A 576716-nucleotide genomic window follows, 5' to 3' on the forward strand; every position below is an offset into this window, starting at 1 on the left:
CTAGGGCTGCCTTAACAAACTACTGCAAAGCGAGTGGCTTAAAACAACAGGAGTGTATTGTCTGTCAGTCCTGGAGGCCAGAAGCCTGAGATCAAGGTGTCATCAGCGTGGTTCCTTCTGAGGGCTTTGAGGGAAGAATCTATTCCATGCCTCTACCCTAGCTTCTGGCAGTTTATTGGCAATCTTTATGTTCCTTGGCTTGTAGATGCATCACTTGATCTCTGCCTTCATGTTCACATGGTGTTTTCCCTGTGTGCATGTCTGTGTCCAATTTTCCCCTTTTTATAAGGACACCAGACACATTGGATTAGCTCATTCTACTTCAGGGTGATGTCATCTTAATTAGTTACATCTACAATAATCCTCTCCTCAAATAAGGTCACATTCTGAGGCGCTGGGGGCCAGGACTTTAACACAGGAACTTTTGGGATATTTGGCTTAACCCATAACACAATCCAAAGGATAGGACTAGGACCATAGGATGGAAGGCATAGGAAGAGCATCACCATTTTCAGCTAATTTTTAAAAATTTTTTTAGAGATGTCTCTCTCTCTCTCTCCTGCCACCATGTGAAAAAGGTGCTTGCTTCCCAACTTCGGCTTCCACCTTGATTGTGAGGCAGCCAGGTGGGTGAGCGTCCCTGCAGAAACTCCAACCTGCCGGCCCACTGAGGTGGAGCCCCGGGAGGTTCACACCCTTTGCAGCAGGGAGGAGCCTGGCCCCTCCTCTTCCTGTTTGGAACCTGGGATTCAAATGGCCTGGCAGGAAGTGCTCTAGCAGAGGGACTCTGGCCTTGCGAGAGTCCCTATTTCCCTCTTTTTTTTTTGCTTTTCACACAGTAAAACCCTGCTTTACTTCCCTTTAAGTCGTCTGTGAGCCTAAATTTTTGTGGCTGTGGGAAAGACAAGAACCCCATCTTTAGCTGAAATAAGGAAAAGTTCCGCAACATTTTTGGCACACACCCTGGGGGCTCCGGAAGTGGTGAGTGAAATGGGAACTCAAAACCTCTCACTGTTGCTTCTGAGCCTTTTCATCCTCAAACTTCTGAAGGTGGGGGAAACCATGTCCCCACCCCACCCCTCTTCACTCCTGGGCCTTTTCATGTCCTCCTTCCTTTTTTGGGACCGACTGGGGAACAGAAGCTCCCTTCTCCCTTATCTCCTTACCTCTCCCTTACCTCCAGGGCCTGAGACGCATGGACCAAGGGTCCGGCATAGCTGGTTGGCAGTCCCCACCCCACAGAACTGCTGGAGCCTTCTCCTTTCCCAGTCAAGGGGTTTTACTCCATCTGACAGTAATTGAGCTTTTCTCCTGGTGGAGGAACCACTTGCCTAAGAATAAGAGATTCTTCCCCAGGCATTTTAAAACTGTTCCTTTTCTTTCCCCTTCTCCACCCTGTCAACAGTTAACCTTTACAGTTTTTCCCCCCCATTTACTAGGCCAGGCCCCCAAACTATCACTGTTTAAATTTTCTGTAAACCTTTAATTATGAAAAAGGATTTGTGGGGCTAGTCTTAGGCTGTGGCCAATCTGGTGTGTTTTGCATGTCTATATGGTTTGTGCTACAAGCCTCCACCTTGCTTTAAATCCTGGGGGCATGGCCAGTAACAGCTTGGCAAGGCTTTGTTTAGCAACCCTGCCTTAGGGGATGAGCCCTCTCTGGTTCCTTATCTGCATGTTTTTCTTTCTTTCTTTCTTTCTTTCTTTCTTTTTTTTTTTTTTGTTGTTGTTGCCCAGGCTGGAGTGCAATGGCGCGTTCTCGGCTCACCACAACCTCTGCCTCCTGGGTTCAAGCGATTCTCCTGCCTCAGCCTCCCGAGTAGCTGGGATTACAGGCATGCACCACCAGGCCTGGCTAATTTTGTATTTTTGTAGAGACGGGGTTTCTTCATGTTGGTTAGGCTGGTTGCGAAGTCCCAACCTCAGCTGATCCGCCCGCCCCGGCCTCCCAAAGTGCTGGGATTACAGGCGGGAGCCACCGCGCCCAGCCAATCTGCATGTTTTCTTACCCTGTCTCTTAAAGAACCCTATCTAGCGACTGGGCTTTCTCCTGTGTGTGTGTGTGTTGCGTGTAATGTCTAAAAAGAGCTCTGATTAATTTGGCCCAAAGACAAGCGCTTCCCTTTTTAAAGGGAAGTTAAAAGCTGTGGAGTCTTTCAGTTCATGTAACTTTAATTTTTGAGAAATAAAAACAGCCCGAAAGACTATTGGTAAAATGCAGGTCACATGCAAGGTTTGCTAAGAGTTTTGAGGTTATGAACTGCTTTTTGGGTTTTGAGAACTATTTGACTTGACGGTTTCACAATTGGTAAGGCCTGGGGACGTAGGGACCTAACCATACCCTTAATAAAGAAGGCAAACCTTGGCTACACTTAGCACACAATTAATACAACTAACCAATTTTTACGTTAAAATTAAAAATTGCTAGAAGTTAATTGAAACTACTAGAAATAGATTTACATGCAAGCTGTGTAAGAAAAGCAAAATGCATTTTTTTGTAAAATGTTTTATATAAGAAGGCATGGAAATGTAAACTCTTGCCTAGGGTTAAATGATTGCTTTGAGTTAAATTAGGAAAAAGCTGAAGGTTCAAATAAGTAATGGAAGAATTGTGGAAATTAATCTTGCAGAAGAGGTTCTCTGTGTGAACATATGGACTAAATTCAAAAAACGGTATTATATGGTTTTTCTGTAAATTGAGCATTGAAATAAAAGCATAACATGGTTTTCCTAAGGTGCTAATCTGCTCTTTGGCAAAATTTGTAAAGGATTATAAAAGGTTTTTTTGCTTCCTTAAAATTTGTGTCATTTTGGCAAAAATAAATAGTTTCTGGTAATCTGGAACTCTATTTAAGTGCTTTAAACATATTTAACAGGTTTCCCCAAATCGAACTTCAGTTTCAAAATCGTCTTCCCTGGCACCTGGCTTTTTGAATACTTCAGAGGGCCCCTGAAGTGTCCAGAAAAGAGAGGTAAACAGGATTATTTGACATGTTTAGGTACATGGGATTGCCAAAATGATGTTCAATCTGCTTTAGGTTATATCTTGGTAAATAATGCTAACATATGTTCTAAAATTGTGTGGGATTTCTAAAATTCTAGTGTCTGAGTATATGCTATCAATTATAATTAAGGTTGTTACGTTATTGTACATCACAGAGATAACCAAACTTCTTTGTCATTTGTGTTTCTGACTGTAACTACTCTGGACATTTTGCTATTCACAGACAGTTGTTGTCTTCTTTCAATCATTTTCAAAAGATAGTTTATAATAAGCTGTAGGACTTTGACAGGTGCTCTCAAATACAGTCTTCTGATAACTTTGGATATTATGACATTGGAATACAGGAAAATGTACAGGACTCATGAAGAGCTGAAATGTTCACAAATATCAAGCAAAACAAGAGTTAACTAAATGGACTGAACTCAGGAACCTGAAGCAACATTTTTGCTTTTGCTTGGAATATTGTTAACCCATGTTTTGTTTTGCAGAGTCAAGGAAACTTATTTTGAACTATTTAGAACCTTTAATAATTTTATAAGGTATGCTGCTCTGAACACAATTTGAAGCATGTTTGTTTGTCTCTGCCTGTTTCCTCTAGAATTTGGAAACTATCTGTGGGTATTCTTATGGCAATATAGTTGTTTGCATCAGTGCAATAAAAATCCATTTTTCTTTTGCAACAGTGTACAATTAGAGAAAGTAGTTATTTTACCAAGGCTTTGACTGGAGGGGTATGTTTCCCTTTAAGGGGTCAAGCTCGACTTGCAGAGCCAATAAAAGCCCCATGGAAAAACTGGACTCATATCCTTGTCTACACAGTCCCTGTACATTGTTCCTGACCTGTGGTCAGTAAAGAATGTCACTTTCTAACAGGTCCAGGAGCTCCAAGTTTATCTTGGGACCTTAAGAGGAAAGGATCACCCAACTCACAGGTGTTTGAGGATACAAACCCACAGTTGGGCTCAATTTTAAAAGGTCTTCTGTAAGATTTTTTGTGGAATAAACTTCCATCAAAGCCAATCCAAAAGGCTTATGTAGAAATAGTTATTCTTGCTGCACTTTATGCAAATAATCAGGCCAAGTACAAGACTACAGTCTATTTTGCAAACCACTCAGTGCTATTATAATTTTTTTTATAACAAACATGAGGACTGGAGAGGGAGAAATCATGTTTCAAAACTTATCACATATTTATCATTAAATTCTAAACTCACTAGTTGTTTTAAAGTTTTCACCTACATTTTAGATTAACCCTACTTGTTCCTGTGAACCAATCAGCAATCTCTGGCTGCTGTTCAGAAAGAACAAAAGGGATGGGTAATGTAAAAATCTGGATCAATATTCTAGTTCTGAGCAATTATCCTGCAAATCCTGCAAGGCTGTGGGAATAAACAGGATGCCCATTACTCAGAGGTTCCCTTTTGGGAAAGTAAGACCCAGGGAACTAACAAAAGTCAAGCATCATGTACCCAAATTCTAGCAAGCATAACTATAGCTACAAGTTATCTGGGTGTGTCACAAGACATCCTTTCCTCTCCCTTGTTGGAAGAGGACTCAATTCCACAGCTTCACCTTAGCATTTGGCTTGTGATAAGGAGTCCATGCAACCCCCCTGAGATACATTTTTGTCTCAGACTCAATTCTAAGCTTCGGGTCAAAGCCCTAGAAAGAAAACTGGATCTAATTCTGTGAAGAAAGTCATTGGTAGCTTGATGGGGATGGCATTGAATCTATAAATTACCTTGGACAGTATGGCCATTTTCACGATATTGATCTTCCTATCCATGAGCATGGAATGTTCTTCCATTTGTTTGTGTCCTCTCTTATTTCGTAGAGCAGTGGTTTGTAGTTCTTGAGGAGGTCCTTCACATCCCTTGTAAGTTGTATTCCTAGGTATTTTATTCTCTTTGTAGTAATTGTGAATGGGAGTTCACTCATGATTTGGCTCTCTGTTATTGGTGTATAAGAATGCTTGTGATTTTTGCACATTGATTTTGTATCCTGAGACTTTGCTGAAGTTGCCTATCAGCTTAAGGAGATTTTGGGCTGAGACAATGGGGTTTTCTAAATATACAGTCATGTCATCTGCAAACAGGGACAATTTGACTTCCTCTTTTCCTAATTGAATACCCTTTATTTCTTTCTCCTGCCTGATTGCCCTGGCCAGAGCTTCCAACACTATGTTGAATAGGAGTGGTGAGAGAGGGCATCCCTGTCTTATGCCAGTTTTCAAAGGAAATGCTTCCAGTTTTTGCCCATTCAGTATGATGTTGGCTGTGGGTTTGTCATAAATAGCTCTTATTATTTTGAGATACGTCCCATCAATACCTAATATATTGAGAGTTTTTAGCATGAAGGGCTGTTGAATTTTGTCAGAGGCCTTTTCTACATCTATTGAGATAATCGTGGTTTTTGTCTTTGTTTCTGTTTATATGCTGGATTACATTTATTGATTTGTGTATGTTGAACCAGCCTTGCATCCCCGGGATGAAGCCCATTTGTTCATGGTGGATAAGCTTTTTGATATGCTGCTGGATTCGGTTTGCCTGTATTTTATTGAGGATTTTTGCATCGATGTTCATCAGGGAGGGATGTTGGTCTAAAATTCTCTTTTTTTGTTGTGTCTCTGCCAGGTTTTGGTATCAGGATGATGCTGGCCTCATAAAATGAGTTAGGGAGGATTCCCTCTTTTTCTATTGATTGGAATAGTTTCAGAAGGAATGGTACCAGCTCCTCCTTGTACCTCTGGTAGAATTCGGTTGTGAATCCGTCTGGTACTGGACTTTTTATGGTTGGTAGGCTATTAATTATTGCCTCAATTTTAGAGCCTGTTATTGGTCTATTCAGGGATTCAACTTCTTCCTGGTTTAGTCTTGGGAGGGTGTATGTGTCCAGGAATTTTTTCATTTCTTCTAGATTTTCTAGTTTATTTGCATAGAAGTGTTTATAATATTCTCTGATGGTAGTTTGTATTGCTGTGGGATCAGTGGTGATATCCCCTTTATCATTTTTTATTGCGTCTATTTGATTCTTCTCTTTTCTTCTTTATTAGTCTTGCTAGCGGTCTGTCAATTTTGTTGATCCTTTCAAAAAACCAGGTCCTGGATTCATTGATTTTTTTTTTGAAGGGTTTTTTGTGTCTCTATCTCCTTCAGTTCTGCTCTGATCTTAGTTATTTCTTGCCTTCTGCTAGCTTTTGAATGTGTTTGCTCTTGCTTCTCTAGTTCTTTTAATTGTGATGTTAGGTTGTCAATTTTAGATCTTTCCTGCTTTCTCTTGTGGGCTTTTATTGCTATAAATTTCCCTCTACACACTGCTTTAAATGTGTCCCAGAGATTCTGGTATGTTGTGTCTTTGTTCTCATTGGTTTCAAAGAACATCTTTATTTCTGCCTTGATTTCGTTATGTACCCAGTAGTCATTCAGGAGCAGGTTGTTCAGTTTCCATGTAGTTGAGTGGTTTTGAGTGAGTTTCTTAATCCTGAGTTCTAGTTTGACTGCACTGTGGTCTGAGAGACAGTTTGTTATAATTTCTGTTCTTTTACATTTGCTGAGGAGTGCTTTACTTCCAACTATGTGGTCAATTTTGGAATAAGTGCGATGTGGTGCTGAGAAGAATGTATATTCTGTTGATTTGGGGTGGAGAGTTCTGTAGATGTCTATTAGGTCCACTTGGTGCAGAGCTGAGTTCAATTCCTGGATGTCCTTGTTAACTTTCTGTCTCATTGATCTGTCTAATGTTGACAGTGGGGTGTTAAAGTCTCCCATTATTATTGTGTGGGAGTCTAAGTCTCTTTGTAGGTCTCTAAGGACTTGCTTTATGAATCTGGGTTCTCCCGTATTGGGTGCATATATATTTAGGATAGTTAGGTCTTCTTGTTGAATTGATCCCTTTACCATTATGTAATGGCCTTTTTTGTGTCTTTTAATCTTTGTTCGTTTAAAGTTTGTTTTATCAGAGACTAGGATTGCAACCCCTGCCTTTTTTTGTTTTCCATTTGCTTGGTAGATGTTCCTCCATCTACTTTAAAGTTCATATGGAACCTAAAAAGAGCCTGCATTGCCAAGACAATCCTAAGCCAGAAGAACAAAGCTGGAGGCATCACGCTACCTGACTTCAAACTATACTACAAGGCTACAGTAACCAAAACAGCATGGTACTGGTACCAAAACAGAGATACAGACCAATGGAACAGAACAGAGCCCTCAGAAATAGTACCACACATCTACAACCATCTGATCTTTGACAAACCTGACAAAAGCAATGGGGAAAGGATTCCCTATTTAATAAATGGTGCTGGGAAAACTGGCTAGCCATATGTAGAAAGCTGAAACTAGATCCCTTCCTTACACCTTATACAAAAATTAATTCAAGATGGATTAAAGACTTAAATGTTAGACCTGAAACCATAAAAACTGTAGAAGAAAACCTAGGCAATAGCATTCAGGACATAGGCATGGGCAAGGACTTTGTGTCTAAAACACCAAAAGCAATGGCAACAAAAGCCAAAATTGACAAATGGGATCTAATTAAACTAAAGAGCTTCTGCACAGCAAAAGAAACTACCATCAGAATGAACAGGCAACCTACAGAATGGGAGAAAATTTCTGCAATCTACTCATATGACAAAAGGCTAATATCCAGAATCCACAAAGAACTCAAACAAATTTACAAGAAAAAAACAAACAACCCCATCAACAAGTGGGCGAAGGATATGAACAGACACTTCTCAAAAGAAGACATTTCTGCAGCCAACAGACACATGAAAAAATGCTCATCATCACTGGCCATCAGAGAAATGCAAATCAAAACCACAGTGGGATACCATTTCATACCAGTTAGAATGGCGATCACTAAAAAGTCAGGAAACAACAGGTGCTGGAGAGGATGTGGAGAAATAGGAACACTTTTACACTGTTGGTTGGGCTGTAAACTAGTTCAACCATTGTGGAAGACAGTGTGGCGATTCCTCAAGGATCTAGAACTAGAAATACCATTTGACCCAGCCATCCCATTACTGGATCTATACCCAAAGGATTATAAATCATGCTGCTATGAAGATGCATGCACACATATGTTTCTTGTGGCACTATTCACAATAGCAAAGACTTGGAACCAACCCAAATGCCCATCAATGATAGACTGGATTAAGAAAATGTGGCACATATACACCATGGAATACCATGCAGCCATAAAAAATGATGAGTTCATGTCCTTTGTAGGGACATGGATGAAGCTGAGAAACCATCATTTTCAGCAAACTATCACAAGGACAAAAAACCAAACACCACACGTTCTCACTTATAGGTGGGAATTGAACAATGAGAATGCCTGGACACAGAAAGGGGAACATCACACACTGGGGCCTGTCGTGGGGTAGTGGGAGGAGGTAGGGATAGCATTAGGAGATACACCTAATGTAAATGATGAGTTAATGGGTACATCACACCAACATGGCACATGTATACATATGTAAGAAACCTTTACGTTGTACACATGTACCCTAGAATAAAAAACAAACAAACAAACAAAAAAACTGGATCTAAGGGATCCAGAGGCAGAGAGCAACAGAAGTTAAAAGGCACAGCGCAGGTAAGCGTGGCTGATTCCTGATGAGTAAGCCAACCCCAAGCTTCCTGTTGCATTGATAAAGGCCACATTAGTATCCATGGCATAAATGAGATCTAGGGAACTCCAGGGCTACTGACAGTAGGTGGGAAAGAGACATAAGTGACAGTGGATAATTCCATTCTCTAGCCCCCCCTGCTTCATGGGTTTAAGCCACTTTGGCACTCGTGGTGGTGTCTGCCAAGGTCGCTGGGACTCGGGGATGCAAGGATGGAAGACAGAAAGAGGATGCTTTTCCCTCTCTCTCTTACTCTGGGTATCTGCTAGGAAGAGAATAGAACCAGGTATGCCTGCTCCCCTCTTTCTAGGTGGGTAGCTATTCTCCTTCAGTCTGTACCCCTTTCAAATGCATGCTGAACCCTTGGGACTTCTTTTAAAAATGCCTTCCTTTTCCTTTCTTCCTCTTGGTTCTCTCTTCACTGATAAGAAATTGTGTCTCTGTACTATGGGATGCCTCCCTCAGATGCATCCTCCAAACTGAAAAGAGTTAATTTCCCAGACCTTAAATTGGTTGGCTTAGAATTGAGCTTAGGGGAAAGGAACCCAGAAGCCCAACATGCTGGTAAAAAGGTAAATTTTTTTTTCATGTCAGGCTTTTGGCCTCCCTTTCCCTGTGCAAACTGGTAAAAGGCCTCAGAATTTTTGAGCTGTTTTGTTTTGATAGATGTTTTTAATAACCCGGTTTGTCTGTTCTTGCCTTCAGGCCATCAGACTCCAAATGGTCATGCAACCGGAGCCTCCAACAATAACCCCTTTTGCCAGGAACCCTTAGACAGAACTCTGAGGGAGCTCTGACTGCCGTTTCCCCAAAACATTGCCCCCTGTCAGCAGGAAGCAGTTAAGATTGGTCTTCATCCTTATCCTTAATCTATTGGCAGTTAGATGTACTTCTTATAGAAGGAGTAATGAGACAGTCAGGTGGGAGGGGGGTCCCTGAAGAAACTCCAACCAGCCTGCCCACTGAGGTGGAGCCTCAGGAAGTTCACGCCCTTTGTAGCGAGGAGGAGCCTGGCCCTTCCTCTTCCTGTGTGGAACCTGGGATTCGAAAGGTGGGTGGGAAGCGCTCTAGCAGAGGGACTCTGGCCTTGCAAGAGTCCTTGTTTCCCCGCTTTTTTTCCTCTTTTCACCCAATAAAACCCTACTTTACTCACTCTTTAAACCATCTGCAAGCCTAAATTTCTGTGGCTGTGGGATGGACAAGAACCCCATCACTAGCTAAACTAAGGAAAAGTCCTGCAACAATTGTAAGCTTCCTGAGGCCTCCCAGTCATGGTTTCTGTTAAGTCTGTGGAACTCTGAGTCAATTAAACCTCTTTTCTTCATAAATTACCCAGTCTCAGGTAGTTCTTTATAGTAGTGTGAAAACAAACTAATACAAGATCCTTATAGGTTCTTGATACTAAATCTTTGTAGGATACATAGTTTGCAAATATTTTCTCCCATTCTATAGGTTGTCTGTTTACTCTGTTGATAGTTTCTTTTGCTATGCAGAAGCTCTTTAGTTTAATAAGATCCCACTTGTCAGTTTTTGTTTTTGTAGCAGTTGCTTTTGAGGGCTCAGTCATAAATTCTTTCCCAAGGCCAATGTACAGAATGGTATTTCCTAGGTTTTCTTCTAGGATTCTTACAGTTGGAGGTCTTACATTTAAATCTTTAATTCATCTTGAGTTAATTTATATATATGGTGAAAGGTATGAATCCAGTTTCATTCTTCTGCATATGGTTAGCTAGCTATCCCAGTGCCATTTATTAAATAGTGAGTCCTTTCTCCATTGTTTGTTTTTGTTGACTTTGTCAAAGATCAGATGGCTGTAGATATGCAGCTTTACTTCTGAGTTCTCTGTTCTGTTCCATTGATCTGTTTGTTTTTGTGACAGTACTCTGCTGTTTTGGTTACTGTAGCCTTATAGTATAGTTTGAAATTGGGTAATGTGATGCCTGTGGCTTTTTTCTTTTTGCTTAGGAGTGCTTTGGCAATTTGGGCTCTTTTTTTGGTTACATATGAAATTTAGAATAGTTTTTTTCCTCATTCTGTGAAAAATAATGTTGATAATTTGATAGGAATTGTGTTGAATCCAAAGATTACTTTGGCCAGTAGAGCCACTTTAGTGATACTAACTTTTCCAGTCCATGATCATGGTGTTTCCATTTGTTTGTGTCATCTGTGATTTCTTTCAGCAGTGTTTTGTCATTTTCCTTGTAGAGATCTTTCACCTCCTTGGTTAGATGTATTCCTAGATGATTTTTTTGGTGGCTATTGTAAATAGGATTGCATTCTTGATTTGGCTCTCAGCTTGAATGTTATTGGTGTATAGAAATGCTAGTCATTTTTGTACATTGATTTTGTGTCCTGAAATGTTACTAATTTATCAGTTCCAGGAGGCTTTTGGTGATGTCTACTGGGTTTTCTAGGTATAGAATTACATAGTCTGAAGAGAGAGAGTTTGACTTCCTCTCTTCCTCTTTGCATGCCTTTTATTTCTTTCTCTTGCCTGTTTGCTTTGCCTAGGACTTCCAGTACTATGTTGAATAGAAGTGGTAAAAGTGGACATCCTTGTCTTGTTCCAGTTCCCAAGGGAAATGCTTCCTGATTCTTCTTTTTCAGTATGTTTGCTATGCGTTTGTCATAGATGTCTCTTATTATTTTGAGGCATGCTCCTTCAACTCCTAGTTTGTTAAGGATTTTTAACTTAAAGGGATGTGGGTTTTATTGAAGGGATTTTCTGCATCTATAGAGATGATCATATGACTTTTGTTTTTAATTCTGTTTATGTGGTGAAATCACATTTATTGATTTGCATGTGTTGATCCAAACTTGCATCCCAGGAATGAAGCCTACTTGATCATGGTGGATAAGCTTTTTGATGTGCTGCTGAATTTGATTTCTAGTATTTTGTTGAGGAGTTTTGCATCTATGTTCATAAGGGATATTTGCCTGAAGTTTTCTTTTTTCATTGTGTCTCTGCCAGGTTTTGGTATCTGAGTGATGCTGGCTTCATAAAATGAGTTAGGGAGGAGTCCTTCTTCCTCAATTTTTTGGAATAGTTGCAGTAGGATTGGTGCCAGCTGTTCTTTGTATGTCTGGTAGAATTCGGTTGTGAATCCATCTGGTCTAGGACCTTTTTAGCTGGTAGGGTTTTTTAAATTACTGATTCAATTTTGTAACTAAATATTGGTCTGTTCAGGGTTTCAATTTCTTACTGATTTAATCTTGTGAGGTTTTGTGTTTCCCGGAATTTATCTATTTTCTAGTTTGGGTGCAGAGAGGTGTTCATAATATTCTCTGAGAATCTTTTGTATTTCCGTGGTATTGGTTGTAATGTCATCTTTGTCATTTCTGATTATGCTTATTTGGATCTTCTCTCTTTTTTTCTTTGTTTATCTAGCTAGTGGTCTATCACTCTTGTTTATCCTTTTGAAAAACCAATTTTTTGTTTTGTTGATTATTTTATGGATTTGGGGGTCTCAGTTTTATTCAGTTCTCCTCTGATTTTAGTTATTTTATTCTACTAGCTTTGGGGGTTAGTGAATATGGTTTGGCTCTGTGTCCCCACCCAAATCGCATGTCAAACTAATTCTCACCATTGGGGGAGGGACCTGGTGGGAGGCAATTGGATCATGGGGGCAGATATCCCCATAGCTGTTCCTGTGACAGTGAGTGTGTTCTCATGTGATCTGGTTGTTTAAAAGTGTGTAGCACTTCCCCCTTCACTCTTCCTCTCTTGCCACCATGTGAAGATATGTTTGCTTCTCCTTCGCCCGTCTGCCATGATTGTAAGTTTCCTGAGGCCTCCCTAAGCCATTTCTCCTGTATGGCCAGTGGAACTGTGAGTCAATTAAGTGCCTCTTTTCTTTATAAATTACCCAGTCTCAGGTAGTTCTTTATAGCAGTGTGAGAACAGACTAATACAGTTAGTTTGTTGTTTTTCTATTTCTTCTAAATGTGATGTTAGCTCATTAGTGATCTAACATCTTGAATTCCCACATGTTGTGAAAGGGACCTGGTTGGAGGTAATTGACTCATGGGGGCTGGTCTTTTCCGTGCTGTTCTCATGATAGTGAATAAGTTACACAAGAGCTGATGGTTTCAAAAATGGGAGTTTCCCTACACAAGCTCTCTCTGCCTGCCACCATTCATGTAAGACATGACTTGCTCCTCCTTGCCTTCCACCGTGATTGTGGGGTCTCCACATCTAGGTGGAACTGTAAACCCAATAAACCTCTTTCCTTTGTAAATTGCCCAGTCTTGGGTATGTCTTTATCAGCAGTGTAATAACAGACTAATAGTTTGGGATCTTTGTAATTTTTTTGAAGTGGGTATTGATTGCATAAACTTTCCTCTTACTACTATTTTTCCTGCATCCCAGATTGATTGCTTTTAAAAAGTGTGAACGTTTTTTCCCTGATACATGGTTATCTATTTAATAAGATTAAATCTTTATCAAATAATTTCATGAAATAACTTTAAATATTTTGGTTCATTATTTTTAATAACGTCAGGGTATATTATAAATCTATTGATTTAGAAACTATGAATGGAGCCCAACCATTTTTATTTTAATAATAAGCCCTCCAGGTAATTCTGATGCACATTAAAGTTTTAGAACTACTAGTATACAATCTGAGCACACTTGCTGTGAAGCCAGATTGCCTAGGTCTGAATTCTGGCTTTGCCATTTATTGCCAGTGACCTCTGTAAGTCTTAGTTTCGTATCTCATAGGATTCTTGGAGGGATTATTAGTCCATTAAAATGTATATAAAGGCAATGAGTGATGCTGGATACTTTGGAAGTGTTTCCATTAGTATTGTATATTATTATTATAACTATTATATATGGACTCAATCCAAATTTGTTTGCTTGGTGCCTTGAAAACCCTGCTCTCAAGCAGCTCACAGTCCAGCAGGGAAAACAGAACAAATAATTTCAATGAAATGTGCCATGGGCATGAGAAATGTCCTGTAGGTACAGACAATGCCAGGGAGCAGGAAGTTTATGGAGTGAAGTTAGGGAAGAAGTCAGCAGCAGGTTTTAGAGGCAAAGAGAGGGTCACTGCCTTTTTTAAAATTTAATTTTTTTTTTTTTTTAGTCTTCTGGTATGGTAAAAAATTTTAAAGTAAAAAAGGCGTGTAATCAGGGTTACAAAAATTGTGTAATTTACAAAATAAAGGATTTATTTTGTAAAATTTCTTTATAATGCATTATCGGTAGATTGATTTAATTATGGGACTGAGTTTAAAGTTATATGGAGCATGTCTTCATTTCCCATTACTGTCTGCATCTTTGTGACTCTACATTTAACTTTATTTGTAGATAAATTGGAGGGCTATATTCACAGCCCTTTGTGAGGGTGAGGCCTGGGCTAATAACCTTCCCTTTTCCCACCACCTGTCACCCCCAGGATGGGTCCTGGGTGTTAGAGTAGAGACGAAAACCATTTTAGGGGAGAAAATGGAATATACAGGAGCAAAAATATAAAAAACAGCAATGTGCATTCTGGAAGTCACAAGTGATTTAAGTCAATGAAGCATAAATTGCAAGGAGAGAAGTGGTTACTGCTAAAGCTGGGGAGAAAAGTACAGGCCAAGTCATGACAGGCCTCATATGCTCATCAAGGAGCCTGGGTTTTGTAAATAATTGGGTGTCACTGGTCAATTTCTGAAGCATCATGGTCAGTTTTATATTTTAGATAAATCATTCTGGTGGCAGTGTGAAAGGTGGATGGAAGTGCCAGGCAGAGATACAGAGACCACATAAAGGACTTCTGGGTTTAGGAGAGATTATGGGACCTGAGCTCAGGCAGGACAGTGATACGGAGAAGGGTGGGCTGTCTAGAAGATTAATAGAAACAGTGGCACTTAAAGGCTTCCTGTTCAAGAGGTGTTAAGTAGGAAGATAACTGATCTTGAGACTTGTCCAAAATCACACAGCTTCTGACTGGGTCTAGAATCTACCACTCTACCTTCAATCCTGTGCTTTTCTCCTTGTGCTATACTGCCTAGCAAAGTGCTTGCACGGCCTTGAGTGCTGGGGCCCTGAGAAGCTGCTCACAGAAGACCAGTCCAGGGACATACCAGTGGATCTGGGAAGGCTACCTAGTACATTGCCAGTGGTTCCCTTGTTGAGTTCTCCTCATTACTCCATTTCAATATGTCATGTATCTTTCGCTGGACCTCTGACTGATGTATCAATGTTCTCTTAAATGGAAGTGAGGAGTGAGCATTTCATCCCACCTTCCTTGCTCATGGCTGGGTTGAGGGATAGAGTGGCAGTGGCACCTTTGGGACCTTGGGCTTCCCATCCTTATTCTTGCTCTTCATGACTTGGGTAATGCTTAATTTCTTGTCTTGCATATTCTGAACAATGTTGAAGAAACCTGTTTCTCCTCTCCTTTTCTCCAATGGCTCAGCAATCATTTGGGCCTGACTTTTATATACTCAAGTTATTAGAATCTCTTGAGTTGGGAGCTAAATGTTAGGGCCCATTTCTTCCACCTTATTTGTGGAGTGCTTCTTTTTATGTCTCCCATTCTGAGTTAACATGCTAGTTCTACATGGGATAATCATTGTCCCTTTGCTCTAATAATTTATTATCATTCTAAGAGTTGTCTAGCAGCATATTCCTGGGCCCCAGAGGGAACATATGAGATTGAATTTAGAGTAGGTGACTATGCTATCACATGTAGTCTAAAATGCTGAGAGGGATGTCAACATCAGGGCTAATGGACACATGAGCTTTTTCTTGGCCAGAGTTGGATAGGATGAAGAAAGTGATTTGCAGCCCATGTGAATCTGAAAAACTAAATTGAAAGCTGGAAGCCTAAAATTAAATTGAATTTAAGCTGTAGCACTTAAGCACTTAATCTGTCTTTTCTCTACCCCATGAAACACAAGGAAGTGGTTAAGAACATAAGTTCTAGAATTATATTGTCCATATTCAAAGTAAGCCTCTGGCATTTGGTAGCTATGTGACAGAGAAAAAAGAGAACAGCTCAGAGCAGTCTGAACTGTGAGGTATGCAAAATTTATCAGGCATAGAAAGACATGAGTATGAGACTTCAGTCATGCACCCAGCACCCATGCCCAGGGGCAATTGTTTAAAGACATTTTGTTCTTCTTTTCTTCCCTGTAGTTTCCTGACTAGCAAACTCACCCGTTATTTTCATGTTCCTGAGATTTTTGATGCAAAGGAGAATGTATAGCCAATCAATAGCTTATGTTACTTTAATGTACATTTATTACCAAAATGCCAGGGGTTTGGTCTAGACGAAACCTGCTGCTCACTGCACAGAATGCCAATCACTGAGATAAGTATTGCCAGGGAAGAAGGCTTTAATTGTGTGCTATAGCTGTAGAGAATGAGAGAGAAAGTCTCAAATCCATCTTCCTGACTGATTAAAATTGGGGGGTTTATATAGTGCAGAAGGGAGGCAAACAGGAATTAAGGAGGGGTAAGGAAATATTCATGATGGATGAGGTGTCTGGCATCTCATTGTTTGGATGTGATGATATGATGAATTTTAGTTCCTTGCTTGAGGTTTGGTTTTCCTGAAAAAGAAACTCATGGGACAAATATAAGTTTCAAGTTTTAAGACCAGGGAGGGTCAATTTCTATGTATTTTATTTTTAAAAAACAACATAAATATTAGTTTTGTGGGAAAAATGTGCCAGTTTCAAATTCCTGGTAAACAACTTAGAAACTGCCTCTTCTTTTTTTCCTTCAAAAACCCACTTGTAACTGCTGTAAAATCAGAGCATATATTAAGGGCAGCTTGAATCTATCTTCCTGGGTTACAGTTCTTGAAGTTGGCTCAAAGAGACTCTCAACTTACATTAATTTTGCCTCAGCATTTTCCTTTCTGTCAACATTATCTGGAGAAAATGGACAGGACTCACAGTGACCTCCTCCTTACCACCTGGTGTTCCCTCTCAGGCTCAGCACTCAGTCTCAGTATGAACCTAACATGTTCCTCTAACTCCAGAGGTTTGACTGGATGCAAAAAGGTGAGTGCTCCTAGATCCAGATCTTCCTTTTATATTTAGTTGAGGTCTAGAGTTTATTTAGGTTGGTTTTCAAACCATTTCTTTCCTTTAGGAGTGAGGGCTTCAGTCTCAGTCTTTGGACAGGAGATTCAGGTAAAGATCGCTGCAGAGAACTGCCTTCTCTGCCTCTGCCTCAGGACAAGAGGTTTGGGGTCACAGTTAGACAAGGAGGTCTGCAGAGGACTTCTACTTTCTCTGCCTCTGACTTATAAAAGATTTGGGTTATAGTATCGGCATCTGGCACCAGTGATTTTACTTCTTTTGGTCTAAAATTACAAAGCATGCTTTTAAACTTGCAGCTGCTTTATATTGTTTGTAATTCAGACTTTATATTTTCATTTTTGACCAATTTCTGCTAGTTTCAGACCAAAAGATGCATAAGGGTGGGTTCTGTTGCCATTAAGAGAAAAGGCAATTGTTCCCTCTGACCCATTTGGGTGCTCCAGGTGACTAGAGACTTTGCAGAGGTGTCAGGACATTTCCCAGGATGTGAAGTGGCCTCATAAGTCATTCCTCAGCAGGAGAATATTTTAGGGACTCTTGCTCAATCTAAAGGGTATAAATAAGGAACTGGTTACTTCTATACCTTGAGCATCCTACTAATACCTGGCAGTTAGAGGTGGTCCGAGACACATAAAAGAGAGACTCATGACACTTGGGTGACACCTTGTGTAGTGACACTCATAAGCAGCATACTTTGATCCAAAACACATTTCTGCCCTTGGTCACTTTTAAAAGATTCCTAAATAATGGGAAATCAAGCTTTAAAATCTGAACACTTTTTTAAAATGAAATATTCTTTAGAAACATCAGCTGGTATTATGTACAAAACTTAATGTGGTGTCCTCTTGTAAATGTCTAGGAAAATGAACCCATATAACCTGGGATAGTCATAAGTAGCAGTGGTTAAGTGGGTCTTCTTTGAAATGCCTAAAATGTTTCATTTGTGCACATAATTGGAAAACTTGGTCTTAGAACTGGACAAATTAAATAGAAAACCTATTTTCTGTTTGTCTTGGCAGAAGTCTGATAAAAAGAGATTTGAAAAGCTTTTTTTTTTTTTTTTTTTTTTTTTTTTTAAAGAGCTCTGTGGTCAGAAATCACCTTAATCAAAAGCTGATATTCATGCTATAATTTAAAAAAAGCCTTTTTGCTTTTTCTCTTCTAGGTCTTATTTCTGGGAATGTTTTTCAGCCAACTGAAGCCTCTCTTTAAATACGTTTGGTCCCTCTATTTGCTTCCTTTCCTGTTGGCATGATTTTGCTTAGAAAAATGTGAAACTTTAGCCTTTGAGAAAGCTTAAAATCTCCCCAAATTGGTTCCTCTAAAACTTGATCTTCCATTTCTTTTTCTTTTTCGTTTTTTTTTTCCCCCTGAGTCTTGCTCTATCACAAGGCTGGAGTGCAGTGGCATGATCTTGGCTCACTGCATCCTCTGCCTCCCGGGTTCAAGTGATTCTCCTGCCTCAGCCTCCTGAGTAGCTGGGACTACAGGTGCATGCCGCCATGCCCAGCTAATTTTTGTATTTTTAGTAGAGACAGGGTTTCACTATGTTGGCCAGGATGATCTCGATCTCTTGACCTCGTGATCCACCTGCCTTGGCCTCCCAAAGATCTTCCATTTCTTTCCACTTGGCTTCTCCTTTTCCTTGCCATCTTCAGTACTATATAGGAGGTTTCTAGCAACCTCAAGACCCCTTGAGGAACACACAAAAAAAGCATCATTCATAACCCCTTTTTGGGAGTCTCGAGTCATGGGCAATTCTGTTAAAGTGAGGGCATTAGAAAAAAAAAAGTCATGGGCAGGCTTCTCTCAGATCTACAGTCCTGCTCTCTTTTGCATTGATTTCTTAATCTCTTTGGCTTGTGTGTTTCCAGAGATTGCTTTGTACTTTGAGAAGGAACTTAACCTTTGAGTGTGATGGCTGGCAAGTCACTAGTGAGATTTATAGTTTTGAAAGTGGCCTGTTACAGTAGGTAGCTAGTCATACATGAGCAGGGCAGGAGAGGGATTCCCATCACCAGGAATCACAGGTGACCATCAGGTGGTGGTCAGGAAGTTGCTAACTGTCTCTCTAAAATAATAATTGGTCATAGCCAACACCACGGAAAAGCAGTCTCCCAATAGATAGAAAATACCTGAAACTGGTGATCAGCAGCTTCCTGATAAAATCTCAGTAGTTGGGCAAGTGGGCTGAAGCATGTACATTAAGAGGCAAAATGGCAGAATTTAACTGGTACGTGACCTCTCAGGGACATTTGAGCAGTAAGGGAAGAACACCTCAAGTTAGCATGCATATAACTCCAGTAAACACACTGTGCATGCTCCCCTCCCAAGTGCTAGCAGGCCACTGTGCATGTGGACAGCCACCCCAAGAGAAAAATCAGGGTAGAAGGTAATGCAAGACCCTAGAAGTAGGCCAACAAATAAAACCCCATGTCAAACAGCACACTTGATCTCTCAAGTCACCCACCTGGCCCTCTTCCAAGTATACTTTACTTCCTTTCTTTCCTGCTGTAAAGCTTATTAATAAACCTTAACTCCTCCTCTAAAACTTGCCTCAGTTTCTCCTTCTGCATCATGCCCCTCAGTCAAATTCTTCTGAGGAGGCAAGAATTGAAGTTGTTGCAGACCCATACAGCTTTGCTGCTGCTAACAGGCCAACTGTGGTTGCAATGGGTGGTTATTACTGCAGAAAGCTATTTATTTGCACTTTTAGATAAGAAAAGTGGTTTGAACAATTCGAGGCTGTGGAAATACTTGCCAAAAAGAGAGAAGACTCTTATAGGGGTTGAGTTAATTACAGAGTGGACTGGCTGGTATTGGATTTCTAACCAGCCTTGGGGGAATACCCTTGTAGTGAGGAGCACTGCAGAACTGTTGCATGGGCAAGTCCCATGGCATTTCCCTATTTTGGGGACCCAGAATTCAATGTAAATGTGAAATCCTTAATTTTTAAAGATCTAGATGCTCTGCCTTCCGGTTGTGTCTGCTTCTCATATATTAGATATTAAACTCTAAAAACAGCAAATTTTTTTTGTGCTATTCATTAAATGGCTCCACCCTGAAGCCAGTGATCCAATTAAGAAACAAGCTAAGCTGAAAAAACCAACTATCAAACTAAATCAGTCTCCAAAATACAACTTTCTACACTGGGATAGCTGGCAAGCTATATGCAGAAGAATGAAACTGGACCACTACATTTCACCATGTACAAAAATTAACTAAAGATGAATTAAAGATTTAAATGTAAGATCCTCAAACTATAAGAATCCTAGAAGAAAACCTAGGAAATACCATTCTGTACATTGGCCTTGGGAAAGAATTTATGACTGAGGCTGCAAAAACAGTTGCAATGAAAACAAAAATTGACAGGTGGGAGCTAATTAAACTAAAAAGCTTCTGCATAGCAAAAGAAACTATTAACAGAGTAAACAGACAACTAACAATGGGAGAAACTATTTGCAAACTATGCATTCTGCAAAGATTTAATATCCATAAGCTATAAGAAACATAAGCAAATAAGTCTATTAAAAAGTGGGCAAGAGACACGAACAGACACTTCTCAAAATGACATACTAGCGGCCAACAAACATATGAAAAAATGCTCCACGTCACTAATCATCAGAGAAATGCAAATCAAAACCACAGTGAGATACCATGCCACACCAGTCAGAATGGCTATTAGTGAAAAGTCAAAAAACAGATGTTGGCCAAGCTCTGGCAAAAAGAGAATGCTTATAAACTGTTGGTGGGAATGTAAATTAGTTCAGTTCCTGTGGAAGGCAGTTTGGAGGTTTCTCAAAGAACTTAAAACAGAACTATCATTTGATTCAGGAATCCCATTACTGGATATATATCCAAAAGAAAATACATCATTCTGTTACCAGAAGGGGGTCCCAATCCAGACCCCAAAAGAGGGTTCTTGGATCTCATACAAGAAAGAAAGAATTCAGGGTGAGTCCATAGAATAAAGTGAAAGCAAATTTATTAAGAAAGTAAAGGAGTAAAAGAATAGCTACTTAATAGGCAGAGCAGCCTTGAGAGCTGCTGGTTGCCCATATTTATGATTAGCTCTTGATTATATGCTAAAAAAGGGGTGGATTATCCATACCTCGCCTTTTTAGACCATATTGGGCAACTTCCTGACATTGCCATGGTATTTGTAAACTGTCATGGTGCTGATGGGAGTGTAGCAGTGAGGACAACCAGAGGTCACTCTGATCACCATCTTGGTTTTGGTGGATTTTGGCCAGCTACTTTCCTGCAACCTGTTTTATCAGCAAAGTCTTTATGACCTGTATCTTGAGCTGACCTCCTGTCTTATTCTGTGACTTAGAGTGCCTAACCATCTGGGAGTGTAGCCCAGTAGATTTCAGCCTCATTTATCTCAGCTCCTATTTAAGATGGAGTTTCTCTGGTTCCAACGCCTCTAACATTTACCCCCTCCCTTTTATAAGAGAACCGTTAATCCTAAGAGTTGCAGAAGAGCAAAGATCCATCACCTATAACTTCTTCATGCTGAATAGGGGTGATGATATTCCTGCCTAACTATTAGGGTCTCCTGCATTCAGGGGAGAGAGGAGCTCTGTCAGAAAACATCAGTATGCTGAGGAGCATTCATAACTCCAAGTGCTAACAAAAAGTGATATCTGGAAGATTAGTATGTATTTAATTTAAGAAAACATTGAGTAAGCTTATCCTGTATTCCAACACAAAGAGTACAACAGCAAGACGTTCCACAACAGTAAAGCAAAATAACCCCATAGCAGCTAGCAACCTGCTATGGGGTTGCTAGCTGATTCCAATACATGCCCAGAATTAGAATATTGATCCAGATTTTTATGTTGCCAATCCCTCTTGTTTATTCTGAGTAACAGCCAGAGATCACTGATTGGTTCACAGGAATAAGCAGGGTTGGTTTAATTGCAGAAGAAAACTAGAATCTAATACCAAGTATGATACAGTTTTTGAAACAATTTTTTTTCTCTCTAGTCTCCCATTTTCACTAAAGACAAATCATGGTAAGACCAATTTGATTTATTATAGTTCGCCTGATCATTTGTATAAAGTGCAGCAATAATAATTTTTTTTTTTACATAGGCTCTTTTAAAATTGGCTTTGGTGGAACTCTGTTCCATAAGGAATCTCATATAAGATGTTTTTGAAGCTGATCCCAGCCATGGGTTTGTACCCTCAAATACCTATAACTTGGGTAAATTTCTTTCCTCTTGAGACTCCAAGATAACTTGGGGCTCCTGGACCTGTCAGAAAGTGACATTCTTTACTTACTGCAGGTTAGAAACCTGCACAGGGACTGCATAGACAAGGTATGAGGCCAGTTTTCCCAAGAGGCTTTCATTGGCTTTACAAATCAAATTTGAGTCCTTAAATAAAAGTATGCTGTTCCAGTCAAAGCTTTGATAAAATAACCAATTTACTCAATTGTGTCCTGTTACGAATGAAAGCATTCTTATTGCACTTGTGTAAATAACTATATGCCATAAGTTAAGAATATGCACAAATAGTTTCCAAATTTTGGAGAAATCATGTAGAGAGGAACAAATATGCCCCTAATTTTGTTCACAGGAGTATACTTTACTCAATTGTTAAAAGCTGTAAATAGCACAGAAGAATAGTTTAACTCTGAAAAACAGAACAAAGGATCAGCAATGTTTTTAAACAAAGTCAAAAAGATTACTTCAGTCTTGTATTAGTTCAGTCCATGCAGTTAACTCCTGTTTTGCTATTCATGAACATTTCAGATCTCCATGAGAGTCCTGAAAAGTTTTCCTCTATTCTAATGTCACAATTTCCAAAGTTGTCAGAAACCTGCATTCAAGAACACCTGTTGGAGTCATTGTTTATTATAAACCACCTTCTAAAGAGGACCAAAAAAGACAATTGTCTATGGAAGAGATTACAAAAAGTCTTAGGACAGCTGCTATTAAAGCCATAATTGACAAGGAAATTTTGCTTCTGTGGCATACAACATTTTATATAACTCAATTATTAATAACATACACTAAGCCGTATCAGAATTGTAGGAGATTCTAATAATTTTGGAACACATACCTATAACATATTTATACAAATACAGCCCAAAGAAAGACAAATACCACTTCATATTTGACAATGCTCCCTATATGATTTTATACTAAATAAACCAAATTTCATCTTTACATTAGTGTATTATTAATGTCAAATCCAATTCTTAGTAAAACCTTATAGACAAATTGATCCAATTTTAATATCTGACTGTATGGTAAGATTTTTATTAACTTTTTATAACCCTTTACAATTTTCGTGAAAGAGATCAGTGCTCTGAGAGAAAACCTGTTGTATTTTAATTCCAATGTTCAATATATGGAAAAACTGAATAATACCTCTCTAACTTTAGCCAATATGTTCACACATAGTTTTTTTTTAACCATTTTTTTTTTTTTTTTACAAACCTTCCACAACTTGCTTAAACCTTCAGCTATACTTTATCTAACTTAAAACAATCCTTTAACCTTTTAATCTAGGCCAAAAAAAAAAAAAAAGAAAAGGCATGGAAGACATTCCCATGCCTTCTTTATAATCTTTTACCAAAAAACACATTTTTCTTTCCTTGCATACCTTGCATGTAAAACTGTCTTTGTTTCCCAAAAATTACTTAAGTCACATAAACTAAAAGGCATTACAGTTTTTACTTTTCTGCCAAATATTTGATTTGAGCACTACTAATTTTGAACCAATTAAAGCTTTTATATATCCCACACAAAACATATATAAATACTCAGAAGATCCTACAGTTAACAAAGTTTTTCATTCACCAGTTTTTTTTTTTTTTTAATTTAAGTTATGTGGTGCATGTGCAGAATGTGCAGGTTTGTTACATAGGTATATATGTGCCATGGTGGTTTGTTGCACCCATCAACCCATTATCTACATTAGGTATTTCTCCTAATGCTATCCCTCCCTTAGCTCCCCACCCCCTGAACAGGCCCAGGTGTGTGACATTCCCCTCCTTGTGTCCATGTGTTCTCATTGTTCAGCTCCCACTTATGAGTGAGAACATGTGGTGTTTGGTTTTCTGTTCTTGTGTTAGTTTGCTGAGAATGATTGTTTCCAGCTTCATTCATGTTCCCTGCAAAGGACATGAAGTCATCCTTTTTTATGGCTGCATAGTATTCCATGGTGTATAGGTGCCACATTTTCTTTATCCAGTCTACCATTGATGGGCATTTGGGTTGGTTCCAAGTCTTTGCTATTGTGAATAGTGCTGCAATAAACATACATGTGCATGTGTCTTTATAGTAGCATGATTTCTAATCCTTTGGGTATGTATCCAGTAATGGGATTCCTGGGTCAAATGGTATTTCTGGTTCTAGATCCTTGAGAAATCACCACGCTGTCTTCCACAAAGGTTGAACTAATTTACACTCCCACCAACAGTGTAAAAGTGTTCCTATTTCTCCACATCCTCTCCAGCATCTGTTATTTCCTGAATTTTTAATGATCCCCTTTCTAACTGGTGTGAGATGGTATCTCATTGTGGTTTTGATGTGCATTTCTCTGATGACCAGTGATGATGAGCTTTTTGTTGTATGTTTGTTGGCTGCATAAATGTCTTCTTTTGAGAAGTGTCTGTTCATATCCTTCACCCACTTTTTGATGGGGTTGTTTTTTTCTTGTAAATGTGTTTAAGTTCTTTGTAGATTCTGGGTATTAGCCCTTTGTTAGATGGATAAATTACAAAAATTTTCTCTCATTTTGTAGGTTTCCTGTTCACTCTGATGATAGTTTCTTTTGCTGTGCAGAAGTTTTTTTTTGTTTGTTTTTTGTTTTTGTTTTTTTTTGAGATGGAGTCTCGCTCTGTCACCCAGGCTGGAGTGCAGTGGCACGATCTCGGCTCACTGCAAGCTCTGCCTCCTGGGTTCACGCCATTCTCCTGCCTCAGCCTCATGAGTAGCTGGGACTACAGGCGCCCACCACCATGCCCGGCTAATTTTTTTTAATGTATTTTCAGTAGAGACGGGGTTTCACCATGTTAGCCAGGATGGTCCCGATCTCCTGACCTCGTGATCCACCCACCCGGCCTCCCAAAGTGCTGAGATTACAGGCGTGAGCCACCATGCCCAGCCAGAAGTTCTTTAGTTTGATTAGATGTCATTTGTCAATTTTCGCTTTTGTTGCCATTGCTTTTGCTGTTTTAGTCATGAAGTCTTTGCCCATGCCTATGTCCTGAATATTATTGCCTAGGTTTTCTTCTAGAATTTTTATGGTTTTGTGTTTTACATTTAAGTCTTTAATCCATCTTGAGTTAATTTTTGTATAAGGTGTAAGGAAGGGGTCCAGTCTCAGTTTTCTGCATATAGTTGGCCAGTTTTCTCAGCCCCATTTATTAAATAGGGAATCCATTCCCCATTGCTTGTTTTTATCAGGTTTGTTGAAGATCAGATGGTTGTAGATGTGTGGTGTTATTTCTGAGGTCTCTCTTCTGATCCATTGGTCTATATATCTGTTTTGGTACCAGTGCCATGCTATTTTGGTTACTGGAGCCTTGTATAGCTTGAAGTCAGGTAGTGTGATGCCTCCAGCTTCGTTTTTTTTTTGTTTTGTTTTGTTTTTTGTTTCTTGTTTTTTTTTGCTTAGGGTTGTTTCGGTTATGCAGGCCCTTTTTTGGTTCCATATCAAATTTAAAGTAGTTTTTTTTTTCCTAAATCTGCGAAAAATGTCAATGGTAGTTTGATGGGAATAGCATTGAATCTATAAATTATTTTGGGTATTATGACCATTTTCACAATATCAGTTCTTCTTATCATGAGCATGGAATGTGTTTCCACTTGTTTGTGTCCTGTCTTATTTCCTTGAGCAGTGATGTGTAGTTCTCCTTGAAGAGGTCCTTCACATCCTTGTAAATTGTATTCCTAGGTATTTTATTCTCTTTGTAGCAATTGTGAATGGGCGTTCATTCATTATTTGTCTCCCTGTTTGTCTGTTATTGGTGTATAGGAATGCCTGTGATTTTTGCACATTGATTTTTTATCCTGAGACTTTTCTCAAGTTGCTTATCAGCTTCAGGAGATTTTGGGCTGAATTGATGGGGTTTTCTTAATATAGAATCATGTCATCTGCAAACAGACACTTTGACTTCCTCTTTTCCTATTTGAATACCCTTTATTTCTTTCTCTTGCCTGTTTGCCCTGGTCAGAACTTTCAATACTATGTTGAACAGGAGTGGTGAGAGAGGGTATCCTTGTCTTGTGCTGGTTTTCAAAGGGAATGCTTTTAGTTCTTGCCTATTCAGTACAATATTGGCTATGGGTTTGCCATAAATAACTCTTATTATTTTGAGATATGTTCTCAAATTAATACCTAGTTCATTGAGAGTTTTTAGCATGAAGGGCTGTTGAATTTTGTTGAAGGCCTTTTCTGCATCTATTGAGATAATCATATGTGGTTTTTGTCATTGGTTCTGTTTATGTGATGGATTATGTTTATTGATTTGCATGTATTGAACCAGCCTTGCATCCCAGGGATGAATCCCACTTGATAGTGGTGGATAAGCTTTTTGATGTGCTGCTGGATTCGGTTTGCCAGTATTTTATTGAGATTTTCGTGTCGATGTTCATCAGGGATATTGGCCTGAAATTTTCTTTTTTTGTTGTGTCTCTACCAGGTTTTGGTATCAGGATGATGCTGGCCTCATAAAATGAGTTAGGGAGGATTCCCTCTTTTTCTGTTGATTGGAATAGTTTCAGAAGGAATGGTACCAGATCCTCTTCATACTTCTGGTAGAATTCGGCTGTGAATCTGTCTGGTCCTGGACTTTTTTTGGTTGGTAGGCTATTAATTACTGCCTTAATTTCAGAACTTGTTATTGGTCTATTCAGGGATTCGACTTCTTCCTGATTTAGACTTGGGAGGGTGTATGTGTCCAGGAATTTATCCATTTTTTTCTAGATTTTCTAGTTTATTTGCGTAGAGGTGTTTATAGTATTCTCTGATGGTAGTTTGTATTTCTGTGGAATTGGTGGTAATATCCCCTTTATCATTTTTTATTGCATCTATTTGATTCTTCTCTCTTTTCTTCTTTATTAGTCTGGCTAGTGGTCTATTTTGTTGATCTTTTCAAAATACCAGCTCCTGGATTCATTGATTTTTTTGAAGGCGTTTTCGTGTCTCTATCTCCTTCAGTTCTGCTCTGATCTTAGTAATTTCTTGTCTTCTACTAGCTTTTGAGTTTGTTTGCTCTTGCTTCTCTAGTTCTTTTAATTGTGATGTTAGGTTGTCAATTTTAGATCTTTCCTGCTTTCTCTTGTGGGCATTTATTGCTATAAGTTTCCATCTAAACACTGCTTTAAATGTGTCCCAGAGATTCTGGTATGTTGTTTTTGTTCTCATTGGTTTCAAAGATCATCTTTGTTTCATTGTGTCTTTGTTGTCATTGGTTTCAAAGAACATCTTTGATTCTGCCTTAATTTTGTTATTTACCCAGTAGTCACTCAGGAGCAGGTTGTTTAGTTTCCATGTAGTTATGTGGTTTTGAGTGAGTTTCTTAATCCTGAGTTCTAATTTGATTGCACTGTGGTCTGAGAGACAGTTCATCATGATTTCCATTCTTTTGCATTTGCTGAGGAGTGTTTTACTTAGAATTATGTGGTCAATTTTAGAATAAGTCTGATGTTGTGGTGAGAAGAATGTATATTCTGTTGATTTGGGGCGGGGAGTTCTGTAGATGTCTATTAGTTCTGCTTGGTCCAGAGCTAAGTTTGAGTCCTGAATATCCTTGTCAATTTTCTGTCTCTTGGATCTGTCTAATATTGACAGTGGGGTGTTAAAGTCTCCCACTATTATTGTGTGGGAGTCTAAGTCTCTTTGTAGGTCTCTAAGAACTTGCTTTATGAATCTGGTAGCTCCTGTACTGGGTGCATATATATTTAGGATAGTTAGCTCTTCTTGTTGCATTGATCCCTTTACCATTATGTAATGCCCTTCTTTGTCTCTTGATCTTTGTTGGTTTAAAGCCTGTTTTATCAGAGACTAGGATTGCAACCCTGTTTTTTTTTTTTTTTTTGCTTCCCATTTGCTTGGTAAATATTTCTCCATTCCTTTATTTTGAGCCTATGTGCGTCTTTGCATGTGAGATGGGTTTTCTGAATACACTACATTGATGGGTCTTGACTTTTTATCCAGTTTGCCAGTCTGTGTCTTCTAATTGCGGCATTTAGCCCATTTACATTTAAGGTTAATATTGTTATGTGTAAATTTGATCCTGTGATTATGATGCTAGCTGGTTATTTTGCCCGTTAGTTAATGCAGTTTCTTCATAGTGTCAATGGCCTTTACAATTTTGTACGTTTTTGCAGTGGCTGGTACTGGTTGTTCCTTTGCATGTTTAGTGCTTCCTTCAGGAGCTCTTGTACGGCAGGCCTGGTGGTCTCTTAGCATTTGCTTGTCTGTAAAGGATTTTATTTCTCCTTTGCTTATGAAGTTTAGTTTGGCTGGATATGAAATTCTGGGTAGAAAATTATTTTCTTTAAGAATGTTAAATATTGGACCCCACTGTTTTCTGGCTCATAGGGTTTCTGCAGAGAGATCCGCTGTTAGTCTGATGGGCTTCCCTTGTGGGTAACCTGACCTTTCTCTCTGGCTGCCCTTAACCTTTTTTCCTTTATTTCAACTTTGGTGAATCTGATGATTATGTGTCTTGGGGATACCCTTCTCTAGGAGTATCTTTGTGGTGTTCTCTGTATTTCCCGAATTTGAATTTTGGCCTGTCTTGCTAGGTTGGGGAAGTTCTCCTGGATAATATCCTGAAGAGTGTTTTCCAACTTGCTTCCATTCTCCCCATCACTTTTCAGGTACACCAAGCAAATGTAGATTTGGTCTTTTCACATAGTCCCATATTTCTTGGAGGCTTTGTTCTTTCCTTTTCACTCTTTTTTCTCTAATCTTGTCTTCACATTTTATTTCATTAATTTGATCTTCAGTCGCTGATATCCTTTCTTCCGCTTGATTGATTTGGCTATTGACACTTGTGTATACTTCACGAAGTTCTCATGCTGTGTTTTTCAGCTCCATCAAGTCATTTATTCTCTTCTCCAAACTGGTTATTCTAGTTAGCAATTTATTTAATCTTTTTTCAAGGTTCTTAGCTCCCTTGCATTGGGTTAGAACATGCTCCTTTAGCTCAGAGGAGTTTGTTATTACCCACCTTCTGAAGCCTACTTCTGTCAATTCATCAAACTCATTCTCCATCCAGTTTTGTTCCCTTGCTGGCGAGGAGTTGTGATCCTATGAAGGAGAAGAGACATTCTGGTTTTGGGAATTTTCAGTCTTTTTGCACTGGTTTCTCCCCATCTTCATGGATTTATCTACCTTTGGTCTTTGATGTTGGTGACCTTTGGATGGGGTCTCTGAGTGGACATCCTTTTGTTGATGTTGATGTTATTCCTTTCTGTTTGTTAGTTTTCCTTCTAACAGTCTGGCCCCTCTGCTGCAGGTTTGCTGCAGTTTGCTGGAGGTCCACTCCAGACTCTCTTTGCCTGGGTATCACTAGCGGAGGCTGCAGAACAACAAAGATTGCTGCCTGTTCCTTCCTCTGCAAGCTTCTTCCCAGAGGGACACCCACCAGCTGCCAGCCGGAGCTCTTTTGTATGAGGTGTCTGTTGGCCCCCACTGGGAGGTGTCTCCCAGTCAGGCAACGTGGGGGTCAGGGACCCGCTTGGAGGAGGCAGTCTGACTCTTAGCAGAGCTCAAACGCTGTGCTGGGAGATCCACTGCTCTCTTCAGAGCCATCAGGCAGGAGTGTTTAAGTTTACTGAAGTTGTGCCCACAGCCGCCCCTTCCCCCAGGTGCTCTGTCTCAGGGAGATTGGGGTTTTATCTCTAAGCCCCTGGCTGGGACTGCTGCCTTTTTTTCAGAGATGCCTTGCCCAGAGAGGGGGAATCTAAAGAGGCAGTCTTTCCACAGCAGCCTTGCTCCACCCAGTTCGAACTTCCCGGTGGCTTTGTTTACACTGTGAGGGTAAAACTGCCTACTCAAGTCTCAGAATTGTGGACGCTCTTCCCCCCACCAAGTTTGAGTGTCCCGACTTGCCTTCTGACTGCTGTGCTGGCAGTGAGAATTTCAAGCCAGTGGATCTGAGCTTCTTGGGCTCCGTGGGGGTGGGACCTTCCAAGCCAACCACTTGGCTCCCTGGCTTCAGCGTTTTGTCTCACTGGCATTCCAGGCGCCACTGGGGTATGAAAAAAAACTCCTGCAGCTAGCTTGGTGTCTGCCCAAACAACTGCTCAGTTTTGTGCTTGAAACCCAGGGCCCTGGTGGCATAGGCACTGGAGGGAATCTCCTGGTTTGCAGGTTGCAAAGACCATGGGGAAAGCACAGTATCTAGGACAGAGTGCACTGTTCACAGTCCCTCATGGCTTCCCTTGGCTAGGGCAGGGAATTCCTCGACTCCTTGCACTTCCTGGGTGAGGCAATACCCCACCCTGCTTTGGCTCACCCTCCATGGGCTGCACCCACTGTCCAACCAGCCCCAATAAGATGAACTGGGTACCTCAGTTGGAAATGCAGAAATCACCTGCCTTCTGCGTCGATCTCGCTGGGAGCTATAGACTGGAGCTGTTCCTACTCAATTATTTTGCCAGCGATCTCATTCACCGGTTTTTAAGTTGTCTTTAAAGCATGCAGTTTCTAAGGCCTAATAAGCAGACACAGCTGGAAGGCAAAACAGATCTCCAGAAATTAAGGACTCCATTTTTATATCAGATCCTTGATCCCAAAAAGATTGAATTGGCCCTTCTCCAAAGGATGTTGCCTACCTAGTTATTACACACCACATTTTTCTTATTATGTGTAGTAATTTCTGATACCCTCAAAAGTCAAAAACATCAGCTAATGTAATGCAAAACAGAACATAGCCTTAGATTTTGAGAGGGATCTATCCACTTTTAATTCCTTATGTTCCATGAGGAAAACAGGTATTTTTCCTGGAAACTGGGTCTGTGGTTCCACCTCTGTTTTTCCTAAGGAGTCCCAAGCTATTAGAGCTTGGATATCAACTTTTAGTTAAACTGACTTTTAATCATAGCACTCTAAAAAAAAAATCCTTTAAAATTTTTTATTACCCCACTTTAGCTAGGCCAAACAGTTGATATTTCTGGTTTTTGAACTGCAACAAAAATAACCTCACACATGCTCTGAAAAGGAAATTCAAGACAGTTTGCGGAAAAGAAGAGAATCAAAAGAAGGCAAAGGTCACCCAAATATCAATCAGATATGCTCGTCCCCTAAGGTAGGGGTTGAACTCTGAACCCAGGCCACCATTGTGAAAAGAGAAAGTACGGCCACATGGTTATAAGGTCAAGCTCCCAAGGACAAACAAGACAAGAGAGAAACCTCATCCAGTTTTTTTTTTTTTTTCTTTTTCAGGACCCTTCAGCAAAGTTTATAACTGACCAATTTGCTGGGCCATCTTTAACAGCAGGCTTATGAGGTCCTAGGCCCGCATTCTATCCTACGGTACCCCTCTTTATGACAGAACAAAACAGAAAGACCCACAAAGCACATCAGATTCACTACAGCTTAAGACTAGCCTCACAAATCCTTTTTTCCATTAATCAAAACTTTACAGAGGAGATAAATAGTGATTTTTTAAAACCATTCATTCAACTGGTTTGCACAGAGAGAGAGAGAAAGAGAGGAAAGCATTGCCTGATGTAAGGTGGGGAAGGTGAAGAGCTCAGGGAGGCTAGAGAAAGATGAGATAGAGACAGAGAGAGAGAGAGAGAAGCACTGCCTGATGTAAGATGGGGAAGGTGAAGAGTTCAGGGAAGCCAGAGAAAGACTCACCCATTGCTCAAAAGTTCAGGCAGCTGCTTGTTGGTCAGAGAGGGATCTTTTCCAGCAGTCTCATCAGCTGTCAAATTTCCTTTTTTTGGGAAGGAAAAAGCTTCCTATGTCCCATGGTCCTATATGTGCCTAATTCTGTCACCCATAGCTGTCAGCAAAGAGTGCAAGGCAGATTACTTCAAACAGAATAGTTAATATCCCATAGTGCCAAACTCGTTCTTAGGCAACACGGACTTTACCTGGAGGGGCCTCTCATCCCCTAAATCTTAGGAAGGACTCTAACCTTCCTAAGTTGTGCCTCAAACCCATGTTTGGTCAAGCATCCTTTTCTTTTATTGAGAGGAGTCTTTAACCCACACAGTCTTAGGAGAGACTCTAACTCCTCTATGTTGGGCCTTTAACCCAATCCCATCCTTTACCTGGTTAAATGCACCCCACTTACCCAAAGTCAGCCAATTGGTGTTGCATGCAGACGATTTTCCTTTGGATAGGGGCTCTCCTCAGTACGGTCCCTTCAGGGTTCACCATGAAGATGTTACTGGACCCTATCACTTACCCAAAGTTAGCCTTTGGGTCAAGGGTTTCCTCATTCTAATCCTTTCCATGGTTGCCAGAAAGATGTTACCACAAAAGGGTCCCAATCCAGATTCCAAGAGAGGTTTCTTGGATCTCATACAAGAAAGAATTCAGGGTGAGTCCATCGAGTATAGTGAAAGCATGTTTTATTTTATTTTATTTTATTTTATTTTATTTTATTTTATTTTATTTTATTTATGAGACAGAGTCTCACTCCATCACCCGTGCTGGAGTGCAGTGTCACAGTCTCTGCTCACTGCAACCTCCACCTCCAGGGTTTAAGCAATTCTCCTGCCTCAGCCTCCCAAGTAGCTGGGATTACAGGTACCTGCCACCATGACTGGCTAATTTTTGTATTTTTGTATTTTGTTTTTGAGATGAAGTCTCACTCTGTCACCCAAGCTGGAGCGCAGTGGCACGATCTCGGCTCACTGCAACCTCCACCTCCCGGGTTCAAGCAGTTCTCCTGCCTCTGCCTCCTAAGTAGCTGGGACTACGGGCATGTACCACCATGACCAGCTAATTTTTGTATTTTTTTTTGTAGAGATGGGGTTTCACAATGTTGGCCAGACTGGTCTCGAGCTCCTGAACTTGTGATCCAGCCACCTTGGCCTCCCAAAGTGTTGGGATTACAGGCGTGAGCCACGACGCCCGGCCTAATTTTTGTATTTTTAGTAGACACGGGTTCCACCATGTTGGCCAGGCTGGTCTCGAACTCCTGACCTCAGGTGATCCACCCTCCTTGGCCTTCCAAAGTGCTGGGATTACAGGCATGAGCCACCACACCGAAAGCATGTTTATTAAGAAAGTAGAGGAGAGCAATTACTAAGTATGGCTACTCCATTAGGCAGTGCAGTCCTGAGGGCTGCTAGTTGCCCATATTTATTTTTCTTGATTATATGCTAAACAAGAGGTGGATTATTCATGCCTCCCCTTTTTAGACCATGTAGGGTAACTTCCTGACGTTGTTATGTCATTTATAAGCTGTCATGGTGCTGGTGGGACTGCAGCATTGAGGATGACAAGAGGTCATTTTTGTCGCCATCTTGGTTTTGGTGGGTTTTGGCCAGCTTCTTTACTGCAACTTGTTTATCAGCAAAGTCTTTATGACCTGTATCTTGTGCTGATCTCCTATCTCATTCTGTGACCTAGAATGCATAATTGTCTGGAAATGTAGGTCAGTAGGTTTCAGCCTCATTTTACCCAGCTACTAAGATGGAGTTGCTCTGGTTACAACACCTCTGACAATTTCACCAAAGAGACACATACCCTCTTATGTTTATCACAGCATAGTTCTCAATAGCAAAGATGTGGAATCGATCTAGGTGCCCATCAACAGTGGATTGATGTGGAAATGTACATATACACCATGGAATACTGGGCAGCCATAAAACAGAACAAAATCACGTTCTGTAGACCCTGTATCAAACAACAACATCATCAACAACAAACCAGACACTGGGGATTATTAGATGGGGGAGGGAGAGAGGGGAGTCAAGGGTTGAAAAACTAACTTTTGGTACTGTGCTCACTACCTGAGAGACTGGATCATTTGTACCCCAAACCTGAACATCAAGCAATACACTCATGTAACAAACCTGCAAATGTATCCCCTGAATCTAAAATAAAAGTTGAAATTATAAAGAGAAAAAAAACTACATTTTCTTTTTTTTTAATACAACTTTATGAAATTTAGCTGGCTAGTTTGAGACTCTTGAAATAAATTTACATCGATAAAAGAAATATTTATTTGTAAAGGTATCTTCTTTTCTGAACCTAAACCCCTTGAAACATTTAGTGCTTTGTTTGTTTTACTTGAAGTTTGGGATATATGTGCAGAACATGCAGGTTTGTTACATAGCTACATGTGCCATGGTGGTTTGCTGCACCTATTGACCCATCCTCCAAGTCCCCTTCCCTTGCTCCCCATCCCCCAACAGGACCTGGTGTGTGTTGTTCTCCTCCCTATGTCCATGTGTTCTCATTATTCAACTCCCATCTATGAGTGAGAACATGCTGTGTTTGGTTTTCTGTTCCTGTGTTAGTTTGCTAAGGATGATGGCTTCCATCTTCATCGATGTCCCTGCAAAGGACATGATCTCATTCCTTTTTATGGCTGCATACTATTCATGATGTATATGTACCACATTTTCTTTATCCAGTCTATCATTGATCGGCATTTGGGTTGGTTCCATGTCTTTGCTATTGTAACTAGTGCTGCAATAAATATACGTGTGCATGTGTCTTCATAGAAGAATGATTTATATTCCTTTGGGTATATACTCAGTAATGGGGTTGCTGGGTCAATTGGTATTTCTGATCCTAGATCCCTGAGGAATCACCATATTGTCTTCCACGATGATTGAGCTGATTTATATTTCCATCAACAGTGTAAAATGTTCCAATTTATCCACAGCCTCACCAGCACCTATTGTTTCCTGACTTTTTTTGTGTGTGTGTGAGATGGAGTCTCGCTCTTTGACCCAGGCTGAAGTGCGGTGACGCGATCTTGGCTCACTGCAAGCTCCGCCTCCTGAGTTCACGCCATTCTCCTGCCTCAGCCTCCCGAGTAGCTGGGACTACATGCGCCCGCCACCGCGCCCAGCTAATTTTTTGTATTTTTAGTAGAGACGAGGTTTCACCGTGTTAGCCAGGATGGTCTTGATCTCCTGACCTCATGATCCACCCGCCTGGGCCTCCCAAAGTGCTGGGATTACAGGCATGAGCCACCACGCCCGGCCTCCTGGCTTTTTAATGATTACCATTCAGACTCGTGTGAGATAGTATCTCATGGTGGTTTTGATTTGCATTTCTCTAATGATTAGTGATGCGGAGCTTTTTTTTTTTTTAATATGTTCATTGGCCACATAAATGTCTTCTTTTGAGAAGTGTCTGTTCATATCCTTTCCCCACTTTTCGATGGGGTTGTTTGTTTTTTTCTTGTAAATTTATTTATGTTCCCTGTAAATTCTGGATATTAGACCTTTGTCAGATGGGTAGATTGCAAAAATGTTCTCCCATTCTGTAGGTTGCCTGTTCACTCTGATGCTAGTTTCTTTTGCTGTGCAGAAGCTCTTTAGGTTAATTAGACCCAATTTCTCAATTTTGGCTTTTGTTACAATTGCTTTTGGCGTTTTCATCTTGAAGTCTTTGCCCTGCCTATGTCCTGAGTGTTATTGCCTAGGTTTTCTTCTAGGGTTTTTATGGTTTTGGGTTTTACATGTAAGTCTGTAGTCCATCTTGAGTTAATTTTTGTATTAGGTGTAAGGAAGGGGTCTAGTTTTATTTTTCTGCATATGGCTAGCCAGTTTTCCCAGCACCATTTATTGAATAGAAGATCCTTTCCTCATTGCTTGTTTTTGTCAGGTTTGTCAAAGACCAGATGGTTGTGTAGATGTGTGGTGTTATTTCTAAGGTCTCTATTCTGTTCCATTGGTCTATATGTCTGTTTTGGCACCAGTACCATGCTGTTTTGGTCACCATACCCTTATAGTATATTTTGAGGTCAGGTAGCATGATGCCTCCAGCTTTGTTTTTTTGCTTAAGATTTTCTTGGCTATATGGGGTCTTTTTGGTTCCATATGAAATTTAAAATAGTTTTTTCTAAATCTGTGAAGAATGTCAATGGTAGCTTGATGGGAATAGCATTGAATCTGTAAATTATTTTGGGCAGTATGACCATTTTCACGATATCGATTCTTCCTATCCATGAGCATGGAATGTTTTTCCATTTGTTTGTATCCTCTCTTATTTCCTTGAGCAGTGGTTTGTAGTTCTCCTTGAAGAGGTCCTTCACATTCCTTGTTAGTTGTATTCCTATGTATTTCATTCTCTTTGTTGCAGTTGTGAGTGGGAGTTCATTTATGATTTGGCTTATAGCTCTTTTGTTGTTGGTGTAAAAAAATGCTTGTGAATTTTGCATATTGATTTTGTATCCTGAGACTTTGCTGAAGTTAACAGCTTAAGGAGTTTTTGGGCCAAGATGTTGGGGTTTTCTAAATATAGAATCATGTTGTCTGCAAACAGAGACAATTTGACTTCCTCTTTTCCTATTTGAATACCCTTTATTTCTTTCTCTTGCCTGATTGCCCTGGCCAGAACTTCCAATACTATGTTGACTATGAGTGGTGAGAGCGGGCATCCTTGTATTGTACCAGTTTTCAAAGCCATTGCTTCCAGCGTTTCCCCATTCAGTATGATATTGGCTGTGTGTTTTTCATAAATAGCTCTTATTATTTTGAGATATGTTCCATCAATACTTGGTTTATTGAGAGTTTTTAACATGAAGGGATGTTAAATTTTATCAAAGGTCTCTTCTGCATCTATTGAGATAATCATGTCATTTTTTTCTTTGGTTCTGTTTATATGATGGATTATGTTCATTGATTTGTGTATGTTGAACCAGGCTTGCATCCCAGGGATGAAGCCAACTTGATTGTGGTGGATAAGTTTTTTGATTTGCTGCTGGATTTGGTTTGCCATTATTTTATCGAGGCTTTTCACATCGATTTTCTTAAGGAACATTGGCGTGAAGTTTTCTTTTTTTTGTTGTGTCTCTGCCAGGTTTTGGTATCAGGATGATGCTAGCTTCATAAAATGAGTTAGGGAGAGTCCCTCCTCTATTGTTTGGAACAGTTTCTAAAGGAATAGTACCAGCTCCTCTTTGTACCTCTAGTAGAATTTGGCTGTGAATCCATCTCTTTTTTTTTTTTTTTTTTTGGTTGGTAGGCTGTTAATTACTGTCTCAATTTCAAAACTTGTTATTGGTCTGTTGAAGGATTCGACTTCTTCCTGGTTTAGTCTTTTTAGACCATGGTGGCATGGGAAACAGGACCCATTTAATGAAGCACCTCATCCCTTGGTAGAGGAGGTGTGCTTTGCTGGGGGGAAGCCCACTCATCTGGGCTGCCTGGATTCCTCAGAACTTCCAGGAGGAAAGGCTAAGTCTCCTGGTCTGCAGAGGTGTGGCCACCCCTCCTTCTAGGGGCTCAGGCCCATAGAGATCAGGGTTCTGTCCTTGAGCCTCTGGATGGAATTGTTGGAGTTCCTGCAGGAACTCTCTCCCTGCAGGCCTCCCTGCAGGGAGGCCTTACCCAGTGAGGAAGGATGGGTCAGGGTCAGGCCTAAAGAGGGGCTCTGGCCACAGTCTGCCACAGCTGGTGTTTTGGGCTGTGGGGGAAACCTTGGGACCAAGCCGTTCAGTCTCCCTTGCTCCGGCAGTGGAAAAGCACGGCCTGCAGCTATAGAGATGGCTGCCGTCCTTCCCCTGCCCAGGAGCTTAGCGTTTTGCAGTTAGCGCTGGCTGCTGACCCTCACGCAAGGAGCTCAAATGGCTTAGACAGCAGGCAGCTGCAGCTGTTGTACTGGTTTCCTCTCCCCCTGGGAACTCAGCAGGCTTAAGCAGATTCTATCTGAGAGGCTGTTGAGAATCTGCGCAGCTCTGGGGTTTGGACCCTAGGCCTTGGTGGCGTGGGTTCATGAGTGGGATTTTCTGACCACGGGTTGCACAGTTCTGTGGAAAAAGCACAGTTTCCCTGGCTAGGTAGCACGCTCACTCACTGCCTCCCTTGGTTGGTGGGTGGGGGCTCCCCTGCCCCATGTGGCCCTCAGGTGGGCTGCAGCACCACACCGCTCTTCCTTTCTCTCCATGGATCATGCCAGCCACTTAGTGAGTTCTGATGAGAGAACCTGGATACCTTGGTTGCTGGTACAGGATTCATTCGTTATTATCATTCGTTTCAATGAGAGCCTCCAATTGCTGCTGCTTCTAGTCAGCCATCTTGGCCCCAACCCCCCATTTAGTGGTTTTTAATGAGAAAGACAGTGGCTTGAAGTTTACATAAGAAACCTTACTTTTGTTTGAGATACTTTTCCTGGTAATCTTGTCTTAACTGAGCTTTTACCTATGTCCTTCATTATGTCAGCAAAAATGATATTTAGATCTAAGTTCTGTGCCTTTGAGATGTAAATTTTCTGCCTGTCACTTAAGAGTCTCATCCTTGGAGGTACAAATTTACAGTTGCCTAGCTAACAATTATTTAGGGCAATGGAACAGGTAACCAAGAGATTGATAGTCTAAAGACAAGAGAGAAACTATATGAAAACTGGCAAATGAAGAATCTTATAAAAGCTATATGGGTCAGGGACAGTGGCTTACACCTGTAATCCCAGTACTTTGGGAGGCTGAGGTGGGCAGATCACTTGAGGCCAGGAGTTCGAGACCAGACTGCCCAATGTGGCGAAACCCCGCCTCTACTAAAAATAAAAAAATTAGCTGGGCATGGTAGTGCATGTCTGTAATCCCAGCTACTCAAGAGGCTGAGGCATGAGAATCGCTTCAACCAGGAGCCTGGAGGTGGAAGTTGCAGTGAGCTGAGATTGCACCACTGCACTCCAGCTTGGGTGATAGAGCAAGACTATCTCAAAAAAAAAAAAAAAAAGCTAGATGATCTGCTTCTATCTGTATGTCTGTATGTTTATGTGTTTATGTATCTTATATGTATGTGATATTTAACTGCCAAAATATATATTTAAAAAGCTCTAATTAATTGCATAAAGAAAAAGTAGTACTGTTGGCTGGGCACAGTGACTCATGCCTGTAATCCCAGCACTTTAGAAGGCCAATGTGGGAAAGTTGCTTGAGATCAGGAGTTCAGGACCTGCCTGGGCGACAAGGTGGGACCCCATCTCTACAAAAAATAAAAAAATTAGCCTGGCATGGCAGTGCATGCCTGCGGTCCCAGCTACATGGGAAACTGAGGTGGGAGGATCACTTGAGCTAGGGAGGTCAAGGCTGCAGTAAGCTATGTTTGCTCCACTGCACTCCAGCCTGGGTGACAGAGCGAGACCCTGTCTCAAAAAGAAGAAGGGTCAGGCGCAGTGGCTCACGCCTGTAATCCCAGCACTTTGGGAGGCCGAGGCAGGCAGATCATGAGGTCAGGAGATCGAGACCATCCTGGCTAACACGGTGAAACCCATCTCTACTAAAAACGCAAAAAATTAGCCGGGCGTGGTTGTGGGCGACTGTAGTCCCAGCTACTCAGGAGGCTGAGGCAGGAGAATGGCGTGAACCCTGGAGGCGGAGCTTGCAGTTCGTTGAGATAGTGCCCCTGGGTGACAGAGTGAGACTCTGTCTCAAAAAAAAAAAAAAAAAAAAGGGAGGAGGAGGAAGAATGAAGGAAGAGGAGGAAGAAGAAGAAAAAGAAGAAGAACAACAACTAACAACTTACATCAAATATTTTATCAGGAAAATAGAAAGTAACTCAAATGCCTTTTAGTTCACATGACTTGGGTATATCTTTGGCAAATAAGAGTAGTTTAATATTGTTAATGAAAATAGTTTTGTCTTCTGATCAACAAAATACCCACGTATTTAACTTTAGGGTTTTTGCTTAAGTGGTTACTGCCTAACATTTGCAAGTTGTCAAAATTATTAAGAAAGAAATAACTTGAGATGATGGCTACCTTTGTTTAATAGACAGTTCAAGCATAATTGTTAAAAATGAATGCATTAGATAAATGTAAATGGAATAAATGAACTTTTTATCGTTTCAAAAATATTTTCAGTAACCTAATCTTACAGTCGTGTTAAATTAAGTTAACAAATAATCATAAAATGTCTGAGTCATTTCTAGGTAAGTTTAAATACTGGAATATTAATTGTTAAATATAGGTTTGTTTACATACTTCAGCATCTTATTTTTATATAGTGTAGGAAAGCTAAATATATTTAGATCTGTTAATAAATAATCAAAGAAACATCTTTCTAAAAATTATGAAGTGATTTTTATTTACAAATGCTGATATAAAACAGTTGAAAATTATGTCTAGGTTCTTCACTAGAAATTAAGGCTATTAAGAGTTAAAATTGTAGTTAAACTACTAGATAGAAGAGAAACAATTCTGTATACAGAGTGTATAAGGAAAAGTAGGATCCATTTTTGATAAAGAATGTTATAAAGAAGGCATGAGAGAGTGGTTTTTGTTAAAGGAAAAGTAATTTTGTCCTGAAGTTTTTAAAGGTTAAGTTGAAGGGATTTTAAAAAATAATAGCTAAAACTGGATGAATATAGAAAGTTGGTGAAAGAAAGAGAATGGGAAAAATTGTAGGAGATTGTAAAAGGCTTACAGATATCTTATCTTGTGTGGCCAAAGCTGATTGAGATTGGATGAATCAGCATTTCCATTGTGCATACTACCCTCAGTCTTCCAGACTGGTGGAAGGAGGAAATGGAATAATAAAAACAACAATCGGTAAGGCTTACAGAAACATTTAGACTATTGAGGCCTACGGCTCTTTTATTTGCTTAACTTACATTCTACCTCATTTGGAAAACAACAGCTTTCTCCCTTTGAAATGGTAACAGATGCCCCATGCAGCTAGCTGAAGGAGTCTATGAACCAGCTCTCCTATGGTATTCTTCATTATTGCCAAGGCCTTATAAGTGTCTCTCTAAAAATTCTAAATTAATTGTGGATTCTTTTGACAGAAAGTTCCCAGGAGATGAAGACATTGAAACTGCCATCATAAAATTAATAAAAGGTTCAAGATTAGAATTATGGTATTGGCCTGGATTTTGTTAAGACAGAGACATAGGTAAATCATTAGATGTTTCTTATACTTATTTTCCTTTCTTTGACCTTTTCTTCCTCCATGTCTAATTCCTTGTATATAGTCATTTTAATAAATTATAGTTACTAGTAATTAATTATCTTTCTATTCCTGCCCCATCAGGCATGCTGCCCACAAGATTAATGAACTTGTTTTTCTCTTAAAGAACAATTATCTTTAGGTCATGTAGGTCTCCTTGATGGCTTCCAGAAGTTGAACTGGTGAAGGGGCCAAGAAGCTTTGACCACTGGGGATCTCACTTCCTGCAAACCTTTCTGCTAAGCTCTAGGCATAGTTAAACAATAACCTGCCATTGTTCCCTAGCTTGCTTTTCTATAGTAACAGCATTCACAAGCACTATTATGAAACCTAAGACTGGTCTCTGAGATATTTTTTCATACTTTGCATCCAAATGGACCAGCTGACACCAACCAGACAAGTGACCTATGACCTCAACCTAAGAACTGACTCAGTGCGTGAAGTTAGTTTTGATACTCTATGATTTCATCTCCAACTACTCAGTAGCACACATTCCCTAGCACTCCCTGCCTGCCAAACCATCCTTAAAAATCCTAGCTTTTGAATTCTTGGGGAGGTGGATTTGAGAAGCATCTCCTTGAGTGTCTGTCTCACTCAGTTGCCTTATAATAATTAAATTCTTTCTCTGCCACAACACTTGCTGGCTTAGTGTTTTGGCTTCTTCTGTGCAGTTAGCAGGAATGCAATTAGGTGATAACATCAAATATGGTCTCCAATCTGGAGATTTTATTTATTGGAAAAATCCATAAAATAAATGAACCATATCCAGCAGCCCCACTTGAGTGAACATCTTCATTACCGAAGGTTTTCAATACCTTGCTCTTCATATCAGGACAGGAAATAAATGAAATATTTATTTGGTTACCTTCAGTAATAGGAACCCTTTTTGGATCTGCATTTCAGTTGTTTTGTTAATAATTGTCCTATTTGCATCATACTTTTGATTCTGAAATTGATCATGCTTTGTATTTCTAGATGTTTAAAGTCAACAACAAAAAAACTAATCATGATAGCAAGATCCTTAGAACTGATCCAACATGCTGCAGCTCCTTTGTAAGCAGATGGCCTGGTTAAGAACATTGCTGTGCCAGGCACGGTGGCTCACGCCTGTAGTCTCAGCACTTTGGGAGGCCGAGGTGGGCGGATCACGAGGTCAGGAGATCGAGACCATCCTGGCTAACACGGTGAAACCCCGTCTCTACTAAAAAAATACAAAAAATTAGCCGGGCGTGGTGGCTGGTGCCTGTAGTCCCAGCTACTCGGGAGGCTGAGGCAGGAGAATGGCGTGAACCCGGGAGGGGGAGCTTGCAGTGAGCCAAGATTGCGCCACTGCACTCTAGCCTGGGTGACAGAGCGAGACTCCGTCTAAAAAATAAAAAATAAAATAAAAAAAAAGAACATTGCTGTGTTCCTTGGAGTTGCCAATCAGTTTGACCTTGAGACCTCATGAAGATGATAAGCCATAGTGTTTCTCCTTTTTCTCTCTCTGTGGAATGAGATTACCTGGAAATGAACTTTCCTAGTAAAGTTTGTCAGACTTATATCTAAAATGTTAATCTTCAATGCTTTTAGAAGAGAAAAATTTTAATCAAAAGGGGGAAGTGAGAATAAAAAATAGCTCAGATAAGTCTGAACTATGTGAACTTTGCAAAATATGTCAGGCCCAGGGAGACATGAGTATGAGACTTCAGTCATGCACCCATTCCATGCCTAAATGCAATTGCTCAAAGGCATATTATTCTTTCTTTTCTTACCTGTGGTTTTCTGACTAGCTGCCTCACCCATTATCTTCATGTTCCTGGGATTTTTGATACAAAGAACAATGTATAGCAAATCAATAGTTTATGTTATTGTCATTTCTTGGTAAACAACCAAGGAAGTGCCTCTTCTTATTTCTTTTTTCTTTCTTTCTTTTTCCTTGGCTATGTCTTCTGCATGCCTGTTCTTTTTTCCTTTAAAAGCCCACTTGTAACTGCTGTAAAGTCGGGACATATATTTAGGGCAACTTGAGTCCATGCTTCTGGGTTTCAGTCTTCAAACTTGGCCCAAATAAACTATCTCCTTATGTTAATTTTGTCTGTTTTTTCTTTAGGTTGACATGTCCTAGGGCAAAATTACTTACTTTCTGTATGCCTCTGTTTCTTCATTTATAGGATTATGTTGGCTCGGAGAATGATATCTCAAAGGCTGGTGCTGAGAGTTCTTAGAAGCTGCTTCAGAATCAAGGTTTAACCGTGTTTCTCCCCTTCCCTTACAACCCTAAGCTCAGGGAGGGACTCTTTGGATTTCCTTATCTGATGAAGAAAGCTTTCTAAAAGAAATTCTGTGGTCTTAATCCCCCTCCCTAAGGATCTCTCCAGAGATCAACCACTGGAGAAAAGAGACTAGGAGTCATCACCATATCTAGACAGAGTGCTGCTCCAAGAGATTAACTGAGGGACTTCATCTGCATAATAAGACAACCTTTTTTCCGGGCGCAATGGCTCACGCCTGTAATCCTAGCACTTTCGGAGGCCCAGGTGAGTGGATCACCTGAGATCAGGAGTTTGAGACCAATCTGGCCAACTTTGTGAAACCCTGTCTCTACTAAAAATACAAAAATTGCCAGGCATGGTGGTGCACGCCTGTAATCTCAGCTACTCGGGAGGCTGAGGCAGGAGAATTGCTTGAACCCGGGAGGTGGAGGTTGCAGTGAGCCGAGATCGCACCACTGCGCTCCAGCCTGGGTGACAGAGCGAGACTCTGTTTCAAAAAAAAAAAAAAAAAAGACAATCTTTGTTTCTGTGCAGCTCTGCCCCTGTAATGTCTACTTCAACTTCCCAGGTCCATTCATTCTCCCTAATGGTTTATTGCACCTCAAAAGAATTGTCTACATTCCCTATCTTCTCTTCTATGAAAAAGGATATATAAGCTTCTATACCATACTGGGTTATAGAGCAATCACTGTGATTTTCCCTCAAGCATGTTAATAATTTGTATGCCTTTTCTCCTATTAATTTGCCTTTTGTCAGTTGATTTTCAGCACATCTTCAGAGGACAAAGAAGCAGCTCTTTTCACTCCTACAATGGGAATGATAATCTCCACCTTATTTAGTTTTAAAAGAATTAAATGAGATATTGCAGCTAAAGCAGTTCAGAATAAAACCTGACATGTAGTAATACTAGTTGCTAATGAATATTAAGTGCTTATTATGTGCTAGGGCTCAAAAATATTACACGTTTCTATTCCTTTTTGTCAAACAGGGCATGTTCAAAGAGTTAAATTTGACAGATGAGAATCTACAAAGCAGGGAGGTTGCCCAAACTCAATACTGAATATCATGCATCAGAATCACCTTGGAGAACTTGTTAATAAAACACAGATTGCTGGGCCCCATCCCCAGATTTTCATATTCAGTAGGACTGGAGAGTGCTGTCTAAGAATATGCATTTCTAACAACATCCCAGGTGTTGCTGATGCTGCTGGTCTGGGGACCAAACTTTGAGCTACGTGGGCATAGAGGTTAAGAGGTCACATTTTGAAATCAGAAGGATTCATATTGGAAGCTGAGCTTTAATACTAAATGGCCTTGGGAAAATTACCTTGTCTTTTTTTTTTTTTTTTTTTGAGATGGACTCTCACTCTGTTACCCAGGCTGGAGTGCAGTGGCGTGATCTCGGCTCACTGCAACCTCTGCCTCCCAGGTTCAAGTGATTCTCCTGCCTCAGCCTCCCGAGTAGCTGGGATTACAAGTGCATGCCACCACGTCCAGCTACTTTTTTGTATTTTTAGTAGAGACAGGGTTTCACCGTGTTCGCCAGGATGGTCTCGATCTCCTGACCTCATGATCCACCTGCCTCAGCCTCCCAAAGTGCTGGGATTACAGGCATGAGCCACCGCACCAGGCCTACCTTGTCTTTTTAAGCTTCAATTTCTTTGTCTCCAAATAGGTATAACAACAAGAGTTGTATAAAGAGTTGAATTAGATGAGACATATAGAACATTTGGCACACAATTAGTGCATAATGTGCATTAGCCATTGTTCCTATTCTGCTAAATTTTGGGCCACTCTCCAGTCTTTTCTGTGCATCTACCTCTGTATTTGTAAAGTGAGGATATTAATCTGTATTGTATGGAAGTTGAAGGCACTCAAAAATAGCCTCAGGTGCCTTTTATTTATTATTATTATTATTATTTTTAGACGGAGTCCTGTTCTGTCGCCCAGGCTGGAGTGCAGTGGCATGATCTTGGCTCACTGCAACCTCTGACTCGCAGTTTCAAGCGATTCTCCTGCCTCAGCCTCCTGAGTAGCTGGGACTACAGGCACCCATCACCATGCCCAGCTAATTTTTGTATTTTTAGTAGAGATGGGGTTTCACCATGTTGGCCAGGATGGTCTTGATCTCCTGACCTCGTGATCCACCCACCTCATCCTCCCAAAATTCTGGGATTACAGGTGTGAGCCACCATGCCCGGCCTTATTATTATTTTTAAACTTATTTTTGGTTCAGGTTTGTTATTCAGGTAATCTCGTGTCACAGGATTTTGCTGTACAGATTATTTTGCCAAGTACCTTGGGTGCCATTTAAAAGTAAAAAGCTCTGTCTAAATCAGTGGTCCCCAACCTTTTTGGCACCAGGGACCAGTTTTGTGGAAGAAAATTTTTCTATGGACTTGGGGGGTGGTGGAAGGAGGGGGATGGTTTCAGGATGAAACTGTTCCACCTCAGATCATCAGGTGCTAGATTCTCATAAGGAGTGCTCAGCCTAGATCCCTCACATATGCAGTTCATAACAGGGTTCGCAGTCCTTTGAGAATCTAATGCTACTGCTTATCTGACAGGAGGTGGAGCTCAGGTGGTAATGCTCTCTCACCCATTGCTCACCTCCTGCTGTGCAACCTGGGTTCCTAACAGGCCACAGACCAGTACCTATCTGTCGCCTGGGGGTTGGGGACCCTTGCTTTAAATGTTACAGCTTTTAATGACCATCCTAGAGGTTGAACTTCTGGTCCCCTTAAACAGGTCTTGGAATGTCTTCCTCTTGGGTTGAATTTGAAAATCCTCTGCTATTACAAGAGGTCTAAGACTCCTAATAGCTCTTTCAGACCTGACTCTCACCTTTAATTTTACTCCCCAGTTATCTTCTCCTCATAGTCCTCCACTAAAGCCTGAACGACAAGGTAGGACCATTCGTTTTATTTCCCCTTTTGTCCTGGCTCATCTTTCTTTATTGCTGATGTGTTATTCTTTGCAGGTAGACAGTTGTTTCCTCCCCCTGCTATCTGTTCTGAGTCAGGGAGAAACGTCAACTTGGGTGACGACTAAGTTAGTGGTCATTGCAAAGTTCTTTAGGAAAAAAAAAAAGTCTTAAAGTGTTTAAATTTATATGTCTTACAAATAGTATTATCTGATTAAAGCATAGACTTAGAAATATTCCCTGGCTTCTGAACTTCTCCACTCTTATTGCACTTTGTTTCTATGGTTGTATTGTCAGCTTCTGTGATTTTTTTTGTTGTTGTTGTTTACTGTAACTCTTTGGCAAGCCCTAAGATATAGAAACTTCTTGGCCACCAATGGTTTGCAGCAGGATAATAGAGATAGGAAACATATTTCATTGCCAATTCTTTCTTAAGATGTAAATAGATGCCAAGTTTCTTCCAGGGGCCAAAGAGGAAAGTACTTTTATATTAAGATAATTTACACAAAGGTTGTTGCATCATTAAAATTGTTGAAGAAAAATTATTCATGACACTTGTTAAAGACAGCAAGGCAGGCTTTATTTAAGAGGGGCCGTAGTAGTAAGTATAAGGACATCTGCAATGGGGTTTTGCAGTAGGGGAGAGAAATTGGACTCATCTTCAACTTCAGCAAGGACAAGTGGGGATTAAATTAAAAAGGAAAATTAAGCTTTCCTATTTAAAGCAGGAGCGGGATGGGAGGTCAGTGAATGAAAACTCACTAAGAGGAGGAAACATCGGGGTAAAGGGAATTCCTGCTGAAGGCAGGCCAGGGTGATAAGATATCAAGGGTGGTCAGGTTCCTCGGTTGGGGGATTTTCACTAACCTGACTTTAAACTGGAGTCTACAAGGACAGAGAGGGAAGCCCAAGGATGGGCCTAGTCAGGCAGAGGACACTGAGGAACCTAACTAAAGTTTTGGTCAAAGGAGAAGTTATTGTCACAACAAATCCTAGAAAAAAAGCAAGCTTCATTCATATCAGCAGTTCTCTATTATAATAGTAAAATTTTCCTTGGAAAATACTGGATTGGGAGATATTTTAGTGAGCACGGCCTTTGGGGTTTGTTACCTCCTTTGGGAGGAGGTAAATATTGGTTAACTTCTATACAGAACCATCCCTGCATGGTTTTCTCTTACTATTCAGGCTTGGTTTCTACCAGTTAATTTTTACTCTTCTATTATGAATGCTCCTTTCATCAGCAGCATCAAAAGTCTTGCCAGTTCTCTGAAAATCTAGCTGTAGAAACTCTTCTGGATTCTAGAAGGTTTGATACAATTAGTTTCAATAATGTTTTATAATAATATTGTGTTAGAAAAATCCTGCCTTTTCCTTTTATATGTAATATTATTTCAGATTTCAGATTGTGATGACTTTTGTTCAGGTATGACTCTTAAATACAGCCTGAGATTTGTTTAATACATGGGTGTTTCCAGACATATGAGATACCAAAAAAAGAGGATTAACCATGCAAAACATTAAAGGTTCCACTGACAGTTCTGCCTTAGTGTTGGAAGTAGCTATTGTGTACATTGGCTTCTGAGCACCTTTCTTAAACTCCTGGCCTCGAGTGATCCTCATGCTTCAGCCTCCCAAAGCACTGGGATTACAAGTGTGAGCCACTGTGCTGGCAATGAGCAGCATTTTTATTTGTCTGTATTTACATATGAACAGGTCCTCCCCCTGAGTAACAGGAAAACCAGGTTTGATTTCAGCATTGTCTTATTTTGCTGTATTATTTTTATTTTTATATTTTATTTTATTTGCTGTATTGCTTTTAAACTTGTGTCTTGGTTTCCTACATTCTTGGTCCCAAGTTGGCCCTTCCAGCTCTAATATTTTATGATTATGGAAGATTTATCAGCAAAATTACCAAGTGATTAGTTCAAATTGCAATACTCTCTTTTTCTTTAAGAATAAATTCTGTCAAATAGCTACTTTGGAAAAAAAAAAATCTAGCTTCATAGATCAATTTATTTTGTTAACCTACTTCTTTGAGTCCAGAAACTGTTTTAAAAGGAAGGATTGCTTTGATTTAATGATTTTATTTGTAAATCTGCTACTGTACATTTTTTTAAAAAATAAAGGTTTCTGTGAACAAGTTATAGAAAAATGAAATATTGGAGTTGTGAAGGACAGTGATCTTTCCACTAAAATATGAAAAAGGCAAAAGGGCAAACTCAAACTCTGGAAATAGTCATGGCGTCTCTTTACCAAATGTCACACTGTCCACAAATGTGTGAAGTGTCTCTGAAGGGCTCAGTGGAAATCTAGCCAGGGCAGTGCCTCTGAGAGTACACCAACGCTGTTGGTAACAGATGACATTTTGGTTATTAATGAAGTAAAGAACTGAAAACAGGAATTTAGTTGGAGACGGTCAGCTGGAGAGTCTATTATTATGTACACAATACTGTAGGTAACCAACTCGGTACTTAGAGGACTAAAGGTTAAGACAACTATATTCTTCATGATAATGTCCTGGAAGATTTTTCTCATTTTAAAGCAGTCACTTTTGGCCTTTCTCCTGAACAGACAGATGACAAAAATTGATAAATGAGGAGCAGGTGAATAGAAGACAGAGCACTCTCCTTCAACAAACTGCAGTTTTATTCCTGTACTAGTGAGAATGTATGCAAGATGCTATATAGATTTTTTTTTTAACCACAGTTACAAATATAAAAATGTATTAAGCAAATACATAATTTAAATTGAAAGACTAAGGAAGTTCTTTGTTCAAATACAGTTAGTTAGAAATATTGTGGGTAGATGCTATAATATGAAAAAATAGAATCATCTGCCATCTTAACTGGATTTTCAGAGAAATAATAAATGATATTAAAAACATAAAAGTGCTCTATTATAGAACATAAAAAGTTCAGTTGCTGTATTTACTTACATTATTTATGCTTCACACAAATGAAGGAATGGCTAGATTAACCTGCACGGACAACAGTATTGTTGGACACTGACTACCTAACATCCAAAATATCAGGCCAGGAGCAATTTCAAGAAGTATGTGTAGAATGTCTATGAGCTGTGCACTAATTTCTACAAGGTAGGAGTCGAGACGAGATTAAAGACTTGGTCCTTGTTCTTGAAGAATTTATAAGCCCAATTGTCCTGCATAGAAAACCAGAAATACTTTTCCAGTAGAGCACTGGTGCACCCTCTTGTCAGTGTGGCAGACTAGGACATTCCACAAAGGCTGGTACAGGCTTTCCTACTAACCTGCAGATGGAATGCTGTCCAACTCTGCCACAAACTCTTAAAGCCACAATTTCATGTGTTCCTTTCTTGATGGAGGTGCTTATCTACGCACACAGCTATTAGAACATCTCAGCATAACTGAAAGCTTGTTCTTGGGGTGAGGATATTATTTATTAAAATAGCTATAACCAATTCTTTTTATGACTGTTCTAGAAGGGACACATTGCATTTGTCTGACATTATTCACAGTTTTGAATAACTTATTTTGGTGTCTTATATAAGATCATGTGAATTGGCATAGAGGTTATAAAAATAATCTTTGGTAAACCTGTTAATCTCTTATTTCCATTACATAAGCCTCTATTTTCAGAGCATTCACCAACAATTTCTTTATTTAATAAGTGTATCTTATATAGACAATCTTTTAAAAAATAAAATGCCTTATTTGTGTTGCATACATTTATTCCGAGGGAGCCTCCCTACAAGTCAAGAGTATTCTCTTAGCCAGAAATACTTCTATTGCTAGAAACATTTTTAGAACAGAACAGATTTTTCCTGTTATCATGGCTGCATCAAATGTTACCCTGCATTTTAACTAAAATGGCCAAACATTTTCAAAGTCATCATGCACTACAAGAATCTAAGGCAGTGTGTCTAAAATGCCAAACCCAGTACATTTAGTTAAATATCTGGTCAATTCAAAAAGCAAAATAAATTGATTCAATTGTTTAATCAGTTAAACCATCTGGCCAACATAGAGTGAATCCTCAAAAGGGCAACATGTCCTAATAGAAACGTGTGACAGGATTGTCCAAGCACACCCAGGCCACCCAGAAGAGATGCCATTTTATCTTCATGATGATGTCTGGTTAGATTCTCTTTTGCAAATATTTTCTTTTTGCATCATTTCACTTGCTTTTTGCAGTCAATCGTTTGCAAAACGTTTTTGCAAATCGTTTATAGATTTTCCTTTGATAGAGAACATTCTTTGAATACCTGATGTAATTCTAAATTTCAGGTTAAAAATAGCAGGGCAGAAAATTAGCACGGCATTTTCTCCTTCAACTCTTCAGGAATGAGGTAGGCTTGAGGGCTTGCTCACTGCAACTTGGAGTAGGATCAGTTATTCCTTATTGCCACTCTGTCTTGGCTAATCAGTTATAATATTTTCATTTCCTCAGTGAAATGGAATCCAGAAAGCCCTTGAACTGCTATCATATACAAGCAGTTTATTATCTATTGATTTTCACCAGGTCAGGTTTGGTCTGGCTCATGTTTGTAAACTAAAACTCTAGAGCGTCTCAGAGTTTGGGCTCAGATACTACCACTGCTGTTGTGCAGATCTGGTAGCTTTATGATTTCAGGATTCCAACCTCAAAGAATTCTTAGAAAGCTAAGTGAATGAGAATTTAGTATATGGCCAATAATATTATTGCAAAAGGTAAGGAAAATGTTTAACATAAGAAACTGGATCCTTAAACAGCAAGGCAAGAGAATCAGCATGTGAAGGGTAGCATGTGAGGTCTATTTTTATATTGCTGGACATCTGGTAAATGGTTTAATATTATTTTCACATGTCATTTTGGGCTTTCTTCCGAGAGGTGATTACAAAATTTATCAAAGACCCTCCCAAAGAAAACTGCCCTGAAAATGTCTGTGTGCTGTGTGCCTTTTAGTATTTAAAAGTGAATTGGCCAGGTGCGGTGGCTCACTCCTGTAATCCTAGCACTTTGGGAGGTTGAGGTGGGTGGATCACCTAAGGTCACGAGTTCAAGACCAGCCTGGCCAACATGGTGAAACCCCATCTCTACTAAACACACAAAAATTAGCCAGACGTGGTGGCAGGCACCTGTAATTCCAGCTACTTGGGAGGCTAAGGCAGAATCGCTTGAACCTCTGGGAGGCAGAGGTTGTAATGAGCTGAGATTGTGCCACTGCACTCCAGCCTGGGTGACAGAGCAAGACTCCATTTCAAAAAAAAGTGAAATTATGGTCATCTCTTTGATGATGTGGAACCTGAAAGGACTATGAAACTATACTCATGGGTATAAAAGATAATATGAACAGTAGATAAAAATCACATTCAACTGGGAAAACAAACATATTCAAGTAGGAGGAGTGGGGCAAGTAATAAAACAGAGGGACTCAGAGGTTTAAGGGATGGAGAATTACTTAGGACAAATATGTGCAAGCCCAGGTAAGAGAGGTGAGTCTTTGAAAATTCTGATTCAAGAGCTGAACAATTGGCTGCTTTCCAGAGAACAACAGAATGATAATACAAAATTGATTTAATGAGATGAGGTTAAAGGAGTTAATTATAACGAACTTGGAAAAATAATTATTAAGATGCTAGATGGGACTCTCCCAAAGATTTGATAGCTCAAAAGCACTTTGAAGCCTTGATGATTAAAGTGTACTGCACAGGTGCACAGACAGGATGCCCACCAAGACAGGAAATGGAGTGTTTACCAAGACATAACACATGATGCAATTAAATGGAAATAAATCCAATAGAGCTGAATGTCAAGGAAAATTTTTTTTCTCCTAAATTTAATAAATAAGTCAATTATATATTTAGTCTTCCCGGGAGTAGGAGCGAATAGTGAAATATTTGTTGCTAAGAAGGTTTAAAATTAGGTGTAGGGTAGGAATAAACATTTCCTGGGTTGGATTAGACTAAAAAAACCTACAGTTTTTTCCCTGTCATGTCCATTTACATAATTCTGATACTACCCTAGATGTTGCCAGAGTACGTGAGTGTTATTTACTATTACAGATGTATAGGTTTTTTTTATGGTTTTAACTCCTGGTTTGTGCAATTAATTGCTCTCTCTCCTAGATCTAGAGGTTTGCTATTGAAGTAGCATTAGCACTTTCCAGTGTGTGGCCTGTGGAAGGTGACCACTGTCCTAGACTGGCTCAGTTATCCCATTCCCTTGATGAGGCTGTCTTTTAAGCTCAATTGAAGGTAGTAACAACAATCCTAACTTTATGAGGATTCTCTTTATGTGAGTAGAAATGTGTAGATTCTGGAACAGTGCCTAGCAGGTTGCAGATACTTACTAGAAGTTTTCTGAGTGAATGAAAAGTCGAAAATGAATGTATCCTTCCAAGCATTAATGTGCTTTGCATCAAGCAACATTAGTGTAAAATTCTGCTTTTTCTCTTTTTTCTTTTCAATGTAGGAAAGGTGATTTCTAATGGATGCCACACGTTGTAGATCTCTGACCTCTATTTTCTTGCTGGTGGTACATCTACTGCACTTACACATATGTTGTTCCTTTTCATTTCCAGAAGATTCACTTAGTTCCTTGATACAGAATCAGAGCTTAAGACTGTCATTTCACAAGGGCATTGAGCACAATGAAACTGTGAATCTTTGAAGCTTATGATTATGCTTCACATTTTTGTAAACTTCAAATAACCTTGGAAACATTTCCAGATTGGGTGTAGAGTTATTTAATTATAAAGAACTATTTTAGGTATAGTCAATGATTTTCAATTATTATGTCAATTACATTCGTTGTATTCACTTTTGGACTTTATGGTAGGTTACAAAAATACATACTTTGAAAAGAAATGTACTCTTTATGCAAAGGAAGCTATGCCATCAACAAACTTGACCTCTAATTCCCAAGTTTATTACAGAAAAATTTGTAGTGTGAAAAAGGCAAACATCTCCAGCTCATCTTCTCAGGTATCTATGAAGATTCCATATAAACTCCTTTCAAATTTTTCCCAGGAATGCTGTCGGAACTGGACCTTGATGAAGGAAATACTTTCTGACTCATTGGAATTTGTTATAGTCAAAGTAAGGCACAAATATTGAAGATAAACTTGGTACAGTATGTAGTGCCTTTTGTTATTAAATGCAACTTTGGGTGATTACTTGACATTTTGACTTCATTGATTTACTAAAAGAAGTTTTGAAAATTTTACTGAAGACCACTGTTTTTGTTTTTGCTATTGTTTTTAAATTTACTATATATGATGTTTGTAGTCATTTCTATGAAAATGTTGGCATTAAGCCTTTTAATGAGGGGCACAATCTGCTACCATAATATTCTTTTAATGGGAAATCAAGTAGGAATGGATAATTGTGACTTTTCTAGGAATGGAGACCACTGAAAATGAGACAGAAACTAGTGTGTATAAATACATTACAGTATGGGTGTGGATGTTCACACTCCACACCATGAATGCAATGAAAGTATCTCTAATCACTATAGATAGTGCTTTGCATGTTATGTTTCCAGTCTGGGTATAGCTGGCATCTTATTAACAAAAGGAATTCATCGCTTCTGTTTGGAATCATTCTCTATCAGAACCCTCAACCCTGCATCCTACCATCCTGGGCCTGCACTGCAAGTTACATGATCCCTGAGCTGACCACTTTGGCTTGGATCCCTGGAAGGAGAAAGGAGAGAGAGCAACTAGTTCAGACACAAGCATCTAGTTCAGCTTTGGTACTGCTTAATTCTTTTTTCTCCCTCCCTCTAATCCTTTTTTTGACTGTCACATTTGTCCTGATAGCAAGTTAGGACATGTCGGTTGGCTCTCGAGATTCATGGGACAGCAATACAGCAAATCTAGCCATAGTATTTGCTCTCTCTAGCCCTGCCCTTTTTCCTGTCCAGTGAATATCGAAACAGGTAGAAAACATGGCCTGAAGGATTGTCTCTGCCACCACCTCCATATGCATTTTACCAGTAGTCCTGTCATACAGGTTGAATTAGTTTTATGTAGAACAAGTCATGAACACTTTAGTGTGGAAAAATAGTATTATATAAAGCTTAATATTAAACATTATGAAAAATACATATTTACAGAAGAAATACAAAATACAACTATGTACAATAATATCTGTTACCTTTAAATTATATAAAATTTTAAACATTCTCCAGATTAATAAATTATACATAGTATCAACAGAAATAGCTGGCACCTCTGTAGGGCATGAAGCAAGTTTTTAAAAACAAATCACACAGTGAATAATTTTTATCCAGGAGCTCTTCAGGTACATTCTCAATGCCTTGAATAGACTGGATCTGAAAGGAAGAACACTGTAATTAGAGACTGCCGCAGGGTGTGTCATAATTGTTTGCGCTGTTTATGAAAATTACCAATGTGAAAGACCAGCAGAAACACTTAGCTCAACCTAGTTTAAGATGAGACCATTCCTATTGGGACCAGGTAATTCCATTTAGAAAGACAGATTATTAGACTTGGAAGGGACTAGTGATTCTAGCCCATCACCTCTGTTTTTATGGATGAAGCCATAGGCCCAGAGAGGCAGAGTAACTTACTCAGGGTTACACAGCTTGTTACAGCTAGTTAGTTCGAGAGTTCGGACCTGAATCTTAGCCTTCAGGTAGGTGGTGGTTATCCTTTTCTATACCATAGTTAGCTTCTTTCAGGAGTGCTCAAGATTACTCTAAAAAAAGATTCTTAAGTCAAAACAAGACAAAGGAACCTCCAAGATCCCTCAGAACTTGCTCATACTGAAGCCTCTTAAGGAATCTCCCATGCAAAAACCTTAATTTACTATACAGATAAATTAGGGTGTAATTTGTAATTATTCATAATACAAAAGAATTATCTGATTTACAAAGGACTCCTCTAAATAGTAGCTCTTTATTTGTGCTTTACAGATGCTAACTCATTAACATACTGGCTAGGCTGGGTGGTAGAGAGAACTAAGTAAAAGGTTAGGAGACACTACCTGTTGAAGATCATTTAGAATGGAGATAAGAGGGTATGAAATAATGTTTGTCAAAGAAAGATTATCTGACTTATAGAGAGATACCAGTCCACATGGCAAGGAATTGTGGCTGCATCTGCCCACAGCCATGTGAACAAGCCATTATGAAGCGAGTCCTCCAGCCCCAGTCAAACCTTCAGATAATGGCAGCCCCAGTCTAAGTCTTGACTGCAACCTCCTGAAAGACTCTGGGCCAGCGCCACCAGTGAGATAATAAATGCTGATTTAAACTGCTAAATGTTGGGGTAATTTGTTAGGCAGTAATAGATAACTAATACAATCCTCCTTCACATTTGCAGTTTGCCTATGTGATAACTTAGGTCTTCACGACGGCCCAGAGTAAGACGACGCATGAGGACCCTTCTTGTCATTTAATTATTGCTTGACCAGAACTGTGCCTTGTAAGGTTTGTGTTTTTTTTCTATTGAATTTCCCACTTGAAAAGTGTTATGTGCTTATTCTAGAACATTTATAAAATACAAAAAATAGAAGGAAAAATAATAATTTTTCTAATGTTCAGGGAAATTTATATTTTCTCCAGTCTTTTTCCTTATGTGTTGTTTTTGTTTTACATCCTGCTTTCCTTTATTTAGCTATTATAACATCCTCAAAAATAGCATTCTTTTGTTTATTTTTTCTTTTTCTTTTTTTTTTTTTTTTTGAGATGGAGTCTTGCTTTGTGGCCCAGGCTGGAGTGCAGTGGCATGATCTTGGCTCACTGCAACCTTCGCCTCTCGGGTTCAAGCAATTCTCCTGCCTCAGCCTCCCAAGTAGCTGGAACTACAGGCACATGTCACCATGCCCGGCTAATTTTTGTATTTTTAGTAGAGATGGGGTTTCGTCATGTTGGCCAGGCTGGTCTTGAGCTCCTGACCTCAGCTGATCACCCACCTTGGCCTCCCAAAGTGCTGGGATTACAGTCGTGAGCCACTATGCCCAACCTGTTTGTTTTTTGAGATACAATCTTGCTCTATCACCCAGGTGGAGTGCAGTGGCACAATTACAGCTCACTGAAGGCTTCAACTCCTGGGCTCAATGATTCTCCTGCCTCAGCCTCCCAAGTAGCTGGGACTACAGGTGCACACCATGCCTGGTTAATTTTTAAATTTATTGTAGAGAAGGGGTCTCACTTTGCTGCCCAGGCTTGTCAAACTTTTAGCTACAAAAAGCTTCATGCATAATTTTTTTTTGTGTGTATATAGTGTGGTAGGAGAAATACAGGGTCACAAGATAAGAACATATGAAGGACCCTGATACCTTGATTGACAAATTATTTTCCAAAGGGATTTTACAATTTGAACTAGTTGTGATTTCAAAGCATCCTCCCCAAGTAGTGAAGCTTATTGCTTGGAAAAGAAAGGTTAAGCAGAGTCCTTCATAGCAGGCATCCTCAGCTAGGCTGGAAGAGATACCTTGTGAAACTGCTGCTCAGCTGCAGGAACCCCCTCCCTACCCTCCCTCTCTTCCCCGTTGCCACTCTTTATGGGTAGGAGAAGAAATGGGTGGTGTACATTGGAAGAGCTTTAGGTTATTAATGGTTTCCAGAATCTTTTTCTTTTTTCTCTTTTCTTCTCCCCTCCCCTCTCCTCTTCTTTTCTTTTCTTTTTTTTGAGACAGAGTCTCGCTCTTGTTGCCCAGTCTGGAGTGCGGTGGTGGGATCTCGGCCCACTGCAACTTCTACCTCCCAGGTTCAAGCAGTTCTGCCTCAGCCTCCCGAGTAGCTGCGATTACAGGCATGAGCCACCATGCATGGCTCTTTTGTACTTTTAGTAGAGATGGGGTTTCATCATGTTGGCCAGGCTGGTCTCGAGGTGATCTGTCCGCCTTGGCCTCCCAAAGTGCTGGTATTACAGGCATGAGCCACTGCACTCAGCTAGAATCTTTTCTTTCTTTCTTTTTTCTTAGGGACAGGATCTTGCTTTGTTACCCAGGCTGGAGTGCAGTGGTACGATCTCAGCTCACTGTAGCCTTGACCTCCCGAGCCCAAGTGATCCTCCCCCTCAGCCTCCCAAGTAATTGAGACTACGGGCATGCGCCATGATGTGTGGCTATTTTTTTTTTTTTTTTTTTTAGTTTTTTGTAGAGATAGGATCTCCCTATGTTGCCCAGGCTGGTTTCAAACTCTTAGGCTCAAGTGATCCTCCTGCCTCAGCCTCCCAAAGTGCTGGGATTACAGGTGTAAGCCTCTATGCCTGGCCAGATTGACCATATCTTGATGAAGAAACTTGGGGAAGTGAGTGAAGTAAGTGCCTACCTCTGTGATACTCTGGATTCACATTTTCATAGATTGGAAACAAGGGGTTTTCTTGTTCACTCCGTAGCTTTCTTGCTCTGAGGACATCTCTTACACACTGATGTAGGTAGACATACTGACACTGTGGAAAAGCAGAAACATGTCAGAGGAGGGCCTGTTCTCATGCATAAGAAAGATGAGAAACTCACAAACTGTTGACAATGATGGGATTATATAGTTAGCAAATTTCTTGATCACCGCTTCACTAATGGTCTCTGGTAAATAAAAGAGTGACTGTCTTTTATTACCACTGAAAAGAGAACAATGGTAATGGGCAGAGAGGTGGCATTTTTCATTCTTTTTATATATATATATGTGTGTATATATGTATATATGTGTGTATATATGTGTATATGTGTGTGTATATGTGTATATGTGTGTATATATGTGTGTATATATGTATATATGTGTGTATATATGTATATATGTGTATATATGTATATATGTGTATATGTGTATATATGTATGTGTATATATGTATGTATATATGTGTGTATATATGTATGTATATATGTGTGTGTGTGTATATATATATATATATATATATAGAAAATATTCTGTGAGAGCCTACAACTGTGTCTAGTACGTAGTAGGTCCTTTACAAATTCAGTAGATGAACGAATGCCGGACACTCCTATGTAGCTTACATAAATTACCTCATTTAATGATTTCAAAAACCTTGTGAAGTAAATACAATTATCAGTATAAAGTGAGACTCAAAAGTAACTTCTCCAAGGTCACGCAGCTAAGAAATGGGGCCCTAGGGTTTGATCTTGGAGATGTGACCTCAAAGTTCATGTCTTTTTCACTACACCAGTTTGCTTAGGTGAATCCCAATTTCATTGCATTACTGAATGAGAAAATCATTTCACTGCATACTCTGCTGGTTTGTTCCCTTTATTCTAGGAAGATAGTGAAAAAAAGGAGGTGTGTACAATAAGCCCCGCTGGACTGTTAGTTCTCTGAGTGCAAGGTCAGTGTCCTATCCACCTCTGTTCTCTCAGCATCTGGGTCTGCCGCGTGGAAGAATCTCAAAGATGTTGGCTAACTGCAGAGAACTACAAGGGTTACATAGCGAGGACAGACCCATCTATTGGCTATTTAAGAATTTACTACTTTTGAAATATAAATAGATATAGAAGAGTCAGTGCTTTGGTGACCATAAAGACCTCCACTGCCACTGTGTCTCAGCCACAGGCAGCCAAGCTTGTGCATTGGGCCTCCTTCCTTATACTCCCTGAGTTCTCTTATAAGGAAATTGATTTCTGCGGAACCTTCCCTTGCTGATAACTTCCCTTGCTGAGCAACTGCTCAGAGGGAGTTGTGAGCAGTGAAGGAGACTGGGCTCTCAGCAGCCTCCAGCCAGGCCAGGCTGAGCCATCAGGCTTCCGGGGATCCCAGTTTCCCTACTTATTAAACAAGGAGGCAAAGGTCTCTTTTATAGCTAACATCCTTTGTCTATTAAAGGATATAGATTGATGTCAGATAGATAGATATTGAAAAATATTTCCAGACCTTGTGTTTAAGGCAATCAGTGTAGTCAGTCTTAAAAGTATTTTAGAGGTTTGAGACACAAAGTAGAACAATTAGCTCTTTCCTCACTAACAATCTTTCCAAGTAAACAGGTACTTATTTTTATGGGTTGGCACTAGATACTGTCCCTGATTGGAACCTAGCTTGGCCAGCTATCCATGGGACTATATAAGGTAGGTCTGGTATAATCAATAGATAAGAACATTTAATTAAATTAATTAATTAATTTATTTTTTAAGAAACAGGGTCTTGTTCTGTCGCCTAAGCTGGAGTACAGTGACACAATCATAGTTCACTGCAGCTTTGAACTCCTGGTCTTAAGTGATTCTCACACCTCAGTCTCCTGAGTAGTTGGGATTATAGGTATGGACCATCAGGCTATACCTATAAATTAAAAAAAAATTTTTTTAGAGACAGGGTCTTGCTCTGTTGCCCAGGCTGGTCTGAAACTCCTGGCCTCAAGCCATCCTCCTGCCTTGGCCTCCCACAGTGCTAGGATTACAGGTGTGTGCCACTGTACCCAGCCTAGAAAAGGACATTTTAAACAAATCAATAAGAAGTGAGGCCTGCAATAATATTGATAACTATTCTCTGCTTTTCTGCTCACAGACCTTTGTCATTTATTATGAATGTTATATGCAATCTCAATCTTGAAAATCTGAGAAAGGTACAATCTGAGAATGATTGTTAGTATAAAGCAGTCTCTTTTTGCTACCTTAAAAAGGATCCACCTTTTTAAGGCTGACACCTCCCTGTTTCCTCCCACCCAAAGCATATTCATCTTTTCAGTTCTACTGGGATATTACATTACTTTGGGACCTTAGAGGTAAGCTGTGAATGAACTCTAGTGCATCTGTGCTATGGCCTATTAATAAATTCTTTAACAATGATTCACCATGGGCTTTGAAACAAGTTAATATCCATTAATTTGCCTTGCCTTAAATACAAATTCTTCCTTTCCCAATAGAACGTCCCTTTGAAAATGATTACTACTAAAACGGTGAGATTGTTAATGTGCTTCTCACTTTATTCTTAATGAAAAGTAGACAAAATATGTGAATCTCAGATCACAAAAGATAATTTTTTGTTAACTGGTGAAGGCTTGGCTTAGTGTTGACACATTCAGTTCCATTCAATTTCATCAATATTTGGAGTATTAGATATTATTTATAGTATTACAGTCTCTTTGTGATCCCTGAGTGCATGGCTTAGTATTTAGTGAACAAATACCTATAAGATGATAAACATAAGATACAATTGTGTATAAGGTTTCATACAGAAGAGAAAGCCATTAGGCTCACTTTGAGGGGAGGAAACTATCAAGCTAAAGAGAAAAGGTGATATTTATAAGAATTCAAGCAAAGAAGTAAGGCAACATAACATACAATTTCACATATATTCCGGAAACCATGAGAAGTCTAGTGCAGCTAAAATGCTGGTTGCGTGGGTCATGGGAAACCCCTCGAACAATGCCCCAAATGGAACCTGAGGTCCTTAGTCCTACAACATCTCAGTGTTTCCTTCCCAGGAGAAGCAAATGAGATTGAGACTGTGGCTATCATCTATTGTTCTTCAACAGGTTATTGCTCCCTTAATGTGTCTCTCAGGGTCAGGCTGCAAATTTCCCTCAAAGCAGCATAAAAGAAGAAGGGACACTCACAAATCCCCTGACCAATGCCCCTTTGTTTAGAAATGCTTGCTGTTTGGAAACTTGTGAAGACCTGCATCCCTTTGTATCTCAAATAAAGACAGAGGTAAGTTGAAGTTCACTGTCACCATGGACCCAGAAAAATAATACAAGGGGTCCAAATGTCCTCTGTCTTTTGCTGAAATAGTCACCCACAGGGGCTCAGCCACAGATCACACCCCTCTACACCCACTCCCATTACCAAATGCCAGCTCTAGCACCAGGGTTTCTGAGCCTGTAGAAACAACTCAACTTCAGCAGAGGCTTAAAGCAAGGCAGATGATACTAGGTTGATGCAAAAGTAATCACGGTTTTTGCCATTAAAAGTAATGCATTTAAATGACATTAAAATGCAATTAATGCCATTAAAAGTAATGGCAAAAACCGTGATTACTTTTGCACCAACCTAATACCTGGATAGCATTTGGAATTTTGTTTGAGAAAAAAGGGAGAGAGAAAATTTTATCTTACTGCAATGTTTATTTCATTATGATGGAAAGACTGAAAGTGGATTCTGGCCCAGGTGGGTAAACCTTCCTTAATTTGGCAGACCCTAAACACTGGTGGTGGCTAGTACGATGACATGAAGCTGGAGGAGTAAGTTGGGGCCAGGTTATAAAGAAGCTTGTACCCAGGATGAGGTTTGAACCTCATTTTACAAGCAGTGGTAAGCTTTTCACGATTTTTTTGCAGGGAGCTGGCAGAGTCAGCAAGGGAACTTTGATGGTGGCAGTGGTGGCGAAGGATCATTAGGGCAGAGCTGAAGGCAGGAGACCCACTAGGAGGCTACTCATTAGCAGGGCTAATGAGAGTTGATAAAGGGCTGTGCAAGGGCAGTGGCAGTGGGATGAGGGGCTAGCTCCAAGGGAAGGAAAGGACTTCGTGACTGCTTGGATGTGGGAACTGGAGGAAAAGAAATCCACTCCATTGAGCCCAGGAGTTTGAGTCTAGCCTGGTCAACGTAGTGAGATCTTATCTCCCCACATAAATAAACAAACAAAAAATAGAAATAATAAATAAATGCACATATCCATGCATGTAAGCATGCCAGGTGTGGTGGTGCACATCTGTAGAAGATTGCTTGAGCACAGAGTTTGAGTCCAGTCTGGGCAACATAATGAGACTGCATCCCTTAAAAAATATAAGAAGTCAGCTCCCTGGCTTGGGCAAACAGATGGATGGCAATACTATTAAATGAAACTGGAAGGTGCAAAAGTAGGAGGAAGGTTTTTGTTGTTGTTTTGTTTTTTGAAAGAATGAGTTTGACTTTGATCTTTTTGAAGTTAGATGGCTATAAGGCTTTTGGGAGGGATCCATCTGGTAGGCAGGCATTTACATGTATGCGGAGACAGGAGATTAGATTTGGGTAACATGAGTATGTACGGGAATGGAGAATATCACAAAGAATGAAGACTGAGAGAAAGGGTGGTGCCTTGAGGACAAAACCTTGGGGAACTCAAACATTAAGAAGGCAAGCTGAGGAACTATGCCACAGTATCCTCAGTGAGGCAGGAGGAAAAGGAGAACAGAACAGGGAAAAGATGGAGTTATTTCTAAGGAGAATTAGGAAGAGGAACATTGTGTTACCTCTGCTCTGAAAGTCAGCCAGTGATATTGACAGTAGAGTCCCTCCTAGTTGCCAAAATGCATTATGAGTTTGGGGCAGGTGTATGGAGGTGATACATGGCCCAAGAATCCTTTGACAATTACTAGAGCACACAAATACACACAGTTTGAGACTATTTACAATATGATAACCTCCTCTTTCCCAAGTTACAAATTAATTAGGGTTTGAGTTTGTGAAAGTGACAATAAACTAACAAACAAAATATTAATGCTGACTTTTTAGCAACATAATTGTAGGATATTTGTTCATTCATTTAAAAGATTAAAAAATATTGAGGACATAGAGGAGGAAAACAGGCTCCCACCCTCTAGGAATGCATAGTCTTGTGGAGAAAGCTGAAGGATAATAATTATGATACAGGGTAATATAATTCTGCAACCTTTGATGAAATAACAGAGCTAGGCAGAGGTCATCAGTGGCTGCTAAAACCATTAAGTGAAGGGTTGATGGGGATAATGAAGGGTTCAGGCTGACACTGCCTGAACTCACTGTCAGTTTCCTCAGCGCTGAAAGAGAGACAGACATGGTGATCTGCCTTCTGATGTCATGCAACAGAAAGCCCTCAGCACCACCCACGAAGCATTGAGTTTAATCAGGCCTCTAGATCTAACCACCAGCTGACAAAATCCATGGGGAGTAGAGGAATATATTACCACCATGAAAAAGCAATCAGCCACATCTAGAATGTGGGAAAATCTACCGAACAAATGAGCTGGCTTCTTTAACAAATAAATATCATGGAAAACAAATGGGAGAGAGGATTATAGATTATAGATTAAAAGATTTCAGAGACACTTCAACCAAATGAAATATGTAAACTCTGGATTCTAATGAAAACCAAATATAGTTTTTTATAAAAAGTAATTTTTTGAGATAATTAGGGATATTTAAATACTGACTGGATATTAGGTGAGATTTAGGAATTACGGTTAAGAAAGACATAGATGTGATAATGACATTGTGGTCATAGTTTTAAAGAGTCTTTATCTCAAATATACATATACATATATATGTATACATGTTCACATGTACACACTTATATACCCATACATATGTATATATGCAATATATGTAATATCACATATGCATACAAATGTACACATATAGGTGTATACATATACACATGCACATATACACATGTACACATATATGCAATATGACATGTATTACACACATACATATATACATACACACGTGTACACATACATATGTGTATATATGTATATGTGTATTTAAGGATGAGATAATATGATAAGTGGGATTTGCTTTAAAATATTTCAGTGGGATAATGTCATGGGGTAGGGGAACATTAAATGTGGGATACAGATGGGAAAAGAACACAGAATACTGATAATTATAGAAGCAGGGGTTTGGGTACATGGAAACTCACTATACTATTTTTCCTAGTTTTGTGTATTTTCTTTTTAAAAATTTTTTGTGGAGATGGGCTCCTGCTATGTGGCCTAGGCTGGTGTCAAACTCCTGGCCTCAAGTGATCTGCCCCCCTCCAGGCCTCCCAAAGCACCGGGATTACAGGCATGAGCCACTGTACCCAGCCATGTTTTGTATATTTTTCCAAAACAATTTCATAATAAAACATTCAAAATATGGTAGAATCATTGTTATAATGAAAGTACTCCCAGCCCAGGACAATAGCGGTGGCAGAGGTTCCTGCCTGCAGGAGGCAATGATGCCATTGTTTTGTCAAATGTGAGTTCTGCAGAATATTTTTAATTTTTATTTTCATTATTTCTCTGGTTCAATTGTTACTGGCTTGAATGCAGGATATTAATATGTGTTGCACAAGAAAAGAATTCAGGGGTCAAGGTGGTTTTGGGATTAGTGGGTTCAATAAAGCTCAAAGGGGGCCTTGGCTGCAGGAAGCTCTCTTTTTATGGAGCATTGCTGTCTGTGCATTGTCCTTGGGTACTGTGGCTCTAAGAGGGGACACAGAAGCATGTAGAACTTTTTACTTTTCCAACCATGGATTTTTTTTTTTTTAATACAGAGGATTTTGCATAGTTTTACTTGGAGAAAACCTTGTGAAACACGAGGGTAAGAGAACTTGAGCCTTAGAAGGCATTGATGCAGAGGAGTGAATGCTTGGTCTCTACTGAGGAAGAGATCTGACCCTGAGGCTAGTACGCTTATAGCACACTCAAGGGCCCAGGTTTCTCTAGAATAGTGCCCAAGCCACCTCAGCCACTTCATGGCTGTGGGCTTTGTGCAAAGCCCTTAAGCTTTTGGACCTTCATTTTCTAGTCTGGAAGTATAATATAATATGTCTCGCTTGGTTATTGTGAAAATTTAATGAGATAACATGTTCAAAAATGCCCTGCAAATGTCAAAGTGCTGCACAAATGGAAGCACGTGGTCTTTACCAGCTACATACACTCCCTTGGGGTCTCCTGAAATGGGGGTGTAGGTGGAGGGAGTGGGGCTGGGGGAGAGAAGAGACTGGGATCTTCTTCTTTCCTAAGTGAAGTTCTTATGCTCATCTGCCAGCCTATCTTAAAATGATCCCCGAGATGGTCACCTTCAAGACCAGTGAGATTTGTTTTAAAATAACAAGTCTTAGAAAATATCTACATTCAGTTCTTTTTTTCTCTTCCTAATGTGTCATAGTTATTTCCCCCTGTCAGATTAAAGTCCTGGATGTTTTTTTGTGGGAATATAGTAGGGAGGAGGGTGGCCTGTAACTTTCAGTCTATAACTCTTACCTCAGTCTGGACCATGTGAACCCTGTGAAGTCTTAGGTCGTGCACTGCTCCATAAATGTCCACAGAGTCTTTGGAGTCTAACTGCTGGAGGATTCGGTCCAATGCAATAAAGGTTCCAGTCCTACCCACACCAGCACTAGAAGAGATGGCAAAGGAAGATTGAGCCTTTTTATTAAATTTGCCTTTCAAGATTGCATCTAGAGACTCTGGCACAATCTTTTTTTTCCCTTCCCAGTTATGGGAGAAGATAGGAATATTTCTTTCTCTCAAATAAGTTTAACCTAGAGTCCCCCAACCCCACCCCCCCGCAGCCTTCTATCTCTTTCCACTCCCTTCCTGTCCCTCCTCCACTCTACCAGGGATAAGTACTGCTCTGCACTTACTGTGTATCATTTCCATGCATGTTTTTAATACTTTTCCTACTCAATATTATGTTTTCAGATTTATCTATATTGCTACATATAGATCTTCTCCTTTCTTCTTTCCTTCCTTCTTTCTTTCTCTCTCCTTCCTTCCTCCCTCCCTCTTTCCTTCCTTCACAGGGTCTTGCTCTGTTGCCCAGGCTGGAGTGCAGTGGCACAAGCATAGCTCACTGCAGCCTCGACCTCCCAGGTTCAAGCAGTCCTCTCACCTCAGCCTCCTGAGTAGCTGGGACCACAGGAATGTGTAACTACTCCCAGCTAATTAAAAAAAAAAAGACTTGTAGAGATAAGGTCTCCCTAATAGTTGCCCAGCTTGGTCTTGAACTCCTGGCCTCAAGTGATCCTTCCACTTTGGCCTCCCAAGTGCTGGGATTAGAGGCAGGATATACCACACCCAGCTGATATAATTTCTTTTAATTCTCTTCATAAACCACTGCTAATCCAGTGGCAGTGAGATCATTTTAAATTTTTCTCTATTAAAACGTGTTGCAAAGAACATGAATATATGTGGAGATTTCTCAGGGGTCGACACCTAGAAGCAGAACTCTTGGGTTGGTCATGGGCATGAACACCTTCAGCTGCACTAGGGATTGCCAAATTCCTCCCCAAAATGGTTGTGTCATCTGGGGATTTTTGATACACACATTTATAAGATAACAGTTCTCCAGTGGTCCTGGACAAAAATGCCTGCCATTTTTCAAAAAGCAGAAAGCTCTGAGGTGAGTGCCTCATCTTCCTATTAAAAGTGTCAAGGTTCCAAGGACATAGGAAAGCAGGGCTCCTAGGGTGCTGGGCTGACAGGGAGGAGATGAGTACACTTGGCATTTCTCTTACTGCTGCAGTTCCCTGCTCCATATTTATTAGTGCCATTCAGTTAGGGCTATCAAAATGTTGCTGCAAACATTAATTAGCTAGATATCAGGTTTGCCAGAGAGAGAGAGATTTCACTTGTTAGGTTGATTTTCTGGACAGACTGAAGCAAAGAGAAATCAAGAGAACAAATTTAAGAGGAAAAAATTAGGTGCTACAGATGGCAATTGCTGTGCTGTGGTTTGAATGTTTGTGTCCCCTACAAAAATTCATGTTGAAACTTAATCTTCAATGCAACAGTATTAAGAGGTGGAGGAGGTGATTAGGTCATGAGGGCTCTGCCCTCATGAACGGGACTGGTGCCTTGTGAAACAGTTGGAGGGAACTAGCTAGGTTCTTTTGCCCTTCCATCCCTCCCTCTATGTGAGAACACAGCTTTTGTCTGCTCTGGAGGACACAGTAACAAGGCACCATCTTGGAAGCAGAGACTAAGCTCTCAACAGACACTGAACCTGCCAGTGCCTTGATTTTGGACTTCCAGCCTCTAGACTATGACAGATAAATTTCTATTATTTACTATCCAGTCTGTGGTATTTTGTTTTAGCAGCACAAATAGACAAAGACATGCTACTAGACCTGGAGGGAAGATTAGAAAATAAATCTTGAAGGATAGGTAGGACTTAGGTGGAGAAGAGAGATAAAGCCATTCCAAAATGGAAGAATGGCCAGAGGCAAGAATAAGCTTGTGTGCTCACTTTCCTGGCTAGAATGTGAAGGGAGTTATTGGGAACTTAGATTGAAGGTGATATGCCTGATGATGGAAAGCATGGAATTCCCATCAGGACTTTGCATTTCAGAAGTAGGAAAAAAGCAAGAGGGAGAGAGAAGGCTGGAGAGTGAGGATGAGAGAGAGGCTACAGGGGAAGAAAGTGGAGAAGAAGTCAGGGAAGAGAAATGATGTTGGCAGAAGGGGAGGAACATTATAAAACCCTCTGGGGGCGAGGCAGGCTTATTGGTCCAGACAAATCCTCCACCCACCAAATTCCCCATGCTTATGTATTTTTGCAGACTCCCAGGCACAACCCCCTTATGTCTGCCATTTTATTGGCTGCTAGGTTTCCTAGTACCTGCAGTGCACCACAGTGGGCCCAGCACCCGGGCTTCTGTTGATGTAGTCCCTGACAGTTCTCACAAACTGGATCAGAGACTGGGTGGTTTCTGGGACTCCATGGTCTGGCCACACCGTATAGTGAAAGTGGCGGATGAGTCTGCGTGCATCAAGCTGTTCCTCCTGTAAGAGCAAAGAGCAGGATAAAAGAGGAACTGTCCAATGCAAACCTTCAAACTTGACAGCTGAGCCATGGAGCAACTCCTATGGGCTGAAACTACAAGAGAAGAACCAACAAAAGTGGGGTTCACAGATCTCGTTCATCTCCCCAAGCTCGGTTGTTAAATGAAGTCAAGCAAGCTAACATACACTGCATATCTTAAACTCCCGGATGGTCCACTCAGGCAGGACGGACTCTGAGAGCATCTGCAGGATGAGGTCCCCATAGTAGAGGGAATCCTGGTCCGCTGGCCAGTAATGGTCACACTTTACCTAGAACAGGACAGACAGAAAAAACATGAGTCCGGAAAAGTGACTCCTTGGTGAACCTGGGGTTTCCCTCCTCTAAATGTCTTCCAAAGTTAGGAATCTGGGATCAGCTGCTAAAGCAATTTGACCATCTACTTTATATTAACCTTCTCATGGCCAGTGCTGAAGCTGAGGTGCTGCTCCAAGTGAAGGGGAGAGCCTGTACAAGGAGCACCCCTGACTCCAACCTTTGGGTTCACTCATTTTTTAGGCCCCGTAATATATGGCTTGAGTTTTTTTTTTTCCCCCCCTCAGCATTTCAGTTCCACTAGCAGGTAAACTGTGGTTCACAATGTATTGTTCTTTCTAAAGAAAGAAATATCTAGTTGGGTAGAGGAAGGCACTGTCTTCCTGGCCCTTCTTCGTTCATATTTTTATGTCACTGTCCTAACGTGGGCCGTGTGCTAAGAGATCTTTGAGAAGTTAGAACGTTTAGCTAAGCTTGCCTTTACATGTATACAGACAAGGGGAAGAGGATTGTAAGCATATGTTTACTGAGCGCAGATACTAGGCACTTTATACGTAATCTCTCTTTTAATCCTCAATCTTTTAATCCTCAAAATAACCATATAAAGTAGAGGATGATAAGTGCATTACAAGGGGGTTTGGTTGATTTGTCTGGATTATTATTTTACTTTGTGTCTGCCAACACAGTCTACAAGTCACTTCTCCTTTCCTGGGATGAGGGGCAGGTCCAGTGACTCTGGCAGGGTCTCTCCTCCAGCCATACACTGAAGAATGGAGTAGCCAAGTGGCCAGGTAATTTTTGGTGTAATGGGCACTGCCGATAATCCCAGTCATCAAATGGAAACAGCTTTGACTGGAACTTCAGACCCAGAATCAGAATCAGGCATCACTTGGGTTTACTATTAGAGTCTTTTGAACAGAGTGGTATAAGTCACTAACAATGCTCTCACATGATCCCTACTTTGTTTTGTGGGGTTTCACTTTGATGATGGGGCAGAATTCTATCCAGGTGGCAGAAAGCAAAGCTTGATGTCAGGAAGGCTGTTTACTCACTCGGCCCTTCTCAACACACTGGGTCACCATGACGATGTTGTGAACGTTTTGTTCCCACACCATTTTCCAGAAGTCATCCTTGGTGCCAGGAAGCGGTCCCTGAGTGACAATGTATTCTCTTCTGAAGTTGTTGCCCTGCAATGAATTTTACAATATGGAGAGTCAGAAACAATGGGCCTCTTCAGAACTATAAACAAAGAGTTCTTCAGATTAGATGATAGGGAGGTCTCTGCCAAGTCTCTGACTTCAGAAAAAGATACTAACACAAGTGTCAATGCTTGGGAGCAGGAAGGACAAAGGTCAGAACATTGAACTAGTGTTAAGAGCCACATTCCCTTTTACTTGCCTGGGTCTATTCTGAAAGCAAATGGGGGACTTAGGCAATGATCTAGAAAACACTTCACCCTCAATTATATGTGTGTGTTGGGGGGTATTTGTGTAGACTGTTGGAGGGACTGTAATCAGGCTCTTTCCCTATTTAATGTAGAAGAGTGTTAGTCATTTTGGATAATCAATGTCAGAATCATCTGGTAAGATATATCATCCACAGGAAGCATCACAGAAGAGAAACTGTTGACTGAGCATCTACCATCCAATGTGTCGCAGGTCAGGACTTATTTAATCCAAACCATAGTCCAAGAGCGGGATATTTTCATCTACTCCTTCTGCACTCCAGCAATGACAGCAATTCCTTGTCAATTCTAGTCGAAGCTCTTTCTCTTGCCTTTCCTCAGGGTCTCCACATTATGTCACCTCTGCCATCGCCACCCCCGCCCACCCAAACACTGCCTCTCATCTAACCAATCCTTACTTATCCTCAGCATGGTGCCTGCTTGGCTGAGCCTTCTTTTATCTTTCTCTCTGCTGGGGGATATTCTCCAAGATGCCCCATGGCTATCTCTAGCCTCTCGCTACTGAGTGCCGTTCTCAGACCAGCAGCACTGAAATCACCAAGAGGCTTGTCAGAAATGCAGACTCGGCCGGGCGCAGTGGCTCACCCCTGTAATCCCAGCACTTTGGGAGGCCAAGGCGGGCGGATCATGAGGTCAGGAGATTGAGACCTTCCTGGCTAACACGGTGAAACCCCGTCTCTACTAAAAATAACAAAAAAATATTAGCCAGGCGTGGTGGCAGGTGCCTGTAGTCTCAGCTACTCGGGAGGCTGAGGCAGGAGAATGGCGTGAACCCGGGAGGCGGAGCTTGCAGTGAGCAGAGATCGCGCCACTGCACTCCAGCCTGGGGGACAGAGCAAGACCATCTCAAAAAAAAAAAAGAAAAAGAAAGAAAGAAAGAAATACAGATTCCCAGGCCCTGCCTCAGTCCTGATGGATCAGAATCTGCCTTTTCACAAGATCCTCAGATGGCGCAGACATCTTTCAATGTAGGAGAGGCACTGCTGTGGCAGGTTTCCCATGCCATTGCCTTTTCTTGCCTCAACTCTTCTGAGGGTTCCTTTAGGGTCAGGATTCCATCTTATCCCATGCCTGTAAACAGCTCAGTTAGCACTTAATTTCTAAGTGTTTATTGGGTGAATGGATGGTTGCTTGAGGTAAATATTATTATCCTCAGTTTTTGGAAAAGAAAATGGAGGCCCAAAAAGGTGACATAATGTGCCCAAGGTCACAGAATCAACAAGGGGCAGAAGTGGGATTCAAACCTAGATTTGTTTGACCTGAAAGCTTTTTCCACAGCAGTATGCCATAGGAAGGTGGCAAGATGCTAACCAAAACGAGAGCCCAAAGATTTGATATAACCTTTGAGTTGTGTCTGTGGTTGTGAAGATTCCAGATAACATGGGATCAGCTTCTCTAGCTAGGCAGCTTTAGCAGGGGAGGTCCATCTTCCTTAGGAAGCTCTCATCTTGGTTAAGGACTGCAGAGAGTAGATGATCTATGAAAATGCATCTTGGGCTCATAATTTCATTTGACTATAGCCATTGTGAAAAATGTGGCGTAGCAGGAACTGAATTGGATACCCCATTTTTTTTATGGCATTCAGACATGCTCTTTTGAAATCTACAGGTGTTTCCAGACCTAAGAATAACGGGAACATGGAGGAGTGGCATCTCCAGTGTAGCCACCCACCAAAGCCTCATCCTGAACACTATGGCCTAGTGGGTCACTTACAGGGATGTAGCTGGCATTGATGTAGTCAGAGCAAGGATCATCATCTACATTGGAGAGCTTCACTCGCGTGGCATCATCTGGAAGGAGAGATTTGCTGCTGAGTCTTGGAGTGACTTTTCTACAGTTTATGTGATGTGTGTGATGTGCCTTAGCTCTGATCCCCACAACAGCCACAGATGGGAAGTGATCTTATCTCCATTTTGCAGGTGAGGCTCAGGCAGGATAACTAACTTGCCCCACATTGCATAGGTGGCCTATAACCAGTCAGACACAGGAGACAACATGAAGCCCCATCTGTGCTTCCCTTTCTAACATTACCACATTTGCCTGATGGAGTGGCCAGCTCCCTTTCACTGCTGGAATGAATACAATCCAGAAAACCTACCTTCTATTGCTTTACCTAATGGGGTAAGGAAATTTAAGTAGAAATTGCTAACCGAAGACTTTGCTAAGCAAACCCAGGTCTGCTTGATGTCAGAGCCCTTGCTGTTAACCCCATTTACTGCTTAGCCTCCAAAGAGAAGCAGTAGCATCACAAGGGGAAATGTCAACAGCATAAGAGGACTTTCATAATCAGAATTTAAACTGGCTATTATCCCTCTGGAGGGAAGTGCAGGAATATACAAGCTGTTTCTTATTAAAGGCATTCAGAGCTTGAGATTGTCCATATCAAGCTATATTATGTTTCTTTAGCCTCATTTCAGTGTTGGAGAAAAATGCAGAAATGGCTAGAGGAAGACAGTATTACAAATTTTGACACAAAACTTACAGGGCAATATATTGTTGTATCGATTTTTCCCTCTATTCTCCGGCAAGAGTGCAATGTCACATGACTGGTTTCGGCCCACGTCTTTTAACTCCTGTTAGGTCAAATATGAGTTTGTAAGTGGAGAATATGAAATAGAATAAAGCAAATCATACAGTCCTGGAGATACATAATAACATGAAAATATATACACTAGCTATTGTTTATGAATGCCTAGTACTCAACATGCATTAGCCCTGATCCCCACAACAGCCCCACAAGGGAGGTGTTGTTCTCACTATTTTACAGGTGAGGCTCAGACAGGATAACTGATGTGCCCCAGGTCACCCAAGTGGCAAACCTGAGAATCAATTCCAAAAGCTACGTGCTTTTTGCGAAACCACGGCATCTTCCAGCCAAGCAAATGGCCAGGCTGAATATCTGACAGCATTAGGTCTGCATTTGAGATTTGTTAATTCTTCCTTACTATCTGATCCAGGTAGCCCTTGGTTTGCTGTGTTATTCTGGAGCTCAAGCTGGCCTCTAAGATTAGATGGTATATTCTATTCAGGGCATAGTTTAGGCATATAAGAGTGCTCAGCTGAGATTCTAAGCAGCCTCCTAACTTCTGAGCTCAATCAGCCTATGATGACACAGTAAACATTAGGAAGGAAATTCTGCTAAGAACTAGGGATGCTGAAGCTTCATTCTGCCTGAGTTGTACCTCGTATTCCTTGGATAGAAGGTAGTTGGAGTCAGCCTGTAGCTTCATGAAATGCCCTTCAAACTGATTTATTTTTATTGGACTGTAATTAAAAATGAAACAAAAAAAAGAGTTACTGCAGAAAAGGGAAAGTGCCATAACTATTCTGACTCATATTTCAAAGGCAGATAATATAGTAATTAATGTGTTCTCTCTCTTACCAAGAAGTTTTCCGGTTACTGTGAAGAGAAGCCAAAAGAGGAAGACTTTGTTAGCAAATTTCACATAATACCATCTTTCAACAAATTATACGAAGGCAAATGTGATGCTTACCCTTTCTGGCCCAGGTTTAAGTGGACAGATAATGGTCGATCCCTACGAATGCTCAGACGGGCAGAGGGTCTTTCTCGACCATGGCTGAAACATAAGGGAGATAACTTTTATTCTGATTATGATACTTGGCTTGAACAAATTTTTCCATTTATGGTAAGGCTGTGGATGTTTGTGCAAATATGGATTTTTCAGTATTCATATAGATTTGCACTCAGCCAACATCTCTGAGGGAGGGAAAGGAAAGAGAATAAAGTAGATCATTCCCACCCAGAAACGGATCTCTGCAAAAACTGAAGATTTGTCTCCTGGTTTTTGGCTACAGGTTATAATCACTTCCCACATTCTCAATAAAACTTTGCTTAAAAAAAAAATCCAGTAAATTTCAGATGCCAGACACGACTTCAATAAAGAGGAACATGTGCCAAATTAAGAAAAAAATTCACTAAGAGAAGAAGGCACGACACTTGGGGCCACATGCTATTTGGTTCTTTTTGGTCCCTTCTTAAATTAGGATGGCAGATATGAACTACAAAATGGTGATGTCAACCACACTTTTCAGGATATTTCAGAAAAGCAGTTGGGCATGCAATTTGCAAACATCTCTGTCTTCATGAGGATATGAACCACACACACACAAAAATATTTCTTTCCTGTGCAAAAGGAGTCACTTCATCTTTAAATAAAGCTATAGATGGCCCCTCAGTCCTTTGGTAAGGGCTGAATTCATCAATGGGATATAAAAGAGCTGAGAAAAGTGAGTCATGGCTTTAGAGTTTGACTTGTTTTTATTGAGAAAACAGTGATAATTTAACCTGGAAAAATTAAATTATTTTCCCTAATTAGTTTTCAGCCTAAAGGGAATTTTCAGTTGCATTTTTAAAGTTGTGGGTCCAATCACCAAAAGGATCTTTGTACTTACCTCACTTTCTGTCTGCAGATCAATAAGGCAACAACAGCCACTAGCATGCCAATTAAAAACAGACCAGCACTCACACCTTCAATAGCTCCAAACAAGGGCTCTACAATAATCCAGATAGAAACAACAAATGCAGGTGGGAAAATTAGTGCTAGGGAACCAGTAAGAAAGCTATTGAAGCCATATCTCCCAAGTAATGTTATTACAAATAGAATTCAAGTGATGCCCACGATGAGGCATTTACTTTCCAAAGGCTCTGAGTATGCACCTAAGAAGAGGAAAGGCTGGCTCCCACCCTGTAGCAGTGAGGCCAGGTGTCACTGTATACTTTTGAAGTTAATGGTGCATAGCTTATAGAGGAATTTTGGACTTTGCACTTGTATATAAAGCTTGGGGCACCTAAGATAAAGGCCATAAGTTTGCCACCAAGATAATGCAATTTCATTTATATAAAACATGTTACACAGCATCTGGGGCTTTGGAAAATCCAGTGGATTGCTTGGAGCTATTTTAAGAAGTCTTATTTTTATTATCTGGTATGGTAACGCTACTGGGAGTTTATGAAGAGGTAAGAGTGGCCTCATTTTTAAAATAGCTTTATTGAAATATCATTCATATAGCATGCAACTCACCCATGTAAATTGTAGAATTCAGTGGTCTTTAGTATAGTCAAAGTTTTGCAAATGTCACCACAATCAATTTTAAAACATTTTCATCACCCTCAAAAGAAACCGCATACCTATTAGCAGTCAGTCCCATTCCTCCCTCCCTGCGATCCCTGGCAACCACTAATCTACTTTCTGTGTCTGTGGATTTGCCTATTCTGGATGTTTCATAGAAATGAAATCATAAATCTGTGATCTTTTGTGACTGGCTCCTTTCATTTAGCATAACGTTTTCAAGGTTCATCCATGTTATAGCATATACCAAGATTTCATTCCTTTTTATGGTTGAATAATCGTCCATTGTATGGATATATCACATTTTGTTTATCCATTGATGGACATTTAAATTGCTTCTACTTTTTGGCGATTATGAATAATGCTGCTATGAACATTCATGTACAAGTTTCTATGTGGACATATGTTTTCATTTCTCCTGGGTATATACTGAGGAGTGAAATTGCTGGGTCGTATGGTAACTCTAGGTTTAATATTTCTATAAACTGTTTTTCAAAGCAGTGACACCATTTTACATTCTCATAAGCAGTGTATGGAAGGTTCTGATTTCTTCATATCCTCACTAACTCTTGTTACTGTCTTTTTGATTATAGCCATGCTACTGGGTGTGAAGTGGTATCTTCTTGTGATTTTGATTTGCATTTCCCTAATGACTCATGATGTTGAGCATCTTTTCATGTGCTTATTAGTCAACTGTATATCTTCTTTGGAGACATGTCTATTCAGAGCCTTTGCCCATTTAAATATCGTGTAATTTGGCTGGGCACGTTGGCTCATACCTGTAATCCCAGCATTTTGGGAGGCTGAGGCAGGCAGATCACGAAGCCAGGAGTTCGAGACCAGCCTGGCCAACATGGTGAAACCTTGTCTCTACTAAAAATACAAAATTTAGCCGGGTGTGGTGGCGCATGCCTGTAGTCCCAGCTACTGGGGAGGCTGAGGCAGGAGAATTGCTTGAACCTGGGAGGTGGAGGTTGCATTGAGCCAAGGTGGCATCACCGCACTACAGCCTGGGTGACAGAGCAAGACTCCGTCTTGAAAAAAATATATATATATATATGGCCTGGCGTGGTGGCTTACGCCTGTAATCCCAGCACTTTGGGAGGCCGAGACAGGTGGATCACGAGGTCAGGAGATCGAGAACATCCTGGCCAACACGTGAAACCCTGTCTCTACTAAAAATACAAAAAATTAGCCGGGTGTGGTGGCGGGGGCCTGTAGTCCCTGCTACTTAGGAGGCTGAGGCAGGAGAATGGCATGAACCTGGGAGGCGGAGCTTGCAGCGAGCCGAGATCGCACCACTGCACTCCAGCCTGGGCAACACAGCGAGACTGTCTCAAAAAAAAGAAAAAAAAAGGAAAAAATATATATATATTACACTATATATATAGTGTAATTTGTGTTTTTATTATTAAATTGTGAGGTAAGAGTTCTTTATATGCTATTCAGCCCTTACCAGATATGTGATTTGGAAAATAAATATTTTCTCCCTATTCTGTAGGTTGTCCTTTTACTTTGCTGATAGTGTCCTTTGAAGCACAAGTTTTTAATTTTGATTAAATCCAGAGTATCCATTTTTTCTTTTGTAGCTTATGCTTTTGGTGTCATATCTAAAAAGCTATTTTCTAATCCAAGGTTACAAAGATTTACACCTATGTTTTCTTGTAAAAGTGTTACTGTGTTATCCCTTAAATTTAGGTCTATGAAGTGGCCCATTTTTGAAGTTGCATTTTAAGACCTTAGATTTGTTTGTTCCATGTTGCTTTTCAAGACTCATCAAATCAACACAATCATCTTTCCTTGAATGTAGTTAATATCCTTTTTTGAATATACATTTACTGTCTTCCTGTACTGGACTACATGCAATTTTTGTCATGTAACAATATTTCAAAAAGGAAAGAATTGTGTTTACAAAGTCCCTACATTAAATTATAAGTAAAGACATCTAAATCCTCTTAACTGTGTTCTCATCCCCCTTTGGCTTGAAATTGGGAGATTATCCCTATATTTGGCATAAATAGATTGGAATGTTTGTGAGGCTGAGTCATCATTTGTCATGCAGCACGAGAGACAGTTTTAGCTGTAAAGAACTTCCCAGACCTAGAGATCAAGCATTGCAGAACACGGGTTACAGGAAAAGGCTACGCAGACGATGGTGTTGGGAAGGAAGGTGATGAAATGATGCTATTCTCAGCCTGGTGGAAGTATTCAGAGACAGGGCAGTGCAGAGGTTGTACGCTTGGGCAGAAAGTGCCAGAATTTCAGCTGCACCATCTTGGGCAAATTACTTAATCTCTTGGTGCCTCATGTCCTCATCTTTAAAATGGGGATGATAATAGCATCTACCTCAAAAGACTGTCATGAGAATTGGACAAGTTATCTGATGTAAAATGCTTAAAACTGTCTCCATAGAGAAGGTGAACAGTAAATACTAGCCACTATTATTACTCAGGATTTCCCTCTAACACACTAGAGAAGTCTCTTTCAGAAATTGTTATGCATAGTCTTTTATATTAATGGTTTTTAGTACTACAAAGTCAACACATAATAAGCAAAAGGAAGAAAAATCACCTGTATTTCCATTACTTTGAGAAACACATCATTAATACTTTGGTGTTTTTTTCTTTTAGTCTTTTTTTCCTGAGCATTTCTGTGTATATGCATATATACATTCTCACTTTTAACTGAAAGCGTTTTGTAGTAACTTATATTTTGGCCTGTGAAAACTCTTGATTTTAATGGTTTTCATTCACTATTTAGAAAATAATTCATTTTTAATAGAAAAAAATACTGTACTTCCACCTTCTTTTTAGATTAACCCCCTTTCAATCCATTCTTCTAGAGAAGTTGTACAATCCCTTTGATCCACATCAATTTTTGGTCACATAAAGATTAAGTTCCAAATGAAAATAAATGTTCCCCCCACCATCAGCCAATATCTCCCCATTAGAGGCTCTTGTAGGTGACATGGCAGTTGGTAGAACATGATGTAAAGGTTAGCCTTACCTGATTCAGTAGTGATGGGTAAAGAAAAAAATGTGTCTGAATAGAGGGGCTTTGTGAATTCCTTCAGGTCCTCATCAAAGAGCTGTGTAAAAGCTCGAATGCTGATTCTGAAAAAAACGATTTATTTAAATATAAATTAGTTGTTGAACACAGTAGCTGAAAACTGTGTTCAAGGAGAAATAGGGCGGGTTCCTGGTCAGTGGGTAGCAGGGTAGAATATGAGTTATGGAATCGGATAGACCTGGGTTCATGCATTCATTCATCAATTTATTCATAAATATTTATTGAGCCCCTGCCACACGCCAATCACTGTTGTTCTAGTAGCTGGGACTTTGCAAGGAACAAAACAAAGTCCCTGCCATTCCAGAGGTTACATTCTCATGGAGGAAGTCAGACAATAAACACACAAATATAATAAATCAGATGAGATGTGTGCTATGAAAAAGAAAAGAGCAGGGTAAGGAAGATGGAAAGCAATGGGAATAAAGCATGTGGGACTGCTTTATTCAGAATGGTAGTGATGAAGGCAGTGAGTGAGAAGTGTTGGATATATCAAAGGAAGAACTAAAAGATTTGCTGATGAATGTAGAGTATGGATGATTCCACATGTTCTGGCTGGGGAACAACTGGAAGAATGGAGGTGTCACCTACTAACATGAGGGAAAACTATTGAGAAGTAGACGGGGGGGTTTGGGAAGAGCCAGACAGATCAGTTGTGGAGGAAGTAATTCTGAGATGCCCATTAGAGAAGTCAAGTGGCCCAAATATCAATATTATTGTTGTTGTTATTTTAACTTACATATCTTTTGGCACTATTTTCTAAAGATCATTTTATCTAAAAATATTCTAATATCATATTTATTGTCAACAGGAAATATTTGTTAAAGCACTGCTTTATAAATTGCTGAAGTTAAAAAGAGATGTATGGTCACTAGTCTTGGAAACTTGAAAGACAAAATACAAAGGAATCAGGCAAATAGCAAAATAAGAAAGCATATATACAATGGCAAATGAGGAATGGTAGAATATGGAGGAAACAGTGTGTGTGGGCATAGGAGGTGAGGTGGCTGGAGCAGAGAGCTCAATGAAGAGACTGCTGGGATAGTCAGGCCAAGGACACAGGGCCCTGGCCAGGAACCCTGGCAATGAGAATGGAAAGAAGACTGTGAAAGGCACTGAGAGGAGGAACTAGATGGGGCCCAGACTGAAGAGAAGCAGGGGAGAATCAAGGATGGCCTAAGACTTGAGCTCATGTCACTCAAGAGAACAGTGGGATCATTGATAGAAATAAGGAGACAGGCTGGGAGCGGTGGCTCACGCCTGTAATCCCAGCACTTTGAGAGGCCAAGGCAGGCGGATCACCTGAGGTCAGGAGTTCGAGATCAGCCTGGCCAACGTGGCAAAATCCCGTCTCTACTAAAAATACAAAAATTAGCCGGGCATGGTGGCGGGCACCTGTAATCCTGGCTACTTGGGAGGCTGAGGCAGGAGAATCACTTGAACATGGGAGGTGGAGGCTGCAGTGAGTCAAGATCATGCCACTGCACTCCAGCCTGGGTGACAAAGCAGGACTCCACCTCAAAAAAAAAAAAAAAAAAAAAAAAAAAAAAAAAAAAAAAGACAGACTGGTGAAGGAGGATACGCTTTGCTTGGGATATACTCGATTTAGAGGGACAGTGAGGCATTGATTTACAACTATCCAGCTGACACTGGCATTATTCCAGTCACCTGAGCAGGAGAGTTGCTGAGGTGGCTGTCCACATGTCCATGTGGGATAGTGCCTGAAAATCAGCTGGTCCTAAATTCAATAAACAAGCAAGATGCAGCTACAAACACACAGATTTGTAACCTCTGCTTGAATGAGAAGCCTGTGATCCCTATCATAGGACCTAAGTTTCATGCTCTCTGCATAAGTCAGCCCAGTCTGGAGAGCTGCACTCAATTTCTGGGGGCATATTTTAGGATGAATTAGAGATCATTTGAGTGACTGACCTGAACAATGATAGAGAAGACTTCAAGGGACATAATATAGTTAGCTTCAGATTTAAGGAAGACTGCCATGTAGAAGAGGAAAACAACATGATTATTTTTCTTCTTGAAGGAAGAATTAGGCTCTGTAGGCTGAATTTATAAGGAAGGAGGAGTTTACGAACATTAAGCTGTTTTCTAACATTAGAATATGAGCTGCCTCCTAGGTTGAGAGCTCCCAGTCACTGGGGGTTGGAAGATGGGAGTGGGATTCTAGTAGAGGCTGGAGGAGAAGCAGTCCCAGGGAGGCTGGAGGAGAAGCAGTCCCAGGGAAGCTGGAGGAGGGCATTGCTGCTCTAAGTTAAAGATTGGCTTGGGTGACTTCTTAAGTCCCTCCTATTGTGAAGATTCTCTAATTGAACTGATGGAGTATTAGGCTTGGTTTATGTGGGAAAACTTTTGCTAGTGTTAATTTCAATTCTATGAAAGTGATGAGAAGTACTCCTTTTTTTTTGTTTTTGTTTTTTTTAAATCTATATTTCTTGAACCCAAAGGTATCTGGGCATGTCCTGTGATAATGCTGAAGCGGTACTAGGCCAGGGCAAATTGTTCTGACCCTGCTCCCCCTTCTTCTAACTTATGCCCAGATCCGAGTGTAATCCTGTAAAATGAACATCAAGATGATATTGATAAATCACATCTTTAACTTCCATCTCCAAAAGATCCATTCCAAGTCAAAAGGTGTTCTTCCAGGAATAACAGCCTGTTAATGGAAGTATATTGAGAAAGGTCCACAAAGGGAAACAAGCAGTCACCACACATTAAAGGGGAAGGTGAGGAGTTGGTGTGTTTTGCTAATGTTGGAAGGCAGCTATGCTAACCACTATAACACCAATGCCTTGGCAAATATGTTGCTAATTTATTATACATTTGGAAATTCAGTGTCTCTCTGATAAGAGTTTCTTATTTATAAGTGTGGAAAGACTTTTTTTCCTTTTCTTTCTTTTCTTTTCTTTCTTTCTTTCTTTTTTTTTTTTTTTTTGAGACAGGGTCTTGCTCTGTCACCAGGTTGGAATGCACACTGCAACCTCCACCTCCCGAGCTCAAGTGATCCTCCAACCCCAGCCGCCTGAGTAGCTGGGATTACAAGTGCACACTACCATGGCCAGCTAATTTTTGTATTTTTATTACAGATGGGGTTTTGCCATGTTGCCCAGGCTAGTCTTGAACTCCTGGGCTCAAGCTATCTGCCTGTCTTGGCCTCCCAAAGTGCTGGGATTACAAGTGTGAGCCATCGCGCCCAGCCATAAGGACTTTTTCAAACATGTTTCTGTTTGATCATGTTCAACCTCTCCAATATAATAAAGAAGTTTATTATATTACTTCAGAGGTTTGGAACCTGAAGCTAGGAGAGAGTCCATGTCTTCTGGAAGATCACACAGAAAGATATGAATGAAAACTGAACTTCATATTTCTGGCTCCTAGTGCAGATCTCTTTTCTTATTTCCTCATGGCTTAATTTTTGGTTAAAAGCAATGACTTCTGGCTGGGCACAGTGGCTCATGCCTGTAATTCCAGCAATTTGGGAGGCCAAGGCAGGCAGATCACATGAGACCAAGAATTTGAGGCCAGCCTGGCCAACACGGTGAAACCCCATCTCTATTAAAAATACAAAAATTAGCCAGGCCCGTGGTGATGCGTGCCTGTAGTCCCAGCTACTTGGGAGGCTGAGGCATGAGAATCGCTTGAATCTAAAAAGTGGAGGTTGCAGTGAGCTGAGATCACATCACTGCACTCCAGCCTGGGCAACACAGCAAGACTCTCTCTCACACAGACACACAGACACACACACACACACACACACACACACACACACACACACACACACGCCATGACTTTTGTAGGAAGGATGAAAAAAGCCTGGGCTAGGAACAAGAGGATCTGAAGTCTAGTTCTCACTTTTACTCCATTGCTGGCTACTTGAATGGTCCCTAAAGTTCTTTATGACTCATCTGTAAAATAAAAGCATTGGCTATAACAACCTTGACATGGTCTGCTCTGAAATCACAAGTGTAAACACAAAGTACTGAATGGATGCAGATAAAAAGGACCTTTAGGAAGGAGATAATTACCTAGTATAGGTTCAGCTTAAAATTAATGGGTTATCAGGCACTCTTCCCTTAAAACTTTTCCAAAAATGAATATCGCAACTACTTTCCCCAGCCCAGCACTTAGCACCCACCCACAGTCCTCTCTCATCCTATCATCCCAGTCTACTCCTTTTTATTCACCCTCTGTTTGAAACTGGACTGTTTGTTCTTCTCTAAACAATTTGTGTATTTAAACCTCCACACTTTGACTCCCACTATTCCTTCCACATTGAATCTCCTTCTGTCCCTATCTGGGTATTTCTAAATCCTTTCCTATGTTTTAATTCCTGTGTTTTAATACATCCTTTGAGAAGCCTTCTGAACCTTCACAGAATTTATTTTCCTTTATTCCTTATGTCCTTCAACATTTCTGCCTCTATTTTGCAGATGTGGCTTCTTTCTGTCTCCACATTGTAAGCTTCTTGAAGGCAGTGGCTCCACCTTATTTATCTATCACCCAACAACACGTATTGCCAGATAAGGCAATAAAATGTGCTGAATATATTATAGAAAGATAATTATGAATATGACACAATAACAAGACACTATTTTTAATGAACAAATATCTGATAGAATTTTTTCCACTTTAAATGTGTCCAGAATCAGAATTCTATAGCAGAAAGTTAGAGATCATGTGGTTCAGTTTCCTTCCTTTGAAGAAAACGAGGTCAGGAGAAGCTGACCACCTTACTATGGTCACACTGCTCTTCTATTTAGAATAAAAACAAAACCAGACCAGCACTTTCCTAACCTTCCAACTCTCTCTCACCATAATGATCTGCCCTTTCTCTTTCCATATGGAACAATGGAATAAAACATATGAATCATAGGAACCCAACAATGAATGAAACACATTATATCTGTTGACATAATAAACTTGCGTATCAGCTAAACCTAGCATTTCCCATTTCTCAATCCTAATTATTCTTTTTCCGTGCTATTTCCTGTCCACCTATTCACTTTGGAAAAAAGGATGCCTAACGACAAGGAGGGTCACTGTGGTAATGACTGTCTTGAGACAGGCAGAATTCTGACTGGACTGAGTTCAGCAGCCACCACGCAAGAGGCTGATTTGCATGTGGTTCTCTGATGTGCTTTGGGAGACGACACCTCCTCTCATCAAGCATTATCTGTCTGGCATGCTTTTAACAGGACTGAAGTAAACATATATATTGGAGAAATATAGGAAAGGTGTGTTCTGAAAAACAAATATGTACACAGAGATGATGAAGCCATAACACGAATGTGTTACATCCTTAGAGCATCTTGGCTCATTCCCGTATTTGTTCATAAACATTTCACAAGCACATCTTTTGTGCCAGGAACTTGCCATATTGTTTTGTAACCAATGACACATCTGTCTCCCCTGTTGGACTGTGAGTTCTTGCAGTCTAGTAAAGAGGGCAGGTAATTCGATAAAGGGTTAAAAGCCACTGTAAATGTAGGATTAGAGGAATGTAGGCAGACGGTGATGGGGACGTGGACATGGGGCTGATGGAGCACCCAACTGCCCAGCTGTGGGCTGACAGGATAGTGTGGGTGGTTGAGGGTTGAGCTGGCTTTTGAAGTGTACAGAGAATTCGCCAGCCAGATAAGAGCGGAAAGCATCTGAGAGTGAAAAGATTATGCAAAGGCTCAGGCGTATAAAAGAACCATGTCACATTCAGGAACTCTGAGGAGTGAGGAGTAGCAAGAGAGCAGTGGGTACTTGGAGCAAATATGATTGGAGACAAGGCTGGTGAGGCAGGCGGGAGAAAGCAGGGCTCAGTGTGCCCTGTACTGGAATCTGCTCTTGCTCTGGTAAGTGAATGGGAACTATGGGAAAACCTTAATTTAGAAGGGACATGACTAGGTTTGATCTGTCACATACTCAGGACTACTACTTAGGACAACCTTATGGAGCTTTGCAGGTGAGGAAGATGAGGATTAGAGAATTGAAATGCTGCTTACACAGTTAAAAAGTGGCAGAGCTGGAACTCAAATGCAGGGGCTCTTCCAAAGACCTCCGCAGTTACTATGGGTGCTGGGAGATTGGTGGGCTCTGGTCCAGACACAAATTTTTTATAGCTTCTTACTCTCTTTGAAATTTAGTAATGAGTTATCTTCACCCCTCCCCTTTCCATAAGTAAACAAACTAAATCAGCTTCAGTTTTCCAACTCAAAAAGAAAATAGCCCTTAGGTGACTTTTGCTCGAGTTTCCTTGAGCCCAGGTAACCAAGGAGCTGAGGAATCTCTTGAATCTTTTTTTTTTTTTATTTTTTATTTTTTAGATGGAGTCTTGCTCTGTCGCCCAGGCTGGAGTACAGTGGCATGATCTCAGCTTACTGCAACCTCCACCTCTAGGGTTCAAGCAATTCTCCTGCCTCAGCTTCCCAAGTAGCTGGGATTACAGGCGTGCACCACCATGCCTGGCCAACTTTTGTGTTTTTAGTAGAGACGGAGTTTTACCATGTTGGCCAGGCTAGTCTTGAACTCCTGACCTCAAGTGATTCGCCCACCTCGGCCTCCCAAAGTGCTGGGATTACAGGCGTGAGCCTCCACGCCCAGCCGCATCTCTTGATTCTTACAGGAACTGATAAATCCTGGTTTTCTGATCTTTCATGTTTCTCCCTTGTTCTTCTGAAATCTTGTTTCCTTTAGGTAGGCTCGTATGGTCTCTTTTTGAAGTAAGTATGACTAAAAAGTTTGTGTTTGTTTAATCTGGAGGTGCTGACCTTGCCCGGGAGGTAACAGTAAGTGTCTGGTGAGTCCTGGGTAAAGGTAGCTTTACAGAGTTCCTGCCAAAAATGAGTGCTTTGTTTTAGGAAAAACATCTGTCTGACTTTTTTGATGTGAGGGAGGGGCTAAGAACTCTCCTGGGTGTAACGCTACGTCATAGTCTCCTTTTGGAAGTGGCAGGAGAGTTTTTTTTTCTACTGAGACCTAGGAGTGATACTTCAAATATGTGAGAACCAATAAGACCTCAGCATCAACAAAGCAGAATGAACACTGGCCCATGGAAAACCTAATTTACTGCCATATTGGTTAGGTATCAGCTCTTCCAACACCCAACAGAGAAGGTACAACCTCTGCAGAAGTAATAATGTTGGATGTCAGTAGCTCTATATCCAAGACGGTAGCCTAGGTTCCCTTTCTCTTGAGGATGCTGATTGGGATGCTATATACTTCTGCTTGTACCTGCTTTCTGAAAACACAGTGCAGAACAAGAGCACTGCCAATTCCTAGGGCAGAAGGGCCTAGTGACTGCAGTGATGTTTCCTGGAGCCAAAGCCAGACAGCTGCTCCTTTTCATTAGTCATCTCCATGGGGAAAAAAGGGTGTTCCCATTCATTCAGGGGCCTTTGCCTTCCAGAGTTCTGTCTGGAGCAAAGAGCGCTTCCATCTTTAGATGCCTTAGAAGGTAAATAAGTGAGTATAATTTCAGTTCACACTATAAATAGAAGATATAACTTCATATTGTTTTTGGATCTCCCTAAACTCAGTCATTTTATTTGGAAATTTTTACAATAATGAGCAAAGTAAAGTATTGGACTCATATTTAAAAAGTTGTAGAAGGGCCAGGCGTGGTGGCTCACACCTGTAATCCCAGCACTTTGGGAGGCCAAGGCAGGCGGATCACTTGAGGCCAGGAGGTGGAGACCAGCCTGGCCAACATGGTGAAACCCCATCTCTACTAAAAATACAAAAATTAGCCAGGTATGGTGGCGTGCACTTGTAATCCCAGCCACCTGGGAGGCTGAGGCAAGAGAATCGCTTGAACCAGTGAGGCAGAGGTTGCAGTGAGCTGAGATGGCACCACTGCACTCCAGTCTGGGCAACAGAGTAAGACTCTGTCTCAAAAAAAAAAAAATAAATAAAAGTTGTAGAAGAAAGAACAATCTATTAAGAACCTTCAGTTCTTCCCTTAATGAACTGGAGCTTTTGCATAGTGCTAAAGTCCCTTTTGACACATTACCTGCAAGTGGAGGCAGGAATCCAACGTTTATAAATTACCCAGTAAAATGCACAGTACTCTTGTAACGTAGGTTATTAATCTATGGAAGCTCGCATGCATCAGATGCTCAGACAGCTGAGTGCCTAGTAATGTAGCATGTCCCTTCTAGCAAAACAGTGGTAATACATCTAACCTGTAGGCAGTGTGTGGCTTCAGTGGTCCATCACAGAATTTTTGCTGAGTGGGATCGCATTTTCCACCTAGGCTCTCCATCTCTGCTCCAAGCTTAATGTTAAAACTCTTGGAGTTGCTGTTAGGATTTTCGGCACATTTGCTGGCAAAATAATTAGTCTGATACACCCGAATGGAGGCGTTGTGCCTGTACTCCAGGTAGGAAGGGAGAGGGTGCTGCTGTTCTGGCTTCAGCTCATCACTGCCTGGAGGAGAAAACCCACAGTTAAGGACTGCCTTTCTTGTGACTTAGGTGATTTCAGTGATTTTAAATTAGGTTTCTAAGGCTGCCTCCACATCCACCATCTCTGGCCATTTCCAAAGTACAGATTCTGCAATCTCAAAGAACGATGTGAAATTCTCCCAATAAAGTTAACTTTAATTCACTTTTTCCAAAATACATAAATAGTGTGTATATAAAATACACACACACACACACACACACACACACACACACACACACACAGAGCATCATTTTCCTAGGAAATAAAATGAGGGTAGCTCATTGCATTAAATGATAGCATGTCTCACAACTCCAGAGTGTTGGACAACTCCCATTGTGAGTGAACCCACTTGATAAACTATCTTGCCAATAACCATTGTAGTTGAGCTAATAAGGAAACCCCTATGACCTGGGAAATAGGAAAAAGATAAGAGAAATCATGTCCTAGGCCAGAGCAGTCATCCCACAAGGCGTGCTCCACATGTCATGCCCAGTTTGATTATTGCTCTGCATGTGGATCTGTTATCTTGAGTACAGTTTAATCCCCATCCAAATTTGGCCCCTTACTCAGAGCACTTCCCAGAACTCTTCCCCTGTCCACCCAGCCTGCTGTGTGTTTTGGCACTGCAAACCAGTTTTGATGTTGGCTGGAGAAAAGCGTAAGTAGAAAGATAAATACTATAGAGATCAGATACTATTTACAATGAGCTTCAAGAAGTGGTGCAGTGAGGGTTTATCATAGCATCCTGGATTCTTGTTTAATAAAATTTGCTCATAAGTGGGTCTTAGAAATATTTTGTTGGCAGTAGTTAAAAAGAAATGTTGTCTTTAGCATGAGTGTGTACACTATAAATGGCGTTTATATGAGATGGATTGTTATCTTAGCTAACCTGGAAATCACAGCCCATCTCCATGGACATCAATAATGGGAAGGCTGTCTGGCTGGGGAACACAAGGCTACTTTCTGGGGTGTGACTTTTTTGGTTACTGTCTCATATTCATGTAGCAAAACACTGTCTTCATTGCAGTCTAATTAAGTCTAAAGTCTTTCCACAGTTCACTAATTTATCTTCAATTATGTGGTGTGAGGAAATCTGGGACACACCACTGACCCTTGAAATTATTTAATTAATTGTGCATAACCAGATTTAGTACAATTAAATAAACTGTGAAAGCACATAGACTGTTAGATACTGTGAGCCTAAAATACCCATTGGCCTAGAAACTCCTCACAGTTTGTCAGGTTTCAAGTTTCCCCCTTACGCACAAATGGGTCAAAATTATCAGGGATGCTTAAGAAACTCATGCAGCACCTTAAACAGTATAAAAATATATAAGAAAGGTAAACTATATTAATGTCATTCCAGGCACAAGCATCTCTTTTGGAGAAATAACACACAAGACCTCAATGGCGAATACATATATGGACAGGTGTGCCCCAAATACAACACTCTTACAGGTGGTTTGACAAATGCTGATATAATAAGCTTGAAAGCTCATACTGAGTGGTTGTATGTGATGTTGTGATAACTATTCCCTAGACTTTGTTCTTATCTGTAGGAATTAGGTAGATATTGAATAATTTAGGAAACTAGAGAATAAAACTATTCAAAATTCAGTGGAGAAGGGAAGAATGTTTTTCATGAACATCTTTTCCTTCTTTTAAGCTTTTGGTTATTTTTGTGACTTGGTGGGTGGTTTGCAAGCATGATCAGTTGAGGCATTTGAGACAGGGAGGGGTGAAGACAGTTGAGGCATATTAATGTTTAATGGTAGAACAAAAGAGTAGTGAACAAGACTGACCCAATAATGAAGAGGACTGAATAAGGCATTACATGCAATGCACTTCCAATAGTACACAGCACGTAGTAAGGGCTCAATAAATGATGGTTATTGTTATTATCGTTGTGGTTGCTATTATCATTACTCTTCTATTTAATAATTAAACCCAGAGGATAACAGGCTTTATTGCCCAAAGAGCCTTTGAGCAGCTTTTTCTTACATCTCCCTGTATCCAGCAGAGAGAGGGGTGAATGATACAAAAATTACATTTTCTACTTAAGTTTCTTAAACTTTGTCACAGAAAGATCTCCCACATGACCTCTGAGGAAGCAATTCTGTGTCTCAGAGTGGAGTTAACTCATGATAACTTACCATCAGCCTCTCTCACCACCACTGTGAAGTATTTCACAGCTCCATTGGTGTCGCTGAACCAGCTGCAGTTGACAGTAAAGTTGATGGAAGACTTGCTAATTAGCACATCCTTTTCATTCACACGAATGTGTGGGGGTGGAGGAGGGGGGCCTGGAAAAAGAGGTGGGGAAGGAACCAAGAGGGGTCACAACTCTGCTTTCACAGCATAAACAACAGTTAGTGAAATGAAGGATTCTGCTCTCCTGCATCAGACTGTGTGTGTGTGAGCGTGTGCCTGTGTTTAATGCTGTAATCAAGAAACTCTCCCCCTCTCGTGAAGGAAAACAGGCAGAGGAAGTGATTTGCCAGTGGCACATTAAACATAATGAAAGAGGTAGCTCTTCAGCAGAATTTCCTGAAGTTGTAGCTTCAAATTGCTTAAGAGCTCCATTATAGCTCTAACTATATGAGGCAAAGTGATATATTTAAATACTAACTCATTCAGGTACTTTAAGACCATCTAACTTGTTTGCTGTCAGGGTACTTTGCCCAGAGAAATGTTTCCATTTCTTGGAGACTTTTAGGTCCTCCTCTCCAGGTGGCAATCAGACAGGCTTATGCAAAAGTGAAGTGTATGCAAGTGAATAGCAGTGATGGATATGATAGAGAAAGGTGCACAGCCCCTTCACTCCAGTGACAGGAGGCTCTGTGCGCACCTCCAGGGACACTTACGGTCTATCATTGTGATAGTGCTGTCTTCAACCACCTCGCTGGTCATGCCGGCCGACTGCACTTTGATGGACACCAGGTACCTCTTATGGGGCACTAGCATCATGATGTTGAGCAGAGATTTTTCTTTCTCCAGCTTTCTGGAAAACTCAACTTCTTGGGTGTCCATTTTCCGGCATTCAATACTATAACCATCAAAGTCAGAATCAGGAGGGATCCAAGAACAGGCAATGGCCGTGGAGTTCTGAGGCCGGCAATGCAGGTTTTGTATCTTGTCAGGCTCTAAAGGAAACAGAGGAGGCAACACTTTTCAGAACTCAGGGAGAATTTTTTTTTTTTTTCAGCTCCTTTGGGTCCAACTAGCTCTGAGATCTAGGTATAGGAGGGACAGACAGGCAAATACAGAGTGTCATGGCTCACCCTAGCAGAGACACATGAGCATAAATCTCCCAGGGAACCAAGGCTGGGGTAGGAAAAGCTGGAGGACAGGTGTGGACAAGTCTGAGTAACAGTTAAAGAATGCCTTGATGGGCTTATTAGTAGTTAGACGTGGCTGAGGACAGTCTCTGAGCCTGAGGATATATCAATAGAGACCTCCCAAATGGAAAAAGCAAAGAAAACAAAGACTGAAAAGCAGAACAGAAGATCGAAGGACCATGGAACAACCACAAAAGGTGTATCCTACACAAAATGGGAATACCAGAAGAAGAAAGAAAGGAACAGAAGAAATATCTGAAACAAGAATGACTAAGAATTTCCCACAAATAAATGTTAGACACCAACCACAGATCCAGGAAGCTCAGAAAACACCAAGGATGATATATGCCAAAAAAACTATGGCTAGGCACATCGTTTTCACACTACAGAAAATCAAAGATAAAGAAAAATTCCTGAAAGAAGCCAGAGGGGGAAAAACAACTTACATATAGAGAAGCAAAGTTAAGAATTATGTCCTCCTCTGAAGCCATGCAAACAAAAAGAGAGTGGAGTGAACACTTCTTTCACGTGTTGAGAGAAACAAGTACCTACTATGTGCCAGGTGCTCTTCTGGGGATTATGAACAGTACAGAGGTAAATAAGACGTTAGCTCTAACCTCTATAAATGGAAATGAGTCCAAAATAGCCATAACACAAGGTAGAAAGGAAAACATACCAGAAGAAATGGTGAGAGAAGGTGCTATGTGGTGTGACACACAACTTTTAGCTGCTGGCTATTAGTGATCAGCAGGAGTTAGTGAAAGCTGTAAGGCAGAGGTGACACTCTGCCAAGGTATCATGAAAGAGGCATTCTACGTAGAGAAAAACCAGAAACCCAGGTACCAAAGGAGGAGGTGCCGGAGTGGGATGGTAGAAAATTGAGAACTGCAAATCATTCATTATGGTTGAAGCATATTTGTGAGAAATTGAGTACTGGAATGATTTTACATGAAAATTATAAACTTCTATTCTATTTAAACTTCTGCTATTTTGGATTTTCTGTTACCCATAGCCTCACCCGATCCTAATAAATACAAGCCTCGAGGAAAACAAAACAAAACATAACAAAACAAAAACAAGTTCCACCATAATCATTCCTCATGAAACAGCACTGAGTCCCTCTTTCATGGCAGTTTTTGTCCTCTTGGGCACTCCCCCTTTTGGTAAATGCCTCCCTTAAATTCTAGCACCCGGGACTGAATACAACAGTCCAGTTGTGACTTATAAGCCTAGCCTCTAACAGAGTTGTATGAGCTCTTAAACTGAGCACCTGCGAGGCTGTTGGGAAAGGCAGTCTCATGTGCATAGTCTATCAACCCCCATTTGGCTGTGTAAGAAATGGCCCTTGAGCTTAAGATACTTTCTTACCAAGGGATCGAGAGCCTACACAGCCTGTGCTGGGCTCATTGCCTTGTGTGGGAGTATCATTCCCTGTTGCAAGCTCAATGTATGCTCTTTTGTTCTGCTTAAGCATGTGTGTCACATGGTAGATGGCGAAGACCAATGCTATAGTTGTCCTCTGAGGAGACAGGACAGGGTCCTTCTACTGTGGCCCGAGAGGGGTGCACTTAGCCAACTGCCCTCCATTGGCTGCTGGAAGAGACCACAGACAATGCGCCCTTCTGTTTTCTGTTGTCAGGGTTGAAGATAGCAAGTGCATCTCTGGGCAACTACTGCAGCTGGCTGTGGGGGACTGATGCATACTGTTGAGGCTGATCTTACTCTGTCTCCTCTCTATGTAAGTAAAGCTTTGTTCCATCCAGTGTTTGCATTGTGTTTCCCTGGCTACTCTAATACCAGATGCAATGGTCAGAAGTGTTTAGAGTCCTGCCCTGGGTTTGGTAACCAGTGCAGGGTGTTCTGCTTAGCAGATTTCATGAACACAGCCCACAGTCAGCCACGGAAAACTCATCCTGAGCTCGCCATAAACTAAAACTCTTAGTTCTTTTTCACATATTTCTCTTGACACACAAATAACTGCTCTTTGGATACAGTGTGGCATAAAAGTTATACTTGTTACAGTATTAATGCTTATTAAAAAAATAAAACAACTACTTGCTTAAATTTCTAACTTTCAACTATGTATTTTATCAACAACCAATAACTATCTGATCTGATCCCAGAAGCTACTTATACTGGGTATTATTGAAACACAAATATTTGGATTAAAGTCCCTACACTGAAAACCTGTCTTTCTTTGAGGGTGATAGTATCTATCCCAAAATGCCTTTGGGAAGAAACTGGTATATGCTTCGTCGTCGAAGTATTTTTATCCCAGGGACATACAGCAGTATGTGCTAACTATGATCCCTCTGCTTCTAGTTTTGCCTCTTTCAATCTATTCTCTACACTGTACCCAGAGTAACTTTCTAAAGTGTAAATAATGATTATGATATCTCTGCTGAAATTGAGTGGCTCCAGTTGGTTCAAAATAAAGTTCAAAGTAGTTACCATGGAATACAAAATATTTTATTATCTGATTCCCTCAATCCTCACCTTTTATGCTATGGCCAAATAAACTTCTTTCTGTTCCCCTATTGGTAGATCTTGTACTCTCTCCCTCCTCTCTCATCTTGGAATATTTTATTCTCTCTACCTGGAATATTCTCCACTTCTTCCCCTACCTCTACCTGGTAAATTTCTTGCTTTAGGTTTCTATTTGGATGTTTCCTTTTCCAAGAAGTTCTCTTGTATTGGGTCAGATTACCTAACGAGTGTCTCCATAGTACCATTTACTTCCCTCATCACACCCAAAATATAATGTCTATTTACAAATAGTGTGTCCTACCTAATTGTAAGCCCCATGAGGGCAGAGAGAGATTTATTGTCCCTTGTTGTTAATGTTGAATGAACGAACAAATCTACAGAGACTTCTGCCTGAATTCAAATCCAGACCAATCCCATGTAAAAATATGGATTTAATCCAAGCCCTATTTGAGTAAGATGTTGAACATATACTTCCTCTACTCCATTTGAGAAATAAGAGTAGCAAAACATGTCATACTTGTCCTCACAGATCCAAAAATTGGTTTGCTGTAAGTTTTCCAGGAATCACCACTGACAGTCTTGACATTGAATTGATAGGATCTCCCTGGACGAAGACCATACACAATGCGTCCTTCTGATTTTCTGTTGTTGTAGGGGTTGAAGACAGTAAGTGCATCTCTGGGCAACCACTGCAGCTCAAAGTCGTTGTAGTCTGTCCAGTCTGGGGGCCCTTTCCACGTGATGGCCAAGGATGTGTTTGCAATGTCAGCAAATGACATAAGACTGGGAGGACTTGGAGCTGAATGTAGGAGAAAGTGAAAAATCACATAATCACAGCTATGCCATAACACATACAAATAAGATAGCTGAGCAACATCAGACACACTTTTAATGTACTTTGTAGGAAGAGATAATATGATAATAATATAGTAGCAGGAGCTTTCATTAATAGTGTTTATTATGTGTAAGGCACTGTCTTCGAGCATTTTATGTACCTTTTTTTTTTTTTTTTTTTTTTTTTTTTTTTTTACTTTTTTTTTTTGAGACAGAGTTTTGCTCTTGCTGCCCAGGCTGAAGTGCAGTGGAGTGATCTTGGCTCACTGCAACCTCCGCCTCCCAGGTAGCTGGGATTACAGGCACCTCAGCCTCCCAAGTAGCTGGGATTACAGGTGCCCACCACTACGCCTGGCTAATTGTTGTATTTTTAGTAGAGACAGGGTTTCCTCTTGTTGACCAGGCTGGTCTCGAACTCCAGACCTCAAGTGATCCGCCCACCTCGGCCTCCCAAAGTACTGGGATTATAGGCATGAGCCACGGTGCCCAGCCTCATATACCTTTTCTTAAATATTCATAGCCAGATCTTCCTTACCATGGTGCTGTGGAGCATGAGTGTGCCCTGAATGGGTTACAAGTGTGTGAAGATATTAATTCCATCAGATTTTGGGGTACAGGGCTGACGTCCACAGACAATTATGTTCAGTTGCAGATAGCCTTGTTGATTAACTCCAGGGTGGCACACAGACATCTATGTGTGCCCATGACATAAAAACAGTTAGGAAGCACTGGTGATAGCCACACAGTGATGATGTATATGATTATTCCCACTTTGCAGATAAGAAAACTGAGGCCTAGAGATGCTCAATGACTTGCCCAGATTCATAGAGCTAAGCTAAGGACATATTTCTTTTGGACCAAAGCCTTGTCCTTTATCTGTTGTACCACAGTCCCTTCCCAAATTCAGGGGCTAGCTCAGGGTATATCATTATTGGCTTTATCTCTTGTCATTAAAATCAGAATCAAAATGTGTCTCTGGAAGCTACTTCCCACCATCCCTTGGCCATTGGCACCTGGGCTTCTCACCTGTTCTGCTCTCCGCTGTGACTTTATTGCTGAGATCTCCACTGTGAGTTACCACCCACAGCACGTACTTCCTTCCAGGAACAAGGCCTTGAAACCGCCACTCCGTCAGGTCCTTGTCTTTCCAGTTTTCCTTCTTTGTGCCATTGGGATTATAGAGAATCAGCTCATAAAAGTCAAAGTCCCCAGAGGCTGGACTCCAGTTGAACCAAAGGCTGTCTGTCGTGTTCCGATTGGACCCCCTGAGATGACTCACAGAGGCTGGGACTTAAACAGAAGAAAAATTGTTACTGAGAACAAAACAGAAACACAGGCATTTTGGCCCACAGGTGAGAGTATATGCTATGTTGGGCATGTGGGTGAGTCGTACATATTGTAGTCAGATCTTGCCTACATTTCAGGCCATTTAACTTTAAGGGCATATGGACTAGAGATATGGTATAAATTAAAACAAAACAAACCAGGTGGTGACTTCTAGATGCTTGCCACATGGACCCTGATAAGCATGTAAAATGAAATCTTCATAAATGATGAATAAATCGTTGTCATTTAGCTTATGAAAAAGGCCCAGAAAATGTATATACGAGGTTCCAGCTCCTCCCAGTGTGGCCTATCTCATTGCAGCCACCATCCCATAACAACCCTCTCTGGGTCTCTTTACATCCTCTGTACCCTCCTTTAGGTTCTCAGTTCTCTTGTGCTCTTTTTTATAAAATCTGTATTGGTACAACTTCATTTAGGGAGAGAAGTGTTAACAGTCACTCCTATCATTGTATAGATTAGTCATGCTGCCACCTATCCCAATAGCTTTGCTATTTTTTGGAGAATGAAGACTGTTGCCACATTGGGGGAGCTTTAAGCATTAATGAGCAGGTAAGGAAAGATGTGCAAAGGGTGGGTTGCCTCAGAAATGATGACATCTAGGCAATTCTATTTGTGGTTGAAGCTTATCGCTGCTCTTTTTCACTCCTTTCAAAAGACAAACAGAACTTCTGTTGGGTGCCCTTGGAATATGTTCCCACGTGGCTCCCCTCACCTTTAGGTCTCTGCTGAAATGCCTTCTCCTAGCTAAAGCAGTTGCTTGTCCTGCCAAGTCACTATCATGACACATCATTTTTTTCATAGAATTTAAGGCATTCCCAGATCATCTCCCTTTGATGATCTGTCCTTGTCCTCTTCCCTCCCCGCTATTGCAGAGTTCTCTGAGGGCAGGGCCCTTTGACTGTCTTGTTCACCGTCACATTACAGCAGTGGGCCATGTGCCTGGCACAGAAGAGCACCTAAAACTATTGTCAAATGAGAAAAAAGAATTGAATAGGTGGGCTGACCGTGGTGGCTCACGCCTCTAATTCCAGCACTTTGGGAGGTCGAGGCAAGAAGATTGCTTTAGCCCAGGAGTTCAAGACCAGCCTGGGCAATACAGGGAGGCCCCCATCTCTACAAAAAATAAAAATTAAAAAATTAAAAGTTTGCCATGCATGGTGTCGTGTGCCTGTAGTCCCAGCTACTTGGGAGGCTGAAGCAAGAGGATCACTTGAGCCCAGGTGGTCGAGGCTGCAGGGAGCCATGATGGCATCACTGCACTCCAGCCTGGGCAACAGAGTGAGAACTCGTCCCCCCCAAAAAATTTTTTTTTGAATAGGAGATAAAGGACTCAAATTATGGGAAAAGGGTAGATTCTGTTTTTTGTTTGCAGCCCAGAGAGATGTCTCTCACTTTCCTGGAACTCTGTGTTTTCACTTCATCTAGCGCTGTGTTTCTAATTCACAGCAGTCACTGCCTGTTTGTTATATTTGTGGTTGCCCTTCTCTGCTCCTGCTCTCCTCTCCATCTATTTCTTGTTAGAAAGCTGAAGGGTGTAGCTCGAATTAAACTATGATGGGTTACAGCCCTCTTGTACAGTTTGATGGCAAGAGGAGGAACCGCATTCATTTTTTACCAAGCCCTAGGAAGTAAATAAGTGGAGGCAAAAGAGCAGAAGCCAGTGCAAAAACTGGCCACAAATTAGTTATATATAATCAAAGGTGCGATTTAGGGTCAAACAGCCTGAAAGTCACAAATGCCATATAAAGCTACCTCCTGAATAGAATAGGAAACTAAGGACCAACCAAGGAAAAGCCAGTGAATACCGGGACAATTCCCCCCACGATTCATTACTGCTTGGGTCTTGGTCTTACCTGTTCTACCAAATATGAAAGACTCATTAGACAGCTCCCCACTGTGAGTTACAATCACCATCTTGTACATTCTGCCTTGTAGCAAGTTCTGGAAAGAGAAGCTCTGGACTTGTGGGTCAACTTGAGCTCTCTCCTGGAGATTCCCATCTGGGTTGTACAAAAAGATGTTGTACCAGCTGAGCTCCCCCTCTGAGGCGGTCCAGCGGAAGGACAGGTGCCTGGTGGAGTTCTCTGTGATCCTCAGGTCGGTGACAGCTGCTGGGACTGGAAAAGTCGAGGAGCAAGAGAATGAGGGAGGGAAATGCAGTGAGGAGAAGAGAGCAGGTGGGAAAGAAAGGGAAAAGCAAACAGAAAGAGGAAGTTGGATTCAGTGATACGGGAAACAGTAACAATAGGAAAAGCCAAAAGCACTTTACAAAAATCTTCATGTTAGAATTTTGCAAACCCTTTTGGACTTCTGTGCTACCTCTTGGCAAGGTCAAGTGCTGCTAGCAACCGCCTCCTTGCAAACTGCTGGCACAGATGCTGCCTGATTCCTCAGAAGTCTTAAGATGCCAGTAGAAGCAGAACGGGACATCTGCCTTGATTTTGCCTGAGTTCTCTTTCCTCCACCCCAAATGCTCTTTCTCAGGCTCTCTTTGCTTTCTCCTCTCCTTTTGTCAGGCCTTTACAAGGTGTTATTTCCCATGGATCCATCCTTTGTTTCCTTCATATTCTATAGCCCCAGCTGAGCAATCAGTCTCATTCAATTTATGGATTTAACTAGCATTCTGGTCCAGATCTTTTTATGTCCAGCTCACTTCTCTTCTGAGCTCAAATCCATATTTATTTCCAAATACCTATGGTCCCTTCTCTCTGCAAGTCACTCAGGCATCTCAAACTCAATACACAGCTGAACTCTGGATTTTTGCTTGACCTTCTCTCCTCCTTCTTCTATCTCAATTAATGGCATCATCTTCTACCAGACATCCCAGGTGAAAACTCTGGAATCTTCTGTCCCTTCCTCTATAATCCATTCAGCCCCCAAGTGCCACTTAAGCTAATGCAAAAATATTTCTTGACTGTACCCACTATTCTTCACCAGGGCCCCTGCATTCATTCAGCTATTGGTCCTTATCATCCTATGACTGCAGTCATGTCATGACCCCCATTACCTGTCCATCTGCATCCCCACCACTCATTCTCGCTCACTCTGTTCCAGCCATATGGGCCTCTTTACTGTTCCTCCAACAGGTCAGACACACACCCACTCAAGGTCTTTGTGTTGGCATTGGCTCTGCTTATAAATACCCAAATATTTGCATGACTTTCTCATTTCTTTCAGATTTTTACTCAAATGTCACTGCCTCAATGAAGTCTTTGGGGACTGTACTATCTAAAATTGTAGGTCCTGACCAGGTGCAGTGGCTCATGCCTGTAATCTCAGCACTTTGGGAGGCTGAGGAGGGTGGATCACCTGAGGTCAGGAGTTCAAGACCAGCCTGGCCAACATGGTGAAACCCTGTCTCTACTAAAAATATAAAAATTAGCCGGGTGTAGTGGCGCATACCTGCAGTCCCACTCGGTATGCACTTGGGAGGTACTCGGGAGGCTGAGGCAGGAGAATTGCTTGAACCCAGGAGGTGGAGGTTGTGGTGAGCTAAGATCGCACCACTGCACTCCAGCTTGGGCAACAGAGGGAGACTCCATCTCAAAAAAAAAAAAAAAAAAAAAAAAATTGTAAGCCCCTTGACCAGGCGTGGTGGCTCGTGCCTGTAATCCCAACACTTTGGGAGGTTGAGGCAGGTGGATTTCTTGAGCCCAGGAGTGCGAGACCAGCCTAGGCAATGTGGAGATACCCTGTGTCTACAAGAAAATACAAAAATTAGCTGGGTGTGGTGGCACATGCCTGAAGTCCCAACTACTTGGGAGGTTGAGATGGGAGGATCGTTTGAGCCCAGGAGGCAGAGGTTGCAGTGAATTGAGATTGTGCCACTGCACTCCATCCTGGGTGCCAGAGCGAGGTTCTGTCTCCAAAAATAATAATAATAATAATAACAATAAATAGATAGATAGATAAAATTGTAAGCCCCAACTCTTGCTATCCCACCTTCCTAACTTAATTTCCTTCTTGGTCTTTATTACCACCCAACCTCCTACATCTTTTACTTATTTATTTTATTTATTGACTTTCTTCCCCACTAGACTATAAACATAATGACCATGGGAGTTTTTTATTCACTTCTGTATATCCAGCAGTTAGAACAGTGCCTAGCCTATAGTAGGTACTCAATAATAAATGAATTGATAGGTGGATCTCCTCACTTCTGGTTCATTTCCATTCAATCCATTCCCCCATTGCTATCTGATTTATCTTTTTAAAGATACATCTTTTATTACAAAACAATTACTCTCTGGCTAAAAGTTTTGTATTGCTTTAAGATAAAATTCCTGAGGAAGGCTACCAGGCACCCTCTAATTTGGCTCCAATCTGGCTTTCAGCCTCACCTTTCCATCATGCAACACACATTTCAGCCACCCACAACTTCTCCTTTCTCCTGTTCATACCTCTCGGCCTTTGCACAGGACAGACTGTCTGTACAAAGTATTCTACCTTCTCTCCATAAGGAGAATTTCTTCATCCTTCAAGGCAGTACTGAAATGTCACTTTTATGAAGATGTCTCAATTCTACCTGACCTCCATGCTTCCCTGAATGCCAGACATCCCTCTCTTATATGTACTCTTTATCACAATGCATTGCCATTATTTGTCCATGTGTCTGTCTCGTCAGTCAGCTCTTTAAGGACGAGAAGCATGCCTGATTCATCTTTATGTCCCTGTCAACATAACCATCCCCGCCTTCAGACCTATGTACTTAATAAATAAGTTATCAATCAATTAGGCCAATGTGGTTGTCTGAATAATGGCCCCAAAGATGTCCATGTCCTAACCCCCAGAACCTGTGAATATGTTACCTTCTGTGGCAAAAAGGGCTTTGTAGATGTGATTAAGTTAAGGATCTTGAGACGAAGGAATTATCCTGGATTGTCCGGTTGGTGACCAAGGTAATCACAAGAGTCCTTAAAAGATGGAAGAGGGAGGCAGGAGAGCAGAGAAAGAGATGTAAGGTCCCATGCAGAGATTGGAGCAATGTCACTGTTGGGAGGGGGACACGAGCCAAGGAATGTGGGCGGCCTCAGAAGCTGAAAAAGGCAAGGAGTGGATTCTCCCTCTAAAGTCTCTACAAGAAACACAGCCCTGATGTCTTGATTTCAGTCCCAAAAAACCATTCTCAGATTCTAATCTTCAGGACTAGAAAATAATAAATTTGGGTGGTTTTAAGCCACTAAGATTGTGATAGTTTATTATAGCAGCAATAGGAAGCTAATAGCACCAATATTAATGAAAAATCAGAAACAGAGTGTGGTGGGCTGAGTCCTGCGTGGATAGGGCAACTGACATGGAAGTGGCAAATCAGGGTGAATGTTCCCAGCGTATCAAGAGATAGATATCATCTCCCAATGTTGCTTCATCCCTCTCACCCTGGGGTTCTTACACAATAGCAGACATTGGCAATATGTGCTACAAAACATTATGCTGTGCTAATTACCTGTTCGGCCTTCAGTCTGGGCTTCCTTGCTAAACAGGCCTCCACTGACAGTTAGGATCTGTATCTTGTATTTCTTGCCTGGTGTTAGATCTTCAAATTTGTGTTGCTTAGTGGTGGCTGGCTCTGATGTGTTGCGCAGAAGGATTCCATTTTCAGTTAGAAGCAGGATATCATATCTTTCTGCCACACCAGCAGCTTTTTGCCAACTTACTATTAAGGAATAACTGCTGTATGCATTGTCTGCAATTACTCCTTGGACAGATGCTGGAACTGCAGAGAGACAAGTGGAGCAACAAAATACAGATTTTATCACTTAGGGTAAAGTCATCAATTGAGAAAAACTCCTGAATCAACTGCAGGTAGAAGATGATGCATTTGCTTTATTTGTGTGTCATTGACACTTTCTGTGTGCCCTTATGGAGAAAAGAGGAGAAAGGATTTGTTGGCTTAACCTGTCTGTACAACTACTTTGATTCTCCATTTTTTTCTCTGAATTTAAATAGGATCTCAGATAGAAAAGTTAGTGAAAATGGCCCTGATAAATATGCAGAGTGGTGCATACCTATGAATCTAGAAAGTGAAGAATGCTGAGCAAGTTCATATTCAGTGAATGTGGGTTTGATAGCTGAATTATGTCTCTTGTTTAGACTTTTATTACTAACATTAACTAAGGTCAAAACTTCAAGACTTGACTTCAGCAGTAGTGGATACTAGTATTTGTTCTATAGCTCCTGAGGTGAAAGGCAAAATAGTATTATTGTTATTATAATAATATTTTCTGTACTAGGTTCATTTCTTTTCTCATTCTACATAATCTTCCTAGATTTCGTCTATGTCCATGGTTTGAAGTGTCATCCGTAAGGTGACAACTCCCAAATTTAAACTTGCAGTTCAGATGTTTCTCCTGCTTTTGCAAATTACATCTCTCCCTGAATGTACCACAGACATCCAACACTCAAGACGTCCAAATTGGACTCCTCATCTCCCTCCCCCAATATTCTCATTGTTTTTTTGTTTCTATCTCTTGGTTCAAGTCAGAAACTTCAGTTATCACTCTCACCCTTGTATATATAATCAAATACGAGTTTTATTTCTGTATCCTAAATCTTCTATCTCTTGAATCTAGCCACTCCCTCTTTGTGTACTGCTACTACCTCAGGACCACATCATACCCTTTAGCAAGTATAAATGAGACCATACATTATTGCAACTGCCTATTGACCAGTCACTTGTGTCCTTACCTCCTACTCTTTCAATCTGCAGACTCTATCTAGCATATTTTCATAGCACTCCCATGCTAATGGCCCTATAGTGGCTCTCCATAATTCCAAAACACCTTCACAGGCAAACAAAGCTCTTTGTGATTTGGTCTCTCTACTTACCTGGCCACATGCCTCACATTTTTTATTCTAGTATACTTTTGTTTTTTATACTTTTAGTAGAGATGGGGTTTTGCCACGTTGCCCAGGCTGGTCTCGAACTCCTGGACTCAGGCTATCCCCTCACCTCAGCTTCCCAAAATGTGGGATTACAGGCATGAGCCACCGTGCCCGGCCTTTATTCTAGTATACTAAATAAGGTGTAGGTTCCCAAATGTGCCATCCTTTCTCTCACCTCCAGGGCTTTGTTTTCTCTGTTGGAACGAAGTCAACTTACACTTCACCTGGATGACTTCTTAGTCTTTCTTTAAATATTACTTCCTCCTGAAAGCCTTCCCTGGCTCTTCTTGTTTGCTCCTCTAACATCTCATAACCACTTTTTTCTTAGCACGTACCATGTTTTACTGTAATTGCCTTTTTACTTTTCTATCTCCTTCACTAGATTATAAGGTTCTTGAGGTCAGGGGCTTTGCCTTGCTACTGAATGCCCACTTTCTTTTTTTGGAGACAGAGTCTCACTCTGTCACCAAGCTGGAGTGCAGTGGCATGATCTCAGCTCACTGCAAGCTCCGCCTCCCGGGTTCATGCCATTCTCCTGCCTCAGCCTCCCGAGGAGCTGGGACTACAGGCGTCTGCCACCACACCCAGCTAATTTTTTGTATTTTTAGTAGAGACGGGGTTTCACCATGTTAGCCAGGACGGTCTCGATCTCCTGACCTTGTGATCCACCCACCTTGGCCTCCCAAAGTGCTGGGATTACAGGCGTGAGCTACCGCGCCTGGCCCGAATGCCCACTTCTAACACAGGATTTGTCATAGGGTTAAAGATATGCAGATATAGATATAAATATAGATATGAAATAGAGGCATAGTAGGGCATGGTATAGAAGCCCCAGACCCCACAACTAAATAAGTGGTCATGAGAATGGGAGACATCTAAGAAGTATTGTGTCACAGTGGAGAGGGCACGAGGTTTGGGGCCAGACAGACCTAGACTTGAATTATAGCTTTAGGTCTTGTTATATACGTATCCTTGATACTGTTTTACAAGCTTTCTGAACTGTACTTTCCTCATCTGTAAGAGAACTATAGTATGGCTAGAGATCTTTCAAAAATAATACATGAATAGTGATATTGATATAAACAGATATATTATTCATACATTTGATACTTGTTTTTTTAGCTCTACCAGGTAAAGTAGATGGCACAGATGTGTACTCTTTCTTAAAAGGTAGAACTTTTGAAAAATGCATAATTATGGAAGTCTCCTTATTAAAATTTATTTATTTATTTATTTACTTATTTATTGGGACAGGGTCTCACTCCGGTTGCCCAGGCTGGAGTGCAGTGGCACGATCACGACTCACTGCAGCCTTGACCTCCTGGGCTCAGGTGATTCTTCCACCTCAGCCTCCCAAGCAGCTGGGACTACAGGTGTGCACCACCACACCTGGCTAATTTTTTGTATTTTTAGTAGAAATGGGGTTTAGCTATGTTGCCCAGGCTAGTCTCGAACTCCTGAACTCAAGCAATCTACCTGCCTTGGCCTTCCAGGGTGCTGGGATTACAGGCGTGAGCTACTGTGCCCAGCCTGCTTGTTAAAATTTAAAATTTTATTATCCTTTAGCAAGTATAAAAATGTGTTCAAATGATTTGGTTTCTGATTCCCTTTCATTTGTTTTGCAGATCTCTATTAAGAGAAAAATACAAAGAATAAATGAGTAAGGCTCTTGAAACCATTGAATTGTACAAACTTTGGTGGTTTTAAATCTGGATTTGTGAATAGCTGAGCCCATTCACTGTCCCATTTTGGAGAAACATGAGGCATTCTACAATCTAGCCCTTCTCCAGGTGGATGCTTACCTGTCCGCCCAACCACATTTATCTGATTCTTCAGGGACCCGCTGACTGAGGCAATCATGATCTGGTACTGCTCCCCGGCCTCCAGTCTGTGGAATGTGTGCTCAAAGACGTGCTTGGGAATAGTCTGAGAGTCAACCTTTTGACTGTGCCTGAATGCCGACACCGTGTAGGAATCAACGTCTCCCCCACCAGGAGTCCAGTTCACCGTCAGGCTATCTGTTGCTCCATTGGGAGAAATGTGAATATTTTTGACAGCACTAGGAACTAAAACAGAAAATAAATTTAAAAGTCATCACTTAGAGAATGAACTGTTGAAATTTTCAAACAAAGTTTTGAATGCTTCTGATGTTTTGGCACCCACTGAGAGAACTCACATGAAAAAGAAAGTAACAATTTGCCACTTTTCTGTGATTTTTCTGTGTGAACTAAAGTTGATGGGGGAAAGCTTAGGGGGAAGTCAAAGCCGGTGAGTGGAAACGAGGAATGCTAATTATATAGCGAGGGGCTAGTTAGGGTGTCTTGGTCCAAGTTTTGGTTTTCTCACTCACTAGCTGTGGGACTACAGGCAAATTACTTGACCTCTGTAAGTTTTAGTTTCTTCATTAGGAAAAATGGCAGTGATGATAATACTAACCAGCCCATAGAGTTGTGAAGATTGATTCTTTTTTAATTTAATTTAATTTAATTTTTGAGGTAGGGTCTCTCTCTGTTGTCCAGGCTGGAGTGCAATGGCATGATTATGGCTCACTGCATCCTATACCTCCTGGGCTCAAGTGATTCTCCCACCTCAGCCTCCCCAGTAGCTGGGACTACAGGCACGTAACACCATGCCCGGCTAATTTTTTTGTATGTTTTGTAGAGACAGGGTTTTGTCATGTTGCCCAGGCTGTGCTTGAACTCCTGGGCTCAAGCTATCCTCCTGCCTTGGCTTCCAAAGCATTGTGAAGACTGAACAAGATGTAGACATAAAATGCTTTGCTGTGGGTCTGGTTCATGGTGAACTGTCAGTACATGTTAACTACTATGGCAACACTCCTAAAAGAGTTCTAAAGAAGTGATACCCAAGTAACACTTAATTCTTAATCTGTGTGCCTCAGAAGCACCAGCTGATCACATCAGTTCATTGCTATTTCTCTGAAAGCACCCTCCAACCCCGCCACTCTCTGCTGACATCATACTTTATTTTCATTCATCCAGGTTGGACAACATCATTGTCACTATCAACATGACTTTGTCCCTTCTTGCTGTCTCCCTTTTACCCCTCCAAATGCTCAATCGAAATACCTGAACTACCCAAAAGTTAAATGCACCACTGCATCTATTCAGGTTCAAGAACAGTATTTCACATTACCTGTGAAGCCCTCAATGAAGGCTGACTGCTGTACATCCCCGCTAATCGTCAAGACAAGAATTTTGTATTGGCGGCCTGGTGTTAGGGAAGTAAATCGATACTCGGTTGCGGTATTTACAAGGTGAAAAGGAGGAAATACTTTCATGTCATTGAAGAGCAGCTGGATCTCATATTGGTCGACATCCCCATTAGCTCCTGACCAAGTCACATGCAAGTCCTCAGTGCTCCTGTTGCGCAATGTTAGATCCTTAACAGGCTCTGGAACTAGGGAGAAAAATGAGAAGACATTTCAGGAAAGGAACTGATCAGAGTTTACCTACATAATAATTTATGAATCACATTCAAGGAACTGGCAACATCTCCCTTCCCCAAATAAACCACTAGCACTACTTCATGCATAATTAAACAAGAAAAATTGGAAGCAACTATTAACATTGTGGTTTTTTCCTGACATAAATGTTACATGATCAGCATTGGTAGAACATAATTATAAAATGAGTTATGATCTCAATCATAAGATAAAACAAGAAGTCTAGAATCTAAATGCCATGATGCAGGAAGATAGGGAAGAAAAATGGGACATTTAGCCTTCTTGCTCCCTATGTTTGCTTTTATCTACCAATAAATATTCTGTAATTATGGGCCATGGCTTGGCTGAATGATGTTAGCGCCAAGTGAGACTTACTGGGCATGTAATGTACTAATGAATAAGCAGAAAAAATTCAAGGTTCAGATAAATTACTAGAGACTTTCAAGTCCAACCAACTGTCAGATTTCGCAATCGTTCCACTTACTTGTTCTCCCATTCCCTTGTTCATTGGCTTCATATTGTCCACTTTTTGTAGTAACAGTGACACTGTACAACCGTCCAGGGACTAGCTGAACAAATACACATTCGTTTTCTGACTTGGGAATGCTTTTAGTTTGAATGAAGTTGTTTTTGTTTTTAATGGTGACTTCATAGTGATCAAAGTCTCCAGTGGCATGCACCCAGGATACCCTTAAATAGTCACTCCTGGCTGAGTTGCTAACACTGACTCCCTGGACTTTGTCAGGCACTGAAAAGGAAACAGAGAGTAACTAAATATTTATTAATTCTGAGTGAGTAATTGATCACAGATGACAAGCTGGGACAATAAAAAGAGAGAGTAGATTATTATTGTGTGCATTTAAAAGAAAAATCTTAGACCTTAGGTTACAAATTTCTGGAGGGGAAAGATTGTTACACTATGTGGAGTGATTAAACGGATCTTTTAACAGAAGCTGATGAACTCATTCTAAGCCTGCTGTTTGCCTGCACAAAGTGTCATGTATAAGATGGAACATTAAACATGATGGCTGATGATTAATATGAGTGATGGTAAACGATATAGATAATTCCAACATACCTTGCTGACTCAAAAGTTACTAAGAAGAATATAAGCAATCCCCCAACCCGCCCCCCTCAAAAAAATGAGGCTATGCATGGTGGCTCACACCTGTAATCCTAACACTTTGGGAGGCTGAGGAAGGCAGATCACTTGAGGTCAGAAGTTTGAGAACAGCCTGGCCAACATGGTGAAACCCCATCTCTACTAAAAAATACAAAAATTAGCTGGGCATGGTGGTGCACACCTGTAGTTCCAGCTACTCGGGAGGCTGAGATGGAAGAATCACTTGAACCCAGGAGGCACAGGTTGCAGTGAACCAAGATCACGTCATGCCCCTGCACTCCAGCCTGGGTGATGGAGCAAGACTCCATCTCATAAAAAAAAAAAAAAAAAGAAAAGAAAAGGAAAAAGAAAAATGGAAGAAGAAACACATATGGTTATTCGCATAATAAATTAAGAGATTTTCCACATCATTGGTGATCAAGGAAATGCAAGTCAAAACCACAGTGAAATACTGTTTTACATCCATTTGACTGGCAAAATTAAAAAACTATATAAAAACCACGTGTAGAAGAATATATACAGGAGACTGGATAATGAATACATACATATACACACACACACACACAGTGAAATATTATATAATAGTTATAATTAATTCCTTAACTCAAAACACAAAAATATGGATTTCTTGTCCTTAACATCAAAATACAAAATATGGATGAATCTTACCTGTATAATAAGTAAAACATCTAAGTCCCTAAGATATTAAATACTACATTAAAAATGCCTTTTTAAATAATGTTAAAAACAAAAAATTTTAAAACCCATAATTTTAGGCCTGTATAAATGCAATAAAACTATGCAAGATGGAAAGCAAGGGAGAGGTGAACATAGGAGTCAAGATGTTGGCTACCTTTGAGTGAATTCATGAGGTGGTGACCACATACTTCGATGTAGGTTATTGTCAAGGTCCTAGCTTTTATTTTAGGTACTGGTTGGTTTCTTGTGTACATGTTAAATTATCAAAAACTACTAACTAGATGCCTAAAAAGTAAAGGTGGCAGGTGATGCATGGTTTCTTTTTTCTTTTCTTTTTTTTTTTCTTTTTTTGAGACAGAATCTCACTCTGTTGCCCGGGCTGGAGGGCAGTGGTGCGATCTTGGCTCACTGGAACCTCTGCCTTCTGGTTCAAGTGATTCTCCTGCCTCAGCCTCCCAAGTAGCTGGGATTACAGGTGCCTGCCACTACCCCTAGCTAATTTTTTGTATTTTTAGTAGAGATGGGATTTCACCATGTTGGCCAGGCTGGTCTCAAACTCCTGACCTCATGATTCTCCCGCCTCGGCCTCCCAAAGTGCTGGGGATGCATGGTTTCTTGAACCAAGAATTATGATTAATACAATTTTGTGCATGTGAGGTTCTTTCTAATATATGAACAAAACCATTCTGTATATCTGTGGTCCCCTCCCCAACCAGTAAATAAATATATGCATGTTACTTAGGAACACTGTGGAATAAGGCAATTCTGTATTTAGAGCATGATATTAAGGAGATTTCATTTTTCCATTTGGGGCTGAATTTTAATTCAACAGTAGGCCACAGATTCATTACTATTTCACGGTAACTGGACATTATACATATTAATGAGGAGGAGCATTGAAAAGAGGCATGAACTCGGATCCAGGGTACTAAACTCTTGTCCTAATACTAGCATGTCCTCTGTATTTGGTATATATTAGGGGTTTCTGATCTGACCACATGCCAAGGCTGTGTCCAATTTTTCACCTCTACTTTTTCTCAAATCATGAAATGATCCAGAAATTTCAGTATTTTGGCATGGAAGCTCCATTTTCTCACACCTGCAAGTTGCATTAGCATCCTTTGTTGCCTTGTGTTTACTGATTAGTGTTTGGAATATAGCTCACCACAGATATGGAGCAAGGACAGATATGCTTTCTCCAAGATATTTACCTAAAACCAATTACAGTGTTGTTAGAATACAGTCATCACAGAGTTAAGGAGAGGAAATTATGAAGTGGCATTTTATGCATGGGCTAAGAAAGGTCAATGATCCAGGCAATTTGCTAAAGGCAAAGCAACTATTACAGGAAGAAAAACCTGGCTGAATATCATGTTAAGTCAATAAGGAGCTCTCCAGGTGGAACGGGGTAATTTGTGGAGACCTGCCTTGCTACACAGTGAGATGATGTGATACAGAATTAGAAATATTGGTATTTTCACCCAAAATGTAGAACAAGAGCATCAGAAATGGAAAAGGGCATTAAGATAATCAGCCAAAATCATCAAGAGAACAACTCAGACATGACCCTCCAGTTAAACTGATTTGTCAGGGGCAATGATTTGCCTCCATTAGTCGTGTACCAAGTCCAAGTTCATGCCGGTCAAGGAGTCAAGAGGATGCACTGAATAAAGAATCACTTTCTTGCATTTTAAAACAATCTCAGCAAAAGACTTGGCAATATTAAAGTCATACGGATAGGAAATCATCATGAATTGACATTGGTAGGAAGCAAGGGGTTGGTAGTTAGGTAACACATCCTTTAATTTCTGGTGATTTTTAGGCTCCAAGTTGATCAATATGAGACCCTGACATAAGACTGCTTTGTAAATAGAAATCTGCTTTTCAGGTCTAAGTCATTATTGTGATTGTCAGTGTAATTGGGCTTCAAATTATTCAAGGGTAGGGATAATCTCTTTATATCCCTGACTAGTGCTCTTGGATACAGCATGATGGAATGGACAGCACTGGAGCTAGACTGAACTCCACTACCAGTCAGCCCTGCAACCCTGGAGAAGCCACACTCCTTCTCTGGGACTTCCTTTATATCCAAATGAGGAAACAGGATTAGATCATTCTAAGGACCCCTTCAATGCCAGCATCCTGTAACAATATAAATCAGAGGTTCTTAGCTTTTTGGAGATCACAGAAACCATAAGAATCTGATAAAAGCCATGGACTGTTTCTTCTCAAAGAAATGCATATACCTTTCCTATCCTCAGCAACCTCATAAACAATTTCAGGGGTTACTACATTCCTAAAGTCTCCCATGAACCATGGACTCCCAGGTGGGACCCCTGATCTAAGTGATTTCTGATTATTCCTTTGCCAAGTATTTACTGAGTGCCTACTAAGCCCCAGGTCCTGTGCTAGGTAACAGGATAAGGACAATTGTCTCAGAACCTCATGGAAAAACTGACATTTTAAAATACAGAAATCAACCCATAGCTTAGTAGGAAACATTTGACAATGTATTGATGCCAACCTTAAGCAGAAATCTCAGGTATAAACCCCAGAAAGCATAAATATATTGGGAAAATGGTAGCTATTTAAATTTAATTCTTTCCAGCACATTGGACTGAACATTCGTTTCCTTTGCTAAGATTTTTGCTCCCTAGTCCCAGAACCATAAAGGTTCACATTTTCACCTTGTGTGAAAAAGGATGAATAGTGGTTTTGACCAACAGACATTTCAGGATGGATTTTAGGATGGAGAGCTTTGTAGGCACTGGAGTCATTCAGAACTGGGTTTAAAACCAGGATCTGAAACACACTGGCTGTTAACAAGGTAAACAGTTGGGCAAGTTACTTGACCTCCCTGAACCTTGGTTTCCTGATCTGTAAAATGGGAATAATAACAATGACTACCTCAATAAGGAGTTCATAAGGGTTAGTTATAGTTAAGATATATAAAGCCAGGCCCTAGCAACCAAAAAGTACTCCATAAACGGGAACACTTTTTTCACTATTTGAATATAATATAAATTCTAGTCACACAGGGTCTGCTCACATAAGGAGTTTCTTGGGTTAAAATACGAAGACTTCATAACAGTTTTGTGATCTCAAGGGCCTTCCATCCCATCATTACAGAATTGCTACAGCTCTGTGGTGCCCTGAGCCACATGTGAATTGGTTCTTACGGAGCCCTGAACCTTCATACAGCCTTACCTGTCCGCTCTTGGCTGAAGGAGTGATTTTCATACTTGCCACTCCTTGTAGTTATGGTCACGGTGTAGAGGCGGCCTGGGGTGAGGGAGCTGAAGGAACATTCTCTGACAGACTTGGCAATGACAAGGGACTGAACCACCTTGCCGTCATGAGACAATGTTACCTCATAGTTATCCACATCTCCGGGCGCCAGCAGCCAGGAAACGCTGAGGTAGTCATTACGACCGGAATTCTTCACCGTTACTCCACTCACACTGGAAGGGACTGTGATTTTGAAAGGGGGGGCGGATTCAAAAAGAAAGACACAGTCAAAAGTTTGAGTCGTCTATTGCAGTCAGCACAAACCGTGGACTCACTCAGGAGATCTAATCTGATTATATAAGAGGTCAAGGAAGCGTGAGGATTTCACTCAGCTTCCAGAAGCTGAGTGTTCTTACATCAGAAGACTAATCAAAATTAAAATGTCCGGAGGCCTTTGGGATGCCTCGTAAATACAAGGATGCCACTACTGCATTTTTATGGGGTTGCTGTTTGTAAAGCATTTCAAGTGGAGACATCCTTATATAATGTTTTAGAAGGTTCCCTGTAAGAAAGGGAACAAATATTTCAACAATCTAAATGAATCAACTTGAACCAAACTTACCAATAAAGCAAAAATGTTTGAGTGGAAAGGGGAAGAATACAATAGCTTTTCTAAAGACCTTAAACTGGGATAGCTTCAATTTTTTTGTGATGAAGTTATTTATTCCTGGGAAGTAATAGCTAACACAACCAGAGGGACCGTTTTCCCTTTGCAAGGCATTTCCTGCCCTCTAGTGGTAAGAAATAAGCCTAAAAACCTATCTTGGAAGTAAGAAGTCTGGAAGCTGGACCAACCAAGGGCAGAGAGAACTGTTATGGCGATAACGGGTTTTCTGATGTCAACTATAATCATTTGCTTATATGAATTGGGGATTAGTGTCACAAACGTTTACTGAGAACCTACTATTTGCCAGGTATACAAAAATGAAAAAGGCATGAATGTCTTCAAGAAGTTCTCTGGTTGGATGTATAGTCAGCAAATTAGTAATTGCAGTATTGAGTAAAAGTTGAACCACATATCAGAAATAGGTGCCCATTAAATAGTACTGCCATAAATGAATATAGGGTTAAAATATTACAGTATATATGAACTACACTACTGTTTTAATCATTAGTTGATTAACTTAACTAAACAGTTTCATATGATTGTCAATATCAGTACATCACTTATAATGGACAGGATTTGGCTAGATGACTTCTGAGAATCCTTCTAATGTAATATGCTCGGACTTTGTGAATTAAGCCCCAAAGCATACCTTATACTTAAAAGCACTTATCCATCACTAAAAATTATAAACTGCATTCTAGTGAACAACTCTGGTAATGTTGATCCACATATATGGACATTTCCTAGATATAAAGTTGAACTTTTTAGCCAGAAGATTTATATATTGGTACATCTCTTCCTTCCTTTTCTTTCCTTCTTTTCTTCCTTTTTGCTTTCTTTCCTTCCTTTCTTCTGCCATCCAACCATCTATACATCCTTTAGTTGCTCTCAAAAGCAACTCATTATGCTTGTTTTTAAAAACTGCTGGAAATATTTGCAACTACTAACATTTTATTAGAAAAGACACAATTATCAAAAGTTTTCACAGAAATATGATTCACATGTTTAAGAAAAAATAGATACAAAATTTGTTTTTCCTTTAGGATGAGCATTTTCCCAGATTAGAATTAGATTTGTTAAGTATATCTAATATCTTTAATTTTAAATATTCTGCCATCTTATCTGGGCTGGGAGGGTTTATTTATATGTTTCAACTCAGTGGAAACAGGTGAAATATAAGAATACCTTTCAAAATTATTTCAATATTGACTAATGTTTCAGCAATTTGAGGAGATGATAAGGATTATCAAGGCCTTACCCACTGAATTCTTTACAATTGACTGTGTACAAAATTTACTAAAAGAGGCACCTTTCAAAATCCCTATTATTGTGCTTTACAGGAGTCTCCCATTTTCCTCCTTTATCGTGATAATGTGCACTCTTCATATGTTTGAGTAAAATAACTCGTACTCAATTTATTCATATTTGATTCTCTCCTCAAAACTTTATGACCATTCTTCAAATAATTTCTTGTCCCTTTTTCCCTTTTTTGAATGCTTCTATTATATAATATGGGTCAAATACTTGTACCTTTATTCTAATTAAAATATAAATAAAAATATAAATTAAAAAATAAAAATAATTTTAAGTCCCACTTACTTAAAGTGCACAGTTATTTCAAGAGATAGCACAGACTAGACTATTTTAGTAGCTCACAATAAGTTGGACAATCCTTGTGGTATATAAAATGAGAATCAACCTGTGTGGCAGAATATGGTTCCCCGACCATTTCCTTTTCCTCTTGACACACAGCTAGACTGCATTTCTCAGGCTCCCAGGCAGTCAGATGTAGCCATGTAACTGAGTTCTGGCCAGTGGAATGTGGGTGGAAGTGAAATGCCTACTCCCAAGTCTGATGAGTTGTACCCCTCCCCAACCTCCATTCTCTGGAGAAATGGGGAGAGCTCTGAGGACCTACAGCAAAGAAGAGCCACCGATAGTAGGAGACTGTATCCCAACCAATAGAGGCATCCAATCATGAACACCCACATTATACAGTGTCTAAGCATGAATTAAATCAGTCTAATGTGACTGATACAACTGCAAATCACTGGGAAATGAATGCAAGGTCGTCCTCCACTCCTCTCCTCAGCTTTATTATTTCTCCTTCCCTATTCTGACACCCAGGGTAGGAGTGAATTATTGTGCGTGGATTAAAACACAGAAGCTTAGGGAAATAAGTTAATGGCAGAGCTAGGACCAAAACCTAGGCCTCCTGATTTCCATGCTAAGCTTTTCAGCTCCCTACCCCCAAGTATGCTACACCAATGGATGGTGCCAAGAACCATTAAAAGAAAGGAAAGAAAATATCAGGGAGAAAGATGCAGGTGACAGGCCGGGTGCAGTGGCTCACACCTGTGATCCCAGCACTTTGGGAGGCCGAGGCGGGCAGATCACGAGGTCAGGAGATCGAGACCATCCTGGCCAACAAGCTGAAACCCTGTTTCTACTAAAAGTACAAAAATTAGCTGGGCGTGGTGGTGCGTGCCTGTAATCCCAGCTACTCGGGAGACTGAGACAGGAGAATCGCTTGAACCAGGGAGTCGGAGGTTGCAGTGAGCCAAGATCGTGCCACTGCACTCCAGCCTGGCGACAAAATGAGACTCCATCTCAAAAAAAAAAAAAAAAAGAAATATGCAAGTGACAATGTCAGCTGTCATAGAATGAGGGAAATGGGCATACACCAGTGAATTTCTACCAAGACTATGAAACATCTTCTCAGTGACTTCGTTGTTCTTCTGGGAGAGTTAATGAAGTTAATGTCCTCTGGGTTCATTAAGTAGATGAGATTCATGATTTTGGAAAGAGATGCATCTATGATGCCTGCAGCTGATAAACAGAATTTGAGTGTTGAGGATGCAGAAGGAGAAGCCTGAAATCCAACTTAAAATAATTATATAAAATTAAGTAGACAAGGTCCCACTAATAATTATCAAAGCTTCTATTGGGTTTATGTAATTTTTTTCTAAGAAATGAACATACATTTTATATATCATATATATTAATTTTTTATGTTCTTTCATTGTATTACATAGAAAATTCTATGTAATTTCTTCCTCGGTGCCATGGCTCCCTGACACACATGACCATAATGACACTTATTTGTTTACTTAGCTTTCTAACAGGGAGCTCTTAAGGTCAAGAAAAATTGTTTAGATAGCATATTAAGCACTTGTTTAACGTTGCTTATGAAAATATATGAGACCTGAAAATTAGATCAACTCCACCTCTGACCATATTAACTGGAGATCATTTTCTTTTTATGTCTTGCAAACCAAGAATATATAAGAGTGAAAGATGCTTTCTTTGGGAGGTTTGTTTTGTTTTTTATCCATTATTGTTTACCTTAACTGAAACATAAACATTTCAAAGGAAATCAACTCAATAGGGGGATAAGTCTAGACATCGAGTGAGGAGTTCTTACATGTTCATTGGAGATGTTAAAATATTCAGCCACGAGTGGTGGCTTACGCCTGTAATCCCAGAACTTTGGGAGGCCGAGGCGGGTGGATCACCTGAGGTCAGGAGTTCGAGAGCAGCCTGACCAACGTGGAGAAACCCTGTCTCTACTAAAAATACAAAGTTAGCAGGGCGTGGTGGCACACGCCCGTAATCCCAGCTACTCGGGAGGCTGAGGCAGGAGAATTGCTGAACCCAGGAGGCGGAGGTTGCGGTGAGCCGAGATCACGCCATCGCACTCCAGCCTGAGCAACCAGAGCGAAATTCCGTCTCAAAAAAAAAAAAAAAAAAAAAAATCAGAATTTATTCTCTCTTGCCATCACCCATCGCCCAATTTCCATTCCATATACCTTCTGGATGGCTAGCTTTTGTGAAACTTAGCTTTTATAAAGGCCAGGGATGAGTCTGATTTTAGGATATTTCTATAATATTCTGATTAAGGGTCTCATGTACTCAGATCTTAGTAAGTCACAGACACATATCTCTACTTCTTACCTGTTCTTCCCTCCACCACCACTTGTCGGGAAGAGATCCCTCCACTCACTGTTGTTACCACCACGGAGTACAGGCTGCCGGACTTGAGAGAGTGGAAGCTGTATCTGCTGGTCTCACTGGAGATGCTTTCATTTTTAATGACCACATTTTCATGGATCAGTAAGACTTGGTAAAATTCTACGTCTCCTTGTGCGTGGGTCCAGTTAGTAAACAGACTACTGGTCATTCCTTGGTTGGCCACATGCAAGTCAGTCACTTGGGCAGGCACTAAAACAGTAGACAGAAGAAAAAACAAATGACACTTAGTCACCTTAAGAAAGTGTAAGAAAAATGAGTCAAAAAATGGAGACAGACTTGAAAGTGCTAAAAATAATTTTTATGTTGTTGCTATAGACTCTCAGTTCTATTTCCTGTGGCATATGGAGAACTACTCCTCTAGAGAGGCTCTAGTACTTTGAAAAAGCTGCTTATATAGGGAATCAAAACTATTTAAGATCCAAAGATGAGATGATGCATGCTTATTAAGTGGTTTTGATTTTAAATTTTAGATAATGAAGGCTGCTATTTTTGAAAACTGCTTAGTTAATCTGATTTTATCCGTCCTTACCCCATGAGAATTCAAAGCTATCTAATCTACCTGAGCCAATGATTGTTATGGGGTGGTATTGGGAATTCCCTTCAGTCTGTTGATTATGGTCTAGCAAACTGATTAGTTCTATACTGGCACATTCTTAAAGGGGCTGTTATTATACATGAACATGTGATAATAATATAAATTATAATATATATTAAAAAATAATGATAATAACAACAACTACTGAAGGCCTACTATGTGCCAGTTATGAGCTATATGTCTCATAAAGGTTACATTATTTGACACCCATTCAGAACTCTATAAAGTTGATTTTATTATTCCATTTATTAACAAGGAAACCAAGGATCATAAAATGTAAGTAATTTAGCCTATATCACAGTGCTAACAAATAGCCAACCTGGAACTGAAAGCTAGATTTATCTAACCCCTAAGCCTGTGTCCTTTTCCTAATTAACAACATTTATTTCTTCCAACTTATCATTTAACAAATCTTATACACAAATCTTGAAGTTGGCACTTGGTCAACATACATTCTTCTTTGTGCCTCTTTCCTGAATTACAATAATCAAAGGGACTGGAACCTTGGCACCCCTCTTTCTCAAAGTTCATTGACTTCTGGATTAAGATACAAAAGCGTTCATTAAAAAAATCCTACTGTATATGGATCAGATTCAATTCTAAAGATTCAATTATAATTCTAAATTTTATATGAAAGACAAACAGCTACAGTGGCCAAAGCAATTTTGAAAAAGATGAATAAAGTTAGAGGACTAACACCACCTGATTTCGCTAAAAATCTTGTAATCAAGACAGGATAATACTGGCAAAGGGCAGACAGAAACATAGATTGATAGAACAGAATTGAGAGCCCAGAGATAGAAGAATATGCTATCAATGGATTTTTTAGAGATTCAAAGGCAATTTCATGGAGAAAAGATAGTCTTTTCAATACATAGAGGTAGAATTATCAGATGTCTATATGCAAAGAAAAAAACCTTCACCTATATCTCACATCATATATAAAAATTAACTCAAAATGGGTCACAGACCTACATTTAAAACCTAAAACTATAACCTTCTAGGAGAAAACCTTTGTGACCTTGATTTAGGCAAATATTTTTAGATATGACACCACAGCATGATTTATGAAAGAAAAAAACTGATAAATTGGACATCAAAATGAAAAACCGACAGAAAACATTTTGACCAAGGACAAACAAACAATCCTATTTTAAAATCCGGCAAAATATTTGAACAAAAACTTCCCCAGAAAAGATAAATGGGTGACAAATAAGCTTGTGAAAGGATTCTCAAACCCATTAGACATTAGAAAAAGGCAAATTAAAACCGCATGAGCTATCATTATCTTATTATAATGGCTATTCCATTAGAATGGCTAAATTTTAAAACAAACTGCTAATACCATGTACTACATGCTGAGAACATGGAGGAAGTGGAAATTTCATACATTGCTGGTGGGAATGTAAAATTTTACAATACTTTGGAAAGCAGTTTGGCAGTTTTCTACAAAGTTAAACATGCATTTACCATATGACCCAGCAATATGGGTGGTGGGGATGATAAAAATGACCTTAGGTCTAAAACAATGTCTTGGGCTTCCCTTTCTGGCAGTATGATAGGCTAGATTCCATGAAAATCCTTCTAATAAACACAACTATACATATTGGATAAAATATGAAAATGTAAATGAATGACTTGTCAGGAATGTAAGAGATTCTCAAAGGCCAAAAAGTAAAGGATAGAGAGGTAATTGGATCATAAAGTGAACTGTTGTGTTGAGAGCACCTTTCAAATGCAAATGTAAGCTTTGATTTTATAGCACTGCAGGATATTGGAGAAAGGAGGTAAAGTGTAGATTTTTCCAGGCTGAAGAAACTCATTGCTGACCTTGCATAACATTGGAAAGGCTACATTCTAAGTATAAGTGCAATAAATAGTCTCTTTTTACTTCCCATACAACTTCAGCCTTCTTAATACTGGATGGAGAAAACGATTTCCTCTGAGAATTCATAACCTTAAGATAGTTTCAATGTGTTTGCAACCTGAATTTATAAAACCCAGGTGATCAAAGGACCTAAAGTTGACAATTTAGATTAAAGTAGGTCTGGTTTGATAGCAGTCTTGTGCACCTGAAAGAATCAAATGAAAATTCTTTCTGAAACTCACCTTCAAACATGGCCTTAAATAATTTCCACAGAATAAAATTCTAGGGAAAACAGGCTTACAGTAAAAAGAAATCACATACATTTAAAGAAATAAAGCAACATAAACAAAAGGCAGGAAAATCAAAAGACAACAGAACTTAACTTCTGAAGATTTCAGCTACTATAATTATCAGACATAGGATGGAAAATAAACATTGTTAACTTGCATATAACAATACAGGAGGGGAATGAAAATATAACTAAAGAGCAACAGAGCACAACATAAATTTGAAAGAGAGCCAAAGAGAATGCTTAAAAGTGAACATAACAATTAAAATTTAAAACAGTGGGTAGATTTTAAAATAGATTAGACAAAGCTGAAGAAAGAATTAATGAAATGAATCAAAGATATGAGAAAGTTACCTATACTGTAGTTCAGAGAGAAAACACATGGAAAATATGAAATATATTGATGTGTTCATATATGTGTGTTCTAGAATACCAGAAGATGACAGAGGGGGGAATGGAGAAGGGGCAAGAGGCAATATCAGAGAGTTAATAGCTGAGAATTTCCAGGATTGTAGAAAGACACTAGTTGGAAAGTACAGAAATGCCAATCAATCTTAAGCAAGAGAAACAAAAAGACATATATCTACACCTTGATCATTATCGTGAAACAACTGAACCCCAAAGGCAAAAAAGCAGTCATAGCAAACAGACTCATAGAGAAATAAAAATCAGACTGACAGCTGACTCAGCGCAACAATAAATCCCAGAAAGACTAAAATAATATCTTCTATGTGCTGAGAGAAAGTAACTTTAAACACAGAGTTGGAACTTAAGGAAAATATCTTTCAAGACCGAGAGCTATATAAAAATGAGAGCTATATAAAAATATGCCCAGCAAAAACAAAATTTGAGAGAGTTTGTCCCTAGAAACTCTCAATGAAGAAATCTGAATAACGTTCTCCAGGATAAAGGAAAATAATCCCAGATAAAACATCTCAGATGCAGGAGGAAAAAATGAGAAAAAAGGTAGTAAATTGGTAGGTAAATCTAAACAGATGTTGACTATATAAAGCAATAATTATATTTTTGTGGGATCAAAAGAGGAGAGAAAAATAAGATACAGGACAATAGTATATGCATTGAAAAAAGAAATTTCTTTTTTTTTTTTTTTGAGGCAGGTTCTCGCCCTATCACCCAGGCTAGTGTGCAGTGGCAGGATCTCAACTCATGCAACCTCCACCTCCTGGGTTTAAGTGATTCTTATGCCTCAGCCTCCCGAGTATCTGGGATTACAGGTATGTGCCACCACTCCCAGCTAATTTTTGTGTTTTTAGTAGAGACAGTGTCTTGCCATGTTGGCCAGGCTGGTCTTGAATTCCTGGCCTCAAGATCCACCCATCTCGGCCTCCCAAAGTGCTGGGATTACAGATGTGAGCCACGGCGTCCAACTAAAAAGGGAAATCTTGATGACTTTGCTTCCAATTACACTGAAAAAATGAAAGCAGTTAGAAGATAACTGCTCACCCTACAACGATCCACCTATTGGCATCTGCACCCACATATTCTCTCTTTCCTAGCTGATACGGTTTGGCTCTGTGTCCCCACCCAAATCTCATCTTGAATTGTAATCCCCATGTGTCCAAGGAGGGAGGTGACTGGATCATGGGAGCGGTTTCCCCCATGCTGTTCTTGTGTTAGTGAGTGATTTCTCACAAGATCTGATGGTTTTATAAGGGGCTCTTTCCCCTTTCATCTCCATCACTTCCCCTCCTGCCACCTTGTGAAGAAGGTGCCTGCTTCCCCTTCACCTTCCACCATGATTTTAAATAATTAATTAATTAATTAATTTTATTACACTTTAAGTTCTAGGGTACATGTGCACAACATGCAGTTTTGTTACATAGGTATACATGTGCCATGTTGGTGTGCTGTGCCCATTAACCCATCATTTACATTAGATATGTCTCCTAATGCTATCCCTCCCCCCACCCCCGACCCCACAACAGGCCCCGGTGTGTGATGTTCCCCACTCTGTGTCCAAGTGTTCTCATTGTTCAATTCCCACTTATGAGTGAGAACATGTGGTGTTTGGTTTTCTGTCTTTGGGATAGTTTGCTCAGAATGATGGTTTCCAGCTTCATTCACGTCCCTACCAAGGACACGAACTCATCCTTTTTTATGGCTGCATAGTATTCTGTGGTGTAATATGTGCCACATTTTCCTAATCCAGTCTATCATTGATGGACATTTGGGTTGGTTCCAAGTCTTTGCTATTGTGAATAGTGCCGCAATAAACATACGTGTGCATGTGTCTTTATAGCAGCATGATTTATAATCTTTTGGGTATATACCTAGTAATGGGATGGCTGGGTCAAATGGTATTTCTAGTTCTAGATCCTTGAGGATTTGCCAGACTGTCTTCCACAATGGTTGAACTAGTTTACAGTCCCACCAACAGTGTAAAAGTGTTCGTATCTCTCCACATCCTCTCCAGCACCTGTTGTTTCTTGACTTTTTAATGATCGCCATTCTAACTGAACTTCCACCATGATTGTAAGTTTCCTGAGGCCTCCCTAGTCATGTGGAACTGTGAGTCAATTAAACCTCTTTCCTTTATAAATTACCCAGTCTTGGGTAGGATCTTTATAGTAGTGTGAAAACAGACTAATATACCAGCTGACATTGAGATTAGATTCCCCATGCTCCTTTCTAAAGCCAATTCCTTCACTTGTGCTCTAGATCCCAATACCTCTTGCCTACTCTGGAATAACTGCAGCAATTCTTCCCTCTCACTTTACATCATCATGATTTCCCTTCTACATCTTCTAGATCATTCCCTCCAGCATAAAACATGCTGTTATTTCTTCTGCCTTTAAAAAATCATCCTTCTTTCAACCATAGTTCCTCTTCTAGATGCTGCCCTATTTCTCTGCTCTCCTTTACAGCAAAACTCCTTGAAACGGTTGTTCTTTACTCTTTTTCAAGTTTAGCAAACTAAATCCAAGCAAAGTAAAAAGAAGGAACTAATAAAGATAAGAACTGCAATTGGTAAAATAGAAAACAAACACAATAGAAAGGATCCATAAAGCAATGCCCAGTACATAATAGGCAGTTAATGAATACTTGTAAATTGCATGTTAAATAGTAATTCAGCAGACAGAACACTTTAAAATGTAAAATTTATAAAGGTTACTACCTGTTCTTCCTTTTACTGAAGAGGAATTTTTTAAGTCTCCACTAATACTGGTGACTGTAGCCATGTATTTTCGTCCAGGCACCAGGTCAGTAAAAGTGAATTCTTTGGCATCTTTGGAGGGTGACTTGTGGATCAGTAAGAGGTCTCTGTCAGCTAGGGAAATGATGTATTTCTCCCATTCTGCTACAGGGGTCTGCCACATGATGCTCAGTGAGGTTTCATTGGCATGTTTGACACGGAGCTGGAGGACAGCCAGGGGGACTGAGGAAAAAGCAATGGAGACGGGTCATTGATGGACTGAGGCATATTCATAGGGTATACTTTTGATAGTTCTCCTCTTCCATCCTTAAGTGTGTTTCAGTTCAACATTTATTTTATGAATGTCTCTGAGCATTAAAACAAAATCTTATCACAAAAAACTTTGTTCATGTAATGTAACCAGAAATACAGACTCAATTAGAAAACATCTTGCCAGAAGAGTCATTGATTTTTGACTGTATAATACTTTGAGTTTATCTTTTTGTATGAATTCTGTAATACAAAAATATTTACTCCAATCTTGTCATTCAAAAAATCACAAAGAAAAGTTCCTGTTTAAGTATTTAGGTGGAGTTAGGAGTATTTGTTACCCCCATAGGTTGAGGAGACCAAGTGCAACTTTCCCTCATTTCTGAGGTGGGGGACACTGATGTGTTCATGGAAGGGTGAGTTGGCTGGCAATAATAGCATTTAATTGAGGACTTATCTCAAAATTGATTCCTTTAAAAGGTTTTATTATTAAAATTTCTAGGAGACATTAAGAATAAACTGTTGGTCGGGTGTGGTGGCTCACATCTGTAATCCCAGCACTTTGGGAGGCCGAGGCGGGTGGATCACTTGAGGTCAGGAGTTTGAGACCACCCTGGCCAATATGGCAAAACTCCATCTCTACTAAAAATACAAAAATTAGCCAGGCGTGGTGGCTTACATCTGTAGTCTCAGTGGGAGGCTGAGGCATGAGAATTGCTTAAGCAGGGGAGGTGGAGGTTGCAGTGAGCTGAGATGGTGCCACTGCACTCCAGCCTAGGCAACAGAGCAAGACTCTGTCTCAAAAAAAAAAAAAAAAAAAAAAAAAAAGAAAAGAAAAGAATAAAGTGTTGCTGCCTTAAATTATGAAAGAATCAAGTATTAAAAATTTTCTTGTAAATTTTGCATCCATAAATTTTCTATAAATTCATTCTAATTGAGTCCCTAACTCTCCATCTTCCTTCTTCGGTATAGAGAAATAATTTGATTATTTACATCGAGGCCTACTTCAAGTTACCTGAATAAGGTAAACCGGAGACACAGTTTAAGAAAAGTTTGGGCCGGGTGCAGTGGCTCATGCCAGTAATCCCAGCACTTTGGGAGGTTGAGGCGGGTGGATCACCTGAGGTCAAGAGTTTGAGACCAGCCTGGCCAATATGGTGAAACCCCATCTCTACTAAAAATGCAAAATTAGCCAGGTGTGGTGGCACATGCCTGTGATCCTAGCTACTTGGGAGGCTGAGGCAGGAGAATCGTTTGAACCTGGGAGGCAGAGGTTGCAGCGAGCCAAGATCATGCCATTGCACTCCAGCCTGGGCAACAAGAGTGAAACTCTATCTCAAAAATAAAAAAGAAAGAAAAAGAAAAACAAAAGTTTGGCCTGGCGCCGTGGCTTGTGCCTGTGATCCTAGCACTTTGGGAGGCCAAGGTAGGCGGACTGCTTGAGGCCAGGAGTTTGAGACCAGCCTGGCCAACATGGTAAAATCCTGTCTCTACTAAAAGAACAAAAATTAGCTGAGCCTGGTGGCACACGCCTGTAATCCCAGATACTTGGGAGGCTGAGGCACAAGAATTGCTTGAACCTAGGAGGTGGGGGTTGCAGCGAGCCGAGATTGTACCACTGCACTCCAGCCTAGGCCTGGGAGACAGAGCAAGACTCTGTCTCAAAATGTAAAAATAATAAATAAATAAATAAAAGTTCTCCTGAGAATTATGCTGACATGCTGAGAGCCCCTAATGTTCTGTGATCTTCCATTTCCAAGTTATTTGAGGTGAGTGATAAAATATTGGAGATGACAGAGATGCTTGTCCTGTGAAATACTAAAAGTCGCTTAGTTTAAGCTCTGTAGGTCTTTGATCATCATCCAGTGGATATTAATATTTGGAAGATGAGGAGATTACTGCAAGACACATTGGCAAGCTAAGTGGGTGTCATGATCCTTTTCTTTGACATTGTTCTAAGAAGAACAGTGAATCCATGTAGTTATTTCCCTATTATCAGGCGAACTAAGAAAGAAGGTATTTGAATTTCACTCTAAATATGGAGTATTTCACATTACAAGGATTATCAAGGAAATGTTGAACTTGGAAGTGCAATTTCCTTATTTGACAATATGAGTACAAGTATTTGACAGTATGAGGATACTGAAACACGAGTCTTGGTATTCTTGCTGTCACGATTATATTGCAAAGCTTTGGGCAAGTTATAACCTCTTTGAGCCTGTTTTCTCATTTCAGTATCCTTATTCTTCCCTTCCCTAAAATCCAAATATATCCCTCTCCACTTTAATCACTCTTCATTGGTACCTGAAACCCCCACATTAGTCAACATGAGGTCAAGGCAATGGTTCCCTAATGCTGATCACTAGCAAAAGGTTCTTCTTTTGTGGGAAGGGTCAGTGTTTGTTTTCAGAATGTATCCATCTTACTCTTTTGGTGTTTGAAATGGCTTTCTTTCATGAAATAATGGAGTTACTAGTGGAAGTGATTTTAAATGTTCTAATTTGACAAATTAGGTGTTAGAAACCCCATGTTAGCCTTAAAGTCCTTAATATCTCAAATTCAGAAAACACCAGGGTATGATATTAGCAGTTACGGCAGTTACCTGGGTTACCTGGGAGAGGGAACAAATTACTCTTCCATTGGTATTAACATCTTCATATTTGCCTACCTGTCCTGCCTTGGCAACGCTCAGAATTCTTCAAATTTCCACTCTCAACAATGACTTCCACCTCATACTGTCTTCCCGGTACGAGCCCCGTGTCATCCATGACATACTGTGTTTCTTCCTTTCCCACACTGATGTTGAGCAGCACCACAGAATCATTGAAGAGTAGGATCCGATACTGCTCCCAGTCTCCAGCAGGGGGCGACCAGCTCACTACAAGAGACCTCATCCTGCCATTATTGTTCGCCTCCAGGTTTGCAACTTTGTCTGGAACTAAATGGTGAAATGATGTCAAAAAGGAGATATTACAGACCAAAAGTAAGGATACTCATTTACTTTTCTTGGGCAGCAGTAGATAGGAGACACAATATCTGCAGTTCAAAACATTTCTATCCCCTCTTGATGTCTGTGGATTGCAAATGAGTGTTCTTTATTTCGGAGACATTTGACACACAAGAAATGTCCGCTAAAATCATTTTAGTAATATCAGTAATGTAATCTTCTGTTGTAGTGTTAATAATCTAGTGATATGTGGCATCCTTTGGAAGAGATATTGGATGTCGTGATCATGAGGCATTCCTTTCTTTCTTTTCCAACTAAAATGATTAATGTTCTTGCAAGATTAAGTTCTTTTTTTTTTTTTTTTTTGCTTAAAAACATTCAAGGTCTCTCTATAATCTGCAGAATAAAATGTCAAGCCCTCTGCTTACATTTTTGGCTCTTTAAGTTCAGACCCCATATCCTTCCAGTCTTAACTGAGACTACTTTCTGAAGCCATCCTCTCTCCTTCCCTACCCTTTGGAAAGCTGGCTTCCGGTTGTATGTTCTGTAGACCTGCAAGTCTCCTGGGCCCTTCTGCCTCTGGGCCTTTGCTTATTTTGTCCCCTCCACCCCAAAAGCTCTTCCCTCTTTTCCCTCTTTGTCACAAATGTTACATTTTTTAGGTCCTTATTAAAGATCATTTCTATTTCCTCCAAGTTTTTTTTTTTTTTTTTTTGAGACAGGGTCACACTCTATTGCTAGGCTGGAGTGAAGTGATGCAATCATGGCTCAACCACAGGGCTCAAGCAATCCTCCCAGCTCAGCCTCCTGAGTAGCTAGGACCACAGGCACATGTCACCATGCCCAGCTAATTAATTTTTTTTTTTTTTTTTTGTAGAGACAAGGTCTCATTATGTTGCTGAGGTTGGTCTCAAACTCCTGGGCTCAAGCAACCCTCCACCTCAGCCTTCTAAAGTGCTGGGATTATAGCCATGAGCCACCGCACCCTGCTCCCATTTCCTCCAAGTTTTTACTGCTCTTACGACAGAAAATTTTATCTTTTCTTTTTGACCATATAGCTCTTACTTCAGATCTCTAATAGTAGAGAGAATGGACTCTGGAATCAAATAGCCTGGTTTAAATTCTAGCTCTCCCACTTACTGGCTGGATGACTATGGACAAATTATTTGACCTCTTTGAATTATCTGTATAATGGTAATAATAACAGGACATCTCTCACAGTTTTGTTGTGAGAACTAAATGAAATATTGGATATAAATTATTTAGTCAGTGCCTGATACATGCAAATATCAATACAGTCACTATTATTAAAATGTACTATTTTTATTTCTGTACATGTGTGTATTCCACATCTGTGTGATTAAAATGAAAGTTTTCTAAAGCAGGAGTTGGACAATTTTTTCTGTAAGGATCAGGTAGTAAATATTTCAGGTTTTGCAGGACACATATGGTCTCTGTCTCATCTTTTTCTTGTTTGTTTCCTTATTTGTTTGTACAACCCTTTAAACATGTAAAAACCACTCTTAGCTTGAGGGCTAAACAAAATCAGGCCACAGACCAGATTTGGCACCAGATGGGGTAGTCTGCTGGATCCTACCTTAAAGGCAAGTAGCATGTCTTATTCGTTTTAACAATAGTACAGTAATTTACACATATAAGGCACTGGATAGATAAGTGAGGACATAAATTAATAAAATAATGTATGGAAAACATGGTTAAATGCTAACTGGTTCTCACTGTAAGAATGAATCAGAAATGTTTTATATACTGGTATCAATGCTAATGCATTTATGCTACTTAAGTGACGTGACATGAAAAAGCATAAGACAGAAACAACATGCAGATCATTCAGAAATCCAAACTCAGTTGCCTAAGTGACTCAGAAGAATGGGCCATACTCCAGACACCTTCAGTTACATAGGCTCCACTTCTCAGATTGGGAAAGGAGTTTTCCTGCTGACTTATTTTGTCCTATTTTAAGGTGGATCAGAGAGTGATTTGAGCAACCAAGGAACATTCTGGAGCCCAAGACTCACATGTTCTGCCCACTGCCATCTTCTGAGCAGACAGTTCACCAGAGACACAGCTGACAGTAACTTGATAAAGTCGTCCGGGGACTAACTCTTTAAAGTGAGTTTCAGTAATCCAAGGTGCTAATACTCTGGATTCCTTGATGGTCCCTTTGTGAGACAGGGTGATATTGTAAGAATCCACATTTCCAGGAGGTCTTTGCCATTTGACTTTTAGAGAGGTCAAACTGCCATCATTTGTCACCTTCAGATTTGAGACTTCCATGGGGGCTAATCAGGAAAGAACAGAAAGGAGACTTTTACTCAGGATCTCTTACCAGTCCTATGGCCAAATTTTGACCTGTAATTTTATTTCTGCAAGCCACATTCCTTGCTCTGGAGAAAACAAGCACTTCAAGAGGCAAATGTTATCCTCTTCAGGTGAAAAAATAAAAATAAAAAAAGGTTTTAAAGAGGCAAAAAGTAATGTTGTAAAACCAAAGGTAGGCTATATGCCTAGTGGCAAGGCCAAAACCTTGGCAGGCAGAAGCCTGGATTCTGGTTCAGACTGGGCCATTAGTCAGCTGGGAAACTCTGGACAGCTCTTTCTAGTTCACTGAGCCTTATGGTGTTTCTTATTGGCAAATGAGGCTAGGTCAAAGACCTACAATGGTCCTTTCCAGTTCAGAAATTCTTTAAGTGGAATGCACAAAGAGGTCTGCCATCTGCCTCATTTCTTATCGCCTTTATATATTAATATTCAATAATATTGAGTACATAGTAAATAGATCGATCAATTGATTGGTGATTACAAAATTTTATGTGATAAAACTACTTTAATTTTTATATTAAATCATGATAAAGTTAATGAGTTGTGTTACTACTTCATCAGAGGAAAATGATTAAAAAGGAGATACCCTTTGGTAAATACTCTTTCTAGAATATAAATTAATGAGCTTCCTTAACAGAATGGGCGGCCCGGAGCAGTGGCTCATGCCTGTAATCCCAACACTTTGGGAGGCCAAGGCGGGTGAATCACCTGAAGTCAGGAGTTCAAGACCAGCCTGGCCAACATGGTGAAACCCCATCTCTATGAAAAATACAAAAATTAGCTGTGCGTGGTGGCAGGTGCCTGCAATCTTAGCTACTCGGGAGGCTGAAGCAAGAGAATCACTTGAACCTGGGAGGCTGAGGTTGCAGTGAGCTGAGATCGCACCATTGCACTCCAGCCCGGCCAACAAGAGCAAAACTCTGTCTCAAAAAAAAAAAAAAAAGAATGGGCATAGCACTCTGATTTTGCATAAGGCAGTCAGGAATGCAATTTGCTCTTGATGTACATAAATAACTTTTAAGATATATAGAACATTTTTGGCCAGGAATATCTACATATATTTGAGGTGTGCTATAAAAGGTATGTAAATGTACTGGTGTCCTCAAATATCTTTCCCACCAGCCTCCTATAGTTCCAGAAACTAATGTCTAAGGCACTACATATATTAGAGTTTCTCTTAAAATTAGATAACTTACCAAGAGAGGAGATTTAATTCACACATTAGACTTGCTAGAAGCATTAGATTCTACTAAAATGTAAGCGATGTGAGGGCAAAGACTTTGTCTCTCTTGGATATTATATCAGCAATGCCCAGCGTCTAGCTTACATTCAATAACTATTGGCTGAATGAATGAAAGTTTGTATAAATTACTCATTAATACTTAGCATAGATTCATTTATTAGTCTAGGGTAGGCTGTGGGAGTAGGTCCTGTGCTATTGGGTCCCAGGTCATATGGTTAGATAGAAAATTTTGGAAATGACTGTCACACAGGAATAGGTATGTGTAGCATGGAGAAAGTAACTCTGGTTCACTGTGAGTGATGTCATAAAGACAGTAGTTGCCTGGTTAAGAAAAGGAAGTAGGAGTCCTTAGCAAGGAGATGGAGTATTAAAAAGAGAAGAAGAGAAGCTAGGTCCATATCAGTAATTAACTTTGCCTACTTCAAAATGTTGCCAAGGGCTAGCCTAAACTTTAGAATAAAAGAGAATCCTTCTTTTTCTGAGTAGAAAAGTGGATATGGGTCTTCTATTCCTTATAAGAATTTCAATTTGTCCTATATTACGGTTATTCATATAATAAACTTGACTTATTAAACATTCCCTTGATTTCACTTTATTCTTCTTCAGCTAGCTAGGGGGAACTTACCTGTCCTGACTAGTTTCCACCTGTAGTTTTGCAGCCCTGCGGCCTCAGTCACAACAGTGAGGTTGTAGAGGTAGCCAGGGGTCAGCCCGTGAAAAGCATAGGAAGTAGCATGTTTGTCCACAACACCGCCATGAACTAGGATCCCTTTATCCATTAGCATCAGCCGGTATCGTTCCACATTCCCAGAACCATGGGACCAGGAAATCAGGAGAGAATTGGCTTTTGTGGAAATACCAATATCTTTCACTGGAGATGGCACTAGTGGGATAAAATGCATGTCCAAATGTCATTCATAATTCCCTTATAGAAGACATAGACACATTTAATTAGAAGTCACATATTCATTTATGTTCCTCTGTACATCTTAACTTGGTAATAGCATTAGTAAATAACAGGATTCTGGAAATTTCACTGGAACTTTGATTAGTGCTCTTTTCAAAGTCTGCAGCCTCAAGTTACATCATAATTTACTTGTCTGCCTCCCCCACTTAATAGGTATTAAGGTGGCTTTTGCCAGTGAAGTATATAACATTGCACAGCAGTAAGTGGAAGAGAGAAAGGAAAGAACTACAGAAGATGAAAAATGGAGAGGAAGATTTAAAAAAGAGAGAGAAAATGTGGCACATATACACCATGGAATACTAGGCAGCCATAAAAAAGGACGAGTTCATGTCCTTTGCAGGGACATGGATGAAGCTGGAAACCACCATTCTCAGCAAACTATCACAGGAACAGAAAACCAAACACTGCATGTTCTCACTCATAAGTGGGAGCTGAACAATGAGAACACATGGACACAGGGAGGGGAACATCACACACCGGGACCTGTTGGGGGGTGAGGGGGATAGGGAAGGGATAGCATTAGGAAAAATATCTGATGTAGATGACGGGTTGATGGGTGCAGCAAACCACCATGACACGTGTATACCTATGTAACAAACCTGCATGTTCTGCACGTGTATCCCAGAACTTAAAGTATAATAAAAAAATTTAAGAAGAGAGAAAATGAGGGGAGAGCAAATGACATGAAAGACATGTACTTTATGGAAGGAGGTAGTGATGTGCCATGTATATCATAATATGTGGGTGCACAGATGCCTTATTTTTCACCACATTGAAGAAACAAAGACTTGTTTCAAACATAGGAATATTTAGGAAACATTATGACTTGATGTTATGAGAAGAGTATACAAAAGAATAAAAACATCTGAAAAATAAGTTTTATGGCACAAACTTAGAAAATGGGGCAGAAAGTCTTGTTGCTTTGGATTTGAGTTAGAAGGGCCATTAGGGAGTATCTATTCCAAGTTGGAGAAAACTCCAATTCCACAGAAGTCCCATGACTTCTTCAAAACCACTCAACAAGTTACCAGCATAGCCACGCATCCTATTTTCAGTCCAGTCTGTCCACTGTATCCCACAAGCTCCTTTTAAAAATTTAACTAATTGCTAATTAATTAACTTTGCTCTGGAGTAGCAATCTTACTCCTATTCCTTGAATAAAGTATAACTTGAAAAGTATCCTATTAACTACTCAGCTATAAAATAAACAGGTCTTACCTGTTGATCCATTGGTATAAACTGAAGAAGAACGTTTTCCTCCAGAAACAGCTGTGATGGCCATATTGTATTTACTACCAGCAGTGAGATTGAAAAAAGTGTATTCATTCCATGAAGTACTTTCTTGAATTTGAACCCCCTGTATCTTTTGGTTATTTTCATCAAATAATTGCACCTCATATGAGGTGACTTTTCCGGAAGAAGGAGTCCACCAAACTTGCAAGCTGGTTGAAGTCGTCTTCTCTTTACTGACTCCAAACCTAGCAGGAGGTAAAGGATCTGCAAGGCAAATACACACACACACACACACAAAAAAAAAAAAAAAAAAAAAAAGAAAGAAAAAGAAAAAAAAAAGAACATGGCTTGAAGACTTTTGCAGATAACTGCTTATTTTACTGCAGTCCAGGTTCATTTTTCTCAAAAATCTGTTATTTGTGAAATAAATTGGCATTTTGCTTCACTTCCAAACCTACCCTTTCACTTTCTTAAAAAAAAAAAACAACCCATTTAGCTACTAGTCATATGAATTCCTTTTTCTACTGAAACTTTTTTTGTTGTTGTTAAGGTAGCTCTCATCTTGAAAGTCCAAGCAAAGTTATATTTTCTTTGGCTTGCAGTTTAGCAACTTTTTCAAACATTGACAAACATCCAGGTTATGCCTGGATAAATACTGAAGATCTCAACAGAAAATCTAGGTATTAAGAAATAATTTGAAATATACACTGAACTTCTTCCTAGGTTGTAGATTGTTAGTGTCTAGTATATGTAACTTTGGGTGGTTTTTAGATATTAGACAACCACAAAAGATACACATCTGATTATAAACCTAGGACAGGGTTGCTTACCAAAATGGATTCTCCCAGTAGCTGGGATTCCCTATATCCCTAGATTTTTTTTTTTTTTAAGATGGAGTCTCGCTCTTGTCACACAGGCTGGAGTGCAGTGGCGCGATCTCGGCTCACTGCAACCTCCACCTCCCGGGTTCAAGCAATTCTTCTGCCTCAGTTTCCCAAGTAGCTGGGATTACAGGCACACGCCACTGTGTCCGGTGAATTTTATTTTGTATTTTTAGTAGAGACAGGGTTTCACCATGTTGGCCAGGCTGGTCTCAAACTCCTGACTTCAGGTGATCTGCCCGCCTCAGCCTCCCAAGGTGCTGGGATTACAGGCATGAGCCACCGCATCCGGCCCCCTATATCCCTAGATTTTTAAAATCTCAATTTTGGGGCACTTTGGTGCTGCCAGAGCACCCAGAGTAAGTGGGAATGGGCAAATCTTGCACCCAGCTGTTCACCTTATTTCAACTCTCAAAGCCAAGGATCAGTTTGAGAAGTCCTGCTTTGCCTATGTTGAATCTCCACCATTGAACTTGAATAGAATAAAAAGCATATCAGGATTAGGAACTAAGTCAATGATATTTAGTGAGCAGCCATTCTTTTGGTACAGTGGGGAGTAAAGTCTAAGAAGTAAGGGGCTGCCCCTACCCTGAGTGCTGAGAGTAGAACTATTGAGAGACCTCTTTATGAGAAATTTTCAGAAATCCAACATGGTTCTTGGTCTAGAAAGTGGGATCAAGATATTGGAGACCAATATTGAAGGGTCAGGTCAGATATTGTAATGGCATGGCTATAGAAACTTCACTACTTCCTGGTAGACTATATTGTGTTCACAATATAACACCAGGAATTCTAGACCTTATTAGAAGATAGAACCTTCTTATATGTTTTAAGATGATGTTCACTTGTAATTTACATATAAAAGAAATAAGATAGCCTTACTCTATATTCAAAAGGCAGTTATAAACAGACAACTCATAAGACTATGTATGGCTGACCAATAGACACCATAGGCTTAATAGAGCCTATGAAATCTAATGTTTCTATGTTTTATGCTATGATTTATGCTAAGTACATCATACCGCAAAATTATATATGCCACATTTATAACATCAATAATTAATAATAACATAAATGTTAGCTGACAAGCAAGCTGAGGCAGCAGTAACTATGACAAAAATTAACAGAGTGCCCGAAACACAGGTGAGCTTGGAAGACAAGGTTGCATGGTTCACACCACAGCACAGCCCTTTGGTTCACTTGAAGAACATATGTTCTAGGGTTTGACAGCCCGGGCTTGAATTGGGCTCTCCTATTTGTAGCTGTGTGCTTTGGGCAATTCCTTAACCTCCCTGTGCCTCAGTTTCCTCATTTATGCAATCCTGATAATAATATATTTTTAGTAGAATTGTTATGAAGATTACATTGAATATTATATAAAAAGTAGAAGTGTATCTGGCACGTAGTAAGTACTCAATGTTAGCTGTTATTATTTTCATTATTCCTATAATTAGGTGAAAATATTGCCACAGAAGCAGTGAAATGTAATGGCAGACAGCATGGGCTTTGGAGTCAGAATTAAATTTAAATCTCAGCTCTAACAAAGTCATGAGACTTTGGGCAAGCTATTTAACCTGTCTAAGACTCCACTTTCCTATCTGTCTGGGGAGTATAATAATAATACTTATATTCCAAGGCAGTTTTGAGAAGTAACAAGATATAGAGGAGACTATGAGATTCTAATAGCCAGTGAAACTCAAGAACAATGCTGTCGTACCCAATTGAGATGACATACTTTTGCTGAAGTGGCATTTTAAGGACAAGGATGAGAGGGACAGCTGCTTCCAGTGATAGTTCAAAAGGGATCAATACTATCATCTACATGTACTATCAAGCCAGATAAAAATTTTAAAAAATAATGTCATAATCAGTAGAATCTAAACATATATAATCCACAAAATATGAGATATAGAAATAAATTTTAAGGTTGCGTGTCTAGAGGGTGAAGTTCAGAAATGCAGACTTTATCTAATCTTTCTGAGCCAGAAAACAAAACAGTCAATCCTTTGTACATCCGCTAGAACAAAGGAACAATGAGACTGGGAAGTGCCTGGGCTGCGAGAACCTGCACTGGAAACAAACACTTAAAACCCCATTTATACTGTGATAAAGCCCTTTGCTGGCAGTTGTCCACTATTGCTATGCATGCTGCAGAAACTAAATAGTTTTCAGACTCCCTTTAAATCTAAGCCCAATAAAAACTCTGATGGATTTAAAAAGTTTTCAAAATTTTATTAGATACTTCTATCAGGGGTGCACATTTCATATAATATGACTGTGTGTGTATGTATTAAATATATGTATATAGATATATATATATGGAGAAAGAGAAAATTTTTAATGCTACTTGAAAATTTAGTCATGTACCTATAATCTTCTGATCATATGACAGATCGTACATAATTAGGAAATCCTACTTGACTTATATAATTTATGTGAATGGTTAAAGGTATCAATGCACAGATGTGTGCATTTATAGCCTCTGGTTTTTCCACTCATCACACTCATACGCATAGTAACCAGTGAAGTATTATAAAATATGAGAACTAATAATAAATCAAATCAAAAAATAATAAATCAAAGCTTTAGTCTTGATTAATATATCAATATTTATCATTAGCCATACATTTAAAGCACTTTGTAATTCTTGGTTCCCAACAGACCTGAAATATGGAATGACAAATGCATAGTCAAAATGAATAACAACAGTAAGTTCTATAATATTCATTTTATATACTTGAATAAATCTACCAGCACCAGAAAGCCCCAGAGTTCCATAAGCAGGCTTGACGTCAACACAATTTTTCTGTTCTCAAAGGAAAAGACAAAGTATGGCAAAATTCCTGAACCAAAATGAATTCTTTTTTCCTTTTCTTTTTTTTAAATGTGACTTAGGAAGCCAAGTGTGATGATGTGTGCCCTTAGTTCCAGTTACTCAGGAGGCTGAGGCAGGAGGGTTGCTTGGGTCCAGGTATTGGAGGCTGTAGTGCATCATAATAGTGCCTGTGAATAGCTACTGCACTTCAGCCTGGGCAACATGAAAGACCCTGGTTTTTTTTTTTTAATGTTATTTAGAAAGAGAAAGAAAGCTATATTTATAGCACAAATAATATTTGCTTCTTGTTTTTGTGACAGCATGGTCATTAAAACATTAGTATTTATTGATATAGAAATGTCTAGACTCTTTAGAATTAGAAGTGATTATATTTGCTATAGAAATAAATTCAACCTTATAACAAAAAGGGCAGCCAATCCATGGGTTGGTGCCAAAAGCTTTTCTTAAAGGCACGACAGCACCACATTACATCTGTATAGGACCTGATAATCTACAATATGCTTTCTCAGTTGGAATACGGGCTCAGAGACATTAAATGACTCACTCGTGTTGTATAGGAACAGGTAGTAAAGTTGAGCTTCCAATACCTGTCTCTAAATCCTGTTTTCTCTCTATCACACCTTAGCTGTCCTAGTGTGGGAAATGATGTCATGAATTGCATATTCAGTGTAATGACAAAAAATAAAAATAGATGTCTATGGAAAATGATAGGCATATTTATAGAATTTTTCAGATGTTGGTTTGCTACTGTAGCATAGTCAAAATGAGTAACAACAGTAATAACAGCTAAATCTAATTCTGTGATCATGAAAGTTCCCTTTTCGAAAATAATATTTTTCTTGCCTGTTCCCTTTTTTCCTTATTTTATTGCCTTTACCTGGAGTCCCTTCATTTTGTGTTGGATTACTTTGAAAGCCTTCTAAGTGTCTTCCTTATTTTCTTTTGAGACGGGGCCTTGCTCTGTCACCCGGGCTGGAGTCCAGTGACGTGATCATGGCTCACTGCAGTCTCAACCTCCTGGGCTCAAGTGATTCTCCCACCTCAGCCTCCCGAGTAGCCAGGACCACAGGTGCACACCACCATGCCCAGCTAATTTTTGTAATTTTTTTTTTTTTTTTGAGATGGAGTCTAGCTCTGTCGCTGAGGCTGGAGTGCAGTGGCGTGATCTCGGCTCACTGCAACCTCCGCCTCCTGGGTTCAAGCGATTCTCCTGCCTCAGCCTCCTGAGTAGCTGGGATTACAGGCGCCTGCCACCACGCCCAGCTAATTTTTTTATTTTTAGTAGAGATAGGGTTTCATTGTGTTGGCCAGGCTGGTCTCGAACTCCTGACCTCGTGATCCACCCGCCTTGGCCTCCCAAAGTGCTGGGATTACAAGCATGAGCTAGCGTGCCCAGCCTAATTTTTGTATCATTTTGTAGAGATAGGGTTTCGCCATGTTGCCCCAGCTGGTCTCAAACTCCTGAGCTCACATGATCCTCCCACCTTAGCCTCCCAAAGTGCTGGGATTGCATGCGAACCACCACGCCCCGCCTCTTCCTTATTTTCCGTCTTTCCTCCATGATTGCCAAATAATCTCTTTGTACATCTGCCCCATCTGTCATCTTCATTCCCCTTGAAGCATCAAAAACTTTGCATGAGTCTCTATTTCAGGATAAAGTCTAAGTTTCTTTCTAGGCACTTGAGTTCTTCTCAAACTGGATTTTATCCCTGCCTCCCAACCAAACAACAGCATCTTTACAGAAATTGGGATACCAATCTAGTTACAAGCAGAGTGGTTAGGAGACTTGATTGGAACTGCATTTATGTAGCATTTTACGTAAAATGGAGTAAACATCCACTATTCATATGAAATAATTGGAGGATTACTTGTAAAAATCAGGGTGGGATGGGGCAAAAAACCAAACCATCCTTTGGTGCAGGTTTTTGAAAATGAGAAGAAAAACAAAATGGAAAAGAATTGTGCACAATCTCCAGTTAATTAAATACATTTCTAGAGAGGTAATTTCTTTTTTTCTTTTTTCTTTTTTTTTTTTTTTGAGACGGAGTCTCGCTCTGTCACCCAGGCTGGAGTGCAGTGGCATGATCTTGGCTCACTGCAAGCTCTGCCTCCCAGGTTCCTGCCATTCCCCTGCCTCAGCCTCCCGAGTAGCTGGGACTACAGGCGCCCGCCACCACGCCTGGCTAATTTTTTTTTTTGTATTTTTAGTAGAGACGGGGTTTCACCGTGTTAGCCAGGATGGTCTTGATCTCCTGACCTTGTGATCTGCCCACCTCGGCCTCCCAAAGTGCTGGGATTACAGGTGTGAGCCACCGCATCTAGCTGAGAGGTGATTTCTTTTACTTTGTTATTATTGCTGTTTGACCATAGTCAGTTTTCTGGCTTACTTTAAAGATGATGCATTAAATTATGCTAATACATCAGGTTGCTGTGCATTTAATGTAACATCTGTATACACTAGATCTAAAATGAGAAGCTCACTTTTAGTGAATATTAGAGAACCATGTCAGCACTGAGGGCACCCAGACAACTTAACAAGACTAATGCACCCTCATCCCCATGATATTCTTCAGTAGTTCCAGCCCAATTATTTAATATCAATAACTGAGGCTTTTTCAATATTATCTAAAATGCTATATAAATGCAATATACAGAGAAGTCCCCTGGACCCCTCTTCTAATCAGATTGCTGTCCAAAAGCCTTCTTATGTAGAAATTCATGAGCTGTCACTTGATATGTACTTCCAAACCTGGACATCTAGGTATTAAGGCATTATTGTTAATGTTAGATGTGATAATTATATTGTGGTTATTACTCAGAGATGTAGACTGAAATATTCACAAATGAAATGAAATAATCACGACTTGGATTGTATCAAAATGATGTGCAGTGGGGGAGTGGGTGGGGATATAGATGAATCAAGGTTGGCCATAAATTGGTAATTATTGAAGGAAGGTGATGAGTACATGGTAGTTCATTATACTATCCTTTTTTACCCTTTTAAGTACTGAGTTTTTCCATATAAAAGGAAGAAAACACAATATCAAAAACAAAAATCCCTGCAAACCTAGATATATACTTACTGTGTTCATTTTAGTTTCATATCATATGTTTAGGGGTATATGCATCTTAATTTATATACATTCATACATATAGAATGGGATTTGTTTCTCCTACCAGGTCAGAAAAGTATAATATTATCTTTTATTCCCAGGGGGATTCCAGCAAACTGGCATCTAGGAATGGAAGGCAAACAGTTTTCCTTTGTTTTTTTTTGTTTGTTTTTTTCATTCTGTCCAGACAAATTAGATTTTATTTCTTCCTAGCTAATGTGTAAAGTGCCATGCCTACCAACAGAAGTCAGACTAATAGAGAAATATTTCTAGGCACATAAAGGAAGACGAATTTCAGAGAACTGGGCTGGTTCATTCCATATAGGTAGCTCAGCTTGACCTTAAAATTCCTGAAATAAATGAACTGTAAATGGCTGATTACAAAATACTGAAGTCATCACCAAAAGTTCAACACAATCAAAGATCAATAGTGACTCACAATTGCTTCACACTAAAACATATTTAACCATTATTCTATTTTTGTGTATGCTAAGTATATATATATATATTTAAAAGATTTTATAAGACATTTGGTCCTCTTTAAAAGGACTTGACTTGAAAAATAATAAAATAACACGTGGTAATTTGAAAAAGCTAATGCCCACTTAAAAATAATATACTTTTCACAGAGTAGTGGGAAGAATACTGGAGTTGAAGCCAGTAAACCAGAGTTCAAGTTCTGACTCTATTGTATGTTAGCTGTGTGAATTCGTAAACATTGTCAGTTAATTCTTATGAAGTCCAATCTCATCTCCAACCTGGAAGTAATAATAGTAAACTCACTACACACTTCATATGTGACAAAAGCTTTTCTAGATTTTATGTATGAACCAATGAAAACCTCATAACAACCCCATGAGTTATTGTTATACTATCCCCATTTTGTAGGTTTGGAAACAGACCCGGAAGGGTTAAATAACTTGCCCAAAATAACGTGGCTAGTAAGCGGTAGAGGCAGTCTACCTTCAAAACTCAACTCTTAGTCTCTATACAAACTGCCCTTTCACAATACCCCCTCCACAGGGTTGCCATGAGAATAAAATTAAGCTATAGATGGTCAGTATAATATGTATTTCATACTGTTACCAATTAAACATAATACGTGGTAGTCTTTCATATGCTATAAAAGCACAAAACAGGCTGGCCACAGAGGCTCAAAACCAGCCTGAGCAACATAGGGAGACCCCATCTCTACAAATAATTTAAAAAACTAGCTGGGTGTGGTATTGGGTACCTGTAGTCCCAGCCACTCAGGAGGCTGAGACAGGAGAATTGCCTGAGCCTGGGAGGTCAAGGCTGCAGTGAGCTGTGATTGTGCCACTGCACTCCAGCCTGGGTAACAGAGCAAGATCCTGTCTGAAAAAAATTTAAAAAATAAAATAAAATTTTAAAGAAGCACAAAACAAATACTAGAGTACTCTTCTCTTCCTGGGAAAGATAATAAATGCTCCTAGGCATTATAGATTTGATCATGCATTAAGAAGAATCGTATCAAAGTCTTAATGCCAACAAATAATAGAAAAATTATGTCAATAGTTCTTAAACTTGTGTGCATCGATTCACTCTGATATTTGTTTAAAATGCAGATTCCCTCAGCTCTATTCCTTCTAAATTCTAATTCTTTCCATGTGGGGTAGAAACCAAGAATATGTTTTCATAACCAGCTCTGCAAGATATTTCGATGCAGGTAACCTACAGATATTAAGAAATGATGGCTTATGTTTAAAACTATAGAAGTATTAGGGGATGAATTGTGTCCCCACCAAATTTACATGTTGAAACCCTAAACCCCAGTACCTCAGTATGTGACTGTATGTGGAGATACGGCCTTTAAAGAGGTGATTAAGTTAAAATGGGGCCATTAGAGCGGGCCCTAAGCCAATATGACTGGTGTCCTTATGAGAAGACATTAACAGACAGACAACAGAAACAGAGGGACCACTATATGAGGACATGCAAAAAGGTGCCATTTGCAAGCCAAGGAGAGGCCTCAGAAGAAACTAAACCTGCAGACACCTTCGCCTTGGACTTCTAGCCTCCAGGATTGTGAGAAAATAAATTTCTGCTGTTTAAGCCACCCAGAGTCAGGGGTATTTTGTTAAGACACTCCTAGTAAACCAATACAATAAGAAGTGGAAATAATAGCTGATATGGTGATTCAACAATTAAAGTTCCTAAAATGTTTTTTATTAAAGACAAGTTAGCCATATTAAAATAATTAAAATCATTTGAGAGATTTTGTTTTTTATTTTTCTAGGCTGACTAATAAGTAGCTGAAACTGACTTAACAAGAGGGAAAATGCTTTTAAAATATTATTTCTACAGGTAAAGTTATCTACCACTACAACTCTTCCCTGGGCTCTGTAATCTACCCATAATCCAATGAGAATAGAATATATTTTTAGTATATGTACATTCTCTCACTAAAATATTAATTTCATTCATTCACATCTACATGCTTATCTGTATCTATACATTGGTCTATCTATCTATCTATCTCTTCTACTCATCATCCGTGCCCAGATCCACCATTCATCCATCTTTCCATTCATCCATCTATCCATCCATTTAATCAGTATTTATGGAACACCTACCATGTATTAGATGCCATTTAAGTACTGAAAACCTACTTCTTATTGCCAGACAAATAAATGCTCCCTAAAATTTTCAAATGAAAACCACAAAGTAGAAGTCACAAATTCAAATGTCTTTAGAATGCATTCAGGTAAGGAAATAAATGAAGTGGTATTCCAGTGAGTTGGTATCTAAAAGGAGAAGACACAAGTCAGCTCTAGAGAGTTTTAGGCACAGTTTTGCCAAATCTTCCAAAATTTTAAGAGAATCCATACATTTGGGTTTTAATGTGAATTTTTGATTTTTAATGCTGGTGAAATGATCTGGATGTTTTCACAAACACTACATGAGCCAAACACAACATAGTTATTATTTAGACACCTAGCTATCTCTAGAGGCTACCAGTTTGCAACCTCTGCTCTAGACTCTGAGTACAGTCTTCAAAAGTGCCAAGTTTAAGAAGAGCTCTACAAGAAGTGAAAAAAAAATGCCAACTTATTCCATATCTGGTATGTTCATTATCTGATTTCTGGTGAGTTCACACTAAATACTTTGGCTTTCAAAGGATATTCTTGTTGCGTTGACCGTTTAATGACCAAATAAACCTGAGAATTGCCAAATATCTTGTCCTCTATGGTTATGAAAGCATGGCATACATGAGGCAGAGTAAAGTCCTCATCCAGAAAAGATGAGATAAAGCTCTGTTGCCACTTTCATCATAACCGTCTCTCACCTCTGCACGAGACAACAAGGTCAGGAACCACTTTTTGTTAGTCATCTATATAAGCTTACTAATCACTAGCTGGCATAGTTCCCAACAGTATTATGTTTGATACATGTGCACTGAACTGGGTTTAAATCCATTATGTTCTTCGATTCTGATTTTAAATCTGGAATGGAAAATGACTATTGCTGAAATATTGCCCATTTAATTCAATTTTTTTATCCTTAAGGTCGTGTCTATATGACATGAAAATAATGAGCTATTTTAGACAGTTTATCAGGAAAAATAATCAGGCCAGTCACATTTGGAATGATATAGAGATCATCTAAGCAACAACTATATTTCTATCCAAATCATGTCTTGCTCTCATTCTATTTTGTTTTAGACTGATAAGACAGGCATAATAGAATAAAGAAAGCACAGATATTTTCAATTACTTTTTTGTTTGAAGTTTGTCTGAGTCTGAATATTATACTAGTTGGCATTGCTTTAATAACAGTAAAATATGATTTATGCATCTCATCTCTATAGCTCAGCAATTAACATAGGGGAATACTAGTACTTTGTATTAACTAAGTGAACAATTCACATATGTCCTTAAAATGTAGAAAGAACTACTGACAGATAAATAACAACCGACTAAAAAATTCCTCCCTGAAACAATTTTTAGAGTATCTTATTTAAAAAAGTAATTTAAATCTAAACAACCATCATAGAAATAAATGTGGGAAATTTATCATTATGCAAATACCACCTGCAACTTTCATGCTTCACATTTATCATGCAGCTCATAATATTTGTAGACAAGTAAAGTGTGTCTCTTTAAGAAAAATGGTGAGAACCCTGAATGCTAGCACATTGTGGATGCTGATGAAGTCTTGTTTTACTCAACATGGTCAATAAAATGCAAGTATTTCTTACATTTCAGAAATGCCTCTGGACTTGAATACCTACTTGCATAATTAAACTCAAAGCCTATTCTAACTAATTACACCCACAGTAAGTCCTTTTCCATTACTGTTTTTCCAAAAAGTAAATCCTCTGGTTTAAACAACCATATTCTGGCTTCTTAAAGGTCTTAATCTTTTCTCCAACAAACTTCTGAAAGCTCAGCCTGCTTTTACAAATTGCTCTGCTCCACTGAACACATACACTAGTTGGCCAGATGCCTTTCCAAACATAATTAACACATCTGTAAGTTCTATGTTATGTATTTCACAGTATTAGCAATATGAGTATTTATAGGAACTATCCTGTAATATTAAGAAACCAACAACATTTGGACTAAAAACCCAGCCTTTCAACTTTTGTAAAATGTTCTAATTATGTGGTCTATTTCAGGCTCTCTGATTCCATATTAGAAACCACCAGATTCATTTTTCTTTTCTTTTTTTTTTTTTTTTGAGACAGAGTCTCCTCTGTTGCCCAGGCTGGAGTGCAGTGGCACAATCTGGCCTCTCTGCCTCCTGGGCTCAAGCAATTCTCTGCCTCAGCCTCCCAAGTAGCTGGGATTACAGGCGCCCGCCACCACACCCGGCGAATTTTTTATTTATTTATTTGTTTTATTTTTAGTAGAGACAAGGTTTTGCCATGTTGACCAAGGTGGTCTTGAACTCCTGACCTCATGATCCACCTGCCTCAGCCTCCCAAAGTGCTGCGATTACAGGTGTGAGCCACTGCGCCCAATCAGAGAAACCACCAGATTCTTAACAAGTGATTTCTCTTTTCAACTTAAGATGCTGCAAATCTCAGATATCATCTAAAAGTTTCATCTGAAGTAAGTTAAGTGATGTAATTGGGCGTTTTGATTTTTTTCTTTGAAAAAAAAGATAATATCTAGTTGACTTACTACATGAGCCCAGTTAAATTCTCTGAAACTGCTGCACCTGCCTTTAGAGCTGAAAGTTCTCACACCTCTTTGAAGAACTGTAGCAAAAGAAATGATCCTGTTTCAGGTTGAAATGTGAAAGAATACTAAGGGCAACACATTTCTAAATTTGACTTTTAAAATTTTAACATAAATTTGAATCTCTGGATGAAGGTAAGGATACACTGTTGCAACAAATAGAGATAATGAAGACTAATGAAGTCAGAAAACATGAAAATTGTTAAAGAATTTAGAGCATGTCTGAGGGTAGTTCTGAGGATTAAATGAGGTAATGTACACGACAGCCCATACCTAAGTGTTGAGCACTTGGTAAGAACTTGGACTTGAATGACCTAGTCTAACACTCCCATTTTACAGATAAGAAAACTGAGGCAAGAAAGGCAAACTCTGAACATATCCACATGGAGGGATTCAGCAAAAGTGTAAGGAAAATAATTGCTGTAAAGTAATCAAAGGACGTTCTCTGATACTATGCTGTTTGGGTTATTACTCAAGAGATACAAAACAATTTTCATGTCCTCATTTCAAGAGACTTTTCTAATTTTCCCTGATGAATGGCTCCATTCTATTCCTGCAGATTTTATGTACAGTTCTAAAAATAAAACTAAGTTGAGGAAAGGCATATCCCTAATATTGTACTTCTATTATTTATTCTAAAAACGTTTACTTAAAATTATTCCAGGGTTTGACAATTTAATGCAATGGAAGCTTAAACCACATCACTTTAAAAAATTCCCTCCGCAGCCCAAAGTTTCTCTTTGCTGACCGCCCTGCACCCCACCCCGACCCTTTCAGTAGCTAGTTGGCTGTTTTCAGCACTAAGGGAGTCTCTGAAAGTCCACCAAGCTGCTTCTGGCTAGATCTGAGGAAACCAGACACTTCTGTCAATATTTATCTTCACAGGTATTTTTACCTTCATTTTTTGTATCCCTGGAACTCAAATGAAACACCAGCTTGAAAAGGCAGGGCCCAACCCCGTGTGGCTTGGCCATCCAATTGCACCTGTCATCCTTTACCTGTTTGCAAGACCACAGTTCTCTCTTCATCCAGAGAAATAATCTTGAAGTTATAGATGGTTCCTGCTTGTAAATCTTGAAGGTTACATCCGTATGTGGTGTTGTCTATCCGAAAGGTAGGGCACAACGCGGCCCCCAGGGTGTCACTGCTATAGATGAGGCTAAAGTTACAGGGTGAGCCCAAAATTCTCCACTGGATAGACACAGAATGGCTGGAGGCCTTGGACTCCGCCAGGGTGAAGTTACATCTCTCTGGCTCCGCCAGTCCAGTCTGCAAAGGAATCAGACACAACAGTTTAAGTCTACAGTCTGGACTGCTCAGGGACATGTCCACAGCAAGCTCCTCAAGCCACACTTTCTCCTCTACTTATCCTTTGTCCCTTGCCTCAGCCAGTCCTTTTGCCCTCTGGCCAGAGAAGAGGCTTGCAGGGGAGGTGGATGGCAACTTTCTCCCTAGCTGCTGTCCCTTGAGAGCAGCTGGAGAGAGAAGGTGGCTTTTTGCTTTGACAGCCGGATAAGCTGTCATTCTGGGTTGGGGGGCTCACCAGAGGATCATTCTTCCCAAGGCAGAAGAAGAAATTTTGCCACCTCCCTCTTCAAAGCACAACCCGATAGACGAGAAAGTGGAGTGGGAATTTGGTTTTCGGCGGGGAGGGGGCGCATCAGCTCTGACCCCTTCTCGGGCCACTCACCTGCAGCAGGCTCAGTGTGATCCACAAGGCCAACCCGGCTCCATGGCTCAGCATTGCGCTCAGTAGTTAAGATCCAGAGGAGACCGAGGGGGCTGGACGTGGGACGGCCCGAGGGCCGGGGCAGGGGGTCACCTGTTGCGCGCGCTCAGCGCGCCCCGTGGGCGCAGCGCGCTTCCCTCGGGGCTGGCGACGCGCAGGGGCCACTGCGGCCACCGCTGCTGCTGCTGCTCCTGCCGCCCCGGGCGGGCTGCGGACGCGAGAGGCGGCGGGGACAGGCAGCGCGCCGCCCTTCCCACGCTGCCATTCTGACCCGCGCTGCCTCGCCCCAGCCCCGTCCGCTGACTTCCGCAATCAAAAGGCAATTTCCTCGTCTCCCGGCAAAGGAACAATGCGCCGGCGAGGGAGGGAGCCCCGAGGAGCCAACGCCTGAGCCTGCCAAGGGGCCCGATGTGGGCCAAGCTGCCCCCGCTGCCCCGCGCCGCTACCTTCCCGGCCAGGGGTCCGGTCCGGCTCCGCGGGGCTCTGCCTCCTCCTCCTCCTGTACTCTCCCTTTTCCCCAGTCTGTGGTTCTCGACCCAGTCGCCTTAGCCACAATTAGTGCTTGCTCCCTGTCACTTTCCAGGCCCCCACCCCCGCCCCTTTCCTCCCTCCACACCCAGCGTCTCCCCCTCCCTATCTTCCTTCCTATCTTCCTCATCTGCTTTCTCCAGGACCGCTTTTTCCCAGGATTAAACTTGACCGCAGCATATTTCCCCAGGTCGCCTGCACTCTTTCCTGAAGTCTTTTATTAGAGAGCTTTTGCGCTTCTCACTTCAAAGCATTCATTTGTCCCGGTGGCATCCCCTGACACTAGCAAGAGAAAAAGACCCCAAAAGGATTGTCAGCTTGACCATTCTTTTCTCCCAATCACTTTCCCTTTTCTCTTGTATAGGTTTGTATCCTCCCTAAATCTTATGTAAATAGCTCTAACGACAAATATAATCACTACCAAGTGTTCAACCCACAGCTAACAGTTTTATCATCCAGTAGTTAAAGCCATTTCATCCCTAATTGTCCAGCCAAAAGAAGACAGCCATGTAAACTCTCATTTGTGGAAACTACTGTTGATAGTCAGCTCTCCACAAGTTAAAAAAAAAATGGCATTTATTCAGCGTTCAGCCCTAACTGTATGCCCTTTAGCAACTGCTTCAGTACCCAAACGGTTATTTATCTGAAAACTGATTTTAGAAAAGCTCCCAATAACTAAAGAGCAAAAATATTTAATGGTACACAAGTGATAAAAGCAAAATATTGCAACAAGTTTTATAATTTTTTATTGCTTTTTTGGAGCACCATCCCTAACAACTGCCAAAAGAAATGAAATTCCACATTCTAATTTTCAAATCAGCGGGAAGGATGGCATATTCCTTTCTTTTTCAAATAGGCTATACATAAAGCTATGTTATTGTCTACTATATCTACTGTGTCTACTTTGAGGAAAGTTAAAACAAGAAAAAAGAAAAAAGTGAAAATTGTTTCAATTCTATTTATTTATTATTTATTTATTTATTTTTGAGTCAGAGTCTCACTCTGTCACCCAGGTTGAAGTACAGCGGCGCGATTTCAGCTCACTGCAACCTCTGCCTCCCGGGTTCAAGCAATTCTTAAGCCTCAGCCTCCCGTGTAGCTGGGATTACAGGCGTGTGCCACTACACCCAGCTAATTTTGTGTGTGTGTGTGTATTTTTAATACAGACAGGGTTTCACCACGTTGACCAGGCTGGCCTTGAACTCCTGACCTCAAGTGATCGACCCGCCTCGGCCTCCCAAAGTGCTGGGATTACAGGCTTGTGCCACCGTGCCTGGCCTGCTTCAATTCTTTTAGAAAACATGCTTTTAAAAATACCTCTTAATGAAAAAATGAAGTTTCTTCCCCTCGAGAGATTCTACAGACTTTTAATCTACAGCCAGACCAGAGATTTCAAATCCTTTCAAGTTAACAAACACTCAAAGAAGGTCTAACCTAGAACATCTGTGTATTTCTGGGAACAAAAAACCTCCCTATTTCTCTGCCTACGTCACCTGCAGAGTAAAGAACTTTTACTCAGTATTTTGTGCCCAAGTTCAGTGGCTCTTCACAGCCTGGCATACCTGTCAGCCTCACCAGTGGCAGGGGTCCCCTCCTGCCCTCCACAGATACTGCAAGCCTTCTTATTACAGGCTCTGGCTGCCCTCAGCCTTTATAGGAGCCTTTTCCCAGTTTTATTCCTTTGCAACATTATGTTTTTCTTCTCTTGCTGTATTTAGATAACAATGTAGTTTCCTCAACTGTAACACTGGAATAATACCTACTCTAAATACACCACACAGCTACTATGAATAAGTAATATCACAACTACATTAAACTACCTTTGCAAACTTTAATGTGCTAGCAGAACCTTAAGGCTGACAGCAGAGCTCCCAAATGATTAGTGAGTCCTAAATGACCCATAAACATGAGCATACTATGAAACAAGAGGAAGAGTTTAAACTCAGGCTTTTACCGATAACATTTTTCCTTTTAAAAGTACAAAACTTAACATGAGAAATCCAAGAAAACTGTAATATATTCAAGGAAGTATAGGACTGAAAAAAGCTTCCAGATATCATCTTTTCTATGAGGAGTTTATTTGAAACTACTGGACAAAGTATAAATAAATTGGTTCATTTTGGTTTTTGTTCTCATCTTTCTTTGGAATTCCTCAACTTCTCTTGAGCCTGCTTGTCCTACATAAGGACACTATTTGAATTAGAAGTTGCATTCCAGAAATTTGGAATCAGCCACTCTGTACCATTTCAGGGGACAAGCTTTCTTCCTTGCCACCAGGAAACCTTTCCCAGACTACATGGGAAGGGTGGGGCTGCTTTTGATTAAACATGAGTGAACAAGCAGCTGTCTTAAAAAAAAAAAAAAGTCATAGCAATTTAAAAACATTAATTGGCCAGGTGCGGTGGCTCACACCTGTAATCATAGCACTTTGGGAGGCTGAGGCAGGTAGATCACTTGAGTCCAGGAATTTGAGACCAGCCTGGATAACATAGAGAAACCCTGTCTCTACAAAAAATACAAAAATTAGCTGGGTGCTGTGCTGCGTGCCTGTAATCCCAGCTACTCAGGAGGCTGCAGCAGGAGGATTGCTTAACCCCAGGAGGCAGAGGTTGCAGTAAGCCCAGATTGTGCCACTGCACTCCAGCCTCGGCAACAGAGTGAAAACCTTCTCTCAAAAAAAGTTATTAATTATGAGTTCATGGCTAAAAGTATGAATCTTGTCACATTATGAACATAGATGTTGAATAATACAATGGGTCATCAAGGGGTCTGGAAGCCACTGTTTGAGAACCGTTACTTTGGACAGGGGTTTGAACTGGACATAGAGATGAGGGGCAATGGTGTTGGATGGATGAGGGGAGGGCAGAGTAGACTGGTTAGGTTAATCCACACTCCCATCACCCATGACCTAAAAGGTCATGGTCCTTACCCCGGCCCCTCATTAACTGGCCTCTGCCCATTTCTTTCCTCCCTCCTGCTTGCCTCCTATTCTCCACTTACTTGGGTCTGATAATTCATTTACTTTCATTCAGCGAACATTGACTAACCACCTATTGTGTGCCAGGCTCTGGTATAGGTTTTGGAGGCTCTGCTCCCCCTCCCCTGCCTATGGAACTGACTTGCCCTAGAGCTCTTGTGCCTGTCATTTCCTCTTCTTCAGCCACTCCTCCCCAGGCTCTCTGTTTGGCAATCTTTCTCTCGTCCTTTAGGTTTCAGCTTCAACACACCTCTAAGGGGCCAGTCCCTTTCTGACCTCACAAGGAAAAATTATCTCTTTATTATTCTTCATCTCAGTGGCCATTTAATTCAGAGCAATGACTTTTGGTAATAATCTAATCATTTATGTATTTGTGTGCTGTCTACCTTTCCTGGTCATATGGAGGATTCTGTTAGAGCAGAATCTTTGTCTGTCCTGCTCTTCTTGCACAGGGATTTTCATAGAGTCTCAACCAACATTTGTTGAATCTTCATGTCAGCTTAGCAAATATTGTTACATGAATAAATATCCTAAACAAGTCCTTCTAAACATGGTCCTGTTGGTCCTGCTGGACCATGTTTAGAATGAATGTTTAGAATCTTAAATACTATCCTGGAAGGGAAGAGGGGAAAGAGAAGAGAAAAAAGAAGGAAGAGCAAAGGAATGAAAAAGAAGAAAAGATTGATTTTGAAGACAAAGAGAAAAAGGTGGGAAAAGTGAAGAGAGGGAAGATGAAAGGAGGAAAAGGAGAAGGAGGAGGGAGGCAGTACCCGTTAGAACAGTGGTTCTCAACGTGTAGCTCTCAAATTATCGTCATCTGAGAACTTGCTAGAAATGTAAACTTACCGGCCTCACCACAGACCTAGGAATCAGAAATGCTGGGGATAGAGCTCAATAATGGAGCCCTCTGCATTTTAATAGGCCTTCCAGTACTAGTTCATGAGAAGGAGCTATTCAAATTCTGAACAAAGTCTCAGATTATACCCTAAACCCTGTACTTGATATCATTTTACATTCAGGAGAGTTAATGAGATCTTGGCTTTAATTTTTTTTAATAAATTTTACTGAGCTCTTTGCTTATAGGAAAACTACATAGATGACTTAGAAGAACAATTTTAGAATGTATTATTTAAGTGAATTGGTGACCTTTATAATATATAATATGCATATTTTGATATATATAACTTCTCATTAAAAATTAAGTGAGATTGCACCACTGCATTCCAGCCTGGGTGACAGAGTGAGACTCCATCTCAAAAACAAAAATAAAACAAAACAAAAATTAACTGTGAATACTTAAGCAAAAAGGATCAACATGTAGCAAACTTAACACATGTTAGACATAAGGCCAGTTTGATACCTTTCCTCCTAGGAGGTAGTTTTGTTATGCAAACCTCACTCCAGGCTTCCCCTCAGGTATTTATTAGAAGAAAGCATAGCAATCAGGGAAATGTGTCAATTAAAAACAACTACAAGATGGCAAATCCTTTTCTGAGTTTTACTTCGAACCGGCTGAATAGTAAATTCTGGCAAAAGTGAATACAATTTTAACCTGCAGCAGGTGTGATGCATTAAAATGTAGAGAAATGTTACTTTGATAAGTAGTTTAAAGCCAAAAGCCATGACCAGCCTATTTTGTGTTTAGAGAGACAGTCTGAGATACTTACTTTTCAAGGAATTTTTGTAGCTAAACTTCCTAGATCATAGGTCTCCAGGAAAATGGAAATAATAGAAGCATTAGGAGAGGGCGGTTGTAAGGATTAAATGAGAATTTGCATGTCATATGTATAGTACAGTTCCTGTCTAAAGGGCTCAATAAATATTAAGCTCCATGATTATTAGTAATAATACTATTCTATGAATAACATTAAAATAAACAATGAATGCTGCGCAGTCAGTAAAATTAGAGAATGACAAAGTTCATGACTGAGAACTCATCTTTCTGAGAACATCCAAATGACCGTAAATTATCATTGCTTCCAATCTCGTACCTAAAATCATACCCAAGAAACTCTTCAGTAGATCAACACCCAAAGACATTTAACAGCTGCTCAGTCTGTTAGACCAGCCAAGATTTTTTTAAAATACTGCAAGGGAGGGGTGGGAGTGCCGGTTACGTCTCTAACAGCAGGCTCCACTGTCTCTCTAGGCTCCACTGTCATCTCTAAGGTTTCCTGGTATTCTTTTTTCCCACACCCATTTATCAGCCTCTTCCCCTCCCCTACTTTTTATTTTGTTTTAATTTGAAGGAAATGGGCTTTACATAGCTTTTGTTATAGCTCTGTAACTACAAACAGCCAAACAATTTATAACCAGATGTGAGTGCAAGTGAGCCACTCTTCCAATCAGGCACTTCTGCTGCATCTTCTTTCACACCACAGTTCCTGCCACCCCACCCTTGGAAGGGAGTCTACTCCCAGATGAACCCAGTTGAGGCAGTAATGCTTGCAATGGGGCAGTCTATATGGGTGCAGCTGCTGTATGCTATGGATTTAGGAGCTAGCAAACATTTATTACCAAACCCTAGGATAGCAGACAAATAAAGCATGGCTTATGATAACATTGGCTTTAAAGAAAAGGAAAACAAAAACAGTCACCCACAGAAATTATGGGTGGAGGGAATAGGCTGCATATATCCTGAATTAAGTGTGCAATCTCAATAAAGTTATCAAATTCAGGAAATTCAAAATGGATATACTTAAATCCACAGTCTATATTTCAATTTTGTCAACGATCTCAATAATATCCTTTTTTTTTTGCTTGTTTTCTCTCTAGATCCAGCCCCAAGGATCCTGTATTGCATCTAGTTGTCAGTGTCTTAATCTTCTTTTTAAAATTTTAAAATTATTTATTTTATAGAGATGGGATCTCCCCACGTTGCCCAGGCTAGTCTCAAACTCCTGGGCTCATGTGACCCTCCTGCCTCGGCCTCCCAAAGTGCTAGGATTACAGGTGTGAGCCACTGCGCCCAGCCTCTTAATATTCTTTAATGTGGAACAATTCCTCAGTCTTTTAAAGTGACCATTCTGACATTGGCCTTTTCGAATGATACAGGTTGGTTATTTCCATAGCATCTTCCTCCATCTGAATTTATCTGATGTCCTTGTGATTAGATTTAGGTTGTATATCCCCAACACCACTTCCTCCTTTTTCCTGCTTTAGTGTTTTTCTTAACAGGCTGATTATTCAGTTATTCTCCAATGGATTGCAAACCTGATTGCACATTAGAACCACTCTGGCAGATTTTCACACAATAGGTGCTGAGGTCCTACCTCAGTAAATCCTGATATAGGTCTGAGGTGGAATCTTAGAATATGTATCTTTCAAAAGCTTCCCAGGTGATTCCGATATATGTATAACCAATGGTAAGCACCACAAGCTTCCCCTCTCAATCAGCATGTCCTGGCTTCTCTTTTGATCTCATTTTGCTTTCCCATTGCCATTCTCTCTCCCCACTGCATCAACTCTCATCTAGGGTAGAACTCGTCTGCCCAGGGAGACCAATGTGGCAGAGAAATACTGTCATGTTAAAGGGCCCATTTCAATGCATGTGTTCTGTTCATGGCTGTATTTTATGTGCATATGATTATACAGTCATCCCTCAGTATGGGGGTGGATTGACTCCAGGACCCTTATGTATAACCAAATCTCCACATACTCAAGTAAAATAGTTGGCCTTGCAAAACCTGCATATACAAAAGTTGGTCCTCTGTATACCTGAGTTACAAATTCCACCAATAATGTATTTTTCATTTGCATTTGGTTGAAAGAAAGTCCCATATAAATGGACCTGCACAGTTCAAAACCATGTTGTTCAAGGGTTAACTATATGTTCACAAAATAGCAACATGGTCTTTTTGTGCACAAAATGGAAAACAATGCAAATCGCCCATCACTAAAAGACAATGAAAGAGAATAAAAATCCTTGAGATTTTCAGGCTGGTGGGGTCCAGTGAATTGTAGACCATCTTTATGCTATTGGCACATGGTAGTCCACTTTAACTGGCAAATTAAGAAAACTATAGTCCATGTTAGAATTAGGCTTGAAAGATGTTAATTATAAATTAAGTTCTTTTGAAACGTATCCTCCCCACAATATGTTATTTCCCAAGTGGCCTTTTTTGTAGCATCAGCAGTCTCAGAGTCTGTTTATATAGTATCCATTCACACTAGTCAATCTAGGAGTCGTGATGAAGGATCAGAGGATGGTTTCCTTTCCCCCTCTCCCCCACTACTTCTTTGCCCTCCTCCCTCCAGGCATTTGCCTCAGTGAAGGGGAATTTTTTCCCATCTTTAGTTCTGGCTACAGAACAGTAGTAGCAGCGGGGTGTCTCCCCTGCATACTTTAAGTGACCCCAATATAGGAGGTTATCCCAGACTTGCAGGGGGTGGAGTTTTCTGCATTTGCAGGGGTGGGGTGTTTTCTGCATTTGCCTCATTTATCTGGAGACTCACACTGGGCTGTGATCTCTTTCAAGGCCAAATAGAAGGAAACACAAAACTGTGAAAGCCCAGACCAGTACCACAATGGCTATTCATGAACTGAGGAAATGCAATCCTTCTCCCAGGCCGGAGCGAGGGTGGGTGGGCAGGGAAAGATTTAGAGATATTTAGCAGTATCAGAACCAGCCAGTAACATTTCTAATGCATGTTCTGCATTTTATCCCTTTCAAAGTATTTTCACATGATATGTTGACTCATCTGGTTTTTAACACCCTGTGAAGAAGGCAAGGTAGGAATGATGAAGCAGGAACAAGGAGAAGCTAGTATTAATAGCTAAAACTATTGAATATTTATCATGTATAGCCAGTGTTCTTGTTTGTTTTTTGTTTGTTTGTTTGTTTTGAAACAGGGTCTCATTCTGTCATCCAGGCTGGAGTGCAGGGGCATGATCACAGCTCACTGCAGCCCTGGCCTCCTGGGCTCAAATGATCCTTCTGCCTTAGCCTCCCCAGTAGCTGGTATCACAGGCATGCACCACCATGTCTGGGTAGTTTTAAATTTTTTTATTTCTTCTTGTAGAGACAGGGTTTTGCCCTGTTGCCCAGGCTGGTCTCGAACTCCTGGGCTTGAGTGATCTGCTCACCTCGGCCTCCCAAAGTGCTGGGATTACAGGTGTAAACCACTGCATCAGGCCTAGCCAGTATTCGAAAACATTTTACTTAATCAGAATTTAATCCTGTCTTATGAGGCAGAGTGAGTACCCATAACTATCCTTAAGTTAAAGAAGAAATGAGTGGGACTTGAGTAACTAGTAGATATCACCACTGGGATTTAAGCCAGGTTTCTGTGACACAGAGCCCCAGCTTCTGATTTATTAGGTCTAGAATAGGGTCCAAGTGGTTGCATGTCTAATAAGTTCTGGGACTAGGGTCCATACTTGGCGAACAATTGATCAAAGTATTTCCTGACTCATACCATAGACAAGTTTCCTGTTCTATCGATTTTGTCCTTGTGAAGACACGCAATCCACATAATACTATTTATAAAAGTGACAATAACAACAATGGCATCTAAAATTAATTAAACACTATTTTACTATCGTTCAGGCACTACTCTAGGCCTATGATATGTGTTAATTCATTTACTGCTCAGGGTTGGGGGCTAGAAGAGAGAGAGCACCACAGAGTTTTGAGGTCAAGTACCGGCCCAAGTATACAAACTTCCAAAGTCAGACCCCTCACACTGGCAGGTAAGGATTTGAGGAGAGAGAGAGAAAAGGAGAATGGCAGGGAATACTCTGATCCCCAATAGCCAGCATAGGACAATCTTGCAGTAGCATTAGAGAGGAGTGATTGTTGGATTTCAAATCATGTCCTCCTTGGCATTTACCTTTATTATCAGGCACACTATGTAAGAGAATATGTGACTAGATGTTTAGGGGAGTGTGTGTGTGTGTGTGTGTGTGTGTGTGTGTGTGTACTCTTCTTGGTCTGTTATTCCCTAGTCATTTAATCTTTGGCAAGTTCCTCTTTAAGTTTCAGCTGGGTATCTATAAAGCAGAGATAGTGGTGGTGATGATGATGATGATGATGATGATAATGATAATGATAATGATGATACTATGGTAGATTGTTTAATGGTCACAGATTCCTCCCACTCAATATGCATGCTCCTTTACAATGTGACTTTGCAGCTCTTCCCATCAAGAAATGGAATCTATTTCTACACTCCCTGAATCTAGCCTTGTTTGAGAGTTGCTTTGATCAATAGAATATGGCAGAAGTGATGTTGCATGGTTTCAGAGCCTGGGCCTCAAAAGGCTTGTAGCTTCCACCTTTGACTTCTGGTGAGGCTGCCCTAACCCATCACGAAAAGGAAGCTGGTGTAGCCTACTGGCGGATAAGAGGCCATATGGAGGAGAACCTAGACTCCCCAGCCTACACCCAGCACTGACTGCTAGTCATGCAAGTGAACCCTAACCCTAACCCATCAGTCATCACAAACCAGATGCTGTCTGATAAGGAAAACAATGGACACATAGAGATTTTATTTTTACACAATTCCAAGCAATTAAGTCAAATGATTTTACTCCTTTCTTATACTTTTCTAGGCATCCTCTGTCGAGACAGAGTACCTTTTGAAATTACTTTCAAGGGACAGGCAATTTATATCCCAAGTGACTCATTTTTAATTTTTAAAGTATCTAACCACAGCTGTTTATAATGGACTGGTATAAAGTTAAAGCTCTTGCTAAATCAAATAACAACCTCTCAGGGATGCTCAGTCTAAGGCGTTAGAGTCATGAGAGCTGCAATTGTAGAAACTGTCTTTTGAAAGAGCATAGCTTTTACACATTAGCTTACCAGGACATAGTTAAAACTTTGCTTAAGCTTCAAGAAAAAAACTGGAACATGACAGTTGGATGCATAGTCATTCTGATGCCCTACCTGGGAGCTCATATAAACACTGCAGTGAATCTCACTCTAGAAAAAGGCTACATGATCCAAAGCTGCAAGCCAGGTCTGGGGCTGGATCATGTGAGCTCTGTAACACAGTGCTGGGTTGGCCCACTGGGTATTGTGTTTGCAGAGCTCTGGAACTGGTTGTCCCAGACTCTTGACTGCAGCAGAGCCTAGCTACCCCTTGGACTTCTCTCTGTGTTTCACAATGGTTAAAGCTAGGCAAAAATGGGAGACTGTTCTTTTTGCTAAAAGACAACCCTTTAGTGTTCAAGGCAGATAAATGTTTATAATAGTTTTTATTCAATATTTTTCTTATTTGACACACTTAATTTTTTTTCTGTACTGTTACATATATTTAAGCTATGATATAAATAAAATCTCTTGTAAACTGATGTTAGAATGGAAGTTTTGGCTAGGCACATTCAGCCACAATGAGGAGGTGCTCCCCCAAGAAACATTCATTTTCAAAAGTAAGTGGTGATACTATTCAGCCATGAAAAAGAATGAAATCATGTCTTTCACATCAACATGGATGGAACTGGAGGCCATTATCTTAAGTGAACTAAGTTAGACATAAACACTGAATTTTGTTCTAAGTGAGAGCTAAATAATGTGTACACATGGACATAGAATGTGGATTGGTAGACAATGAAAACTCAGGATGAGGGGGTTGGAAGAGGGTGGATAATGAGAAATTACTTAGTGGGTACAATGTATGTTATTTGGGTGATGGATACCCCCAAAACCCTGACTTTGCCACTATGCGATCTATGCATGTAAGAAGATTACTACTGTAATTGTAACTTTAACTAAATTTAAACAAAATTTTTAAAAAAGTTTAGTTTAAAAAAAGTAAGCGGTGAATCTCTCACTCATGTCAGTGGTTGAAAGGGTTTGAGAGCTGGAGATTTAGGGAGAGCACAGTGCCAGCTGATGATGGTATCCTTAAGTCATAACTCTCTCGCTTCCATTTCCTGTCTTCCTTTCCCATTTTCCATGCCCAGACAGATCTGAAACCATAATTATCAGGCTAGGAGAGGTGGGTGAAAAGCTTGGTGGAGAGTGAGAGAATTTGGACATGTTTCCCTTTCCCTGCTTTAAGCCCAAACTGGGTGGGGTGATGGGAGAGGAGAAGCTAACATTTAAGTCAAATTTAGAGTTCACGTTATTTCCTGGAGTTGGTATTTTTGTTAATGAACTGAGAGTAAGTATTGAGTTTTAAAGTGATATAAAGAGTGTCCAGAAAAGTAATGGGGCTTTTCTAACTTCTATTCAGAAGTGAAGGAAGAACTAGGTCACAGGAAAGATTTACAGTAAAGGCGAAGTAGAGACAAAAATAAAGTCCCATGAGTTATTCAATGTACTGGCTATATTTGTTTTGTGATCAATAATGAAACATGTGCTCACCAGCCGGGAACCATATGCAATGTGAAATTCTGCACAATGCAAAAGATACCAGAATGCTAAATGGGTGTGAAGTCATATGACTTCTATAAATGATTTGGGTTGTTTATTAGGAAAAAGCTGAAGTCTGCCAGTGGAACCTTAGCTTTTCTGATGTGCTATAATTACACGTATTGCTTAAATGGTGGACTAAAACTCTGCAAGGAAAGCAAAACCAAAGAGATGAACACCTGAAGCAGAATCACTATTTGAACAGACTCCTATGATGGTGCCACCCTGCTTCTCAGTCATTTGACTAATGTCACCTGGTGGAGGTGGTTCAAGGGTATTGATGTGGAAGTGGTATGTGACTTTCGTTTATCTTTTAATGTGCTCCTGAATCAATTATAGTGATTCTTGAATCTGCCATTGCTTTAGTCTCTCTCCCTTCCTTTGGAGAATAAATGATTATGACATATACGCAGGGTTGCCTGCAGGGCACTGATTTCAATTTCTATTTTCTGGTTTCAGGACATGTGTAACACCATGAACCCTGACTTTGGTTCAGAAAATATGGCCAACATATAGTTATTCCATGGCAGCCTAATTATCGGCATCTCATAAAGATATAGAAATTTTGAGTCAATTGCAAAGATTTTCATTATGCAAAATGCTTTCCTGTACAATTAGCAGCCAGGACACAGGGTGAGAGTGCCTAATCCCCTACTGCAGCAGTGGCATTTTTAGCAAAGCAAGTCTTTTCAAGCAATGAGCCTCCTGAGACGTGCACAGACCACACTCCACACACCCCCTCCTTTTACCTCTTCAGTGGTGCTGGAGAAGGGCTGAGTAGTCGACAAAACCCATGATGTGTCTGTAATTCCAGTCATGTGCAGATTGGGATGCTGCCTCTCGCTGCTGTTTTGGCTGTAGTTTTCTGCAGCATTTCTGATGAAGGCCTCTGTGGTATTCCTAATAAGGAATACCAGGCTATCTGGAACTGCATTAAAGGTAGTGGGAATCTGGGGTGGAGCCGTGTTTCTAGTGCTCCTCACCGAAACTTCTGCTCCCAGGCCAGCTGAGGTAAAGAAAAGATAGTTGCAAAGATTATTCTCATGTTTTATGAATTCTTCACATAAAATCAATTTTACTTAGCAAAAGAGGGCCTTTTCAACAATGGGCATGTGGATAAGCTTCAGTTATATGAAAAAGCAAATATACTTTGAGTGTGTGACAATGTTCATTTGTCCTGTCCAATTCACCCATCCTTTATCTATCTATCAATTTTATAATCTGGAAGGAAAGTTGTAGAAACTGTGCTACCAAAGAAAAACCCAGCGCTGTGTAGAAAAGAGAATTAAACCTATTCTATGAGAATTTAGGGGGGGGCGGTCACTGAATTGGCTTCAGGGGAATCCATGAGTCTCCAAAAACTGCGCAAAATTCTATGTATATGTGAATATGTACTTTTCTTCTGTGGGGTACTGTCATAGCTTTTATCAGCTTCTCAAAGCGGGTTTTAAACAAAATACCAGGTTGAGAATCACTGTTAATGACTTGCCTAACTTCACCACAAAGATTGACAGTTCCTTGGAAAGTAATGACACTTCATTAGCCACAGTGCAAACTGTTTCTAATCCAATTGTATGAGTTACAAATGATGAGACTGTTGTATTTTCTAAGCTATCTATCTTCTGGAAGAACAGAGAATTGACTTATAATTTATGAGCTGGTGGGATTAATTTATAGCTTTGTTTTGCAAGGCTGAATTGCCCATATTAAAAAAAACATACTGGTTCATGAATTAGGTTCACTTAGCCATAATTTTAAAATGTGCTCTCTGTCTCCTGGGGATCTTGCTAATGTGCAAATTCTGACACACTAGAGGTGGTCAGAGCCAGCCTTTTTAACAAGCTCTCAGGTGATGCTGATGTTGCTGGTTTTTGGGCTGCACTGTGTAAGCAAGACCCTACAGCACACGTGAAGCACTGATTAGTTCTGTAAATTATGGTTTGAGGTGGTATGTTTAGATCTTCCCATCAACTCCATAGTGCACTAGAGTTTTATGGGATAGAAAACCCCACAAAACCTTATATAATCAGATAACTGTGCCTTTGAAGAGTTTCTGGCTAAAAGACTGGGAGAGTGAGGATTTTATTTTTAACTACTCATTTACTGGTTATTTATTCAAACAACTGTTTATTAAACAACTACTATGTGCCAGGTGAGGTCTCCTAAATAAGCTATTTATCATCCTATTTTCCCTGATCTGTTCTGCCTTACTTAGCCCTCTTTTGAGTCTCATTCCTTTCCATTCCAATTTCAACTGATTAGTGCATTTCATATGATAATGGATGTAAAGAGGAGGGAGATGAGGGCACAAAAAGAAGATTAAGCTGGAAAAGGTATTTTTATAATTTATCAAGATATAAATATCAGCAGTTCTTCTGAAAGTTAATAAAATAATCTTGGCTATAAAGCATTCTTTCCTTGAGATACAAAGGGTTGTACAAAGTACCCTGAACATAAGGTTGATGGATTTAGCAAATAAAAATACATTATATCCAGTCAAATAATTTTAGATAAATAGCCAACCAATTTTTAGTATAATTCAGTATATTTAGTGTATCCCACATATACAATAATACAAAGATGATAACATACTATGTATTAGTAATATACTTATACTAAAGATTATTTGTTATTTATCTGATATTCAAATGTAACCGAGTGCTGTGTATATTATCTGGCAATCCTACTTGTACATCTACTAGATCTCAGCTTTGATTGATTTTTGGACATTCCCCTTAGTTTCTGTTTGTTTTTGCCTTTCTAAATCCTGTGCCACTATTACTGCCTTTGTGCCCAGGTTAGCCACTCTGGACATAGATCAGATTTATTCGTCCTTGGGGTGTTTTCTACATGACAAACTCAATTATACGATTAGTGAGATTCCTTTACAACAAACTCCAGGAAACAATCTTAATTCTGCAGTCTTGCTTAAGTTAGGTGCTTGAACATTCCCTTAAGTAGACGTTTGTCTATTGTAGGGATGTAAAAATTTCTGTATATGCAGATTAGCATTTTGGTTGTTTTGAGCTGTGGTCGATCCTGATCCTCTGAGTTGACTGCTACATATGACAACTTTAGCTCTTAGACCCTCAAAAAAAATTTAACTGTGGGGGTTAGGACAAAAACAAGCTTCTAAATACCTAGCATCTAATTACATGTCTTAGTATGTCAACCTATGCTTACTCTTCTTCACTAAAGAGCTGTTGGTAAGTTTCTATCCTAAGAACTTTTTAAAAAATTAGTCAGCTTACATAATTCAGTGGATAAAACTGGACTTTCCCAAAAATAGATACATTTTCAAAACACTCTTGAAATTTCTCTGCAAATAACATAGGTTATTACCATTGCACGTAGCTTTGGACTATCGTATGGAAAAAATTTCAGTCTTATGTCATTATCTTTAATTAACCTTCTAAATATATTTTTAAAGCATCCCATACCAAGCAAGTTCATTTTCCATTTTAGACCACCACCTTTTTTCCAAAGAAAGAAACTACAGAATATTCAGGTCCAGTACCCTTTCATTTTGTGTCTGTGTTTTTAACTTGTGCTATTTAAGAAGCAAGAAAGAAGATTTAGTCTTAACATCCAACTTCCAAGTTTTGTCAAATTTAAAGCAGTGGTTTGCAAACTTTTGTAGCCATCAGAATCATATTTGGAGCTTGTTAGAATATTGAAGCCTTGGTCCTCCTCCTGGAAACTGCAATTTAGCAGACTTGGTGTGGGACCTGAAACCTGCTTTTATAACAAGTTTCTCAGGTGATTCCTAATATACATGTACGTATATGGTTTTAGTCATATACATAATATGAACCAAAAAGAAATTTGAATCATTTCTTATGTGGTTACTGAAGGATTATAAAATGGATGGGAAGAAAGAAAATCCATTATAGAAATATATAAGATGATTAAGTTTTTTTTTTTATCTCCTGAACTCTTTGTTGAAACAGGTGCTGTGAAATTTTATTTGAAATAGTAGATCTTTGGATATTTGTTATCCATGAATTCTTTGGGTGTTCTTAAAAAAGGTATATATGTTTCACAGTTCATGAAATAGCAAGATGTTTTGACAAATGCAAGGAAAACTTCTTATACAATGGAACAATATGTGAAAGCTATTTTTGAAAGCTTTATTGTGCCATTGTTACTACACTGTTTCCCTACTATAACACAATTTCTCCCAGAACACAATTCAAGGTAAGGTCGACCATTCTTGGTCAATCTAAAAAGTTTTAGCATTTAAGTTGCATAAAGCTCTTTTTATAGGGTACTATCACCTTACAAAGTGATTTGTAATGACTGCATAATATCAAGACTATCTTTCAAATTCATTTTTAAAAGAGCAATGTGTATTTTATCTTATAAATTCATCTATGGCTCAGAAATAATAATAGAAATAAAAATTTTTATAAAGATAATATATTGTGTAAGTTTCCCTTCTTTAAATGATACAAATAACTTTTAAGCATGTTGAAAACAAAATAACTTGAATGAAACTCATTTTTGGAATAGAAGATTTTAACTATACTGGTACTTTCTATTCTGTAGGAAGATGCCAAATATAATGTGCCTTTTTAACAGAGAGCAAATCATCTGGAAAAAAGATAACAAATGAAACAGGAGATACTTTAGAAAAGGATGATATCTATCCTATCTATCTATCTATCTATCTATCTATCTGCCTGCCTGCCTGCCTGCCTGCCTGCCTGCCTGCCTGCCTGCCTACCTACCTAATCTATCTAGTTGGCTCTTTGTATCTGCGGGTTCCTCATCGGTGGATTCAACCAATTGCTGATCAAACATATTAGGAAAAAAATGGATGGTTGCATCTGTACTGAACATGTACAGACATTTTTGCCTTGTCATTATTCGCTAAGCAATACAACAACTATTTATATTTACATTTGTTAGGTGTAATTAGTAATCTAGAGATAATTTAAAGTATATGAGGATGTGTGTAGGTTATGTGTAAACACTACATCTTTTTATATAAGGAATTTGAGCATCCTTGGATTTTGATGTCTGCAGGAGGTGCTGGAACCCATCCCCATGTTACTGAAGGATGACTGTACACACACACACATACACACGTGTGTGTGTGCATTAAATAAGATTTGACTGGAATAGATGGGAATGATAATGGACTAAATAATTATTGGAAATGGTTAAAAGAATAATTAACATTTCAGAAAATATAATTAGTGAAATAAAGAGTGCACCTAAAATACGTATCTAAATTACTTTTAAAAGACCCATGATTAGAAAGAAAGTAAAATTAATAAATGGAAATTGATACGAGACATAGCATAGTAAAACACTAAAGCATAGCACAGGGAAAAAATTAGATTAAAAAAATAATTGAAAGGCTAACTAAATCAAAGAAATACATTTCAATAGCCAACTATTACTCAACAATTCTACTATGCATAGCATTATGAAGATGTGCCTGTTTTACCTAACACCCTATGTTTTCTTTAGGAGAAAAGACTGAAATAGTAGGGTGGAAGGAAGGCATGCTGGGTGGAAGAGGAAGAATGGCTCCAAAGTTCAGGGCTATCAGGCTATAGGAGAGAGGTGTTGAACCAGAGACTAAACAGAGTCAGGGAAAGGGGAGCTGGAAAGGGGGTGAATAACTTGGCGTGCGCAGGACTGACTTGTCCATTAGACGCAATAGGCACAGTGATTGGGGCCCATGATAATTTTAGGGCAACACAATGATTTGTTTGAAAATAAAAAAGAAACTTTAGAGTCAAAGAAAATGTTTTAACTTTTTCATAGATTAGGAAAAATGACAATTTTAGGCTACATGAAAATCTATTATTTTACTTTTCTTTTTTTCAGCAGAGGAAAGGGACCATAGTGGCAAAAGAACCCAGGGCCCATGAAAGTCATACATAGCCCTGTGTGTGCCCTGATAAGTTCAGTGACATGTCACAGGCTGAATATGGTTGGGGAATGCTGGATGCTATACCTGCTATCTTCAATGATCGTATAAATCATATATCAATAATCATTGATAACATTATTTTCAGACATTATATTTAAAAATGGTCCACTACAAGGCCCATGTTGTTACAATGATGCAAGAAGAAAAACCCTAAAATGACCGTGACAGCCAATTTAGTACAAGTAGGGTTTGTATACACAAAAGGCACTTTCTGTTTTGTTTTGTTTTTCCCCACAAGCTCTTTGTATTCACAAGTACTTCTGCCAGCCATTAAAGCCAACAACTTCTACGAAAACTTTTTTCCCAAGGGTGTATATGATTGCTTATCTTTTACAATGTTCACACATTTTATTCCCTCTCCCAAATCACTACAACTAAACAATTACTTTAACCAGCAGTTATATCGAGCCTGCCAACAATATGGTTTAGTTCATCAGCAAAATCTCTTTTAGGGATTTTACCGGTTCAGCCATATCAGGGACACTTGAAAATTTGCCTACAAATATTTGCCTGCTTTCCAGTGCAGCCCTTGGAATTAAAAAAGAAAATTCCTGCCCTCAGATAAAGGTGAGATTTGAATGAATGAATCTGAATTGAGTGGTAAATAAATGAATAAATGCTGATTGGTTGGCTGACATTCTATATTCAGTGTTACTTTCTTCACAGAATGAAATGTCTGAGTGAAAAATAACAATTTTAGACAATTGACTAGCTTTTTATAAATGTAAGGAGACTTGACATTCCTTCGAAAAGTTATCCAAACCATGGATGGAGTTCTGCACCCTTCACCTGAAAGTTCTGGAATGACATAGGCATGGCCTATCTGCCCATGGATTTGCGTGAATGTTTTTGAAACCAGTTTTGAGTTTATAATGTTTTAATTTCCCCCTGGCAAGGAATATTTGCTTAGGTCTAGTAGCAAACCAGTAATTTCCTTTGAGTAAATTTCCCTGTTTCTGTACAGGCCAAGGCATGAGAAATTTTCCCCATCTGATAGATTCATAAAACTTCAATAATTGGGTCACTGTAAGCTTTGTTGTCTGCTTGGGGCCAGTACTATTTCTTGCTGGAATAGATGCAACTGTAACTTTTTTTTCTTTTAGAGATAGGGTCTTGCTGTGTTGCCCAGGCTGGTCTTGAACTCCTGGCATCAAGCAATCCTCCCACCTTGGCCTCCCAGAGTGCTGGGGTTATAGGCATGAGCCACTGTGCCTGGTGAACTGTAACATTTGATTGCTTGGTGAGTTTAAAAATTATACTTGGATTGCACAGAAGACAAAAGCAATAATTTATGATGCCATACACTAACTATTCATGGCATTCCTGAAAGTAGTCCTTAAAGCTTTATTATTCCTTTTTCCTTTACTGTTCTGACAGTTAACACTTTGCACAAAGTTGAAACATTTATTAATTTATTCAGGAAGAAGAAGTGGTTAGTAATAATGGTGCTAGCTAAACTATTAATATGATAAACTCTTGTGTGCCCCCAAAAGACTGTTTAAAAATATGCAACTTTAAAATTACCCTTGAAACATTTTTTTAAAGAATGAGTGCGTACTCCTCAGCAAATGTAAAAGAACAGAAATCACAACAAACTGCCTCTCAGACCACAGTGCAATCAAATTAAAACTCAGCATTAAAAAACTCACTCAAAACAGCACAACTACATGGTAACTAAACAAGCTGCTCCTGAATGTACTGGGTAAATAACAAAATGAAGGCAGAAATAAAGATGTTCTTTGAAACCAATGAGAACAAAGACACAATGTACAGAATCTCCGGGACACATTTAAAGCAGCGTATAGAGGGAAATTTATAGCACTAAATGCCCACAAGAGAAAGCATGAAAGATCTAAAATTGACAACCTATCATCACAATTAAAAGAACTAGAGAAACAACAGCAAACAAATTCAAAAGCTAGCAGAAGGTAAGAAATAACTAAGATCAGAGCAGAACTGAAAGAGATAGAGACACAAAAAACCCTTCAAAATATCAATGAATCCAGGAGCTGTTATTTTGAAAACATCAACAAACCACATAAGACTGCTAACAAGACTAATAAAGAAGAAAACAGAGAAGAATCAAATAGATGCAATAAAAAATGATAAAGGGGATATAACCACCGATCCCACAGAAATACAAACTACCATCAGAGAATATTACAAACACCTCTATGCAAATAAAACAGAAAATCTAGAAGAAATGGATACATTCCTGGACTCATAACGTGTCCAAGACTAAACCAGGAAGAAGTGGAATCTCTGAATAGACCAATAACAGGTTCTGAAATTGAGGCAATAATTAATAGCCTACCAACCAAAAAAAGTCCAGGACCAGATGGATTCACAGCCGAATTCTACCAGAGGTACAAAGAGGAGCTTGTACCATTCTTTCTGAAACTTTTCTGATCAACAGAAAAAGAGGGAATCCTCATCCTGATACCAAAGCCTGGCAGAGACACAACAAAAAAAGAGAATTTTAGACCAATATCCCTGATGAACATCAACGCAAAAATCCTCAATAAAATACTGGCAAACCGAATCCAGCAGCATATCAAAAAGCTTATCCACCACAACCAAGTCAGCTTCATCCCTGGGATGCAAGGCTGGTTCAACATATGCAAATCAATAAATGTAATCCATCACATAAATAGAACCAACAACAAAAACCACATGATTATCTCAATAGATGCAGAAAAAGCCTTCGACAAAATCCAACAGCCCTTCATGCTAAAAACTCTCAATAAACTAGGTATTGATGGAACAGATCTCAACATAATAAGAGCTATTTATGATAAACCCACAGCCAATATCATACTGAATGGGCAAAAACTGGAAGCATTCCCTTTGAAAACCGGCATAAGACAAGGATGCCCTCTCTCACCACTCCTATTCGACATAGTGTTGGGAGTTCTGGCCAGGGCAATCAGGCAAGAGAAGGAAATAAAGGGTATTCGATTAGGAAAAGAGGAAGTCAAATTGTCCCTGTTTGCAGATGACATGATTGTATATTTAGAAAACCCCATAGTCTCAGCTTTGGACTGAAATTTTGGATCTCCTTAAGCTGTTAAGCAACTTCAGCAAAGTCTCAGGATACAAAATCAATGTGCAAAAATCACAAGCATCACTATACACCAATAACAGACAAACAGAGAGCCAAATCATGAATGAACTCCCATTCACAATTGCTACAAAGAGAATAAAATACCTAGGAATCCAACTTACAAGGGATGTGAAGGACCTCTTCAAGGAGAACTACAAACCACTGCTCAACGAAATAAAAGAGGACACAAACACATGGAAGAACATTCCATGCTCATGGATAGGAAGAATCAATATCGTGAAAATGGCCATACTGCCCAAGGTAATTTATAGATTCAATGCCATTCCCATCAAGCTACCAATGACTTTCTTCACAGAATTGGAAAAAACTACTTTAAAGTTCATATGGAACCAAAAAGGAGCCCGCATAGCCAAGACAATCCTAAGCAAAAAGAACAGAGCTGGAGGCATCATGCTACCTGACTTCAAACCATACTACAAACCTACAGTAACCAAAACAGCATGGTACTGGTACCAAAACAGAGATATAGATCAATGGAACAGAACAGAGCCCTCAGAAATAATACCACACATCTACAACCATCTGATCTTTGACAAACCTGACAAAAACAAGCAATGGGGAAAGGATTCCCTATTTAATAAATGGAGCTGGGAAAACTGGCTAGCCATATGCAGAAAGCTGAAACTGGATCCCTTCCTTACACCTTATACAAAAATTAATTCAAGATAGATTAAAGACTTAAATGTTAGACCTACAACCATAAAAACCCTAGAAGAAAACCTAGGCAATACCATTCAGGACATAGGCATGGGCAAACACTTCATGACTAAAACACCAAAAGCAATGGCAACAAAAGCCAAAATAGACAAATGGGATCTAATTAAACTAAAGAGCTTCTGCATAGCAGAAGAAACTACCATCAGAGTGAACAGGCAACCTACAGAATGGGAGAAAATTTTTGCAATCTACCCATATGACAAAGGGCTAATATCCAGAATCTACAAAGAACTTAAACAAATTTACAAGAAGAAAACAAACAACCCCATCAAAAAGTGGGCAAAGGATATGAACAGACACTTCTCAAAAGAAGACATTTATGCAGCCAACAGACACATGAAAAAATGCTTATCATCACTGGTCATCAGAGAAATGCAAATCAAAACCACAATGAGATACCATCTCATGCCAGTTAGAATGGCAATCATTAAAAAGTCAGGAAACAACAGATGCTGGAGAGGATGTGGAGAAATTGGAACACTTACACTGTTGGTAGGAGTGTAAACTAGTTCAACCATTGTGGAAGACAGTGTGGTGATTCCTCAAGGATCTAGAACTAGAAATACCATTTGACCCAGTGATTGCATTACTGGGTATATACTCAAAGGATTATAAATCATGATACTATAAAGACACATGCATGCGTATATTTATTGTGGCACTATTCACAATAGCAAAGACTTGGAACCAACCCAAATGTCCATCAATGATAGACTAGATTAAGAAAATGTGGCACATATACACCATGGAATACTATTGCAGCCATAAAAAATGATGAGTTCATGTCCTTTGCAGGGACATGGATGAAGCTGGAAACCATCATTCTCAGCAAACTATCACAAGGACAGAAAACCAAACACCGCATGTACCACTCATAGGTGGGAATTGAACAACGAGAACACTTGGACACAGGGCAGGAGACATCACACACCGGGGCCTGTCGGGGGGTGGGGGACTGGGGGAGGGATAGCACTGTGAGAAATGCCTAGTGTAAATGACGAGTTGATGAGTGCAGCAAACCAACATGGCACATGTATACCCATGTAACAAACCTGCACATTGTGCACATGTACACTAGAACTTAAAGTGTAATTAAAAAAAAAAAAGGAATGAGTGCTTAATGTGACATACTGGCAAGGACATATATTGGAAAGGAAAGTACTTTCTTCTCTCTACATTCTATTGTAATTACCTATTTATTTACTTATCTGATTTCCCCATTACTTTAAGGAATACGATGTATTTAATGATTTGCAACCTTGGCTGCACATCAGAATCACCTAGGAAGTACTTTAAAAATACAATACCTGATTTAGTCAGCTTAGAGGATAAAGCTCAGGTTTTATACTCTAGTATTAGTTAAAAGCTGCCATGTGAGTCTAACATGCAGCTTGGGTTAAAAATCACTTGTGGAGGGCACCTTAGTACTAACACAGGGTACCTGAGTGCTAGCACAAGCTCTGGCACATAGTAGGTGTTAAATAAATATTACCTGAAAACTTGAATACAATAATTAATGTGTCTTTTATGAAACAAATATGAAACATGTGGCTTAGATTTTTACCTTCATAGGTCTGCTTTCTTTTATGGAAGAACACACAAAAAAATTCACATCCCATAGATGAACAACACATGTATTTGTGCTGCCGTAGATTATAATACTTAGTTATCAACTTAAACAATGATTTGGAATCACTCATTGCAAACATATGAATGCATTTCGGTTAATTTTTCACAGTAGCTACTCTAGCAAGTCAGTGAGCTCTCATGATATAGGTCTACAAGTATTATTCTTAAACTTTTATCAGGGCTGGGCATGGTGATTCATGCCTGTAATCCCAGTACTTTGGGAGGCTGAGGTGGGAGGATCACTTGAGCCCGGGAGTTGGAGGCTACATTGAGCTATGATCGCACCATGGCTCTCCTGCCTGGGCAACAGAGCAAGACTTTGTTTCTAAAAACAAAAACCAAAGAAAAAACAAAAACAAAAAGAAAAAACCCCACAATGGCATATTTAAGATGGAGCAGAAAAATATATCTGTTAGCTTATAATTGTGTTAAAGCAAAAGTATGTGTTATACTTATGTGTACTCAAATATAAGGGTGTTTTTGTACCACAATTGTGCAAATTTTAACTTCTGCTTTTTCTAGAAATTAATTTCTTTCCCCAACACATATTATCAGGCATTTTTTGAATATAGCATTGTTCAGTGGTTAATTACAAATGGCTTATTCTAGTTACCTTATTTTCGAAGTCTATTACTAGACATATTTGTATGAGGGTCATAGGAGGTAGTTTTTCTATGAATTATCTTTTATCTTGAATAACTCACCACTGAGTCCATATCTACTTTTTTTTAAAGTTCCAACTAAGTAATCTTATGTTAAATAAGGTTTGATTGGGGTTGGGGATGAATCTCACTTCTTGTGTAAAACAGTAAAAATGGAACAGTTATAATGTTTCTATATTATTTAGGAGAGGCCTTGATAGATGAACCACAGGAAAGGTATTGTACAAATTGGTGCTATATGCTGAATATTTTCTGATAAAGTTGAATTTTTGAATAGGTTTTTTTCTCATAGGCAGAAATGATATAAGAACAGAAACTATAACTCTCAACTTTTATTGTAGCAAAGCATACCACTTATTGTAGAAAAGCATAACACATTCAACTGGCATCTAGTTAAATGCTTGTTTTAACTTACAGAATGAATGAGTGAGAAAAAATTGTCCAAAGATTACCATGGTGGAAAGACTAATATAAGCCTCAAAAATCAACACCTAAGGAAAAGACTTAACAATACAGTGGATGCTGATCTCCATATTGGATTATGGATCAAAATTTTCTGGTGATTAATAAATATCAAGTATTATGCACAAATCCAGATTTCCTGAAACAGAATCTTGGAGGTGGTTGTAGAGGAAAAAATGGTGGGAAAGAATCCTGGGAATGTGTATTTTTTTTTTATTTTAATTTTTAGTTTTGGGGTACATGTGCAGGGTGTGCAGATGTGTTACATAGGTAAACGTGTGCCGTGGTGCTTTGTTGCACCTATCAACCCATCACCTAGGAATTAAGCCCAGGATGCATTAGCTACAGGAATGTGTATTTTTAGTAAGCCCTCCCTTTTCTACCCCAGGTGATTCTTATGCAAGCCATGGGGCAAGTCTGCGGTCAAGCATTTGGGAACCTCTGGTATAGTAAAATGTACACTGAACAAAGAGTTAAAAAACTTAGGCTCTAATCATAGATCTGCTGCTAATTTATCTGGGACAATTTACTTAACCCTGACAAATTTGTCTTCTTAGTGAGGCGCTTCATTTCTTGATAACTTTTCCCATGCTTTGTAAGGTTCACTGGTGCCTAATATATTGTGATTCATCAGTTTTATCTTTCATGACTTTCTAAAGCAAACCTCTAATAGAAGAGTAAATACACAATTGCATGATTAACTTCAAGAGAAGATTAAACTGCCTATATATTCCACAAGCAAAAATTCCTAGCTCAGGACTGAACTGTGTCCTGCACCAGGAGCTTGCACATGTGTATAACATATTTTTTACATGTGTCCATTATCTGGGTTATATCCATTAATGGTCAATAAATTAGAAAAATCTGTGGCTGCCCATTGATTCTTAACATTTCAAAAGTGTGTTACCTCCAAAAGATATCTACCCCTAAACAGCAATACAAGAGATTTGCAAAAACACAACTATCTTCCAGTCTTATCAAGCACCATTCTGATGTTCTAATAATTTATTATAATTAGCAAATAGAAGTGTCTGTCAATAAAATCTAATAATTTCCCGATTACTGACTTTAGTCATTACATATATATGCTGTGTATATGCCTACATCCATATTCCTACATCTAACAGTGCTTAACTGGCAGAGAAGAGAGGCTCATGAAATAGTTGTTGAATTAATAAAAGAAGCAAGACAAGAAGGGAAGGAAGAAAAAGCAATAGAAAAAGTTGGGCTTATTTTAATGAGGGTCACGAAGTTTTCCATCACTGGGCACGTCACCATCCACCTCCATTAGCTTATGAATCTTCCATAGGAAATATGTTGGGGCATGTGGACTTCCCTTAAATGTAAAACAAACAAACAAACAAACAAAACCCCCAAGATATTTAGTAGAAAGACTTTCAGGATTTGTTCTGAAAGGAATAGCTCACCTTTTTTTAAACAGAGGCTTTCATTGACCAGTTTTCCCTCCTTGTTGACATCTATTTTCATCCAGCTATGGAGGTATTTCCTGGCCTTCTTGACCACTACTCTGGAGCCTTGTTTCTGGAGAAAGAGAGAGGCATTTTCCACCTCAAGGAAGCCTTCCTGATCATAGCAGGTCCATCGGGGTGCCTGGGAACAGCGGTCCAAGATGGCTGAGCGGGAGGGGCCGCGAGAGGAGTTGGAGATGGCCAAGCACAGTGCAGATTTAACATGAAGGAGCTTTTCATCCTCAGTCCACATCCACTGCTGGTTCTGGATGGTCCTGTTGCATGAGCCCACGACCACTTTCTCATTTTTGAAAAGACACTGTTGTTTCTGGACATGGACAATCTGAAACCCTTCTGGAAGATGAAAAGCTCATAAAGCACTATGTAGCAAATTATGAGGCCCATTAGAAAACGGAAGAACCCACCCACAAATGAGCTAAATAAAATCACTAGTTTTACTTATATTTTGTTATTTCTATCATTTCAAGTGAACATTCTCATATTTAACACATGTGATTTAAAATTCCAAAGCTGACGATGTAAAATGTCAATATGTTATACTTAACTCCCCATCTTTTTTTTTTTTTTTTAATTTTCACATGCTTTAGGGGAAAAAAACACACCTCTTATTGGAAAATGAAAGGAAGCTTGGAAAGAAACAAAACCATCCAAAGTATATAGTATATTTTAGCCCAATTAGTTAGATATGCTAAAGTTATGAAACGCTCAGCTCCCTTTTTAACCATCTGACATATTCGATATAAGCTTCCTCCCTTACCTTAAAAAAGCACCCCCTTTTCCAGTCTTTAAATTCACATTGCAGTATTTATATACAAATTTCATAGTTTGAATAACAATTTTTAAAAATTGCATACATTTATCAAAAAATAAAACAAATTTTCCCACTTCTCCAAGCACAACCTCCTAGCTAATTGCAGCCAATGAAAGTATTGATTATCACAAACTAAATTTCCTTTAGTCGTGGAGAGGAGCATTTCTCTATTTTATGACAATATCTACAGTTTTCTCTCAAATACGAATAGATTTTCTAAAAATCATCATGTGCCAATGTAAGAAAATTAAACATCAAATTGCTAAACATCAGTATTAAAGAGCAAGATACTCTGGCTCAGAAACCATTTTCAATGAGGTTTTACTTAAATTGCCCAGCTCGCTCATGAAAATGTTCAGCCCTCCCAAATGACAACTTCCAAATAAAACACACTACATTTCCTCACCCCCTTTAATCATATTCCTTCAATTTTCTTTCTTCAACACAAAAGAAAATAAAACTATAACCGGGTGGGAAAAAGGCTTGGGGAAAGCCACAGACTGTTATATAATAATACAAACTTTTCCTCGGGGTTCTTTACGCTCTGCTCTAAATGTATGATTTCAGGGGCTGCCTGAAGCATTTGGAGGATGAGAGGAGAGCATTTATTTTCTTTTGGAGAGAAATCTCAACAGTATGGGCATAGCTGGCTCCTTTTATTCCTGCTGTTCATCGTCTTTGGCTAAACTGCCATGGAGACCTGGCCCCTTCTACCTTATTTCAGACACTTCAAAGACCAGGGACTCCTTGGCTAGATCTTGAAGAAATGCCTCAGGACACTGAGGCAGACCCACTCACCTGAGTTCCTGAAGATCAAGCAGGTAAGAATCACCATGTAAAATTCAGCCTCCATTTTCCACTTAGCAACTGTTCATGCTTCGCTTGGGGAAAAAAAAATTCTCCCAGATAAGAGAAGCAAAGACTAGGAAGGAAATGTGCCTTCATGGTGGGGGGAAATGTCAGTGACGAGCACTTCCTCCTATTGAATTGTTTGGGGAAGTTTTACACCAGTGTCCTTTTGTCTGTTTCCTTAGAAAGAAGGGATTATGATTACCTCTTTTTTTTTAATGTAGAAAATATTCCAGCCTTCAAGAGCAGAGTAAATCTCGTTAAGACCTCACCTACCTTTCCTTTGGCATGTGACTGCTTCTTAACCTCAAGAAGAAAGAAAGGAATTGAAATCTCAGATAATTGAATGTTCCTGAAACATTACATCTCTTCAGGTGATGTGATTCTGCTGAATAAATATAAGCCATGTAATTGATGAGGGTCTATGACAAGTGATATAAAGACATAAACATGTACCGTTTGTATAATGATACGCTGCGAGTCTATTGAGGAAAACCACATAATGATGGCACTTCTAGATCATTATCTCCCAAGTGATGACAATATTACATTTTGAGATCGTCATCTTCACTGGGGAGATGCAGACACTAAAATTAAACCCATCACATTATCTACTTTGGTCTTCCCCAAACAGAGGATGGCATCTTTCCAAATAGAAAAAAAAAAAAAGAATATGCTTTACTCAGTGTTTAGTATTAAGAGTTTATTGGCAGTATGAAACAAAGTCAACATTGCTGCATTAAAAATTCATATATGAGCAGAACAGCTAGTGTTTGCTGAGGGTAGTTATTTTAATTTTTTTTGTCTCTTGAAGACTGAAAGCTTTCAGAAATGTAAGGACATACCTGGAAATGTCCTTATAAGGAACCTCGAAAATGGGACAGATTATGTCATTCCTGAAGGCATATACCTTTTGTTGAGAGAGAGATTCCAGGTAGATAGCATATTCAAAAATCCCTTCTTAGCAAAAGAGAGACAAGTAGTTAAAACTCTTGATACTTCATAGTTGCTACAAATTTGTTTTTCCCTTTTAAAGTAAAATGACTCACGATGTGGAAATACAGTGGATAGAGTTCTGGAGCAGAAGCCACCTCTATGCCCAGTAATAGAGAGTAAATACATATATACCCAGTGACAATCATTGTGCTCTGTAATTGTTTGATAGGAGGGACTATAAATACACATTTAATAGGTAATATTATCAAGACACATTTCCATATAAAATAGTTACTGTTTTTGATTTTTGTTTTTCAAAAACAAAGACTTCTTTGTTAAAAATCCATTATCAATCACTTGCAACTTTAGCAGCAAGATTCTGGTAACTGAGAAAGGTAATAGCACTTCAAAACAGGAACAGTTTAACAGCTGACAGTCCATTCACAAGACAGATTTTGCAAACATTAAAGCATCTAACACATAATACGAATGTCTTCAGCAGCTCATCCAGTCATCACCTGATGACATTTATTACTGAATATTACATACATACATTCTGTGTGGCAGATAGAGTCAGTACAGACAAAACAAAATCTGCCTTAGGCTGTGTGATAAACCTATCATACCTCCATCATCAAAAAACCTTCAGAATAATTTGGGGGATGCTTACAAATGCATTCATATACACAAGGAGCTGGAAATCTTAAATATGTTGCCCAGTCTTCCACAATCCATGCCATACATGGGCTTCAGAGCTTCTCCTTCCTTCCATTGCAGGAAGCTCCTTCTAGAAGCCTTGGGTGGGTAATTTGATTAATCACCCCAAGAGATTGATGGTCTGACAAGTCTTCAATGACTCACTGGACAGTCTCTGCTGAAAGTCTGCTCTCATACAGGCACAGAGCATGGTGCACAAATTCATACTGCTCACTGGTTTGCACCATTCCACCTCTGCAAGGAAGAAATCATAAAATAACTGATTTTGCTAAAATCTTGCAATTTCAAGTAACACAGAGATTTCATCCAAGCTAGGGTGTTATGCCAAAGACACATAGAACAGTCGACCTAGTGGTTCTTTTGTTATCCCTCTTACCTGTGTCCAAATGTCTCAACTATCAAAGTTAACATGCTAATGTATATAAAGGGCTTAACACAGTTCCCGGCACACACTAGGCATGTGATTAATTTTTACCTGTGTAACATTACTGGGGAGGTGGTACAGCCTAATGATCAAGTACTTGGATTTGGCACCAGCCAAGGTGAGTTCAAATCCCTCCTCTGCCAATTCTTAGCTGTATGATCTTGGACAAATTCCTCGAAACCCCTTGCACTTTAGTTTCTTCCTCTGTTAAAGCAGGATAGTAAGAGTAACTACTGCTGTGAAGGTTAAATAAATTCACTGTAGCTGGTGTATTTGTATTACTTCTCAGGTGCCTCATGATTCATCTCTTGTTAAAATGGTTTATACATTTGGCTTAAAATTGATTGACGGAGACAAACCAAACAAAACTCATCTGCAAAATGTTGCTTTCTACAAGTAAAACGAAGTCTACCTTGGAATGGTTTATTTGAATATGTTGTACAGAAGCAACCTTAGCCTTTTGGTGTACTGGGTGTCTAAACACAATAGTGGGTGGGTCCTTAAATGAGTTGGAAAAAGGGAATTGGCTCTGCTCTGACATTTTCCTCTTGGTTATCACCATTATCATCACTAGCTGCCCAGCACCCTCCTTGTCAATGGATTCATAGAAAGCACTTGCCTTCATGAGAAATAATGGTGCTTCTCATTATGTTTTTATATACATAATACCTATATCACATTTTCCCCCTTTATAATTATGATCCTTTTTTAATTTTAGTTTTTGAGAAAACGTCTCCTTAATTGCTTAGGCTGTTGTGCAGTGGCATGATCACAGCTCAGTGCAGCCTCAACTTCCTGGGATCAAGCAATTCTCCCACCTCAGCCTCTGGTGTAGCTGGGACCACAGGCACCACCACACCTGGACAATTTTTAAATTTTTTTTTTCTTGTAGAGACAAGGCCTCACTATGTTGCCCAGGCTGGTCTCCTGGACTCAAGTGATCCTCTTGTCTTGGGCTCCCAAAGTGATGGAATCACAGGCTTGAACCACGGTGTCCAGTCCTATAATTATGATTTTTTAGCTTGACAAAGTTACCAGACATTAATATGTTACTATTCCGGCTGACTGTATAAAAGCATCACTATCGGTAACTATTTAAAGTCTTGTAAATTCTCTGTAACTCTGCAATCATACAACTAATCTTATCTTTTAGTTTAACTCTATGTTTTAACCAGATTTTTCCAAGTGGCTGTTAGTATCATTCAAAATAACTTTCAGATTATTTAGGCACTTCAACTTAAAAACAAGATATCTTGTCTCACTGTAACAAGACTTCTAGTTAATGGTAATAATAAAAACTGGGCTTCTATGTTTATTTGTCAATCTATGTCAATATTAAAGCAGTAAAACTTCCCTGTTTTAAACTAAACAGTGATTCCCCAGGAAAATTAACATGATGTCAAAATGATGTAATTGGCAAAAAATAAAGAGGTAAATTCACAGTTTTTGGTGACAGCAACTTATTGGCAGAAGTATTTAATTGGTCTTCCTCCCCTAGAACTGTACATTTTGTTGCATTGAAGGCAACCTTCTGGGCTAAGTATTCCTTGGTCAGAAGTGAACAACAGAAATGGCCAGCTGAGAATGTGGTAATAGTTTATCTTCTTAGCTGTGTGATGACATCTGGGCTCACCTAAAATCATAGCAGGTGTTCCGAAGATGCTGGCTTGAACTGTGAAGCTTGGGAGACACCACCACAGTAAATATTAGGGTAGCTCCAGGGAGCTGAGGGGTGCCTCCCTTCCTCTGGCATTTGCACAGCTCAGGGCACCATTACTCCCCCTTGAGCTGCAGACAGTATGTGGAAGCTTCTATGTGCTCCACCTCTTAGGCTCTGGTCTGTCAACTTCCTCTCACCATTTACCTCACTTTGAGGCAAGATTTTCCCCTTCTTGTATGTTCTGGTCAGCACTGGTATTTACATGTCCAACTGGTGAATGAATGGAGACACAGTTTAGAATTTAATAACTGTTCCACCCTAAGTGGGTCAGTGGTGTAATTTAATGGTTGGAGTATATTTACTATGACATTCTGTTCACTAAATCAAGGTTGTTTTAGCCAGTGAAAGTGGGGAAGATGGAGAAGCATACTCATTAATTGTGGGCTGGCAAAATTCTTGCAGGTCTGAAGGCTTCAGGAAAGTATATGAAAAGTTCTCTTACCTCCCACTTAATTTGGAAAATAAAAATGAAAAAAACTGGCATCAGAGGAATTCTTAGAGATCATCCATTCTAGTCACTGACAATATAGCTTTTTTAGAAATCTTGCAATTTTAGAGGCAGCCTTTTCCAAGGTTGGCAGGAAAACTTTTAAGACATCAACATGAATCTGTCCTTTCTAACTTTCACCGCATTGGTCCAACTGAAATAACCCAAAAGAAGTCTTAAGGCTCCCCTGTAGTCACACAACAGCTCTCCAAAGGCTGGAAAACAGCCATCAAAGTCCTATAATCTTTTCTTCTTTAGACTAAACATCCTGTGGTCACTCAATATTTCTGTACAGCCTGGTTTTTCTGTCACTCACCACTTTAGTCTCCCTCTTCTACAGGCTATTTTATCAAATATGACCTTCTTAGAGTGTTGTGTCTCCTCCTGATGAGATCTATGAAGCAGGCTTATTTTCTCCTCCAGCTGCATGTTAGAGACCAATAGATCTGTGTTTGCAGGTGCATCAGGTGGTGAGGTCCCCCAGTGCCTACATGGTGCCTGGTGCTCGGTAGTATTTTAAGATACTAACTGACGGTGTAGATTAAATAAAAAGTCAACAAGACTTTTTTTGAATGTGGACATTATATCTTTCTCCCATCCTGTAATTATGCTACTGGATTTTTTAAACTAAATGCAAGGCTTTCTATTTATTCTTGTTAATTTCAACTTGTTAGTTTCAGCACAATGCTCTTGTTTACTGGATCACTATCTATTGTCAATATATTAGTCTTCCATTTCTCACTCCCAGCGTTGTGTCTCCCAGGTATTTAACAAGGATCCCTTACATCTTTTTATCTAAGGCATTATTAAAAAATAGAAAAAGAGACAAAGTAGGGTCTTTAATATGAGTAAGTTGATATCATGATATATACTATCTAATCCCATTCTATAATTATTTCCAACTAGGTTGTAGGTCCTTTAAAGACCTACAAGCATAATGGCATGGTCTTCTTATACTTGTAACAATAAAAAGCACTTACGAGTCCTAGGTAAATACTTGTCAAATGAATTACCCAGGTCATGCTATTTTCATGTCATGTGAAAACAGATAAATTCTAGGCTAAAAGAAAGCAAAAGGTATTCCAGGATGCATTCACTGGAGGCTGGTTCAAATTCAGGAACTCATCATAATCATCTTTGAAAATATTAAATAAATGTCCTATTGCATATATTGATATATAGAATAGTCTATTGGCTGGATGCAGTGGCTCATGCCTATAACCCCAGCACTTTGGGAATGCTGAATGGATCACTCGAGCCCAAAGTGGGAGGATCACTTGAGCCCAGGAGCTCGAGACCAGCCTGGGTAACATAGTTAGACCCTGTCTACAATTTAAAAGAAAAACTAGCTGGACATGGTGGTGTATGCCTGTGGTCCCAACTACACAGGAGGTTGAGGCCAGAGGATAGCATTTGCTCTATAACAGGTAATCCATTCTTAGAAAGGTCAACAGAGTCTTCTTTCTTCTTATTTTTGATATGGGGTCTTGCTTTGTTGTCCAGGCTGGAGTGTAGTCATGCAATCACAGCTCATTGCAGCCTTGGCCTCCCAGGCTCAGGTGATTCTCCCACCTCAGCCTCCCAAGTAGCTGGGATGACAGGTGCATGCCACCATACTGAGCTAATTTTTTCTGTGTGTGTGTGTGGTTTTTTTTTTTTTTTTTTTTTTAAGAGAGAGAGATTGGGTTTTGCCATGTTGCCCAAGCTGGTCTTGAACTCCTAGGCTCAGGCAATCCATCCACCTCAGCCTCCCAAAGTGCTGGGATTACAGGCATGAGCCACCATGCCTGGCAAATGCAGTTTTTTAGATAGGCTGGTCATAGCAAAAAAAGAAACACCTAAGAAGCTAGTACAGTGTCTGTATACAAAATATATTTATGGAATAAATGTATAAAGCTTGGTTAACTATGGAACTCTCAAGAGAGCTCTATAGTTATTCATCCTCAGGAGAGCTCTGACTTGACTCCAGGAAGCTCTTAGGTCAGATAGGTTTCATGGATTTGCTAAAATCTGGATCTATATTACTGATATAAACTTCCCAATACAAAGTGGTTCTGGGAGGTGAGAAACAAGGGTACTCTTTTTCTTACTTTTTTTTCTTTTTCTTTTTGGGGCAGGGTCTCACTGTGTCATCCTGGCTGGATCATGGCTCACTGCAGCCTCAACCTCCCAGGTCAAGTGATCTCCTTAGCCTCCCAAGTAGCTGGGACTACAGGTGTGCACCAATATGCATGCACCTTAAATTGCAAACAGAAGTGAAACTTAACTCAGGTTCATATCGGACAAATGCTTATGTTAGAACTAAAACATAACCCCAGCCAATCATAAGCATCCAACTCACATATTGTTATGTCAGTAAGGACTTTTCAATACAGTACCTGAAAAAAGGCAATTATGTAATTGCAAACCAACCAAATAAATTGTTTGTTTCTGTACTTTCCCAATAAATACTTGCCTCTGGCGTTTTGTCATTGGAACACTAAACCTCTTTTGGTCTGGTGTTTCCCAGTGTATGACTACTTCTTACTAAATAAACTCTTTAAAATTTTATTGTGCATCAGATATTTCTTTTCCAGTACAAGTTTGTTTTCCCAGGAGGTATAATACATTAAGTGAAAATACCTACTGCTGAGCAGGAGTTAGTTTACCAAGAAAGAGTAAGGTCAAATAAAAATGTCAAGTGAACCCCAGCTAGCTGAGAGAATGGTGCCAAGTTCATTACCAGGGGGGACCAGAGTGTGTTAAGAGGGAAAAAGGCAGCATACACTGTTGTCAAGACAAATTCTGTCTCCACCACTTATTAGATATTTTACCCAACTACATAATCTCTGCAGTGCTCAGTTTTTTCATCTGCAAATGATGCGACAATAAAAACAATAGTTCCTACTTTATAGCATTGTTGTGAGAAATAAATGGGACTATCACTTAACATGTTTAGCACATAGCCAAGCACATATCAATACCATAAATGTCAACTATTATTATTGTTATTGTTACTCTTTGGTACCATCTGGTCAAATAGGACTCGTTAGGAGGCTCTGGAGTGAGGTCCCCAAAGACCCTGGAGAACCAAGAGCAAATCTGGCAGAGGACATTAGTTTGCCCATTAAGTTCCAAATATCCTTCTAAATATTGACCAGCCTAGAAGACAGGCACAGTGGAGGCAGATGATGAAAATAGTAGGCTTGGAGTCTGACAGATTCAGGTTTGAATCCTTGTTTTTTAACTTACTTAGCTAAATGATTTTAGACAAGTCATTTAGTCCTTCCCAACCTGGCTTTTCTCACTTGTAAAATGACATAAATGACAAACGTCATCGGGTTGTGAGGATTAAATGAATCAGAGCATATCAATGTCTGGCTGAAGGCTATTCACAGAATCCCCAGAAGCCCAGGGTTCTACAAAGGTGCCTGAGGACCCTGGGCAGGGCAGAGGAGGAGGATGGGTCATTAGGACTAGATGCCAATCCCAGCTTTGACTAGGGAAGTTGTGTTTTTTATTGGTTTTCTGTGTTGGTGTTCTGTGGAAGATTCTGCCTGCAAAAAGTTTTCCATTGTTCACAAAGAAGTTTGAAAACCACTGGCCTGGCTAATAAGGTATTTAGGTATTTATCTAATAAGGCTTCAAGTTTTACAAGGTTTAAATGAGAGAATCCACAAAATGCTTGCACAGTAACTGCCCTTCAGTGAGTACTAAATAAATGCTGTGTATTATTTTTCTTATTCTTAGTTAATACGACACCTAGGGTAACCATGTTTGGAAGAGTTGTGGTTCATTGGTGTTGTCCTGGTGTCATTATCAATTGGGTCACCTTTCACTCTCAGAAGTACCTTGGTTTGGATGATAAATTATTTGTTCATCCTAATGATGCCCCATTCCATGCTGTGGAAGAAAGTCATTCCCTTTATTGCAAAAGTGGTGTTAGCCACGTGGCTTGGATTTCTTTGTGCCCACAGACTATGAACGCTGTGTTTGGCCAGGCCAGAGAGGATTCAGATATACTACCCTCCTATAAATGTCAGATAATCTCATATCACATTAGCCCTGCCAAATACAAAGATCAGTGTCGTCTCAGTCTCCGTGCAGAGCAGCACGTAGCTGTGTCAGCTGGGGGTAAACTCAGGTTAGAAAGGGAAACAAAAATGTAGTCTTTTTCCCTTTGCTACTGGGAGGGTGTTTTGAAAAAAACCTCTCCAGATGCCCAGGAGAGAGATTTGGCTTTTAACATGTTAAAATTTTGACCTTTTGTGACTATTCACTCACACATACAGAGAGCAACAGCCTTTCCTGTCGTACCGCCCAGCCCGTATCCGGTCTAATCAGTAGACAGAAGAAATTCTGCTGTGATGACTCACTTCTGGGCTAACAATGAAACTTATGCTCCTTTGCTTTTTATTATTTTCAAATCTGGAATTCTTTTGGTAAAGTTTGGTACAGTAAATTTAGAACAAAAGGTGTGGACGTTAATGTGCCTCCTGGGTAAAGTTCCAAGAGCTTGGGCATGAGTCAAGTGAGGCTACTGTCTGCTGTGCTTAGCCGGGGTCAGCTGTAAGGTGTGTCTGGCCCCTTGGACAGAGGATTTCCCATGTCTTTACACAGATGTCATATCAAGGAGGGAGAACTTAAATGTAAATTTGGCCAATTCTGACCAGGTATTTTGAACATAGACACCTTCTCCAAAATAGATGTGTTCTAAAGTATTTGTAGGTCATAAAAATCAGCATATATCTAATGATAATTCAATTGATGAGTCTAACATATTTTGAGTTCCATTTTTTTTCCTCTGAAAATTAGCCGTTTTCCTCTGAACACTCAAGTTAACACCTAATTAACTCCAAGCTAGGAAGAAGGAAAATGTCCTGGCAACCACTTGGAAGATTCAGTCAGCATAATATGTTTTACAAAGTAGACCTCTTGTTACGATCTCAGGAATTATAATGTCAAGTAAATCCACACCAATTTCTAGGGCTTTATCTCCAAGTGTCCTTAAAATAAGCAAATCAAAATGTTGAATTCCTGATCTTCAAATGAGATCTTTGAAGTTCATTAATTAGAGGAATCTTTGTGATTATTTGGGAATGCAGAGAAATATGGATAAATGTAAGGTTACAGTTGATAAACCTTAGACCAACAAGCAGAAACTTTAGTTTTGAAATTATTTCAACAGTTTTGGAAACAAAAAATATGTTGGGGACATATATTAGCCTTGGAAATTGATGGCATATATATTCTTCTGAGATGGCTGTAGTTAAAAAAAAAAAAAGAAAAGAAAATCATCGAACTGAAGTGACTAATCAAAACATTTAAACAATGATATGACGCACATTGGAAGCATCTTTTTATCCTGTGTGGGAAGCCACAAGTGAGGCCTTTGGATGTCATTCCAGTTTAAGCCCTCTAAGGTAAGGATGTACAGGCAACTACAAATTCCATCCTTGACTCTTAAAAAGAAGGATTAGACAGATAATTTCCTGCTACTCAGGAAGAAAAAAAAGAGGAAAAAAAAGGCCTTGGAATAAGATATTATTTTATATGTTTCACTTCCCAGGTTCTGTTTTAAAATTCTTCCAGTGTCCAGTTGCCAATGGGATTAAAAGGAAAACGATGAGGAAAAAGTTATCTGAGGTCAATCTGCAATGGAATATGTTCCTTTCCTGCCTGCTTAGATGTCTTCTGATAGTCACGAATTGATCTTTAGTCATACTTCTGTAATATCTATATGCATGTGAAGCACTGTCTGATGTTAAAATATAAACATCATCTATAGTAATAAACTGAGACACTGCATCTCTCATGCTAAATGTGTAAATGACCTTCTGTCACTATCTCAAACTGTAGAACCTTGACATACCCAAGCCTAAATGAATCTTTTTTAGCAAGAGCTACATGCAGCGAAGCTGGTTGTCTTAGCTTTATAGCAATTGGTATTTTTAACTAGGTGGTATAGTTGAACAATTTAGTGATATTTGAGATTAGAAGGTTTAAGTATTATATGGAAGGGCTTTCTAAGTAATAAAAAATGATTATACTGTGTTCAGTTTAGTACTAATGTTATGGATCTTTTTTTCAACTATAATTTTAAAAAATTGACCTATACATTTACGGTAATCTCCTGTTAATAGGAAAATGTGATTGAGCAAAATATCCCTTTTGCAACAATGCTGGCCAACAGAAAGTTCATTGTACTTATCATATTCAGATATTAATAAGTAATCTAAACTAAAATAATCAGAGATAAACAATTTTCCCTGGTTTATATAGCAACTAGTTCAGGGTCATTGCTGAAGGCAGGATTAGAATGTGAACTTCCTCTCTCTTCATCTTGAGTGTAACCCACTTAGGCTTCCCACTCCAGAAAACAACAGCAGAACCCCCAAAATCCAGAATTTAGTCAATCTAATTTGAGCAAAATTGAAAGTTCAGTTCAGAGTGTTTTATAAAAACTTCAAAATTGGTCATGTGGCCTTGGAGATGTCCCCTTTTTTGGTTTTGGATTCTTCCTTTAGAATGAAAACTTTGGGCAATATATTCCTGAGGTTAGATTTTTTAAAAAACCCACCCTTTTCCTAGGAGATGTTTGGCAAATGTTATGACTATTGTGGCTATCCCATTGTTCTCCACATAAACAAATCTTCAAAGACTCAAAGAAAGCAAGAGCTGAGAGGGATCTCAGAAAGCCAGTTGGTCACTCTGCAATCACTGAATTCCAGCATGGAAAAGCATCTTGTTAGAGGAGTCCTGACATCCACTTAAGCTTTGTTGTGAGTCACACAATGAATATTAACTTGCAAGCATTAAAATACAACAATCAGGTGGAGGTCCATGAAATATCTTACTCTTGATAGTAAGATATTTCTGGTTTTTATACCAGAAAAGGCTGGAGATCACTGTTATGCCCCACATCTCCTTTTACTATGTAGACAGAGAGGCCTAGAGTGGACAAATGGTCACACAGAAAATTAGGGGGCAGAGCCACACATCAGGCTTCTTGACATCTAGTCCAGAGATGTCCAGCACCTCATTCTTTTGCTAGTCTTATCAGACAGTGTTCAGTTGCAATTGCTATAGCACCCACTTCATCTTTTAATTAAAAGCGAATGCAGTGGGAATGAAGGGATGATCCCTTAATGCCCTTCTAAATAAAACATTCGTGGGTGCCTTGCACTGAATTTGAACTCCTACTTGGAAAAAAAAAAGAAATCTTATTTTAGTTCAAAATATGCTCAAAAGTATTAGTAAAAGGAGAATCACAGACTCATGAATCTGCAATGAGAACTGAGCATCTATTAATAGAAGTTGTCACAAAGCCAATAAAAATAATGTCTTGCCAGAGAATGAGGAATCTACCAAATGGTTTTGTCATTGTTATACTGGAAATATCCATTCAGCATAACACATTCGTCTCTGAACCAGACCATTTGAATTTATTACTAAAATGCAGATTTTTAACTTGAGTAGAAATTGCTTGCTCTTTTCATGTTAAATTACAATGACCAGGCATTGTAATTTTTGGGGTGGTGGTGGTGGAAATCAAAATTTTAATCCTATCCAGTGTTCAAGCTCTTGACTGATGGGTCATGAAATGAGCCCCATTTCAAGTATCCAGATCACTGCCTTGTCTTTTTCTTTGCTGTTAGCCATACCTGGACTCCTCAGAGGAGGCAGCTACAAGTGGAGAGGGGTAGATTATAAGAATAAGATGCACAGTATGCAGCCTTCATTGCTAGTGGTTGGAGGTTGTTAAAAAGAGTAGAAAAGGATAGAGGAAGGCCTGTGAAGCTCGTATTCTGCCGAATACAAAATATCAGCCTTCTGATATATTGGCTCTGTCTTTTCTCTCTCTTACTACACTTAGCTGCTTTTAATTAGTTGGTTCCACCATTCCTTTCCCACCACCTTTGTTTTTTTGAGTCTCACTCTCTCGCCCAGCCTGGAGTGCAGTGGCGTGAAGTCGGCTCACCACAACTCTGCCTCCTGGGTTCCAGCAATTCTCCTGCCTCAGCCTCCTGAGTAGCTGGGACTACAGGTGTGCACCACCATGCCTGGCTAATTTTTGTGTTATTAGTAGAGATGGGGTTTCACCATGTTGGCCAGGCTGGTTTTGAACTCCTGACCTCAAGTGATCTGCCTGCCTCATCCTCCTAAAGTCTGGGACTACAGGCCTGAGACACCGTGCTGGGCCCTTTTCCTCTTTTTAGGGGTCCAGGTTCAGGCTTAAATTACTATCCTATCTCTAGTCTTCTCTTCACCACAAAGCTTCTTGAAAGAACAGCTTATCTTTATTATTACAACTTCTTTCCCTCTCATTTAGATGGTTCTTGAGGAAATTCGTCTGTGGTCAAATAAATGTGAAAGAGTGCTTAAATAAAATTAAAGGAGTTTCTACATTGGAAGATTTTAGATTTTTTAATGCATTAATGCTAATTGTGAGTCTCCGAGTGGGGAAGACTTCGAAGAAATATAGTGTAGGGCTGGGTGCCATGGCTCATGCCTGCAGTCCCAGCACTTTGGCAGCCCGAGGCAGGCGGATCACTTGAGGTCAGGAGTTCAAGACCAGCCTGGCCAACATGGTGAAACCCTGCCTCTACTAAAAATACAAAAATTCGCCAGGAGTAATCCCAGCAACTCGGGAGGCTGAGGCAGGGTAATCGCTTGCACCCAGGAGGTGGAGGTTGCAGTGGGCCCAGATCGTGCCACTGCACTCCAGCCTGGGTGACAAGAAAGAAATTCCATCTCAAAAAAACAAAACAAAACAAAAAAACAAAACAAAAAAAACCCATATATATATATATACACACACACACACATATATATACGTATATATATGTGTGTGTGTGTGTGTGTGTGTGTGTATATATATATATATATAAACAGCTTTTCCCCGAACTTAGTCAAGAACCTACTTTGTGCCTGAACGCCACCAAGAGGGTTTGGCTTAGGAGGCTCTCAGTAAATAATTGTTAATTAAACTATGTCCTGAGAAGGACAATCTGGGAAACTGGGAAAGCTGGTTAAGACACCCATTTTTCTACACCCAGGTGCCTGATTCATGCTCAGTAGCAGATGTCTAGTGATGCCTGTTGAATGGATGAATGTATGCAGGATTCAGGAGCACCACTCTGAGCAGAGGTCTCAGATGCCTGTTCCACAGAACACAGGATGCAGGCCCATCTATTAGGTTGGTGCAAAAATAATTATAATAGCAAAAACCCCAATTACTTTGGCACCAAACTAATACAAACACTCATTCCATTCTAAAAATATCCTAAGACAGACTTAGCTTCAAGGTATTGTGACCTGTGCAGTCATACACCTCTCACCTTCTTGTGCTGAGAAGGACCCTGAACTTGGGTTAATGCTTTGCTGTCACTGTCTTGAAGTATTTGATACTTTTTAATCAACAGATGCCACATTTTCATTTTATACCGGGCCTCACAAATTATGTAGCTGGTCCTGCCCACAGTGTCCCTTGGAGCGCTCTTCAGCTCTGTCTTAGTGCCCTTTGCTTTCCCAAGACAAGCCATGAGCTTATCTAACAGTCTCCTTGATTGAAGGACCTCACCATGGCGTGTCCAGCATCGGAAGCCCTCTTCAATTTCCCTTCACCAAAACCCAAGTTCTGAATGTATTCCTAATGCTGGGAGTTACACTCTCTCCAGCTACCACACTGAAAAGAACAGATCACTTCGTTTAGATTGAAGCGTTAATAGCATAGAAGACATAAAGTGTTATGCCATCTCCCATCCCCAGATTCAATAAACTTTAGAAAAAGATGATTCTTTTAAAAGAATCCATCCAAGATCAGCTCTTTACTAGCAGTACTTTAGACATTCGCTATACATTTTAGCATCCTCCATAGATAGATATTTTAAGAAGCAGCAATTTTTTGTCCCTCAAATTGTACTCTTAAGGCAGTTGCTGACAACGTCACTCCAACTATTCATAAAGGAGCTCTCATTTATAACTAAAAACTGTTTTAAAAATTATGGTGTCCTGTTGTCATTGCATTTTGTTTTTAAGAGGTGGAGTTTTGCTATGTTGCCCAGGGTGGGTGGCCTCAAACTCCTGGGCTCATTTGTTTAAAATGGCAGAGTATTATCAAAGAGATATGTTTTTGTCAAGAAGTTTTACAATAAACATATTCCAAAAGCCTATTTACTTTTCTATAAGATTGATAAAGATCAGAGAAATAATTAGAGATCAGGCAAATGTCCCAGATTCCAATAGGTCCATTTTGTTACTTCCCAAGCTACTTGACTTTGGACAAGTTACTCGCTATCTCGAATTCTTTGGTTCCTCATTAAAAAAAAAAAAAAAAATTAGGCCAAGATGCTTCTTTTCCTTCACTTGGGTTTATTTTGGGAGTTAAATAAGTCATGTGCTTTGAAGACAATGGTGAAGAGTCCATGATTAAATACATTCTGTATGTATTAAATACATAGTGCATTCTGGAATCTCTGGACAGATTCAGAGCTGAAGGTAAGGATAGCCAGAAAAATCGGAATTTGGGGACAAGGTTTGAACAAGTGATGAAGAAAGATATGCTGCAAGTGCATAACGGTAGACATTTGGATTGGCTGAGACCAGTTTTCCCTTTACTGCCATGAGCCAAAAACATGGTTAATGGCAGCAGTTAGCCACACATTGGAATTTTTAAAATGAGGTATGATAGGAAAAAGCTGAAGGACTGGAACAAGAGGAAAGAATAATGGGGGAGAAAAAGAAGTAAGATGAGGTGAAACGAAAGGGATAGGTTTTCTGTTCTGCTTTTCATAACAACTAGAAGAGTGTACAACAGAAGGAAGAGACAAGAAAAGGAAAACATATGTTGATCCTGTGAAGGAAGGAGGCTGGAGGAAAGACCTTTCAAAGGAAGGTTCAAGGAGAGGATCTGTTTCATAAACAACAGAAACAGCTGCTCAGAAAGAATGCAGAAAGGGTCTTGATGAAGAAATCAGAATGATTTTGATGCATATATTGGCAGTCATTCAAACTCAAGGGGGTTGGGTGCCTATAGGCTTCAGATCAGCAGAGAAGTTGGATGTGTTTTCAAGATCCTATCAGAAGTGAAAAGACAAGACCTGTGGGAAGACCTTGGTGGTGACGGAAGGCCAAGGCTAAAGTTTCTGACCATTTGCTTTAGGAAGGAAGGAGCAGATAGAGGAGGCATTGTGATGTGGTTTAAAAAAATGCATCTGTAATTCCATTCAAAACTAGAGGACAATTTGTTAGACCTGAAAGGGGAATGTGACTGGGAAGTGGAACCCAAGGTGGAGGTCAGGCTATGAAAGCGGGCAGGGGAGGTGGGAGATGGGAGGGTGAGCAGGCAAGAATTAATGGTAACATAACAAGAGCCAAGAAAAAGAGCAAACCAAGCCTGTTTTTCAGCACGTTCTTCCAAATAGGATCAGAACAGGTGTTGCTGGAGGCCAACTTGGTTTGGAGTCACTTTAGATCCATGCATGTGTTTGGCATTCATGGAGTTCTGGCACTAAACAAGAACACAGGACTCCAAGGTATGAACTGGAGTCCCCGGGTGATTTGGGGTCTCAGGTGGCAGCCTTGTCTACAGAAGCACAAATCAGGACAGATGAAAGTCAATGTGGGAGCAGCTCTGGCTGACTGAGTGCTGCTTCTCCCCCTCAAAGTTAGGGCCCCTTTCCTGTGTGAAGACAGGCCCCCAAATTTGAAGTGAAGCAACTGATCCTATTCCAGCTGAGGTGGACTACACAGGATGGAAGGCAAAGGAATATCAGGAGATTAAGGCAGCAATTATAAGAGGAGAAGGGATAATTGGAACTGATCTTTTTTATGTACCAAAAGAAAACATTTTTGGAAGCAGTTACATGTGGGGTGTGGTAAGAGGGAAGCAGGATTGGGGGGTAAAGAGAGGATAAGCAATGTAGGCTGAGTGTTCTACTAAATACATTTCAGGTTTAATGTCATTTAAATGTGGCTGAAGTCCTGTGAGTTATACATTACTATTTCCAGTTTACAGGCACATGTTAGGTTCCTTGCTACGTATAGTGATAACAACTGTGGAAACTTGATTGAATGCTTATTACACACCAGGCATTTCACATAGGTCATATCATCTTTTCATCCTTACAATAATAATAGGAAATATATACTACTATTACTCCAATTTTCCAAATGAGAAAACTGAGGCATGGAGAAGGGTAGTAACTTGCCCAAGGCCATACAACCAAAAAAATGGTGGAATCTGGGATGTAAACTCAGGCAGGCAATCTGTTTCTAGAGCCCAGAATGTTAATCGCCATGATGAAATGCTTCTAGAGTTTACATGCTAACAGAAAGAGAAAATAATAAAGAAAGAAACAAACATAGTAGAAAACAAAGAGGGAAGATACAGTTAGAAAGACTTAGAGGCTACTGTTTAAAAAGGAGACAAGAATGTTACGGATGGGAAGGGAAAAACTAATCTGGATAGGGAAACTTGAATGTTTATTTTTTTAGAGGTAAGAGAAACTTCACAGATAATTTTAATAATAAAGATGATAATAACATAACAAACATTTATTGAGGGCTTACTATGTGCCAGACTCTATTCCAAGTGCTTTACATATATTATCTCATTTTTCAGAATAATCTTCTTGTCTTTTTTATTGAAATCCCAGGACATAGCACATAGTGCTCAAAGCATATTTGTTGAAAAAAAATCTCGAAAGGTAATTATATGGCCTGGCACGGCGGCTCATACCTACAATCCCGGCACTTTGGGAGGCCAAGATGTGAGGATTGTTTGAGTCCAGGAGTTGGAGACTGGCCTGGGCAACATGGCAAAGCCCCATCTCTACAAAAAATACAAAACTCAGCTGAGTGTGGCACACGCTTGTACTCCCAGGAGGTCGAGGCTGCAGTGGGCCATGATCACGCCACTGCACTCTAGCTTGGGCAACAGAGCGAGACTCTGTCTCCAGGAAAAAAAGAAAGGTTAGTGTATAATTTTATCTTTTTAGAAAACTCTAGGTCATAGGGCTAAAGCTCAAGGGAATCAATGCCTGTGTCCCTCTTTGTTTTATTACTTCACAGCATTTATTTCTGTCTGAAATTATCTTGGTTTATTTTGCTTGTTTATTATCTTTTTCTGCTAGCATATAAATTCTAAGAGAGCAGAAAATTCTTGTTTAATGCTGTATTTGCAGCATCTAGACCAATGCCTAGGCATATGAGGTGATTAGTAAACATTTGTTGTTTGCTGTTTGTTTTTAGAGACAGGGTCTCACTTTGTTGCTCAGGCTGGTCGCAAACTCCTGAACTCAAGGGATCCTCCTGTTTCGGCCTGCCAAAGTGCTGAGATTACAGGCGAGAGCCACCATACCTAGCCAACAAAACTCTTGTTCTGCTGTAGTACACTGAATTACTGAGCAGAGACATCTGCTGCTCATCATTTTGTGCCTTCTCTGAAGCAGCATCTGTTCACTTTCTCCATCACTAACTCAATCGTCCATTTACCCAGGCAGGCTTAGTTGTGGAGCAAGGAAGAAGAGAAGTTTCTTGTTTATCTTGTTTTCAAAACAAATGGAGATTATAACAAAGGTGATCAAACCATATCTCTATAAAAATGACTCTTCCATCTCACCCTCATAAGGATGGCTACTATCAAAAAAAGCAAAGCAGAAAATGAAATGTCAGTGAAGTTGTGGAGAAACTGGAACCCTCCTGTGTTGTTGGTGGGAATGTAAAACAGTGCAGCCACTGCAGAAAACACTATGATGGTTTTCTCAAAAAATTAAAAATAGAATTCCATATGATCCATCAATCCCACTTTTTGGGTATATACTCAAAAGAATTGAAAACAGGGTCTTGAACAGATATTTGCATATGCATGTTCATAGCAGCAGTATTCACAATAGTCAAAATATGGAAGCAACTGAAGTCTTCATCAATTGATGAATGGATAAACAAAATATGTGTCCTAAAATGGAATATTATTCAGCCTTAAAAAGCAAGGAAATTCTGACACATGCTACAACATAGATGAACCTTGAGGATATTATGCTAAGTGAAATAAGCCAGCCACAAACAGACAAATACTGTATGACTCCACTTACGTAAAAGGTGCCTAGAGCATTTAAACTGACAGAGACAGAAAATAGAATGGCAGTTACCAGTTGGGCTGAGGGAGGAATGGGGAGTTTTTTAATGGATACTGAGTTTTTCAACATGAACAGAATTCCAGAGATTGGTTGTATAACAATGTGAATGTACTTAACCCTAATAAATTGTCCACTTACAAATGGTTAGGATGATAAATTTTGTCATGTGCATTTTGTCACAATTTAATAAAAAGATTAAAAAATAACTTTGGGAGCCAGATGCAGTGCCTTTCACCTGTAATCCCAGCACTTTGGGAGGCCAAGAAAGGAGGATCCCTCGAGCCCAGGCATTCTAGACCAACCTGGGCAACATAGTAAGACCCTGTCTCTACAAAAAAAAAAAATTACAAAAATTAGCCATGTGTAGTGGTGCTCGCCTATAGTCCCAGCTACTTGGGGGGATGAGGTAGGAGGACCACATGAGCCCAGGAAGTCTAGGCTGTAGTGAGCCATAATCACACCACTGCACTCCAGCTTGGGTGACAAAGTGAGACCCTGTCTCAAAAAAATAATAAATAAATAAATAACTTCAGGCCAGGCATGGTGGCTCATGCCTGTAATCTCAGCGCTTTGGGAAGCCCAAGTGGGAGATTCACTTGTGGTCAGGAGTTGAAGAACAACCTGAGTAATGTAACAAGACCCCATCTCTACAAAAAACTAAAAAAATTAGCCAGGCATGGCGCACACCTGTAGTCCTAGCTACGTGCGGGGGCTGAGGTGCGAGGATTGCTTGAGCCCAGGAGTTTGAGGCTGCTGGGAGCTGAGATTGCACCACTGCACTCCAGCCTGGGTGACAGAGCAAGACCTTGTCTCAAAAAAGAGAGAAAAAAAGGCTTTTTAATATAATGCATATACTTAAGCATTTTACAAGCATCTCTACAGAGATTTAGGACCTTGGAGCCTGAGATGTTTATGCATGAAGTCAGGCTGATGAGATCAGGCTGTGAATGAAAACAGTACTCTGAAGGCAAGCCTCTGTGACACTCACCTATCCATACGAAGCTGGCAGACAATGCTTAGTGCATCCACAACTCCTTCTTCTTTCAGCTGTCGACAGCCAATGGATGTAGCAATAAAACACCCTGTTCTACCTATTCCTGCACTGAAAAGAAAAGAAAAGAAATTTAAAAAGTGGGGGAAAATGACAAAGATAAGAAACATTCTTTTACAAGGGTACTTTTAAATCTGAAACCACAGTTAAAAGTAGTATTCACATATTGAGTATTATAAACCTGGCCCTGTGCTAAGTGCTTAAAATATATTTTTACATTTAATTATAAGCAGTAGGATGAGAGGGGTGGGGGGAAGTGATGAGTTGGGGGAGCAGTAAAAAGGCATTATAATTGTTCTAGAAAAAATAAAAAATAATTAAGGTCTGCACTTAGGCAAGATACAGGCAGTAGAAAGGAGGGGGAAGATTTAGGCACATTCCCAGTGTGAATCTGAAGGACTGGAGCAAAAAGTCAAAGATGACTAGGCCTGGAGAGAAAGAAGAATGGTGATGCCCTGAGGCCAAGTGCATCCTGGAATAGGGTGAATTTGAAGGAGGCAGGGAAGGGGAGTTTGGCCTTGGACATACTGATGTTCAGAAGTCTAGTGAATAATTGAGCAATTGAAGATTGGATTCATTTTAGGAGAGGGTGCAGCTAGAGGCACATATTTCCAAGAGATTTGTATAGACATGATAACTGAACAGAAATGCTGTCTGTCCTGGTGGGTTTATACATTCAACTGCCTTAGACGATACGTCCATAAAATCAACCTCACAAGCACACGTGCTCTGTCTCTGTCTCTGTCTCTGCAGTTTTAACCACTAACAGTCTCTATGTAAAAGATTCTTTCAAATCTACATCTAGACTCCCTAAATTTCCTAAACTCTAGATTGTCATTCCATCTCCTCCTTACTATTTTGGACTTGCTTCAGTTCAATGTATCTAAATTCAATGTATCTAAAACAGAATTAATTATCTTTTCCCTCAATGGCATTACCAGTCCACCACAAGTTGTCCAGCCTGGAAGTCTTGGAACTATCTTTTACATCTCTCCCTTTCTCACCTCCCACATCCAATCTGTTACCACTTCTTCTATTTTCCATCTCTGCTGAGCCTGTGGGATTCATGCTTTCCTTTCTATAGACTGTACTCACGTTTTCAACATCTCCTTTTTTCATGATTAGCAGTGATCTCATTATAGTTTCCAAGTCTCAAGTCTTTTCCTTGACAAATTCGCACAGCTGCTAGGTTCATCTTTCTGAAATAGGGACTTAATTATATCATTCCCTACTCAAAACCTGTAGATGGCTCCATTAACTATAGCATAATGTCTAACCTCCCTACCATGGTATTCATGACCTTGCAAAATCTGAATGTGACTAACTTTCAAGCCTTATGTATTTTGCTGTCTTCCCTCCCATGTGCCACGATTTTCACTTACGTCAATTGTTTGGGCTTTCGGTTTTCCAATTTTTCTGTGTTAACAATGTTTTCTTGGTCAGAAATGCCCTCCCTCCTTTTAAAACCCAACATTGATTATTTCAAAAGGCTCAGTTCAGCATTATTCCAATTTTTAGAGGTTTTCTTCAGCTCCCATGGTTGGAAATAATTGCTCCCCTCTTGGCACTCAAATAGCACCTATTTCTCACATTTGGCACTTGTTTTCTGTTGAATGTGAGTGCAGAGGAATTCAGAGGAGTGGCTCTCTTTTAGCTGAAGTGTCCACAGAAAGTTCATTTCATTGAAGAAATAGGATTGGAACTGTGCCCCATGAATGGCAGGTATTTTGGCTGTTATAATTGAGAGAGAATATTCTAGGTACGACAATGATATACAACGAAAGAAGAAAAGAATTAATGAGAAACAGCAAATATGATTTGCAACAATAAGTAGAACAGCTTGTCTTGAAGAGAAAGTTATTTTAGTGGAACTATGGGAAATAAAGATAGAGAGGTACCCTGGGATCTTATATGGAAGGCTAAGTGGTTTGAAATACATCCTTTTTTTTTTTTTAAGTAAGAATTTGATGAAGACTATAAGCTTCCACTCTTCAGAAAAATTCACATAAGTTTACATACTCAAATGTGTCCAGATAATTTCAAGGAGTTCACTGACCTCTGCGGTTTATGGATAGGTTCAAGGTTAGGGACTTTTGCTCTAGTTTTTTTTTTTTTTTTTTTTTTTTTTAATAAGACAGAGTCTTTCTCTGTCACACAGGCTGCTGAAATACAGTGGCGGGATCTTGACTCACTGCAACCTCTGCCTCCTCGGTTCAAGCGATTCTCCTGCCTCCGCCTCCCAAGTAGCTAGGAGTACAGGCACATTCCACCACGCCTGGCTAATTTTTGTATTTTTAGTAGAGAGGGCGTTTCATCATATTGGCCAGGCTGGTCTTGAACTCCTGACCTCAAGTGATCTGCCTGCCTCGGCCTCCCAAAGTGCTAGGATTGCAGGTGTGAGCTACCGCACCTGGCCCATTGACAAGCTTTGAGCAGAGACTCCATGTAAGGTAAGACGGAGAAAGGGCACAGGTAGGCCATGGTGGCGGTGAGAGCATGGGGGAATGCGGTATGTGTGTGCATTTTACCAGCTACTTCTAAAATACATGGATGAGGTCAGAAGGGCCTGAACTATGGTGGCTGGACAGGAAATGGTGATTATGGGAGAAGCTTTGAAGGGAAAGCCAATCTAGTGACTGATTAGATACTGATGTTGGAGTTAAAAGGAGGACTAGAGATAACTGTCAACATGGGATCCTGAGTGACTGGAAAAAAGATAGTCTCATTCTCAGAAATAGTAATCAGAAGGGGAGCTGGTTTTATAGGGGAAGTGACTAGTTCATTTTAGATATCCTGAGTGTTTAATGACTTTGGGTGGGGGACAGTTCCAGCCCTAACGCATAGTCAGTTAGGCTGTTTTTTTGTTTTTGTTTTTTTGGCTCCAAGTTAAGTTTAGGATAAAGCCAGTATTATCTACCTTTGGATAAATAGACACATAGTAAACTTTACTCTTAATTAAACCACACAATCTCAAAAAAGGAGGCTAAAATTATACTCTAAAATAATATATTTATTAAATATATCATCAAAAGCTGACTTAAGAGACCTATGCGGTTAAACAAAGCAACCCAAATTATTTTGAGAAAGCATGAGGAATAAATGGCTGGCTGGGCATGGTAGCTCACACTTGTAATCCCAGCACTTTGGGAGGCCAAGACAGGTGGATCACGTTTGAAGTCAGGAGTTTGAGACCAGCCTGGCCAACATGGTGAAACCCCCGCCTCTACTAAAAATATAAAAATTAGCCAGGCGTGGTGGTGCATGCCTGTAATTCCAGCTACTTTGGAGGCTGAGGCAGGGGAATCACTTGAGCCAAGGAGGCGGAGGTTGCAGTGAGCCGAGATAGCGCCACTGCACTCCAGCCTGGGCGATAGAGTGAGACTCTGTCTCATAATAAATAAATAAATAAATAAATAAATAAATAAATAAATAGTTGTTCATATAAATTACTTTAAAAATGCTGCCTTCAGTTTGGTTACATTAAAAGGAAAATTAGGGGAAGGAGGTATCAGTTTTAGGAAGAGAGCTTTGAACTAGAAATTAGGGACAGGAACCAGCACAGACCCTGCTGCTGTTGTTGGCTTGGCCTCTAGTGCTCCATGTTCTGGTAACAGCACTTTGTTTTCCTTTGGTGACTTGCTCACTTCTCATTTCATAAATTTGTTTCAACCTGTTTTTCCGGAGATAACTCTTAAAATAATTGACTGGTTTTCACCAAACTTGAAATAGTAATGTTACCAAGATACAAGCCAAGCAGAGTTCACATGTCATGTTGAAACAACAAAAAAGCCACTGATAATTTCAAAAAGTGCATCTTTATTCCTGGTGTGTACAAGACTGATGAGACTAAATTAATCAATATAAGTTTCAAAGCAGATAACTGCTGAATAGGTCTCCTGTTCACTGAGCCATTTATTACGAACTTGTATTTCGCCCACTGTGTAATTGTTGTTTGTGAAAAATGACCTAAAAGCATGACTTCACTTCTGTCAGCATAATCTTGATTCAGACTCAAATATTACAGACTTAACCAATTTCAATAAATATTTAATTTGCCAACAAAGTCACATCCAGGAAGCAAAACCCACTTGCACCTGCTCTGTGACTTTACAAAGAATGGGCCATTGCTTACACAGAAAGGACCATACACGTCTTACCTGCAGTGGACAACCACAGGCCCTCGGCCCTGGGAAGCAAGTCTGTCTTCTTCTACATCCAGCATGAGCTGTAGGAGGGGCTGGGCACTGTCTGGAGTCTTGTGATCAGGCCATGAGGTGTACCAGTAATGCTTCACATGTTGGGTGTGGCTTCCTTGCTGAAAATAGCAACAGCCACCAAATGCCTCATTCACTTGCAGAACTAAAAGTCATCCAAACCACAATACTGAATGCCTTTTATCACCCCCATCTTGCTGGCAATTTATTTCTAGGTGGGAAAAAAATTTAGAAGATTTTTGAAGAGTGCCCTTTTACTTTGAGAAGACTTTACTGTCAGTAACCTGTTTGCAAAGTGAGAAAGTCATACCTTTGTTGAGATTTACATCTCTACCTATAGTTATAATATAGATCATATAAGTAACATATGCTAAATATATATTTATAATTTATTATAATAAACAAGATGGTAGGTGAAAATGTAGCCAAGAAAGAATGAGATATATTTTGTTTCCTGCTCTATGAGCATTCCTGACAAGTTATTATAAACATATTAATCAATAGAACACTTAATTTCATATCAGTCATGCTAATACTTCTACACTCATCCAAAACTCCAGTATTTAATAGGAGTGAGGAATCACAGCAATAAAGAAGCTACATGAGATCCCTCTATTGGAAACACTTTGGGTGAGGGCCCACACACCTCATCTCCAAACCCAGCACGGGTGAGGGTGTGGCATGAACCTTGCACTCCAGAACATGTGTTGAAAAATAAGTTTTGGTAAATGCCTTCCTATTCCAAACTTCCCCGGCACTCCAGAACATGTGTTGAAAAACAGGTTTTGGTAAACGCCTTCCTATTCCAAACTTCCCAACAAAAGCCATCACTGTAGCTCTGCCCCTGTTTTCTTCCTCTTTGTGATGATTCTATCCCAGCAGTGAGGCTGCAGATAAGATCGAAATTTTTGGGTGATTATTCTCCAGAAGCAAAAATAATACCATGGTAACATTTCTCAGCATCTGCTGCCCATGAGTTAAATAAGATAGTTTTCCTATGACATAATCTCGTCTGGGGAAAGTCCCTATAAATTACTGTAACTCCACGCTTCTGAAGATCTCATCAACACTTCAGGCTTGTCTTGCTTCCCACTGCCACCCACAAATGCAGATTTTCTCTTTCACAGCTTCCAGGCCTTACTTAAAGCTGCTTAGATCAAAATGACATTAAAAAAAATCATGGTAAAGTCTCCAGCACAGCCTTTAGTTAAAAGCTTTCAAAAGGTTAAATCAGAGATATTTTATTAACGCAAATTAGAGGATCACAACATCCTACATAATGAATTTTCTTAATGTCTACTTACATTCATTTAATTATACTGCATATTAATAGTAGTTGACAACAAAAAATACATGAGGGAATGATTACAGTTTCTCTTTGATCTTAACATTATTTAATTTGCTTAAATTGCATTTGTAGTACTTAAATAATTTCAAAGTAGAAATGTAATCCTCTACCATCATCTACTTTGTAGATGGCTATAGCTACATAATCTTACCTTTAAGACAAGGTTTCGAATGGTGTAGTTATCACATTCATTTACACTGATAACCAGAACCTCAACTTTTCCATATATCCCTCTCTTTTCCGGCCAGTATAGCACACATTTCTGGAGGAAGGGAAAGAGAATACAGCAAATATTAATGGCTTTTATTAGCCTTGGAGTGCTTTTCATTCAAGCATCTCAAGAGTTTTATATCATTAGTTTTAAAATATCAAATATCAATTTTTATAGTTTTGTAAATATACTAAAACCATTGAATTGTAAATCTTAAGCAGCTAGATTTTATGGTATATAAATTATATCTCAACAGTTTTTTTTAAAGTATCAGTTTCATATGTGCCTATTAAACACTGTCACCGCTGGCTCTATACAAAAAAAAAGGCAGAATTACCCAAAACTCCTCAGAGAAATTAAGAACTAATTAAGAAGTTAAGAAATTTAAGAATTAAGAAATTGAGATCCAAATATTAGAATTTATCATGTGCTGACTAGAAATAAAAAGAATGTTTTCCCACAATAATTGAGGAAAGTTACGTTTTCCTGCTTCAACAAACTTATGTCTAATGAGAATATCTAATATGTTAGGTGGCATACAACCAAGTTTCCTTTATATGTAAGGCAGATAAATGATCATTAATACAACTATGGTATTATATTTTCCGGGACCAACAGTTTTTTTCACTTATGGAACTAATTTACAAAAATTATGTTAAAAATATTTTTATAATGGATCCTTAAAAGAGTGATAATAATTATACTGCAAGCAAGGCAACATAGCATGGTGGTTAAGGCGCAGGCTTTGAACTCAGAGCCTGAGTCCAAATTTTGGTTCTACCATTCATTACCTGTGAATCCACGAACAAGATACTTAACGCCTTTGGTTATAGTTTCTTTATTATTGGCTATCTGGAAAGTACTTAGGATAAAGCCAGGCATAGAGTAAGCACTTACAACATGTTATTATTGCTGTTGTTATTTTAAAACTACTGGGTGATAGATTTTTGGCCCAAAGTGATTAGATCTTCATGCATTAAATATTATTTTGGTATTATTATAGCCAGTTATCATTATTAAATAAAAATTGCAAAATGAGATTCAAGCATACATATAATCTCATTTTGCTTTTTAAACTACTGTAAAATAACTATTTTTTACCACAAATTTTGATGATAAAGAATGTAAAATGACAAATGTTTATGTTTTATTTTGAGTGCTCTTGGAAGCAATGTTAATTTTAGAAATGTTTAAATAGCACTTATTTTCTCCCAACCATACACACATTTACATAGAAATTCTTTCATTTGTTGCCTTCAATCAGAACCTTTTAATACCCAGGACACTTGTTTCTTCACATCTTTGTCAAAGGCATGTGAATACACTTGATAAAAATTTAAATACTTATAGATTTAAAAGAGCAGCAAAAGACTCACAAAATTATAGAACTGAAGGAAAAGTGACACAAAGTATCAGAAACACACCTCCAGGGCTCTATTATGCTAAGTACCACTACTCTACAAGCTAGCACAGCGAAGGAAGTCACTTCACCTAGCAGAATCAGTTTCTTTCATCCATTACAATAAAAACACATTTACATCCTCTACATTTTGACCCTTTTTCTAAATGAAGTAAATTGTTTCAGCTTTATTTACATGCCACCTGAGACTCTCAGGCTATCAGACCAAAAGACTTAACTCTGGCTGACTTAATGTTAACATTAAGAGAAGAAACCTTTTTAAAGTAGAGCAACTCATTTCTCTCGAAATCTATGAGTTGCCAAATGTCTAAAATTTTCCCACTTTGTTAAAGGTAATCATACAAACCAATTTGCCTGGTTTCTTTCAATGAAGCATCAATTATTTCGCTGTAAGACCCGAGCTACTGTGTATCTTAAAACCCATGCCTCCCGATGAGTCCAAGAAGAATGACAAAGAATCTTGAAAAAGGTATTGAACAAAGAAAGAGGCATTCATTCAGTAGTCCAGCAGTCTGGCGTACGTGCCCCATTGTCCACGATCAGACCTGAGCAGCAGGCCCCTCTTTAGGAAGGTGGCTCTCAAAACCAGTAAGAAAAGCTGCAAAGCAGGAGCTTGCCGCCTGCACCCTGACTCTTAATACTTGAACAGGCTTCTGCACCTACTTGATAAATGGAAATGCTGCTCGCTTCTCTCCCAAGCTTGCCGGGGGCCCTCTTGAATGTTTTTTTTGACTCGTTACCAAAAAAGCAATTGGCAGTCAGCTCCCAGTAGACAATGCAATGTGACTTGTTCATTCAAACAACCCTTAATTAGCATCCCATCTCCTTTCTGAGATACAATAGCTTATTTTTACACACTGAATACATTTTTCCCTCATTTAGATGACAGAAAAAGAGACCAGATAAGTGTGGGTACTTTTGAATATGAGGTGGGGGAGAGCTGCAAATGCAGTTGTTTCTAAGAGTACAAGTTCATGTTCAAATTATTTTCCTGTACAGCTTTTTAGGGTTTCTTTATTGTGGTGCTAACAATGAGATAAAAGAGGCAGAATAGGCAAGGAAGAAAAATGCTGCCTTACAGATAATACTGTGAAACCACACTAATTGTAGGTAATTCAAAATAGCATGCTATTTAGCAGAATATAACCCCAAATCATCACTATTCTTTTGCTAGCTAGGCTTATCCTTTCAGTAAAATTATCTATGAATTCTAAGAATCCATAATTTGGAAGAAAAAAATAGGTTTCCAGAGGACAGTGTCTCTTGTGCAAACAAGTTATTATCAAACTCTGACTGAAAAGATTCTGGACATTAACCAGTGCTTTGTAATTGGTGGTTTACAGCAAAAGTAGGATGTAACACAAAGCAATGCAAATTCTTTTTTTTTTTTTTTGTGATGGAGTCTCATTCTATCACTCAGGTTGGAGTGCAGTGGCACAATGTCAGCTTACTGCAACCTCCACCTCCCGGGTTCAAGCGATTCTCCTGACTCAGCCTCCCAAGTAGCTGAGATTACAGGTGTGCACCATCACGCCCAGCTAATTTTTGTATTTTTAGTAGAGACGGGGTTTCACCATGTTGGCCAGGCTGGTCTTGAACTCCTGACCTCAGGTGATCTGCCCACCTCGGCCTCCCAAAGTCCTGGGATTACAGGCGTGAGCCACTGCGCCCGGCCGCAAGCTCATATTTTTGTGATCTTTTTTCTTCCCTTGATTCTCCTTCTGGCCCCCACCAAGTTAGGGCTATGTGAGGAGGCGGTCTAGCTAGTTGTTTAGTTGCCTGAAAAAAAAAAACCTATTTTTAAGTTATTTTCTTTTTAGTTTCTATATATTTAAATATCAGAGCTATTGCTCTATAAGCTAAAGATCTGTATCATCACATAGAATGTGGCTCTAAGTAAATAGAATCTTCATACTTAGCTTCATTTGGGTTATATTAATACATGAGAGGGATAGAATGGGTCAGGTTGTCTAAAATTATTATTACTATAGCTACTTTTATTCTTGGTGCTCCGATGGAATATTACTGACATAGGCTCAGAGATTTAAGTACCTTCACCAACATCATATCATTTAGCCCCTTCCACAATCCTTTGAAGTAGGTAGGGTGGGTAGCAGGTATTATTATTATTTAAATTATTTTTCAGATGAGGACATGAAGGCTCAGGTGTTTTGGTAGGGGAAAATTGCCTTGGGGGGCTAGAATTTTCCAAGAAAATATCACTTTATGAATGAAACTTTCCATCTTTGATTTCCACACTGACTCTTAACCAATGCTACTTAACCACAGCATTGACCAATGACCTGTTCCCTCTGTCAAATATGTTGAGGCACATGCAACCTTGCATAGTCTTGGTTCACTCTCCTACTGAGCTCAGTACTTCTGTTACCATCTTTTGATCTCTGTGTTCCTCAAGTTGTTTTTATACCAAAACACCTTTATGGCAGGTGTACTCATTATTGAAGTCCAGTAATTTAATTACGTATTACAGAAATCAATAAAGTATGAGGTTTAAAAGAGAAAAAAGCTTTATGAGATAATTGAATAAGTTGCGTAAGTTTTTCACTGGTGAAAAAAGTAAACCAGTAAAGAAAACTACAGTCAAATCAGGGATAGGTGAGACAATGACAGAAATTTGTCTCTAAGTTAAAAAATCTAAATAGAAAACTGCATTTATATTGTTTCATAGGCTTTTCTATTTTCTCTTTCATTTTAAATAAACTAAAATGGAAAATTTTGATAATATATAAACAATGTGATTGACATAAACTATATGATCTAGAACTCCATCTTCAGACCAACACTCATAAGACTGAACCCCATAATAAACAAACACATTTGAATATGAACAAATGTACATGTTTTAAAATAAAATACTTTTTTTATGATTCTCACATTGACGATTTTTGATTAACTGTGTGTTTTTCTGTTTTTTTTTTTGTTTTGTTTTGTTTTTTTTTGAGACGGAGTCTCGCTCTGTCACTCAGGCTGGAGTGCAGTGGCACGATCTCGGCTCACTGCAAGCTCCGCCTCCCAGGTTCACCCCATTCTCCTGCCTCAGCCTCCCGAGTAGCTGGGACTACAGGCGCCCGCCACCATGCCTGGCTAATTTTTTGTATTTTTTAGTAGAGACGGAGTTTCACCGTGTTAGCCAGGATAGTCTCGATCTCCTGACGTCGTGATCCTCCTGCCTTGGCCTCCCAAAGTGCTGGGATTGCAGGCATGAGCCACCGTGCCTGGCTGATTAACTGTGTTAAACAAGAGGGCTTCTAACTATAGTTGGAAGTAAAGCAGGCTAATGCAGTTTGAACATAACACTGTGGATTAAACATTAAGGTGCAAAGTTAGATTTGGAATATATGCATGCCTGGAAGGACAGGAGAGTAATTTTGTTTGGGCGCAATCAGCATCTGAATTTCTAGCCACCCTTAATTGCTTGGTCAGCATACCCATCAACCCTCTGGTTACCCATGAAATGAAATTAGGGTGCCTGTCACTGCTGGACAGTGGTGGCCAGGTTGCCTCTCCACCAACATGATGGCCCTAAGTCAGAGGCTAGGTGGCCTTGGTCATGCTTGTGGTGGCTTTGGTCTCTTTGCTTCCTGTTGAATCCATCTTGAATGGATTCGTGTTTCATAAGCAAAGTCCTGCATGAGATCCTAATTTATCTTGTGACTCCAATTTATGCTCATGAATCCAGTTGACCAGTGACAGCATTCATAATATCTAATTCTGATCCTCCAAAGGAAAGCTGAATACCAGAAAGGGACTCTCTTCTGCTTGCTTGCTAGGTTGGACTCCCACAATAATACCTTCTCTGACCTTGTTTGGATAGACCCTCTGGTTATGGGACTTGGTTTGCTCGTTTCTTTTCATTCATTTTCAAAGCATGAATCCTTTAGTCTACTCCACAGTGATCTGCAAATTGAGGATGACTTCCCCCTCATAATCCTAGTCCACACTTTCAAAATTGTCCACTAGTTTGAATAAACAGATTCAACATTTTTTTTAAAACCTGATCAAAATGTCTTGTCTATCTCCTCTTCCAAAAGAGAATGGTTAAAGATTTCTAACCTTGAATGTAAGCAATCATACATACCACTTTCTGGATGCAATCACTTCTTGCACTGTAGACTATCCTTTCCCACCATAAGTGGATTCCAGGCAGGAGCACAGTGTAATGGTGAGGAGGAGGAAGAGAAGGAAGAGGAGGAGAGGAGGATAAGGAAGAGGAGGAGGAGGATAAGGATGAAGAAGAGGAGGAAGAGGAGGAGGAGGAGGAGCAGCAGCAGCTTGGGAGTCAGCTGTTTGGCTTTGGGCAAGTTGCCTTCCTGTGCCTCGGTGTTCTCATTTGTAATGGGGTTTACAAATATGTTTACTATAAAGATTAATTTTCAAGCACACTGTTAGTGCTCCATAAACAGTTGTTCTTCAGAAGATCCAACAGTCCAGCTTCTGAGCTTTCCATGTATATTTGTTGAACCTTCTAGATTACCTTTTACTCTACTTTTTTAGCTAATTATAAATGATAGAGAAGATATATTTTCATTTTATGCATTTAGAATTTAACATGGCATACTTAAAATTTTCTTATTAGTATCTTAGCAGAATAATTTATTTTCTCCTCAAACATATAGTTTAATAAAGTCCACTTTATTTTAAAGTAAAATTTACATATCTATTGAATAGCCAATCTTTCTATCTGAATGAATGCACATCTGATTTTATAATGAAATTTAAGGCAATGTACTCCATTAATATATACTTACTACATACCCACAAAATTAAAAATAAAAATTTAAATAAAGAAACTCTTTTGTAAAGGCAAACATGGGCTGTGCTTAGTTGCTTAGTCAATATTTATATTTCCAAAAAAACTTTCTTGGAATGTATTTAATTAATCAAAGACATATATGGTAGCTGCAATTTGACTTAATGAGGTTTTAAGGTTTTTGTGGACAATAAATTGGAAACAATTTAAGTACCTATCAATAAGGAAATGATTACATTTTAGCACATCCACACAATGAAATTCTAGTAATTTAACATTTTGATGAATTATTAATGACATGGAGAATACTCATAATGTTAAAAGCAGAATATACATCATAATACAATACCCTCTTTTATTGTCTTTACACCAATGCTGTACCTTCTCATGACATCTGATCTCTCTCACCTGTGCATTTCTCCAGAGTACCCTTATTTCTAACTGCTTAATAGACTTAAAAGACTTTACCAGCCAGAAGTCTCCAACATTTATCAAACTTAACAGGTTAAAGATGAAATTGATATCACATCCACTCAACCTCCCAAACCAGAAGTCCTGAAGTCAAGCTCTCACTTACTCCCATTCGATGAGAAACTAAGCACTGTGGTTTCTACTGCTGGAACACTTAAATATATCTTCCAAAGCTATTATATATATATATGCTATATATATATATATATATATATATATATACACACAAGCTATGTGTGTGTGTGTATATATATACGAGCTATATATATATATAAGCTATATATATATACACAAGCCATATATATATGCTATACACACACACACACACACACACACACACACAAGCTTGCACACTGTCAGCCAGGCTGGAGTGCAGTGGCACGATCATAGCTTACTGCATCCTCAAACTCCTGGGCTCAAGCGATCCTCTGGTCTCTACCTTTCAAGTAGCTGGGGCTACATTTGTACACCACCATGCCTGGCTTGTTTATTTATTCCTATCATGGCAATGGCTAATTAAAAAAAAATTTCATTTGTAGAGACAAGGTATCCTTATGTTGCCCAGGCTGGTCTCGAATTCCTGGCCTCAAGTGATCCTTTCACCTTGGTTTTCTGAAGTGCTGGGATTACAATGGAACATCTTTTAAATGTCTCCCCCTTGGGCACCTACTCACTTTTCAGACCCATAGGTATCATATGAGCTTTCTGGCCAAACATGTGTAATTAAAATGAATATTTTCTATAATTTTAGCAGATAGAAAAGGGAAGAGAATGAAAGAAGGAAAAAGTTAATATATGGCTCCTTATGTGGCTTTTTGAGATTGAACCGTTTGCAAAGTACTGAATAAGTCAATGGGCAAAATGGGGCTTAGAGTACTTAAGTCAAGTAGTTTAACTCAGATGAAAGATGCATGTAAATGTAGAGAAAGAGTACAGCTGTGTTAAACTGAGAGCAGTGTGTTAGGCCAAATTACCCAGTAATTCCTTCACTTCATGAAAGATAGGTTCAGGGTCTTATTGCTCTTTGGGACCAAAAGTGGGTTGCTTGCCTTCTAATGTCTTAATTCTTTATTTGTCTCCTTATAATGTTGCGGCAATGATTAAGTGCCTGGGCTTTGGAATTAAACAAGCCTGGATTGAAATTTGGACTCCATCACTCACTAACTTTGAGGCTCTCATTCTCTCTGAGCTTTGGTTTTCTCATTTATAATATAGGAATAGTAAAACCTACTTTGTAGAGTTAGAGGAAAATAAACTGAATTTATGTGTGTTCAAATTGTGCTTAGCACATATGATCAATAAATGGTAGTGGCTAGAAAACATCTTCCACTGTGTATGTAATATGGCCAACATGTATACCTACTTCCCTTCTTTTCTGAAAGGGGAGAGAAATGCAGTAAGTAACTTCCAGAAGTAGTATGGGGGCTTTGTTTCGCTGGAAGTGTGCAAAAACTACTTGCCATTTTGGATTGCTCTTGCAGTTCCAGCTTTATAGGTTTAAGCCACTATGTCTTCTCTAGCAGTGGAATTTGAACACTGTCATTTCAATGTTTCCTTCTCTGAAGAGGAATTCCCTTTCTCTTGAGATTTATCTAAATGAAGGAACTCAAACTTACGAGCAATAAAATCTCTTTAATTGCAACTTAACTGTTTTTTCAGCTATGTATATTTTCATTTTTAATTTATTTTCATTTTATAAACATTGAGGTCATAAGAATATTGGAGTTATTAAATAAGAGATGGCAATTATTCATTTATTTATTTGCTAGAAAGTAGAAAGTTTCATGAAGCTATAAAGCCTGGGAATTTCTAAAGATAACTCCATCTCCATATGTTTTTTGGAGGAAATGATTTTTGTCTTTTCCAAACAATGACGCTTAACACAATTGAAAGTTGGCACATTTTTGGTAAACAGAATTTTCCTGGTAGTGTGAAGTCTACTGTGTATTTCTTTTGTGCCAGACTTCTCAGTATCATTTTGATCTGTGAAACATCAGCGTTTCCTGTATTGTATTATATTTATGTCTTTGGAGAGTCTAGACAGAAATTTTTATTTTAAAGAGTAATGAATAATAAAAAATAACAAAATTTTTATTGTAATATTTGGGATTATGACTGGCTGTAGGGAAAAAAAGCACAAAGCAGATTACACATAGAAGACATATAACATAAATGTTTGACTTTGATATCCCCAGAAGGTATATCTCAGACATTAAAAAAGACAGGAGGCTAAAAATTGTAACACACAAACAAAAATCATCTCTCCAATTTCTGAATTATGTGGTCAAAGAAAAAAATTAAAACTTCAACCACCCATTGGTGTAGGAATTGTTAAAAAAAATTCTAGCTTTCCACAGATCCATTTGGCTCTCCTGTAAAGACTGAAATCTGAGAATGGTAACAACAGGTTATCTCTGAGGACAATTACTACACTTGAGAAAGAAAGAACAAGATATGCTTTATTCCCTTGCAGATACTGAATGGAGAGCTCTGAGCATCATAGGTAAACCAACTCTGTATCACTCTGAAATACATATTTGAGGCTGCTGCATGCAGTTCCCCGGCTAGCTGCGGTCATTGGTGCCAGTGCTCAGGCACCTGCTGTCCTTGACCTCCGGCCCCACAAGCACTAACCCAGCGCAGGAAGACCAGCCACCGCTGCCAGGCTCTGATGCTGGTCTCTGGTAGAAGAAGGTTGCTCACAGCTCTGCTGCAGGCTCAGAAGTGGCCCTTTCAACCCTCCAGAGACATGAGACTAGTCCAGTTCCAGGCACCCCACCTGGTGGGGCCTCACTTGGGCCCAGAGATGGGGAATGGTGGAAGGGTTATCAACCTCAGTGCCTTTGACTCTATGCTCCCCAAAATGATGACACAGTTCCTAGAGCAGGGAGAGGCCATCCTCTCAGTGGCAAGAAGAGCCTTGGGTGCCCAGTTGCCAGTCCTACCATGGTTGGAAGTAACCTCCCTGGCTCCAGCCACATGGCCAGATAAGGTGGTGTGTGTGGGCATGAATTATGTGGACCACTGCAAAGAACAGAATGTGCCCATGCCCATGGAACACATCAACTTCAGCAAGTTTGCCAACTCCATTATGGAGCCCTATGATGAGATGGTTCTCCCATCAGAGAGCCAGGAGGTAGACTGGGAAGTGGAGCAGCTGTGGTCATTGGAAAGAAAGGCAAGCACATCAAGGCCACAGATGCCATGGCCCATATGGCTGGCTTCACTGCGGCTCATAACGTGAGTGCTCGTGACTGGCAAATGAGACATGATGGGAAACAGTGGCTGCTGGGAAAAACCTTCGACACCTTCTGCCCTCTGGGCCTTGCCTTGGTGACCAAGGACAGTGTAGCAGATGCACACATCTTAAACATCTGCTGCCAAGTGAATGGGGAAGTGGTCCAGAGCAACAACACCAACCAGATGGTGGTCAAGACAGAGGAGCGGATAGCCTGGGTCTCCCAGTTTGTCACCTTTTACCCAGGGGATGTCATCCTGACTGGGACCTCCCCAGGTGTTGGTGTATTCAGGAAACCTCCTGTCTTTCTCAAGAAGGGAGATGAAGTCCAGTATGAAATTGAAGAACTAGGTGTCATCATCAGCAAGGTGGTGTGATGGCTCCTGCACAGGCCCTGGTCATAGGATGGGGGCATCTGCTCCCACTCAGCTTAGCCCAGGGAAAGGTCGAATGCCAGGTGTGGGCAGGTGCCAGCCCTGTAAGCCTCCTCTTCTAGGTAGAAGGGAGAAGGATAGAGCTCTCTTCAATAAATACGTTGGGCCAAAGCAAAAAAAAAAAAAAAAAAAAAAAAAAGAAAAGAAAGAAAGAAAGAAAGAAATATATATTTGATTTATACAGCAGTTCTGGTACAATGACATCCTTGGTCTTGGAGAAGGAGGATGAGAGCAACCGTCTGCTGGGGCTTTGGCATATTAATAATTGCTCACATCATCCCTATTGGATTACTTTAAAATATGTCACATATTACACACCCTCTAGGAAATGTCTTCTGCCTAACCAGCAATCTTAGTTTCTGTCCTGCTAAAACCCTGATTCAAGAATGAGGTAAAGCACTAAAGGCACATTCCTGACTTTTTCTATAAGAGTGAACACAGATAAACATACATTACAAGATTCAAAGATTGAAATGCTCAAAAGAACAAACACCATAATGTATCTTACACAGTTATTACAATCTATTCTGTAATCCTTGTGAGATATTGTTTCACATATCATTTGCCAAGTGTTAATCCTTAGTACATATGCAACACTAAATTGCATGTAATAAGTAAGTAATTTTTCTGGGGAAAATATTATTTGTTTTAAAACATTTACATACTTATATTTACAAATAGTTTCATAAATTATGGTGCTATGTTGATTTTATAAGATTTTATTTGTAATAGAAGAAGAAATAGAAATAATAAGAAATATTTAAGGGCATAAATGCACTTTGAAATAATATTTATTTTATGACAATTTACTCAGAAAATTCAAACCAAAGTGGTCAGGGGTAAGGCATTTTGCTCAGATCTACGAAATGGTGCTAAATATTGCTTGAAGTTGTTCATAGTGTCCTCTTTTATTTAAACCTCTGCTTTAATTATAGTCATTTTTAATGTTTTTTTGCATTTCCTTTAATTCTGCTAGTTTTGCCTATTTTATTAGACTTCAAAAAATTGACTTTTGTTTACATCAATCCTTTTTAAAATTTTTTTTAAAGGCAGGGTCTCATTTTGTTGGCCAGGCTGAAGTGCAGAGTAGCCCAATCATAACTCACCGCAACCTCAGTCTTCTGGGCTCCAGGGATCCTTTTGCCTCAGCCTTCTGAGTAGCTAAGACAACAGGTGCGCACCACCACCCCTGGCTAATTTTTAAATTTTTTATTGAGATATAAGTTGTCTAGACAACTTTTATTAAGATATAAGTTGTCTAGATATAAGTTGAGATAGACATTGTCTAGGCTGGTCTCAAACTCCTGGCTTCAAGCAATCTTCCTGCCTCAGCCTCCCAAAGTGCTGGGATTACAGAAAAGAGCCACCATGCCTGGCCTCATCAATCCTTTTATCTTTGTTTTATGTTTAACATTTATTCTTCATTATTCCTTCCTTTTTTCTCTCCTGTTCATTTTATAGTTCTTTTACTAACTTAAGTCTGTTGCTTAGATCACAAATTCTTTTATAATATCATATTCATGCCTATAAACTTCCTTCTATGAGCATTTTTAGCAGCATCTCACAAGATTTGATGTGTAGTATTTTCATCATCCCTGAATTGCAGGTAATTTACAGTTTTATTATAAATTCATTTTCATCCATGAATTGTGTGTGTGTTAAAACTTTTTTTAAGCATCAAAGTGTATTTTTAATCTTATCTTTCTGCTTTTTATTTCTAACTTAATGCACTGTAATCGAAGCATATATGTACAGTTATTCCTGGAAATTTGCCAAGACTTGCTATATCGTCATAGTTGGTCACTTTTCACAAAATCTCATGCTTTGAAAATTTATATTATGAGATTATTGATTGGAAGGTTCTATATATCTTTCTTAAACTAAGCTTGTTAATTTGAATAAAGGTTATATATAAACTTTTTCTATATTTTTATTTTTTGTCTGCTTAATAAATACTAATATCTGATTTTTATTGGATTTTCTCCCAGTGTGATGGTGATTTATCAATTCATTCTTTAATTCTGCCCATTAATGCTTCAGATATTTGGGGGGAGGTTATGTATATTATGCATTTATATATTTAGAATCTTACTTGTGAATTTCACATTTTAGTGTTATAGGTTGACATTCCTTATCTCTAGTAAGCTCTCTGATAATGATTGTTTTGATTTGAAATTCATTTTCATCTGACATTCTTTATCTCTGGTAACCTCTCTAGTAATTATTCTTTTGAGAATATTCTTTTGAGAATTATTCTTTTGAGAGTCAGTTTTATCTGACTTGACTTTTGATTAGTATTAGTTTGGTGTATTTTTTTCCATCCTTTCGATTTTAACATTTCTGTGTCCTCTTGTAGGCAGCATTTAACTGAATTTATTTATTTTATCAGTTTGGTAATCTCTGATATTTAATTTGCAAGTTATTTGTTTATATTTAGTATGATTTGGATTTTTTTCTATCTCCCAATTAGGTAAAAGTTTATCCTGATTTTTCTATATTACCTTTTGTTTTCTCTTTTATTTTGGTTTATTTTCAAAATTCTGTCTTTTCTCTCTTCTACCAGATTGGAAATTATACATTCTAATTCCATCCTTTTAGTGGCTAATCTTAAAATTTGAACATGCATATTTACCTAAAAGTCTAACCTTGGCTTATATTTCTGTTTTCATGAATAACACAGAAATATTTTAACTTTCCTCATCTTCTCAAATTTTAAATACTATCATTATCCAGTATTTTAGTTTCACCTTCATATTTTACTTTCTTTGCTCACTATTATTTCTTGTATTTGAGTACTTTTTTTCTGGATTGAATTCTTCTTCATTCTGTTTTATCCTCCCTTGTAGTTGTTTTGGTAAGATTTTTTTTGGTGGTAAATTCTTACCATTTTTGTTAGTTTGAAAATGTCTTTCACACCTGGCCCTGTAGGATAGATTTGTTGGGTATAAAGTTCTGGTTAGTCAAGTATTTTCTTTCAGTTCTTTGTAGGTAATATTCTACTGATTTTTGGCTTCTAGTTTTGCTATAGAAAAGCCTTTTTTTTTTTTTTTTTTTTTGGTTAGTTACTCTGGTGGGAGTAATTACTTTCTTTGGTGCTTTTTCAGTTCCAGAGATGTGTCTAGCTGTGATTTACATTTACCTATTCAGCCTAGGATTTATTGTGCTTTTCAGATTTTTGAACTCAAGTCTTCCATCAGTTTTGGAAAATCCCTATCTATTATTTCTTCAAATATTCCTTCTTTTCTCATATCCTCTTCTTTCTCCTTCTAAAACACCTGTTACAGTATATTGGATATCAAATACTATCCTCTATGTCTCTTAGACACTCTTTTTTATTTTTTGTCATTTTGATCTTCTAGGTATTTTCCTTAGCTTTATATTTGAATCCATTAGTTATTCATTCAGCTGTGTCTTATTTGATGCTAAACCTATCTAATAAGATTTTTTTAAACTTTAATGTCTTTATAATGTTTATTTCTAGTATTTGTTGGTTTGTTTTAAATCTTCATAGCCTTTTTGGATAGTAACTTGTTCCTGTGTCAAATTTTTTATGCTTTTTGTGCTTAATTATTTAAAAGAGTAGCCTACATTTATTATTTCAGTTATTTTAATTTATGTGAATCTATTTAATTGTTGCTGCTTCTGATTTTTTCTCATGGTTTTTATTGTTTGCTTGTATGCCTCATAATTTTGATTGTAGGCTTATGTTTGCTGAGAGTTTTTTTATTTTATTTTATTTTAATTGACACAGAATTGTACATATTCATATTAATGTGATACTTCAATGCATGTATATATGGGTTAATGATCAAATAAAGGCAATCAGTATATCCATCACTGCAAACATTTATTATTTGTTGTTTGTAGTGAGAATATTCAAAATCCTTTCTTATTTCTGGGCTGTATGTTCCATATTCCATTCCATTGGTCTATGTGTTTGTTTTTTTGCCAATATCATGTTGTTTTTGATACTGTAACTTTGTAGTATATTTTGAAGTCAGGTAGTATGATGCCTCCAGCTTTTTTTTTTTTTTTTGTCTCAAGAATGATTTGGCTAGTCAAGATCTTTTGTCACTTCATACAAATTTTAGGATTAAAATTTTTTTTTCCATGAAGAATGTTATTGGTATTTTGATAGGGAATGCATTGAATCTATTGATTGTTTAGCATAGTATGGACATTTTAACAATATTAATTATTCCACTCCATGAACACAGGATATATTTCTGTTTATTTGTGTTCTCTACAATTTCCTTCATCAATGATTTATAGTTTTCAGTATAAAAGATATTTCACCTCTTTGGTTAGATTTATTTTTAGGTATCTCTATTTTTTGGTAGCAATTGTAAATGGAATTGTTTTCTTGATTTCGTTTTTAGCTAGCTCACCATTAGCATATACAAATGCTACTGATTTTTGAATGTTAAATCTGTATCCTTGAACTTTACTAAATTTGTCTATTAGTTCTAACAAGTTTTGGTGCAGTCTTTAGGGTTTTCCATATATATGATCATATGATCTGCAAGCAGGGATAGTTTGACGCCTTCCTTTCCGATTTTGCCTTTTATTTCTTTCTCTTGCCTGATTACTCTGGCTAGGACCCGCAGTACTATGTTGAATAGAAGTGGTGAAAGTGGATATCCTTATCCCAGATCTTAGGAGAAAAGCTTTCAACTTTTCCACATTCAATATGATGTTTGTTGTGGGCTTGTCCTATATGGACTTTTTAGTGTTGAGGTACATACTTTCTATATCTAATTTGTTGACAGTTCTTATCATGAAGGGATGAATTTTGTCAAATTATTTTTCTTCATCTATTGAAATGATGATATGGATTTTATCCTTCATTCTGTTAACGTGATATATCATATTTATTAATTTGTGTAAATTGAACCATTCTTGCATCCCTGGGATGAATTCCCTTGATCATAGTGGATGATGTTTTTAATGTGCTATTGATTTTTACTAATGGTTTACTAATATTTTATGAGCATTTTTGCATGTATATCAGAGTGACCTATAGTTTCTTTTTTGGTTGAGTCCTTGTCTGGTTTGGGTGCTAGGGTAATGCTGGCCTTGTAGAATGAGTTTGGATATGTTCTCTCCTCTTTAATTTTCTTGAGTAGTTTGAGGAGAATTGGTGTTCTTTAAATGTTTGGTAGAATTCACTGGTGAAGCCATCAGGTCCTGGGTTTTGTCTTCAATGGAGTACTTTTTTTTTTTGAGATGGAGTTGCACTCTGTCACCCAGGCTGGAGTACAGTGGCATGATCTTGGCTCACTGCAACCTCCCAGTCCCGGGTTCAAGTGATTCTCCTGCCTCAGCTTCCCAGGTAGCTGGGATTATAGGCACGCACCACCAAGCCCAGCTAATTTTTGTATTTTTAGTAGAGACAGGGTTTCACCATGTTGACTGGGCTGGTGTGGAACTCCCAACCTCAGGTGATCTGGCTGCCTCGGCCTGCCAAAGTGCTGGGGTTACAGGCGTGAGCCACAGCACCCGGCCAGGATAGGTTCTGTTACTGATTTAATTTCCTCACTCATTAGCGTTTTCAGATTTTCTATTTCTTCATTGTTCAATCTTGGAAGGTTGCATGTGTCCAGGAATTTATTCATTTTTTTTTTAGATTATCCAATTTGTTCATGTAGTATTGTTCACCATAGTCTTTTATAATTCTTTGCATTTCTGTGGCATCTAAAGTTTTGTCAGTTTTATGTTTTCAAACATGATCTTTTCTTTTTATTGATGTTTTGTATTTTTCTGTCTGTATTTCATTTATTTCTGCTTTGATCTTTCTTATTTACTTCCTTCTACTAATTTTGCGTTTAATTTGTTCTTGTCTTTTTTTTTTTTGAGATGGAGTCTCTCTCTGTCTCCCAATTGCCCAAGGTGGAGTGCAGTGGCATGATCTCGGCTCACTGCAACCTCTGTCTCCTTAGTTCAATTGATTCTTTTGCCTCAGCCTCCCGAGTACCTGAGATTACAGGTGTGTACCACCAGGCCCAGTTAATTTTTGTATTTTTAGTAGAGACAGGGTTTCACCATGTTGGCCAGGCTGGTATCGAACTCCTGACCTCAAGTGATCTGCCTGCCTCGGCCTCCCAAAGTGCTGGGATTACAAGCGTAAGCCACGCTGCCCAGCTTGTTGTTGTTTTTCTAGTTCTTGAGGTGCGTCATTAGGTTATCATCTTTCACTTATATTTCAACAAATGTAAGCATTTATTGATATAAACTTCCCTTTTAGAGCAGCTTTTTCTGTATTCCAAAGACTTTGATATGCTGTCTTTCTATTTGTCTCAAGGAATTTTTAAATTTCCCTTTTAATGTCTTCATTGATCCATTGGTTGTTTAGGAGCATATTGTTTAATTTTCATGTATTTGTAAAGTTTCTGAATTTCTTCCTGTTGTTGATTTCTAGTTTTATAACGTTGTGGTCAGAAAACATATTTAAAAGGATTTTGATCTTTTAAAATTTGTTAAGGCTTGTCTTGTGCTGTTAAGAAAAATGTGTATTCTGCAGTTGTTGGGTGAAATGTTCTATAAATATCTGTTAGGTCCAATTGGTCTATTGTGTGGTTTAAATCCAATGTTTGTTTATTTTCTGTCTGGATGATCTGTCCATTGCTGAGAGTGGGGTGTTGAAGTTGAAGTTCATGATTATTACTATACAGCAGTCTATCTCTTTCTTTAATCTAATAAATAATTACTCATTATATTTGGGTACTCTAGTGTTAGGTGCATACATATTTACAATTTTTTTTTGTTGAATTAACCCACGTATCATTATATAATGATCTTCTTTGTGCTTTTGTGTGATTTTTGATTTGAAGTCTATTTTATCTGGTATAAGTGAAGCTACTCCTGGTCTCTTTTAGTTTCCATTTGCATGTGATATCAATTTTTCATCCCTTCACTTTCAGTCTATATGTCTTTACATGTGAATTGAGTTTCTTATAGACATCATATAGGTGAGTCTTGCATTTTTTTGTTTCCCCCATTTGGCCACTCTATAACTTTTAATTGGAAAATTTAATCTATTTCCATTCAAGATTATTACTGACAGGTAAGAACTTACTCCTGCCATTTTGTTAACTGTTTTCTAGATACTTTGTTTCTTTCTTCCACTCTTATTGTTTCCCTTTGTGACTTGGTGGTTTTCCATAGTGATAAGCTTTGATTCATTTCTCTTTTTGATTTGTGTATCTGCTGTAATTTTTTTCTTTGTGGTTATTCTGGGGCTTATGTAAAAAGAACTTAGAATATTTTAAGCTGATAACAACTTAACTTTGGTCACATACAAATATTCTAGACTTTCCCTTCCCCCATCCACAATTCATAATTTCCTTCAGGTCATTATTTTAAATTCCTTTTCAGGCAATTTATAAATTTCCATTTCTTTAGGGGTCAGTTACTGGAGGATTCTTCTGCTTCTTTGATGGTGTCATGTTTCTTTGCTTTTTCATGTATCTTGTATCCCTGTATTGATATTTGTGCATCTGATGGAATGGTCAACTCTTTTAATTTTATGGAGTGACTTTTGAAGGGAATGACTTTCACCAGCAGATGTGTCTGAGGGTATTGGTTGGGTAGGGTACATTGGCTTTTGCTCTATGTGTGTGCAGTAGTGTAGTCTCTGCAGGTTTTTAAGCTGTAGTCAACTTTATTGATAACCTCTGAAGGCCTTGGTGTGGCTAGTTTGCTGGCTCAGGACAGGTCACCCCTGGAAACAGCACACTTGGCTGGTGAGCACAAGAACAAGTCCACTGGTTAAGGTGGGGACCCACTGTGAGATGCATACATGGCTGGTGAGCATGCAGCAGCCAGTCTGCCAGCTTGGGTTAGGGATTCTCTGGGGGCAGTGTACTTGGCTGGCAAGTATGGGGCTTGGCTTGCCAACTCAGAGCGGAAGTCCCCTGAAAATGACATGCCCAGCTGGTGAGCTTACTGGTGGTATATGCGGACAGGTCTTCCAGCTCAGGTTGGGGCATCCTTAGAAGTAATGCACCCAACTGTTGAGTGCACCAGGGACATGCAGGGGCTGGTCCACTGGTTTGGGTGGGTCTCGCTTTGGAATGGTGCGTTCGCTGGTGAGCATGCTGACTGTGCATGAGGCCAGTTTGGACTTGGTTTCTCTGCTGATCAAGATTGTCTTTTCCTTTGAGGGCAAGGTGCTATATGGGCTTCATGGATGGGGCACTGGATCTAGGCTCTGAGAGACAGGGTTCAGGGTGCTGCAGTCACTAGGATGTGAAAGGTGGAACACCTCCTAGGAGCTTGTTCCCAGGGGGTAGGGAGCTGTAGCAACTCAGCAAGGGAATGGTGTACTACTGTGTGTGAAGGTAGTGTAATGGCAGTGTAGCCTTAGGAATGAAAAGAGATGGTGGCTACTGGCCCCTGGAACAGGATGTACTCTAGTTGTGGCTCTGGTTTCAAAATGGCATCATATAGCTGCAGCTCGAATCACAGGGATGAGGGGATACAATGTGGGCTCCTTCTCTGGGGCATTGCAGCCATGTGGCTGTCAGGCAGCTCCCTAAACTGGACTCAGGGTCTGTAGAAACTGCAGGATTCTCAGCAACAAAGAGTGCAGATGTCTGTGACATTACTGGGGGCTGCTGGGGCCTCTTGCTTGCCTAGTCCCCACTGGGGATGCCTCTCCTTGTTCTGAGCTAATCCTGGCTGGGGAGATGGCGGTGTGGCAGAGGCAGAGTGCTTCATTCTCTTCTCTATGTGACCCTCACTAAAGGTCTCCTTGTCTCACAGGATTTCTGTCTCTCTCCTACTGTATTCCAGTGCGCTCCCTCAAACACTCCAGTTCAAACATACGTTCTTATTTGTTGTTTTGGCTCTTTTTTTTGGTGGGAAGTATGAGCATTTGGCTTCTCTAGTCGGCTCTCTTGCTTTGCCCTGGCTGGGCTTTCCTATGGAAATCTGTGAGGTATATGCTGAGAGTATGTGCATCAGAAAGTTTTTGCCTTCGTTTCTGTAAAGTATCATAGGGCGTTACCAACCTAGTATTACTTTTTATGTTAATGACTTCACTTGGTGTTTCTTGATTTTTGAATTCTGTGATTTCTCAGCTTTAAATACTCAAGAGAGCCTTTTCGTTTATACCATAAGAAGGCCAGACTTAGGCGAATTTCTTAGCATCATCCTATGTTAGTAGGCAGATTTATTTTTGTGGTTCACTTTTTTACTGGAGGTGTTACCTTTGAAGGTGCTCACTTTATGTAAGGTCTCAGTTCCAACACCTGGCTCCCGCAAGATCAGGCTTTGTCTCCAGTTCTTGTATCACCATTATAATATGTTTAATTTTCTGGTTTTATGCCTTTTAGTCTCTTTTTATTAAGCACTGGGATTTCCTTTACTTTTTTTCAAAGCTCTTCTTTGCATGCTGTTTCATATTCTGCACAGCATAACTGGTTTTGTAGTGAGAGGTTTTTCAGGTTATCTAGTCTGCTGTATTACATAAGTTCTATGTAGGAATGCACAAATGTACACATACAGAGAATACACCTCTTAAACTTGAAAAATCTTTTCTATCATAAAAATGTCATGCATATTAAACAACTGTGAAGGAATTGTCAGTGGCTTAATATGTTGATAGATTGACACTGTGTGGGAAACAGCTGAGAATATTAGGGGTTATTTTTATAATGCCACCTCAGGCTTTAATATCAGATTCATAGAAGTGTGTCTAGTTAGTAAGCCATGTAGTGAATTGAGTATATAACTTTATCTACTGGCCAAAAATATGCTATTTTTCCAGAATACAGTTCAGGAAAAAAAGTTTTATCTATTGTAGCAAAAATACAAGAAAATAACAAACTTTAAAACACATATAAATTGCTGTTTTGTGAGCCTAGATGATGTCCATTAGCAGCAGGATTATGCTGTACTCAAGGATTATAATCACCAAAGGCTTATAAAGGAATGCTTAGTTTTCTTAAATTCTTACTGTCATGGTGAAGCCCTGGTACAATATTTTTGACAAGAAAACAAACACTGAAATGCTGATTAAAATTAGACTGTAAATAATCCCAGTAAGTTGTCCTAAAAGGTAAGCGGTACCTCGGATATCAGCCCTCAGGAATATTACAATTGTATTTTTATAATGCAAAATACAGAATAAGTATTCTGCAAGCTAAATCCTTAGAAAAGACTACTAGTATGGAAACAAAATCAAATTCTGTCTTTCTTGGATTTCTTATTATGAAGATATTGAGAAAGTTGATTGGTTTCTGTAACTGCCCTCAAATCTTGTATTCTTAATGAGGCTCACCTTGCCCACCCTCTTTGCATTATTAAATGTAATCTGCAATTCCCCATCACCCCCTCCTTACTGCCTGGTATACCCATTCCACTTAGCCTGCTCTACTTTCTTTCCTATAGCATTTAATCTCTTCTCATATATTACACTATTTATAAGTTTATTATGTGTAGTGTTGTTTGTCTGTCTTCTCCCACTAGAAAGTTAAAATCTACCAAAGGCAGGGATCTTGGTGTGTTTTGTTTACTATTGTATCCCCAATGACTACAGTAGTACCTGTCACATAGTAGGTGTTCAAAAATGACTTGGGTGTGAACGAATAAGGTTTTATTTACCTGCTTATAAATTAGGGTGATAATTCATGGCCCCTTATTTCTTTTGTGGGTACAAATTAGATATGTATATGCCAAGTATATTGACTTGTCTGAAAGAAAGTTGACATTCATAGGATAATAGCACTTATTATATTTGGGATGTATTAAGTGACTTAGCCTTTAAATGTCTCAAAGTTTCCATCTTAAATCTAAGTCCATGGCAATTTTACTTACACAATATCTCTTCTACAGCAACAGAACATGTATAACATTCAGAACTTGATTAAAGATCATACCTCATTTTTTTCTTTGAGTTTTGTGATCATAACAATCACAGGGCTGTCTTCCTGCCAAACCATCTGCCAGAAATCATCCACGGTGTTGATCATGGGGCCCTGCGTGGCAATGAAGGCTTTCTCCTTGCCACTGTAGCCCTAGATGGAGTAAAGAGACAAAAATATTGGTTTTTAAGTTCATGCCTTGCAGTGAAAGTTTAGGTGAAAGATCTTCAACGAAATAGCTGGGCTAGTACAAAAGCAACACATGTTACGGCTTCACTGACTCTAGTACAACAATTTCCATGGGTATTTTGGCAGCAAGTTAAGGATAGCACATGGTATTGAGGGTTGTAATGCCCAGTCCCCAGCAGAGTACCCATATAGAGCACTGTTGCCAGAGACTCACAGTAAAAGGAAAGTCATCCTAAAAGACCCATTAACAATGTTGATTATGACTAAGATAAAAAAAAAAACAAAATGAAATCTTGCCGGTAATCAAGTTAAACCAAGCTTAATCTACTCTAGGAAAAAGAAAATAAAACCAACAATTCCAAATAGGAAGTCACCAGAAAGAAATCTGTACTTATTTACTTACCCTAATATAATTAGCATTAATGTAGGTGCTCAATGAATCGGTTACATTTTTTGGTCTTAAACACACTCTGCTGAGGGGATCTAATGAAGAAAACAAAAAAGAATATATTAAACAGATTTACTCTTTTTAAAGTTCCTCAGAATGCCAATAACCAGTAAGTAGAAACCTGTTATGTATTGACTATCTGGTGCATGTCAATGTTTGTCTTTGGTGTCCATTTCTTGATCCATATGTTTATTGAGGGACATTTGGGCCCGTCTTCACTCCTGACATAAAGCTCATCCATAAGCCTAAGCTGATGAGTTTATATTTCAGGCCATTTCTCATCTGTTCCGGTTCTCGACCTCATTTCTCATTTTTGCGCCCACTCTTATACTTTGGATCTGGAATTTGTACCAGGTCTCCTCACTCCCATCTGTCTCCTTTCCCTATGGAGGTAAATCAGGCTATACTCTACCAATTATTTATATTTTACTATCTCATCTCATTTAGACCTTCAGGTCTCAACCTCACCTTGTCTGACCATTATGTCCTGGCCAGATCTCCTGATCTTCCGAGATGGATGAGATTAATAATCTATTACGTGCTATCTGTGTGAGGATAGGCAAGCCAGGGGAAGAGGGATGTTGCAAAGATAAAGATAAACATGATTCATTTCAAGGCTGGGCACAGTGGCTTACGCTGTAATCTCAGCACTTTGGGAGGCTGAGGCAGGAGGATCCCTTGAGCCTGGGGCTTCAAGCCTAGGCAACATAGTGAGACTTCATCTCACAAAAAAAAAAAAAAAAAATTAGCCAGGCATCGTGGCTTATGTCTGTGGTTCCAGCTACTTGGGAGGCTGAGGCATGAGAATTGCTTGAACCCGAAAGGCCAAGGTTGCAGTGAGCTGAGATTGTGCCGCTGCACTCCAGCCTGGACAACAGAGGGAGAGCCTGTCTCAAAAACAAAAACGAAACAAAACGAAACAAAACAAAAAACTATGATTCATTTCAGTGAGTTTTCAGTCTGCTCATAAAATAACAAACAACATACATTTATTGTTTATTAGATGTCAGAGTCTGTTCTCATTGCTTTACAGATATTATATCATTTAATTTTCTTGTAACTTTAATAAAAGTACCTAAGATAATGGGTAAGACTCCTTCCCCATTTTTCAGATAGGAAACTAAGATAGGTTAAATAATTTGCCCAAAGGTACACAGCCAAGAAGTAGGTAACGGAGTCAGGCTTTTAATCCACACGAACACTAGAGTACCATTAGCCACTACGCTGTGCTGCAGCTCTCATGCGAAGATAGCCATGTAAACTGACAATTAAAATACAAAATGTTATATCCTAGTGGTTGCTTAGTTACTTTCTTAAAAAACAGCAAATTCAATGCTTTTCAGCTTCCTTTCTCAGTGGAGTGTGGTGTAAAAACAGGGGTGCAGCAAAGAAAAACTTCTCCCATTCCCATATTTTTTTAGTAACACACTATCATTGAGCATCTTCTGGGTAAACACAATCTCTTACGTTCCCCACCAAAACTGAGACAATCAAAGAGGAGGTGAGGTAGGAAGTACTAGAGGAAGAAAGTTTCATAGAATATATTTAAATGGGAGCTAAAAATAATTAAAAATTTAACAGGACTTGGCAAGCCAACATTTGTTTTAAATTTCACTTTATATGTAACTGGGGTTAAAGATAATAAAGGCCATAATTAGTTCCAGAAAAAGACTAACCAGCCCATGAGGACGGTGATGGTTTAAAAATGTAGTCATCCAATTATCTGACACTCCTTCTAAAAGAATGTAGTAGAGACTAATTCCTCTCATCTTGAATGTGGGCAGAAATTAAATAGAATATGGCAGTAGGGATGGTGTGTGACTTGGTCATAAAAGGTATTACAGTTTCCTCCTTGCGCTCTTTCTTGAGTTGCTTGCTCTGGAGGAAGCTAATGGCCATATTTTGAGGGCACTCAAGCAGCCCAATGAAGAGAGAAATAGTGGGGAACTGAGGCCTCCAGCTGATAGCATATGAATGAGCCCTCTTAGAAGCAGATCCCTCAGTGCCAGCCAAGTGTTCAGCTGACCAAAGGCTTGGCCAACAACTCAATTGAAATCTTATGAAAGACCTTGAGCCAGACACTCAACTAAGCCACTCCCCAGTTCCCGGCACACAGAAATTGTGAGATATAAATGTGTATTGTTTTAAGCCACTAAATTTTGGGGTAATTTGTTCCATAGCAATAAATAGGTAATATAGGGACCAATAAGGAGTCAGTCACAAAACTCTGGAGTGACATCATGATCACTGTTATTGTCATTGCACTCATTGTTGACTCCTATATGTGTCAGGTAGAGCAGGTAACAGCATTTTATTCATTAGGTCACTTAATTATTACAATTCTATAAAGTACATACTGTTAACAGTCTCTTTATTTAGATTAGGAAATTGCAGCACAGAGAGGTTAAGTAACTCACCCAAGGTCACACAGTAAGAAATGAAGCAGAGAGTTGAAACCAGATTACCAAACTTAGAATTTAACAAGGCCATTATCAAAGATGATGTTGAAAATATATAATAAAATTTTGCTGATTTGTCACTAGGATATTTGAAATAAAGATATTATATATGTTATATATAATGTTATATATATATAACCTATATAACATATAGTTATATATATAAAACATATAAAACATATAGTTATATATAACATATAAAACATATAGTTTTATGCATATGTTATATATATGTTGTATATATAAATAAAACAAGTAATAGGAGCTTCTATCCAAGGATGGATAAAGTAGATTTGAGCTATAAGGGATCTGGTTTTGGCAGGAGAAAGTCCCATTCTGCTTAAAGCTTTAGATTGACTTGTGAAGACCAAGATGCTTATCTGATCTTATAGGCCACAGGTAAAATAGCTCCTGATCATGCCATATGGAAGCAATAGACATCTAGAACATGTCAATAAATTCTGGAAATCAGTGGGAAGACCCTTAGGTGGCATCCAAGAATCCTGTTGCTCGAGGCAGGCTTTCATTCAGTTTGAACCAAAACACTTTGCAAAAGATCCTAGCATGTCCTTTTGGGTGACCTATAGGAAGTAGGGTGACTACAGAGAAACTTACAGTGGAACAGGTAAGGACTGTTCGAATCAGGATATAACCTAACTTTGAACAAGGAATTGTGGTCCTATGCTCATCAGCATGGAAATCTCTTGGGACATGGGCCTTGAACTTATCAAAATTCCTCTTCAAGAGATATGTTGGGGCTACTGGTACTGAAGCAAACTACCCTCTTTAAAGCATCCTGGAAACAAGTCCAATCTCAGTCTTGTCCTTCAGAGCTTTCAAAATGTAGACCCTATGGAGATGGAAGCTAGCAACAAAGTTTCAAAAGCACTTCATTTTCCCCCAAATCTCCTAGAGTCTTAACAGATCTATCTCTACATTTCCTACAATTGTTGGTCAGGGGCAGACTGACCCTCACTTGCATGAGCCATTTTCAATAAGAACCTTGTATCTTATTTTGTATTCATAATGTTGTATTCACTTTTTAAGAGTGCCTTCCAGGGCAAAGTTCCATGACATTGATGTGGGTAAAAATTTCTTGGATATGACCCTGAAAGCACAATGAAAGCAAAAATAGACACAGGGGATTGCATCAAACTAAAAAGCTTCTGCACAGCAAATCCACAGATTGGGAGAAAATATTTATAAATCATACCTTAAGAAGGGGCTAATATCCAAAATATATCAGGAACTCAAACTACTCAATAACAAGAAAATAATCGTATTAGAAAAGGGATAAAGATTTGAATAGACGTTTCTAAAAACAAGACATACAAATGTCCAACAGATCTACGAAAAAATGTTCCACATCTTGAATCATCAGAGAAATGCAAATTAAAACCACAATATCACTTCATACCTGTTAGAAGGGCTATTATCAAAAAGATAAAAGATAAATGTTGGCAAGGTTGTGAAGAAAAGGGAGCCCTGGTAGGCTGTTGGTGAGAATGTAAATTAGCATAGCCAGTTTGGAAAACAGTATGGAGATTCCTGAAAAACTATGAATGAACTACCATATGATCCAGCAATTCCACTTCTGAGTACATATCCAAAGGAACTGAAGTCAGTATGTGGAAGGCATATCTGCACTCCTATGTTCTTGCAGCACTGTTTACAATAGCCAAGGTTTGAAAACAACTGGAGTGTCCATCAACAGATGAATGGATTTTAAAAGTATGGTCTATACACATAATGGAGTTCTATCTGGCCTTTAAAAAGCAGGAAATTCTGTCATTTGTGACAACATAGATAGACTTCACAGACATTATGCTAAATGAAATAAGCCAGGCACAGAGAGACATGATCTTCTTTATGTGTGGAATCTAAAAAAGTTGAACTCATAGAAATAGAGAGTAGAATGGTGGTTACCAAAGGCTAGGTGAGTGGGGTGAATGGGGAAAGGGGAGATGGTGGTCAAAGGATACAAAATTTCAGTTAGGAGAAATAGGTTCTGGTGATCTATTATAGACTATTGTGACTATCGTTTAATAATAATATTATATATTTCAAAATAGCTGAAATAATGGGTTTTTAAATGTTCTCACCATAAAAAATAAATAAATATTTGAGGTAATGGATACATTAATATTAGCATGATTTGATCATTCCACAATGTATACATGTATCAAAACATCACATTTTACCCCATAAATATATACAACTGTTATTTTCAATTAAAAATAAAATAAAACCTAAAGAGTAATCTCCAAATAATATAAGCTTTATCTCCCCTCCCTTCCAAAAAACTAAATCTACCCTTGTTGGTAAAACCTCTCAGTCTGCATAAAATCTATTACACCCTTTGTAATGTAGAAAGACTTCTGCTAGACTGCTTTTTGTTACCTTATCTGTTTCCTCCAAGGGGTCTTGAACACCTGTGGAGCTGAATTTTAACATTGAGAGTGAAATTATTCCATTGTTTATACATATCTTCCATCAATCCTATTGATCAAAACTTGGCAGATTACAAAATAACAAACAAGGAGGAGAAGCCACAGTGGAGCAAACAACACTTACTGAACACGCTCCACCAAGAATCTCATGGAGGAGGTTCCCTGCTGGGAGCCTTTGGCTATACAGCGCCCTTAAAGCTTCTTGCCAAGCATGCTCAGTGCTGTCTGGCATTTTTGCTGTCAATAGCTGGAGCGCACAATAGTACGCATATCCAAATATGTATTTTAAGAGCTAGTCGTCTCCTAGTAGTCACCATCCCTGTCTTTCTTTAGCAATAAGATCCCAATTCTGGCTGAGAACTTGGTAGGATGTACAGCTTAAGACTTCCCTTCTTACCACCCCTTGCATTAGTTGCGGCCATGTGACTAAGTTTTCACTTATAGCAGGTGAGAGGAAGTGATGCACGTGACTTTTAGATCATGAAATTAAAGTGAGGAGTGATGTTCTCCTTCTACCACTTCTGATTCCATCTTGCTGCCTGGGATGTGGTCATGGTGATCAGGATCTTAGACCAAGCAAAGGTAATACCCTAGGGATGGCGAGGTAACCAGAGAGATTAGTCTGGAGGTATAACATGGCAAAGCTGCCATATCAACCCTGGCAGGTATACTTGAGAGGGAAAAACATTTTTAAATTATTTAAACCACTGTTATTTGGGTTGTGTTTAATAGCATATATAAGTTTTCTGGCAAAAATATTTCAGAAAAGAATAGTATTATCACAAAATCAGTTCTGCCTAGGGAGGCATTAATAGAATAGGTACATCCCAAACATCTGGGGTTTGTATATATTCAGAAGTCAAATTCAGGGTTTCTTAGAGTTGGAGTTCGCATGTCCAATAATTATCACGATCTATAAAAAATAACGTTTTAGCAACATAACAAAAGGTAATCATCATTTTAGTCTAAAACTAAGCCCTCAGGCCCCATAACATTGCCATTAGAATGCATGCAGTGATTAGTTCAGTCTGGATAGCCCTAAATTGCTTATTTTACTGATTTCCTTTCTTCTGACCTACAACAAACACATGGCCTGGACAGAAGTCTTTTTCACTATTTGGAAGAAGCTGTCTTTAGTTAGCATATGTAGCGGTTTGTTCACTGACAGCACAAGTATCTGATATTGGTTAGATTCGTTTAGTGCTAGCAACATTGTCTTAAATTCTAAAATCACTTTCCATCAAGAGTTGAAAGACTCTTTGTGGACTAAAGTGTTACAGAAAATGTGGAAATTATTTTTACCATCATTTGCATACATTAATATTACTAATTCGTCTCTTTATGATTTCTTTGACCTGGTACACTCTGAGCTTTTTGAAGGCAGGGATAGGGATTTTTCACCATCTTTATAAGATCTAGTGTCTTGCATAGCAGACCTTCAGTGAATGTCTACTGCACTGATTTAAAAATCTCTTCTATTTTTTAAAAAAAGTTCAGTTCTATATATCCTTCTCTAGCAATTATTCTATTGCTTTTCTTTTTTAGACAGGCAAACTTCTGAAAGAGTTTATTATACACACACTTCCTCCATGCTCATCTGCAACTCAATCCTCCTCATGTACACTGTGATCTATCCTAACCCTAGCACTGTGCAGAGACTGCCCTTGCTAAGGTCACCACTGACCCTCTTGTTGTTAAGCCCAGTGATCCCATTGTGGTATTTTTGTTCATGTCCTCTCTGAAGCATTCAAAAACTGTTGACTGTATATCCTTTTTTCGAGTTTTCTCTTCCCTTAGATTCTGGGACACAACGTTCTGGTTTTCCTGCTCCCTTTTCGGTGGCCTCTTTCCAATCTCCTGCTCATTTAATCTGCCCCTTTTCATGTTGCTAATTCTAGGATTCAACTTGACCCTCTTTTATCCTCACTTGATACTGCCTTGTTGAGTGACTCATTCATTCCTGTGACTTTATTACGCACATCCTGAGGGCTCTCAAATACATACTTCAGACCAGCCCGGTCTCCTCATTTATAGTCCAGCTTTTTCTATTTATTATTTCCTTCTGAATGGACCACAGGTTTGTGAAACTCCTCATGCCCTTCATGTGTTCCTGACAGCTTTCCGCTATTGTTTAGATTAGGTGTGCTGCCACAGCTCTACAGTCCGTGTAGAGTTTCTGTGCATTTGAATGTTAGCATATTCTGCCTGTTCTGTCTCCTAAAATACGCTGGGGTCTGTCTTGCCTCTCTGTTTGCATGGCTGTCTTCTTGGACTAGGACTCAAGTATCTCCTGGTCTCCCTGCCTTCAATCTTGCTTTTTTCCAATCCATCCTCCACATAGCTGTCAAGGTGCTCTGTAAAACAAAATCTGATCACATGATTCCATTGTCTAAATGTCATCCATACTTCCCAATTGCCCATAGCAGTATTTCCCAAAATATTTATTACCTGTAAATTGTCACCTCTATAACATATAGAATTATAATATATGACTTATAAATTAAGTCATCTTTTACAAAAAGAGGTTAGTACCCAAATAAATATGGGAAACATTGGGTTAAACAAATCTGAACCATATTCTTTTTACTGCAGGACTTCTCAGGGTCTTCAGTATGTTAATGGACCCTGTGAATTTCCAAGAAGGTATTGTATATAATCCTATTTGTCCGTTGGACTCAATTTTATTATACCTACTGTATTTACATACTTAAGTATTGTATTTATATACTTATTGATAATTCAGTTTAGAGCAGCCCTGATCAATAGAATTTTCTGAGGTGATGAAAATATTATCTATCTGTGCTGTCCAAAAAATGTAGCCTCTAGCTTTCAAGCACTTGAAATGTGGCTAGCAAAAACTGAGAAACTAAAGTTTTAATTTTATTTAATTTTAATTCATTTAAGTGTAAACTGACCTAGCCATAAGTGGGTTCTGGTTGCTCTACTTGACAGTGCAGGCCTAGAAGATGAATGCCAAGAGGGGTACTTAGCAAGATAGAGCAGATCCTTAATGATCATCCCAAGGCCTCACCAACAGCTGCTTTCCCACGTGTATCATATAATCTAGCCCCATGGACCTAGGGCAATCTCCCAAATGTTCCATGTTCTTGCAGATTTTATGCTTTTGCACATATTGTTTCCTTTGCCTTCTCTGCATGGTAAAGTCTTCCTCATTCCTCAGGGCTCAATTCAGAAAATACTGTCTTTCTGAAGTTCTCCCTGACCTTCCCAGGCAGAATTAGGCATTCTCTTCTTTGCTTGGGTCCCCTGAGTTTTATTTTAGTATTTATCATCTTGTATTTTAAGTGCTTAAATTTCTGCCTGCCCTCAATGGAGTGTGGTGAGCCCCTAGAGGGCAAAGGCTGTATTTAATTAACTTTTGTATCCTTTGTGATTTCTATTTGGGATGTGGTTCACAGAGGGTTTAATGTCAGAATTAATTTCTATGAGAAAGAGTTAAAGCCCTGTTTTTGACTTTCTAGATATTTTTTTCTTTTCTTAGCAAAGAGGACAAGAAATCTTTCATGCCTTTCAGTATCCACCGATTGTTAGAAGTTTCCATAAACATCCTACACCATTCAGGCTTGAAAAGAGGCCTGCTTCCTTCGGTTTTTATAATGCCTATGATGTATATGATTTACTGGTAAAGCTAAAAACTGCTTAGAAACAGTTTCCCTGTAAAGCTAAATTATGTTGGTAATTAGTAACTTACAGTATTTTCCAAGTATTTAGAAGTTTCCAAATCCTTTTTATTAAAAGTTCAGAGAGGGGAGTCTCACTTTGTTGCCCAGGCTGAATTGCAGTGGCTACTCCCAGATGCGATCACAGCTCACTGCAACTTCAACCTCCCGGGCTCAAGTGATCCTCCTGCCTCAGCCTCCCAAGTAGCTGGGACCACACATGTGCACCACCATGCCTGGCTACATTTTGTATTTTTTGGTAGAGATGAGGCTTTGCCATGTTGCCCAGGCTAGTAATTAAACTTTTTGTGTTTTTTTTTTTTTTGTGGAAATGGGGTCTTATTATATTGCCCAGGCTGGTCTCAAACTCCAGGACATGAGCCACTGTGTGTGGCTCCAACTACTTCCTTTTACAAACGCAAGAATACAACATATAACTGAGTATGGGGAAATGTAGGTTTCCAAGAAAAACTCTTGTAATATATAGCTTGGACTAAAAAAAAAGCCAAGAATTAAACAAAAAATGTATAATCATCATCATTTTCATCACTACTGTTATAAATGAATGAAAATGGGGCTCTTGAGTACTTTGCTTTTAAAACTGTAAACTTCTCTATACATAGATGGTACCCCTATTTCCTGGAATTGGTTCTGAGGTTAGAAATGGATTCATCTTCAGTTAGATAGGGAGGGAAAGAGAAACTAACATTAGCTGAGGGCTTACTATTAGTTGGAACTTTGACAGACATTTTACACATACTATCATTTAATTTTCTCAGTAGCCTTGTAGGAGAGTATTGTTATCACTACTTTTGGGAATAAAGGATGGCATAGGGAGATTAAATATCCTGCCAAAAATTATAAATGTTTTTGTTGGGGTAGGAAATCAAATCTAATTCCAGTATCTTGCTTTAGCTACATAACTTGTTGCTTTAATGAGTGGTTCGCTTATTTGCATATCTACTCTGTGCTAGGTACTTTATATAATAAAAAAGGAAACATAATTTAAGTAGGAAACATTATTAGATGTTAAAATTTTAAATATAAAATGATGACCTGAGTAAATGGCATTCTTTAAGTGTATCTATATTATCTTATATTTGTATCAACACACTGACTGCATAAAAGAAATATGCATACAATTTATTATTATAGTGCAGCACTATTCACAATAACAAAGACATGGAAACAACCTAGATGCCCATCAACAGTGGATTGGATAAAGAAAATGTGGTACACATACACCATGGAACACCATGAAGTCATAAAAAAGAACAAAATCATGTCCTTTGCAGCAACATGGATGCAGCTGGAGGCCATTATTCTAAGCAAATTAACACAGGAACAGAAAACCAAATATTGCATGTTCTCACTTATAAGTGAGAGCTAAATTCTGGATACACATAGACATAAAGATGAAAACAATAGTAACTGGGACTCCAAAAAAAGGGAGGGAGGGAAAGGGAGAAGGGCTGAAAATCTTCCTATTGGGTACTATGTTCACTCTCTGGGTGTCATGCCGTCAGAAGAAGCCCAAACGGCAGCATCACACAATATACCCTTGTAACAAACCTGCACAGGTACCCCCTGAATCTAAAGTAAAAATAAAAAATTTAAACTTATTATTACAGTATTTTATTGTGTGCTAATAATTTTCTATTGATGTATGATTATTATTACAGTATTATATTTTATTGTCTGCTAATAATTTTCTATTGATGTATGATTGTTTTTTCCTACTACTTTTGTGATTTAGGATGTAGACATATTTTTATCACTAATATTTGTTTACACTGCAAAATAATTTGATATAAACTTGACTTTAGCATTTTAATCTCAGCCAAGATAACACTGTCATTAGAAAAATGACTATAATTTAATTTATAATTATAAATTGATTTATTCATAATTGATTCTTGCCTATCCATATATCTGTTGCAAGGCATTCTCAGAATTGTGTAATGTTGCTATTATGTACAAGCTGTCAAGCTTTTAGAACTAAGAAGAGTTTAGTGTAGGTTAAAACTAAAAACAATCATAATGTTTAAATTCTTGATCATTTAATAATCATCATTTTATGTAATATTTCAAGTTTATCTCATATTACAGTCTAAAACCATAAAGAACATCTTTGTGTATTCATTCCAGGCTTTTTGGATGCTTTCACCCAATAGCGTGGCTTTTCTAAGCTATATTTCCTAAATTATATTTTGCGCAACAGGGGGTGGTGGGTGGGGCATTCAGCCTGCAGACATTTTCAACAGAAAATCCATCATTTGCAACATCAGCTGTCAGCACAGGTGCCCCGAATCCAGCGGTCCACCCAGTTCTGTGAACGGAAAAACTGACACAGGACTATGAAGCAGTTGTCTGATATCATCTGGGCAGGAAATGGAGAAGGCTGAACTTTGAACTAATGCTAATAATTTCCAAATCCTTCTAAAATTAGATGATGGTTTGGGTATATATAATTGTGATGGAGGTATATTCCCTTATTACTTATGTTTGGTATATTTTAGATAAAAATTTAACAGAGAGAGAGAGAGAGAGGGAGAGAGAAAACACAAATTCTAACACGCAACACTTTCATCCCCTTTGGCCAAGTATAGTCACAAAATAACCTTCAATGGTGACTCTACCTTAGGTAAATAAATTTAACTATATAGAGCAGTTAAAAATATGTTATAGTTTAACAATGTATTTCCAATTCCACCCGAAGGGGAAGGCCAAAGATAGTATTAACAGTAATTGTTTAATTACTTTATTACATCACCATTACTATGAATATAAAGAATTTGGTGTCTTATGAATGAATTAATGAACTAAATTATGAAGATTGCTATTTCAATGTCAAAACTTAAAAAGACTTTGTGGCTCCATCTTTCCTGAGCTTTGTCGTGAGATGTTTACTGATTTTGCCAAAACTCCAACTATATCTGTTTGTTTAGTCATAGAAAATATTACTTCCTCTCCATTTTTTTTTTTGCCTAATTTCTCTGGACAGAATTAATTACTCAGTCCTCTCTGAACTCCTACACTGCTTGGGCAGTATCTTTATTCTGGCCTATGCACTGAGCATAATTACCATTTATATGACTCTCGTTTCTAGTCTGTGACCTCCTTGATTTTATAGACTGTTTCTTATTTCTTACTGGTCCCTGGCATTCAGGTCATTGCTTGACGTTAATAAATTCCATGAAGCTCGATCTAGTTTCACATATAGTAGTGGTTCTCAAAGTGGATCCTGGTTTCATCTGGATTGGAATCACCTAGGTGTTTGCTAGAAGTAGTTTTCTGTGCTCAACAGCAGATCTACTTAAACAAAATCCCTGGGGTTGGGCACAGGACTAACAAGGACTCCAGGTCATTGTCATGCACAGCAACATTTTTTTGGCAGTAGTTTTATTGAGAAATAATTCACATTCCATACAATCCCCCCATTTCATGTGCCATCACAGCATTTTTTTTTTAAATTTTCACAGAACTGTGCAACAATCACTGTAAATCAATTTTATAACATTCAGTTAGCCCCAAAATAAATACAGGTCCTTTAGCAGTCATTCTCCATATCCCCTAATGCTAAGCAACCACTAAGATATTTTCTGTCTGTATAGATTTGGCTATCTGGACATTTCATATAAATGGACTACAAAATATGAGGTCTTTTGTGTCTGGCTTCTTTCACTTAGCATGATGTTTTCAAGGTTCATTCAAGGTTCATCAGTGCCTTGTTCCTTTTTATTGATTCTATTGTGTGACTATACTACATTTTATCTATCCATTTCTCAGCTGATGGTTGCCACTCTTTGGCTATTATGAATAATGCTGTTATAAATATTTTTGTATCATTTTTGTGTGAACACATTTCATTTCTTTTAGGTAATATTTACCTAGAAGTAGAGTGTCCAGGTCATATAGCAACTCAGTTTTATCTTTTAAGGAACTGCCAAACTGTTTTCCTAAGTAGCTGTAGCTGTACTTAAAACTGTAGTGTTAAGTTTCCAATTCTCTACATCCTTGCCAGCATTTTTTATTGTCTATTTTTTAAATTATAGTTATCCTCATGGATATAAAGTACTATCTTGCTGTAGTTTTGATTTCGCTGATGGCTAGTGATGTTAAACATCTTTTAATATGCTTGTTGGTCATTTGTACATTTTCTAGGGAGAAATATCCATTGAAATCTTTTGTCCATTTTTTGGGTTGTTTGTGTTTTTATTATTGAGTTGTAAGATTTGTGTATTGTAGCTACATGTCCCTTATTAGATACATGATTTGCAAATATTTATTTTCTTCCATTCTATGAGTTGTCTTTTCACTTCCTTGAAGGTATCCTTTGAAGCACAAAATTTTTAATATTAATGAAGTTCAATTTTTTTTTGCTGCTGTTTGTGCTTTTGTTGGCTTATCTAAGAAACCACTGACTAATTCAAGGTCATAAAGATTTACAGCTGTTTTCGTTTATGCGTTTTGTAGTTCTAGCTCTTATGTGTAGGTCTCTGGTCCATTTTGAGTCAATTTTTGTCTTCAACTTCATTTTTTTGCATGTGGATATCTGGTTGTTTCTGCTCCATTTGTTGAAAAGACTCTCTTTTTCCCATTGAATTGTTTGACCCCTGACAAAAATCAGGTAGCCATAATGTGTGGCACAACAAAAGTTTAGAATATGTGTCTATTGGAATTGTGACCTGGACATTATAATAAGAGTAAAAAGTAAAATCATTAACTTCAGATAGTTTTAATGATTATTAGTCTTGACATGTGTTTGTAATTCCAAATTTGATATGAAGTGGGTGTTGTAAGAATTGGAAATGCTGAGATAAGGGTTAATAGGAAGACTTGTCTTGTGCTTTACAATGTAAATTATTATTATTATTTATACTTTAAGTTCTGGGATACATGTGCAGAATGTGCAGGTTTGTTACATAGGTATACATGTGCCATTGTGGTTTGCTTTTGCTGCATCCATCAACCCATCATCTACATTAGGTATTTCTCCTAATGGCTATCCCTCCCCTTGCCCCCCATACAATGCAAATTATAAAATCAAGAAGCTTACTTGGTAAAATGGTCTTATAGCGATTTTTAGTTCCATGACGCGGAATATCAATTTCTTTGGGATCCACAAAGTTCATTGGTATTTCCTGCAAAAATAAATAATATCAAATTAGTGTATCTAATACTGCCACAAAAAAAATCTTCACAGGGGGGCATCTGATCCAGAGTTCTATTGGACTTCAAAGCCACTTAAAAACAACAGATCTAGCACCTCTGGTGGACCAACACCCTTCCTTTCCTAAACATATCAGCTGCATCCGGACAAGCTGACTTCTAAGAAACAGCTCTGTGTGTTAGAAAATATTGCTTAATATGTAGTCAGTAAGGAGACATATAACACTGGTTAGATTTTAAGAATCCTGCTGTGACATAATTGCTAGAATGATTAGACAGATGCTAAAAAGTGAATTTTTTTTAAAAAAACAATGTATTCAAATATATTCCAGTTTTTACATAACTTTAGTACCAAAAATTTTACTATAATAGATTATCTTCTCACAGTAATAGTGACTCTTTTAGGATTATTAAAACCTCTTTCCCAAAATGGTAAATATAAAGGGCTTTTTTGTTAATTCAAGTGATGACATGACTTTTTTTTGAATTAAGAAATGGTTTATAACTGGACTGTTCCATTTTAAGTTATAAATGCACTGTTTTTAGTGAAGGGCATTCAAATACTGTTTCTCCCACTTAAGAACATTACTATTCTTATTTTATCAGAGTATACATTATGTGCCTCAAGTGATTGGACAGGGAACAATAGGAAAAGAGTGGCTGTATGTAAGTGCATTAGATCTAAAAAGGTGTGTATCTGTAGCTAACCAGAACAAATAAAGCAACAAGCCAAAGTTTTCAAAAGGGTCCAAACAAACATTTGTTTAAGGATTTGATTATACAAAATAGTATGTTCTCTAACTTTGATAAGATTAATGTGAACAAAATAACTTTTATGTTATTTAATGACTGATAAACATTAAATAGTTGATCAAATAAGATATTTTTACTACTTTAACTTTCTCCAGTAGAAAATTTAACTTAACAGTCTAATATTGATTGAAATAAAAGAAATCATCTTTAAATTCATTCAAATTATCCTAGTTTTCAGTCATTCTGAAAATTTGAGAAAAGCTGGACTATACTATGAATTTGAGGCTTGTTCTACAGAGAGAAACAGCTATTCGTTTATTAATTAATTTATTTTTAGAGATGGGATCTCACTCTGTCACCTAGGTCAGTGTGCAGTGGCACAATCATAGCTCACTGTAACCTCAAACTCCTGGGCTCAAGGCATCCTCCCATCTCAGCTTCCTGAGTAGCTGGGATTACAAGCATGAGCCACAACACCTGGCCCCAACTTACTTATTTTTAAAATAATTTTTCCTTTACTTGCATTATGCTAGCTATCCATGATATTTATCCCTATTCTCTGCTCCAACTAAATGTTTTAACCTGTTTGTTCCAAGTTATAAAAATAAGCAAAATTGTTGAATATTCAATGGAAAACACATGTTCATGTTTGGTAATTTCAAGCACGTCAGTGTCTTTGGGCAAAGCCACGAAGGTAATATCTTTATTCCTCCCCTTCTTCCTTCTCACCTTCTGTTTTCTGACACACACTGACAGTCTGTCACCTTCCAGCATTCTCTTTCTCCTGTGTACTCCTTCTGGCCTTCAATTTCCTTTCAGGAAAGTGGGCTATGGTAAGGTCTTATTTCATAAACAAAGAGCTGTCTGCGGTTCTAGAAAAAAAAGCTCTAGGTGTGCCTTTGGCTAGCTGTGTGACCACTGACTTATTCTTTCATTCCTACAGGTCTCATTTTCTTCACATGTAAAATATGATACACCACAGAGTCTGATTTTCATGTTTGTATTTTACTTTGGACACTTAATAATAGTTGATGGGGCTAATAGTAGATCCAACCCATTGCTGAATCTGTCACCATTAGGATGGCTGCAAATGCCTGAACTAATAATCAATTTATTGTACTCAACCAATATGGCTTAAGATGCAAGAGGTGATCAATAAAGTCAATATTCTCCTTGGGCAACAATTAGACCTAAGAAGGTTTAATCTTACTTCATGTTCTCTGAGTTGATATATGTTATCATGCTTTAAGCTTTCACTAGCAACACTGGTATGTCTAAAACTGAATTCATCATTCTTTTTAGCTCACACTTGGTCTTCCTCCTGTGTTCCTTATTTCGTTAAAGGGCACCATATGCACCCTGTTGGCCAAACCAAAAACACGAATATCAATCCCTGACTTTTCCATTACTTTTGGCTGCCTCATTCAATTAATCCCACTTCTTGTAGATTCCTACAGATTCTTTCCATTTTCCCTTCTACTATATTAGTTTAGGCCACCAACGCAGTTCCATAGGATTAATGCTAGAGCCTCTAAACTGCTCCCTTTTAGTGCCTACTCCACTGCAAATAGAATGATCTATCTAAAACATAAGATAAAGTCCAAGCTCCTAAACATACATTAAGGCTTGGGTTTCTTTCATACTTCTGAGGCTCAACTTTTGCCACTTCCCACCTTGATTTCAATGTTCCAGTTAAACTGAACAGTTTAATTCCCCAGACAGTGACAGCAAGGCTATTCTTTGTCCTGGAATGCCCCTTCTCTGCCCAGCTTCCTATACCACTTATTTGCCTCGCCAATTCTTGCATATTCTGCCTTAATTTAGCTCTACATTCCAATTTTAATACTTATCAATAGTGGATGAGACTGAGTGAATCTAAAACCATTTCACTTTGCCATTTGTTTACTGTAGACTGCTTAAGTATAGGACAGTATCATTTCCATATGTCTCTAGTGCCCCATGTATCAAAATACCGACTGAAGAGTGAACAATAAATAGAAGGCTCACCATGAATTCACTTTGGAGTAAATGTGAACTTGCCACGACGTCCCTCAGCTGAGATCTTGTGAGAATTCGGCTGGCTGACTGCAGATACTCCATTGCTACCTTCTCCCGTGGTGTTGGTATAGACACAAAGGGTTCAATGTTCCCCAAGCTACTCATGTCCAATGTAAGAGATACGTTGGACCCTCTTCTATATTGGAGAAGAATGTTATGTTTAAACACCACATAATTATTTTGATTGAAAAAACTTGTCTTTCTGTACATGCGCACAATTCAGTGAGAACTTTTACAGAAATAACAACCAACTATATTTTCTCTTTTAGTACCATGGTTGGCCATAGCAACTACCCATAGTTCCTTTACAGGAAAATAACAATTTTGTTGTTGGAAAGAACTCTAAATTGAGAAAATATGCTATAATTTATGAATGCATATGCTTATTACAGAAATCATAGTTTGGCTAATAATATTAAGTGAAAAATTAAGTAAAAAAAATTAGGAAAAGCTATATCTATATCTGTATCTTCTGAGTGAATCCCTAAAAAATGGCTTCTGGGGCCAGATGAGGTAGTTCATGACTGCAATCCCAGCACTTTGGGAGGCTGAGGTGGGTGGATTGCCTGAGTTCAGGAGTTCAAGACCAACCTGGGCAACATGGTAAAACCCTGTCTCTACAAAACATACAAAAAGTAGCTGGATGTGGTGACCCACACTTGTAGTCTCAGCTACTAGGGAGGCTGAGGTGAGAGAATCATTTGAGCCCGGGGGGGGTTGAGGCTGCAGTGAGCCGTGATGGTGCCACTGCACTCCAGCCTGGGCAGCAGAGAGAGACCTTGGCTCTAAAATAAATAAATAAAACAATAGATAAAAATAAAAAAAGACGGCTTCTGTATCCTCTATTTTTGTGTATATGTATGCACGCATATGTGAATTGACATACGAATTCACTTAATTTTGTGGTAAACTTATAAGGGGCCATAGAAATCACAGACCCTTAAAATGAGTTACAATTTATCTTCCTCTCATAATTCCCCTTCTCCCGTTGGGGGGCAAGGGGATGCTCTTACAACTTACACAGACCCTGAGTCCTGAGTAGGAAGTGAGGATGCCTTTTACAAGTAATATTAGCTGTGTGGACCAAGGGGTAACTATAAAATAGCATGTGAGAGACTGAGGATTGAAGTCAGAGATGGTGTTTACAAAAACTGTTACATTTAAAGGGGCCGTAGGTGTGTGTCAGATCAAATATGGTGCCAAGCAGTTGGCGGCTCAAGTAAGTAGAGAGCAGGGAAAAACAGGCCAAAATATGTGAGAGTAAAGATAGTAAGAGTAGATGCTAGGCCCAGCAAATTATTCCCTCTGGTATTTTAATACTTACTCTGGAATGCGACATTAAGAAATATTACAGTGGCTTGAGCTTAATTTCAAACAGTGGAAAATTATTGGAATATACAACAACAACAACAACAAAATCCATTAACGAAAATCTATCAGTTTTCTTCTCTGATGAATCTGCCTCTGGTTGCATTTTTGTTGTCATTCTATAATTTGATATGTAATGTCATTTTTGTTAATTTCTAAATGGTTTGTAATTGAGATTTTAATTTCTACTTTAATTTGATGGATATCTGTAAGTTTAGACATTTATTTTCCTTATAATTTCCAGTTATAGTTATGGAAATTAGAGAATGGCTGGCCTTTTAATGGTTGAAACTACTTGATTTTTTTTTTGAGATAAACACTACATCATTTTCTAAATATTTCACAGATGTTTTGCTGGCAACTAGTTTGATTATCTGTGTATGTTCATAAGTATCTATCTGCACATATATACATATATATCACCTTATTATACTATTATTTTATTGAAGATATTACTGTATTCCAACCTATTCTTTCCTTCCTTTTTTTTTTCTACTGGATTTGTCAAAGCCTGAGATATGTATGTGAGTCTTCCACAATAATTATGCTTGTTATTTTTCCTTCTAACAGTTTTTACCTTGTACATTGCAGCCATTGTGTTATTTGAAGGGATTTAGTCATATCTTCACTATAAATGTTACCAATATTACTTTCTTTCCTGTTAATTTTATATTTGCCCTCACATCTGGCTTTAAAAAATGAATATTGATATGCCTATATGTTTTGGGGGGTATGTTTCTGAAAACTTTTTCTCATCCTATTATTATTCTTAACTCTTTTGGATCACTGGGTTAGGGATCAGGGAATAGCATTTATTCTAGATGCTCATAAAATACTGCCTACTAATAGAGGGATATTTTTCCCACTCCACTTTTTCTTTTTTGGTTTTTGGTGGTGGTTGATAGGGTTCCTGTGCTTCTGAGTAGGAGGCAAATAGTTGAAGAAGAGCAAAGAATGGTTCTACTCATGGACCAAGAATTTAATCTATTTTTAGTGGGAAAGTAGTTTTTAAAGTTTTTCAGTTCAGTTCTGGACTTCAAATTGATAGAAAATCCTTATGGATTCTGATAATAGTTTGCCGATTGGTCTTAATATTTAGGGCATTTGTGAGAATTCAGCTTTTGCAGGCTTTATAGATATTTTAGTATGAAGTTGAGAGAGGCTGCTTAGGGGATGGCTAGTCCTATGCCCTTTAAAATCACCATGCCATTCAGTCAAATTTTCAGCCTCAAGAGACAAAATTGTCTGCCCTCTGTCAATGGAGTGATGCTTGTGCTATAGATGGTGAGATCTCTTCCATCTGGAGTGGTCAGAGCAGATTCATGAGGTAGAAGTCATTTAAGTTGGGCTTTGAAAGCAAATGTTTAATAGGTGAGTTTTTGGTCTAGAGTTAAAGAACCTGGTAGGAAAAAAAGTGTAGGAGAATAAATTAATACAACTTTGAAGAACAGCATAGAAGCAGTTTGAGCTAGAGTTCTCTTGTATAAAAATGTATTTTGAAATTGGGGAGCAGGCTTATGTAAGAGAGATGAGAGAGAAGCAACAGTCATAGACACTATAAGACTATAAAAAGCCCAAAAATAGTCCAGGGATGTTGGCTCACACCTGTAATCCCAGCACTTTGGGAGACTGAGGCAGGAGGATCACTTGAGGCCAGGAGTTTGAGACTGGCTGGGGCAACATAGCAAGACCCTGTCTCTACAAAAAATGAAATAGCTAAGTGTTGTGGTGCTTGCCTGTAGTCTCAGCTATTCGGGAGGATGAGGCCGGAAGATTGCTTGAGCCCAGGAGTTCGAGGCTGCGGTGAGGTAAGATTGCACCACTGTCGTACTCCAGGTTGGGTGACAGAGTGAGACCCCATGTCAAAAATAAATAAATAAATAAATAAATAATGAAAAAAAAAAAGCCAGATAAAAGAGGATCCAGAACATCATCAGGGTGTATTAATTTCTGTTTTGACTTCCCACAGTATACGCTGCCTAAACCTGGGAGATTAGAAGCCTTTGACATCCCGTGTCTAAGGTCTATTTGATTTAATGAGTTAATTTTCTAAGGATTCTGTGGTAAGCAGAGAGCTGTGGAAGCATTTTCATGCTAACTGACTTAAGTAATAACCATTTATGTATTACAGTCAGAAAGACATTTCAAAAACAAGATAAACATATAAACTTATGGGAAAATTCTAATTAAGACGTACAAAAAATTGACAGAATTTAGAAAAAAATCAACATAAATAATAGGAGAACTATACCTTTAATAAAAAAGGAATGTGGAAAGCAAGAAAACAAACTCTACTGAAAGCTTTACTTTTATTTTGTCTTGGAACTGTGGGCAAACTGTTTAGCCTTTTTAATGCCTCATGATTGCTGTTGGACAAAAGGGAACATAATAAAAAGCTTTATCAAGCTCCTGCTGCAGCACCAATTATTATTTATGCCAAAAAATAAATAAGAGGGAGGAAATTCAAAAGATACCAATGCAAACAATTGAAGGAAAAAGCAAATTCTTAGGGAAAGGTAAAAGGAATGCAATAAACAGCATGCTAATTATAATTAACTAAAAAGGAAAATATGTATAAATATTATGGGCCAGGGCGACACATCCATTTCAGCAAGAGAATATAAACAACTTTGGGTCAAAATTGTTCAGTTCTAATGACATCAGTTTCTAATGACTTAGAGGTGGGAAGAAAACGTAGCTAAAAATACAGTAACATTACAACTGAGTGTTGGAATAACTCAGAAACCAGGCATTTATTTTCCTGGTAGTTGGGGACCATAATGCTAGATTTTAGAAGCTGAATTTAGGAAGAAAGGGCTAAAATTTCTAGTATCATGTCTACGGGCTCTAATTCTCAGACATGCTACTTTTTTTGCAGTACTTTGGTCACTGAGAACAGTGAGACTTCAAGCAGTATACCTCATTTAGCAACCAATAAAGAATGGAAATGGAAGGAAGAGGACAAAATGAAACAAATGATCATTTTTTCTTGTAGTCCTGGAAGATGTACTTTTGAAACTGTTGGATTATGAAACTAAGTTTCAGTGGGAAATGGTGGCAGCTGCTTATCTTGAAATACTTGAAATGAGAACGGAAAAATATGGATTTTAAAGATTATAAGAAGAATTTAGTACAGAATGAAAGCAAACAGATTTGACTTCCGAGATTTTTTTTTTTTTGGTTCTGTAAAAAGTATATATAATTTGTCTGGAGTTGTCTTCATTAGTGTACACGTCAAATCTTATGTGGTGAGAAGCAAGAACTTTAATGTTGATGTTGTCTTCAGAACTGAAAATGTGATCTTGAATCCTTTAGTCCAACTATTCATCCTTGTGTGTTACAGTGGCCATGAATCTGACAATCTTGGCTTGATCATAAAAGGTGACCTTAAACCCTCTCACCCACAACTTATTTAATTTTGCACATTCGATTTTTCTACATAGTTTTCTAGAATAACTCTACTTAAACAGAATGAAAAAGGAAAAAAAAAAAACCAAGTTTTTGCTCATTTGAATAACAAAGGAGACAAAAGTGGAGAAATGGAGAGATGGAATTCTTTTACTTTGTGTGGACTGAGTGGCATCGGCAGTTCTTTGCAACTCCCAATTCTATGACTTTTAACTTCCAAGGTTAATGGCATTTAATAATGGTATGCTGTTTCCATCTCTTTATCTTCCAGTAAATTATACATAGTACCAACCCTCTTTCTGGATCACTTGAAAGATGATAGGATAAAACAGAAATAAACACGGACCACTAGGAAAGTTAAATTGTCACATAAATGGAGTGTTACCAATTTCGAGAACTGAAATAAATGAGTAGGTATTATGACCATCCATAATAAAATTTCCCAAAAGAAATCCTGAAGGGAAGAAATAATAATAAATATAAAAGATGCCAGGCATGAACCCAGGAAGATGATATATGAATTTCACCCTAAAGTAAAAAGAAAATCTTTTAACATAGAGAACATTTTTAGTGTAGGAAATGATTCATTTTCCTACCTGAAAGGACCTACACCTCACTAGGTAGAATGTTGCTATGCCTTTTGGTTGAATCTATAAAAGTTTTGAATTCATAAAAAGATGTCTGACCATTTATATGTGTATAGGACAAGGCAAAATTTACTACACCCTTATTTTACAAAAAAATTCAAAACAATCATTTAAAAGAACCAGATACATTGAACTTGTCACATTACTCTTGAAATATTGACCTTGGAAAATGCGTTTAATCATTGTTCTGCATTTCGCTTAAGCAACTTGGACCTTAGACTGCATAATCTGCAAATGGGAATAATAATAAAACTCACAAAATTGACTCACACCATAAAAGATAAATAAGCAAGAATATGTGAATATTTCCACCCTAACGTCTGGGATATAATAAACATATATGAATTATTATCATAATTAATAATAACATGGTGATTTTTGCTTCACACTCTATTTACACAGCTATGTGGGAGCTACATGAGTACACACTGATGAACATTTGAGGGAGGTAAAGTTGAGAAAATTCGTTAGTGATTAAGAGTTAGCAGCAGTATTACACATGCAAAATCAACGGCCGTCTAAGTTGGGACTATTTTTCATACTTCAAGTCCTTAACATTTATACCTAATGTCTTTAAAGTTAACAATGTTTTCATGATTCAAAAATAATGCATGCTAACTAAAGCTAAAAATAGAGATTTTACAAATTTCATAATACCCATATTTAGAGTAACTGCTAAGAACATTTTTTGTGTATGTCCTTCAAGTCCTTATATGTATGACAAAAATCTAGATTTTTATTCAATATATTCTTTTATGATTTACTTTTAAAAAAAGGAAGTAGGCACAGAACCATTGCATATGATTTACTTTTTAAAAAAACTATATCATGAATGTCTTTTCATGTCCTCAAATTTTTTTAACACTGTTTTCAAACATTTGATAGTATCCCATTATTGAGATGTGTCATAGTTATTTAACCAATACTTTATTTTTGGACATTGAGTCATTTTCAATTTTTTCACCATTATAAACAAAACTGTAATGAACGTCCTTGTACTTCAATGTTTGTGCATTTCCCTAATTACTTTTCAGTCAAGAAGTCTTAAAAACTAACTCAAAATCTCTTGAGTTTGGAGAAGTCAGTGGGCACTCGCTGTGTGGAAGAGGCATGAAGACAGACTCTTGGAGCTCGCTGATATTGATGTAGCTCAAACTCTCTTCCTCTTTGGTTCAGACCTTTGCAGTTGTTCCTTAGCAAGGCTTCCTAACTCTAAAATCTCCTAGTTCAATAGATTTTTTCCAGATTTCACTGGAATATCTGAGCACTGAAAATATGAGAAAACCCACAAGTAGCTACCCCTTTGACGTAAGATGCTTCCTAATCTATCTACTGTGTATTTCTCCATCCTCATCTCCTGTCACATTCTTATCCGGACCTGTGTCCCAGGCAGACAATCTACCTGCAGCTCTGTTCTCTATGCCTCAAATGTGCTTGCCCCAACACTTTCAGGTTCAATCCTCCAAATGCCAGGGGCTCTTTCCTCTAAGACTTCCTAGCAATTTTCCCAATATGTATCCAATATATATCATATTCACTAGAAATGATTTGCAGTAAAGTGTGAACACATTGAGGCCAAAGACTTTGACTTGAGTTCTCCTGTTGTACCCAGTCATGAACAGATGGAGAGCAACACTTTTGGCATCTGCGTGGATGAATAGTTGCAAATGAATTGGTTAGAGGGATGCTATATGTAATTACTGTGCTTTGACGGTTTTTCCAGTCCTCTGAAAATACAGGAATTGGGGGGACTATATTAAACAGGAGTCTGAAAATTTGGAGTGTAGAAGCCAAGCTTACATAGGTAAATGTTACAGTTGTGATTCAGTTTGAATCTTGTTTAAGCATCAATAAAGTCTGAGCATTAACATCCTAAAGTTACATCCTATGTTAATTTTATTCAGAAAAAGGAAGAAAATGTACTGCTTTGTTTTGTAACCAAGGATGATTAATTTTTACTCCTTTTTTTTGTCATTTGATATTGTTTTGACTGTCACTCATGGTGAGGAGGCTGTTTCCCTTTCAACAAAATAACAAAATGATAGTAGTTCTATTTTTAGTTCCTAAGTTAATTTTTCCTAGTTTATATAATTAAGAAAAAGATGCTAAAAAAATTAATAAATCTCAATGACTAAGCCATTCCTTGTGAAATGAGAAGTCTTCTTTGAATTTCAGCTGATTTAAATATAAATACAAATACACACACACACACACACACACACACACACGGCATTTTCTAAATAGCACAATACAATGAATAACCTCCTGTCTCTTTATGCAATCAACTACCAAAGAACCCTTTTAATCCTGATCATTACAAATAAATTAAATATATTCATTTATTTGTAAGGCCAGAAATGACACCTATTGTCCTGATACCAAAACCTGGCAGAGATTCAATAAAAAAAGAAAACTTCTGGCCAGTATCCTTGATGAACATTGATACACTAATCCTCAATAAAATACTGGCAAACGAAATCCAGCAGCACATCAAAAAGCTTACCCACTGTGATCAAGTAGGCTTTATCCTGGGATGCAAGGTTGGTTCAACATATACAAATCAATAAATGTAATTCATCACATAAGCAGAACTAAAGACAAAACCACATGACCATCTCAATAGATACAGAAAAGAATAAAATTCAACATCCATTCATGTTAAAAACACTTAATAAACTAGGTACTAAAGGAGCATACCTCAAAATACTAAGAGCCATATATGACAAACCCACAGTCAACATCATACTTGAATGGGCAAAAGCAGGAAGCATTCCCCTTGAAAACCAGCATAAGACAAGAATGCTTTCACCACTTGTACTCAACATAGTATTGGATGTCCTGGCCAGAGAAATCAGGCAAGAGGAAGAAATAAAGAGCATTCAAATAGGAAAAGAGGAAGTAAACTATCCCTGTTTGCAGATGACATGATCCTGTTTGCAGATGACATGATCCTATATCTAGAAAACCCAGAGTTTCAGCCCAGAAGCTTCTGAAGCGAATAAACAACTTCAGCAAAGTTTCAGGATACAAAATCAATGTGCAATGTGCAAAAATCACTAGCATTTCTGTACACCAACAACAGTCAAGCCAAGAGGCAAATCAGGAATGAACTCCCATTCACAATTGCCACAAAAAGAATAAAATACCTAGGAATACAGCTAACTAGGGAGATGAAAGACTTCTACAAGGAGAACTGCAAAACACTGCTCAAGTAAATCAGAGATGATACAAACAAATGGAAAAACATTCCACGTTCATGTATAGGAAGAATTAATATTATTAAAATGGCCATACTACCCAAAATGATTTATAGATTCAATGATGGCACTTAATATTAATTAAGCCAAGTTTGTAAGAAATGGCTTACCTGAATTATCTCATTTAACTGTTACAACAATTTTTGAGAAAGATTATTCACAGAACTAGAAAAACTATTTTAAAATTCATATGGAACCAAAAAGGAGCCCGAATAGCCAAGACAATCCTGAGCAAAAAGAACAAAGCTGGAGGCATCATGCTACCTGACTTCAAACTATACTACAGGGCTACAGTAACCAAAACAGCACAGTACTGGGACAAAAACAGACACGGAGACCAATGGAACAGAATAGAGATGCCAGAAATAAGGCTGCACGTCTACAACTATTTGATCTTCAACAAACCTGACAAAAACAAGCAATGGGAAAGTATTCCCTATTCAATAAATGGTGCTGGGAGAACTGGCTAGCCATATGCAGAAAATTAAAACTGGACCCCTTCCTTATATCATATACAAAAATTAACTCAAGATGGCTTTAACGCTTAAATGTAAAAACCCAAACTATAAAAATCCTTTAAGAAAATCCAGACAATACCATTCAAGCCATAGGCAAGGACACAGGCATTTCATGATGAAGATGTCAAAAATGATTTCAACAAAAGGAAAAATTGACAAATGGGATTTAATTAAACCAAAGAGCTTCTGCACAGCAAAAGAAACTATCAACAGAGTATAACAGACAACCTCCAGAATGGGGGAAAATTTTTGCCAACTCTGCATCAGACAAAGGTCTAATATCCAGCATCTATAAGGAACCTTAACAAATTTACAAGAAAAAAAATCTCATTAAAAGGTGATCAAAGGACATGAACAGACACTTCCCAAAAGAAGATATAGGTGCAGTCAACAATCATGAAAAAAATCTCAACATCACTGATAATTAGAGAAACACAAATCAAAACCATAATGAGATACCCTCTCACACCAGTTAGAATGGCTACTATTAAAAAGTCAAAAAATGACATATGCTGGCAAGGTTGTGGAGAAAAAGGAATGCTTATACACTGTTGGTGGGAGTGTAAATTAATTCAACCATTGTGAAAGACACGGTGGCAATTCCTTAAAGACCTATAGACAGAAATATCATTCGACCCAGCAATCCCATATACCCAAAGGAATATAAATTGCTCTATTATAAAGACACATTCACACATATGTTCATTGCAGCACTATTCACAACAGCAAAGACATGGAATCAACCTAAATGCCCAGTAATGATGGACTGGATAAAGAAAATGTGCTACATATACACCATGTAATACTATGCAGCCATAAAAAAAGAACGAAATTATGTCCTTTGCAGGGACATGGGTGGGTCTGGAGGCCATCAGCCTTAGCAAACTAACACAGGAACAGAAAATCAAACACTGTATATTCTCCCTTATAAGTGGGTGCTAAATGATGAGAACACATGGATATGTAGAGGGGAAAAACACACACTGGAGCCTAACGGAGGGTAGAGAGTGGGAGGAGGAAGAGGATCAGGAAAAATAACTAAGGGGTAGTAGGATTATTTAGTATATTTATATTTAGTATATTTATTTATATTTAGGGGTAGTAGGATAACTAAGGGGTAGTAGGTATTAACCTGGGTGATGAAATAATGTGTACAACAAACCCCCATGACACAAGTTTATCTACGTAACAAACCTGCACATGTACCCCTGAACTTAACATAGAAGTCAAAAAAGAGCCCTTTATTTTAATTCCAAATCCTTAAATTTGTTTTTAGTCATTGGAAAGAAACATTTATAAAGTATTCACAAAGAAAATTTTTACATTTATGCCAAGGATTATATACTTTTAAAAGTACCCTTTAATATCTATCTGAAAGATTCTAGATTCCATCTCAGTCATTTGATATAAAAAGCAGATATCTTAAGTCATTAACCAGGGTACATCAAGGTCTGCCTTTACCTAAAATGAACTCTCAATCAAAATTATGAAAATCTACTCTCTCCAGAGTTTCTCCAAATGTTTACCCAAGAACAGTAAGTTATTTAAATATACATCTCTGTGTTTGTTCAGTGTTCACTTAAAAGTGTACCACCCGCCATGTAATCGTGGGCTTTGGTCAGTTAGGTGCTTTGCAAATAAACCAGGATGACCTTTGCTCCCTACAAGTCACTGGCCTTTCACCTTGGAATTTCAGAGTAGGGAGTTGCTTCCTTTTGGCCAGTGGAGAGTCAATGACTTTGCTGGGTTACTCTGTGGCCACAGATTATATTTAAAGTATCATCAGTCTTCAGGTGGAAGGAAGGAAGGCGCCAATTACCTGGAAGGGCTGTGTTAGAATTAAATGAAGAGAATGCACTTGATTTGATCACCATGATCAGATTCTTGCCAGTATAAATACACAATCATGTTATCGGTGATGCCTAGTACATGGATGAATGCCTAAATATAAATTATTTAACACAGTTGCCAATAGTTAAAATAAACCTCTCCCCATAAGTAACTGGGATTTGTTGATTTGATGCCATTCATAATAATTCATTTTTTTCTGGGTCCTTCCTCATCCAGTGTCAGATAAAATAATTGCAAGATAACCCTGAAAATCAAATAGCCATTCACTCAAGTGCAGATATTAGGCATACCAGATGAAGTAAAGAGTTTTTATTTTTGATACTGTGTTTTATTATCTATATTATGTCCAAGGAGCAGATAGACTGGTAAAAAATAAGTATTTCTGGAATGCAAAATATACACATTTTAGAGTGAACTGAAATTTGTCACGTAAAGGACGTTTTTATGCTTGCTATAAGAAATATATCCCTTTGCTTTTCCAGAAATAAAAATGTTCTAAATTAGCATGCTTTAACCAAATCGAACAAAATGAAAAAATGCCCAGAAGCAATTCCCAACCAATTTTATATAATATTAATGAGTAATATTTATGATAGAAAACTAAAGTTATATATACTCCCTCCTCTTTCTTATTGAGATACAACTTATGTACAATAAAATTCACATTTCCAAAGTGTAAAATTCAATGGTTTTTATTATAGTCACTTAGTTGTATAAGCATCACTACAATCAATTTTAAAGCATTTTCCTCACTCCCCCCCAAAAAATTCTCCCTGCTCACTGGCAGTTACTCTGTATTTCTCTCTCTCTCCAGGCTCTAGAAACCACTAATATACATGCTGTGTCTGTAGATTTACCTGCTTTGGACATTTCGTATAAATGGAATCATACAACGTATGGCCTCTTGTGTCTTGTCTGACTTCTTTTACGTAGCATAAATGTTTTCACGGTTCATCCATGTTGTAGCATCTATCAGTACTACATTCCTTTTCATGGCACAATATAGTCCATTGTATGGATACACCCACATTTTGTGTATTCATTCATCAGTTGATAGACATTTGGGTTGTTTCTACTTTTGGCTAGTATGAATTATTTTGCTATGAACATTTGTGTTTAAGTTTTGCATGAACATATGTTTTCATTTCTTTTGGGTATACACCTAGGAATGGAATTTCTGGGTTATATGGTAACTACATTTAACTTTTTGAGAAACTACCAAATTCTTTTCCAAAGTGGCTGTACCATTTTATGTTTCCATCTGCAATGTCTGAGATTTCCAATTTCTCCACATTCTTGCTAATACTTGCTGTTGCCTTTTTTTTTTTTTTTATAACAGCCATCCTAGTAGGTGTGAAGTGTATCTCATTGTGGCTTTGGTTACATTTCCCTAATGACTAACAATGTTGAGCATGTTTTCTTTGGCTTACTGGACATTTATATATATTCTGTGGATAAATGCCTAATGAAATCCTTGGCCCATTTTTAATTTGGGTTGTCTTTTTATTTTGTGTTGTAAAATTATGTATATATTCTGGACACTAGACCCTTATTACATATATGCCTTCCCATTCTATGAATTGTCTTTTCACTTTCTGATAGTATTTGTGATGATTAATTTTATATGTCAAGTTGAGTGGGCCATGGGTTGCCTGCGTATTTGGTCAAACCTTATTGTGGGTGTTTCTCTGAGCGTGTTTTGGATGAGAGTAACATTTACATTGGAAGACAGAGTGAAGCAGAGCAACCCTCCTAATGTAGTAGGTCTTATCCTATCAGTTATGGAGATATAGCATAGATTAAAAGTGAAGTTTTGGCACTACTTAGTTATTCTGAAGTAGATACCTGAAGGTATCTCTGTGGTCTTCATGACTGTGTCTGCCTACATTATTATTCAAATAATGTGGTTACTGTTCTAGTCCCACTTCATTTTATATTGAATAGACATATCTATGATATAAATATCTATTAATTCAAAGAAAACAATATCTTGTTTTAATTATTAAAATGTTAATTATAAAATTAATACATACTTATACTAAAGTTTTCAAATAATGCAGAAGGAAGCAAATGAAAAAGAAAGCCCTCTTCCCCTAGTTCTCCCCGCCTCCTGATTTTCTGGCTCTGCTTCTCACAGCTCACCACAATTTGGGTTATGTACCCTTCTTTCAATTGCCCATGCACTTACAAAGACAAATATAAATTGGATCATAAAATTTCATATAGTTTTGCAACTTTTTCCCTACTTTACATTATATATTGGAAAACTTGTCTTATTAGAACAACAATGTGGATTTCATAATTAAATGCACAATTATATATATATGTTAATAGATATTTATTTCCAATTCTTTTTGCTATTACCAACAATGTTGCCATGGAGAGTCTTCTACTGTATATTTGTTTATTCATGCAAATGTATCTGTACGAACATAATATAAGTTTCTCCTATAGACCAGGTGCAGTGGCTCTCACCTTTACTCCCAGCACTTTGGGAGGCTGAGGCGGGCAGATTGCATGAGCCCAGGAGTTTGAGACCAGCCAAGGGAACATGGCAAAAGCCCATCTCTACAAAAAATACAAAAATTAGCTGGGCATGGTGGTGTGTTCCTGTAGTTCCAGCCACCTGGGAGGCTGAGTGGGAAGATCGCTGGAGCCTAGGGAGGTTGAGGCTACAGTGAGCCGTGATCACGCTACTGCACTCCAGCCTTGCTGACAGAGTGAGACCCTGTCTCCAAAAAAAGTTTCTTCTACATATTGAGTATGCCAAAAATAATTTTTTTTTGTTATTTAAGACATTACGATATCAGGGAACCTGCCCCGATAGTCATGTAGGTTCTTTTCTATTTTCCCTAAGCATCGGCTGGTTTGAGAAATAAAGGGACAGAGTACAAAAGAGAGAAATTTTAAAGCTGGGTGTCCGGGGGAGATATCACATGTCAGTAGGTTCTGTGATGCCCCACAAGCCGTAAAACCAGCAAGTTTTTATTAGGGAGTTTCAAAAGGGGAGGGAGTATACGAACAGGGTATGGGTCACAGACATCAAGTACTTCACAAGGTAATAGAATATCACAAGGCAAATGGAGGCAGGGTGAAATCACAAGACCACAGGACTACAGGACCGGGGCAAAATTAAAATTGCTAATGAAGTTTCGGGCACCATTGTCATTGATAACATCTTATCAGGAGACAGGGTTTTGAGAGCAACCGGTCTGACCAAAATTTATTAGGTGGGAATTTCTTCTTCCCAATAAGCCCGGGAGCGCTATGCAAGACTGGGGTCTATTTCACCCCTACAGTCTACAGACCATAACAGACGGCCACGCCCAGGGGGGCCAGTTCAGAGACCCACCCCCAGGCGCGTATTCTCTTTCCCAGGGATATTCCTTGCTGAGAAAAAGAATTCAGCGATATTTCTCCCATTTGCTTTTGAAAGAAGAGAAATATGGCTCTGCTCCACCCGGCTCACTGGTGGTCAGTGTTTAAGGTTCTCTGTCTTGTTCCCTAAACATTGCTGTTTTCCTGTTCTTTCTTCAAGGTGCCCAGATTTCATATTGTTCAAACACAGGTGCTCTACAATTTGTGCAGTTAATGCAATTATCATAGGGTCCTGAGGCGACATACATCCTTCTCAGCTGACAGGATTAAGAGATTAAAGTAAAGACAGGCATAGGAAATCACAAGGGTATTGATTGGGGAAGTGATAAGTGTCCATGAAATCTTTACAATTTATGTTTAGAGATTGCAGTAAAGACAGGCATAAGAAATTATAAAAGTATTAATTTGGGGGACTAATAAATGTCCATGAAATCTTCACAATCCAGGTTCTTCTGCCATGGCTTCAGCCGGTCCCTCCGTTTGGGGTCCCTGACTTCCCGCAACCTTACATAAAGCAGCCTCTTCTTTTATCTATCAGCTTCTAAGTGTTTATAACAGGATAAAATCATTAAAATATTGGAATTCTAGACATGCTAGAAAACACTCAGATTGGGTCCACTGTATATGTACTCTAACTTTATCTCCCATTTTTGGGTAGAATTGTTAATAATTTTCAATTTTTTTCTATTGTCTGTCTTCTAAGTAAAAAAAAAAAAGTTTGCCTCTAATGAAATTTGTGTATTTGTAAATTATATACATGTACTATTATACTTATGTATTATGCAAAGTATGAAATATTTACAAAATTTGAAGTAGGAAAGGGCAAGATAAATATATGTTTTTTGTAATATATATGTTTTACACCCTAATGGATCATTTTACACATTTCTTGGGATGCACATGCCCCACTTTGAGACCACTCTCTCAATTATCTAGACTTACATAGGTAATGGTAACTTTTTTCAGCCACTTTGGATATACAAGACAGTAAGCACCTAGGACCTATGGTATCTACCATATCAGCTACAAGCACGATTCATCAAAGATTATTTAAAATAGCATTTTGCTGGGCGTGGTGGCTCATGGCTGTAATACCAGCTACTTGGGAGGCTGAGGCAGGAAGGATCACTTGAGCCCAGGAGTTCAAGGCTGCAGTGAGCTATAATTGTGCCACTGCACTCTAGCCTGGGGACAGAACAAGTCCCTGTCCCATAAAATAAAATCATTTTGTGTATCACAGAAGACACTTCAGTCTTCCCTATAGATATGCAACTGGTAATCATTAAGTTCTCACTGCAAGAATATATCATCCAAATCACCACTATAACCATAAAGACAAAATTAAAATGTTCTAAACTTACTATATTCAACATTTCTCTCAGGCAGATGGCAGTGAAGAATATGTAAAAACAGACTTTTAAACAACGGCTACAAGAATATTCCTTGTTTCTCTAACATACTATTCTTCCTCAGGTATTGTTTTATGAGTTAATTCATTATTTCTTTTCATCAGAGATCTTTTAATATAAAAATCATAATATTTATCTGGACAACTCTTAATTTCTGAGATACTCAATAATGACATTTTTATTATATCTCCAATATACGTTTCTGTGAATGACATAATAATGAACACAGAAAATCTTTAAAAACATTGAGCACTAACATTCTTTTCAAATAAAGAGAGAATGTTAGGTTAAAATAACTTCTGATACCAACTAACTCTGTCATCTTAGCATATGAAGCTGTCCTAAGCTATACCAGTGACATTTCATTCTGAAAATGATCATTTCTGATGAAAATGAACTCAAGAAATACACAAATGAGTCTAAGTACTGAAAGACTCTAACAAAGGATTACAAGGGATAGGGTCACCAAATTGAGCAAACACAAGCACGAGACTCGCCCCAGTTAGATTTTGAAAAATAGCTCTATCACATTTTTGTAATTTAATGAAAAAATGCTTAGTACAGGACATGCAGCACATCCTGACAAAGTCAATACAAGACACAGGACAAAACTGTTAAATACAGAACATGTCCCATATCTACAGAATGCCTGGCTAACCTAACAAGATGGAACATAATTGACCTAATTTTAATTTCTTCCATGCATCCGGGCATTTCCTGTGTGCATGGCAGGGATTTGTAGGTGTGAAAAGGAAAATAAGAATGAAATACAAAGGAGTTTCCAAACTGACTAGAAATGAATTATTTCTTCTGTTTATCATAATGTTTTGCATTGATTCCAAAGGAAAAAAAATAGTATTTGCTTTTATTACATATTAAACAATTATCATATAAAACCTGATAATTGGTCAGTAATTTTCCTGTAATAATGCTTATTGATTTCTGGCATGAATAGGCATCTATGCTAAGAAAAGAAAAATACAATCTTCTTTTTAAAAATCCTATACAGCCATGGTATTTGAAAAGTCTCTCAAATATTAACTGTCTGAATCAGGATAAAATGACTTTTAGAAAACCCATTACTTTGATTTAAATGTTATTTTTTTTATAGAATTGGAATTGCTTCTTGTCTGCTGAACATTTGAGACAACAAAGTATTGTATAGATTTAACACTGAACGCTATACTTCTAAGAGAGATTTCAAATAAATACCTCATGGCCCACTGTTTTTTTTTTTTTTTTTTTTTTTTTTTTTTTTTTTTTTCTTGAGATGCAGTCTTGCTCTGCTGCTGAGGTTGGAGTGCAATAGCACGATCTCAGCTCACTGCAATCGCTGCCTCCTGGGTTCAAGCGATTCTCCTGCCTCAGCCTCCCGAGTAGCTGGGATTACAGGCGTGTGCCACCATGCTCAGCTAATTTTTTGTATTTTCAGTAGAGACGGGGTTTCACCATGATGGCTAGGCTGGTCTCAAACTCCTGACCTCGTGATCCGCCTGCCTAGCCTCCCAAAATGCTGGGATTACAGGCGTGAGCCACTATGCCTGGCCGGTCCACTGTTTTAAACACAAATACACACCTTTTTTGCGTCTTACCATTCAGGGTTGAATGTTTGGTGGAATGTTTTAAAGAGTTAGATGTTACATTAATCCTTTGTATTTTATGTGAAGAAAATGTATTCATGCTAAAAATAGTTTTCAACAATTTAAATATTTTGAGTGTGTATATTGTAGATGAGGTGAAATGTTTACAAAACAAGGATTCAATTATAATGGGGAAATACTAGAAGAATACATAAATTTACAGATTGAAACATATTTATACCATTTTGCACATGCTTGAAATATTGTGTAAAACAATTTGAAGATAAGTCCTTTGGACTTTTTTTGCTTTCGTATGTCTGAATTATCAATACGCACATTTTCCACCAATAATTCTCCATGTCAGATGAGGACATTCGGAGAAGTGTGAATGAGATAAAAACGACGTGCTTAAGACATTCTGTTCAAACGGATAGAGTTCATTAACTGAATACTCCTGACCGGTTCCTGGAGTTCAGATCCACACCTAACAAATTCCCAAAGTTCTTCAGACCTCAGCAAGTCAAAATACGCTACGGAAATCATTTTTGACAAGAACTCTCGCGCTAAGCTTTAAGTAATCAGTATCTGGTTAGGACAGGAATCACCCAGTATCCTGTGGAGGAAAACAGCTGACATGAAGGCCATTTCTGCTTTCCCTCTTCTAATCATGCTTTCTAACCTACTGCCAATTCGCTCCTAGGCTGCCCTCGATAAGGCATGCCGTAGGATTACGGGAACCCAAAGTTCACGAATGCAAACTTCACGAGGCTGCCCGGCCCCATCCTTTCCTGAAGATCATATCTACAGCAAAACGGTGCTTTATCCTAGAAATCCCTTTTCAATCCAAATCCTAATGGAACTCCTTGACAACCCCTTGACTAAATTACATTAGTAATATAGTTCCTAACAATTTCCTTTGTTAGGAAGGGGAGCAAAAGGGCAAAAAAATCATTTTTTTAAAAAAATAATGAAAATTGCAAAGGCTTAAGCACTGAAAGAATTGCTTGCCTCTAAAACAAATCTGTATCATTACTAACAAGCGATAAAAGGCCTTCCGATGGATACCAAATGAGAACCTTCCAGAGGGCCACGGGCGCCCAGCTGGAAACCCCTGCTAAGAGCATCTGCAGTCTGAACCCACGGTGACTGCGCGTCTTCTCTGGATGCCAATAACAGACCTCTGCGAAGGGAGGCTTCGGCTGCTCCCCGTCAGCTTTAGGATTGGTACATGGCCCTTTCTTTGTTTATCTGATTTGCCTTTAAATCTTACAATGGCAACAAGTGTCTCAAGTAGGATTGTTGAGGACAGAGAAAAAATGCTCAAATGTCCTTTGAACAAAACCAAGAGCCCACCCTGCCGACGACCCTGAAACCTCTCCTGTCTGTAAGTGGCGCACAAGCGCCACCTGGAGGGTGCAAGGCGCAACCATCGCTCTTCTCAAAGTGGAATTGGTCTGTGTTAGGCTGAAGAGATTATTTTATTTTAAAATGCTTCCATTCCTCCACTGAAAAAATTTAATATAGTCTAATTATGAATATGGAGAATGTGGAAAAAGAAAAATCCTCGGGTGCCTTAGTCATTAGGGGAAGCAGGAAATAGAAACAAGCGGGAGATCTGGGGGCACATTACCTGGGCTCGAATCCTATCTCTGCAGTAATGTACTCTGCGACCATGGAAATGTACTTGAATGCCTGTGTCTCCGTTTCCTTATCATTAAATTTGAGATGATATAATTTACCCACCTGAGGTGGATATGAGGAGGAAATGATTTTATATATCTGTGATGCATCTTGTACAGTACCTGGCATATAGCAACTGCTCCACAAATGTTAGGTATAGGCATAGACTTAACAAGTCTTTTCCAGTTTTTTCCTCTCTATGTAGAGGTATTGCTCTGTTACCCTGGTAATTTTTTTTTTTTTTTTGAGACAGGGTCTTGCTCTGTCGCCCAGGCTGGAGTGCAGTTGCATGACCTCAGCTCACTGCAACCTCCAACTCCCGGGTTCAAGCGATTCTCCTGCCTCAGTCTCCAGAGTAACTGGCTAATTTTTGTATTTTTAGTAGAGACAGGGTTTCTCCATGTTGCCCAGGCTGGTCTTGAACTGGTCTCAAGTGATCCCCCAGGCTTGGCCTCCCAAACTGCTAGGACTTACAGGCATGAGCCACCACACCTGGCTCAGGTACATTTTTCTTATTGGTACTACCGCTAGGCCCTAGGATATTATCCTATATTTGAATATGCTTGATACATAATCTTATTTCACCCCACTCCCTCATCTTCGACTCCAATAACTTTTTCTATTTGGTTTCAGATTAAAGCTCAGATTTGGTTCTTCACTGAATAGGGTTTGCCTATATAGAGGTGCTCCTTAACAGCACTGCTTTCTAGTATAAGCATGTCAACAGAGGTTTAGTTATTTAAAATGCATATCTTATATAAACCAGATAATCCACAAAAACACTCGTGCCATATTCCCCTAAAAGAAATGTGTTGCAGGCATATACCCATTGTTACTTCTCTTGCTTGGAAGTCCTGCAAAAGCTCTTACTTACACATGGTACTGCCAAATATCCTAAAGTTCTCCAGTTAGAAATAGGTTAGAAATATACTGAGGAGTTAGAAATATACTGAGGAGAACCAAGAGAACAGTTTTGATTAGAGTCTGAGTCAGTCAACATTGCACATATATAAAACTTCTGTCTAAGAATAGGTAATTTATCTATCCTGGCAGAGCATTTCATGAGGGGCACCGCTATTGTGAATAACAATGGACAGCCACCTCCCTTGGGCACAACCCTTTCCTCGGCTGATGGAACAGCAGGTGGAAAGAAGAGCAGGCACACGGTGGATAGCTCCTGTCCAAATAGATTATCACACAAATCAAAAGGTGGACTATTGTGGGGGAGGAATTATAAAATATATTTCAAACACATTTTAGGTATTTGGCAGGATTCTGTTTGGGTTCACCATCAGCTTTCTTATAGGGCCTTGGCAAATGCAAAGTTTCCCTGACTGCTTAGAAATATTTATGATCTTGGGCTTTTTTCTACTAGGCAAAACTGGAATTATGAATTCTGCACAGTATAGGATTCATAACACTGCAAACTTTTCTAGCCCGTTTAATCTTTATTTCACAGGCCTAGCTTTTCTATGGAAGATACCGTAGTGAACAAGTAAACAAAGTGGATTGAAATTCGCCCTGCTAATATATCCAGGAAAGGAATCGTTGGGAGGATAGTTGGATGATTATTGGAACTGGCAGGTCAGTGAGGGCAGCAGACTCTCAAAGAGCACGAACATGCTGACCAATTCATTAGAGACTCTACAGCCCAAATTGACCCCAATTTAAAATGTATCCAAATTTTGGCATGGGAAGTATTGTATTAAGAAATAAGAACAAAATAGCAGAGTTTGTTTTCAAAATGAGGGAGGCATAGATGAAAAATGGCTAAAGGCTTTTTTACCCTTTGAAAAATCTGTCCCGGCTATGTGCCCCCCGTGGATGCTTCCTTTCCCACCCACTCCTTTCCTGCTTTCTTACTACCAGAACCCAGGGTCCTTTTGGGTCTTGTGCCTAGGACTTGCAAATGCCTCGGGTGAATAAGAATGCTTTTCCTGTGTAAGAGCACAAGACATTTTAGGAACAGGAAAAGCCTATCCGGTCCAACATACCTGCCCTTTTTAGGTTTATCTAAATCTCACCTTCCTGCATTGTTACCTTCCTTCATCTTCCTATATAGAGATAACATTTCTTGTATGTTTCTCATGATCTCTCCTGTCACTAGACCTGATAAAATTAGACCTATATTTTAGTACCACTCTCGTTAAAACATGATTTCTGAAAAGAGTTCGCAAGGCTAGTAAACAGTTTGTAATTTTTCTTTTTTAAGAGTCATAAACCATGAGTTTGAAAGAGGAGACTCCAAAGAAGCTTGACTTGGAGGGACGCGGAGGTCATCTGGCTTGACTTTGTGCTTAGCTTTTATTTATGAGTTATCTTATTTGCCAGAATCTGGGTACCAACATTTTCTCTCAGAGTGTTCAGTGACAAGGGATATGTTTATTTGGGATAAGACTCATTATGAAGAAAATATGCAGGTGGCTAAAGATTAATTACAAGCAGCAGAGGCCTGTTAAAAAGCTTAACATTCTCTGAGCCCTTCCTTGCCCCCTGTTTCACAGTTCATATCTGGAATTTACAATAGAGTGAGGTAAGCCACCCGCCGTCATAAAGAAGGTGAAATATTTATTGAACAGATGTTTCATTACTCAAGAAAATTCACATTTTCAAGTAAAAAGCCAAAAGATGGGCCTTCCACCCAAGTCCCTGAAAAAGATTCTTGGCAGCATTTATATTTAGTGCCTACAAGTTTTACGCACTGAATTTTTACTGTTTAGATGTGCGGGTCAACAAATCACTGAGAAGACACCAAAACTGTCTGCCAGATGTCGACCACTGATTAATTTGTCTTAAGTTCAGCCAAAAGGGAAGAAAATATGATGGGTGGAGCATGAACAGCAAGCACAATCAACATCTGACCAACCAGGGTTTCCTGTCACCTTGGGAACAAAATTGATTGGCACTGGTTTCCTGTGTACAAGTTAAAAACCAGTAGCAACTGCAGTAACAAGAATAAACTACAGATAAGAGACTTGGAAATTAAATCAAGGCACATCACCAAAATTTCAGCTTGCAACCCTAAGCAGAAAAGTTCCAAGAGAACTTTTTGAGGGCTTTTTTTTTTCCCCTTTTAAGCTATTTTGTATGTAAACTTAATTTTTCTAATTTTGCCACTTCTGGCAATCTGAAATCATTAAAAAGGACACAATTCAAATTTATGTTAGAGGTCATAAATTTTGCCCAGGACTCAATATTTTCTCATTTTTCCAAAGATAAAATCTTATTTATGCATTATAGCGACTTGGTTTTCACTTTATCTTGAATTATAGCTTTTAAGAGGCAGAAAGAATCCTTTTTATAAGGACAGTCTCAAGTGTACACACAGATTAAATATTACAAATATAGGTTGCAAATAAAACTTTCAAAATGTGGGATTATAGAAAGCAAAAGAGAACCAACCAAAGCATCAACAAATTTACCTTTTTGTTTTTTTTAAAGATTTTTCTTATTTCCTTAGCTGCTTTTGCATTAGCATTAAATAACGTTCTTATTGGAGTGGTATGTGCATGGCCCAACTCAATTTTATTTGCTTTTAGTGTGAATCTGAAGTTTTATTTTTTATTGCTTTATTCATTTATTTACAGATACTTGTTAAGCACCTAAATATGTAGAGGCATGTCTATAAATTAAGGAGCATGGCAATTTGCTCTTTATGTTTAAAAATTCACAGTGAGAGACTCCTCAAAATTAGACAAACACACAAAAAACGATACAGATTTTTGAGGAAGAATGAAATAGGAGAGCAAAATGTTTGCAAAATATGCTTTCTTTGATAGTCTAAGTTGGAAGTTGTAAAAAGTGACCATTTTGGTTATAAGAGGTTTTTAAAGTTACTTCGTATCCTTTCATTCTATTCTTCCAATTTCAGAATCACTTCCAAAATGTATTCATTCATTTTATAAGTATATATAAATTGCAAAATACTCCTCATACTGAATTTTAAAATTCATGCTACTTCTGCTGTCACTACCAGTATAGTGGTTAAGAGTGGATTATGGAGCCAGACTGCCGGGGGTTCAAATTCAGGTTCTACCCCTTAAGACTGTGTCACCTTGGGCAACTTAACCTGTATGTGCCCAGTTTTCTCATCTGTAAAATGGGGATACAACTTGTGCACGTGCTTCACTGGAATTCTATGAGGCTTAATTGAGATAATATGTGTGAAACACAACAGGGCTTGATAACGTAATAAATGTAACAATGTAACTCTTAACTGGTATTATTAATGTTTTTTATTACTACTGCACTGCTATTGCTGCTGTTTCTGCTACCAAGACACCTTCAGTGCTACTGCTACCCTTGTTGCAGCTTCCTCTGTGTTTCTGGCCATTGTAGTGATATATTCTCAGGTTGTTGCTATTACTGACCCCTATTGGTAGTTACCACTGCTACTGCTACTGTTACAAGTAGTGTTGGTGCTTGTTCCTGCTGCAATTGCTATCATTGCTGTTACTATTATTAGCAGTTACTAGAGGTGTAGTGTGTGCATATATATGTATGTGTATGTAAGTCTGGAGATATATATATATACACACACACACATATATATATTTATATAATGTTAATGGTGGCTATTTTGGTGGTGCAACTGGCTAGGAAATAATCTTTATCTTTGTTTTTGCTTAAATATGCTTTCAAAATTTCTATAAAATGTGTTATTTGCACAGTTCATTTAAAATTAAAAATATTAATAAGGGCTGGAGAAATATTGAAATCTCATATTCGTCAATATTTTGTACTGCCTCATGGCCTATTCCACCTTCCTGAGAAAGAAAGGGTGTTGAGTGCACCCTGCCCCGGTATGAGAACGGCATCTTATATTATATCCTCCTATTATAAAATAAGCATGAAGAGACAGGGCTGGGAGACATGATTTATTTGCCATCTAGCTATGTAATAAGAGCATACGAGACATTTAGTCACTGACTGATTTTGTTATTTTTATCTCATGTCAAACTTTTCCTCACTTATCTTTATGTTTAAGAAGAAATATTTTTGATAAGAGGAGAGATCTTTTGTATGTTTCAGCCAAACTATTCTCAGGAGAATGCCCTTGGGTTGGCCCATAGCTCAATTGTGAACAATTACCCTGACATTATCCTGAAAACAATCCCACAAGTTCTACTAAGAATAAATAAAGCACAATAGAATAAAATTATCCACCAAATCTAGGAAAAGCAGCTATATTTTAGCCAGGAAATAGAAGTCCCCCCACCTCCCCAATGTGTTAAGTTCTTGTACTTCTGTCAGCAAAGAATTTAGCACATGGAAAAATTCAGATTCTCCAGTTATTGATTTGGGGACTGATTATTAGGGGGAAAAAGTACCAAGAGCCAACTTAGGTGAGCTGTTGTACACTGACAATTGTACTTGTGGTACAAATGGTTTTAATAGAACAGAGAAAATGGGGGAAAAGAATAAAAAAAATTTAGAATTGGTAATTTCTTTAGAGTAATGGTAAAACATCCCTTTGTCTATTTATTTTTTACCTTTACCAAGTGTTACAAAATTTTAAACGTCAAAGAGTTAAATATCTGGCTCTCTGAGACATACAGGCCAATATTTCTAGACTCTGTCAAATTCTAGGATGAATGCACAGCCCTGGTTGAAGGTAAATTCAATGATGTGTCTCTCTTCGCTAAGGAGGGACATTACTGTACCTGTTGAACCCTAAATAGTAAAATCATTGTCAATACTATTACTTATAATGTACACATCATAGATAGATGATGATCACAAGTGATATTTTTCAACATCTTCTTTTTATGACATTACCCAGAAGATCCAAGCTAAAACCCAGTAAAGAATGATGCTTTTTTTTGCAGTCTGCTTTATGTTTTTGCAAAACATTTTACATTACACTTGTAAAATATATACATATGTATATATTTTAGTCAACTTAATTCAAGAAAATTATACCAAAAATCTAATTTAATGCAACAAAAACCTATCATATGCCCAGTTTTTAGGGCAAAATCAGGCTTAAAATTTGGGTAGAAATTTAAGGCCCTAGAAATGTATGTACAGTGGTTGACAATTTGGGGTCTGGAGCCAGGCCACCTGTATTCTATATTTCTTGCACACCTCTCATGGCCAATTGGACGCCCTTGAGCAAGTGACATAACCTCCTGCAGCCATGGTTTTCCTTTCTGTAAAACGGGGAAAATAATGATAGGGTAGTTTTGACTCTTATGAGTTATACATGTAAAGTATTTATAACAGTGCCTGGAATGTAGTAAGTGCTTGATAAATGTTATCTGTTATCAGTATCATCATGGGATAGTCTGCATTTAATTTTTTTTTTTTTTGAGACAGAGTCTCACTCTGTCACCTAGGCTGGAGTGCAGTGGCATGATCATACCTCACTGCAACCTCCACCTCCTGAGTTCAAACGATTCTTACATCTCAGCCTCCCAAGTAGCTGGGATTACAGGTGTATGCCATTATGCCAGGCTTATTTTTGTATTTTTAGTAGGGATGAGATTACACCATGTATCTGCTAAAAGGTCTTGAACACCTGGCCTCAAGTGATGCACCAGCCTCGACCTCCCAGAGTGCTGGGATTACAGACATGAGCCACCATGCCTGGCTGCATTTACAAAATGCATTTCTTCCTACCTATTCCCATTTTTTTCTCTCCAATATTTCTAAGATTTGTATATTTACGCAGGGGATGGCTAGGGGAGAGGAGGGGGAAAGTGGAATAAGCTTTTGGAATTTGGAAGAAAGAACATGTATGTTAAAATTCCTATCTAGTATTAAACATAAGTCACGTATTCATTATTGTGTATTTGATCATGTACAGCATATATTGTCAGACTTCGGTATCGTGGAAGAAGAAATCTTGAAATTGTCTCACAAATTTTAAGGGTTTTGTGCTGTCATGGAAGGATCCTAATTGGATGGAACTAAGTTTTGGTTCCTAGTCCCGATTTTTTTTCCTCTCTCTCAGCAAATTAAAACACTCAGGCACGTATTAATTCAAATGTCCTCATGGACAGAGGTTTTTGCTAAACAACTATTGCTTTCTCTGGGAAACTATAGTAGTTTCCAGAAAAGGGATTGATTGAAGACCTTAATTATAAAGATAAGGTAAAACACAGCCTTTAAAATGGGTTATAAGAATTAAAAAAAAAACAGAATTAACCTCTAAGCATAAATGTACATAACTTATGAGTTAATTTGTTAAAAAATTATCAAAGAAAAATTCATAAAAGAAGCTATCAGATACTTTTGTATTGTGATCAGGTTTTCCAAGTGGCCAGTAAAAAGTGTGTCTGAGAGTATTTTCTAGAAAGAATTGAAAAATTTATATTAGTTATGAACAGCCCTGGGAAACTCTAAAGATGTCTTGGATACATTGAGGGGAATGATAGGTGGCAGAGAATACTGCCTAGCTACATCGCTGCACCAATAGAGGACTCAGACCCAGAGTCTCATAGAAAAATGCATCCAAATGGCACAGAATGGCCAAAACGTGAGAAAGACACATGTACTTGAGCATCACATGATCTACTTCACCCTCAGGTCTTTGATTTCACTTGAACATGTTTAGCCCGAGCAGACTGTCTGAGTAAACAACTGTATCAGTGGTAATCAAACTCTTTTCAAAGCTGAGGGCTCTTGGTTAAGAAAGAAAATAAGATCATACCTGTAAGTCTAATAATCAAAACAAGTGCATGCAGAGCTCAGCTCATTGAGGCATCAGAGAAGGGCCCAGGCCCCACTAGCCTACCTCTTCCCTAAGGCCCCATGGAGCATAATTGAAAAGTACTGATTTATCAAAATGTGAAATAATCCATAGCTGGCCATGAATCCAGCTACAGTTCTATTGTTGAATAACCCAATACAGGTTGAGTATCCCTGTATCCCTTATCCGAAATGCTTGGGACCAGAAGTGTTTCAGATTTTGGATTTTTTTTTTTCAGATTTTGGAATATTTGCCATATATATATATATATATATATATATATATATACACGTATATATATATGTGTGTATATATATACGTATATATGTATATATATACACACATATATATATACGTGTATATATATATATGCATGCAGAGCTCAGCTCATTGAGGCATCAGAGAAGGGCCCAGGCCCCTTCTCTGATCTCTCTCTCTCTCTCTCTCTAGATATATATATATGGCAAATATTCCAAAATCTAAAAAAAAAAAAAAAAATCCAAAATCTGAAACACTTCTGGTCCCAAGCATTTCGGATAAGGGATACAGGGATACTCAACCTGTACTGGGTTATTCAATTATATATATATATATATATATATATATATATATATATATATATATACACACATACATACACACACATGTGTATATACTTAAATATACACATATTTATATATATACACAAATTTATATATATATACACATGTATATATATATACACACACACACGTATATATATATATATGTATATGGCAAATATTCCAAAATCTGAATTTATATGTATATATATATGTGTGTGTATATATATATATATATGTGTGTGTATATATATATATATATATATGCCAGTTGAGCATCCCTTATCCAAAGATTCAAAATCTGAAATTCTACAGTGATCCTTTCCTTTGAGCATCATGTCAATGTTCAATAAGTTTTGAATTTTGGAGCACTTTGGATTTTGGATTTTTGGATTAGGGATATTCAACCTGTACTGACAGATGGCTTCCTTCGATTCTCAAAGTTCTTTGTAAACTAATTAGTTAACTTCTTTATCTCCATTCCTTGTCCACACAACACTAAAGAGGATGCCTTCTGGCACCAACAGCCTGTGATCCTAACAATTTTAGTAATGAATATGGCTATAGGAACCCAGTATAATAGAGTAGGTAAGAGCTGTTGGAATACTACGGGGCCAAAAATGAAACTGATTTTAGAAAATTATCAGAAAAGCTTCCAGGTTTGCAATCCATCAGTTGTTTCGGTTCTAGAACTCTGCTTCCAATAAGGGTTATGGCCACTGCTTTCACATCAGAGGCTCTGCAACAGCTGTAGAGTTATGGGAACATCCTTGCGACCTGGACCAGGGAGACTGAGATTACAGTCCCCAAATAGGAATAATTTAAATACAGATTATAGAAATATATACTAATATAAATATATTCAAATACACCATAGACATTTAAATATATGCATTTAAACTTAAATGTATTTAAACACATGCATTTAATGTATATATTTAAATATGTTATACATGTTTGCATATATGTGTGTATATATAGATCTTTATACAGATTACATGTAGAGATGATCTATTTGTATATATCTCTGTATCTATCTATCTATCTATCTGAGTATCATCTTTCCCCAACCCTGGACCAGAGCTGTTGAAGCTGAATTTGGATTGGACTCTAGAATATTTTCCATCTGGAAAGTCTGTTTAGATAGGAATATCTAGAAATATTACGAAGTTTCCCTAGAGGACTATGTTAAATGAGTTTTGGGGACCACTACTCTAAGGTTTCTCCCAACTGTAAAATGCTATATTTTTGGCCTTTTGAGAGGCCCCCAGGTCTAAAATATTAACACTTACTTCTAGATTATAACTATGCCCACCATAACCACTGTTACCAACAGTGAGTGGGAATGAAGGAAGAAATTAAGCATTTATTAAGGTCTAATGTACACCAGGCACCTTAATAGGCAATACAAATACATGGACATGGCAATAAAAAAGAGACATGCTTACCTCCAAGCAGCTTACAATTTAGTTTACTGAATTACACAGTTTACTTTCTTATGAAGAATCATAATGATTTAAGAAAAAAAAAAAACCTGAGGAGTCCGATAACCATGTTCAAGCCATGTTTTAATTATTTTACTTGTTATTTTTATTTTGAGGATTTTGACATTCTAATGTCATTTGATTTTTTTCATAATGTCATTTGATATTTTTATCCTCTTGGGGGGATACAACTAGTGGATGACAAAAAAAAAAAAAACGAAAAAATAATAATTCCAAGCAGACTATTATTGACATTGTGTTAAAGATTTTGTGAGACACCCTGCCCACACTAGATTTCACTAGTATCACCCTAGAGGATGTAAGTTCTAATGAGAATTTCTGTCACACACAAGCCTCGATTTTTACTTTTACAGTATAGTGTTGTTTCACTCTGCCACCTGCAGGTCATATATGGAAGAACACATTTAAATTAGAAGGCCTGGCTTGGTGGCTCACTCCTGTAATCCCAACACTTTGGGAGGCCAAGGCGGGTGGATCACCTCAGGTCAGGAGTTCAAGACCAGCCTGGCCAACATGGTGAAACCCCGTCTCTACTAAAAATACAAAAATTAGCCGGGCATGGTGACGGGCACCTGTAACCCCAGCTACTTGGGAGACTGAGGCAGGAGAATAGCTTGGACCCTGGAGGAGGAGGTTGCAGTGAGCTGAGATCACGCCACTGTGCTCCAGCCTGGGCGACAGAGCAAGACCCTGTCTCAAAAGAATAAATGAATTTAAAAAAAAAAGGTAGAAATCAGAGGCCAGGCACAGTGGCTCATGCGTGTAATTCCAGCACTTTGGGAGGCTGAGACAAGAAGATCACTTGAGACCAGGAGTTGGAGATCAGCTAGTGAGACCCCCATCTCTGCAAAAAATAAAAGAATTAACTGGACATGGTGGCATGTGCTTATAGTCCTATTTACTTAGGAGGCTGGGGCGAGAGGACTACTTGAGCCCAGGAGTTTGAAGTTACAGTGAGCTAGGATCATGCCACGCCACTCCAGCTTGGGGGAGAGAGAGAGAGAGACAGAGAGAGGAAGGAGAGAGAATGAGAGAGAGCAGAAGGAAGGAGGAAGGAGATAGAGAAAGAGAGAGAGGAGGGAGGAAGGAGAGAGACAGAGAATGAAGGAGAGAGACAGAAGGAAGGAAAGAGAGAGGAAGTGAGGAGGAAGGAGAGAGGACGGAAGGAGAGATAGAGGAAGGAGAGAGAGGAAGGAGAGAGAGAGGAAGGAAGGAGGAAGGCAAGAGAGAGGAAGGAAGGAGGACAGAGAGAGAGGAAGGAGAGAGAGGAAGGAGAGAGAGAGGAAGGAAGGAGGAAGGAGAGAGAGAGGAAGGAAGGAGGAAGGAGAGAGAGAGGAAGGAAGGAGGAAGGAAAAGAAAGAAAATATACTTTAAAGTGAAATAAACAACTCTCTTCTATGAAACTGTGATGGAAAGTTAAACCATTGGTCAAGATTATAATGATTACCTGGATCAAAAATTTGGGTGGAAGAAAAATCCCTCCCCAGAAATGAAAAAAAACGTTGGAGTTTAAACAAATAGGAAAACAATGGTAAGGACAGTCACCCCTCTACACAATGTTCAAAGATGAGGAAGTATTGCCTCACCTGGAGAAACTTGCAATCGCCTTGTCTGAGACCTCTCTCTAGATTTCTAGACCATTCTTTCACTAATATGGAACCACTCAATTGTAGGATATTTTCTTAAGTGTCGTGATGCATATTTACGCTGTATTAACAGGTTCAGGATAGAGTCTCTTAAAGTTTACAAAGTTTATTCATTAAACAGGAGCAGAGGGGCCACGACCACAGACCTTAAAAACCAATTGGCCACATAGGGTGGTTGGATAATGTAAGCACCCATGAAGGAGGTGGCAAGTGAGAATTTCTCCCTTTCTCTGGGCTTTCTAGAATCAACTGGATGTTTTAGAGCTGAAACAGACGAATATGGCTAACTCCCATGAGTAAGGCTAACTCTGTATCATTCAGTCAATTTTTAGAGAACCCCTAATGTGTGTGGTATTAGGAAGTAGGAAAACAAAAACGAATAAGCTCTCAGGAGATCCTACTGTGTGCACATGTGCCTACACACATGTGTGAGTTATTGATGGGGTCAGGGAACAAGAGGAGAGGTAATTTAGGATGGTTTATTCCTAGATTCTGTATTTTTCTATGTATCGGATGGGAGAAGAGAATTTAAGGACAGCAACACTGATTTGCAAAAGCTGCCTTGGGCAATGAAAAAAAGAGCTGCCTGGAAAAACGGACAGGTGTTTGACTAGTGCTGACCATCCGCTGGAGACTGACAAGATGAAGGATCCACATCTGAGGTATGTTCCTTCAGGCAAAGTGGGCCTCTGCCATACTTTGAATGCATTCATTCTCATTGATCCTTTAGTACTTCATCATTTTTACTCTTATTTTTGATTAAGGTGGGTTTAAAATTCCAACTTTTTTTCTTAGAAACCTTAAGTAGACTAAGGATTCTGTCAGGAAAAGAATATTCCTCTGAATAGGGATTTGGTAACAACATGCTAAGTTAGGAGCCAACATAACAAGAGTAAAACAAATGATTCAGGAGATCATATTCACAGCAGGGACCGTGAGGGTTTTAGGAGCTCCCCTCAGAGCCTCAGGTGCAGTGTGACATTGCCAAAGACATGCAGGGAGCACAGATCCAAGGGGCTCCCTCTTGATGTCTAATGAGGCCAGGCAACCTGCCAGCACCACAGGCTTCTGTGGGGCAAGGGCGAGGTGGTAGTGAGCATCCATTTTTTTTGTTTTGTTTTCCTCCGAGGCAGAGTCTTGCTCTGTTGCCCAGGCTGGAGTGCAGTGGCATGATCTCAGCTCACTGCGACCTCTGCATCCTGGGTTCAAGCAATTATACTGCCTCAGCCTCCCAAGTAGCTGGGATTACAGGCACACGTCACCACGCCTGGCTAATTTTTGTATTTTTAGTAGAGATAGGGTTTCACCATGTTGGCCAGGCTGGTCTCAAACTCCTGACTTTGTGATCTGACCACCTCAGCCTCCCAAAGTGCTAGGATTACAGGCATAAGCCACTATGCCCGGCGCATCATCTATTTTTATTTTTTTAAAACATATTTCTTCCTATAAAATTAACCTGATGTCCAAGAACTTGTTCCTTTTTTCATATTGAGATTTAACAAATATTTATGAACACGTACAAGGTGGTAGGCATTGTGCTACAGACACCGCCTTGAGGGAAATCAAAGCCGAGAGGGAAAAGGCAGGAAATGAAAAGTAAGGCAGGTGGGATGGGGAGGGCCTGGAAAAGGGGAGAATCCTTGAGGGCTGTGTTTTAATCCATGATTTGGAAAAAAAGGTTTCCTTAAATAAACAAATGTATACACTATAAGACATTATTAGGGAACAATAATTTCATTTGATACACTGTTGTTAAAATTACTTAAAATAATGAGAAATGAAAATGATTGGATACCAAGCATTGCTAGAAAGTATATCATATTTAAAAGTGTTCACAAGAATTTGTCAATTCTCAAGTTACAGCTGTTTCATCACTACACTGAGACCTGTTTTCTAAGGTATATACCAAAAAAAGATAATGCCTTACCCGCCAGAGAGGACGCTGTCATAAAAAATACAAACAAACAACAAAAAAAAAAAAAAAAAAAAAGAAAAGAAAAAAAGAAAAATTATGGCAAAAAAAAAAAAAAGAAAAAAAAAGATTTCACCTTTCTTTTCCTTCCGTGAGACAAGGGGCTAACAACTGTGTCAACATGAAGTTCTCCACTAGAGGGAACTAATTCCACGTCCTCCAATCGTGAGCTTCATCAGAATGTGTCTGAGAACAATTCTCTCTCCATGTTTAGATTGTACCCAGATAATCATGCTGCATTGCTAAATGGAAACGACACTTTAAAGTGGTTTTTATAAGATTTACAGAGAAAGATAGTTTTATATTTATATAAATAAATTGAAGTGTATATTTTATGTTACAGAAAAAACCCACATCAGTTGAAAAATAATTGTGTTCAAGTCGCCTGCCATGAGTAACTTGTGATTCTTCACTGTTCTGCTCTAGAGGTCATGTGCTAATATCTCGGTGAATTTGATGAGAGGAGAGTGGTGCCTCACTTCCCAGGAAAACAATGTTTGGGCAGTTCATAAAATGCACATAGTGGGACCCTGAACTACATAGCTTTATGACACATTTCCAAAAACTCCTAAGGCAAAAGTCTCTGGCTGCAAGGAAAAACCTCCTGACACAGTATCTAAGATTCAGAACTGGTCGCTCTTAAAATAGGAAGCAAAGCTTATGCTGGGAATTATCTGTGCCTGCCCTGATTAAAACGCTTCTTCAAAACAGGCCATTTCACCTAATTCTGTCAACCTATACATCAAGATTTGGAACATGGTCCCCTAGCAAAAATTAAAAAAAATCTCATTTTAAAAAGCACTGCATTTAGTACCCTCCAAAGTGAAACTCTAATTAATCACATGTAGAGGAATCAGAGAATTTGAATCTCAAAAAATTGTACCACAACCACCTCTTCTTTAGGGTTAACACAAAAATAACTTTATAGAAATGCATACCCTACTGAATTGCCAAAAGAGTTCCCAGGGTAGTTAGATTTTGTCCCCCATGGTATGAGTGCAAATGGAGAGTACCCTGTAAAGCTGGAAGCAGTGTCCTGGATGGGGTTGCAGGCTAATGGATGTTGAAGGATTGATGGGGGTCAGGGTGGAAGGGCTGAGAAGTCCTTTCTGCTTGAACCTCAGGGTGAAGCAGCCTGTATGAGGGGTGGTCTGGGGGCAGATACAGCAGTTAGAGGACTCAGTGGGACTTATTCCTGCTGCTCTGCCAGGGACCACAAGTAGAGAAAGGGAAGGCAAGGCAAGGAAAGGAGCAATTACCGTGATTCCTCTTAGAGCCACTGCCAGGTCTACACTTTCGGGACTCATTAGGCTACAATGGCTTAAACATTTCAGAGTCTGCTTGGAGAGAAATTATGCCAGGCCTGTGCTTTCCAATGAGTAGTGGCCAATTTTTACCTTTTTAGGCAAAGCTCCTCTACTTTTAGTTCTTAAATAATATATGTTGGCTCCTGTTTTACTCTCCCTGGGTTGTATCCACTGTCATTTCTTTCACTTAACAAGATTACATTTTTGTCTCATGACGTACCATTATTTTTCAGGTAGGTTTCAAAACTTTTGCCTCCTTTTTCTTCATTCCTGTGGGGTATTTTATTTTTTTAGAATAAAAAACCCTATGAAAATTTTGTTCCTAACCCTCCAGAATTCCAACCTACCTACATAAAATCTGACAAATAAAGAGAACAGCTTGATGCTCACTGTTCATGAAGGGCTTGTGCATGTTTCCAGTGCCTCCCTTAGCTCTGGACATCCCCATACAAGTATAAGAATATGAAAATATTTTATAAAAATGTTAGAAGGTGTATTAGTCCGTTCTCACACTGCTAATAAAGACATACCTGAGATTGAGTTAATTTATAAAGAAAAAGAGGTTTAATGGACTCACAGTTCCACATGGCTGGGGAGGCCCCACAATCATGGCAGAAGGTGAAGGAGGAGCAAAGGCATGTCTTATATGGCAGCAGGCAAGAGAGTGTGTGCAAGGGACCTGCCCTTTATAAAACCATCAGATCTCATCAGACTTATTCACTATCATGAGAACAGCATGGGAAAAACCTGCCCCCATGATTCAGTTACCTCCCACTGGGTCCCTCCCATGACATGTGGGGATTATGGGAGCTACGGTTCAAGATGAGATTTGGGTGGGGACACAGCCAAACCATATCAGAAGATTAAAATTTTGTCATCTGTATCACCTAGAAAAAGGTAGGACATGGTAGTTATGTGCAGATTTTGTAAGCAGGTTGTCAAGATTGTATCTTTGGCTAGATTTTTATTTCTTTGTGACATTGAGCATATTACTTATCTCTCTAAGTCCCTCTGTTAGCGTAACTGCAAGATAGGCATAGAAATACTGCCTGCCTCCAGGATGTTGTGAAGGTTGTCTGAGATCATACATAAGCACAGTGGTTGGCAGGTGGCAGGTTAGTGTCCAAGCCATCAGCTGTGACTCTGCATCCTTCTATTACAGCAGCACGGGCAGCAGCTTGGTGCAGGCATGACCATGTGCTTCTCTGCTGTTCCTGCCACCTCCACTGACAATCACACACACAGTGAAGTGGGCGAGTTATTATGCAGGATGTTTGAACAATATGGAGACCACTCCATCCTTTTCTGACTTGAGTATTCTGAATTATTGCCTTATAGCCCCCTCACTTTGGCTTCTTTGCTCTATTCGTGTTCACCTTCCTCTTGGTCATTTATGTCAGATTACCACCAGGCCTCCAGAATGGCAACAACCAGATTAAGGAAAAAACTGAGACAGACAATGTGCTTCTAGAGTGGCAGTGAAATGGATATCTGTCATGAGTGTTTTGAATCCACCTCATGAAATTGCACTTTGCTTGATTTAAAATCTGAAAAATATTCTGAAAGCCAAGCATAAAATTTGCTAAGAGGAAAAACAGTGTGACACTCCATAATATACCTACTTGCTAAATATACTGATTTGTAGTTTATTTTAAAATTTATTTCCCACAGATTATAGGCGTGTACGCCTCCTCCCAACCCCCAAAGCATGCCAATTTATTATTAATTAGGAGTACAGCCTTTAGAGCAATACTGCTTGGGTTCGCTTTCTATTTGTCACCCTCACAATCCTAGTGACTTACTATTAAGTTATTAGGGCCATAACTTATACTCTCTGAGCATGAGTTTCCACTCTAAGGAGGGGATAAAAAGTCCCTTGGGTTGGTGAAATGAGATACTGCATGTGAAGGGTCAACAGGGCATACTGAGTTGTTATTTTTATTGATGTTATTTGGAGTTAAACTGGAATTTACTTTTACGTGTTTGCTATATTTTATGTTTATAAGCCCTCATGTTGTCAGGCTGAGCAACTGAGTCATGGTTGATAGACTGTGTTCAATGGGGCTGGGTCATAGGTTCCAATAGAATGAATGGTGTTTATTTGAAGGAGGCCGTGTGGTACGTGTATAATGGCCTGGGAAAATCAAAGGAACCTGGAGTGTAAACTTAGCTCTGCTGCGACCTTTGGCAAGTACAGTAATGCTGTTGGTGCCCCACCCAGGTCGCCTTTCTCCAGCTGGTGCCCCATCCTCTCCTGCCCCACTGCTGGGAGGGTAGCCTGTTAGTGGTGCCCAGCTGCCACTTCGCTGGAGCAGCCCCCTCAGCTGATGGGTGTTGCTGAGCCAGAGGTGCCTAGGAAGTTATGCCTCCACCATCCCTGGGTGGCCTGGAGTCAGTGGTTGGCTGGCATGAGGGTGCAGAGGCTCAGCCCCCTCACCTCAAGGTGAGACAACTGTCCATGAGGGGCCACTCATGCTCAGAGATCCCTGTGCAATCAGGCTGTGGGTAGATGGCTGCTACCACCACCTCTTTGCTTGTCCTCTTCTCTGTTCTGCTTGCCCTGCTTTCCTAATAAGCTTCCCCTGAGAGCATCTTCTCAACACATCATTTGGACAAGAGCCCTAGTCTCAGGCCGTGCTTTTACAGAACCTCACCAAAGACCTAAGAGAAAGATTCTGGGCCCCATTTTTATTTGACAGAAAATGAGAGAGTTGGATCCATTTTCGATGATGGGTCTATTTAATGAATATCTATGTATGTATGTATGTATGTATGTATGTATGTATGTATGTATGTATGTATCTATCTATCTATCTATCTATCTATCTATCTATCTATCTATCTATGTATCTATCTATTTTTCGAGACAAAGTCTCGCTCTGTTGCCCAGGCTGGAGTACAGTGGTGTGACACAGCTCACTGCAACCTTGAGCTCCCAGGTTCAGGATATCCTCCTGCCTCAGCCTCCTAAGTAGCTGGGAGTACAGGTAAACACCACCATGCCTGGCTAATTTGTTAAAAAAAATTTTTTTTTTATTATACTTTAAGTTTTAGGGTACATGTGCACATTGTGCAGGTTAGTTACATATGTATACATGTGCCATGCTGGTGCGCTGCACCCACTAACTCGTCATCTAGCATTAGGTATATCTCCCGATGCTATCCCTCCCCCCTCCCCCCACCCCACAACAGTCCTGCCCAGGTTGGTCTCAAACTCCTGGCTTCAAGTAATTCTCCTGCCTTAACCTCCCAAAATGCTGGGATTACAGGCGTGAGCCACCGTCTGCAGCCATGAATACAGATTTTAACTTCCAGGGTATTTTTTACACTTTATGCTCTGATATGCAGTCATATTAATTCTATTCCCTTCTCTTTACTCATATGTCCCAAAAAGAGATCAGTGGAGGAATGATTAAAGATTCTCCAAGTTAAAATCTTTAAGCATCAAAATGTACCTCTACTAGGGAAAGCAAGGCAGAGACATCAGGACATTCTGCCTTGCCAGGAGGAAATTGTAATACACAAAATCTTTTGAGTTTGAATGTAGAATGGTCAACATTTTCATGGCATGTACTATCTTTTCATTGCTTCCACCATTGCAGACAAATTTCTAGTTCTGATAGAAATCTCCCAAGCTCAGCAACCCCTAAGGAAACCTTTAGACTCACAATCCTGGGTGTTATATCATTTGCACCGTATTTATTGTAAATCATAACATGTATACCCTATTATGGTACAGCTTAAGAAAAGTTAGCGAATGTTTGTTCGTTGGATATCAGCAACCCTTGGGGGCCTGCTGAGACCTCCGTTTTGATAGAAAAAAACACCCATTAATATCATAGTCCTGATGGCCCACCAACTGATTACTGAGAAATGAAGTCAGGATGGAGAGTGCTACATTACAGTGTGCCACTCTTCCTTCCTGGACAGTTCTCTACCTCTCCTTGCACAGTGTTTACTCGTAATAGAAAATCAAGTGAGAAAAATGAGGAAATAATGTGAACATATCCAATTTGCCTGTTGATTTCCTTTCCATAAAATTGGCCATTAGCCATACAGTAGCCCAAAGGGAAAATGTGCAGAATCTTTCAGATTCATAAGTTCTAGAAAATGTACTTTCTAGAGTTTGAATGTGATTCCTCATTTAATGGGAATTTGGAACTCAGCATGTATACAATTTCCCTTAGAGTGATCAGTGGAGCATTTTGGGAGGGCAAGGATGGGACAAAAGACAAGAGGGAACATGAACTAACTGTGGCCTCACACTGTGCCAGCCACGTGACATTTGTCATGTAGCTTAACTGTCCCAAGAGCTGTGCAAGGCACACGCTATGCTCCTCAATACAGGTAAATAAACAGGTTCCAACTTATATATGTGGTAGTTACAGAGCAAGTGTTTGAATTTGTACCTGGGCTCACCATGAGAAATGAATGCATTTGTTAGACCAGAATTGATTAAATTGATACTGTTATTTATTAGATAACATTTACTGGCCAATTTATAAGTATGTACTTATAAATTACATGTAACTGTATATTTACAAATAGGATGAACAAAACTATGTCAATTGACAGTTAAAAATATAATGTTATATGACAGGCTCAACTGTAGCAATTCAGTAGAAAACGAGCTTCAACTCCTGAGTTCAAAAGTATAACTGACCTAGTGTAGGGTTGTGAAATGGAATCAGAGAACAAAAACAAAAAGAATATTAGATTTCCTTTTCCTTCTCAAAGACACCATGCCATTTTGTATTGATTGTTAATTTTGTAGTATCCTTTGAAGGTGGAGCAGATATTATTTTATAGATTGGGAAAACTATACTACAGAGGACTTAATTAATCTGTTGAGCCACTTATTTAATAAGTGTCAGAGGTAGTATTAGCTGAGACTCAGGTCTATAGTTTATCATTAAGCTATTGGTTCTTATGGAAGATTCTTTAGAAATAGACGAGATCTTCAGATGTGAAGCAACATTAATTAACTCCATAATATTTTTGAGTGTTTACTATGTACTGGGATTTACAGGAACCACAGGAGACACAGAGTATCTTGAGCCATAGTACCTGTTCTTAAAATTCTTGTCATCTGCTGAAAACATAAGACAAACCACTTAAAAACCAGTTCAAGTCCCTTTCTGAATGATTGTTCAATTAAAATCATTGCCAGAGGAGTGGTATATCTGAGAATTTATAGGTGTTATAAATCACTGTGGGCACGAATAGGTTACATGGCCAGTGGTAGGGGGTAAGTTTTGTGTTGGGCTCTGGAGACTAGAGATCGGTAGGCTGAGGGAAGAGGAAGGACCAGGCAAACAGAAATGCAAATGTGGACAGGAGCGCAGCACACAGAGGGGGATGGGGATGGAAACAGAGAGCATGGAATAGAAGGTTTATTTTGGGATGTAGTTGCAAATGGATTTGGAGCAAATGATCAGGGCCAGATGGTATAGGACCTCTGAGGCCCAACAAGATGGTCTATGCCTTATTCTGTAAGCAAATGGAGCCAAATGGGGATTTTTGCACAGCAAAGTATGATAATGAAAGATTGTTATAGCAAGATAAACCTGAAGACTATTGAAGGGGGAAAGAGAATTAGATGCAGACAGATAAGATGAAATAAAATAATATATATGAAACATATTACATATATTAGTCCTAATATCATTTGTATAATTATATGACACAACAATTTAATCATGAAGTAACGAGAGCTGGGTCCAAGGTGATGATTACAGAAAGAGATAATCAATAATGAGAAAGTTGGAGGAGCAAGAATCAATATGATTTGGTGATTAGTTGGAAAAAGGGAGAAAAGAAGACTGAATTGCTATGTTTCTCATTTTTTTTTTTTTCTTTTTGAGACAGGGTCTCACTCTGTCACCCAGGCTGGAATGCAGTGGCACAATCTCAGTTCACTGCAACCTCTGCTTCCCAGGCTCAAGTGATCCTCCCACCTCAGCCTCCTGAGTAGCTGGGACTACAGGCGTGCACCACCATGCCTGACTAATATGTTCCTCTTTTTATAAGACTCTTTAATCTTCATAATTTCAGAGTGTATTCTTTATACTCAGTTAAGCAATCCATTTAGTCTCTAGATCTTATTTGACTTATCTTTTAATTTTAAAATTATATTTTATGATTAATGATATCAAAGTGATAGATTCTCCCAATCAGGGATGAGAAATTTATATGACATGATCCAAAAGATTGGGACAAGTGACTTATAATGCAGCCTTTATGGTCTCCTGGTGATTTTAATGAAGCCATACTTTTATGCAATAAGTAGAAGATTATTACCTCACTCCAGGATCAAAAGATGGAGAGCTATTAAACATGAGCCTAATTTAAAGGCACCATTAGAACACACACATATATATATATATAAATTAAATTTTAAGGCTTAAAACTGCCAGAAAAGTTTTCTGACTGCATGGAACACTGTACATTCTTCAAATTTGGTCACTCTTAAAACTCTTCATTATGCCATCTTGGCAGGGAATTGTGGTAGAAAAATGGGAGTGAGAATAGAACAGGAAGGGATGGTGGAATAGGCAAAGTGTTTCCCAGTAACTACTGGGAGTTAACCTGAGGTTAGTCATAAAAAAGAATCATTAATTGGTTAATTCACTCATTCAGGCATTTATCTCCAGGAGCTCCTGGTTTCCAGAAATTATGTTCTATATGTAACAGATAAGGAGACAATTCAATCATATATGTGTCCTCAAGAAGCTTAGAGTCTATTGGCTACAACAGATTAGTAAACCAGAACTTAAAGACAACAAAGAAGTGCTATAAATACTGTATGCACACTGGGTTATGGAACTAAAGCAGGGGGGAACCTCCATACAGAAGAGAGGTAGCTGAATCAGTACTGGGCTGGAGGAAGAAGGAGGAGGCAGAGGGAGCCTCAAATTGGCTTCCAAGAGGAAGTGATGCTTGAATGCCCCTCCCTGTATTCCTACTCCCACTTTCACCTTTGGACCTTTGCTGTATTCGGGCTGCCAGGGTTTTTAGGTGTTTTATTGCATTTGAAGAAATCTGAGAGCAGAAAGCAGGGAAATTTGAGTCCTGTCATGGGCTTTGTGTTCTAAAGGCCAGGCCTTTGGTGGAAGGTGGCGTCTCGGGGTGTGGATGTCAGATAAGGTAGAATATGAAATAAGCCAGAATAGGGTTTTCTATTCCCAAAGCCTAAGAAAACGCCCATGGGCTCAGGGGAGGGTGAAGTGTTAGAGCGGCTGCTTTGTGGGTGCAGGTGAGACCCCTGGATCCTTCACCGCTGAGCCCTGGGAAGTGGGGGACCCTCAATAGGAGGACTGTGATCCTTGGTAGAGCCATGAGAAATGGCTGGAAAGTGTTTCTGGGGGATCATGTCTTAGATATGCCCAGGTTTTTCTATGCCTCCATTTGGGGTAGAATAGTGAGATGATTCTTGGGCATCTAACAGTGGTTTGGATACAACTGAAAAAGAGGAAGAGAGAGAGAAAAGGAGAAAGCAACTGCTGGAAATGAAGGGGCTGCATGAATAGCAACAGGGAACAACATGGTGGTAACTGTCCTGGGAATACTTATGAGAACCAAAGAGATAATGGACATTTTAGCAGATGACAATGTGCACAGATGACATCAAGGCAGATAGGGGCCTTACTCTTCATGTTGAGAAAGTCTCCTTAAAACGTAGAGGAAACCCTAGGAAACCAGAAGTAGGTTAGGTGAATCAGAAAAGGGCTGAGATTCAGTTTCTACCATTTAGGTGAAACGGCATCTAGCAAAAAGCTTAGGTTGAGTTACAGAAAAATAAAATTGCATTTCTTGTTTTTTTGATTTGTAGACCCAGATTCATGCCCACTATATTGGTGGTAATTTTCAAGGGCAAGGAGGAGTAGGGAAAAGGACAGGTTCTAGGCAAGTATTAATTCTTATGCTTAAAAGAGAATGGCATGGTACCTGGAAAAATGTCCAAGTAGCAGGATGAGTCCAAGGGGGTGTTTAGCAGGAAATAGGGGTGAACATAGGCTGCCAAAGGCCAGATCAGAAAGGGCTTCATATTTCATAAGTAGAAGTTATCAGTTTCTTCCTGAAGGCAGTGTGGAAACACTGAGGAATTTTATAAAGAGAAAAACACTCAAATATAATTTAGAAAACCAGTTCGAGAGGTCTAGAGAGTGGACTGGAAAAAAACAGAATTCGAGGTGGGGACCAGGAGGAGACTGGCTAGAATTAGAGAGATCCTGAGTTCTCAGTGGGATTGGGGTTGGACGGGGGGAACAGTTGGGAGAAGGTGCCAGGTCTTCATAATGTTCGGCTATATGGGGAGGGGGAAAAACAACACGGAGGAGCTGAGGATATTACTGGTTTCAGAGACTCACAATTTAAAAAGAAGAGAAAGGATTTGATGAGGAAGGTCTTGAGTTCCATTTCTGAATGTTTTAAGTTGGTAGTGTTTAAGAAAGGTCAGAGCAGTGACACAGAGTTCAGAGCTGAAATATGGGTCTGGATTTCAACAGAAAGGTAGATTGAGCTAAAGGTACTTTTTCAGGAATCACTAAAAGGTAGTAAGATAAGAAGTGGCCGTGGTTGGGTGATTCAGGGAGGAGAGAAGAGGACACAGAATGAAACTCTGAGGTTAACAAGAGAAGGGAATCTGGAGGAGACCGAAGGTAGCCATGCAAGAAACAGAAAAATGATATATATGAGGCCAAAGGAGGAGAGAAGTTTAAGAAGGAGATAGTTATTAGTGCTAGATGGGAAATGAAACATGTGCTTTGGATTTAGTAGTGAGACATTGATAATTAACTTGATAATCGAGGATGTGAGAGAAGCAATGAGAATGAAAGGCGGGAGAAGAACAATGAGGCAGCAAGTACACTCTGTTCTTTTAAGACATGTATTTGAGAAAGGAAGGAAAAACAATACGAGAGGAGGCACTGGATTAAGGGAGTTTCTTTAATACAAAAAATAACTTATTTGTATGCTGAGGGAAGAGCATTAGAAAAGAGGGTACAGCTGAAGGTAGAGGAGGAAAACTGATGAAGTTACTAGGGTTGAGGTGAATGACCTGGAGCCCTTGTGGAGAGAATAGTCTTTTCCTGCTCTGAGGTGGAAGAAATTAGGAGGTGAAATGTGGGATACAGTGAAGTTGTAGATAAGGGGACAGAGAATCTATTTAACACTGATTACACACTTGCTCTGCTAGAATCCCCCATGTGGACCAAAGAGATGGGTATGATTCCGTCCTTGTATTCGCCCTTCTCAAAGATTCACTTTAATGAAATGAATAAGTGAATATTTAACCTTATACTCCTTTAAACTGTAGACCAACATGTCCAGCAGTGGTCTACAGAGGGCAGGATGCTGGGAATGGCTACTTTCCTAGAAAATTTTATTCTGACCTTGCTTAGAATTGGTAGTGCATGATGATAATAAAAATTTGTCTTTTAATCAGTTTTATTATGACCCTTCATTGTTATCTACTATAGATAACATGGCCTCTTATTGCCTGCAGACCCTTTCTTGCCACTGGCCATTCGTTCATTACTGATGCCCAGGTCTCTGCTTCAAAGTTCCTCTTTGAAGCAAACATAAAAGCACAAAAATAATGTGGATAACCAGAGTAAAAGAACCAGAAAGAAGCTAAAAAATCAAGTTAAACCTCTTTATCTTTTAGAAGAAAATGAGGTCCAGACGAGTGAATGACTCAGGTGAGGCCACCAAACCCAGGAACGGCAGGGCTGGGTCTGGAATCCAGTTCTCCTGACTCCCAGTTAGCCTTAGGGAGAAAGTTCCATTTTCTCTACCTTTCCACACTGAATCACAAAAAGCAATTTAGTGATATCTACGTAAGTGAATGTCACATGGAGACCCACATTGCTCATCAAGAAACCACAGGTATTTTAGGGGAGGAGGTGGAAAGAATGACTTGATCAATCTCTGTTTTCTTCCTGTTGTGGAGTCAAAGGGTTCAGTGTTTAATGACCTTTAGAGATAAACACATTCCTTTATTTTTATGTCATCCATTGTTCCTTGGCAATACTTTCAAATAATTATGAAGGATCAATTTTGTATTCTGCTGTTCTTAAAATCCCAAGCTATATTTTTTGAAGGGTGTGTTTGTGTGTGTAAACCATAACTATTTGCATAGGGCATTGTGATGTATCATGGGAAATATATTCAAAATTTATATATGTGATTTAAAAGCCTCAGGCAACAAAATATATGGGGTTAGAAAATGGAGACATGGAAAATAAGAGGAGAATGAACCTGGGATATTACTTTGAGAACTTACTCTCCCACTACCCTGGTGTTCAAAGTTGGATACACTACAAGTCATGTTTTAAATATAAAATTAAAGCTTCTTATTTTAAGAAACACTATGGGAAAGCTTTACTTAATATTTTTGAGAGGCAAAGAATTAGTCTCTCATTTATGTATTTTGCAAATCCAAGTTTTCTTACATTGGATTTGCTTTTAATGGAAATGTATTGGTATAAAGTGAATCACATGTATAATACATCACAAAAAAGGTAAGGCAACAAAAATAATGTCATGGATTTTTTTTTCTTTAGATAGAGTTTCACTCTGTTGCCAAGGCTGGAGTGCAGTGATGCTATCTCGGCTCACTGCAACATCTGCCTCCCAGGTTCAAGCAATTCTCACATCCCAGCCTCCCAAGTAGCTGGGATTACAGGCATGCGCCACCTCACCTGGCTATTGGCCAGGCTGGTCTTGAACTCCTGGCCTCAAGTGATCCACCCACCTCAGCCTCCCAAAGTACTTGGATTATAGGCGTGAGCCACTGCGCCCGTCCAGTGTCATGGATCTTGATACTGAATGTTTGTTGTGGTTAAAAAATGCAGAGCTAAAACTTAAAAAAAAATTAATCTGTGGCATCAACTCCTGCCTAACTCCAGACAATGTGGGCTTTTGCAGGAAACACTCTGAGTTCATTCTCAGTCTTCTACCTACCAGAGTTTCATGACAATTAAACAAGATAGCATCTTGTGAGGTCAGTGAACCTCAATAAGCTAGAAATTGTCTTGTAGTTGAAGATGAACTTTGCTTGGATCTACACCATCTTGAATCTAGACAAGCTTAGCAGAATCAGACATACCTAACAGATTTTATCTAACACAGTTGGATTCCTTTGGGAGACAAGAAAGACGACTTCATCTGACTGTTCATTTAGTGGTGAACAATTCTACCCAATTATGTCAATCATTACTAGTTCTTTCTTTTTTAGTTGATGAATTTTTTTTAATAAAAAGCCACACGTAGGGTATACAGAATAAGCTCTTACCTCTCTTGAAGTCCTATGGGCTTCATTTTGAAAGGAGAAGGGCAAACAGAGGTAGCGGTGGTAGCTTTGATCTCAGGAGCACCTCGGCCTTGAGGGTCCACGACAACATTCAGTACCTTTGGGGCCTGCTCAGGTTGGACCATGCTGTGGACTGTCTTTGCCTCGGACAGTGCTGGCTGTAATGTGATGGGCGATAGGTGGATCTCCTGGTTTTTCTCTTTGTCTTGTCTTAAGGAAAGCTGAAATCTTTCTTTTAATCTGTAAAGAATCTATAGAAGGAGATATAAAAAACTCCTGTCACATTTTCTCACACTAAACAAGAGTATGATCTCCTCCACCCCACCCTGGCAGACAAACCAAAATAAAGGCTTAACGATAAAGTAAACAAAGCCCTCTGAGAGATGATTTCTCAGTTTCATGGTATTGAGATTTTTCTCAAGACAGTATACTTGGTATTTCCAGTTATGCTGCACATATGTATCAAATAATTGTGCACATGAATCTGTTCCACAAAGATATATTCAAAAGTAAATTTAACCAATTTTATAAAAAATGCCAGATGTTAGTTTGGTCACATGGGGAAATGGTAGGCTTACAGAAGGAATAACCATAAAACACAGGTCTGTGACATTTATAGAAATGGAGATATACATCCAACATGGCTTAGCAGAAAAAAGTAGTCTTGCAAGTATTAATAAAATAATAGTTATGCCATAAACCACAGTTTCTTATGTTGGTAAATCTCTGCATTAGTCATATATCAACTTGAGTATCTGGTAAATACTTGACAAATTAAATTTAGGGTATCTATGAAAGAATAATTTGGACAACCAGAATTTTTATTCTTACCACTTTGCCCTCTTAAATTTTAATATTTATTTTATTTTATTTTATTTCAATACAGGATCTGGCTCTGCTGCGCAAGTGAAAGTGCAGTGCTGTGATCATAGCTCACTGTAACCTCGAGCTCTCCTTAAGGGAAAAGACTATGCACCTACGAGATAGAACTAGAAATGCATATTAAACACTGAACTCCTAAGAAAAGAAAGACATTTTATTGTTTTTTATGTCAGTCCACCTCCTTGTAATCTGGAAACTTTTATACTGGTGATATTCATTGACTCTGGTAGGGTAAAGTTAAAGCTTAAATTTTGAAAAAAGGGTGGATTTGGAATATTCACATGATAAATGTTAATCACATGAATGAGAAAGAAAAGATGGCTGATATTAAGTAAAAGGTCTTCTTACCTTTATAATAATTACTTTCAAGCAAGTGTAATGTGTTTTCTTTAAGCTATAGGATGGAAAAGACTGAAGATGAATGCCTTTATCACGTGCATAGTGTCTAAGGTTTTTAACTCACTGCTTCTCTTCAGTTTCCATGACCTTCACGGTGTAAAAACAAAACCTGCACTAGAACAGTATCAATCAGATGATACATATATTTTAGGCTTATTGTGTTCAGCTAAACATTTAATTACTAAACGATGAGGCAACAGAATTTAAAATATTGTTTTAGTTGCAAGAAAGTTATTTTCCCAAATGAAGAAACAAATATATCTGTATCATTACAAAAATATACTTAGAAGATAAGGCATATATTATATATTTTAAGCTCTTCACATCTAAATATAATATGCATATGAGAACATTTGCTTGCCTGTTTACACTTGGATTTTGGAGAAATATGAATGAATAACGAAAATGGGAAAGCCAAGGAAATCTTGACCTTCTCAATTGTTCTTGACCGGTCAATTTTATGATTTATATTAGTGTAAAACAAAGTCTAGTCCAAAGTCCTTCCTTACCATTCATGAGCTTATGTTTTTGATGAGAAACCTTTGAAACATATTTTCCAATCAGTCATCTGTTTACTTCATGTCTGGTTACAGGTCAACTTTGCAACCTGTCTCCATGTAGTACGTGTACAAACTGATTTCTACATCTTTAATTAGGGAAAAGTAGAACCTGGAGAATGTATGATGTATATAAGATAGTGTTTAAAAATACTCAAGAGATTGGGCTGTCTGAAAAAATATGGAAAAAATGGAAGAGATTGCTACTTGGCAATAGGGTAGTTGTCATGAAATTAAGCTATAAGGCAGTGATTCTCAACTGGCAGGGATTTTGCCCTCAGGAAACGTTTGGCAGTGTCTGGAGGTATTTTTGGTTGTCATATTTTCAGGGTGTGGGGGAAGGAGAAGGGAAAGGGTGCTACTGGCATCTGGTAGGCAGAAGCTAACTACCTTTACAATGCATTGGAAAGGCTCACCACACACCCCTGCCAACAGAAATAGTAACTCCGAAATGTCAGTAGTGTTGTTTGTAAAACCCTGATGTAAGGGATCATAAAATTTTTGTGGTGTAATCTCCTCATTTCACATTTAAGTCCTGAGCTGTTGGATGAGTTATGGAGGTTTGGAAAGAAAACCTAGAATCCGAGTTTTCTGACTTCCAGGTAGGTGATCATTCAACTCTATTGTTTCCTCCAAATTCTCATGTCCTTCTTTGAAACCTCTTTCCGAAAGCATCTGGAAAAGTGTGTCAGAGATTTTTCTCTGCACAGAATGAGATGTGGAATACAGCATATTCATATTTCTCTATGGGAATTCACTTTGTTGAAAAACTCAACCTAAAAGCTTACCGTAGCAATGGCAAGTCAACATTTTGCCTTCATCTCCAAGAGCTTGTTTGACTCTTGGACTGGAATAAAGTCATGTAATAATTTAAAAAAGGAAAAGAGAACAGATTATTGAATGAGAGGAGCTGTAAAACTCAAACTATAGCAAGAGAAATAAAATAATAGTGGGAACAAAAAAACCAGAGGAACACAGAAATGGGAGGAAGCTAAAAAAATTCGATGAAGCTTTTCTGCAGCTTAAAATTTTCGTTAAAAAATCTCATGAGTAACACAAAACATTCTGTTTGGATTACAATGTGTTCAGATTTCAAAATGATGCCACCAACCACTAGTCTTTAACATTTGTTCTTTACAGTGTTTTACAATTAGTTCTGAAAGAGTTCATTCACTCTTTTAATTTAATAATCGTGAGTCAATCCCTACTACATTCCATAAACAAGATATTGTAGATGCAAAAGTAACACAGAACTCTGTCTTCTGGGAACTCCTAGGCTTCCAGAAAACATAAATGTGTAAAAATTATGTTCAGTACAAAGTACTAAGTGCAAAAATAGAGGTGTGCCCACAGCACAGAGGTATAATGTGGCACACATTTACCAGTTCCATCTGGGTAGAATGGCTCTGATAAATACAGCCATTCGCATCTGCTACTACTGGAGTTATTTGTGGCCAGAAATATATGTTCACAAGACAGAGTGATAAGACTAAAAACAACAACAACAACAACAACAAACAACAACCACAGTTTGACTCCTTTATGAAAACAAATGGAATTATGGTAAAGAATGCTGACTTTCAATTTAGATAGACTTGGGTTTGAATTTTTACCACTTCCTACTCTGCCACCCCCATATCCACCCATTGCATGTTCTTGGTCAAGTCATTTATTTTTTCTGAATCTTAGTTTTCTCATAAGTAAAATTAGGAAGCTAAAACATGTTAGGCATTTAGTACTGCAGTAAATTTAGTACCAGTTTAGTACCAATAAGTGTGCAATAAATGGAAGAAACTAATTTTTAATGTTATTACTATTAAGACAATTGTATTCTTCTTAATACAGAAAAAAAATTGAAAATTAATTTGAGATATATGCCTACTTAACCAATCATTCCAGTTAGGAATCTGGTCCTAGTTCCCTTCATCCCGAGGGATTATATTTAACAAATGAGAAAATTATGTCCACCTTTGACATGTATTTATTACATGATGTTAAGGCTATAGCAGGTGGTTCAATGTAGGATTTCTTGCTGCGGCTACCAGACTACAACTAGAGAAACTCTTTCCCTCCCACATGGATGACTCTCCTATGGGTCTAACATGCCAGTGTTTTTATTGATCCAAACAACTATTTTCATGTGATTTCTAAAACTGCTTTCCAGAAGCAATCTGGCCTGTAGACATCTCTAGCTACATTTCATAAATGTCTTTGTACTTGTTAATAAACCTGTAAGGACATTTGGATGTCTAATTTAGATGATAAATGGTGTTCTTTCTATTATTTGTTCAAGTTTAAGAACTAATTCTTCTTAGTAAGTTTCTTTCATCTAAAACAGACTGAATGGATTGGAAGTTGCCCACACATTTTTTCTTGGAAAACTGTATTTTTCTATTTGTCGCTCCACCCACTGCACATTCACATTTGTGAGGTGCTAAATAAGTCAGCATATTTGAAAATGTCATGCCTGTCTAATTTTATGCCTGGCAACATTTTTTTTTGTATTTTAAGGGAAGTAAACAATATGCCACTTTTCAAAAATTTTGCCAAGTCTTATGTTGTTGTTACATAGCACATACAACCTTCCATTACAGCAATTTACCTATATAATTTTATAATAAAACCCATGCTTTTCATTTCTACGGCATGTAGGAATGCCAATGCAAATGGAGGCACTTGATTTTTTATAAATATAATCAATGCCAGGGGGAAAATTCTGAGTTATATCTTTCCTTTGTCATGGAATCAACAAAACTATGGGAAACAGAGTTGGAATACATGTGTTTCAGAATCACGAAAGTGATAGTACAAGTATCACTGAGAAATGCATGTGAAACACTTACTTTAAATCAAGCTTATTATCAAAATAATTTGAACACTTAGAAAGATGAGCTTATTTTAGATAATCGCTTTGACATGTCCCTAAACATGAACTCTTGACTCCTCTGTGGTAAGTTCCATCAGATAAACTTGGCTTTGTGCTAATCCTATTAGGTAGTACTTCTTTTCTTGTGAATATGAACTTCCCGTCTGTGTGCTGCCGGTTCCTCTGTTACTTTTCAGAATTTGTTTTTATTTATATATTTTTCAGAGGCAGAGAATCTGTAGCCCAGGCTGGAGTAAAGTGGCATGATCATAGCTCACTGTAACCTCAAACCCCTGGGCTCAAGTGCTCCTCCCCCTCAGTCTCCTCAGTAGCTGGGACTACAGGCATGTGCCATCAGCCTGGATGATTTTTTAAACCCTTTTTTTTTTTTTTGTAAAGACAGGGTCTCACTGTGTTGCCTAGGCTAGTTTTAGACCCCTGGGCTTATGCAATTCCCCTGCCTCTGCCTCCCAAGTGCGGGGATTACAGGCGTGAGCCACTGCACTTGGTCCCCCTGTTACTTTTAAAAGTGACTCTTTCAAATTAAAATTTAAGATAGTATTTGAAATCCATCTAATTATTTCTTTCATTTGTTTAAGAACCATCTGAACACGCTCATCCTCATTCCGAACATGTCCCTCTCCCAGGAAATGAGAACATTTCCACACAGGCAGGGAAGCCAAATAACTTAGGAGTCATCCTTAATTTTACCCCCGTTGCTGAGGATTGGGACACAGCAAGTTTTGTTGGTTCTACTTTCAAATAGATCTCAATCCTTCACTTCTCTCCTTCCCCACCACCCACCCCTGTTCTATGCCACCAGCATCTTCTTCACTGGGATATTGCAGAAGCCTCCAGAAAGATCCTCCTCCTTCCACAACTCTCCCCATCCTCTGTCCACCACCACTTTCTACCAGAAGAAAATGTGATCTTTTAAACACACACAGCAGATCATATCAAGGCTCTGCCTAAAACATTCTTCCCCTAGAGCCTGAACAGGCTAAGCTTATTCTAACTGCACCCACAGTACCCTCTGCCTAGGGGTCCTTTACTCACATATTTACCCATAGGTCTCAAACATCTCAGGTTGCTCTGATCCACTCACTCATTATTACGGTTTCTTCTTCATAGCACTTATCAACATTTGATTTTTTAAATTAATATACTATTTTTTAGAGTAGTTTTAGGTTTACAGAAAAACTGAGCAGAAAATACCAAGTTCTCATATACCCTTCTTCCCTATCTCTTCATTTTCCCCTGTTATTAACATCTTGCATTGGTATGATTCATTTGTTGCAACTGATGAACCAATATTGATGTATTATTATTAAAGTCCATAGTGTAGATAGTGTAGATTAGAGCTCATTCTTCATACCTTGTACAGGTTTTGACAAATTCATAATGTCATGTATTCATCATTACAGAAAATAGAATAGTTTCACTGCCCTAAAACCTGCTGTCCCCTACCTAATCGTTCCCTTTCTCTGAAATCTCTGGCAACCACTGATATTTTCTATAGGCTTGACTTTTCCTGAATGTCATATAGTTGGACTCACATAGCATGTTCACCATTTGATTTTTTAAAATTAACTTAATTATTTTCTATGTCTCCCTCTAGAGTAAAGACTTCAAGAAAATAGGGATCTTATCTGTCTTGTTTTCTCCTTTGCCCACAGCACCAGCAACAAATAGACCCACAGAGAATATTCTGCAGGAATCTGTTGATTGAATGAATAGATGAATCCACCTGCTAACCCAATAGAGAGCAATCACCTATACTTCTAAAATGCTCCTTTCTTGATTTGTTCTAATAACGTTAGAGTCGACTTCCCTAAGTTTCTGACCTTTACATTGATGTTTTGCAAATATTGGGAAAGGAAGAGTCATCCTCTGGTCCCAAGTGGTTGAGGGTGTGACTACTATAGGTCCCTTTGCCACAAGACCAACATAGGCATTTATCTAGTTACATTCAGTACATGAGCACGCCCTGAGTTAGAAATGCAGAATCTGAAACACATTCTATATGTCAATAGCAAGCTCTGCTCTGTTTCTGCTGCCCTTTAGTACTCAAAGGCTGGGCATGACTCTGCTTTCCCACTTCCCTTCTTCTATCCTTGCCTTTGCTCTTCTGAATCACATCCACTGATCCCCTGAATATTTTCCACTTTTATCACTTTCAATTCCTTTCTATTCTCCCCCTCCTCTTATCCTTTCTCATCTGCAAAGCAGAAAAACACCCTAATTGTGACTGACAAGAGAGGGAACAGCACTTGAGATTTCCCATATGAAGGAAGGAAGAATCACGTATATTAAAATGCAATTAACCATAACAAGGAACTACGTCCTTTAAAACAGAGATGCCCAGAAGACGCTGCCATAATTTCCCAAAACCTCCAACTTTCTCTCATTAAAATTCTTTCCTCTTAATCTCTGCCATGTGAAATATAAAAATCAGTTTTTACTCAATTCTAAATTATTCTTTTGTTTACTGAGTCACAATTCTTAGAAATTTTTTTTTCTTAATGCTTGACCCATAGGAGCTACCTCTGAATTCATTATGGTGGAAGATTTAGGGAACTCTTGTTACTTCACATATTTTAAACTCTAGAAAACATGCTTATCTTCACCCTGTTTAAGACTGCTTGTTTTATATCCTCTAAGTTTAGCCCATGCAGCCTGTCTTTCCAGAGGGAGCCCCAATCTTTCTAACAGTAACCCCTTCCCAGTAGGGGAAGCAGAAATAAACAAAATCCAATAAAACACTTAGCAACATTGTTGATTGTGGAGAGAAATAAGTAACATAATGACTTTTGGGGGGCACTTAAAAACTAAGGAAGAAGTATTTATTTAAATGTACAAAATTAAAAAGAACATAGCTCACAGGGGAAAAGGCCATTAAAACCTATTTGTAAACTCTAATTATTATATTACATCTTGAAATTTTCAAATGAGTAGAAACATCTTATTCTACCCTAAAGATACCGTTAATTCATTCAATGCCAAATAGTACTGCTTAATTTAGTGGGTTAAATTTGTTTTGGGTTCTATTTTTAAAATTAGAAACATGCTTTTAAAGGCTACACATTATTACTTACAGAGCTATTCCAGCATATACATTTATACTTTTGTACTATTTATCCACCTTAAAAATGAGTTAGTAGTCTACCTAACTTAGCCTTTGAGGGTATAATCATCTCCTTTTCATAGAATGCTTTCAAGTCCTTTTACAAATAAGGAAATCAACCATTCCTTAGGGAGTAATCTTGTCTCAAAGACATCTTTCTTTTTAAATTTTTTCCTGAGTTCCATAAAGATGATATAAAAGGAGAAATAAAGTAAACCCAAAGTGTGCCCGTGAGACTTTACTGACTTTGAGGGCTTCAGTGACCTCAGTAAATCACTTTCTAAAGCTTCATTCTCAGAGTTGATCAAGTTACTAAAAACTGCATTGCAATTACAGCCTTATTATTCAGGTCAGCGTCCTTAATTCCATAAGCTCTCCTTTAGCAATCGCTCTGATGTCAGATATGAAATATTCCTAATCTAGCAGGATCATAGTCTTCCTTCTGCTCGGAAGCATTTTAACACTCATATGAATGGCAATGTACCCACTAATATCAAGCAGTGGGCTGAGCAAACGATAAAATATACAAAGAAGCAAACTTACCATCAAACACGTTACTATAATAACAAAGATGCTGAGAAAAATGACAACAGCATAAAATCCTTCTTTGCTCCAGATTTTGTCCGCTTCATGCTGCCCTTGTAAAACATTTTTCTTTAAAAGCAAAACAGAAAGTCCGACGTTAAATGAGAGCTTGAGAAAACTGGCGTTCTTATCAGACACTAAACATATTTTTAGCCTTATTCCATTCAGTGTAGTGCAACACACCTACACCCCCCGCTGCCAGAGCTGCTTCTCAAACTGATCTAAGACAACAGACTGCCATCCTTATATATCAAGAGATTATTTAGTCTCCTATACAGGAGCAAGCGTGCCTGACATGGCATCCGCAGGTCCCAGGCTTTCTAAACATCCCTCAGCGTCTCTCTTAGAAACTACCTGATTCATAGGTAAGAGAGTTCTGTTCTTTTCTGTGTGGAGAAAATTGTTTCTGATTTCCTTACTCTGTTTTAAGTCCCCTCCCACAACATCAGCACCCTGGATTACGTGCTGTACTACCGTTCTTTACTTCTAAACAAAAGTGAAACAAGTGCAAACAAAAGCTTGTGGTGCATTAATAAATACAGCAACAATGCCAGCATTATTTCCTTCTTTCTTTTAATCACATCTTTTTTTTTCAAATAGAGTCTCTGCTGTCAAAACCTGACTAAAATATCATCTCAACAATATATATTGTTAGAATATCACATATTTTTCTAAAGTAATACGGAACATTAAAAAGTTCAGAATTATTTGTCAATAAAAGGTAGAATACACAGGTTTATCTTTATTTGTATCATTTTTGTTCCACTTTGGGGGTGGAAGAGCAGAGAAGAAGCATGAATAAAGTGTGCATGACTCTATTAATTTTATTTTATTAATTTTTTTAAAGAAGCACATTGACTAAAATCCATTCTTAGATTAAAATTCAGTTGTATAATTTAGTGACAGTATAGATTTATAGTTAACGAAACTAACTTGAAACCAAATAGTCCATGATTGGGAAAAACATATAAAGGCTAAATCAAGTCAAATGCTTTAACTCATCTAAAATTTCATTTTGTTGAAGGTTGCCTTTTTATTCCCTTTAGTGAGAGTACATATCTGTCCTTGGATATTGTTTCCAGTGATTAAGAAGGCCTGGAGTAAAACACGTCTTGTAGGTGTCTGAACTTTGAAATCATTGCTAATTTATTTTTAAGGCTTTTAAAAAATAAAATATAACCAACATTTATAAATCAGACAAAAAATTTACCTTCAAAAATATTTTATGAGAACTTTCATTCTGGAATGCAAGTGTGTTTTGGTGGGAAGATAAGCAAGGTTGAACAGAAAAGATTTTTGAGTTCAATTGTGATTACAAAAATTATTTGGAGAAAGCCTTTATTAAATGCTAACGTAATCAGGATTCTATTTTCTTTACTCGTAAAACAGCGATGTGCTCACTAATTATAGTAGAATAGTATCTGTTCTACTTTCTAAGACATAGATAGATGCATAGATACAAGAAATGATTTAGATATGTATTTTAAAGATATATAAATGATAAATCGATGGAGAATCTGAAAACACTTGATTGATAAAATGATTAGAAACCAAGTACCCTGCTGCAAAACAACTTTGGGTTCAAGCGACAAATTTTCTTTCACCTCTTTGACGTCAGCCATATCGTTTTTTTAAATTCCAATGTCTCTATAAGCATAGCTGGAAACTAATAGAAAACTCTTGCAGAAATCAGGTATAAATATGGAAATGAATTTTTTACAGGCAACAAAATAGCATCCATTGTTTGCTATAAAAGCAAACTAGTTAAGTCTTCAAGTAGGCAGCATAAATTTGTCAAATTTAAGTATAAGGAGTTGAGCTTAAGCCCATGTAAAATTTGGATAAAAAGGGGTGGTTAGGTGGGTGGAAAGAGATTTTGTGTTCCTAACCCGATTTGGTTCATTTTTTTTTTTCTTGCTGTAGTTCTACAACTCCTAGAATATCAACATGTTCCTTTCTGCTTAAGACAAACCTGTTTTGTTTTCTTTTTTAACTGAAGCAGTAATGATGAAAGAATTAACTCCCACCCTCCCATCCCCCACTCCCAGTTAGAAAGACACGTTTTAAACTCCTAGAACTTAGTCACTGCACTTTCTTGGTAAATAGATTTCTTTCTGAGTCATGCTACTCCTGCTGAACACTACTATATTTGTACAGAGATCTAAAAAAACTTGATAAGGGCAGGGTAATAAATGGACAAGTTTGTAGTTAAGAGCTCACAAATCAAAAGACTATAATTCACAAGAATCTTCAATCTAACCTTTGCATAGGGTTAACCCCATGCTTTTTATATTTTGTCAGGTGGCCGAGAGTTGAATAATTCAGAGGCTCTGTTGTTGGGTCAAGCCAATGCCACTATATCATCTTTATGTTTTATTATTTCATAGCTACATTTCTTTGCCCTTTAACTTAGTTGCAGTGAAAGAAGCTGATGGGTTTTGTTCTATTATTTAAAATTTGGTCAGTTTTCTGTATAGTTAACAATGGCTTCTCTATATCCTGTTTAATAATTTGATGCACTATAGCTCATTCTTCTTTCTTTTGTCCTTTCTTTTTAAATATTTTAATCAATTCTGATCTCAGATGCAGAAGGAGATCCCAAATGCTAGGAGAGATGATTCAGAGATACAGAGGATCTAGGAGATACACCTCTTTAAGAGAGAGGAAGTACACAGAATAAGAACGAAGTGCAAATGTTACAAAGTATCTGGTTAATTTGATTGACTTGGCAGATAAATGAGATGTATCCTATAACAATATGGCTTTGTTGGATAAATGCCAAGCTTCCACTGTACTGTGCGCAACGTGAGCAATTGTTCTGAATGGTCGAATACAGGTTAATATTGATTGTATGTCTCCTCAGCACTGTATGGCTAGGTCTACACTAATTTAGACTAGACTACCTGCTAGTGTTCCTAGTTTGAAGGAATAATCATTAAACTCACACATTATTGTTTACATTTGTATGTAATGGCTTTTTTTCTTTGTAAATATTTCATGAAGGTATCAGTTAGCACATTGGACTTTTATTTAAAGAAGGTCACTTTCTCCTTTGAAATATAAGATTTGGAAACTGGAGTAATTTGCAATTGAACAACAAAATTCCTGAATAATTTTTAAAAATGTCAACACAGAACTTACCGTTTTAATAGGTATTTAATTCATTTTGTAAAAACATTTAATTTTATTTTCCTGGGATTTTACTTATTAGGCAAGAGGAGGTCTAGTTTTATCTGTATGAGTGCCTATAATGTTCTAGGTATCATATACAAATATATAAAAGAAATAATGTCTTTTCCTTTAAGAAACAGATTACAAATGAAAACAAATGACTAAACAAAAACAGTTTTCTAGTTGGTTTTCTTTTGTTTCTCAAGAGTCATTTTCAATTTAAAAAATCAAGCATATGAAAAAACAATAAAAAGCCATATCCTTCCATGAAAGTAATTAACGTAAGTTTAGGAATAGATGCTTTGAGACACCATTCACGATGTTCTATAATTCATGCAAAGGATGAAAAGCCAAAATACCAGTGATCCTTTTTTTCTGTTAATGAATATGTTGCCATAACATGTTATAATTTTAAGATTAAAATGTGAAAAAATGGGTTAAGGTATAAGTTGTTATAAAAGATTAACCACAGAAAAAATGAATAAAGTTGTAAGAAAACTCACAGAATAGCATTTACCAGTTTTAAGCTACTATCAATCAATATTTTTGCAGGGCTTCTTTAGGTTGTATCTATACCAAGCACCTCCCCACTGGGGTGCCTGCTCACTACAGACAGCTTTTCCCTGTTTCTGCATTTAGAGATTCTGGTCAAAGGTCAAAGGGTAATGCCTGGCCCCTTCTAGGAGTACTCAAACAAAAGGTTCAAATAATCCTTCTGTCCTTCATGATATGCTCCTTATATCTGATTCAAATACTTCCTCATCTTCTGTAATGCATATTTTCTAAATTCTAGATTTCTAGATTCCAACAATTTTATGAGAATCTATCACATTTATCATCAAATACAGTTTCCTTATTCAAATGTAGTCTATTGTGAGCTAGTAGCTCTGTGAGAGGCCATTAAGCTAAGTACCTCACCTTCACTGGACTGGGGTATATTGGAGGATGCCCAGGTACTTGCTTTAAAGGCAGCTCTTTTTGTATAGGGAGCTTCTTTTGGTTTGCAAATCTGAGTGACTCAGTAAGTTGCTCTATTCTTAAAGCCTTCAGAATGGCTTTTAAACTGAGAATAAAGCAACAGGGAAGGCCGTTTATATGATTCTCTAAAAGCTTATGGGAAGCAGGATACATTTATCCAACGGTCTTTCTAAAATTTAAAGAATTGTCCTAGGCAAGATGTGTACCAGTCAGTCCGTGAAGGGCCTTGACTGTGGGAATGGGGTTTGGCTTTGTGCACAAGTGGAACTGCTTCAGATTCAGACGTGGGCAAGGCTGGGAGGGGCCTGGTGGTTCACCTCCTCCTGACCCTCTCCTCTGGCCTCTCTAAAGCATAAGGGGTCTCTTCTCCAAGGCTCCCATGGCACAGTGTAGCAACTTTATTTATAGAACTATATTCTTATTATCTGTTTGTGTCGTATTTGCCCTATTAGTGCATAAATTCATTGAGAACAAGCATCATTTATTGTTTGTTTTCTTGTTTATTTATTTTTCTGGCTTTAGATATTAGCTAGCACAGTACTTGGCTATTTGCTCTTGTTGTTGTTGTTGTTGTTGTCTGTTTGTTTTGGGACTCCACCCAGGCTGGAGTGCAGTGGCCTCATCATAGCTCATTACAACCTTAAATTCCTGGGCTCAGGTGATCCGCCTGCCTCAGCCTCCCAAGTAGCTGGGACCACAGTTACACACCACCATGCCCAGCTAATTTTTAACTTTTTTTGTAAAGTCAGAGTCTTGCTATGTTGCTCAGGTTGGTCTCAAACTCCTGGCCTCAACCAATCCTCTTCTCTTGACCTCCCAAAGTGCTGGGATTACAGGCTTGAGCCAACGCGCCCAGCATGACTATTTGTTGACTCAGTTTTGTTGTGTGCCCATTGCATGCCAGGCACTAAATGAAGGCAATGAAGACACAGATCAAATGACATGTCACAAGCTCTCAAAAAACCCACAGTGTAGAGATGAGCCTAAAGACTAATATGGGATAAGGAGTTTTTGTTTTAAGCTTGACGGGAACACAGGGTAAGGAGCATCTTCGTCTGTGGAGGTACAAGGGATACTTTGCGACACAGTAGACTGATCTTAAGAAATGAAAGGTATGCATGGTGAAATCCCATCTCTACTAAAAATACAAAAAATTAGCTGGGTGTGGTGGCAGGCGCCTGTAGTCCCAGCTACTCAGAAGGTTGAGGCAGGAGAATGGCGTGAACTCGGGAGGCGGAGCTTGCAGTGAGACGAGATGCACCACTGCACTCCAGCCTGGGAGACAGAGCAAGACTCCATCTTAAGAAAAAAAAAAAAAAAAAAAACCAAACGAAAGGTATGTAGATGAAACAACATATACAAAAGCATGAAGGAAAGAGAGAATATGGTGTATCATAGATCTATCGAGTTTAGAATTGCTGAAATGTAAACTAGGAAAGTGTTGTTCAACAATTATAAAGCCCAGCATACAAAGGACCATATACCATATTAAGAAATCTAGACTTCATTCCGTAGTATTTTGAAAGCCAGAGAAGAATCACGAAATTAGGAGGGCATGGCCAAATTTATGTTGAGAAAGATTACTTTGGTGGCAGGAAAGAAAACACACTGGGTGTGTTTGGAAACAGAACAGAGAGAGGCACAAAACCAAATGCAGGAAGACCAGTTGGGGGTGGTTGTGACAGTCATGGTTCAATGATGACATATATTCTCATTGTGCCAATTCATCCTGCATTCAAATTACATTTGTCTGCTACCTAGGCTGTGTGAGAATTTCTGCATATACTTTAAAAATTCAATCCATATTTCAAGTTTATAAGTGCTGTACCCATTTTGGATTTGAAGAAACTAAGGCTCAGGGAGGTTGATACCATGCAAAGGCAGACAACCTCACAGAGATTAAATGGCCTGCCCATGGGGCACACACATTTTACGTGTGGCTTTGGGATACAAACTCCATCTGGGTGCAAGTGATCCTGCTGCCTCAGCCTCCCCAGTAGTTAGGATTACAAACATAAGCCACCATGCCCACCCAGAGCTTTTTATACCACACCCGTGATACTAAAATGAGAGGCAGTGTGATTTACTGTAAAGGTGAATAGACCAGGGATCAGGACATCTAGATTTTGGACAGGGAAGATGGCTCACTCGCATCTGTAATCCCAGCACTTTGGGAGGCCAAGGTGGGAGGATTGCTTGAGGCTAGGCATTCAAGACCAGCCTGGGCAACATAGTAAAACCCTGCCTCTATAAGAGAGAAAAAAAAGACACCTAGATCTTAGGTGGTGCTTTACGCCTCTCTTGTTCTGTCACCTTGAGGGAGTCACTTAATTTCTATGGGCCATACTTTCTGTATCTACAAGGTGTTACACATATTCCCTCCAGTTTAATTTCATGATTCCATGAATTGAATTACACGTATTTAGGATGATGATCCTTTCAGTAGGTTTGTTAAAGCGGGATGGAGTAATAGAATTGGAAAGGAAATTAAATCCATTCAGGAGTGAGATGGTGGAGGTGGTAGAGGAAATTTTTTAAAAGCGACAAATTTGGAAAATACTATGAAGAAACATCTATAGTTCTTAAGACTTAAGTTCTTTAAAAAACTATAGTTTCTTCAGCAAAAGAAAAATCACATTTCAAATTAATTTCAAAGTTATGGGAAAAGGCGAATATCTGGTGACCATTTTGACAATGAAGACAATGAGGGGAGGGGTGCACCTGTAGAGAAAGAAAGGTTTAAATGTATTTTTGTTTATTTGACATATCAGTTTCAAGTGATCAATTGACAAAATACATCTAAATCTTCTTTCTTCTAGAAAATTTACTGGATAAGTCAAAATAAGTTATAAGGCCACAAAGGTTTGAAGAAGAAAAATGCCAAAAAGTGAAAACCTTAATGTGAAAATGCATTTCCTTAAGAAGTAAACATATACAATGTAAAGATCAGAGAATTCTGACACTCAGGGAAATTTTTATATCAAATAACATACAATAAACAACTTTCATCTCAAAGCCTCTTGGGGTTGAATTACCATAGCATGCTAACTGTTCACATTTTTAAATGAATTGTTTCGTGCAACAACATACCTCAGGAGAGACTTCTGTAATTCCAAACTGGGATAAACTTTGATGCAAAACATTGATATTAAGTGAACGAAGAACTTCCTCAGAGGGCAGAGCATCAGAAATTCCTGTTTTTCGGTTTATGGGAGACACAAACAGTTCAATACTGTTCTTCTTTCCCTAATAAAAGCAGAATATTTGTATTTGTTATAGACATTTTAAACAACTTTGGAAAATATTTTTACCTGTCCTTTAGAAACATTAAAGGAAGTCAGAATTCTAGAATTCTAAAAGGCTTTGTGGAGATTACATTTATTAGTTATTCTCTGATAGACTTAATGTTACCCGTCCAAAGTCTAAAATCTTCAAATAGCTTTCTTGCAATTAGTTGCCACCCCCCAAGATGTGTAATTTTATATTTCATTGCATGCTTGCATGCTGATTCATTTACCATTCCATATTGTAATTTTTTGATGTAGATTGTTCAGGTGTTCCCTGAGTAATTATGTTTAAAGAAGCATTTTAAAATCAAATGAATTAAATAAAGTCCAAAGTAATAGTAAAATTACATATTAGACATCACCACTCTCTCTATTATTTTTATAACTTGTGTTAATGTGAAGGCTTGGCTAGCTAAAGAAGATGATGCCAGATGATCTTTGAAGTCCTTTTCCTGATACTGTTCTTCACGTCAAGTATGTCACACATTTAAAATTGGTCATTTGGTGGAAATGCATATCTTGTGTAGTGATGTCATGAGACTTTTCCTATTAGTATTACCTCATTAGTTGAAATGGAGTCAGAGAATTTCTTACCATAAATGTCTGATATCCTACACACACACACACACACACACACACACACACACACACAGAGCAGACAAAACCATGGCGATTGATAATATTATCTTTTACAACTTACACAACACACTAATAGAAGGAAATTATTCTTAGCTTTCTTTCTGACACATGGAGCGCTCTCATGCTAGAAAGTTTTCTTTTGATGTGCTTTATCAGAATTTTAGCTGGTATAAAATGAAGTATCAGTTTACTACTAGCAAGCCAGTAAAAGTTTTTTCATGTTTGCAGAGAACAACAGACAATAACTAAATACTGATGTGAAACATGTTTATAACAATTTAAATAGTTTGTGACCCAATAACAACTACTGTAGGTACAGAGCACTTGTGTTGTGCCTAACATGCTATTTACCTTAAATCTTTTATCTCATTTATTGCTCAAAACACCGCTAAGCGATAGGTATTATGGTTATCTCTATTTTATAAATAAAACGTAAGAGGCTTGCCCACATTCACATACATGGAATATGGCCACACTGGAAATGAAGTATGGTTTTGTCTGTCTCCAAAACACATGATGCTAATCAACATGCTTTGCTATGTCAGGTATTGTAACTCTAGCTATTATAATAACTACTTTGAACCATGCTACTAACATTCTCTGAGGATATGATAAGCATATCCCTTCCTCAGTCTGGCAAATCCCTCCTTCACCCTTGCAAACAGCTATTATGCTCATTAAACCTAATATGTATAAAAGTATATCTAAGTTATCTATATCACCTCTCTATATATCTTAGCAAAATATATATGCACAGGTTGATGCATATATATTTTTATATGTGTATATTGTATATATATAAAAAATCTAGATCTAGATCCAAGACTTTTTTTTTTTTTTTTTTTTGAGATGGAGTTTCGCTCTTGTTGACCAGGCTGGAGTGCAATGGAGTGATCTCTGCTCACTGCAACTTCCACCTCCTGGGTTCAAGTGATTCTCCTGCCTCAGCCTCCTGAGTAGCTGGGATTACAGATGCCTGCCACCATGCCCGGACAATTTTTTGTATTTTAAGTAGTAGAGATGGGGTTTTACCATGTTGGCCAGGCTGGTCTCAAACTCCTGACCTCCAGTTATCCACCCTCCTGGCCTCCCAAAGTTCTGGGATTACAGGCGTGAGCCACCGGGTAACCTTCACTCATTCAGGGGAATGTTGTATTTCTTCTTCTGTGGTATGAGTTAAAACTTTTTAAAAGCTTGTTTACTTCTAGAACATTGTTGATTCACAGAATACAAATTTTTATGAAGAAATGAAACAACTCACTCTCTACACACAGAAAAAATAAAAAGAAACATAAACCCCAAACCAAAACAGAAAGCAAATTCCCTCCATAGTGAATGCAGATGGGTGCAATAGAAAGCTAAGCTCCATGCAGCAGAAGCACAGCAATTTAAGGCCGGGGGAACATGGAGTCCTTGCTTAGACTCCCATTGCAGTGGACATTAAGAGCAATTTAAAACCTGTACAGTGATCCCAAAGTTCCTTTTCACGTAAAACTGAGGTGACTAGCTTTTTACAGAAAGACAGTCATCTGATCTGAATTTACTTTTTTTTTGGCCTTTGCTCACGCCCACTTTCCAGTGCAGATGGGAACATGTAGTTGCATGAAATCCAGGTTCCCAAACACCGAGGAAAGAGAGGAAATAATGGATGTGGGTGATTGACATATAGGCCTAGACTGGGCCCTATACAACAGATCATTTGGGTTTACTTTTTTTTTTTTTTTTTTTACTTTACCCACTCAGATGCCCATTCAAGTTTTCTCTTGGTTTTCCTGGACTACCAATTCCTGCATTCCACCTGGGCTGCAGTCCTCAGGGTCAGTTCTTTATTCTTTATTTAAAATGCCCTGCCTTGTGCATTCAATGTCCACTGTTCTATTGATATACTTGAAAGTATATCAATAATGTCTGGAAACTGCCTTACCTGATATAGAAGCTTTCACTCTAATGGAGAATATTTTCGGAGTAGTGTCAGGTTGGTAAGGCAAGTGTTTTGGGCTCTTTCATACTTACCACAGGACCTAGCCTTGAACTATGACAGAGTTAACAAACTTCCTCTATAAAGGGCCAGATGATAAACAGTTTAGGCTTCATGAGCTAATCTTTTGCAACTACTGAACTCTGCCACTGTAATATAAAAGCCACCATGGGCAATGGGTAGATGAGCGGATATAGCTTGTTTCATAAAATTTTATTTGCAAACACATGATGTGCCGGATTTGGCTCATTAGCCATACAACTATAGCATGAGCCCTTTAGTGATTAAAAAAACCACACACACGGCTTGAATTTTGGAAATGTGAAATGTGGGTATCTTACAATGAGGCGATTGATGTGCACTTGCTGGGGTAAGAGTCCTAAAGCTGCAGCCACTCCTTGGCGGAAGATCCGAAGCAAGGTTATGTTCAGCTTGTTTACATCCATTTGCAGTGTCTAGAAAATAAGGACAAAAATAAATCCAAATTATAGTATTAATAAGTCTTTTGTTCACGACATTCAGTTCTTGACTCATGACTGACCACAGTTTCTGTGACTCTGCTAAGTTTACACTAATAATGCTTTATTGCATTTTTGATAGAAATAAAATTATAGGAACATTGCATGTGAAATTTTAAATGGTATTAGTTAAAAAGATGTATTATAGGGGTGGAGCCAAGATGGCCAAATAGGAACAGCTCCGGTCTACAGCTCCCAGTGTGAGTGATGCAGAAGATGGGTGATTTCTGCATTTCCATCTGAGGTACCAGGTTCATCTCACTAGGGAGTGCCAGACAGTGGGCGCAGGACAGTGGGTGCAGTGCACCGTGCGCGAGCCGAAGCAGGGTGAGGCACTGCCTCACTCGGGAAGTGCAAGGGGTCAGGGAGTTCCCTTTCCTATTCAAAGAAAGGGGTGACAGACGGCACCTGGAAAATCGGGTCACTCCCACCCCAATACTGAGCTTTTCCGACGGGCTTAAAAATGGCACACCAGGAGATTATATCCCTCACATGGCTTGGAGGGTCCTATGCCCACGGAGTCTTGCTGATTGCTAGCACAGCAGTCTGAGATCAAACTGCAAGGTAGCAGTGAGGCTGGGGGAGGGGTGCCCGCCATTGCCCAGGCTCACTTAGGTAAACAAAGCAGCCAGGAAGCTCCAACTGGGTGGAGCCCACCACAGCTCAAGGAGGCCTGCCTGCCTCTGTAGGCTCCACCTCTGGGGGCAGGGCACAGACAAACAAAAAGACAGCAGTAACCTCTGCAGACTTAAATGTCCCTGTCTGACAGCTTTGAAGAGAGCAGTGGTTCTCCCAGCATGCAGCTGGAGATCTGAGAATGGGTAGACTGCCTCCTCAAGTGGGTCCCTGACCCCTGACCCCTGAGCAGGCTAACTGGGAGGCACCCCCCCCCCCCCCAGTAGGGGCAGACTGACACCTCACACAGCCGGGTACTCCTCTGAGACAAAACTTCCAGAGGAACGATCAGACAGCAGCATTTGCAGTTCACGAACATCCTGTGGTCTGCAGCCACTGCTGCTGTTACCCAGGAAAACAGGGTCTGGAGTAGACCTCTAGCAAACTCCAACAGACCTGCAGCTGAGGGTCCTGTCTGTTAGAAGGAAAACTAACAAACAGAAAGGACATCCACACCAAAAACCCATGTGCACATCACCATCATCAAAGACCAAAAGTAGATAAAACCACAAAGATGGGGAAAAAACAGAGCAGAAAAACTGGAAACTCTAAAAAGAGAGCACCTCTCCTCCTCCAAAGGAACACAGCTCCTCACCAGCAACGGAACAAAGCTGGACAGAGAATGACTTTGACGAGTTGAGAGAAGAAGGCTTCAGACAATGAAACTACTCCGAGCTACAGGAGGAAATTCAAACCAAAGGCAAAGAAGTTGAAAACTTTGAAAAAAATTTAGACAAATGTATAACTAGAATAACCAATACAGAGAAGTGCTTAAAGGAGCTGATGGAGCTGAAAGCCAAGGCTCGAGAACTACGTGAAGAATGCAGAAGCCTCAGGAGCTGATGGGATCAACTGGAAGAAAGGGTATCAGTGATGGAAGATGACATGAATGAAATGAAGTGAGAAGGGAAGTTTAGAGAAAAAAGAATAAAAAGAAATGAACAAAGCATCCAAGAAATATGGGACTATGTGAAAAGACCAAATCTACGTCTGATTGGTGTACCTGAACGTGACGGGGAGAATGGAACCAAGTTGGAAAACACTCTGCAGGATATTATCCAGGAGAACTTCCCCAATCTAGCAAGGCAGGCCAACATTCAGATTCAGGAAATACAGAGAATGCCACAAAGATACTCCTCCAGAAGAGCAACTCCAAGACACATAATTGTCAGATTCACCAAAGTTGAAATGAAGGAAAAAATGTTAAGGGCAGCCAGACAGAAAGGTCGGGTTACCCACAACGGGAAGCCCATCAGACTAACAGCGGATCTCTCAACAGAAACTCTACAAGCCAGAAGAGAGTGGGGGCCAATATTCAACATTCTTAAAGAAAAGAATTTTCAACCCAGAATTTCATATCCAGCCAAACTAAGCTTCATAAGTGAAGGAGAAATAAAATACTTTACAGACCAGCAAATGCCGAGAGATTATGTCACCACCAGGCCTGCCCTAAAAGAACTTCTGAAGGAAGTGCTAAACATGGAAAAGAACAACCGGTACCAGCCACTGCAAAATCATGCCAAAATGTAAAGACCATTGAGACTAGGAAGAAACTACATCAACTAACGAGCAAAGTAATCAGCTAACATCATAATGACAGGATCAAATTCACACATAACAATATTAACTTTAAATGTAAATGGACTAAATGCTCCAATTAAAAGACACAGACTGGGAAATTGGATAAAGAGTCAAGACCCATCAGTGTGCTGTATTCAGGAAACCCATCTCACGTGCAGAGACACACATAGGCTCAAAATAAAGGGATGGAGGAAGATCTACCAAGCAAATGGAAAACAAAAAATTACAGGGGTTGCAATCCTAGTCTCTGATAAAACAGACTTTAAACCAACAAAGATCAAAAGAGACAAAGAAGGCCATTACATAATGGTAAAGGGATCAATTCAACAAGAAGAGCTAACTATCCTAAATATATATGCACCCAATACAGGAGCACCCAGATTCATAAAGCAAGTCCTGAGTGACCTACAAAGAGACTTAGACTCCCACACAATAATAATGGGAGACTTTAACACCCCACTGTCAACATTAGACAGATCAACGAGATAGAAAGTTAACAAGGATACCCAGGAATTGAACTCAGCTCTGCACCAAGCGGACCTAATACACATCTACAGAATTCTCCATCCCAAATCAACAGAATATACATTTTTTTCAGCACCACACCATACCTATTCCAAAATTGACCACATAGTTGGAAGTAAAGCTCTCCTCAGCAAATGTAAAAGAATAGAAATTATAACAATTGTCTCTCAGACCACAGTGCAATGAAAGTAGAACTCAGGATTAAGAAACTCACTCAAAACCACTCAACTACATGGAAACTGAACAACCTGCTCCTGAATGACTACTGGGTACATACCGAAATGAAGGCAGAAATAAAGATGTTCTTTGAAACCAATGAGAACAAAGACACGACATGCCAGAATCTCTGGGACACATTCAAAGCAGTGTGTAGAGGGAAATTTATACCACTAAATGCCCACAAGAGAAAGCAGGAAAGATCCAAAACTGACACCCTAACATCACAATTAAAAGAACTAGAAAAGCAAGAGCAAACACATTCAAAAGCTAGCAGAAGGCAAGAAATAACTAAAATCAGAGCAGAACTGAAGGAAATAGAGACACAAAAAACCCTTCAAAAAATTAATAAATCCAGGAGCTGGTTTTTTGAAAGGATCAACAAAATTGATAGACCGCTAGCAAGACTAATAAAGCAAAAGAGAGAAGAATCAAATAGACGCAATAAAAAATAATAAAGGGGATATCACCATCGATCCCACAGAAATACAAACTACCATCAGAGAATACTACAAACACCTCTACGCAAATAAACTAGAAAATCTAGAAGAAATGGATACATTCCTCGACACATGCACTTTCCCAAGACTAAACCAGGAAGAAGTTGAATCTCTGAATAGACCAATAATAGGATCTGAAATTGTGGCAATAATCAATAACTTACCAACCAAAAAGAGTCCAGGACCAGATGGATTCATAGCCGAATTCTACCAGAGGTACAAGGAGGAACTGGTACCATTCCTTCTGAAACTATTCCAATCAATAGAAAAAGAGGGAATCCTCCCTAACTCGTTTTATGAGGCCAGCATCATCCTGATACCAAAGCCGGGCAGAGATACAACAAAAAAAGAGAATTTTAGACCAATATCCTTGATGAACATTGATGCAAAAATCTTCAATAAAATACTGGCAAACCGAATCCAGCAGCACATCAAAAAGCTTATCCACCATGATGAAGTGGGCTTCATCCCTGGGATGCAAGGCTGGTTCAATATACGCAAATCAATAAATGTAATCCAGCATATAAACAGAGCCAAAGACAAAAACCACATGATTATCTCAACAGATGCAGAAAAAGCCTTTGACAAAATTCAACAACCCTTCATGCTAAAAACTCTCAATGAATTAGGTATTGATGGGACGTATCTCAAAATAATAAGAGCTATCTATGACAAACCCACAGCCAATATCATACTGAATGGGCAAAAACTGGAAGCATTCCCTTTGAAAACTGGCACAAGACAGGGATGCCCTCTCTCACCACTCCTATTCAACATAGTGTTGGAAGTTCTGGCCAGGGCAATTAGGCAGGAGAAGGAAAGAAAGGGTATTCAATTAGGAAAAGAGGAAGTCAAATTGTCCCTGTTTGCAGATGACATGATTGTATATCTAGAAAACCCCATTGTCTCAGCCCAAAATCTCCTTAAGCTGATAAGCAACTTCAGCAACGTCTCAGGATACAAAATCAATGTACAAAAATCACAAGCATTCTTATACACCAATAACAGACAAACAGAGAGCCAAATCATGAGTGAACTCCCATTCACAATTGCTTCAAAGAATATAAAATACTTAGGAATCCAACTTACAAGGGACGTGAAGGACTTCTTCAAGGAGAACTACAAACCACTGCTCAATGAAATAAAAGAGGATACAAACAAATGGAAGAACATTTCATGCTCATGGGTAGGAAGAATCAATATCGTGAAAATGGCCAACTGCCCAAGGTAATTTATGGATTCAATGCCATCCCCATCAAGCTACCAATGACTTTCTTCACAGAATTGGAAAAAACTACTTTAAAGTTCATATGGAACCAAAAAAGAGCCCGCATCGCCAAGTCAATCCTAAGCCAAAAGAACAAAGTTGGAGGCATCATGCTACTTGACTTCAAACTATACTACAAGGCTACAGTAACCAAAACAGCATGGTACTGGTACCAAAACAGAGATATAGATCAATGGAACACAACAGAGCCCTCAGAAATAACGCCGCATATCTACAACTATCTGATCTTTGACAAACCTGACAAAAACAAGCAATGGGGAAAGGATTCCCTATTTAATAAATGGTGCTGGGAAAACTGGCTAGCCATATGTAGAAAGCTGAAACTGGATCCCTTCCTTACACCATATACAAAAATTAATTCAAGATGGAATAAAGACTTAAATATTAGACCTAAAACCATAAAAACCCTAGAAGAAAACCTAGGCATTGCCATTCAGGACATAGGCATGGGCAGGGACTTCATGTCTAAAACACCAAAAGCAATGGCAACAAAAGCCAAAATTGACAAATGGGATCTAATTAAACTAAAGAGCTTCTGCACAGCAAAAGAAACTACCATCAGAGTGAACCGGCAACCTACAAAATGGGAGAAAATTTTCGCAACCTACTCATCTGACAAAGGGCTAATATCCAGAATCTACAATGAACTCAAACAAATTTACAAGAAAAAAACAAACAACCCCATCAAAAAGTGGGCGAAGGATATGAACAGACACTTCTCGAAAGAAGACATTTATGCAGCCAAAACACACATGAAAAAATGCTCACCATCACTGGCCATCAGAGAAATGCAAATCAAAACCACAATGAGATACCATCTCACACCAGTTAGAATGGCGATCATTAAAAAGTCAGGAAACAACAGGTGCTGGAGAGGATGTGGAGAAATAGGAACACTTTTATACTGTTGGTGGGACTGTAAACTAGTTCAACCATTGTGGAAGTCAGTGTGGCGATTCCTCAGGGATCTAGAACTAGAAATACCATTTGACCCAGCCATCCCATTACTGGGTATATACCCAAAGGACTATAAATCATGCTGCTATAAAGACACATGCACACATAGGTTTATTGCAGCACAATTCACAATAGCAAAGACTTGGAACCACCCAAATGTCCAACAATGATAGACTGGATTAAGAAAATGTGGCACGTATACACCACGGAATACTATGCAGCCATAAAAAATGATGAGTTCATGTCCTTTGTAGGGACATGGATGAAATTGGAAATCATCATTCTCAGTAAACTATCACAAGAACAAAAAACCAAACACCGCATATTCTCACTCATAGGTGGGAATTGAACAATGAGAATGCATGGACACAGGAAGGGGAACATCACACTCTGGGGACTGTTGTGGGGTGGGGGGAGGGGGGAGGTATAGCTTTAGGAGATATACCTAATGCTAAATGATGAGTCAATGGGTGCAGCACACCAGCATGGCACATGTATACATATGTAACTAACCTGCACAATGTGCACATGTACCCTAAAACTTAAAGTATAATAATAATAAAATAAAATAAATAAAAATAAAAATAAAAAGATGTATTATATACACCATGGAACATTATGCAGCCATAAAAAGAATGAAATTATGTCCTTTGCAGCACATGGTTGCAGCCAGACACCATTATCCCAAGCAAAGTAATGCAGGAACAGGAAACCATATACTGCATGTTCTCACTTATAAGTGGGAGCTGAACATTGAGTACCCATGGACGTAAAGATGAGAGCAATGGACACTGGAGACTGCTAGAGGAGAGAGGGAGGGAAGGGGGTGAGGGACTGCTTAATGTGTGCTGTGCTCACTGCCTGGGTGATGGGATCATCTGCACTCTAAATCTCAGTGTTATGATACAGTGTTCCCATGTCGCAAACCTGCACATGTACCCCCTGAATCTAAAATAAAAGTTGATTTTTTTAAAGGATGGTATATTATATAATAATGCAATTTGTCTAGTTATAATACAAAGCACAAATTAATGGTCAATTCATAAAGAATTTCATTGAAACGTGCCTTGAATAATTTTGCTTTAGTTTAGTTCCAGATGACAGAATGGAATCTGTGGCCAAGTGTATTTCAGTTATCCATCTTCAATTTGTGTTCATACAAGTCACAGAGAGAAAGATGCTGTGTAAGTTCCATAAGGCCTGTCTTGGCAGTTTCTATACATAGTGATTTGCTGCCAGTGCAAGGCAAAAGAATGAGGTGCAAGAATACATTTTCAAACTCTGGTAAAAATGCCAGTGGTACTGATGATTTGGTCTAAGATAAACAATTCTTATTCAGTTGTTTGGGCAAACACTCAGCTTTCAGGTTTGCTTAGGAAAAAATCTAAATATTAAAGAATTCCTAAAATAAAATCAAATTATGATAATATCATAATTATCATAATAGTAATAATAACCCTCATTGAAGCCCCAGCATGATTACTATACTGAAACCATGAAGTAGTTTACTGTATGTATTTTCAAAAATGCATCATTAATCATTTGAGAGATACTCAAGGTAGGGAAACCAAATCTTTATGCATTTCTTTTATTCTTATAATACTTAATTCACTAATTTGAACATAGTAGGCTATCAATAACTGTTGAATGGCTGCAACATCACCTGTTCTGTAAAGCTAGGCATACTTCTGAGTACACGCTTCTCTAATAACGAGATTGGTTTACATGTGCAATCTCCTATAGAGTAGGAACTCTTTGGGGGAACTTCCCTCAGCTTGCTTTAAAAAGAGATTAATACTGTTTCAAGGATTTATAGTCTCATAAGGAAATACCATAATATATCCTCTATTTTTTACCTGCAAGTATATCCTCTATTTTGTACCTGCAAGTAGGTAATAAATAAGTGATTGGAAACTGGATTAAATGCTCAATGCTATAGGAATCAGAGAGAATTTGGAAAGTCAAAAGAGGTATAGGGTTCCCAGTCAAGATGATGGGCCCAGCTAAAGCTCCAGCCTGCATTTCCACCTTAGGGTCTCTCAATGCTTGCATGGAGGCAGGGGCCCTAAGATTTGGTTAATTTAGGTTAACTGGACTCCTTGTGAAAAATTAAGATCCAGAAAAGGGCAGAATCATTGAAAAAAACTACCTAAGAGAGCCCAGTAATAGGCAACAATTTGCTTCTGGGTAGGAGAAATAAGAATGATGTTGGAGTATATAGAAAGCTATATCAAACACAATCAGTAACACTTTAAAATTTCTTAAAATTTATCTTACTTTTTTTTTTTAAAGCTTAAAACAACAGAAATTTCTTGTCTTGTCGTACTAGAGGCTGGAAGTCTGAATCAAAGTGTCAGTGGGGCCATGTTCCCTCTTAAATTTGTAGGGGGAGAATCCTTCCTTGCTTCTTCTAGCTTCTGGTGTTTGCCAGCAATCCTTGGGATTCCTTGGCTTACAGATATATCACTCTAATCTTTGCATCTGTCATCACTTGGCTTTCTCCTCCCTGTGTCTTCACATCGTCTTCCCTCTGAGTGTCTGTGTCCAAATTTTCCCTTTTTATAAGGGCCTCCTTATATTGGATTAGGAGCCCACCCTACTCCAATAAGACCTCTTGTTAACTTTTGTTACACCTACAACAACCTTATTTTCAAATAAGGTCACATTCTTAGGTACTGGAAGGCTAGAACTTCAACATATGAATTCTGGGGTGGTGGTGAGGTGGGATGTAATTCCACCTTTAACGAGGAGAAAGTCAGAATTCGGAGGAAAGAAGCTGCTAACTTGTAGCCAGAGAATTGACCAAGAACCTTAGTAATTTTGCACATTTTCTTCTGTTTTCTTTTAGGCTCTGAGTCAATACAAATAGGAAGTTCAACTGGTTCTCTGGGTGTTCATTCCTGGTTGGAGAGCTGTTTGGGAGGCTGGGAAGGTCCATTAGAAGCATAATTCTATTCCAGAGGTGGCTTGGCAGATGGAGCATATCATGGGTAAAGGCAGTGGTAAAGTCTTGGTGAGGCAAAAATAAAAGAGGTACATGAATCCAGACACAATTTGAAATAGATCTTTCTGTTCCAGGTTAATTTCTCAGCATGTCACAGAAAGCAATTCCTACTAGACCTGAAGAAAGTGGCTTCTCTCTTAACAGAATGTTATCTTCTTCTAGAGAGTAATATGTTTTTATTAAATAAAAAGCATCTAATAATACACAAGTGTTTGCTACATTATTTTCTGTATTTTTAATAGCCTAAACATGCATCCATTATATAACAGAATGTTTTAATGCAGAAAGTAAGACTTGAAGCCAACCTTAAAGGACAAGTAGGATTTGGAAATGCAGTGATCAGGAAAGTAGCATTATACTGTTAAGCACAATATACGCATCTACCTGGCATACCTGGGAGACTAGAAAAACTCAGTACACCTGGTCATCCTGAGAAACAGAGGCTTCCTTTCATCCATGGCCTGTTTTCATCTCTGCCAGACTACAGAAGCTGCCATTAAAGATGAGACACTGTATTGGAGACTCTGTCTACTACCCTTCCCTTGCAAGGCCAAAGATGGATTCCTTAGTTTTCTCAAATGGTGATGAGTAACCTCTGTCTCACCAGCAGTGTTTGTCAGGCAGGGTGAGCTGGCACACAGTGTGCCTGAATCCCCAGAGGCAGGATTTGGAGCCAATTGTCTATGCTGGGAACCCACAAGCCCCCTCAAGGGGGTTGTGTACACACTGCAGAACTCAATTCCCAGGGGCATGATTAACTTGAGGCTTGTAACTGTGGAAACAGTATTACAGTTTCAGACTGAAATGGTAAATGGGAAGTGAAATGGGAACTAAAGATTTAAAAATCACTGAAAAAGGCAACTTTGCAAAAATATGAAAGCTGTACAAAAGCTGTACATTTGAAACAGAAATTTAGACTACCCAACTATAGTGAAGAAGTGAGTTGAAGTAATTAGTTGAAATTGAAATCATCTGGTTCATTGCATCAAAACATTTGAATGATTTTCCTCAGTTCTCTGCTTGTCTGAGAAAAGCTGGATTGATTTTGTAGAGCATGCACAGATTTCTGACTCTTCCCCATAAAAATAGTGATGCTAAAATATAGTACAAACAGATATCTATGTATTTGAAGGCCTAATATATGCCAGGCATTATATATGAGTGCAATTTGAGAAAAAGAAAGGATTCTAGATAAAAATGGGAATTTTATTTCAGACAAAATAAAAAATATATGACTTTATATAGTTAGAAGATATATGCTACCTCCTTCTGTCTGGATAGATGCTAGAAATGCACAGCCTCTCCTCATCCTATTATGTGAAACCATAACAAGTATGACAGGATATAAATTTTCACAGCAGTAACAAGGCAACAGCTTTCAAGTTGCTGTACAACATTCTGCGATATATTTTTGTTTGGATGCTAAACCCATTTGGTCATTTTTAACATTTAACATACAAATGATTTAATATTTTAATTTCAAAGAGATTAAAATGTTCTTTCCAAATGCAAATGTTAAGCCACTTTACAACAGTAAATAATTTCATATAGTTACTACATAAGAACAATTGAGTATTTTTATTGTTATTACAAATATATAAACATACAGAAAAAAACATACAAAATTCAAAGTCTTCCAATTCTACCTATATTTAAATATACCAGGCCTCTGTCTTGTTAGATTCCTTTGTCAGTTCCCCACTACTGTTCCCCTCCACAAAGGAAATACTATTTTATGACAAGACTTTCTTTCTTTGGTTCCCAGACTGTCCACCAAAGTAGTTAAAGCCTATGGGCCTTAGCTACAAGTTGAGGTGATAGGATTGATGAAATGTAGCACTTTCAGGTACCAGCATTATGTTTGAATTATAAGTATGTGATTAGCTTTTAGCTATTTATTTTGTAAAGGATAATTGAATTATTTTTGCCTAGCAGGGAGGCAGTTAGTCCCCTCCTGAAGTTATTAGGCAGCCTGGACTTTCATTTGGTCATACCCAGTAAGAGTCAGGACCACACCCAGTGGTCCAGTTAGTGGGCAAAGGACAAATGTCCATCTTTCTTCCTAAGAGATGCCTCAAGGCTCCTTAGAGAAGTGCTGTCTCAATTCCCAACAGCCACAACAGGACCAAAGCTTCCTTTTGGACCAAAAGCTTGCTAGAAGAAATCCATCCACTTCTAACTCAAATGTGCCCCCCAACCCTTTTTTTTTTTAACCTGGAATCTTTAACTCCATTCTTGGCCAAGGAGTTGGAATGGCAAGAGATTTCCAGGAATAAAAGCAAAAGGTTCTCTGTTTATGCCTTTGAACTGAGTAGAGAACCCTGACCTGTAAGAGACATTTTATACTTTCACCCCTTCCCTTCTCACAATTCTCTGCACTTGTCCTCTGCTATTAGTTACAGATTAATTATTTTTATTTCTATATTACACATTTCCACCTTTCTCATGGTCTTACACCTGCTTCCCTCTTCCTGAATGTCCCACTTACACTTCAAACTCAACATTACTCAAACTGAACTTACCTTTCTCCTTCTTCCTATCCACAATCAAATTTGCTTCTCTTTCTACATTCACATAATGGAATGAGCTATCATATTTGGGTATCATCCCGACTCTTCTTTCTTTATTCTTTACACCACCACCACCATGACATCCAATGAATAGTCAAGTTCTGTCTATTCTACCTGCTAAATAGTCCTTGAATGTTGAACCCATATTTTCTTTATCTATATTTCCATCGTTTTAGTTCAGATCATCACCATGACTAACTGGACTATTTGGCTAGAATCCTAATGGGTTGCCAGTTTTCTGTGGTCTCTAATTAATTCCCCATAGGGACATCATAGTTATCTGTGTAAAATACTATCCCAATCAAGCTACTATTCTGTTCAAAATACTCTGAAAAAATCTCATTTTCTAATGAATGATCTTAACTCCTCCATTCACCAAATTTGCCCTGTCCTTCCAGTCTTAACCTCTTACACCTTTCCACCACACATGTCATACTCCAGGCATCCCTAAGGTTTATTAAACATGCCATGTCCTTTTCACATTGTCAGCGCACACCGGGATCAGTGCTAGGGGCTCTTTCTTCTCCTTGGAGACTCAGCCTTTTTGCTACCTGGAATCTTTAACTCCAGGTAGAAGAGTTAAAGATTCCAATTCAAGATCCATGGTTGGCAAAGACCATTCTGCCAGCCTTCCCTGACTTCTCCCCCTTCTTTTGTTGTTCCTTTCAGTTCTCCAGTAGTACTGTGTTGGACTTTAGGATTTTTTGTTTACATTTTTATAAAAATGTCATGCTTATTACAACAAAATTTAAGGTACAGATGGATATATGGTAAAAAGTGAAAATATGCTTCCCCTTCCTAGCCCTTCATCCTAATCCGCAGAAATAATCCTGCTAACCATATCTTGTGTATACTTCCAAATATTTTCTATGTGTACATGGTATAAAACAATATGTATATATCATACATAATATATATTACTATTAAATACAAATAGGATTGAACTATACATTTTGTTCCACAACTTGCTTTTTTCACTAATATATCTGAGATAGAGTTCTATATTTATAATATATACCATCATCAAATATCATGCTTTGATCCTTATAATTTCTTATTTTTAACAGATTAGTTTATTCCATTCACTTCTGTTATTTCAACAGATTTAGATGTGTTTTATTGCTTTGCTATTTTATGTTTTTTTGTTTTTATTCTTCCTTGGTTTTCTGTCTTTTGCTATATTGTCTTTTTTTAGTTGTTATTCTACATTTTTTCTTCCCATGTCTATATTATAACATAAAAGAAGGCATGAAAATATATTTAAGCCATTATTTCTTGATTTATAAAATTTAGGAAGTATTTATTAACTTCTGCTATGAAAGATGAGAAAATATGCCACTCTTCCCACCAATTCTCATAACCTCCCAGTTTTTGTAATTATATTATTATCTCTATATTGTTATATCTAATGCTATTGACATTATATTCTGTGTATTAGAGACTACCCAGAATTCTCCATGATCAAGATAAGTAAAAGTAAAGTGATACCTTCAGTCTTACGCAGTTAACAATGAGGATGCCTTCTCCACCCTCTCTTTCTCTCTTCCTTCTGTCTGCAAGCTGGATGGGTCCAGGGTCACCCTAAAACTGCATTAAAAATGGTGGAGCTACACAAAGGAAGACATCTGAGCCCCCAGATCACTGCGTGGAGAAGAGGGTCCCACTCAGAAACCCACATTAAATAGTGACATGAGTTAAAAACAAATTTTTATTGTGTTAAGCCACTAAGATATGGGTATGTGTTAACACTGTTTATGCCAATGAATATATGCTGAAACCATAATTTCTACAGTTCTGTAGTGATAGTTATATATTCAAATGGATTCAATGCTCATGACCAGTCTTTTATTTTTAGAAGGATGTCACCATTCTTGAATTCTATATTTTGATTTATCTGTTTTTCAGTTGGGTTTCATATCAAATCGTTTCTTTCAAGTGAGGCTCATGAGTGCTCTATTTCCTGAGGCATTATATGTTTGTGAATATATTTATGGTGCTTTTAACAATAAATAACAGCTTGGCTGGATATTAAACCCCTGATTCAATCTTTATTTCTATTTTTTTTTTCTCTTTGAACTCTGCTGCTATTTTCCAATGCCTTCTGGCATTGAGAGTTGCTGTGAAAAATACTGTGGCCTGAGGCTAGTCTGTCTTGCCTTTCCCGCCCCTCATCTCATAGAAGTCTTTATCTTTAAAGTTAGAAAACTTCACCAGGATATTTCTTTGGGTTGATAGTGCCTGTAATGTGGTATGCCGTTATAGTCTACAGATTCCAGAGCCTATTTCAGTAATATTTTCTCCTATTATGCATTTGAATGATTTTTCATCTAAACATTTTGGTCTCATCTTCAAAGACACTAATTATGCAACTATATATTCTTCATCTTTCTATCTCAGCACATTATTTTATGTGCTTATTTTCTCTAATCACTTGTATGTTTTTATTCAGCTAAAATTCTCTGAGGTCTGCACTCTGTCCTTATGTTTTTTCAGCAGAATCTTTTCTATTTCTTTTGTTTTAAATGTGATTTCAATTTCTCTAATGGTTTTTTTTACTACCATCATTTCACTTCTGAGTTCTGTCAATTTATTCTTTGTGATTGTTGTAGACAAGACATGGACTGTCTTGATTGCATCAGACAGGAGATGACACAAAACTTGTGTTTATAGTTTCTTGGTCTTTTGCATTCATTTTTGTTTTTGTTTGTTTTTTAGACAGAGTTTTCACTCTTGTTGCCTAGGCTGGAGTGCAGTGGCACGATCTCAGCTCACTGCAACCTCCACCTCCCAGGTTCAAGTGATTCTCCCGCCTCAGTCTCCCAAGTAGCTGGGATTACAGGCATGCACCACCACACCCAGCTAATTTTTTTGTATTTTTAGTAGAGACAGGGTTTCACCACGTTGGCCACTTGGTCTTGAACTCCTGACCTCAGGTGATCCGCCCACCTCAGCCTCCCAAAGTGCTGGGTTTACAGGCGTGAGCCACCCTGCCCAACCCTCCATTCATTTTTAAATCTTTTTTTTTTTTTTTTTCTTTCAGGAGTTCAGCTTCTGTTTCTCTCTTAAAATCCTGCAATAACTTTCTATCCTGTTTACAGTTAAATTCCATCATGTGGGCTCTCAAGGCCCTGCTTTATCTGGCTCCTATTAACTGTGAGCTTCATCTCATAGACCTTTTTCAAGCCACTCTGTCCTTTTTCCAGTTCCTCAAGCCAGCTATGCTCATTTTTACCTTATGGGCTTGGCATGCACCTGCCTGCTGCCTGGGGAAGTGTTCAAGATTATTGGGTGGTGCCTCCTTCTGGTTGTTCAGCTCGGTCTTAACATCACTTCCTCAGAGAGGCCTTCCCAGCCTGACCACTCTCTATCAGATCACCCTGCTTTCTTTTCCTCATAGCATTTATCACTATCTGACAGTTTCTTGTTTACTTGTTTATTGTATATTCTTACTTTACAAAATGTGGGCTCCATTTGTGCGGGTCCATGTCAGTCTGGTTCTCTGCTGTCTCCTCAAGACCCAAAACAGTGCCTGGCACATAGTAGGTATTTAATAAATTCTTGTAAAATGAAGGAACACATGAGTCATGATAACCAACACTGTAGTTACCAAGTGAAAGCATCTGAGTTATATGATAGGCTTGGAAAGGGTAACAAACCCAGGCCTCGTGCTTGAGGAAGGTATGTTCAATTTAGTTTACCTGTAATACCTAATCATTAAAAAACACACAGAATTGATTTAGCATAATTTGTATTCTATTTGGAATTAACATGTCTCTGACACTTTGACTACTATAACATTTAAGAGGGAGCAAAATCAAAAGTTAGTCTCATCAACTTTTTGAAACTCACTTTTTTTTTTTTTTTTTAAGACAGAGTCTCGCTCTGTTGCCAGGCTGGAGTGCAGTGGTGCAATCTTGGCTCACTGCAACCTCCGCCTACTGGGTTTAAGTGATTCTCCTGCCTCAGCCTCCCGAGTAGCTGGGACTACAGGTGCCCGCCACCACGCCCAGCTAGTTTTCGTATTTTTAGTAGAGACGGGGTTTCACCATGTTGGCCAGGATGGTCTTGATCTCTTGACCTTGTGATCCACCTGCCTTGGCCTCCCAAAGTGCTGGGATTACAGGCGTGAGCCACTGCACCTGGCTGAAACTCACTTTTAGTAGGCAATATCAATATATATTTTATGCTATATTGGTTGTAAATTAAATTCAAATGTATCCAGTGTTAGTGCCCATTTCTTGGTAATTTGAGAGTTTTAAAATTTACCTTTCTAATTATATAAGTTAATGCATATGATAGAAAATTTATAAAATATAATGATTAGAAAAAAGAAATAAGGATTATTTATTTTGGGATAATCATGTATCCCATCACCCTGGGATAAGGTTGTGGTATTTTTAGTGTTCGTTTTTTTCCTGATACATAGGTTATATATATCATATAATGTACATATGCATATATGAATATATATGCATATACCTACACATATCATACAAATATTTATCCATTTTCATGTGATGCTATAACTACCACATTTCTATGGCTTTCCCCTTTACATGATATTGGGAGGAAATGCTTTATTCCCCAGCCCTGATGTTTTATTCTGTGTGGTAGCAGTTTTAATATAATAATATTCCTGGATTCTTCCTCTTGTCAGTCTCCCTAGAAGAGGAAAAGTGACTTGTGTAACTGGTGCATTTGGAATAAGATAGTGGGGCATGTGCAGGTCTGTGCTTTCCTTTAGGGTTCTGCCTACCTGTAAAGACCATATAATCTGGTCTGTTCTTTGCAAGTGGTAAAGTAAGCCCAAAGGCATTGTCCCTGCAGGAGAGGGCTGTGGTTTACCATTGCTGCCTGTGACTCGTGAGAAAATTTGCTTGAAGGAGGTGCAGTCATAAAAGAGTATCACTTTCGTGATTTGAAGTCACAAATTCAGCAGCTCTATCAGCAATATAATTGACATTTTGATCTCTGTAGGCCCAGTTCCTACGTCTTTTTCAGGCAGGAGAGACAGCTGCTATGTCTTGGTCCACTAAAACACCAACATATGGCACCAAAAAGTCAGACAAAAAAATGGGCTGACAACTTTACAACTTTTCTTGTTAGGTAGCCTTATTTCAGCACAGATATCTATGCTTGTAGACAGGTCAGAGAAACATCATGGTAAATGGTGTTATGGAAGAAGTCAGGAGTAGAGAGTTTCCAAAAGAGGTTTCTCAACAGAGCCAGATACTGCTGGAGGTTAAGAAAAATGTGAACAGAAAAAGGCTGTTTGATGTGTTAATGAGTAGATAATTGGAAGCCTTCAAGTCCTGATTCTCAAAATGTGGTTCAAGGTGCACTGGGAGGGCATGTGATCCTCACTGCAACTCACATGAAAAGTGCAAGTTCCCTGTGCAGCCATATAGGTGCATTCTGTACAACTGCAGACTTTTTTATGCCAAAGCGTTATTGAGTAAGTTTTTAAGGGTTGGTACAATTTGGTCTCAGTAAACTAAAATTAGTATGTTGTCAGTATATTGACCCTTTTAAGAGGTGAAGGAGTGAGGTATAATGAAGAAATAGGCAGAACACGAAGACCAATTTTGATCAGAACAAAAGGATAAAGACAGGATGGTAAACAGAGAGAATTCATTTTTTCCCCATAGTGTTAAATAACTATGACCTTTATACTACAGCAATAGTGTCTTAGATGACTTACTCTTCCTTCTTAAGCTCCCTGCATTACTGATGAGCTACTCCTTTTAACACATGAAATAACAATACTAACAGTATCGATAAGAATATGTTGAGACATTTCATAAACAGTTGCAATACCAACTTCATGAGTTTTTCATATCCTTGCTCAGTTGTTGTTATGATCAATTGATAAGCTAATTAAAACAATTAACAAAGAGCTAAATGGGTATTGATAGTGAGTGAGAAAAGATACCCAAATTTCTTGTTTAAAAAGGGTAAGATCTTGTAGACAAGGACAATATTCAGGAGCTTCTTGAATTTTGTGTTCACACATTTAAAAGTGCTTGCCTGTTTTCTCAGTTGCTAGGGAGCCTGAGCACAGCTTAACAAAATAAATATGTTTGTGTGTTCAGATGTTGCAGGTAGGTGAGCGAATACCAATCAAAAACTGCCACATTCGATTCCTCAAGGATCTAGAACTAGAAATACCATTTGACCCAGCCATCCCATTACTGGGTATATACCCAAAGGATTATAAATCATGCTGCTATAAAGACACATGCACACGTATGTTTATTGTGGCACTATTCACAATAGCAAAGACTTGGAACCAAGCCAAATGTCCATCAATGATAGACTGGATTAAGAAAATGTGGCACATATACACCATGGAATACTATGCAGCCATAAAAAAGGATGAGTTCATGTCCTTTGTAGGGACATGGATGAAGCTGGAAACCATCATTCTCAGCAAACTATCGCAAGGACAAAAAACCAAACACCGCATGTTCTCACTCATAGTGGGAATTGAACAATGAGAACACTTGGACACAGGAAGGGAAACATCACACACCGGGGCCGTTGTGGGGTGGGGGGAGTGGGGAGGGATAGCATTAGGAGATACACCTAATGTAAATGATGAGTTAATGGGTGCAGCACACCAACATGGCACATGTATACATATGTAACAAAGCTGTACGTTGTGAACATGTACCCTAGAACTTAAAGTATAATAAAAAAATAAACAAATAAAAAACTACCACATTATCAAATAATAGTTAAGATAGGGGTTAGTAAGGCAGACTTGGGTTCAAACCTGGGTTGAGTGGCCTTGGTCAAATTTCTTCTCAGTTGAAGAAAATGAGGCTCAGTTTCTTCACCTGGCACATGGGAATGGTAACTGCATCCCTTTCATAGTCTTTAATGTGGGCCCTACATGAACTATTGATAAGGGATCATTGGGGTCCGATTTTCCGGCCAGAAACCTCTGTGGCTGGTGGCACCTTTGCCTGAGTTCTTGTCCTGCATTCAGGAAGAATGAGGTATGCAGACAAGTGAAGGCTGAACAAGACAAAGATGAGCTTTATTAAGTGTTAGAACAGCTCAGAGGAGACCCACTGTTGATAGCTCTTCTCTGTAGGCTGGTCATCTGTGGAGTGTTCAGCTCTCAGCAGAGAGGAGGCTCTGGAGAGGGTAGCTCCTCTCTGCTACTGGTCGTGCAGACATCTACTGCTCTCAGCAGAGAGGAGTCCCTGGAGAAGATTGTTCCTCTCTGTAGCTGGTAGTCCCATCTCCCCAGGTCTCTGAAACTCTCAGCAGAGAGGGTAGCTCCTCTCTGTAGCTGATCATTCTGTCCTCCTACTTTCAGCAGAGAGGATAGCTCCTGTCTGCAGCTGGTTGTTGCCTCTCCCTCTTCATCTCTTCACCCTCTGTCTGCTCTGGCTGAGGCCTTTATGGGCCTCAGAGGGTGGGGAAGTGCATGCTGACTGGTTCATGGGCAGCCATGGGTGGGCCCAAGAAAAAGCACCATGAGCTCCTGCTCTGGGTCTGCAGGACTGGCAGCCCCGGACCCCAGGCTTTACTGGAGACCTGCCCTTTTCTGCCCAGGAGCCTGTCTGCCTCCCATGGCTATCCATGGTGCCCAGGCTGCTGGCACCAAGAGACACCTGCAGGTCAGCACCCAGCTGCCCTCAGTCCCCTTTTAGCTTCCCTTCTTTTTGGCACCCAAAGTCTGGAGGGTCTAAGGCTGTGTGGGGGGGACGGGGGGGGCGGGGGGCGGGGGTTGGCACGTCAGCACTGCCCTGAGCCTGTGCACACAGCTGGGGCTGTGACAGAACCTGGGCTCAGCCCCAACCCTGCTCCCAGATTAGAGCGGGTGCCCGGAGTAGGGAGAAGCCAGGCAACAGAGACAGGCACTCCAAGCTTGCAAAGGTAAGAGTGCAGGGATGCCTGGGTCTGCAACCCCGGTTTGGGTGGCTGCAGCTGAGGGCAGAGGGAGCAGGGTTCCTGCTTGCTCGGTGGAGCGGGAGGCCTAGATCCACAGCCCTGACTTGGGCAGCTGCAGCTTGGCCCAGGAGGGCGGGGCTTCTGCCTACTCCTGTCTCCGGAGAGCACAGGGGTACCCAGGTTACAGTGGTGGCCTGGACACCTGCAGTTGCACCTGGGGAGCTCCCACCTGCCAACTTGGAAGGGGCAGGGCTCCCGCTTATCCCAGTTCCGCAGGCTCCATGGAGCAAGGCACCTGGCCATGCCCCCTGGCAGCCTGGGGTGGGGGCTCCAGATCCTTGCTGGGCCTGGGCTAGTAGCGGGGTTGGGTCGATGCTGCCGAGAGCTCTCCCTGTCTCTCCGGAGCTCCCCCTGTGGCCCGGGAGCTCAGGGGCTAGCCAGAGCTCCCCCTTGTCCGGAGCACAACCTAGCCCCGCTCCATTGGGCGGTGCCCAGGGCAGCAGGCTGCTGTTGGGGGTTCTGTCTGCCTCCTCCCAGTACCCTCCCTGCAGCGGCCGGCATGATGGCAGCAGCCGCACCAGATGGCCGCCGCTGCCATCACTATTAGCTATAAAACAGCTAGAAGTGGCAGATAAAAAGTAACAGTAAACTAGGCTTAAAGATACGTGTTTACTGCACATCAATGTTGAAAATGAATAGTTTAGTGACTTGCTTCTTTGGATATTCAGTACAAGGGGAAGTGGAGTAACAACTTTGTTGATGAAATGAAGGTCTTGAACGTAGTAACCAGGATACTAATAATATCAACATTAAAAAGTGGCCTGATTGGATTTGCAGTGTTTACAGTTACTGATTATTACACTTGTCAAGGAGCTTTCACCAAAAGTCAATCAAAAACTCTAGGCCCCAGGAAAAAGCAATGGTCAAAACAATTTGGTTTTGCTGAAATGCTATCATTTGTTTCTGGAGAGAATATATATATTCGAGGTTGAAGGTCAAAACGGCACATTTTAAGAACAGTTATTGAGTTCAAAATCTCTGCTTCCATTCACTCTCCATCCTGTCCCTTCACATTATGGCTTCTGTGAACATGCAACTCAAATCCTAAATCATGTAGAAGACTCTTTAAGGACATCTAATTAAATTCATATTCATCTTTCTTTTCTTCATTTTTACCACTACCAATTAAATATTAATATTGAAACAAAGCCAAATTTAATGATTTAGAATAGAATCCCTTATCCTACTCATTTGAAATGCTTTTTATAACCTAGTTTTTCCTTCATTTCATTAGTCTCTGCCCTCTATTTTAATATTACCTCTTAATTAGTGTCCCCTTTGACATCCCCTAATAACATTCTTGTGATAAAAACTTTTCTTTCACCTGCAAAGACCTAAAATTTAGAAATTACATGAAGAACTTTTGTATATTGTTCTGGAAACTTTAAATTCTATACAATTTTGAGTAAGCCCCTATCCTTATAAGCTGTTTTTAAAAATTATGAAATGGTGAAGGTCTCCACTCTTCCAAGTACAAATTCACTAGAGGAGATAAAGCTTCCATAAAATATAAAATAATACTCTATATACTTTTTATGATAGTATCATTTCTATGCTTTGTGACTTCATGTCCATTTATGCTTGTAAAAATATTTTTATAAAAGTTACAGACAGGTCTATGGATGAAATAGAAGAAAACAGATTTAACGCAAAGTTCTTCAGAGACAGGAGAAAAATCACGATTTAACCACAAATAGATATTATCCTGGGTACAGTAAACAAACATAATAGCAAGTTACTTGTTTTTAACAGAGTATTCAATTCTCATTATTATATGTTTGAGTCAACAGAACTTTCCACCTTCCACTCCCCTGATTATGTTTTCTATCTTTTATTGGGATGTTATTTTTCCCAGTTATTCTTGTTCCTTGTTCTCTTTCAGCCTCCCCTCCCCTTCCTTCAGTATTTCTCATGCTGATGGCAGAACCCAGCAGCCAAAGCTTGAGTTGAAAATGACTGGAATCAGGGTCAGGCAGAAACCCTGTGTGGCCAAAAGCTCAACGCTCAGGCAAATGTCTGAAAAACGAGGTCAGACAAATTCAGGTTTCTACATCCAGCCCTATCAAAATAACAAAACTCTAATCATCACAGCCCTGACCTCTTCATTCATGGAGCTTTTCTGAAAGGACAGAGACTTCTCACTACAGTGTTCAGTAAGAATTGAGACCATGATTACTTCGAAGCGGCTTTTAGGGATGCTTAGAAGTAGATATCCATGGGCAAAATAATAATCCTTCAGCCCCCAACGACTTTGCATTCTAGTCATAAACTGATACTTTCCTGAGCCATTGAATATATAAATACTACTCTTTTTTAAAAAAATTAAGAAATTAAAAGTCCTTACAGGTCATTGGAGCTTTATTTCAGATGTGGGTGAAATAAGGAGATGGGTACCTTTTATGTGCTTATATTCAATCAATAGGAATAGACTCTTTTGGGACTTTCAACTGATCACACGCAAAAGCTTAAGCTCTGAAGGGGCACAGAGACCACACAAGCTCTGAAACATCAGTCTGATCACAAGAGTAGTTTGAAGTCTAATGCTCCGTGGAAGGGTGTTATACATTTCCTTTTATTTGTATTCCCTCCATGAAGTAGTTTATGTTTCACTTCAATGGCTGTAATGGGATTCTGTGTTTTCACTCTTCTGGTGAACTATACAATTCTCCAAGAAACACGGTAAAATGAAATGAGGTTTATTGGCATGTGCTTTTAACATGCAAATAAAAACTCTATGATTTAATGTCTTTCAACTTTTTTCTTAGTAATCCTGATTTTTTCTGTCATGGGGGAATTAATAATTTTCTGCATGGTTAAAATGAATAAAGGCAGAGTGTGGAATAAGTTTTAGCTAGTGTTTTTGTGGTCCTTTCAACTGAAGAAGGATATGGAAAAATAACAATAAGCATATAATTTTCCACAATGTGTTATTTTAGTGATTAGCACCTTGAGAACTGTCTCATTTCTAGAAAAGAAAGATTCTGAGTGATGTTGTCTGCAGCATAACTTTGATGCACAACATGACTCTGCCTATTTCATCCTGTTATTACTTCTCAATTACCACAATAAGATTCTTCTTTTTCTTTTAGGAAGATTGAGGTCCTGGTATTTATTAGGACTGCACTATGTCTGATCTAATTATTAACTGTTAGAAGTATATATATTGATCAGAAAAACAAGGGAAACTATTTATAGCTTATTCCTTTTTGTGACAGCCAAATATAGACATGGCTAATTTAATACAACACAATCCAGCATCAATTATCAACTGAGTAATTCGCAATAGCAATTTTAAAAATTAACTTGAAGAGTATGAATGCTGTAGGGCAAGGTATTTTGGTGTACAAGGCTAAGAAGCCACATCTTCTTTAAAGCTTAATTTCTTTTAAATGAAAGATTTAAACAGGTTAGTCCTCCTCATATTAAAAGCTATATAAGCAATAAACATTAAAAGAAAATCACTAAAAACTTTCCTTTCCCTTTAGTCTAAAATCTTGCTGCTAAGCCCTAAATCCTGCTTGGAAATTCTTGCCAAGCCATCATTTGGCATTATTACCTGCTCATGTCTCACACCAGAGATGCACTTAAAAAAATAAAATCAAATCTGGCAGCCCTATATTTTGTGGGAAACAGAGCTTGACTTCTTGAATCAAATAATTTATTTGGGCCATCTTGATGACTGTTTTCTGCAATATTGAATCAGACAGAAAGTTAATCCAATTTTATTATTAAGATGGATGTAAACACCAGATGCATTATTTTTTGACATTGTTATTCATAGTCAAGGACCACAGATAAAATTAAAATTATCTATGACTTTGTACCAACACTAGAACCATTATATTGTGTTTAAATACTGAAACTAAATTCTTATTTTTAATCTTCGTTGTCCAGAACTTCGTACAATGCCTAGAACACAGTGGAAACTAAATACATACTTTTTGAAATAAAGTTAAGTGAAATAAACATTGGGCGAGGTTTTTCACCTGAGGATAGCACTTTCTATACAGATTAATAAATTTTACATCTATACATTATGTATAATAATGTATTAATAAATCTATACATCATTTTAAATAAGAGCCATATTTAAGCCAACATTAAAGAGTAAGGTTCTTGGTTTACTAATAAAAAACAACAAAGCTGAGTTCCCCAGCTGGGAATTTAGCTGATGATGTCTCATAGCACTGACTTTCACTCACTGGACCCCACATGCAATTATAACAGAAGATACTGACTAGTCTTTTAGTGAAGTCTGCACACAAACACAGGGTACCCGAGATGTCAGATGTCATTACTATAAAAATGTCTAGATTTAGTGAATTAACCCACTGTAACCCTCTCTCAATTTTTGTTTCTAGTTGTAGTCATCTTTTCCCTGATGTCAGTGTGGGAACCACACTAAACAAAACAAAGAAAATATCTGCTCCACTCAATGTCTTTTAAGAACTTTTGAGTTCTGTTCAAGTGAACATATTTATAATTCTACTCGCCTTAGGATGATTATGAACTTTACAAGAAACTCCTGATGATTATGGTAGATCTTTACTGTTAAGATATTTTGAATGACTGCATAGCATTTTCTTTTAATTTCAGACTTTTAGGCTAAAGATATTTCCCTGGATATCACAGAAGTTCTATGCTGACTCATTTTTCTACATTTACATGAACAGATATAGACATAAATCTTAATATTTACCCTCCTAAGCTCTTAACATTACACCGAGGACCCTCTGCCTATCATGAGAGATTATCTCACCTGTTTGGAAATTGACTGCATGTTGTGATGAAGTCGACTTCCATTTGCACTCTTCTTTGTGTTATTTCCTTACCATAGCAAGCAGGACTAATCGTAAAGCTTTCTAAGCTTGTGTGCTGAGATGAAGCCTCATTTAGTCACCTGGAGGTAACCGCCTGGTACTATTTCTAGAGACACTGCGGATCCCAGGTCTACTGCAGCAGCCTGTGCTTTCCCAAGAGATATCCCAGGTGCTTGCTGTTTCAACAGTTTACTAGAATTGAAATTCATGGGGATTTTTTTTTTCCATGGGAATTAGCAAAACTGTAAGATGAGAACTTTATGGGTTGTGGACAAGGTGTGTTGCATGAGGAATGTTTTTATCTTCCTGACCAACATGGCACATGTATACATATGTAACAAACCTGCATGTTGTGCACATGTACCCTAAAACTTAAAGTATAATAATAATAAAATAAAATAAAAATATTAAATGCTCATAAGCTATTTTCATAATAAACATAAATTTCTTTTCAAAGTTCCACTATTTCCACCAAAATTTTCTTACTTGGTGCTAGAGTCTTTATAGATATCTTATTTTAGCAGTCAGCATGACTTAGAAACAAGGGTTATTATTAATTTTTATATTGATTGGCAAATTAAAGTGACTCAATCAGAGGCAAAGTAACGAATCTGGGATTCAAATATTAGCTGGTCTGATTCCAAAACTGATGACTTTTTTTTCTCACCATACCATATGCATACCATTATGATTGAACCCTGAGGGATTTCAGATAACTGTTGTAATTATTATTATTAGAGAAATATTTGGTCTAAAAATAGATGGCAACAAAAAAATTAAGACATTATCTCTGTCTTTTAGAAGCTAATAGTCTGATAGAAAAAGGGTAGTTGAAACACGAGGAATTCCATGAATTATGGACTCAAGTTATATGGCATAACTCTAGCAAGGTTACAATAAAACAATCATTTATACATTACTGGCCACATGGAATTGATTTTAAGGCAATAGGGCAGTGTTAAGAGTATTAAAAATGTTCATAATCTTTAATCCAGTAATTCCCCATCTGCAAATTTATCTTAAGAAAATGATCTCAATGAATAAAAAATAAGTAGGCACAAATATTTTCTTTGCAACATAATAGTAAAAAATCAGAAGCAACTTAAATGAACATCAACAGTAAAAAGATAATGTTACATCAACAGGAGATAATTGTTGTCTAATTCTCCCTCTCATTCCTGCATCATTAGTTCACCCTTTCTACTAGATTTTTCTAATTTATATTCAAATGTGTTATAATATTTCTCATATTAAAACAAAAGCTGAACAAATCCAAATATCCTGTTATTCAGCTACCATTCCTTTTTTAATCTCCTTTATAAACAAAGGTCTCAAAAGAGTTGCCCATATTTATTGTTTCTAATTCCGCTTTCCACCTCCCATTCTCCCTTTATCAGCTCCTGTTAAACTAAACCAGGATTGCTACATCCAATGTTCAATCCTTAATATTCCTCCTGTTGATCTTCCTTCTTAACACAAATGATTCCTTCCTCTGCCCTGATACCCTTTCCTGCCTAGGCTTCCAGGGTGCCACACTTTCTTAGTTTTTCTTCTCATTGGCCATTCCTTTTCAAGTTCCCTTTGCTTATTTGTCCTCATCTTCCTCACCTCTATACAATGGACAGCCCAATGCTCAATTCTTAGTCTCTTCTTTTCCTCTATAGTCTGAAATTTAGCAGGATCTCTCCCTTAGAACTCAAGACTCATGCATCCAATTGCATCCTTGACATACCCCCTTAAATAACCAACTGGATCTTGTCCACACTGAACTCCTGATTTCTACACTACTCACCTCTACCCTACATCCGTTTCTCTGTCAATTCTCTTCCTTTCCGTAACTAGCAACTTCAATCTTTCATGTGCTCAGGTTAAAAAACCAGCCATCCCAGGAAGCGGAGGTTGCAGTGAGCCAAGATAGCACCACCGCATTCCAGCCTGGGTGACAGAAGGAGACTCCATCTCAAAAACAAGAGACAAAAAACAAAAACAAAAACAAAAAAACCAGCCATCATTCTTGTCTCCCTTCTTTCTCTCACCCTCCAGAGTTGGTAAAACCAGTTAGCATTACCTATCAACAATATTCAGAACAAGACCACTTCTACCACCTCCACATCTTTCATGGGCCAAAGCCACATCTATCATGGACCAAAGCCACTGCCAAAGCAGGTCTCCCTGCTTCCACTCTGCTTTTGTTGTTTATTTTCTGCAAAAACCTGGAGTAATTTTTGAAACCATAAATTAGATCATGTCAGTACTTTTTAAAAAACCCTCTGAAGGCTTCTAACTCATTCAGAATAAAATTAGAATCTGACATGGTCCTATTTGATCTCTCTAATAGCACCTCCCCATCTTCCACCACTCTTCTTTGTCTTCCACTTCATTTATTCTAGTCTCCTTGCTGCTTTTCAAACACACCAAGCCCCCGCCAGCCTCAGAGCCTTTTTAATAACTGTCTCACTGTTAGAAATCCTCTGAGATATATGCAGGGCTAACTCCCTCTCTTCATTCAGGTCTCTACTGAAACATTACCTTTTCAGAGATGCCTCCGCTAATCAGACTCTTTTAGAATACCACCTTTACTGTCACCGTCTGCCTGCTTACCTTGCTTTATTATTTTTTTCCTTAGCACTTCTCATCATTGATGTATTGTATTCTGTTCCTATTAGAAGGTATGCTTCAAAAGAGCAAGGATTTTGGCTGTTTTGCTTACTGATGATCCACAGAGCCTAAATAAGGCTTGACTTATGGCAGAAGCTTAATAAATATCTTTTGGATGAATGAATAAAGCAGGTCTATAATATTAGGTAAAATAAACATAATGCAAATATATGTATATGGTAATTACAACTACATAAATATGTTAAAGTCTATAAGATGTAATGGTTTTGTAAGATACAAAAAAAAGTAAAATAGTTGTGGGTGACGGAATTTGAATAAAATATTTTGTTGAGCTAATTTCAGATATTTTTAAAATACAAAATTACCATGTGTATCTGGAAAATGATTGCGGTTGACAGTTACAGAGAATGCAGTGGCTATTTTTGAGAAACGACTTGCTTCAACCACATATCTCAGAGGAAAAAAACCACAGTGATTTCAGAGTTAATACCACTCCCCACATTTGGACATCATCTCCCATTAGGTATAGCACACCAGTTATATGTGCTATGATTCAAAGTCAGACTGTCTAGGTCTGAAGCATAACTCTTCAACTCAGCTGGATAAACCTGGGCTAGTTACTTAACCTCTCACAAGGTCAGTTTCTTCATCTGAAAGAGAAGATAATGGTCTACTACGTCAGAGGTTGTTAAGGGGATTGATTGAGAAAGCTTCTAAGATGTGTAGGGTGTTGCCTGGAACCTAATATGTACTCAATAAATGTTACCATAAGATAGTTTTGTTATTATTAAGTTGGACAGAGATTTTCAGCGATGAAATTCAAAATGGTTAAATGACAACTAATAAATGGCAGAATTAGGCCTTCTTACCCCATATTTAATTTTTCAACTATGTCATGTGGCTATTCTTCAGGTGACAAGTAAAGGTTGGACCCATTCTGCTTAGTATGGTTGTCTCTTGGTGAACTTTTCTGTCATATCTTGTATCTATGTCATAATTTACTAATAGTGGCATCTCATAAGTGATGTAAATTTCAAACTTATATCTTGCAATTAGCTTATTTTAAAAATATGGACAATAAGATGTAATTATTTTAAAGATAATTTAAAACCTTTAAGTTACAAATAATTTTAAAATTCTCGTATAGGGGATAGGTATTAAGAAAAACACTAAATTTTGTACCCATGCTGACTTCTGTTATATGAGAGGTCTTCAAAATCTTCATGGAAAATGCATATTATGAAAAAAGATGCAACAATTTAAATTTTTTTTTGCACAAAGTAAACTCAAATGAACTTGTTGTAACATGTCTGAACAGGATCTACTTTGAGGCACTAAGAAGAATGAGATATCAGTTTGAAAAGAGCCCCTGTCAGAGCAACATTAATTCTTCCAAAATTGAAGAATTTTAGCAGAATTCTTTCCACTTAAGGAAAGACAAAAACCAAATTTATGGTGAAGTTTGGATAGAAAAATAGTGAAATCATTAATGATCTACTAAAAGTTTATTGAGACAATGTACCAAAGAGATCAGCAGTTTACCAATGGATAACTCGTTTTAAGAAGGGATGAGACAATGTTGAATGTGAAGCCTGCAGTGCAGATCATCATATCAATTTGCAAGGCAAATTTTTATCTTATTTGTGCCCTAATTGAAGAGGGACAATGATTAACAGCAGAAACAATAGCAAATACTATTGACATCTCAATTGGTTCAGGTTACACAATTCTGAATGAAAAATTAAAGTTGAGCAAAGTTTCAACATGCTGGGCATCAGAATCATGCTCAGATCAGAGCAGTTTTCAATGGAAATTCTAAATACGTGGGATCAAAATCCTGAAGCATTTATATGAAGAATTGTAACAGGAGATTAAACATGGCTTTATCATTTTTAATCTTGTACAATCTTAGAGACAAAGCATAATGAAAACAATGGCTACCAAGAGGTGGAAGTGGTCCAGTCAAAGCAAAAGTAGATCAGTCAAGAGTGAAAGTCATGGCAACAGTCTTTTGGGATGCTCGAGACATTTTGTTTGTTGACTTTCTGGAGGGCCAGAGAACAATGACATCTACCTATTATGAGAGTGTTGTGAGAAAGTTAGCCAAAGCATTACTAGAAAAACACCTGGGAAAGCTTCACCAGGGAGCCCTTCTTCACCACAACAATGTTCCTGCTCATTCTTCCATCAAACGAGGGTGATTTTGTGAGAGGTTTGATAGGAAATCATTAGGCATCCAACTTACAGTTCTGATTTGGCTCCTTCTCACTTATTTTGGTTGCCTAATCTTAAAATATATTTAAAGGGCACAAATTTTTTCAGTTAATAATGTAAAAAATACTGTATTGACATAGTTAAGTTCCCAGGACCCTCAGTTCTTTAGGGATGGACTAAATGGCTGGTATCATTGTCTACCAAAGTGTCTTGAACTTAAAATGGAGCTTATGTTGAGAAATAAGGTTTATATTTCTTATTTTTATCTTTTAATTCCATTTTCCATGAACTTTTTGAAGTTCCCTCATATACCACAAGCTAACCACATTTCTTTACTAATGAACTATTTAACAATGTTTGAAGAAATGAGGGAGAAGATGGTAGCTAGTTAAGCCAGATACTTTGTCTCTAGAATCCCCCCCCATAGACAACAGATGAAAATTCTGGAATCATATGTGAAATTTTAAAAATGTACATGTAATCACATTATAAATATATTTTGTAAAAGGTGTTTGTTGCTTAACTCAGTTGCCAAAAATACAGACCTAATATGAGAATGGCCATTGCTAGAAATAATGGTGTGTCCACATGGGGATTCAGGAAAATCTGGCATAACCAGAAGGCCTATGAGCTAGAAATAATGATGTGTCTATTTACATGTATTACTAAAGAACTTCTTGGAATGGAATTTGTCCTAAGTGACATGAGGGCTAGGTCTCAAAAGAGGAATTTAAGGACAATAAACTGGAGTGAAATGGAGGGGAGGGAAGAGGAATGTAGATCAAAACTTGTGTCAGAACTCTGGGGAAATGAAGCCTGAAATAAAAACAAAACCAAATGAAGCCTCTACAACATTTTGGGCAAATATATAACTAAGGAACACATACAAATGGAGGAAAAGACACGAGAGAAGACTCCCTTTCCTTTGGTGGTATTTAGTGCAGAGCTTCAGCCCAGAGGGCCTCCGACAGCTAATCAGCACACATGGGTCCTCAATGACACAGGACCTTGAACCCCAGCAGCAATCAGAGAACAGTGTCCTTGGTGCAGATATCAATGACATCAGGATCAATCCTGGAAACCTTGACATAGCCACAGGCAGATACTACAACTGCCAACAACTATGGCAATTTCCTATGCACAGGAGACCCCATAGAAGGTGACCCGGAGAGTAAGAGCAGAAAACTTCACTTCTGCATATGTCATGCAAAACTAAAAGAACCCTTCTTATGACAGCAAGTGGATGTCTTCTAGAGATTCAGGGTGGGACAGTTGAGAAGGGCTAGAGATCTAGTGATAGTTGATGTGTAGGGGTGTGGTAAGAGAGAGGGAGATTATAGTCTCTGTTATAATGCAAGTCTTATTGCCATGCTAGTATGGCTAAGGCAATATATATATATTTAAAATCCTTTTGGGATGCCACATACTCTAACATATTCTTCTTGTCATTTTTCACCTGGCTTACTATTTCTCAAAATTCAGGTCTCAGTTCAAATGACCCTTTCTCAGGGGCTCTTTTGTTACACACCCAACTTATATTAAATTACATCTCCTATTTCCTAAGGTGACATTCTTTCTAAATATAACTGTAATATTCTTTGAAGACTCGAGCAAGTTCAAGTAAATAGGATGTTGGAATAGCTTCAAAACAGAATAATAAGAAATGTGATCAACCTTTGATGATTTTCCAGAAAGCCACAAATGAAAATTTCATAGTAACTCTAAAATAAGATAAATCCTCATCCACTGAATGTGTGAGAATAAATTCACTGTTTGTTATTAACTCATAAGAATTCTTCTGAGTATATTATTTTTGACTTTTTATTACCATGATAAAAATATAGCCACATCATTTATTATTTATACAGTCCATTAGAGTTTGTATAAATATCATTTCTATTTGTATTGCAAACTAGAGAAATATATGAGTACCTCAAAATTTATTATTCTCTTTACCCCAAAGCCAGCGACAAAATTTTAAGATTTATTGTCATTGTTAGAATCATTCTTGATGCAAAAAGTAAACAAAAATCTTAAATATGTTTGGTTACCAAATGCATCTTATTTGATGTGCATACTTTACGGTGTTGATTTTGGAGTACTGCTCACTGTCATGTGTTTTGAGGAAGGCAATTGCTAAATAACAAACTGTCAGAAACATTTTATTGGGTCATATATGTTCAAAATGTATTTAGCAGATTTTTTTTTTTTTTTTTGACACAGAGTCTTGCCCCGTGACCCAGGCTGGAGTGCAGTGGTGCGATCTCGGTTCACTGCAACTTCTGCCTCCAGGGTTCAAGTGATTCTCCTGCCTCAGCCTGCTGAGTAGCTGGGACTACAGGTGCTTGCCACGAAGCCCGACTAATCTTTATATTTTTAGTAGAGACGGGGTTTCACTATGTTGGGCAGGCTGGTCTTGAACTCCTGACCTCAGGTGATCCACCTGCCTTGGCCTCCCAAAGTGCTGGGATTATAGGCATGAGCCACCATGCCTGGCCGTATTTAGCAGATTTTTAATAACAGATAATCTGTCTTCCATTTCACTTGACTACCCTGACATAGGCACAATAACAGTGAGTAAAATGAGTTTATGTGTCCCTCACAGAATATACACTTTTTTTTAACATTATAGTTTCCCTAGCCTTGTAAACAAACATTGACTCTATGACTGTGAATTAAATCTTACCAAGTGCCAGTTAGCACCTTTAAGACAAAATAGATATGTGATTTATAAATATGTGTTTTGGTTTAACATAATCAGTACTTTTATCAGTGCTAAAGATAATCATGGAAGCTAAGGAAAATTACATGCTTCTCAACAAATGTATTAGATCCCTGCCCTGTATCTGAAAATGAATTACCAAGGTAGAAAACACATCTCTTCCATTGAGAATTTATGTTTTTAGGGGATCACAATAGACATAAAGTAAACCATGAAAAGGAAATTAATGAAATGCCACAGTGGCTGTATATGTATATTAAAAAAAAATCCGGTGTGATTTTTAAAAAAAATTTAACTAAGGCCGGGCATGGTGGCTCACGCCTGTAATCCCAGCACTTTGGGAGGCTGAGGCAGGTGGATTATCAGGTCAGGAGTTCGAGACCAGCCTGACCAACATGATGAAACCCTGTCTCCACTAAATTAGCCGGGCATGGTGGCGTGCACCTGTAATCCCAACTACTCAGGAGGCTGAGGCAGGAGAATCCCTCGAACCCAGGAGGCAGAGGTTGCTGTGAGCCGAGACTACACCACTGTACTCCAGCCTGGGTGACAGAGCGAGACTCTGTCTAAAAAAAATTGTCTAAACACATTATAAAATAAGCAATAACTGATGAAGGAGTATGGATAAGTGATATCCTTCTCTTTGCTTTTGACTACGCTTTGCTCTTTCAAGCTCTCTCTTTGGATATACTGCTTGTTTTGTTTCCCTGGCTTGGAATGAATGTTTACTTGATTCACTCAAGAAATATTTGAGTTTCTAATATATGCCAAGGAATGTTGGGCATACAGTAGTTATGAAGGCCTCATCTCTGCCCTCACAGTCCTGTGAAAGCTCTTTTCTTCTCTTATCAAAGGCAAAATCCCTCCACTTATGCTCCCATCCCCAACTGTGTTCTCAAGAATTTTCTTCCCTTTTCATTTTCTACATCATCAGTTTCTCCTTCACTACTGGGTTACTCCTACAAGCTTATAAATATATATAAGCTACCTTGAAAATTAAACCTTCATAGATTCCACATGTCTCTCTACCCATTGTCCCATTTCTTTGTTTCCACATAAAATATTTTCAAGCAAATCATCTACAGTTTCTGCCTCATCGTCATCTCTATTCTGCTCTTCAATCACTCTCATCTGACATTATCTCAACAATGGAAAGAAACCAATCATGTCAATGGTCTCACCAATGACCTCCAAACTGCCACTTCCAATAGACATTGTGTGTCCTTATCTAGTTCTCAGGATCATTTTGGCACCATTGAGTACTCTTGTCTTCTTGAAACTTTCTTCTCTTAGCTTCTGTGGCATCATATATTCCTGGGTTTTCTCCAATGCCAGTGGTGTTCTTTCTCATCTCCTTCACTGGCTCCTCTTCTTCTACTCAACTTCTTAATGCTGATGAGGCTTAGGGTTCCTGCCTGGACACTTTCTATTTCTACTCTTTCTATTTTGTATACTCTTTCCCTAGGAAATTTTATTCAGTCCCATGTTTTACACATTCTATGTGCTGATATTTTCCAAATGTCTCTGTCTTCAGCCAAAGTCTTTCCTCTGAGTTCCACAGACTTTTATATTTAACTACTACCTGATATCTCAATTGAGATGTCTGAAAGGAATCTCAAATTCAAGGTGCCCAAAATTGAGAGTCTGATTATTTTTAAACCTGTTATTCTAACATTCCCATTTTAGTAAGTGGAACTACTAATCATTCAATTATACAAGTAAAAACCTGGGAAGTACCTGTGAATCATGTTCTTCCCTCACCACACCCACTCCATCCTCAGATATGTTAGTTCTGCTTCCAAATATACAATAAAATCTTCCCATTTTTATCTGTCTCCACTGTCAGCACCAAATTCAACTACTGTCATCTATGTCTTGAGATACTATTATAGCATCCCTGCTTCCATTCTTGTCCCTTTCCAATCCATTCTTCATATAACGTCAAGAGAAATATTTTAAAAATATACACTAGATCAAATCTATTTTATCTATTCAGTGCAGAAACTCTTTGTCTTTTCCTACTGCTTTTACAACAGGCTTCACAGCTCACCCTGGTTTACAAAGCCCTGCATATCTAAGTCTCTGGCTCACTTCACTGGCCTTGTCTTTCTTTCCAGCACTCCAGCCACACTGGCCTAGTTTCTGTTTTGCAAACCCTTGTCCTGGCTCTTCCTTCTGTTCATAATGTGATCTGCCAAATCTTGAAATGCTGCTTACTCTGATTCATCAGATCTTGGCTTAAATGTCCATCTTCATGGAGGCTGCTCTAATCATTTTATCTGAAGAAGCACCCCACCCCCACCCTCATCACATTCTCTATCTCAGTATCTGGTATGTATCTTACATCGACCTTATTATAGTCTCTAATAACCCCATTTGTGTGGGCTTATTTGTTGTCTCAATGTTAGCTCTTTGAGGAGTAAGCCACTTTGCCTTGTTTAACCCAGTACCTATCCTAGTTCCTGGTACATAACTAGGTGCTCAATAGATTTTTGTTGGATAAATAAATGCAGGCAAACAGAAAATAATAAAAAGTGTAAAGAAATAGTAAATAACAAACAGTAGTCTAAGGACCTTGGTAGAAGAAGTATAAGGGGCTCCATAAGCAATCTTTTAAGGGCACCAAACCCCTCAATCAGAGAAAGACAAGTCTAAGATCCGCTTACCTCCCTGACCATACCTGTACACATTAATTTTTATCCTCAAAAAACAGTCCAGAGTACCTATAGCTTAAAGTACACCATTTAGCCATGTAGGATAAGTCTATGTCTATATGTATTGGATATGTATACCATATACACATACCACATGTATGTTATATGTACCTATATTAAACACTCTTAAATCTAGACATACCTCAATGTATTATTTTGTAATTATTTAAGTATATTGTTCTTGATTCCTCAGTTGTTAAAATTTTCAGTTGAGCTCCCAGAATCGCATGTTTATTTCCTCTAAAATAAAGCTTCATCTTTGTGTATTGAGCTTTGGCAAGATGACATTTCAAAGAAATTAAGAGCCATGAGAGAAATTAATATGTACTTCTAACAAGCAGTGTTCAGATGTAATATTTATATTTGTCATTAAAGATGTTACAGCACTGATTTTTTTTTACCCTATGGACATATATTTTCACATAGATATGTGTGTGTTTTCTTATGAAATTTCCATTAAGTAACAAAAAGTCAATTCTTTCTTGGAAATAAACATCAGAAAATATCTTTGGTGATGAGAAAAAGAAGAGCACTCTAAATGTTTGATGTGCAAATAATTTCAAAGAAGAGATGAGTTTTTATAAAATAAGCCCAGTCCAAGCCCCGTTTTTTAAATTTACAGCATCCACAATAATCCATGCCACAAACACTTTGTCACGTAGCAGGGCAGGTCATGGGGCAGAATCTCAGAGAGAGCAGCAGCAGGTAGGCTTCCTAGCCAGCCCTTTTAATTAGCAGCTCATCATAAATATTAATCATATTATAACAGTGATTCAGAAGCCAATAGTCACAAAGATATGGTTAAAATACATGACAGCCTAGACAGTTCTCGTCTCTTTGATGTTCAGTCTACCTATTTACCTGGAGGTGCAGCCAGCATCTGGGAATATGCAACCAATGTTGGAAGGCACTTGAGACTGTAATGAATGTGGGCACATACATTAGTTTGGCTATTTCGCTAAAATAAAATACCAAAAGCTAGCAAAGAATAGGCATACTAAAACACCTGGAGTGCATGATCAAGCTGCTTCCTGTCTCTTGAAATCTGTCTAAACCCTTTCCCCACTACCCACAGCATTTTAGACATACTGTTCTCTCTCTTTTTTTTTTTTTTGTGCTGAGGTTATAGAGCTTGATGTGGAAGTCCATGAGTACTTACAAAATGCGATATGGTATCAAAGAGAAACAGGAACCTGCTGACACATTAGGCCAGTGAGTAGGGCAAAAAAGGATGGGGCTAAGAGGAGCAATAAGCAGAAACTTGAATATATAAAATTTCATATCAAGAATAATAAAAAGAGCTAACACTTAGGTAGCACTTGCTATATCCCAGTCACTGCAAATACACTTAACACATTGACCCAATTAATCTTTACAGCAAACTCATAAAGTAGGTATTTTTTTCATTTACTAATGAGGTAACTGAGGCTCAAAAGTATTAATGAGGCCAGGCGTGGTGGCTCATGCCTGTAATCCCAGCACTGTGGGAGGCGGAGGTGGGTGGATCACCTGGGGTCAGGAGTTCAAGTCCAGTCTGGCCAACATGGTGAAACCCCATCTCCACTAAAAATACAAAAATTAGCCGGGTGTGGTGACACGTGCCTGTAATCCCAGCTATTCAGGAGGCTGAGGCAGGAGAATCGCTTGAACCCGGGAGGCGGAGGTTGTAGTGAGCCGAGATCGCACTATTGCACTCCAGCCTGGGAGACCAGAGCGAAACTCCATCTCATAAAAAAAAAAAAAAGTATTAATGACTTTTCCTAAGGCCACATGTCTATTAAGTCATGCACCTTCTCCCCGCAAACCCCACCACACATGGTGTGGTATTCATTAACATGGAGAAGATCATATTTAAATTAGTTTTAATAATAATTTTAAAAAAGAACTACTGTAGCATAGTAGAATGAGAGTTAAATAGAGTAAAAAGATCTATAATAAAATATAAAGATTTAGGTTATGACCCTGAATCTTCCTCTAATTGTACAAACTAGGCAGTTCCTTTATATATCTGTTGTTCAGCATTCTTAGTTGGAAACAGATGGAGTTGGGCTCTACCTTCTTAAAGTCCATTGTCATGGTTAATTTTATGCATCAACTTGGCTGGGCTATGGGGTACCAGATATGGGGCACCCAGATATTTGGTTAAACATTATTCTGGGTGTGACTGTGAGGGTGTTTCTGGATGACATTAACATTTGAATTGAAAAATGAGTAAATAAGATTGCCTCCCCATTGTGGGTTGGCTTCTTCCAATCTGTTGAAAGCCTGAATACAACAAAAGACTCACCCTCCCCCAAGTAAGAAATAATTTACTTTCTCTGCCTGACTGAGTAGGTACACCGGTTTTCTCCCGCTCTTGTGCGTGGATTCAGATTCGAACTTACACCATTGCCTTTCCTGGTTCTCATGTCTTTGGATTACAACTTAAACTTGTATCATCAGCTCTCCTGGTTTTCAGGCTTTTGTACTCAGACTGGAACTATACTATTGGTTCTCCTGGATCACCAGCTAGCTGACTGCAGACCTTGGGACTTCTCAACCTCCATAACCACATGAGCCACTCCTTATAATAAATCTATCTATCTATCTATCTATAGCTATCTATCTCCCTCCCTCCCTCCCTCTCTATCTCCCATTGGTTTTGTTTCTTTGGAAAATCCAGACTAATATATCCATCTAATATTACTGGCAATCCAGAATAAACAGCTTTTCCTAAGATATTATGATTGAACTCATCTTTCTCCCACATCCTCCTTACAGAAGGTTTTGGCTTTCATCCTATAGATAGGAGGGTAAAAACAGATGGTGCAGGGGTGTCGCAGAGTAGGTTGTGGCCACAAAATTGAGAGAATATTTATTGGAAACCTGTAAGAATCAGTTTGTCTTTAGCTCACATTGCTGAACAGAATGATTGTACAGTATAAATAATTGTCACCCTCTACTTTAGCTCCTTTTCCTGATAGCAAAGAAAAAATGTTAGATCATATGGCGTTCTCATTGAAATAAAATAAATAATACTAAAAGAATTATTGAATTATTTATAAAATACAAACAGCACCAGCTTAAAACAGCTGTCTTTGCAAACATAATTTGTTAAATTAATACAACTTCATAAAGAGTAATATTTTCACAGATGTCTTTTCATGATTGATGAAATACTGTCTCATTTACTCTATCAGGTAATGATGAGCAAATTATATTGAGAAGACTTACGTAGAAGAAGTCATATTTTGTCAGATTTTAATCAATATATGGTCATGGGAATTAGGCACAAGATACAACCATTAAAATGGCTTTAAATAATAATGGCAATGACAGGGCAGTGATTTTGTTATTTACCTCCAAATGTACTGTTACACTTTTTGCAAACATCTGTTAGATAATAATTAAGAAATAAGTCACATTAAAGTGCTGAGATTTTTAGAGATTATATTGTCTTATCTCTCTAAATTTACAAATGCATTTAACGAAATTTAGAGTAAGTTAGTTTCCCATCTGGGGTCATGAAGCTATTGGAAGACCTGGGCTTCCAACCCAGGTTTTCAGATGTCTATGCCAGGGATTCTTTCTCTTTGTTTCCAACATTTATAATTGGTGTCTATATCTTGAGATGTAGCTTTTCAATATATGATTCTCTGAGACTATAAATAAGTAATTACTTTCAGTATTGAATAAAATTTCTTCCAATTTGGTGCTTTGGAAATTGCTGATTTAAGAAAAGTTAGACCTGAAATGTCAATGTGAATGTAACTTTTGGTCTACATATGTCAAAGTTACCTACTTTAACTCATGAGAATGAGTATTTGGGCAAAATATTATCATGTAGATTTGGTTTATATTACATGCCCACATAGAATAGAAGCCAATTTGATAAGGCTATCTGTTAATTTTATCTTCAAAACCCAAATTTAGAAAGAATATTTACCATATCTTAGAAAAGTAAATTTTTGATTCAGGGTATGTGAAGATTTTGTCACTGAAGCAGTTGCCATCAGCTCATGAGCCAAATTGCTGGATTGTGCCCCTAATCTCTGAAGCGCTCCTGGGGACATAATACAGTAATTCCAAATTTCAAATTTTTACAGAATTTCATTTCTTTAAAACCTTCTCCTGGCCAGTAGAGTCCAGGGGCCAGTTCTGAGTATAGGGAGTTAGCACCTGCAGATCACAGAAATAAAATTGCAGGGCAATCACCAAAAGAAGCACTCTTTGGGTTTGTCGATACCAAGTCAATATGTCCAGAGTTGAATACTAAATCTAAGTGGAAACACCAAGAAGCAGCAGTATGCAAATTCAAGTAGATAAGAGGCCGACAAGTACTTCACAAACATGTAACAACTTGAAGCTTGTGGTAAAAAGATCAGTTGGAAGATCTCACGGGACCACTGGATAGGTGTTCTGGTGGCTTCCCATACAGTTCCCGTAGGTTCTACTATGAGAATTCTAGGATCATGCCGAGACAATAATGTCCATGGAGAAACAGAAGGAAGTCATGCAGAAGTAAAATAAGGAAAATATAATGCCTGAGGAAAGAGATTCTCTACCATTCTTTACTACCTATCAGAAGGCAGGTCAGTTTCTTCTTTCTAAGCATGATTAGGCCATTTGTATCTATTTGATGAGGAAACAGAATTGAAAATTATTCTCAAAAATTATTTGCAATTGATCTTCTTTACTGCCGCTAAGGTGTGCATGCATGTGTGCTTGTGTATATGCCTGCATGGGTGTGTGTAACATGCATGTGCAGGTGTGTGTGTATTTATGTATTCAGGTGGATGGCGGGTCTAGGATAAGAGGCACATAGGATGAAAAATTTAAGGAGATACCTACTGTTAGGGGAGTGCAAGCATTTGGCATTTTGGAGGTTTAGAAATGGAATTCAAATAAGATAGTCTGTTTGCATGACCCTGAGAGTGAGTGTCTTCTTAAATTTTTTGCCCTCAATGCCTGTCTTGTTTCACCTGTTCCTGGCTCTGTGTGTGTGTGTGTGTGTTAAGGTTAACTTTAAATTTGAGTCTTTATTTCTTGTATGCTTGTTATAGTTAGGTTGGTTAGCTGGCTATTTTCTTTACCATTTGAAGACCTCTGGGCCGGGTGCAGTGGCTCACTCCTGTGATCCCAGCACTTTGGGAGGCCAATATGAGTAGATTGCTTGAGCTCAGGAGTTTGAGACCAGCCTTGGCAACATGGCAAAATCCTGTCTCTACCAAAAAATATATAAAAATTAGGCAGCCATGGTGATATACACCTGTAGTCCCAGCTACTTGGGAGGCTGAGGTGGGAGGATCACTTGAGCCTGGGAGGTTGATGCTGCAGCTGCAGTAAGCCATGATCACACCACTGCATTCCAGCCTGGGTGACAGTAAAAAAAAAGAAGACTCCTGATGCTAGCTAATTAAATAAGAAGTAAACTTACCTACATCTTCATAGAAATACTATACCAATATCCATATGGCTCAATACAATTTAAGAAAGTTTGCTCAGGGCCACACAAGAAGTTAAGGACAGAAATGGGATTAGAATCAGTCTGTTTCCTGGTTCCTGGCTTCCACCACACTACCCACTGACTTCACATGCAAAGACAGACTGTTGACAGCCTTGATGAACGTGCGAACATACTGTAAACCACGGGTCACTGCACTGGTGTTTGCAGAAACTCAAATTTCAAGATGATCATTGCTACAAAAAGAAAGTTTTAGTTTCCAGATTGCCCATTGTGAAAATTTGAAAAAACAGTATAAAGAAATAAAGATCATGTCCATATATTCACTAAAAGATAGCAAATAATATTTTATGTATCTCTCCCCATGCTTATTTTGTCACACACGAACGAGATAGTATATATCCTTTATATCATTAATTTTTCTTTCACAGGAAGAGCCTTTTATTTTCTATGATGTTATTCTTTTGTCACTTAATATTTGATGCCATTTTCTAAACCAAAAGTATAGGTTTATCTTAGCATTGTATAAATATTTTAAAACATTTAATTAGTTCTTATTGATGGACATTTATGCTGTTTCTATTTTATCCTGTAACATTCTTTTTGTACTTCTTGCAGTGCTTTCTTAGAATTTATAGAATTAGTTAAAATCAATGATTTTTGAGGGAGTTTATGTATATATGTATATGTATATATATAATTTTATTATTTATTATTATTTTTGGGACAGGATCTCATTCTGTGGCCCAGGCTGGAGTAGAGTGGTGTGATCATAGCTCACTGAAGCCTGGAGTCAGCTATGATCCTGGGCTCCTGGGCTTAAGCGATCCTCCCACCTCATCCTCCCAAGTGGCTGGGACTACAAGTGGACACCCCCATGGTGGGTTCCTTTTTTTATTTTTTAAACTTGTGCAGAGATAGGGTCTGCCTATGTTGCCCACGCTGGTTGTAAACTCCTGGTCTCAAGTGATCCTCCTGTTTCAGCTGGGACTTTTTATAATTTTGCCAAGTTGCCCTTCAGGGAGGTTGTAAAATATGAATTTCCATCAGCAGTTTATTAAACATGAGTTGTCTCATTTAATCCTTGCAACAACCAAATGTGGTAGATAATATTATTATTCCCATTGTAAGGATGAGGAAATTCGGATGCATTGCTCAAGATTATATAGGTTGTAAGTTGTAGAGTTGAAATTTAAACTGTGGCAGTTTGACTCCAGAGCCTATGCTCTTAATCACTAGGCTATATATACATATATAGTTCTAATATTAGAAAAATTATGTATATGTATTTCATATAGCGTGTGTGGGTCTTGGCCAGAAACAGAATGTGGAATATAATTGTGCCAAAGCATAAAGTTCTTTATATGTAATATATAGACCTTTAAGTTCTGATGTGGTCTGCCCCCTGGCCAAGTGGTACAAAAGGCATTGATCTGGTAGATTTCTTACCCTCACAGGTCTGAGTTGACCAACCAACCAATTACAGATGTGTCTTCAGGAGGGAACAAGGAGAAACTAGAGCATTAGATCCATTCACTTGCATCCAAATCCTATGTGTATTGGCTGCCTGTTTGGAAATCATTTCAAATGAAAGCAACCTTGAACTGACTCTGAGTCATTACTCTAGACAGACTCTAGAGAGAGAGAGAGAACATTTCAGCATTTCAATAGAACCCACAGTAGGAGACATTGTGTGGCTACAGGAAAGTCTTGTTTGGGCTTAGTAGGTGATAAGATACGCAGTTGACCATAGATATTGGCATATATACAAGATATAGTGGTTGGAAAGAATGAACAAGTAATGCAGGTTAGGTCCAAATCATCAAGGACCTTGATTGCTGGGCTATGGAGTTTGAGTTTGATTTTGTAAGTTCTGGGAAACTACTGAAAATTAAACCATTTGTCAAAGCAATAAATGTCCCCTATGAATGAACCTCAAAATCTGTTTGTAAATTCACAGCACATAACTTCCTTATAAAAACACTTGTACATTCTCTTAGATCCAGACATATCATACTACCATTTGCCTCTTCCTCAGACATGCCGTGCCATTTTTACTCCTATTGCCTTTCCATTGTTTATTCTGTTCGGAATCGTAGTTCCCATTTCCTTTACCAAATCTTACTTATCCTAAAATCCCCAACCTAAGTGCTACTTCCATGATCTTACTCTAAATCAGAAATTGCTCTTTTCCTGTCCTACAACTGATTTCTTTCTGTTTGATTTAGTTGTTCTATGTGGGGATAGTACTGGGAGATTGACCCCACAGAAATTCTCAAGTCCCTCCTTTTCTCTTGCCATTTCCCACAAGATGGGTTGGAAAAACTAAGTACTCATTTCTGCAGCCTTCCTTACAGCTAGGTGTGGTCACATAGCACAGTTCTGAGATGTCTGCAAAGAACTTAATAGGAAAGCTTATGTTTCCTTATAAGAAAGACATGCAGTAGAAGGGAACTCTTTGTCTCTTTCCCCTTCCTTCCTTAAACACTGACATGATGCTTAGAGATGTGCAGCTATTTTACAACCATGAAGTAGAAAGTACAAAGCCAGAAGGCACATGCAAAGGATAGAGAAGTAAAGGGATGGGACATTGTTGAACTACTGCATCTACTCAGGACTGCTCATGTGTAGACTTCTTATATGTGAGAAGTTAAAATTATTTATTGCATCATCCTCTTAACTGAATTTGTTGGTTTTTGCTGCTGAATGCATTTCTAATAAATGTAATCTACTTGCCCACCTTTTAAAAAAATGCATTATTAAGAACTATAGTCATCATGTCATACAATAGATAGCTTGAACTTATTCCTCTTCACTAAATTTTGTATCTTCTAACCAATATCTTCTCCCCCCACCCCACCAGATACAATGTACTTGTCCATTTTTACCACTGGATTCTAAATTTTAGTTCAGTATATTTTAAATTCCTTGATGGAAAGTTTTAAGTATCTTACAGACCGGCTGAAGCCATGGCAGAAGAACATAAATTGTGAAGATTTCATGGACATTTATTAGTTCCCCAAATTAACACTTTTATAATTTCTTATGCCTGTCTTTACTGCAATCTCTGAACATAAATTGGGAAGATTTCATGGACATTTATCACTTCCCCAATCAATACTCTTGTGATTTCCTATGCCTGTCTTTACTTTAATCTCTTAATCCCATCATCTTCATAAGCTGAGGATGTATGTCACCTCAGGACTCTGTGATGATTGCGTTAACTGCACAAATTGTTTAAACAATATCAAATCTGGGCACCTTAAGAAGAGGATAACAGCGATTTTCAGGGAACAAGGGAGATAACCTTAAAGTCTGACTGCCTGTGGGCTGGGCAGGACAGAGCCATATTTCTCTTATTACTGAAAACGGGTAAGAGAAGTATTGCTGAATTCTTTCCCCAGTAAGGAATACTAATAATTAGCAGCCCTGGGAAAAGAATGCATTCCCAGGGGAGGCCTCTGAAATGGCCACCCTGGGAGTGTCTGCTTTTATGCAGATGTAGATAGGGATGAAACACACCCTACTCTCCTGCAGCACCCCCAGGCTTGCTAGGATTAGGAAATTCCAGCCTGGCAAATTCTAGTCAGACTGGTTCTCTGCTCTTGAACTCTTTTAAGATGTTTATCAATGACAATGCGTGCACAGTGGGACATGGAAGTTCATTAGTGATTCTAGTTGCCCTGAACTTGTGATCTTGCCCTGCTCATCTGCCTTGTGATCTCTTGTTGCCCTTAAAGCATGTGATCTCTGTGACCCACACCCTATTTGTACACTCCCTCCCCTCTGAAAATTGCTAATAAAAACTTGCTGGTTTTACAGCTCAGGGGGCATCACAGAACCTGCTGACATGTGATGTCTCCCTTGGACACCCAGCTTTAAAATTTCTCTCTTTTGTACTCTCTCCCTTTATTTCTCAGACTGGCCAACACTTAGGGCAAATAGGAAAGGACTCACGTTGAATTATCGGAGGCAGTTTCCCCTGAGACTACTGAAATTTAGACCATTTGTCAAAGCAATAAAGGTCCTCTATGAATGAATCTCAAAATCTCTTTATAAATTCAGAGCACATAACTTCCTTATAAGCACACTTGTACATTCTCTTAGATCCAGACATATCATACTACCATTTGCCTCTTCCTCAGACATGCCGTGCCATTTTTACTCCTATTGCCTTTCCATTGTTTATTCTGTTCAGAATTGTAGTTCCCAATTCCTTTAACAAATCTTACTTATCCTAAAATCCCCAACCTAAGTGCTACTTCCATGATCTTCTTACTCTAAATCAGAAATTGCTCTTTTCCTGTCCTACAACTGATTTCTTTCTGTTTGATTTAGTTGTTCTATGTGGAGATAGTATTGGGAGATTGACCCCACAGAAATTCTCAAGTCCCTTCTTTTCTCTTGCCATTTCCCGCCAGAAGGGTTGAAAAACTACTCATTTCTGCAGCCTTCCTTACAGCTAGGTGTGGTCACATGGCACAGTTCTGAGATGTCTGCAAGGAACTTAATAGGAAAGCTTATGTTTCCTTATAAAAAAGACAGGCAGTAGAAGGGAGCTCTTTGTCTCTTTCCCCTTCCTTCCCTAAACACTGACATGATGCTTAGAGATGTGCAGCTTTTGCAACCATGAGGTAGAAAGTACAAAGCCAGAAGGCAGATGCAAAGGATGGAGAAGTAAAGGGATGGGACATTGTTGAACTACTGCATCTACTTAGGATTGCTCATGTGTAGATTTCTTATATGTGAGAAGTTAAAATTATTCATTGTGTTAGCCTCTTAACTGAATTTGTTGGTTTTTGCTGCTGAATGCATTTCTAATAAATGTAATCTACTTGCCCATCTTTTAAAAATATGCATTATTAAGAACTATAGTCATTATGTCCCACCACCCCACCAGATACAATGTACTTGTCCATTTTTACCACTGGATTCTAAATTTAAGTTCAGTATATTTTAAATTCCTTGATGGAAAGTTTTAAGTATCTTCATCTTTGTATTTATTTTTTGTTGATGAACTTTGAATACAGATCCTCAGTAAATGCTAAATTGATTGAATACGGTTTCATCTATCAATACGAACAATTCAAATAAAAGTGTGAGAGAGAAACTAAACATGACCGCTAAATAAACATTATGTAAAGTCGTACTTTTAAAAACGATATTCTGTGAAACATTTCTTTTAGATTTTAACTTTTCCCTTGTTGATATATTATCTAATTTTGGACAAAGTTGAGCTCAGAATGTTGCTGAGCCAGTTTCCACCTTATTTAGATGGACTTTGAAATGGAAAGCATATTAGCCATTTGTTTTCATAAGATATCCCACAAGGAAAGAATAAACAATCACCAGCAGTCATGTAAATACAGCTGGACTTTTCTAGTGACGTCATCATGTTTCACTATTTATCACTCCTCATTTGGACTATTCCCTTATAAATACCGCCAGGTAAGCATCAGATGGTTTGTGAAGTCTTAAAGAGCTACCCTGAAGTTATTTTCGGTAGCTCTGTCCCCAAAAAAACCTCAGCTAAAATTAATAAGCAATTGGTGCAGTTGAATGGGATGATTCAAAGCACATACAGTCCCTAGAATTTGCTTTGCAGAAGTCAGGTATAAAATGTCAAGTGGTAGAACAGCTCAGTGTGTATTTCCTAACATTAGGTAGTAATATTAAAAACATTTATTCTTTAAGAACATAGACATAATATCATTACTTTCACAGAGGTCTTTTCCCTCATTTTCTAGGTACACGCAAAAATTAGTGGCAAAAGGTCAATGCATTAATCTCTTTGAGAGTCATCATTTAACTTTTAACAGTTATTTGATTATCAGTTTTAAAAGATCACTTTCTTGAATACTGAATTAATGCAACGATGTTACTGTTATGTATAATAAATATGAAAATCATACCAAAACCTTAAGTTGCCTGGAGGTGCTTACTGAGAAATCATTTCTCTGATAAATTGTTTGGAAGTTAAGTAGTTTCTCAACTAGAATGAGAATGCTCTAGTGAGAAATGTACCTAAAATTTTAAATGACAATGGCAATCTCAGTGCCATGCCTATTTCTTTCTCCTTAACAAAATAGCATGATTATATGTCTATCTTTCACAGAAAGACAAAAGCTCTCTGAGCCAATTACCTTTAAGACCTCATATGTAAGAAAAGCAAACCTAATTGAAATGCGCTATGGCAATTCTATGACTGCACATCTTGTCAGCATTAACTAGGATTTGATTTAACTGATTATTCTCCTAAAGAGAAATGCATGTTAGTGAATGTGCAGTGAAGCGTTTAACAAAAAGTCAGTGTGCCCTTAGGTATCTTTGTGATTTCTCGGAGACAGTGAGGACCGTAGGATGTAGATTCCCTATAATAAAACCTCACATCAATAAAAACACAAGATAAAAAAAAGAGCAACTTCAGAGTAAATGTTAGATGTTTGCATTTGATGGACACCACTGCAGTTTCTCAACCAATGCATAACAAACAAGGAAAGGTACTGTTCTGGAATAATAATTTCATGGGACATTATTATGAACTGACAGGTGCCTACAAAATATGACATTCTCATCTACATTTTATGTGGATTTTATGACAGAAGTTCAGTAAACATGCTCCCAAATGTGAAATTCTTCGGGCAGCTTTAAAAGCAAATGAAGACAGACATGATATTTGTAGTCTGGCTTGTTAAATAGGTGAAAGTATGCATTTTTAAGAATGCTTTGGCGGTTTTCTGAGAAAAAACTGCCTGCAAAAGGTTCAAAAGCAAATGCTATAGCTCTTAAAATAAATGCTTCTAAGTGAACACCATTAGGTAGAGGCAGGCCTCCATGCAAAACACAGCAGAAACCTTAGACCATCAACTCAGGCAACGCTGGTCTCCAGGCCACTTTCATTGTATATTTGCAGGTATCTGAAGCAAATGTAGGTTGTGTTGGATATTTATGATTGTTAACAATGTCAACATTTATTGAACCTTTTGCATGTACTAGTTCATTAAATTGTTCCCACACCCTGATGCAGTAAGATCTATTGCCATGTCCACACTACCAATGAGGAAGCAACAGATGAAGGGCAGAGAGGTCAGTGACTGGCCCAAGGTCAAATAGCTCTAAGCAGTGGACATAAGGCCCAATTCTACTGCTAAAACATTATTCATTGTGTTTTCTTGTACAGACTTTGCCTGATTCCAAAGCAGCCAATTAAGCAAAATTTTAATGATTTCATCTAGCATTGACTGATAGTCACAAAAAGATTTTCATGTTTTTATAATATTACCTTATTTTAGCTTTTCAGCTCACTTTAATCAAGAACTCCTTAAAAGAGGCATTGGTCAATTGGTAGGGATTGTCAAAGTGATCCCTCAGTCTTTCTGCTATGCAAGAACAGTTTAAAATTCTGCTTTTCTATCAGTTGATCCTTACTGATCACTTTTTTTAGATTAGAAAAAATTAGAAAGCTACAAAATCTCAGAGGTGTTAGATTAGAAAAGTGAGTCCTCGGTTCTATAAGATGCTGTTGTAAATGGCAATATAATTGCACAAGAGACACTGGCAGTAGAGTGGGTGAAAGAAGCACCTCAGTAATGCATGAATCATTAACATGGGCAGCCACGTGACACCCAAAAGGGCAAGTTTCAGAGGTGCCACAATGCAAATTGTTCCAGAACATGAGAGCTTTCATGAAACATTAACACTGATTTACTATCCCAGGTGGACTACTCGTGAAAGTGCCTTAAAGGAGGGAGAGAGAAAAATCCACATGCCCACTCCATTTAATTCCTCAAGGAATAGGTTTATTTTCTGCCATGTGATCACCTCTAATAATACTGCAGCACTTTTAGAAAGGATAGATATGATTTCCCTAACCCACATTTCCCATCTGAGAAACTGCAATAACAATTAACTATTAATGACAAGAAGAAAATAAGCTTTCTTTTCCCTTGGCAATCTGTCACAGTGAACTCCGTTGGTAGCTTGAGAAGCCGTTTGATGTGTTTATCTGTCAAAAGGATATCATCTTAGAGGTAAGAAAAGCACACTCTTCAGAAAAATGTCCTCCTTATGGATAAAACTAGAGCTAAATGTATTTTATTCTTGCAGATAGGTTTCCATTTTCATAAATCACAGACAGATTAAAAATTTCACTGAATAGAGTCAGAAACAGGAAAATTGTACCCCTGGCTTTCTGGAGCCATAAAATCAGCCCCCAGTTTAATTGCTTGCTCATTGAGCTATTCTGCTTTCTGAAAATCAATTTTGAGTATCAAATTAGTTTTAACTTTTCAAATCTGAGAGAAAGAATTTTAGAACTCTCCGACATAATTTGCTATACTTTGGATTGTCTCAAAATCATGATTGGAAACCACTTTATCCAAACTCTCTCTTGTATAATATGTGATCGCTTAACTTTTTAATACATGCAGCAGGAACTAAGCTTTTCATCTTTTTGCCCAAGCACATACATTCATCATCTTGTACATGGACATTGGCTAAATGAGATGCTACAACTTTTACCTAATTTTCTTCAAAATGTTGATATGCAATGTATAGTAAAATGTTAAGATTAAATGAAAACTCTACCATCTTTGCAAAGCCTTCTTAAAAAAGAGGATTAACTTTTGTGTTGACCTATTACAGGTCCTTTGGGAAGCCTTCCAAAAATTCTGTGCATCTCAACGTGGATATTTTACGTTTTTGACAAAATAGAACTTAAACCTGTTAGAAATTTCCCTTTGAAATCATATATTCATCTCCTTTGAACTCAACAATTTTCTAAATACCATGCATATTGTGTTTCTTGAAATGTGAGAAGTTAGGAATTCCACTTGCAGGTGTCAAAGAGTAACAAGAACTGAGTTAGTGACTCTTCTGCCTTAAATGAGTATAAAACTAGACCAAATATGTGAAGCAAAGGTTTTCAGACGCTGGACAACAGGCAGCACAGGACAGTGATCCTTGAGAGGAGGAAATAAGTGGGATGAGCGTCACCAGCACCTCAGCTTCCTGCCTGAAGAGAGGCCACACATCTCCCCAAGTTCAGAATTCAAAGAGGCCAAGGAGGCTAGAATTCTCAGGGCAGAGTACCAGAGAGCAGAGTGCTGTATGGAAAAGAGAGACCTACATAGAACGATCGCTTGCTCTACAGGGTTTTCCTGGAGTTTTCAGGTGAGTCCTGATCAGCACAAGGATGGGAGGAAGCTTCCTGAGGCACGGGGAATAAAACCAACCAGAAAAGAACACGGGGAATAGTCCTCAGAGTTCACACAGGAATGGGGATAGTTCCTGTTTCCACCAGCCAGAGTATCAAAGCCTTATCATATACAGGGTACTGACAAGAGTATTCAGAATGACTTAGGCAAAATTAACCATAGATCAGTGTCCATAAATTTTTTCTATAAAAGCTTATCTAATTTTAGGCTTTATAGTCTAAGAGGCAAAAGCAAATTTATTTTGTAGGTGCTTGCATAACAAGAGAGAAAACTCTTTTTCTCCCTCTTCCTCATTTGACCTAGAGGGGCAGGCTGTCCCTGTTTTGGGAATGCCTTGTCCTAATTGTCATCTGGGAATGTTCTTCGGATGAAAGTAACCAGCCTTAATTAAGGGGGAGGGCTTGCCCTTAAGATTGTGTGGGAGGGGAAGGGTGGTCACCTTGGGTGATTTTGTTCTCTGCCCAGTGACACCTAGATCCCGGTGCCCCTTTCTCTCCTCCCAGAGAGCCTGACTGTCTTAACAGGGAAGACAAGCATCTAAAGGGAAGTTGGCTTGCTAAATTTCCCACTCCCAGATTGAGATTTCTACTGCATGTTGTTTGGCAGTTGCCAACAGGGAGGTCCCCAGCTTATAGTGGAGATCCAGCTTATAGTGGAGATCCAGCTTATAGTGGAGATCCTGAACAGCAGCAAGGTATGGCTGCTAGCAGGCTAGCAGGCTCTGAGAGTAGAGGGGGCTGGCCCGGCTTTGGCTTTGTCTCTGTGTTTCACAGTGCTTAGAGATGCCTTCAAGACATGAAAACAAACTGTAGGCTGAATGTAGGTAGCTTCTAGGCTGTAGTTTGACAACTCAGATTTAGAGTAAACTGCTCTGGTTCCACCTAGCAAAGTTTAATGTAAGTCTCAAAAGAATTAAACTGGTTTTAAGTAACTCAATTACTTGGAAACATAATTAAAAATTTTAACAAAGCTCCAAATATTTGAAGGCATAAAAATATTTGGCACCCAACAAGGTACAATTCCCAATGTTTGGAATTCAATAAAAAGTCCCAGATATGCAAAGAATTAGGAAAATAAAACCAATAATGCAGAGAAAATAATAAAAAAAAATAGAAAACAGACCAGAAATGATACAGATGATAGAATTTGTAGATAAGGGCATTAAAACAGTAATTACAACTACGCTCCATACACTTAATAAGTAGAAGAAAGTCTGAACATTCTAAGGAGAGATAAGATACCAAAAAAAAAAAAAAAAAAAAACCCGCGTGTCACTTCTAGAAAAAAAATTGCAATGTCTAGAATAAAAAATGCAGGGGACAGGATTAACAGCTGATTAGACACTGGAGAAGAAGGGATTGGTAAGCTTGAAGACACAGCAATAGAAACTTTCCAAAATGAAACAGAAAAAAGATTGAAAAAGAATATGAACAAAGCCTCAGTTAGTTGTGGGACAAGCTTAAGTGGCCTAATACATTGGTGGGGGGGAGTTCTTAAGTATATTTTAAGACATAATGGATGAAAAATCTATAAATTTAATGAAAGTCTTATAACCACATATGCAAGAAGTTCAATGAACCTAATGTAGAAATGTAAAGAAAACTGTAATACAGCACCTGATATACCGAACGGTTTTAAAATGTCAGAAGTCAGACTGTCATAATTGAGTTTACCGTTAATATAAGGAGGGTGAGGAAAGTACGGCTGTATGAGACTACTTGGGGGGACAGATTTAGCATCATGAAAATGGAGACTTCAAAGAGAATATAAAACTTCTGGTAGCTTCTATGTGTTAAGCATTTAGGTTGTTACTTCTGACTGAAATTATCTGTTTTGAAGTTGGAAAATGATGTAAGGTCTCATTCATTGATTAACCCACTAACATTCATTTAACACACATTTGAGCTCTTATTTCTACAAAAGCACATTAGGACACATAAAAACGAAGAGCACAAACACTGGCCTCAGACAGCTGATAATCTAGTTAACTTCCAAGTGCTATGGCCTAAACAATTTTACAAGTGTTTGACAGACACATATATAGCTTTTAGCTGTTTTTTCCCTATTTCCTTGTCACATATTGCGATGAACATGAAATTACAATTAATTTAGAAGAAACACTCTTTCCTCAGTTATCTACGTCTTCTTAATGTGTGAAATCATCCTCTAGGAGGACTGAGGGAGTGGCATCGTTTACGGTAAAAATAGTTTTCCATTTAGTCACCTCTTTAATTCATTATTCTTTACCTTTAGCACAAATGTTTCCTGAAGTGTCTTATCTAAAACTTTATGACAAGCAAAAAATGTAACAGTCACACTGTGGTGCACAAATATTTATAAACAAATATGAAATAAATGAGTACACCCCAGGAAAACGATCCTTACCTAGGAGTATATGCAAATATGAAAATGAATGCACATTCCTCAAGAAAAATATGACCTTTAAACAGGTCTATGTACTATAGTAGTAGTCACCACCATAAAACAATAACCTGGAATAGATAATAAAACATAAAATAGTTCAGCCTTGAAGATAAGTCCTGGCCCAAGGAAGCATGCTGCAAGAACCCCAAGGATTGTTCAAGATAATTCATTGAAGTGAAAAAAAAATTCAACATTTATTTATTTTTATTTGGCTCTTTAAAATTTTATTTTTGGCAAGTTTTATAATAAACATGTAATACTAGTATACTAGTAATACTTTTATAAATAAACCAGCACATATGCATTAGAGATATAAAATTTTTTTTAAACATATGTGGTGTGTGACCAAAAACATCCAGAAACCACAGGTCTAGACAAGTTATTTTTAAGCATTATTAGAAACAGAATCTTTTTGTTAATAGAAAATCTTATGTAAAATCTCAATAACAAGAGAAAAACAGTATTTATTTAAAATATTTTAAAATAGAAACCATGTTTTTCAACTTCTAAGTTACAATGTTTGATTTTAACAAAATCATCCAGAAATTGATGAAGATGATTCGATTTTAAGTGAATGATTATGGACAGCTGTAGTATTTTATCAGCCTCAGCTTCTAGGTTTATTTCTATGAATTCTGCAATATTTATAGAATGATCACAGTCTATTAACAGGTCATCTCATCCTGTTAATGTCTCATCCTGTCTCAGTGCTATGTAGATCTCCAACACTACTAGTACTGCTAAATGGATGGGTGAACAAATAAATGAATACTATTATGTGTTATACTTTTTAATTCAATAAGGTAGCAGAAGACACTTTAAGGTCACTTTAAACTATTTTTAAAAAGTAATACCTATGTTAAAGTTTGATACATGGCAGCCCACAAACACTTTAATGTGTTTTAAAAGTTTTAAAAGTTAAAGAGCTTAAAATATATGAAAAATTAAGTAAAAATCAAATATTTGCAGACTTTTTCCTTTTTGTTGCTACAAAAGATAGAATAGACAAAGATGCCAATGGATAAGGTCTGTATATTAAGTAATAGTATTGTATCAACGTTATTTTCCTTATTTTAATAATTGTTTTATGGATATAAAAGAGAATGGTCTTGTTCTTAGGAACCATACACTGAACTACTTAGAGGTAAAGAGCCATAATATCTGTAACATATTCTCAAGTAGTTAATTTTCATCTATTTTTGATCTAATTTCATCTAATTTTGAGTCAAAATTCACAACTTAAACCATGTTGAATGATCTGCTCAAGAGCTAACTATTAGGTGCCACTCTACTACTTTTATACACAGTCTTGTTGAACAGGCTGAGAAAAGATTGAGAGTGATTCCAAAGGAAATGCCGGTTCAAAATGATTGTTTTGAAGAACACCAGGCTGTTGTTCAGACAGTGCCATATCCTCTAAGAAAGGAGATGTGAATACTTCACGAGATATGTTTGTCAATAAGAGATACATTTGATACAGACCCACAGGCACATGCACATATAACTTAAGGTGTCACTCAGTTTATTTGACCTAAACCATTTATAGCTTTAATAGCTTTCTGAAATTATCTTTTTAAAATTAGTTTATAACTTTATTGCCTTTCTACCACATACTAGAAAGTCAATTTGGTTGGCCAGGTGCAGCGGCTCACGCCTGTAATCCCAGCAGTTTGGGAGGCCGAGGAGGTCGGATCATGAAGTCAGGAGCTCGAAACCAGCCTGACCAACATGGTGAAACCCCATCTCTACTAAAAATACAAAAATTAGCCAGATGTGGTGGTGCCTGCCTGTAATCCTAGCTACTCAGGAGGCTGAGGCAGGAGAATCTCCTGAACCCAGGATTGAGGCAGTTCAAGCTCTTGAAATGCGGAGGTTGCAGTGAGCCAAGATCATGCCATTGCACTCCAGCCTGGGTGACAGAGTGAAACTCCATCTCAAAAAAAAAAAAAAAAAAAAAAAAGAAAATAAATTTGTGAGACAGGACATACACACACAGATATGTGCCTCTCTCTCTATCTATCATCTATCAACTATTTATTTATTGAGAAAGAGAAAGAAGAAGAGAGAGAAGGATAGGTAGCTGATAACATCAATGTAAAATATTAACAATGGGGAATCTAGATGAATATAAGCGTACTATGGGAATATGACAGCATTATTCTCACACTTTTCAGAGAGCTTCAAATTATTTAGAATCTAATATTATTTGAAAATTATTTGAGATCATTGCAGAAGAAGATTGAACTTGAGAATCTTGAAAGGAGTTATGTAGAATGAGGCTAATATGATTGAAAATTATGAAGTTTCTTTATGTCTTACAGTGATTTAAGTCATGGTTGGCTCATAGTTGTCATGTTGCCTTAGAGGCCTGTTTCATTCTATCTTATAGAATACTTTGCCAAAAATCTGTGCCAAATCACTTTAAAGGTAACAGATATTCAATCAATTTTAAGATATTTATATTAAAGATATTTTCAGAAAAAATAAAACAAATAAATAATGATTTAAAAACTCACTTCACAGGTATCTATTCCAAAAAAAATCATGGTAAGCCAAAGACCAATTTTAGATTTTTTGTCTTTTCTCTACTTTTGAATAAAAGTGAACAGCCTTATCCAAACTTGTAATTTGATTAAATTCTACAAACATGTACACAAATGAAGAAGCATGAACCCTGTCTACAAGGAGGTCACACTCTTCCACAGAAGAGGAGGAGTAAAATAGGGTAAAAAATAAAGAGAAGGCCAGGTGTGGTGGCTCACACCTGTAATCCCGGCATTTTGGGAGGCCAAGGCAGGTAGATCACTTGAGATCGGGAGTTTGAGACCAGACTAGTCGACATGGTGAAACCCCATCTCTACTAAAAATACAAAAATTAGCCAGGTGTGGTGGCGCATGCCTGTAGTCCCAGCTACTCCGGAGGCTGAGGCATGAGGAGGTGCAGGTTGCACTGAGCTGAGATTGCACCACTGCACTCCAGCCTGGGTGACAGAGTGAGACTCTGTCTCAAAACAAACAAACAAACAAACAAACAAACAAAAAAGAATAAAGAGGAAAAATAGACATTGGCCCATAGACGTATGGTCAAATTGTGCATTTATGGGCTTCATATGTTTTGCAAAGTATTTATGGTCAGGGTTAGAAATGGAGTCAAAATTACAAATCAATGAGCTGTAATTTGAGGGGTTGCTCGAAGATTCCATCTGCTCAAAATTTTCACTTCAATTTATTACACATTGCCTGAGACTACTATAGTATGAAAATGTCTCATAAGATGTAGGCCAGTAAGTCACTATTCTCTCATGGAAATCTCTTCATTCAGGTGTTTTGGTCTTCATGATATCTAGAAGAGGATTTTAAAGAAAAAGCAGTTTGGGAAGATCAAGGGTAATTTGGACATAGAATGGAAGAATTGGGTGGAATCCTGGAAGGAACAGAATACAGAGACTCAGAAAGGGAGGACGGCCGAGAATACACATTGCCTGTTTATGCATTGCTTTTGGTCAAACCTATTTGTACAATGGCATTAGATTAAATTGTCCAATAATATAAATGTGTACACTTTCTACATCATAGAATAATGTAAAGATATTTTCTGTGTTCAGTCTAAACTACAGCTATGAAGAGAAGTTCTTCAATTATGACAATCTAATTTTATGAAATGGGAGAAAAGATCAACTATTTTTTGAAAGCTTAAGCCAAAAAATTTAAAGAAAGAATAAAAAGCTATATTTATATTTGGGATAAAGAATATTAGAAATAGGTTGAAATAATATGAAAGAAATGTAACTTTTTTATGAAAGCATACTGGCTGTGCCCAGAAATGTATGGAGGGGTGAGTTTATTTATGCATACATCAACAACAAGGCTTGGCATTTATAATTTAAACCATAATAATGACTTGCTTAAAAATAATCACTAGACACCACTCTGTTCTTTTGTCTTGGCAGAAAATGATACTCAATAGTCTGGGAAAAGACTGACAGCGATTCCTAACAGAGACTCTCTTCTTGATAAAACTTCAGACAGGCTCCCCTGAGCTCTTTTTTCTTTTTCTTTTTTCTTTTTTTGGTGAGATGGAGTCTCACTCTGTCGCCCAGGCTGGAGTGAGTGTAGTGGCGCGATCTCGGCTCACTGCAAGCTCCGCTTCCCGAGTTCACGCCATTCTCCTGCCTCAGCCTCCCGAGTACTTGGGACTACAGGCGCCCGCCACCACGCCTGGCTAATTTTTTGTATTTTTAGTAGCGACGGAGTTTCACCATGTTAGCCAGGATGGTCTCGATCTCCTGAGCTCGTGATCTGCCCCTCTCAGCCTCCCAAAGTGCTGGGATTACAGGCGTGAGCCACTGCGCCCAGCCACTGTTTTTTCAATGAGGTCTCATCCTTGGGCTCTGCCTTTGGCCAGGCAAGAGGAGTTTCAGCAAGAATCCTGTTAAGCCAGTTTAGAGAGAATCCCCACTTGGTATCTTATCACCTTCATTTTCTGATCAAGTTCCTCATTCTCCACCTTTGAGTCCTTAGCCTGCCTTCAGCAAGAGTCCCGTTGTTTTAGCAAGAATCACACCACTCCACTTTTCCTATCTCCTCTTAGTAATTTACTATTCACTGACCCTTCACTCTCCTTGCTGGCTGTAAGTCCTCAACTCTCTTTGTTGTATTCAGAGTTAAGCACAATTTCTCTCATCTTTCACAATTGTCTTGACATCAAATGCAGTAGTCCTGAATAAAGTTTTTGTTACTGTTTTAACAAGGGTCAAAATAAATTTTTCTTTAGCTCTCCAAAGTAAATGTGAATGCAAAAAGATTAATGAAGAAAAAATACTAGACCGGTTGTCCATATAGGACGATGTCCTCCAAGAAAGGAGATGTGCTTCTTTCAAGAGATACATTTGTCAACATTGCCCATATAAATGCAAAACATGTTGAAAGGGATCACTGCTTTTTTTTTTTTTTTTTTTTTTAGGACAGAGTTTCACTCTGTCCCCCAGGCTGGCGTGCAGTGGCACAATCTTGGCTCACTGAAACTTCCGCCTCCTGGGTACAAGTGATTCTCCTGCCTCAGCCTCCTGAGTAGCTGGGATTACAGGCACACACCACCACGCCCAGCTAATTTTTTTGTATTTTTAGTAGAGATGAGGTTTAAGCATGTTGGCCAGGCTGGTCTCGAACTCCTGACCTTGTGATCTGCCCACTCCGGCCTCCCAAAGTGCTGGGATTACAGGCGTGAGCCACTGTGCCCGGCTGCGATCACTCTTTTATTGCCTTGACCTCAGGCAGGAATAAGTTTGGCGTGCTTAAGAACTAGCAGAAAGGCTAGTGCAGCTGGAGCTTACTTTGTGAGGGAAAGCATGGGGAGAAACCTATGTATGTATGTATGTACGTATGTATTTATTTTTTTGAGATGGAGTCTCACTCTGTTGCCCAGGCTGGAGTGCAGTGGAGCGATCTCGGCTCACCACTGCAAGCTCCGCCTCCTGGGTTCACGCCATTCTCCTGCCTCAGCCTCCCAAGTAGCTGGGACTACAGGCGCCCGCCACCACGCCTGCCTAATTTTTTGTATTTTTAGTAGAGATGGTGTTTCACTGTGTTAGCCAGGATGGTCTTGATCTCCTGACCTCATGATCTGCCTGCCTCAGCCTCCCAAAGTGCTGGGATTACAGGCATGAGCCACCACGCCCGGCCGAAACCTATGTATTTATTAAGTGAGGGAAGTATTTGTTGACATGTTTGATTTCTGTGGTTAATGTGTAGAATTCCAAATGCTGGTAGAAAGATCAACCTTAACATTCCAGGAAGTTCTTACCTATTTAGTAAGCATTTAATGAGCATCACTGTATACAAGGCATGGTGTTGGATGTTGCAGAAAATGCAAAGGAAAGGCTGTATTGAACATATGACACTTTAACCTAACATGGAGAACAGAGAACACAGAAAGTGGTATAAAACCTGAACAGTCTGGAATTATCAATTGGAATCCATACAAGTGAATGGTAACAACAGCAGACAGCAAGGATTTCCCTAGAAAATGGATTAGGCTTGCAAAACATACCACGGAGAGCTATGTTTTTCTGCATTTGTAGAAACAAATAATTTGTGCTGCCAGAGGAAGACAGTGGAAATTAATGCCAGAACTCAGGTTTAATTTTCTCTCAAATAAAAAATAATAATTATAATATTCATGAAAAACATGTGTCATGCCCTGTAGAGGCTGAGCCAATTATTCATTTATTCATAATTTCGTGTCTCTGGTATCAGACACATGGTGGGGAAGCAGCAAGAGGTGCCAGGATTCTGCATGAAATTAGATGGCAAGCCATGGAGCCGCCTCCCTCCCAGCTCACATTTATATAAATAACTCCTCCCACCTTCCAGGCAGGATTTGAATGAATGCAGAGGAAGGAAATTAAATCACTCTATCCATCAATATCAAGGCAGGGTTGCCAATAAATGCATCCAACAGAAAGCATTTAAAAATGCTCTTTTAGCCTGTAGAAAGTTGCCGCTATGGAAAAAGACATGGACTTCATACAACCATAATTTATTGAAATGTCCTCTCATCTCTTAATTTATTGGTTGATTAGAGCGTAATGTTAATAAAATTAAGGTCATAGGGCATAATCCTTTTTCAGACCTTTTTTTGGGTGTGCATTTCTCATCCTTGGGTAGAACCCTTTCCTCTAAAGCCCAATTAAAAAAAAAAGTCAAGTGAAACCAAACATTTAGGGGGCTTACCTCCTTTTCCCTTAAGTTTCGCTTTCTTTGCCTTTCCCTCAGCAACACAAAGTTCTCTCTCTCTCTTTTCTCTTCTTTCTTGCTGTCTCTCTCTCTGACACACACACACACACACACACACACACACACACACACACACACTCTCACACAGAGTTGTTGTTTTTCTTTCTGAAATAACATGACTGGTTCTACAAGATTACCCAGCAGTTTAAGACTGCCTTTTAGTTAAACTAGAATAAGAGTGAAACAAAAGAGATTGATCAAAGAAAGGATGGCAGGCTCCTGAAACACATTGACCTACAGTACGGCAGAGCAGTGACAGAAATATCTGCTCTGTAGAAACCTGGACACTGCTGTCAAGTGACATGGAAGCATCCAGCCTAGCTGACCACTGTATCTCATGGAAAGTAGAGCAAGTGATTAGAAGTAAAACTGCCCTGAATCGAATTCTGAAACAGTGTCAGAATTATCAGCTCCTCTATATTCCCAGAGTGCCCTACACTTATTCTTTGTTACTTTTTTTTTTTTTTTTTTAACAACTTGTACTTATTATGTTCCTCTCCTAACTCTCTTGGCTTAGCTTGGAGCTCCCTCTCCCTTCCTTACAGTTCCTGCAGTGTGGGGCAGCAAGAAAGATGGCCTCGTTCTCTGGAAGAGAACAAAGGGCTGACCTTGCTTAGGGAGGTGGCAGCTGCCTGCCAGGGGCCAGGTCCTTGTCTGAGAGAGTTAGGAGCACACGGAGGATTCAGAGGCAGGAAGGCAGGGCCAGCAGCAGCCAAGAGAGGGCCAGTGAGGGCCGAACTAGATAGAAAGGGGCTGCTCCTGGGTCTTGTAAGCGGGATGTGCTACTCGGCCTGTGGGCCCTACTTCAACTGTCTAAGGGGCCATAGTGGTAGGTAGTGAGGCTCTGAGGAGGGGCAAGTAGTGGTGGCAATAGAGCAGTGAGGGAGACACAAGGGGAAGGTATGAGTCAGGGTTCTTCTCAGCCTGGGAAAAGAAATCCCTCCTTCCTCAACAGCGGTTCACAGAACCCTTAGCATTGATATACTACTCTGGGCCAGAGTTTCCAACGTTAGACAGACTTATTGGGAAGCCACCCCCGGTTAGGCGCTCTTCTTCTGTGTCCTTGTAACATCGCTTAGTCCTTACACAGCAGCTTAGCATGCTGTGTTGTAGTTGCGTAATTATAAACCTTTTAAGAGAGGGGCTGTATTGTATTCGCTCTTATGTCCTTAAAGCCTAGCATGGCACCTACCATATAGCAACCACTTAACAAATACTTTTCTTTTTTGGTAAATGCTTCTCAAGTAGAAACAAATACTTTTTCAATCAGAGGAATACATAATTTTGAGCAGGAAAATCCTTTAATTATTTTTTAAAATGTAAGAAATAATCATACTATAAAATTTGTCATCTCCATCAAGAAACCATGGTAGCTAAAGGCTACTGTGAAGGGAATTAAATAAAATTGTATTTGATTGTCTCAAAAGGGCATTAACATACATGTGAAAATACCATCCCACCTACATTTCAGCCTGGATTACAGACAATGCTTGGTTCCCAAATGGATCAGCATTCTCTTGAATGACCCTGATTTTAGTAGTTGCCTGTACAGGGAGAAGCCACAGTGTGTCTGGTGGTGTCAGCTGCTGGTTCGTATTGCTTTCCTTATCCTTCCAGTGCTAGAGAGCAAATATTTGGCTATGCCTTTGTCGGGATGGGGTTGGTGGGGGCGGAGGGATATCTGTGTAAGAGTAAAGATGAAAAAAATCACCATTCCTTCGGGACTAAACAAAGCTGACACTCACATACTGCTTTGACAGTGGGCTTGCTAGAATTAACAATCATGAACATCTTAAGTGCTTATTAAGATTTCATGGACTATTCTAAGTGCTTTACATACTCCTCACAGTAACCCTGCTAGGTAGGCAATATCGTTGCTCCATGTACAGTCAAGAAAGCTGAGTAGAAATCTTAAGTTAGGCTAGGCGCGTTGGCTCACGCCTGTAATCCCAGCACTTTGGGAGGCTGAAGGGGGTGGATCACAAGGTCCGGAGTTCGAGACCAGCCTGGCCGATATGGTGAAACCCTGTCTGTACTAAAAATACAAAAATTAGCCAGGCGTGGTGGTGGGTGCCTGTAGTCCCAACTACTCGGGAGGCTGAGGCAAGAGAATCGCTTGAACCCAGGAGGTGGAGGTTGCAGTGAGCCAAGATAGCGCCACTACACTCCAGCCTGGGCGACAGAGCAAGATTCTAGTCTCAAAAAAATAAAAATAAAAAATAAAAAAATAAAAAAATAAATGTTAAGTTACTTGTCAAAATTCACTTACAGAGTAAGTGACGGAGGCAGGATTGCAATCCAGACAGCCTGGCCCAAGAGTGCCCACTCACAATCACTACACAATCCTGCTGCATGTGCAAACTGCATCCAAATCCAAACACATACCTCTTGATACCACAGAGCCAGAATCAGCCCTCTACCACCCAAAATGTGGATTTAGTGCTAATGGAGAAAAGAGGTCTGGGCCCGCCTTAAAGCATTTAGAGATGGAGTCATCTGGTCTTTTCTCAAATCCCTTTCCCTCTATTAGACCTCCTCAAGGCCTGGGTTGGAATTACTCTCCCACTCATTCCTCAGTGTTACCTCTCTAATATCCTTGTTACAGACTCTGTTGCACGGTGCTCCCTTGTGGGCTCCCTGTCGCCTCATTGGATGTTTACTTCTAAAGGGCAGGAAGTGTGTCTTTACCATCTTATATCGCCCTCAGTTATCTAGCACTGTGCCTGGTATGAAAAAAGTCTTCAATAAATTGGGGGAAGAAGCAACGGATATAAAATAACAACGTAAGGCAAAGTGGCTCCCACGTTACAGCTGGTATTGTAGCAATCCTGCTATTTTTGGGCTAGAAAACATATCACAACTCTTTTTATAACATATTTTTAAGCTTTTATAAGTCTTCATCCCATGATTCACATAAATTGATTATTGATCTTTTCAGAAACTAAATTTCTCTATGACAGGGGATTTTAAACATTTTTAATATAAGACTTTCTGGAGTTCTGAGTGAGCCTCTGCTAGAGAAGGAGGAATGGAGAGAGGGAAGGAAGAAGGGAGAGAAAGAAGGAGGATAGGGAGGGGTAGGAAAGCAAGAGAAATATCAGTGTTATCAAAATCCTAGATTGTTACTGAGAAGAAAGCTGAAATTTTTTTAACATCTTTCCTCCAATTAATCCGGAAATGGAATAGTGCTAATAGGGTGTGGAGAGAAGCAGTGAGGTGCAAATGGAACGGTGATAGTGGGAAAGGTGAGAAGAGGGTGGGAAGGGCTGGGCATTTACACCCATCTCATTGCGGCCCAGTGACAGAGATGGGGCTCATGCTGAGCACGACTTGTGCTAATGAGCACTGCTGCCTTATCTGCTCCCAACCCCTTCTGGGAACTCCTTGAAATTGCTACTCAATAGCACTTAGGAAACACTTGCTATAAATCATATAGAACCAAGAATCCAGCCCCATGACAGGATGCATACAGCTAGGCACAATTAGAGACAAGGTTTTCCCCAAACAGTTCTAATCTAAAATATTCTGTCCTGGTCACCCTAGAAGCACGTGTAAACTTGTCAATCCATGTGCTTTGATTTTTATTTGAAAATATATTCAACAGAAACTAATGACATGAATACTCTGAGATAGGACTGGCTGCAAAACATGTATGGCGTTCACTAGTCCTTTGCTCCGGATAATGTCAATACTCTGCCAAAACTCTCCAGTGACTTTTACTAGCTCCAGAAGAAAATCTAAAATCCTTGCCTCATCCTCAAGGCTCTATTGGATCTGATCCCTCCTCCTCTACCCTTTAATCACTGCCTCCCAGTGACACTGGCCTGCTTTCTGTCCTGTGAACATGCCAAACCTGCACCTGCCTCAGGGGTTTTGGCCTTGCTCTTCCACCCTCCTAGAATGTTCTTCCACTTGAAGCCATTTACAGTGGGCTCCTTCTTATGGTTCAGACTTGGATTCAGATGTTAGCTCCACAGGACACCTTTTCTTACAGCCAAACCTCAGCTAGCACTATACCCTCCCCAGATACTTTCTTGGGCATGGCCCTCTAATATCACCTTCATGGCATTTATCATGATCTATAATCACCTTATTTACAGGTTTAGTTGTTTATTTTCTGTTTTCCTCACTGGAATATAAGTTACAGTGGGGCAGGGCCCATGTCTCTCCAGCTGCTAGGATAGTGTCTAGCACAAAGCAGGTACTTAATAAATGAATAGTAGGTATCCGTCTTGATCATTTTGGACTGATATAACAAACTGCTCTAGACTGAGTGGCTTAAAAATAACAGAAATTTATTTCTCAGAGTTCTGGAAGCTGGAAGATCTAGATCAAAGTGCTGGTAGAGTCAGTGTTTGGTAAAGGCCCAGTTCCTCGTTCATAGACAGTTGTCTTCTTGCTGGGTCCTCACACAGTGGAGGGGGTAAGGGAGCTCTCCAGAATATCTTTTCTGTTTTCTTTCTTTCTTTTTTTTTTCTTTTTGACAGAGTCTCACTATGTTACCCAGGCTGGAGGGCAGTGGCATGATCTCGGCTCACTGCAACCTTTTTCTTCCAGGTTCAAGCAATTCTCCTGGCTCAGCCTCCTGAGTAGATGGGATTATAGGTGCCTGCCACCACACCTGGCTTTTTTTTTTTTTTTTTGAGATGGAGTCTTGCTCTGTTGTCCAGGCTGGAGTGCAGTGGCACAGTCTCGGCTCACTGCAACCTCCACCTCCTCCTGGGTTCAAGCAATTCTCCTGTCTCAGCCTCCCGAGTAGCTGGGACTACAGGCGCCCACCACTACACCCAGCTAATTTTTTGTGTTTTTAGTAGAGACAGGTTTCACCATGTTGGCCAGTCTCACTTGAACTCCCGACTTCAAGTGATCTGTCTGCCTCAACCTCCCAAAGTGTTGGGATTACAGGCGTGAGCCACCATGCCTGGCCCAGAATTTCTTTCATAAGGGCGCTAATCCCGGTCATGAAGGTTCTGCTCTCATGACTTGATCACCTACCAAAGTCCCTACATTGGGGATTAGGTTTCAACATATGACATTCTGAGGGACATACATATTCAGTCTGTAACAGTATCTAATAAATAGATTTGATAAATAAAACTGTCTTGTCTCCTTTAGTAATTAAACACAGTGTTAAGGACATAATAAGCCTCAGAAATTTGTCTCCACATTCCTTTTCTTGCCCCTTGATCTGCTCCTTTATCCTTTGGGAACTTCTCACTTGTCGTTTTGGTTCTTCAGCCCCTGAACTAATATTGTCTTACAGAAAAAACCCATTCTTCAGTCCACATATAGTTATACTAACTCCTGCAATATTCAAAGATTACATCTAAGTAGCCCTCTCTTGGGAATGGGGTAAGTGGGAGAAGAAAATATCTTTAAATGGAAAGAGAATTAGATGCATTTTGGCTTCATTTTTCTCTTTGCACATTTCCACAAGACTCATAAACCACAGGCTGTAGGAAGGCAGAGAGGTTACTCAGCTGGCCATAGTCATTCCCAGGCTTACCCTTGGCCATGTTAGGATTATTTCTCAGTATGTAGTACTTTCTTATGCATATTATATGCAGTGATTCATATCGATTCTTATTAGCTAGAAGAATGTGGTTAGCTTTCTGAATGTATTCGAACTCTGATTCCTCTATGTCTGCCAACAAATGCAAAGCAGCACCTAAAACAACTTGTCTTGTTATAAATTTCTCAGAATAAACCACTTAATGTTGATAGTGTCGTGTGACTAAATCCTTTATTTCTCACATTTGTGGGGCGGGGGACTCAACATGAAAGCCAGGTCTTCTAATTCATGATATTTACTCATTTGAAATAAACATTTACTGCAAACCTTCTATATTCCAGGCAACAGGCAAGGTGCCGGGGATACAAAGTCTAATGAGAGATGCTTCTTTCATATTTTCAAGGATCTTGTACTCTAAACCTATGAATATAGTCCACAGAGACTGTGGACTGTGATGGAGACATGCATAGGGAACTATGGACACATGAAACATCAGTTCCCCTCAGACAGGTAAGCTCCATGTGGGCAGTAACTTGTCTATTCCATATCTCAGTGTCTAGAACAGTGGCACATAATAGGCATTCAATGAATACTTGAAAATTGAAGGAAAGAGGGAAAGAAGGAAAGAGGAAGGAAGGAAAGAGAAATAAATAAATAAATAAATAAATAAATAAATAAATAAAGCTGTCCAGTAAGATTTCCTGGAAGGAAGATTGAAAAGGGGTCTACTTGAGGAAGAATAGTAAGGAAGGACATTCTTACTGACCCTGACCCTGCTTTGCCCTGGGATTTCTAGGCTGCGAAAGATGCTCAGGCTATTGCAAACCACTGTGTGAGATGATGAAGCATCTGTGAATATAACTTGGGAATAAATACATTTATTTATGTACTTTTACATCAGAATTCCGTGTTCATTGATGGTGGGATCTAAGTTTTTCTCCCTGAGACAATGCAGTTAAAAGACTATTGTAGTATTATTTGCCATAAGAAATTGCGTCCTTTGAAAAACCAAGGGATGTTATCATCAAGTCTCTTCTCTCTGCATGGCACTTTTGGACTGAGAAGTGTTTTTCAATTAGGGATATACCAGTTGAGAACTTTGACCTCCCACTCACAGACTAACCTTCTAAGGAGGTTGGTCTTGCCTTTTGCAGTCATGTCTGTCAGTCAATCAATGGTGTTGGCTGAGGATCTCATAGGTGCATAGAAAGTAAGGACTTTCTATGAGGTTATAAGAACTAGAAATGATTTTCTACATTAGTATCGAGCTTTATAAGGTGCTTCCTAAGAACAATTTGGGATACATTGAGCAGATACTTTGGTGTTACTCTTCCTGTTTTACCAAATAAAATTGAGGCTCCAATTGATTAATTGATTTGCTGAATATAATGAAGCTAAATAATGGGAGAGTTGGGTCTTAGAGTTTGGCTCTAGGTCCAGCACTCATTCTCCTACTCTGCATTCCCTCCAAGGGAACAGCAAGACCTGATCCACCAAGGACATAAAACAAACAAAAAAGCGTGCTCTTGCGGCAGTATTAGGGCCTGGGGTAGAAATATTGATGTATTTGTTGATGTTTTGTGGTCATCAAAGCAACCAGATTTACCTGTTTCTGATGTGTGAGTTAAAATAAAATAGATTATGCTGCATTAAGAAATGATCTCAAAGTCTTAGTAGACTTTACAATAAAAGGATATTTCTCACTCATGCACTCCATGTCCACAGGGAGTTCTGCTCACTGCCCCAGTCTGAGGGAGGCTCCACCTTGACATGCTGCCATAATAGGCACTCAATAAATACTTGAAATAAATACATAAAAGGCAGGGCAAAGGAGTATGGTTAGCTGTGCCTTGGCTGTTAAAGCTCCTGCTTGGAAATGACAAATGTCAATCCACTACCGTTTTGTGACCAAAGTCACATGGCAAAGTCTGTCATCAGTATTCTTCTAGGAAAGGGCAATTAATATGCATGAACAATAGTACAATCTAGCAAGGTTGCTCAAGCAGCTTTCATTATATTTTAAGCTATAAAAGTGATGGACAACACCATTGCCAAACCAGCACCTCTGCATCGGAAACACAGTCACCTGACAAGGCTGTCAACACTTTGTGCTTCTGCTGGAGGATATCTTTGGGCAGGGATATGATCTCTTTGCCAGAGAAAAAAGGAGCAGCTGCTAATCAGGGCTCTGAGTTCTCTATGCATGCAAATGACCTGCCTGAAATTGTTGAATCAAAGCAGCTATGAAATATCTTACACTTTTTATAGCCAGCCACTAGTCTAAGGTCCATGAAGGGAAGGACTCTACCTATTTTATTTACCAACGAATATTCAGTACCTAGCACAATGCCTGACATATACAGTGTTGATAATAGCCAATATATGTGCAAGCCACTCTTAAAAGACTTTATTGTATTAGCTCTTTAAATCCTCATGACAACTCAACGCAAGAAGGAGCTGTTATTATTCCCATTTTACAGATGAGGAAACTGTGGCACAGAGAGCTTACATAACATGCTTGAGTTCCTTAGAACATTAGTGAGTAGGAATTTGAACAAAGAGAGTTTACACTTTTACCCCTATTATTTCCTTGATTGAACAACAAAAAAACTCATATTATGTTGCAAAGAATAAATGTTGAATCTATTAATTGAGTATTCATTTTCATTTGTGAATTTGGTGGTAGGAGTTAGGTTAAAATCACTTCACTGGCAATTTATCAGAAGGTACTACTTCACTATTTTGAACCCAGCAGTCTTACTACACTAGCAGTCATAATCATCAATCAATAGCCTAGGTAAAGGCTCAGTTAAGCTCTTCAAATATCATTTTGGCATTCTCTGTAAACGAGGAGCCAGGCTGTTAAGAAAATTGAAAGGTGATTCAATCAGCCAGCAGGGGGAGAAGACATAATCAGAGAAAATCAGGGGTCCAACCCATCTAATCACCCATGGAATGAGCTGGCTTCATTCTGGGTGAAGTGTTCTGTTGTTACAAATGCTACAAAATAGAGCAGCCCACACAAGTGTTACCATTTTCATTTTGGCTGGTGTTCTGAAGAGCAAGCGCATGAGGACAGATGGCAAGCTGTCATTTCAGGCCTGCCTTCTGGCTCACCTGCATGTAGCCACATAAAGCTTTCTCATTTCCTAAGAAAGCCTTTCCTATCTCAAGTCATATTTATAGCCTCTGACTCATCCTCATTACTCCTCCTAGATATCTTAAAGCCTTTCTTCAGGTCAGAAAGTCTGCCAACATAGAGCTTGCCACTTGAACTGAGGGGTTCTTCTTGTAGCACTCTAATTATATTAAAGCCTGGAGCTCCAATTTTTACTCACCAACAGGTCTAGTTTTAATGTTCACATTCTGAAACAAAATCGCTTTCCCCATTTCAGTGTTCTCTTTCAGGGTCTAAATAGATATAACTTTATCATAGCAAATTTGTTACTCTCAATGTCTAGAATAGGTAAGAATAACAGAGAAGAATTTCCTGATCACTAAAGCAGCACTATTCATTTATGGCTTAGTGTTCCTGTCGTTCCATATGCTGGACGCTCTGTGATGCATTAACAAATGATTTTGTGAGCTTTTGCATTTCTTTGGGTCAGGGATTGTAAATTTAAATACCTTTGGTGGCTAGACAAGTATGTAAGTAGAGTAGGGCTTGGGTCTGCTGCCCCAAAGCTCTGCGCAATTTTTGCTGTATGGGGAAGCAGGCTCTATGCTGCTAGATCAGTTTTTTTCCAAGAGAAGGTCAACATTCAGGTTTTTAAAAATGTACAATCTTCTGATTTTTAAATGCTATCTTAATTTTAAAACATTATGGATAAAGGGCATTTCAGGTAAAGGGAACTAGAGAGAACATGATACATTTGGAGAAATTCAAGTCATTTGATGTGATAGGGTGGTGAGTGCTTAGTGGGGAATAGCAGGAAATGGGACTAGACATTCACTTGCATCTTACTTGCAGGTGACATGGTTAGATTTACACTTATATTAGAATGGTTAAGAGGTGGTCTAAGAGGAGAAAACTGGGGTGGGGATAGGAACCAAGAGGATATCACAACAGTCCCGGGGATCATGTTGAGAACAGAACATGGGCAGTGTGTTAGTCCATTTTGTGTGGCCACAAAGGAATACCTGAGACTGGGTAATTTACAAAGAAAAGAGATTTGGCTGATGTTCTGCAGGCTGTACAAGCATGGACCAGCATTGACTGGGCTTCTGGTGAGGCCTCAGAAAGCTTCTACTCATGGTGGGAGGTGAAGGGGGAGCAGGCATGCTACTTGGTGAGAGTGGGAGCAAGAGAGAGTGGAGGAGATGCCAGGCTCCTTTAGACAACTAACACAAGGTTCCTGTTCCCTACAAATGTGCCAGGGCAGATTCAGAAACTATCTGAACTATTTTGAACTATCAGAGCAAGAACTCATTACCATGGGCAGGGCACCAAGCCATTCATGAGGAATCTGCCCCCATGACCCAAACACCTCCCACCAGACCTCACCTCCAACATTGGGGATCACATTTCAACATGAGATTTGGAGGGAACAGATATCATAACCATATGAGGCAGGGACTTTGAGGGGAGATGGACTTTAGAGATAAGTAGGAGGAAAATAAGCAGGACATAGTGATGGATTCAATATGGTAGTGAGGGATAAGAAAGCATAGAGGTTGCCACTCAGATTTCTAGGTTGGAAAGGTGGGTCTTGGCTCCTGTCATTTGTTGAGACTATAACAAGAGGGGCAGGAACAGGTAGGCTGGAGTGGTGGGTGGGGGTAAAAATGGAGGTGATGAATTCAGTGTTTGATTAGTTTTGTGCTTGTTAGACAGCCAGGTGGGCTGGAGAAAAGTTGCTGGAAGACATCAGTGTAAAGGTGAGCTTGAACTCATGGGAGCAAATGAGAAACAGCCTGGGAATGGGAGCTGGAGCGCAACAATTTAAGGTAAAGAACAGAGGAGGATGACTTGTGAGATTAATGAAGACATAGTAGTCTCACTCCGATCACTGTTGTTCCTCAGAGACTTAAATCCCACCATAAGCCTCAATTGGTGGGTACAAACAATTCTTCATCTTGCCTGCATATTGCAATGGTTTGGCTCGAAGCTGACAAGCGGGAAGCTCACCTTGTATGTGGCAACCTGATGAAAGACTCCTGGTGGATCTAAGTGTGACATCTGTAATAGTCCCTGAAAACGCCCCAGATGACATGTATTGAATACATAAAGAACTTCAAGTTTTTCTGGGCTGCTCATTCCCTCCCATGCAATTCTTCTTCAAAAGGCAGCCCCAGCCAGGCATTTTATCACACTTTTAAAAGGGCCTACAATGATCTTGGCTCTGACTCTATTAGTGGGCTTTCTAGATATTCAGGCAGTTATTGATTTCTGAATCTGCCCTGGCACATTTGTAGGGAACAGGAACTTTGCGTTTTGCCATAGATAACAGCCTCCTGGGCTTGGGCTACAGTTAACTGAAAATATCGCTTAGCACTGGGGCACCAGAGACACCTTTGCTGTTATTATGGGACACATAGTACCTTTAGAATATGGCAACCATACAGCATTTCTGAAACTTATTTCTAGAGATAAATCTATTTACATTTTGCTTATGTAATCTTTAAAAATGTTTTATTCATTTTAAGTTTTTATTTTTTACAGGGCTGTGTGCTTTTGCTCCATATTTATGGTGACAAGCTTGTATATCTGTATAGCAAAGCCTCATGAATGACAATGTTGTGAGCTGTCTTCCACTGCACATCCCCACATTTCTTAGACCACCTAAATGAAAGTTTCCACGTTTGAGATCTCCCTTGTTCAATTTTGTCAGGCTGTTCAAATAACATGGTTAGCGCAAAATGCAAAATTGGCTCACTTTCTCAAATGAGTTTGGTGTTGGCATCCAGTAGAGAAACTGCTTTCATTATCTCATGTTGAAATATATTCATAATATTCACTTCAATATTTCATATTTCATTATTTTAGTGGTTCAAACCACTAGAGTTCAAATGATGAGAATGTTATTAACTGTTTCATTCCATGGTTAGAATCATGCCTAGGACATAGCAGGCACTCAATATGTAATTATTGAATAGTAGAAGGAAGTTACTTCCAGGTAATCTTTCAGAGTAATTCTCTCAAAAAGAGCATTTTTAAGGAGAAAAATCATATTGTTATTCTAGGAGGCAGTATTTATCATTCTACAGATAAGGCATCCTGATCATTTGCCTTCCTGGCTAGAGAATATTTTTCTAGCATCTCTTATTGGAAGTAGTTGATGCTCAAAGTTACATTAGAGTCAAACAATATGTCTACGATTAGTTGTGGGGATGATTTAATGAAAAGAGCATTGACTTACAATCAAAGACTTGGGTTTGATACTTACCCCTTCTTACACCACTGTGTGCTCTTAAGAAAGACATTTAACCTCTCCCAAGTGGACTTTCTCTTCTGTAAAATGGGATAATAGCTCCCATAAAAACTTGTGAGATAAATAAGTACTTCTCTTCAACTTTTCAGACTCAGGAACAAAGTAAGAGGAAAATAATTAAAAATAATTAATTAAGAAGGTATTGTAGGTTTCTGCCTACCTTTTGAGATTGCTTTTATGATTAAAAGAGACTATATGCATAAATGCCCTTTGTATACTTAAAATTGCTATTTGAGGTCAGGCAATTGCTTACTTATAATTAGTGTTGAGTAATTTGTAATTAGTGCTAAGGGATTACTATAAATTCACTTATAGTATAATATTATTATTTATAGAAGATCATGATTAGGATTCAAATAGGGTTTCAGCAGTTTCAGGTATAATTCCTGTGTACTCTATGTTCCATTTAATAACTGATGGTGACTGAGCAGAGAGATATGGCCTGAATACCTATTAAGTACATAGAAAGCGGCAGGTGAGTATTCAATATCATCATGAGATATTGTTACACTGCCAGCCAAGCTACTCATGTATTCCATGAACACTGATTAAAAACTGACTCTAAAGTATTGAGCACGTGGTAAAGAAAACTGGTAGAACACACGTTTCTCTACTTTAATAGTCTCTCTAGGTACTGAAGACAAATATTAACTTCTAGTTCCAAGCTTTCATGCTAGAAAAGTAAAATCTTAACTCTTGATTTTTCTTCAAATTTCAGATGTGTCATAATGAATATCAATTTTAATAAAATAAACATTTCATTATAAACATAAGTGGATTAATTGTTGGGGAAAGTGAGCCCAGATATTTTCATTTTTATTTTACTCTCCCCTGTATACTTATTTCATTGAAACGGTAGCTCAATAAACTCCTACTTAGCTAACATTTTGCAGAGGTGGCCATTCTGGTTCATAAAGTCATACTTCTGTTAACAAGCTCTCCCTCATACTTGTCCCCTTTTTCCCCTTTCCACTACTGCTCCCACAGATTTGGCCAATATCTTCTCTCTCCTATTGGGATGCCCATTGCACTGGCCATCCTGTCTGTAGCCTGTCTTCCACATTGCTGCAGAAGGACTCCACTAATACTTGAACCTGGTGATGTCATTCACTAGCTCAGATAACCTCAGCGGTTTCTCATCACCTACAGGATAGAATCCAGGCACTCTTGAATGGCATGTATGAGTTGGTCCCTGCCTACCAGAGCTATCTCATCTTTTCCTCTCTGCTTATGAACTGGGAACAATTCTAATGGCAGTATCTCAAGACATGTGTTTTTTTTTTTTCTCGGACTGGTGTGCTCTTGCTTCATCTGCCTACCTGGAAATGCCCTATTTTTCCTTTAAATCTGAATGCATACATTACACCTTCTACAAATGTTTTCTTTACCCTCTCTGGGAAGCTTAGATAATTTTGCTGCACTTCTGCAGAAATAGGACATATCACCACAAATCAAAAAATTGTTTTGGACTAAAGTCCAAAACCTTAACATGATCAACCATACCCCATGTAATCTAGCCCCTTCTCATCACTCTCCTGCCCTTCTTCCATTAGGATCACTATGTTCAACTCACACTGACCTTGAAAGTGCATGCTCCTTGCTGCCTCAGGACCTTGGTACATGCTATTTCTTCAGCCTGAAGTCTCTCTGGATCTCCACTCCCACTCCTCACTCCCACTCCCACTCTTTGCTTGGCTATCTCTTATTCACCCTTCAGATTTCACCAGCTGCTACTTTATCAGGGAAGTTTTTCTTAACCTCTCAGACTGTTTTCCCCAGTTATATGCTCACACAGCCTACACATTCAGAGAATGTTATTGACCATTCTGGTCTCAATGACAGTATGTGTTCAATACATAATTAATTGAATAAACCTCTATGTAAACATTTATCTTGCTGATTATACATGTAATATATTTTATCACTAAACTATAAGTTCTCTAAAGAAAAATTATCTTATTTAAAATATTTTGCAATATTTAAGGTATATAAATGTATAAAGCATAATACTCCAAATAAGAAGTCTGTTAAGGTCAATGAAGCCAGAATACAATTGGGAACAAAAGGCTTTAAAAAAAGGCAAGAAGAGATAAAAGAAATTGTGGGTATAAATGTAGACCCAATAGAAACCCAAGATACTGTACACTGCATTGAGCATCCACATCTGGTTCCACTTTTGGCTTTCCCAGCTGAAAATTTCCTCACATCCATGGATGTGGCTTTTAGTCAGTGAAATGAAAGATGCTGAGCTATATAATCTGTAAGTGCTTTTCTATTTCTTATATTTCATGCTGCTGAGACCATTTGGCTGCCTTGATAAGCACTAATCAGCTAGTCTGACAGAAAAGAAATATTCATCAATTCAGTGGATCTGAGAATACAGTAATAACAAACAAACAATTTCTTCTACTACATTCTTACAACATGCTTCTGACACAAGATGTGTGGGGGTTGTCCTCCACACATCAAGCAAGAAATCAATTCTAAAGCAGCTCTCGGAACTCAGGGAAACATGTTTACTTGTTTATTATAAAAGGTATTACAAAGGATACAGATGAAAAGATGTATAGGGTGAAACATATGGAAAGCAGTGCTGAGGTTTCATGCCCTCTCTGGGTATGCCACCCTCTAGAAACCTCCACATGTTCAGCTTTCTGGAAGCCTACTCCTTTTTGGGTTTTCATGGAGGCTTCATTACATAGGCATGATGATTAAGTCATTGCCCATTGGTGATCAGCATAACCTTCAGATCCCTTCCTTTCCTTGAGGTTGAAGATTGGGGCTGAAAGTCCCAATCCTCCAATCCTGCCTTGGTTTCCTGGGTGACCAGCCCAGATCCTGAGCTACCGGTAGGTTGCCAGCCTTCAGTCAACTCATTAGCATACAAAAGATACTTAACACTCTGAAGATTCTAAGGATCTTATGAGTTGTATGCCAGGAAATGAGGACAAAGACCACATACATATTTCACAATATTACAGTGGAATATTATGATTTCCCCACCATAAGTTCAACTTATGCATTTCTTTTGCTGACCATTACTACAGAGAGAGCTATTGACCTGAAATGTCTTGTCTTGTCTTTGATCCTGAAGACTGGATCTCATTTTCTCTGCATTTCTTTACAAAACAAACAAAAATTTCCAAATGCCACAAAGCATCTTAAGGATATTGACAATAAATAATGTATTGAGGGTTGAGTCCTCAAGACTCGCCCACCTCACTACACTAGGATAGATGTGTTTTCATGAATGAGGTTGCATATTTACAGTCTAACATGGATTTGGTCTCAAAGCAATCCAATTTGCTTAAGTAGGGCTACTAACTGTTTAGCATTAGTTTTATCTACTCTAAAGGTCAATAACACTAAAACATAAGACCTGCTGATGTCATTCTTTCCTAATGCATCTTGACAAAGGAGAAAGCTCTTGTCTGCTGTCAGCATAAAGATGATTTGCATCACAGGTCATCGATCGAGACTATTTGGGAGTGAAAGAGAAGAATCTGGGCTATTTGGAATTTCAGGTTATTTGGTTGGCTGGGAAAGAACACTTAAATTCAGAATATGGCAGAGGCATATAACTGGAAACAAAAATAAATAAAAATGATATCACAGGAACATAGTGAAGAAAAAGATTATAAGCTGGTAGAAAAGGCTAGTGAAGCTATCACGAGCAAACACAGACATAGAGTAAAGTACAAGGACAGTAAATGGGCACCTAGAAATGAATCAAAATTAGGAAAATTGTAGTAGAAGCCAGGAGAGGATACACCTACAAAGGCCTAGGACCAATCTGGTTTGACTAATGGGGATTGTTCTAGCTCTGTGGACCTAGATTGCTAATTAATCCTCTATTTTTTGTTAACTAGTAGAATCTTCCAAGTGTCCACTGAACATATGGACACAAATCTGTAGATTACACTTCCCTGAGTCCCTTGCAGCTTGTTATGGCTATGTAACTAAATTCTGGCTAATGAGATGTTTACTGAGGTCATGCATACACCTTCCTGCACACCTCAAACAGAAGCTGTTTGCTGTCCACTTCTTTTCTTTATCTATAAACTAAAATGTGAATGTTGTGATGCTGAGCCATGTGGAAAAGGGTTATTCCCTAAAACATAATAGAGCTGCTAGAAAGACAACATGGGTCTCTGGATAAACTCATAGATCAGAACTATCCCACCTACCTGGTCTGCCTGCCAGGACAAATTTTTGTAGGAAAATGAAGTAAAGCCACTGAACTAATATCCCAACTCAGTCATTTTTTTCCTCTTTATTCTGGATATGTATGTGTGTGTGTGTGTGTGTGTGTGTGTGTGTGTTAAAAGTGTCCAATACATCATTGACCATTTGAACAGCATTACTACAAGTCAGATGACTTATATTACTTAAAATTAAGGGAAAAAATCTTAGAAATGTGCAACTGCAACATTTTCTTCTGTAGTTGCAGCATATGCTTCATTTGTGAAGTTATACAGACTATTTAAAAACTATTATTATATCCAGTGTAATTGTGTCAGCATTGGTTTAGTTAATTAAAGTTAAGGAGGATAAAACATTCTATGAAACATTATCCATATGGTCTGCAACTACCCTTTGTTTTAATGGTGTAAGAACACCCATAGAGAGCAAGTAAAAGAAATTATTAGTGGATTACCAACTTTGTGATAAATCCAACAGAACCTGGCTATTGTGTGCTTCTGGGCTCCCCCTTTTGGTAACTGGCTGCTTGTGTTCACATGCGGGCCAGGTATAGAGCTTCGCTTCTCTCCTCCTGTGGAGCCAGGATACTGGTTGGTACTCTTATTTGAGTTTAAAATTTCTTTCTTAGAACCAGATAAAACTACTAGTTGTTCAAAACCAAAGTGCCTATGCTGTCCTGAAACATTAATACCCTCTTGTTGGCCTGACTACTTCCCTATAAATGTCACCATGTTTTTGGATTTCAAAACATGAATTAAGTAACTGTCTGCCGCTGGATTCTGATTCTGTGATTATTCCTGATTGCCACTGTATTAATTTCCTATCATTGCCATAATGAATTACCTCAACCTTATTGGCTTAATTAATACAGATATAACTTATAGGTCTGTAGGTCAGAAATCTGACACAGTCTTACTAGGCTAAAATCAAAGTATCACTGGGGCCATGTTCCTTTCTGGAGGTTCTGGAGGGGGAATCTAGTGTTTTTTTTCCTCATTCCAGCTTCTACAGGTTATCGTGTTTCTTGTCTTGTGGCCCCATTCTTCCATCTCCAAAGCCAGAATAGCCATGGTATGTTCTGCTCACACTGCATTATTCTGACCTCCTCTCCTGTCTTTCTCTCCCACTTTTAAAGTCCCTTGTGATTGCTTTGGGTCCAGAAATCCAGGATCAGCTTCTATGTCAAGGTCAGCTGATTAGTAACCACAGTTCCATCTGCAGTCCTTTGCCATGTAAAGTAACACATTCGCAGTTCCCAGGAACTAGGATGTGGACATCTTTGTGGGACCATTATTTAGCCTATCACAGCCACTTTTGAGCTAAGTAGATTAATTTTGGGGTTTCTGATTCTATAATAGCTAGATCGCTTTTTTAACTTGACCTTTCCCAGCACAGGGCAGAGGTTTAAGAGAGTGAACAACTGGGAATAAAAGCACATGAGAGGGTTAAAAATGAATCATCTTAAGAAAGCCATAGAACACATTTACTGCAAATTTCTCACTATGTCAAAAGGTCTGGGACCCTATGGGGAGGGGTAGGAGTTATCTTTCTGTCTCCATTTGAGCACATTAATACATCTCACTGAATTGCAAGGAGGTAAGATAAAGGGCATTCCAGAATAGTCTCTCCCAACAAAATTATCACAACAGGGGCCAGGTTCACTAGAGATACTATGAAGTCACCATGCCATTCATGACCAATATTAGCAATGTGGTAAGACCATCTGCCTTTCTGTCTTGAGTTTTCATGGTTTTTTTTTTTTTTTTTCTAAAACTGGGCTTATCTCGGAGATAAAACAGCCCTGCAACCAAGTTCTTCTGCACTGTCAGTAACTAAGTCTTGAGTTGGTCCAGGAGAATTTCCTGCACTAAACCTTTTCCCTGCCCCAGAAAAGCCATATGGTCAGAAATTCCATTCCAGCTTATACTACCATTAGAGGCATTAGAATCAGACTCCACTCTACCCCTACCCCCAAACAAAAAAATTGCAAAGCATAAATAGCAACAGCCAGCTTTATCCTGAATCACCTGTGAATCAGCAAGAAAGTAAAATACAGCTTCTCGGTATGCTAAATGAAAAGATTTGATTTTAAATTTATCAGTGTAGTGTGGGCACTCCAATTTCCCACAGAGGTGTTGCATAGTTTTCCACATTTCTTATTTTTTTTCATTTGCGTTACAGACCGGAAATCCTGCACTTCTCAGCTTGTTCTCTCAACTCTGTTGAGTGATTTTCCAGAAATGAATGATTACTATTTCTAGAACTTAAATCTCATAACCTGACTCCCTCTGAGTTCCAGAGTCCATAAAAAATAGCTCAAACTGATGTGATTGCACACAATATGATGTTTAATATTGTAAAGTAAAAAAACTTTTTTCATAGGAATTGAAAATAACTTACAGAACAAAAGTAAACATTAAGTCTGACTTTACCTAGTAGAATAATACTTTTAAAAATATTCAACATGTACCAAATATTTTATTTAAGCTGAATAAAAGTAAAGACATCATTTTCCTAAATCTAATAGAGATTTCTAATACAAAATACAATAGCATTTTTTCATTTAATTTCTCATGGTATTAGTTTTCACTGTAAATTCAAAACCCAATTATTATTTTCATAATGAGAATATATGAATGGGCACATGGTACTTATAAAACAATTTACTAATACCTTGTGGATAAGCCTTCCCATTGATATCTCCATGGTGGTCTATTAGCATTGTCAATTTGCTTTAGGTAATATCAGCACCAGGTCCCATATCTTCAAATTCAATTTTACAAAAGATTTTTTCAAATAACAATGTTAATATATTCCCTAAAGTAATTTACAGCCATATTTCCTCTTAAAAAGCCCTACAAAGCAATTCCTACAGAAACAAAAATGTATCGTATGACCAACTGCTATGACTTTTTATGCATGACTTGTGAATTTCGTTTTTCAGATTACTATATTTTACCTTTTCCCTATAATTCTCTGTAAGCAACACAACAGATTATAATGAGTATAATCAGATCTGTAGAATTATTGAATTCCTCAAATACTGTTCTTTTGGAACTGTTTGTTTAGTGAGATCCCAAATACCTGCTCTATGCTTCATCTTGGGTTGTTCCCAGCATAAAGATTAGCTGTTAGATGCTTAGTACATTTATTTATGACATGCATGTTGGTTTCCTGTGGCTGCTGTAAGAAGTTACCACAAAATAGGTGGCTTAAAAAAAAGGAAATTTATTCTCACACAGTTTTGGAAGCCAGAGTCTGAAATCAAAATGTTGCAGGGCTGCACTCCCTCCCCCCAAAAATGGAGAATCTGTTCTTTGCCTCTTCCAACTTCTGGCGGCTGTTGGCATTGTTTCACTTGTGACCATTTCACTCTAACCTTTGCCTCTGTGGTCACATTGCCTCCTTCTCTGTGTCTTGTCTTGTTTGTTTCAAATCTACCTCTGCCTTTCTCTTAGAAAGACACTTGTCTTTGGATTGAGAGCTTTCCAAGATTGTTCAGTATGACCTCTTCATGTCAAGAGTCTTAATCACATCTGCAAAGATTTGTCTTCCAAAATAAGATAACAGTCACAGATTCCAGAGATTTGACATGGATATCTTTTGGGGCATCATTTTTTGGCCTACCACAGCAAGACATTTAAAACTGTTTTGCTTGAAATCTAGTTCTTCTGCTTTATAACGCCATTGTTCTCTCAGCATATTTAATTTGAAGAGCTAGAAATAATTCTAGAACATTTTGTGCAGATATGCACTACTTAGATATCTTAAGAAGCTTGTTCTAACCAAGTTTGGAAAAGTATTTTACTCCAGGAGTTGAAATAAATCACCCACAAAATGAAAAAACAAAGACATACTTGTACAAAACAGTGACAAGTGACAATTGTCTGTCTTTGTATAATTGACTTTGTCACACTAAGAACAGAGGCTGGCAAAGAGCAGCCACCAAAAAAAGGATGTGTTTATTTGTTAAAATAATGAATAGAAGGAATAAACTAGACTTTGACTTCTGCAATCTCACCACTGTTAGTCTTTATGCTCTCTGGTTATGGTTCCTCTTATCCCAGAAATGTCGATTGCAAATTAAACAGGCTACAAAAGTCTTTATGAACTGAAAACATTTAAAAATATTTAACTTTCTCATGAAATGTAAACGGCTAATATTTATCGAATATGTATTGTATGCTAAGGCTCTCTGGACCTGAACATAAACATCTAAAATTACAATATTAATATTACACAACCATAGAAGGTAACCTATCTTCATAGTTAAGTACACTTTAATGAACTTAAATGAGTGAAGTTCAGAGCTTGCCGAGGCCTGCTGACAAGTGGATTAACTCCTAGTAAGACTGTATGATTCTGCACCGAGTAGTTGTCTGTTTACTAAAAGTCAGTAGATGTTTCCAAACCTGTTTATGCTAATTATCTTTATTATTGTAATTGATGTAATTTAAGAACTGTTACATAGAATGACTAATATGAGTACCAAAAGTGGATTGTTGTTATTTCTATGAAAATTAAGTTGAAAGCTTTGAAAGATTTGAGACATAAATGTTGCTGAAAAAATTGTGTTTTTTTTTTTTTTTTTTTTTTTTTTGAGAGAGAGTTTCACTCTTGTTGCCCAGGCTGGAGTGCAATGGCACAATCTCGGCTCACTGCAACACCTGCCTCCCAGGTTCAAGTGATTCTCCTGCCTCAGTCTCCCGAGTGGCTGGGATTACAGGTGTCTGCCACCACACCCAGCTAATTTTTGTATTTTCAGTAGAGGCAGGGTTTCACCATGTTGGCCAGGCTCGTCTCAAACTCCTGACCTTGGGTGATCCACCCACCTCGGCCTCCCAAAGTGCTGGGATTACAGGCGTGAGTCACCATGCCCGGCTTAAAAAAATTATTGAATTAGATTTAGGTAAGACAATTGTAATAGACTAGGAAAAGTTATAAAATTATTAAAGGACTCAGTACTTATTGTATCTTTGTGTTCTCACTCCATTTTAAAGAAACCAAAAATGAATTAGAGATGATAAATTTTGAGCCTGTTTTACACAAGAAAGACAATATGACACTAACTAGGGCATCCATATGCAAAAGATGGTTCAAGGGTTATGTGTTTGAAGCTAAATAAAATAAGACTAAAAGGTGTATGATTTTTATTATTCCCTACTGTGATTGAATTCAAGTAGTCAACCTATGATCAGTTTTGATCATATCACATAAGAAGGTTTATAATATTATATATGTCTAACATGTGATCTCACCTTTATGTGGAATCTAGTAATGTTGAACTCATACAAGCCGAGTAGAATAGTGGTTACTCCAGGGACTGGGAGGTAGGGAAAATGGGGAGATGTTGGTCAAGGGCACAATCTTGCAGTTATGGGATGAATAAGTTCTGGAGACCTAATGTACAGTGTGATGATTGTGGTTAATATATACTATATTTGGACTTGACTTATATGATAGTTTTAGTTTGAATTTAAGGTTCATCATTTACAAAATTCCAATAGACTTCAGCTGGGTACTATGGAAAGAGTGCCCAATTTACAGAAAGTAAAAAAGTCAATACAATTTTTATATATGATATATGCCTAGCATTGCACTAGATATCATATGAAAATACCAATATAGTATAAGTCATGTTTCATGCTCTCAAGGAATTAGAATTTGGTTGAGGGTAAGACCAAAACAACAATATCAAAAAGAATAATCAATACATAGGATGTAAAAGTCTCAGGTATATTTTGTAAATACATAAAAAGAATGTATAAGGAAGGATTTATGTGGGCTGTTAGAATCAAATAAAGTTTCCAAAAGGAGACTGGCTTTGAACTGGACATGGAAAAAGGAAGATTTGGAAAGTTAGGGAAGACAGTTGGAGCTAATTCTAAAGACTGTGAATGCAGATCTTATGGGCTGCAGATGTTCACTTCCTTCTAGGAAGGTTTCAGTGGTGGGTGAGAGTTGACAGAATACAAAAGTGGAGGGAGAAAGAAGCTTATAGGTGTGCACAGGAAAATCTCCCTAAAACAAGAGAAAGTCCTAAGTATAAAAAAGGGAACATATTAGGAAGGACTTATCTTGATTAGAAAAACAACCCCCCCCTAAAAAAAGGTCAGAAATAATACTGAACCATACTAGGGATTCCACTGGACAGAGCCTTAATGTATGTACACGATCTAAGAGTAAAGACTGAAAAGTCAGAGTCACAGTAGGACACATTTAGAAAGGATTCCTTTATGAGCTTAGAGCAATAACATTTATAGTGCTTTTTTATATCCCTTTAGGATGACTCCTGTACGCTTCCAGAATTAATCGTATCTCTCTCTTTGCCTTCCTTTGCTTCTCCCAGCTCTCCGTATTTTTAAATTAACCTAAAAAGTCTATTATTTCCTTTAAGAATGACCTCAACTGCATCATGAATCTTAAGTCTTCATTGGATAAAATGCCTAAGAAAGGAGAAGATCCAGCGCCTAGTAGTTATATAAATGGTTGCATGAATGCAACCTAGGAAGTTAAAATTAGAAAATCCAGAAAGAAGGGAGGGCAATTCACTAAATTGCTACATTTCTCTCTGTGAAGTCACTACCACTGATGTTTGGTGATCTAGTTTTTCTATAATCTTCTGGAATAAGATCATAAACCTGCCTTTCCTGAACCTAAGTGCCCTGAATTTGGATTTATGACCAATTGTTTCAGAGTGTTAACATGAATCACAGTGCTTCAGTGGGACAAGAGAAGAAAAGCAATTTCAATACTGAAAAATAACAAAATGAAATAAAATATAGACCAAGAATGGAAAATAAATGGATAGTTACATACAAGTATATGTAACCCAACTAAGCAACAACTAAAGGATTATGGGATAATAATCACCAAATATTTGAAGAATCTAAATAACAAAGTAGAAAACAAATTAGTTGGCTTGAAGGATAGTGTTATGGTTAATTAACATGGAAAGAAATGAGCAAAGAAAACGCTTCCTTTCCACTAGCTACGGACCAGAAAAAAACTTTAGGTTCATTCAAAGACTAGATTATGAGATTACATACAAAGAAAACTCATAGGAAGCTTTTTAGAGAGACCTGTAAAAATGTGGCTTATGAGCATCTTGGAGGCGGACTGGCATCTCACCAGACATGGCCCAGAGGAAATGTGGAGCCCTGAACGTAGGTACCTGGCATGGGTAGGCACTTAAGACTTACTTGTTTATTTTAAGAAATGGTTATATTAGTTACGAAGAAGAAAGCGTATATAGGCATTGCTATTGTGTGAATGTTTGTGTCCTCTCAAAATTCTTGTTGAAATCCTAACCTCCAAGGTGATAGTGTTAGGAGGTGGGGCCTTTAGGGATTGATTAGATCATGAGGGCAGATCCCTCATGAATGGGACTAGTCCCCTTAAAAAAGAGGCCAGGAGAGAAGGGGCTTGTTTGCCCCCTTCCACCATTGAGGATGCAAAGGGAAAGCACCACTTATGAACCAGAGAGTGAGCCCTCACCAGACGCCAAATCTGCTGGGTCCTTGATCATGAACTTCGCAGCCTCTAGAAATCTAAGAAATCAAGTTTCATTGCTTAAAAGCTACTTGGTTTAGTGTATTTCATTGTAGCAGCCTGAGTGGACTCAGATAGGCATCTGTCTTTCCTCAATCTATCCACAGCTTCCCCTGCTTGTCTCAGTACAATATTTATCCGAACTGAAATTGCTTATGGGTATCTGCCTCTTCCCTCCCTCTCATGCCACTGTGTAAACTCCTGGCATGGGGATCTTTCCTGGGGTGTCCAGGCACTGTACATCCTAGTGCCTGACATCTTGTGAAACTCAGTGATGGAAGACTAACTTTCCTGCTTTGAAGGATGTGAAAAACAAACGCCTGACACGAGAACTTGGATGTTAAGCACAAAAGTTTTGACAAGAGACCTTGCTCTGCCACAGTTTATGCAGCTGTAACATCAATATAACAATGGTGCCTATATCACAGGAGTTGTGTGAGGCTTAAATGTAGTGCATGTAATGTGCTTAGCACTTTGCCTGGCTTTGAGTAGCTGGTCATTAATTGTTAGCTCATTACTATTTATTATCAATGCACGAAATTTATGGTCAAACCACAAACATAATCAAAACATTTGGTCCAACATATCCTCTCTAAAAGCCAATAGAAATTATAATATGGTCAGTCTAGTTGGCTCTGATAATTCAGATGACTGATAATATTTTTTCTGCCTGTATTATTGCAGGGAACTTACAAATTTACATCTCAAAATATGAGGTTTTGGGGCTGTGGATGTATAATTGCCACCTCCTTCAATTTGCTTGGTGAGGTTAAATTTTGGAAAGACTGGGTGAGCCATACTCTTCCTCTCCATTCTCCACTTGAACCAAGTTTAAAAAATTTTTATTGTTCCTACTTCACGAAAATAAAAATGCCAATTAATGGGGTTTGTCCATAATGAGCTTTGGATTTAATCCTCCTACAACCCTAATGCTTAGAGAGAGAGAATTTTTAAACTTCAAAATTTTGTGGCTCTAAGCACCAGATGGACACTTAGAGGTTCCAGAAAGACTCAACACAATAAAGAAATTTGGCTGTATTTTCACTTTTAAGAAGTATTTGTTCTACTTTTTGGTAAAGAACAGCCTAAAAATAGTTGTAACATATAATTTGTGTTACTTGATTTTCATAAACATAATGATTTTCAGTGAAAATAACTTGTAGTCAGTTGCTTTCGGGGTATCCCCTTCATTTTTCCCTGAGATTCTGAAGAGAAAACTATTTCATATGGGCATGATAATAATCTACTATTGCCTAAACGTAAGTGTGTCCTGAGGGTCATTACTATAAATTACAAGAGATTCCCATCCACTCATATTACATATAATGGGAGGAATGTCATTAAAATTCACTTAGTGCTCAGACTGACTCAGTACAGGCCTAAACCAACTGTCAAACAACTCTAAAAATAAAATATAATGACTTGATGTGTAGACAATCGTACTAGCACTGAATAATCTCCATTTGCAATAGTTATCCGGTTCTATGACCAATTTTTATTCTCATAGTATTATTCCCTTCGAATATTTATATGTTCATCTGTGTTCACACAAATTAATGGTTGTTTTTTTGAGATGGAGTCTTGCTCTGTCACCCAGGCTAAAGTGCAGTAGTGGATCTCGGCTCACTGTAGCCTCTGCCTCCTGTGTTCAAGACATTCTCCAGAGCAGTTGAAACTACAGGTGCATGCCACCACGCCCAGCTAATTTTTTAAATTATTTTTTTTATTTTTGGTAGTGACAGGGTTCTACCATCTTGGCCAGGCTGGTCTGAAACTCCTGACCTCAAGTGATCTGTCCGCCTTGGCCTCCCAAAGTGCTGGGATTACACATGAGCAACCACATCCAGCCAGATTAATGAATATTAAATTGTAATGATCAGATTAGAGAATTATCTAATAATTTAAGAATGCAGATGTACTTTAAATGCCATTTGGTTATACTAAAAATGTTTTGAATAATGTAAAACAATCATTCACAATTTAGATGACTTATAGCTACACCAAAACACTGGGGTAGAATATGTGATAGATGCTTAGAGTTACAATTTGAATCTGGGAAAATAACGTCTAATGATACTTTCTGTGTAGTATCACTCAACCAAACACAATTAACATATTAAATAACCTCTATTGGGAATTATTAAAGTTTTCACAAATAATTATTTAATATAGATAATTTCTGACTGCTTCATCTTGATGTAAGTTAAATAATTTTTTTATCTTGCCCACATCCCCAATCACCATTTATAATTTTTTCTTTATGTGAAAATATGCCCTTTATTCAAAAAAATTGACTAATCAGCAAACTTTGGGAATACAATTTAGCCTGGAGAAGAAAAGATGTAGGTAGAATTTATTAGCTGTTGAATTATTTGGGTGACTATTATTTGGAAAACAATGTATTAGAAATGACTATTTCCAAAGGTAGATATTTGAACCATGGAAGTAGATATAAGAGATAAATTTCTTAGCAAAGTAAAAATTTTCCAACAGGCACAGCTGACCAGAAGTAGACTGGCTGCTTCGGATGAGAGTAGCTTTCCTGTTAAAGAGAGTTCTTAAGAATAGGCCAGATAGCCACTCAAGAAGAAAGGTTTGGAGGGAATCCAAGTCTGGAAAGAATGTTTAGACATAGCTGCTAACGTTTTGTCAGTTTGTAGTTGCCAAAAATAAGAGTGGAGATTGACAGTGGATTTTTTCAACTCAACTACCAGTTTCTTTCATTAACATAGCATGGCACTTCTTTCTGTAGTAACACATCACCAAATTTGAGAAGAGGGACATCTGGTGGATGAAATAAGCAAAAGGAAAGGGGTTTTGTTTTTACATTATAATTTACAACATATTTTGACATTTCCATTGATTTTTCCATGAAAAGAAAATCTATCAGTCTACAAAAATATGTGGTTGACAATGGGCAAAAATTATTCGTGACCAAGTGATTTGGGTATGGTGATTGTTTCATCTGGCCCCTTACTATATGTTTAATAAATGCCTTTTTAGTCATTTTTCCTTAATTAATTCAAATTAGGATATTTGAGGATGAACTTGCTTGTCTTTATAAAACATAAACATGTGACTTTCTTGGCCAAGTAACAGCTGTTATTTTTAGCTAAATTACTCAGTAGACGGAATGACAAACAAAAACCAAAAGACATCCAATTGCCTAAACTATAAATGCAATTGTTTTTAGTCTTTACAAAAATATTCATTTCAGTTTTTCTATTCTAATAAAATCAAAATTAATTTGAATTTAGACATTTAAATGTAGTGATACATTTCTCTATTAAAAAAAAAAAGGTAATTTTCTGGCTGGGCATGGTGGCTCACCTCTGTAATCCCAGCACTTTGGGAGGCCGAGGTGGGCAGATCACCTGAGGTCAGGAGTTTGAGACCAGCCTGGCCAAAGTGGTAAAACCCTGTTGCTACTAAAAATGCAAAAATTAGCTGGGCGTGGTAGCGGGCGCCTATAGTCCTAGCTACTCAGGAGGCTGAGGTAGGAGAATTGCTTGAACCCAGGAGACAGAGGTTGCAGTGAGCTGAGATCATGCCACTGCACTCCAGCCTGGGCAACAAAGCGAGATTCCATCTCAGAAAAAAAAAAATAAAAGGTAATTTTGTATCTATTTCCGGAAAGATCAATAGGGCAGCAATTTAAAGCAAGGTTGCTTGAAATAATAAGCTGAATCCAACTCTACTAACTAAAATGACTACCTACCTCATTAGTGATGTTTTCCCATCACCGATTTCTATATCTAAATCACAAATAAGTATTGGAAGCATCATTCTTGAAAGCAGAGCTATTATTTTATTCTTTATATCCTGAATACCATATATTGTAGGCACTTAAATATTTGGTGGATGAATCTCTTCAAATCCATTGTGACCGGGAATAATTTCACCCTTCCTTGAAAACCCAGACCTCTCTCTGTGCCTCTCGACGCTTTTGGGGAATACGAAATTGACGTACCCTTCTCTCTCGCATTTTACTCAGTGCCAGGCCCAATGCAGAAAACAGAAGCATTTTGCAAGTTCCTTTTCTTCTTCAGACCTAGCTATAAGGAAGATGCTGTCCCTACATTGCTTTGCACACAATACAACCTCAGTACATCTTTTGTTGAATACATGAATGAGTTAATAAATTGCTAACTCTTCTGAGTGTTTCTCCTGTTTTTTTTTCCTCATTCTCTTCCCTTTTACTTCAGTCTCATATACTATGATTTCATAAATAAGCCAACATTTGTTGGGTATTCATTATATTTAGGTATTGTTCTAAATATGTTATACATAAGTCATTTGATTTAATTCTCATGATAACCCTATGAGGTAAACTTAAAAAAATACTTATTTTTTAAAAAAGAAAACTAACGTTAGGTAATTTGCCCAAAGTGACAGGGCTAGTAAGAGTCAAAGCCAGTATTTGGACCCAGTTAGTTTCTGATTTCAGAGATAGGTCTCTTAAATATTGCATTTATCCTGACTCTAATAATGACCCTCTGGTAAAATACCCAGACACACAGACAAAAATAAGTGAGAATGAGAATCCATATTCCAATGTCTTCACAGAAGATGATGGAATATTCTAAAAGACAAACCAAGAGATGGGAAAAGTGTCCAAAGTCCTATATGGAAAAATCAGAAAAACGTTTTGGGTAGAGGTTAAGAGGGTTCATATCCTGACCCCATTACTTACTAGATGTGGCACTTTCTTACTAGATATGGCAACCTCTTTCACTGCCTATCTCTCCTTGTTTCTGCAATCTGAAAACAGAGAGAATAAGAGAATCCACTCTGTAGGTGTTTTGTGAAGGTTAAAGAAGTTAACATGTATAAGGCATTTATGAAAATGAATGGCACACAATACTTGCTAGTATTTCTATCATCACAGTTCATCATATTGAAGATCATACTCCATTATAAAATGATCTATTTTCTATATGACTCTAATAAAAAATGCCTATTGTAAATGCAAGAAGCCATTGATGTTTAGATGCATCCTGATGTCAGAGATATTGAAATGTGAAAAGAAGTACACGCTGGAATTATGTGCAGAATAGACAAGAAAGAAAAAGCCAGTTGGCAGAATTAAGTGTTTTCATACATTAACAATTTCAGTTTTTCAATTCTCTTTTTTACTTTCTTTTCATTATTTTTTCAAATATTTTGTATCTAATCATGAGGTTTCAGTACCATGGCTCTGGGAAAACTACTCATGTTTAGGCTTTAAAGTTAGCTGTGGTACTAAATCCTTCGATGAAAGACAGAATGCCCTGGAAGGAAGGCAGACAGTGTATGAGTGCATGAGTGGGTGAAGGGAAGGGAGCTGAAGGGTGTGCAGGAAATGAAATTTACCTGATGAGACCAGATGCTTTACAAATTTTTTTCAAGTCAAAATCCAAAGTCACTTGGCAAATACGAGAACTAGGAAGATGTAAAGGGTTGGAAAAATGAATCAGGGACAAATCAATTATTCAAATTATTCATTCAACAATTGTTAAATTAAACACCAATGTCAACTCAACTGGCTTTGCATGCTATATGAAAGAAATTAAAAAATAAGAAAAGATTACAAAAGAAAAATATCTAAGAGAAAATTGACATTAAATTGCATTACAAATGGCATAGTTAACTGCAACTATGACCTAGTTTCTGCAGTGGTAGCATACTGTTTTCCTGATTAATACTGTATTACTTCTTTTTATACCCTGATTATTATCAAAGTAATCAGCACTGAGCAAACAGCAATCGAATCCCTTCTCAGGAGAGGCTGATTCTCTACTGATGTTAAGCTAAGCCCCTTCATTGGAGCTTAAATCAGCCCCTGAGGAGCCACCAGATGGATTGTGAGAATTTAGAAGAGGCAGTATTAGTGTGGAATAGTGGAATAGATAACAGAAAAGGAGTTCAAGTAATTGAGTTCAAGGATCAGCTTTGTAACAAACTAGCAGTGTGACATTGTGCAAATTATTTTCTTTTTTTGGACTTCTACGTACTTGCTCATATTGAGGACTTTACATTTTCTCCCCCCTTCTATTCTTTAATTTTCTGATATTGCGTTTAACATGATGAGACAGGCAGGAAAGGAGCTGCTGTCAGACACTGGGCTTGGTGTGCATGCCTTATGATTTACGGGCAGGATGTTGGGGCTTTCAAAAGAAGTTCTGTCCTCATGGGAGATTACCGTGGCAAATTTCTATCTTATGTTCCTTACAATAATCATGACTACCGTTCAGGGGCCAGGGGCCTCCACGCTTTATCTCATTTATTCCTCACTACAATCCTCTGAGGCAAGTGTTAGGACTTTTATTTTATGGAGGAGAAACAGGAACACAAAAGAGATTATCATTATAATAATGAGGAGAATAATTATTTGTGTTTACTCTGTGCAATTACTGTGCTAAGGGCTTCTTATATATTAATTCTCTCCATCCTTACATCCACACTTTAAGAAAGGTTCTGCTATAATTACCAGCCTTACGGCATCTAATAATTAAATAACCTGTTCATGTCATCACATGGCTGGTAGTGGGAAAACAGGATTCAAACGTAAACAGCTAGATTGCAGAATCCAGTACTTGACCATTACACATTCTGCATTAAAACTACATAAGGTCGCACAACTAATATGAAGAAAAATAGAAATCCAAATTTGACTCCAAAGCATGGACATTTGCTTAATGGACATTGATTAATGATTATTAAGCAATACTGCCTTTGGCCCTTGCCCAACCATATGTTGTCTTCCTTTGGATTTCTCAGTGGTTTCTGGCCTTTCCACTCAATATTGCTCAATCTTGGTCTCGGACTTGATATGTGACATTGGCCTGACCGCAAATATGCTTTTGCTTCTTGTACCAAGCCCTGGGGTCCTATTGTGCCTATCCCAGGACATGACGACTCTCCATCCTATCTCTGGTCACTACTTCTTACTTGGCTCTGGCAGCTCTAGGGCCCCAAGCCTTGCTATAGGACCCAAGTCAGCCAGCCATGTCCCCGCTCCGCCTCCCGCAAAATGAAAAACATTGGTCACATATGTTTGTTAAAAAACTTACTATAGATCAATAAGTGGGAAAGATAAGGAGATTAAATGCCAAGTAGCGAGTTGTTTCTACCTTACCCTTACTGTACATCAAAAAGTGGGACAGGCCGGGCGCGGTGGCTCACGCCTGTAATCCCAGCACTTTGGGAGGCCGAGGCGGGCGGATCACGAGGTCAGGAGATCGAGACCATCCTGGCTAACACGGTGAAACCCCGTCTCTACTAAAAATACAAAAAATTAGCCGGGCGTGGTAGCGGGCGCCTGTAGTCCCAGCTACTCGGGAGGCTGAGGCAGGAGAATGGCGTGAACCCGGGAGGCGGAGCTTGCAGTGAGCCGAGATCGCGCCACTGCACTCCAGCCTGGGCGACAGAGCGAGACTCCGTCTCAAAAAAAAAAAAAAAAAAAAAAAAAAAAAAAAAAAAGTGGGACATACAGAAAAGGTCATAGATGTGTGTTCGTGACTCAACAACAAATCTCTGAGAATCAAGTAGCTAAAATATCATCATTATTATCATTATTACCAGATTTAGAATAGTGTTCTATCAAACCTTAACACTTACAAACATCCAAATCATGTCCCTTCTTTCCCATTCTAAAATTGCATGCCAGCAAGGAATAACCTAATTATTTCAAAGGCATATATTGAAGAAAGGATAACTTTCTCTCCCCTTTTCTTTCCATGACCACCAACAGTCCCCTAGTTTGACTGCTAAGAGTTTTTTGGGAATCACATTCAACTTCTGTGTGTCACTGAGCAATATTAAGGGCTGGCAAAGAAGAGCAAAATTTCTAAGAAGGAAAACACAGAGCAAAGCCAGCTGCTCCTGCCAATGTACTAATTTACATTTTTGCAAAATCAAAGCACCACAACGAGACGCACTGCATTCAGTCGACTTCATGAGGTCACTCTATGCCATGTGCCCTTTTCAACTTTGTGACTGAAGCAGTAGGCATATCTTCATAAGGCTCTCAGAGTCTTCTGTGTCCAAAGAGGTGTATGCTTAGTGTTGCACATGCAAACATGGCATTCTCAGTTCATTTACTCCAAGGCTCCTTAGCTCTCTTTTCATTTAGAAAAACTATTCTTTGACCTCCTCTGATGCTAATGATCTATTTTCTGTTTCCTTTCATGGATCACACAAAAGTTGAAATTGCATCCAGGCACCAGAGGGTAGAGGTTGGCTCTGGATCTAGACAGCCTGGGTCTGAATCTAGCTCTGCCATCCACAAACTGTGTGACTGGGCAATGTCCTTAATTCTCAGTCCTTTGATTTCCTTATTTGGGAACAATGAAATAGTACTTACTAGGAAGAGTTGTTTACCTGTTAAGGGTTTGTTGTGAGGGTTAAATGTACTAACATTTGTAAAATGTTGAAGACAGTGCTTGGTACATAGAAGATGCTTGATAAATATTAGCTGCTATTTTTACCCAATGTGGTATATTAATATCGGCAGGCAGGGGTTGCAAACTCAAATATCTTCTAGGGTCAGAAATGTAAACAAATGACATAATAGGGCCCACAGCAATTTGAAGAGTGCATAGTTTGCCTAAAGTCTTCCAAATTCTAAGTGCTTTTTAAAGCACTGTGAAATCCAAACCAAACACATCTGCTGCTGAATTTAGTCTGGTGCAGAGAAATGTGGGCTAGGAGAATTCTTCCATGAATGGTACAATAAATATTCTAGCTCTCTTTGCAGAATTAAGGAATTTCAGTTTATCCTTGTTTTTTAAGAAAATTACTGCGATGGATGTTTTACATCCAAGAAGACGGAACCATGCAGAATTGAAGCTTAGACATAAACCCAAAAGGAAGAGTCATCATATAGGGTGAGTGAAAGGGTTTGCTGGTGTCAATAACAAGAGCTGGCAGCTCCAGCCTCAGCTAGGGCAGCAGGGAAGCCTGTTAAGGAAAAGCACTTGGGAAATGAAGAACCCCCACAACATCCATGGTCTTGAGACTGACTAGGGCCAAGAGCAGCATTGTAGGAATGCAAACTGAGCTGTACTTGTCCTGTACATAGAAATACCAAGGAGGCTACAAGGATAGAGAGAAGAAATGAGTTTAGCAGCCAGAAGTCCTAAATTCCAGCTCCAGGATCACCACACAGAAACTGCCAACCTTGAGCAAGCTTCATAGCCTCTTAGACCTATGCCATATATAAAAAGATGATCATTTTTGTTCTGACTACCTCACTGAGATACTTTGAATACTGAATAAAAATGGCATGTGAAAGCTGTTCAGAAACTTTAGCATACTATGTGAAGAAAAGTTATTCTTTTTTAAGGCTTTTAGGCCAAATTGCATTTAAACAACAAAGCACTGCTTGAAAACCTGCATATAACAACAATGTTTTGCAACATCCCCATGCCCTATTTACACTGGGAATTTGCGATACAATTGAAGCTATTATAGGTAGTTGGAGACAATCTTCTGAAGTTGCTCCTAATGGAATGAAATCTGTGCACTTTAGTAAATAGAAGAAAATTGTCACCCAAAACCCACAGCATTTTTTTACTCCACAATATTTTTTTCTCCTATATCTCTTCAAGGACTGTTTTAGAATAACTTAGGAGAAGATATACTAACTTTAAATTAAAAAAAAATCTTCAGGACTCAATTCACTCACTCACTCTCACTCATGTATTCATTCAGATACAAATATTATCAGGCACGTAAATGCCATCCACTACACCAAGCTCTGGAAATATACTGATGAAAAGATATAACCCCTGCATCTAATTAATGTTGTGTATGGTGGGGAGAAAGACGATCCAACTACAGGACAATGGTACTGGCTACAGTGAAGGTGTGTGAAACAAGTAATGGGAGAATTGAGGAAAATCACCTAATCTGCCTGGGATGTGGGAATGCCAGGCTGGCAGATGCAGTGGCAGATACACAAGGGCAGATCAGAATGAGCATGGTGACTTCTATGCCAGTAGTTCAGGTCAAATGGAGCACAGAGAAGAAAAGTGAGACCAGAGGGGAATGACATTGAACACATTTTCAAGGGTAAGATGTTGAAGGCTCGGTGGGACACAGAAAGCAACATGTGAACCATTTGATAGTGAACCATTGTAGAATATGAGTAATATAACGATATTTGTCTGTGAAAATCACTTCGGAGATAACAGAGGTCACACCTAGAGCTAGGGATGTCAACTTGGAGGACACTGTGCTAAACAGGGCAGGAAATTATTAGTCCTTAATTATTGCAATTGCAGTTATGATGGCGAAGAGTATATCAGAATTATTTAGGGTTGGTGTTTGATTTGACTTAGAAAGCAAGGATAGAGAGGGAGGCAGGAAGAGAGAGAGAGGTGAGGAGTGGAGTGGGGGAGAGAGGGGGAGAGAGAGAGAGAGAGAATCTACTGTCACTTGGTACTCTATATGCCTATATGCTTTAGGCAATTGGGTGGATATATTTACCAATACAGGAAATAACAGAAGAGAAGATGTGGACAAATATGTGTGATTTGATTTTTAAATGACTAAATTTGAGTTACCTGTGTAGCATCTAAAGGCAAATGTCTATGAAATGGTCAAATGACCAAATGATTATTAATGGTGGTTGGTTCTGGAGCTCTAGAGAGGAGTCTATTTGGAGATATAGGTTTTGGGAATCATCAGTAAATACATATTTGATATCTTGGATGAAAATGATGTTGACTAGAGAGAATACATACAGTCAAAATAAAGAAGTTGGGACACACCTCTGAGGAACACCAGCATTTTGGAAAGCTGAGAAAGAACAGAGAAGTAGTAGGAAAGGCCGGAGAATATAGTGCCATGAAGAAGGGAGGAGTCAACAGTGTCAAAATCTCCAGCTACACAAGAAGCGAACACTTAACTGTCAATTAGGTCATTGGGACCATTATAATACTGTTTCTTTGGAGTGATGGAGGTAAATCCATGCTGTAGTGGATTAATGGAAACTGAGAAAGTAGAGAATGAGGATAGACTACTCTTTCAAGGTGCCTGACTTTGAGGCTGTATAATAGAATATAAAGTTTTTAGTGATTATTTTAGCTTGCACAAAATTAGAAAGTGTAAAATGTAGTAAAATGTTAACATATTTGCAGGGTGGATGTTGGCAGTGATGGTAGAACAAGAAAGTGACCCATAAAACTGGCAAATAAATTGGTTAGACTTTTAAAATCTATATACAGTGAATATGGTTGGCTGCTTGGAAGATTGTCTATGAATGTGATGGGGAATTTGGAAACACATAAAAACCTAATTGAGGTGACAAAGTTTACCCTAGGGAGACAGGAGAAAAATATATGCATAACTTAGAAGGCAAGAACATAACTCAATTATATTGTTTTTGACAATATACTGCAAGGCAAAAGTCAGGCTGGGGCAAGAAGAGGAACCTATAAAGCCAGAAGTTGGGGCATTTCTCTAGGGATGTGGCAGCCATGGGGTTGTGCTGCTCAGATCTCCCTTCAAGAAAGGACTTGTTGCTGATGATCTCCAGCTGCTGCATCTTCAAGATGTGCCCCAGTTTCTTGACATTATATTCTCTCTGCACCACTCTAGCCAATGACTGAGTAGATCAGGGGCACTAGAGACAGGCCATTCCTGTCCATTGAGAGACTCTACTTATGGCCAGTTTTTGCTCTTTTGTTCCTCATCAGTCTGGCTGCACTGCAGTGTGAGGCTCTTCTTAATTGATTCTTTCTTTTTTCCCTCTCCTTTCAAAAGTGTCAGACCAGCATCATGGTCCAATGACTCTTCCCACCTATTTCTGCTCCCTTTCCCCACTTTCCTTCTCAAGAATTTCCTCCAATAAATCTCTTGCACATCTATTTCCATCTTGGACTCTGTCTTGTAGGATGGACACTGACACAGGATAGATGCAGAAGTTTTAAATTGTCAGGGCATAACTTTTCCAATCATAAGAGAAGTGTGATCTACCTAAGTCAGGGATCACTTAGCACATCCCATTGTAGCAGTGGAATGTTTCTCTTGAAGGTCCTACCTCCTTTATTCTGATCCACCCAAGATCATGCCTCTTGTAGAGAGAAAACTATCAGGTTTCCTATTAGAGTTTGGGCACTTTATCCTCTATTTGATAGTCTTATTTTCTTCTTCTCTGCATTTCAAGTAACTCTCTCCCGTGATCTATTATTCTATTTTCTATTATTTCAATCATTTTCTTTTCAATATCTTCAGCACCTTGCCCCATGACCTTTCATCCCATCCACCTAGGTGAAGCCGAGTGTCCAACTGCTTACCTTCTCCATATCTTTATAAAGGCTACTCAATGTTGCTGGAGAGAATATTTAAATTGGTGCCATTCTAAGTCCATAATGAGTTTCAGCTGGCAACTGCTTATATATTCGGTTGAGTCCTGATAACTGCCTATACTTCTAGATATGCTTTGTAGGCATTTTGAACACAATGTATCTAAACTTCATCTGATTTTCTTCTAGCATTTCGCCCTCTTTTTTTTTTTTTTTTTTTTTTTTTTTTTTTACATTGGCTGTAACAGGAAGGGATCTTGTATTTCTTATTTAAATAAATGGCACCAAAGGCTTGAGCACTGGTTTCTTAAGCACCAATTCTTCATACCGGGACATCCAATCTGTTGCCAACTTCTGCCAGTTCTGACATCTAAATAGATTTTAACTCTATATTAGCCTTCATGAATTCTTTAAAATTCAGTGGAAATAAACAGATGAATGACTGGTTGTTAAGGGGAGAAGAGAATAAGATATAGAATCACGTATTCCAATGTTTGTCAACTCTAGCTGTGAGTTAGAATCAGTAGAGTAGCTTTAAACAATATCAATACTTGGGCTGCACCCCTCAAAGATATTATTCCCCTTCATCTGAGTTGGGCCTCCAGGTTTCTGTTCAGCAATCTCCAGGTAATTCTAATATGTATCCAGGGTTGACAACTACTGACATAGAGTCCAAAGAGAAGTTTTTTGTTGTTAATGGTATCATCGTTTTATGATAAAAGCACATGTTTATGTACTGAGAGAAAAATGCTAATGAAGAAGGTTGAAGATTCTCAGGGAGGGGGGTAATTGATGGAGCTAGTGAGGGTATAAGATTTATAATGGATAGAATAGTCATTTCTCTGGCACTCTGGGGAAGGAGGAAAGGAAATATACAGATCTAGAGATGTTTATAGATATGAGGAGCAGGAAAGGAATTGGAGTGAGTTTCTTTGTGATGTCTTTTACTTTTTTCCAAGAAATAGGAAACAAATATATCAGCTGAGAGGGAGGCTGAAAACTCATTACACCAAGATCCTGGCACTGGGTAAACACGGACTTCTGCGGAAATCTTTTCTCCCAAATAATTTATCATTCTAATGGCAAAATAACTCATATGTTTCTGCCCCTCCCCAAACAGGTGTTACAGTGATAACCACAAACCAAGTGCTCAAAAAACATTTTGGTTGATCTCAACTCATAGCTTATTTTTTTTCCCTTTCTGTTATTGAAATAATTCTCCTTTATTTTTTCTTCCTTATCCTAAAAGCTTTTTATTACGTACCCACTCCAAGTCATTGCTTTTTTCCCCCTCCTTAGGGGTTAAGTTTAAACTCTTCCCTTTCATAAAGCTCACAGGTCTTCGCTTTCACAAAATCCACACTGGGATACTTTCTGGCAAAAGGATACAGTGGCAGTTTTCAGTACTACAGATACATCTCTTTTGGATTCCACAAGGCAGCATATCATTTTGTGTGTGAACATCACTTTTAATAGAGTCAAACTAAGGAAATGAATGCATAAGTACATACATCTTGTGTAAAATATATTTTCAGTTTTTCAACACAATGACAAGCACATATGAACACACTCCTTTAAGAAATACTTTCTTAAATGAAATTCTGTGTGACATTATTTGATACAGACCAAGTCAGTTCAAATAAAACCTAGAGAGTTCAGACTGCCTTTCAATTAAGGATAGCCCAAAAGGCCCATGGACATTTCAGAAATTATATAGGTAGACAGAAAGTTCACTTTAATGTATGGATACTTAGTTACATGTGGAAACTTCTGTATTAGTATGAAATAAACTTTTGCTAGGTGCTCCATGTCCTGTACTTCATGTGTATGTGCTACCTTACTTATGTATGTTCACACTTACTTGTGAAAATCCCACAATAAGGTTTGGACTTATCAACCAGCAACATTCTGAGACCCAGCTCCATGTAGTGTCTTACAGAAATCTGAAAATAAATGTAAGGTCCAGTCTTCTTCTGTGAAACATATACAACATAGACTAGTCAGTGATATTAAGGTACTTGAGACACAAAATATCTGATCAAAAAGCATTTACTTAATATTTAATGTACTGGATGTTTGAGTTCCTATTGTGTGTTATATGTGTGCTAGGCAGTATGAACAACTAAAGCCTCTTCCCTGACCAGTTTATATAAACCAGGTCTACACATAACTCTCTATTCCCTTGCTTGTTTTATTTTTATTTTTGCCATTTTAGATTGTTTTCTAGAACTTAGTCCTGGAAATAGTATGCATGCATTTGTTTATGGTCTGTCTTCCTCCATTGGAATAAAAGCAGGGATTTTTTGTTTGTTTTGAATTCCTAGAATTTATTGCAGTACTTAGAACATAAAAGTGCTCAATAAGTATTTGTTGAATAAATGAAGAACTCCTGCAAACTAGAATTAGAGTAGGGCAAGACTAATATAAACTAACAGTGTTCAAGAAGCTCCATAGAGGAAAGTCCTCTTGGCCTAGCAGGGAATGAGAGGTGGGATGCTCACATGGGGAGAAGATGCCAGCTAAGGAGAAAGACAGAGTATCTCATAGCACAGTCTCTGAGGGCATCTGTTAATGTAATGGTTAAATCATTTCCTTGCCATGGGTTTCTGTAAAATTAGTTTCACATGTGGTCTTTCCCATTCCTAGAATTGGTAAGTATTTTTCAAATCCCCAAACGCTTTTGTTATGGTGGCTGTAAAGTTGAGCTTGAGGAACTGCCTGGCATATGAAAAATAGGATAAACTTTTGTAGAGGCCATCAGTCAGATTGTAAAATTTATAAAACCATAAGAAGGATGGGCTTTTCTGTTCCAAATATCCTTATGGAGATTTAATTCCAATGGCACCCGTGCAAATTTCCCAAAGCCTTATGGAATGACTGGGATTGATCGCAGTTGGGGCTGTGTTCTAGGCTGCAGTGAACACAGTTGGATCACAGAGACCTTTGTTTAGTCCTGGGGCCGGGTAAGCAGATATACCCATTCTCCTCATACCAAATTACAGTCATCTGTCTAAGGGAGTTATGATATTGTTAAAGGGCCATCAATCTCTTTCTTTATATGAGGATTCATCCAAGCACAACACTGTGGATACAAACAGGTGGCCTTAATTGGCTACTACCTTCCTAATCTAGTTCTTAAAGGGTACAGTTTGGATTTCAAAACCAGACTGTAAACTTGAGTTCAGAAATGGAGCAAATGCTCAGATGATCATGCTCTTTTAAGGAAGAATTTTAAACAGAGTGACATCTGGTCAGAGAGTGAGGGCACAAGGTAAATATATCAGAATTGCTCATGACCAGACCTTTCCCACACCAAAGCACAGCCAGTTTAACAAAGTCCATGATTAGTAGTAGAGAAAGTAAGGTAGTTGTTCATAGTTCCCAGGAAAAAGTGAAGCAGTATGCAAAAAATTAGGAGAGTTTGAGCAAATTCTCCAAGGCCTACTGAAAGCTATGTCTCCACCAGGTTAAATTCCAGCTTCAGCTCTGCAGCCCTGGATAAGTTACCTATGGGTAACCTACTTGAATCTCAGTTTCCTCATACATACCATGAAGATAAGGGTACCTTTTCTACAGAGTTGTAGTATAATTAGTGTAGTTAAGTGGTCAATGATTGGTAGACTTAATTATTTTTATTAAAGAAAATGTGGCACATATACACCATGGAATATTATGCAGCCATAAAAAATGATGAGTTCATGTCCTTTGTAGGGACATGGATGAAATTGGAAATCATCATTCTCAGTAAACTATCACAAGAACAAAAAACCAAACACCGCATATTCTCACTCATAGGTGGGAATTGAACAATGAGAACACATGGACACAGGAAGGGGAACATCACACTCTGGGGACTGTTGTGGGGTGAGGGAGGGGGGAGGGATAGCTTTAGGAGTTGTACCTAATGCTAAATGACGTGTTAATGGGTGCAGCACACCAGCATGGCACATGTATACATATGTAACTAACCTGCACATTGTGCACATGTACCCTAAAACTTAAAGTATAATAATAATAAAATTTAAAAAAGTGAACTAAGGTGGTTAGAAAATTCAAAGGGTAAAAATTAAAGAAATTAAATCAATAATTCCAGAACAAAAAAGAAGTACACCAGCCATTCCACCTGTTCCTTAATTTTTCAAAAAAGAAAGAAAAGATCAATCAACTTATGTTTTATAATAGCCTCTCATTTGGAATCTAAAGCATGTCCAAGTTTACCATAGCAATTGACAGATACGAAAGCATAAAAGGAAGAAGGAAACTGGATGGAGGAACAGGTGGACTAGTGTCAAGGCTGTAGTAGAATATGTCTTTTAATCAACCAATTGCCCTATTCTCTACTAGAGGTCTAACCCTACTCTTTGCTTTTACAGACACTTATAATACGTAACAACTTACATTGTATCTAACTAGCATTGATCAAATTACAAACAGAATATAAACAATGTGCACTGACTAGAAGACTACAATTAAAGTCTCTTGACTAAACATGGCTATATAACTATGCTTAATATACCAGGATATCAGCCTCCTAAAATTAATTATCTCCCTAATGCAAGTTGTGTGCTATCAGAATAACTAATTTACTTTTTTCAACAATCTATTCACACCAGTTTGCAATTAAGATTCAAAAAGCCAAGTCCTGATGAGCAAGGAAGTCATAAATGATGCATGACTGTCCTACTTTTATGTAATGTTACATCTATTATTCTGCTTTAATCACCCAGCATGCTTTTTAATTTGTGAAAAATTAATGCTGGGGTTATTTTATACAGATTATACCCACTTTGAAGGTAACCATTCTAGGAAGCATATTATAAATATAAGTATGTCATCTTTTTAAATTTAGCAAGCTGATTCCTAAAATGGTCAATTAAATTTTAATAGTTTTTTTTGTTTAACTGACATCCTTTTTAGTCCAAAGATTCTAATGAACCAATTATCTATTGTTTCATCTTGCTTCATAACAGGGTGAAATATTTCTTGGGTATTTTCATCACTGTTTTTGTGTTCAGAATTTAAGGATTCAGGAACACTCACATCTTAGAAAATGTCCAGTACTTTAAACTGTTGAATCTCCATTCTGTTCAGCACAACTCTCTGGGAGTTTTAGTGCCCAAAGCGAAACTCTTGGTTGCCTGTGATCTTGACTCTGGCAATGCTACTACTCCACAATCCCTCCTTTAGTAAATTCCACTGCCATGCTAGGATCCTGGGTTAAGGCAATGTTCCAGGCAAGTGTTTTAATTATAAAGAACAGATAGCCTCGCTGAGATAAGGCAGAAGAGGAAAGTTGTAAGGATACAAGAGGGTAATTTTGTAGACATCCAAAGATAGCCAAGACTCACGTATATTGTATCTGGAAGCTGGAAAATCAGAAACTGAAATTCTCTTCTATCTCCCAGTGACTGCATTAGTTGTGCATATTCCTTTTGTGCATGACCAGACTGGCAACCAGTCCCTAATCCCTAGCATGACCCATTTGACCAAGCATCCTCCACTTTGTCTCTTGGTTTGGGTTATGAAAAGGGAAAAGCTCTGAAATGCTAAGCTTATTTCTTGGGAATGCTCTTTGCAACAGGCCATGCCATAGGTTTCTGGTCAGCCAAAGATAGGGAGTCCTTGGCTTAGGAATCTTCTGTGGTCCCCTAATCTGTGGTCAGAAGAGAGGGTCACATGATCAATAGGGTTGATTTTCCAGGGCCTGTGGGAGGCAGGCACTCAAAATGAAGTTGTCTTCATCATGACTGCTATTGTTACTTCAAGCAAATATGCATAATTAAGTTCTCATAAATGTAAGCTATCATTATAAATACCATCATCGCTATCAGAGTTCATTCATTCAACACATATTTGTTAATATTCCATTATGTGCCAGTCACTCTCTGAGACTGGACATAAAGGTGACGATATGGTTTGGCTGTGTCCCCACCAAAATCTCATCTTGAATTGTAGCTCCCATAATTACCATGTGTTGTGGAGGGACCTGGTGAGAGAGAATTGAATCATAGACGCAGTTTCCCTCATACTGTTCCCATGGTAGTGAATAAGTCTCACAAGATCCGATGATTTTGTTGCTGTTGTTGTTTTTGAGATGGAGCTCTCACTCTGTTGCTCAGGCTAGAGTACAGTAGTGGGATCTCCACTCTCTGCAACCTCCACTTCCCGGGTTCAAGTGATTCTCCTGCCTTAGCCTCCTGAGTAGCTGGGATTACAGGCGTGCGTCACCACACCTGGCTAATTTTTTTTTGTATTTTTAGTAGAGACGGGGTTTTACCACGTTGGTCAGGCTGGTCTCGAACTCCTGACCTTGTGATCCGCCCACCTTGGCCTCCCAAAGTGCTGGGATTACAGGCATGAGCCACTGTGCCCGGCCGAGATCTGATGATCTTATAACGGGTTTCTCCTTTTGTTTGGCCCTCATTTCTCTCTTGCCTGTCGCCATGTAAGACGTGCCTCTTGCCTTCTGAGAATGATTGTGAGGCCTCCCCAGCTACGTGGAACTGTGAGTCCATTAGATCTCTTTTTCTTTATAAATTACCCTGTCTCAGGTATATCTTTATCAGCAGCATGCAAACAGACTAATACAGATGAAGAAAGTCTTTATTTGAAGTAAAGCAGATCCTAAACATTAAGGAACTGATATACTTATGAGACAGATTGGGAAGAGGAAAGGATGGTCACCTTCCAAGTGACAGAGGACAGGTGGAAAATTTTCCTCCAGTGAAACGGAAGGGATACTAAAATGATGATGAGAAATGCCTCGCCTAGGTGTTGGTGGATTAAAGGCTGAGAGAGTCAGGCAGAAAAAAGAAATATCCAAAGGGAAGATCCAGCTAACCTACAAATCTTAGGATGATACTGAATGATAAGGCTCATCCTCTGCTTTGTCTGAACCCATGTGGATTAACTCAAAGTTTTCCAATATATATGAAGTTACAGTCCCTGACAAAATTATCTGAACAAATGTCCTCTAAGATGTATGTTAATGCTTTGTTTTAGAATCACTGTTGTAAACTCAGATACTTAATACAGGGTCCAAGCAGTTCAAACAAATGAGTAGAACATACCAGATATAATATGGCAAGATCTAAGGTGATTGAGAGAGCACGTATTCTGTCTAAAGAGAGAAGCCATGACGCAACCACCTCAAAACAAGACACTGTTATACCAGATCTCTTAATTTTTTAAAGAAATACTGGGTACATAACGAAATGAAGGCAGAAATAAAGATGTTCTTTGAAACCAAAGAGAACAAAGACACAACATACCAGAATCTCTGGGACACATTCAAAGCAGTGTGTAGAGGGAAATTTATAGCACTAAATGCCCACAAGAGAAAGCAGGAAAGATCCAAAATTGACACCCTAACATCACAATTAAAAGAACTAGAAAAGGAACAGCAAACACATTCAAAAGCTAGCAGAAGGCAAGAAATAACTAAAATCAGAGCAGAACTGAAGGAAATAGAGACACAAAAAACCCTTCAAAAAATTAATGAATCCAGGAGCTGGTTTTGTGAAAAGATCAACAAAATCGATAGACCGCTAGCAAGACTAATAAAGAAGAAAAGAGAGAAGAATCAAATAGATGCAATAGAAAATGATAAAGGGGATATCACCACCGATCCCACAGAAATACAAACTACCATCAGAGAATACTACAAACACCTCTATGCAAATAAACTAGAAAATCTAGAAGAAATGGATAAATTCCTCGACACATACACCCTCCCAAGACTAAACCAGGAAGAAGTTGAATCCCTGAATAGACCAATAACAGGCTCTGAAATTGTGGCAATAATCAATAGCTTACCAACCAAAAAAAGTCCAGGACCAGATGGATTCACAGCCGAATTCTACCAAAGGTACAAGGAGGAACTGGTACCATTCCTTCTGAAATTATTCCAATCAATAGAAAAAGAGGGAATCCTCCCTAGCTCATTTTATGAGGCCAGCGTCATCCTGATACCAATGCCTGGCAGAGACACAACCAAAAAAGAGAATTTTAGACCAATATCCTTGATGAACATTGATGCAAAAATCCTCAATAAAATACTGGCAAACCGAATCCAGCAGCACATCAAAAAGCTTATCCACCATGATCAAGTGGGCTTCATCCCTGGGATGCAAGGCTGGTTCAACATATGCAAATCAATAAATGTAATCCAGCATATAAACAGAACCAAAGACAAAAACCACATGATTATCTCAATAGATGCAGAAAAGGCCTTTGACAAAATTCAGCAACCCTTCATGCTAAAAACTCTCAATAAATTAGGTATTGGTAGGACGTATCTCAAAATAATAAGAGCTATCTATGACAAACCCACAGCCAATATCATACTGAATGGGCAAAAACTGGAAGCATTCCCTTTGAAAACTGGCACAAGACAGGGATGCCCTCTCTCACCACTCCTATTCAACATAGTGTTGGAAGTTCTGGCCAGGGCAATTAGGCAGGAGAAGGAAATAAAGGGTATTCAATCAGGAAAAGAGGAAGTCAAATTGTCCCTGTTTGCAGACGACATGATTGTATATCTAGAAAACCCCATTGTCTCAGCCCAAAATCTCCTTAAGCTGATAAGCAACTTCAGCAACGTCTCAGGATACAAAATCAATGTACAAAAATCACAAGCATTCTTATACACCAACAACAGACAAACAGAGCCAAATCATGAGTGAACTCCCATTCACAATTGCTTCAAAGAGAATAAAATACCTAGGAATCCAACTTACAAGGGATGTGAAGGACCTCTTCAAGGAGAACTACAAACCACTGCTCAATGAAATAAAAGAGGATACAAACAAATGGAAGAACATTCCATGCTCATGGGTAGGAAGAATCAATATCGTGAAAATGGCCATACTGCCCAAGGTAATTTACAGATTCAATGCCATCCCCATCAAGCTACCAATGACTTTCTTCACAGAATTGGAAAAAACTACTTTCAAGTTCATATGGAACCAAAAAAGAGCCCGCATCGCCAAGTCAATCCTAAGCCAGAAGAACAAAACTAGAGGCATCACGCTACCTGACTTCAAACTATACTACAAGGCTACAGTAACCAAAACAGCATTGTACTGGTACCAAAACAGAGATACAGATCAATGGAACAGAACAGAGCCCTCAGAAATAATGCCGCATATCTACAACCATCTGATCTTTGACAAACCTGACAAAAACAAGCAATGGGGAAAGGATTCCGTATTTAACAAATGGTGCTGGGAAAACTGGCTAGCCATATGTAGAAAGCTGAAACTGGATCCCTTCCTTACACCTTATAGAAAAATTAATTCAAGATGGATTAAAGACTTACATGTTAGACCTAAAACCATAAAAACCCTAGAAGAAAACCTAGGCAATACCATTCACGACATAGGCATGGGCAAGGACTTCATGTCCAAAACACCAAAAGCAATGGCAATAAAAGACAAAATTGACAAATGGGATCTAATTAAACTAAAGAGCTTCTGCACAGCAAAAGAAACTACCATCAGAGTGAGCAGGCAACCTACAAAATGGGAAAAAATTTTCGCAACCTACTCATCTGACAAAGGGCTAATATCCAGAATCTACAATGAACTCAAACAAATTTACAAGAAAAAAACAAACAACCCCATCAAAAAGTGGGCGAAGGACATGAACAGACACTTCTCAAAAGAAGACATTTATGCAGCCAAAAGACACATGAAAAAATGCTCATCATCACTGGCCATCAGAGAAATGCAAATCAAAACCACAATGAGATACCATCTCACACCAGTTAGAATGGCAATCATTAAAAAGTCAGGAAACAACAGGTGCTGGAGAGGATGTGGAGAAATGGGAACACTTTTACACTGTTGGTGGGACTGTAAACTAGTTCAACCATTGTGGAAGTCAGTGTGGCGATTCCTCAGGGATCTAGAACTAGAAATACCATTTGACCCAGCCATCCCATTACTGGGTATATACCCAAAGGATTATAAATCATGCTGCTATAAAGACACATGCACATGTATGTTGATTGCGGCACTATTCACAATAGCAAAGACTTGGAACCAACCTAAATGTCCAACGATAGACTGGATTAAGAAAATGTGGCACATATACACCATGGGATATTATGCAGCCATAAAAAATGATGAGTTCATGTCCTTTGTAGGGACATGGATGAAACTGGAAATCATCATTCTCAGCAAACTATCACAAGGACAAAAAACCAAACACCGCATGTTCTCACTCATAGGTGGGAATTGAGCAATGAGAACACATGGACACAGGAAGGGGAACATCACACTCTGGGGACTGTTGTGGGGTGGGGGGAGGGGGGAGGGATAGCATTAGGAGATATACCTAATGCTAAATGACGAGTTAATGGGTGCAGCACGCCAACATGGCACATGAATACATATGTAACAAACCTGCACATTGTGCACATTTCACACACATTGTGTGTGTGAAATACTTAAAATGTATTTTCAGACAATAGAATTCCAAATTTAAGAAAAAAGGCTCACTGAGGGTCACTCAAAATATGTCTGGTCCAGTTTGTGGTCTATAAATTGCAAGCCCTGTTTGACAGTGAAGAGTGCAGATTGACCTGGCAATCACAGTCTTGCTTTGAGGAGACTCACACGAGGGGACCCAGATGCTGTGTCCTAGAAGTTGATGGAGCTGTCCTGAGTTGCCCAAAGTGGGACATTATTATCCATGGAGAAATCAACAGGGTTAGCAACTGTGGTAGACTGAATAATAGGCCCCCAAAGAGGTCCGTGTTTTAATTCTTGGGACCTGTGAATATTACTTTACGTGGTAAAAGGGACTTTGTCGATGTGATTAAGTTAACTATCTTGCCATGGGAGATTATCCTGGATTAGTAGGCCCAATATAATCACTGGAGTTCTTACAAGAGGGAGGGTCAGAATCAGAGAGAGAAGGAGATGTGATGGCTGATGGAGAGGTCAGATGGGGATTGCTATAAGGGGACCATTAGCCAAGGAATGAGGTGGTCTATAGAGGTGGAAAAGGCAAGGAACCAATTTTTCCCCTAGAATCTCCGGAAGGAATTAGCCTTGTAGACACCTTGACATTAGCCAAAAACAGTGATTTTGCACTTGTAACTTCCAGAACTATAAGATAATAAATTTGTATTCTTGAAGCTACCATGTTTGCAGTCATATGTTACAGCAGCCATAGGAATCTAACACAGCCATACAGAAGCTCACAAAGAGTTGGACAACCTCTTCTGGTCAGAGAGAAGGCTGTGGGAGGGGAGAGTCAAAGAGGAAACATTTTCACCGGACCCATGCCATGAATTTAAGAGCTCCTTGACCCTGAAGGAACCTACTGTCTATTAGAAGGCCCTCAGCCTTCTCTACATAAACAATTATTCTGCTGGGAGCCCAGGACAGTAGCCATCAATCATCTCCAGTTCTGATCAGACCATTTCCAAAGCCCACAGATGAAAGGAGATGCAGAGCAACATGATGGAAAGAACATCATCTTTAAAATAAATGAGATACTTTGAGTGATGGCCTACCTGAGCCTCAATGTCATTATCTGCAAAATGGGAATAATAATACCACACAGAGTTATGAGACAGTAGAATGAAAAACCTCTACCATAGTGCTTCGTGAATATAGGAACCCTATAAATGGAAGAAATTGATTTGTTATTCCCTACTGCTACTCTTTATTCTGCAGATTTGCTATTATCACAAGATTAAGTTTTGCTCCCTATTCTCAGCAAATTAGCGCTCAATGGGAATGACAACAAAAATCTTTACATCTCATTTCAATGTCCTAATCTCCCAAAGACAGTGAATGAACATATGCTTCCGGCACTGTTAAAACGTTAGACTTACAATAAAACCTCCTGTCACTGGAATGTCAAAAGAATGAGAGGCTTCTCAAAAAGTTAACCATCCTAAGTCATCCTGACAACTATCATGTCCAATATGTACACTGTGTTGCTGATGCTTGTTAAAGAAGAGTTCAATTGTAGCAGCTTCAGACTGTGTGCTTGTGGCATTCAGCAGTCTTCAGGCTCTGCAAAGATGCACAGTAACATTTTGACCAAGATTTCCACAGTATTATTGCATTAATTAATACTGTGCAATATGTAAAGCAACATGAGCAGAGAATATGTAAAGCAACATGAATTCACAGACTTGTTCTTGAATAAAACAGGCAATGGGCACAAACACATTTCAGAGTAGACTAAAAATATAACCAACACTTGGGAAATAGAGATTCAGTGAACTTTGAAATCCAAAACCAGCATCACAAACTCAAATGATCTCAGGAGCCAGGAAGGAAGCCCAATGAGTAACGGAGAGAGATCTACCAGTGCTAAGGCTTGTGGCAAATTGGGTTGTAGGCTCTGCTTGAGGGTGCTCCCCTTCAATTCCATTCAAACATCACAGACTAACAGACTCTCTGTGGGCTAACTTTAGCTGATAGGCTGTGATGTGTAGCCCCTCTGGCAAATGGGTACTTGGCCAAAAACTTCAATAGCAGCAAACTCAGCCTGAGGGATACATAGGATTAGGAGAAGTTTGTCTTCAGAGCTGCTCATTCCACAAATCACCCTTACTCCCACTCCTACATCTTAGGTGTGCATGCCCTGCGCTTTGCACTCTGACTGCTCCCATCTCCCCTCGCACCCGGCCTGACTTTGCTCTTAGAGGCTATTCCAAACCTAGATCATGCTTTCTCTCCATGGGCAAAATTACGTATCTGAAGGCTCATTCATTCCCTTAGGACAAGGGTAGGAATCTACAGTTTCCCTGGTATAGCAATATACATTCTAATTTCAGTATCAATAAAGCATGCTGTACAAATGAATACTTTGTTGGCAATATTTAGAAAAATTATATGGGGACTGTCTCAGTACTTGAGTATGGTAAACATCAAGTTCTACAATGTGTACAGAGATATACCATCACATGATACTCCAGAAATATATATGGTTATTATTTGTCAGTTAAGAGTAAAATTAAAGACTTTAATCATCTCTGATATCCTAGAAATTACATGTTCCTGTTAGAGTAAATTGTTCTCTGATAGTGAAATTTTAGGCTGTGACAAACTGCTTGAGTATATATTTTTGAGCAGGGAAACTCTTTTCACCTCAGGTCACACCTTGGCCTCATTCCCATAAAGATTATAATAATGATGAGTGAAGACAGCTAGAAGAGTTTGGAGAAGTAACAACACTGGCCTTCAGAGTGGCTCTCTTGAGCCTGTTCTTGTAAAAACAAACATTTGTCTGAACACCAAACAACAAATAAATTTAGTAATCTTATTTCTTAGCTCTACACTATTTTTTCTTATAAAATAGACGTGATTTTCATAAACAGATTTGATTGTAGCCACATTTAGTTTTTTTTTCTAAAGTTCATTCTGTAAAAGGACATCTGAAAATGTAAACAGAACTTACATTTAGATATAACTTTTATTTCATGCTTGTAAAATTACTTGTGTTTCTATAGAAGATCACATAATGGCACATGAAGTAGGCTTTAGGAACTAGGGTTATTGAGCATGTGGACACTGGAAATGGTCTTCCTGAGTTTGAGGCCTTGCATACAATATATTGCCCATCTTAAATGTTTTTCAAAGGAAAGATAGCAGAAACATCCTCCTGCTTGTTTATAAAATCCACCAAGTCAGCCGCTTGCGGTGGCTCACACCTGTAATCCCAGCACTTTGGGAGGCCCAGGCAGGCGGATCACGGGGTCAGGAGATCGAGACCATCCTGGCTAACATGATGAAACCCCGTCTCTACTAAAAATACAAAAAAATTAGCCGGGCATGGTGGCGGGTGCCTGTAGTCCCAGCTACTCGGGAGGCTGAGGCAGGAGAATGGCATGAACCCAGGAGGCGGAGCTTGCATGAGCCAAGATCACACCACTGCACTCCAATCTGGGCGACAGAGTGAGACTCTGTCTCCAAAAAAAAAAAAAAAAAAAAAAAAAAAAAATCCACCAAGTCAACCATTTTGCCTTTTCAGGGCAAGGGTAAATGTGTGACAATGACAATCTTAAATGAGATGACTTTGTTAGAGAGCCTATTCATAGACAGTAACTCAGTAAATGATAGCTGTTGTAATCCATCCAGTGATGTCTGATGTTCCTACTAGAAGAAATATAACAATGAACTTTAAAACAATTTTATGATATCTGGCATTTGTGCATAATATAAATATTTCAAAGTGTTTTAATTTATTTGATCATTACTAAAATCCTTGTGAGGGAAACAGAACTGATATTAATATCCTGATTTTTATGAGAAAAAAATGAATTCAGATGATCCAGTTCAAGGTTCTTTTTGTCTCTGATGAGCTTCCTGTCTCAAACAAGCCATCTCATATTTCTTGGGGCTATCCACAAAATAAGTGAGTTGGACAGGTGGTAGGTAAGACTCCTACGCCTATGAGTAGTTTATAAATTTGGAGATCAAGTGACTGAAATGATCAAGACTTCACAGTGGAGCAAAATGATCAGGCTGCCAGCTCTCCATGATGTGGAACTGAGCCTTGAGACTCACTCCCTCTTGTCAGTGCCCAGGGTGATGGAACCCTGAGAGAGCAACTTATGCCAGTCAAAATGCCTGGGAAATGAAGGTGCCTAGGGATTTTATTTACACTGAGAAACAATTGCAGAGGAACCAGAATTCTTAAAATCCTTTTTATTGATGCATTTTCACCCTGAAGTCAAGCTGGATGAGATGCCCATCTCTAAACAGAAGTCAGCTTTGTTGAGTCTACAATAAAAGTAAAAGGAATTGAAATGACCAATGCAACGTCTTTAAGAGAACTGAGGGATTTTCTCACTGTGGATGAATCTATGGAACAAAAATATGTGGAATCCTCTGATGAAGACTAGCTTCCCTGGGAGAGTGCTGGATGTACAGGACCACACTTACCATGTGTTACTTTTCCTTCTGTGTGATATCTTTATTATCTTTTCCTGAAGTCATATGTCAAGGCTGCAATTTTATCATGAGAATATACCAGGGACAATGTCGGGGAGTGGGGCAGGGGGTGGGTAAGAGAAAATACATGTTTCCACATGGCAGTGTTTGGGACACTCTAAAAATCAGAGTGTTTGTGAATGTGAGTGTTGTGATAGCAGTATGTGGGTAAGTATAAACATACAGCATTATAGAATTTGTCAGGATGTCATAATGGAGATAGCCTCTCTATTCTAAGCTGATGATTTTAGGTTAAAAAGTTTTCCTGCTATGTGCTAAGTGGGTTCTGAGGCTAATACCCTAATTAGACTGAAAGTGGTATTCAACAGCTTTAAGGAGCAGAACTCAAGCCTTTTAACTGTCCTTTATTAACTAAGATACTTTTCTGGAAGGCAAATTTTCTTTAAGAACTGAATGATTATTAAAATATCAAGCTAAAATCATAAACAGTATTCTTTGGGCCCATACTTTTGCTCTTCAGTAAGAGTCTTACTGACTGATGTTTAAATATTTTGAACAAAAAAAGTCCCCTGATTTTAATGCCCAAACTTTTCAAACGTATCAGAGACAACCAAATAAGTAGAGTGGTGGCATGGGCAAGGAGACCACTGGAGTCAGGCACAGGTGGCGACCAAGATATTCAGAGAGGGTCAGGAAACTCACAAAGCTAACAGACTGCACGATGCAGTAAAGAATGATGAATGATCTGGAGTTGTACAGAAAGGGCAAGTTATTTTTGGTAAATTCTTTGAGAAACTAGAATAATAATGAGATATAAATTTATGCCTTTCAGTCACAAAAACAAAGAGTGATTCTGGTAGGGATGAATGGTGGATACTCCAGAAATTATTGGTGGAAATGCAAATTGTCATTATCTTTCGGGAAACAATTCAGTTACATATAACTTTTGTTAAAAAGCAACCTCGGCCAGGCACGGTGGCTCACGCCTGTAATCCCAGCACTTTGGGAGGCCAAGGTGGGTGGATCACGAGGTCAAGAGATTGAGACCATCCTGGCCAACATGGTGAAACCCTGTCTCCACTAAAAATACAAAAATTAGCTGGGCGTGGTGGCGTGCACCTGTAGTACCAGCTACTCCAGAGCCTGAGGCAGGGGAATCGCTTGAACCCAGGAGGAGGAGGTTGCAGTTAGCCGAGATCGGGCCACTGCACTCCAGCCCAGTGACAGAGCGAGACTCCATCTCAAAAAAAAAAAAAAAAAAATAGCAACCTCACGTTTGGGAATCTGTTCCACAGAAATAAAAGCACTAGCACGTAGCAGCAAATGTACAAAGATCTTTTTATAACATTATTCATAGGGCCAAAAATAAAGGTATAAACAATGTGAATAATCATTCATAGAGGAATGGTTGAATAAGTTATGGTATAACCATAACATGAAGTAATATGCACCATTAAAAAGAATCAGTTAGAATCATGACCATTGAGTAGGAAAGTTTTCCATGGATATTACTGAGACAGAAAGGAAAAATAAAGCAGAGAAGTGTCTATAATATTAGACCATGTTTGTAGAATACCAAACAACACAATTTCTATATGGATATGTGTAGGTATAAATGTACATATTTTTGTGATTGCGCATGTATGAGTGTATGATTATTTAAACATGAAGAAAATAAATGGAAGAATACATATACATATTGGGTTCTTAGCATGATGGACCAGGAGATATGGAGGTTCAATAAAAGACAATGAAGTGGGTAAAAGAATGGAGAAGAGGGGAAGGAAGCCAATAAAATGTCAAACAAAAATGGCTGCAACAAAAATGAAATCAATGATTTCTTACCTATGTAGAAGTATACATGCAGAAGTTTATCTACATATAAAGAAACCAGGGAATGATAAATAAGTTAAATCCACCTTGTAAGAATGACTGGGATTTATTGCTAAGTAGAAAAAAAAAAAAAGACAGGGCCACAAAAGGTAGTTTTTTGAAAGAGACAAAAATGTTTGAACACAAAACAATTTTTAAAAAAAGACACCATAAAAAAGGGAAGCAATTATGTAGGAAGAAATATCTGTAACCCATATGGCAGACAAATGGATTATGTTCCAATAAACAAAGAGCTGCTACAAACTGTTGAGAAAGAGATAACCCAATATACTAGATAAGATTAAACAATTTGCATGAGAGGAATTCCAAGTAACTGATACACATGAAAGATGTTGTCCTTTTCCATAGTCAGGGAGATGCAAAGGAAAGCAGTAATGAGGTACAGTTTTCACTTCCCTGGTCAGCAAAAATTAAAAAGAACAACAATGAACTACTCCTGGTGAGACTATGAGTAAATCAGGCACCTTTATGCACATTGCTGGTGGGAAGATAAATTGCTACAACTTTTCAAAAAATAATAGTTTGGTAATTTATTAATTAAAATACTCTTGGGCTAAATAATCTTTCTTTTGAAAATCTATCCAATTGACATATATATGTAAATGGAAGAGGAAGTAAATGGAAAAGGACATATATATGTAAATGTAAAAGGAAACATGTAGTATATATAATATATACGTAAATATGTATCGTTTATACACATACATAGACATGTTCCTCTTTCTCCAAAGATTTCTATAAAAGATGATTATCGTAGCAATTTTGTGTGGCAAACATAAAACACATACACAAAGAATGAACACTGTAAATGAAATAGATGTACATTGACTCAGAAGAATAGTTTCAGAAAGTAGGGTATATACAAACGTGAAAATTATGCAGCTATTTAGAAGAAATAATTTGACTTTATATCTAAAGACTGAGTTATATCTATGACATATTAAGAAAAGCCACTTCACAAAATTGACCCAATTTTCAGAACAATACAAATTTATGTATGTATTTAAAGGAAATATAAATTAAAAAGATTTACATCCCTACATGATTGCAAGTGTAAGCTTCAATTACCTAGAGTGTGTGTTTAAGTGTATGGCATATTTATTACTTGATCTTCCCTAATAAATTGGGAGTTATTTTGCATTTGGATTAATAACATATTTTTTTAAAAATAGTCTTCTTTCTAACAGAAGTTGTTGATAATACAGCTAATGTTAAGAACTCAAAGGAAAATCGCTACATTATTTAATTCAAAAAAAATTTACGTGAAATGAATGAGTCAGATCTAGAAGTAGGTGATAAGAAGTGAACATATGGCAAGTGTTAGGTAGCACATTCTGACTGATGGAAAAGATGTTTGGGCTCTCAGGAGATAAGAGTAGCAGTTGGGTGTCTCACAAGAAGGGTGGACCATGGTGACATGAAAAGCTACCAGCAGGTAGAAGTGGGCTGGCTGTGAGATCCAAAGTTCAAAGTCAAAACTAGTAAGCAGCCAGGTTTCCAGTCTCAGAGGAACTGATGTGCCAGTTGGCTCAACAGAGCAGACACTCAGGCAGGGAAGATGAGGTAACTAGAAATGGAATGTAAGTAGGGCTTCGGTCAGGCCAGCACATGTGGCTGTGTAGGCTGTGTGATGCACAGCTCCAGGGAATGCCATTTACTTAAACTGAAGTGTGAAGGGTACCTCCTAAATTTGTCCAAGGCAAGAAGCCCATTACAGTTCTAAGATTTACTCCAAAATCAGAGTAGATCAGCAACAGAATGAAAACCCTGTCAATTATCATCATGATCATCCCCACTACCAATACCAGAACCATGATAACTGACATAATCACAATTCAATGTGCTTTACAGAACACATTTACTGATGCCAGAAAGAATCAAATGAGGTATCCAGGTCAGGTATTACAATTACCATTAACATGCCCATTCACAATTGCTTCAAAGAGAATAAAATATCTAGGAATCCAACTTACAAGGGATGTGAAGGACCTCTTCAAGGAGAACTACAAACCACTGCTCAATGAAATAAAAGAGGATACATACAAATGGAAGAACATTCCATGCTCATGGGTAGGAAGAATCAATATGGTGAAAATGACCATACTGCCCAAGGTAATTTATAGATTCAATGCCATCCCCACCAAGCTACCAATGACTTTCTTCACAGAATTGGAAAAAACTACTTCAAAGTTCATATGGAACCAAAAAAGAGCCCGCATTGCCAAGTCTATCCTAAGCCAAAAGAACAAAGCTGAAGGCATCACACTACCTGACTTCAAACTATACTACAAGGCTACAGTAACCAAAACAGCATGGTACTGGTACCAAAACAGAGATATAGATCAATGGAACAGAACACAGCCCTCAGAAATAATGCCGCATATCTACAACTATCTGATCTTTGACAAACCTGACAAAAACAAGCAATGGGGAAAGGATTCCCTATTTAATAAATGGTGCTGGGAAAACTGGCTAGCCATAAGTAGAAAGCTGAAACTGGATCCCTTCCTTACACCTTATACAAAAATTAATTCAAGATGGATTAAAGACTTACATGTTAGACCTACAACCATAAAAACCCTAGAAGAAAACCTAGGCAATACCATTCAGGACATAGGCATGAGCAAAGACTTCATGACTAAAACACCAAAAGCAATGGCAAGAAAAGCCAAAATTGACAAATGGAATCTAATTAAACTAAAGAGCTTCTGCACAGCAAAAGAAACTACCATCAGAGCGAACAGGCAACCTTCAGAATGGGAGAAAATTTTTGCAAGCTGCTCATCTGACAAAGGGCTAATATCCAGAATCTACAATGAACTCAAACAAATTTACAAGAAAAAAACAAACAACCCCATCAAAAAGGGGGCAAAGGATATGAACAGACACTTCTCAAAAGAAGACATTTATGCAGCCAAAAGACACATGAAAAAATGCTCATCATCACTGGCCATCAGAGAAATGCAAATCAAAACCACAATGAGATACCATCTCACACCAGTTAGAATGGCGATCATTAAAAAGTCAGGAAACAGCAGGTACTGGAGAGGATGTGGAGAAATAGGAACACTTTTACACTGTTGGTGGGACTGTAAACTAGTTCAACCATTGTGGAAGTCAGTGTGGCGATTCCTCAAGGATCTAGAACTAGAAATACCATTTGACCCAGCCATCCCATTACTGGGTATATACCCAAAGGATTATAAGTCATGCTGCTATAAAGGCACATGCACACGTATGTTTATTGCAGCACTATTCACAATAGCAAAGACTTGGAACCAACCCAAGTGTCCATCAATGATAGACTGGGATTAAGAAAATATGGCACATATACACCATGGAATACTATGCAGCCATAAAAAAGGATGAGTTCATGTCCTTTGTAGGGACATGGATGAAGCTGGAAACCATCATTCTCAGCAACCTATCGAAAGAACAAAAAATCAAACACCACATGTTCTCACTCATAGGTGGGAATTGAACAATGAGAACACTTGGACACAGGAAGGGGAACATCACACACCGGGGCCTGTTGTGGGGTGTGGGGACGGGGAAGGGAAAGCATTGGGAGATATACCCAATGTAAATGACTAGTTAATGTGTGCAGCACACCAACATGGCACATGTATACATATGTAACAAACCTGCACATTGCACACATGTACCCTAGAACTTAAAGTATAATTAAAAAGAAAAAAACGATATGTGAAACCCACTGGTGGCACATTATATTGCAAAGCAAGGTATCCTTTTGTAGTTACGTCCCTCCTTGTTTATTTTTAATGTTGATAAACAATTTGAAGAATAGAAATTTACAGATCCTAATGTAAAAAAAAAAAAAAAAAAAAGAAGAAACAAAGACTCAGAAATGTTCATTGATTTTTCCCACGATCTCAAAGGCAGTCTGTAGTAGAACAAGCACATGAACCCGTCATGTCTACTTCCAAAACCATTCTGTTACCACTGCCTCAAGCTGCTCACATTAGGAAGAATTGGTCCCCAACATTAAGATTGGACTGATGTTGGGGCCTGCTGAGCAATGAGCCAAACAGATCATTATGTATATTGTAATTCTATCTTAAGAAATATAGTTTCTTTTTTTCATGCTCAATGGATAAACAATTTCTCCCTGTAAGGGGAGTTCTTGCTGTGTAGTATTCAGACTCAACTTGTCCACACTGATTGCTATTTTGGCATAGTGACTATTTGTTTAGACAGAATATGTTACAGAAAAGATTTGTGGCAGCTTGCAAAAACATGCATAATACAAAATATAATTGAATAAAAAGTAAGGAAATAAAAAAATTAAATTAGAGGAAAAATGAGTGAAGAAAACATCCAGCCAAGAATGAGGTTAGTTCACAAAATAAATAAGGCATTCAGTAAAGGTCTCTGTATTTGTTCGACGTAAACCACAATTTTGGCCCTCAGCTTTTTAGCAGTCAAAGGAAACAAAATAATCATGATTCTCTGCATTTTAAAGTATAATCACCAGCCAACCAATGGCTTAGGAGAAATACAAGTTTTCTTGGTACTGAGGCCAGAAAGATACATTTTTCATTGTTCCATATAATGTTAATAATAACAGTCAATTTTTATAAGGATCTTAGTATGTGTCTAGAGTGATGCTAAATGCTTTCAATACCTTATCTCATTCAATTCCCATAATTCCATAGGGTGGGTATTATGAGTATCACTTTTTTTTATAAACAAGGAAACCGAAATACAAGATGCTAACTTAGTCATTGAAGGAAAAACAATTAATTAGTAAATGCCTAATTTGGGATCCTAACACAGTTCTACTGACTCCATAGTTATTCTTCTACCACACAGCTTCTAATTATACCTTGATTTACTCTCAAAGTATCTCTGAATATCTAATAGAATCATTCAATATCCAGTGTAAGGTAGTCCCCGCTATTTTCTCCCTGCCACATGGCTTTGTTTTGTTTTCTTCATTGCACTTAACACTATCCGAAATTATCATGTTCATTTGTTTACTTGTTTTGTTGTCTTTCTTCGATTAGAATATAAACTACACAGCTGCAATGATCTTGTTTATCTTGTTCCCTATTGTATCCCTAGAGTCTGTTGTACTGCTTAGAGTTCAGCAGAAATTCAATAATTTTTTTGAATGAATGAATGTTTCAAGGAGCAAGAATTCAGTGTCCATTCGAAATCTTTACACATCGGAGAAGCCCATTGTCCTTGCTTATTTCTAGTTCCTTACAGATATTACTTACAGATTCTCAAGTCTCCATGACTTATTTATGCTCCTCACCAGAATGTATTGTTTCCTTTAACTTGGCTATTTTTAATAATCCAGCTTGGCATAGACTTGATTTTATCAATTTGATTTTTTATTTTAAAAGTTATACTTAACATATAGATGACATCATCACTTGTAACACATGAAAAAAAAATTTTTAATTCATTTTCCCACACACAATGACTGCTGATTTTTTAAAGCCTATATCCAAAGAATTTGCTTAGCAGCGCATTCAAGTAGATTTTGCTATACCCTGCCTAAAATTTCCTATTTAAAAACAGACAAGCTTCAAAAAAAGAAACAGAAATGAACTTGATGGCTCAAGGCACATAGAAACAACATGTATTTGTTCAGGTTAAAAACCGTAATTCTAGTTGCCATGTTCTCAGGCAGGAAAAATAAACAGATTCTTAAATAATGCAGCTACACTAGGTCAGCAATAGGAGCATGAAATAATTAAGGGAAACTTAGCAGTAAGACAGATTCCTCACCCTGGTCATCCTAACACATATTATTCTCAGTATTCTCTACGTCCTTCAGGCTGTCTTGGAATTTGCATCACCTGGCTATCATTTTCAGAGAGGAGGGCAAACATCTCTCGCACATACACACACCTCTTCCCACAATTGTAGAAATTGTTTGTGAACATTTGGCCTATCCCCTCAAAAATGGGCCTTTTTATTGGAAGTTATTTGCTGCTAACTTATTGTTTCAGTCAAAATCCTAAACCATGTGAAAATGTAGGCCAAATGGAAAGATATCTAAAGTTGGTAATGTTCTCTTGACTTTGCTAAACTCAAAGGGTCCAAATATGTCACCTAGTAAGGAAAGAAACAACTTGAGGTATGAATATTGGCTGGATTATATTTTCATCCTTCAAAAACAAAATTTAGAAAATGTCTTAAGTAGAAGATTCTGATCAATCTTCTTTATGAAAGGACAATGATAAATAGCTATGGTGACAACATGCATGTATTTCTGAAGTCATTCTGACACAATGAATAGATTCAACAGCGAGAAGAAGCAAATATATTTGAAATAGTTCTCTTAAGCATAAGGAAAGGATATTTTCTTTTTAATTAAAGGGTGGAGAGTTGAATATTTCCTATATTTGTTTTCTCTTCTAAAGTATTGGGTGTTTATTGTGACACTATTGTGACACAGCCTTTGCGTTACGCTGTTGGATTTCTTGTTTAGTTTCATACCGATAACTCTATTACCAATCTTCTTCAACCCGGTTAAAAGTTTTTATTCTGTCATCCTGTGTCTGGACCACTGAATCCCCTACATCAACATCTTTCTTTCCAAACTCCAAGAAGCAAATTGAAATCTAATCTTGCGCAAGAGAAAGTGAAGAGATCTCCAAATCTAGAAGCTTTGTCATTAAATATTTACACTGGCTTAGCCCTGGAGGTATTTCCTTTTGGAACTATTCCTTTACTTGTTATTGCTGATTCCAAGATTCTTTGCACCCCATCACTAGCTATGATAGGAGGAGTGATGGTCAGAATCTGTATCCTAAGTCACTATCATGACTGCTGCCCACCCCCTGGCTTCCCAGAGGATATAGAACACCAAGAACACTCTAGACTAAAACATCACCAGGAGACCCACCCTTATCACACTAAACACTTTGGAGAAAAGTGAGAAACAAGAAATAAGAGTCAAGGAGGCCAGTCCGGCAAGACGCAAGAGTTTGCCTCTGTGTTTACATTTATAAAAACTTTATTCTCCCATAGTGACTGGGAATATGATGATTGAGTAAGACCCATTTTTTTTTAATTTGCCAAAATCTTCATCTGAAACCTATTGCTGGTCTTCCTTGACAGGCATTTTCTAATGTTTAGACTTATATTACTTGTTGCCAACACTGATCCAAAGAGGCTTCATATCCTCAAGTGTTTGTAAGCTCCAGATCCTCATCTATTCCGCTACTGGTTTGAGTCCCAGTTATATTAACGAGTTACTTTGATGTATACTTTGCCTATAAAATAGCAATAACATTTCTCTTCCTATAGTTACTATTTATTGAGTGTTCACTATGCACTAGGTGACATGTAAGAGTATTCAATGTGTTTTATCATTTAATCTATACACCTCTATGAAGTTGGTAATTTTAATCCTCCCATTTAAAAGATAATGAAGGCTGGGCAAAGTGACTCATGCCTGTAATCCCAGCACTTTGGGAGTCCGAGGCTGGTAGCAGGAGTTTAAGACCAGCCTGGCCAACATAGTGAAACCCTGTTTCTACTAAAAATACAAAAATTAGCTGAACCTGGTGGCAGGTGCCTGTAAACCCAGCTACGGGGGAGGCTGAGGCAGGAGAATCGCTTGAACCCAGAAGGTGAAGGTTGCAGTGAGCTGAGATCTCACCATTGCACTCCAGCCTGGGTGACAAGAACAAAACTCCATCTCAAAAAACAACAATAAAAAAGATAATGAAACACAGACTTAAGTCACATAAAAATTAAAGGGGAAACAGCAAGGATTTGAGCCACTGTATTATGCTATGGCTATTTTTGAATTACTTCCAATGTTTTCCCCAGTCTTACCACTTCTCTGGTAAGCCGAATGATTACCTAAGTGTGGATAACATCTTAACAATAACAATATCTTTACACAGCTTAAGCTAGGACCTTGGCTTATTTTGATAATTTCTCCACATTCCCCCTCAGTTCTCTCCTTTAACCTGCAGATAATTTCTTTCTTTTTGGTGCAAGTATTTGAGAACTGTTGTGTGCCAAGGACTATACTAAGTTAAATGAAAAGCTTCGTGCTTTTCATTTTTTGAGTTTTTTTAAATGTCAGTAGAAACCGTGTTACTTTATTAAAATACTGAGTTTTATTTCACATGTCTTAATAACGTCACAGCCAGATCTGGGGTCTTATACCCTCCCAGGAAAAAAAATGAAAGGATTAGTTAGGAAGCAGACTTTGATTGTCATGAAAATCTAATATTTGGCTGAAATCTTTTGAGTGGTCAAGATTGCCAGAAGAATTTATACAATGAAGCTCCTACATTTCCATCTGTTCCTTCTCTGTGTTGGTCCTCTTTCCACTTCTGCCACAGTAATAGCTTATTCTATTCTATTGTTTCCCTCCGTCTGCATTCTCTCACCCACTCAAACAGTATTAACTGCCATGCATGGGTCTGTGGATATCTCCCAGGTCTAAAGCTTTGGCTGTGACCTGTCTGAACTCTAGACTCACATTCCAATTGTAGACTAGCACTGGGAGTTAAGCTTCTTAACTTTGCCCAGGGCGAGAACCTTCTAGGGACTTTTAGCTTTTGTATTTTTCCTAAAGCAAGAGAAAGAAACACGTTGTTTCTACCACCTGAGTCATAGGGATCACAGTGAGAAACCTAAGCATTTTGCTAAGTGGTGCCAATCCCATCACTCAGGAGCAGGGCCAAATGCCCCGAAAGCCCAGTATAATCATTCATTAGCAGTGAGATTTTTAACTGAACTATTGAATAGTAACAAGATAGTAAGCATGATTTACGGGCACTTATGATTACAGATAAATAGACAAAGAAGGAAAGAAAGAAAAGGGGACAAAGTCATTAACAAAAGGCATACGGGAGAACAGTTCTTAACAACTGGAAAACCAAAGGCAATTTTAGAGAGAACTGAAAGCTCCAAGCAAATATTTGCTCCAGAGAAAAGATACTATTTTTGTTTATCTGCAGATCCCACTTTTTGACATTATTGTGGAAATTTTGGATTAAAAAAGTTTTTTGCCAGGTGCGGTGGCTCACGCCTGTAATCCCAGCACTTTGGGAGGCCGAGACGGGCGGATCACGAGGTCAGTAAATCGAGACCATCCTGGCTAACACGGTGAAACCCCGTCTCTACTAAAAAATACAAAAAAAAAATTACCCGGGCGTAGTGGCGGGCGCCTGTAGTCCCAGCTACTCCGGAGGCTGAGGCCAGGGAATGGCGTGAACCTGAGAGGCGGAGCTTGCAGTGAGCCGAGATCGCGCCACTGCACTCCAGTCTGGGCAACAGAGCAAAACGCTGTCTCAAAAAAAAAAAAAAAAAAAAAAAGTTTTGCAGGCTCCAACATAAAGAGGAACAGCACTGTCCTTCTTCCTCAAAGATAAGTTCTGAAATAGAATGTTTTGTATCTTCTAATCAGAACATTCTCTTTTTTTGTTCTGTTTACTCCTTTGGCTATTTTAAATATTTTACCTTACTTAAGATTTAAGGTCTAAGATCTTTGAAACGTACATAATTTGCCCAAATGAAAAAAATTAGATCCTATATTACAATTATATGAAGAATTTATAAAGAAAGTAGCTTTCCCTGAGATAAGCTCACCAAATTCTCTCAGTAATATTAATTGGGCAGTTGCTTAGAAAATAATACTATATTTGATATTGTCATCATTTATTTCTCCTTCTCAGGATGAGTGGCCTTAAATCAGTGACTGTATTGGGAATATAAGTCAATACATAAAATGTGAAAGCTACTATACAATGAAATTTTTAGCAGCTGTTAAAAGTGATGCTGTACAATGATACTTAACGACTTGGAAAGCCATCCATAATGTAAACATAAAACTAAAAAATTACAAAGCACATATATGCAGATTTCATACTTTTGTAAAAAATACATGCATACCTGTACATAGAAAAGAATATATATAGAGAGCAAGATTACCTTAGTTATTTAACAGTTAAGGATTTTTTTTTTTTTTTTTGAGACGGAGTCTTGCTCTGTTGCCCAGGCTGGAGTGCAGTGGCACAATCTCAGCTCACTGCAAGCTCTGCCTCCTGGGTTCATGCCATTCTCCTGCCTCAGCCTCCCGAGTAGCTGGGACTATAGGCGCCCACCACCATGCCTGGCTAATTTTTTGTATTTTTAGTAGAGATGGGGTTTCACCGTGTTGGCCAGGATGATCTCGATCTCCTGACCACGTGATCCACCAGCCTCGGCCTCCCAAAGTGTTGGGATTACACGCTGAGCCACCACGCCTGGCTGGTTATGGATGGTTTTTATTTCCCCTTTTCCTTATCTAAACTTTCTAAATATTCTACAACTGTATGAAAATGCATAATTTTTGGAATTAGAACAAAAATATTACTAAGTTATTCCCCGCTCATTCATTGCACCTGGAGAGCAAGGCCTATCTTTAGTAATGACAATCAATTAAACCAGCTCTCTTAAGACTTGAGTCATCCTAATATTGAATGTGTATGATCCCAAACAAGCAGATGCACTGAGTGGTCCAGGGTTGTAACCTCACACAGACATTGCTGAGGCTTAGCCTCTAGCTTTTCCAGAGTGCATTCCAGCATCGTCCTTGCTGCTTTAATAGCTAGAAATGGTGAAAAGCAACAGATGGTGACAGTTATGACTGTCAGGATGCCAAGCTCAAGAACGGAATTTCTACTTCAAGACTATTTTGCAAGGATACAGTAATAGCTGGGGAAATCTAAGCATAAAGCTTTCTGCAATGCAAGTCTGGCGATTACATAAGAAGGTGATTATATAAGAAGATCTTATAATTTAATAGGAAGCATTAACATTAAGTTAAGAGCAGAACAAAAGTTCAACCAAACTTCTGGAGTAGATCATTGAATTTCTTTTTCTAGACTTTCTTAAAAATAAAATCTAACTGAAAGCTGTATTTTATTTTTTATTAGTATCTGTGAAATGGCTATTGTGGATCCTTTAAGTCAACTCAAATGATTTTGAATCCTGGGAATAGATTGAGCAATCATCAATATTCATTGACTAGCTATTTTGCATTTGCTATTGAAAGGTTATAGATACAAAACAAGTATATTTTAAATGGAATTTCTACTCTAGGTGGGGAGAGAAAATGTAAAATGAGATCATGTAATAGGTAATTAAGTGTTAAAATTGCATATTCAATCATATTTTCTTGATAATGAGATGTACTATTTATTTAATTACAAGCTTTTGAATTGTGTTTCTTTTGGCATCAACTCATTCTTTCATCAAATAAATAGCTATGAGCCCCTATATCATTGTGGTCACTGGAAATACAGCAGGAACAAAATAAAAAAAACCTCAACATTGTGGAACATACATTATAACTTGGGAAGAAAGAGACATAAAAGGTATTAGCTAGAAGTGCTTCATAAGTACTACGAAGAAAAATAATGTAGGCAGGTGGACATAAATGTCTTTGGAAGCTGTAGTTTTAAACAGTGTCACTCTGGCTAGGTGTAAGACAGCGCCCTCCTTCTTTCAGTGATGGCATATGTTCCCAATGTTTATTTTCTTTTTGGTTTTACATTTCTACTTTTGAAATTTGTTCCTGAAAACTATGCAAGCTGTCTGTTAAAAATTTAAGTAGGGGCCAGGCTCAGTGGCTCATGCCTGTAATCCCAGCACTTTGGGAGGCTGAGGCAGGTAGATCACTTGAGGTCAGGAGTTTGAGACCAGCTGGGCCAACATGGTGAAACCCCGCCTCTACTAAAAATACAAAAAATTAGCTGGGCGTGGTGGTGCGTGCCTGTAGTCCCAGCTACTTGAGAGGCTGAGGCAGGAGAATCGCTTGAACCCAGGAGGCGAAGGTTGCAGTCAGCCAAGATCATGCCACTGCACTGTGGCCTGGGCAACAGAGCGAGACTCCTTCTAAAAAAAAAAATTAACTAATAAGGTGAAGAAAAAAGTAGGAAATTTACTGCAGTTTGAAGTAAAAAAATGCAATAAGAAATCTTTCATCATCTCAATGTCCAAAACAACTGCATTCTGTTATTTGACATTTATTTATTAATTTAAAAATAATTAATGAGCCTTCATTATGTGCTAGACACAAGATTTGCAGGAAGTGTATTATTCTAGGTAGAACAGCGAGAGTAAAATTCCTGATTCAGGCAGGAATAGGCTCACTGTCCTGAGGAAGAGAGAAGGCCAGAGCAGTTTGCAGGAAGTTAAGGAGAAGTGGAGTGGTAGGAGATGGACTCAGAGACACAGGGATAGGCCAGGTGATGTGCTATGCTTCCCAAACCTCTGAAAACCCAAGTATCCTCCAGAATGCTTCCTGAATGCATTGATTCCTGGGATCCATCCTAGAACTATGGAATCAGAATCCTTAGGCAAGAGTTCTGGGAATCTTGGATCCCAGGTGATGTAGGTTGTAGGCCATGGGAAAATGTTTGAATTTTAGTTCAATGGCAATGAGAAGGCAGTCGTGAATGTGTGTATGTGTGTGTGTGTGGTGTGATATGATCTGATTCAAACTTTCTGCAGATCACCATAACAAAAATGGGAAAGAGTGGATACAGTGACTAGTTAGCAGCATGTTCCAATAATTTATGAGAGAAAGAAAAGCAAAGAATCAGAGATAATAGTTTTGTTGTTGCCACAGGCTTGCTGTAACAATTATATGAGGTAATACTTGCATAGTTCTTAGCATACTATCAATGTTTTATGCTTAGCAAAAAATAATTTACTTATCACTATCATGATATCTTTTGCAAAAAAGCTATTCAACTGTGCCAGTCTCACGTGGTCAATAATCTTTTTCCACTCACTTGTGATGCCTCCCTTATCATTCTTTAATTTCTCATATGGACTCAGATTGCTCTATGATTTCTCCTTTTCCGTTTGTAAATTTGCATGAATGTACTTTCAGTAGTTGTTGTTTAACCAACCTCCTTGTGTTGCAACTTTTAAAATCAGATTTATTATCTTAGGGCTTTATATGCATCCCATCTAGGAACTTGGGACAAGTGTTCTGGGACTATATTGAAGCACATCTGAGTCACACCTCACATTATAGTAGGCTTTCGCATTTCACCAGTTTAGTATTTTGGACTTGGTATTATATTATTTTGATCCCATATGCCCTTAACACATATTAATTCAAAAAATTTCCTAAAGCCTGTGTTTGAACCATGCTTTCTTTGAGTTTGCCCACCATGAGCAAGTCACTTAGCTCAAGAATAAGCCTAGACATCTGCTTCTCCACAGCTCAACACAGACCTATTGTCCCTACTATGTAAGTAATCACTGTCAAGAAGTATACAGGCTACTGTAGTTTTTCACAAATTTGAGACTTTTCAGGGTCAAAATATAACGAATCCAATAGGTTGTACTAAAGCATAGTGCTCAATGGCAGACAGTCTGTATTTTAAGACATATCCTGGGGATCTTAACTTTCTCCTATGTCAGGATAAATGTTAAATGTTGATTGAACCATATCTAAAGCTAAATGTGCTACAAAATGTTGGTATTTGAACCAATAAATTTTCTCCAGTTTGGGTTGGATTTGTCATCACTTGCAACAACATATTCCTCACCAATACATCTTCCATGACATGGCTGAATTCTGTTGATGTGTACATAGACTAAGCCCATCCTTTGGGTAATCTACTACACAAATATAAAATTATAATTAAACCAATTTGTCTATTGAAAAAGTATCCAACAGTTATTTATCCACATCACACAGTAAATGCTACAAAATTTCTTTACTGTGGCAAAGCAATGAGAAAGCTGGACTTTCAAAGCCCTTCACGTAATGTCTAGAGATTATCACTTTACCTATAAGATGAATCCAAAAGGTAGTCAACAGCAGAACAAAGCTGAGGTATGCCATAAACCCGAGTTTAGAATGTAATTAAAACCCATAGATATCACCTGTTTTTGGCTTTAATAGCTTTCTAAGTCAAATACCTGATAAAAAGTATTTGCAAAGAATTTTCTGTGTCACAGAAACAACAGAATATCTGTCTATGTGTTGATCTGGGTGAGTGGTGAGCAAGACAAGAAATTTTAGGATTCTAGGATCTCAAGGAGAGGATCGCAAGCCCCTGGAAACTCACCACCATCTTCCTATGTGCTCACAGAATGCTTCCTGCTTCCCTAAAAACTGCCTCTGTATCCTCTCCTCCCTTCCCCCTCCTTCTTTTTCCCTTCTTTTCTTGCCTCCTTTCCTTCTCCTGCTGCTCCTCTTCCTCTTTCTTCTCCTCCATCTTCTCCTTTCCTTTATTTTTCTTACCCACGAGTCCATCTCACAGAGTAAATCATAATCTTCCCATTTCCATGCCCTTTCACTGATGTCAAAATCCACCCCTTATATTCCCAAGCCTTACTAATCTTCAGTTTGCTCAGATTTCTGTCCAGGCTAGAACATTCTTCACTCAGCAGCCTATGCTGAACTGAAATGGCCTGTAGTTGCTACCATTCCACCATTTTCACTTGCACCTCTGTGTTCCCTCCTTCCTGGTGTTGTGGCCTTGTGTCTTGACAAATATCCTGAGGATCCAGTGACAAGAGCTATGGATTTTACAGCATACTTTCATCTAAAGCGGTATTTTTTTCCTCTTACCATAGTACTGACCTTGAGGCATTCAATATCTTCTCTACATTGTACTTGCACAGAAATCCTAATAACAGCTTCTTAATTGAGTTCCGGAACATAGTTAGCATTATTTGGGATAAACATTCTAATTGTGTTGTAATCTCCTTGTAACAAATAAACTATAAATTTTCCTGATTACTAATAAAAAGAAGAAAGAGGAAAAAAATTCATTTGTGGACAAATGCTCTTATGAAATGCTTTGCGCTGGCAATTGGGAATCAGGAAGGGAGGAGAGACACAACTTTCATGTCCTTTTTAAAGGTAGCATTCTAAAACTCATCGCCAATGATAGTTGAAACAAGAAAGAAAGAAGTATTGGAGGAAAAATGCTTGATCCTTCCTTCTGAGCTAGGAAGTCTTAGAAGTTACATATAAAGTTTAGAGGTTGAGTGTAGCTTTTTACCCTGGCTGGAAAAAAAATGCCTATAATTTCTCTAGTTCAAGATACTGATAATCAGGAACATGGTCTATTTGAGTATAAATTAAGTCTCAAAATAATTCTTAGTACCACTGCAATATCCCTCAAACAAGAAGGTCTGCATTGATATATATGTTTTATACACGTGTACATATGATAAGCACAAACACACATCAATTATTCCATTAAAGTCATTATGCTGCCCCAGAATATATCCCTTGCTTCCTGTATGCCCCATCCATACATCCATTTTCTGTATGGAATGGATCTTCAAATCAGCTGACATTTAATTGCATCACTCCTTTGCTTTTTGAGGAAGCTAAACATTATTGATTTATTTAAAAAATAACCCTGCCTCCCCAGTTTTGCTGCTAAATCATCATGCACATAAGTAATCTAAGTGGATTGCAGGAAACATTAGGACTGGCAATTGGCGTTGCCAGCTACCAAAGCCACAGCATGGTTAGAGGCTAGGGAAAGCTAATGCAGCAAAATTGCCTATTGCCTCTATGTAATCATCACCCCAAAGGAAAAGCACAGCTTCTTCATCAATCTCCAAACCACAAATAAGCTGAAAGTGAAATGACCTGCCAGAATTCCTCATTGGTGCCTTTTATTGTCCATAATATTAAATTAACTAGACAGTACATGACATTACAAGATAGAACAAGCCTCTTGAACTGTAATTCACAGTGACTTTAAGAGTTGATGACTATGGGTATATGACGGTCACTAAGGAAATATCTCCCATGAGCCCTAGCATTAACAGGAGCATCTCCAGATACAGAGACATCATTAACATCATTTATCTTCACTGAAGAGACAGAGTACATGACTTTCACCTTCAGAACATCTGCTACTCATGTAAATGCAGAAAACTTGTTCAAGTATTTCAGGATGCCAAGTGACCCACATATTTTCTCTTAACAAGAGTTCATCTTGTGTTCTTAGCTTATGATTTTTATTGAATTATTGATATTTCCCTCTGGACATTTTCCAAGCAAAACAAGAGACTGTATTTCATTTGTCTCTGTTTCCAGATATCCCAAGGGGAAACTAGATCATAATAAATACTGAGTGTATGCTAGCTGAAAACATTGACAAATGGAACTTTGATTCTCAATATTAAGTAAAGTATACTATATGTAGTAGGTTAAAAAAATAAAGAAAAAAAAGAAGCTTGTTAAATTTAATTACATTTGGTGCATAGAGGAGTTGCCAAAATGCAAACATGGTTTCATTGAATTATCTTGGCCTCACAAATCAACTCATTTGATTATATTTTGGAGCAGAGATGCAATAACAACCATTTAACTACTGATTTGTAGTTTCAATGTGGATCCTTCTATAATGATGTTAAACCAGAGAGTGACTATAGTTCAAATAGGGTGTCAACCTCAGTACGTATTTAAACTATGATAACCTCCACAATTTGGAAACCTCTGACCTGGGTTATACAAGCAAGGGAACTTTAAGAACATAAGCAATGGGATCATTGTATCACTTTTATTAATAAAGAATGGTTATTATTCAGTAATATCAAAAATGTTATCTATCAATTACTCCCAACTTATTTTATTTGCTCCAGTGACAGAAAACTACTCTCCCTCTACCACACATCCCCTTTCAGTTGTCTTATTTATTGTAATTTGAGTCAAGTGACCAGAGGATCTTCAATAAGTATTATTTATTTTCACAGGCTGAGACTAAGGCCTATCTGCTTAAAATAGATTCTCACAGAAGGTAGGAGGCTCAGTATAAGATATAATCAACTATAATTATAAGGCCTTCCTAAAGTAATCTTTTATTCAAATATTTATGAAGCATCTACCATGTACCATGCATTCTGCTATGAGCGGAGGATACAGACAAGTTTTCTGATGTCGTAAGAGGAAGAAAACAGACAACAGTCAAGTAAGAAATTAGAAGTACCACAGAATAAGTGCTGTGGTACATACCCGTTGGGATTCATTGATAACTATTCACAATCAGTGTTTTTCTTTTTTCAAGCATCAATGACAGGAAAGAATCAACATCAGCCTCAGCATCAGTTTAACATACTACTTACCACCACAATTACATTTGCTGCTGGGATTGGGAGATTTTCCACTTCAAGATCTTGACCATTCATGGCCAGCAGATTGAGAGACGGGTCATATGCAGGTCTAGGAAATGCTGAATTGACAATCTGGTGGCGTTTGCTTACTTGAGCTTCGGAAGAGGAACGGTAGCTATGTCTGTAGATTTTTTGTGGGGCTATATCCAGGCTCTTCTCAATGTCTTGTGAATGCTGATAAATGAATACCGGCTTCCCACTCTTCTTCTGATTAATTGCCAAAAAATGATCATTGTTTCCTGAAAAGCACCCTGAAATAGGGAAGAAGCAGAAACAATATCAAAGACCCTATTCAGTAAGAGAGGTAGATATATCTGATGAAGAGGATTACCCTTTCTTGAGAGGCTTTAAGACTTGTGAAGGATTTAGGTTAGTCTCCATATTTCTTTCTCTGCTTCATGATCCTCAACAAATAGTATACACCTGGTGGTATGAAGGCCTCTCAAAGACTTTAGGTGGATAAAAGTGGGTGTACTTTGAAAAAGTTCTATTTTTCAGATATTCTGATGCCACTTTTGCTAAGAAATTTCCTCCTTTATCTACACCCATTGTTTCAATACCTAGTTGGGATTCTATTCCTGGATGTCCTATCTGCTGCTGAAATTATAAATATTTTTATCATATTTAAGCTTTCCTTAAATATAAGCATTTCCTACAATTCTTATTTCATACTTATTGCTTGTATTACAATGAACAGTTTTCTTCACGCTTACAGAGTATTTAAGCTCTCTGAGGTAAGAAATCTGAGTGTACTTATTGTGGTAGCAACTTTCAGCAGTCTGAACAATATCCATCGTCTCCTTACTTGTGTAAGTAATATGGCCACCTACATAGAGACTACATTTCTCTCAGTCTTCCCTGCAACTAAGCATTGCCATTTGATCAAGTTATAGCTATTGGAATGTGAGTAAACAGATGTTAGCAGAGATGTGATATGGCCTTCCTTTCTACATTTCCTCCTTTGTGCTGGCTGAAATGCAGACAGCCTGGTAGGAGCATGAGGTAGAAACCATGTGTCAAAGATGGTAGAGCACTAAGACAAAATATCCTGATCCCTGATGAAAGTGAAACTACCATACCAACCTCACAGTTCCCACTCCGATTTTTAGAGAGAAAAACAATTTTCTATTGTTTTACCTGCTATTATTTTAAGTATCTTTGTTAGAGCAATTGAATTTATTTAGTAACAAATACATTCATCTTTATTTCTTCTGTTAGATAAATATTCATTGCATTGAATAATGGCTTCTCCTGTTTGCTACTGGCCACAGGAGGAAACAGATAATACATATGAATCAAAAAGAATATTACTAGGTCAAATACCAGTTAGAAAAGCAAACATGAGATCTGTTTTATAACATAGTCCCTAGCAATGGTACCCCAGATTTTCACTGGAAATGCCTGTGGTAACAAGGGCTGTCCTTAGAAAATTACTTACCTCTTTTTACAAGAATTCTTCTCCAATCTCCTACTATTTTTATCTTTTACTTCCCAAATCATGCAAGCGTCTGTACTTTGTTTTGTTTTTCTTGCAAATTTCAGCTATTTACATGCCCAAATTCAATAGAATTATCATGGCAGATCTAGTCCTCATGCTACTGGGCATTGTAAATTTCTCTATTTTCTCTTAGGTGAGAGACCCACGTTCATTTATGCATACAATATACCTTTCCCAAAGCACAGAATCATCTCTACATCAGTGGTATTAGAAAAGTAAACTAGGATGAAAGTAGTATATTATTTTATTTCTTAACTCCAAAGGAATCACTTCATTGTAGTGATATCAGATAGTTTTTCAGAGGGAAAGAAGAAAATTACTCTCCTTTCAGAAATGTAGAAACTCTTCTAGGACACTACAATATTATTTAGTAAATTACTTTTTAGTAAAATACTAAATAAACACCTTGTGGTCAGAAAGTTCATATACATCTAAAACATTTTGGCACCATTTTCCATTGATAAAACAGTGGTAAGAACAACAACATTGAGATATCCTGTTCTGAATTCCATTATACTACATATGTTCTTAATGATAGTTTCATTTCCAAATCCGAGGAACTCATTTAATATGGAGAAATAAAGTGTACAATTATTTAAGGGTCATCATTGTCCAATCATCATCTTTGGCAAACTATGGGTGGCTTGATTGTTTTAAAAAAGTTATGGTCAATTTAGCATGCTCGGAACTGAAGACATGATGATTAGTTTCCATTACTATTTCAGGATCCACATAAAATATAATTCAAGTGGTCCAAAAATATAAAGCTACTGGTAAAAGAAGATGATTCTCATACTATTATATCATGGAATAAAGCACTTGGGCTAAGAAAATAACCCATCTTTTTAACCCCACATGAAAGTTTAAGGGATACTGGTGAAACAGTTGCTGAAGATGCAAGACGTATATGTTGGTCACACAAGGCTTGATGGAAAGCAAAGGCTGTAAAAACTAGCAATTCCTCTACTCTGGATTCTCTATAAATAGTAAATAAAAAGAAAAAAGCAGCTTAGAAGATTGGGGAAAGTAGATATCTTAAAAGAGGAGAAATAGCTGACAAACTGAGTAAATTACACAAATATCTTCAATCTTTCTTTTTATTTATTATCAATCACACCAAGTCTTTTCAGAGCCACTTTATCTAAATAGAAACGTCCAGTTAACAAATGCGTGCTAAAATTGGCCTACCAAAAAAGGGACAAAATCTAAGTTGAAGCACAATTGAAACACAATGAAAAATTTCCAACCTTATCCACTTGTCTGTGTGAATGAACTTAGTCCTGCCTTGTTCCTGAGTAATGAGTTCTAAGATAGCAGCGTAATATTAGGTGTCCTACCACAATCATTAGGTAAGAAAAAAAATTTCATAGTGCTGTCCTTAGGTTCTCTGTATCAGAGCTACCTGGGACATGATGATACAGCTTCTTAGACCCCAGACTAGAACTACCAAAGCATAATCTCTATAGATGTAGCCTAGGAATCCGGATTTATAATAGAATTCTTATGTTCAAACTCTGATGTTTGAGGACCACTGACCTAATGTCTGGAATTAGTTTTGTATTTTCTATCCTCAAATGCTACCTATTTCCTCCTTCACTTCAGCTTTATGAATATACTCAAGTAAAAATTTGGAAAAGTGAAGACTGAGAAGCCAAGTTATCTATTAGTGAAGCCGTAATTCCAAAGCAGCCAACAATCATAGCTCTTTTCCCTCTCTCTCCTATCAGTACCTGACCCTGGACTCAGATGCAGGTGTAGAAGTGCAAGAAACTCACTTCAAATATAATGATATGGACACATTTAAAGTGAAAGAGTGAAAAGCAACATATCATGAAAACCTAATCAAAAGAAACCTGGAGTGACTATATTAATATCAATTCAGCACAAAGAAATTCCCAAGGATAAAGAGGGACATTACATAATGATGGACATATGACGCAATGTACATAAGAATACATAATATTCCTAAATATATATGCATCAAAAATGAGCTTAAAATTCATGGAGCAAAGCTGACAAAAATGAAAGGAGAAATGGGAAAATTCACAATTATCATCGAAGATTTTAACTGTTCCCTCTCAATAGTAAGTAGATTGAGGAGAAAGAAAAGAAGCAAAGGCAAGGTTGTAAAAGAACACCACCATCAACCAACTGGATTTAATAGGTGTTTATAGAACACACAACCCAAAACACCAGAATACACAATCTTTTCACGTTCTTATGGGGTATTAATCTAGACAGATCATATACTGGGCCATAAAATAACACATGTTGAAAACTGAAATTATACAAAGTATACTCTTTGACCATGAAGGAATTAAACTAGGAATCAGTAACAGAAAGAAAAGAAGAATATTTCCAAAATTTGGAAATTAAAAAAACACATTTCTAAATATCCATGGGCCAAAGAGAAAGTCACAAGACAAATTAGAACATATTTTGAACTGAACTAAAATAAAAATATAACATATCCTGAATGGTATTGCCTAGGTTTTCTTCTAGGGTTTTTACGGTTTTAGGTCTAACATGTAAGTCTTTAATCCATCTTGAATTAATTTTTGTATCAGGCATAAGGAAGGGATCCAGTTTCAGCTTTCTACATATGGCTAGCCAGTTTTCCCAGCACCATTTATTAAATAGGGAATCCTTTCCCCATTGCTTGTTTTTGTCAGGTTTGTCAAAGATCAGATAGTTGTAGATATGCGGCATTATTTCTGAGGGCTGTGTTCTGTTCCATTGGTCTATATGTCTGTTTTGGTACCAGTACCAAATGCTGTTTTGGTTACTGTAGCCTTGTAGTATAGTTTGAAGTCAGGTAGCGTGATGCCTCCAGCTTTGTTCTTTTGGCTTAGGATTGACTTGGCAATGCGGGAGGACTTCATGTCTAAAACACCAAAAGCAATGGCAACAAAAGCCAAAATTGACAAATGGGATCTAATTATACTAAAGAGCTTCTGCACAGCAAAAGAAACCACCATCAGAGTGAACAGGCAACCTACAAAATGGGAGAAAATTTTTGCAACCTACTCATCTGACAAAGGGCTAATATCCAGAATCTACAATGAACTCAAACAAATTTACAAGAAAAAAAAACAAACAACCCCATCAAAAAGGGGGCAAAGGATATGAACAGACACTTCTCAAAAGAAGACATTTATGCAGCCAAAAAACACATGAAAAAATGCTCATCATCACTGGCCATCAGAGAAATGCAAATCAAAACCACAATGAGATACCATCTCACACCAGTTAGAATGGCAATCATTAAAAAGTCAGGAAACAACAGGTGCTGGAGAGGATGTGGAGAAATAAGAACACTTTTACACTGTTGGTGGGACTGTAAATTAGTTCAACCATTGTGGAAGTCAGTGTGGCGATTCCTCAGGGATCTAGAACTAGAAATACCATTTGACCCAGCCGTCCCATTACTGGGTATGTACCCAAAGGATTATAAATCGTGCTGCTATAAAGACACATGCACACATATGTTTGTTGCGGCACTATTCACAATAGCAAAGACTTGGAAGCAACCCAGATGTCCAACAATGATAGACTGGATTAAGAAAATGTGGCACAAGTACACCATGGAATCCTATGCAGCCATAAAAAATGATGAGTTCATGTCCTTTGTAGGGACATGGATGAAGCTGGAAATCATTCTCAGCAAACTATCACAAGGACAAAAAACCAAACACCACATGTTCTCACTCATAGGTGGGAATTGAACAATGAGAACACATGGACACAGGAAGGGGAACATCACACACCAGAGACTGTTGTGGGGTGGGGGGAGGGGGAAGGGATAACATTAGGAGATATACCTAATGCTAAATGACGAGTTAATGGGTGCAGCACACCAACATGGCACATGTATATGTATGTAACAAACCTGCACGTTGTGCACATGTATCCTAAAACTTAAAGTATAATAATAATAATAATAATAAAAGAGAATCCATATGTAGAAACCTATGTAGATAACCGGAATTAAAGCAATTAGAGAAACCTTAAAAAAAAAAAAGCCAGCCTAGTAAATGAGTATAGGGATTATGAAGTTTTTGCTTGTCTTCAAATTTCTAATTCAAAGTGATACTTCTATAAATGTGAACCCAATGCATTACCTTGTCAATATATGTACTTTTAAAAAGACACCTCATTTTATTTTAGTTGTTCTCTTATTTATATTGTTTTTCAACAGTTTGTTTTTCTTTTCATCATCATTTAGTCTTTTTTTTAACTCCTTGATACTCTTTATATAATTATTTTTACATATTACATATTCAATAAATATATATATTTTTAAAATCCTTAACCTATAAGTATATATATATACACATATATATGTATATACATATATATAACATGATTTGTGGGATGCAGTTGAAACAGTGCTTAGAGAAAAAATTATACCATTAAATGGTCTCAAATCAAAGGTCTCAAATCAAAAATATAAGCTTCCACTTTAAGAAACAAGAAAAAAGAGTAAAATAAATGTAAAGAAAGTAAACTGTTAAAAGTAGAAATCATTACATTGAAAATACAGAGAGAGAAAAACGAGTCAAACAAAAGCTAGTTATTTGAAAAGATTAGTAAAGCTGATAAAACTCTAGCAAGACTGACAGAGAAAGAGAGAAACACAAATTTCTAATATCAGAAATGAAAGGAGGGATATCATTACGGACTTAGCAAGTGTAAAAATGTATAAAAAGGAAAATAACAATCCTCTACAAATAAATTCAACAATTTAGATAAAACGATCAAATCCTTAAAACCACAAACTATTGAAACTCACCAAAGATGAAATAAATAATCTGAATTGTGCTAAAATTATAAAAGAAATGAAATTTCTACTTAAACCTTTTCTGAATAAAAATCTTCAGGACCAAATGGCATAATTGAAAATGTCTACCAAACATTTAAAGAAAAAATAACATCAAATCTATATAATTTCTCCCAGAAAATAGAAGGGGGAACATTCACCAAAATCATTTGATGAAGCCAAAATTACCCTGATAACAAAAGCAGATAGAGACAATGCTAAAAAAAAACACTATAGACCAATATTGCTCATGAACACAAATGTAAAAGTCCTCAACAAAATATTAGCAAATTGAATGCAGAAATACAGAAAAAGACATATGCCACTACCAAATGGGGCTGATTTTCCTGGGAATGTAGGGCTGCTTCAATATTTGAAAAACAATCTACATAATCCACTCTACTGAGAGTCTAAAGAGGAAAAATAATAGTCATACTAATTGGTGGAAAAAACTATTTGACAAAATTCATGTCTATTCATAGTAAGAAAAAATTAAGTAACCTAGAAATAGAAGAGAATGTTCTCAACCTGATAAAAGGTACCTACACCAAACCCCACAGTACACATTATGCTTAATAGTGAAAAACTGAATCTTCCCCTTCTAAGACAAGGACAAGGCACCCATACCATTCCTATATAACACTGTATTAAGAGTCCTAGTCAGTGCAGTGAGACAAAGAAAAGGAGCAAAAGACATAAAACTCTTCTATTTGCAGATGACATGATTGTCTATATAAAAAATCCCAAGGAATTTACCAAAATCTTCCTAGAACTGACAGGTCAGTTTAGCAAGGTCACAAAATATAAAGGCAACCTACAAAACTAAATGGCATTTGTATAAGTTAGCAATGTATAATTGAAAACTAGAAGTAAAAAAAAAAAAAACTGACCCAAAAATAAAATACTTAGGTATAAATCTAACAGAACATGTGCAAGATACATATATATACTGAAAACTATAAAATGTTGAACAAAGAAATCAGAGACGACCTAAATAAACAACAAATATACTATGTTCATGAATTAGAAGACTCTACATAATGAAGATGTCAATCATCTCCAATTACAATAAAATATCATTAGAATTTTTTGTAGATGTAGATATGCTGATTCTAAAATTTACATAGAAAGGCAAAATAAATAGAAAGCTAAAACAATTTTGTAAAAATAATAAAGTTAAAAAATACTGCTCAATTCTAAAACTTACTATAAAGCTATAGTCATTGAGGTAGTGTAGTGTTGGCAAAGAAATAGACAAACAGATCAATGGTGCAAAATAGAGATTTCATGCAGAAGCATGAAATTGGATTCATACATCACACCATATACAAAAATGAATTAAAGATTTCCATATAAAATCCAAAACAATAAAACTATTAGAAGAAAAGATAGGCAAAAATCTCCACAACATTAGTCTGGGCAATGATTTTTTTAAAATATGACCCCAAAAGCACAGGCAACTGAAGCAAAAATAGACAAATGGGATTGCGCATCAAACTAAAAAGCTTCTGCACAGCAAAGGAAACAATTAACAAAGTCAAGTGATAACCCACAGAATGGGAGAAAATATTTGCAAACCACACATCTGATAAGGAGTTAATATCAAAAATACATAAGGAACTCAAACAATGTAATACCAAAAAAATTAACCTAGTTAAAAGATGGGCAAAGGATTTGAACAGATATTTCTGAAAAGACGACTTACAAATTTCCAATAGGTAAATGAAAATATGCTCAGCATCACTAACCATTAGGAAAATGCAAATTAAAGCCACAATGAAGTAACACCACATACCTGTTAGAATGGGTTTATCAAAAAAGATGAAAGTTAAGTGTTGGCCAGGATGGGAAGAAAGGGGAACTCTTGCACATTGTTGTGGGAATGTAAATGAGTACAGGTGGTTTCTTTTCCAAAATGCTTGGGACCAGATATGTTTTGAATTTTGGATTTTTTTTGGATTTCAGAATATTTGCAGAATATATACTAATTGAGCATCCCTGATTAAAAGGCCCAAAATTCAAAATACTCCAACAAGCATTTCCTTTGAGCATCATGTTGGTATGCAAAAAGTTTTCTATTTTGGAGAATTTAGGGTTTTGAATTTTTGAATTAGGGATCCTCAACCTGTACAGTCATTATGGGAAATGGTATGGCAGTTCCTCAAAAAACTAAAAATAGAACTACCATATGTTCCAGCAATCCCAATTCTGGGTGTCTATCTCCCCTAGATTAAAATGAATTGTCAAAGAGATGCCTGCACTCCTACGTTCACTGAAGCATTATTCACAATAGCCAAGATACGAAAATAACCTAAGTGTCCATCAATAGACGAATGAGTAAAAGAGCATGGTACTGCTATAAAAATAGGCACATAGACCAATGGAACAGAATACAGAACCTGGAAATAAACCCAACTACTTACAGCCAAATGATCTTCGATAAAGCAAACAAAAATATAAAGTGGGGAAAGGATATCCTTTGCAAAAAGTGGTGCTGGGATCATTGGCTAGCCACATGTAGAAGAATGAAACTGGATCCTCATCTCTCACTTTATACAAAAATCAACTCAAGATGGATTAAGGACTTAGATCTGAGACCTAAAACTCTAAAAATCCTAGAATATTAGAAAAACCCTTCTAGATATTGTCTTAGGCGAGGATTTCATGGCCAATAACCCAAAAGCAAATGCAATAAAAACAAAGATAAATAGTTGGGACTTAATCATTAATTTAATTATTAATTAATTTAATTAAGCTTTTGCATGGCAAAAGAATAGCAGAGTAAACAGATAACCCACAGAGTGGGAGAAAATCTTCACAATCTATTCTATTTTTAGTTTTTAAAGGAACCTCTATACCATTTCCCATAACACATCTGACAAAGGACTAATATTCAGAATCTATACAAACTCAAACAAATCAGCAAGAACAAAAACAATCCCATAAAAAAAGTGGGCTAAGGACATGAATAGACAGTTCTCAAAAGAAGGTATACAAATGGCCAACCAACATATGAAAAAATGCTCGACATCACTAATGATCAGGGAAATGTAAATCAAAACCACAATGCAATACCACCTTACTCGTGCAAGAATGGCCATAATCAAAAAATCAGAAAACAGTAGATGTTGGCATGGATGCAGTGATCAGGGAACACTTTAACACTGCTGGTGGGAATGTAAACTAGTACAGCCACTATGGAAAACAGTGTGGAGATCCTTAAAGAACTAAAAGTAGAACTACTGTTTGATTCAGCAATCCCACTACTGGGTATCCACTCAGAGGAAAAGAAGTTGTTATATGAAAAAGATACTTGCAAACACACGTTTATAGCAGCACAATTCGCAATTGCATAATCGTGGAACCAACCCAAATGCCCGTCAATCAACAAGTGGGTAAAGAGACTGAGATCTATGTCTATATGAGATACTGAGATATATAATATATATATGTCTCTATATATGTACAGCTATATCTGTATATACACACAATGGAATACTACTCAGCCATAAGAAGGAATGAATTAATGGCATTCGCAGCAACCTGGATGGTATTGGAGACTGTTATTCTAAGTGAAGTAACTTCAGGAATGGAAAACCAAACATCGTATGTTCTCACTGACATGTGGGAGCTAAGCTATGAGGATGCAAAGCCATAAGAATGATACAATGGACTTTGGGGACCAGGGAGAAGAGTGGGAGGGGGGCAAGGGATAAAAGTCTAACAAATAGGGTACAGTACATACTGGTTGGGTGATGGGTGCACCAAAAATCTCACAAATCAGCACTAAAGAACTTACCCATGTAACAAAACACCCCCTGTACCCCCAATAACTTATGGGAAAAAGAGAAAAGGTAGCATGTACATATAATGTAATACTATTCAGTCTTATAAAAGGAAGGAAATCCTAACCTTTGTGGCAACATGGATAAAACTAGTGGACATTATGCTGAGTGAAATAAGGTGGGCACAGAAAGACAAATATCATATGATCTCACTTATATGTGAAATCTAGAAAAGTAGAGAGTAGAAAGATGGTTACCAAAGGCTGGGACAGGGAATGGGGAAGGAATGAGGAGTTGTTGGTTAAAGGATATAAAGTTTAAGATAGGCAGGAAAAATAAATTTTGAGATCTATTGCACAGCAGGGTGACTACAGTCAATAATTTATTGTGTATTTCAAAATATCTAAGAGCATAAATTTGAAATGTCTCACCACAAAAATGCTAAACAAGTGAGGTGATAAATATGTTAATTGTCTTAATCATTCTACCCTGTATATCTATATAAAAACATCACATTTTACCCCATACATAAAATTATGATCTGTCAATTAAAAATAATGTAAATCAAAAATAAAATAACTGCTAAATAAAATTTAAAAAATGAATTCAGAGAAAGTATTACCATTTTATTTTTGATAAAGGTGAACAATAAAGGATAGCCTTTTCAAAATTACATTTAAAGTATTAGACATCCATATGTAACAAAATGAACATTTACCTAAACTTCACACTTTATACAAAATTAACTAAAAAGGTTCACAGATCTAAATGTGTAATGTACAAACTATAGAACTTTTAGAAGAAAACGTAGAATAAAATCTTTATTACATAAGGTTAGGCAAAGGTTCCTTGGACATGACATCAAAATCACAATCCACAGAGAAAAAGATAATCTGGATGGAATCAGAATAAAAAGAAATTTGCTCTGTGAAAGATACTGTTAAGAAAGGGAGAAAGCTAGCTAGAGAGTGGGAGAAAAATAATTACAAGTCACATATCCAACAAAAGGTTTGTAACTGGAATGTATAAAGAACTCTCAAAACTCAACAATTAGAAAACAAACCAGTTTAAAAATGGGCTAAAGACTTGAACAAACACTTTATTAAAGAGGATACATGAATGGCAAATTAGCAAATGAAAGTATGTCCATTTCTATTAGCCAATAGGAAAATGCATATTAAAAATTGTGATATGATATTAGAATTGCTAAAATGAAATGTACTAATAATACTGGAGAGGATCTGGAGCAACTGGAAGTCTCAGACCTTGCAGGTGAGAATGCAAAATGGCAAAGGCACTCTGGAAAATGGTTTGACAGTTTCTTGTAAAGTTAAACACATACTTAGCATATGATATAGCAATTTCACTTCTACATTCTTACCCCAGAGAAATAAAAATGTATATTCCCACAAATGTCTGTAAACAAATTTTATTAGCAAGTCTATTCATAATTGCCCCCAAATGGAAACAACTCAAATGTCCTTCAATGGGTGGATAGATAAACTATGATACATCTAAACAATGTAATACCACTCATCAGTAAAAAGAAGTGAGCTATTGATCTACACAACTTGAATATAAAAGGCATTAAGTTGAGCGAAAGAAGCCAGTCTCAAAAAGTCACTGTATTTTTCCATTACATGACATTCTCAAAAGACAAAAAAATATAGTTATGAAATACAGATCAGTGGTTATTTGGGTGTAGGAGTTGGAGACAAAAAGATAGTAGGAAGTTTTTTTGTGGTGAGCGAACTATTCTGTATCCAGATTGTGGTTGTGATGACATGAATCTATACATGTGTGAAAATTCATAGAACTATACACCAAAAAAGTCAATAGGTTATACTATGTTTTGTAAGCAACTTTTTTCAAGCGTAACTATATCAAACATCTTCTCTCATCACTAAATTTAAGTCTTTTTCATAAGAAATATAATTGATGAATTTATAAAAAGTAGTTTCAGTGTGTTGGGAAGGGACAGAAAGCTAAATTTAATTGAAATGAGGACTGAGTAGGAGATAAAGTAGAAACAAAATAAGTGGAAAAATCAAGTTTGGGTGTAATAAGAGAGTGACTATGTGTTACCAGGAAGGAAAGATAGGGTTGAGGGATGTGTTTTTGGTTTCTTTTTAAGAAAGTAGAGATTTTGGCACATTTAATCCTCAAGGAGAAGGAGCCAGCTAAAAGGAGTGATCAGACATAAGAGAATGCAGCTGGAATAATTAGTAGACTGAACTCCCCCAGAAGATAGGAGGAGAGAGGACCCAGAGTACAGGCAGAGGAATAAGCCTTGGATTTGAGGAAGGTATTTATTTCATTATAGGTAGAGGGGAGGGAGATTAGGGATGTTAATGGGTTTGGTGTTGGAAGTTGAGAAAATTATCTTTTGATGGTGTCTATATTTTCTGTGTAGAAGGAGATGAAGTCATCTCATAAGAGAGTGAGGACTAGGGAGGAAAGATGAAAGGTTTCAGGAGAATGGAGAGAAATTGAAAGAGTTATTGTAAAGAAAGTTGATATGAAATACATGGTAGGATTTCTTGTCTTCATTGAGAGTTTAGTGACAGTTTTCCCTACCTGTGAGGGATAGAGTGTCTCTTACAGAATGTTTAGTAAGTAGCTTGTCAAAGATACTAATCTACATTTAAAATAAAAGAACTTTTATCATAAAAACAACATTTACATGAAAATAACCAGTGAGATTTGATGGTCATAAAATTGCACAGTTGAAATTGAAATTTCATTCTGGGTATGACCTTGGTAGCCTCCGAAGAGATCTTTAACAAAGGAAAGAGAAATGAATGAAATTACAATGTTTAGTTAGAGTACATTACAATTCATTATTTCAAATTCAGTGTTGGTTATTCCTGAATGCATAAGGTAGAATGGCCTTGTATACACTCTCTCAGAATAAATCCTTGCATTGCAAGTACTTAAGTCGATGTCAATAACTTGTGAAAGAAAGAATAAAACAGTGGTCTCTAAAGAGACTTGAAAAAGTGAACAATCAAAAAAAGGCTTTTACTGTGTAATCATTTTTTGAAAAGACAATCATTGTTTTGTTAGGAATGTTAACACCTTCTTCTCTAGAAAGGAGAGATAAATGGATAGCATCAAGGGCTTCCCTTGAGAATTTATGCATGAGAAATGATTAGGCTCCCATTTATTTGATTTGTTAATGCCTCTCAGGAAAATTAAAAATACATAATTGTAGCAATAAAAGTTCTTTTGGGAAAGGTGCCTATTTAGTATTGAGAAAGGAAAGAAACATGCTCTTTATTAAGAGGAAAGAATTAAGAAATAAAGGAAGGACCTAGATTCTAATTTAAATGACCTCCCAACTTCTCTCTTCTCGTCTGTGTTAGCTCACCCCAATGAGCCTCAGTCTTCTCGTCAGAAAATGTAGGTGGTTTTTGCATATCTACAACTAGATTAGAAATATATTTCAGTGAAAAAGAAGCCACAATTCAGTTAGACAGATTTTGCATGGTCCTGATTTTTTTTCTAAAGAAATAAGTTTTTCCATAAATAGTATAAAAGACACTTTGGGAACTTACAGAAGCAGGGATTTCCAGAAATTCTACTCTGGGATGTAAGGAGGCTAATATTAAATCTATTATTTAGTTGTTCTATCATTCTATTGGTAATAGTAACAAGAGATAACCAGAATACTAATCTCCAGTTAAAAGTGTCAACAGTAATAACACTAAACCCCACTGATAAACATTACAGCCTTCCCAAAATATGACAACCAATGTTAGTTAGGATAACCTCCCAAAATACAACATATGCTATATTCAAAGCCAGTTTTACAGAATTCAGTTTCTGTGCCTTAGTTATGTTCCAACAATATATGCATATGTATGTATATATTTGTATGTACACACATTGTTTTGTTTTGTATCCTGACACCAAATAACCAATTTGACAAAAATATTTATCCTTAAACCAGCCATTTTGTTACAAAGTTTTTTTTAAAAAAATCAGTTTCTATGAGATGACAATAATTAAATTTGCCAAAATTATAAACATGGAGCCAAAAACCACTTGGATAAACTTATCATTAAAAGAACACTTCCAAGGCTGGTCCCAGTGCAGTGGTGTTTATAACTAATTGATCACAAACAGTTGCGGATTTCTTTGTTCCTTCTCCACTCCTACTCCTTCAATTGACTAGCCTTAAAGAAAACTGAAATAAAATTTTAACACGTCCTTCCAGGACTGGTTTTTCTAAGATCCAGTCTACACACTGGCTACTAAGATGTGAAAATATAATTCTACCAGGAAGTGTTGTGACATTCTTTAATATTATTTAAACTCTCCACATATTTGACCAGTGATGTGTCCAATACATCTATAATAAAAATAAAGAAACCAATAACAAAGTAATTGTTCTGTTTTTATAGTGCTAGCTCCGATCACTTCTATTTAAGAGAAGAACCTGAATCCCATTAGAGTAAGGGATGATTTTAATCACCTTGTAAAGTTTCCTCACATGTTTTTTCACATTTCCCAAAATATTCTATTAGGAAAAGTGGCTCCTCCTTCCACTGTCAGCCCAGCATAAATACTCTGGATATCCCTTACTTCTCCCTGTTTATCCTTTGAAAGTTGAGCTGAACAGTGTAAACCTCTATTTGGGAGTTACAGAATTGACAACCGTTTCAGGAAAAATCCATTGTCTGCTATTTGCTGGTGGTAAAATTGCAATGAAAGGGGTTCATGTTTCCTGATTTTTGCCTAGCTTTAAAAGAGTTATTTTTCATTTGATAAATATCTATTACAGAGTGGAATATAATACAATTAAAACGGTACCTTGGGACAATGTGACTAGACATAAGTCATAAAGAAAGAATGAGCATTAAGACCTTGGGCCTCAGACTCTGCTGGAAAAAGTGAAATGTGTGCCAGCTGAGGTATAGCAATCAGATGTCCCCCAGTTTCTGAAGTATTGAGTCAAAGGATACTGGGAGGAGAGGTTGACAGGAGTGAATGCTACTATATGTTAAATGTTATACAGCCATTAAGAGAGGACTATCAAACTACACCCTCTGGGAAAAGGCAGAAAAATGCTCATATGGCTAGAAAGCTAAGACTGCAGAAATCACAGGAGTTCAGTTCTGTTTGCACTCACTGAATAATGAAGTAGTACATTTAGAAACTAATTCTATACGTCGTTCATTGTTATACAAACAGCTAAAATATAATTGTTTTCAAATAAAGATTAGAAACTATCTCCATTGTTTTCATAGCAGAGTTCTCCAGACAACTTAAAAACTGGGCTCCAATTTTAAGACAAAGGAAAAAAAAGTGTCTGTTTTAAGAATAATTCTCATAGCAGATTAGGAATTATATTAAAACATAGCAAAACGGACATTAGAACACATAAATATTAAAATCTCACCATAGTAATGATACTACAGAGACATAAATGCTTATATATTAGGGGAAGAGGAAAGTGGGTGTATTAGTCCATTCTCACGCTGTTAATAAAGACATACCAGAGACTGGGTAACTTATAAAGAAAAAGAGGTGTAATTGACTCACAGTTCCGCGTGGCTGGGAAGGCCTCAGAAAACTTACAATCGGCAGAAGGGGAAGCAAACACAACCTTTTTCACATGGCAGCAGGTGAGAGAATGAGTGCCCAGAGAAGGGGGAAGGGAAGTCCCTTATAAAACCATCAGATCTCGTGAGAACTAACTCACTACCACAAGAACAGGATAGAGGAAGCCGCCCCCTCGATTCAATTATCTCCACCTGGTCCCTCCCACAACAGGTGGGGATTATGAGAACTACAATTCAAGATGAGACTTGGGTGAGGACACAGCCAAACTGTATCAATGGGGAAAGAGGTCTGTAGCTGGCCACTTGAAGAGATCCCTGTCCTGGTCTCCCTTGCCTGTGTTTTGGGATTTGAGGGGCACTTGGTAGACCCTTTCAACACTGCTATTCCATCTTGTTCTTGCTCCTTCATCCACCATTTGAAATTAATGGCACTGGGCTAAGGCTCTGCTTTCTAATGATTCTTTGAAAAATGAAAATTAAGGAAGGGCCATATAATTAACAGCTATTCTTATCTGAAGTAGATCAGTGTGGCACATCCTTTCTGAGAAGAGATCTCTCCTGGAATAGGAAGCAGCAACTACCCAGTTTAGCTGAGGGTGGAGAAGAAAGAGAAAATTGGAGATTGAAGCTCAGATTAGAAACATAGCTCCCAAGTGTAAACTTCAAGACATGAAGGGCTGGTGGAGGGAGGACCTGAGGGGCGCTGCCAGCAGTGAGAGCTGATGCTGCAGGGTGAGGTATTGGGTACCAGAGGCACAAGACAGGCCTGGACTGGCAGGAATTGATCCTGCACCCACTGGGAATTCACTGCAGACTCAGCAAAACTTAACCCAAGGGGAGACAGGACACCTGATTCCCTAATTGCATGTGTGAGAACTCTGTTTGATTCATTAAGTGCATACCCTCCCCCACCACACACACATCAAAGATATGTGGACAGGATTTTCAAATTGGAGTATGCAAATTGTGCACAGGCATGAAGAATCACTGTCCAGATCCTCAGCTTTTTTCTAAAATTGATCTGCTTCAGAATGTACCTATAGTCAGGGACACATTTCATGCTGGCACTCCTTTCCAGAACAAAGCTTTTCATCAAACTTTACAAAAAAAAGGTACACCTGTCACTTAATCTGAACTGAATTTCTCCATCAGGGTAGAAAAACTTCTTCGAGTCTCCACTCAAAGGAACAAAACAATAGTATAAGCAAAGCCTCTGTTAATCAGGGCCCCCTTCACATAAACTCATTGTAGGATATCAAACTTTCCCTGTCTAATACATATTTCTCTAAGACTGAAAGTCAGCATTAGAAGTGGAATGTTTTGGCCTTTGTTGGATGTTGTGGATTCATATAGTCTGTAGAGTAGGGTAGCAGAAGTGATGATACCGCATGTCCTACCCAATCCCTGAGACTGACAGATACTTTGTCAGAAGAAAGGTTGCCCGTGGTGGCAGTGCCTCTGGTGGTTAGAGGTTTTTTTTTCTCTTATATACTTGTTTTGCAAGCAGCATTTAGTTTCTTCAACATGAACTTGCTAGTTATGAGCATTTAAAAATTTATAAGGCGAAGGTTTTACTAGTATTTTAAAAATTGGGACATGCTTATTTGATCTTCATAGCATATACTCTTCACAAACGAAGGTTTTAGAGTGATTTTTTTTAATAGGTCAATAGTCAATGTGCACCATTTTTCTTTTTATATTTTCTTTTCATTGGTCTTATATTGCAGCTATAGGAAATACAGGACCAATGAAAGTTTTCACATGTTAATACACCTCCTACAACTACTAGTACTGAATATAGAATATATTCAGTGTTCCAGGTTCCATGCTGCAGGGACTTATACATTAGCTTTTTAAATGGGAGAAGATGGGATTAGAACTCAGGTAGTCAAATCCTAGAGCCCAAATGTTTTTCTGTTTGTTTGTTTTTATTGTACTACATGAGTTAAGGCATATTTTTATTGTTTCTGAAGTATAAGCATGCCATTTCAAAACATTTTTCAATCCTAAAAGGTAAGGCAATTATCTTACAAAAGCATCTTGGGTAGAGTTTAGCACATCAAAGGGATTTAGGAAATACTCATTTGTTATCTCCTTCCTGTCTTAAAAGGAAATCTATTTGTCTTTTCCATATGAAATTCAATGCTTGTCTTGAGAGGAAGACTTTTTATTATATTTCTGTAGCTTCAGTTAATGCTCAGATTTAGGAGTTACAAATAACATGATAAAATTTATAATTTAAGCCCTCTAAATATCAGGCATTCCCAGTTTGAGGAAATAAAACAATCAAAAGTAACCAATGAATGCCTGATGGGAAATCCTGATGCTCTAGAGGTACAGAGGTTCCCAGCAATGCCAAGAGACATGCCCAAATGCCCAAGGGGACCAGGCTTGTGAGGACTCATGAGAATTGCCCTAGTGAGCTTCTTAAATGTCATGAAATTTTCAGAGGCACTGAAACAGCTGCCAGATGTGTCTCTGGATTTGCATAGAGAAGTGAAGCATCAAGAAAAAGTTTCTATAACTGAATTCTGAGTTTTCTTGTGAACTATGGGTCTCCAAGGGAGTCAAACTGAAGCCATAAATAATAGGTCACCTGAGGTAAAATCAGCAGCGAGAAAAGTCCTGGAAAAGCAGGGTCAGCTGAGTAGCCTGGGTTTTAGGGGAGTGGTGAGTAGTTCAATGAATAGGTTGTGGCTGCATGTGACCTTTTCCATTATGTTCTTCCCATACCCATGTCCCTCCTTCTATCCCTTTACATTCAAACACCCCTGTCTTGGCTGGTGTCTGCAGAACCACAGGCAGCCTTCCACATGGACCTACAGCTCAATGGTCTAGAAATTCCATGGGCTACAAATGGTAAATAGGATAGTATCTGTTGGTCAGTAGAGAAAAAGGATGGCCAGAGGAGTAGACAACAGATGGGCAGCCTATAGACCTATGAGCAGCATCCCTGGTCCATGCTTGAGCTTTTCACCCTTTGTGGGTCCCTAGAGGGATTAATTAGGAAGATGTATCCTAGGACAAGTCTAGACTGCCTGCTAAGCAAGGCAGTGCAGTAGGAACTAGACACTTCAGATCTATGATGTTTATGTAAATGTTACACATTTTCAGTCACAATCAGGCATATCCAAGAGAAATTTGTATTTCACATTCATTTAAGTAGAACTTGCTGAAGACATGATGCTAGGATTCATGTTTAGATGAAACTTTTAGAAAAGGCATTGGGAGAGATATCTGCAGGGAGGTAGATATTTTCGAGCTTCATAGTCCACTACAAACCTGCACATATGGTCAGGCTCCTGCCTATAGCATACAGATGAAAACTATCAAGAAAAGGCTCAACTGAAAAAAAAAAACACTCAGAATCCAGAATGTATCTAGGTGTGTATGCTTACCCAGTATTGGCATAAACATGAAAAGAATAAGAAATTCCTCCAAGGTACAATTAACCATTTATCATCTCCTTAGTCTAATCACATAATGCCTAACACTTCTATGACACTCTCTAAGACTGCAAGTTTGGATATATTATCCCACTTAACTCTCAACTACTATGGAATTCTGCTAAAAAGTTATCTAGAAACATGACATTTCCCCTTGTTTAAATTTTCTCCTTTCTTCTGTTTAAGCTACTTTATTTTCTTCAGGGAGAATTTTAAAAATACCACCTTGAGTCAAGAAGACAAAGAAACTAAATTGCTTATGATTGAAAGCCATACATTTACATTAACGGATTGATGGTCTTTCAACCTAACTAACTCACTATGATATTATGTTTGATCATTTTTCCCAGATAAGTGAAAGTCACCCAGTGGTGAACTGATTCTGTGCACTTATTGCTTCCTTTTCTCTCCAGTATGCCTCAGGAATTGGATCATTAGTACAGTGAAATAGCTGTAGAGTCTTGCTCTGTACATATTGCTGTACAGTCCAGTGAATCACTGTGAGATGCTTTTACTCTGTGCTCATTAAATGCTCCTTTCCAAAGAATCAGTAGTTTAGGACTGCCTGAGGCCAGTCTTCTCATTTAAGTCAGAAAATGGACATTGCTTTAGATCTAAAAAAAGGAAATAAAAAATAAAATAGAAATAGGAAAAAATAATTCATGTCCCCAATGAACTTGGCATTTGCTAAGTTCTAGACTGCTGCATAATATAAACAATAGTTTTGCTTTGTTGTTGGTCCATGTGGCTGCAATTTTAATGGACATCAACATCTTAATATATTAAAATCAAATGAGATTTGATTATGAGGAAAGTTTATGCAGTCATTATGAATAAAAATGATTTAAGTGGAAAGTGCTAATGTTTACAACATAAATTTGCTAATTGTCTTTTTGTGGCAAATATCATTACTATGGTAGGCACTTATAGTTACATTATATGGTACATAAGCATTAGGCAATTTGATCTTAAAATAATATTTTAGCATTACATCTTTATTTTTCGAAACTACTAACATCCTTTATGTTGGGAAACATCAATGCTACTCTAAGTGTGTCAGCATTTGTAAATGCCTTGAAGATGAAAAATGCACTCATGGGCCAAGTAGAATCTTTCAAATCCCCTTTTAAAGGAAAAAATGGCTTTCACTAGCTTTTGAATTTGACTCACAGAACAACTTTTAAGATTTAACAATAAACTTGCCATAAAATATAACATCTGTGTTATCTCTAATACTAATGGCAATAAATGGGCTTTTGATTTGTGATCTGATCATCTCACATAAAGCGATTTTTAAATAATTCACAAAATAGTCTCCATTCTTCAGGTGTAAGAATGTCTTTTATGAGAAAAAATATGTGGGATCCAAAAACTTTATGGTTCTATAAAGACTGTATACACACAAAATGAAAGAAAAAATGTATACAACCACTCAAATATTCAGACATTTTGTGCGATGATTTGGTTTTTAATTCAGAGAGAAAAGGAGGGTTGAATAATTTTTGGTCTTGATTTATTGAAGCCACTATCTCACACTCCCACCTGATTCTGAATGTGTAAATGTCTTGTATTTGCTATAGGTAGATAATAACCAATCAGTAATCAGGGTTAGGAGTTCCGGGTCCATTCTGTAGTGGACAACTATCATGCTATGTTGTTTATCTAACTCTTTGAGCTCTTTAAAGTAAAAAAAAAAAATCTCATTCTATTCTTAAGTAGTACTGGAAAATCATGCAAGAATGTCTATCCATCTAGAAAGAGTTCAGCACACAAGTACACTACAAATAGCATCATGCCCATGGGACACAAACTTATCTTATGGAGTGTATTTACATAGAAAATTTTCTGTCCCATCTCCATTTCCTTGTTGTCAATAAGTGTAAATTGCACTAAGGTAGCAGTAGTAAAGTCAATTATCTTCTTTATGGTCATGAAGATGAGATATAATCTCTTGGTCAATGTAAATTAATTTATCACAATTCATTTTACCAAATACATTTAATATATGTATTCATTCATTGAACACTTACTGATGCCATATTAGGTAACAAGCATAGTTCTAGGGAATAAGTATATAGAAATAAAGCTGCAATTGCGTTATTGTTCTCAAAAAACTTCAGTATACAGGTTAAGTACATTGACAGGGGAATATACAGGATTGAAAAGGGAAATGTAGGAGAGCTACTTGAATGAGGTGAGTCATCCAAAAAAAAAAGAAGATTCTCAAAGTGGGCTATGCCTGATCAACATTTGAAGTTGGAGAAAGAGTCATCTAAAAAAAGGAGCAGAGTATTGGTATTTAAGAGAAATAGAACAGTATGTGAAATGATTCAAGACATGGCAAACCAAAGGAAATTTTGTCTTAGTGTGATATTAGTGTGCAAAGGAGGGCAAGATGAGAAGAACTCATCGCGAAAGACTGCCTTGCTAATGAGTTTGGAGTTTATTCTAAAAGAAAAGGAGATAGCTGTATTAAAGAATTTTTTGGAGAAAGAATGTTATCAGGTATGCTTTTACGAGTTTCACCTCCGACATTATTATAAAGAATAAATTTGATAGGAGGTCATCACAAGATATTATGTGAGAAATAAGGATCTGTCTCAAGGCAGTGACATGATCATGGAGAGTGGAGAACATCTTATGAGAAGAGTTCGAAACCTTTAAGATGAAAGTAGCAAAGGGATGATCTAGGATCAATTATTTGTTTCAGACCTGGGTCATTGTGAAGAATCCTGGTGTTATTCACAATGTTAGGGAATATTTATCAGAGTAATTGTGTTGAGAAGTGTTGAGTAAAAATAGTTGTATATAAGATTATTGTGGGGCCAGGTACTGTGGCTCACACCTGTAATCCCAGCACTCTCTGAGGTTGAGGCAGGAGGACTGCTTGAGCCCAGGAGGTCGAGGCTGCAGGGAGCCATGATTGCACCACTGCACTCAAGCTTGGGCGACAGAGTGAGGCCCTGTCTCTAACAACAACAACAGCAACAACAACAACAACAAAAACAAAAAGATTACTATGGAATATACAATGACTTCTAGGTAATTTTAAATATAGAACCAGAGTTCAGGGGAGATAACTGAGATGGAAATGTGGATTTTGGAATCTTTGACGTGCAAGTCTGAGTATAATTATCCAGGGAGATTGTATACAGAGAAAAATAACAAAAAATCAATGACAAGCTGTAGAGAGCACTAACCATTAAATAATACACAGCAGAAGACCTAAAAGTACAAATTGAGAAATGGCTGGAGAGATAAGAGGGAAGCTAGGAAGTAATGACTGTGGAAGTCAAGTGAGGAAAAATTTTAAAATTCAGAAAGGGGTCAAAATAGATAAGTACTATAGAAATGCATTGATAACAAGAACATACATTACAATAACCTCTTTAATTATGTTCAACCATAGGATGATAGGATGAGGACTGAAGCTGATAGAGAAGTAGGTGAGAAATAAAGAAGAAAAGGCTGAATGTGCATAATGCATCCCAGAATTTTTACAAGGTGTTAGGTAGGATGTGATTTTCAATGGAATATGTGAGGTGCTATTCTATTGGAGGTGCTAGAAATATGTCATCTCCAATATACATATTCCTGTGTCTCTTAAGTACCAAAGAAGCAAATCAGTTTTTCCTAGTGTATTAGAGTCTCTGTTTGTAAATCAGCTGATCCCTGTAGCCATTCCTGCATGTACAAGGCATTTCACTGAGAAGTGAAAATGTAGCCAATCAGCAAAGCATTTGGGCTGCACAATATCTGGCAATCAGTTTGAAAGACTTTTTTCACTGAGTTGATTAGTAGTTCTGGTCTAACACAAACCCATCCTTTATTGCCCTTCAGTTCACAATGACAGCAAAATCTGTTAGAGATAGTGTGTTTTGGGGGCATGTGAGGCAACATGAGTTTTGGACAAATGAGCTCTGTTTAAGTCCATTCCGGAAGTGGCTAAGTGGACTATGTGTGTTTTTTGTGGGTGTTAAGAAGATATTAAATGCAAAAAGAAGAGACCAGAAATATCACTGTATTACATTATTTATTTAACTTATTTATTTAATCTTTAGAAAGATTTTATGTCAGGAACTGCCCCCAGGTACTAGGTAGCCCAAGACCTCTAATACATGCAATAATAAACAAAACAGGCAAAAATATGTGCCCTAAATGGGCTTACATTTTAATACAGAGAGGGGAAACTACAATAAAAAAATAAAATATATTGTATGTTAGGTGGTGAAGACCTCTGGGGAAAGAAAAGTTAAGCAGGGAAAGGGTGCTAGAATTTTTATCTGGGTGATGGGGGGAAGGGAAAATGAAATATGAAATAGAATAACCCCATTAACAAGGTAATATTTAATTAAAGTCCTAAAATTATTGTGGGATTAAGCTGTGGAGACACCTGGAGAAAGAAAAAAGCAAAACAGTATGAAAGGGTGAGTGCCTGGCATCTTCTAGAAACAGAAGGATAAATATGGCTGGAGAGAGGTAAAAAAAGAAGAAAGTAGTGAGAGATAATATCATAGAAATAATGTGGAGAGAGACTGTAGACCATTGTAAGGTCTATATTGAGTGATTTTCAATAGGAAAAACAAATTCTGGAGTTCTAAGGAACATCTTAAAATCTTAAAATATATCATTTACCTGTTAGTCTATCGTTTCTTTTGAGGGTGGTACTTCTGCAAATCACCTCCCAGATCTTCTTGGTACTATCATAGAATACCTTTCTTCTTAGAGACTAAGGAAATTGACTATGCACTTCTCTGAGAGTGAAGAGATAGTTTCAGGAGATACATTGAAGGCAGTCTTTGTGCCATTCAAAAAGGCTGATAGCAAGAACAACACAGAAATTTGAAAGAACCTTTTCCAGAACTCAAAGAGAAAGCAATGGATTGAAATCAGTTTCTGTATTTTGTTAGCAAAACATTCCCTAGGAAAAAGAAAGCTTTCACATGAGAATTTTTAATATATCTCAAAAATGTACTCTTTTGCAACTAAAATACAACCCTATAAATAATATCTCCTCAAATGGAATATGCTTCTTTGGACAAAGGAAGAGGAGAAATGCTGAAGAAAATAAGCTCTGTGGATCTTCCACATAATATTTTTTTACCATTCGTATTATTGTGGTGGCTTTTAATTGCCTCCTTGAATATTCCTGAAGTGGTATTTTCAACTGGAGTTTATATATTAAACTGGTTCACGAAAGAGTAAAGAATAAGGACAGTTAGGTAAAAAGTATTTTGCACCACTAACTTAATCAATGGTGGCCTCACCTATTGCAGAACCAGTGTATAATTTTATACAGTATGCAACCACGGGTCTGGAAACCTGGGCTTTTATCCCGACTATGCTATTAACTACCACTTTAATACTCTAGATCTTCATTTTCTCACCTGTAAAATAAGCAGTTGGATGGACAATAACCACAACTTCCTTGTTAGGTGATCTATAAAAATCGGCTGCCATGGGTAGAGTAGTGTCCAGCTTCTCTAACAAGAACCATGCTTAGTAATCCTTTAGTGTTAATTTACCCAGAGATGCCACTTACACAGCATGGTACCCACTCCTCATTTTTCTCCCACAGCTATTATAGAACACAGTACTTCTCCCTAGCCAGAATGCGAGTCATAATCTTCTTTTTCCCCCCGATGGTGTCTTAGGCAACCATAAGCAAAATAATGGGAGATGGCACTCAAGTTGCAAGCAGTTTGCTACTTATCATTACAGGCATGGTTATATTGAAGGCAACAGTTCCTAATATAGCTAAAAAGAACACTTACATCCCGTTAGCACATTCCTCCCATCTCTAAAGCATTATAAGGTGTCATCAGTTCCACCAGCATAAAGCAGTTGCTGATACCCCGGGCGTAACCAAAATGGATCAATTAGCTTTACAGTTAAAGAGGCCTGAATGTATAGAATTCATTTCCCTTCTTTATGGAGTCGGCCTCTGTTCTGAGAGAAAAGTCTTCCATAAAAGTAACAAACTCACACCTTCAACAAGTAGAGATTAATATCTTGATTTCTTGATCTTTGTCATCCCATCCACTTATTTTCTTAATCTCCAAATGTATAGAAGCTTAGACCAAGGAGCTGTGTTTGTTTTAGTTCTGATGAAAAGCCCTAACAATGTTATTAGATAACTGTGATAAATTTTAATCTGATGACAGCTTGTGACCCACAAATTGCTGTTTAAAATTAAAATGCATTTAAAATGAAATTGGCAAGAGAACTATAATATTAAACTTACAATCTGCTGTGATAAAACACCAATGTATTTTACTATATTAAATATGAATACAATGAATAGTATCTTGCAATTGAAATATAAAAATGTCCTTAAATGCATTTTCTTATTAAATTAAAATTGGTTGATTAATCTTACTTTTTATCTTTGTTTTGCAAATTAAAAAGTTGAAGTAGAGATGGATTGGATTGGCTTTGGTAATATACCCTTTGGCAGAACTCCAGGTAAAATCTAGGGCTACAGGCTTCTAGGTTTCTCATCTGATGAACAAAAGTCCTCATTTTTCTCATCCCGAATATTCATCTACAGTAAATCAAGACATGTTTTTCACATGCTTCAGTTTATTTATAACTTTTAAGATATAATTACTCAAGATGTATCAAATGTGATCTTTAAACTTTTTTATATGTTAGTTTTGAAAAAATGACTACACTGATATTGTTGGCAGACCAGCTAAATCATTGCTACCTTAGTAAGAATTGAGATTTTTCTGTAATGAATGTTTGTATCAGTCTATTATTAAAAAATACTATAAATAAAACTCAACCCAATGTGTATGTTTTCATCCCACATTTCAGCATTGAAGAATTGTATGTGGTAATGAAATAATTCACTACAGCTGTTTGCAAATAATTTAATAATCAAGTCATAGCTATTTTCTGCTTCTCAAAGTGTACCAAAGAACTATTGAAAACTCCACAATATAACATCATAATTATAACAATTAACATGTGTATTTAATAATAGCTTTAATAATCCTTTGCATTATTTGCTCAAAAGATTCATGATACATTTAAATAATAGCGTTAGCTGGAATAAGAAAGTACCATATTTCACTCCTACTATTGTACACAGAGAATAAAATTCACCCACTCTTTTAAAAAAGATACTGCAAGGATTGTAATTTCAGAGCAATTATTTTTACTCATTACCCCTAGAACATAGTATACACTCAGCAAATGTTGCTTGAAGGAATGAATGGATATGTGTGATTGGATGAGAAGCACACTCAGGGAAAATGCCTAGTCTCTGGTTGTTACAGGACTACTGCATGGACAACTGCTGTCACAGTAGGGTTTCTAAAATCTCCCTGCCATATTTTATTTTGGTTCATGTGTGTGTGACAATGATAAGGAATTCAGCCTAGCAAGTCTCTCTGCATTAAATAGAGGTGCTATGTATGCAAAAAGCAGGGACACCACATATAATATCTCTCAGGTACTTCCCAAGGTTTGCTTCCTCACGAGACTTGATATTGATTCTGGTGCCTCAAATCTATTTATATTTGGGAGCAGTCTCACTGTTACTCTTGGTTACACCTTATCAAATCTGTCCGAGGGACAGTGCCTAACCCAGGGTTGTCAGCTTTGGAACTGTAATTGTTTTTTTTTTTTTTTTTTTAAAAGGTGCCAGCGGACGCTAGCCATGGTGCTGAAAGAGACAAGAGGATTCTATTTGAAACCTTTTCTTCCTCTTATTGGTTTAGAAAATTCGAGTGACAAGAGCAGGGGCCAAAGGAGCCTGGTGCAGCATCACTAATGTGAACCATGTATTTCGATCTTTTGGGCGGAGATGTGGTCCATCAGGTTACAGCCAATGCCTTCCTATGAGCGCTCGCTAGACCAAGAGACCTTATGAATGTAGTAGCCGCTGCAGTAGAAAAGGTTACATCTAGCAGGATGTCTTATCCCTCTCCTGAAAAATTGACAGTTAAGTGCATAGCCTAGAAACGAGAGCAGGGAATCTAGACGGAGGGGAGGCGAAGAGGGGAGCAAACCTGTATTCATATTGAAAATGTTCACTATTTTCGTATAAGGTAAAGAAAAATCAAGAGCTAATTTTAGGTTAAGTTTTTGGCCTCAGTTTTCCAACAGGTGCACGACTCCCTCACCCTTTCCCTGTCAGGTACTGTCCTGTTTTACCTTTTTAGAAAGGCTTTCTTCGCAAGGCAAGCTTTTCCTAGAGTCCTTAAGCATGTGCAGTTTCCCATCTCATGCACAGCTCCAGCTCTAAGCCTGGCAACCCCTTACCTGCAGCGTGAAGATTAAGGAGCAGGCACAGCGCAAGGAAGCAGACTGCTCTCCGCATAGTGTTTGCATTGAGAGGTGGAGGAGAAACTCCACCACGACCCCACTTCAGGTAAAGTGCTATCAGAAAGAGCCACCGCCAAGGGTCTTCTAGTCTCCGGGATTCAGGTCCTCGGCTGGGGTTTGCAGAGCAGTCAGTCTGTGGCGCCGACAGAAACCAGCACCAGCTTCAACCTCCCTAAGAGAAGGAGAGAGGAAGAGCAGTAGGAGGTTGCGGGGAAGGGGAACAGAAGCGCTCAGAGGCGGCAAATGCCTGGCCTTCTGGACGCCCAGAAGCCAAGGCGGAGACGGCAGGGTGGACTCCGCGCCAACCCAGCAGCCCAGCAGCAGCGCCGCGGCTACTGAGCATGCCCAGCGCCGGCCCTCACGAGGCAAGGGAATTTCAAAGTGAAATTCCGCTTCTCCGGGTCTTAGCGGCGGCTTGGAGCAGAGTAGGCTCCATCGCTGGGGTGGTGGTTGGGGGTGGGGGTGGGGGTGGGGAAGGGGGAAGTGCGGGGGAGGCACTTGCTGTGGTTACTAGGGACCCAGCGTCCATCACAAATCCGAAGGTGGGGTGTAGCTGAGTGAGAGTAGATGGGGGCACGACCACAGGAGTCAGAGGAGGGAGCTGATGACATTGTCAACCATGCCACCCACCCTACTCTTTCCCCAAATCTTGATTTACACGTGGACCGAGCTCACTGCTGGGAATTGGCATTTGCAGATTGACCAGCTTCCCAGGACTCGCCTACAGGAATAGAGGTGTCTTCCACTGCTGAGCATTCTGGCTGCTTGGGGGAAGCGTTCCCAAGGCAGCTTGCTTGGTGTAAGCAGTAACCATGTATCTTGGGGGTGCCTTCGTCCTTCCTACAGCTTCCCCCTCTTTGCTTCTCTTTCCACTCTTTCCGGCTCAATGACTGTATTTAAACTTTCTTCTGACTCAAGTCCCCACAGTGACAGAAAGAAGTGAGAAGATACTTTTAGACTAGTAGAATATATCCATGTAATTGAAGCAAAAGAAGGCACCTTTTTGTTTCGTGGAGGTAATTAACTTTAGTTTCCCTTTTACTCTTTAAGGTGAAAGATAATGGATCACGTCAGTGCCTGGACTCATCCGGCCCAGCTCTGTGTCTCTAGGGAGGCTACCACAGTCTGCCATTAGATGGTTTTTTATCCCTCCATCTAAGTCTTTGGAGTGTGGAAAGCCTTATTAGTCATGGCTAATTGCTGCTAGTCAAGTCAAGAAGTCCCTCAGCTAGACTTCTCTCTTTTAACTATCCCAGGGCCTCTGCCCTTTCTGCCTCTGTGTCTTCACGGACACTGTTGCCTCTTTCCCATTTTCCTCCACTTGCACCACCACCACACTAGTTTTCGAAGGTGTAATGTTGGTCTCACTTTTCCAGAAAGCCCTAACTCTAACTAACTCTAGATTACAGTGATCTTTCTCTTCCACAACACTTGTTTAGCCGTGCCTCATATTATTCTTTCAGACAGTTCATTTATCTGTGGTTTGTTTTACAGCACATTGAAGTCTCCATAAGAACTGCTGAGTTTTGTATTCCATTAACTTGAATAAAGTTGTCCTAGCCAAATAATTGGGGCTAACAAGTGCCCATTGAGTTGAGCTGCACATCTCATTCAGTGCTTTCTTTCTCCATCCTCTGTGAATTGAGACAACTAATGGGAAATAGGCTATCCACCAGAGCTTAAATTAGGTGGGACCTTATAAGATCAGAGAGCCCAGGCGGTACCATTTATTTCTTTTATGATTTATGTCATCTTCAGCTCTGAGAGACAAGGCCAGGAAGCACTCCAACAAGTGGGAGAAGGGGACAATGAGATGTATTTTTAATATCTTGACAGGCCTTCTCTGCTGAAAATAGAGACATATGGAGCCCCTCTCTAGCAACGTGCTCCACCCCCTACTCCCCCATGCGTGTGGCACACTCCATTTCTGTGGCACTATCATTTCATCCCAAACCACTCTAAGCGGCAACCTCTTCTCCTATTCCTGATTCACTGTCCTCCAGTTTGCTTTTCCCGTATCACTTTCTAACAAACCAAAATAATTACTTATAAAATCTATTGTTTAGTATCTATTTCCCTACTCCCCCCTGCAAAACAGAATTTGAGCTCCAATGTTGAAGAACTTTGATGACTTTTTTGATATGTCCCAACTCCCTAGAGCAATGCCTCATGCAAAATAGATACTCAAAAATGAATAAATGAAAATGATAGTTGACAAAGTTCAATACTGACAATTAACTCTTTGAAATTCTTACTGAATCAACCTTTGAGATAATTTATTTAGCATTCTGTAAAGCTTAGAAGAATAACTCTTCTCATCTAACATCTGTTACTAGAAATGCTGCAGGGCTGGAGGTTAGGGAAAAATAATTGTATCCCACTTACAATAGGTCTATTTTTCTTATTTTCTTGTTTCCTAAAATAACTAATTATCAAACTTACATAGATCTCCAAGAATAAAATATACTTACTTATGGTAATGAAACAATGCTGCAGTAATGTTCTGAACCCCTTCCTTTTCCACAGATAATTCCAACATTTATTGGTGGGGCATTTAAAATTCCCATTATTATAATTGACTATGACTTTGCCAAAAAGCATCTTGCTGGCAATGTATTTTGTTCAGGGCTGCAGGTAGCTGAATTGTTAAACTATGCATGAAAATTCCTTTAGCAGCAAAATTTTCCAATTTCCAATTTGGCTGGATATATCATTAGAATAGTTAGTTCAGCATGGTAAAAATAACCCTGAGTGGGCTGTAATTTTGGTGACTAGACATTCATTATTAATTTACTTAGAAATGATAAAGTAACGAAAAAGGTCATATTCCTATGTGAGTCAATCTAATATCATACTTGTAACGGCTTCAATTCACTTTTTCACTAATTGGCTAATTCACTCATTGCTGTTCGTGAAGTCAAACAGCAATGAGTGAATTAGCCAATTAGTGAAAAAGTCAACCACTTAACTCATACAGAAATATTCTGAGTCGATAGGTGCTGTTTTTCCTTAACTGTGATCTAATGCTAGTGAAGGTGACTCGGTGTTTTGGAAAAAAGCTTGGTTAAAACACTGCATCAGGGTTTTAAAAAGTTAGTTGTAATTCAAAGAAGCATGGAAATTACTATGAGAGAACTATACAAATTAGTAGTGGCCTATAGAGCAATGTCATAAAAGAATCATTTACATTTTACAAGATAAATAAAAAATATCATATGGACTTTTCCTCCACATAAGATGCATAATTTCTTTTTCTTATGAGGTGAGTCTTAGAGAAAATTTATGCAAGAAAGAAGCTTTTCAGAGCCTGCCTTCAAAACAGATTTAATCATTATGAGCATCCATATTTACTTCTCTATAAATGGATGAAAATTATTCATGTCAGCCATCTTTCCTTAAGACACTTTAAATTGAGAAATCAGATCCATTGATTATAAGGATCTCCTACTTAAGTTATTTAGATTACTATTATTTAAGTATAATTATGGCTAACATTGACTGTGCTTCCTGTGTGCCAGGCTCTATTCTAAGCATTTGGATGTCCTATTTAAACATTATAATATTTCTACAAAAGGATACTATAATGATCTCATTTTAGAGATAAGATAGTTGAGGCATGGAGAAGTAACTTGCCCAAAATCAAGTAGTAAGTAATCAGTTAAAAAGTAAATTGATAGAATTAAGATGTACATCTGATAATTTGATACCAAACCACTATATTATACTACCTCTAATAACACATACACACACACACACACACACACACTCAGTTGTAGGTTGCTCACTAGAATTAGATGATTAGATCAGGGCTGGGCATGAGATACCTGGCCCCACAGTAAAGCTGTGTGTTGAGGAACACTCATAGAAGATTGTCTCCAGGAGAACAAGAGACACTGCTTGTGGCAGTGGACTCTGGGCCCTAGCATCTAGTGAACAAAGACAGCAAGTAAAATCATGCTTAGAGGAACTGTGTTAGAAAGATGCTTAAGATAGAATGGAGAAGAATGGAGGAAATGATTTCTTCTATGGAGAGTGGGAGCAGAGGAGGGGATGGGCAGCAGGCAAGAAACTGGTGGGCAACAGGAAACGAACTGAGTCTGGCTGGATAAGTAGGTTCTAACTGCTCTACATGAAGAGAAAGGCCAGGGAATTGTGTGAGCCAGTGGCAGAGATATAAAGCAGCAAAATGGATTCAAGGAACTTCTGAACATGTAAGGGAGCAATAGGTAACAGTGATAAACACCTCACTAAGAGTTGTTCTGTGCTTGCCCTTTCCCATCCTTTATGCAGCCACTTTATCAGTCCCAAAGTCTGTTTCCTTTTGTCTGAGAGCTATCTTTTATAAGAGGAGAAAAGAAGAAAAATAATTTCTTTTTACAAAGTAAATAATTGATGTGAATTAAGCTATATTCAGAGTGGAATATACCTCAGGATGAAAAGGAATGAATTCGAAATTCACAGATGAAAATATCATGTTCAGGTATATAAATTCACCATTATTATTTTTTAGTATTTTCCCAACCATAACAAGAAGAATGATCTACCCTTTCTCATAAGCATACAGTGAAGAGAACAATGAAATTGCAAGGGGCAATAAGAATAGGGGAGGAAAAGCACTAAAATTCTAAAAATATATATTATCACATTGAAGTCTCACAAGAGCTGTGTGAAGTATTATTTTTTTTTTGTAGTAGAGGAGAAAACTGAAGCTCAGCGAAGCTAGTAATTTGCCTATAGCCATCCAGTTGGTAAGTGGTGAAGCTGGGATTAGAACTCAGGTATGGTGACTCCTAGCACTATGCTGTTATCAGCTGTATTGTACAACATCCCTGCTTAATGACCGAACTTATTTTAATACTTAAATTGAAAACAGTGTTCTTATCCCAAGACACAGACTTCAAGATGGATAAAAACAATTACATTTTATAACTTAACACAGTTGCAGTTTTGTTAAATTAAAGCATTTGATACACACACACAAAGGCAGCAATATGTATCCTAAGGAAAAAAATTAGGTACCTAAAACAAGGCAGATATACTTTTCTGTGCATATGTGAATTATGCTATTGTAGTAAAACACAAAATATGAAAAGCAGAAAGGCTATGTGTACCTATAGATTCTGCTATTGGTTCATCATTAAAATTTTATTCAAAACGAAGAACAAAGTTTTCTTGGAGCCAGCCCTTGGTACCAATGTATTGTATTGTCATCTATTCTGGCACTGCAAAGGTCAGATTCATCCAAGATGTCAGTAATAGATTTATTTACAAACCTCTGACTCTCCTGCTTTAGCTCTCTGTTTATCCCAAGACACTAATCAGGCTGCACTTATATTATCCATCATCCTGAGCAGCACACAGATGTGACAGCCCTCTGTTATGGCTTAGACTATCTACTTTGAGCATTCAAATACATTTTCTGCAATGGTTGGCCATTCTTTTAGATTTCCTTGAATGAGGCCACTTTGGAACAACTTGTTCACACAATAGCCTGGGACACTAAGTATATCCTGGGATTGTAACTGTGGGTTGATTAGATCATTTAATCTTGCTCTCATTTCTCTACATTATTTTCTCACATAATTACAAGATGATTTAAAAGGACATCTCCCAAATATAGGCCTTAATGTCTCCCTCACTGACTCTTCATTCTTTTTTTTTTTGCATATATATATATTTTTATTATGCCTTAAGTTCTAGGGTACATGTGCACAACGTGCAGGTTTGTTACATATGTATACATGTGCCATGTTGGTGTGCTGCACCCATTAACTCGTCATTTACATTAGGTATATCTCCAATGCTATCCCTCCCTGCTCCCCCTGCCCCACAACAGGCCCCAGTGTTGACTCTTCATTCTTTAAAACTAAAAGTTTAAGGCCAGGCACGGTAGCTCACACCTGTAATCCCAGCACTTTGGGAGGCCAAGACAGGCAGATCACCTGAGGTCAGGAGTCCAAAACCTGCCCTGGCCTGGCCAACATGGTGAAACCTCATTTCTATGAAAATTCAAAAATTAGCCAGGCATGATGGTGGATGCCTGTAATCCCAGCTACTCGGGAGGCTGAGGTGGCAGAATCCCTTGAACCTATGAGGTGGAGGTTGCAGTGAGTTGAGATAGCATCATTGAATTCCAGCCTGGGCAACAGAGCAAGACTCCATCTCAAAATAATAATAATAATAATAATAATAATAATAATAATAATAATATTGAATAAAAGTTTAAACTTTTTAAAAATACTTATTTCTTTCACTCATTCTTGCTGCTGGATGCCTATAATAGAGAATGGGGTGGTTTATTAGTCTATAGTTTGTGGTTGCAAAGCATTTCAGAAGAAATTTTTTTTTCTTGTTAGACACCTGCACCTCTATAACATGAAGAGTTAATCTTACTAAAAATGTCCATTGACTATAACACAACCACTAATACACCCAGACAATGAAGCAGTTGTTTACGGTTTTAAGTTCGACTCATTCATCAGAAACCATGTGATAGGGCAACACGGGTGCCTATGTTCAGTGAAGTCAAGTCATTTGAAGTCACATTACGGTAGGATATACTATATCGCATACATTCCAAAAACAGTGGAATCATCTGCCGACATTTCGTTGGTATGTTGCTTGATTTCAAATAATTAAACTATATATTGAGTACCTATGATGCATCAGGAAGTATATTAAGTACTTGGGATATATTGTTGAACAAAATAGACTAACATTTTTGCTTTAGCTTAAATTGTAAGTGAAATGTACCTTTAATAGTAAATATAAGAAATAAGTAAATTATATAGTATGATGGAAATTGATGACTGCTATGAGAAACAGAAAAAGTAGATCAAAGTAAGGGGAATTAGGCAGATGGGGGTGGGGTGGGAGAAGAATATGAGTGCAAGGATTTTGCAGAATTAAGTAGGGTCTTTAAGTGGAGAAAGCAAGCATTGAGAAAGACTTGGAAGTTGAAATTAGCTGAGCAGAAACCTGGTTAAAGTACTTCCTAGGCCGAGGGAACAGCTACAGCAAAGACTCTCATGATTCCATAGATATCTTAACCAATCTGAAAAAAAACCCCACAGTATCAGAAATAATTTTCAGCATATCTGTAAATATATAAAATACATAAAGAGAAATCCAGTTGGCAAATTGCCAAATTAGTTTAAATGAATATTTTTACACCAGAGATTTTCATTGATTCATGTTTCACTGATTTCAAATACAACTGTGAGATAGCAAAGCCGTTAACAAGATTCAGAAATTGGGACTACCCAAAGCCAACTGATGTACCAACTAAGAATTCTGCTCTTTATTCCATGTTTTTGGTGTAAAATAAACACCTTATTGATTTAGAAATGTGGGTGCCTATTTTGATATTTTATTCATTTTGAGAAACAAAGAAAAACTTTGTGAGCTGCCCTTATACTAAAACCACTAGCAAAAAGTCAAGCTAACATAATATGAATGAGAAATATAAGCAGGAAATGAGACCGGGCGCGGTGGCTCACACCTGTAATCCCAGCGCTTTGGGAGGCAGAGGCGGATGGATCACCTGAGGTCAGGAGTTGAGACCAGGCTAGCTAACAGCGTGAAACCGTCTCTACTAAAAATACAAAAATTAGCCGGGTGTGGTGGCACATGCCTATAATCCCAGCTACCTGGGAGGCTGAGGCAGGAGAATCGCTTGAATCCAGGAGGCAGAGGTTGCAGTGAGCTGAGATCATACCACTGCACTCCAGCCTTGGTGACAGAGTGAGATTCTGTCTTAAAAAAAAAAAGAAAAGAAAAGAAATATAAGCAGGAAAAGAACGAGAAAAATGCCCTAGCAAGCATTTTTGTTTTCTCAGCCTCCTGTGTGGCAAATGACATCAGAATATTTGGGTTAGTTATTGTCCAAATGCTGGAGGAAAACAGTTTGACAAATTCCTTGTTTCTTAGGATGGCTTAAGCAAATCATTTTGATACTTTACTATTTTTGGATGAAATAGAAGGTAGCTTCATTTTATTTTTAAGTAAAATTCCTTTTTTATTCAATTTAATGTGATAGGTGCCCATCAAAATACTACCTTACTGTGGCCGGGCGCGGTGGCTCACGCCTGTAATCCCAGTACTTTGGGAGGCCGAGGTGGGAGGATCACGAGGTCAGGAGATCAAGACCATCCTAGCTAACATGGTGAAACCCCATCTGTACTAAAAAAAAATACAAAAAAAATTTAGCCGGGCATGGTGGCGGGCGCCTGTAGTCCTAGCTACTTCGGAGGCTGAGGCAGGAGAATGGGGTGAACCCGGGAGGCGGAGGTTGCAGTGAGCCAAGATCGCGCCACTGCACTCCAGCCCGGGCGACAGAGCGAGACTCCATCTTAAAAACAAAACAAAAACAAACAAACAAAAAAACAAAAAACTAGCTTACTGTTAATAGAAATAGAAAATATAAACCATTTCTCTTACAAAGGTGTCATTTGGAACCTCTAATCTTGGAAGTACTTTACTTTAGGAAAGATATCTACCCTCAAATTTGTCTTCCAAACTTAAACTAAAATCATATTTTATATTAGGTTTGTATCATAGAGATTAGAAAATGAATTCCTTTCAAAACCAAATTCAGCTCCAAAACTGGAAATAAAATGAAATTTTATTTGAATCAGTCATAAACATAATATACAGAAGCCCAATTTTACCTCACTATTTCTAGAAAGTAGGCAAAAACCAGGATGGTATTTCTGAAGTTTTCCTTCATCTAAATTAATTCTCTTCAGACTGAAATTGAACATTCCAAAGTACAAAATTTTGTAATATTGTGTCTATTGCACAATAGACAATAGAGAAAAAACAAAATAGAATGTGATCTATGGATTCTACCAACTGGTGACAAATACAGCTAATGCTTTGGCATAGCTGGTTTTCCTCTACCCTCATCTTGGGGATATGTGTGTCTTTGCATGCATGTACCTATAATTATTGTTAGTTTTAACATTATTTTTACATCATTGGGATCATGCTATGAATTTGGAAACTATTTCTTTACCTAATAATACTGTGAGACATAATTCCATGTCATTTAAGTTTGTTCACAATCATATTTTTAATTGTTGCAGAGCATCGTGCCATAGCATTCTATCATTGGCTTATTTTTTCAAGCCCTTCCTCAATTAAGGTGAATTGCTTCAGGAGAGCAAGGAAAGACATTCAGATAATGCTCACTTACTGTACAAAATAATGAAAATTATTATATATTTATAATATATTTCCAACATGGCAGTTCTAATCTGGCTCTGTTGAAACTATCACCCCATTAAAAGAAATTATCTAAAGTGTCAAAGCCAGGCATCAAGAAGGGGACATCAGGGATTCTGAGTCATACCTCAATCCCCGGCAAATTAAGGATAATCTAAATGTGTGCCTTCCAATCAGGAACCTGTGTATTTTAAGAATGATGGCTAAAAGCAGAGTTTGAATAAGGAGTCTTCATTTATCTTTTTCATGATCCCTGGATAACTCAATTGACCAACACTGATATAATTACAAAAATACCATTGTGTAAAAAGTACTATAACATGAATTGTATAAAAAAGAGTTATAAGTAATTGTGCTATTTCTTTTATTTTTAAAATTTGTTTTTCTTTGCTTCTCATCTTTTTAACATATTTTTTATTTCTATAGGTTTTTTGGGAACAAGTGGTATTTGGTACATAAGTAATTTCTTTAGTGGCGATTTTTGAGATTTTGGTGCATCCATCACCCAAGCAGTATACACTGAACCCTATTTGCAGTCTTTTATCCTTCACCTCCTTCCTACCGTTTCCCCATGAGTCCCCGAAGTCCACTGTGTCATTCTGATGTCTTTGCATCCCCACACTTTAGCTTCTACATATGAATGAGAAATACTATGTTTGGTTTCCCATTCATGAATTACTTCACTTAGAATAGTAGACTCCAATACCACTCAGGTTGCCGCAAATGCAATTAATTCATTTCTTTTTATGGCTGAGTAGTATTCCATCATATATATATATATATATATATATATATATATATATATATACATATATACACATATATATATACACATATATATACACACACATATATACACATATATATACACATATATATATACACATATATATATATATTTCCCCCTTTTTAGGTTTTCTTTTTTGTTTTTAAATTAAAACCTCACTCCTGGGTATCTACCAGTAGTGGGAAATATATATATATTATCATATATATGAGACATATATAAATATATGATATATATATATGATGGAATTTCCTTTTTATATCTTCTGCCTATTTTCACTGTTTTTGCTTTTCTAGTTAGTTTTTGGAAGTTATATATTCTAGAATTTAGATACTAAACTTTTAATTTCCATTTATGTTGCTAAAATATTCTGTCATTGTATTTTTTGTTTTATTATGTGTTTTGATTAATAGTTCTTAATTTTTTAAATTTATCTATTGACCTTTTGGCTATATATGATCTCTTTGTATCATTTCTTTAGTGGTTGTCCTAGGGAGTGAAATATGCATACCTCTTTCACAGTCTACTTAGAAATATTATTTTTTTACTTTAAGTAAAATGTAGATGACTTACAATTACATCTATATATACATAATTGATTTATACATATAATTGATTGAGATATATATATATCACAGTTTCTTTATTCACTTGTTGATTGATGGCCATTTCAGTTGATTCCACATTTTTGCAATGGTGAATTGTGCTGCTATAAACATGCATATGCAAATACCTTTTTTATATAATGACTTTTCCTCTGGGTAGATACCCAGCAGTGGGATTACTGGATCTTTTTTTTTTTAATTTAAAAACAAACAAGAAAACCTAATGATACAGCTACTCTCTCACCCCTATTCTCTTAGCCTCTGAATGTAACAACTATTATGATTTTGTAGTTCATCATTCCTAATCATATCTTTAAACTTTATTTGGGTATCCATAAACAATATGCAGTATTTTTTCAATTTTAAAATTTACTAATTAGAATTATGTTCCATAAAGCTTAATTGTTTCTACTTTTGTCCCTATTACAAACAGTATTTTTTATTTTAATACATTTTTGCATATTTTCCAAGCATATTTAACATAGTTTCTCTAAGGTACACACATAAAAGTTAAATTGTTTCCTCATAGGCTATAACCATCTTTATCTTAAACATAAACCTTGACATTGCTCTATATAGTCTCAGTACCAGTTTGTATTCCAAACAATGTAAAAGAGTATCATATAGCTGTACCCGCTTATACATATTAGACTTTATAATTACTTTTCAAAGTCAATGCATATAAAATGGTATCTTATTTTTAAAATGTCTTTTTTTGGGCTAGTAATGAGAGCATGCTTATAAATCTTGAATAGCTATTAACGTTTCCTATTCTGTGAATTTCCTTTTTATATCTTTTGCCTATTTTCACTTTTCTAGTTAGTTTTGGGAAGTTATATATTCTAGAATTTAGATACTAAACTTTTAATTTCCATTTATGTTGCTAAAATATTCTGTCATTGTATTTTTTGTTTTATTATGTGATTGGATTAATGGTTCTTAATTTTTTTTTTTTTTTTTTTGAGATGGAGTCTCGCTCTGTCACCCAGGCTGGAGTGCAATGGCGTGATCTCAGCTCATTGCAGCCTCTGCCTCCCGGGTTCAAGCAATTCTCTTGCCTCAGCATCATGAGTAGCTGGGATTACAGGCGCATGCCACCACGCCTGGCTAATTTTTGTATTTTTAGTAGAGAAGGGATTTCACCATGTTGGTCAGACTGATCTCGAACTCCTGACCTCATGATCTGCCCACCTTGGCCTCCCAAAGTGCTGGGATTACAGGTGTGAGCCACCATGCCCGGCCAATAGTTGTTAATTTTAATATAGTAATACTTATTAATCATTCATCTCTACAGAGTTTTTTTTCAGGTTTGTGTATCTTTTTTAGAAACAGGATTTTGGTTTTATTGATTTTTCTCTATTCTTTTTTATTTCAAACATTCCTGCTTTTGTTTTTATTAGAACCCTTTTTCTGTTTTTTATTTAACTTATTCCTTTTTTCTAGTTTCTTAAGGTAGAAGCCTAGATTCTTGATTCATGACCTTTTTTAAAAAAATAAGCATGTAGTGCTATAAGTTTCTATACAATCATTGCTTCAGTTGTTTTCCAACAATTTGTAATTTGTGTTTTCACTCAATTCAAATTAATTTCAAACTTTTTACATAATATTCTCTTCAACTTATAGGTTGTTTAGGATATGTTGTTTAATTTTCAAATATTTGAGAATTTTCCACATATCTTTCTGTTATTTGTTTCTTTTTTCTTTCTTTGAACCTATCGATGTCTTTATTTTTATTGTGGGTTTCTTGTGGGCAACATATAGTCTGGTCTTTAAAAAGAATTTTAAGATACAATCTGATAATTTCTATGTTTTGACTGTTTTGTTCACACTATTTACATTTAATATAAATATTGATATGATTGCACATAACACTATCATTTTATTATTTTATTTCTGTTCGTCCTCTCTTTTTGTGTTCCTCTGTGCCTCATTCCCTTCCTTCTTTTGTATTATTAAGTTTATTTTTAATATTTCATTTAAATTTATCTTGACTTTTCGGCTATATATGATCTCTTTGTATCATTTCTTTAGTGGTTGTCCTAGGGAGTGAAATATGCATACCTCTTTCACAGTCTACTTAGAATTATTATTTTGTTACTTTAAGTAAAATGTAGATGACTTACAATTACATCCATATAGATTCCTTAATCCTGTCCTAATTCTCAAATATATTATATCCACATACATTGAAAACCCATCAGACAATGTGATAAATTTGCTTTCAACATTCATACTTATTTTGGATAACTTAAGAAAATATGGTCCTTTATATTTACCCAGATATAAACTATTTGTCTTTGTCCCTCATTCTTAATGTCTCACATTAACCTCTGACGTCATTTTCCTTTACCCCAATAAACTTCCTTTCGCATTTCTTTTAGAGCAAGTCTGTTGATAATTAATTCTCACAGTTTCCTTTTATCCAAGAATGTTCTTACTTCCTTTTCATTTATAAAGGAAATTTTTTTTTTTTTTTTTTTTTTTTTTTTTTTTTTTTTTTTTTTTTTTTGAGACGGAGTCTCGCTCTGTGCCCAGGCTAGAGTGCAGTGGCGCGATCTCGGCTCACTGCAACCTCCGACTTCCGGGTTCACGACATTCTCCTGCCTCAGCCTCCCGAGTAGCTGCCCACCACCACGCCCGGCTAATTTTTTATATTTTTAGTAGAGACGGGGTTTCACCATGTTAGCCAGGATGGTCTCAATCTCCTGACCTCGTGATCCGCCCACCTCGGCTTCCCAAAGTGCTGGGATTACAGGCGTGAGCCACCGTGCCCGGCCTTTTTCTTAATGCAGTTGAGCTATACTACCATGTGCTAACTCTGGCATGCCCTCTAGCTAAATGCCACAAAAATGAGTAACTCATTCTATGCCATTCCATTCAAAATGCCACCTCTCCTCTGTAATACAGTCTACCTACTTTTATCTTCTTTCCAGTACCAAGTTCATTTTTTGGTATCTTTTGTTTAGTGTTTTTGGTTTGTATCTGTGAAAGCATTGGCTTCTATTGTGCAAACCTGAATCTTAACTCAGAATTTTTTGTTTCCATTTATGTCAATCCTTTGATGCTTCCGAATATATGTAGAGGTCTTTAATTTTCCCCCATTTTACTTAAGGTTTATGATCTGTGTCTGTTGAAAATTAAAACCCAGGACCCTAGCTATTACACAATATGGTAACCTCCCTAATTTTCCCCTACTCTGTACCACCACTACCATCTATTCCACTATTCTACACCTCTTCTCCCTGCCTCTGTGCCAATTTGTGTTTATTTTCCTGACTTTCATTTCTCTGATGACTTTTTGTCACGTAGGCTTATTGCATTATTTATTTTGAATTTGACTATACTTTAAACGTAACTGTCATAATTTATGTATCACTTCTAGGTATTTTTGTCTGGAAAACTTAAGGAGAAGTTTGTTTAGCCCACCATTTCATCAGAATAAGAGTACTATCCTTGCCTTCTTTATTATGTGGTTCTTCATTCTGGAACACTCTGAAGCAGTAGCATTGTATGTACTTGGCGTAACAGCCATTGACACTTGGTAGAAAAGATACAAATGAAACAGCATTCCAAAGAGTTAAAGAAGCCAGTAACTATCAACAGTTCTTGAGCCTGCAGCATAGCAGATTATAAAAACCCAACTTGCTAAAATGCTAAAACTCTCTGCCTGTAAGATAACTAAACTAGCTGAAATTGGTTGGAACCGATATGACCGATTGGAGTTTACACAGAATGAGCTTGCTGATGTTACAGCCTAAACTTCCAGTTTGTTTTATACCAACTTCCTCCAAATTTCCACAAAGGTCCTATGAAGAAGGATGAAGAGGTAACTGCACATTTCTTATGACTTTCCAGACCTCACCTTTCCTTCTGCCAAATCACCTACTAATCCCAGAATTCACCCTGTAAACCTTTTCTAATAAAATTACAGCCATAAAGCCAACACAAAGAGACAGGTTTGAGCTGGACTCTTGTCTCTTTGTCAGTCAACTAGCAATACAAAGCTTTTCTTTTCTTAAAATCCTGGTGACATATTGGCTTCTAATACATCAGGCAGTGAGCAATAACAATAACAATGATAATGCTGTTGGTGATTATAACTTTTGCTTAAAAAACCCTCTATAATCTAAAAATGAGGTATTTTTCTTGTATCCACATGTTGTTCTACAAAAATGTAATATATAAAATGCAACTTAGTGAGATCACCCTGGTAATCTCATATTGTCAACAGGGCATTGTTACATAACCACTAGCAAGAAGTTAGGTACAGTTTTCTCAGTATCAGGAAGCTGAATCAGGACCATGATTTTTTTCGTGAATTGTCCTCAAGAGCTCTGTAAATACATCAAACAGATCTGTGAAAGCGAATCTAGTTATTTAATAGGTTCTACTTCTAGTTCTACTTATTTAATAGGTCAAAAATGGCTTCTCAAAATTAGTTGCAACTGCAATCATAGTTACGTTTGCTTGGCTGGAAGAAGTCAAAGGCCTTTTCAAACTCTAGACTGGATAATTGTGAAGGTTAATTTGGGGGATAGAGAAGGTCAACAATAAATTGTATTTCCTCGATAATTTTGCTTGCTGATATCACAGCCAAATAAAGCACATCTCTGCTTTATTTTATTTTTTTTAGTATAGATTGAATTTCATGCTTAGAAAACGTACCAGAAGTGTTGTTTTCTTTTGGTCGATAAAGAACATGATTAATTGATACCCTTCACTCAATGTGTATCCTGGCCAGTTTATTTTTCTCTGTTCTACCACCAGAAGCACACCATTTTTTTTTGATCAGCTATTTCATAAATATGTGTGCTACTTATCACTAAGACTTGCCCCAATAAGCAAGAAGACATGGATTAACAACAATGTCACCCTACTCTCATAAGGATTTTTCAAAGCAGTGTAATCCTCTTACATCAAAAGTATTATCAGCTCTGCCTTCAAGCTTATTATACATGGTCATGAAACCGTGCTCCAAAGAGTTAAAGACACTGATGACTAACCAATCCTCGAGTTTGCAGGATGGCAGATAAAAAAAGAAACAACTTGCTGACACACAGACACTCCCTCCACTTGTAAGAGAATAAAACTGGCTGAAATCATTTGGAACCAATATGGCCAACTGGAGTTTATGCAGAATGAGCTTGCTGACATCACAGCCTGAATTCACACCGCATATTTTATACTAACTCCACTTGAATTTACACATACAATCCATGAGGTAGCAAAAAGAGATGACTGTGCATTCCCAGAGATGTTCCAGACCTCTCCTTTCCTTCCACCAGTCACCTACTAATCTCAGAATCCACCCACTAAATGTTTTCTAATGAAATTACTCCCATCAAGCCAGCACAGGGAGACAGATCTGAGCTGTACTCCTGTCTCCTTGCTAGCTGACTTGCAATAAGAAGCTTTTCTTTTCTCTAAAACCTGGTTTCATAGTATGGCTTCCAGGATATTTGGCAGGGAACCCCTTTTGCTTGGTAACCATCATTGGGAGCCACTGGTAATTTGATGTATGCAAGAAAGGAATATGCAGGTCACTTAGGAGTGCTTCACAGGCAGACATTTGCTCCTCTTGTCAGACATTGCTTGAAGAAGATTTTTGCTGAAAGCTTTCTATTGAGTTTTGGTTAAATAACTTGGCAATGAGTAAACAAAAAATTTTCATTTTGATATTTGTATTAACAATTTTTGGCTCAACATTTGAAATCCTTGAAATTGGAGATCTTCGATGCTTTGTTGGTTTCATCCTATGATACTTTGGGATTTTTCTGGTATAAAGTTTTACCAAGTTTTAGAACACCACAATCCAATAAAATTTAACTGGAAGTAGAAAACACAATGATACTGATAAGATACCAATGATGTGTGGATATTTCTCTTTTTTCTCTCATTCTACACCAGAATTATTGTCAAAAGAGGAGTATAAAGGTATTCTCTTCCTGAAACTCAGGTAAATAGGACAAATTTCAGAAAATTCTCTAGAGACAGGTCGCAGTATTTCCTGATAACTGATTTTTTATACCATTTCATTTCAACTACCTTAATATTACGCACAAAATTCATAGATACATTTCATTTATACAACTTGACTGTGAATGAAAGGAAAGAACTATTGTGATAGCTGGAGGATAACATAATTTGTTTTTTCTTCTGGATAAAGGGGAGGAATAAAACACCAAAAGCAATGGCAACAAAAGCCAAAATTGTCAGTTGGGATCTAATTAAACTAAAGAGCTTCTGCACAGCAAAAGAAACTATCATCAGACTGAACAGGCAACCTGCAGGACGGGAGAAAATTTTTGCAATCTATCCATCTGACAAAGGGCTAATATCCAGAATCTACAAAGAACTTAAACACATTTATGAGAAAAAAAAACCCCATCGAAAAGTGGGCAAAGGATATGAACAGACACTTCTCAAAAGAAGACATTCATGCAGCCAACAAACATATGAAGAAAAAAGCTCATTATCACTGGTCATTAGAGAAACGCAAATAAAAACCATAATGAGATACCATCTCACGCTAAATAGAATGGCGATCATTAAAAAGTCAGGAAACAACAGATGCTGGAGAGGATGTAGAGAAATAGTGGGGGAGAGGGTGACATTACTCCCAGTATCACAGGGGCTGCCCACCCTTCTGTAATATTTTTCATAATATTCAAAGGTGGAGAGGATGATATTACTTCTAATATCACAGGCGGTGTACACCCGCCTGTGATATTTTTCTAATATTCAGGGTTCGGAGGATGATATTACTCCCAAAATCGCAGGGTGTGTACAACCCCTGTGATATTGTTTCTAATATCCAGGTATGGAGAGAATGATATTTCTCAAAATATCACGGGGTTGTACACCCCTCTTGTAATATTGTTCCCAATATCCAGGTTGAGAGGAGATGATACTACTCACAATATTGCACTGGGTAGAGGCCCCTTCTGTGATATTGTTCCTAATATCCAGGGGAGGAGAATAGGATATTATTCCCAATATATATGAGGGACTGTACACCCACCCTTTGATATCACACTTCCTGCAAAATTGGGAATAATATCCTCTCCCTTCATTGATATTAGGAACAATACCACAGAGGAGGTGTTCACCACCTGTGATATGAGGTGTAGTATCATAATCTCTTTCATGGATATTAAAAACAATATCACAGAAGGGGTGTAGACCCCCTGTGATACTGGGAGTAATATCATCCTCCTCTTACCTGGATATTGGGAACAATAACACAGGGAAGGTATACACTCCCTGCAATATTGGGAGTAATATTCTCCCTGCCCCCTGGATATTAGGGACAATAAATATCACATGGGAGGTGAACACCCCTGCGATAATGGGAGTTATACTCTCCTCCCTTAAATATTAGGAACAATATCACATAGGGAGTATACATTTCCTGCGATATTGAGAGTAATATTATCCTTTTTCGCATGGATGTTAGGTACAATATCACATGGGTGGTGTACAGCACCTGCGATATTGGGAGTAATATCACCCTCTTTCCTCCTGGATATTAGGAAAAGTATCACATGGGAGGTGTATACCCACTGTGATATTGAAAGTAATATGATTCTCTCCCCATGTGGATATTAGAAATAATATATCAGGGTGTTGTACACTTCCTGTGATATTGGAAATAATATCATACTCCCCCTCCACTTGATATTAGGAATAATATCCCAGAGGGGGTTACACTTCCTGCAATATTGGGAATAATAGCATCCTCTCCCTTCTTGGATATTACGAACGATATCATAAAAGGGGTGTGCACTCCGTGCAATATTGGGTATAATATCATCCTCTCCCCTCATGGATATTACTAACGAGATCACAGGGGGTTGTACACACACCCTGATATGGGGAGTAATGTCACCCCCACCCCTCCTGCATATTAAGAACTAGATAACAGGGGAGTGTTCACTTTTCACGATATGGGGAGTAATATCACCCTCTCCCCTCCTAGATATTAGTAACAATACCACAGCGGGGGTGTACATCTCCTGCAATATTGGGAGTAATATCGACCTCTTCCCCACTGAATAATAGAAGCAATATAACAAGGGGGATGAACACCCCCTGTGATATTGCAAGTAAGATCATCCTTTCCCTTCTTGAATGTTAGGAACAATATAACAGAGGGGTGTACACCCCCTGCGATATTGGAAATAAAACATCCTCTCCCCCCTGGATATTATGAACAATATACATGGGGTTGGTTGTACACCCCCTGAGATATTTGGAGTAATATCCACTCTTCACCTGGTTATTGAAAATAATATTACGGCGTGGGGAGGTGTACACCCCCTGGGATATTGGGAGTAATATAATTCTCTCTCCTTTTGGATATTAGAAACAATGTTACAGGGGAGGTCTACCCCTTCGGCGATATTTAGAGTAATATCAACCTCTACCCCCTGGATATTAGGAAAAATATCACAGAGGGTGTGTATATTCCCTGTGACTTTGGGAGTAATATCATCCTCTCCCGCCCTGGATATTAGGAACAATATCACAGGGGGGATTGTGTACACCATTTGTGACATTGGGAGTAATATTATCTTTCCCCCCACTGGATATTATGAGCAATGTCATGGGGGGGTATACACCCCCTGCAATATTGAGAGTAATATCCTCTCCCTTATGGATATTAGAAACAATATCACAGGGGAGATGTACAGCCCCTGGAATATTGGGAGTAATGGCATTCTCTACCCCACTGGATATGAGAAACAATACCACAGGGTGGGTATACACTCCCTGTGATATTGGCAGTAATATCACCCTCTCCCTGCCTGGATATAAGAAACAATATCACAGGCAGGGTTTACATCACCTGCAATATTGAGAATAATATCATCCTCTTTCTCCCTGTATATTAGAAACCATATCACAGGGGGTGTGTACACCCCCTGAGACATTTGTAGTAATATCATCTTCTACCTACAAGGATATTAGAAACAATATCCCAGCGGGGGTGTACACCCCCTGAGAAATTTGTGAGTAAAATCCTTTACTTCACCTGGTTATTAGGAACAAGATCACAGGGGTTTGTACATCCCTGAGATATTGGGAGTAATATCACTCTGTCCATCCCCCCCCCCCGGATATTAGGAACAATATCACAGGGAAGGTGTACACCCCTTGCAATATCGGGATCAATATTATCCTCTCCCCAGTTGGATATTAGGGACAATATCACAGAGAGGGTATACACCCCTGCGATATTGAGAGTAAAATCATCCTTTCCACCCCTGGATATCAAAAAACAATATTACAGGGTGGGTGTACACTCCCTTCGATATTGGGAGTAATATAATCCTCTCCCCTTCTGGATATTAGAAACAACATTATGCAGGGCGCATGCATACCTAAGATATTTAGAGTAATATCATCCTCCACCAGCCAGAATATTAGAAACAATATTACAGGAGTGATGTATACCCCCTGCGATACTGGGAGTAAGTTCATCCTCTCCCCCCTTGGATATTAGGAACAATATCACAGGTGGGCTGTACAGTCCCTGCAATATTAGGAGTAATGTCATCCTGACCTCCCTAGATATTAGGAGTAATATCACATGGAGGGTGTCCACCCCCAATGAAAATTGAATGTAACAAAATTTTTCCCCTCTCTGCATATTAGGAACAATATCCCAGAGGTAGTGTATCCTCCTGTGATATTGGGAGTAATATCATCCTCTCTCTCCTTGCTTATTAGGAATATCATAGGGGATGTACATCCCGTGCAATATTTGGGGTAATAACATCCTCTCAGTCTCTGGATATTAGGAACAATATCACAGAGGAGATGTACACTTCCAGCGACATTGGGAGTAATATCATCCTTTCCCTCCTTGGATATTAAAAAAAAATCACAGGGGTTGTACACCTACTGCGATATTGGGAGTAATATCTTCCTCTGAGCCCCTGGATACTAAAAACTATAATACTGATGGGGTGAACACCCCCTGAGGTTTTGGGAGTAATATCAATCTCTCCTCGCTTGGAAATTCAGAAATAATCACAGTGCGGGTGTATACTTCCTACGATACTGGGAGTAATATCATCCTGGAGCCACCTGGATATTAGAAACAATATCACGGGGGGAGTGTACACCCCGGCGATATTATACTCTTTACCCCTGGATATTAGAAACAATATCACAGGGTGGCTGTACACCCCATGCGGTATTGGGAGTAATATTCTCTCCTCCCATGAATATTAGGAAGATTGTCACAGAGTGGGTGTACACTCCATGCAATATTGAAAGTAATATCATCCTCTCCAGGGAGGAGATATTGTGCACCTGAGGGTGTACATTTCCTATGAAATTAAGTTTAATATCTTCTCTCCCCCACCTGGATGTTAGGAACAATATCACAGGGGAGGTGTACACCCCATGCGTTATTGGTAGTAATATCATTTTCTTTCCCCTGGTATATTAGGAACAATATCAAAGGGGGGTGGTGTACATTCCCTGATATATTGGGAGTAATATCATCTTCTCTTTTCCTGGATATTAGGAACAATATCACAGTGGGGGGGGGTGTCTACACAGTGTGACATTGGGAGTAATGTCATCTTCTTTCAACCTGGATATTAGGAGCAATATTACAGGAGGGGTGCACACCCCTGTGATGTTTTGAGTAATAGAATTCTCTCCCCACCTGGATATCGGAAACAACATCACAGGTGCTGTATACCCCCTGTGATACTGGGAGTAATATCATCCCCTCTGCCCCTGAATATTAGAAAAATATCACAGAGGGGTGTACACCCCCTGAGATACTGGGAGTAATTTCATCTTCTCCCCACTGGAAAGTAAGAACAATATCATGGAAGGGGCGTACACCATCTGAAATATTGGGAGTCATATCATCACCTCTCCTTCTAAATATTAAAAATAGTATTAAGGCGGGGTGTACACCTTCTGCGATATTGGGAGTAATATCATCTTTTTCTGCTCTGGATAGTAGGAACCATATCAAGGGGAGTGGGTGTACACCCCTTGTGAATGAGAAGTAATATTATCCTCCCAACCCTGAATATTAGGAACGATATCACAGGGGGTGGCGGTGTACATTCCCTGCGATATTGGGAGTAATATCATCTTCTCCACCCCTGGATATTAGGAACAATATCACAAAGCGGTGTACTCCCCCTGCAATATTGAGAGTAATATCTTCTTTCTCCCTGAATATTAAAAAAAATCACATGAGGGGTGTACACCCTCTGCAATATTGGGAGTAATATCATCCTATCCCCCTCTGGGTATTAAAAAAAGAAAAACGCAGGGCGTTTGTACACCCCCTGCAATATTGGGAGTAATATCATCCTCTTATTCCCTAAATATTAAAAACAATATCACAGGGGTGGTGTAAACTTTCTAAGATATTGGGAGTAATATCAGCCTCTGGATATTAGGAACAATATCACAGCGGGGGTGTACACTGTCTACGATATTGGCCATAATATCATCCTCTCCCCCTCTGGATATTAGGAACAATATCACAGGGTGGGTGTATACCTTCTGTCTTATAGAGAGCAATATCAGCCTGACCCATTTGGATATTAGGAACGATATCACGGGGGGTTGTACACTCCCTGCGATTTTGGAAGTAATATTATCATCTCACCCCTTGACATTAGAAACAATATCACAGAAAAGGTGTACACCCCCTGTGATATTGGGAGTAATATCATCCCCCCTTCATGGATATTTGGAACAATATCACAGGAGGGGTCTACACCCCCTGAGATATTGAAAGTAATATTATTCTCTCCCTTCCTGGAAATTAGGAACAATATCACAAGTGGGATGTACACTCCCTGCGATACTGGGAGTAATGTCATCCTGTTCCCCCCAAGGATATTAGGAACAATATTACAGGGGGCGTGTCCACTGCCTGTGATATTGGATGTAACAAAATCCTCTACTCCCCTGCATATTAGAAACAATATCTCAGGGATATGTACACCCCCTGCAATATTGGGAGTAATATCATCCTCTTGCATTCTGGGTATAGGAACAATGTAACAGACGGGGTGTACAACCTTAGCGATATTGGGAGTGATATCATCCTCTTTCTTTTCGGATATTAAAGAAAACAGGGGTTGTACACATTCTGTGGTATTGGGAGTAATATCATCTTCTTATTTCCTGGATATTAGGAACTATATCACTGGCGAGTGTACACCCTCTGCAATATTGTAAGTAATATTATTCTCTGTCCCTTGGCTATTAGGAACAATATCACAGTGGGGGTGGACACCCCCTGCGATATTGCACGTAATATTATCCTTTCCCCTCCTTGATATTAGGAACCACATCACAGGTTGGATGTACACTTAATGAGATGTTTGGAGTAATATTCTCTTTGCCCGTGGATATTAGGAACAATATCACAGGGTGGGTGTACAACTCCTGCGATATTGCAAAATATCATCCTTTCCACACCTGAATATTAGGAACAATATCAAAGAGGGACTGTACACCCACTACCATATTTTGAGTAATATCATTTTCTCCTCCCGTGTTATTAGGAACAATATCACTGGAAGATATACACCTCCTGCGATATGGAAGTAATATCATCGTCCCCCCACTGGATATTAGGAATAATATCACAGGGATGGTGTACAGGACCGGCGATATTGAAAATAACATCATCTTGTCTTCCCATCGATATTAGGAACAATATCACATGGGATGTGTACACTACCTGCAATATTGAATGTAATATCATCTACCCCGCCGGATATTAGAAACAATATCACAGGGGAGGTGTACAAGCCCTGCAATATTGGGAGTAATATCATTATCTGACCCCTGGATATTAAAAACAATGTCACAGAAACGGTGTACACTCACTGCAATATAGAGAGTAATGTTATCCTCTCACCCCCTGGATATTAGGAACAATATCGCGGAAGGGGGGTGTACACACCCTGCGATAGTGGGAGTAATATCATCCTCTTCCTCTTTGGATATTAGGAATTATATCACAGGGGGTTGTACACTTCCTGCGATATGGGAAGTAATGCCATCCTCTCTCCCCTTGGATATTAGGAACAATAACACGGTGGGTGTACACCCCCTCCAATATTGAGAGTAATATCATTCTCTTTTCCCCTGAATATTAAAAAAAAACTTCACTGCGTGGGTATACACCCCTAAGATATTGAGAGTAATATCATCCTCTTCCTCCTTGGATATAAGTATCACAGGGGGCTGTACACACACTGTGATATTGGAAGTAATATTATTCTCTTTCACCCTAAATATTAGGAACGCTATCACAAGGGAGATGTACACACCCTGTGATATTGAGAGTAATATCATACCCTCCTTCCATGGACAGTTTGAACAATATCATAGGGGTGGTGTACACTCCCTGTGATATAGGAAGTAATATCATCCACTCTTTCCCTGGATATTAGAAACAATGGCACGGGGGGGTGTACACCCCATGGGACATTGGGATTAATATAATTTTTCTCCTTCCCTGGATATTAGAAACAATATCATAGGAAGGGTGTAAACCCCCTGCGATATTGAGAGTAATATCATCCTCTCCCCCACTGGATATTAAGAACAATATCACAGAGGGTGTGTGCACCTTCTGTAATATTGGGAGTAATATCATCCTCTCCCCCACTGGATATTAGGAACAATACCACAGGGTGGGTGTACACCCCCTGCAATATTGGGAGTAATAACAACCTCTCCCACCCAAGATGTCAGGAACAATATCACAGGAGTGGTGTACAGCCCCTGTGATACTAAGAGTAAGGTCATCCTCTAACCCCTGAAGATTAGGAACAATATCACTGCAGAGGTGTACACCCCCTGTGAAACTAGATGTAATATTATCCTCTCCCTACCTGGATATTAGAAACAATGTCACAGGAGTGCTGTACACCCCATGCAAATTTGGGAGTAATATCATTTTCTTTCCAACCAGATATTATAAACAATATCAAAGGGGATGTGTACACTCCTGGATATATTGGGAGTAATATATTTTCACTTCCTGAATATTAGAAACAATATCACGGGGGGGGTGTCTACCTTCTGCAATATTGGGAGTAAGATCATCTCTCCACCTGGATATTAGGAACAATATCACAGGAGGGGTGTACACGCCCTGTGATGTTTTGAGTTATATAATCCTCTCCCCACCTGGATATTAGATACAATATCACAGGGGTTGTACACCCCTTGCGATCTTGGGTGTAACATTATTCTCTCTCCTCCTTAACATTAGGAACAACATCACAGGGGGAGTGTACATTTTCTGCGATATTGACGGTAATATCATCGTCTCTTCTCCTGGATATTAGGAACAATATCTCAAGGAAAGTGTACACCTACTGTGATACTGAAAGTAATATTATTCTCTCCTCTGTTAGATATTAGGAACAATATCACAGAACGGGTGTACACCAACTGCGCTATTGGGAGTAATATCGTCCTCTCCCCTCGTGGATGTTAGGAACAATATCACAAGGGGGATGTACGCCCCCTGATATATTGGGAGTAATATCATCCACTCCCCCCTGGGTATTACGAACAATATCACTGGGAATGTACACCCCCTGTGATATCTTGAGTAATAAAATTCTTTCTCCCCCTAGATATTAGGAACAAAATATTACAAGGGGGGTGTACAACCCCTGCAATATTGAGGTAATATTATTTTCTCCCCCCCCGGATATTAGAAACAATATTAAAGAAAGAGTGTACACCCTCTGCGACATTGGCTGTAATATCACACACTGTGATATTAGGAGGGTAATACCTCTCCAGAATATTACAAATAATATTCCAGGGTGTACTCACATGGTATACACACACTGTGATATTAGGAGATGTATGTCTCTCCAGAATATTTTTAATAATATCCCATGTCATATACACATGGTGTACACTCATTTTCATATTAGGAGTGTAATATCTCCCTATGATATTACAAATAACATCCCAGAGTGTACACACATGGTGTAAACCCACTGTGATATTAGGAGAGTAATATTTCCCCAGGATATTATGAATAATATTCCAGGGTGTACAAACATGGTGAACATCTACTTTGATATTAGGAGAGTCATATCTCCCCAGGATATTATGAATAATATCCTAGGTTGTACAAACAAGGTGTAAACCCACTGTGATATTAGGAGAGTAACATCTCCCCAAAATATTATGAATAATATTCCAGGGTGTAAACACATAATGTACACCCTCTGTGATATTAGGAGAGTAATATATTCTAGGTTGTATGCAAATGATGTACAACCATTGTGGTATTAGAAAAGTTATATCTCCCCAGGATATTACAAATAATATCCAAGGTGTATGCACATGGTGTACATCCAATGTAATATTAGGAGAATAATATTTCCCCCGGATATTACGACAATATCCCAGGGTATACACACGTGGTGTAAACTGACTGTGATATTAGGAATCATATCAGGACATTACAAATAATATCCCAGGGTGTACCCATATGGTGTATATCCACTGTGATATAAGGAATACTATGCAGCCATAAAAAAGGGTGAGTTCATGTCCTTTGTAGGGACATGGAAGAAGCTGGAAACCATCATTCTCAGCAAACTATTGCAAGGACAAAAAATCAAACACCACATGTTCTCACTCATAGGTGGGAATTGAACAATGAGAACACTTGGACACAGGAAGGGGAACATCACACACTGGGGCCTGTCATGGCGTGGGGGGAGGGGGGAGGGATAGCATTTGGAGATATACCTAATGTAAATGATGAGTTAATGGGTGCAGCACACCAACATGGTGCATGTATACATATGTAACAAACCTGCAGGTTGTGCACATGTACCTTAGAACTTAAAGTATAATAATAATAAAAAGTAATATCTCCCCAGGATATTATGAATAATATCCCAGGGTGTACACACATGGTGTACACCAGCTGTGATATAAAAAGTAGTATCTTCCCAGGATATTATGAACAATATCTCAGGGTGAACACCCACTGTGGTATAAGGAGTAATATCTTCCTAGGATATAACCAATATTATATTCGGTGTACACCCACTGGGATATTAGAAGTAATATCCTTCCAGGATATTACAAATAATATCCCAGAGTGTATACCCACTGTGATATCAGGAGTAATATCTCCCCAGGATATTACAAATAATATCCAAGGGTGTCAATTCACCATGATATCAGTAGTAATATCTCTGCAAGATGTTACAAATAATATTCAAAGTTGTACATCCACTGTAATATTAAGAGTAATGTCTCCCCAGAATATTATGAATAATATCCCAGGGTTAACATCCTCTGTTATATCAGGAGTAATATCTGCCTAAGATATTACAAATAATATTTCAGTGTGTACACACAGCGTGTACACCCACTGTGATATTAGGAGTAATATCTCCCCAGGATATTACAAATAATATCACAGGGTGTAAACCCACTGTGACATTAGAAGTAACATCCCCCTATTATAACACGAATAATATCACAGGGTGTACACACGTGGTGTACACTCACTGTCACATTAGAACTGACATCCCCCTATAATATTAGGATTAATATCACAGGGTGTACACACATGGTGTACACCCACTGTGACATTAGATGTAACATCCCCCTAGGATATTACGAATAATATCACAGGTTGTACACACATTGTGTAACCCACTGTGAAATCAGCAGTAACATTTCCCTAGGATATTATGAATAATATCCCTGGTGGTTTACACACATGGGGTGTACCCCCTGTGACATTAGCATTAACATCACTTTAGGATATTACGAATAATATCTCAGGGTGTACATCCTCTGTGACATTCAAAGTAACATCCCCCTAAGGTATTACAAATAATATCACAGGGTGTACACCCCCTGTGACATGAGGAGTAACATATTTTAGGATATTATGAATAATATCGCAAAATGTACACCCCCTGTGACATTAGGAGAAACATCCCCATAACATATTATGAATAATACCACAGGGAGTACACCCCCATGATATTAGAAGTAACATCCCTGTAGGATTATGGATAATATAACAGCGTGTACAACCATTGTGACATTAGTAGTAACATTCTCCTAGAATATTACGAATAATATCACAGGGTGTACACATTAGGAGTAAAATGAATCCTAGGATATTACAAATAATATCACAGGGTGCATACCCCCTTTGACATTAGGGGTAATATCCCCCTAGAATATTATGAATAATATCAAAGGGCGTACATCCCCAGTGACATTAAAAGTAACACCCCGCCTAGGATATTACCAAAAATATCACAGGATGGACATCCACTGTGAAATTAGGAGTAACATCCCCCTAGGATATTACAAGTAATATCGCAGTGTGTACACCCACTATAATATTAGGAGTAATATAGTCCTGGAATATTACAAATAATATCACAGAATATACACCCACTGTGATAGTAGGAGTAATATCTCCCTTGGACATTACAAATAATGTCACAGAGTGTACACATATGGTGTACATTCACTGTATTATTAGAAGTAATATCTCCCTAAAATATTATGAAAATATCACAAGGTGTACACCCACTGTGATATTAGAAGTAATAACTACCTAGGATATTATGAATATCACAGTGGGTGTACACACATGGTGTGTGTATACACACATGGTATATGCCCACTGTGATATTAAGAGTTATAGCTTCCTAAACTATTATGAATAATATCACAAAGTGTACACGATGTATGTACACCCATTGTTATATTTGAAGTAATATCTTTTTAGAATATTACAAATAATATCACAAGGTGTGCACCCCCGTGCCATTAAAAGCAACAAACTTCTAGAAAATTACAAGTAATATCAAAAGGAGTATACCCCCCGTGACATCATAAGTAGTATCACTCAAAGATATTACAAATAATATTCAAGGAAGTACAACTCCTTTGGCATTGGGAGTAACATCACCCTAGGATATTACGAATAATATCACAGGGTGTACACCCATTGTGACATTAAGAGTAACATCCCCCTAGGATATTACCAGTCATATCACAGGGTGTACACGCTCTTTGACATCATAATTAACATCCATCTAGGATATTAAGAATCATATCACAGAATGTACACCCCCTGTGACATTAGTAGTAACATCACCCTAGAAAATAACGAATAATATCACTGGTTATATATCACCTGTGACATTAGGAGTAACATTTTCCTAGGATATTACCAAGAATATCACAAGGTGTACACACACTGTGAAATAGGGCATAATATCCCCCTAGAATATTACTGCTAATATCACAGGTAGTACACCCACTGTGATATTAGGAGTCACATCTCCCTAGGATAGTACGAATAATATCACAGGGTCTACACCAACTGTGATATTAGAAGGAATATCTCCCTAGAATATTACGAATAATATAAGAGGTTATACACACAGGCTGTACAACCGCTGTGATATTAGGATTAAATCCCCCTGAAATACAACGAATATTATTACAGGGTGTACACCATATGTGTACACCCACTGTGACATTAGAGGTAACATCTCCCCATAATTAAACGAATAATATCACAGGGCATACACACAAGGTGTACACTTATGTGAAATTAGGAATAACATCCCCCTAGGATTTTATGAATAATAACACGGGTTGAAAACATATGGTGTACACCGACTGTGACATTAGGAGTAACATCCCCCTAGGATATTACAAATAATATCACAGGGTGTACACATGGTGCACACCCACTGTGACAATAGGAGTAACATTTTCCTATAACATTATGAATAATATCACAGGGTGTACACACATGGTGTACTCGCACAGCGTCATTAGGTAGATCATCCTCCTAGAATATTACCAATAATATCACAGGGTGTATACCAACTGTGACATTAAATGTAACATCTCGCCAGGTATTACAAGTAATATCACGGGGGTGTACACACATGGTGTGTACACACGTGTGTGTACACAAGGGGTGTACATCCCCCGCGATATGGGGAGTAATATCACCCTCTCCTCTCCTGACTATTATGAACCATATCACAGTGGGGTGTATGCCCCCTGCGACATGGGGAGTAATATCACCCTCTCCCCCCCTGGATATTACAAACTATATCACAGGGGGGTGTATGCCCCCCGAGATACGGAAAGTAATATCACCCTCTCCCACCAAGATATTACGAACCATATCATGGGCGGGGGGTGTACACCCCCCGCGATATGGGGAGTAATATCACCTTTTTCCCCCCTGGATATTGCAAACCATATGACCCTCTCCCCCGATGGATATCATGAACCTTATCACAGGGGGTGTACACACATGGTATTTACTCTATTTGCAGCAGTATTATCTCCCTTCCTGCATATTATAAACAATATCACAAAGAAGTATACACCCCCTGAGATATTGGGAGTAATATCATCCTCTCCCTCCCTGTATAGTAGAAATAATGTCATAGGGGGTGTGTACATTTCCTGAGATATTGGCAGTAATAACATTCTCTCCTCCCTGAATATTAAGAACAATATTACACAAGAGGTGTACATCTCCCGTGATACTGGGAGTAATATCCTGTTTTCCCTTGGATATTATGATCCATATCACAGGGGAATGTATAACTTCTGCAATATTGCGAGTGATATCATCCTCTCCCCAATGGATCTTACAAACAATATCACAGGGGAGGTGTACATTTCCTGCGATATGGGGAGTAATATCATCCTTTCGCCCTGTCGATATTAGGAGCAATATCACAGAGGTTGTGTACACCCCCTGCGATAATGGGAGTAATATCATCCTTCCCCGCCCCCTCCATATTAGGCACAATATTATGGAGGGGGGAAGCCCTGCGATATTGGGGGTAATATTATCCTTTACCTTTCTGGAAATTAGAAATAATATCACAGCATGGGTGTACTCCCCTTGCGGTATTGTGATGAACATCAAACCATTTCCCTTGGATATTAGGAACAATATCACAAAATTGGTGTACACCCCCTGCGATAATGGAAGTAATATTATCCTCTCCCTGCCTAAATATTAGGAACAATATCACAGGGGAGGTTTACACCTTTTGCGATATTGTTAGTAATATCATCCTCACACCTGGATATTAGGAACCATATCATCAGGGAGGTTTACACTTTTTGTGATACTTGGAATAGTATCCTCTTCTCTCCTGAATATTAGGAACAAAATCACAGGAAAGGTGTACACCCCTTGGAATATTAGAAGTAATAGTCCCACTCCTGGATATTAGAAACAATATTACAGAGGGTTAGAACCCCTTCGATATTGAGAGTAATATCATTCTCTCTTCTTTTATTTTATGAACAATATCACAAGGAGGGTATACACTCCCTGCAATATTAGGAATAATATAATTTTATTCTATTCTGGATATTAGAAACAATATCATGTGGGGGTGTTCACCCCCTGCGATATTGGGAGTAATATCATCCTCTACCCACCTTGATATTAGGAACAATATCACAGGAAGGGTGTACACCCCCTGCGATACTGAGAGTATTATTTTCTAACCTCCTGTATCTTAGGAACAATATCACGGTGGGGGTGTACACCCCTTGCGATATTGGGAGTAATATCATCCTCACCCTTGAAACATTAGAAAGAATGTCACAGAAGGGGAGTATGCCCTTTGCGGTAATAGAAATGATATCATCCTCACCCTTCCTGAACATTAGGAACAATATCAAAGTGGGGGGTGTGTATCCCCTACGATATTGGGAGTAACATCATCTTCTTTCCTTCTAGATATAAAGAACAATATCACAGGGGGAGCGTACAGTTCCTGAGATATTGAGAGTAACATCATCCTCTCCTCCCCTGGATATTAGGAACAATATCACAGGGTGGGTATACACCCACTGCGATATTGGGAATAATATTAACCTCTCCCCTTCTGGATATTAAAAACAATATCATGAGGGGGTGTACACATGCTGGGATATTGAGAGTAATATCATCCTTTTTCTCCCTTGATATTAGGAACAATATCACAGGGGGTGTGTACACACTCAGCGATATTGGGAGTAATATCATCCTCTCCCTCCCTGGATACTAAAAACAATCTCAGTGTTAGGGTGTACACCTTCTGTGATATTGAGAGTAATGTCATCCTGTCTTTCCCTGGATATTACAAACAACATCACAGGTGGGGTGTACACCCCCTGTGATATTGAAAATAATATCATCCTCTCTTTACCTAAACATTAGAAACAATATCACAGGATGGGTGTACACGCCTTGCGATATTGGGAGTAATATCATTCACTTCCCACCTGGATATTAGCAACAATATCACAGGGGGAGTGTACACGCTCCGCAATATTGGGAGTAATATTTTCTTGCCCCCGCCCTGAATACTAGGAACAATATTAAAGAGAAAGTGTATACTTCCTGCGATATTCTTTTCATCTAGACATTATGAGCAATATCACAGGGAGGATGTACACCAGCGGCGATATTGGGAGCAATATTATCCTCTTTCCCCTTGCGTATTATGAGCAACATCACATGGGGTGTGTACACACCTTTCCATGTTGGGAGTAATATCATCCTCTCCCTTTCTGTATATTAGGAACAACATCACTGTGGGGGGTGTACAACCCCTGTGATATTATGAGTAATATTTTCCTCTCCCACCTGGATATTAGGAACAAAATTACACAGGGGGTGTACACCCCCTGCCATATTGGGAGGAATATCATCCTCTCCCTTTTTGTATATAGAAAAAAATCACAGGTGTGGGTGTGGTGTGCAGCCCCTGCGATAATGGGAGTAATATCATGCTCTTTCCCCCTGGATATTAGGAACAATATTACAGGAAGGGTGTACACTCTATGCGATATTAAAACTAATACCATCCTTTCCCCTTCTAGGTATTAGAAACAATATCACAGGGAGGGGTGTACACCCACTGCAATATTGGGAGTAATATAATCCTCTCCCCTCCCCGGATATTAGGAACAATACCACAGTGCATGTGTATGCCTTGTGTGATATTGAGAGTAATATCATCCTTTCCCTCACTAAATATTGGGAACAATATCACAGGGGGAGTGTACATCCTGTGCGATATTGGGAGCAATATCATCTTCTCACCCTCTAGGTTTAGAAACAATATTACATGGTGGGTGTACACCTGCTGCAATATTGGGAGTAATATCCTCTCTCCCTTTTGATACTAAGAACAATATCACAGTGGGGGGTGTAAACATCCTGTGATATTGAGAGTAATATCATCCTCTCCCTCCTGGATATGAGAAACAATATCACAGAAGGAGTGTACACCTCCTGCGATATTGGGAGTAATATTATCCTCTACCTCCCAGATATTAGGAACAATATCACAGTGGGGTTGTACATCCCCTGTGATATTGGGAGTAATATCATATGTTCCCTCACTAAATATTAGGAACAATATCACAGGGGGTGTGTACACATCCTGCGATGTTGAGAGTAATATCATCTTCTTACCCCCTGGATTTAGAAACAATATCACAGGGGGTTATACAGCTGCTACAATATTGGGAATAATATCACCCTTTTCCCTTCTGGATATGACGAAGAATATCACAGGGGAGGTGTACATGCCCTGCAATATTGGGAGTAATATTATCCTCTATCACCATGGATGTTAGAAAAAATATCACAGCGAGGGTGTACGTCTCCTGCAATATTGTGAGTAATATCATCCTCTCCCCCCACTTGAATACTAGAAACAATATCACAGGAGGGGTATACAGTCCCTACGATATTGGGCATAATATCATCTTTTATACCCATGGATATTAGGAACAATATCACAGGGGAAGTGTACACCCACTGTGGTATTGGGAGTAATATCATCCCCTTAATCCTGGATATTAGGAACAATATCTTAGGGAGGGTGAATACGCCTCGCAATATGAGGAGTACTATAATCTTCTCTCCCGCTGGATATTAGGAATAATATTACAGAGGTGTTTTACACCCCCTGCAATACTGGGAGTAATGTCATCCTCTCCCTGGATATTAGGAACAATATCACAAAGGGGGTGGACTCTTCCTGCGATGTTGGGAATAATATGCTCTCCCCTCATTGATATTAGGAACAATTCACAGGGGAGGTGTTCACCCCCTGCGGTATTGAGTGTAGCATCATAATCTCCTTCCTGGATATTAAAAACAATATCACAGAAGGGGTGTAGACCCCCTGCGATATTGGGAGTAATATCATCCTTTTCTTACCTGGATATTAGGAATAATATCACAGGGAAGGTGTACACCCCCTGCAATATTAGAAGTAATATCATTCTCCCCACCCCTGGACATTAGGGACAATATGACATGCGAGGTAAACCCCTCTGCTATAATGGGAATTATATTATATTCTTGCCCTCTAAATATTAGGAACAATATCACAGAGGGAGTGTACATTTCCTGCCATATTGAGAGTAATTTCATCCTTTTTCCCATGAATGTTAGTACAATATCACGAGTGGTGTACAGCACCTGCGATATTGGGAGTAATATCACCCTCTTTCCCCCTGGACATTAGGAACAATATTACAGGGGATTTGTACACTTACTGCGATATTGAAATAATGTGATCATCTCCACACGTGGATATTAGAAATAATATATCAGGGTGTTGTACACCTCATGTGATATTGGGAATAATATCATACTCCCCCTCCCTTGATATTAGGAACAATATCACCAAGGGGGTTACACTTCCTGTGATATTGGGAACAATAGCATCCTTTCTCTTCCTGGATATTATGAACAATATCATAAAAGTGGTGTGCACCTCATGCGATATTGGGTGTATATCTGCCTCTACCTACCAGGATATTAAAAGTAACAAACTTCTAGAAAATTACGAATAATATCACAAGGTGTACATCCCCTGTGACATTATAAGTAATATAATCCAAGGATATTACAAATAATATCCCAGGGAGTACAACCCCTGTGACATTGGGAGCCTCACCCTAGGATATTATGAATAACATCACAGGGTGTACACCCATTGTGTCATTAGGAGTAATATCTTCCTAGGATATTACCAGTAATATCACAGGGTGTACACCCTCTGTAACATTAGGAGTAACATCAACCTAGGGTATTAAGAATAATATTACAGAATGTACACCCGCTGTGACATTAGGAGTAACATCCCCTAGGATATTACAAATAATATCACAGGATGTACACCCCCTGTGACATTAAGAGTAACATCACCCTAGAATATTGCGAATAATATCACAGATTATACATCACCTGTGACATTAGGAGTAACATTCCCCTAGGATATTACAAATAATATCACAGGGTGTACACACACTGTGACATTAGGCATAATGTCCCCTAGGATATTACTGATAATATCACAGGTTGTATACCCACTGTGATATTTGGAGTAATATCTCCCTAGGATATTATGAATAATATCACAGTTTGTACACACAGGCTGTATGACCACTGTGATATTAGGAGTAAAATCCCCCCCAAAATATTACGAATATTATCACAGGGTGTACACATACGGTGTACATCCACTGTGACATTAGAAGTAACGTCCCCCTATAACACACATGGTGTACAGTTACTGTGAAATTAGGAGTAACATCCCACCAGGATTTTACAAATAATACCACAGGGTGAACACACATGGTGTACACTAACTGTGACATTTGGAGTAACATCCCCCTACGATATTACAAATAATATCACAGACAGTATACACATAGTGTACACCCACTGTGACATTAGGAGTAACATCCCCCTAGGTAGGATATTACTAGTAAGATCACAGGGTGTACAAACATGGTGTACACCCATTGTGACATTAGGAGTAACATTTTCCTAGAATATTATGAATAATGTCACAGGGTGCATACACCTGGTGCACACCCACTGTGATATTAGGTATAAAACCCCCCTAAGATATTACAAATAATATCACAGGGTGTACATTCACTGTAACATTAAATGTAACATCTCAAACAAAGCCGCCAAGAAGTTCAAACTTGGTGGAGCCCACTGCAGCTCAGCAAGGTCGCTACATCCCTGAGTATCTGGGATTACAGGTGCCTGCCACCACACCTGGCTAATTTTTGTATTTTTAGTAAAGATGTGTTTTCACCATATTTGCCAGGCTCATCTTGAACCCCTGAGCTCAAGCAATCTGCCTGCCTCAGCCTCCAATAAATTCTGGGATTATAGGTTTGAGACTACCTCTCTAGGTTCCCTCCTCTCTGGGCGGGGCATTTCTGAAAAAAAGGCAGCAGCCCCAGTCAGGGACTTATAGATAAAAGCCCCAAGTCCCTGGGACAAAGCAGGGAGCCATGGCTTATGCCTATAATTTCAGCACATTGGGAGGCCAAGGCGGGTGGATCACCTGAGGTCAGGAGTTCGTGACCAGCCTGGCCAACATGGTGAAACCCCGTCTCTACTAAAAATACAAAAATTAGCTGGGCGTGGTGGTGCACACCTGTAATCCCAGCTACTTGGGAGGCTGAGGCTGGAGAATCCCTTAGAACCTGAGAGGCGGAGGTTGCAGTGAGCTGAGATCGCGCCACTGCACTCCAGTCTGGGTGACAGAGCGAGACTCTGTCTCAAACAAAAAACAAACAAACAAACAAAACTATCTTAATCTACTCCTATATCCTAACCTTGAAAGCATCAGAAATGAATTTACTAAACAATTTTTTTTTTTGAGACAGTATTGCTCTGTCACTAGGCTGGAGTGCAGTGGCATGATCTTGGCTCACTGCAACCTCTGCCTCCCAGGTTCCAGTGATTCTTGTGCCTCAGCCACCTGAGTATCTGGGATTACAGGTGCCTGCCACTACACCTGGCTAATTTTTGTATTTTTAGTAAAGATGTGTTTTCACCATATTTGCCAGGCTCGTCTTGAACCCCTGAGCTCAAGCAATCTGCCTGCCTCAGCCTCCATAAATTCTGGGATTACAGGTTTGAGCTTCCATGCCTGGAATACTAAACACTTTTCAAATTGGATAATAAGATATAGTCATGAGGAACTCAAAATTCAAGTCATGCTCCTCCATGTTTCCTTAGCAATGTTCAAAATATCTCTCAGTTCATATCAGGAAACACTTGCTGAGCACTCACGACATGTCGGGTACCATGCTAGGCACTAGGGATAGAAGAGAGAAATAAAAGAATAAAATAGGGAGGTAGGTCTCAAAGAGCTTATATATTTGTGGATAAGATGACATATAATACTGTAAGAAAGAAAAATGACATGGATATACAATGGGTATTTTATAAGTACAGAGTAGCACTTAGTCCATCTTTGGATTAATGTACGTATCCCAGACGAAAATGACACCTTGAAGGATGAGTAAGTTAGCCAACAAAAGAAATGTGCATGTCTCTCTTCAATTAAAGTGAACGAATGACACAAAAAGCTAGAAAAGTAATATATTTATTAAAGTATAAAATATAAGATTGAGAATGAGGTTAAAAGGCAAACTATGTCAGGATATAAAGGTATTTATGTGTTACCCTAAGGAACTTAAGTTAAATCATCTCAATGTTACTGGGAAGTCTCTAAGTGTTTCAGGGACTAGAGTGATAGGAAGACCAGGTATATGTTGTAGAGAGACCACTTTGGTTGGTGTTTAGAAAATTGATTATGAGATTGCAGCAATACTGAAGTAAGAGAAAACAGATAGTAAGCAACTGAAATTCTGTAGCCAAATGATCAAGGCCTCAACTTGGTTAGTAAAAAGTAATTATGGAGAAGAATAGGAAGGGAGTACATGCTAGAACATTTAGAAGATAAAGTTGGCATGACTTGGTGATAGATCAGATAAAAGATATGCAGGAGAGGGATAAGTCAAGAATGATTTCCATTTTCCTGGAGAAGATGAGACCACCAACTAGAAGAATCAGTGTGGAAGGTGTGGAGATAATGTATTCTGTTTTTGTTATACTGAATTTGAGTACTGTGAAGTTCAGGTGTCCCAATGTATTTAGATTTATATGTCTGAATCACAGTGTAGAAGTTATAACTGAAGACAAATGTATATAGCTGGAAGATAGAGACATCAGAAAGGATCACATAACCCAATAGCTGTGCGTGACAAGAAGAAAGCAATGGGCTAGATATTGAAGTCTGAGGATTATCAAAGACAGGGGAGCAGATAAGGCAGGCTCTACCTGTCATAAAGACAAGATGGCAAGATAAGTTTCAAGACCTGGTTGTATCAAAAGGCATGAGAGGCCAACACTGTCCAACACCATAAGACAAGAATTACTTTTTTTTCTTTCTTTAAAAAATTTTTTTTATTATAATATTTTAAGTCCTAGGCTAATGTGCACAACGTGCAGGTTTGTTACATATGTATACATATGACACGTTGGTGTGCTGCACCCGTTAACATGTCATTTACATTAGGTATATCTCCTAATGTTATCCCTCCCCCCTCCCCCCACCCCCAATAGGCCCCGGTGTGTGATGTTCCCCACCCTGTGTCCAAGTGTTCTCATTGTTCAATTCCCACCTACGAGTGAGAACATGCGGTATTTGGTTTTCTGTCCTTGCGATAGTTTGCTGAGAATGATGGTTTCCAGCTTCATCCATGTCCCTACAAAGGGCATGAACTCTTCCTTTTTTATGGCTGCATAGTATTTTCCATGGTGTATATATACCAGAGTTTCTTAATCCAGTCTATCATTGATGGACATTTGGGTTGGTTCCAAGTCTTTGCTATTGTGCATAGTGCCACAATAAACATACATGTGCATGTGTCTTTACAGCAGCATGATTTATAACCCTTTGGGTATATGTCCAGCAATGGGATGGCTGGGTCAAATGGTATTTCTAGTAGTAGTGTTTTAGTAATGTTCTTCTGTGTTGTACCTTGTCGTCATATAGTACTTTCTCATTAATATCTTTTTGAAAAGGACGTGAGCCAGTTGTTAAGCCACTAAGCGTGCTCTAAACCATAATGCACTACAGAATGGAGGAGGTGCACGAGAATTTGTTCATAACCATGACCTTCCACATCATGCTGAGAAGGCAGGGAGCAGGCCTGTGGAGGTGCACTTACCAAAGAGGCTGTACCAGCTGAGCATTAATGGGATGCCACAGACGGTGAGCTGTGTGTGCCGAGTGAAAGCTCTGTGGACACATTTTAAGCAAATTGATGTGCTTGTGTACCATCATTTGGACTATACCTGTGAGTACTTTGATATTTGCCTTGATGTATATTTGATGTGGGTTTTTAATGTATTTTAGAGTAAACCCTGCACATCTTTATCCTTTTCTGTTCCCTAAAGGGATGTTATTTGTGAATCTTATTAAAAATTAATATGAATCTACTTTCCATACACTGTCTGTCACAGATGAAGAATGACCTGTGTTGATAAGTATAATCCATTCATTGATTTCTGAACCCAGATACACTGGAAAGCATCTCAAATCATGTGATAGATCTGTACAAAACTTAATGATTTATCTAAATGATGTACAAAATTTTATGTTTCATAAAAGCCCTCTGGTGGCTATAAATTCAGAGAATTATATTTCTCTCTGGAAGAGGGAAAATGTAATAGCCCCTGAATTCAGTCCCAATCAATATAGTACTAACTGTACTTCCTTTTCACTCAAGCCACATGTGTTAGAACAAAACAACTCAAGTTAGCATCCTACCAGTGATGGATATAAAACTTGAAAGAAGGCAGCTAAACTGAGAATTAACTGGGAAAACCTTGCTAACATGACAGAACCCTTGTGGCAGCAGATCATTGTTTGAAGTATTCAAGTTCAATTTATATGTTGCAAAAAACCAAACAAATGGGAAAAAAGGAGACCCACTCACTACCAAAACTAGAAACACAACAAAAGCTCTATGAAACATAGGCCTACAAGTTCTGGATTAACCTTCTCCATCACACAAACATCACAAAGAGTTTTGGTAAGAATATTATCTTCTACCTACTTTAATATGTTCCCAGAAGATAACAGAAAAGCTAGGCAGAAGAGTGATAAAGAATTATAGACTCTAAGAGGCATTAGGTAAGTTATTTATCTTCTGTAACCTCAATTTCCTCACTGCAAAATGGTAATAATATTCTCTAGTGTTATTGGGAAAACTAAATTATATAGTATATGTAAAGCTCTTACATAGTGCTTGGCACATGTAAAAGTGATGACTAAGTGTGATTATTATTATTGTTATTGGAGGGTTTGCATTGACATTCATCACTACTTGTAAATTAATTTTGCCATCTACTAGCAGGTGACATATAAAGAATTTGAGTGAAAAATATTAAGAGAGAAAAACAGGAAATGGACTAAATGATATTTATTAAATTTAGCTATAAATTAGGAAAACATTGCTGCTATTTAATTTAGTGGAGAAATACATGTGTTCTACAGAAACAGTTTGAAAACCACTTTTCAAGACATGGCATAATTGCACAGTCTGAAATGTACTATTGTGGAATATTTCTTTTTTTTCTTTTTTTAAATTAGATTTCAAGTTCTAGGGTACATGTGCACAACGTGCATGTTTGTTACATATGTATACATGGGCCATGTTGGTGTGCTGCACCCATTAACCCGTCATTTACATTAGGTATTTCTCCTAATGTTATCCCTCCCCCCTCCCCCCTCTCCCCACCCCACGACAGGTCCCAGTGTGTGATATTCCCCTTCCTGTGTCCAAGTGTTCTCATTGTTCAATTCCCCCCTATGAGTGAGAACATGCGGTGTTTGGTTTTCTGTCCTTGCGATAGCTTGCTGAGAATGATTGTTTCCAGCTTCATCCATGTCCCAACAAAGGACATGAACTCATCCTTTTTTATGGCTGCATAGTATTCCATAGTGTATATGTGCCATATTTTCTTAATCCTGTCTATCATTGATGGACATTTGGGTTTGTTCCAAGTCTTTGCTATTGTGAATAACACCGCAATAAACATACGTGTGCATGTGCCTTTATAGCAGCATAGTTTATAATCCTTTGGGTACATACCCAGTAGTGGGATGGCTGGGTCAAATGATATTTCTAGTTCTAGATCCTTGAGGAATCGTATTGTGGAATATTTCTATTCTGTTTTTTCACAGCAAATAGAGAGAATTAAGCAAAGAATAACTTCAGTAATTATATTGTGTTGACCAACTTGCTTCTTTTGCAAAGATATGTGCATTTGGTGCTGTGATTTTTATATTGTACACACATAATATAGCCATGTTTTCTGTTAGTAAAATTTCTTCTCCTTTAAAAGGGAGTTCAATACCTCAGCATGCATCATTCTTACAGTTTTGCCACCTGAATAAACTTGAGAAACTTCAAGTTAATTTAAAGATGGCTAATTTCAGAAGTTTGTGATAAATCTCCAGCAATGAAGATTGTATTGAATTTGAAGGGCTCTGATGAAAGACATAAGGAAGTAAGGTGGTAGAAAGAAAGTATTTTCATAATAAACAGTAAGTTAAACAATGAAGATACAGTGCTTGGGGTGCTCTATACAACACTTCCCACACATAAAAATGTGTTGACTAAATGACTGCTGGTGTCCCACCAGAAGGGACAAATGCCAAGATAAGTATAACAAATATCCCCAAGCACCACAGGGAAAAAATTCACATAAATATTTATTCCTAATAAAAACCTGAGAAAAGCAAACAGCAGCAGGAGAATACAATGTAATTACAAATGGAAAAGATGAAACTATTTCTGAACCTGACACTGACCCATACACAATGACATTAACAGTCAAGCAGCCATTGTTATGAATATATTCACATGCTCAGTCCACACTTAATGATGCATGTCCTTCATTCCAAGTTTTATTCTGGGCACCAGAGATTCAGGGGTGAACAAGATGCTGCCTAAGACAATATGGAACTCTTAGTATATTTGGAAAACAGCTGAGAAAGTGATACAATTACTGAAGAGTGAATTAACTAACACGTGGTCACAGATGAGAGTTTCTCTCACTCCGCATGGAATGTCAGAATGCTTCCAAGAGGAAATGACACCTGACATGACTTTGCTGATTTGAAGGAATTCCTAGAATAAAAACGAGTTCTAGAAAACATTCCAATATACAAAGGCTCAGAAGTACAAAAGCACAGGAGGCCTTTAGAGGGATGACAAGGAGCGCTGTATTTTAGGTCACAATGTGCCAAGTAAAAGAATGATTGGTAAGAAGATGGTAAGAACCCAAGTAATACAGCCTTGTATGTACTGGAACAGAGGTGACTCAGATATATTTGGTGTCTAGCTTCTTTTGGAGGACTGGCTTTGGTGGTCTTTATATTCTAGGACAACAGCAGATGTCAGTAGTGTCTTTTATCCATGGCTTATGATGCTTAGGCCACAGAGCAAATACCAGAATAGCCTCTAAGGGGGAGAGACCAGGAAATTTTGAGCCAGGAAATTTTGTCTACAAGCAGCTAGGGATCCTGAGCCAAGCATGAGAAGCCAAGATTGAGAGCCAAATGGGAATCTGAGACTTAGACAGATGAGTGCAGAGAGCAGTGAAACAGAACAGGCAAATTGGTGTCAATTTGGGTAAGTTCTGAAGGTAGCTGAAAAACCCATGAGAAAATGTTTCAGCACTCTTGGCGATTTGTTTATGTGTGTGGTTGGTTTGAGGGTCCATAGTAGGACAGTTATCTAGCACACAGTTGGTTCTCAACAGGGTGTGTGGTTGTGTTATACTATTTGTCTATTTACATATTTGCCTACATACAATGATTCACCTTAGAGTCAAGAATCTCTTCAATGGAGAAAATCTTTTAGGACGTTTTAATATGATGTGTACAGGCCAGGTGCAGTGGCTCATGCCTGTAATCCCAGCACTTTGGGAGACCGAGGCGGGTGGATCACCTGAGGTCAGGAGTTCAAGACCATCCTGGCCAACATGGCGAAACCCCGTCTCTACTAAAAAACAAAAACAAAAACAAAAACAAGAATAAGCTGAGCGTGGTGGCAAATGCCTGTAATCCCAGCTACTCGGGAGGCTGAGGCAGGAGAATCTCTTGAACCTGGGAGGTGGAGGTTGCAGTGAGCCGAGATCATGCCATTGCACTCCATCCTGGGCAACAAGAGCTAAACTCTATAACAACAACAACAACAACAACAACAACAACAAAATGAAGTGTATAAAATTTATTATAAAACATCATCTTCTTGTTCATTGCTGTACAACAGAGCCTATTATAGTGTCTGGAGTAGATGTAATCTCAATTGAAATGAAATGAAATAGCTATCTAATGAAGCCACCCTTAAAAACCAGGTTAATTGTGGCAGACAATTGATTTCTACATATTCTTCATCTTTAATTTTATTTATTTTTTAAAAGTTTTTTTTAATTTCAATAGATTTGTGGTACAAATGGACAGGATTTAGGGTGACATGGATGAATTGTGTAGTGATGAAATCTGGGCTTTTAGTGTGCCCATCACCCTAATAGCATACATTGTACCCAATAGATGATTTTTTCATCCCTCACCATCCTCCTACCCTCATCCCTTCTGAGTCTCCAATGCCCATTATACCACTCTGTATGCCTTTGTACACTCATAGCTTAGCTCCCACTTATAAGTGAGAAGATGTTGTACTTGATTTTTCCATTCCTGGGTTATTTCACTTAGGATAATGGCCTCCAGGTCCATCCAAGTTGCTGTAAAAGACATTATTTTGTTCTTTTTTATGGCTGAGTAGTATTCCATGATATAAATCCATGACATTGTAGTTACCCACTCACCAGTTGATGGCTACTTAGGTTGATTTCATATCTTTGGAATTATGACTTGGGCTGGGAAAAAACATATGAGTGCAGCTGTTTTCGATATTATGGTTTATTTTCCTTTTGGTAGATATCCAGCAGTAGGATTGCTGGATTAAATGTTAGATCTACTTTTAGTTCTTTGAGAAATTTCCATACTGTTTTCCATAGAGGTTATACTAACTAACATTCCCACCAACTAACATTCCCACCAGTGTATAAGTGTTCCCTTTGCATCATATCTGTGCCAATATCTATTGTTTTTTGACTTTTTAATAATGACAATTCTTATTGGGGTAAGGTAGTATCTCACTGTGGTTTTAATTTGCATTTCCCTGATCATCTTTAATTTTAAAACTGAAAGAATGCTTTAAAATAGTAATATAAGCATCAACTTTATTAAAAAATTAAAAATTGAAATAAATGATTTAAGACAAGCATTAAACTAAAATGAAAAATTATACTAATACAAGTAACAGACTTTATAACAAAATATAGAGGAATGCTTTGCAAAATGTTACCTAACATTGGAAAAAAAGAGAGATTTTTATGATTAAAACATCAGAACAAATAATTTTTGCAGTTTAAAATGGCCTTTTAGGAAGTTTTAAAGGTCACTATAGAGGTATAAAACATGAAATTTTGAGAGCTGAGAGAAAAGAACAGATAGATTATTTGATACAATCAGTTTCTATTGTGGGTGAGTTGAGACCCACAAAATGACTTACTAAAAAGGGTTTTTTATATGAGACCCTCTCTTACACATTTTTTTCCTGTACTTGGGATGATACATTATAATCAAGTATAATACAACAGAGTCTTTATTGCCCCTACCTATAAGCTCTTAAGCATAGGCATTATACAAAAACGAGTATCACTGCATCTCCATAACGCAGCATGGAGCTAGGCATGATAGGAAGTCAATGAATATTTGATGGATGAATAAATAAATTAATGAATAAATGCTGGTCTATGTATAAAAGTCTGCCCATGTGGGGAAAAATAATATTTTATATAAGATTGATATCTCCTGCATTAATATGCATCTGTTCTCTTTCCTGTCTATACTAGAACTCATCCTAGAACTCTTTAATTAGTATAAAGTTCTGAGATAGCCAGTGCCTGATTTTTTTTCCACATTAGTGAAGCTAGATTTGTTAAGATTCATAAGTTCATGTGATGCCAACAGTTTTCCCAGTCATCTGTGCCTGAACGCTTAACGTGGTTATCTTTCTATGGGGAATGTACCTTTTCCAAATTAACTCTGAGAACTCTGGTTGATTCTAGGTTTATCCTAGCTTTAGCCTCTTCTTTGGAGAGGCTAAGTTGTTTTATATCTGATATCATCATATTTTCCTGGCAAAGATTAAGAATTTAGTCCAAATACACAAACTTACTTTAAGATGAGCCATATTATAAGCACTAAGTAAAGTCTGTTTCTAGTGGTTGTGAAATTGACCAAGATGAAAACTGAATTAACGTTTTCTTTTCTTTTTTTGGTCAGTCTGATAGAGTAATGTATTTGTTAATTTTTCCAGCTTCATTGCGGTACAGTTGACAAATAAAAATTGTATATATTAAAGGTGTATAGCATGTTGTGAAATGATCACCATAATCAAACTAATTAACATATCAATCACCTCTTATCATTGTGATTTTTTGTGTGTGGTGAGAATACTTAAGATCAACTCCTTCAGCAAATTTCAAGTATACAACACAGTATTACTAATATTTTCTTTGATTTGAGTCATACAAGAGGAGGCCAAGTTGAACCATTAAACCATAAGACATGATGCTGTCTGACACTCATTCAAAACAACTCCTTTTCTAAAAGACACAGCCTCCCAGCCAATGCTATTTGTAAACAGATGACTGAAGATATTGGCTTAATACTAAAAGGATAATCAACACTTTCTTTTTCATTAGATTTTCTTGCAGAAGATCACTGATGTGTGGGTTCAATAGGGTATTTATTCTTCAGAACTTACATATAGCTAGGGTTGTGTGGGCTGCGTATTATTGAGATTGTAATCTTTGGAGAAATGACTACTTCAGATATCCCCTTCTGCTTATAAGAAAGGGATGAGCAGCAGTTCATAACAGTGGGAGTATCAAATCATGGGACAGCAGGCTATTGCCACTCACTTCTGTGTTCCATAAAGATCACTGTGTAATGCTCTGAAAATGCTTTTGAGCAAATGCAGAGAGATTCTCAAAGAATTCTCTCTACAGCAGCAAAATACAATGGTAATTTTTTTCATATTATAATATTTTATTATCATATTCAATAGAAAATAAATATCATAATAGTACCATTCTCCTTACAATTTGGATTCCTTTTCTTTCAGTGAAACTAACTTCTATGCCTGTTGATTATTCATATTGTATCAGGATGACAGTAGAAAAATGTCCACCAGTCATTAATACAACACACCAGATGGAAAAAAAACAAGTATCTCTCTTTTAATAGCAGAAACTCTGAAATGTATTAAGAAGGTACTCTTTATAAGAATAGCTATTTTCTCTTAGACATATGTGTTATTCTCCTATAAGATTCGATCCATGCTTCAAAGTCATATTCTTTGGAATATTAAGTAGCTTGAGAAGTTATTACTTAGAGTGTAAAAACATAGACTCGTAACCAGTTGACTGAAGAATGTAATTCATTGGGATGTTATGGTAATATAGATCTATTCTATTAACTACCCCCAACTATTCTATGTTGACTCCAGCCTTCCAACTGGGTAAAGGGTCTCTTCATAACACCTTGGTCAGATTCCATAACTTTCCTGACACATGTTTTAACTAGAATAGCCTCATTTAAGTATATAAAGTGTCAAAGTTTGTTTTAAAACTATAATGTCAAACTCTTTATAAAGTTTATTTCCCTGCAATGCTTAGTGCTAACTAGATGAACTAGTCACTCCACACATATTAGTTTCTGATAGAATGATATAAAGCAAATACTGTTATCATCCCCATTTTACAAATGAGGAAATTGAGGTTCATATAGGTTATTTGTACAATTTGTACAATAATGAGCAGCAAGTAAACTGTAGGTACCTAGTTCTGAAGCCTGAGCCATTTCCAGTAAAACTTACTACACAATAGTAATGAAGATTTCATTACCACCCTTTGTGCTACATTTAAGCCATTTTTAAAATGCATTTGTAATCCTTTAGAATGATATTCTTGAAACATATACCTTGCTCATCTTCCACGAAGGCTCCAGAGGTTAGAAACTCACAAATATATATTTTTTTTCTAAAAAGAGATCCCTTTTCAATTTTCTTCGTGGATCTTCGATGTGTCCAATTTTCCATACCCAATTTTTTATATATTAACACATCATCAGTGCTGTCCATGTTATTTTTACATGCTTTAATATGTTGACAACATTAAACATAAAATCAAGGTTTCTTGTTTACAAGTTACATAGCTGAATGTAAAGAAGATCCCTGGGCCCTTATTTCTTTTTTTCCATCTTATTCAGAGGAGGATTGAAGTTCTTTGTTTGATGGTCATTCTAGCATTACACATTTCCCCTTTTGAGATAGTGATTATTTCCTCAAACCTATTTTCTCTGGTTTCTGTTTGACTTCTAAGGCATCAGCCAATTTTAGATATTCATTTAACTTGTCATTTGCCTCATGACTTTTATTTTCTTGGCCAATAGTTAATCATCAAAATAACCCTCAAAATCCTAATATCTGCGATTGCTGAAATGTACGTTTTCAATTTTCCTCAAGTAATCTTTCAGCTGTTTTTTGGTAATGGCTACAATGGCAAGATGTTTGCTAATCACTAGTGATCTCACATGTTCTTTTTTGAAAATGGACTTAAAACACCTACATATTCTTTCTTCCAAACTTTTCATATTTTGTTCTTTCTCTCCTTTTGCTAATACATTTATTTTTGTTTTAATGCTTCTGCCTACTTAAACGCACTTATAAAAGCCTTTCTAAGTTAGCAAAACTGCAAAATGTTCATGGTGATCTTGATAAAATAGCTCCTAGATATGTAATAAGATCATTTCTACCCATGACCAGATGATCATGCAAATTTCAGTTTACCTTTGACAATTCAATTTTTAAAGATAAAAATGTCTAATTGTTGCTATAACTAAAGAAATGGTACTCCAAAATTCAAGGTCTTACTTCTGTAATATTTTAGTGCTACTGCCACTTGCCCAATAAATTATCCAGATCATTTGATTAAAATGAATATTTAGGTTTTGACTGTTCATCTGCATTTCACTTTACTTTTTATCCCCCATTTGAATAACTGTCTTTCAAGCAAAGAGAGGCTGAAATAAACTGTAACAGACATTTTAAAATTCCACAATTTTAATTGTGATTGGTGCCTGTAAATTTGCCATGTGGAAGATCTTGAAAAAGCAGATGAGGAGAAAGGGAAGGTGGTCAGGTCATTTTCTTTTTCTTCAGAAATGAAATTTTTGTCTAGTTCTATGTGTTTCAATGGAAAAAGACCTGTTTTATTTATCTAAGTGAGCAAATGAAAGCACACAGTCTGAGCTTTCATGGACCATATCAGCTGAAAAACTAAAAATATTTAATGTTTTGGTTGATGTTGAAAATTTCTGTTGCAACATGTTGCATAAATATCACATCACGTTTTAAAAACAACTCCACTTGTTCTCCAATATCTTCTGCCTTATCAAACTATAAGTCCAGGTTATTGAAAGTGATACTGCAAGTCACATTGAAATGTAAAATTTCATCTTCTCAAAATTTTTGCTTAATTATGTAATAGACTTTATTCATTCACTCACACATATTTCAAGCTAAAAAATTTATTAAGGACCTTCTATATACTGTGCACTATACTTGGCATATGAATACAACAATCAATTAAGCAGTCATTAAATTCAAACAGCTTAAGATCTAGTGGTAGAAAATTAGATGACGGTTAAAGCAAGGTATGATATATGCTTATGAAGAAATAGAAAATTAGTGCTAAGGGTACACATAGAACACACAGAAACAATGCCTCCAGCTGTTACAATGGTTTCCTTCCTCTTCTATTTATTTATTTATTTATTTATTTATTTATTTTGAGACAGGGTCTCACTTGTTGCCCAGGCTACAGTTCAGGGGTGTGATCATAGCTCATGGGAACCCTGCACTCCTGGATGGACTCAAGTGAGCCTCCTGCCTCAGCTAAGACTACATGCATGTGCCATCATGAGTAGCTAGGACCACAGGCATGCACCACCATGACTAGCTAATATATACATATACATATATTTTTTAATAGAGACAGGGTCTTGCAATATTGCCCAGGTTGGTCTTGGATTCCTGGCTTAAGCAAGTCTCTCATCTCAGCCTCCAAAAATGCTAAGATTATAGGCAAGAGCCACCACACCCAGTTAGCTTACTTCTTTTGAATACTTGTACAGAAAAGTGTGCAGCATATGGTTATAAATTTATATATATTCCATTTTTTCTCTGGAATAGGATGTTGCCTAACAGACAAGAGATTTGAGCAGAAGGGAGATTTATTTTGCCTTTACTAATTATCTTTTGAGATAAAGACATACCTTCTTTTAAAAAATCCATTGTCTATTCCAGACAGCAAAAAGTAAAGGAATTCATTACCGCTAGATCAGTCTTACAAGAAATTCTTAAGGGAGTCCTACAACTGGAAGTAAACAGATGATATTATTATCATGAAAAAATACAAAAGCATAAAACTCACTGGTGGAGCAGATACACAAAAAGGAAAGAGAAAAGAAAGAACTAAACCTTATCACTAAAGAAAACCACCAAAATGCAATGACAAACAATAGAGAGGAAGAAAGGAGCAAGGAATACACATGAACAACCAAAAACAATTAAGAGAATGACAGGAGTAAGTCTTCATCTATCAATAATAACCTGAATGTACATGGATTAAATTTCCACTTAAAAGATACAGACTGGCTGAATGGATTTTAAAAATAACCCATTTATATGCAGCCTACAGAAAAATCACTTTACCTGTAAAGACACCTATAGACTGAAAGTGAAGGAATGAAAAAAGACATTTCACACAAATAGAAAACAAAATTGAGCAGTGGTTGATATACCTATATCAGAAACAAACAGGCTTCAAGTAAAAAACTGTAGAAAGAGATAAAGGTCATTATGTAATGACAAATGGATTAATTCAGTGAGTATATAACAATTACATATGCACCCAGTATCAGAGCACCCAGGTGTCTAAATAAAATATTAGATCTAAAGAGAGAGATAGACTCTAATACAATAATAGTTGGGAATTTCAACATCCTTCTCTCAATACTGGAAAGATATATAGACAGAACATATACAAAAAACATAGGATTTAAGCTGCACTTTAGACAAAATGGACCTAGTAGACATTTGCAGAACATTTCACCTAACAGATGCAGAATACATATTTTTTTCATCAGCACATGGAACCTTCTCCAGAATAGACCGTATCTTAGTGTGCAAAACAACTCTCAACAAATTCAAATAAGTGGAAATCATATCAAGCACCTTTTCTGACCACAATGAACTAAAACTATAAATCAACAATAAGAGAAACTTTGGAAATTATACAAATACATGGAGATTAAACAACATACTCCTGAATGACCAATGGGTCAATGAAGAAATTAAGGAGAAGATTAAGAAATTTCTTGAAATAAACAAAAATAGAAACACCTCATACTAAAACCTGTGGGATACAGCAAAAACAATATTAAGGAGGAAGTTTCTAGCAAAAAAAATCTATATCAAAAAAGTAGAAATATTTCAAATAAACAACCTAATGGTGCATCTCAAGAAATTGGAAAAGCAAAAACAAACCAAATCCAAAATTAAAAGAAAAAAAGAAATACTAAGGATCAGAATTGAAATAAACAAAATCAAGACAACAAATTACAAAAGATCAATGAAATTAAAAGTTCTTTTTTTAAAAGGTAAAGAAAATCAACAAAGCATTAGCTAGACTAATCAATAAAAAAAATACCCAAGTAAGTAAGTGAAATCAGAAATGAAAAAGAAAATATTAGAACTGATACCACAGAAAAACAAAGGATCATTAGAGACTGCTGGGAACAACTACACACCACAGAACTGGAAAAGCTAGTGGAAGTGGGTATATTCCTGGACACATACAACCTACCAAGATTAAACCAAGAGGAAATAGAAAACCGGAACAGACCAATTATGAGTAATGAGATTGAATCTGTAATGAAAATGCTCTCATTAAAAAATAATCTCAATGGCTTCACTGCTGAATTATACCAACTATTTAAAGAACTAATGTGACTTCTTCTCAAACTCTTCCAGAAAACTGAAGAGGAGGTAATTTTTTCAAATTCATTCTACAAAGTCATTATCACCCTGATACCAAAATTAGCCAAGGACACAACAAAAAAAGAAAACTATGGGCCAACATACCTGGCAAACACAGATGCAAAAATTCTCAACAAAATACTAGCAAACCAATTCCAGCAGCACATTTAAAAGGTTGTTTACCATGATCAAATGGAATTTACCCCAGAAATGCAAGAATGCTTCAACCTATGCAAATTCATAAAAATGATACATTACATCAACAGAATGAAGGACAAAAAGAATATAATAGCTGAAATAGATGCAGAAAAAAACAGTTGATAAAATTCAACATCCTTTATAATAAAAACTCTCAACCAGTTAAGTATAGAAGAAATGCACCTCAACACAGTAAAGGCCAGAAACAGCAAACCCACAACTAACATCATACAGATTGGGAAAAGTTGTAAACTTTTTCTCTAAGATCTAGAACAAGACAAGGATGCCCACTTTCATCACCTTTATTCAACATAGTACTGGGAGTCTTAGCTGGAGCAATTAGGCATGAGAAGAAAATAAAGAACATCCAAACAGGAAAGGAGGAAATCAAATTATTCCTATTTGCAGATAATATAACATAACCTTACATGTAAGAAAACCCTTATATAGAAATCCCTAAAAGCTGCTCCAAAAACTCTTAGAGCTGATAAATTAATTCAATAAAGTTTCAAGATACAAAATCAGCACACAAAGATCAGTAGCATTCCAACACACCAATAATGAACTAGCAAAAAAGAAGTCAAGAAAGCATTTACAATAGCTACAAAAATATACCTAGTAATAAAATTAATCAAGGAAGTTAAAAAAAAACTCTACAATAAAACTATAAAACACACTGATGAAAGAAACCAAAGAAACAAAAACACAGAAAGACTTCCCATGTTCATGAATTGAAAGAAATTTATGATTATGAATTCCATGATAATATTGTGAAAATGACCATACTATTCAAAGCAATATACAGTTTCAATGCAATCCCTATCAAAATATCAACGACATTCTTTACAGAAAAAATTTTAAAATTCTAAAATGTGTATAGAACCACAGAAGATCCTGAATAGCTAAAACAATCCTGAACAAAAAGGACAAAGCTGGAGGCATCAAATTGATGTATTTCAAAACACATTACAAAGCTATAGTAACCAAAACCAGATGGTGCAGGCATAAAAACAGGCACATAGACCAAGGGAACAGAATACAGAATCCAAAAATAAACCCACATATTTGCAGCCAAATGATTTTCAACAAAAGCACCAAGAACATTCATTGGAAAGGAACAGTCTCTTCAATTAATGGTGCTAGGAAAACTGGATATCCTTATGCAGAAAAATAAAACTAGACCCCTATCTTTCACCATACACCAAATTTAACTCAAAATTTGAGACTTAACTGTAAGACCTGAAACTATGAAACTACTAGAAGGAAAACATAGAAGAAATGCTTTATTACATTAGTCTGGGCAAAGATTTTATGGAAAAGACTGGAAAAACACAGGCAACTAAAGCAAAAATAGACAAATGGAATCACATCAAACCAAAAATCTTCTGTACAGCAAAGGAAACAGAGTGAAAAGACAATCTGCAGAATAGGAGAAAATATTTACTAACTATTTATTGGACAGGAATTAATATCCAAATTATACGAAGAATTCAAACAACTCAACACACACACACACACAAAACCCACAAAATGAATAATTTGGTAAAAAATGAGCAAATGAGCTGAATAGACTCTCTCAAAAGAAGACATACAAATGGTAAGAGGCATATGAAAACATGCTCAACATCACTAATCATTAGGGAAATGCAAATCAAATTACAATAAGATATCATCTCATCCCAGTTAGAATGGCTATTATCAAAAAGACACAAAATAGCAAATGTTGGTGAGGATATGGAGAAAAAGGAATTCTATTTTTTTTTTTCTTTTTTGAGATACAGTCTCACTAGTTGCCCAGGCTGGTCTCAAACTCTTGGGCTCAAGCAATCCTTCCACCTTAGTTTCCCAGAGTGTTAGGATTACAGATGTGAGCCACTGCCCCTGACCAAAGAGCTCTTATTCACTGTTGGTGGGAATGTAAGTTAGTATACTCATTATGGAAAACAGTATAGAAGTTCCGCAAAAAACTAAAAATAGAACTACCATATGATCCATCAATTCCATTACTGGGTATATATCCAAAGGAAATGAAATTGGTATGTCTAACAGATATCTGCCTTCCCGTGTTTATTGCAGCAATATTCACAATAGCCAAGATATAGAATCAATCTAAGTGTCCATCAATAGATGAATGGACAGAGAAAATGTGGTATATATACATAATAAAATACTATTTAACCATAAAAATAATGAAATTTTGTTATTTGCGGCAACATAAATGGAACTGGAGGTCATTATGTTAAGTGAAATAAACCAGGCACAGAAAGACAAGCATCACATGTTCTCACTTATTTGTGGGATCTAAAAATCAAAACAATTAAACTCGTGGTGATAGAGAGGAAAAGGATGATTACCAGAGGCGGGGAAAGGTAGTGGCACAAGTAAATTTTCACATCACCCATCCAAATTATTCATTTTAGCAACTTTTATAATCAATATTGATTACTGCAGCCAAGTTGATTGTATGAGAATCTGCATCAAATATTAAGGCTGAACAAACAATTTGCCACAATAGACATTTATTTTTGGTGTACAGATCCATTCAGTAGGTCTTTATTTAAGGTCATTAAAAAATAAGACTATGGATATTTTGTGTGTGTGTGTGAAGATGACTCATGGGAGAGGTGTGGACTAAACCTACTCAGGCATGACCTTTTTAGACAGGCAGGAAAATGTACTTCTAACAATAGTGATATCAACCTCCATTTGCATAGCAAGATTTTCAAAGGTCCTTCTACTATTTCCTATTATTCTCGTGACAATTCCGTTATTTAGACAACACAGTTATTCCTCTCTTCATTATGCAAATGATGAAACCAAAGAAAGAGAGATTACACTGAAAACATGGTCAACAAGAAAATGTAATTCCTTTAACTAAGACCTCAGCACACTCCAGTACCTAGCATGCTTACTTAATACCACTGAAGAACTCTACTTCTCTGAGTGCCATGTCTTTAGTAACTATAGTATAAATTGTCTCAAAATTCATTCAGTTACTCTCAGGTTTCCCCATATGCCTTTCCTTCTTTAGGCATTTCACTTAGAGTGGAAACAATAAACCTCCAAGTTTGGCTGGCTTGAATCATGTATAAAAGAAAATGGTTCCATTGATTATTAGGTATAATGTGAGATATTTGCCAGAACTGTTTGACTACTACTGACTATATCATTATTTTAGTTCTTTGTATTTTTAGTGATCATTTTTTGCCTTTATTATTTGCTCAACTATATTGCTCAAATTCCTCATGAACCATTGTTAACTCTTAGAGAAGAAATGATAATTTATACTTTGTATTCTTAGCACCTATGCTTAAACATAGATGGTCACTAAAAATAAATGCTTGTTGATAATTTTATGTAGAAGATAATTTAATATATGCATATAATTGGGAGCCAACAGTTCCCAAATGAATAAAAACTGCGGGAAGAAAAGCTTCTTTCAGGTTACTAAATCTACCATACAACTTAGGCATTGCTCACCATCTGCTGTATTTAAGCTTTTTATATTGTATCATGTTTCATACAGGAAATGTCACTGTAAGACAAACTTCATGATGTTTTCCTTCATTTCAATATAGTATATTTTGATCTATTTGAAGTTCATTCATCCAACAAATACTTACCAATCTCCCTTTCTATGCCAGACACTGGATATGAGCTCAGCCCATAGAAATATGCATAAAATTGGCCTGGACTTTAAGAAACTTTACATTTTATAGTTAATTTAAAACATGTGCATTCTCTATTTTTAAAACATGTACATTCTATTTCTATCTCTTCTCAATTCCCATTTCTCCTTAACTTTTTTCATATTTGCTTATCTAGTCCAGCAGCAAATAACAAAAAGGCTTCTTTTATTGAATACTCACTGAGTAGCTAGCTGTGAGGAACTCTGCTAAGTGCTCTTAGCACAATGCCTTGTTGAATTCTATGTAAGCCCTGGAGCAAACCTACTAGGTGTTATTATTATCTGTTCATTTTGCAGTGGAGAAAATAAAAGTATAGAGTAGTCTAATGATTTGCATACGACCCATGGCTCACGTAGGGGAGCCAGGATTGAACCCAGATTTGTTCTCTTCAAATTCCCCTCACTTGCCCATTGTGATGGGTATACTAAGAATGAAGTAAATGATTTGTACAACTGTTGGACTTCTGTGGCATGCACACTTTTTCTTTTCCTGATGTATGTGAATCAATAGAAACACATGTAGAGAATAGAAGGAATATAGAGAGGGGCTTGAAATAATATCCACATGGGCTGAAGGAAGTGAGGCTGTTCAGATGGAAAAATAAAACCCTGTGAAGGAATATAACATCTTTCTGCCTTCAAGGATGTCATGTGAAAGAGGAATTTTACTTGTCTGTTACCGTAACCTAACCACAGAGCTAAGAGAGGGTCATTGTTAAAAGGAAGCAAGTTTGGGTTCCATATGAGGAAGGATTTTTATAATAGAATTGTTGTAGAATAAACTAATTCAGAAAGAGGAGAATCCAGTTTGTAGAGATGTTCAAACATGACAGTATTATGGAGGGGCCTCAGCAGGATGGGGAAGTGAAAGAGAGATTGTGACTGTAGCTCTGCCTCTGAAGGCTAAAGAGCAAAAGAAATTGGCAGTCTTACACAGCCCCCAGGATCAGCCCCATTGAGCAGCAGAGGTCACTGTTTCATAGAAAGAGGAGTAAGGGGGCATATTTCTGGTTGTAAATGAGATACTTATAAGAGACATACACAGATTTGCCACCCTTTTATATAGAGATAAGTTTCTTGAGAAAACATTTATGATTAATGTTACATCTAAAAGATATGCAACGAGGGACCCAACATTTTATAGCATTTTGCTTAAAAATCCTTAAGCCTTACTTTTATTGAAAGGTTAGCCCAACTTAGTAGTAGAAGTTTATATTAGTTTCAAAGGGTCTCCATGCATAAGATGAGGTCTAATGAAAAGGCAAAAATTCCTGTTCCCTAGCTGCTGGTGGTATTGAGGGTGATACACACACACACACACACACATTTTGCACCAATGCTTATTTTGTTTGCCCTTCTGGCTCTCTATTCTTTCTGTATTAAACTCGAGGTCTGTAAGGAAAAGGGCAAGCTATGAGTACATATTGGCGAGTACATTTATATTTCTCATTTTGTAAAGACACAGAAGCTGAGATCACTGCATATCAAGTTCCAGGCAGAGGGAACTTTCCTTGCCAAAGTTAAAATCTGCTAAACCTGAAGATTGGGATTGAAATGACTCCTCAGTGCCAAAGAAAGTTATAGGGTCATTGACATCTTTTAGTAATAGGAGACAGCAAAGCCCTATGGACCACATTCAAAGTGTACGCTCTTCCCTCTCTGCTTTGTCTCCTTAGTTCCAGAGATTCCCACTGGAGCACACAGGACCTGATCCTCATTTGACCTGTCTCCCTGGGGAGCTTTTCTCTGGGTAGAGGTTTCTTTAACTTCAAAGAAACTTCAAAGACAGAGAGAGGAAAAGAGCTGATGGGGTTCTCTAAACCTGCCCTCTTCATTGCGTATGAACTACTTCAACAAGGACTTCCTAAGAATCTATAAAACATGTGTAACTCCTGGTTGCATTCTCTTAAGGAGCTTATACTCTCTGTGGAGGGACGAAATGTAGACAAATGACCTAATAAAAAGTGGAATGCACCCTAAAAGTAGAACAAAGAGCCACATGTTTTAAAATACAAAAGTAAGCTGGAATAATCAGAAAGTTTTGAGCATATGGAATTTTAATTAAGATGCTGAATGATGGGCAGAATTTTGGTTTATAAAAAAGAGAGGAGAATGACATTTTAAAATGAAGAAAGAAATGGTCATAGCGTAGGTGCAAAGGTGAAATAAGAAGGCATTTGTGGTTCTTGTTCAGATTAGTTAAAATTTAGGGCTTATAAAGGGGAAATAAAACTTACACAAATTACGATCAGGATCTTGCTATGCATATGGGGATAGACAATGAACAGTTTTTAGGAAGGAAATCATAGTTTTAAAAGGAATGCTTTAGAGAGATTACTATAATAATCTTTATATTGCCATGGTCTTTTAAAATACGGTGGTGATTTTCTTTCTAACAGGAAGCCAGATTTCCTGTTGACAGTAAGGAAGGTGGGCATGCAATTGGGATCTTCAAAAGTATGAAAAATTTGGAAAGTTACTATGAGGATTTTAATCTAGTAGGAAAGAAATAAAACATTGCAATAAGATCCAAGCAGGCTGAGGTCAGAAAGCCCAGATTATGAAGCGTGAATTAGTAACTACCAGCATAATACTGTAGTTAGCAGTTCTGGAGTTGAAACATGAAAAGCAGATGGTGGCGAGCACTCAAGGTCAGGAATGTGCATGGCAAGTAGGTCAGAGAATAAAGAAGTCCTGGAAATTCTAGCATGTGGAGAGGGCAGGATTGAGAATGGCTAAATGTTAGTTTCTTTTCCGGTGGAAAAGTAAATAAAGTGTATGTATATATTTACCATTTTTCTGAGCACCTATGTGTGTGATGCAAGGTATAATTTTTACAAACTCCATGAGTTAGATGTTGATGTTATCATGTTACAGACAAGGAAATAGAGAGTTGGAATGGGACTGGTATGGCTGGTACGAGATAGGATTAGGACTCTAGACAAGGCCTGCCTGGTTAGAAGAGAGTGGTTGGTTGTTTTCTTTGGATGGCAAGGTGAAGATAAATGGGAGAAGTGGCCACTTTTGGAGAAGCCTGGGTCAAGACATGCCAGGTGGCTCTTAGGAGATAAAAGGAGGATTATACAATGAAGGTCAAGAGGAGCTCAACTGCTGTTTTGGGTGACTATTCATATCATATGTTAGATGTTAGAATAATACAATTCTCTAAAATTAATATAATACAAAATAGTAAATCTCAGGATCAGAGTGGCTTTCTAGAGGAATGCAAGTTAATACCCCAGTGTTATTATTGGCACCCCCCACAGTCCTGTGGAAGAAAGACTGCTCTGGCCAGCAGGAGGACACTAGAGTCAGTCACTCATCTACAACCAGGGCCTATCCAAGAGATAACCTCAAACTGTGAATACAGGAGCCCCTCAGGCCATCTGCTTGAAACTCTTCTGGTAGAGTGTAGGAGAGGGCACCAAAGCTGGGGTAAAAAGGAGATTAGGTCTAGGCTGGTGTCCTCGCCCTGGGGCACTGCTTGCTTGGCCAATCCCAGTCACTAGACAGGGATTTACAAAACATGGGGCAGGGGATTGGGAGAAGGAGGGCTGAGGCTTGATCCTTTCCTTGGGTCTGCGGTGGCTCTGCTGTAAGTGCAGCACTGTTTACTATAGACACTTCAGTGTTGAAAAGCACGTTTTCTCCTGTCAGAGAGAACTACTTTAGATTCCAAGCCCTGTCACTCGCCAAATACTAGTTGTGTAATTTTGAGTAAATTGCTTCCCTGGGTCTCAGCTTTCTCATTTCTGTAAAAGTGGGACTAAGATGTCTCTCTTGTCAGCTACTTGGTATTTGCCCCACAACTAATAGCACAGCAACTGGCACATTGCCCAAATCAAAAAATGGTAGCTTCTACTAGCTGACAATAGGTTATAGAAAAAGGAAGTAATCTATTTAATGATAGAAGTTTGCTTTAAAAATTCACATTACTTCACATAAAGTCACCAAATTAGATCATGGTAGGATCTCATTTTTACAAAGAAAAAAAAAGGAAGATTGGAATAAAGCAAAAAAGAGTGTGGAAGGTGAATTAATGATTGTTCTTTTTGCTTTTTTTGTGTATATTTTCTGTTTTTTGTGTATTTTTGTGCTTATAATAGACACTGCTTTTGTAATTTCAAAAAAGGCAACAGAATTAAATAAGAGAAATTGTATTGAAAAAGTGAAAATATAGCTTTAAAAAATATTTTTAGGTCTTTGTTTCTCACTATTCCCCATGTTTCAAATTCAAAATGCTTAGGAGTTTAGAATAGAACACTTTTGGTTCATTTATGTTATAATTATATTATAATAACATATTTAGCAATTTTAAAAGAGATACACTTGTTCACATATACATTTATGACTCAATCTGTATTGCCTCAAATTTTCTCCACTCAAACACAACTGGTTTTGTTCTTTCTGTTCCACTCCATTGCTTGCCCATATATAAACAAGTACTACATGTTGTAATCATAGAGTATATAGAGATGTTGTGTGCTTTTTTCACTTAACATTTTTCACATTGCCCCATAGTCTCCATATCCATGACTTTTCCCAGCTGTTTAGTAATCTTCTATTAAGCACTGTGATGTTATTTGTTTCCCTAAGTTTGAACATTTCAGACACTTCCCCATTTTAAAAGCATGGACTAACCACACAACCATAAAGTTGTGTGCAAATATATAAAAACCTTTTTCTCCTTGTGAACTGTTTCCTTAGAATAAAAATTTTTCAGAGGTACAAGTAATATTTTTCTGGTTATTAAAATTTATTTCCAAATAGTTTTTCAAAACATCTCTATAGATTTACAAATACACTCGCTTGGCAGCTGTGGTAGTTTGTTGGTCTTCTGGTCCAGTCTCACATGCTCCTTATTATCATTTTAATTTGTATTTCTCTGATCACTAGCAGGTTTAAGCATTGTCACTTCCATGCTCACTTTTTATGTTTCTTCTAGTAGCTCTGACATTTGGAAATAAATGCAACCTTTTCAAGTGTAAGGGAAGCAGATGAAGTTCCTTAGTCATCGGTTTTTTTTTTTGTTTTGTTTTAAAACTAACAAAAAGTATTCATTCTACTTTTGAATTGTCCCCAAAATGCCAAATGCTGCAATTGGAGATCAGAAATAAAAAGCAAATCCATCCATTGTTTTGCTTTTGCGCCATCTCACCCTCAAAAAAGAAACTGAGGGCCTTGATATGTCCTTGCTGAACATTCTGAGACCTGAGGCACCAATTCCACAGTCTCCTGGAGGAACTGGTTGTTGAGACAGTCGAAACAATCATACTTTGGATAACGGATTGAATTACTAACCAGAATCAACCATTTATGGGCCAGTTAGTTTGGTTGTTATAGCAACAAAACTTGATTTGGCATTCAGTTATTCAGTCAATAGTTGAGCAGCATTCAGCCAATGACCTGCAAATAGTACATGCTGTCGATAATGAAGGCTGCCTTTCCTTTCTCAATAAACCTTATGCCAAAGTCCATCTGAAAATGTTCAGGGGTTAGTATTTCAGGTTTGAAGCGTCTCTCCCTCCCCTTACCACCTGCCCCTGGAAATGGATCCAGGCCTTCTTCTGGATATTGGCATTAGCTTAAGTCAGAAATTATACAAAGATGTGCACAGCAGCATAGCTGGATAGAACGCTGTGTCACTCGTTAGATCCCAACTTTGGGAAGCTGAGGGGATTTAATTTGCTTTACTCAGTTTTATAGGAGAACCAGAGAAAATGGCTGCCCTGGAGGATCAAGTAGTTTCTCTCCTTTCTGGCACTTCCTGAGTTTTGCTCTTACATTAATCATTCTGAATGTGACTCTCCCTCATGGCCCATTGAACTGTGGATCAATCACAACATTTTCAAAGTGCTGTAATTTCATACATATTTCAACACAGACCTAAGAGGTTCCATATACGTTGACCATTCCGGGCAAATGCTTCATAGACTAGTAACCTAATATGCTTAGTAATCCCTTAGGGAAGCAAGTGCAGTCGTTAGCTGCAGCTCTAGAGGTAGATCTCTACCTGGATGTCTGTTCCACTTGTAAGAAGTTTTACATTCTATCTTTAGGCAACTGTTACTTACACAATTACACAAAAATGTATAAAATTTTTCATCCAAGAACCTATTTTGAATTTACATTTAAAGTGTATATGCATGCATTTAAGAAGTCATAGAATAATAAAAAAAATTTTGGGGGGAAGCCACTGCTTGATTAAAGCCAACTTATAGGCTCCACCAACAATAAAGAAGCTATAAACATTATCTCCTGTTGCTCATGTGGCAACATTAAAAATGTGTTGCCACCTGACATGGTGGCTTACACCTGTAATCCCAGCACTTTGGGAGGCTGTGGCGGGTGGATCACTTGAGGTCAGGAGTCAGCCTGGGCAACATGATGAGACCCCACCATTAATAAAAATACAAAAATTAGCCCGGTGTGGTGGTGGATGCCTGTAGTCCCAGCTACAGGCTGAGGCAGGAGAATCGCTTGAACCTGGGAGGCAGAGCTTGCAGTGAGCCAAAATGGCTGCTCTGTACTCCAATCTAGGTGACAGAGTGAGACTCCATCTAAAAAAAAAAAAATGTTGCACCGAATCTAATATATCTTCCTGTGGGTGCTTCCACAAGCTATGGTATATATAATCTAGATTTATGTTCTATTTTTTAAAAAATCTAAATAAAATTTTATTTTAGTGTTTTGATAGGTCATTTTATTTTTGCTAATCTTTCTGCAGAAAGACAATGCTGCCAACAAACCATCAACCAATGTATGATGTACATTTTGAGGGCATCTATTTGCTTTTCCAGTAGTAGGGATGGCTTTGATTCTTTTACATATTATTCTACTTTCTGTCTCCAACCAAAGTATACATAGGGGAAATGCTCAGCCAGAATTTAAAGTACAACACAGCTAACTGACCCACAAAATGATTGAACCCAGAACACCAGCTTGATCAGTATGCCAAGTCAGTTTTCTGTTACATGGTAGCCTTTTAAATAAAGAACATGGCAAGCTGGAGTTGGTTAGTCAAACTCATTTTCCTTAAATCAAGGAAGAACTAATAGTCTCTTGTAATGAATGTCTCTTTTTTTCCATTGGCTTTGTTATTGACTACATGCCTGAACAATTTAGCAAATTTAATGCAGCAGATTTTACAAAGAACTTTTTTTGACCTGTCATAATATTAAAAAGCCAAGAGTTTGGGTAATAGTTTCTGACTATTTTGATAAAGGGATTATATTTTTAAACTCTCAGGTAATAACTTTGTAGCTTTCTTTAGCCCAGAATATCTAATCATGGAAGATCTCTGGAGACAGAAAGAAGTTTTCTAGATATGAGTCCCTCTGTTTTTTTAAAAGGACACATTCTATTTTTATAAACAAGTCTCAAACTGAGGTCACAGATAGAGTTTCAAGAGTCAAGGTCATCCAATTTGGGGCTTCAATTTTTGATGTTAAGTTCCACAGTTGATACTGATATCCATTTCCCTCTCCCTTTTTGTCTCCCTCTCTTGGTTTCTAAAATTGTTTTCAGTATCAAATGTTTTCTTTTGTCTTTTCTTGCTGCATTTGGAATGAGGCTAACTTCCTTCTGGCCTTAAGACTGCCTGTAGGGAGGGATTTGCACACAGGGTTGGGCAACCTCCCCAAACAGGATGATGAAAATTCCCTCAAGCCCTTCTTCTAGGCAGGTTCCCCTGATATCCAATCTTCGAGTTCCAGCCAAGTACAAAATGCAGATCTCTAAACACTTGATTCTTTCTTTGAAGCTATCTGCCCTTGCCCATATCATTTTGCATTCCAGGGTAGAGAATAAAAATTCTTTTTGGTTATAACTGAGAACATGAAGTGTTTGGTTTTCTGTTCCTGTGTTCATTGCTGAGGATAATGGCATCCAGCTCCATCCATATCCCTGCAAAGGACATGATCTCATTCCTTTTTATGACTGCATAGTATTCCTTGGTGTATATATACATTTTCTTTATCCAGTCTATTATTGATGGGCATTTGGGTTCCATGTCTTTGCTATTGTGAATAGTACTATAATATACACATGCATGTATCTTTATTATGGAATGATTTATATTCATTTGGGCATATAACTAGTAATGGGAGCTGAACAATGAGAACAAATGGACACAGGGAGGCGAAAAACACACACTGGGACCTGTCAGGGAGGAGTGGGAGGGAGAGCATCAGGATGAATAGCTAATGCACGCACGGCTTAATACCTGAGTGATGGGTTGACAGGTGCAGAAAACCATCATGGTACACATTTACCTATGTAAGAAACCTGTACATCCTGCACATACATCCCAGAACTTAAAAGGAAAATAAAATTAACTTTTTTAAAAAAAACCAACAAATACATATTCATTTAAATGGGAAAAAATCTTTTTTGTTTAAACACTCTCCTGTCCATATTCAGTCTTTTCATTCCTATGTCCTTTCCATGATTCCTTCTTTGGATCTGAACCACTCCAAAAAAAGGATGGTGCCGGGCATTTGATATTCATGGCTTATATATCATGACCATTTAACCATGTCATTTAGCTACTTAGGTCAGTCATTAGTCTTATCAGTTTAGCTGATGTATTTTAAAGCTTTCAAATCTTGTTTAGCTTTAGTTTCCGCTAACATAAAGAGAAAATATGGGCAGATATGAAATGCAGTGCTACAGATAAATGGATTTATTTAAGAGCCAAGTAGAAGATGACTTTTCTTTCCAGTAAACGTCTTATCTGTTCTAAGTTCCCAATGAATTTTAGTGTGATCATGTGGGCAGATGAGTGATCTAACACATGGTGTGACCGTTTTCAAAACAAACATATACGGATGATTCAGGGTTGATAACCAAACATGCTCTGTTCTTGACATATCAGACCATTGTCAGAAAAGGAAAAGGGCTTACTTTGGAAAGAGACCTCACTTTTTGGCCCCACTCTCTGATGATGAAAAGCCCTTTATGTTGGAATTGTCCTTGTTCTGCTTCCAGTTGCGTGACCTTGAGCAAGTCACAACCTCCATGTTTGTTTATTTAACACTACATGAGTAAATTAGATTTTCATGACCCTTTCAGTTAAAGAATCTAGAACTATATATAGAGCAAAGAATCCATAAATTCAGAGGTAATGAAGCCATTTTATTTTTCATTGTTCGTTTGTCAGCCACAAAATTAACATGAGTTGGGTTGGTGTTAAATAGAAGACCCAGTCCAAGTGAGATTAACTGAGACTAAGAGTTAAGTGGACACCCAGTCGACCTCTGAGTACTCACTGATCAGTGCTGCTCCGTGAATGCACTTTCCAGAAACTTAACACAGCATGTTGTGCTCATGAACCCATCAGCCAACTGAATATCTCCTAATAACAATGAATGGCCAAGCCATTTCCACCTTTCACAAGTTACTTTAACTCTTCTTTCTTAACAAGAAGGAAACACTACTGCATCCAAGACATTGCTTGGGCCAGTGTGTGGGATGCATTTGTTGTACTACATTTTTAATGATCAAACTGTGAAAAGTTCTTGGCAATAAAGCAGACTACAGAACACACAGGAAAATGTGATTTTTAAGGGCAAAGAAAAATCTCCTTTCTTTTTACAATAGCAAAATATTTTGGGTCAGGTTCTTTGACTAAAATTCAATTCCCCAAAAGCCTCTAAAGTTTTCTCATCATTTAAAAAAAAATCAGAAAACATTTCTATTTAAACAGCACAACTCTAACTCCAATAGAACCTGCATAGTTTTCCCAACAACCCTATCAATGCAATAGTGTTATGCAGTCTGGGAATAAATGAAATTCATTTTTAGCTTCACCATAGTCTTAAGCCAAGTGATATTGCCAACAATGCAGCAAAGATTAGCTCTAATGGAGAAGAAATGACAGCCTGAAGAATTTCTTCTCAAATTTCTTCCAACTGTCAGTGAGTCAAAACCACAAAGAGTAACTGATTCAACAGCCCAGAAAGAGATGAGGAGCTGAAAAACTTCCAATACCTGTCAAAGAAACTTGTAGTCTTTCTTACATTTTGAAATTAAGTTTTACTTATGTCAACCCCATCAGCACAAAGGAATAAACTAACACTCTGTTTATATGACACCACACCAACCAGGCAATTCAGTGGGCAGTGAACTCAAATCCTTTGATTGACTCAATTTTTTACTTTCAGTTTGCTATTTCATTACATTTAATTGGCCACAATCTTAAAATGGACATATTCTTTCAATACATTCATGTGGTATTTGATCAATAACAACTTTCTGCCCCAGTTAGTCCCAGAGATTGCAATAACATGCTTTCAGTTCTTAATCTGTGTTAATCATGTAAATAAAAATCAATGCCTGCAATTCTATATGTAAAAGTAGCACACAAACTTTGTTGAAAATTGTACTTATAATCTTCTATTCAACATGGAACAACCTATGTTGTTTACTGTCTTGAGAGTTTGAGTTAGTAATCAAAATATCCAACCCACTTCTTTGAGCCAACTTTATTAATGTCTCTGTGCTGAGAGAGATTGAGAAAAAATCAGTTTAAGTCTGGTGAATTTTTTACTGATAAAAAATTTTCCCACTTTTGAGAATTAATCTTTTCTAAAAGACACTACAGAAATGTACTCCCATGAATGATCATTACATGTATAAAAATAGTCAAATAATGTACTAAATGAGAGAAAGTGATTTGAAATAGTCCCCAGATATTTGAAGTACATTTTTCCCCAATGGTAATAATCCACTTAGGTTATAATTGCTTAGCTGAACTGAATTAGTTAAAAACAGAAGCTATTTTTCAGGGAAAACAAACTGCAATGGCTCTTAATTGCTACTAACATTTATTAATAGTTTCAGTTTATTTCATACAGATTTTTATTTTCTTTTTAAAATTAATATTTATTTTTTGTATTTTTATTGGCATATCATAGTTGCACATATTTGGGGGTACATGTGATACTTTGATACGTATATCCAATGTGTAATGATCAAGTCAGCGTCATTGGGATATCTACCACCTCAAGCATTTATCTCTTCTTTGTGCTGGGAACGTTACAATTCTCTTTTAGCTATTTTGCAGATTTTTATTTTCAAGGGTATTATTTGGAAAGATGTCATTTTGTCTGGCCTAAGCCAAAACAGCACTTCTAGCTGAAAGCAGCTCTCAAAATCAGTCATGATTACCCATAGGAAATAATTATTTTATTGGGGTTGGACTTTGTAGATTCAACTACTTTAGAGAGAGCAAATATCCCACCACTGCATAGGATGATACAAACAACACCCAAAAAGAGAAGGACAGAGAATTCTTACACGTTAATGGTCTAGTCACATTTTATTTCCTTTCCTTCTATACATGCCCCAAATCATACAACAGGGACAATACTCACTACAAGAAAACTATATCCATGAACCTCATTCTCATAGACACAACTATCAAATGACCTTATGTCAGAGAATAACATGTCACCAGTAATGAAGGAGGCAAGGATTGTCAGCAATAGCTCGTACCTACTGAAATATCCATAGACATTATTGTGTTATTGTAATATTTTGAGCATATTCTTTTTAATTAAAGGTGAAATATTAGTTCTGCACTTAAAATACATATCACAACGTATTTGGAAACATTGTTACAGTAAATGATTCCAGATGTTCTCTGACAAGTCATGAGAGCCCATTTGAGAAAAACTGATATACAGTCATGTATGTGTGTGTATAAGTTAAACTATGTTTACATATACATTTATGTATATCATATCCAGGCAGACAGACACACACCCATATACATTCATACACAATGACAAGAAAATAAACCAGAGTAAATGTGGAAATTTGGGGAAAGAAATTGATAACTCTCCATAAACAATTTGCTAAAGTAAATCACTGAACTTAATGGTTGAAATGAAACACACAAGGGAGCAATTAGGTAGAGTAATGCAAAAGCAAATAAATAAGACCAAACTTCAAGCAAATATAATGGTTCTTCAATGCTGCTGATAAGTTTCAAGAAAAGTTAGCTTGACTAGTTAAATCTCAGGAAGGAGCAGTATCATGAACATCTTCAGAATCTAGATGGAGCTATAAGTCGATAGTATTCAAAATCAAAAGTAAATATGGGGAAAATAAAACTTTACAAAGTAACTTCAAATAGACTCAGAACAAATATTAAGGTTTAATATTTTTACAAAGAATTAATAAAAGAACTAAAATATGACAATGGTTATTTAAATTAGTAGAAAACACTGACTTATATTTTCTGAGTTCAATATTTAATTATCTTCTCCAAGACACATTTTTAAAAAGTTTGGGATACTTAAGAAAGATGAAAAGACATTAAAAAGCATTTTAATATTTTAAAGAAGGTATTATTCTTTTAAAATGACACCGATTTTTTTTTCTGACTGTAAGAGCAATAATGGCTTATTGTAGAAAATTTAGATGAATAGAAATGAATAAAACTAAAATTCAACACTCTGTAGGTGGAAATATCCAAAGCAATAAATAAATTGTATATGGATTGGAATAAAAATAACTATATATGTATATAGATTGAAAAAGAACAGATAAGGACATTTACTTGGAAGTATGTGAACTAATACAAGAGTCAGCAAGGTGGGCCAGGCAGAATATTAGCATACAAAAATTAATAGCTTTCTATTACACAAGCAAAAACAGATTAGATATGTATTATACTTTTAAAATATCTCATTTTCAAAAAGCAGTAAATCTTTTTCAAGTTATAAATAAGTAACAAGTTATGGCATAATCTATAAAGCTTTTTGAAGGCCTTAAAAGAGAAACAAGTGGAAAATAAAATATATTTAATCAATAGGAATGCTCAATGTTGTATCTTAATAACTCAAATTTCATAAAATAAATGAAATCCCAATCAAGGTCCCCCAAGGTATTTCATGAAACTTGATAATTTGATTTTAAAGTTCATATGGAGGAGCAAATACTTAAGAATAAGCTGAGGCAGGAGAATGGCGTGAACCTGGGAGGCGGAGCTTGACGTGAGCCCAGATCACACCACTGCACTCCAGCCTCGGTGACAGAGCGAGAGTCTGTCTCAAAAAAAAACAAAAACAAACAACCATAAAAACAAAACAACAACAAAAAAGAATAACCAGGATAATCTTGAAAGTGAAGAAAGCAACAAAGTGATACATTCAACTAGACATCAAAACAAAGTATAGAGATGTAATTAAAGTAATAACAAAGCAGCATGGTACAAGACAACATGAATTAATCTATAAATCTGAGTTGAGTTCTGAACTTTCCATTTTGGATATATGGAAAGTTGTTAACTTTACTTAGGTGTGTGTGGTAATTTAATGTACATCCAAGGCCAGCATTTCAAATGAGTGGGAAAAGATGATAAGCTGAATCAATGTTTTGGGAAAATGAAAGGATGTAGAAGTGGAGTTCTACTTCAAATCATAAAATGAAATAAATTTTGGCTGAATTAAATAAAAATATTCATTCTTAATAATGAATACAGTGCAGTGTATTATGGCTTTACAGGTAAGGAAGGCTTTACTTAGCAAAACACAAAAAACAAATCCCATAAAAAAAAGAATGACATATTTGTCTAAATTGAATTTTAAAGTTAAGTGAAAAAATAATCATTACCTTTGGAGCATGTCAACATGTATACAGATAATCAATTATTATTCAGTAAAATATGATGTATTTTATATCTATATACCCTTCAAAGTCAATAAACTAAAGACAAACAACACAGCAGAAAAATGGGCAAGGAATACAAACAAGTGTATAACTGACTAGTAAACATAAAACTATGTCCTACTTTACTAACAGTTAGAAAAGTTACAATTAAAATGATTTACCATATTTTAATCTCACAGAGAGGCCAATGCAAAAGTTTAATAATATAAACTGTCAACAAGGAATTAGGGCAATATGTGCTCTTTGCACAGCAAAGGACAGTGCAAATTGGCACAGCCATCTTGGTGGACAACTTGCCAAGCTCTGTTAAAATTGGAAATGTGTGAACCTTAGATTTGTTTGTAGAATAAAAATTGGAATCAAATCGAATAGCCATTATTGTAAGGATGGGAACTAAAGAATGAAGTAGATTTTTTCGTATACTAGCATGACAAATCTCTTAAGTCATGGTTAGGTAAAAACAAAAAGGACACAAATCAAAACAATGAAAAGCAGATCACAAATGGGTATACTACAATATGATATTTTGGGAAAAATACAATGAAAAACCAAACTCTACAATTTTACAAATGTAAATACAGAGAAACATTCTAGATGGATGCACATGAACTTCATAGCAATGAATTTTATAACAATGATACCCTATGGAGGATGAAAGGGGATCAAGACATGGAATAAGGCCAAACACAGGGAAATTGTATCCTAGGATGCCTGGGACAATCCACATTTATTCTTGTTTCAATTACTCGTTGACTTAATTGTTCCCCAATTGCTTTTCCTTTTACACCATTAGTCCTACATTATACTTTTGGAACAATAAGAATAATAACTAGCATATATTAAATGCTGCCAGACATTATTCTAAAAGCAGCTGTAGATCAATTTATTTATGTTCCACGTAAAGATTGTATTTTTCAGGACAGCTATAACAAAATTTCTCATCCTACATGATCTTACAACATGATGTTTACATCCATCTCCATCCCATTGAGAGGCAGGATCCGTGTTCCCTTTCCTTAAATCTGAGTGAATCTGTGACTACAGTGAAAGTGACACAATGCAACTTCCAAGACTAGATCATAGGGATAATGCAGCTTTCACCTGGAACTGTTAGAACATGTTCTCTTAAAATCCAGCCACCATGCTGTGAGGAAGTCCAGGCTGCATAAAGAAGCCACTTCTAGCTGTTCTAGCCAAAAATCTCAGCTGATCTGTATCAATTATCTATTGCTTTCTGATAAGTTATTTCAAAATTTAGTGGCTTAGAACAACAGCAATTGCTTTACTATTATGTCTCATGGTTTGAGGGGTTGACTTGGCTTAGCTAGGCAGTTATTACCCAGGGTTTCTTACGCAGTTGGAGTAGACAGTGCCTGGGCTGTAGTCATCTCAAAGGCTCCCCAACTTATATGGCTGACACTTACTAGTGGCTATTGTCTGGGACTTCGTTTGGAGCTGTCTGCTGACCTATATGTCTAGGATTCTTTATGGTGGCTGGGTTCCAAGAGTGAGCATCTTAAAAGAAAGCCAGGCAGGAGCTGCACAGTCTTATGAGCTAGCCTTGGAAGTCACCTACCTCCACTTATGTCATTCCTTATTGGTGAGACAGTCAGAGTTCTTCCCAGGGTCAAGGAGAAAGAGTATATATTCCACTTCTTGGAGAGGGAGTAGCAAAATCACACTGTAAGAAGAACATGAAGGATGGGGGATATTATTCTAAGCATTTTAGGAAAATACAATCCACCACAGTCCACAATAATGCCATTATCATATCCACCTTACAAATGAGAAAACTGAAACGCAAAAAAACAAACAAACAAACAAACAAAAACAGTAAGTTCATTTGTTCACAGACACATGTCTAGTATGTGTTAGAGATGAGATTTGAACTCAGGCAGTTTGATTCCAGAGCCTAAATTATTGATCTCAGTTTTGTGCCATGCTATCCACTCTAGTAGAAGCACATTTTGGGGTGAGCATATATGAGAGAATTTGATTCCATCACATTTAACAAATACTGAGATAATATATGTGAAACATTTAGAACTGGTCCTGGTGCATACAGGCTTTCAACAAATATTAGTTATTTCCCAACTGGAAGATGAGGATTCTTGTTACACACAGGTATGTATAGAAGGTGAGAGGGGAATGAAGGGGAAGAGATGTTCCAGGTAAAGAAAAACTATATTAAATTGGCTTGAAGAGTAGATGGTTTTTTATTATATCATAGAAGTTTTCAGCAGGTTGAAAGTCTCCCTACTACAGCCAGAACTAATTTTGGTTCCGACCAGAGGATAGAGAGGCATTTTTTTAAGTATCTGTGTTGTGTCAGGCACTGAAATAGCTGCTAGACATTCATCATCTCATTCAAGAGAAGAAACAAAAGGCTTCTAGCTGGAAGAGATTTACAATTTAACTACAAGAAAAAAAAATCAGGATATTTTACATTTCATCAGTAAAACCTTCCTTGATCCTACCAGCAGGAATTAACATTATCTTCTGAATACTTTACAGAACTTTATTTGTGTTACTATAATTATAATGTTTTCTAATTTAGCATTTAAGTGTAGTTTGATCTCCCTCTGGGCCAAAAAAAACTAAGCTTTATTCATCTTCATGTTGCCTACAACATCTTGCATATAGTTGAGTTTCACTTAAAAGAAATAAAATTTGAAAAAATGGCTTGGTTTTGAGCATAAACTTACATAAAGATCTAATACCTTGAGTCTTTAGTAAATCTCAATAATATTTTATAGTTTTAAGCTTAGAATCTAGACAAGTTAATTTCTTGATATTTTTTGTTTCATAATACTATTATAATAATTTCACTTTTTAAAAAATTGTGTTTTCCATTTGTTGCTAGTATGTGAAAATTTAATTGATTTTATATATGGACTTTGTATTCATATATTAATTCTGATAATTTGTCTTTAGTTATTTTTGTATTTTCTATGTTTACCAACATTTCATCCATGAATAACAGCAGCTGTATTTCTTTCTCTAATTTTTAATTCATTTTATTTATTTTTATATTCCTTACTGAATTGACAAGGACTTCCTTTACATTGTTGAATAGAAATTATCATAGTAGGCATTCTGTTTTTTGTTTCATGAGGAAACCTTTTAGTATTTTGCTATTAATTATAATGTCTGCTCATGTTATTTTGTAGATTTCTGTTGTGAAATTAATAATGTTTCCTTCTATTTCTTGTTTGTTGAATGAGTGTTGAATTATGCCAAATTAATTTTTTGCATCAAGGTGACTATGACTTTTTTTCTTTCCTCTGTTAATGTGGTGAATTACATTAATTTATCTTTAAAAAATGCTAAACTACCCTTGTCTCTGGGGAAAAACATCTTAACATGGTCTGATATATGTATGTATGTGTGTATACACATATACAAACATAAATTCATGTAGATTTTCATATATGTATCACAGAATTTTATTTGCTAGTATTTTGTTTAGAATTTTGGCATCTGTGTGCTTGAGAGAAATTGGCTCATAGTTTGGTTTTTTTGTAATGCTCTTGTAAAGGTTGGTATTTAGGGCATGTTGGTCTCATTAAAAGAGTTCAGCTACATTATATTTTTCAAAAGACACAAAAGGAGAATTTTTAAAAGCCACAGAAGGGGAGGTACCGTTTTCAAAATATATAACTGATAAGGGATTTATACACTGAATAGAGAACTTCTGAAAATCAATAAGAAAAATAAGATTAAACATTATAATGGAGGAAAAACATGAACAGGCATAACACCAAATAGAAAAATCCTAATGACCAACAAACATATGACAAAATGTCAAACTTTAATAACTTTCTGGAAAACAGTAAGTTGAAACTAAAAGAAGATACCAACTACTGCACATATTCCCCAGACTGAAAAAACATTTAAAAGTCTGAGAGAATAACAAGTACCAAGTATTTTAAAAACTATGGAGTAAAAGGAATTATCATTTATGATTGGCAGATATATAAATTGATAAAACTGTTTTTAAAAAACTGGGAACATCACCTATTAAATTGAAACATACACATATCCCACAGCCCAGAAATTCTACTCCTGGGCATATACTCTAGAGAAATGTAATTATATGTGTGTCAGAAGAATGTACAAGAATATTTATACAGCATTGACTTGTAATAGCAACAAACTAGAAATAATCCAAATAGCCATCAACAGTGGAGTGGATAAATAAACATGGTAAGATTTCCAACAAATGAATAAAATAAAGCAATAAAAATGTGAGATTGGAGCAATATATAATAACAGAGGTGGAATTAACCAATATAATATCAAGTGAAAGAAGAAATCCTCAAAAGAATAGGCAATGAATACATAGGGATGGGGCTTCAGGGATGCTGTCAGTATTCATGTCTAATCTCATTTAGTCATTGTACTAAAGCTCACTTCATAATAATCCAGTATTCTGTACATTTAAATGTATTTTTCTGTGCATATGCTGTATTATACACGTGTCAAAATGTTTATACACATTTTTAAAAGAAAATAATTTACATTATATGTTTATGAAAGCACATACAGGCAGTAACAGTGCTAACCTTCAGAGGTTAAACTTAGAGATGCATAACAAATATAATTGTGTCTGATGATGTATATCTTCAGCTATTTGTCATAATCTTCACTGATTTTTTTGAGCAGTGAACTTCTATGTCATGATTTAAATGACAATAAACTCAGCACAAAATGCAAGTTTTATTTCTTTAAGAAATTAACTTATTAATAAATATGCTAATACATAAGCATATATGCTTATATAATAATGGTTAATTTGTTCTTATTAACTCATACTTAATAATATAATTTAATAAAGACAAATTAACCATTAGGAAAAGGATGCTTTTTATAACTCAGTTAAAAATAAGATTAATCCTATTAGTCTGAAAGAGACCACTATGTAATATTAGTCATGTATTCTGGAATATGTTGTATTTTGTTGGCACAAAATGAGTAGGAATGTAACTAAAGAGACATCTTTACAGGTCTATCCAGCCAAAAGCAAGTGTTTTTTTTTTTTCTCAGAATTGAATGAAATAATTCTCTATATGTATTGAGATGTGCTTCTTTGTAGTTCAGGTATGCTTTTTGAGAAAGATCAGAAATACTCCCAAGAGAGCATGAACTTCAGAATCATGTAGAGATGGGACTCTGGGCAAGTTATTTCAGTTTTCTGAGCCTCTGTTTCCTTATTGTTAAAAAAGGAGATAAGATTAGGGAACGCTCAGGTTTGCTATGGTTATTTACACTGAGGAAATAAGATATGGCATATGATACACACATACTAAATGCTAGAAACGCGCTTTCCAGTTAGGGTCTTTTACAACCTTGTGACTCCATATCTAATATAAACATAAAATCTTTGGTTTAGAATTTAATACATTCATGTTACACAAAATTCTTGCACCCAACCTCATTTTAGAAATTCTAGAAATAAGGAATAATATTAAAAATAAACTCATAATGTTACAGTCAGGCATTTTTACAAATAAGTATGTGTATTACGAACTTCAATTTGAATCAAATTTAATGCATATATTGATTACCTTATACAAGCCATTTAGGAAGATGTCAAAAATATAACTTGAGGAAAATCTGATGATCTTCAACTCTATTTCAGGGCCAGGAGTAATGAGTTGTAAAAAACAAAACACAAAACAAAAACTGTACTTAAAATCATACAAAGTGGTTTCTATTCTTATGAATTTCACTAATCAGCTAGGTGACCTTATACAGTTCATGTATCTTCTTTGAGTATGAGATTTCTTTACTCTAAAATGTGGCTAAAAATGCTTGCTTTGCTTTAAAACAAAAAACAAAACATATTTTCTATAAGAATTTAGTGAGAAAAAAGTGAAAATAGCATTTGATTAGGAATCTAAAGATCTCTGGTTTAATGAAAAAAATGAAAAAGACATTTGGAAATTTTGGACAAAAAGTAAAAGGAGTGTATCTACTTTAAATATTCAATGAATCTCCTTCAGAAAAAAAATTTCTAAAACACTGGAAGGATAAAAACAAATAAATGTTTCAAAAACACTATGCTGTTTAGAGCTTGGTTTGCTTCATCATTTTCTCCCTGAAGTTTTTATTCTCCCCCACATAGACAAGAGTCAGGAGGGCACTCTTCAGGGGATAACAGCAAACCTTCCACATTGCAAGGCAGAAAACCAAGCCTGGGCCTGAGCAGATCATGAAGTCTCTCTAAACCTTGGTATTACATCTACAAAATCAAATGGTTAGAATACAATTCCTCCAAAGTTCTTTCTAACTCAAACTCTCTATGATTGCATTTGAGGACGAGCTTCAATCATGGGACAATGACTGTCACTTTATATTGGCATAATAAAATCTCTTTGTGAACCAGATTTAGGATAAAATAAGAGAGTGAAACAGAACTTGAAATATTAGACAAACTTAATCAGAATTAGCAATTTTAATGCTTGCAAGTCCACAAAACATCTGTGCAAAGCTTTTCTCTAAATGAAACAGTCTACGTGAAAGCCCTTTGGAAGGCATAATATGCTATACAAATGTGAAGTATTATGAACATCATCATCTCCTTCAGTTGAGCCCGTAGACTTGGCATAAGTAGCCCATACATTTCAGCTGTAACCAATCACCCTGGGTGGGCATGGCGGGGCGGGAGGAAGAGAAAAGGGAAAGTGGATTTGTTTCTCCTGCTTTGTAGTTTCTCCTTATTCTCTGAGCCTGTATGTCTGTGACATAGTATAAGCAGGTTTTTCTTGTTTATTTTTGCAAGCATTAAGAGGTGATTACTTTCTAATAGATAGACAAATAGCTAATCAAGTCTTTTTATGTGTTTAGTTTTAGGGAATAATCACTTTAAATTTGCATTTCTTTATTTGAGAGATTTTTAGACAAAGCAGGTGGTATGGTACATATTTTACCATCGTATCCAATATTTTCCATATGCTAGCTTATTTCTTTTCTAAAATAAACTGTAATTTGTATAAAATCCTTCTAATTGGTAAGTGCTTTAAAACAAGAATTGCTAGTTATGAGTCACTGCAATGATGTTAGACTGCGTGGGAGTTTTATCTGCATTTGGCCATAAGAGAAACTGAGGAGTTGACACAAAGAGCAATAACTAGACCTCCCAGCCAGTCTGCAGAATGCCAAATATTTGGAAAATAATAATGGTAGAATTATAATTTGGGAGATGCCTGAGAATGAGCAAGCCTCTCTGCATAGATACCTAATCCCCAGCAAGTAAATTTGTGCTGTCTTAAAATCATATAACCTGGCTTAATGGCTTATTAGATGTTGCTTTTTAAATTGAATGTTGAATTGCATGAAGCTTTTAGAAAATAATTGTGAACAATTACAAATTAGGTTAAGAAGAAAAGGCAGGCCTAGCACTTGCTTAAAATTGTATTTTCATCAGATTTTATCTTTCTCATAAGAAGATAATTGCATAAACATTGCATCTTGGCCTGGGGATTGAGGATGAGAGTGGCGACTGGAGAGAATCTTGCCTTTACGTTTTTCTTCTCCAATTTCCAGTCTTGGATAAGCCATTAGTCAAACTCCCTCATGGTAAGGGAGTGATAATGTCAATATCAAAACTTCCAGAGCTGTTGATTTCCCCAAAGGCTTACCAAAATTAATGGCTCATCTCAGCTTGGGGTATAGGATTTGGAGCTTGAAATACAAGTCTTTCTCAGACTTCAGCATTTCTCGTGTATCCTCTGATAATTATAAAAGGAAGTCAACTGGTGCCGTTGGAATGCATATGATGTCAGTTGTAAAGTGATTAACAGTAATGTTTAGAGCTTCTGTGGCCTGGAGAGCTTTTAATGGCATTACGTAGCAAGTGCCATAGTATTACCCAGAAGGTGAAAGGAAGATCAAATTGGTGAGTAGGAGAATGAGGGCTGTTTCAATTTAAACTACAGCCAGAGAAACTCCTTTCTGCAATAAGAAACCCAATCCTTCACAAAGGCATGGAAGAGGAGAAAAGTTAACAACCAGTTATACTGTGGGCAGGGAATTTGTAGCACAAAGCATTACACAGTGATTCCCTGAGTAAACAAAAGAAACCTAAAAAACATCAGTGGTCAGAACTTTGAAGCAAGAGGTAGACATTCCAACACAGACTATGGCAGGGAAATAAGAACAAAATGAATCAAGCTTGAATCAATATAATTAATAAATTATGCTATCAGAACCCACTGCATCATTAAGATAGTTTATTATGTACAACCTTCTATATGTAGCAGGGTAAAAATAATTTTAAAATTTTTAACAGTAACAGCTAAATTTACTCTTAGGGTGAGAACAGCTTTTGTTAAGAAAATAACATTGTTAACTCACTTGGTATAGAAGGTGAAGTCCTGTGAACAGCGGAAGGAGGCAGCAAGCCATGAAGTCAAACTACTCTGCACAAGAAATCTTAGGAATGTTCAACCCTGGGAATGGTGAATCAGTAAAGAAAGGGATTTTAGAGGAGAGACAGAAGGCTAAAGTACATGGTGGGAAACCATGGTCGAGAGATTCCAGCGAGAATCCCTGTGGGGAGGGGAAAATTGCCACCTGCCTTTTAAGAACAGAGATGCAGATAATCAGTTTTAAGTTGTTTCGGTTCTCCAGGCTGTTATCCTGAACCTGTCATACAGTCTGCTACATACAATTCCTTGCACAGAAAGTGTGTGGGGAATAACTGGCTGGGGATGGTGAGCAGGGCCTACAGGGGGTGAAGCAGTACAGAACCGTGGAAGCAGAAACTCAGAGACAGGGTGACTCAAAGAAATGTAAATACATTCTTCCCAGCCTTCCCCTACCCCAAAAAATCTCTGGGGCCATGATCACAGCTTCCCATCTCCAGCATCCCAGTCTCTCTTCTCTGCATTGCAAGTGTGGAGAAGTTAATATCCTGGGGCCACTCTCAACCAGTGTGGGGTTTGGAGGCACGTGGATAAATGCCCAACCTTCCTTTTCTCTCCTTTAGAGGGTAAAGTTTGAAGTGTTTCACATAGTTTCTGAAAAGGTCTCCAGCGAGACTGAGCTCTGTCTGCCCACAGTGGCAACATGCTCATTAACACACTCTTTGGCTTTATTCCCTTTCCTGTCCCACTTTCTTTACTCCTACACTTGTGCTTCCTGCCATCACATCTCATGAATACCTGCACCCAGTGCTTAACTTAGGGTCTGCTTTTGGGGAAAACCAAACTAAGACAGCCTCCCCTCGCTGTTCCTAGTCACACTATTCTAATCCCACTTCTGTTTCTTACCTTCAAAAAAAATTCTTTGCACAAGCAAGTATTTATACATATATGTATGTATGTTTATATATATGCATATATATATATGACATACGCTTTTAACAATTTCTCAACTATCCAAAATAGAAAAAGTCCATAACCTAAACAACAGCCTAAGATAGCTAAGTTTCTTTTATAAAAAGATACATCTGCACTTAAAAGAGAACGAATCTTACATGGCTAATCACATTTTAAAATCATGCATAATGCATGCCATTTGGCCTCCACTGTGTTGTCAACGGGTAGTCAAGGGCTCATGGTTCCTTAGTGGCTTGCTGTCTACTGTACTTATTTTATGTCAGTACAGTGTATAATTGATTGCACATACATGAAATATGTAGCACACTGGACTTCCAAGCAAGGTAGTTATTATATCTAAAGTAATAACTTCAAATACTTTAAAGTATTTGTTGTAAAAGATCGAAATTTTACATTAAATTGTCTTAAAATCAAGAACTTTAATAACATTTGATTTTAATGGTGCTATGTCTTAAAAGTTATTTTAGTGTTCAAATGTTTTGTTTATTGTACTGACTATCCATATGCTAAACCAGCAAATTAAGTTAGTTCTTTATAGCCTACTATTCCTTCTGTGGAACATGTGTTTTTCTCCAGCACATGGATGTGATATTTACTGTTAAACCTAGTACTTTTTGTTAAATTTTAAGAGATTAGTTTCTTGTGATCCTAATTTGATCTTACTACTGTTTGCCTAGAGTTGAACATAACCTTTCTAAAGTTAGATTCTAGGGTTAACGTGCTATGTTGATTTACAAATATGCACACATACACAGATATACATACACACACATACATACCTACTGTTTTATATTTACTATGGGAATTCAAAATGGAATGAATGTCAGTTGGATCAGTAATCCAATAATAACAACTAGTAGAATTCTCTTTTATCATTAAGTTTTGCAGGCAACTTACATTCAATACAATTATATTCAGATGATTGAGTGTCATAGGAACTACTCTTTTACCTCATGGTGAGTCAACTTATTTTAGAGGGGGATGTACAAAATCAGCTATGTTGTCATGGTTTTTTGGCTTCTTTGAGTTCTTGTGAAATGTCTTTGTATTTTCACATGATGTATCTTCACATTATTTTTAAATGCTGAGCAGAACATGAGATCATAGCTGCAATCAGAAACAAATATCAGGAACTCGTTTTAATGTCCTCTCTATAGCAGGTGAACACTTCAAACTGTGTATTATTTTCCATCTAGAAATACTTTCAGCTTGTTTCCCTAATTAGCAATTTTAGTGGCATTCCTTTTTTGCCATCCCACTGATATATTCTGTGCATGGATTTCGTTCCATCCTTCCTTATCAAAACTTGATCTCAAAATATATCTGGATTTAATTCACTCTAATATGTGACTTAGGGATATAATTTGTTTTCTGGAAATTTGAAAGTCATGGGGGAAAATTTACTTTGAGCATACAAAAGTTGGAAGCTGGGGGAAATTTAAATATATGTAAAATTGGTTTATTGAGTAGTTCAACATGGGTTATACACATGAAATATTTTCATTTTTCTCCTGTTGCTTTGTCAAATGTCACTTCCCTGTTCCTGAAGCACCTCTTGGAAATGTGCCACACCTCTCACTAAAAGTTCAGGCTTGTTTAAGACTCTGATCTCATATTGGCTTTCTCATTTGTTCCCTTTCCTCCCTTCACCTCTTTTCTCTCCCCAGTTGTCCAGCCTTGTGGCTTGAAATACTTGGAGTGGGGAGAAGGAATGGTCTCATTCTGGTTACTTCCTTCCCTGCCCTGTTTCAAAGCTCACTTCCCCCTGATTTGGGGGATTGGGAGAAGATACAGGGCAGGCAGAGATCTTTTGGGGTAATAGATTACCTGCTGCTGGTGAGAAGGCAACCAAGGTCTCAATATGACTCAGACTGATTCTGTCTGCTCTTCTGATATAAATGTCTCCACACAGATGCTGTGCATGCTTTCTTGGGAAGGTTTTCGGTCAGCCATCTTAGCCACTGGGTTCCCTCAAAAAGGGGCATTTTTGTCTCTCTTTAGTGTCTCTTAAGTAGTCCGTGTCCCAACCTCCCTTAGAGTGGGGCATCTCCCTTTCCCTCTCCCTGAGAGCTTTGAGAACTGGGATGAGATGGCCCTCTATCCTCTCCTAAGGCACACCAAACTAACATCTGTTATTGCCTCTCTGCTGCTAGATATTCCCTCAAGTCTTCTTCCTTTGCAGAAAATGTGCTGGCACCAATAATGAGCTTTACATATACCAACAAACTTCAAAGAATGGGCATCAAACCTTCCCTGGAACTCCCCTACCATGCTCTGCTCTTGTCCATTGGGGCCACTAGGACAGGACTTCAGTGAAGAATGGGATTCATGTCTCCTCATCTCAGGCGATCTCTTACTATACTCGCAGAGCTCTATAAACATCTCTTATAACATCCTTTGTGATAGAATTCTCAGATAGCCCTCAAGATTCCTGCCCATCGGTGTACATGCCCTCTGTAAAGTTCTGTCCTTGAGTGGGCAGAACTTGAGAATCCGATTATATATCACTCTTTGAATCAATTATTAATTATTGGATTTTGAGTTAACCAAAACGGAGATGTCTATATGGGCCCAATCTAATCAGTTTAGCACTTAAAAGGAACTGGCCCTCCCTTCATGAAGGCAGAAAGATTGGATGTATAAGAGGGCATGGCAGGGACCATGTAGCCAAGACCTGAGAATGACCTCTAGAAGCTGACAGCAATTCCACGCCAACAGCTAGCAAGACAAGGGGGACCTCAATGCTACCAGTTCAGGGAAATGAATTTGACAAACCTCCTGAGGAAGCTTAGAAGCAAATCTTTTCCTAGCTGAGCCTCCAAATGACGACGTGGTCTTGCTGAAACCTGGATTTCAGCGTTGTGAGACTAAGCAGAGAACTCAGCTGAACTGTACCCAAGGAATCTCTGAGATAATATGTTTATGTTTTCTTAAGCCATTAATATTGGCCATTAAGCCATTTGTTATGTAGACATAGAACTTGTAAACTTCTCTTTTCTCTTTCTGTTCTTCGATTATCCTAGAGTGAGGATTGCTGCTGGCATTATATCTAGGAGGTAACAAGGCCAATTCAGCAATTTTATAGCAAACCTGGGACTATCTGGATGAAATTCTCGATGACGCTCCTCAGAATGGTGGAGATTGGGGGAATGAATAAAACATCTTTGTCCTTAAGTAGGAGCCTTAATCACAATTCCAGAGCATCAACATATTAAACATGCACAACTGGATGTTTTAGTGGCTTCCTTACATTGTTCAATTCTATTGAGAGTGAGAGAGAGATTTGTGTGTGTGCGTGCGCGCGCGTGTGTGTGTGTAAAACTTGGCTTAATTATGAAATTAACACAACGAAAAACTTTTTTTGCACTATAATGTACCATACATTCATTCAGGCAATTAAAAGGTTGTAGCCCTCATTCAACATTTGTTGAGATGCCTCTCTGTGCCAAGTCTTTGAATTTGATCTTAAATATTTATAATTGAAGACAAATTGAGCCTCAAGTTGCTGAACCTCAAGGAATCAATTTATTCAACGAATTCAACAAATATTTACTAACTGTCCTGGAAATGAAACCTGAATAAGGGAAAGCCCTCATCACCTAGGAGTTCAGCATACTGAAGATGGTCCAATAAATATTGAAATACAATGACAAACCTGGACACACTATCAATGTCTGGACATGTCAGAACAACTTTGTAGAGGACTGTGTCTAAGTCAGGGCACTTTATGCAAAATTATGTGTATGTTTTTTTTTCTTTTTAATGAGAAAAGAGTCCATAACTGCATCATATTTTCTAAGGAGTCCATGTCTAAGTTAACAAGGGAAGGTTGTCCTAATCAGAGGGAGTAAGATATGCAAAGACAAAGAGGCAACACAATATATTGCTTGGTCCAGGTAAGTGGATTGATGTGGTTATCTTACAGGGTATGTGTAGGTCATACTGGCATCTCTTCTCTTTTTATTGTGTGTGTTTTTTTTTTTAGAAGATCGCAAATACATGAAAATAATAAAAACTCTCAGTTGAGAACCAAGCAAAATAATCAAGGTTTTCCAAATTTAGGATGACTAATATCAAACAAGTACAAAGACCACTTGCTCCCAGAAAAAGTAAGAAAAAAAGAAAGCAGCTCTCCTCATATAAACTTTGTCCCATAAAACCAAGCTACAACCATTAGCAGCTTCTTTTATCACTTTGTATTAACTAAATTAAATTTTGGAACCTGGGCCTGTGTCCAATTTGAATAACAATTGTTTATTTTATATATATATTCATATATTTTATTTGTTGATTTGAAACAAATTTATACCACAAAAAATAATGGAATCTGAGACAACAGGAATTTGATCCCAAGAGGGATTTGGAGTCTGTTCAAATGTCTAACAAGTATTTTGCAACATACTTGCAAAGTCCCAGACTGCGTTGCTGGACCAAGTCTCTCTAGACAAAAGGTGTTCTGCAGCATCGAAGGTATATTTCCATCATTCACTCCAAAAGCTGCTTGTTTGCCTTTATTTATTTTGGTGGAGATCTAGTTTTGCATTAGATTCCAATTATTACTTTCTGGATTTAGGTAACTTGCAATTGTGTGACTTTGCCTAATGATATGGCAATTGAAATGTTGCTTACTTCTAAGACCTCTTCTTTATTAATAATAAGTATATTCCTAAGTATCTAGTGAAATAATCTAAAATTGCATACATTTCTATATTAACAATTTTCCTATGTCATAAAAATATTTCATTGGAAGTGAAGACCAAAAAGCAATGTAAGTACTAAATCTCAAGAATTTATCAACAGAAAACATTATAATTTTATAAAGACTATAAAACTATAATTATAATTATAACCAAGTTGTAATTATATAATTATTTAACTATAATTACAAATCATAATTATTCCTAAAAATTACTGTAAACTTTCTTCACAAATTTGTGAAACCAAATAATTCTTTCCCCATTACTAGCTTTTCCTCAACTCTCAAAATGTTCTGAACCTACACATATTAACTTTTTCAGAAACTTTTTAAATTTAATAGTGAGCAGAGCTTCCAAATGAAGTTAAGACGTATGACATGTGAAACATGAAACAATTTTTAAAGAGCCAGACTTCCTAAAGTCCCTGACATATCTTCACTCATGTTATGCTCCACTTCATGGTTGGATTAGACTGGTATGTGTGATCAATAGCCAGTTTCCTGAATCTTCCCATTGTGTCTGCTGTTCATGTGCATAATCGATCAGAGAAATTCCATAAACCATACTACTTTGTGTCTGTGTGCGTGCATATATATATGCACATAGGTCTGAAATGAGCAATCCTAACATAAGGTTTAGAAATGTCCAATAGCTATATAACCACAATTTTCAGAGTCATGGATCACCTCACCCATCTGATTTTATTCTGACAAGTTTCTAGGCCTGATAAAGACATAATGATGACACTACCTTCTCCTTCCAACCATTCCATTTTAGCATTACAGCAGTGCTTTGAAAGTGCTCTTCCGATTCTGATATTCCTCCTTATTCATACATCTTATTTACACATTTGGGAATTCACTGCTCCAGGATCAATGTTATCTCAGATCTTGACATCTTTCCACAACCAAATCTCAAGATGGTTTTCCCTTCCAGTTGACAACACTGACCTTTCCACCCATTGGGCTAAATAGTGGTAGCAAAATGTTAGGCTAACTTATACATTTCATAAAATACCTTCTACTGGACAGAAATTTTGTTGTTCATAGACTTAAATATCAGGGGAATGAAAAATTTCTCCCTTTCTCTTCCCTAAATTCTGTACTTTCAGAACCAGAGAAACCCATATATATATCTATATATCATTCCATGACTCTGAAAATTGTAGTTATATAGCTACTGGACATTTCTAAATCTTATGTTAGGATTGCTCATTTCAGACCTATGTGCCTATGTATCTTTTATGAAGGAAGATTTGGATTACAAATCCAGACAATTACATCTGGTAGTGTTCTATAAATCAGAGGCCCCTGCTGTGTGTGGCATCTCTCAGAACATTGGATTTCAAACTGGAGCAAAAAGTTGTTAATGTTTTTGTATGTAGTGTCTTTTTTTTTTCTTTTTTTGAGACAGAGTCTCGCTCCGTTGCCCAGGCTGGAGTGCAGTGGCGTGATCTTGGCTCACTGCAACCTCCGCCTCCCGGGTTCATGCCATTCTCCTGCCTCAGCCTTCTGAGTAGCTGGGACTACAGGCACCTGCCACCACGCCCGGCTTTTTTTTTTTTTGTATTTTTAGTAGAGATGGGGTTTCACTGTGTTAGCCAGGATGGTCTTGATCTCCTGACCTCGTGATCTGCCCGCCTCGGCCTCCCAAAGTGCTGGGATTACAGGCGTGATCCACCGCGTCCGGCCTGTGTGTAGGGTCTTAAAACACTTATCTAATGGAAAGAGTGACCTAAGCCACCCAAAGTTACTGCATCACAGAGTTATCATGACAATATTATAACACAATACATACAAAATGCCTGATGTAGAACAAGGCATGTAGCAGGTGCTCAAAAATAGATACTGAAGAATTAAGTCTTAGCCAACTTGTCCTGCCACATAATTTAATGGAAACACTCTGACAAGCTGAGGTCTCAGTTCTTTATCACAGAAGACTTGAGTATATGCTGCACATTGGTCACTTTCCATTATATTTGTTTTTAAAAAGCTATTGGTATATAATTGAGTACAATAAGCTACATATATTTAAGCCATATAACTTGTTGAATTTTAATACACCTTTGAAGCCCTCACCATGCTCAAGATAATTAACAAATCTATTCTCTTGAAATTGTTCTCTTGCATCTTGGTAATCCATTCCTCCTTCCCCTGCCTCCTTCCCTGGAAAATCACGAATCTGCTTTCTCTCACTGTTAAGTAGTTTACATTTTTGAGGCTTTTCTAGAATGGCCTCTAGAAACTGAGGCCCTCAGTCCTTCAACTGTAGGAAACTGAATCCTAACAACCCTTACAGAAGCTTGGAAGAGGACTCTGAGCCTCAGATGAGGTTGCAGCTCCAGCCAACACCTCAACTGCAGCTTGTGAGACACTGAGCAGAGGACCCAGTTATGTCGTGCTCAGATGTGTGACCTACAGAAGCTTTGAGATGTTAAATGCAAGTTGTTTTAGGCTGCTAAGTTTCTAATAATTTGTTCTACAGCAATAGCAAAATAATACACTGCCAAAACAGTGACTCTATCCAGGCTACCATTTCTGAATATTTTAAACAGTCCCATTACGTTTTAATGAGAAGGTTTTTTTTTTCTAAGAGTCCAGTACCATTTTTATGACCACCTTCCTAAACGATAGCTAAAAATGTAAACTGAAAATCTCCTTTATAATAGCATTGATCTGCCGAGATGCTGTAGCTGCTGTTTTATTGTTCACAGAATCTCTCCAGTGCATTTGATCATTCTGATGACTTATCATTTCTCTGCATATGTTAGTCAAGGAAGGATGGAACTGGAGAGTATTTTTCTTTGAAGCTTGGCATGGGGAATAAAAGAATTATGTTTATCAGAACTCTAGTTCTTTGAATCTCCTTTTCCTCTTTTGTTCTCCTACTCTTAGAACCAAATGAAATTGAAAATGCAAGAAGAAGCCAAAAAGCATCAGTAAGATACACTTGATAATTTTGATAGACACTTCCTACTGCAGGTGAATCCCACATTTCTACACGTATACTTTGCTTCAGAGAGCAAGACCATAAATACTGGCTCTCAGGCTGGTTGGAGGATAATGTTTTTCAAGTTCTAACATTGTGTTATTGATGTAAATACTACTATTATAACATCATTTTGCTATTTTCATGCATATTTAAAATTTTATATACAATATTTTGGGTAAAAATTAACTTTGGAGTCAACCAGCCTGAGCTCTACTGCCTCTCTCAGTTACTTGCCATGTGCTTGTGTGTAAGTGAGCTAACCTCTCTGAGCACCAGTGTATTAATCTGTAACATAACAATCAGAGCTCCCATTGAGTATAATTGTGAAGATTAAATGAGAAATGTATGTTGTGTACTTAATGGTGATTGACATACAGATAGTAACGTTATTACTATTAATGTATTAACATGTTAACTTATTAATGGTAGCAAGTCTTAAGGTAAATTTATTTTAAAATCTGAACATTAATAAATTCATTCAAACAAATTCCAAACATTTATTACCTCTACAAGTATTGTATGCAAAGTATTGTACAGGAAATAAGCAAAAGTCTAGGCTAGGCAGAGTGGTATTTTTCAATTATAGGTTCTTTTTAAAGAAAAACGTCCTAGTGTATCTGTGTTAATTTGAATGATTTTTATTATAATATTACAGATACACACACACACACACACACACAAAACCTTGTACCATGTCTTATGAGGTATAATATAAATGATAGGCATCAATTTGTTCATCCCACATGAACACAATAGTAATAGTTATCTTTTGAATGTCATGCAATTTTTACATGTGATCTCATTTAGTCACCTAATAGCCTTGGTAAGTTCAATGATTATCCCTAATCACTTTCTGAGTGATTAGAAAAAAAAAAAGAAATGTAGCAGGAAAAGGGTTAGGAGAAATATCTGAGCTAGAGATATATACTAAAAACTGATAGTTGAAGATGAAATCATGAATATGAAATTTCAAGAGATAAGAAAAGGGATGCTTACCCTTCTATATACAAGTGAATGGCTAAGACATACATAAGAGAGTCCCATTTGAACCACAGTCTGTCTGACCCAAAGATTGTGCACTTACCACTACTTTGTATTTACAACTGGGCTAGCAGTCAGACCTAGTTTTATGCATAGTGAAATTAATAAGCTTTAGTGTTCCAACACTACTATTCAATTCACAATATAAGGAAATGAATACACTTTGCTGAATAGTTGTGACTCCTAAATCTTGTCAGGTCTAATAATATTTGCCTAGGTGAAAATTGTCACTGCCACATTGACTACAATAAAAAGATTTGAATCCAGATTTTAATGCTATGTTCTTTCTATCTGTGTTATCAATGAAAGACCACACAGAAATAAAAAAGAAGAGGGCGGTTTCTAGAAAGCAAGTCTAGAAAGGAAGAGTAAAAAATAAATGTTTATTTGGGAGACACTCTTTTGGCCTTTGTCATTTCCAATATTCTGTTCATAGTTTTCCTATTAGTTTTGTGGTCTACGGAAATATTATGAAATCTTCAAGACCAAGAAATACACACTGTTCCTTCCAGAAGGCCGATTTTCTTTGCCAAACTAAACAGAAGTTCTTCAAAAATGCTCTGCTATGCTGGAATGTATGAACATCATTTCAGTTCAGCCTTGCCTATTCAGTTCCTAAGAAGGGAATCGTTATGAAGTGAGTATGAAAGCCACTCAACGTGTGTAAAGAAGATGAATGGCAATGCTGTCTTTTCAACTTCTCCCATCCATAGTTAAAATGGAATCATGGTTGTCCAGCTAAAGACTTTATTTTGCAGCTTTCCTTGCAATGAGGTGCGGTTATGTGATTAAGTCCTTGCTGATGCAACATGAGCATAAGCCATATAATTGTTGCTAAAAAATCAGTTACTGTTTACTTATGAAAATAAGTCATGCATTTAAGAGAAAGCAATGTGCATTCCCCTTAATAGTTTCCCATTTCCAGTGGCTATAATGTGGATATGATGACTAGAGCTGAAGAAATCATCGTAATCCACAAGGTGCAGATTGTCCACACAGCTGCCTTTCCTACACTGGATGCCTTTCACCTGGGCTGCCATGTGAGCCAGAAATAAACCATTTTGTTTAAACTACTGTTATTTCAGAACTCTATAACAACGATTGTATCTACAGCCTAATTAATTTTGAATTTTATACTAGAATTGGTGTTGCCAGCTCACACCTGTAATCCCAGCACTTTTGAGAGGCTGAGGAATGTGGATTTCTTGAGCCCAGGAGTTTGAGACCAGCCTGGACAACATGGAAAAACTGGATCTCTACAAAAAATACAAAACTTAGCTGGCATAGTGACGCATGCCTATGGTCCCAGCTACTCGGGAGGCTGAGACAGAGGATGGTTTGGGCCTGGGAGGCAGAGGTTGCAGCGAGCCAAGATCACAACTGCACTCCAGCCTGGGAGACAGAGTGAGACCCTGTCTCAAAAAAAAAAAAAAAATAGAATTAGGATAGCCACAACAGAATATAACTTCCTGGGTTAACAGTTGGACAGTAGGTAGAAAAGACACAGATATTAGAAGCTAGAAAATGGTGATTCTACCAGTATTTTGGAAACATGTTTAGAAAAATTTTACCTCTGATGCCTCAGAAGGCAGAACATATATGAGTGTAGCCTGTGACTCTAGGAGATTACTGGAAAAACAAACAAACAAAAACCAGAATGCTGGTGTGCATGGCAGCCTGTTGAAGCTTTTGGAAAAATCCTACAGAAAAGAAGGACTCAAGCTAGAACTAGAATGTTTGTGAGCATAGATCAAAGGGAATAAGGTAGTTTTTCTCTGCATGTAGCCTGAAATCTACTGGACAAAGAATCTAGTAATTTAGAAATACACAACACTGAAAAACTTAATTATTTCTTCCAAAACTGAAATGGGGCTAAGAAATAGCTCTAAAGATGAAGGCTTAGCAGAAACTAAAACTGTGTCCAGGCTTCTCTCATACTTCTTACCATAAGTACTCTCTGCTAGTCAGTGAGTCTAGTCCAGAAGCAATGATCAGATTAATGTTGGCCCTTTCCCAATCAATGCTATTGTTCTGGATGGCCTCAGATAGGCTACTAATAAAATGGGAATGGGCAAAGGCACAAGTCCAGTTAAAAAAGAAAAGGTCTCCAAATGTAAGAAGTCTGACTAGAGAATATCTTTGGCTACTTACTTATGAAACCCGCTGGAAGCCAGTAGACTGTAAGCCAACTAAGATTTTGGGAAAAATACGTTACCCCCCAAAAACACACTTCTAGTATGAAAAAAACCTGTGTCAGTTGGACCTACAAAGCAGCCCAAACCTCCAAAGCTATACATTTCCCAAGAGGAACATACTCTCCAGCACTTCCCAAAGTTTCTATGGAGGAAAATGGACAAGGAAGAATGCCTCAGAAGGGCCACAGAGCAAATGGAGAAATAAGTTCCTCAGAGAGTATAATCAGCATTTCCAAATGAACTAACCAAGCTGCCAGACAGTTTGCAATATCCTCCTCAGCAAGACATGATGATTACTAAAAACCAGTGACTGTTCTTGGGTTTCCCACTCTTCCCCATTTCAACTGTGCATTTGGATGTCCTGTTCTTCCTCTAACATTTTTATTAAGTTTGGGTGTGAAGAGGAAGAAACAGATTTTTTTTAATTGTCATATTCCTGGACCATAATAAGCTTCATCTTCCTAATGGAGAGGACCACACATGACCTATGACCCTAGACTTTGTTGATTCTGTAACTGAATTGAACTCTGGGATTGACTCATTTGGAAAGAGACAGAATGTGTTAGACTGCTCATTGTCTTCTCCAATATTTATTCTCTGCTTTTTCCTCAGTTACAGAACTTTCAGCTGAGAACATGGGATGCCCAGTAAAAATCTATACATCCCAAAAGTTGTGATTTGTTTTTGTTTTTTTCTAGATTATGTCCTTAAAGGAACATCTACATCCTCCCTTTTTCCTTCCTATTGGCCAAAATGCAGACGTGATGGGTGGAGCTAAAGGAACCATTTTTGTCCATGCAGTATCAATTCTAGGTTGAAAACTATAGAACCTCAAGCAGGCCCACCAATAATATTTTTAGGGTCTGGGAATTAGAGTTCAGATGGAAGACCAAATACCAGAGACACAAATATTTAAAAGTTATACATCTGTGAGAAAACTAGTAAATATAATATGTCCTAACCTCCTATCTTGACAAATATCAAATAATCTTGTATGCCAAGTTAAAGTGTAAAATCCTTGAAGTCCTTTGAATAATGCACCAGAATATGGTGAGTGCAGGAATACCCACCTAGCACTGGCTCCTGGCCCATGACTATTCTCACCCAAATATAGCTCCATGCTGCACGGGACCTCATGGCATGTATATCCATCCCAGCTCACAGATCTGTTTCCTATGAACAGTTGCCACTTAGCGACCCCTTGCCTTGAGCCTAAGGGAGTACAGACCAGTAACACAGATCATTCTGGGATAGAGGTATGCTTGGGCCCTGGAAGCAGACTCAGGTCCACTTAAACTGGGTATACTGAATTGTGAGTACCTAGCACTTGGTCTAGACTGTGGTGGGGAGCCAAACAGGTTCCACATAGGCGTACATCCTTGGTTTTGAAGATTTCTTGCTCTGTGGAAAATGCACACATCTGGAGAAGGGACAAGGCGAAACCCTCAAAGACAGGGCTAAGGGGAGGGGCCGTTCTAGCTCTAGTCTAAGGATGTCACTGGAAGCAAGATAAAGAGATTCATATCTCTGACACTGGGGAGCCATCATGTCTGCCCTAGAATACTTACTCTTAAATATTTTCATAAGAAATAAACATATTTTATATTGTTTATACTACTGCTGTTTTGAGTCTTTATTATAATAATTATACCTATATCCTAACTGTAATGCTAGGTGTCTTCAGGCAGGTTACCTGGATTTTATTGCCATACAATATTATACAAAGAAATACCTGAATCTTTTCTCCAAAAACCCTAATCTTCTTTATAAGACATTTCCATAGTATTTTTCTGTCATAATTGTGGATAATTATATTCTATATATAAATTATAATTATATATAGTTTCTTATAGGTATGGTTAATGTCAGCTACATATCTTTCCTTTTTAGCTTGTGCTTCCAATGTCCTTTTCCTACTGGCTGAACTTAAACATTGCTGACAAAATAAATGGCAGGATTCCACTCAAGTTGGACCTAAACGAGAACAAAATAAACACGTGCCTGCAAATGTAGTAAAAAGCATGACACTGGATGTTTCCTGTGATTAGGATGCTTTTCTCTCTTTTAAGACAATTTAAACACTTTGCTCTAAATATGTTTTTTCAGCATTTTTGTTTGGTCTGTTTATAAATGAATAGACCAAACTATACACCTATACTTAATGCACTCCTTAGTATCCATATGTTCCAATTTTAAGCGTTGGTCTTCATAGATGATGTAGATATGTCAGTTTCTCAGAATGTCATATGACTTAAGTTAGTCAATTTATTCCTTTATATCTTCTCATCTAATGACCACTGTGCCCACATCCTGAAATCCTGAGATACCCAGTTGTGAAAGTTTATTGGTCCTAAGAGTGATAGGATGGCCTTGGCCATCTCTGGATTTGAATCAATTTAAGAAATGGTAGACTATTGAGTTCTTTCTAAGACACATAAATTATACCATATTGTTGTATACAGTTACCTATTTAATAATCTAAACCACTCTGAGGTAAATACAACAGGTAGAGAACTCAGACCACAAACTGAAGAGTATAAGAAATACAAATTTCTAATTTATTCATAATGAAACTTAATTTGTACATTAGGCCCCTATTCTGTGAAGTGGAGATAACTTAATCTCACTTGTATTAAGAATGCCAAGCTTTTTTTCCCCATGAGTTGGCATCTAAGTACTGGAGGACTTTATGAGTGGCATGGTAAGGATCATAGTGAGGATAACTATAATCCTCAGTTTGCATTTTATAGCCACTCTGATATTACCTGAGACAGCAACATTCTTCAGGCTCTAGATCTGTGTTATCCAGTGTGGTAGGTGGTAGTCATCTGTGATGTTTAGTACTTGAAATGTGGCTATTCAGAATCGAAATGGGTTGTAAGTGTAAACTACACACTGAATATTAAAGATTTAGTACCAAAGAACTCCCTCACTTATAATATTTAATTGATTACATATTGAAATATTTGGGGCATGTTTGATTAAAGAAACTATTGTTAAATTAATTTCACCTGTTTACTTTGTAAAATATGGCTACTAGAAACTTTAAGATTATATATGTGGGTCAGGAGCCGTGGCTCACGCCTGTAATCCTAGCACTTTGGGAGGCTGAAGTGTGTGGATTGCTTCAGGTCAGGAGTTCAAGACCAGCCTGGCTAACATGGTGAAACTCTGTCTCTACTAAAAATATAAAACAAAAACAAAAACAAAAAAACACAAAAACAAAATTAGCTGAGTGTGGTGGTAGGTGCCTGTAGTCCCAGCTACTCTGGAGGCTGAGGCATGAGAATTGCTTGAACCTGAAAGGCGGAGGTTGCAGTGAGCCAAGATTGCGCCACTGCACTCCAGCCTGGGAAACAGAACAAGACTGTTTCAAAAAATAAAATAAGATAAATAAATAAATATAAAGATTATATATATGGATTGCATTATCTCCATTGGGCAGCACTTCTCTGGATCTCTGGTCACTTCCTTTCTCCCAGCCACAAAGCTCCCTTAGTCAAGCAAAGTCATCTCCATTAATATTACACCTAGTATTTTTGCAGATTAGTGGAACTATTATGAAAAAGTTAACTGAGGTTACTCTGGCTCAATTGCACAGTGTTGCTTAGATATTCTTAGATATCAAATCCCATAGGTAGAAATAAATCTATTTCAATTTTTCTAAAAATCAAAATCACCATTCTCTTTTGAGGATCATGTAGGAAGTTTTCTTCTACAGGGCTCTGATGAACTCATAAACTTGTTCATTGGATATTTAGAATAAAAAATTCATGCCCTGTTTCTGACTACCAGGAAAACATCAATTTTTGTCACAAATGAACAAAGACGTTTCCATGATTTTTTCTTTAAATTGGGAGACCGCTCTGAGGGGAGTGCAGAGGTTGATGCTATTATAAGATACGGTACTATTCGAGCCATTCAGTTTCCAAAAGGAAAAATCACTCAATGTCCCGGAAGCAAGAATGTGTAGAATGTTATAAAATGCCTTATACTGATGGGGGTACCTGTCTCAACAGGAAGCCCGAATCAAAGTTAACAAAGTCACTCTTTAGCAGGACAAAACACTCTAACAAGAACAGGGCCGGGCATGGTGGCTCACGCCTGTAATCCCAGCACTCCGGGAGGCTGAGACTGGCAGATCACTTGAGGTCAGGAGTTTGAGACCAGCCTGGCCAACATTGTGAAACCCTGTCTCTGCTAAAAATACAAAAATTAGTTGGGTGGGGTAGTGCAGGCCTGTAATCCCAGCTATACGGGAGGCTGAGGCAGGAGAATCTCTTGAACCGGGGAGGCAGAGGTTACAGTGAGCTGAGATCAGGCCACTGCACTCCAGCCTGCGTGACAGAGTGAAGCTCCATCTCAGAAAAACAAAACAAAAACAAAGCAAAACAAAACAAAACAAGGACATTCTAACAGAATAGGAAGCAGAGAAGAGAGAAATTTAGTCACTCTCATTTCTTGGGAGGAAAATCTTGGCGGTTTGGGAAGGATTTGGCAAAACATTTTTGTCTCTACCCCTTGTGTTAGAACTTGGAAAAAAGAAGATAGAAGCTGTTGAGGAAACAATTGTTTCTCCCTGTGTCTTCCTAAGGCTTGCTGAATAAAGACAAGGGCTAGCTAAGGATTTAAGGTAGGCAGCTGATTGGAGACATAGTGCTTTTAGTTAATGGGCTGAGAGCAGTAAGAAAACTCTAGCAGAGTTACCACTCACAGTCATCTAGTGAGAAAAATGTGACTGTGGCGTGATGAATTAAGATGACAGTTTTAGGATCCTCCAGGGTAGCTCTCTAGCTGTCAAAAAGAAAGTCAAGTTTGCTTACCTTTTCATAGTGATACTGTAATAAATAGATAATTAGGAACAAAATACCCAATCTCCATCCCCCCGCTATCCCCCATACACACACAGGCTCAGAAGCAACATCAGCTGGCAGGCAGTACCAGGGTGAGGGAAGTTCTCCAAAGCAATCAAAGCAGAGAGAGCCAGAGGGCTGATATAAACCACATCCAAGAGAGAGCAACTGCCAAGACCAAAATAAGAAAAGTCAGACTAGATGTCAAATTGAATGGGGGCACAAGGTAGCATGGAGGAGAGAAGCCCAAATGTCCAGGAGTCAATGAAATGTAGAAGTGAAATCAAGGTCAAAAGGTAAGTGGGCACAAAGCAATATTCATTTAACAAAGTGAATACCTGTTATGTGCTAGGCAAAATAGGTGCTGAGGATGCAGTAATGAACTTGTCTTTAAGGAACCTATGGTCTAGTTGGGAAGGTAATAAATAAATAGCCCATTACACACAGAGTGCTGTGTATTGTGGGAGCACATAATCAGGGCACATAACTCAGTTTTGGGAGTCAGAGAATATTTCCAGAGTACATGGCATCAAGACTTAGGTCTAAAGGATGATTTCAACTCAGCAGCCAAGATGGTGTCTCAGGAAGTAAGGAGGGAAGGCAATGGAAGAGACGGAGGGAAGGCAACGGAAGAGACAGAGGGAAGCCGAGAACAGCTTCCCAGGCCAAGGGCAGAATACACAAAGGTTTAGAGTTAAGAGAGAATACAAAGAAATACAAATAAGTTGAAAACATGAAAAATTATACCATGTTGAGGAGTTTGGGCTTTACACTGGTGGCAAAAGGAAGCATCTAAATTGTCTGCTTTTCAGCAACACTGAAATATAGACAATAAATTTGTGGGAGGCAAGACTGAAGGCTGAGGTAACAGTAGGAAGCTCTGACAGTTATATAGGCAAGAGATGACAGCGACCTGAGCTAGGCTGGTTGCAGTGGGGTTGAAGAAAAGTGGACAGATTCTGAGATCTAGACATCAAGTTGAGAGGATTTATTCCATGGTTGAATCCAAGATTCAGGGAACTCAGGATTTGGATCTGGACAAAGGCCTGAGCTTCTGGTACTTTTTCCAAGAATAGGGACAGACTCACCTTAGTCCCATATTCTAGAAACCTGTATGGTCAGCCTACTATGTAAAGGTGGAGTCTATGAGGATTCCTAGTTCTTTGAGCAAAGCTGCCCTGTGCATGGAGGGACCATCAGAGGAAAGTTGGGGCTTCTCTGTTCTGATTTGCAACAATAGCTTCTGAGAGATGAATGAAAAAAGAACAGCCACAAATATAATTCTTTCAAATACAGACCAGATCCTGGCCCAGCTGGAGGTGGAGCCACAGGGGAAGCTTACTGTTGTAAAAGAAACTCTATGGCAAATAATTTTGTAACATAAAGACTATTTTTATATTTCAAGGACTATGTATCAGTTTAAGCTTCTAAAACCTAATAATGACAGTCAATACAAAACTGGATCTAGCAGAGTGTAAGAGGAAAAGATCATTTATCAACACCAGCACCAATATCTTATGGGTCCCAATGCACTTTATGAATAACAAACATGAAGCAACCATTGCGGAAATCACCAACTTACCAGAAGCACACTGACCATAGGCAGTGGTATTCAGACAAGACTTCCATAGTGGGATTATGATTTTTTCCACTAATTTTGTAGGATAAAAAACTAAAGGGTTCTTCCTAATTTTCCTAATCATACCTACAAATTGATATTTTATATGTAAAAAATATATAGATTTTTCTCAGTGATGAAACATCACTTTCAATCTGATTTTAATGTATTCAAAGCTATTGACTTTATACTTTATATATAAATATAGCAAAGAATATTGGAATGGAATAACATTACAGATTTTGGAAAGCACAAAGGGAAAAGAATAAGCCACATAAAGTAATAGTAACAAGCCACATAAAAATTGAGACATTAATGTTAATAGTATTTTTTATTTGAAAGTTATGTTTTGATATTTGATATATTTGAAATAACTGAACTTGTTTGCTGAGTACTTTTGACATATAATTCAATCTGTTCTGTAAAACATTGTTTTTCACCATCCAGTGTCTTACTCTTCCAGAAGAAATTTTTATTTTCTCCTCTGAAGACTAATACACAAAATTTATATTTAAGTAGTTTAATATGCATATTAAAATCCAAATTATTTTCTATATTAGTACACAATCAACTGCTTACAGGATATAGTCTATAAGATATATATGTGTGCGCACACACACACACACATATATTCACAAATTAACTATAAATTTTGATGGAACTTCCAAAACCAAAACAATTTGGAGGAAGTCTGAGTAGTTAACTATGTTTACATATTTTCATATGTGAAGTCACCATTTCACAAATTACAATTTTCCTGTTATCTTTAGGCTGTCTTATGGGAGTATAACTAATCACATTTCTAAAGGAAGCCTCCATAAGCTTTCTATGGAAAAAACTCTTACGTCTCTAAAGCCTTAAAATGATACTTGGAAACAATAGTACCTTCAGGAAAGGCCCTGAACACAGAGCGAGGGGTAAAATGGCTGGCCATGAGAAGTATGAAGGGAGAGAAGCCCCTCTCTCATGTTCTTACAGACTAGAAACGCTCACCAGGGCAGTGGAAAGAGAGGTGCCCTATGATCAATGAGGTTTTATTTTGAAATTTACTGGCCAATCAGGATCAGGCAGGCAGAACTTACAGGGCCAAACATTCAGTTCAGGCTTTTCATATGTAGAAGGAATTTTTATATCAATATGATGATATGAACTGGAAAGTTACACAAATTACGCTGTTTTGAAAGGACAAATATTCACTCTGATGCAGAAGCATTGCAGAAAGAATGCTGAGGTAACCAAATATACAGGGCAAAGAAGGGGAGGGTTGGTTATCTAAATTGATTCTAACTCAGCTGCCTGAGTTAGCAAGTTCCAACACAAAGAAAAACTGGGGCGTGAAAAAGCCAGCCAAGATTTCAGAATCAAAGGCCAGTTAGGAAAAAGCTGAGAATGGGCAGGAAGTGTATTGGAGGAAGCTCACTTTTGTGGGAACAGCCAGAGAGTTGAATGTATAAAGGCAAAATGGTTTAGCAAGGCCAAAAGTGATACAGGCAAATGCTAGGACCAAGAAAAAAGAATGTAATGGGTAAGTGACAGCAGAGAGGAGCCATACAACAACATTACTACAAGAAAATTAGGCAGGGATAATTGGATCACAATCAATTCTGAATTGTAATTGGTGGTTTGAAGGACAGAACCTAACCTCCTAGAAGAAGGGACTGAGAAGGACTTGTTGGGGAATAAGGAACCAGTCGAACAGGCCAGGGTTTTAGAAAGAACTAATAGTGAAAATCTGAGTTGAGAAATAAAAAATAGGAGTTAGGGAAATTGGGGTACAGTCCTACTTATATAACATGGAAAGTAAATAAATTCTGAAATTCATAAACGTGTATGCCTTACCTGGAAATAGAGCCTGTAAGGAGGTGATAAAGGTTAATGAGGTTAAAAGGGCTGGGCCCTAATCTGATAGGGATGGTTTCCTTATAGGAAGAGATATCAGCATTCTCTCTCTCCGCTATGTGAGGACACAGTGTAGGTGGCTGTCTGCAATCCGAGGAGAAAGCCTTTGCCAGATACTGGTCCTGCTGGCACCTTAATCTTGGACTTCCAGTCCTCAGATCTGCGATAAAATAAATTTCTATATTCAAGCCACCCAATCTATGGTATTTTGTTGTGGCAACCTGAACAGACTAAGACAATAGGATAAAATCCAGACCCCCTTTATATAGCATTCAAGTCTGCCCCCAGCCAACTGCTATCCGATCTTACATGTCTTTTTATGCTAAATGCCCTGTCCTGCTTATTCCTCTAACCACACACCTGCCCAATTCACTCGCTCCAACTTGTATTCACTCTTTCAGACACTACTCTAACGTCACATTCTCTGAGACGTAGATGACTGTTATGGGTTGAATTGTGTTCACCCAAAAGTTATGCTCAAGTGCTAATTCTCTGGTACCTGTGAACATAATCTTATTTGGAAATAGGGTCACTACAGATGTAATCAAGTTAAAATGAGGTCATACTGGATTCAGTCGGGCCCTAATCCAATGATCCTTGCCCTAATAAAAAGAGAGAAATTTGTGCTTTTTAAAAACAAATGTTATTGTGTATATTTAAGGTATACAACATGATATGGGGTACATATAGATAGTTAAAAGGTTACTACAGTGAAACAGAGTCACATGTCCATCACCTTACAATAGTGACCCTTTTCTTTTTTTGAGGGCAACCAAAATCTACTCATGTAGCGTGAATCCCATATACAGTACAATTTTATTACCTATCATCCCCATGTTCATTTAGTCTCTAGACTTGTTCATCCTACATTATCGGCTACTTTCCATCCTCTGACTACATCTCCCTATTTCCTCCCCACCCCATGCCCTTTCCTGTTAACCACTGTTTTGTTCTTTATCTATGTATATTTTTAGATTCCACATATAAATGAGATAATGCAATTATTTTTCTATGTCTGGCTTATTTCACTTAGCATAATGTTCTCCAGGCTCATCTATATTGTAGCAAATGGTAATATCTCATTTTTGTTTATGGCTGAATAACATCCATTGTACATATATGTACCATAGTATTTTTATCCATTCATCCATCAATGAATACTTATATTGTTTCCATATTTTGGCTATTGTGAATAATGCTACAATAAACATGGAAGTACAGATATCTTAACAAGGTGGTGATTTCAGTTCCTTTGGATATATGACCAGAGGAAGAATTGCTAGGTGATATGGTAGTTCTATTTTTAATTTCTTTGGAAACCTCCATACTGTTTTCCATAAGGGCTGTACCCTTATGGAAATTCTACAGTTCCTACCAACAACGTACAAGAGTTCAATCTACATTCACACCAACAGTATACAAGAGTTCCCTTTTCTTTACACCCTCATCAACATTTGCTATCTTTTGACTTTTTGATAATAGCCATCTTAACAGGTGTGAGATGGTATTTCACAGTGTAGCACAGCTCAGCCAAGGCTCTGATTACCTTGGATTCGAGGCTCTGCATCTGATTGGTCCCAGAAAGCTCTGCCACATAGGTCAGCCAGAGCCTCTGAATCCCTGGGAGTGAGATGTCACACCACTTGCGGTGCTTCTAGAAGATGAAACTGCTCCAATGTACCAGAGACTTGGAGCCCTAGGAGGGCAGGGGCTGCCTCAGCTGTAGTGCTGGGGACAGAGACAGACAGACACACAGGAAGAATGTTACATGACAAGGGAGGCACAAATTGAAATTAATGCTGCCACAATCCGGGAATACCAAGAATTGCCAGCAACCACAAGAAGTGAGGAGAGAGGTGTGGAACATGTTCTCCTTCTGAGCCCTTCAAAAGAAACTAACCCTGCAGATACCCCTTTATTTTAGACTTCTAGCCTCCAGAGCAGTGATAGAGAATAAATTAGGTTTTAAGCTACACAGTTTATAGTACTTTTTTGAACAGCAGCTCTAGGAAACTAATACAATGACAAACAATATTCCCACTCTTTCTCCAATCCTGAAATAATTAATTGCACTCCATAAGGCTTTGTTTTTCCCTTCAATCTTAGAACAAAATATTATTGATGTCTATCGTGTATACCAAGCACTCTGCTAGATGTTGAGAGTACAACAGAGACCAAGAGAGACAAAGATGTAGATTTTTTTTTTTTTTTTTTGAGATGGAGTCTTGCTCTGTTGCCCAGGCTGGAGTGCAGTGGTGCGATCTTGGCTCACTGCAAGCTCCGCCTCCCGGGTTCATGCCATTCTCCTGCCTCAGCCTCCTGAGTAGCTGGGACTACAGGCGCCCACTACCATGCCCAGCTAATTTTTTTGTTTTTTGGTAGAGATGGGGTTTCACTGTGTTAGCCAGGATGGTCTCAATCTCCTGACCTCGTGATCCACCCGCCTCGGCCTCCCAAAGTGCTGGGATTACAGGTGTGAGCCATTGCGCCCAGCCAAAGAAGTGATTTTATAAAATCTACTGGGAAGACAGAAAAAAACAAAAAGCAAAAAAAAAAAAAAAAAAAACAAGGAAACAAACAAATAAAAGGACACATAATAATGAAGATTAAAAGCAAAGTAGAAATGGAATTTAAAGTGGAGAACTTGTGGTCATCAACACCTTTCTAAGGAGGTGACACGTAAACCACTGGAGAGCTTTCCCTTCAGGGAAAACAGCAGGCACCAGGTTTCTGAGTGAGGAAGTGCTTAGCTCCTTGTGAGAAACGACAGAAGCCCAGACTGAGTTGGTTAATTTTATTAAATGAGGATGGAGAGATAAGCAATGGCCAGGACCTACAGGGCTTTCTTATTGTTTTTTAATCACTTTAGTTCCTATGAATTGGAATGGGACGGTGGTGTCTGGAGGGGAAGTAAGAGAAGCAGATAAAAGTTTGTGGCAATAGTTCAGGAGAGATAACAGTTTCTTGGATGAGGGTGATGGCAGTAGCAATGGATAAATGTGGATAGATTTTTAGATATACATTGGAGTAGAATCAGCGGGAGTTGCTGATAGACTGGCAAATACCATTATCACAGCACTAATGCCTTATACTTAATTCAATTGTTTATATTTCTATCTGCCCTATTAGACTGTATAGTTTTGACAGCAGGGATTATCAGAATCATCTTTTTAATTTCTACCACTTAGCATAAAGCTCAGTAATCAGTTGTTGAAATACATATGTCTACACACACATACATATGTTTGTATATATGTATATATCTTACTTTGCATCATACAGTTTACAAGATCCAGGTAAGCCAGATGCATAATCATAAAACTGAGAAGAGATGATCCAGTTAACTCTGGGTTGACCGTAGCCATATGCTGAAATAAATGTGTTCAGTTTCTAAATGAATAACTCTTACATTCACAAGCAATAGATAATCACCTGAAATGAGACAATTTTATTTTTGGGGAAGGGAGGGAGATCAAATGTGTCTGATATTAGAAACATTAGTCATTGCTCAAGTACTTTTCATTTCCCACAAGTGATGGTTTGTATTACGTAGACTTTAATTCAGCCTCTCTTTGGGTGGTCCCTTTTTAAAGGGGCTCCTTATGGTTTGTTCATCCTGTTGATACTCTCTTCTCATTAAAGCAGAGTAAGTGTTGCAGGGTTGATGTTAATAGAATCTGCAGTGAGATCTTAGCTGGAGAACACAAAACCACATTAACTGATATTTCCTCTTACATAGTGTGTAGATGATCTCTAATGATCAGGAGTGTTTAAGACCATGATGCTCTTGCATACATTCTACATGTGACCTTAGAATAGTCTCTAGGTTTTTGTTGTGATTCCTCATAAGCCAGAAAGATGGCAAAGCCTTAAAATGTGGGATAATGAATCACTGAATACAGAAGTGAACTGTTTAGAGGTCTCCTCCTGGGTTTAATTATTTCATTTAAGGAAGAAGTCACAGCGTCAGCTCACAGTCCAGATCTAGTCTGCTGTTTGTTTCTAAAAAATACTTGAACGACAATGGAATATTTAAAAATATAAGAGATCATCTAAAAAATCCTGGATCTTGTGTTTCTTTTGAAATTAAAGAATGGAATCTCTAACAATGTTGGGCCTGTGTGGATTCTGCTTGGGAGCTGAGAAAAGTCTCCTTTTGTAAGGGTGTGCTGCCTGTTTACTACAGCACCCCCAGGCCCACTTCACTCATTTCCATCTTTTGCTTGGTACTCGTGTGCTTTTGTGTTTGCAACCCCTGGGCTAGGGTCACTGTAACCATTAGGAGCTACTGAGGCTTGGAAAATACTCTAGGGCACCCCAGGATTGTGGGTGAAAGACAGCGGGCCCTGCAAACATCCTGAGCCAGAACACAGGGCATCAAGGTTTTCAACTTCCCCAAAAGCATGCTTCTCATTTTTCTCAGTTGTTTCAAGTTGGGAAGCTGTGTCCTCTCTCTAGAGATGCCACATAAGAAGCTGAGTTGTGTGCAGTTCAGTTTACACTGCAGCTGAAACTTGGCTTCTAGCTTCTTGTTGACAATGTGCTCATATAGGCAAAAAGCTTTCCTTAATACATTTTGTAATACAATTCAGAAACATTAAAAAAATAAGTGTTTATCCACTTTTTGTAGATCCTGGAGTTTGTATGTTTTCTGAATAGGTAAAATAGTCTCATATGAAAACAAGAATTTTGATGAGAAAATTTTCCAAGGGAATCCCTCTACTTAAAACTTTCAGGGCCTTCCCTGACCAGATATCTAAATAAATTCAACACTGAGTAATTTGAGAAAATGTATTCTAGGGTCAACATAGAAGAAGATTTTATTATAAAAGATTAGCACCCTTTGATTTAATTGAAATCTCCTAAGGAATTCAAAGTGCTTTATGGATTACATCTCATTTCCATACCATCCAACAAACTAAATGATCTCTAGTTTAAATGATTCTCAGAGTCAAAGTTAAGAATTGTCATCACAGCTATATAAAGGCTTTACTTTTATAAGGCTAAAATTATGTAAATAATGATTTAAGTAACATTTTAAATTAGAGGATATTTTGTCTGGGGGATGGCAGATGCCCATTTCTCACCTTCCCCATCATTTCTCATGCTTTCCCAGTGTGGAAAATAAAGCAGACAGATAAACTGACAGATACACAGACAGTCAGGCAGAGAGAAAGTGACCGTGAGCAATAAATGATTAGATAGATAGGTAGGTAGGTAGAGAACAAAACGAGGAAAAAGAGGAACAGAGGGGGAGCTGCGGGGGAGAGATGTTATCAGAGGAAACAGATAAGACTAATGTTTTCTCTAGACTTTCCAAAACGCAGTCAAGAAGAAACAAGAAATGCAAGCCAACAAGCTCCTTTCTTCCTATGTCCTGGTATCACAGCAGGTTTTGAATACTAGTTTTCTGGGTTGTCGAGTTTCAATTCCACTCTCTTAATAAGGCAGAGTGATTACATGGATACATTTAAGGCATTAAAGACCTCCTAATCCTCCCCACCTATATTATTTAGCCAGAACTATTAATAGGAACAGAATTAACTAATTTTGGTTTTATTCCTATTCCTACCCTGTCCTGATTAAATCTCAATCTGTGCCAATTAGGTCAGTTACTTAAAACCAGATGTGAAAGCATTCAAACTTGAGATTTGTCCTTCATAGGGTAGATATGTCAGACCTGGCTTTCATAGAAAAGTTCAATTTATCCAGATAACCTTTCTTCAGTCATATAGAAGGACTATTTTTCAGCCAAAGATAAAAAAGTAGCTGCCATCTCTTACTTGGATCTCCAAATGATTAATGCTTGAAACTAATAAAACCCAAATGATAGGTTCTATCTTTATACATCTCCATGAAGGAAACTGTACTCAGTCCACACACTGATCACTCAGCCTGTGTGATCATACATATGGTAGGATATCACTGACAGCCCCAGACAGATCACAGGGAGCGAATTTACATGGTGGGTGGTACCCTAGGCTGGGCATGGCACTAGGGGTTTCCTGCCTTAGATGGGCAGCACTCCCAGAGAGCCAAGTCATGTGAGGGTTGATGGCTAATGATGGGGCAGTGACTCACAGCACCACTATGGTGGACAAGGAACTGAGAGGGAACCATTCGCTCTTGACAGGAGCACCCCCTTTCTCCATCTGGTTCCTGTGCAAAGATGTTGTTGTGAGTTGAGCATCAGAAAGAAGAGGATGCTTGATAAACAAGCAAATAAGCAGACAGCATTCCAATAATTCACAAACTATATACAGGGTCACAAGCTGCATCCCAAGCTGTGGGCCAACTGTGTCTTAGAACTCAAAATTGTATGTATTTTAGAAAGTATTAAAGTGTATATACTGTATATTATATATCTCCCCACCAGGGCCTGAAGCAGTATTCTGTGATCAAACACAACAGTATTTCTGCAGCAAAATATGTGAATATTCACACTAAGTGCATTAAATAAACAATGTACATTTTAGGGAATTCTTCAAGACTCTGTCAGATTAGGTCTGTTTTTACCTAAAGAAAAGAATTTCAGTGTTGAGTGGGTTTTTTTTGTTTTTTTGTTTTTTTTTTTTTGGATTTTGTGCTTTTTTGAAATGGTGTCTTGCTGTGTCACCCAGGCTGGAGTGCAGTGGCGCGATCATAGCTCACTGTAGTCTCGAACTCCTAGACTCAAGCAATCCTCCTGCCTGGGCCTCCCAAGTAGCTAGGATTACAGGCTTATGCTATCATGCCCCGCTATATATATACATATAAATTTATTTATTATGATTATTTTTTGTAGAGATGGAGTCTCGCTATGTTGCCCAGGCTGGGCTCAGACTTTTGGCCTCAAGCTATCCTCTCACCTCAGACTGCCAAAGTGCCAGGATTACACGTGTAAGCCACTGTGCACAGCCTAGATTTTGGAAATGAGCATAAAAGATCGTGAGCCTGCACTCTGCTTCAAGTTAAAGCAGTTTAAAAATAAAGATGCTGCAAACTCTACCTCTGGCACTTTTCTTGCTGCTTTATTTTTGCGATTTCCTCCCAAATCTACTCTGTCACCCTGGAAGAGTCCTGAGTTATGCTGCATATTAATGCATTGCATCCACAAACTTACTAATTCAATAAACATGACTGACTTATTGGACATGTACTATCAGCCGGCATCACACTAGGGACAGATAGTGACTCAGCTATTCTATTGAGTGGTCCACTGGAGTCTAAGGCCATGGATTTCCAAATTCTAGACTTCAGAGTTTACCAAGGCTATTGAAATTAAAACAAAGAAATTTTTGTCTTTACACCTTATACTCAAAGGAATTCGACGGTGAACTCTATTCTTAAATTAGCATTTCCAAGTCATCTAACAAAATGCCATCAATGAACAAGTTTATGTGAAATTTAATCTTGGGCAGCAAGTAATACTTGAGAAAATATTTGTTTTTAAATTGTGTTTTATTTTCTTTTCCATTTACTTATTTTTATTGAGAGATAGTTGTCTGACCATTGCTGATTTCCTTTCTAGGAACAAGTTTTTATTATAAAACATCAAAGCATTAATCCAAATAATCCAAAGTTTATTCATTCTCTAAACAAATGAAAATCATAGGAAAGACTTATTATTCCACACAAGTTAGAACTTGGTTTAATTTGAAAATGGAAAAATTACTATCTTAGAGAGATGTAAGCTGACGCACTGGAACTAATGATTCCTGTTTAAGGGTCTGTGTTGTTTTGTTTTTATTCTAATACAGCACATCCAATATTCCATTTTGGTAGAATTGTATTTCACCCTTAAGTAATAAAGTGGTCATCCAAAGGATTTTAAGCAGCCTTCCAGATTTGAAATGCTTCTAGTTTGATAAAGACAACTCAGAGAATGACTTAATGAGAAATTCAAAAGATGTGATCATAACACAATATCATGTCAAAAGAGGAAAAAAAACCAGTAGGGGTATATTTGGTGTTAAAATGAAGAATACAAAAATTATGGCTCTGAAGTTATAGGAAATCAATCTAATATTTTTAGCTTTTTGCCAATACCACACCTGGAACAAAACTTTCAGCCATGATGAAGTATTATTTACACCTTCATAATTTTTTGTTTCTTATGCCAGCAGCCTACGGGAAAATGCAACCCACGAGTTACAAGCAGACAATCTAGGTTTACCTTGAGAAAATTTGATGGATAAAAAATTTTTTAAATTTAATTTTTTTTTTTTTTTGAGATGGAGTCTCACTCTGTCACCCAGGCTAGAGTGCAGTGGCGCGATCTCAGCTCACTGTAAGCTCCACCTCCCAGGTTCACGCCATTCTCCTGCCTCAGCCTCCCAAGTAGCTGGGACTACAGGCGCCCGCCACCACAACTGGCTAATTTTTTTTTTTTTTTTTTTGTATTTTTAGTAGAGACGGGGTTTCACTATGTTAGCCAGGATGGTCTCAATCTCTTGACCTCGTGATCTGCCTGCCTTGGCCTCCCAGAAAATGTTAATTTTTACACTTCTTACAAACCTTACCGCCCAGGGGATGAATAAGTGAAAAGCTTTCAGTCAGTTGCCAAAGCATGCATGTATATATATTTTATATATATATATATATATATATATATATATATATATATATAAAACTACAATAATCTGACATGTTATACACTGTGGGGAAATAGGCAAAAAATTATGCATGCTAAAACAGAATCTTGTCACTATATGAAATATTAAAACTCAATGTGGTTAAACTCTATCAACCATATAGAGCTGAATGTAAGAATCATGAGATGTTAGTGGCACACATTTGTAGAGCAGCCCGCTAACTACAATTCAAATATTAGGTTTGCGGGCTATTTAGCTACATAGGAATGTTAACCTCCCACAGGAAACTCGTAATGGAAAATTCACAGCCCTTGGAGCTAAAAACCTTCACCAATACCTGAATATAAAATATTTATTAAAACAGAGCCTTACTTCTAAGAGATAATTCTGCTTGTTCAGATTATTCCCATATTTAAACTTTATTTTGGGTATCTTTTTCCAAATGTTAGAACATTTTTTAATTGTGCACTCAAAAATTTCATCGGCTTTAAATATGATTTATTCGCTATTTTTAATATTAGTCATCTAGCGCAATGCTAGTCAGTCAATGATGAGCATAAACTCGCTTTTATGTTGTGTTGACAGCCTTGTTGACTACATTTATATAGCACATTTAAGATGTTTCATAAAATATGCACTGATACTTCCTCACTAATAGACCTGATCAGTCCCATGTCCGTGTCCCACCTTCAGAATATAGTAATATTGTATATTCTTTTGAAATTAGTCATCTGATAGAAAGACATGGTTTTATAAAACCATAACAATAAGATGTGTGATTACTGGCTTCAAAATGAGAAAACTAAAAAATATGTCTAGAATCCAATTCTTAAAGCTTGTAAGCCGCAAATTGCAATTTTGTGGCATAGTATTAAGAGAAGGAAAAAAAACAATATAAATCCACATTTTTTTAATCTTATTTCAGTCCTAGAATAGACTAGCTCTTCCTAGAAATGAAATCTGCTCAGGAGTATGGTCAAAGGTCACTGTACTCTTTGGACCCTGTTCTATATTGCTGCCTTCAGTGAGATCCTTGGCCATGACCAAAATGGCCCCGGCAATTTTCTTACCCAAGTCATCCTTTTCTACCTCATAATGGTTGCAATTTGTACATGTTTGGAAAGTGAACAGAAGGCATGAAATATGAATTGAAATCATGATTGACCCTCTAATTCTAGTTGAGTAAAATACCTTGTGAAAATTAGGTAAATAATTCAACCAAAAATGTGGTTTCATTTCGTTATGTCAGGAACTAAAAAGCCAAAGTAGAATGAAAAACAGAATTCAGCCTTCCAACTTTGGGGTTCAACACTGCTATGAATTTCAGAACTGTAAGCCAACACTCTGTCTGACATTTATTACTGGACCAAAGGACAGATATTCCTGCTTGTCTATTTCACTTTTTCTAGCCTCCTTTCTAACTATTCCACCCTAATGCATCTTAAAAGCATGTATTGTTTTGTACACCCAAGATGACGTCTGAACTGCTTTTCCTTAAGCAGTATTGACATCCAGTGGAGACTCAGATAATTACAGGTGTGTTAAAATCCCTAAGGAATATAGCTCAGAATGGATGCCTGGTTTAAGGTAGCTATCACAATTCAGTAACAAAGATAATTTTTCCCATGCACACAATTGAAACAGAATGAAACAAACAATACTTGAACAGTAGCAAACATAAAGGAGAAAATGTTTCTGACCTGAGGTTGGGAAGAGTTCTTAGGTATAGCATCAAATTGAACATCAAAATTAAAACTTTTTCTCTACCCAAGACAGAGTCAAGAGAATAAAATGATAAACTGTAGGTTGGGGAATATATTTGCAAATCATGTGTATGACAAAAGACTCATGTCCAAAATACATAAAGAACTCTCAAAACTCAATAGTGGGTATCTGCTTCAACCCAAATAAATTAACAGGTTCTGAATTTACCTTCTGGAGGAAAACAACCAAAATAAAGCAGGTAAAATATATGAAACAATAGTTTTTGAGATACTGGAATTAGATGATAAGGGCAGTGATCGTTGAGGGAGGGGAAACGGTGATTATCAGCTCACTGCCTTGAGAGGGTTTACAGCATGCAGTACAAGGAGAGAGACCACAGACAGCTCAGAGAGCTCCCTGTGCTGAGGGAAAGGAGCCGAGAATCTGGGGAGGTGAAGGCAGCTACATTTCAGAAGTTACGGTTAAGAAGAGAGTCTGTCTTATTCTTATTCTTCATTGTGTGCCAGCCACACACAGAAGGACTGGCACATACTACATTCTTGAAAGCTATTGGATGGATGGACAGACAGATGGCTGGATCAATAGATGAGTGCTAGGGAAAATAGTCCCCAAGTGGGAGCAAGTTCTGAAAGAAAGATTTGTGAATGAAATAAAGGAAGTATTCCTCCATTCTTAGAAAGATTAGTTGGTGTATGCTAACTACAAAACTTCTAATCTAACTTCTCATTTGCCTATGACTTGTTTTTGTCTGTATTCAGTGGCTATCTATCATACACTGTGTACCAACTCTGTTGATGTAATTTTAAATTTCAGTGTAAAATAAAACTTAAATGGGGCACTGTGGAATGAAAATCAGGCTCTGACTTTGGAAGACTTTTTTCTGAAGTCCAAGAGGTGCTGATTCAATGTTCTGTATTTCTTATAAGTCCCTGAGGTTGTCTCCTGTGCTGATTGAGGGTGGGGCTGGACAGCAATTTTTTTTGGCCCAGTTAAGCATATTCTGTTGAAAGCTTTCTTGACTCTTATCTTAATACTTCTTCCCTAACATATTAGCTTTTCTAAAATTCCCTGAAAATATGTTTCATTTAAATGTCCTGTCTTTAAATGGTGCTGGTGCTAGAAATTTAATATCAAAGTTTACCAGTTATATCGTAAAAAGATTATTGTTTTATGCCTTTGGAAAGTCCAAAGTGATCTAATAGTTTTATTCTACTTCCTTCTGCTTCCATAAGTTGCTTGGGCAACTGATACTTCTGTTAGTCATCTTCTGCAAACAGTCTAGATCTGTGAAAGCTAGATGTCTCAAATTAATTCTAGTCTGTTCTAGGAGTGGTTGTAGGGGAAGTATATTTGTAGCATATTATACACAGCAATAGGAATTTATGTTTTCTATTCATATTTCTTCTGTGACTTACAAAGAAATACACCTTTGAGTAAAATTTGAGAATTGACAGAAAATGGTGGAGTGAATCAAAACTCCTAAGAATTCTTTTCCTCTTTTTATTAAAACACCTCTAGAATCATCCAAAGGAAGGAAACAATTCAGCAATTTCCAAAATAAATGTAAGTAGGCACATTCCTATCTGTGATCAGTAGGATTGAGGCAACCCTGATAGCCAACCTGAGCTATAGCCATTGTCTCAAGAAGGACTTCCGACAGAAACCACAGGGTCCTGTCCCAGGCCCTCCAGCATAAACTTCAACAACAGGCAGGATTTCTTGTTTAACCTAGTTTCTCCTGTTGTCTAAATTGCCCAGTACATTTAGTAATTTCCTATAGTGTCTCAGATTCAAGACTCAACCCCGTTTTTTCCATTCCAAAGCCACTTATTTTGTTTTCTGTCTCAGTGTTTTATACCAGGTCTCTGCCACCCTGTCTTTACACTGCTATTTCGTTTGCATTTTGTCCTTGGATCTTGACTCAGTTTTCATCACTCAATGCTAACTTCCTGTCTTACTTTTTATCCCACTCTTAAACCTACAGGTCAATCAAGTCAACCTAGACTCACCTGTATGCTGTTCCTGGAACCTCAGCCCCTAGTATCCCAGACACATGAAATTATGAGTAATGCAACCACACTGAGAAAATAGCCCAAAACAAAAGAAAAAGAAAAGTGCAGAAAATAAACCCTAAAAGGAAATGCTCAAGTAAGAACTATTAAGTATCCTTAACAAGATGGGAAAAAAAGAAAAGAAACGGCAAGTATAGACCAGGTTGAATTTGAGGACTACACAGGTTGAAAGTAGTGGCACTAAAAAGCCTAGGAAGTCCTGTGAGGAATCATATTAGTGAAACCACAGGTAGATTCCAGGAATGTAATGGAGGAGGCATGATAAGAGACATTAATGTAAGAGAAGATGACAAATGTTGAAAGTAGAACATAAACTAGAAATTAATATCCATTTCTGAAGGAAAATATAAGACAAACATATTAGGACAGATAGCCAAGAGTATAATTTTAAAAAATTTCACAGATTTAAAACAAAACCATAAACTGCCTCCTTCCTAGTTATGAATGGCTTCCTATAGCACAGGAAACAGGTGGTCAAACAACAGGAAATGTAGGTCCTCCATTCTGGCTATCTTCTATCCTCTTTTCAACTGCAAAACACTACTCATATTAGACACTGGAGAAAATGACAAATATAGTTCTTGTCCTTAGACTAGTGACAATCAGAAAACAGACAAACCAATAAGTGCAATCCATTGTGATCCATACAGTAATAGACACATAATTCTAGGAGTTTTAAATTATTTTTACAGTCAGCAAGAACACCAACCAATCAGGACGGAAGCTGGCCAAAGGGCTGGCCTTGGGTCCTGGAGGCTTCCAACTGTACTGGCACTGCCCCTTTCATTGCTAGATCACGGGGCAGTCCAGAGAGTAATGAGGTGGGGCCAAGGTAACCAGGGTATTGGGACACTTTGGAGGCTCGGAGTAATGGCTGCTATCCAGCCTGCATGGAAGAATTTTAATGTTTTAACCATTGACATGGCCCTTCAGCAGTCTTGTGAAATCTGCATATATCATGTGGGCTCCTGTCTGTTGCATTCATCATAATCCCCATTTAGTTTATCAACTGAAGGCAACAAAGTTGCTCCCAAGCTGGCTAAATTCAAGATATGCAACTAGGAAATTGATTTCTCCCTTTGCCACTTACTCTACCCTTCCCTTCTAACCTTCAGCAGACTTAATTCTCTTAGTATTTCCCAAAGTCTGATATTCATATGATTTGTAACACACATAATGATGTTAGATCCACAAATGAGTTTTAAAAAATTAATAGCTACGTATATGAAACTAGCAAATCAACCCCTAATTTTGTGGATATTATTTCTTAGAACAAGACTATTTTTAATGCATATATTTTAAAACCCAATATCATAGATGTGTTAGAGAAAAGGAAAAATCAGGAAAGTATTAAATGGAGGACAAGATCTGGGGAGTACTGCCCTATCTTAACTGAGATGATTTTCTTCATTCATCTTACATTTTTCTATACTGTGTCTCCTTGCCATGGTTAAAGAATCTATTTTCCCCTTCTTTCTACTCTTCTAGGTCTCTCTTTTCCCTTCTTCAGCTCAAGAACTACCTCTTTTTAGAAATAACTATTTCCATATTCATAGCACTAGGGAGCTTCTGAAAACCAGTGATAGAAACTCAACTTGAACTATCTGAAGAAAAAGAAGAGAATTTATTGACTTAAATGTCTAAACCACATGGAGTGGATCCAACTTCAGGAATGACTGGATCCAGGAGCTAAAGTATTGTCAGAACTGACACTTTGTTGTCTGATTACTGGCCTCATTCTTCCTTATAGCAGATCAATTTTTTTCATATCACAGTCCAGGGTCACAACTTTGTAATGTATTATCAATTAAACATTTTCCAATAAACTCACTTAGAAAAATTCTAGGGAAGGAATCTGAACAGAACTAAGTCACATATTTGATGGAAATACATATTTGGAGTGGAAGGAAAGCATTTCTTCAAAAGAAAACTTACAAGAATGGTGGGATAAAATGTAAAAATATCAACTATAAAGAATAAAGAGTGTCATGTAATTTTTTGTCAAATTTTTGATGTTTTAAATGCTTGTCTCATATTAGAGACCCTCAGGTTTCTGAAGGGCAAAAAATTCTGTAAGAGCATGTACAGAGGTGCTTCTCTTATCTTATAAAGGGATCTTAAGATTTTACAGATGTGGAGATGCTTGAAGGATGAGTAATATTTTGCTACCTGAGCAGTAGGTAACAATTTAGACAAAGGAAACAATACATGAAAGTCAAGAAGAGATAAAAGAGCAAAGCCCGAGAGAAAAATAATACTTAGCAGTGTGCTGGCTTATTTCCTCCCTGTCATTCCCAACAGAGTTGTACTGACTAGCACAAAAACAGAGTGCTGTTACACTGACCAAAAGCAATAGAAAAATGACCAGGAAGCTGTATTAATCAGGATAGACCAGCTGCTATAGGAAGTAACCTGAAGATCTCTGAAGCTTAATGCAATACAAAATTTGCCTTATGTCACTGTCCAATGAGTAGGAAGGGTGACGAAGTCTCTGCTCCATGTAGTCATACAGGGACCCAGGATCCTACTAACCCATGGCCTTGACATTATCTATTAATAGAACAGTGGCTCTTAAATATTAGTGTGTATCAGAACCACCTAGAGGGCATGTTAATACACATATTGCTGGGCTGCAAAGCTTATAGCTTGCAGTGAACACCAAGAATTAGTTCTCAGACAATTCCAGCTGAGCGAGGAGGGGGACAGCTCTTGCCACCCCAGAATCCCTCTGTCAAGTATTTATTGAAAGGGCTTGTTAAACTACAAACATCCACTAGATGGTTTTTTGAGGTCAGGTAGTGAGACACCTATGGCCTTGTAAAAGCACTCAAACCTCATTCTCAAGAGGCTGTTTTCAGCGTTCCTTATCACACACTCCAATCCTTGTCCTGTTTTCAGGGTCAAGGAGTTACATTCTCATGCACAAATAACATACACACAGTGCCTCAGTATTTTTCCATGCTCTGACCTCAAATGCCATGTACATAAGCTTGAACATGTTGCTGTGCACTCGCCTCACTGGGCCTCACCTCCAGAGTTTCTGATTTGGTAGGTCTGGGGTGGGACCCAAGACCTGCATTTTGAACAAGTTCCCAAGTGATGCTGATGCTACTGATCTAGAGACAACATTTTGGGAACCACTACGCTAAAGCCTTTAGGGATTGCCTTTTCGGCACTCAGCTGGTGAATGAGGGAGAAGACAGTATTTAGAAAAAGCACACTTGCTCTTGCCTTAGCTCATAGGTGACAAATATCACTTCTATTCCTCACATTCATAATGGAACTAGTTAGCCAGCCCTACCTAGACACAGAAACTCTGGAAACGTGTTCTAGCAATATGGCAGAGAAAGGAAGAAGACATGATTTCTTTTTTTTTTTTTTTTTTTTTTGGACATTGACAGTTAATATTACAGAGTATAACAGAACTAAAAGCTTAAAAGAAAATATGAAATTCCCTCCTGTGGACAAAAGTGACGATTTGCTCACTGAACTATGAGATCGAAGAATACACTCATTTTTTAGAGTTAGATTCAGATAATATTTTGATGTTGCCATTCAGCTATTTTGTTCTTTCATTTAAGAAAATACAAAGATTTAGAATTATTCTGGATGGGCTTATTAGATAGTTTGCTCACAAGCATACCTTCAAATTTTAGTTTGCCTCGTATCCTACTTATCTTTTTGGAGTGGAGTTAGACTGTGTCAAATCCTTTGTGAAAGTAGATAGATTGTAAGTTATTAAAAAAAACAAAACTATGCTTATATTTAAATAAAAATTGTTTTCCACTGGGAGGGTGAGTTAGTAAGCTTCATTTCAGTTTGGGGCTCACAATCCAGGTAATGTTTTTGCCAAAATCATCCTTGCCTTTTGCTAACTTAATGATAATTTGAGAGGTTAAAATAGCTTCCCTTTGCTTATTATACAAATGAGCTGTTATGTAGTATATGCATGAATATGGTTCTCATCTGGTGCCTAATTCATAATGCAGAATAAATAATGTGGCAGTTACCTCCCAAGTTGTAAGTTGTCTTCACCTGCAGATTAATTCTTCCAGCTGCCATTTACTTGCTGAATTTTCTTTCAAATATAAAAGAACCGTAATTATGTCCTATTTTTAATTATGCATCCAATCTCAAGGGAAGAAAGGAATCTGATTGTTTCCATACAGACTGAAATATTTTATCCTCACTCTGGACTTGCCATTGCTTTGACTTGCCATTGCACTGCAGTTGAATAAATGGTTTGTACTTGCCTTATTTGAATTTTTGACTCTTCTGAGATTGCAATTCCTTTGAATGACAATGTAGAATTACAAAGATTTTTAAGCAACAGACTTTTTGACATCTCTAATTCATTATTCCTTGCAGAGAGACTTTGTCAGAAGCTACAAATTGTGGGGCTTGTTAAATTTTATGAACATGCAATAAAAAACCCTGGAAAACTTTGATCAAATTTCAGGCTCTCAAGATATATTCAGCTTCTACAAGCAATTTAACATTATATTAAATTAGTAGAAACTTATTATTAGGAGCATTTTTTTTTGAGATTAATCTTTACTCACCTAATACAAGAGTGAATAAAGACTAAACCTCAGTAAAGCTAATACAGGGGTTTAACAGAAGCCACTTCCATAATGAGATTATAAACTAGAAAAATCAACGGATAATGTGGAGTCCACTACTCTTGCAAATATCTAGCCCTATGTGTCTGTTTCCTAATATAAAGTACTCGGCATCTGGCATGTGATAGGCAGACTTGTGTCATGAAAAGAGAGGCTTTGCTATCAAAAGACTCCAGATCCAAGCACCCTCTCAGCAGCTTTCTAGTTGTGGCCTTGCATTGTTAATTTAATTCTTCCAAATTTCTACTTCATTATCTGGAAAATGGGAATAAGGCTGTGAGAAAGGCAATAATCTTCACTGCATAAGGCTGTGAAGATGGCTTGTGAAGATCTGTGTGGAAGCATGTTGTGCAAGTATCTCTTACAGCTGTAAATCTGGGTTGCTGTTTCACTGACCCAGTGCTGAGCCTAAGACAAACATTACAAAGTATGTGCTTTATGGTCCCTGTATTAGTCCATTCTCACACTGCTATAAAGAACTGCCCAAGACTGGGTAATTTATAAAGAAAAAAGGTTTAATTGACTCACAGTTCTGCATGGCTGGGGGTGTCCTCAGCAAACTTACAATCACGGTGGAGGCAAAGCAGAAGCAGAGACCTTCGTCACGAGGCAGCAGGAAGGAGGAGTGCTGAGTGAAGGGGGAAAAGCCCCTTATAAAATCATCAGATCTCATGAGAAATCACTATCATGAGAACAGCTTGGGGGAAACTGCCCCCATGATTCAACTACCTCCACCTGGTTCCTCCCTCAATCCTTGGGGATTATGGGGATTACAATTCAAGATGAGATTTGGATGGGGACACAAAGCCTAACCATATTAGTCTCCTTGCCTGAGTCCTGCTTCCTGGGCCAACCATCCCCTAATGCCTTGTTTGCCCAGCCTCACCCGTTTGTGCTGCTTCTGTACTTCACTCAGTCGATGCTCTACTTGAAGGCTTTGTCTCAACTATGCTGTCTTTTGGAAACAGATGTACAAGGTGGATGCTCACAGCCATGACCATTTGAACTTGCAGTGGCTTTCAAAACTTTGAAATCATTTTGCATGGATGAGACTTTTTTCAGCTCTTCACCTAGATGCTGGCCAGTCCGGAATATTACATATCTTCTCTATCAGTTTTGAAGGTGCCATTTCAACCTTGCAGCCAAGTGTATCCCAAACTTTGATATAGAGTAGTGTTCTTGTTTTGAATTTTCTGTCTAGATGATCATGAGCAAGTCACCTAACTTTCCTAAATCCAGTTTGTGTATCTATAAATAAGGAAAATATTTCCTTAAGACTGTTTTTGGAAGGATTTAATAAGGCAATAAGTACAGTAGCTAAGAATTATTGAGCAGTTATTACATACTAGGAATTTTTCTATGTACTTTTTATGTAATGACTCAATTCATCCTCACAATAACCCTATGAGGTCAGATTATTATCCCCATTTATAGACAAAGTCCAAGGGGAGTAAGCAATTTGTCCCAAATCATACAACCAGTAATTGCTGGAACTGAGACTTGAATCCAGACCACCTGGCTCCAGAGCCCACATGTTTATCATACACATCAGGTACTCAGTTAATTGAAGCTATAATTATCCACAGCAGAAAAAAATCACAAATTTACTCACACAACATGACTTAGACAAGGAAATGCTAGCGTAGTAAAAGGAACATAGAACAGAATAAGTTAGATTTGAGTGTTAGTTTGTATATGTGAACCCAAAATATCTGAGACAGGTCTCAACCAACTTAGAAAGTTTATTTTGCCAAGGATAAGGATGCACCCACGACACAGCCTCAGAAGGTCTTGACAACATGTGCCCAGGGTGGTCGGGGTACAGTTTTCTTTTATACATTTTAGAAAGACATGAGACAGCAATCAATATATGTAAGATGTACAATTGATTCAGTCTGGAAAGGCAGGACAATTCAAAGGGTGGAGGGTGGAGTTCCAGGTCATAGGTAGATAAGAGACAGAAGGTTGCACTCTTTTGAGTCATTGAGCAGCCTTTCACTGAATACACAATTTAGTCTGGCTCAGTGAATCTGCATTTTTACATAAACAATAGGGCAGAGGAAGCAATCAAATATGCATTTATCTCAGGTGAGCAGATGGATGACTTTCTGTCCTGCACCTGTGAAGATCAGCTATCAGTTAACATTGCCAGGGTGAAATTCAGGAGAACTGTTTTAGGGTAAAGATCTTGAGGCCTACAAGGAATTGTCTTGTGGCCAAACTGTGAGGGTGGTCTGTAGCTTTATCTTTATAGCTACCTTATTTAGGAATAAAATGGGAGGCAGGTTTGCCTGACATAGTTTCCAGCTTGACTTTTCCCTTGGCTTAGTGATTTTGAGGTCCCCGAGATTTATTTTCCTTTCACACTTAGGCCAGTGAAACAGCCTTTGCAAAAAATTATAACTGAGATTTCATTTCTTTTCGCGTTTGTTGCTAACTGTGTGATCTTTGACAAGCCACTAACTTAATTGCTTCTAGGTTGTTTCCTCCTATGGACAACAAGAATACTGATTACTAAATTGCAATGTTGTTTGAAAAACGAATGCCATACTTTCATAAGAACGCCTGACCCATCAAACCTGGATAAATATGGGAGGTTTTTTTTAAGAGAACATTATTTCTGTTTCCTAATCTCTTTTTGTGCTTCTTTGTAGCAAATGTACTCTATTGTCTTCCACACTGGGACCCCAGACACTCATGGAGGAGGAAATTCTTGACCAAAAATATGGTATGCTTGTACTGACTTTTTTTTTTTTTTGAGATGGGGTCTCATTTTGTCACCCAGGCTGGAGTGCAGTGGTGTGATCTTGGCTCACTGCAACCTCTGCGTCCCGGGCTCAAGCAATCCTCCCACCTCAGCCCCAAGTAGCTAGGATCACAGGTGTGTACCACCATGCCCGGATAATTGTTTATATTTTTGGTAGAGACAGGGTTTTGCCTTGTTGCCCAGGCTGGTCTTGAACTCCTGAGCTCAAATGATCCACATGCTGCGGCCTCCCAAAGTGTTGGAATTACAGGCACGAGCCACCGTGCCTGGACTACATATTCTTTTATTCCTTTCTACAGTTTATGAAGAGAGAGATTGGTTAATCTAAAAGAATGGCTTTGTAATAGTGGAATTTCAAGTAACTGTTTTGGTCACATAGGTGAGCTATTTAAGGCCAAAGGAATTTTCTCAATGTGCTTGAAATCACATATCATACCATGTAGGTCACCCCTGAGGCAGGGGTTGCAAACTGGCCTAAACAGTACTGTTTGCAACAGACTGCTTCAAAAAAAAACAATAGATATAAATCACTAGAGGTTAAATAGAGGCTCAAATGTCTCAGTAACTTATATCCCTTCAACTTGGCCACCATCAGAGACAGGTGAATTTGCCACTTTTGTAGATTAGCACTTTTCTAGAACTTTGGGGAAAGTTTCAGTTGCTTAAATGAGCCACAAAGGATTGAACACTATGTGCTGTTTTTATTCATTCAGTTCTGTACTTTAAGAGAAAAGACCTTAGAATTTACTGTCAAAGGGAAAAATAACAAACCCTTTTGGATCTTAACCTCTAGTCAGTTTTAAACCACTCAAAAACTCCCTAAAGTACTTAGATATGTTGCATAGCACTGATTTATAGGGCAACAATATTTAATTAGGCTATAACTAAAGAACCTACACCAGAGATCCACAGTCAATGAAAACAATAGTAACAGGTTTATACTCATGAGATAATCCAGATGACTTTCCTCTCTATTAAAACCTACCTTGGCTTGCAAACAGCTGTGTAAAAATAATCCCTTGAACGGATTTCCACAGTAGTATTTGCTTAAACAGCTGCCCGCAGAATTGATGAGTGTAAGACTGAATTGATAGGAAGGCATTTGAGGATTAAGACTAGGATATGAACATTTCCCAAACCAAGTGAACCTCTGGAATGCTAGACAGGACTATTTTAAGAGACAATGTGTGTAAGTTACTATAGGGAATTTGACCTCGCAGGCATCAACTGTCATACCTGTGACCACTGTTATTTATTTAGCATCATTAGCAAAACAGTTGACTCTACAAAGCGTAAAACACCAATAAAGTCTGTACTTCAGTGTGACACATACTTCATATTTTGTGTTAATCTGAGTTTTTCCAAGGGAAGTTAAAGGTCCTTAGTCCAGGTGAAGAGACTAAGGTAAGTGTTCTGGAGCAAATGTACCATCTAACTTTATCTGGTGCTTATATGGAAAGTTAGTCACTCAGGCCCACCCACAACACTTGCAGAGCACAGAGCAAAAATACAGATGGAGGTTTTGACATCATATGCCAAATATTTAACATGTACTTTCAATATATAAAATTTACACTTTTGCTACCTTGACATAAAAACCTTCAAAGTGATCTGGAAGATAGGGTTTGCATTTAGAATTCTCAGATCTCTCCAAGTTCCAAGCTCTATGTTAGAACCTGGCCTCCTTTCTGGGGTGCATGACCTTGCATCTCTCTTACACTGTGAGGGACCACATCCCAGCATGCATGTGGACACCCCAATAAGCATGTTCAAGCTTTTTCCACAGCCCTGAAAACAGCCACCTTTCGGCCAAATCTTAGCCCAGGGGAGCACACACTGGCAGCATGGCAGCATAGACCATCCTCAGAGGGACAGACCAGACAAGAGGTCGATACAAGTCTGAACATTGGCTCGGGACAATTTGGCTAAGGAATTCTGGGGTTGTCCTATCTGGAGTACAACCTAGAAAGGCTGGGGACCACTAACTCTGGGTGGCACATTCCCTTGACTAATTTGAAGGTAAGGGCACAGCCCAAGGAGTGCAAGAGCAGGACCCTCTAATGTGAGGGACCCTCTAATGTGAGGGACCCTCTAAAATTGAGGACTCAAGGTAACTCAAGGTAGGAGTCTCTTTTGCCTCTTCTGCCTCTTCTGCCTAGGTCTAAGAGCAAAACTGGTTCTATCTAGAATGAAATCATAGTACTTTATCCATACTTTTATCTTTAGCACTCAGTATTGGAAATACGCACTGGATAATGTCATTATTCTGGTCCAGAGAATTCACAGAAACCTGGGTGGTTTTAAGCTATTCTAAAAATTTGATTTGGTTGGCACCTGAGCTATTTTTCAAGGCGTCTAACTCCCATGGATGATGCTAGGCTAAATGGCACTCCAAGGGGTGTGCCAAGCAAGTAATGTCCCAACAGCTGGTTGTCTCAACCCAGCACTTCAACCCTTATTCCATTTGGAGTAAACACTTGACTTGGATGTTTCAAGTTCGGGGTCAGAACCAACCTGACTTCTCAGAGTGTAAGCTACACTTCTTGTAAGGATTTTTTTCCCTCTTATTAACCAACCAAGAGGTTAACTAATTACATAATTTGTATGCATTGTTTCAGTTTTCCATTTTTTCACATACATTTTTCCAGAGCCAAGCAATGTTTATTATTTTCTTCCTCAGAGTCTGAAATGCAGTGCCTTTCATAAAATATGCTATTATAAAGGATTAGCTGAGTTTCTCTTAAAGGATGAAAGAAAATATATTACATTTACCTAGTCTTGTTTTAAAAGCATTGCAATTATCTTCATTTTAATTTTTATTTGTAACAGAAGTTGGAGGTTTTCAATTTAATCTTCTCATTTCAAATGGTGGAAACTGAAGCCCAGAGAGATCAGGAAACCTATACAATATCACACAGCATAATTCATGGTAGAACTGATTACATTCCAGAGTCCTGTGTGCTTTGCTAGCCCCAATCAATCACAGCTTTCATTACATCACACAACTCTACTTTCAAGGGGAGAAAAGAGAGGGACTAGGGAAATTAGGGATTTGGGGAGCCCTGGATAACCTGGGTGCAAAGGTCATGGGTCTTGTGTTTTGCCATCTTACTACTTTTTCTTTTCATCTGAGCCTCCTAAGATGGAGCTTGCTGAGGATGGAGGGGAAGGGATATCATTGATTCTGTTTAGACACTTTAAAAAACTAAAAAAAAAAAAAAAAAACACCAGCCAATGACTGAGAAACGAGTGCAGGTAATAATTTATAACTAAATGAAACTGCTTGTTGCATAAATAATCAAAATTCACTACTTATAGCAAATATTTCTAATGTCTTAACCATGTGATTTCAGTGTTACAGAACCTGAGAGAGAAGAAAAGTTTCAGGAAGACGATGACAGTCAATAAGATGAAATGATGAAGTAAATGTAAACATGATACAGACTGAGGCCATTGGCTCTGAATATCGAGACATCACTGGAATGTTTTGAGAAATTAACTTTGATTGCGAAGAAATTAAGAATTAGAATGCAGTAGGAAAATGAATTAACATCTGATAAGAAAAGAAACCAAAGAGTAAAGACCTGTAGTTCTGCAACACAGGTGCTCATCAGAAAAATGTGGGTAACTTTTTCAATAATAAACCCCTGGACCCACCCCCTGGAAAATCTGCTTAAGTATATCTGGGGCAGAAATGGGAAATTTACATTTTTATTCAACATTTCAGATGGTTCTGTTGGCTCTTTAAAAATTATGGCCTACGGGTAACAGGATGAAGAAATAATTATTTGCCAACTATGGTATAGTTGACAGTATAGAATGTTTTCAACAGAGGGAAAGGAGCAGTGAGTAATGAGAAAGAAAATAAGAAAGAAATAGGTGGGAAGTGGTGGTCGAGAGCCGAAGTTCTCAGGCAGGGGCCCCCAACCCCTGCTGTCCTGTGTTGTCTGGTACCAGTCCCTGGTCTGTTAGGAACCAAGCCGCACAGCAGGAAGTGAGCTGTGGGCTAGTGAGCATTGCTGCCTGAGCTCTGCCTCCTGTCAGATCAGCAGCAGCATCAGATTCTCACAGGAGCATGAACCCTATTGTGAACTGTGCATGCAGTTCCTTATGAGAATTCTGTGGTCCTTATGAGAATCTAACTAATGCCTGATGATCTGAGGTGGAACAGTTTCATCCTGAGATCATCCTCCCTCCCCTGTCTGTTGAAAAACTCTCTTCCACGAAACCAGCCCGTGGTGCCAAAAGGGTTGGGGACTGCTATTTTAGAAGACATGAAAGCATGCTATCTAAAGTATAGGTAGAAGAAATAGCATTTGGAAAGGATAGTGGAGATTTCTTCCTTTGAAAACATGTAATAAGGACCTTGAGGATAAAGGTTCCATCATATTTTGAGGCAAAAATCTGGTAGATGGCTTGGATCTTATAAGCAGATTAAGTGATGATCTACCAAGGAAAATAGTGGTTCAGCTGGAGTCTGGAGGAATGTGGCGTGGTTCCTCAGAATGCCCCACTGGAGCCACTCCAGCCAGTATGAGATGAATGATTGTGCATTAGATGGGCTTTAAATGTTGAATGTAGATTTTAAAAAAGTAAAACAGAAAAGATTCACAGGTGACTCAAAGTCTAATAATAGCCCTAACTTATAGTTTAACACATCTTTATAAACAACTTCTTGTAGGCTCTTCTTGTTTTGCTCTTCTATGTATCCTTCCACCAACATTTGCACTGAAGGTTTCCTCTGCCTGAAGCATTCAGCTCCCACCCCCGACTTTAGTTAGGTTCTTGCCAAATCACCTTGTCACAGAAATCTTCCTTGACCACCTATATTAAATAGGACTAACTCTTCTATCTTTCTTAGTCTGCTTTTTGTATACAGGCTTATACCTGATATATTATACATTCATTTTTTATTGCGTTTCCCCACCCTAACTAAAATGTAAGCTGCAAGGAAGCTGAAGCTGATTTGTTTTGTTCTTTGCAAAAACCTCAATGCATGTAGGAGCACCCAGCACATAGTAGATGCTCAAAGTATATTTGTTAGATAAATTTAAAAATGGTTGCTACTACTGCCAGAGCCTAGCCCAGACACTTCTGCGTAATTAGCCCTCAGCAAAAGTTGATCAATGTATTGATGAATTAAATGAATGATTGTGGCAGCCAGCTGTCAAGATGACCTCCAGTGTAAACCCCTGTGTAGCCCCCTCCAACAATAAATAGGGCTGATTTGAGCAACCAATAGAATATTGTGGAAATGATGACATGTGACTTTTGAGACAAGGACATAAAAGACACTGGGGCTTCCATCTCAGTTTCTTCATCATTTGATCTAACCTCTGGGAGAAGTGAGTCGCTGTATATTGAAGATTCTCTGTCTTAGGGAAAGGTCTGTAGAGTGAGGACCATAAATCTGTCAACAGCCAGCACCAGCATGCCAGCCCTGTGAATGAACCAATTTAGAAGTGGATTATCGAGCTCTAGTCAAACCCCTAGATAACCACAGCCCTGGCCAACATCTTGACTGTAAGATCTAGTTATTCCCTGAGACGGAATAACTAGCTATGCAGTTCCCAAAGTTCTAAGCCACATAACTGTATGAGATAACATTTATCATTGCTTAAGCCAGTAAGTTTTGGGATAGTTTGCTATATAGCAATGGACAATTAATAACAGTAGCTTAGAGCCAGTTTTCAAAATTTTGTCCCTTTTGTTTGATGTCAGGGACAGATCTATCGTTTATGAAATGTATAGTTTCCCCTAAAACCAAATAAAACCAGCAGGCTGATTTTGGGAACAATGATTTCAATAGATCTTGAAGTGTTTTCTATGCCTTATCACTGACAAGATTGCTGGCCACATGAAAACCTAGCATGCATTTATAACATGAATTCTTCACACAGTGATCATTTAAAGATCCTTAATATCCAGATTCTATTAATAATCCAACCCACAATCCTAGGAGTCTTAATCAAAGGATTACCAAAGTTCCATTACTTCCTGCATTTAGCTTACTTATTTATTTATTTGATCATTTTCTTTGCCAAAGGGAAAGAGAAAAACAATAACAAACAAACACCTTGTTTTACAATTTACTGTTCCTTTTATGGATGACTATGCTCATTTTCTCCACAGATAAGAATATGTGTGTTTCTTTGTGTATGAAAAGAAGCCGCCTTGAAGGATCTATTTAAAATTTGACTCAGTGATTAGTTACTGTTAGGCAATGTGGGCAGACCTCTAAGTGAAGTCCTGGCAAGTGTGACTCTGGAAAGCTAAGGAAATGGAGAATATAGTTAAAATTCTGACACTTGGAAACTCATCTGAGAGTCATATGTTTTTGTCATGAGGTGGGAGGAATTACTGGGTGAGTGACACGTGGAAGGGATAAGCAGGAGGCATGAATTCTTAAGGGCACTTGTGAATAATATTATTATGTCTGAAAAAACCATAAGGGAGCTGAAAATTATAGAATCACAAATTCATAAATAATGAGATTAAAGGGAACTTCTTGGATTATAATTCAATTTTCTGTTTCTTCAGAGGAAAGAGTCACATGATGATCGACTGTTTTGAGCAATTAGAAAAGGAATATCT

The 576716-nt window shown here is 38.2% G+C and overlaps 2 protein-coding genes, 1 long non-coding RNA gene and 1 pseudogene across 16 annotated transcripts; 2 read left to right on the plus strand and 2 right to left on the minus strand.

The window, feature by feature from the left end:
• Positions 1 to 731: 731 nt before the first annotated feature.
• Positions 732 to 104159, plus strand: LOC107967570 (uncharacterized). 6 transcript variants are annotated; one of them, XR_010148364.1, is made up of 14 exons: positions 734 to 981; positions 2877 to 2972; positions 40583 to 40689; positions 42897 to 42969; positions 43093 to 43262; positions 45862 to 45904; positions 52910 to 52978; positions 53493 to 53633; positions 55228 to 55334; positions 70698 to 71008; positions 90671 to 90769; positions 93313 to 93704; positions 102207 to 102849; positions 103581 to 104159. It is a non-coding gene; the product is annotated as an uncharacterized LOC107967570 (long non-coding RNA). The 6 variants fall into 6 exon arrangements; XR_010148368.1 differs by lacking the exons at positions 40583 to 40689; positions 42897 to 42969; positions 43093 to 43262; positions 45862 to 45904 and having other exon boundaries at positions 767 to 981; XR_010148365.1 differs by lacking the exons at positions 43093 to 43262; positions 90671 to 90769; positions 93313 to 93704; positions 102207 to 102849; positions 103581 to 104159 and having other exon boundaries at positions 732 to 981; positions 70698 to 71484.
• PTPRB (protein tyrosine phosphatase receptor type B) lies at positions 52787 to 170079 on the minus strand. 4 transcript variants are annotated; one of them, XM_016923848.4, is made up of 34 exons: positions 169967 to 170073; positions 168295 to 168690; positions 155076 to 155332; positions 141731 to 142001; positions 128684 to 128962; positions 127124 to 127381; positions 124952 to 125215; positions 122637 to 122906; positions 119681 to 119941; positions 113716 to 113982; positions 109074 to 109337; positions 104529 to 104792; positions 103735 to 103998; positions 102384 to 102647; positions 99143 to 99412; positions 95553 to 95816; positions 93379 to 93642; positions 92036 to 92317; positions 88558 to 88836; positions 87847 to 87996; positions 85432 to 85675; positions 77186 to 77292; positions 73503 to 73602; positions 72584 to 72667; positions 72472 to 72489; positions 72272 to 72353; positions 71572 to 71662; positions 70803 to 70879; positions 68677 to 68811; positions 67498 to 67620; positions 67148 to 67311; positions 64789 to 64924; positions 57183 to 57303; positions 53889 to 54215 (listed from the first exon to the last, which is right to left on the minus strand). In XM_016923848.4, the coding sequence occupies exons 1-34, from the start codon at positions 170019 to 170021 to the stop codon at positions 54193 to 54195; spliced, it is 6648 nt and encodes a 2215-aa protein (XP_016779337.4). In that variant the 5' UTR covers positions 170022 to 170073; the 3' UTR covers positions 53889 to 54192. The 4 variants fall into 4 exon arrangements, 3 of the variants coding, with proteins under 3 accessions (XP_016779337.4, XP_016779338.4, XP_016779339.2); XR_010148361.1 differs by lacking the exon at positions 70803 to 70879 and having other exon boundaries at positions 52787 to 54215; positions 169967 to 170077; XM_016923849.4 differs by lacking the exons at positions 155076 to 155332; positions 168295 to 168690; positions 169967 to 170073 and adding an exon at positions 142423 to 142946.
• Positions 170080 to 170705: 626 nt separating this feature from the next.
• On the minus strand, positions 170706 to 453739 carry PTPRR (protein tyrosine phosphatase receptor type R). 6 transcript variants are annotated; one of them, XR_010148362.1, is made up of 14 exons: positions 453334 to 453498; positions 425900 to 426198; positions 297575 to 297688; positions 294420 to 294575; positions 287139 to 287249; positions 278750 to 279018; positions 233603 to 233789; positions 230730 to 230814; positions 217037 to 217116; positions 216460 to 216597; positions 195186 to 195296; positions 193630 to 193897; positions 189410 to 189523; positions 170706 to 171904 (listed from the first exon to the last, which is right to left on the minus strand). XR_010148362.1 is itself a non-coding variant. In XM_509221.8 (14 exons), exons 1-14 carry the CDS (start codon positions 453389 to 453391, stop codon positions 171811 to 171813), a joined length of 1974 nt encoding a protein of 657 aa, XP_509221.2. In that variant the 5' UTR covers positions 453392 to 453739; the 3' UTR covers positions 170706 to 171810. The 6 variants fall into 6 exon arrangements, 5 of the variants coding, with proteins under 5 accessions (XP_509221.2, XP_054519379.1, XP_009424115.2 ...); XM_509221.8 differs by having other exon boundaries at positions 193630 to 193787; positions 453334 to 453739; XM_054663404.2 differs by lacking the exon at positions 453334 to 453498 and adding an exon at positions 441597 to 441799 and having other exon boundaries at positions 193630 to 193787.
• On the plus strand, positions 204563 to 205535 carry LOC100609988 (fumarylacetoacetate hydrolase domain-containing protein 2B-like; annotated as a pseudogene).
• Positions 453740 to 576716: the final 122977 nt, after the last annotated feature.

This window comes from Pan troglodytes, chromosome 10, assembly GCF_028858775.2.
Source record: "Pan troglodytes isolate AG18354 chromosome 10, NHGRI_mPanTro3-v2.0_pri, whole genome shotgun sequence".
NCBI classification, from domain to species: Eukaryota; Metazoa; Chordata; class Mammalia; order Primates; family Hominidae; genus Pan; species Pan troglodytes.

Coding starts and splice junctions, on each gene's coding strand:
- PTPRR (XM_509221.8), bottom strand. CDS start 453,391: ATGCGGAGAGCAGTCTGCTTCCTTGCGCTGTGCCTGCTCCTTAATCTT. Junction 287,250..294,419: donor TTACAGAAGTCTCTCCTGAG/GTATGTTGTTGC, acceptor TTGCTTTTAAAG/AAAAATGTTTTACAAGGGCA. Junction 230,815..233,602: donor TACTCCAAAGTGAATTCATG/GTGAGCCTTCTA, acceptor TTATTTTTGCAG/GAAATACCAATGAACTTTGT.
- PTPRB (XM_016923848.4), bottom strand. CDS start 170,021: ATGGAGGCTGAATTTTACATGGTGATTCTTACCTGCTTGATCTTCAGG. Junction 72,668..73,502: donor ATCTGCAGACAGAAAGTGAG/GTAAGTACAAAG, acceptor CTTATGTTTCAG/CCATGGTCGAGAAAGACCCT. Junction 70,880..71,571: donor ATACAACAATATATTGCCCT/GTAAGTTTTGTG, acceptor CTCTCCTTCCAG/ATGATGCCACGCGAGTGAAG.